Below are 454004 nucleotides of genomic sequence, written 5' to 3'. Positions count from 1 at the left end.
CAATTCTAAACACGGCGATACCAAATATGTCCACGTTTGAATGTTTTTATTTTATTTTGAATGGGGCGAAAGGGGGGTGATTTGAATTTTTATATATTTTTAATTTTTTTCATATTTTTAAAAACAAGTTACTTTAACATTTGGAATGCTTCAATAGCCTCCTGGAGGCTAGAAGCTGCAATAGCTAAATCGCCTCTGCTACATAGAGGTGATGCTTAGATTGCTTCTATGTAGCAGAATTACAGCATTGCTAAGGCTATGTGCACATGTTGATTTTGGTCCTGCGGATTTATAAAAATCCGCAGGTAAAATTTCAGGTCAAAAGACCTGCGGATTAGCCTGCGGTTTATCACCTCTACAATGGAGTAGGTGTGAAACCGCAGTGGAATTCGCACAAAGAATTGACATGCTGCGGATTTGAACCTACGGAAAAATCCGCAGCATGTGCACAGCGTTTCTCAGTTTACCATTGAAAACAATGGTACTGTACAACGCACCTAAATCTGCTGCGGACCTGCAGAGCCTGAGATGCTGCGGATCCGCAGCAGAATCCGCACCGTGTGCACATAGCCTAAGAGCACCGATCACGTGACGGGGGTCACCGTTGCACATATTTCTGGAATGAATGCCGGAAGCGCGCGTTAAATGCCACTGTCAGAGTTTGACAGCGTCATTTAACTAGTTAATAGCGGCAGGTGGATCACGATTCCACCTGCCGCTATTGCGGGCACATGTCAGCTGTACAAAACAGCTGACATGTCCTGGCTTTGATGTGGGCTCACCGCCGGAGCCAACAACAAAGGAAGAGATGCAACCTCCGCCGTACTAGTATGGTGGAGGTCATGAAGGGGTTAATAAAATCACGGTTCACAATCCCTATCCTTTATCCCTGACCTGTTTATCCTCTTTACCCCCTAGGGTGCTTTGCATGTTAAGGTACTGTCACACTTAGCGATGTACCAGCGATATGACGCTGTCAGGATCGCTGGTACATCGCTAAGTGGTCGCTAGTGAGCTGCCACAAAGGCAGATCTCACCAGCAACATCGCTGGGGACGGGGGTCGCTACTTACCTGTCAGACGAGGCGATCCTGCATCCTCCCGCCCGGCTCCACGCTGGTCGCTCGTCTCTCCACAGGAAGCGCCGCAGGAAGCAGAAGACGAGAAACAGTCCTGGACGTTCTCGCGCGATCAGCGATAACCAGCGGGGGAGCCGGTCGTAGGTAAGTATCAGACACAGCGATATCGCTAGCAATATCGCTATAATGTCACAAGTTATAGCGATATTGCTAGCGATATCACTTAGTGTGACAGTACCTTTAATGACCGAGCCAATTTTTACAATTCTGACCACTGTCCCTTTATGAGGTAATAACTCTGGAACGCTTCCATGGATCCCGGTGATTCTGACATTGTTTTCTCATGACATATTGTACTTCATGTTAGTGGTAACATTTATTTGATATGGCTTGCGTTTATTTGCAAAACAAAAAGGAAATTTGGCAAACATTTTGAAAATATTGAAATTTTTCAACTTTGAATTTTAATGTCCTTAAATCAGAGAGATACGGCACACAAAAAACTTAATAAGTAACATTTCCCACATGTTTACATCAGCACAATTTTGGAACCAAATTTTTTTTTTTTTTTAGGAAGTTATAAGGGTTAAAAGTTGACCAGCGATCTCTCATTTTTACAACAAAATTTACTAAACTATTTTTTTTAGGGACCACATCACATTTGAAGTCACTTTGAGGGGTCTATATGATAGAAGATACCCAAAACACCCTCAAGGTGTTCATTACCACATTCAAGAAGTCAATTAACCCTTCAGGTGCTTCACAGGAATTTTTGTAATGTGGAAAAAAATTAACATTTAACTTTTTTTCCCACAAAAAAAAGTACTCACATGCAAATTTTTTTATTTTGACAAGGGTTACAGGAAAAAATGGACCCCAAAATTTGTTGTGCAATTTCTCATGAGTACACCAATACCCCGTATGAGGGAGAAAACCACTGTTTGGGCACACGGAAGGGAAGAAGCGCCATTTGACTTTTTGAATGCAACATTTGCTGCAACAATTAGAAGACGACATGTCAAGTTTGGAGAGCTTCAAATGTGACTAAAGAGTGAAAAACCCCCACAAGTGACACCATTTTAGAAACTAGACACCTCAGGGAACTGACCTAGATGTGTAGTAAGCACATTGAACCCTCAAGTGCTTCACAGAAGTTTATAACGTTGTCGTAAAAATAAAAAAAATCAAATTTTCCCCACAAATATGTTTTCAGCAAAAATATTGCATTTTCATAAGGGTAACAGGAGAAATAACACTAGACAATTTGTTGTGCAATTTCTATTGAGTACACAGATACCTCATATGAGGGAGAAAAGTACTGTTTGGGCGCACGGCAGGGCTCGGAAGGCAAGGAGCCGTCATTTCACTTTTTGAATGTAAAATTTCCTGGAATCATTGGCAGATGTCATGTCCCATTTGGAGAGCTCCTGATGTGCCTAAACAGTGGAAACCCCCCACAAATGACCCCATTTTGGAAACTCGACCCATCAAGGAATGTAGTTAGATGCATGGTAAGCACCTTGAACCCCCAGGTGCTTCACAGAAGTTTAAAATGTTGAGCCATGAAAATAATAAAATCACATTTTACTCACAAAAATGTTATTTTAACTCCAAGTTTTTAATTTTTTTAAGGGCTAATAAGATTTTTTTTTACAACAAACCGAGGTCCATTTTTTCCTGAGTGCACCAGTACCCTACATGTAATCGGGAAATATTTTTCAGGCAAAGTGCAAAGCTCAGAAGGAAAGGAGCGCCAGATTTTACTGTTAGACCAGAGTCACACACAACCTATAAAAAAATTGTCCCTTTTTTAATGGACCAGAATCGCACCAATGTTTCATGAGCAGTGATCAATATGTCATCCAACTGGAATGCGAGGATGCGATTTTCTCACACCTAAACATCTGTGTGACATACGTATGGCATCCGTATGATGAGATTTTCGCGCCGGCTTGAAAAATGGACATATAATGGAGCCCAATGACGAGTTAAAACACAAATGAAAAAATAGATATAGACACACAGTATATATACACATACATGTCACTGAGACACACACACACATATATATATATATATATATATATATATATACACACCGAGTGCAGAATTATTAGGCAAGTTGTATTTGAGAGGATTCTTTTTATAACAACTATGCTCTCAATCAACCCAAAAGACTCATAGATATCAAAGCTTAATATTTTTGGAAGTTGGAGTGGGTTTTTTTTAGATTTGGCTATCTTAGGAGGATATCTGTTTGCGCAGGTAACTATTACCGTGCATAATTATTAGGCAATTTCATAAAAACTAAATATATACCCATCTCACTTGTTTATTTTCACCAGGTAAACTAATATAACAACACAAAATGTAGAAATAAACATTTCTGACATTCAAAGACAAAACAAAAAAAATCAGTGACCAATATAGCCACCTTTCTTTACGATGACACTGAAAAGCCTTCTATCCATAGATTCTGTCAGTTGCTTGATCTGTTTACGATCATCATTGCGTGCAGCAGCCACCACAACCTCTCAGACACTGTTCGGAGAGGTGTACTGTTTTCCCTCTCACATTTTATGAGGGACCACAGGTTCTCTATGGGGTTCAGATCAGGTGAACAAGGGGGCCATGTCATTATTTTTTCTTCTTTTAGACCTTTACTGGGCAGCCACGCTGTGGAGTATTTGGATGCATGTGATTGAGCACTGTCCTGCATGAAAATCATGTTTTTCTTGAACTATACCGACTTCTTCCTGTACCACTGCTTGAAGGTGTCTTCCAGAAACTGGCATTAGGTCTGGGAGTTGAGCTTCACTCCATCCTCAACCCGAAAAGGTCCCTCAAGTTAATCTTTGATGATACCAGCCCATACCAGTACCCCACCTCCACCTTGCTGAGTCTGAGTCTGCCCTTTACTGATCCAGCCTCGGGCCTATCCATCTGGCCAATCAAGAGTCGCTCTCATTTCATCAGTCCATAAAACCTTAGAAAAATCAGTCTTAAGATATTTCTTGGCCCAGTCTTGACGTTTTATTTTATGTTTCTTGTTGAAAGGTGGTCATTTTTCAGACTTCCTTACCTTGGCCATGTCCCTGAGTATGGCACACCGTGAGCTTTTTGATACTCCAGTAACGTTGCAGCTCTGAAATATGGCAAAACTGGTGGCAAATGGCATCTTGGCAGATTCACACTTGATTTTCCTCATTTCATGGGCGGTTATTTTGCGCCTTTTTTATCAACACGCTTCTTGTGACCCTGTTGGATATTTGCCATGAAACACTTGATTGTTCGGTGATCACGCTTCAAAAGTTTGGCAATTTCAAGACTGCTGCATCCCTCTGCAAGACATCTCACAATTTTTGACTTTTCAGAGTCTGTCAAATCTCTCTTCTGACCTATTTTGCCAAAGGAAAGGAAGTTGCCTAATAATTAGGCACACCTTATATAGGGTTTTGATGTCATTAGACCACACCCCTCCTCATTACAGAGATGCAAGTCACCTGATTTACATAATTGTCAGTTGGCTTTCAAGCCTATACAGCTTGGAGTAGGACAACATGTATAAAAAGGATGATGTGATCAAAATACTCATTTGCCTAATAATTCTGCACACAGTGTGTACCTATTATATAAAGCTCAAGTGTGTGTATGTATGTATGTATGTATGTCTGGGATTGGCATCCGCACCGTCGCAGCTACAGCCACAAAATTTGGCACAGTCACATGTCTGGACCCCGAGAGCATCCTAGGCTATGTTGTGAGACGAAAATTTAACCCCTCGTGATCCAATTCACCAAACAATTTTGCCCCATCTACATAATGGGTGTGACAAACAGTGCAGCCGGTGCCACCAATATGTCACAATCCCACCACTGACACGGGTATGTCAGCGGACGGAGGGATGCGACGCACTGCCGGCACATGGCTTTCACAGGCACAGTGGGGGCTTATCTTAGTTATCCCGCCACTGGTACCATGTCTCAGGTCAGTTAAGGAACTGCACCTAGGATAATTAGTCGCCGGATGGGCTGCTTGCTGTGCACGAGCAATTAGGCTACTGCAGTAAGGGAATTATCAATGCTGTGGCCGCAGCCCCTCATTCAGCAATACAAGACCCTTCCGGACTGTCAACTAGCCTAACCAACCGCACACACTACGCTGCCACCAGCCACGCTTTACTTAATCAAAGAGTTAATTAAGAGGGTCCGTGGCAAACTCCCAAATTAGTAGCGATTATCTAAAAAAGTGTGGGCAGTGATTATACAGATAAAAGTTGCTATAAAGTTGAGACATTAAGTATGTACAATGCAGTATAAAACAAAAGGATTAAAAACACAGAGATTAACACTTACATTTGCTTAGTGGGTATTAGGCATCCCATGTGGCTCGGGGGATGGGCCGCTTAGCCAAACGTCCCCACTCATCTGGGGTTCTTGTCAGCACGGACTCTGCAGCTCCAAGTGACTGGAATTTGGTAGGGAATACCTTATAGCCTAGGGTCTGTGACCTCACGAAATGAGCGGTCTGGTGAGGTCCAACCCACTTTCTCTAAGTTATGATTTGGCTACAAAACTTAGAATAACTATATCTAAACGAGAAATGCCCGTACCAACACACATAGGGCATCATTGTTTGTGATTTATCGAATCCAATAAGCCAACACCAAATATTCCATAATTAAGGCATTCCATTTGGGAGCAATCCATATCTCAATATCTGAAGGTCCGAGAACTTTTGCAAGAGCCACGGTAGCGAAGCCGGGTCCACTCAGATCACAGAAATGTGATTATTATATCTCTGCGATGTATGATTTTTGCAATATGACTTGATCTAATACTTCCCATATACTTGCATCCCGCCTCATGGCCAGAACAAAGGGATCTTTTCCCTTTAGCAGTGCAGGGGGGAGGAGAAGAAGGCTTCGAGAGTAAATGCCCGGTATCAGGTTTCAGATGCAGGCAGAGAGCTGTACACACACACAGCTGCTAGGGGGGCAAAAGGAGGGGGCTGCAAAAGATGACATGCTACTTTCTCATAGAATGGAGGATTCTAGAAGATTACAGAAAACATCATACTTTATAGACATTTTACATTACAATGGGAAAAAATGTGTGTGTATCAAGCCCCGCCCCTCATTATTATGTCATAGTGGTTGCCATGGCGACGCTGATGTCATCATAGGTTGCAAGCCCCGCCACTCATTATGATGTCATAATGGTTGACTATGGGATGGAGGATGTGTGATGGGTATATGGGCACTGGACTATGGGATGGAGGATATGTATGACGGGTATATGGGCACGGGACTATGGGATGGAGGATGTGTGATGGGTATATGGGCACTGGACTATGGGATGGAGGATATGTATGATGGGTATATGGGCACGGGACTATGGGATGGCGGATATGTATGATGGGTATATGGGCATGGGACTATGAGATGAAGGATGTGTGATGGGTATATGGGCACTCGACTATGGGATGGCGAATATGTATGATGGGTATATGGGCATGGGACTATGGGATGGAGGATGTGTGATTGTTATATGGGCATGGGACTATGGGATGGAGGATGTCTGATTGGTATATGGGCACTCGACTATGGGATGGAGGATATGTATGATGGGTATATGGCACGGGCCTATGGGATGGTGGATATGTATGATAGGTATATGGGCATGGGACTATGGGATGGAGGATATGTATGATGGGTATATGGGCATGAGACTATGAGATGAAGGATGTGTGATGGGTATATGGGCACTCGACTATGGGATGGAGAATATGTATGATGGGTATATGGGCATGGGACTATGGGATGGAGGATGTGTGATGGGTATATGGGCACTCGACTATGGGATGGAGGATAGGTATGTTGGGTATATGGGCACGAGACTATGGGATGGAGGATAATTATAATTTGTTATAACTATCCACAGTTAGTTACTATGCCCGGGCAGCGCCGGGCTCTTCAGCTAGTTGGAAATAAACACACAACCAGAATAAAGTCTTTTATTTGAAAGAATGACACAGACTCCTTTAACAAATCTAAATTAAACCATACGCACATCATCACTCATTCTACTGAAGCCATGGTCTCCTATAATAAAACAAAGATCAAAAACAACCATATCCCTCACCTGTCTGTCGTATATACAGTGGGGCAAAAAAGTATTTAGTCAGTCAGCAATAGTGCAAGTTCCACCACTTAAAAAGATGAGAGGCGTCTGTAATTTACATCATAGGTAGACCTCAGCTATGGGAGACAAACTGAGAAAAAAAAATCCAGAAAATCACATTGTCTGTTTTTTTTCATTTTATTTGCATATTATGGTGGAAAATAAGTATTTGGTCAGAAACAAAATTTAATCTCAATACTTTGTGATATATCCTTTGTTGGCAATGACAGAGGTCAAACGTTTTCTGTAAGTCTTCACAAGGTTGCCACACATTGTTGTTGGTATGTTGGCCCATTCCTCCATGCAGATCTCCTCTAGAGCAGTGATGTTTTTGGCTTTTCGCTTGGCAACACGGACTTTCAACTCCCTCTATAGGGTTGAGATCTGGAGACTGGCTAGGCCACTCCAGGACCTTGAAATGCTTCTTACGAAGCCACTCCTTCGTTGCCCTGGCGGTGTGCTTTGGATCATTGTCATGTTGAAAGACCCAGCCACGTTTCATATTCAATGCCCTTGCTGATGGAAGGAGGTTTGCACTCAAAATCTCACGATACATGGCCCCATTCATTCTTTCATGTACCCGGATCAGTCGTCCTGGCCCCTTTGCAGAGAAACAGCCCCAAAGCATGATGTTTCCACCACCATGCTTTACAGTAGGTATGGTGTTTGATGGATGCAACTCAGTATTCTTTTTCCTCCAAACACGACAAGTTGTGTTTCTACCAAACAGTTCCAGTTTGGTTTCATCAGACCATAGGACATTCTCCCAAAACTCCTCTGGATCATCCAAATGCTCTCTAGCAAACTTCAGACGGGCCCGGACATGTACAGGCTTAAGCAGTGGGACACGTTTGGCACTGCAGGATCTGAGTCCATGGTGGAGTAGTGTGTTACTTATGGTAGGCCTTGTTACATTGGTCCCAGCTCTCTGCAGTTCTTTCACTTGGTCCCCCCACGTGGTTCTGGGATTTTTGCTCACCGTTCTTGTGATCATTCTGACCCCACGGGGTGGGATTTTGCGTGGAGCACCAGATCGAGGGAGATTATCAGTGGTCTTGTATGTCTTCCATTTTCTAATTATTGCTCCCACAGTTGATTTCTTCACTCCAAGCTGGTTGGCTATTGCAGATTCAGTCTTCCCAGCCTGGTGCAGGGCTACAATTTTGTTTCTGGTGTCCTTTGACAGCTCTTTGGTCTTCACCATAGTGGAGTTTGGAGTCAGACTGTTTGAGGGTGTGCACAGGTGTCTTTTTATACTGATAACAAGTTTAAACAGGTGCCATTACTACAGGTAATGAGTGGAGGAAAGAGGAGACTCTTAAAGAAGAAGTTACAGGTCTGTGAGAGCCAGAAATCTTGATTGCTTGTTTCTGACCAAATACTTATTTTCCACCATAATATGCAAATAAAATGAAAAAAAAACAGACAATGTGATTTTCTGGATTTTTTTTTCTCAGTTTGTCACCCATAGTTGAGGTCTACCTATGATGTAAATTACAGACGCCGCTCATCTTTTTAAGTGGTGGAACTTGCACTATTGCTGACTGACTAAATACTTTTTTGCCCCACTGTATATATTTCATAGAGTTCTACATAGCATAATAGCCAATAAATCAATTGCCGACTTCTGTAAAATCATTTCAAAACCCAACATGAAATGACACATGGTTTACATACAGTAAACCATTTCATATCATTAAGTTTTTTATGTCTTTAACTAATAAGTAGATTAGGGTATGTGTGTAAAATTTGGGACATGTAGGTGTTAAATTAAGGGGTAAATTCATTGAAAAGAATTGCGTGGGCTCCCGCGGTAATTTCTCTGCCAGAGAGGGAAAGTCAGTGAGTGAGGGCAGATATTAGTAGCCTAGATAGGGATCATTGTTTTTGCCCCCCTCCCCTGGCTAAAAAAATCTGCCCCAACCACCCCAAAAAGGCACATCTATAAGATGCGCCTTTTCTGGCACTCAGCCTCACTATTCCCATTGCCTTTAGCGGTGGCTATTGGGTTAATAATAATGGGTTAATGTCACCTTGCTATTGAAAGGTGACATTAAGCCGGGTTAATAATGGAAAGCAGGGGTGGATTAAGGGTAACCAGGGCCCCAGCCTGTTCAGACTCTGTGGGCCCCCCGTTCATGTGACGGGTCATGTGACGGGGTCGGGAAGTCACTAGTTTTCATGACGAATACTGTGCGTCAAGGAGCGGGAAGGGGTTAAATACTGAGGTAAAAAACACAGAAAATACACATGTGCACGAGGCCTCACAAATACTGAGGTAAAAAACACCAAATACTCAGCGTGTCTAGAAGAATCCAGGATATCTATAAACAGAAAGATAGTGAGGAAACACTTAGCTAACCTAAATTAATTCAAGTCTCCCAGTCCAGATGAATTACACCCCAGAGTACTGAAGGAGATAGCAGAAGAAATTTTTGATCCCTCTCCATAATCTGAAAATTCTTGGAGAACAGGAGAAGTCCCAGAAGACTGGAGAAGAGCAAATGTTGTTCCTATCTTCAAAAAGGGGAAGAAGGTGGACCCAGGCAACTATAGGCCAGTGAGTCTGACTTCTATACCAGGAAAGATCTTTGAACAAATTATTAAACAACACGTATGTCATTACCTGGATAAGAATGAAGTGATCAAACAGAGTCAGCATGGGTTTGTAACTAATAAGTCATGTCAGACTAACTTAATTTCCTTCTATGACGGAATCACTGATTGGGTGGATCAAGGAAATGCTGTAGATATAGTATATCTTCAGCAAAGCATTTGACAAAGTATCTCATACAATTCTTATTGAAAAAATGGCTAAGTATGGAATGGACAAGGCAACTGTTTGGTGGATTCATAACTGGCTTAGTGACCCAAAGAGTGGTCGTAAATGGCTGCACATCCAGTTGGAAGAATGTCTCAAGTGGGGTACCACAGGGCTGTGTCCTGGGCCCTGTATTGTTCAACATCTTTATCAACGATTTAGATGAAGGAATTGAGGGTAAACTGATTAAATTTGCTGATGACACAAAGCTAGGAGGGATAGCTAATACTAGAGATGAGAGAGAGAGGATTCAAAAAGATATAAATAAACTGGAGCAGTGGGCAGCAACTAACAGAATGGTTTTAACAGGGAAAAATGCAAAGTACTACATCTGGGCAATAAAAATGAAAAAAGCATATACAGAATGGGAGGTATAGGGCTAAGCAACAGCACATGTGAAAAAGACTTGGGTATACTAATAGATCACAGACTGAATATGAGTCAACAGCGTGATGCAGCAGCAAAAAAGGCAAATGCAATTCTAGGATGTATTAACAGAAGCATACAGTCTATATCACGTGAAGTCATTATTTCCCTCTACACCTCTTTGGTCAGACCTCATCTTGAATATTGTGTCCAGTTTTGGGCACCACATTTTAAAAAAGACATCAACAAACTGGAGCAAGTTCAGAAAAGAGCGACGAGAATGGTGACCGGTCTGCAAACCCTGTCTTATGAGGAAAGGTTGCAGGATTTGGGAATGTTTAGTTTGCAAAAGAGAAGACTGAGAGGAGACTTAATAGCTGTCTACAAATATCTAAAGGGCTGTCACATTGTAGAAGGATCATCTTTATTCTCATTTGCACAAGGAAAGACTAGAAGCAATGGGATGAAACTGAATGGGAGGAGACACAGATTAGATATTAGAAAAAACTTTTGACAGAGTGATTAATGAGTGGAACAGGCTGCCACGAGAAGTGGTGAGTTCTCCTTCAATGGAAGTCTTCAAACAGAGGCTGGACAGACATCTGACTGGGATGATTTAGCGAATCCTGCTTTGAGCAGGGGGTTGGACCAGATGGCCCAGGAGGTCCCTTCCAACTCTATGAGTCTATGTCCATGAGGCCTCACAAATACTGAGGTAAAAAACACCAAATACTCAGCGTGTCCATGAGGTCTTACAAATACTGAGTGAAAAACTCACCAAATACTCAGCGTGTGCACGAGGCCTTATAAATACTGAGGTAAAAACTCACCAAATACTCAGCATGTGCACGAGGCCTTACAAATACTGGAAGGCTTCCACCCAACATCTAGTCCTGACTGTTAGGAACAGCAGAACACACTAAATAAAAATAAATAATAAAGTGCGTTCGCCGCTCGGGGTCCACCGTGCAGTAGGTGTAAACACTGCTGCTAAGTAGTGACTGACGAGCAAAAAGGCGGAAAAGCACACGCGGGTTGAAAGTCACTCAAGTGCGCTAAGCAATCTCTGTTTTCTCACAGAGATGTCAGTAGAGGTAAACACAAAAGGCTGAGCCTGTTAGTGTCACAGGTCTCAGGTAAATGCACATGGTATCTGGTCACAGGAGCAGGACCCAAGACAGAGGAGCTGCATCCGTCTAGACCTACCGTGCGTGTGGCGTCGCTACTGCGTGCGCCAAAGAGGGCTGCAACTGCAGCGCGGCGTAGGACACTGCCGCTAGTCGACAAAGCAAGGAAGCAGGCGCAATGTCGGACGCTAGCACTGTGGATGATGCTGTAGTGGCTTGAGGCTTGCCACGCGCTGGTGCTGACTCTAAACTAAGTCCCAGTACACATTCATAATATCAGAGGGAGGGGATCTTAATGAGTCATTCACAGGTTCAATCATCCATCATCATTCACACCGTAGCAACTAGAGACTATACTAGCGCATGGCCGAACGGTCATGCACGCTTTTTATAGCTGGGACCTTCCGGAAGCTTCCAGATCTCTGAGATGGACCAATGAGATCTGGAGCAGGACCTGGGCACATGACTCCCGATCTCCAATGGGAGATAGTCTCGTGAGCATGCCCAGTAGGAGAACAGAGGGACTTAGTCTCTGGAGCGATCTGCTGCAAAGTAATCTCCTCTGCGGTAGATAGACAGCAGGAGACCGCAGAATGTGAGGCTCTGGATTCCTGCAGAGCAAATGCAGAATCCTGAAGCCTAACATTACCCCCTCTCCTAGGGCCCCCTCCCCTCTGAGCCTTCCAATCCACCACCTTGTGCCCATCAGAGGCATAGGCCTCAGACTCGTCCGAAAGCAAGTCTGATGTCCCGGCAGGTGACATGGAAAATCGGGACACGTGGAAGGTATCAGAGGCTGCAAGATCGCCAGGTTTAAGAAGGGACACGTGGGAGACAACGGGAGCAGAAAAATCACCAGGAGCAGAAGTTGAAGTGGAACGCCGCAATGTGTCGGCGGGCGTCATCACTCTCTGTTTAAGGAAGCTATTCTGAGGACTAGAGGCACATGCCTGAATATACTTTTTAGTGTCTCGAGCCCTGTGCGGCCACCAATAAGACCCTGCCAGGAGTTTTGTGGTCTGCATGTAGCCACAGTGGCCACCCGCCCTGGACGCGTGTGCTACGCGAGAACCTTCGGCCGAAGGCGAGTGGGGTCAAAGATCTTTCCCGGTGGCACCGAGTTTGGCCATTGCGAGGCTCCGTTATCCTGGGGAACAGAGTGCTGACAGTGGTTACCGCGAGTGGAGCTTAGTGCCAGACGCGCATCGAGACTGGCGTGCGACACCTCCATGGGCTCTGGGAGTGAAGACTCTGGCTCGGGTAATTACGGAGGTTCAAAAAGGTTGGGAGCCGAAGTAACCTTCCGTCTGTTTTGAGCACGCTCCAACCCGCGCTCCGAAAAACGGAGATCAATGCGGGTGGCAGTGGCAATCAGCTCCTCCAGACTTACAGGCACCTCTCTGGTAGACAGAGCATCCTTAACATGCTCTGCTAAACCTCTCCAAAACACAGGGATGAGGGCTTTATCAGACCACTCCAGCTCGGAAGCCAGTGTCCGAAAACGAGCGACAAACCGGCTAACCGAGAGAGATCCCTGAGTTAATGCAAGTAGCTGAAGAGAGGTATCGTGCGTGACCCGTGGTCCCAGGAAGACCTGCTTGATAGATGTTAAGAACTGAGCAGCGGTCCGAACCTCTGGGTCAGCACGCTCCCATAGTGGCGTGGCCCACTCCAACGCCCTGCCCGACAGTAGGGAAACAATAAACCACACCTTAGCCCGTTCCGTAGGGAATTGCGCAGCCAGTAACTCCAGCTGGATAAAGCACTGGCTCACGAAACCCCTACAGGAGGCACAATCACCAGAAAATTTATCGGGCAACGGGAGGTGGGAAACTGTCGGCGCAGGGGAGAACGTGGACATACGTGAAACCGCCTCTGCGATTGCCTGTACAGCAGCCTCAGTACACTTCGCAGCTGAGATAGCACTCTCAAGAGTAGCCAACCGGCCCTCTAGCTGCCGAATGTACTGTAGGAGTTGCTGCTGATCTGCCATTACTAGCCAGACCCTGGCGCTAGTATAAAGTTAGGAACGGCGGAACACACTAAATAAAAATAAATAATAAAGTGCGTTCGCCGCTCGGGGTCCACCGTGCAGTAGGTGTAAACACTGCTGCTAAGTAGTGACAGACAAGCAATAAGGCGGAAATGCGCACGCGGGTTGAACGTCACCCAAGTGCGCTAAGCAATCTCTGTTTGCTCACAGAGATGTCAGCAGAGGTAAACACAAAAGGCTGAGCCTGTTAGTGTCACAGGTCTCAGGTAAATGCACACACGGTATCTGGTCACAGGAGCAGGACCCAAGACAGAGGAGCTGCATCCGTCTAGACCTACCGTGCGTGCGGCGTCGCTACTGCGGACGCCAAAGAGGGCTGCAACTGCAGTGCGGCGTAGGACACTGCCGCTAGACGACAAAGCAAGGAAGCAGGCGCAATGTCGGACGCTAGCACTGTGGATGATGCTGTAGTGGCTTGAGGCTTGCCACGCGCTGGCGCTGACTCTAAACTAAGTCCCTATACACATTCGTAATATCAGAGGGGATCTTAATGAGTCATTCGCAGGTTCATACTTCCATCATCATTCACACAGTAGCAACTAGAGACTATACTAGCACATGGCCGAACGGTCATGCGCGCTTTTTATAGCCGTGACCTTCCGGAAGCTTCCAGATCTCCGAGATGGAACAATGAGATCTGGAGCAGGACCAGGGCACATGACTCCCTATCTCCAATGGGAGATCGTCTCGTGAGCATGCCCAGTAGAACAGAGGGACTTAGTCTCTGGAGCGATCTGCTGCAATCTCCTCTGCGGTAGACAGCAGGAGACCACAGAATGTGAGGCTCTGGATTCCTGCAGAGCAGATGCAGAAACCTGATGCCTAACACTGACTCACCTGTACCTAACATCGAAACCAGCTAATAGTCTGCAATCACCTGCTGACCTGGACCCATGACCTGTCAGACAAGTTACTTCACATGAGTCACACAGAGGCTTCTGCTTCATGAACTTCCCCAGATAGAAGAAGCAGTCTCCGGTGTGCAGCCTGTGGCCGGATACACAGGAAGAGACGCTCCTCGTCACAGGCTGTGCCCAACATGGCAGCAGAGGGGTTAACGCCACAGAAAAGTCGCCGTCTCCTCACACACTGGACACGACGCTGCATCTGCCGACGAACAAGCGCACATTGCGCAATATTAGTCATGTCCCAGATGTTCAGCATGTGGAGGACCAAGGGGACAAAAAAGACCCCAGGATTGGAACAGGAGCATGGGAAAGTGGACGGCGGTCAGAGTGGCAGGGTTTATATAGGGGTCGGAGTAAGTAAATATATGCTGTATATATATATTTATATATATACACACACATATTACTACATGCAGGCAGCGCATACATGCACTATCCTCAAGTTGTATAACTTTCAACTGGTCAAAACATTTCTCTCAGTAGGCCAAGAAAGAAACGTGTCAGGAATAATGTACACCTCATAGTAACTTATGTGTGAGGCAGAGGTGACAAGACCCGCCATCTCGTGCCCATCTTACTAGAGGTGCCCACTGCCCACATATAACAAACTTGATGGAAACAAACGACTTCCACTATGATGATTGGTTACCTGCCGCCTGACCACACCCATTTCACAACTAGTCACACCCTTGTCCATGCCACAACCACACCCATTTAGCACTGCTGATCACACTGACTGGTATTGAGGGCACTGTGGCTGGCATTGTGGGCACAGTGGCTGGTACTGTGGGCACAGTGGCTGGTACTGAGGAAAAGAAAGAACAGAGAGAGAGAAAAAAGAAAACAGAGAGAGAGAAAGCAAGGAGAGAGAAAGAAAGGAGAGAGAAAGAAAGAAAAAAGAGAGAAACAGAAAAAGAAAGAACAGAGAGAAAGAAAGGAGGGGGAAAAAAAGAAAGAACAGAGGGGGAAAGAAAGAGGGGACAGAAAAAAAGAACAAAGAGACGGAGAAAAAGAAAGGGGAAAGAACAGAGAGGGAGAGAGAAAGAAAGAGGGGGAAAGAAAGAATAGAGAGAAAGAAAGAAAGAGGAAAGAAAGAACAGAGAGAAAGAAAGAGAGGAAAGAAAGGAAGAACAGAGAGAAAGAAAGATTAGAGAGAGAAAGAAAAAGAAAGAAAGAAAGAGGGGAAAGAAAGAGAAAAAGAACAGAGCGAAAGAAAGAAAGAACAGAGAGAAAGAGAAATAAAGAACAGAGAGAGAGAAAGAAACAGAGAGAGAAAGAAAAATTCTATAAAGATACCATACCAGTCTGGCTCACATTATAGTGCCCACCTGAGCCTCCTGGTGCAGAACATATCATGATCCACTCACATGGCCGACATCCCCGAGTCCAAGGCGATCCCACTGTCCGCGCTGTCGGAGGAGGACACGGTGATGGATCTGAAGTGCCTCCATGGTTCCGTCACAATCTCCTCCCGAAATTACCTAATTTGCGGTCAGCTTCCAGCACGTCACTTCTGATGGAATTTCGCGCGGGAGTTTTCAAGTGCTCCTCGGGGCTCCGCCGTGTACTCCTGTGTCCGCGGGAAAAGTCAGCTCCCGGTCGGGGCAGTGGCGCAGACTCTCAAAATCTGGAACGGTTGGGAGGTATGAATGCTCCCCATCATACTCCTTGTACATGCATGGCTCCGCACACCTCATACACACATGGTTCTGCTTTGTATGCCTCGTACACACACGGCTCCACTCAGTACACACATGGCTCTGCTCCGTAAACCTCGTACACATGCGGCTCTGCTCCATACACCTTGTACACACGTGGCCACGCTCTGTAAATCTTGTACACATGCGGCTTTGCTCCATACACCTCGTACACACGCGGCTTCGCTCCGCTCCGTAAACACACGGCTCAGCTCCATACACTTTGTACACACACGGCTCCGCTCCGTACACCTCGTACACACACCCGTCTCCACTCCGTACACCTCGTAAACGCGCGGCTCCGCTCCGTACACCTCGTACACATACGGCTCCGCTCCGTACACATACGGCTCTGCTCTGTACACTACGTACATATACGGCTCCACTCCATACACCTCATACACACACGTTTGTGCTCCGTACACCTCGTACACATACGGCTCTGCTCCGTACACTTTGTACATATACAGCTCCGCTCCGTACACCTCGTACACGCGTGGCTCCGCTCCATACACACATGCAGCTACATCAACCCTGAAAACCCCTCCTGACCCCACACATACTTGACTGATTCAGCACAATGACAACCAGCACAGCAGTGTCCTGCATAGTTACATACATCGAGGGCTGTGCGTGCGCACAGGACCTGTGATGAGGTCACATGAGGGGAGGAGTCAGGAGTTACATGATCAGGGGCCTCCGACTGAGATGCCTGATCATGTGACCCCTGACTCCTCCCCTCCTGTGACCTTATCACAGATCCTGTGCGAACAGAGCAGGGATTTAACAGTAAGGGGCTGCGGTGGCCAATGGCGGATTATAATGGGGCAATTTACCCTGGGCTGGTGGGCCCCCCCACACCACTGGGCCCTGGGCTACCGCCCATATTGACCTCATTATAATCCGCCACTGATGGAGAGGTGTCAATAAGACACCTCTCCATTATTAACCCTAGAATAGTAAAGGTTTAAAAAAAAAGACACACACATTAATAAAAAATTATTTTAATGAAATAATTACACGTTTTTGACCATATTTATTAATCCAAAAAAAGCCCTTTTCTGTAAAAATAAAAAATAAAAAAACAACAATATACATACCTCTCCGCTGTTCAGTCAGGTCCCCCGCTGCAATCCATCACAAGGGGATAACTAGTTTACAACAGGGACCGGTGCTAATGCGACCAGCCCCGCTGTAAACCACTGTAGAATGAATGAATTCATCTCTGCGCAGCCTCCCTAGCTGACCGGAGATGAAGTAATAAGCGTGGGAAAGTTTCTGAACTTTTTCTCATGCTCATCAGTTCACCTCAGGTCAGCCAGGGACTCTGCGCAGCCTCACTGATGTCCTGTGGCCTGAGAGACCTGTGGCCGGGTCCGCCCCTTGGCAGTCACGAGCTTCAGGTCCTGTTTGAAGCACGCATCTTCACGGCTGTTGCCCTGCTTCACAGGTATCTTTGAGCACAGTTTGTTTTACTCACGACATGCGCACTGGCTCTGTGAGCAAGTGCAGTGTGGTATTTCTGACAGCAGGGCTCTGCTCGGCCAGGTGTGTGGGCACACAGGCTGGGGCAATGTCCAGCACACAGGCTTGGTATGGAGCCACACACAGGAAGCCTTCTCCCTCCCAAGACCCAGACCATGTGCCTCCATTTCATAAGCTGTAACCACACCCAGATGTGAGGTATGTGGGTAGCCAGACTTGCCCATTTCTCATAGCTACCTGCAACCTGGATCCAGGTGCACCAAATGACATCTTAGCACTTACATGCACTAAAGAAAATACTCTGGGTTACCTCACATAGAGCAGTTATATCTGTGACACATACCCCCAATTGATTATGCGGCCATTAGACTCCTTACATACCTCGCCCTTTGCCTAAAGCCGTACAGCTTGGCACCTTCAATTACCCGACCAGAGACCCTTCTCAGTCGCCTTTGAAAGTAAACCCGTCTGTCGCTGAAGCCTTTTAAAACCGTTTATCATTCGACTCCATCACATCCTCTGATAGAGTTGCACCCCCATCCCTGGACATCAGTACGGTAATGCGATTCCCTTGCACACATACATACTGTCTGGTCTGACTCTTTGCCACCACGTCTGTTACAGAGTCTCTTGCCAGGGCTACTCAGCACTGAGTTAACAGAGGAGTTACTACTTCTAACCCTTCCGAGTCTTCTTCCATCAGGCCACCTTCAGTTGTCTCTCTGTTGGCAATTTCTCCTATTCTCTTTATGGACCAGTCATTCCATGTATCTCTACTTCCTCTTTTAGCTTCAGATTGAGTACTTCCAGTCTTTCGAGAACTCCATCATCTCTCTATACCTTAGGTCGAAGGTGGTCGCCATTTTCTTTCCATTTCCTGTAGCTGTTTATTAATCTGCAGTCTGTCAAGTCTTAGCTGCTCTACCTCTCTTAGGTATGCCATCCAATATTCAAGGAGTATTCGGATATTTCTAAGGCTTTACATTGATCCGACAATGACTAATGGAACCATCCCATCTTCACCAGCTACCTAGGCTTCGTCATCAGCCGGAATCCTCACTCTCGCCACACCGGACTTATTCACGATCTCCTGTATTACTTTTCCAAGTCTCCCAATAACTTTCCTCACCATATTCCTGGGCATTTGAAAGTCTTCCACAAACCCCAAACGACTTTGAGTTTTCCTTGTACGCTCCAGATGTTGAGCAGCTTCCGCATTCCTCAACAGGATTATCCGTTTCGTGCGAAGACAGCGTAGGTGCATGTCACTCAGGATAGCCACCTGCTTCACTGTGACTTCCTTAGTTTACAGTATAAATAACTGCTTAGTCTCTGGTGCCCAGTTCACACTACATGCTTCCACTGCCTTCCACTGCGCTCCACTGCGCAGACTCACTGGCACAAGTTTCTCTCAAGTCCTCGGGTACTTCTACTACGCACTTGAAGAGCGAAGTCTCAACCTCTTCAGGGACCGATGGCTCCTGCTTTGCCTTGGAAGTTTCCATCATGTCATCTGCCACCACCGGGTGATTGTCTTTCTCAGTCTTTAGCGCAAGCTCTCCCTGAACTTCACAATCTTCCAGACACCTCGCCAAGATGGGTATTTGCATCTCAGCCCATTTACCACTATGGAACTACCACTGCAAGTCTGCGACCACCATCTTCTTCTTGTGTAGAAGTCCCCTTAATACTTCTTTGAGCACCTCCATATCTTCCAATATGGCCTTGTTCACTGTTTGACACGTTGACAGGTAATCCCTGAGCTCAGAGAATTCTTTATCCAGCTCATCCACTCTGTATTTAGTCGCTTGTCTCAAGACCATTTCTTGCTCAACATGGTTTTTTACTGCTTCCAGGAACTCTGCTGGGTTCTTGGAACATTTCATTGTTCTTATTCCCACACATCATCTTCCCAGCCTTGGGTTCTCTGGAGTCCTCACTCTCCACTCTCATGGGGTCACACACATCATCACAGTTCCCTTCCCCTTCAAGAGTTTTGATGCAGTTGTCATTTTCCACCACCTCAGAGTTAAATGGTCCACCAGTCTACTCTCCATGACATTTGTGGGTTTTCACTCCATATGTGCTCTCTGTTACTTCTTCTCCTACTGTGATTTTCACTGATGGATCTCTACCGCCACCCTGTGTCAGTTTTATCTTCCTCACATCATCGACTACCTTTGTGCTGGGGTTTGTCAGCGGTAAAGTGACCTCCTTATCAAGGACATTAACCTTGTTTACACCTGACCCTGTCTATTCTACAGTCCTCTTTCCAGAGGGTGTAGCCAGTCCTGCCTTTCTGCGACTGCCGTATTACCGGCAACGAGGGGAAGACTTGCCATTTGTAACCAGCTCTACCTTACTGCAAGCTTTTTCTCATGCGTTATAGTCACAGTCTGAATGGGAGTCACCACTACTCACCCTGTCACCCTGGAACAACAAGTCCCTACTTAAACAGGTGTCAGACCCCTTTCCTGGATCTACCTAGTTTCCAGTGGTCACACTGTTGATCACCCCTGCTAAGTGCCTGAGTTGGTCAGACCCACACTTTCTTCCGGTCACCACTAACTCTGGGCCATCGACCTTAGAGGGCGCTACCTCCTCCTCTGTATGCATCACATTACCAGGAACCCCTACAGCCATCTGCTGCAGTGGAGCTCCCTTAGGATCATTCCGGCTCCCCTCTGAGCAATCAGACACTTCCCTATCCTCCCACAAGCTCCAAAACAATTCAGAGTCCCGGCCTATTATAATAGGGTAAGGCAAGTCTAGGACTACAGGGACATCATGGCTATTATTAATTGTGGGTGTCTCAATGATTATCCTGGATGCCGGATAATCCCTAGCGACCCCATGGATGCAGTGGACTTCCACTTTCCTTCCGAGAATCACCAGGGTCACCGTGCTCCCTGAGTCTAGAAGTCCCACCTGATGAAGACAGTGTCCTGCTGTCAAAACGTGTCCTTGGCTCCCTCCTGACCACGGTTTATTGCTCTACATTTACTGTCCCTCCACGAGGGTCTGCGGCTGGTGCTGCCTTGGGCTCATCATTTACTTTCCCCCTAACTTGTGTGGCTTATGCCAGCGCTCCATCGAGCCCGTTCTCTTTTTTCTTATTAGAAGTCCAGTCACGCTCTATCCATTGACTCCCACAGAACACCTCTGTGACGTCTTGCCAGTTTTATAATCTGCACAGGATACCGGACATGCGCTGTTTGAACATTGTTCCCGACAACAGTCCATTGGCGCATTCATCGCCGCCCCTTTTGGGCCACCACTCCTGTTTGGGTCACCACCCCCTTTTGGGTCTCCTCCCCCTTTTGAGCAACCATCCATGTTTGGGTCACCGCACCTTTTGGAACTTCACCCCCTTTCGGGCAACCATCCCTCCTTGGGTCATCACCCCTTTGGGACTCCACCCCATGGACTCCCCACGACCCTCTCAGGCCCCTCACCACCTGTACATGGCAGTCTATCTGCCCCAACAGCTCCTCACAGCTCGGCTCTGCACCGCCCTGCTAGGCTCTGCAAGGCTGTGCACGGCTCCACACCTCTCTGCATGGCTTGCAAAGGCTCCGCTCTGCAGATTTCGTGGACCTGCAGATTTCGTGGACCTGCCGATCCACAGCAAGCCGCTCGGAGTTCGTTGACCCGCCGATCCACAGCAAGCTGCCTGGAGTTTGTGGACCTGCCGCTCCACAGCAATCCCCTTCTATAATCCTCCTAGGTACCTCCTGGACCGATGCCCGCAGTCTAGCACCAACTGTAGGGGTTGTACTCACTCAGGTGCATCAAGAGGAAAACAGGAGGCACATTCCTTTAAGGCTATGGGCCCATGTAGTGTTTTAAAACGCACAATGAAAACCGGACTCCTTCCCAGAAATCGCACGTTTTTTTCCGCGCGATTTCACCGCGATTCTGTTCGCGATTTTGTCGCGATTTTCTCAAGCACTTTCCAAGCGATTTGAAGCATCGCTTGGAAAGTGATTGACAGGTTGGTCACACTCGTCAAACATAGTGTTTGACAAGTGTGACCAGCTTTTTACTATAGAGGCCGCCTATGCGGCGTCAATAGTAAAAGATAAAATGTTAAAAATGATAAAAAAATAAAAAATCAGGGTATATTTACCTTCCGACGTCCCGCGCTGCATTCCCGGGCCTCAGCGTTCCCAGCGATGCCTTGCGAGACCTGTGATGACGTTGGTCTCGCGTTACTATAGCGATCTCGCGAGACCGCTAGAGTCACGTGAGACTACGTCATCATAGGACCTTGCCGCAAGGCATTACTGGGAACGCTGAAGCCCGGGAATGCAGCGCGGGACGTCGAAAGGTAAATATACCCCGATTTTTTATTTTTTATTCTTTTTTTTTTTTACAGGGGTATGGTACCCAGAGCCTGGAGGACAGTCTCCTCTCCTCCACACTGTGGGTACCAACCGCACATGAGACGCTTAACTTCCCGCATGGTGGGCATAGCCACATGCGGGAAGTAAGCGATTCTCATGCATTCCTATGGGTGCGGAATCGTGACAATTCTTTGCGATTCCGCACAAAAGAATGATCATGCTGCGATTTTTTCCGTGATGCGATTCCGCCGCGGAAAAAAGCGCAGCATTAGCACAGCATGTGCAGAATGCCATAGGAATGCATGGGGTGCGTCATGTACAAGATTTTAAACGTTTTCGCAGCGTTTTTGCGCCGAAAATCGCAGCAAAAACGCTTAAAAATCGCATCGTGCGCACACAGCCTAAAAGTCCATGTGGGTTTATTTATTTTATAAACCCAGAAGCCTTTATAAAGGTAAACAGCCTTTAGAGCAGGCAAAACAACGCATCAATTTTCCTAGCAGGGTTCTGCTCCGCCAGGCCTTTGGGCACACAGGATGGGGTAATGTCCAGCACGCAGGCTCGGTCTGGAGCCACACACACAGGAAGCCTTCTCCCTCCCAAGACAGACCATGTGCCAAACAACAGCCTCCATTACATAAGCTGTAACCACACCCAGATGTGAGGTATGTGGGTAGCCAGACCCGCCCATCTCTCATAGCTACCCGCCACCCGGACCCAGGTGCACCAAATGACATCTTAGTGTTTACGTGCACTAAAGAAAATATTCCGGGTTACCTCAGAGAGCAGATATCTCTGTGATACATACCTCCCATTGATTACGCGGCCATTAACCTCCTTACACATCATTGCATATGACACTTTCCTAGGGTCATTCCTAGGTTCTCAGTATCCTGTGTTGCTGTATCCATAATCGGAATTGTGGCTATTTTTTCACTGCACGACTTACATGATTTTATCACTGGTATAATTGATCTAAATCATCACAATCTTTAATGTGCACAGTGAGAAAGGAAGAGATAGCTAAATCATCTTCAGATTCTGAGCAGTAGATGTGTAAAAAGAAAAGTAAACCTAGAGGTACACGGAAGGGAAAGTGCAGGAATAGACCAATCAGTAGTCGATCCAGTACGAGTGGCTGAGTGCAGACCTGGAGCGTGTTGGCTCTTTAGCGAGGGTCACTGCAGATTTTATGGCTTAATGTAAATATAAACATGAATGCTCTGTCTGTGGCAGACAACACCCAGCAGATCGCTGTAACAAGCCAGGAAAAGCAACCACCATTCCAGTGGGGACACCTGAATGAAAAAAACCCAGAGAGCGTGGTCACTATGTCCCCATGGCTAGACAAGTACCCCAGTAAAGAAGCAGCCACCCATCTATGTTTTATGTTATTTTCATACTGCTTTATTATTCTAGCGATCCTTGGCTCCTAAAAATTTTTCAATCAGCCACTGAGAACTAAATCATCAGTAGAGAAGAAATAGAAGAATAGAAAATGAGTTCTTGTTGGGCAGGATAGTAGGCCTTTTCTTTCTTCTCCTTTCCCAAACATGACAGTTTGCCCATTGTGTATTGTTCCTAAAAAAAAGGACAATATACATTTCTCACCACCTTTTTCACCACAAGGGTGCATCATTGAAAAATGGTATCTCCAAGGAAGATGCATCATTTTCTCTTGTCTTTTTTGACAGGGCCATCACTTTAATCTGCGAGTAGCACAAGGAGCACTTATAGTCAAGGGTGAAATTGAGTCAGCCTTTTGCGTTCTTCTGGTACATCCCGACTTCTACCATCTGTTGGGTGCTATTCACGGTTCTGAGTGTTATATGGCCAGGTGGCCTACAACACGTTATGACAAAGGTCTTTGCTCTTTGTAAGAACCTCACTTTTTGGAATTATTTCCCTTAGTAGTAGAGGTAGGTCTTTGGGGTTCTGAGTTTAAGAACAAAAAGTGTGCTAGAACAATTTTTTTTTTACTTCTGTGGAGGAAAGTTATTACAGCTGCAAAATCATAATCAGCAGGTTTAGCCGCTAGTTTATTAGGGTATGTAGAAGAACTGACAATGGACACACACAGTAAAACTGCAGTAGGACGTTTATTGTTTATTGCACATACTGTATATTGAAGATGGAGTCAGACGAACCATCCTACAAAACCTGATAACAAAGTCATTACTACAGGACTTTATGAGAAAGGGATTTATTCTACAAGAAACGCTGGGGCCAGAAATGAGAGAATCCAGGCCACGAGGCTGGATACTCCAGCCCCAGCATGTTAGGACCAGACGGGGCCTTTGTCCCTGGAGCTTCTCTACTTGGTATAATGAGACTCTGACCTTGGTCATCTAAAGAGGGTTGGAATAAAATAGAAACTGCCTGAATATGAGACCTTGTCTGATCTCTATACTATGGAGACAGTGCTATTCTTCTATATAATGGGTCATGTCACTGGGGCCCTAATATACAGGGGTTTCTGGAGAGATAATCTGGCCCAAGCATTTTGGATTGGGAGAAGGGATTGGGGACATTTATTGTAATTTCCCTAAAAAGAAATGTTTTAAAAAAGTGGGGTTCATTCCCCCCCCCCACTTTGTTCTCTCAAATGTTTGCAAAGTATTTAAAATCATTGGAAATGTGTTCAAGGACCTTGTGTGGAGAGGAAAAGAGCTTCATCTCCAAAAGAGGGAGGATTGGCAACTCCGAATGTCCTTATCTATTTTCGGGTTACGAGTTAGGAAGAGGGAGGAGAACATTTTGGGTTTTGTTTCGGGTTGGGGTGGGGTAAAGGGTTGCAATATTTGTCCATATGGTGTATATATGAATATATCACAATGTGAAATATTGACTGCACGTTGAATATTGCTTTTTATTGCTTTTTGGATAAAATATATTAGTAACTGCACATATTTCTAATTCTTATAAACTCTATTTTTCAGAACATAAGACGCATCCAAGGTTTAGGCAGCAGAAAAAAAGGCAAAAACATTTTTCCTACTAATTAAATCATCCCTGATGGTGTAAAGTGAAGGGGTGAATATCACTAATTGTAATGCACTAGGGTAGAATATGGAAGTCACACATCTATTGTTCGTGCTTCTCTGCACCATGTATTGTATTCACATATAGCTTCACAGCTCGAACATTAACCCCTTCACACCATAGTATTCTGCTCTTTCATTTCTGCTTTTTCTTCCCGTCTACCAAGAGCCTTATCTTTTTTACTTTTCCATCAATATAACCATTTTAGGGCTTGTGTTTCGAGGGATGAGTTTTACTTTTGAATGAACATCATTCATTTCACCATATAGTGTACTGGAAAACGGGAAGAAAAATCTAGCAAGGTTGCATGTTTCCTATATGTACTCTGTATTTCATTGCTAGTGGTCATGTCCATCACACGACTGTAGGTGGAGGTAACTAAGAAGGGTCACTGTTGACTCCATTATCAGATATGGCTTGCTATACCTCAGTTACATAAATATTTTGGTTACCTACACTAGTTTATATATATCATACCAGACCTGTGTATTAATCGGTGTACTTTTATTGGATATTTTTTCTTGGGGCATTGGCTCAAATTGTGTGGGGGACTCATGCTCCATGAGGCTGCTGTCACTTAGTTATATGCACTTTATTGTATATTGTAAGGTATATATGTGCATTTTTTTCTTTATGGGCACTGGCTCTATTTATTTAGGGAATATATACCTTATAGGGCTGTATGTATTTCACTTATATGCACTTGGCATTGTATTACCAGCGGCCACTCCTGCTTATTGCTTACTGGCTATGATAATCAGCTAGGGTCATTGTTGACTAGATTATATGCTTTCCTACCTGGGTCGTATGAGTCACACTTTAGTTATACTATATTGGTTTATATACACCATACCAGCCTGGTGTAGGAATTTTTGCGCAGGATATATCTGTTTGGATAACTTTAGTGACACAGTTCATGCAGTGACATGCAAATATTTTTTTCTGGCCATATGTGCAGAGTATTCATAAGGCACTAGTATATTACAGAGCAGGTCACTTATTTCTGCACGGGTATTGTACTGTTATACTGCTCCGTACTTGTATACAGGTCTTATGCTCCTTCATAGTGCCTGTGTGTCACATGGCAGTATATTTACATACTTACCTTGTAAGTGTTTATTGGACATGTATCTCCTTTTAATTCTTTTTATAATTTTGTCATTTCATAAGAATAACGGCTATTTATTTTATGGCTTTACTTCTCTTGCCTTGTTGGATGTTGTTGTTCACGCACATACATACACAGCTCTACTACACACAAACATTTACAGACACACGCAGCTTTGCTACACATGCACATTTCCATACCCACGGCTCTACTACAGATGCACATTTGCATACACATAAACTTTCTATACATTACCCAATTTTGCAGCTCCTTCCAGGTCATGTGATTGATTACCTAATTTGAATGGTCCTTGAGCTAGTATGGTGGAAGGTTCTTCAGCTGCTCACTCAGGGCGTGCAGCTTCTGTGCAGGTCTCGGTACTTTTTCACTAATTAGTTAGGTAAGTGTGGGGCTGGAGGAGAGAGAGCAGATCTCTCAGTGATCAGTAAAGATACTGTGTCTGTGCGTTCTCCTCTGTAATAAGAAGCTACGTACATTCACTTAATAGCAAGATTTTTTTTTTGCTAAAAGTGTGTCATATAGTCTGAAACATACAGTATGTTATAAATAATTACCCTTTCTCATTTAATTATACGACTGTCTGTTATATGATTTTTTTTCTGTAAAAATATAATTTCTCTGTGTGATGGTAAACAAAATTTGATACTTCAGTATATCATTTTTCAAATTCTAGGTATGATAATGGCTTCTCCCTATGTGGATTTTTTTATGTTTAAGAAGGTAAAATTTCTTAACATGCTGAAGATGAATATTGTTTCTCCACCATGTGAGCTCTTTGATGAGCAAACATAAATTATTTTTGTGCACAATATTTCCCACATTGTGAGCATGAAAAAGGCTTCTCCCCTGTGTGATTTCTCTGCTGTATATCAATTCAGAATTTCCGGTTAAAATATTTCCCACATTGTGGACAGGAAAAAGACTTATTCAAGGCGTGACTTCTCAGGTGTTCGTCAAGGCATAATGTATATTTAAAGCATTTTCCTCATTCTGAATATGGAAAAGGCTTCTCCCCTGTGTGAGTTCTCTGGTGTATAACAAGAGATGATTTATGTGCAAAACATTTCCCACATTCTGAACATGAAAAAGGCTTCTCCCCTGTGTGACTTCGCTGGTGTTTAACCAGATTTGATTTATCTGAAAAACATTTCAGACATTCTGAACATGAAAAGGGCTTCTCCCTTCTGTGAAATCTCTTGTGTTTAACAAGAGATGATTTATGTGCAAAACATTTCCTACATTCTGAACATGAAAAAGGCTTCTCTCTTGTGTGAGTTCTCTGGTGTGAAGTAAGAGCTGATTTATCTGCAAAACATTTCCCACATTCTGAACATGAAAAAGGCTTTTCTCCTGTGTGAGTTCTCTGGTGTTTAACCAAATCTGATCTCTGGGTAAAACATTTCCCACATTCAGAACATAAATATGGCTTTTCTCCTGTGTGAGTTCTCTGGTGTTTAACAAAAAATGATTTATCTGCAAAACATTTCCCACATTCTGAACATGAAAAAGGCTTCTCCCCTGTGTGAGTTCTCTGGTGTGAAACAAGAGATGATTTATCTGTAAAACATTTCCCGCATTCTGTACATAAATAAGGCTTCTCCCCTGTGTGGGTTCTCTGATGACTAACAAGAATTGATTTCCGGTTAAAACATTTGCCACATTCTGAACATAAAAAAGGCTTCTCCCCTGTGTGAGTCCTCTGGTGTGTAACCAAATCTGATTTCTGGTTAAAAAATTTCCCACATTCTGAACATGAAAATGGTTTTTCCCCTGTGTGAATTCTCTCATGCCTAACAAGATCTGATTTCTGGTTAAAACATTTCCCACAACGGAAACAAGTAAATCTATTTTCTGCTGTGTGAATTTTTTTTTGTTTAAGAAAAGACGTTTCAAGTGGAAAACCATTTCCATATTCTGAACGTGATAATGGCTTCTTTGCCTTAAGAACAGTTTGTTTTTTAATGCTTATTTTGTAACTTTCATTTTCTTTAGTAGTTGGTAATGAATCAGAAGACAGGACCTGTTTCCAAGGGTCAGCTGAGAGATGTTTGCTGTGAGGGGATGATGGTATATCTGGAGTAATGGAATTCACTTCAATTGCATCTTGTGGGTTCTCTAGATTATCTGATTTAAAAACTGAAGATGTCAGCTGTTCCTCTGATCTCCTGGTACAGTCATCTGCCAAGAATAAAATCAACTATTATTTTGAATAAAATGTTTTTGAATTTCATATTTTTGAACATTCCTACTTACAATTTAATTAGAAATGGCAAGTTATGTAGAAAAATTCAATTATTCACCAAGACAATGACAGATCACAGTCTAAGAAAAACTCTTATAGGATGAAGCAGCAGAGCCATCCAAATATTGGAATACAAAGCCACCAAAAATTGTTATGTAGGTGAAAATGATACCAATAAAAACTTCTACTTATCATGCTAAAAACAATTCTCCACTCAGGTCCATCATCTGTCAATGGAAAAACAGAGGTTTTTACGTTATTAGTGGCTTAAAGGCTCTTGAAAAGCAAAATAGTTTCCATAAACCAATCCAGCAATATCTACTCTCCCAAAGTCAAATCACTCCCTCGCTTTGGAGCCTTGCAGTGTGCCCAAACCACATTTACCATGTATTTGGCATTGCTGTAGTGATAAGAATCCACATAATTTGCTCTGTGTGTGTCTCCTGGAACACAATCTGGGTACTATATGTTGGGTAATGAAATGGCACATTTGCAATTTTCACTCTCCAATATCCAGTGAATGCCAATTTTGAGGAAAACACGGTGGAGTCAAAATAGCCACTACTCCTATAGGTCAATTCACTGAGGGTTATAATTTCCAAAATGGAGTCACTTTATGGGTGTGTGGGCAGTCCTGCCAAAGCAATGACATCCCTGACTCAGCCAATTGGTAAATACCACACTCTAATAAAGCTTGAAGCCTATTGCCGGAAGCAGCCAGATACAGCCTTATTCTCCTCAGGTTCAGTCTGCTGTGTTCAGCTCCCAACTTGTGTCCTTTTTCTCTTTTGTCACCCTGGCTGGTTTACGGATTACTAATATGTCTACTGATTTTGTATTTTCTCTGCCGTCCTGCTTCTGACCCGGCTAAGTGACTATTCTTCTTGCCATCTCTAACCTTTCAGCAGCAACTTACTCTGTGGCACAAGCCTAGGAGTCCCAGTGTAATTCCAGATCCATATATAAGAGTTAAAGGATGAATGGAAATGAACAACTACACTCTGGAAAGCGGTGCAGATAGTGCCATACTTCTTCATACTAGCCATCTTTTGAGCTACCACATGACCTAGAAGTGTCCCGTTACATCGTGCCTGCAAACCATTCCAGCAAAATCTGTGTTCCAATACCTAAATGGCGCTCATTCCCCTCTGAACCCTGCCATGTTCCCAGACAATATTGTACAACCGTACATGGGGTATTGTTGGATTCAGAAGTTGGAAAATTATTTATAAGGTCCATTTTTTCTATTGTGAAAATTAAAAATTTGGGCTATATAAAAAAAAAAATAATTTTTACATTCCAGTTTTAGATAATTTCTGAATGTGCTTTTTGTTATGAAGAATACAAATTTCTAGCACTGAGGCCCTCAAAAGTAATTTCAATAGTGACTTGTTACTGAATGAATAGGTTTTGTAAATTTAATTGAACATAAAATTGCTCAATTTGTAAGCCTTCTATCAACCTAAAAAATTAAAAAGGAAGTTGAAAAAATGAAACAAACTGTTGGAAAAATGCTGCTGACGTAAAGCAAGATAGAGTAAATGCCATTCATAGGAATGAGTGAACCTGAACCCGAAAGTATGGGGTTCGTACTGGACATCTAGTGTTCGGTACCGAATACAGACATTTTACTGTATGTCCAGTTTCCTGTTCAGGTTTGTTAGTCTAATAAAGATTGTTGAAAAGCTGCAGCGCAGCCAAATCCACAAGCTTTTAGACTGCGAGCACTTCCGGAGCAATCACAGCTATGCCAATTGTTGGCATGCCTATGATTGGTCGGCTCAGCATGTTACCCAACCTGTATAAAAGCCGGAACACGAGAGCCGCCGCCATTATGTTCCCATTAATGTAGAGATAGGTCGCAAATGGAGTGAGGGACACATTCTGACTGCACACTCTGCAAACACAAAGTTTTGTGCATAATTCTGCAACCTCTATATGTGCTATATGTGAGAGCACTGTCATTTAAGCTGCTGTGTGTACTCTGCACAGTCCGCCTGTGGGAGTACTGTCCTTTAAGCTGCTGTGTGTACTCTGCTCCCTCCGCCTGTGGGAGTACTGTCATTTAAGCCACTGTGGATACTCTGCATTCTCTGCCTGTGAGAGCGCCGTCCTTTAAGCCGCTGTGCGAACTCTGCAAACCTGCCTGTGAGATTACTGTGCTAAAAGCCACTGTGTGTACTCTGCACTCTCCACCTGTGGTAGTGATGTCCTTTACGCCACTTTGTGTACTTTGCCCCCTCCGCCTGTGGGAGTACTGTTCTTTAAGCCGCTGTGTATACTCTGCACCCTCTGCCTGTGGGAATTCTGACCTTAAAGCCACTGTGTGTACTCTGCATCATCTGCCTGTGTGAGTACTGTCCTTTAAGCCTCTGTGTGTCCCCTATACCCTCCAACTGTGGGAGTACTGTTTTTTAGGCTTCTGTGTATACTGCCCCCTCCGCCTGTGGAGTATTGTCATTTAGGCTACTATGCATACTCTGCATTGAGAGTGCTGTCCTTTAAGCTGCTGTGTGTACTCTGCAAACCTGTCTGTGAGATTAACGTTCTAAAAGCTGCTGTGTGTATTCTGCACCCTCCACCGTGGTAGTAATGTATTTTAAGCCACTGTGTGAACTATAATATGAAAAAACACGGTACTCATATATTGGTTCATGACAGGTCATCAAGTAGGGTATCCAGCCTGTCATACAAATGTTAGTAATAAACATGGCACTCAATTTGTGAAAAAAGAATGTTCCATTTATTTTTGCATACAGACAAAAATTACTATTGAACGTTTTCGGTCCAACACTGGACCTTCATCAGAATAGTCTGTAGAAAGGTACTGGTTCAAAGAAGTACACTTGAGTGCTTCTAGGGTGGCTATGGAATAGATGCCTGGATGCTGTGAGAAAGGTATAGTGGCCTATGGTTGTGCGCTGTATTAGAGGATCCGCGTGTCTGCGGTGTGTACCGCCGCTATGGAAGAACACAAAAATAAATGGAACATTCTTTTTTCACAAATTGAGTGCCAAGTTTATTACTAACAACTGTGCATACTATGCCCCCTCTGCCTTTGGAAGAACTGTCCTTTAAGCTGCTGTGTTTACTTTGCACCCTCCTCCTGTGGGAATACTGTACCCTTAAGCTGCTGTGTGTACTCTACCCTCTCCGTCTGTATGAGTACTGTCATTTAATCTGCTTTGTGTATCTTGCACCGTCTCCCTGTGGAAGTACTGCCCTTTAATCCGCTGTGTAGCCCTTGCACTCTCCGCCTGTGGGAGTGCTGATCTTTAAGTGCTGTGTTTACTCTGCTCTCTCTGCCTGTGGGAGTACTGCCCTTTAAGCGCTGTGTATTAGCCACAAACCCGCTTGTGAAAGAATGTGCTAAATACCGCTCTGTGTCCTCTGCAACCTACACGTCAGAGTACTGTCATTTAAGCACAGTGTATATTTTGAACCCTCCATTTGTGGGAGTACTGTACTTTAAGCTGCTGTGTGTACTCTGCAAACCCGTCTGTGAAACTTTCTGGTACATACTCCAACAGAACAAGTGGTTGGGCATCAGTGCACTCAATTTCTTCCAATTGTTGGCCAGGTCCAAGTGAATGGCCCACAGAACCACAGCCAGCAGAGTCATCAAAAAGCAGAAATGTCTGCTGCTAGACTTGGGCTCAGAACACTTGCCTGATTTGCAATTGGGTGAGGTGGAAGACAGATGCCCATGGACCGCAAGTGCAATATCTGTGCTTTAAACAAGGAACCGGGTGGAAGACCAAGCGAAGGAACTGAAGGCACTCTGAGCCAATCAATCTAAAACCACCTCTACTTTTTCTGGCCTCACTTTTCGTCGAAGGGTGCTCGTGCCCATGAAATTACGCAGAATGTCCTGTTGCCTGTGTGCAGGGCTGGTTTTAGGCAAAGTGGAGCCCTAGGAAAAGTTTAAAATGGGGCCCCAAATGCTAACATATTGCACATCACACAGAAGCATTTCTGTTGCAGTTATATGTGCTGAGTTCAGGCCGCTAAACGAGTGTGATCGACAATATTGAAGTCGTTCAACGCTTGTTTCCCGGCCTCTTTCCACCAGCTGAGGAATAATGATGGGGACAGAACAATCACTTATAGATCCCCATACAGTATCAAGTTATCAACAGCACATCTACAGTTTATACCGACGATGTGCTGCCGAGAACAATGATTTCTGTTCCGACATAAACAATCCAATCACTCAATGAATATGCAGCATTTTGCCTGTTTAGTATAATACATACCATAGTCCTCCATATGTTATAATGTGCACCACTGTTCTCCATATTGTAAAATCCACACCCCATAGTTCTCCATATAATGTGCCCCATAGTCCTCAATATAGTATAATACAACTCCCTATAGTCATTCATATAGTATAATACACTCCCTGTAGTCCTCCATATAGTATAATAAACTATCTATAATCATGAATATAGTATAATACACTCCCTATAGTCCTCCATATATTAAAATACACTCCTCAGTCCTCCATATAGTATTATACACTTCCCATAGTCCTCCATATAGTATTATACACTTCCCATAGTCCTCCATATAGTATAATACACTCCTCATAGTGCGCCATAAAGTGTTATATACTCCCCATAGTCCTCCATATAGTATAATACTGTTAAGGGCTGGCGGAACACACCAAATAATAAGATGGTATTTAGGTGCGTTCGCAGCCCGAGGTCCACCGTGCAGAGGTGTTAACTGCTGCTCGGTAATGGCGGACGCGATATGGCGGTGCAATAACGGCACACACGGGGTTAACCTCACCCAAGGTGTACCGAGGCGAACTCTTATGACTTAGAGCCGCACTACCGCAAATAATAGATGCCGTAGCCTGTTTTCGCTCACAGAGCTCGGCAGAGTAAGCGCTAGCGTAACGTCACAGGACTCAGCCCTTAGACAGCAGGACTGAAGTCCCTCTAGACCGCTAGCGCCCGGCACCGCGACTGCGATACCAACAGGGATCAAATAAATGGCGTGTGCAGACGGCCGGTATGCACTGTGGCCTACAGGCTAGCCACTAGCAGGCGCTGACTCAGACTCTAAACCCTAACAACAGATGTATCAAAGGGTAGGGGTTTCATAATGAGTCAGACACCAGATACATGCATCCATCATCATACACACCAAACTATTTGAGTCTATCTTAGCGCATGGCCGAGCGGCCATGCGAACCTTTTATAGCCGCAGGCGTCCGTGATCCTCCTTGCTTCTCGGATGGGCCAATCCGAACACGAGCAGGACCTGAGCACATGACCTTTGATCTCCAATGGGAGATCACTCCACAGGCATGCTCAGTGGCCCGACATGAGGACTTAGTCCCTGGAGGATCTTGCTGCTGAGCAGCATGCATTGCCAAAGCTGAACCAGGGGTGGCAGCAGCAAGCAAACCCACAGAGCTGGTCTGGACAGAGCGCCGGGACCGACGAGTTTGCTGAGCAAGCTCCTCTGCGGCTGGGAAGGAATGGGAGACCATCGGAGGCAAGGCTCGGGATTCCCGCTGTGCAGCGCCGGAAATCCGACGCCTAACATTACCCCCCCTCCTAGGGCCCCCTCCTCTCTGAGCCTCGCTCCGCTCAAACTCTGCAATGAGAAGAGGAGCGTGGATATTCTCCACCGGCTCCCAGGTCCGGGCCTCTGGACCATGACCCTTCCAATCCACCAAGTAAAACGTTTTGCCCCGCATCATCTTGCATCCCACGATGACATTGACCTCAAACTCGTCAGACGACAGATCTGATGTTCTGGCAGCTGGCTCAGAAAACCGGGATATGTGAACTGGCTTGAGGAGAGACACATGAAACGTGTCCGAGATAGCCAAGTGTGGTGGAAGGGCTAGACGGTAGACCACAGGATTAATCTGCTCGAGGACCTTGAAAGGGCCGATGTAGCGTGGTGCGAACTTAGCGGATTCCACCCGCAGCCTGATGTTACGGGCAGAGAGCCACACTAAGTCGCCAGGGGCAAAGGTCAGAGCAGGGCGCCGGCGGGTATCAGCGGAGGACCTCATTCTCTCCTTGGAGGCCCGGATAGCATCCTGCGTGCGGTCCCAAATGTCACGTGCCTCCACCGCCCAGTCTGCCACCCTAGAGTCGGTGGATGACACGGGCATGGGCACGGGGACGCGCGGATGCTGACCGTAATATAAGAGAAATGGGGTCTGACCGGTGGAATCGGCTACCGCGTTGTTCAAGGCGAACTCCGCCCACGGCAGTAAGGACGCCCAATCATCCTGCCTAGCCGAGACAAAATGTCGCAGATATGTCACCAGGGTCTGGTTGGCTCTCTCCACCAACCCATTCGTCTCGGGATGATAGGCCGAAGAGAGATTTAGCTCAATGCTGAGCAGAGAACAGAGCTCTCTCCAGAACCGAGAAGCAAACTGGGGACCCCGGTCACTGACAATCTTATCCGGCATGCCGTGTAGGCGGAAAACATGTTTAATGAACAATGCCGCTAGGCCTCGTGCCGACGGTAGCCGAGAGAGTGGTACTAGGTGCACCATCTTGGAGAAATGATCGGTGATCACCCAGATGACGGTGCTGCCACTGGACTTGGGCAGACCCACCACAAAGTCCATACCAACCATCTCCCAGGCAGAGGATAGAGTAACCCAGCGGGCCGCTGCCGAGAGGGCCGATTCTGGGCGCAAGAGACGCACGCCTGAATATAGTCCTTGACGTCACGGGCCATATGCGGCCACCAGTATGTCCTCGCCAGTAGTTCAGTGGTCCGTTTGATCCCGAAATGACCTCCCACTCTGGACGAATGAGCCCACGAGAGGACCTCCGGTCGCAGATGGACAGCGACAAAAGTCTTGCCCGGATGTACAGACTCAAGAGCAACCGGAGCCACGGTCCTCAGGCTCTCCGATGGGACTATCAGTCGAGGCTCCTCCTCCTCCTCTGATGACACCACAGAGCGAGAAAGAGCATCGGCTCGGACGTTCTTCTCCCCGGAGAGAAAATGTAGTGTGAAATGGAACCGGGAGAAGAACAAGGACCATCTGGCCTGACGAGAATTCAGCCGCTGAGCCGTCTGCAAATAGACCAAATTTTTGTGATCGGTGAACACCTGGAAAGGATGGCGAGCCCCCTCCAGGAGATGTCTCCATTCTGAGAAGGCCAGCTTCATTGCTAGCAACTCCCTGTCCCCGATGGAATAATTCCTCTCCGCCGGTGTGAAGGTCTTGGAGAAGAAGAAGCATGGGTGCTTCCGACCTTGCGAGTCCTTCTGGAAAAGGACCGCCCCAGCACCGACGGAGGAGGCATCCACTTCTAGAATGAATGGCTTATCTACATCAGAGCGCTAGCAAAATGGGACTTAATGGAGGCGAAAGCCTTGGAGACAGTCTCCGACCACAGTTTGGGGTTCGCACCCTTCTTGGTGAGGGCTACCATGGGTGCAACCAAAGTTGAGAAATGGGGAATGAATTGGCGATAGTAATTTATGAACCCCATAAAGCGCTGCACCGCTTTGAGAGAATGGGGTTCCTGCCAATCCATCACCGCCTGTAGCTTGGCAGGATCCATGGCCAAACGCTGGGCTGAGATGATGTAACCCAGGAAAGGCAAGGACTCCTGCTCAAACACACATTTCTCCAATTTGGCATAGAGGGAGTTGGCCCGCAGGAGATCGAAAACTTTGTGAACATCTCTCCGGTGGGAGTCAATATCTGGAGAAAAAATAAGAATATCATCCAGATAGACTACTACCGAGGTGGCAAGCATATCCCGGAAGATATCGTTCACAAAATCTTGGAAGACGGCTGGGGCGTTACATAGCCCGAAGGGCATCACCAGATATTCATAGTGCCCATCTCTGGTGTTAAATGCCGTCTTCCATTCGTCCCCATCACGGATGCGAATCAGGTTATAGGCTCCCCGCAAATCAAGCTTAGTAAACACTCTCGCTCCCCGTAGCCTATCAAATAGTTCCGATATCAGGGGCAGAGGATACTTGTTCTTAACGGTTATGGCGTTAAGTCCCCTGTAATCGATGCACGGACGTAATTCCCCATTCTTCTTTTGGACAAAGAAGAATCCCGCTCCCGCCGGGGACACCGACTTCCTAATGAATCCCCTTGCCAGATTCTCCCTGATATACTGCGACATGGCCTCTGTCTCTGGGAGAGATAGGGGGTATACTCGACCCCGGGGAGGCTCAGCGCCGGGCAAGAGGTCAATAGGACAGTCGTAAGGGCGGTGCGGCGGAAGGATCTCCGCCGCCTTCTTGGAGAAAACATCTGCATACTGCCGATATGGCTTGGGAAGTGAGGAGAGATCTGCAGGAACCTCAGAAGTAGCGACCTGAATGCAGTCAATCAGACACCTACCCTCGCAGGACTTACTCCAAGCGAGGATTTTCCCCGAGGACCAGTCTATGTGGGGAGAGTGGGCCCGTAACCAGGGAACCCCTAGGAGGACCTGGTCGATACCTTCTGGCATCACAAGGAGAGACATCATCTCCTGATGAGACAGAGACAGTGAGAGTCTCAGTGGAGCCGTTTGGTGGGTGATTAGGGACGGGAGTGTCGCCCCATTCACCACCCTAATGGTGACTGGCTGAGGTAGCAAGACCAGAGGGACTGCGTGTTGTTGAGCGAAGGCAGATGACATAAAGTTGCCCTCCGCTCCAGAGTCCACGCAAACCTCCACCATCAGAGTGGAAGACTCAAACTCTAACGCCCTTTTAAACAGGAGCTTGGAGGAGAAATTAGCTGTGTCTAGTAGACCCCCTCCGATAACCACTAGACGGGGGTGTTTCCCGGCCGCTGTGGGCACAGGTTAGCGTGGTGCCCCGTCTGCCGACAACGGAAGCAGACTGGAGGTACCCGCACGGACCGGACCCTGGACCCAGAGCGGGACACCTCCATGGCCTCTGGAGGCTCAGGCGGTGGGCCGAGGGGTTCCAGCGGTCTGGCAAAATTTGGAGCCAACTTATAGCGTTGGCGGGACCTGGAGCGCTCCAACCCTTGCTCAGTGAAGCGAACATCAATCCGGGTGGAGACTGTAATGAGCTCCTCTAGCGTGGTAGGCACCTCCCTGGTGGCCAGGGTGTCCTTGACATGATCAGCCAGGCCTCTCCAGAATATGGGTATGAGCACCTTATCTGGCCACTCCAGCTCAGAGACCAGAGTTCTGAAGAGGATGGCATACTGGCTGACCAAAGACGAACCCTGGGTTAGCGCCAGCAACTGGAGTGCCGTGTCATGTGTGACCTGAGGTCCCAGGAACACCTGTTTCAGAGCGACTAAGAAGTGGGTGGCACTCTGTACCAGGGGATCCCCACGCTCCCACAGTGGAGTGGCCCATTCCAAGGCCCTGCCCGACAGGAGGGAGATGATAAATCCCACCTTGGCCCGCTCAGAGGGAAATCGTGTAGCCAGCAGCTCTAGGTGAATGGAGCACTGACTCACGAAACCCCTACACGAATCACTATCCCCTGAGAACTTATCGGGCAGCGGGAGGCGGGACAAGGTCGGGGCAGGACTGGCCTCGGAGACACGAGCGACAGCCTCTGTAGCTGCCTGAACGGCGACCGAGGTAACATCCGCAGCTGAGGTGGAACGCTCTAGCGCTGCCAACCTACCCTCCAGCTGCTGGATGTACCTATGCAGTCGTTCATCCGCCATTATCGGCCAGACCCTGGCGCTAAGATAATGTTAAGGGCTGGCGGAACACACCAAATAATAAGATGGTATTTAGGTGCGTTCGCAGCCCGAGGTCCACCGTGCAGAGGTGTTAACTGCTGCTCGGTAATGGCGGACGCGATATGGCGGTGCAATAACGGCACACACGGGGTTAACCTCACCCAAGGTGTACCGAGGTGAACTCTTATGACTTAGAGCCGCACTACCGCAAATAATAGATGCCGTAGCCTGTTTTCGCTCACAGAGTTCGGCAGAGTAAGCGCTAGCGTAACGTCACAAGACTCAGCCCTTAGACAGCAGGACTGAAGTCCCTCTAGACCGCTAGCGCCCGGCACCGCGACTGCCATACCAACAGGGATCAAATAAATGGCGTGTGCAAGTGTGCAGACGGCCGGTATGCACTGTGGCCTACAGGCTAGCCACTAGCAGGCGCTGACTCAGACTCTAAACCCTAACAACAGACGTATCAAAGGGTAGGGGTTTCATAATGAGTCAGACACCAGATACATGCATCCATCATCATACACACCAAACTATTTGAGTCTATCTTAGCGCATGGCCGAGCGGCCATGCGAACCTTTTATAGCCGCAGGCGTCCGTGATCCTCCTTGCTTCTCGGATGGGCCAATCCGAACACGAGCAGGACCTGAGCACATGACCTTTGATCTCCAATGGGAGATCACTCCACAGGCATGCTCAGTGGCCCGACATGAGGACTTAGTCCCTGGAGGATCTTGCTGCTGAGCAGCATGCATTGCCAAAGCTGAACCAGGGGTGGCAGCAGCAAGCAAACCCACGGAGCTGGTCTGGACAGAGCGCCGGGACCGACGAGTTTGCTGAGCAAGCTCCTCTGCGGCTGGGAAGGAATGGGAGACCATCGGAGGCAAGGCTCGGGATTCCCGCTGTGCAGCGCCGGAAATCCGACGCCTAACAAATACACTCCTCAGACCTCCATATAGTATAATACACTCCTCAGTCCTCCACATAGTACAATACACTCCTCATAGCCCTCCATATATTAAAACACACTCAGTCCTCCATATAGTATAATACACTACTCATAGTCCTCCATATATTAAAACACTCAGTCCTCCATATAGTATCATACACTCCTCATAGTCCTCCATATATTAAAATACACTGCTCAGTCCTCCATATAGTATAATACACTCCTCAAAGTGCTCCATATAGTATAATGCACCGCTATAGACATCCATGTAGTACAATTCACTTCCCATAGTATAATGCACCCCATAGTTCTTCATTATAATGTATTCCCCATAGTCCTCAATATAGTATAATGCAGCCCACATACAGTATAATGCACCCACCCCAGGATATAATGCAGCCACCCCACAGAGTATAACATAGCCCCGCCATACAATATAATTTAACCCCCAAAGAATATAAATGCAGCCCCCCTCATAAAGTATAATGTAACCCCCCATAGGATACAATGTAGCCCCTTCATAGAGTATGATGCAATCACCCCACAAATAATATAATAAATATAATACAGCCCCCTATAGAATAAAATACAGCCCATCTAATATATAAAGCTCAAGTGTGTGTATGTATGTATGTCCGGGATTGGCATCCGCACCTACAGCCACGAAATTTGGCACAGTCACATGTCTGGACCCCGAGAGTGTCCTAGGCTATGTTGTGAGGCGAAATTTTAACCCTGCGCGCTCCAATTCACCAAACAATTTTGCCCCTATCTACATAATGGGGAAACAGTGTGTATCAAGCCCCGCCCCTCATTATGATGTCATAATGGTTGCCATGGCGACGCTGATGTCATCATAGGTTGCAAGCCCTGCCGCTCATTATGATGTCATAATGGTTGACTATGGGAAGGAGAATGTGTGATGGGTATATGGGCACTGGATTATGGGATGGAGGATATATACGACGGGTATATGGGCACGGGACTATGGGATGAAGGATGTGTGATGGGTATATGGGCACTGGACTATGGGATGGAGGATATGTATGACGGGTATATGGGCACGGGACTATGGGATGGCGGATATGTATGATGGGTATATGGGCATGGGACTATGGGATGGAGGATGTGTGATGGGTATATGGGCACGGGACTATGGGATGGAGGATATGTATGATGGGTATATGGGCACGGGCCTATGGGATGGAGGATAATTATAATTTGTTATAACTAACTAGACTTAGTTACTATGCCCGGGCAGCGCCGGGCTCTTGAGCTAGTCTAATATATAAAGCTCAAGTGTGTGTATGTATGTATGTATGTACGTATGTATGTATGAATGTCCGGGATTGGCATCCGCACCGTCGCAGTTGCAGCCACAAAATTTGGCACAGTCACACATCTGGACCCCGAGAGTGTCCTAGGCTATGTTGTGAGATGAAATTTTAACCTCGCGCATTCCAATTCACCAAACAATTTTGCCCCTATCTACATAATGGGGAAAAAGTGTGTGTGTATCAAGCCCCGCCCCTCATTATGATGTCATAATGGTTGCCATTGCAACGCCGATGTCATCATAGGTTGCAAGTCCCGCCGCTCATTATGATGTCATAATGGTTGACTATGGGATGGAGGATATGTATGACAGGTATATGGGCACGGGACTATGGGATGGCGGATATGTATGATGGGTATATGGGCACGGGACTATGGGATGGAGGATATGTATGATGGGTGTATGGGCACGGGACTATGAGATGAAGGATGTGTGATGGGTATATGGGCACTCGACTATGGGATGGAGGATATGTATGATGGGTATATGGGCACGGGACTATGGGATGGAGGATGTGTGATGGGTATATGGGCATGGGACTATGGGATGGAGGATGTGTGATGGGTATATGGGCACTCGACTATGGGATGGAGGATATGTATGTTGGGTATATGGGCACGGGCCTATTGGATGGTGGATATGTATGATGGGTATATGGGCATGGGACTATGGGATGGAGGATGTGTGATGGCTGGGTATATGGGCATGGGACTATGGGATGGAGGATGTGTGATGGGTATATGGGCATGGGACTATGGGATGGAGGATGTGTGATGGGTATATGGGCACTCGACTATGGGATGGAGGATATGTATGTTGGGTGTATGGGCACAGGCCTATGGGATCGTGCATATGTATGATGGGTATATGGGCACGGGACTATGGGATGGAGGATAAATATAATTTGCTATAACTAACCACAGTTAGTTACTATGCCCGGGCAGCGCCGGGCTCTTCAGCTAGTAGAATATAATGTAGCCCCCCATAGAACATAATACAGCCCATCTCCCCATAGAATATCATTTAGCTTGCTGCCATTCTGAATGTCACCAAGGAGATGTAGCTCTATAGACCTCAGCGGACCCATATGAGGTGACGGTGGGATTTTACATAGGGGGGTTTGTACTTGGCATGAAGATCGCACATATACAGTGCCAGCAGCCTGTACCGCAGTCACAGGAGCGGGCAGGCTCCATAGACTTGTCTACAGCCGCAGCTGACGCTAACTCCTGAGGTAAAACTCCCTCCACACTCAGAGCACAGGCACATAACCGCCGTGCCCACTACATAGAGGCCACAGATAACGTGTATGGCCCGGCACTACCTGCGTCATGTGCGTCACCCAGTGCAGCACCGCGTCAACCGTCACCCGCTCCTGCAGCAGCAGTTCCAGCACCGCCGCCATTCCGTGCCTCGTGCTCCATCCACTGATGTCACACACAGGGCAGAGTTAGGCACATGTGTATGGAGACGGGAAGGGATGGAGTCAAAGTGGTGCGCTGTTCACATGTGGGCATGGCTTTCTGTAGAGCCTTCTCTATCTACACTGATCAGAGCAGTTGTATGAGGCGCGAGGGGGAGTCGGCTCTGGAGGCAGGCGGGCCACTCACAGGCCCCATAGCAGCTGCGTGATGTGCCGCTATCAGCGGCACGCCGCTGGCTGGGGGCCCCTAGGGGGAGCAGGGGTCCTAGGCAGCTGTCTGGTCTGCCTCCGCTAATGTTGGCCCTGCCTGTGTGCAGTAGAGGAAGGTGTTGTATTTGGGCACGTAGCAGGCATTGCTGTGGAGTCGGTAAGCCAAATCTATGACACTTCAATTTTCCTGACTCTGGACTAAACTCCACAGCACTGCTCCCTAATGAGCATGTATGTAAAGTGCAGCACAGATTCATCTGAACTAAAAGATTACATCCTTACATCAGGAATAGAATAGACATTTATAGGACATTTCATAACTTTCCCAAATTCTTATTTAAAAATTTACAGCACACACTGCATTGAACATCTGTATCCAATTTATTAGGTATTTTAGCAGTTGGACTCGGTCCATTTTATATCGACCGACTCCACAAATATCGACCTTGACTCCATGACTCTGACTCCACAACCCCGGTAGCAAGCACAGATCTACCATGTCCTCTTTCTCCCTGCAGTAGCTACATCACCACCAGCAGCAATAAGCTCATATCCTCTGTTTATTGCTCTCCACATTGTTTTAAACCACAAAAAGTGCACAGTATTAAAAGGCCTGTGTACACAGATATTGGCCAGCAGATTATTACACTACCTGTTTAGGCTACTTTCAGACTTGCGTTAGGAGGCTCATCGCAGTTCCACCGCTAAGCTCCTCCTCGGCGCATGATGCTGCATGCGACCGGCGTACCCTATATTTAGCACTGGGTACGCTGGCCGTGCGCTGGCATGTTTTTGCGCTGCGCCGAGCGCACAAAAATGCAACAAGGTGCGTTTGGCGCACGTCGGCGCAGCGCAAAAATGGTGCATGTGCTGGCAAAAACATACCAGCGCACGGCCAGCGTACCCAACGCTAAATATAGGGTACGCCCGTCGCATGCAGCGTCATGCGCCCAGAGGAGGAGCTGACTAAAGGAGGCGCGGCCGGGGGGCGGCGCGTAGCGGCGGCCCTGCGCCTCCTAACGCAAGTCTCAAAGTAGCCTTACAGGGTATCCCCCTCAAAAAAAATCCCAGTATTGGCTACCTCCTCCTCCCATGCCACGTCCACCTACACCTCAACCTCCTCATTTACTTGAACATCCACTTTATGGTTGTAAATTGTTATTTTTTGTATTATTCTGTTATTTTAAGTCTGTTCCCCAACTGCCTCTTCCATTTACTCCGCCATGTCTACCTCCTCCACTTGGACCTCCACCTCCTGGTTCAAGATTATTTTTTTTTTTTTTTTTATTCTGTCTTATTTTAAATCATTTCCCTATACACATTTGTTTGCAGGGCAATTGTCCTGCTCTTACCCCCATGTAGCTTCATTTTGTAGCCCCCTAGCCCTGACTATAACTATTTTACAGCACCAAGGTTTGGGTCCCCATTGACACCTATTGGGTTTGGGTCAGGAGTCAAGTTCCATGTCAATTTCTGACCCGAACTGTACTTTTCACTGTATGTTTGTCAAATCTGGCAATTTTCCGGTGTTTTAAAAAAATACAAAATACATTAAACTATAATTACCAGAAATATAAAGTAAATATTTCAGAATCACTGGAATCAGAAGAAGCATCCAAAGTTATCACCACATCAAGTGACACACATCAGATACAAAAAATGAGCCCTGATTAGGAACAGAGAACTGACTGCGGGAAGTGGTTAAGCCAGAGTATTTTGGGTACTACTACAAATGAGTAACTAGTGGTGAAACCTCTCTGGAGTATTTAGAGTATGAGGCGCGGTGGCTCTTGGCAATCTAAACTATTGTAAGGACAATATTTTTTGTCAGATGGGTTTCTTGAAGAAAACTTTTGTTAATAGAGCTGGGTTATCTTAAATTTAGAGCTTGGGAATTTTCCAGAGGTAAAGGAGACTTTTTTTAATACTACCAAGGAGTTACAGACTTAAATACGGTGGATGAAATAAGTATTAAACACATGACCAATTTTCTAATTAAATACATTTCTAAAGATGCTATTGACTTGAAATTCTTACCTGATGTCGGTAAAATCCCATCCAAAGCACTAGATATCTATAAAATATTTTATTTTTACTCACACATATATAGTCCAACATTAGCGTTGGTGTCCCCATTTGGTTCACAATCTATTTTCCCTTTCAGTATGTCTTTGGAGTGTGGGAGGAGGAAACCCACACAAACATGGAGAGAGCATACAAAGACCTTGTAGATGTTGTCATTGGTGGGATTTGAACCCATGACCCCAGTGCTGCAAAGCAACAGTGCTAACCACTGATCTACCAGATTTTTATCAAGAATCTCTCGGTACATTTGTCCAACCACTGTTGAAAAACAGTCCCACACCATGAAGTTCCCACCTCCCAACTTCACTGTCACTATGGTGTTTTTGGGGTGCCTTTTGGCCTCCAAATAGGAGGTGTATATTATGGAATCTAAAGAGTTAAATTTTGGTCTCATCTGACTATGTTCTCCCTGTATTTCACATTCTTGTCTAAATGTTGTTAAGCAAACTTTAAATGAGCTTCAACATGCCTTTTTTTTAGCAATGGAATCTTGCGTGGTGAGCGTGCATACACTCCATGGAGGAAGAATGCATTAATTATTGTTAATTATTATTAATTGTACCTGCTGATTCCAGGTCTTTCTGTATCTCTCTACAGGTAGTCCTTGTTTTGTCTGAAATTTTATTAGAAGCACCAACCCATGGCCGTTTTACGATGAAATTATGTTCCTTCTACTTCTGGATTATAGCACCAACAATACTAACTGGAACTATCAGTAGTTTAGAAATTCTTCTGTAACCGATTTCATCAGTATGTTTTGCAATAATAAGGTTGCGGAGGTCTTGAGGCAGCTCAATGGTTTTATCCATCATGAGATCTTCCTTGTGTGCACCTTGGTAATTAGACACCTTTTTATAGGCCATCAGTTGAACCAGTGGCAGGATTGCTTACTGTTAGATTTCTGCTGGCATCATGATTTACCATGGCTTTTTGCACCTCTCTTTCTTCATGTGTTAAATACTTTTTCCCTGTGTATTATCTCATTTTAAAGGGAACCTGTCAGCAGGAATGTGCACAGTAACCTACAGACAGTGTCAGGTTGGGGCCTTTATAATGATTAAAATGATACCTTGATTGATGAAATCCGTCTTGTGGTTGTTGTTTAATCTTTATTTTTAGTTTTCAGTTAAAGATATACCCGTGCCCCGGGGCGGGCCTGGACCGGGGTTCTTTATATGATGCTCTGATTAGGTATTCATAATGCAGACTGCTGTCAGGTCACTGATACCTGAGTGACCTGCTCCCTAGTTTGCATAATGAATACCTATAACTGCTACTGCGCAGGCGCGGCGGGCGCCATTTTCAAATTGATTTTTTTTAATTTGTACTTGCTTAATAACATCAAGAACAGTTATTACTAGGACACTAAACACAGCTGGCACCTGCCTGCAGAAGGTTTTTTTTTACCTTCAGTATGTTAGGTATTCCTTATGCAAACAAGAGGGCAGGTCACTGAGGGATCAGTGACCTGTCAGAAGCCATCAGTATGAATATCCAAGCAGAGCACCACATGAAGACCTCCCGCCCCGGAGCACAAGCATATCATTAATTAAAAACTGAAAATAAAGATTAAACAAGCACAAAATGGATTTCATCAACCAAGGTATAATTTTTATCAGTATAATGGCGCCGTCCTGACACTGTCTGTAGGTTACTGTGCACAATCCTGCTGACAGGTTTCCATTAGTACAGTTTATTTTATGGACATCTATGGTTTGATTCCTTTGCCTGTGTGGGTGGGATGGGTTGTTACAGACATCTGGTGAAAATTACACTTCAATACTACTTTTAGAAATATATTTAGTTAGAAAATTGGAAATGTGTTCAATATGTATTCCACTCACTGCAAGTGACACAGGCGAATCCAACCACAATCAGATATATCATACATAACAAACTTGTAAAAAAAGGAGACACAGGACAAAAAAACATATTACATGCCCAATAAGTAGATATATTCGGGGGGGGGGAAACTACAATACTAAACCAGAGTTGCACTCATTTAGGGTGGACAATTGGAACACCTATGTGTTCTGAAAAGGTAAGTTGAGAAACTATTAGTGCCCCCCATTTCAGGAGCGATTGTACAGTGATCCAAATTCCTTAGGATCAAAAACAATGTAATTTATGAAGCGGAATGATGCCATGAAACCAGGGCTCGAGCCATGCCAACACATCTCCTGCAGGTGTGAATAAATGTATATTACAGCCATCAGCCACGCACAGCTTACAGATATATCATGGCACAGGTGTAATGATTTTTAATAGTTTATCACAATCCTGTTTGAAGTTAGTTGGTTTTAAAAGAAAATGAAAACTCAGGATAAAGGGAAATTTTTTATACAAAAATTCACACTTGGCCTCACTGCACATCTAATGTTGTCGATCATAAAAGTGAAGTTTGACCCAGAAAGACTGGACCTGGTCTCGTAGGGACCATATGAGCACATTCAGCAGCACAGAAGGGAGAGAAGGGAGATTCATCCAATAAGATATAATGGATCTAGGAAGCCAACAGCATCATTACCCTCCTCTTTCTCTTACAGGCCCATCATAATATTTCTCTTCTAGCGATTTCGTACATTCTACGTACGCGGTCCTTTGGCTTTGTAGTTTACAGATCTGGACAAATAACGATCAGCATCCTCTAATCCCAGGGGGTAGGTGTATCTCCCAGGTTTATTTTTTTTTGGGGGGTGGGGTTGGGGGATGTTGTGATGTAGAGACAAGGAGGTGATCACGATTGTGATATGGCAGGACTACACAACCGATAAAGCAGCCACAGCCGGTGACTGAGAAGAATCTGTGACTTTTCTGCTTTTAATGCTTACTACTCACCTGGGTAGTCATATGTAGGAATCTCCTCTTTACACAACTTGTCACCTGTCATGTATGTCTCTGTAGTATTAATATGGGTCAAATCTTCACCCTGAAACAAATATTGTAAAAGTCACAGACAGATGGAGAAGTCACATCTATGATCAGCTCTAATCCTGCCATCTCCACCGTTCTCATTACACAAGTATAAAACATATAATACTGGTGGATAGAACATGACTGAGCACAAGACCTTCACAGCCGTCTACACATCATGGGGAGATCTCATGACACCTTCTCTCCATCTACCTGATGATTCTGAGGAACATTGGGATCTTCTTGTTTACAGTCCTGAGGACGGGGACATCTCTCTGGTGTTGTCCTCTTACTGGATAGATCTGGAGGAAACACATATAGAGACTGAATTCATTCTTTACATACAGATAATTATTGGCCGTGTGTATTTAGTCCTGTCTATTACCTGTTGATGTGAGGGGCCGGGGAACCTCCATCATGATGTCCTTGTACAGATCTTTGTGTCCTTCTAAATATTTCCACTCCTCCATGGAGAAATAGACGGTGACATCCTGACATCTTACAGGAACCTGACACATACAATGATACCGTCATCACCCCCGATTCCTTCATAGCGTTACTTTATAATGTCCCAGCATTCCCAGTAGTGTCACCTCTCCAGTCAGCAGCTCAATCATCTTGTAGGTGAGTTCTAGGATCTTCTGGTCATTGATGTCCTCATGTATCAGGAGGTGAGGTGGAGGCCCTGTTATTGGGCTCAGGGGTCTTCTCCATCCCTCAGACACAGGGTCCTGACAGCGCTCACTAGAGGTCTTCTTCACTACTGTGTAATCCTGGTTATGGAGAGACACATTAATAAATCTCACTACAGACATTTCCAGAGTCCTCACCTCTCCAGTTCGGTCCATCCGTTATTCCCATAGATAAGAATGATGTAATGTGAGGTCATCAGAATCTCTCACCTCTCCAGTAAGCCAGAAGAGGATCTCTAGGGTGAGGTGTAATAGCCTCTCCTCAATTTTGTTACTGTTCATGTCCATTCTTGATGGGTGAAAGAGAAAAGTTCTCTACATATAGATCTCCACTGAAAAATATCCAAAATTGTAGGAACCTGAATGTGAAGATAAGCCGATATAACATCATAGAGAATCCCATGTATTAATACAATTACTGAAGATAATGAGGGGAAACATATAAGGAGATATAATCTTTAGCTGTTCTATTCTCATGTGACGTACCAGACTGGAACACAAGTTGAATTGCTAACTAAGTCATCTCCTCCATGCTCATCAACTGGTTTCGATGGCCATTGATTTGGAAACTAATTGATATCTCAAGATTGTTGAGACTGAACAAAAAATACAGAGTGGTGGATGACTTAAGTAGTGGTTGCACAGGAGTCACAGAGAATCATTAATGTGTTACTGCCGTATATACTCGTGTATAAGCCAAGTTTTTTAGTACTTTTTTGTGCTGAAAACGCCCCCCTCGGCTAATACACGAGTCATAGTCCAAGAACATGGTGGGAGAGGGAGAGTGGCTGAGCAGCGGGTCACTGGAGGCAGGAGCCTGTGCCTGCTGCTAAAGAGAAATTAATATTCACTGCACTGGCAGTGAATATTAATTTCTCTTATAGTGCACACAGTGTCAGACACAGCCGCCAGTTTCCAGCAGCTGCCAGGCTATCACGGGTGCGTGCTACTTAAGAGTTATGAATATTCACCTCTCTCCACTCCCATAGCCGTGGAGTGAATATTCATTCCTTTAATGAACGGGGACATGTGATTGTTTGGCCGCAGGAGCAGCTGGCACCAGAACAAGATGCTGCGAGGGCACGCAAAGAAGGTAAGTAGGATTTTTCTTTATGCTTTCCTCATTGGGGCCATGCATACAAGGATCGGGATGAGGAACCATGAACCCAAGGATAGGGATGAGGAGCCATGCAGACAAGGATGGGGATAAGGAGCCATGCATACAAGGATGGGGATAAGGAGCCATGCATACAAGGATGGGGATGAGGAGCCATGCATAACAGGATGGGGATGAGGAGCCATGCAGACAAGGATGGGGATGAGGAGCCATGCAGACAAGGATGGGGATGAGGAGTCATGCAGACAAGGATGGGGATGAGGAGCCATGCAGACAAGTATGGGGATAAGGAGCCATGCATACAAGTATGGGGATAAGGAGCCATGCTGACAAGGATGGGGATGAGGAGCCATGCATAAAAGGATGGGGAAGAGGAACCATGCATACCAGGATAGGGATGATGGGACAATGCAGACTTGCCTTATATTTGAGTCAATAAGTTTTCCCAGTTTTTCGTGGCAAAATTAGGTGCCTCGGCTTATACTCGGGTCAGCTTATACATGAGTATATACAATATTTTACACAGGAAAGTTATAAATATTTGTACTGTGTTAGCCAGTAGACAGAATTCCTCAGTGGTTGATACCTTTTAATGGCTAACTGAAAAGATGGTAACAAATTGCAAGCTTTCAAAACTACTCAGGTCTCTTCATCAGGCATTGACTAATACAAAATTTGAAGAGTCATTTATGCATGACAAGGCACAGAAATAATGCAATAGATAAGACAAGTGACGTGAAGCAGAACTATCATTATGGGAGAGGGAGAAACAGTTGTGGCTGTAAATATTGGAACAGTTCATAGATTAGGAGTGTGAAAGTTTTATTATCCGGTGAATGAGATTTGATCCATGGTCCTGATGCCTCCAAATGGTCTGAAATGTTGATGTAGAAAGACATAAATCATGGCAATGACATTTGTTTTTTTCACTTAAAAAAGACACCGAGACGGCGTTGAAATGCATTGTGAATAGAAAGGATTTTCCTCATCATCTTCATTGAATAATTCATTCACTCCAGCAGTGCCTCCCAATAGATGATGTCAGGGCAGAGAAGGATCTGGCATCCTGAATTTCAGAGGCTAATCCGTTAGTTCTTCCTGTAGATAATCCTCTACTAGAGGAGTCTGGAGGCGACGCTCTCATACAGACCACAGGAAAGCTGGAATATATGTGTGTATGGGGGGGAAGTCGGGAGAGATGGCTGTCAGTAGTACAGTGCATCACCGGAGCCATCAGAGGCTTATATGTTGTATGATCACACTGATGAGAGGTGCTTAAAAAAGTTTTAAGAGAAAAATAAACATCACAGTTTCAGCAAAAGAGAAAGAGAACATTCTCCATTCTTGATGAAGACATTTTATTTATCTAAGGTAATTGAAAAGAGCCTCCGTTATTTTATGAGACAGAGAGAGAAGATAGCCTCCTCCATTATATCTGGGGCACACCGAGAGGAGGAGCCCTGTGTTCCCCATCGACACATCAATATATATCGCCATGACAGCTGGGGCCTAACACTTAAGTCCTAGAATTATGTCATTATAATTATAAGGCAAAAACAAACAAGATAAAACACAGCTACATTCAGTGCAACGATAGAATGTCTCCATTACATGTACACATCAGACCGCAGATTACAGCCCCTCATACATCTATAGCACCGGCCCGGGGCCACATCTCCAGACCTGGGAACCTGACCCAGGAGGTCGGTGCTGTGTCCCGGGGTCATCTATTCCTGCACCAGGAATGGTGAATTTACTGAGGTGGGTGGTGATATTGTGTGGGGGGCAACCTGTAGTATGGGGGGTGACGGTACTGGGGGAACATTATACTGTGTGGGGGGCTTCATACATTCAGGATAAGGGTGGATAAGGGGCATTACACTGTGTGGGGCCAATAAAGGGGCCCTGTACTATGAGAATAATCCGTTCCCTCCCTGTCTCCCATAGTTGGGTCGTGTATCTATTACAGGAAACAGCATAGAAACGTTATGATTCTTATAAAGGGGCAACAAAGACCCCAAAAGAGTCTCCTCAGTGCTGAAGGGGTTAATGTCCCCCCAGCCCAGTAATGAGGAATCTCCAGCACCTACCTCCACCCGCAGAGCCGCACTCCACATATATGGCTGCTCTGTGCGCACAGGACCTGGGATGAGGTCACAGGAGGGGAGGAGTCAGGGGTCACATGATCAGAGGCGGAAACTCCTCTTCAGTCAGTGACATTTCCGCCATTATTTGCCCTTCACATTTGGCTTCTGCATTGTGGTTTCGCATGGACCCCGTTAAGGTCCACGCAGTCCTTGATTGGGTTTAACTGAGTAAACTGAAAGTGTTACTGAGATTTCTTGGCTTTGCAAATTTGTTTCTTTAATATTTTTAACATTACAAACACTTCAGTCACAGCCAAGTATCTAACTGACATGACTAACAAGAGAAAAGGTTATTCGACTTGGTCAGCCGAGGCAGTAAATGCTTTTTCTGATCTCAAGACAGCTTTCTCTAAAGGTGCTGTCACACTTAGCGATGCACCAGCGATCCCGACCAGCGATACGACCCGGTCAGGATCGCTGGTGCATCCGCTAGTGAGCTGCCACACAGGCAGATCTCACCAGCGACATCGCTGGGGACGGGGGTCGCTACTTACCTGTCAGATGAGGCGATCCTGCGTCCTCCCGCCCGGCTCCACGCTCGTCGCTCATCGTCACAGCAGGAAGCTGACGACGAGAAACGGTCCAGGCCGTTCTCGCGCGATCAGCGATAACCAGCGGGGGAGCCGGTCGGAGGTAAGTATCAGACAAAACCATCACAAAAACCAGTGACGTTATAGCGATATCACTTAGTGTGACAGGCCCTTAAGTCTCCTGTTCTTCGCTACCCTGAGGTTGATCTGCCTTTCTTTGTCTAGGCGGACGCTTCCGCTAATAGGATGCCGGCTGTTTTTCACAGAAAAAAAATTGTGTATCTCCTAGGGATGAGTGAACGTGCTCGGTGATACTCGGTTATCACTCGAGAATCACGGTGCTCAGATGTACTCGTTACTCAGCGAGCGTGGGGCGGTGCGCTATGTAAAACTCAAATCCCCACCACGCATTTTAGGAGCCTGTTAAACAGCCATTAAGCATGCCGGGGTTGTGTGCACATCACTGTAATGCCGTAGCCATCTCAGTATTATGGTGATTGGCTGGCCTTGTGACATCAGGGGTTAAAAAAGAAGAGGCGCCGACCAGCTCAGCACACTGATATCATTGCACAGCTCTGTGACACTTTGTATTGGAAGGAGGGAGTGCTTGTCTAGGCCGGTGTGTGCACAGTAGAACGAGTCAGAGGCCTGTAGTGTTGATACTGGTGCTGAATCATACTAACAGCCCTTCTAAGGCTAATTGTTTGCTTTGCTGTTTGTATCACGAGTAATCTGAATTTTAGCCTATAGTGGGAGAGAGTGACATGATCCAATCTTTAGACAGGGATTAGGACTGTATAATCAGAAGAGAAACCAACTGTATAAACAACAAAATTGGCACGTACACAATTAGCATAAAATCCTCCAAAATAAAATTGTGCTATAAAGACAAGAATATAACCAAATATAATTCATATAAATTTACTAGCAATATTTTTAATAATACAAATATATTTAAAATATTATAGCTAAAAGAATTCTATAAACAGCTGATTAAATGGAGCAAGTGTAATAATAATATTGCTTAGAAACCCAAATAAATGTGATAAATCTATCAATATACCTTATTACAATGTGATGACATGGAAACCCATACAAATAATAAGTATAATATACCTTATTCCAATGTAATGGAAATGACATATTACATGAGTAACAAAGAATAATATATATATATAAAAAAAATAATAATATATATAATAAATACTAAAGTGCTAAATTTGCACAACAACCATATACTCTATATCTCAAAGTGCAAAATTAAGAATTACGTGATAAGTGTAATAATATTACAATATATAATTTGTTTAACATAGTCCAACATAGCAATGAACACAGTACTTTTTCCTATCTTGAAAAAAGGGCGTTCATAATGGAATGAACAAAAAGGCAACTCCCTTGGAAATATATGGACCTACATAGAAGACGGAGTATAACGCAAAAAAGTCTCACACTTAAACATCTAATGTTGCTATCAGAATGAAGTGCATAGCACAAAGCATAGCGAATTCATGCAAATGCTTTGCAATAAAGTGCTGTGTGCAGAAAAAGCATGGGGGATTTTGCAGAAAGGTGATCATGCTTACCCATGAAAACAGTGCATGTGCGAAGCGTCCAGCCCCAAAGCCCCTACGCACGTTTCGCGCTAGACTTCATCGGGGGGCATTAGATGTTTAAGTGTGAGACTTTTTTGCGTGGGTACTATTTTTCATGCATTTTCTTGGGGCTTTGTAAACTTATTTTTTGTATTATTGCATTTACCATACATGTGCGGTGCATCCATCCCCTTCTCTTTGTAGTGTCATATCCGACATCTGATCATATAATTGTATTTTATAATGTACACTTTTTATGCACCTGTATTAATAAAGAGCAAATAATTTTTGACATTATAACCAATTATTGTTATTGACTCCATGGCGTTATACTCCGTCTTCTATGTAGGTCCAAATATATAATTTGTGCAAAAAAAGGCAAAATGCACTACAGAAAGTCATTAGAAGAAAAAGTGCTGATATTCTAATTTTGTGAGAAACACCTGGATTTGCCAACATGCAGCACAGCCCTAAGGCTATGTGCACATGTAGCGGAACTCCTGCGGAAGTTACCGCGGGAATTCCATTCCGCGGAAAAATTGCATTTTAAATTCCCGCGATTTTCCCGCAGAAAAACTATCGATTTCCAAGCGTAATTAGCTTGCAGAATGCTAGGGTTTTCCAAGCGAACTGTAGTATCGCTTGGAGAACTGATTGACAGATTGGTCACACTCGTCAAACATAGTGTTTGACTAGTGTGACCAACTTTTTACTATTGAGGCTGCCTATGCAGCATAAGTAGTAAAAAGATCTAATGTTAGAAATAATAAAAAATATATAAAAAAATCGGGTTATATTCACCTTCCGGCGTCCCGCGCAGCCTTCCCGGGCCTCAGCGATGCTCCCGTTCCCACTAATTCCTTGCGAGACCTTTGATGACGTCGAGGTCTCGCGAAACTGTAGCGATCTCGTGAGGAATAGGGATCACTACAGTATCGCGAGACCGCACCATCATCAAAGGTCTCGCAAGGCATTACAGGGAACGGGAGCATCGCTGAGGCCCGGGGAAGGCTGCGCGGGACGTCGGAAGGTGAATATAACCTGATTTTTTATTCTATTTTTTACAGGGATATGGTACCCACAGCCCGGAGGACAGTCTCCTCTCCTCCACCCCCTGGGTACCATCCGCAAATGTTCTGCTTACTGTTCGCATGTTGGGCACAGCCACATGCGGAAAGTAAGCAGAACAATGCATTCCTATGTGGGCGGAATCCCCGCGATTCCGCAAAATTAATGAGCATGCTGCGGCTTTTTCCTCGATGCGATTTCGCCGCGAGAAAATCCGCAGCATTAGCACAGCATTGCGGAATCCCATAGGAATGCATGGGATGCTGTTTTTTTGCGTTTTCGCAGCAAAAAACCGCTGCGAAAAAAACGCGACGTGTGACCACAGCTTAATCCCGCAAAAATAAAATTGTGCAAGGCAAAATGCACTATAGAAAGTGCTTTAGAAGAAAAAGTGCTGCAGTGCTCAAACAAAAAGTGCAACTGTGCTAGGTACTGCAGGATTAAATTATGTATGCCAAGAGTACTGCAGTGCAGTTTAGTAATATAAGGTGCTGAAGTGCAAAACCGCTATAAACATTGAAAGGCAAGTAGATAAAACTATCAAAATAAAAAGGGGCTACTCATATCTAAATGCAAACGTGCTCCAGGTCCCTACGTGCGTTTCAGCGCTAGCCTTTTAGTATGAGTAGCCCCGTTTTATTTTGATAGTTTTATCTACTTGCCTTTCAATGTTTATAGCGGTTTTTGCACTGCAGCACCTTATATTACTAAACTGCACTGCAGTACTCTGCATCTTGGCATACATAATTTATTATATTTGGATTAACCCTTTATACCCTGCAGTACCTAGCACAGCTGCACTTTTTGTTTGAGCACTGCAGCACTTTTTCTTCTAAAGCACTTTCTATAGTGCATTTTGCCTTGCACAATTTTATTTTTGTGCACCCTGTTGGCAAATGCAGGTGTTTCTCACAAAATTAGAATATCTTCAAAAAGTTAACTTGTTTAAGTTCAATACAAAAAGTGAAACTCATATTATAGAGTCATTGCAAACAGAGTGATCTATTTCCAGTGTTCATTTCTGTTAATGTTGATGATTATGGCTTTGAAAACCCAAAAGTCATTATATCAGTAAATTAGAATATTTTATAGCACCCGCTTTTAAAATCCAAAATGTTGATCTACTGAAATGTATATTCAGTAAATGCACTCAATACTTGATTGAGGCTTGTTTTGCATCAATTACTGTATCAATGTGGCGTGGCATGGAGGTGATCAGCCTGTGGCACTGCTGAGGGGTTATAGAACTTCAGGTTGCTTTGATAGTAGCCTTCAGCTCGTCTGCATTGTTGGGTCTGGTGTCTCTCATCTTCCTCATGACAATACCCCATAGATTCTCTATGGGGTTAAGGTCAGGCGAGTTTGCTGGCCAATCAAGCACAGTGATACTGTATTTTTTAAACCAGGTATTGGTACTTTTGGCAGTGTGGACAGGTGCCAAGTGCTGCTGGAGAATTAAATTTCCATTTCCAAAAAGTTTATCGGCAGAGGGAAGCATGAAGTGCTCTAAAATTTCCTGGTAGACGGCAGTGCTGACTTTGGTCTTGATAAAACAAAGTAGACCTACACCAGCAGATCCACTCTCTCTTTCCCATGTGCTGACTACTCCCGTCTGTGATCTCTTCTTTGACCTGTCTACCCCATGTGCTATCCCCCTTGTCTGCTGTCTCTCTCCTTCCTGTGCTGTGTTCTCCCCCAATGTGCTGTCCCTATCACCCCTGTGCGCTTTCTCTCTCCCCCATCTGCTGTCTTCTCCTCTCATGTCATCTCTTCTTTTCCCACGAACGAAAGTTCATTTTAAAAATTGTCTGAGTCTGACCGGGTACAGAGCATACCACATCTCCTGGGCAGGGGAGGAAGCAAAAGACAATACTGACATTACAGCAGGGGATCACAGAGGATTCATTTTGGGAGGTAAAATATTTCAATGACTGTTTTTATAAAATATTTTACCTCACAAAATGTATCCTCGGCAATCACTTGCTGTAATGTCAGTAACACAGATGTATGGCGTATAGCGTGTGCGTGTGTACGATACGATACACTTTATTGATCCCGAGGGAGATTATGGTATCACAGCAGCATTACAACAGCATTACAAACAAAACATTACGAACAGCATTAATACATTACATTACAAACAGCATTACATAGAGTAATTACTAGACACAGATCCTGCCCATGACTAACCACAATACGTAACAAACAAAGGTACACAAGTCTCTGATCCTTTACATTAGTGCGCCGTCCCTAGGTCATAGCCATCTTTCATCCTTAGTGAATTGTTATACATCCCCATGGTAGTAGGCACAAACGATTTCCGGATTTTCTCCTTCTTGCACCTTAGTAGGATTAGACGGCTGCTGAATGTGCTCCTCTGATTCAAGAACTGCCCATATAGTGGGTGTGTATTATTGTGCACTATAGCCCTGCACTTCTTTTGAATCCTATCTTCCACTACCTCTTCAAAAGAGTCAACATGGAGGCCAGCAGCCACACTTGCCTTCTTGATAAGTTTGTTGAGCTTATTAGTGTCAGCTACTTGCACACTACTGCCCCAGCAAATGATAGCAAAAAAGATGGCGCTTGCTACAATGGACTGGTAGAACATTTCCAGCATTTTACTGCACATATTGAATGACCTGAGCTTCCGCAGAAAGTACAGTTTGCTCATTCCCTTCGTGTGAATCTTCTCTGTATGAAACCTCCAATCAAGTTTGCTGTCAAGGTGAACCCCCAAATATTTGTAGGTCTCAACCATCTCCACCTCCTGGCCAGCAATAGTGATCGGTAAGTAGTCATCTTTTTTCCTTCTATAACTCACCACCATCTCCTTGGTTTTCTTCACATTTAGTTCTAGACAGTTGGTCTGGCACCAATCCACAAAGTCAGAAACCACGCTTCTATATTCCTCCTCATCCCGGTCCCCCACAATGTCCCCTACAATCACTGAATCATCTGAGAATTTTTGGAGGTGACAGAAATCGGATTTAATTTGAAAGTCAGCTGTATACAATGTGAAGAGGAAGGGCGACAGCACTGTACCCTGAGGGGCTCCCACACTGCTCTGTACACTGCCAGATACCACCTCCTCCATCCTTACAAACTGCGACCTGGCCGTCAGGTAGTCGCTTATCCAGTTCACCATCCCCTCATCCACTGCCATATCAGTCAACTTATTTCGTAATAAGAGCAGCTGTAAGGTATTGAAAGCACTAGAGAAGTCAAAGAACATGGCGCGTACTGCAGTTCCATCATTGTCCAATAATGAATGTATTGTATGTAGCAGAGACACTACAGCATCATCCACCCCCAATTTCTGCTGGTACACAAACTACAGGGGGGTCAGTGTAGGCTCTCACCCTTGGCCGCAAGTAGGTAAGTACTATTCTCTCCAACGACTTCATAGCATGCGATGTTAAGGCCACTGGACGATAGTTATGTAGGGAAGTTGGAAAGGTGATCTTGGGAACCGGCACCAGGCAGGTGGTCTTCCATAGCACTGGTATTCTCTGAGATTGTAGGCTCCTGTTAAACAGGAGCTGAAAGACATTACACAGTTGGTTTGCACACACTTTTAGGCTTTTAGGACACGTGGACTGAGGCCATCAGGCCCTGCTGCTTTGCCAATGACTAGTTTATGAAACTGTTTCCTCACAATGTCAATGCTGCCGATCGTTCCTCAGCATTTTTAATTTTCCCCTTTAAGTCCCTTTGTATCAATTTCAGTTTCTTAGTATCCTTCATTTTAAAGGCCAGGTTTTTCTCATTTAGTAAGTATTTCAATTCTTTTGTAATCCAAGGCTTGTTATTTGCATAACATTGAATCTTTTTAACTGGTACTACAGTAACAGTACAAAAATTTATGTAATCAGTTACTCTCCCGACAATATCATTTACATCATCATGCTCTCCTCTGTCGCATATCACCTTCCAGTCTGTGAGGTCAAAGCAGTCTTGCAGAGTTTCCTCAGCTGCAGGAGACCACTTCCTGATTAGTTTTATTGTCGCTGGTTGTTTGCTGACAACAGGTTGATATAATCGAGACAATAATATGAGGTTGTGGTCAGATTTCCCCGGGGGGGGGGTAATGCAGACGATGAATAGGCATCTTTATCATTTGCATAGAGGAGATCCAATATACTGCTGTCCCTTGCTGCACATTTAACATATTGATAGAACTTTGGAAGAGCCTTTGAGATCATGACTCTGTTAAAATCCCGAGATTAATGTTAACGAGTTTGGGTGCTTTGTCTGAAGCGAGCCAACACCCCCAACAGTACTTCCCTAGCTGCCTCTTGGCTAGCAGATGGAGGTATATACATGACTATTGCACATGACTATCGCAATGCAAATGGAGAATTCTCTAGGTAGATAGTAAGGCCTAAGGCCAACTGCTAGGAGTTCAATGTTTTGACAGCAGTGACTTTCCTTAAAAGTTATGTGCCGCTGATTACACCATCTGTTATTAATATATAGTATAACCCCCCCACCCTTCTTCTTACCACATTTGGCTTTGTGTCTATCAGCCCGAACCATTTGAAACCCTGGGATTGAGACACTTGAATCAGGAATGTCCCCATGTAACCAGGTTTCTGTAAAGCACATAAGACTGTATTCCTTGAACTCTGTCTGGGCTTTACACAGAGCTAGCAGTTCATCCGTCTTATTTCCAAGCGAGCGCACATTGCCCATGATGATTGACGGTACTGATGGTTTAAACCTTCTTCTCCTGGACTTCAAATTTTTTCCTGCTCTGCAGCTTCTAAAAGGTCTACACACTTCACAGGGAACCTGTGGTATGGCCACAGCCGGAGAAGGCTTCAACTTGCTCAGCTCAAGAAGTCGATGTCTTGAATACACAACACGTTTAGTGACGGGCTTAGGGACTGCCAGCCGATCAGTGACCCTGTCCTTCGCTCCAGTCCTCACCTTGACTGATTGATTCCCGTGTCCACCTCTGTACACAGATGGCTGCTTCAGTAACCACCAAGGTAGAAGCTGTGTGTATTGAGGAACCATAGCTGACAGAGGCTGTATAAGGCCGGGGTCACACTGGCGAGGAATACGGCCGAGTGAGAGGCGCTAAAAGCACACATTACACACGGACCAATGATTCTCTATGGGTTTGCTCCCAACAGCCGTATATTTCTCGGGTGTATTCTACGGACCGTGCCAATCGCAGCATGCTGCAATTGTCAGCGTACTACACCCGTAATACGCCAATGCAAGTCTATGGGTGCGCAAAAAATGCGGATGACACACGGACCACACGTGTGACCTGCGAGAAATACGCAGGTCTTTTGGCTGCTGCCAGGAAATGGCACAATCCATCATCAGGAAGCTGATACATGCAAATGAGCTCAAAAAGCGCTCCAGACATCCAGGAAGTACGCCTCCATGGAGTACAGCAGCGTCATGGCGTCCACTTATATTAATGTGGAAATGCTAATTGTCCTGGTGCAGGAGCGTCCCGAAATATAGGACCAACGTGATGCCCATTATGCCAACCGGGCAAGAAAGGAGGCGTCATGGAGGCGCATATGTAGGCAGATGTTCCATGACTTTGGTGATCGGCCACGTGAGGAGCAGCAGAAAATGAGTAAGTACAACTCAAAAAATGAGTAAAATTACCGCACACCTAAAAATTTATATAGAATCAGCACCCCCTTTTCTGTGCTTCTACTTTTTTCCTCATGAGGCCGTTAGATTTTGATGTGACACGTGGTTTGACAGTGCCATAATTTGGGTCAGGCCACAAGCTCCTCATCCTCCAAGACAAACAAGTTATTAAGTGTAGTTACTTGATACATCAACTAATGTGACCCTGTGTATCTGGCTTGTATGCCCCAATTAGATATGCCACCATGGGTAGAAAGCACACCACAGAAGGCCCCATGCCTAGACTACTGGTAGCAAAAGTGACCTATCAAATATGTGTATTTGACAATATTTCCTGTCACATTGCAGTGGAAGATGTGATGAGACGCTGGCGAAGCATCCGGGACCAATACCGCCGGGAACGTCAGCAGCGGTCCAGGAGTGGGGATGCGGGCTACGTGAAGAGAAAGTACATATACTATGACCACCTCTCCTTCCTCGCCCCAATTCTGGATCTCAGACCGTAAGTAGATACCTCACACCACATTACACAGATACTTTACAGGGCCAAAAATATTTAGTTATTTTTGGCTCTGTTCTATTTCATAACAGAACTCAGTCCAACCTGACGGACAGAGGAACTGGCTCCGAAACCGACCCCATCATCGACCCTGTGTCTGCAGGGGAAGAGGTGGCTGGCCCATCTTCGCCCCCTACTAGGAGCATGGCAGAAGATTCGAGTCAGGAAGTGCCACTGCCTGCGCCCCATAGCCCACCACCAGGAACATCTGGTGCTGCTGCAGCATCAGAAAGAGCAGAGGAGCAGGGCAACATCAGCAGCAGCCCAACTGGCCACATCCAGGGCTCCCCACAGCCTGCTGCCACATCCCGGCGAGGAAGAAGCCGAAGGCGGCAAATACCTGCCACTGATACCCGCACTAATGTGGACACTGGGGTCCTAAATTATTTAGCCAGAGTAAATAGTGATGATGGGGAGGAGGCATACTCATGCAGCCTGGCCAATTATCTCCATGCCCTTTCCTGTGAGGTCAGGCTCCGTATTAGAGGATGTTTTCAGATCCTGCTTGATGCGTGCACATACCCCAATACCCCCTACGAATTATTTGAATATATTGAGGTGGCAGCTTTTCCCAAGAAATCTCATGCGCCTTAGGCACCCCCCACAAATGCATGCTCAAGCAGGATCTGAGGAGCCTCAAATACGTGGGCCTACACCTCACCCCCTTCCTCCCACTACCCAACCTTCAATCCAGCAGCCACAAATGTCTGCCTCTAGCCAACCCCACCAATATGGCCACTTGTTCCCACCCAGTGTTGGAGGCTGGTCCCAACCAGGTTGGGGACGATATGGCTATCTTGGTGGGTATGAGCCACGTGCCTACCACAGCCAACAAGATGCCCCTCCCCATTATTACTCTGGCCAGTACCCCCAACATTCACAGGAGGCAGGACACTTCCCACATCATGGGCATCAGTATGGCCCCACACAGGGCGATGTTGGGCACAGTAGCCAGCAGCAACCCCAGGCTGCTCTTCCGCGTTCTCCTTCCCCAACGTATGAGAATTTATAATTCTCTGTCCACAATCAGTCTGATGCCAGGAAATGTCCAGTGCGGTTTCACTGGTGCTACAAATAACAATCAAAAGGAAAAAACAGGTGGTCTCCTTCACCAAAGTTTGTTAAAAACGTGAAAACTCACATATTTTCACAATGTTTTCTAATCAAATTAATAATCCACCATGACAGGCAAGGCTACCTTACGCCTTTCAGACAGATATTACATGTCTGGACAAAAGACAATATTTAACCATGCTATACTGGTCAAGTGAAAGGATGAAAATACACTACTCACTTGTTAAGACATAGAGAGAGCGTGATATTCTGAAGGCTGGTCGCCTTGAGTTGTTACTATAGATTGCTAGCTAAAAAGGTGACTACTTCACTAAGGCCAGCACGCCTTTCCTAGGCATTAACAAGTGAGTAGTGTATTGTCATCCTTTCACTTTACAGTATAGCGCGGTGAAATATTCTCTTTTGTACAGACAGGTAATATCTGTCTGAAAGGCGTGAGGTAGCCTTGCCTGTCATGGTAGAATATTACGATGATTGGAAAACATTCAGAAGAAATGTGAGTGTTATCTTTTAGCAATAATTTTGGGTCTGGAGACTACCTCTTTTTTCCTTTGTATGGAAAATCTCTCATGTAGCAATGTTGTTATTGCATATTGGGTTTTTTCTTGTGTGTTTGAAAATGTTACTTTTCAAAAAAGTTTTCTTATGCAAAAAGGGCAATTTGGCCCATTGCCATAGTTTGCATATGGCAATATTATGTTTGCCTTTAAAAACAAAAAAAAAAAAAAGGCAAAAGTAAAAATTTGTCTACTACAGTTTACGTATCTGTGATTTCTCTAAAACAGTGTCAGCATACTAACATACGCTTACCAATGCAATAAAACAGTCATAGAATCAGAAGGGGTATAAATATATATATTTAGACACACATAAAACCAAAATTTATAACACAGACACACCATGCTCTTGCCAAGAAGTTTCCCCCTCAGGTGAGATAAAGTAATTAGTGAAAATATTACGCACTTTGAGCCCAGAGAGCGGTCTACGTTGAGGGTAGATAGGTGGTCTCACCCTACGCACATTGTCCGGCCTACGCACAACACCAGCAGAGGAGGAACAATCATGTATCCTGGTGAAGTTATGAAGAAACACACAGGCTTTAACAACTTCATTAACATTTTGTTCGCTCAGCTGAAAGGTAGACTGGAGTACCCGCCATTTGGCACAAAGAATGCCAAAGGAACACTCCACCAGTCGCCTAGCACGTGATAGGTGCAAGTTAAAAATTCTGCGCCTGTGGTCAAGGTTGCGGCAGGGATATGGCCTCATGACATTGCGCGTTAACTGAAATCCCTCATCTGCCACAAGGACATAAGGGACTGATTCTTCAGTGGAACCTGGTAGCTGGCGTGGTGGTGGTAGATCCAACTGGTTGGTGCGTAGCCGCCGAACCATTATGGAAGTATTTTTTTTTTTTTTATCCAATCAATTTTTATTGTAGGAAGTTATATTAGAAAACTTGTATTGAGGGTCTGCCAGAGCCAACAATACAACAGAAAAATATTGTTTATAATTGAAGAATTGGGAGCCAGAGTTCGGCAGCTTACGCACCCGGATATGTTTTCCATCAAGGGCCCCAATACAATTAGGAAACTGGCATTCCTCCTCAAAGTCCCTTGATATCCTCAACCAGTCTTCCATCCTGGGCTTGGGCATGACGACTTGATGGAGTCTTGTCCAGATTTCGATACATGTTGACCTGACTATGCCAGAAATGGTAGATCTTCCAATGAGAAACTCATGGTGGAGGGCGGCATAAGACAGGCCAGTGGACAGGAAGCTGAAGAACAACAGAAATGGATAATTTTAGAATGCATAAAGAGAAAAAAAATCATTTACATGCCGACCAAACTTGGTAGGAATTGAGATAGAATACCACACACATATTTGGTTCCACAATGAGTAAGTGATATTCAGTACATATTAGACCTAACATTCTGGTATGTAAGTTTAAACATATGTGGAATAAGATGAGGGCATTAAACTTAGTCCAATAAGCCAAAAATACATACTTTGGCCCACACATTATGAACGTAGAGAATGTGGTTTGGTAGTATATACCGTATTGTGAGTAGAAGTCGCTCCTCTGCAGATATAGCTTTGCGCATCCTTGTGTCCTGAAAGGTTATCCCAGGGCGCACTGTCTCCAAGAGTCGATCAAATGTGGCAATGTTCATGCGACAGTATTGGTAGAATTTAGCCGGATGCTCCCGCAGAGAAGAATAGAGGCGGTGAAAATGACCTCTTGTGAGTCGTTGCCTCAAAAGTGGATTGACCCACATGTGTCTCCTCCTCCGGGGATCCACTATCACTGGGTGTGGTTGCCCAAAGCGCCGTGACAAAAGCCAGTTGAAGAGAACCTGCTCAGTTGTATTGAAACTCAGACCCTCTGCCATGTTGCACATACAACACCAACACACCTAGTGAAGGCAAGGTCACAAATGGACAGAATGGAGGCAGCCACCTGTTCCTGAGCCAATAAATAGGGTGCAGGCTAATGATTTAAATAGTTTGCAGGCCTCAAAACCGTTAAATGTCCATTTTGCAAGGCTGCGAGAAAATCTCGCCATACGGATTACATACGGATGCTCACATGCGCAAAATGCGCGACCGCACCTTGCTTACGGATGGCCTATGGAGCACTATTTAGAGGTCATTCATCCGTATTACGCCTGTAAACTACACACCGCATTTTGCGCCGGTTAGTGTGACCCCGGCCTTAGATTCATGTCCAAGCGTACTAATAACTGCGCATCACATGTATCCATTTAGGAGTTGCATGTACCTGTGGGTGATGTATGTAGTAGTGGCAGATCCGGGTGCCAATCCAGAGCTGCATGTCCAAGGGAACCTTCCCACAATGGTCCGTCATGCAGGAACAGTGCGATCCGCAGAATGTAAAATGTCCCCAGTGTGATCAACTGGGTGTAAAACATCCATAAATCCAAGGTTAAAGTTAGGGGTCCAGCAAAGTTCCTAGGGTCCAAAATATCCACAGTGCAATCAACTGGGTGTAAAACATCCATAAATCCAAGGTTAAAGTTAGGGGTCCATCAAAGTTCCTAGGATCCAAAATATCCACAGTGCAATCAACTGGGTGTAAAACATCCATAAATCCAAGGTTAAAGTTAGGGGTCCATCAAAGTTCCTAGGGTCCAAAATATCCACAGTGCGATCAACAGGGTGTAAAACATCCCTCGATCCAAGGTTAAAGTTAGGGGTCCATCAAAGTTCCTAAGGTCCAAAGAAAGTCCAGAAGAAAGTCCAACAGAAACAAACAAACCGAGTAGCTGCTGCTGCAATGGGCTGCCAGTAGCACAGCGTTAGTATTATCTCCTCTTCCCCTCCGTCTTGAAGAGAGCAGACAGGCACGTCCACTCTCTCCGGAGTCTAGAGGTGAATACGTGTGTGGTGCATACGGCGTATACAGTGTGTGTGTGTGTGTGGTGCGTATGGCATATACAGTGTGTTGCGTACGGCGTATACAGTGTGTGTGTGTGGTATGTACGGCGTATACAGTGTGTGTGTGTGGTGCGATGGTGTTCCGCTGGTGGTACCGTGCAAGAGGCTGATGCCACCAGCAGTTTCCATATTGAGACACCCATCACTTGGGTGTCCCAATATGGCGGTCGGTGAACTTCCGGCGCTTCGAATTCTGGGATCCGGACACATCTGGACGGAACAGGATGTGAAGACATTATAAGGTAAGTATATATTAGATTCCCATTGTATTGAACTCACATGACCTGTGGGTCTTCTCTCACACAAATCCAGCTATAATCCATTGCTCCAGCCCCTCCCGTTCTCTTGCAATTTGTGCCATCGTAAATAGGTGTTCCAACACCCCTTTTTCAACATATCCTTCTAGTTTGTGGGTGAATTACATTGCATTGGACTACTTAACTATGTGATATCTTTATTGCATTGTAATATATTGATTTATAATATTAGATTAGGTCACCTGTCTATTAGCGATGACCAAATGTGCTCGGATAAGGTCTTATCCGAGCATACTCGGGTACTAACCAAGTGTCTTCGGTATGCTCGAAAAATATGTTTGCGTCCTCGCAGCTGCATGTCTCGGGCCTGTTCAACAGCCTGTTTGTTAGGGAATCCCTATATGCGTTACGACTGTTTAACAGCCGTGAGGCATGCAGCCGCCGGGACTCAAACATATTATTCGAGATGGCCAAAGACAGTCGGTTAGCACACGAGCATGCTCGGATAATGCCTTATCTGAGCACGTTCGTTCATCACTGCTGCTATTTAATACATATTTTTGAAAGACCGACGGGAAGACCATACCATTGTATTGATATCATACACAATCTTTGATATAATTTTGTTCTAATTTGATAGAATGGATCGCAAATTATATCATTTCATTGATGTACATTCTTTATTTAAACAAATGATTCTAGTCATACGACTTTCTATCTATACTGACACTCACTTCAGCATCTGTTTCAGCAGTGTTATTAGAATACCAAAACCCAGATTAGAAGTGTGGCTGATATGGACAAGCACGCTTTCCTTTACCAGTAAGAACATGAAAAGCTGGGTTCAAGTTCATGCATTCAATTTTTATTTTTATTCATTTTATTGCTAATTTTCACTTGACAATATCAAATAAATTCTCTATGGAGTTAAGGTCAGGCGAGTTTGCTGGCCAATCAAACACAGTGATACTGTTGTTTTTAAACCAGGTATTGGTACTTTTGGCAGTGTGGACAGGTGCCAAATCCTGCTGGAGAATTAAATTTACATCTCTAAAAAGCTTGTCTACAGAGGGAAGTGTTGTGAACTCCCTTGCTCGGATTTCTGAGCCGAAGCACACTCTGCTCCCTCTGGTGGTTACTGAGAGTAGTGAAGCTGGCCAGGTGGATGGAGGTTCTCCACCTGACGATGATAATTGGGAATCTGGGATTGCTGGCTGGGAGCATATAATGGAGCTCGCTGCTCTTGAAGGTTGCTGGTGATTTTCTCCTCTGTGTGCATTTGGAGCTCTTTTGTCCCCTGCCTGATCTGCATGTTCAGCTGAGTGATTAATCCTTTGCATCTAATCTGGTTGTGTCTTTTTTTTGCTTTCTATTTTGATGTTAGGGTTCAGCGTGCTCCTTGCTGGGGCCAGCACTGGGCCCTGCTTCATATGTTGCAGATTGTTCAGTCCCGTTATGTTAGTATCTTTTTGCTTGCTGCCAGTTTATACCAGGGTGCTGATCTAGCGGGGGGTGAGATCGTGTGATCTCAGATTTTTTTGTATATCAGAAGTGTTGAACTTTTTCAGGGTTTTGTGCGTGATTACAGACAGCATCTTTTTCTGTCCTGTCCTGTCTAGACAGCTTGGGCCCCACCGTTTGCTCAGTCTGTTCTCTGCCTGTGTTTGTGTCTCATCTTGTCTCACCGACAATATATGTTTGGGGGCCATCTATTCCTTTGGGGATCTGCTCCAGGGCAGTTTAGATTTCATCTCTCTGTCTTTAGGCTTAGTTAGTCCTCCGGTTGTGGCGAAGCGTCTAGGGCATCGTAGGAACGCTCCACGGCTACTGCTAGTTGTGCGGATAGGATCAGGGGTCTGCAATCCGCTTAGTTACTAACCTCTCTGATCTCCTGGTGGCTTAGCCTGTTGCTGCCATCCTCCTCGGTGACCCATTCATAACAGAATCACCAGCCTAACCTGAGATTCTAGGGTACTCAAAAGAAGGAAAGAATTGTAAAAAAAAAAAAAAAGGGTCAGAATTTTTTTTTTATATTTTTTCCTCTTTTTCTGTGGGGCTGTAGGAGGATTTTTTTTCTTTAATGGAGACTAAGCAATTATCCGATCATGTTGAGAAGCTCGCTGCTGAAGTGCGGGGAATTTCTGCCTATCTTGCTCAATCATCTGCTGTAGAACCAAAGATCCCTACTCCTGATGTGTTTTCTGGGGATCGGTCTAAATTTTTGAATTTCAAGAATAACTGTAAACTATTTCTTGCCTTGTAGCCTAATTCATCAAGGAGCTGGTGCAGCAGGTTAAAATTGTCATCTCACTGCTGCACGGCGATCCCCAGGATTGGGCTTTTTCTCTGACACCTGGAGATCCTACTCTGGCTAATGTGGATGCATATTTTCAGGCCCTGGGGTTGTTGTATTTTGAACCTAATACTATTGATCAAGCTGAGAAGACCTTATTGGCATTGAACCAGGGTCAGGATGCTGCGGAGTTATACTGCCAGAAGTTCCGAAAGTGGGCGGTCATTACTAAATGGAATGATGATGCCCTAGCAGCTCTCTTTCGGAAAGGTCTGGCAGAAACCGTAAAAGATGTTATGGTGGGATTTCCTGTCCCCTCTGGTCTTAACGACTCCATGTCATTAGCCATTCAAATTGAACAACGTTTACGTGAACGTAAAAGTACGCAAGAGGCGGTGCTGCCTTTTGAAAAAACTTCTGAACCCATGCAATGTGATAGAGTTCTGTCTAGGACGCAACGTCAAGAGTTTAGAAGGCGTAATAAGTTATGCTTCTTTTGTGGGGAGGCCTCTCATGTTATTTCTGTCTGCCCTAAATGAGAAAAACATTTTGCTCACGCATTTGCGATGGGCAGTGTACAGCCTAAGTTCCTTTTGGCGGTTACCTTGATCTGCTCCTTGTCTACTTTTTCTGCTAAGGCCTTTGTGGATTCAGGAGCAGCTTTGAATCTGATGGATCTTGACTTTGCCAAGCATTGTGGTTTCCCCATGGTGCCCCTGAGAACCCCTCTTCCCTTGAGGGGGATTGATGCTACCCCTTTGGCGGAGAATAAACACCAGTTTTGAACCCAGGTAGTAATGTGGGTCGCCCCGGACCATCAAGAGAATTGTGAATTTTTGGTGTTGCACAATTTACATGATACTATTGTACTGGGTTTTCACTGGTTGCAAACTCATAATCCTGTTTTAGATTGGAAATCTCTGTCTGTGGTGAGTTGGGGTTGTCAATGTGATCTTAGTGACACTCCTGTTTTCTCCACCTCTCCCCAGTCTCAAGACGTTCCTGACTATTTGGCTGATTTTTCTGATGTATTTAGTGAGAGTAAGTCCGCGTCTTTGCCTCCTCATAGGAGTTATGACTGAGCAATTGAGTTAATGCCCGGTTGTAAATTTCCCAAGGGTCGACTTTTCAACTTATCGGTATCTGAACATGATGCTATGCGATCTTATATCACGGAATCATTGGAGAAGGGTTATATCAGACCATCCTCTTCGCCTTTGGATGCTGACTTTTTCTTTGTGGCCAAGAAAGATGGCTCATTAAGGCCATGTATTGACTATTGTTCCGTTAACAAGATCACTGTTAAATATCAGTACCCGTTACCCCTGATTTCTGATTTATTTTCCAAAGTGCTTGTTGGTTTACCAAACTTGACCTCAGGGGGCGTATAATCTTATTAGCATCAAGCACGGGGATGAATGGAAGACTGCGTTTATTACTCCAGAGGGACATTTTGAGTGGTGATGCCTTTTGAGCTCACTAATGCCCCTTCTGTCTTCCAATCTTTTATGAATGATATTTTCTGGGACCTTGTGGATAAGTTTTTGATCATTTTTCTGGATGATATTTTGATTTTTTTCCAGTGATTTTGATTCTCATGTGGAACATGTCCGGACTGTGTTCCGGACTTTGAGGGAAAATACTCTGTAGGTTAACCCCTTCATGACAGCCAATACGTATATTTACTGACCTGAGATATAAGGGAATATCATCCCCATACAGGTGACAATCCAGCAGCTGTCGGCTGTCCACTATATCTGACAACTTGCTGTATCACAAATGATCAGTGTTGGCACCATCCATATCTGTTTAACCCCTTAGTTGCTGCTGTCAAAAGTGACTACATCAAATAAACTGTTAATAGATTGTGGGGGCTTGCACTTTAATCTAATTGTCCCACCGATATCATGATTGTGTGGTCCTGATGTTTGCCATAGCAGTTCATGGCCAAATAGCGGCCTTAGAGTCTGCCGGCTACAGCTGCCAGTTCAGAAGTTAGTGGCATTTAGGTGGTAAACAAACACTTTTTCATTCCGGCTATACCACTTTGCATTAATTCCTGAAAATCACCTGAAGGGTTAATAAACTACCTGACAGCAGTTTTCAATATGTCAGGGGGTGCAGTTTTTGACATGGTATCATGTTTGGGGTTTTCTAATATATAGCACCCCTAAAGTCACTTCAAACTTGGATAGGTCCCTCAAAAAAATAAATTTTGTAAATTTCCTTGAAAAAATGAAAAATTACTGCTACATTTTTAAACCTCCTAAAAGGCTGACAAAATACATTAGCATTAGAGTTGAGCGATACCGTCCGATACTTCAAAGTATCGGATCGGAATGGATCGGCCGATCTTTAAAAAAAGTATCGGTATCGCCGATTCCGATACCGGAAGTCCCATTCAAGTCTATGGGACTTCCGGTATCGGAATAAGAAAAACCCTGTTTTTGCCTTGTACAGCCTCTCTGGGGTCTGTACGGGCCTTTCGGGGGGCTGTGCCGGCCTGCCAGGGGGTCTGTGCCGGCCTGCCGGGGGGCTGTGCCGGCCTGCCAGGGGGGCTGTGCAGGCCTGCCGGTGGTCTGTGCAGGCTCCGGTGGTCTGTGCCGGCCTGCCGGGGGGCTGTGCCGGCCTGCCGGTGGTCTGTGCAGGCTCCGGGGGGCTGTGCCGGCCTGCCGGGGGGCTTTGCAGGCTCCGGGGGGCTGTGCCGGCCTGCCGGGGGGCTGTGCCGGCCTGCCGGGGGGCTGTGCAGGCTTCGGGGGGCTGTGCCGGCCTGCTGGGGGGCTGTGCCGGCCTGCCGGTGGTCTGTGCAGGCTTCGGGGGTCTGTGCAGGCATCGTCCGATGGGACTACAAGTCCCATCGGGCGATGCCTGCTACCATGACAGTGATTGACACATTAGCCAATGATGGGACAGTAGTAGTCCCATCATCCGGCTAATGTGCTGAATGTAAAAAAAAAAAAAAAAAAAAAAAATTACATGCTACATACATACAACATGCATACTACATACATGCTACATTCATACTACATACTACATACATGCTACATTCATACTACATAAATACTACATACATACTACATATATACTACATGCATGCTACATACATACAACATGCATACTACATACATGCTACATTCATACTACATAAATACTACATGCAACATACATACTACATATATACTACATACATACTACATATATACTACATGCATGCTACATACATACTACATGCTACATACATACCACATATACTACATACATACTACATGCATGCTACATACATACCACATACATACCACATACATACTACATACATGCTACATACATACTGCATGCTACATGCATGCTACATACATACTACATACATACTACATACATACTACATATATACTACATGCATGCTACATGCATACTGCATGCTACATGCATGCTACATACATACTACATACATACTACATGCTACATACATACCACATATATACTACATACATACTACATACAATACATTCATACAATACATACATAGACATACAGTACATATAACTGGAATTTCCCACGCAGCAATGGCATAAAGTGAGACTAGGGACTTTTTTTTTTTTAAGTGGCGGAGGAATACAGTGCGGAAGGATACCTACCTTCCGTCATTGGATTCCTGCAGCCCGTAGAGAACGGCAGCATCATCTGATGCTGCAGTTCTCTACCCAAGATCGTCGTGGGACACACTCGTGGACTGCTTCGGATCGTGGGTGAGTATTTTTGTGGTTTGTTATGTTAATATTTATTCCGGAAAAGACAATGGCTTCGGGGAACAATGTGACAAGTATTGGTAAGTATGTTACTCTATGTTATATGTACTGTATGTCTATGTATGTATTGTATGTAGTATGTATGTAGTATATATGTGGTATGTATGTAGCATGTAGTATGTATGTAGTATGTATGTAGCATGCATGTAGCATGCAGTATGTATGTAGCATGCATGTAGTATATATGTAGTATGTATGTAGCATGTAGTATGTATGTAGTATGTATGTAGCATGCATGTAGCATGCAGTATGTATGTAGCATGCATGTAGTATATATGTAGTATGTATGTAGCATGCATGTAGTATATATGTAGTATGTATGTAGCATGTATGTAGTATGTATGTGGTATGTATGTAGCATGTAGTATGTATGTAGCATGCATGTAGCATGCATGTAGCATGCATGTAGTATGTATGTAGTATGTATGTAGCATGTATGTGGTATGTATGTAGCATGTAGTATGTATGTAGCATGCATGTAGTATATATGTAGTATGTAGCATGTAGTATGTATGTAGTATGTATGTAGTATGTATGTGGTATGTATGTAGCATGCAGTATGTATGTAGCATGTATGTAGTATGTATGTAGTATGTATGTAGCATGTAGTATGTATGTAGCATGCATGTAGCATGCATGTAGTATGTATGTAGCATGTATGTAGTATGTATGTAGCATGCAGTATGTATGTAGTATATATGTAGTATGTATGTAGTATATATGTAGTATGTATGTAGCATGTAGTATGTATGTAGCATGCAGTATGTATGTAGCATATATGTAGTATGTATGTAGTATATATGTAGTATGTATGTAGCATGTAGTATGTATGTAGCATGCATGTAGTATGCATGTAGTATGTATGTAGTATTTTTTTTTTTTTTTTTAACATTTAACACATTAGCCGGATGATGGGACTACTACTGTCCCATCATTGGCTAATGTGTCAATCACTGTCATGGTAGCAGGCATCGCCAGATGGGACTTGTAGTCCCATCGGACGATGCTTGCACAGACCCCCGGACATCAGCACAGCCCCCCGGCAGGCCGGTACAGACCCCCACAGGGTGCACAGACCACCGGCAGGCCGGCACAGCCCCCCGGCAGGCCGGTACAGACCCCCACAGGGTGCACAGACCACCGGCAGGCCGGCACAGCCCCCCGGCAGGCCGGTACAGACCCCCACAGGGTGCACAGACCACCGGCAGGCCGGCACAGCCCCCCGGCAGGCCGGTACAGACCCCGGGCAGTCCACACAGCCCCCCGGCAGAGACCCCCGGAAGGCCCGAAATGACGGCGCATCATGATGCGCACACACCGCGCATCATGATGACGTCAGGCTGTCAATCAACTTTGAACTTCCGATTCCGATGCCGAATTCCGATATTGAAAAAATATCGGAAGTCGGTATCGGAATTCCGATACAGCAAGTATCGGCCGATACCCGATACTTGCGGTATCGGAATGCTCAACACTAATTAGCATTTTAAAAATGACGCTGATGTAAGGCAGGCATGAGGGAAATGTTATTTATGAATGTTTTTCTGTGGTATGACTATCTGGATTAAAGGGATAATCAGTCAAAGTTTGAAAATTGCAATTTTTTTACATTTTTGTCAAGTTTCTGATTTTTTTTTAATTTTTTTTTATAAAAAACACAAAATATATCAATCTAAATTTTCCACTATCATAAATTATAATGTGCCACGAAAAAAAAGTCTCAAAATCACTGGGATTTGTTGAAGCATTCCAGAGTTATGACCACATAAAGTGATATTGGTCAGAATTTTAAAAATTGGTTCCGTCACAAAGGGATTCATTTTGTAAGAATTTTAAAAATTGGCCCGGTCACAAAGGGATTCATTTTGTCCCCGTCTGCTATTGAAATGGACCCGGCCAAGGTACAGGCCATTTATGATTGGGTTCAGCCCACTTCTCTGAAGGCTCTTCAGAAGTTTTTGGGTTTTGTTAATTTCTACCGTAAATTTAAGTAATTTTTCTGGTATTGTTAAACTTTTGACGGATTCGACCAAAAAGGGCGCTGATGTGGTAAATTGGTCTCTAGAGGCAGTCTCGGCATTTCAGGAGCTTAAGCAGAGATTCACTTCTGCTCCGGTTCTACGGCAACCTGATGTTTCACTCCCTTTTCAGGTGGAGATAGATGCTTCTGAGATTGGTGCAGGAGCAGTTTTGTCTCAAAGAGATCCGGTAACCTCTAAGATGAATCCCTGTGCCTTCTTTTCTCGAAAATTTTCTCCATCTGAACGTAGCCATGATGTGGGGAATCAGGAATTATTGGTGATGAAATGGGCATTTGAAGAGTGGAGACATTGGTTGGAGGGAGCCAGACATCAAGTTGTGATCCTCACCGATCACAAGAATTTATCTTGAATCAGCCAAGCGCTTGAATCCTAGACAGGCTAGGTGGGCCTTGTTTTTCATGTGTTTTAATTTTGTGGTCTCCTTTCTTCCGGGCACTAAGAATGTTAAGGCGGACGCCCTTTCTAGGAGTTTCTTTGCGGATTCTCTTGACGTGACCGAGCCTGCGACCATTCTAAATGAGGGTGTAGTTCTTTCCGCCATCTCTCCTGATTTGAGACATGTTCTGGAGGAATTTCAGGAGGCTAAACCTGAACGATGCCCTATGGGAAAATTGTATGTCCCTGACCAGGGGAGGATAAGAGAAATGTCTGAAATTCATTGCCCCGTGTTGGCTGGTCATCCAGGTATCTTTGGTACCAGAGATTTGGTGAGTCGGTCTTTTTGGTGGCCTGCCTTATCTCGTGATGTCAGAAATTTTGTGCAGTCCTGTGGGACTTGTTCTCGGTCTAAGCCCTGTTCTCGTGCTAGTGGTTTGTTGATGCCCCTGCCGGTGCCCAGGAGGCCATGGACCCATATCTCAATGGATTTTATCTCTGATCTCCCTGTCTCTCAGAGAATGACTGTTATTTGGGTGATCTGTGATAGATTTTCTAAGATGGTCCATCTTGTACCACTCCCAAAGTTGCCATCTTCTTATGAGTTGGTGCCCTTGTTTTTACAACAAGTGGTTCATTTGCACTATGATGTCAATACAGGCCTCATCTTTTTTTTTTTTTTTTTAACTTTTTATTGAAGTATTCCATAACATAGTATATCAAACACATAAGATTACAGTATTAAGTCAGAATCATTCATAATGACATAACTATGATATCACACTTTCAATAATAATAAACAAATAAAACAAATACAACACAGTATTCTACACGATACATTATACCATCCATTGCATCTTCTAGCTAACAGGGTCCGTTTTAGGATCCGTGAACTCGTACCAGGTCAGATTATAAAAGACACATTTTAAAATTTACACAAATCAAAACTCGCATGGTCTAGATGTGATATACATCAGGGATTACATCTTGAAATCGAAAAGACCATAGCATTAGGAGCCAAGTGTGTCCTAGGGGAATCACACCACCTTTCCCAAATCTTATGGAACTTCTGGGGACATTTTCTGTTTTTATACAATATGTTCTTGTAAGGGATTATGTCATTCACTAATTTCTTCCATTGATTGATCGAAGGGGATTTCCCTCCCATCCACCTCAACACCACTGCTTTCCTAGCCATAAATAGAAGCTCTCAAAGAAATATTCTATCATAATGAACCCACAACTCTTCATCCAGAACACCCAGGAGACATAGTTCAGGAGTGCATTCAATCGGTATTCCCAATATTCGTTCCAATGTATACATGACATGACTCCAATACCCTCGTACACTGCCACATCTCCAGATAAGGTGCCAAAAGTCCGCTCCGGATTCCCCACATCTATGACATTCATCCGTTTCCCTTCTACCTAATTTATGAAGTCTGCTTGGGGTCAAATAAGACTTGTGAAGAATATATAATTGGATTACCTTGTTTGCAGCTGGTGACACCATCGTATTAACCAGTGTTTTAAATCACGCAACTGACCAGCTAAATAATATAAATACAAGTCAGGGAGAGCATAACCACGCTGGTTTTTGGGCCTCTGCAGGGATCTAATACTCAATCTAGACGTTCCCCATACAAACGTTGCTATCATGCTATGTATTTTTTTAAAGAAACCCTTAGGGACTCTTATTGATATGTGCTCCAGTATATATAAACATTTAGGAAAGATTATCATTTTTATCAATCCAATTCTGTCCGCGATAGGGGAAGCCGGGACCATATCTCAGATTTTTTCTTCACCATATCTCACAGGGGGTATATATTATCTTTTCTCTCATCTTTTTAAGTGGGAGAACTAGCACAATTGGTGGCTGACTAAATACTTTTTTCCCCACTGTATATACACACAGCACTGCTACAGTTGCATACACAGTATACACATTACATAATCATATGATCTGAAAGGTCCTTGAGCTAGTCATGTGGAAGGTCCTCGGAATGTGCAGCCTCTGTGCAGGTCCTGGTACCTTCCTTTTCTGGTCTGCACCAATCAGATGTGGGGGTGGAGAAGAGCAGTTCTCTCAGTGAGCAGGAAGGACACTGTCTCAGCATTCCCCTCTGTCACAGTCTATCACTTATTAGTAAGATTTTTTCTTGCTAAAAGTGTCTTATAGTACAAAAAATACTGTAAGTTTAATGATTTTTAAAAACAGCTTTCATGCGTCTTGGCATGCTTGCCACCAGTCTTTCACACTGATTCTGGCGCAAAAAAAAGCAGTTCTTTTTTGTTTGATGGCTTGTGACTATCCATCAGCCTCCTGATTACATTCCAGAGGTTTTCAATGGGGTTCAGGTCTGGAGAATGGGCTGCCCTTGACAGGGTTTTGATGTGGTGGTCTCTTATTTTTTGTCAGAGGTGTATATAGTTTCTCCCCATCTGAGTTATATTTTATGGTCAACAAAATATACGATTTTCCAGTAATTCGTTCTTCACACTCTAGGTATGATAATCTCTTCTCCCTGTATGAGATTTTTGATGTTTAAAGGGGTTGTCCACTACTTAAATAACCCCTTCTCATTCCTCATGTTTATACAAACTTCTCTTGCCAGCGGTGTTTCGGCACTAGCGTTCCCGGGGCCCCAGTTTTCCTGTTGATTTTCATTAAGTCTCAAGGAGGGAACAGTGAAGTTGGCGCTGATTAGGTGCAAGGCTCGTGTAAAGTAGCTACACATGAGCCGCAGGAAGGCAAGTGCCGACACTGCTGGAATGGAGCCAGAACGAAAAAAAAGTATGAGTTTTTATTTTAAAGAGGCCAATCATGAGGAATGACAAGGGGTTGTCCTAGTAGTGGACAACCTCTTTAAGAAAATACAATTTTCCGTTAAAATATTTACAACATTCTGAACATGAAAAAGGCTTTTCCCCTGTGGGACTTATCTGATGTTTATCAAGAGTTGATTTCTGTGCAAAACAGTTCCAACATTAAGAACAAGAAAAAGGTTTCTTCATTGTGTGAATTAATTGGTGACTAAAAAGAGTGGATTTCTTCAGAAAATATAATCCACATTCTGAACATGAAAAAGGCTTCTCCCCTGTGTGGATTCTCTGGTGCCTAACAATATATGATTTATGGCTAAAACATTTCCCACATTCTGAACAAGAAAAAGGCTTCTCCCCTGTGTGAGTTTTCTTATGTTTATTAAGATGTGATTTCTGTAAAAAACATTTCTCACATTGTGAACATGGAAAGGGCTTCTCCCCTGTGTGAGTTCTCTGGTGTATAACAAAATTTGATTTACGGTTAAAACATTTCTCACATTCTGAACATGAAAAGGGCTTCTCCTCTGCGTGAACTATCTGGTGCTTAACAAGAGTTGATTTCTGTGTAAAATATTTCACACATTCCGAACATGAAAATGGCTTCTTTGTGTGAGTATTTTGATTTTCCTTAGTAGTTGGTAATGAATCAGAAGACAGGATCTGTTTCAAAGGATGAGATGACAGATCTTTGTTGTAAAGGGATGATGGTATATCTGGAGTGATGGCATTCACTTCAATTGCATCCTGTGGGATCTCAAGATCATCTGATTTAAAAATTGAAGATGTCAGCTGTCCCTCTGATCTCCTGGTACAGTCATCTGCTAAGAATAAAATCAAATATGTTTTAAGAAAAAATCATCGAGTTTTCTATTTTTTTACATCTCTACTGAAACTTTCTGTAAAAAATGGCAAGTTATGTAAAAAATTAAATTATTCACTATGAGACAGTGACCGGTATTATTGTGAATGGCTGGTATGTGTCGCAGAGGCGGAGGACCTCTGCGCTGTAAGACTGGAACGTTTCTCTGGAATATGTAGTTCCACGAGCCTTGCTTAGTTTATGTGGGCTGGGCTTGCAGGGTTAGTCGGAGCTGGGCGGGTCTGGCTAACCTTACACCTCCCATCAATGGGTGTGTCTCATGGGATATAATGAGACTGTTTGGTCACATGGTCTCTGTGTAGGAAAATCCTGCAAGAGGACAGATTTTCCTCCTGAAGAGCACATGGAGGGGGTCGTGTGCTTGTAGAACCCATGACGGCTATCAGAGTTGGGGAAAGCTATCGTCCTTCTGAGTGTCTGGAACTGACAGGCTGAAGCAAGTTATAGTACGGGTCAGTGATCCCAGTAAGGCAGCTTCCCTGGGAGCCAGGACTGACAAGAAGTCACCGTGTGGAGCGGAGCTCCTCGAAGGTAACATCGGACAAGGGGGTTGTAGTAGTAAAGGCAGACAGGTGTATCTGCTATTGGAACAGACTGGTGGTCATAACAGGTTCCGTTGATGTAATGAAATGAACTAAACTTTATGCAGTTTATGCTGTGAAAATAAACCGAATAGACTAAGTGGAAAATCGTTCCTGTGTGCCTTAATCCTGCTGCGAAGTGAATGTCCCCCAACACATTCAGTAAGAGCTATCTCACATCACTAAGACAACGACAGCTCACAGTCTAATAGAAAACCTCATAGGATGAACCAATAGAGTGTGGTGTTCAATGTTTTTTTCATTCTGCCTTCCAAATATGGAATAAAAAGCCAACAATGTTATGTAGGTGAAAATTCCAATAAAAACTTCTACTCATCTCGCAAAAACAAGTCCCCACTCAGGTCCATCAAGTGTCAATGGAAAAACAGAGGTTTGCACATTATTAGTTTATCAGATGTTTTTGAAATGCAACATGGCTTCCATAAAGCAATCCAACAATATTCACTCTCACAAAGTGAAATCTCCCCCTCGCTTCTGGGCCTTGCAGTGTGCCCAAACCATATTTAGCATCCGTGTATTTGGCATTACTTTAGTGAGAAGAACCCACTTAATTTACTGTGTGTGTTTCTCCTGGAGCACCATCTGGGCACTATGTTTCGGCTAGTAAAATGGCAAATCAGCAATTTTCACTCTAAAACATCTACTGTGTGTTCATTTCTGGAAAGTGCTTATGGAGTCAAAAAAAGTCACTACTTCTAAACATTAATTCACTGAAAGATATAATTTCCAAAATGGAGTCACTTTATGTGGATTTCTACTGCTCTGGTTTTCTGACATTTTTACCTATTAGAGCTTCTGCAAATGGTGTGTCCCATCTCCTCCGGGACCTGTTCCCACAACGTCTGCTTCTGTCACAGTGTGTTGCCTTATTCATACTGCAGGTAGCGCAGGAGATGGAGGAGATGTCTGAAAACAGAAGCTTTGGGCGCAGCAGGCTCTGACCAGCCTGGCAGTATACTTAAGTGTGTAGTGTAGCTGCAGTAATCTTGCTCCCTGCTTCAGTTGGAAAACTAAACGAGCGTTATCGACAATATTGAAGTCATTCGACGCTTGTTCCCGGACCTCTTTACACTGGCTGAGGAATAAAAATGGGGGCAGAACAAGCACTAGAAGATCAATCCCCATACAGTATCATGTTATCAGCAGCATATCTGCTTTTTTCACAGGGCGATGTGCTGCTGAGAACAATGACTTGCATAAACAACCCAATCACTCGCTGAATAAGGCAGCATTTTGCTTGTTTAGTCTAAAGGTACTGTCACACTTAGCGATGTACCAGCGATCCCGACCAGTGATATGACGCGGTCAGGATCGCTGGTGCATCGCTAAGTGGTCGCTCGTGAGCTGCCACACAGGCAGATCTCACCAGCGACATCGCTGGGGACGGGGGTCGCTACTTACCTGTCACACTAGGTGATCCTGCGTCCTCCCGCCCAGCTCCACGCTCGTCACTCGTTTCTCCACAGGAAGCGCCGCAGGAAGCTGACGACGAGAAGCAGTCCTGGACGTTCTCGTGCGATCAGCGATAACCAGCGGGGGAGCCGGTCGTAGGTAAGTATCAGACACAGCGATGTCGCTAGCAATATCGCTATAACGTCACAAGTTATAGCGATATTGCTAGCGATATCACTTAGTGTGACAGTACCTTTATACCCCCCATAGTCCCCCACATAGTATAATGTGCACCACAGTCCTCCATATTGTATAATGCACACCCCATATTCCTCCATATAAAATAATGCACTCACCATAGTCCTAAATATAGTATAATATACAGGTGCTGTAGCATGATCGGATCTATAATATCCATATTTTAATTTTAGTCACATAAATTTCTTTAGAAAAAAAATCTCTTCCTCATAATGGTGCCGAATGTGCAGTAGCATAATTTGGAACGCCATATATGACGAAAGAAAACTTAAAGACTTCATTCCCTGTCTATGCAATCCGGCAATTTTAACCTTGGCTTCAGAAGTAGACTCTGGAAGGGCCGAACCCCTAGCAACAGTCGAGAGTGTCAGTTGCTGTTGCTGCTTGATAGCCGCCACCTCAAAGTAAAGGGACTATAGCTGCGTGGTCAAGGCATCCATAACATCCACAAAAACGGGATGGGCTGGTGATAACATTATGCACACATGGTAGTAACATGGAAATAAAGGACCTAACTATAAAAAAAACTGCACAAACCCCATTCGGTTCTTGACAGACCAAATATCCAGTAATGCAGGACCTAGCAGCTCCAGTACAACCTGGATAAACCCGGAAGGAAAAACTAGAGAAGACAACTCAGACCTGGAAGCCTGAAAGGAATCAAGGGAGAGTGCAGAGTAGAAAAAAAACCCAGTAGTACACTTATCTTGTTGGCCTAGATACTCATAAGTAGGATTACAACTCCAAGCAGAATCCACTAAAGACTATCACCAGCAGAGGGAAGGTTTAAATAGTAGCACCGGCAATGTGATGGGACAGCCTAGATAACAAATGAAAACAATCTGCTGTCCGAAAGGAATGGACAAAGGCAAAAGGTAATCAGCAACCGGACAGCGACAGAACCTGCTGTGGCTCAGCAGACAGACACCTACAGAAGAGCACAGGAACGATGGCTCGAATGCCAGAGATATGACACATGCACAGCTTAGAGATACTGGTGCTTCTCACAAAATTAGAATATAATCAAAGTTAATTTATTTCAATTCTTCAATACAAAAAGTGAACTCATATATTCTATAGAGTCATTACAGACAGAGTGATCTATTTCAAGTGTTTATTTCTGCTAATGTTGAGGATTATGGCTTACAGCCAATGAAAACCCAAAAGTCATTATCTCAGTAAATTAGAATACTTTATAACACCAGCGTGAAAAATTATTTTAAAATACGAAATATCGACCTACTGAAATGTATGTTCAGTAAATGCACTCAGTACTGGTTCGGGGCTCCTTTTGCATAAATTACTGGATCAATGCGGTGTGGCATGGAGGCGATCAGTCTGTGGCACCAGGTATTGGTACTTTTGGCAGTGTGGACAGGTGCCAAGTCCTGCTGGAGAATGAAATTTCCATCTCCAAAAAGCTTATCGGCAGAGGGAAGCATGAAGTGCTGTAAAATTTCTTGGTACACGGCTGCTCTGACTTTGGTCTTGATGAAACACAGTGGACCTACACCAGCAGATGACATGGCTCCCCAAACCATCACTGATTGTGGAAACTTCACACTAGACCTCATACAGCTTGGATTGTGGCCTATCCACTCTTCCTCCAGACTCTGGGACCTTGATTTCCAAATTAAATGAAAAATTTACTTTACTCTGCAAACAACACCTTGGACCACTGAGCAACAGTCCAGTTCTTTTTCTCCTTGGCCCAGGTAAGACACTTCTGGCATTGTCTATTAGTCATGAGTGGCTTGACACAAGGAATGTGACACTTGTAGCCCATGTCCTGGATACGTCTGTGTGTGGTGGCTCTTGAAGCAATGACTCCAGCTGCAGTCCACTCCTTGTGAATCTCCCCTAAATTTTGGAATGACCTTTTCTTAACCATCCTTTCAAGGCTGCAGTTATCCTGGTTGTTTGTGCACTGTTTTCTACAACACTTTTTCCTTACACTCAACTTTCCATTAACATGCTTGGATACAGCACTCGGTGAACAGCCAGCTTTTTTAGCAATGACCTTTTGTGGCTTACTCTCCTTGTGGGGTGTGTCAGTGACTGCCTTCTGTACATCTGTCTAGTCAGCAGTCTTCCCCATGATTGTGGAGCTACTGAAAAAGGCTAAGGGTACCGTTACACATAGCGATGCACCTGCGATCCCGACAACGATATGGATCGCTGGTGCATCGCTAAATGGTCGTTAGTGAGCTGCCACACAGGCAGATCTCACCAGCGACAAAGCAGGGGTCGGGGGTCGCTACTTACCTGTCAGACAAGGTGATCCTGACGTTCTCCTGCCCGCGTCCACGCGTCGCTGCCACAGGAAGCGCCCGACGAGAAATGGCCCAGGCCGTTTTCGCGCGATCAGCGATCATCGCGGGGGAGCCGGTCAGAGGCAAGTGTCACATGTAGCGATCTCGCTAGCAATATCACTGCTACGTCACAAAATCAGTGACGTTACAGCGATATCGCTACGTGTAATGGGCCCTTTAGAGACCTTTTTAAACTCTTAGGAAGCCTTTGCAGGTGTTTTTGTTAATTATTCTAATTTACTGAGATAATGACTTTTGGGTTTTCATTGGCTGTAAGCCATAATCCTCAACATTAACAGAAATAAACACTTGAAATAGATCACTCTGTAATGACTCATATAACATATGAGTTTCACTTTTTGCATTGAACAACTGAAATAAATTAACGTTTTGATGATATTATAAATTTGTGAGAAACACCTGTATATCATTGCACAGGTGTAATGTTTTTCTGTAGTTCATCGCGATCCTGTTTTTTTTAAAAGTTAGTGAAAAGTCAGGATAAAGGAAACTCTGTTGTTATTGTACAGAAATTCACACTTGGCCTCACTGCACATTTAACGTTGTCGATCATAAAAGTGAAGTTTGGCAGACTGGACCTGGTCTTGTAGGGACCATATGAGCACATTCAGCAGCACAGAAGGGGGAGAAAGGACAGGGTGGGCCATTTATATGGATACACCTAAATAAAATGAGAATGGTTGGTGATATCATCTTCCTGTTTGTGGCACATTAGTAAATGGTAGGGGGGAACTTTTCAAGATGGGTGGTGACCATGGCGGCCATTTTCAAGTCAGCCATTTTGGATCCGAGTTTTTTTCCAATGGCAAGAGGGTCATGTGACACATCAAACTTATTGAGAATTTCACAAGAAAAACAATGGTGTACTTGGTTTTAACATAACTTTATTCTTTCATGAAGTTCATTCATTCTTTTTATAAAATGTGTTCACAGTGCTGCCCATAGTGTTGGATTGTCAATACAACCCTCTTCTCTTACTCTTGACACTGATAGCAACACTGCAGAAGAAATGCTAGTCTAAGGGGTCAGATTCCTTGTAGGATTGCTCGGACTGACACCCATAATGTGGTGGTGCACCATCTTGCTGAAAAAACTCAGGAAACGTGCCATCTTCAGTGCATAAAGAGGGCAACACATCATCATGTAGCAATTTCAGATATCCAGTGGCATTGAGGTTTCCATTGATGAAGAATGGCCCCACTATCTTTGTACCCCATATACCACACCATACCATCAATTATGGGTGTCAGGTCCGAGCATTCCTACATGAACAGTTTCCTGGAAGGTGGATTGGTCATCGTGGGCCAGAGGAATGGCCACCAAGGTCTCCTGATTTGACCCCCTTAGACTTTTATCTTTGGGGTTGCTATCAGTGTGTTAAGAGTGGGAGAAGAGGGTTGCATTGACAATCCAACACAATGGGCAGCACTTTGAAGTGGTCATACATTTCTAAATAACTCCTGAAAGGACAAAGTTACATTAAAACCAAGCACGCCATTGTTTTTCTTGTGAAATTCTCAATAAGTTTGATGTGTCACATGACCCTCTTCCCATTGAAAAAAAATAAAGTTGGATCCAAAATTCAAGATGGCCGCCAAATTCAACAGCCATCTTGAAAAGTTTCCCCCCTCCCATATACTAATGTGTCACAAACAGGAAATTGATATCACCAACCATTTCCCATTTTATTTAGGTGTATCCATAAAAATGGCCCACCCTGTAGATTCATCCAATAACATATAAGGATTATAGGAAGGCAACAGCATCATTTCCCTCTTCTTTCTCTTACAGGCCCATCATAACATTTTTCTTCAAGTGATTTTCTAACTTGTCAGCACATTCTACATACACTGTAATTTGTCTTTGTAGTTTACAGATCTGAGCAACTAAGTCAGGCATCTTCTAATCCCAGGGACTAGGTGGATCATTCAGCTTGTATGTTCTATAGAACATTTTCGGATGGAGGAGAATGTTATGCTCTAGCGACAAAATGGTGATCACATGCTTGTGAAATGGACTACCCCAACAATAAAGCAGCCACAGCCGGTGAATAAGACTGTGACTTCTCTGCACTCAGTGGTTACTACTCACCTGGGTGGTTATCTGGAGGAATCTCCTCTTTACACCATTCATCACCCCTCACATATATCTCTGTAGTATTAATATGGGTCAGATCTTCACCCTGAAACAAATATTGTAAAAGTCACAGACAGATGGAGAAGTCACATCTATGATCAGCTCTAATCCTGCCATCTCCACCGTTCTCATTACACAAGTATAAAACATATAATACTGGAGGATAAAACAAGACTGAACACAAGACCTTCACAGCCGTCTACACATCATAGGGGAGATCTCACGACACCTTCTCTCCATCTACCTGATGATCCCAAGGACCATTGGGATCTTCTTCTTTGCGGTCCTGTGGAAGAAGAGGACGGGGACATCTCTCTGGTGTTGTCCCCTTACTGGATAGATCTGGAGGAAACACATACAGGGACTGAATTCATTCTTTACATACAGATAATTATAGGCCGTGTGTATTTAGTCCTGTCTATTACCTGGTGATGTGAGGGGCTGGGGAACCTCCATCATGACGTCCTTGTAAAGATCTTTAGAAATAAACAAATACTCCCACTCCTCCATGGAGAAATAGACGGCGACATTCTGACACCTTATAGGAACCTGACACATACAATGATACCATCATCCCCCCGATCCCATCATAGCATTACTGTATAATGCCCCAGCATTCCCAGCAGTGTCACCTCTCCAGTCAGCAGCTCAATCATCTTGTAGGTGAATTCTAGGATCTTCTGGTCATTGATGTCCTCATGTATCAGGGGGTGAGGTGGAGGCCCTGTGATTGGGCTCAGAGGTCTTTCCCATCCCTCAGACCCAGGGTCCTGACAGCGCTCACTAGAGGTCTTCTTCACTACTGTGTAATCCTGGTTATGGAGAGACACATTAATAAATCTCACTACAGACATTTCCAGAGTCCTCACCTCTCCAGTTCTGTGCATCTGTTATTCCCACAGATAAGAATGATGTAATACATGCAAAACAGAAGCCGCGGAGACACCATCACATGTTTCTCAACGCAAGCAATGACTAGCCAGGTCTTTCCCCGGGAAGGAACAACCACGGGAAGGGCAGTCTCCAATGAAGGAAACCACCTATGCCAAAACATGGTATCCATCCATCATTGGAGACTGCCCTTCCCGTGGTTGTTCCTTCTCGGGGAAAGACCTGGCTGGTCATTGCTTGTGTTGAGAAACATGTGATGGTGTCTCCGCGGCTTCTGTTTTGCATATTTCCCATAAGGGATGGGGGCAGTGCTCTAGAATCACTGCGTTGAGAAACACGTGATGGTGTCTCCGCAGTGTTGGATGTTGATCTCCATGAGTTCATTCATCCTCATTTTCACAAGAATGATGCAATGTGACGTCATCAGAATCTCTCACCTCTCCAGTAAGCCGGAAGAGGATCTCTAGGGTGAGGTGTAATATCCTCTCCACCATCTTGTCTCTGTCCATATCCATCTTTGATGAGTAAATCAGGAAAATTCTCTTATATGGAAGATCTTCACTGAGAGGATCCGATATTGTAGAGACCTGAATGAGAAGAAGATGAGCCGATGTAACATCATAAACATCCTGTGTAATAATACAATTACTGGAGATAATAAGGGAAACATATGAGGAGATTTATTATTTTACAGTATTTAGTTTCCTTCTTTACATCTACTAATAAAACCTATATATTTAGGCCACAGACAACAAGCAGTTTCTTCCTCGGAGTCGGCAGCTGAATACGTTTCTCATAGACTCATCTTCCATAACGCTAATTCTCGTCTCATTTCCCAACACTGGAATCGGCATTAGCAATACTGCAGGAGATATTCATTACACGGGACAGGAGAAATAACTACTTCATGATGAGGACGACATCTTCATCTTCTACTACGGCTCTAGAAACATATTTGGCCAGAGTCTGTCACTGACTCCATCCCCACCGGCCGTCTATATGAAGGTTCCCGTCTTCCCCGCACTGTAATCTTCTATCACGTTAGATCTCCGGTCTGAGTCACACACAGAAGTTTGAGGCTTTTAGAAAGCGCTCCCTATAATCAGGTGTCAGGCGCCGCAGCTGCATGTGTCTCGGCTGTGTGACAGTCACAATGCATGCATGGAGAGCCTGTTTGTTGTGACTGTCACACAGCCGAGACACATGCAGCTGCGGCGCTGGACAGTAGATTATCGGGAGCGCTCCGGGTGTCCGGGTTCCTGATGCAGCTTCTTCGGTAAGCGCTATAGCTTGCCGAATAAGGAGGGAGCCGATCAAATTTGCATATCTCTAATTCCAATATCTCCATGGAGGTTTCCGTTTTATTACATGAAAAACCCCAAAAATGGGGATGGGTGCACTGTGGGAACATTATACAGCGTGTGGGAACCAAGAAAGGGTTACAGCATGGAATCAGGACTGGGGTAAAGCGAGGATTTATTATCCAGTGGTTTTGGGTGGTAGCATCCTGTACTATCATATTGTGTGAGGCACCAAGAAAGGGCACCGGGAGCAATCCATGACTCCATCACCAAAAAACCCGACATATAACATTCTATACCAACCCCCCAATCTGTGACTCTTCGGGGTAAATCGCTCTCTCACCATTGGATTAGAGCTGATACTATGGAGCTAAAGAGACTAAACAGACTTTCTGTCCCCTCCATAAAGGGGCACTTTCCCGTGTTTGTCAGAACTGTCCGAGGATTATTAGAGGGGATAGTTTCCCCCCAATTAGAAGGGACACCTGTGGATATTGGGGTCTTTACCTGCTACAGTCCTGGTGTGGAGCCTCCACCCGCAGAGCCGCACTCCACATATATGGCCGCTCTGTGCGCACAGGACCTGGGATGAGGTCACAGGAGGGGAGGAGTCAGGGGTCACATGATCAGGGGCCTCAGTGTATGCAGGACTCTGCTGTGCTGGTTGTCATGGTGCTGGATGAGGGGAAGTTTCTGTGTGGGGTCAGGAGGGGTTTACAGGGGGGATGTAGCAGAGCCGCGTGTGTACGAGGTGTACGGAGCGGAGCCGTGTGTGTACGAGGTGTACGGAGCGGAGCCGTGTGTGTACGAGGTGTACGGAGCGGAGCCGTGTGTGTACGAGGTGTACGGATTAGAGCCGTGTGTGTACGAGGTGTACGGAGCGGAGCCGTGTGTGTACGAGGTGTACGGAGCGGAGCCGCGTGTGTACGAGGTGTACGGAGCGGAGCCGCGTGTGTACGAGGTGTACGGAGCGGAGCCGCGTGTACGAGGTGTACGGAGCAGAGCCATGTGTGTACGAGGTGTACGGAGCAGAGCCGTGTGTGTACGAGGTGTACGGAGCGGAGCCGCGTGTGTACGAGGTGTACGGAGCAGAGCCGCGTGTGTACGAGGTGTATGAGGTGTACGGAGCAGAGCCGTGTGTGTACGAGGTGTACGGAGCAGAGCCATGTGTGTACGAGGTGTACGGAGCGGAGCCGTGTGTACGAGGTGTACGGAGCGGAGCCGTGTGTGTACGAGGTGTACGGAGCGGAGCCGCGTGTGTACGAGGTGTACGGAGCAGAGCCGCGTGTGTACGAGGTGTACGGAGCGGAGCCGTGTGTGTACGAGGTGTACGGAGCAGAGCCGTGTGTGTACGAGGTGTACGGAGCGGAGCCGCGTGTGTACGAGGTGTACGGAGCAGAGCCGCGTGTGTACGAGGTGTATGAGGTGTTCGGAGCAGAGCCATGTGTGTACGAGGTGTGCGGAGCGGAGCCGTGTGTACGAGGGGTATGGAGCAGAGCCGTGTCTACGAGGTGTACGGAGCGGAGCAGTGTGTGTACGAGGTGTACGGAGCAGAGCCGTGTGTGTACGATGTGTACGGAGCGGAGCCGCGTGTGTATGAGGCGTACTGAGCGGAGCCATGTGTGTACGAGGTGTACGGAGCGGAGCCGTGTGTATACGAGGCGTACAGAGCGGAGCCGTGTGTCTACGAGGTGTACGGAGCGGAGCAGTGTGTGTACGAGGTGTACGGAGCATAGCCGCGTGTACGAGGTGTACGGAGCGGAGACGTGTGTGTACGAGGTGTACGGAACGGAGCCGTGTGTATACGAGGTGTACGGAGCAGAGTTGTGTGTGTACGAGGTGTGCGGAGCAGAGCCATGTGTGTACGAGGTGTGCGCAGTGGAGCCGAGTGTGTGCGAGGTGTACGGAGCGGAGCTGTGTGTATACGAGGCGTACGGAGCGGAGCCGTGTGTGTACGAAGTGTACGGAGCGGAGCCGTGTGTGTACGAGGTGTACGGAGCGGAGCCGTGTGTGTACGAGGTGTACGGAGCGGAGCCGTGTGTGTACGAGGTGTACGGAGCGGAGCCGTGTGTGTACGAGGTGTACGGAGCGGAGCCGTGTGTGTCCGAGGTGTACGGAGCGGAGCCGCGGGTGTCCGAGGTGTACGGAGCAGAGCCGCATGTGTACGAAGTGTACGGAGTGTAGCAGTGTGTACGAGTTGTACGGAGCGGAGCCGTGTGTGTACGAGGTGTACGGAGCGGAGCCGCATGTGTACGAGGTGTACGGAGCGGAGCAGTGTGTGTACGAGGTGTACGGAGCAGAGCAGTGTGTGTACGAGGTGTACGGAGCGGAGCCGTGTACGAGGTGTACGGAGCAGAACCGTGTGTGTACGAGGTGTACGGAGCGGAGCCGCGTGTGTACGTAGTGTACGGAGCAGAGCCGCGTGTGTACGAGGTGTACGGAGCGGAGCCACGTGTGTACGAGGTGTACGGAGCGGAGCCGCGTGTGTACGTAGTGTACGGAGCAAAGCCGCGTGTGTACGAGGTGTACGGAGCGGAGTCGTGTGTGTACGAGGTGTACGGAGCAGAGCCGTGTGTGTACGAGGTGTGCGGAGCGGAGCCGTGTGTACGAGGGGTACGGAGCAGAGCCGTGTCTACGAGGTGTACGGAGCGGAGCAGTGTGTGTACGAGGTGTACGGAGCAGAGCCGCGTGTGTACGATGTGTACGGAGCGGAGCCACGTGTGTATGAGGCGTACTGAGCGGAGCCGTGTGTGTACGAGGTGTACGGAGCGGAGCCGTGTGTATACGAGGCGTACAGAGCGGAGCCGTGTGTCTACGAGGTGTACGGAGCGGAGCAGTGTGTGTACGAGGTGTACGGAGCATAGCCGCGTGTACGAGGTGTACGGAGCGGAGACGTGTGTGTACGAGGTGTACGGAGCGGAGCCGTGTGTATACGAGGTGTACGGAGCAGAGTTGTGTGTGTACGAGGTGTGCGGAGCAGAGCCATGTGTGTACGAGGTGTGCGCAGCGGAGCCGCGTGTGTGCGAGGTGTACGGAGCGGAGCTGTGTGTATACGAGGCGTACGGAGCGGAGCCGTGTGTGTACGAAGCGTACGGAGCGGAGCCGTGTGTGTACGAGGTGTACGGAGCGGAGCCGTGTGTGTACGAGGTGTACGGAGCGGAGCCGCGTGTGTACGAGGTGTACGGAGCGGAGCCGCGTGTGTACGAGGTGTACGGAGCGGAGCCGCGTGTGTACGAGGTGTACGGAGCGGAGCCGCGTGTGTATGAGGTGTACGGAGCGGAGCCGTGTGTGTCCGAGGTGTACGGAGCGGAGCCGCGGGTGTCCGAGGTGTACGGAGCAGAGCCGCATGTGTACGAAGTGTACGGAGTGTAGCAGTGTGTACGAGTTGTACGGAGCGGAGCCGTGTGTGTACGAGGTGTACGGAGCGGAGCCGTGTGTGTACGAGGTGTATGGAGCGGAGCCGCATGTGTACGAGGTGTACGGAGCGGAGCAGTGTGTGTACGAGGTGTACGGAGCAGAGCAGTGTGTGTACGAGGTGTACGGAGCGGAGCCGTGTACGAGGTGTACGGAGCAGAACCGTGTGTGTACGAGGTGTACGGAGCAGAGCTACGTGTGTACGAGGTGTACGGAGCGGAGCCGCGTGTGTACGTAGTGTACGGAGCAGAGCCGCGTGTGTACGAGGTGTACGGAGCGGAGCCACGTGTGTACGAGGTGTACGGAGCGGAGCCGCGTGTGTACGTAGTGTATGGAGCAGAGCCGCGTGTGTACGAGGTGTACGGAGCGGAGTCGTGTGTGTACGAGGTGTACGGAGCAGAGCCGTGTGTGTACGAGGTGTACGGAGCAGAGCCGCGTGTGTACGAGGTGTATGAGGTGTTCGGAGCAGAGCCATGTGTGTGCGAGGTGTACGGAGCAGAGCCATGTGTGTACGAGGTGTGCGGAGCCGCGTGTGTACGAGGGGTACAGAGCAGAACCATGTGTATACGAGGCGTATGGAGCGGAATCGTGTGTGTACAAGGTGTACGGAGCGGAGCCGTGTGTATCCGAGGCTTATGGAGCGGAGCCGTGTCTACGAGGTGTACGGAGCGGAGCAGTGTGTGTACGAGGTGTACGGAGCAGAGCCGTGTGTGTACGATGTGTACGGAGCGGAGCCGCGTGTGTATGAGGCGTACTGAGCGGAGCCATGTGTGTACGAGGCGTACGGAGCGGAGCCGTGTGTGTACGAGGCGTACGGAGCGGAGCCGTGTGTGTACGAGGCGTACGGAGCGGAACCGTGTGTATACGAGGCGTACAGAGCGGAGCCGTGTGTCTACGAGGTGTACGGAGCGGAGCAGTGTGTGTACGAGGTGTACGGAGCATAGCCGTGTGTACGAGGTGTACGGAGCGGAGCCGCGGGTGTCCGAGGTGTACGGAGCAGAGCCGCATGTGTACGAAGTGTACGGAGTGTAGCAGTGTGTACGAGTTGTACGGAGCGGAGCCGTGTGTGTACGAGGTGTACGGAGCGGAGCCGTGTGTGTACGAGGTGTACGGAGCGGAGCAGTGTGTGTACGAGGTGTACGGAGCAGAGCAGTGTGTGTACGAGGTGTACGGAGCGGAGCCGTGTACGAGGTGTACGGAGCAGAACCGTGTGTGTACGAGGTGTACGGAGCAGAGCTACGTGTGTACGAGGTGTACGGAGCGGAGCCGCGTGTGTACGTAGTGTACGGAGCAGAGCCGCGTGTGTACGAGGTGTACGGAGCGGAGCCACGTGTGTACGAGGTGTACGGAGCGGAGCCGCGTGTGTACGTAGTGTACGGAGCAGAGCCGCGTGTGTACGAGGTGTACGGAGCGGAGTCGTGTGTGTACGAGGTGTACGGAGCAGAGCCGTGTGTGTACGAGGTGTACGGAGCAGAGCCGCGTGTGTACGAGGTGTATGAGGTGTTCGGAGCAGAGCCATGTGTGTGCGAGGTGTACGGAGCAGAGCCATGTGTGTACGAGGTGTGCGGAGCCGCGTGTGTACGAGGGGTACAGAGCAGAACCATGTGTATACGAGGCGTATGGAGCGGAATCGTGTGTGTACAAGGTGTACGGAGCGGAGCCGTGTGTATCCGAGGCTTACGGAGCGGAGCCGTGTCTACGAGGTGTACGGAGCGGAGCAGTGTGTGTACGAGGTGTACGGAGCAGAGCCGTGTGTGTACGATGTGTACGGAGCGGAGCCGCGTGTGTATGAGGCGTACTGAGCGGAGCCATGTGTGTACGAGGCGTACGGAGCGGAGCCGTGTGTGTACGAGGCGTACGGAGCGGAGCCGTGTGTGTACGAGGCGTACGGAGCGGAGCCGTGTGTATACGAGGCGTACAGAGCGGAGCCGTGTGTCTACGAGGTGTACGGAGCGGAGCAGTGTGTGTACGAGGTGTACGGAGCATAGCCGTGTGTACGAGGTGTACGGAGCGGAGACGTGTGTGTACGAGGTGTACGGTGCGGAGCCGTGTGTATACGAGGTGTACGGAGCAGAGTTGTGTGTACGAGGTGTGCGGAGCAGAGCCATGTGTGTACGAGGTGTGCGCAGCGGAGCCGCGTGTGTGCGAGGTGTACGGAGCGGAGCTGTGTGTATACGAGGCGTACGGAGCGGAGCCGTGTGTACGAAGTGTACGGAGCGGAGCCATGTGTGTACGAGGTGTACGGAGCGGAGCCGCGGGTGTCCGAGGTGTACGGAGCGGAGCCGCAGGTGTCCGAGGTGTACGGAGCAGAGCCGCATGTGTACGAAGTGTACGGAGTGGAGCAGTGTGTACGAGTTGTACGGAGCGGAGCCGTGTGTGTACGAGGTGTACGGAGCGGAGCCGCATGTGTACGAAGTGTACGGAGCGGAGCAGTGTGTGTACGAGGTGTACGGAGCAGAGCAGTGTGTGTACGAGGTGTACGGAGCGGAGCCGTGTACGAGGTGTACGGAGCAGAGCCTTGTGTGTACGAGGTGTACGGAGCAGAGCCGTGTGTGTACGAGGTGTACAGAGCAGAGCAATGTGTGTACGAGGTGTGCGGAGCAGTGTGTGTACAAGGTGTACGGAGCAGAGCCGTGTGTGTACGAGGTGTACGGAGCAGAGCAGTGTGTGTACGAGGTGTACGGAGCATAGCCGTGTGTACGAGGTGTACGGAGCGGAGACGTGTGTGTACGAGGTGTACGGAGCGGAGCCGTGTGTATACGAGGTGTACGGAGCAGAGTTGTGTGTGTACGAGGTGTGCGGAGCAGAGCCATGTGTGTACGAGGTGTGCGCAGCGGAGCCGCGTGTGTGCGAGGTGTACGGAGCGGAGCTCTGTGTATACGAGGCGTACTGAGCGGAGCCGTGTGTGTACGAAGTGTACGGAGCGGAGCCATGTGTGTACGAGGTGTACGGAGCGGAGCCGCGGGTGTCCGAGGTGTACGGAGCGGAGCCGCGGGTGTCCGAGGTGTACGGAGCAGAGCCGCATGTGTACGAAGTGTACGGAGTGGAGCAGTGTGTATGAGTTGTACGGAGCGGAGCCGTGTGTGTACGAGGTGTACGGAGCGGAGCCGCATGTGTACGAAGTGTACGGAGCGGAGCAGTGTGTGTACGAGGTGTACGGAGCAGAGCAGTGTGTGTACGAGGTGTACGGAGCGGAGCCGTGTACGAGGTGTACGGAGCAGAGCCGTGTGTGTACGAGGTGTACGGAGCAGAGCCGTGTGTGTACGAGGTGTACGGAGCAGAGCAATGTGTGTACGAGGTGTACGGAGCGGAGCAGTGTGTGTACAAGGTGTACGGAGCAGAGCCGTGTGTGTACGAGGTGTAAGGAGCAGAGCAGTGTGTGTACGAGGTGTACGGAGCAGAGCAGTGTGTGTACGAGGTGTACGGAGCGGAGCCATGTGTGTACAAGGTGTATGGAGCAGAGCAGTGTGTGTACGAGGTGTACGGAGCGGAGCCAATCAGCCAGTCCTCCTGCTGAGCTGCCACAAAGCACATTAAAATTTGATTCAAAGATTGATTTGTCCTCTCAGTTTAACCATTGGTTTCAGGGTGATAAGCAGAGGAAAATGACAAATCAATCCCCAGGTTTTTGTTTTTTTTTACAACACGCTCTCCAGGATTTAGAGACCTTTATCAGACACAATCTGCAGAGGGATGCTATGTAACCTTACAATATGAGAGATAAGCAATATGGAGAGTGTCTCTGCATTAGGTAATGCTGACAATGGAACACAAGGAGCCCGTGTACTGAATCGGAAAACCACCCCCCAAATAACAGTATTCCCACCAGTAGTGATGTGATGAAATCCATGAACAGATGATTCCACGGTCTTTCTGGAATTGGTAATGGAGTCAATTCCCTGGCTGGATGGTTACGACTGATTGATTTTAGCGTGTGCACAGACTTCACAAGCTGATACAAAATTTTTAATATCGTTGTACGGAACACTAAAAAAGTCTAGCAATGGTTTTCAGCATAGCGTGGTTGTAAATTAACAGCTACTACAACAATAAACCATTTTTAATGTAATATGTTATGTCTGCACTTTTTCACACATGCTTTTTCACACTTTTGGCAATTTCACGTGGCACTAGCACATGATTTTTTTATATACTGTAAAAAAAATTTTAGCACTGCCATCACACTTCAATATTTTTTGCTGATCAATTCAATTATTACCTGTTTCTTCATTTTAAAATTACATGGCTCAGCATTTCTGTCAGTTTAACATTCACACTTTTAATAATTTCTTTATTCATCAAATTATCACACATCATGTCCTCAATGCTGTTTCCCGTATAATTATTTTATTTATTCCATCACTTATTTGATAGCTTTTCCAATTATATAATCATCTCTTTATCACTTATGTCCCAAAAGTAAAAAAAATAAAAATTAAACTCACACAATTAACCATTTTTATGCACTTATTTACACACGATTCCCTCCTTCTATATTCATCATATATATATATATATTCATATATATGTCTTTAGATCAATTCATATAATCATAATATGTTGCATTATTTACTCCTCACATCAAAACTTATCGTATCTATGGATATGCCTAAGCGTTATGCTTTTATATCTTAGCGGTACATCCTCCACCGCAATCTGTAGCTTTGCGGCCATACCATATGCCCTCCTCATATGTATTTTCATACTGCCTGTTCACCTGCTAAAGATGGCTGCAGGAGCGTCGTGCGCCGCTCTGTTCCGGCGTTGGCTGCCGGGTTGATGTATTGTAGACTTTGACCACCATCGCACTCTGTGACGTACATCCGGGTTTCCTGGGTAAGTAGCGGCGCCACCTAAGATGGCGCTTCCTGATTGTTATGAAAAAAACAGCTGCACCTGCCCTATATCTCTTCAAACCTTGTCCACCTCACTCCCTGACGAAGCGATAGCGAAACGCGCGTTGGAGTGCTGTGTCATCTTGATTGGTATTGATACATTATCATGTATTTTTCTTTATTGGACTTTTTTCTAATGGAATTTTCATTTGGCTTGATCTGATGTTTATTCAGCTTAGTGTTTATGATTGCACTGTGTACTTTCTCCAGCCATTAATGCAAACTTCTATTTCTACTATGGATTCTTTTTATTGATTTATACCTTCTCTCTGCTATATATTTGAGTTAAACATTTGCCTTATATTCATATATTTATTCATTATGAATTTTTTAGATCAATATTAAGGCAATATTGGCATTTACATCACTCAGTTATTGCACTATTCTGAATTTTCCCATGGTGGGACGATTAAAGGATTATCTTATCTTATGCACTTTTTATTATGATTTGATGTATCTTGTCGTTGACAAATATTAATGTTCAGAAGCCTTCACAAATGGGCTTCCTGCCATTGATGTCCTATATTCATTATAATTTACTTATAAATTACCAATTCATTTGACATACCCTGCCCCCCTCATACATTATTGTTTTATATTTCGTTTTTTATCCACTTTTCTTGTGTAATTATGTTTTATCATTTATTTGTTGTGTAATCATGTTTTAATATTCATTAATAAAGTATTATATTGTATTCACTCTTTCTTTGAATACGTTCTTTGGTTGGTGTATTATAGTTATGGTATTCATTGTATGGTCAATTATTTCTAATTTATGATATTTCTTTTCCATATAGGTTTTTGTCTTATTTAAAGGTTGCCTGCAAACAGACCCCAACTAATTTTGTGACATTATAATATAACTTTTATTTTAACTTTAATAATAGAGCAATTTAAAAACACAGCTCCAGTATTGGTTACCAATTAGACTGCTTATCCTGGAGATTATTTAATGCCTAATTACCTTGAGGACCCGTGATGTGTTGAAACTAATCTTTCCTAATTTTATAGGAGTTTTCACAATCAATTGCCTTCCATTAGCTGTTGTAGAACTAATAACTGGGATTTTTTTTATTTGGCACTAGTCTAATGATCAAATCACTAGGCACTAAATCCCGGATATTTAATAATTAGTGAATAGAGTCAACTATTCTGAATGTCTTCATTACTAGAGAGAGATCTAATAACCTAGATCACTGACTTCATATTATTTTCATTCAGATAAATTCATTGCATTATGTGGCCACGGACCACTATTAATTGCATGTGAGTGCCAATACACATCAACTGCCTCCCCAACATGTTTCACCATGGCTGGCTTCGTCAGGGGGAATGAGGCTGCTATGGCTACTAATTGGAATTTTTGGCTTAAATAAGATTGGTATGTGATGTCATAGGGGTCATTGGAAGGAATTGACACTATAACCAATATTAACCGGTTAGTGACAATCACAAGAATGCATCCAATAGGTAGAGAGAAATGTCAATCATGGAGTTTTAACCTATAAATTATTCTTAAGCAAAGGGCAATCTCACCCAATCAATCTGGGAACTACACATGGCTATCCCTCCGGTATCCATTCAATTTCCACAGTTGGCGCCACTGAGGGACCAATAAGACTCTCCTTCCAGGTCATATTCTTAAGACTGATTAAAATACAGGACCTTCAGAGCACATGCTCCACGTCTGCATTGCACATTCAGTTGTGCTAAAATAAATTTTAAGGACCTTCTGGCAACTTGTAAGTACAGTTGTGGCCAAAAGTATTGACACCACTGCAATTCTGTCAGATAATACTCCGTTTCTTCCTGAAAATGATTGCAAACACAAATTCTTTGGTATTATTCCATTGGCCTCAAGGACACCGTTCTCTCCTGGTTCTCCTCCTATCTCTCCGACCGCTCCTTTACTGTTTCTTTTGCCGGTTCCTCCTCCTCTCACCTTCCCCTTACTGTTGGGGTTCCTCAAGGATCGGTTCTAGGCCCCCTCCTTTTCTCCTTGTACACTGCCCCTATTGGTCAAACAGTAGATTTGGTTTCCAGTACCATCTCTATGCTGATGACACCCAATTATACGCTTCTTCTCCTGACATCACGCCAGCCTTTCTAGAAAACACTGGCGATTGTCTAAACGCTGTGTCTAATATCATGTCCTCACTATATCTGAAACTGAACCTGTCAAAGACTGAACTCCTGGTGTTTCCTCCCGCTACTAATGTACCTATACCCGACATTGCTATTTCTGTGTGTGGTTCCACTATTACTCCCCAGCAACATGCCCGCTGTCTTGGGGTCATACTTGATTCCGAGCTTTCCTTTGCCCCCCACATTCGATCACTGGCTCACTCTTGTCATCTGCACCTCAAAAACATTTCTAGAATTCGACCTTTTCTTACTTTTGACTCTGCAAAAACTCTTACTGTTTCTCTTATTCATTCTCGTCTCGACTATTGTAACTCTCTTCTAATCGGTCTCCCTCTTACCAAACTCTCCCCTCTCCAATCTGTCTTGAATGCTGCAGCCAGGATCATATTCCTCACCAATCGTTACACCGATGCCTCTACCTTGTGCCAGTCATTACACTGGCTACCCATCCACTCCAGAATTCAGTATAAACTTATTACCCTCACCCACAAAGCCCTCCATGGCTCAGCACCACCCTACATCTCCTCCCTTGTTTCAGTATACCACCCTACCCGTGCCCTCCGTTCTGCTGATGACCTGAGGTTAGTATCCTCAATAGTCAGAACCTCCCACTCCCGTCTCCAAGACTTTACACGTGCCGCGCCAATTCTTTGGAATGCACTTCCCAGGTCAATACGATTAGTCCCCAATCCCCACAATTTTAAGCGTGTCCTGAAAACGCATTTATTCAGACTGGCCTATCGCCTCAACACATTAACCTAACCTATCCCTGTGTGGCAGAGCCAAAAGTTTTACCATAACCAGGTTCCCAGCATCATGTTCCCACATGCTTTATGCATCCATTAGCCCTGTGTCTGTACTGTTACACACTTAACATTATGGCTGGTCCATACAATCAGAGCAACTGTTACCACCCACCTTTCGTGTCTACCTCTTTCCTCATAGACTGTAAGCTTGCGAGCAGGGCCCTCATTCCTCTTGTTATTTGTTATAATCTACTGTATGTGATTATTGTTATGCTGTAATGTCTATTGTCTGTACAAATCCCCTCTGAAATGTAAAGTGCTGCGGAATATGTCGGCGCTATAAAAATAAAATTTATTATTATTATTATTATCTTCATTTAATTTGTCTTAGGCCGGAGTCACACTGGCGAGGAATACGGGTGAGTGAGAGGCGTTAAAAGCACGCATTAGACACGGACAAATGATTCTCTATGGGGTCACTCGCACCAGGCGTATATTTCTCATCCATATCCTACGCTCCGTGCCAATCGCAGCATGCTGCGATTGTCAGCGTACTACGCCCGTAGTATGCCAATGCAAGTCTATGGGTGCGCAAAAAATACGGATTACACACGGAACACACGTGTGACCTGCGAGCAATACGCAGGTCTTTTGGCTGGTGACAGGAAATGGGCCAATCCATCATCAGGAAGCCTAGACATGCAAATGATCTCAAAAAGCACTCCAGACATCCAGGAAGTACGCCTCCATGGAGTACAGCAGCAGCATGGCGTCCACGTACATAAATGTGGAGATGCTCATTGTCCTGGTGCAGGAGCGTCCCGAAATATGGGACCCACGCGATGCAAATTATGCTAACCGGACAAGAAAGGAGGCGTCATGGAGGCGCATCTATCGCCAGATGTACCATGACTTTGGTGACAGACCACGTGATGAGCAGCATAAAATTCGTAAGTGCAACCATAAAAACATCATTAACCTTAGCGCGCAAAAAAAAGAATCTAGAATCAGCACCCCCCTTCCTGTGCATGTACTTTTAGCCTCATGAGGCCGTTACATTTGGATGTGACACGTGCCTTCACACAGCCATAATTTGGGGTTAGGCCACAAGCTCCTCATCCTCCTAGCCAAAAAAATTAGTTTAAGTGTAGCTAATGAGACCCTGTGTATCGGCCCAATTACATATGCCACCATGGGTAGAACGCACACCCCAGAAGGCCCCATGCCTAGACTACTGTTAGAAAATGTGACCTCTCAAATATGTGAATTTGACAATATTTCCTGTCACATTGCAGTGGAAGATGTGATGAAACGCTGGCGAAGCATCCGGGACCAGTTCCGCCGGGAACGCCAGCAGCGGTCCAGGAGTGGGGATGCTGGATATGTCAAAAGAAAGTACATATACTATGACCGGCTGTCCTTCCTCGCCCCAATTCTGGATCTGAGACCGTAAGTACATACCTCACACCACATTACACAAATACATTACACAAATACTTTACAGGGACAAAAATATTGATGTATTTTTGCCTCTGTTCTATTTCATAACAGAACTCAATCCAACCTTACGGATCGAGGAACGGCCTCAGAGGCAGAGCCCATTATAGATCCTGTAGGGGATGAGGTGGCTGTCCCATCTTCTCCCCCTACAAGAAGGATGGCTGAAGATGAGGCATCACAGGACAACACAATGGCTGGCCTACACACACCACCACCAGGACGGTCTGCTGCTGCCACATCACCCATCCTGGAAGAGCCGGGCAACTTGAGCAGCAGCCCAACTGCCCAGATCAGGTCCTCCCCACAGGCTGCTCTTACATCACGGCGAACAAGAAGGCGCCAGGTCACTATTCAAGAGAGCAGGACCAATGTGGACACAGGGGTGCTCAATTATTTGTCTAGAGTAACTACAGATGATGGGGAGGCCTTTGCACGGAGCCTCACCCTTTATCTCCGTGCCCTTACCCGTGAGGTCCGGCTCCGTATTAGGGGATGTATTCAGATCCTGCTTGATGCAAGCACCCCCCCCCAATACCCCATATGAGGTTTTTGAATTTCTGGAGAGGTGGCAGCTCTCACCACGAAATCTAATGCGCATGAGACCATCCACACAGATGCTTGCTCAAGCAGGGTCCGAACAGCCCCTAATACGTGGGCCAACACCTCAACCCCTTCCTCCCCCTACCCAACCTTCTATTCCGCAGCCCCAAATGTCATCCTCAAGCCAACCCCACCAATATGGCCACTTGTACCCACCCAGTGTTGGAGGCTGGTCCCAACCTGGTTGGGGACGATCTGGCTATCTTGGTGGGTATGAGCCACGTGCCTACCACAGCCAACAAGAAGCCCCTCACCATCATCATTACTCTGGCCAGTATCCCCAACAGTCCCAGGAGGCTGGACAATTCCAGCATCATGGGCAACAGTATGGCCCCACACACGGCGATGTTGGCCACAGTGTCCAGCAGCACCCACAGGCTGTTCTTCCACGTTCCCCTTCCCCAACCTATGAGGATTTATGATTCTGATGGGGGGAGATGTCCAGTGAGTTTTAACTGGTGCTCCTAATAGAAAGGAAAAAACAGGTGTCCTCCATCACCAACATTTAGAACATAATTTAACAGTCACATTTTTAAACAATGTTTTCCAAACATATGAAACAATCCATCATGACAGGCAACGCTACTTCACGCCTTTCAGACAGATATTACGTGTGTACAAAATAGAATATTTAAACGCGCTATACTGTAAAATGAAAGGATGAAAATACACTACTCACTTGCTAAGGCCTAGGAAAGGCGTGCTGGCCTTAGTGAAGTAGTCACCTTTTTTGCTAGCAATCTCTATTAAAAAAATTCAAGGCAAACAGCATTCAGAATATCACGCTCTCTCCATGTCTTAACAAGTGAGTTTTGTATTTTCATCCTTTCCAGTATAGCATGGTTAAATATTCTCTGTTCTACAGACAGGTAATATCTGTGTGAAAGCTGTGAGGTAGCCTTGCCTGTCATGGTGGAATCTTTCTATGATTGGAAAACATTATGAGGAAATGTGAGTGTTATCTTGTAGCCTTTATTTTGGTGATGGAGCTCACCGTTTGTTTACAAATCTAGTTTAATCTAGTCATGCAGCAATGTTGTTATTGCCTAATCTTTGTTGGTGTTTTGTTATGTAATGTTAATTTTAAAAAAAGTTAAAGAAGGCACAAAGGGTCATTTTGCCCATTGCCAAAATTTTCTTATGGCAATATTATGTTTGCCTTTAAGCAAACCAAAAAAAAAAAGGCAAAACTAAAAATTTGTCTACTCTAGTTAACGTCTCTGTGTGATTTTTCACTATCCCTCACAACATACTAACAGACACCAACCAATGCACTGAAACACTCATAGAATCATAAAGGCTTGAGTAATATATATTTAGACACAATTAAAGAAACAAATTATAACATAGACACAGCATGCTCTTGCCAAGAAGTTTCCCCCTCAGGTGAGATAAAGTAATTAGTGAAAATATCACGCACTTTGAGGCCAGAGAGCGGTCTACGTTGAGGGTTCATAGGTGGTCTCACCCTGCGCACATTGTCCGGCCTACGCACAACACCATCAGAGGAGGAGCAATCATGTATCCTGGTGAAGTTATGCAGAACAACACAGGCTTTCACAACTTCATTCACATTTTGTTCACTCAACTGAATGGCAGACTGGAGTACCCGCCATTTGGCACAAAAAATCCCAAAGGAACACTCCACCAGTCGCCTAGCACGTGATAGGCGCAAGTTAAAAATTCTGCGCCTGTGGTCAAGGTTGCGCCGGGGATATGGCCTCATGACATTGCGCGATAACTGAAAGGCCTCATCTGCCACAAGGACATAAGGGACTGATTCTTCGGGGGAGCCTGGTAGCTGGCGTGGTGGTGGTAGATCCAACTGGTTGGTGCGTAGCCGCTGAGCCATTATGGAAGTATTGAAGACTCTAGAGTCTCCCGTCCTTCCATAGGCCCCAATGTCAACAATTATAAACTTGTATTGAGGGTCTACCAGAGCCAACAATACAACAGAAAAGTATTGTTTATAATTGAAGAATTGGGAGCCAGAGTTCGGCGGCTTACGCACCCTGATATGTTTGCCATCCAGGGCCCCAATACAATTTGGAAACTGGCAGTCCTCCTCAAAGTCCCTTGATATCCTTAACCAGTCTTCCATCCTGGGCTCTGGCATGACCACTTGATGGAGTCTTGTCCAGATTTCTGTACGTGTAGACCTCACTATGCCTGAAATGGTTGACTTTCCAATGAGAAACTCATGGTGGAGGGCGGCATAAGACAGGCCAGTGGACAGGAAGCTGTAGAACAACAGAAATAGTAAAGTTTAGAATGGCTAAAGTAAAAAAAAATCAGTTACATGCCGACCAAACTTGGTAGGAATTGAGAGAGAATAACACACACATATTTGGTGGCACATGACTAAGTGATATGCAGGACATATTAGATGTAACATTCTGGTGTGTCAGTGGAAACATATTTGGAGTAAGATGAGGGAATTAAACTTTGTCCAAGAAGGCCAAAAAACATAATTTAGCACACACATTATGAACATAGAGAATGTGGTTGTGTAGTACATACCGTATTGTGAGTAGAAGTCGCTCCTCTGCAGATATCGCTTTGCGCATCCTTGTGTCCAGAAAGTGCGCCCTGGGATAACCTGTCTCCAAGAGTCGATCAAATGTGAAAATGCTCATGCGACAGTACTGGTAAAATTTCTCCGGATGCTCCCGCAGAGAAGAATAGAGGCGGTGAAAATGACCTCTTGTGAGTCGTTGCCTCAAAAGTGGATGGACCCACATGCGTCTCCTCCTCCGCGGATCCACTATCACTGGGTATGGTTGCCCAAAGCGCCGTGACAAAAGCCAGGTAAAGAGAACCTGCTCAGTTGTATTGAATCTCAGACCCTCTGCCATGCTGCACAAAGAACACCAACACACCTCGTGAAAGCAAGGTGACAAATGGACAGAATGGAGGCAGCCACCTGTTTCTGAGTGTCTAAATAGGGTGCAGGCTAATGATTTAAATTGTTTGCAGGCCTCAAAACTGTTAAATGTCCATTTTGCAAGGCTGCGAGAAAATCTCGCCATACGGATTGCATACGGATGCCACACGGATTACATACGGATGCAGACATGCGCAAAATACGTGACCTCACCTTGCTTACGGATGGCCTACGGAGCACTATTTAGGGGTCATTCATCCGTATTACGCATGTAAACTACGGACCGTATTTTGCGCAGGTTAGTGTGACTCCAGCCTTAAATGAAAAAACACAAAAAGAATTGTCCTAAAGCCAAATTGGATATAATTCCACACCAAACATAAAGAGGGTGGACAAAAGTATTGGCACTGTTTGAAAAATCATGTGATGCTTCTCTAATTTGTGTAATTAACAGCACCTGTAACTTACCTGTGGCACCTAACAGGTGTTGGCAATAACTAAATCACACTTGCAGCCAGTTGACATGGATTAAAGTTGACTCAACCTCTGTCCTGTGTCCTTGTGTGTACCACATTGAGCATGGAGAAAAGAAAGAAGACCAAAGAACTGTCTGAGGACTTGAGAAACCAAATTGTGAGGAAGCATGAGCAATCTCAAGGCTACAAGACCATCTCCAAAGACCTGAATGTTCCTGTGTCCACCGTGCGCAGTGTCATCATGAAGTTTAAAGCCCATGGCACTGTGGCTAACCTCCCTAGATGTGGACGGAAAAGAAAAATTGACAAGAGATTTCAACGCAAGATTGTGCGGATGTTGGATAAAGAACCTCGACTAACATCCAAACAAGTTCAAGCTGCCCTGCAGTCCGAGGGTACAATAGTGTCAACCCGTACTATCCGTCGGCGTCTGAATGAAAAGGGACTGTATGGTAGGAGACCCAGGAAGACCCCACTTCTTACCCCGAGACATAAAAAAGCCAGGCTGGAGTTTGCCAAAATTTACCTGAAAAAGCCTAAAACGTTTTGGAAGAATGTTCTCTGGTCAGATGAGACAAAAGTAGAGCTTTTTGGGCAAAGGCATCAACATAGAGTTTACAGGAGAAAAAAAGAGGCATTCAAAGAAAAGAACACGGTCCCTACAGTCAAACATGGTGGAGGTTCCCTGATGTTTTGGGGTTGCTTTGCTGCCTCTGGCACTGGACTGCTTGACCTTGTGCATGGCATTATGAAGTCTGAAGACTACCAACAAATTTTGCAGCATAATGTAGGGCCCAGTGTGAGAAAGCTGGGTCTCCCTCAGAGGTCATGGGTCTTCCAGCAGGACAATGACCCAAAACACACTTCAAAAAGCACTAGAAAATGGTTTGGGAGAAAGCACTGGAGACTTCTAAGGTGGCCAGCAATGAGTCTAGACCTGAATCCCATAGAACACCTGTGGAGAGATCTAAAAATGGCAGTTTGGAGAAGGCACCCTTCAAATATCAGGGACCTGGAGCAGTTTGCCAAAGAAGAATGGTCTAAAATTCCAGCAGAGCATTGTAAGAAACTCATTGATGGTTACCGGAAGCGGTTGGTCGCAGTTATTTTGGCTAAAGGTTGTGCAACCAAGTATTAGGCTGAGGGTGCCAATACTTTTCTCTGGCCCATTTTTGGAGTTTTGTGTGAAATGACCAATGTTTTGCTTTTTGCTTCATTCTCTTTTGTGTTTTTTCATTTAAGACAAATTAAATGAAGATAATAATACCAAAGAATTTGTGTTTGCAATAATTTTCAGGAAGAAACTGAGTATTATCTGACAGAATTCCAGGGGTGTCAATACTTTTGGCCACAACTGTAAGTCTTTAAATTGAAACCAGCGCTTATTGGGCGCAGGGCTCGTGTGATGTAACAACCTTATGTGGACCCCGGGAATGTGAGTCCGACACCACTGAAATGGCCCCGACACCGGAGGTATCTGTGTTTTTATTTTAAAGGGGCCAAACATAAGGCATGACATGGGGAAAATCCTTTAAGATACAATTTTCGGTTAAAACTTTTCCAACATTCTAAACATGAAAAAACCTTCTCCCCTGTGAGACTTCTCTGATGTTTATTAAGAGTTGATTTCCATGTAAAATATTTCCCACATTAAGAACATGAAAAAGGCTTCTCCCCTGTATGACTGCTCTGGTGACTAAGAAAAGATGATTTCTTCACAAAACATTTTCCACATTCTGAACAGGAAAAAGGCTTCTCCCCTGTGTGGGTTCTCTGATGGCTATCAAGATGCGCTTTCTGGTTAAAATCTTTCCCACATTCTGAACAGCAAAAAGGCTTCTTCCCTGTGTGACTGCTCTGGTGTCTAAGAAGACGTGATTTTGTGTTAAAAAATCTCCCACATTCTAAACAAGAATATAGTTTATCCCTGGTGTGAGTTTTCTGGTGTGCAATAAGATTTGATTTCTGTATAAAACATTTCCCACATTCTGAACATGAATATGGCTTCTCCCCTGTGTGAAGTCTCTGGTGTCTAACAAGATGTGATCTCACTACAAAACATTTTCCACAGTCTGAACATAAAAAAGGCTTCTCCCCTGTGTGACTTCTCTGATGCGTAACAAGAGATGATTTCACTACAAAACATTTCCCACATTCTGAACAGAAAAAAGGCTTCTCCCCTGTGTGACTTTTCTGGTGTCTAACAAACGATGATTTCAGCACAAAACATTTTCTACATTCTGAACATGAAAAAGGCTTCTCCCCTGTGTGACTTCTATGATGGGCGAGAAGATTAGATTTCTCTGTAAAACATTTCCCACATTCTGAACATGAAAAAGGCTTCTCCCCTGTGTGACTTCTCTGGTGACTAACAAGAAATGTTTTCTGTGAAAAACATTTTCCACATTCTGAACATAAATGTGGCTTCTCCCCAGTATGAATTTTTTCATGTCTAACAAGATTTGATTTATGGTTAAAATATCTCCCACACTTTGAACAAGAAAATCTCTCTTTCTCTGTGTAACTTTTTTGATGTTTAAAAGATGTTTCAAGGGGAAAAATATTTCCAAAATGTGAATGTGAAATCGACACCTTTGCTTTAATAGCAGTTTCTTTTTCTAACGATTTTTTATGACTTTTTGTTTTCTTAGTAGTCTGCAATGAATCAGAAGAAGTGATCTGTTTCAAAGGATCAGATGACAGATCTTTGCTGTGAACGGATGATGGTATATTTGGAGTAATGGCATTCACTTCAATTGCATCCTGTGTGATATCAAGCTGTATGATCTCATCTGATTTGAAAATTGAAGATGTCAGCAGTCCGTCTGATCTCCAGGTACAGTCATCTGACAAGAAACAAATAATTATCACTTTTGAGGAAAATATCATTGAAATTTATATTTTTGCTACTTTCCATTTCTACGGACAATTTAAGTAAAAATGGAAAGTAGCAAATTTGAATTACTCACTAAGACAATGACAGTTCTCAGCCTAATAGAAAACCTCATAGCATGAACCAGTGGAGCGTGGTGTTCAACGGATTGTTCATTCTTCCTCCCAAACATTGGAATAAAAAGCTATCAAAAATGTTATATAGACAAAAATAATCTGTCAATGGAAAAACTGAGGGTTTCCACATTATTACTTTCCCAAAGGTTCTTGAAAAGCAACATGGCTTCCATAAACCAATCCAGCAATATCCGCTCTCCCAAGTGAAATCTCCCCCTCGCTTCTGAGCCTTGCAGAGTGCCCAAACCACATTTATCATCCATATTTTTGGCATTACTATAGGGAGAATGACCAATTTAATTTATGGTGTGTGTCTCTCCTGGAGCACAATTTGGGCACTATGTGGTGGGCAATGAAATGACGATGTGCAGTTTTTACTTTACAACATCCACCGAGTGCTAATTTCCGGAAAGTGCCTGTGGAGTCAAAACAGTCACTACTGCTATAGATTAAGTCACAGAGAGTTAAAATTTCCAAAATGGAGTCACTTTATGGGGATTTCTGCTACTCTGCTTTATTGTCATATTAGGGTTTCAGCAAAAGGTGTGTCCCATTTTCTTCATTAATACCATCCAGTCTGGCAGTATGGGTGTGTGTGCAGTCCAGATACAGTCATCAGCTCCCTGCTTCAGCCAAATGGAGAGCACCACACCTTACTAAAAGCTTCAGGCTTATTGCCGGAAGCTGCTAGGTACAGACTTGTTCTCCTCTGGCTCAGTCCTTTGTGCTCAGCTCATGGCTTGTGTATTGGTTTACTAAGCATCTTGCCCGGTGTTAATCCAGATTCATGTATATAGGTGAAAGGATAAAGGTTAAGGCAACCCCAAGGATCTGGAAAGCAGAGTAGATAGCGCCATGGCGGTTGATGGTAGCCATATTTTAAGCTAAATGGCGACCCTTCCCTTCTGAACCCTGCCATGTGCTCAGCTGCGTTGTAAGGTCCATCTGTTTGCTATTATCCTTTGTGAAAATTAATTAATTAATTAGGGCGACATTAACATTTTACTGAAAAAAGAATTTTTGCATTCCACTTTATGTTAGTTCCTGTGTGTTTTTTGATACTATGAAAAATGCAAAATCAATTCAAAAAGTATATTTGTTACTAATGAGCGAATTTCTTCCAAAACAAACGATCGCCAAACATAAAAAATTCGACACGAATATGGCACATTTGGATTAGTGATAGGAAACGCGAGCAAAATTTTATAAAAATCGGAAACATCCGGTAAAAAAAAGTGGGGGAAAATATTTGCGTTGCCACTAAAGTATTTTCAGCACTTTTGCTACGTAATGGTGGTGTATGATGAGCATGGGGCACGTGGTTGATGAGGGTAGGGGATTTGCAGAGCTCAGAGGAGCGGCATGTTTGTAAACTGTAATTTTTTTATCTAACTATATGTGTGCACATTGCGGCTAGCCAGTCAGGGCACAGGAAACATCCACAGTGTTCTGACACGGCCTGTGTCATTGGCTGCTGAAATCACATGTCCCTTTCCATATAAAGAGCCGACATCTTGTTTTAGGGCCATTTTGACACTGTAAGGCTAGTTTCACACTAGCGTTTATTTCCTGCAGCGCACGGCGCCGCTAAGCCCGCCCGGCTCCCTGCCCGCCCCATCCGGTCATCGGCGCCTACTAGCGCACATGGACGCTTGCGATCTGCGCACCCTATCTTTAGCATAGAGTGCGCAGATCGTGCGCTGGCTGTGCGCTAGTAGGATTTTAGCGTGCGCTGCGCACTTTTGAAGGTGCGCCGTGCACGCCAAAATGCAACATGCTGCGTTCGGCGCACACCGGCGCACCTTCAAAAGTGCGCAGCGCACGCTAAAATCCTACTAGCGCACGGCCAGCGCACAATCTGCGCACCGTATGCTAAAGATAGGGTGCGCAGATTGCAAGCGTCCATGTGCGCTTCTAGGCGCCGATGACCGGATGGGGCGGGAAGGGAGCCGGGAGGGGGCGGGGCTTAGCGGCGCCGTGCGCTGCAGGAAATAAACGCTAGTGTGAAACTAGCCTAACAGGGCAGAGAGGCTGCTCCTGATGCTGGGACTGTTAGCTGCTAGATTTTAAGTAGTTAGCTAGGCTGTTGTTTATTAGTCAGATAGTTTAGCGAGCTAGTGTCCTGTGTGGCTGTTTTTTGTGCGCCATGCACAATTAGCCCGTTCTAAATCTTATTTTTTCACTTCTTAATGTAAAACAGTATGCCATATCCCATTGTCATTTAGTGGTGTGGTGACATTGTTCTGTGATTTTAGCTGTTGTGCATGAAAAAATATTTTTTGGCAGTTGCTACTGTGATTCACCTTGCCATATCTCAGCTTGTTATTTAGTGGCGGTGAAATTCCACTGTCTGCATAGCTCATACACATTAAAACAGGAAAAAAAAAAATTTTTTTGTTGCTAAACATGATACAGCCTACCATTTCCCCCGTTATAATTTTGTGGCGGTGAAATTCTTGTGTGCGCAGAGCTGTTGCACATGAAAAAAAAAAATTTGTGAAGGTTTTACAAACGTGATACAGCAGGCTAAATCCAATTTGGAAATTGTTTGGAGCATATCTTCTAGGTTATCCAGGTGTCACCCACACTAAAAAAAAATTGTTAATTTACTAACATATACAGTAGGGGATATCTCACTTTGAAATGGTTTGTAGAATCTAGTCAATGTTTTACAGGCCTCATCCACAGGCCCCAAAAAATGTAGTCGGACACTAATGTCATACAGTCGGAGAGATTTAATTTTAAAATTGTTTGGAGCATATCCTCTTTTTCATACAGGCCTCATCCACACTCAAACAATTCTTTCTTCTGTGACTAGCGCGATTCAGCATGCCATATTTCACCTTCTCATTTACTTCCGCTGAAATTCATCTGGTTGCAGAGCTGATGCAGAATTTTTTTAAAATCTAATTTTTGTTGCTAGTACGGTGTTCCTACCACACTATCTGAGCAAAATGACTGGGAAAAAGCGAGGTCATGGTGGAAGGGGGATTAGGCTTGGTGTTCAAGGTGTACGTGGGGTAGGTGGTAATGTTCGTGAAAGCACTAGTGAATCAACAACGTCACGTCCTAATGTCACGGGGTTACCGCGACAGAACAGAGCCAGAAGACCGCAGCGTCTGATGGCTTCTGCTTTGCCGCTGAGAAGAAGCACTTCTCCAACGTATTAAGGGTGTTTGTTTTCTTTCAGCAGGACAGGGGTTAATCGGCCATGTGGAAATCCCTACATTCAGCTGTGCTTGGTTAACCACTCCTCTCTCCTATAAAAACTAGGTCTGCAGGCAAGATCATTGTCTGAGATAGCATTTGCTACAAGGTTCTGGAGAGAGAGAGAAGAGCTGGTGTTTGGAGTGCTGGAGGAATTTATTGTGCGACGGTTGCTTGATTTGTATGCTTGGAGATTCCTCATCCATTCCTGTTTTGTTTTCTTCCCCCATCCTTCATACCCTGGTGTATACCTCTGTTGCTTGTGAGAGTATTATTTTTGAGTGGAATTTTCTTTTACCCTTGTCTCGTTCCCCTGTCTGTCGGGTTGGTGTACTTTGGTACATGGTAGCGCCTCTCTTCCCCGGAAGGGGGGAAGGGGACAGACGCAGGGCTAAAGCTAGGAGAAAGGGCTAGGGCAGAGGCCCCGGCATCCTCGCCATCTGAGGTATCCCGGGGGAACAGGGAGAGTTAGGGTGCCCCCAAGTGTCAGGGTCAGGAAAGGTCAGGAAAGGTGCCCCTGGTCCCAGTTTACTCGTCAGCACAATCGTGACACCTATTGAAAGACAATTGACTTCTGTTACTGGACGGGCTACTCTGCTAGCTTTATTTCGTAGAAGCATAGCGGTATGCCTTGTTAATGAGGCCCAGAAAGAGCATGTGCTTGAGTGGATGGCAAGCGCAGCCTCTCCTCCTCCTCTACCTCAATATCACACCCAGTAGTCCACAGAGATGGCACCCAAATTACCCTTGTCCCCCCATGTCACAATTCTCCAACTGACTGAAGGGAAACACAGATGGGGGTGCCTGAAGAGCTGTTCATACATTATGCCATGGGCAACAGAAGTGTACTCAAATGCTTCAGAGTAAAGAGGAGGAAATCTGCACCGATGCCCAAAATTTGTTAGCTTGGATACGGGACAGGACGAAGTAGGGTCCGCGCAGCATCCTGACCCTCGTCACCAGACGTTAACCCCCAGGGGGAGGTGGTCCTTTTGAAACTCATATCTGAAGCGCACTTGGACTGTGCTTTCTGGGCAGAAAGAAGAGGAGAGTGACTCTAGGGGTGAGCAATGTGATAGCACAAAGGATGATGATGATGAGGTGGTAGATCCCAGTTGCCATGAACACAGAGGCACACAGCTGAGAAGGTCATCTGAGGAGGTGGAGGAGGAAGACGAGGAGGTTACATTGTGCCATTTGTCGCAGACACGTAGTGATGCAGCCACGACAAGCAATGTATCCTCAACCCAACTGTTGCTGTAATCAGCAGCGTTAGTGAGTCTGCAGCTCGCAGGGGTGGCAAGGGTTGCCTAGACATGGACTTTTTTGACACTGCAAAGGATGAGCTAACTCAGGTAGTCTGCCAAATTTGCATTAAAAAACTGAGTACAGGGAAAAAGTGCAATAATTTGACTACTACATGTATGAACCTTCACATGCGTTACTCTTGGAATTTCATTACGCAAAAATAAAGATCAGCGGACCTCAACAACCATCAGCCGCCCTATAAATTGCATCTGCTGCTTCTTCCTCCTCCATTTCCATGACAAATATTGTGACACAGGTCTCCAATCGCAGAAACCTGGGTTCTTTACCATCAGCTGTAACAGAAGTGGATATGCCTGCTGTTTTTGACCGATCTCAGAAAACGAGCACACCACAACTTTCTCAATCCACCGTAACATCTCCATCTGCACCCTCCTCATGATCTAGCAGTTTGTCCGGTTCACCTTACTCCACCCTCTCACAGCACTGCAGCCAGTCCAGGTTCTCGCAGTTGTGATCACATAAAAGATTGTTTCCTCCTACACGATAAAGCTAAGAGGTTGAACTCCACCATCTCCAGTCTACTGGCCACAGAGATGCTGCCTTACTTCCTGGTAGATACAGTCTGTTCCAAAAACTGGTGGCTGTCAGTCCTACAGTACCAGCTGACCAGTCGCCATTATATTTCTAAGAAAGCTGTGCCTGTGCTACACCAGCATGTCGCCGGCATCACCAGTTCCTTGACTAAATCTATGTCTGCAAGGGTGCATTTCACCAAAGACACTTGGATAAGTAAGCATGGCCTAAGGAGTTACATCTCGCTGACTTGGCACTGGGTGACTCTGGTGGCTGTAGAGGCAGGTGCTGTGCCACAAGTCTTGGAATCCCCAAGGCTTACGGGACAAACCTCTATATTTCACACTTCCTCCACTGCTTCTGCCTCCTCCTCATCCTCTAGGGTCTCCACCTGCACCCTCAACCTCTGCCTTAATGAGACACGCGTTCCAATAGTGCACAGCAAACCCCACCCCTTCTGTACTGTGCAGCCAGGGCTCACCACAATCAGGCAGTGCTAAAATTGATATGCCTTGGAGATTGCAGTCATACAGCTGAAGACTTGTGGACAGCTCGCCAGGCTGAGTTTGAGCAATGGTTGTCTCAGCTTGAACTTGCATCCAGGGAAGGCCGTGTCCGATAACAGTGTGAACCTGGTGGCGGCCCTACAGCGAGGCAAGCTCACATACGTGCCTTGCATGGCTCACATCCTCAACCTGGTGGTGCAGCATTTCTCCACCACTATCCTGGCCTGGGTGAGCTGCTGCAGAAAGCACAGAAGCTGTGTGCTCGCTTCCACCGTTCACACCCCTCAGGTCATTGACTTGCATCGATATTGAGGTCTTTGTCTATGTCAGTTAACAGGTTGATATGTGATGTGCCGACATGGTGTAATGCCACTCTGCACATGTTGAAGTGACTGTGGCAGCAGCAACGAGCCCTGATGCAGTATGTCATGGCATTTAGCCTTGGCCAACGCAGTACGGACGCGGTGCACATCACGTTTACAGAGCGGGCACAGATTAAGGACCTCTGCACCCTTCTGCACAGTTTTGAAATGGCTACTAAGATGGTTGGCGCTGACAATGCCATCATCAGTATCACTATTCCAGTCATCTATATGCTGGAGCAGGCTTTGAATAGCCTGCAAGAAGAGGTGGTGGTCTCAGAGGAAGAGGAGGATGCATAGGAGTCTGCGGAAGGGATAATATTGTCTCAAAGTTCCAGACTGTTGTCAGAGGCGGGAGCCAAGGGAGAGTGGATTACTGCGATCAAGGGGGGCTGGTGATAACAGACAAACTGTTATTGAAGGTGCAAGATCCAAGGAACAAATAGAGGAGGAAGAGGTGAGGGGCGAGCAACTGTCAGGAGGATAATCCTCCCCTCTCTGTTGTTTGTAGCTGGCGGGAGGGGACAGAGGAAACAATCATCAGTGGTACCCAGTCACCAATACCACATGAGCTTAGACCTCATGGAAGAGTCCGACATACGAGTGCCTTCTTGATGCACTAATCTGCATCATGATCCCCCATATAGTTATGATTCTAAATAGTGCTGACTACTAGGTTGCCACTCTGTTAGATACAAGTTATAAGACAACATTTTGCCAGATACTTCCCGCCCTGGAAAGGGACCCACAGATGCTGGAGTATCGAAACACATTTTTACACAACCTTAACAGACGTCCCTATTATACTATTTCTATTCTTTTGAAATTTATGCCACTTCAGTGGTGTCAGGCCCTAATTTTTGGAAATGTGAACACTCTTGTTTGTTTGTCCATGTAATAGGTTGACTGTCGACACCTATTATACTATTTCTACTCTTGTAAAATTTATGCCACTAATGTTTTTAAGTGTGTAGACTCCTGGTTGGGTCTCCTTCATATGCATGTTGCCTGCAGCAGTAGGCCTCCGATAAAGTCAGGCCTCCACTACCTTTGAGTAAACTACCCGTGTTACTACTATCAGTCTTTTCTGACAATAGTAGTATTCGAAACTGACATTTGTGCCACCTGAGTGTGGCTGAGCATGAAAGCAGGTTGAGCCATTGCATGTGGTATCAGGGCTCCCAGCACAGCAGGCCTACACCAATCCCTCACCCACCTCGTCTTACTTCGAGGTTCAATTCAAAGCTGTAAATGCTGGCCCAGACCCCGATACCTCACGCATGGCTGATTGCTGCTGTGCCATGCTACAATGTGTACTGTGAGTGAATCTAAGCAACTTTCCAGATGTCTGTCCCTTATTTTATGTGTTTTGGCAGCTTTTGGGCCCATTTGAAGGTGTTGTGCATGCATTTGTTTTTGCCTCCCATTGACGATAATGGCGTTCGGCGAATATTCAATGAATAAATTGACGAATATTGAAAATTTGGTGATATTCTGAACCGAACATTGAAATATTCGCTCATCTCTATTTGTTAACCCCCCCAAAAAAGTTTTGTAAATTTAATTGAACACAAACACATCCTAAAAACTTAAAAGAATGTTGACAAAATAAAAGAGGATTTAAAGGGAATATGTCACCCCATTTTTGGCCTATGAGCTGCGGCTACCGCCATCAGGGGCTTATCGACAGCATTCTGTAATGCTGTAGATAAGCCCCCGATATAACCTGAAAGGTAAGAAAAACAAGTTAGATTATACTCACCCCGGGGTCCGGTCCAATGGGTGTCGCGGTCCGGTGCCTCCCATCTTCTAGAGATGGCGTCCTCCTTCTTACTTCTGCCGCGGCTCCTGCGCAGGCGTACTTTCTCTGCCCTGTTGAGGGCAGAGTAAAGTACTGCAGTGCGCAGGCCCTCTCTGATGCCTGCGCACTGCAGTACTTTACTCTGCCCTGGGTCCCTGTACTCACTCACTGCCATTCTAACTAGAGGTTGCGACATAACACACTATAGTGTTCTATGTTTCAGGGATTCTCCAGCCGTGTGCTCAAGGCTCCTACATGGAGGAAGGAGGAAATGGGAGTTGCCTTTTTACTTTGAGCTTTTGGCTCCTGTCCAGTTCTAGGGGTGGATCTCACGCTCTATCACATGTTGTCATGGGTGTGGGGAAAAGTATTACTGATCCCCTCAGGAGAGTTTGTTCAGTAATATGAATTCCTTAGGATTGAAAACATAATGGAATTTATGACGTCCAGGGAGTTTATGAAACAAGGGCTCCGGCCATACAAAAGGCATCTCCTGCTGGCGTGAAAAAATGTATATTTCAGCCATCAACAATGCTGTTATGCACACATGGTAGTAAACACAGGGATAAAGGATCTAACTATGAAAAACTAGAAAAGACAACTAGGACCTGGTTCCCTAAAAGAGTATTACAATGGACAATACTCTATACTCCTGCTTCTAGACCTGTCCTCTGCATTTGACACAGTTGACCACTGCCTCCTACTACAGATCCTCTCCTCCTTCGGCATCAAATGACTTGCCCTATCCTGGATCTCCTCATACCTTTCCAACCGCACATTCAGCGTCTCCCACACCACCTCGTCATCCCACCCTCTCTCTGTTGGAGTCCCCCAAGGCTCTGTTTTAGGACCCCTACTCTTCTCAATCTATACACTTGGTCTGGGGCAACTCATAAAGTCCCACGGATTCCACTACCACCTTTATGCTGATGACACTCAGATCTACCTCTCTGGCCCAGACGGCACCTCTCTGCTGTCCAGAATCCCAGAGTGTCTATCAGCCATATCCTCCTCCTTCTCCTCTCGCTTCCTCAAACTCAATGTAGACAAATCTGAACTCATCATCTTTCCTCCATCTCACAGATCTTCCTTACCCGACCTAGCTATAACAATTAATGACATCACACTTTCCGCAGTACCAGAAGTCCGCTGCCTCGGAGTCACCTTTGACTCTGCCCTGTCCTTCAAACCGCACATCCAAGCTCTTTCTACCTCCTGTCGCCTCCATATTTCCAGAAACCGTCCTTTCCGCAACCCTCAATCTACTAAAATGCTTGTGCATGCCCTCATCATCTCCCGCCTCGACTACTGCAACATCCTTTTCTGTGGTCTCCCTGCTAACACCCTCGCACCTCTCCAGTCCATCCTTAACTCTGCCGCCCGACTAATTCATCTCTCTCCTCGCTACTCCTCCGCTTCTCCCCTCTGCAAATCTCTTCACTGGCTCCCATTCCCTCAGCGTATCCAGTTCAAATTACTAATACTGACCTACAAGGCCATCTATAACCTGTCTCCCCATATGTCTCTGAACTAATCTCCCGATACCTTCCCTCACGTAATCTCCGGTCCTCCCAAGACCTCCTTCTCTCCTCCACACTTATTTGCTCCTCACCCAACCGCCTCCAAGACTTCTCCCGAATAGCCCCTATTCTCTGGAATTCTTTGCCCCAACAAGTCCGACTATCAACCACATTTGGATCCTTCAGATGGAACCTGAAAACCCACCTCTTCAAGAAAGCCTACAGCCTGCAATGACCCAGCTACCTCTTTCTCTCTCACCACTACCGGTGATATCACCTCAAACAACACCGGAACTGCTGCAACCCACCAACCTACTGTCTCCTTCCCCACCATCCTGTAGCATGTAAGCCCGAAAGGGCAGGGTCCTCTCTCCCCTCTGTATCAGTCTGTCATTGTTAGTTTGTTTACTTTAAGTGATATCTTTAATTTATATGTAACCCCTTCTCATGTACAGCACCATGGAATCAATGGTGCTATATAAATAATAATAATAATAATAATAATAATACCTCCTAAGGAACCAAGGGAGAGTACAGCGTAGAAAGAAACCCCAGCAGTACACTTATCTGGTTGGCCTAGGTACTCATATTTAGAACTAGAACTCCAAGCAGAATGAACTAAAGACTTTCACTGACGGAGAAAACCCATAGGGGGAATGTTTAAATAGTACCACCTGCAATGTGATAAAACAAGCTAGATAATAAATAAAAAACACCTGCTGTTCCAAAGAATGTACAAAGGCAAAAGGTAATCAGCACACGGACAATGACAGAACCTGCTGTGGCTCAGGGGATAGAGACACTGGATCAAATTCTGAGGCATAACAGTACCCCCCCTCCTCCACGAGGGGACACAGGACTTCCTTATCCTCCAACTTCACTGCTAGATCACTATTATCAGACGATCCGCCTGGCCGTAACCCTTCCATTTAATCAAATACTGAAATCGGCATCTGTCACATCTGGGAACCAAAACTTGCTCTACTTCAAACTCCTGATCCTCCTCTACATCCATCTCAATAGTGTCCTGAAGACTAGCCATCCCCTTAAACCTTTTTAGCATAGAGGAATTAAAGGAATTATTGATTCGCCATGCCACCAGGAGCTGGAGTTTGATCGTCACAGGATTAAGGATTTTATTGACCTTATATGGCCAACAAACTTGCGAGCAAATTTTCTAGATGGTACTTTGGAACGTACAATTTTTGAGGATAACCACACAAATTCTCCTTCCCTAAAAACAGGAGCCCTCCTACGTCTATGGTTTGAAAGTCTATTGGCCCGATCACAAGTCACCAGAAGACCCTTTTCAATATTCTTCCATAACTCCTCCTCTGGTTCAGAGGACTGCATCCCTGAAAAATTCTCAAACACAAGATGAAAACCTCCACATCAAAAGAAAGACGAGGTCTGGCAGACGTAGAAGTGTGATTATTTAAAGCAAACTCAGCAAGAGGTAGAAATTCAAACCAATCCTCTTGATTAGATGAAACAAAACATCTTAAGTGCTGTTCAACGTCTTGACTCATTTTCTCTATCTGACCATAGTCTGGGTGGTAACCTGAAAAGAAGGAAAGCTTAATACCTAATCTGGAGAAAAAAAACTATGCCAGAAGCCAGCAAAAAACTGAACCCATCTGTCAGAAATAATGTTCTTAGGAACACTGTCAGGAACACCGGACTGTACTTGCTCACTGAGCCAGTGCGCGTGTCCTGAGTGTCAGGATCCTGTCAGCGCCGGCGTGCAGCCTCCGCTGAGCAGGGACTCACCTGCACTGTAGGGGTACCGGGGTCAGGTACAGCCAGAAAGTACCGATGCACAGGACCTGTGGATGCTGAAGTTTAGCAAGCAGACACGGGACCTACGGTCATGTGACTGCAAGGGGCGGGACTTAGCGTCCTGCTTAGTGAGATGGAAAGACACTATACAGAATTACTCAGAGTCAGGCAAAACGGGGTTCATACACAGAGATAGCCGTAACGTACCAAGGATGAGACAGAGCGGATAGTCAGGGCCAAGCAGCAGTCAAAACCAAACAGACATAGAAGGTAACAAGCAGAATCCAAAGCAATATCCAGAGAACAGACCGAGTCATACACAGATTATCAAGCAACCAGAACAAAGCAAAAACACACTCAGGGGTCACCACACTATGCCAAGGGCAAGAGTATAACTGACAGGGATGGGAGCGTCCTGAGGCTATAAGAAGCCTCTCCCAGAACCAGGGAGAGGCCACAATCATAGCCCCAGGTGTGCAGGTAAGCCTGCACCGGGATCACAACCTTTAACCCCAGAAATGCCAGTCATCAGCACTGGTTCCAGACATTAACCCCACGTGTGCGAGTCAAACCCGCACTGAGATCATGACAGTACCCCCCTCTCAACGGGGGGCCTCTGGACCCCCAGGCTTGCCCGGGTACTTAGCATGGAAAGCCCGCACCAGGCGATCAGCATGCATCAACCGGGTCGGTACCCAGGACCTGTCTTCCGGTCCATACCCCTTCCAATGAACCAGGTACTGTACCAACCACCGTACCAACCTGGAATCTACGATATGACCAACCTCGCACTCCACCTGCCCCTCGACCAAAACAGGAGAAGCAGCGGACTCGGAGTCTCCCCGGACTGCTTCAAAAGGTTTCAGTAGAGATTTGTGGAAGATGTTAGGGATCTTGAAAGAGGGTGGAAGGCACAGCCTATACGCCACTGGATTGATTTTTTCCACAATCTTGTATGGGCCAATGAATTTGGGCCCCAACTTGGCTGAAGGAACCTTCAACTTAATGTTTCGAGTGGAGAGCCAAACCTTGTCTCCAACCTGAAACGTGGGCCATAGTGTTCGTTTCCTGTCCGCGAAAAAATTAAACCTGCCCTGAGACCTAGATATATTCCGCTGAACTTCTGCCCACGTATTCTGTAATCGCTGAACAGAGCCCTCAGCCCCGGGACACCCCGAGTCCAGACGAGAAAACTCACCAAAATGAGGACTAAACCCATTATTGATCAAAAAAGGAGTCATACCCATGGATTGACTCACCCGACTATAGAAGGCAAATTCAGCCAACGGCAGTGCATCGCACCAGTCATTCTGTCTAGCAGAGGTTAGACACCTGAGGATCTGTTCCAGGGACTGGTTAGTGCGCTCCGTCTGACCATTGCCCTCAGGATGGTATGCAGACGAAAAGAACAGAGACATCCCCAATTTTTTTGCAGAAAGCACGCCAAAACTTAGCCACAAACTGCACAACACGATCAGACACCACATTCAGGGGTACCCCATGCAACCGGATCACATGCTGCACAAACAACCTGGACAACGTCTCAGCTGACGGTAGTGCGGACAGGGGTACAAAATGAGCCTGCTTAGAAAACCTGCCCACCACTACCCATACCACTGTATTACCCTTAGATGGAGGGAGATTGGTAACAAAATCCATGGATAAGTGAGTCCATGGTCTTTCGGGCACTGCCAAGGGCATCAGCTCCCCTGCCCGGCCGGCTATGAGAGCTTTTAGAACGAGCGCAGACCCCACAACCAGCAATGAATTTTTTTATGTCCGAACCAAGGGTAGGCCACCAAAAGATGCTAGCCACCACCAGACGTGTGGCTGAAATACCAGGGTGAGCACTCAGCTTGGATTCATGGAACTCCTGTAAGAGTTTCAGGCGAAGTTGCTCTGGGACAAACAACTTCCCCTCCGGCTTGGCCGCCGGGGCCCGCGACTGGGCCCCCTTAATCTCCCATTCCAATTCAGATGAGACCTCTGCTATCACAACCCCAGGGTGAAGAATGGAGAACGGTGGCTCAGGGGGCGACACAGGCTGAAAACTGCGCGATAAGGCGTCAGCCTTGACATTCTTAGACCCTGGACGAAATGTAATCGTAAACTGAAAACGGGAAAAAATAAAGTGACCAACGGGCCTGTCTGGGCGTTAGTCATTTAGCAGACTCAATGTATGACAAATTTTTGTGATCCGTGATCACCGTAACCAGGTGACTGGCCCCCTCCAAAAAGTGCCTCCATTCTTCAAACGCCAATTTGACCGCAAGAAGCTCTCTATTGCCTACGTCGTAATTTCTTTCCACAGCAGAGAACTTCTTGGAAAAGAAAGCACATGGCCTGAGGTTGATTAGAGTGTCAGGCCCTTGGGACAACACCGCCCCCACCCCCACCTCAGAGGCGTCCACTTCCACGACGAATTGTTTGGACGGATCTGGCTGTACTAACACAGGAGCAGACATAAAGCTTCTTTTCAGGGTCGCAAAGGCCTCTTTTGCGAGCGAGGACCAGTTTCTCACATCCGCACCTTTACAAGTAAGATCTGTGAGTGGTTTGACCACCTGTGAAAACACCCGAATAAATTTGCGGTAATAATTGGCGAACCCCAAGAAGCGCTGAAGACCCTTAAGGTCTCGGGGTTGCACCCAATCCGCAATGGCCTGCACCTTCTTGGGGTCCATGCGAAAACCCTCACAGGACACAATTAATCCCAAAAAAGACAATTCTTGAACAAAAAACACATATTTCTCCAATTTGGCATACAGATGATTTTCCCTCAGTCTTTGGAGAACGGTTCGTACATGATTCAGATGAGATTGACTGTCGTGTGAGTATATCAGAAAATCGTCTAAGTAAATGACAACAAAACGACCAATGAGATCCGAGAATACCACATTGATGAAATTCTGAAATATGGCTGGGGCATTGGTAAGACCAAACGGCATGACTAAATTTTCAAACAGTCCCTCGGTCGTGAGGAACGCGGTTTTCCATTCATCACCCACCCGGACCCTTATCAAATTATATGCCCCCGAAGATCCAGTTTGGAGAACCATTTTGCCCCTGAAAGTTGGTTACACAAATCGGGAATCAACGGAAGGGGGTACGTATTTCGTACAGTAATCATGTTCAGCTCACGAAAATCGAGGCAGGGATGTAAACCACCATCTTTTTTCTTAACAAAAAAAACCCCTGCCGCCACAGGTGAGACTGAGGGACGTATGTGTCCTTTTTGAAGACTCTCAGCAATGTAATCTTTCATGGCCAAGCGCTCAGGGACAGATAAATTAAACAGACGGGCTTTAGGCAATTTAGCCCCCGGGACTAACTCGATAGCGCAGTCAAAGGGTCTATGTGGCGGCAACGTCTCGGCCTCGCTTTCAGAGAACACATCTTCGAATACTTTCAGGTACTCCGGAATACCTTCCAGCTCGACAGATGACACAGATACAGATTTAACAGGTTCAACCAATAGTGCAGACTTATCACATAACATCGAATCATTAAACCCCCACTGAACAATCTCCCCCGTTTTCCAGTTAATGACTGGGTTATGGCGTTGTAACCAGGGCATGCCCAACACCAATCCTGCTGGTAGATTGTCCAGAGCCAAACAACTTAATTGTTCCACATGGGTAGCGCCCACTTTGAGTGAAAACAAGTCAGACATAAAGAGAATTCCCTCTTTAGTGAGGGGGGAGGAGTCAATGGCCACCACTTTGATCGGAACCTTAAGTCTAACTGTCCCTATCTTACAGCGTGTGACCAATTGGGAGTCAATGAGATTGATGGATGATCCGCAGTCCACGAAAGCTGTAGAGGGAAAACAACAATCGTCCACTAACAGTTCCACATGGAGCAACACCTTAGAAAACGAGGAAAAGGGTACCTGAGGGTCTGAGTAGTCTCCCCGCTGACTACCCAGACCTAGTTGTTTCCCGTCGACTGGGTTGAGGATGGACAAACAGGACACTCCCTTTTCCAATGTCCCGTTTTACCACAGTAGAAGCATAACTGCTTTTCTCTCCGGCGTTGTCTCTCCTTTTCCTTCAGGGAGAGAGCTCCTACGTCCATGGGTACAGAAACAGTCTCTTTTCCACTAGGGAACAATGGAGTCTCCGCCTGCATCACCCCCCTGGCCAGCAGCCTGCGGTCCATCCGGACGGCCTGGGTCATGGCATCCTCGAGAGAGTTAGGTGGGGGATGTAATGCCAAGGCATCCTGTAACCGCTCGGACAAGCCTCTGCGAAAGAGTCCTCGGAGTGCGGCGTCGTCCCAAGAGACCTCTGCAGCCCAGCGGCGGAATTCTGTGCAAAACCACTCAGCCGAGTGTTTCCCCTGACAGACACTCATCACCATGTCCTCTGCCAATCGCACTCGGTTCGGCTCATCATATATGTGCCCAAGGGCCTCAAAAAACACATTCACAGACACTCTCTCAGGGGCAGTGGGAGGAAGGGAGAAAGCCCAAGCTTGTGGGGACCCTCTTAACAGAGACATAATGACCCCTACCTTCTGACTTTCATCCCCAGAGGAACGTGGCCTCAAACTAAAGAAGAGTTTGCACCCCTCCATGAAGACCCTGAACTCCTTTTTGTTCCCAGAAAAAAAATCAGGCAGTTTAACAGGTGGTTCTGGTTACACCAAAACAACATCACTCGCCCCAGCCCCCAGAGACCCAGCAGCTAAAGCCCCCCGCACTGTCTCAGAAACCTGATGCTGAGAACGAGACAGAGCTTGCTGATCCAGAGATAAACCCTGAAACATCTGACTCAGATTTTTCATTTGCTCAGCAAGAGATTGTATGGGATCCATATTTCTCAGCAAAGAAAAAAAAAAAAAAAAAACCCAAAAACTTAATGGTCAGTTATAATGTCAGGAACACCGCACTGTACTTGCTCACTGCGCCAGTGCGCGTGTCCTGAGTGTCAGGATCCTGTCAGCGCCGGCTGGGAGCGTCCTGAGGCTATAAGAAGCCTCTCCCAGAACCAGGGAGAGGCCACAATCATAGCCCCAGGTGTGCAGGTAAGCCTGCACCGGGATCACAACCTTTAACCCCAGAAATGCCAGTCATCAGAACTGGTTCCAGACATTAACCCCACGTGTGCGAGTCAAGCCCGCACTGAGATCATCACAAACACTATGTAATTTAATGATGTGTGAGATGAACAACGTAGACAGACTTTTAGCCATGGGCTATTTTTGCAGCAGAACCAAAAGCACAATTTTACTAAAACGATCGATCACCACCCATGCTACCATATTACCCCTGCATTACATAGATCGGTGATGAAGTCCATGGACAAGTGCATCCAAGGCAGAGACGGAATCTTGTTATGCAAGAGAAAACTTGACTGGCCAAGGCGAAAGGCCTTTTCCCTGGCACAAACTCTACACTTCCGGATGTGACCATCAACGTATTCACAAGTGTATTGCCACAAAAGGACTTAGCTATAGCTCTGCAGTCAGCTGTAGAACCAGTGAGCCCAGCCAACACAGAATTATTTTCTTCGTTAAGAAGATCTGAGCGGAACAAAGACGGTACAAAACGCTTGTGCCCTCAACTTGAGCACCTTAACTGCGCTGTCTGCGATCAATCACCAAAACACCCACCCACCTCTGGAACAAAGCTATGTGACATAAAATCAGATTTGAAATTTAGATCGAATGAGATAAGTCCTCAAAAAGCCATCCCTTGACCCGAGCGCTATGTTCAGCCATCGCCCCATATCTTTGCTCCCATTTCCAACCAAACTCCTTGAGCAGCACATCCACACTGAACCTTCCTTTCACTTTGCATCTAAATCGATACTCTGACACGTCCGCTCTTCGCCAGTCCTTACATTGGTTGCCCATTTATTATAGGATTCAATTCAAAGTACTTGTTCTCACCCACAAAGCTCTCCACAGTGCAGTCCCCCCTATATCTCCTCCCTCATTTCTGTCTATAGGCCTAACTGACCGATGCGCTCTGCAAACGACTTTCGACTAACCTCTGCACTAATCCGTACCGCCCACTCCAGACTCCCAGACTTCTCCCGCGCTGCGCCAATCCTCTGGAATGCTCTTCCCCAAGAAATTAGGACTATCCACAATTTGCATAGTTTCAGGCGCTCCCTCAAAACACATTTTTCAGAACGGCCTATCATGTTCACTAATCAAAGTCATTCTATGTGTAAGTGTGCATGTTTAGTGAATGGGCTATCTCCATCCATCCCTCAAGATGGCTGGACCATCATTGTAAAGACACCATTGTAAATACACACCTGTACCTTGTATCTCCCCCACCTCATTGTAGATTGTAAGCTCTCACGAGCAGGGTCGTCTTATTTTGCTTTAATTAGTGTATTGTTAATGTTGTTACTTATGACTTGTATTTTGAAACTGTTAAACTGTAAAGCGCTGCGGAATATGTTGGCGCGATATAAATAAAGATTATTATTATTATTATTATTAATAACTCGCTTTTCGACAACCTACAATCTGGCTTCCATCCCCACCATTCCACTGAGACTGCCCTGACCAAATTTACTAACGACTTACTTACAGCCAAAGCTAACAGACAATTCTCCATACTCCTCCTTCTAGACATGTCCTCTGCCTTGACAAAGGTGTCAAAGACCTTGCCCTATCCTGGATCTCCTCATACCTTACCAACCGCACATTTAGCGTTTCCTACTCCCATACTAACTCTTCATCTCGCGCCCTCTCTGTTGGTGTCCCTCAAGGCTATTTCCTAGGACCCCTTCTCTTCTCAATCTATACCCTTGGCCTGGGACAACTCAAAGTCCTATGGCTTCCAGTACCATCTATATGCTGATGACACTCAGATCTACCTCTCTGGCCCAGATGTCACCTCTCTGCTCTCCACTATCCAAGAGCATCTATCAGCCATATCCTCATTCTTCTCCTCTCGCTTCCTCAAACTCAATGTGGACAAATCTGAACTACGGTATATACTTGTGTATAAGCCGACCTGTGTATAAGCCGACCCCCCCAATTTTGCCACAAAAAACTGGGAAAACTTATTGACTCGCGTATAAGCCTAGGATGGAAAATACAGCAGCTACTGGTAAATTTCAAAAATAAAAACAGATACCAATAAAAGTAAAATTAATTGAGACATCAGTAGGTTAAATGTTTTTGAATATCCATATTGAATCAGGAGCCCCATATAATGCTCCATACAGTTCATGATGGGCCCATAAGATGCTCCATACAAAATACACCCCATATAATACTGCACAAAGGTTAATAATGCCCCATAAGATGCTCCATAGAATAATATGCCCCATATAATGCTCCATACAGGTTATGGCCCATAGATTATTCCCCCATAAAATGCTCCATAGATTAAGTCCCCATAAGATGCCCCATAAGATGCTCCATAGATTATGCCCCCATAAAATGCTCCATAGATTATGCCCCCATAAAATGCTCCAGATTATGCCCTCATATGCTGCCCCATTGACTATGCCGCCATATACTGCTCCACAGACTATGCCCCCATATGCTGCTCCATAGACTATGCCCCCATATGCTGCTCCATAGACTATGCCCCATATGCTGCTCCATAGACTATGCCCCCATATGCTGCCCCATAGAATATGCCCCCATATGCTGCTCCATAGAATATGCCCCCATATGCTGCTCCATAGAATATGCCCCCATATGCGGACCCCATAAGATGCTCCATATATTATGCCCCCATATGCTGCTGCAAAAAAAAAAATGCCATACTTCTCCTGCTCAGGACCCGGCACCTGAGATATTCACCAGTCCGGGGTCCATCGCTGCTCACCGCTGTCTGCCCTTCCTGTGTCAGTGACTGTTCAGCCAGCAGAGGGCGCAGCGCGCACTAACCACGTCACCACGCCCTCTGCTGCCTGAACGTCACTAACAAAGGACACAGCAGACAGCGGTGAGCAGCGATGGACCCCGGACAGGTGAATATCGCTATACTTACCCCCGCCTGGAGCGGTCTCTGCAGCCCCGCTTCTCCACGGTCTCCCTTCCTGCCTTCAGTGGTCACGTGATTCCGCTCATTACAATCATGAATATGCACATATTCATGAGTTTAATGAGCTGTACCACATGACCGCTGAAGGCAGGAAGGGAAGCGGGGGGACTGCAGAGACCGCGCCAGGGATCTCTGACACCCCCGCCAACCCCCAGGTTTATGTCTCGTGTATAAGCCGAGAGGAGGGGAGGGGGGAAATCTCGGCTTATACATGATACAATAATTATCTTTCCTCCATCTCGCATACATTCCATACCTGATCTATCTATCCCAATAAATGAATTCACACTTTCCCGTCCCGGTAATCCACTGCCTCGGAGTAACCCTTGACTCTGCTCTGTCCTTCAGACCTCACATCCAAGCTCTCGCCACCTCCTATCGCCTCCAGCTCAAAAATATTGCCAGAATCAGTCCTTTCCTCAACTCTCACTCTACCAAAATAATTGTGCATGCCCTTATAATCTCCCACCTCAACTACGGCAACATCTTCCTCTGTGGCCTACCTTCTAAGGGTATGTGCACATGTTGCGGATTCGTCTGCGGATCCGCAGCGGATATGGCCCTGCGGATCTGCAGCAGTTTTCCAAGGGATGTACAGTACCATGTTATCCTATGCAAAACAAATACCGCCGTGCACATGCTGCGGAAAATTCCGTGCGGAAACGCAGCTGTAACCCCGTCTCATGTACAGCACCATGGAATTAATGGTGCTATATACATAGTAATAATAATAATAATAATAATAATAATAATAAATCATTGAAAAGTCACACTGAGCAAAGAAAAGAGCACACCGGGCTTGTCTAGCATTAAGGCATTTCATGGCGTCAATATACAGCAGATTTTTAGAATCCGTAAAGATCGTTAACTTATGTCTAGCCTACTCTAACCAATGTAACTATTCCTCTGCCGGACCAATCGACAACATCACTGGCATCACCAAATTCTCAAAGTAATCTCATGGTGTATTGAAGGCGGTTTTCAATTCTTCACGCCGCTGAACGTGTACGAGGTTATATGCTCCCCTCAGATCAAGCTTAGAAGAACATTTAGCTCTCGATAATTGACTAAAAAGGTCAGATATAACAGGCAAAGGATAAGGATTACAGATCAGGATCTTATTAATCTAAAAAAACTCCAGGCAAGAATGCAAACCTCCATCCTTTTTCTTGAAAAAGAAAAACCTCACAATGACCGGAGAGTTGGATGGATGGATGTGCCCGTTGGCTAGACCCTTTTGAATATACTCTTTCAATGCATCTCTTTTTGAATGAGAGAGGTTACACTGGCAAGACTTCGCATTTTGGCACTAGGTATGGACTTGATTGTGCAATCATACACTCTATGGGGAGGAAGAAATTCACACTCGGTCTTAGAAACATATTCTCAAAATCTTGAACGAACCCTGGAAGATGAAATCTCACAGAAGCCAAGGACTTCCATAGAAAAGTAGATGAGAAAAACGTCCCCAAGTCCTAATTTCACGAGTTTCCCAATCAATGATAGGATTGAGTTTAACCAACCAGGGCATACCTAAAAGTAGTATAACATGTATCAGTAAGCAGCAAAAAGAGGACTTAAAGATCCTCCAAAAAACTGAAAAACCAGCAGAAAAGAGGCATAGATATTTACCTGCCCAGGCTTCCTAACAAATGCACTAACAGGGTACAGTAGACCCACTTATCACAGGTGCAAAAATGCCAATGAGACAACAACTAAGTCTCATTGCGTTGATCCAGGGAGCTAGTCTGATTGCCGTATGTGGAGTCGTGAAGGAATTTTTTTCCCCAATGTGAAGCTTGCCGTTTGCCACATGAGTTTTTTTGCCTTCCTCTGGATCAACATGTTAGGGAAGGTTAGGATAGGATATGGTTGAACTAGATGGACTTAAAATCTTCCTTCAACCTTAATTACTGTTACTCGCAGCCTGCCAATCTATGGAGGGGGTGGTTGTTTGGCATATTAATGCCCAAAAAAGGTCTGTATGCGGCACTGTTCACACAGAGGAGATGCAGAGCATCTGGCTTACAGCCTATTGGTGACACCCATACTATTAGATTAGGCGGGCTGCCCAGTGCCATCCAAAACGCATCCCATGTGAACATATACCAGTTTACATAGCCAACTGGGCCCAACTGCAGTGAGGTATTAGCTGAGGTTTGCCTGTGTCTGCCAAAGAGGAGGAAGAAGTTATTGGCACAGCTTTAAATGTGTCTTTATCCCTCAGACGTCTCTCTAAATGGACTGCCAGAGACACTGTCTCCTCCATTGACACCGGGGAAGGGTCTTAAACAATCTTTGTTCTCATTAGAAAGACCCTGGCAAAACTGGCTGCAGGGAGCCGGGGCATTGCAGGATGTCTCCACTGCTTAACACCTGAATGGAGAGCAGAAATCTTACACTTTACAATTACTCTGAACCAACCTGCAAATCATGAACTCAGCAACTGCGGCTATCAGGATCGTCATAAATGAGCAGAAAAAGCGCAGGAAGAAAGCATCAACAGAAAAAAAACACTGGCAAAAAATAATACATAGTAATACATAGTAATATAGTTAGCAAGGCCAAAAAAGACATTAGTCCATCCAGTTCAGCCTATATTCCGTCAGAATAAATCCCCAGATCTACGTCCTTCTAAAGAACCTAATAACTGTAAGATACAATATTGTTACACTGCAGTAAGACATCCAGGCCTCTCTTGAACCCTTCGACTGAGTTCACCATCACCACCTCCTCAGGCAGGGAATTCCAGATTCTCACTGCCGTAACAGTAAAAAATCCTCATCTATGCTGGTGGAAAATCCTTCTCTCCTCCAGACGCAGAAAATGCCCCCTTGTGACCCTCATCTTCCTTGGTATAAGAGATTTGTATTGTCCCCTTATATACTTATACATGGTTATTAGATCGCCCCTCAGTTGTCTTTTTTCTAAAAAAAACTATTTGGTGTTCCTAGAGTTCTTTTGTGAAAGGATAATTTCAGATCCAGTCCAAAGACTCAAAGGAAGAAGTTTTTCAAAACCCCATTACTAAGTTTCATTTGACCCCAACTAATCAATAACTAAAGAGAAGCTGTACAGTTTCTTGAAATGAAAAGTTGATGTCAGAAGTAGGATTTGAACCCACACCTTCAGGGGAGACTGCGACCTGAACGCAGCACCTAAGGGTACCGTTACACCTAGCGATGCACCAGCGATCCCGACTAGCGATATGACGCGGTCAGGATCGCTGGTGCATCGCTAAGTGGTCGCTAGTGAGCTGCCACACAGGCAGATCTCACCAGCGACATCGCGGGGGACGGGGATCGCTACTTACCTGTCAGACGCGGCGATCCTGCGTCCTCCCGCCCGGCTCCACGCGTCGCTCGTCGGCGCCACAGGAAGCGCCGCAGGAAGTGACCGACGAGGAATGGTCCAGGAGCTTCTCGCGCGATCAGCGATAACCAGCGGGGGAGCCGGTCGGAGGTAAGTATCACATGTAGCGATATCGCTGCAACATCACAAAATCGGTGACTTTACAGCGATATTGCTAGCGATATCGCAGTGTGTAACGGGGGCTTTAGACAAGTTGGCAATCCTGACTTCTGGTTACCAAAGCCTGAGGATTCCCACTGAGAAGGGCATAACAACACCCACTCGTTGACCTTTATCTACTGAGTAAACAGGCCGCAGGCAAACAAACAGCTTAAATGATGAAAGAAAAAGACTAAAGCCCCATTTACATTTAGCGATGCACCAGCAATCCCCACCACGGTATGACGCGGTCAGGATCGCTCGTGCATTGCTAAATGGTCGCTAGTGAGCTGCCAAACAGGCAGATCTCACAGCGATGTAGCGATGCAGCAGCAGTCGTTACTTACCTTTCAGACGCGGCGATGATGACGTCGTCCCGCCCGCGTCCACGCGTCGCTCGTCGGCGCCAGCAGGAAGCCCAGCAAGAAGCCACCGAAGAGAAATGGATGTGGACTATCTCGCGCGATCAGTGATAACCAGCGGGGGAGCCGGTCGGAGGCAAGTATCACATGTAGCGATATCGCTAGCAATATCGCTGCTACGTCACAAAATCGGTGACGCTTTAGCGATATCGCTATGTGTAAAAGGCCCTTTACTTTGTTCTCTGTCAAAGCAATCTGGCAATTTTAACCTTGGCTTCAGAAGAAACTTTCTAAGGGCCGAACCACCAGCAATAGTGGAGAGAGTCATTTGCTGCTGTTGTTTGACAGCCGCTACCTCAAAGTATAGGGACTGTAGCTGCGTTGCCAAGGGATTTAGTTTATTTATTTTACTCATTTATATAGCGCCATTAATTCCACAGTGCTTTACAGACATTATTGGCACTGTCCCCGATGGGGCTGACAATCTACATTCCCTATCAGTATGTGTTTGGAATGTAGGAGGAAACCGGAGTACCTGGAGGAAACCCACGCAAACACGGTGAGAACATACAAACTCCTTGCAGATGTTGTCCTTGGGATCCACAAAAAAAGTCTTAGCACACAAAAAAATGGGATGGGCTTGTGATTACTATCATGTGTGCATAAAGATAACATTAAAATAAAGGATGTAACTATGAAAAAACTACACAAACCCCATTCGGTTCCTGTACAGACCAAATATCCAGTATTGCACACCCTAGCAGTACGACCTGGATAAACCCTCATGGAAAAGCTAGAGAAGACAACTCAGAACTGGATCCCTGAAAGGAATCGGGGTAGAGTGTAGAATAGAAAAAAAAAAAACAGTAGTATACTTATCTTGTTGGCCTAGATACTCATAAGTAGGACTAGAACTCCAAACAGAATCCACTAAAGACTATCACCAGCAGAGAAGACCAGCAGAGGGAAGGTTTAAATAGTAGCAACAGCAATGTGATAGGACAGGCTAGATAACAAATGAAAAAACAATCTGCTGTCCGAAATTATTGGAAAAAGGCAAAAGGTGATCAGCAACCGGAAAGTGACAGAACTTGCTGTGGCTCAGCAGACAGACGCCGATAGAAGAGCACAGGAAAGCCGGATCAAATGCCAAGGAATGACACATGCACAGCTTAGAGATGTATCACATCATCAAGGAAGATTGTGGACTATATCCGCGCTGCCAGACAATTTAGGATGCAAACAAGGTTAAAAGATAATGGTGGTTTATTCAACGCGTTTCTAAGTCATATATGAATAAACCACCATTATCTTTTAACCTTGTTTGCATCCTAAATTGTCTGGCAGCGTGGATATAGTCCACAATCTACCTTGATGATAGCTCCTATTAGGTCGCTGGCCGACCTGTGGATCTGCGGCAGCTGACATATAAGCCTTGACTCTACACCACCAGGTAAGCAGTTTTTGATCAAAATTGCACATTGTATAACGTGGGATAAAATTTGCGCTTCTTTGTTTTCCTACAGTTTGCACTACTAGAGATATATCAAGGCACAGGTGTAATGTTTTTATGTAGTTTATCACAATCCCGTTTGAAGTTACAGTAGTTGATTTTAAAAAGAGATTGAAAAGTCAGGATAAAGGGAAACTCTGTTGTTATTGTATAGAAATTCACACTCGGCCTCACTGCACATTCAATGTTGTCGATCATAAAAGCAAAGTTTGGCCAGAAAGACTGGACCTGGTCTTGTAGGGACCATATGAGCACATTCAGCAGCACAGAAGGGAGAGAAGGAAGATTCATCCAATAAGATATCAGGGAACTAGGAAGCCAACAGCGTCATTACCCTCCGCTTTCTCTTACAGGACCATCATAATGTTTTTCTTCAAGTGATTTCCTAATTTGTCAGCACATTCTACGTACACTGTCATTTGGCTTTGTAGTTTACAGATCTGGACAGGTAAGAGTCAGCGTCTCCTAGTCCGAGGGGGTAGGTGGATGTTCTAAGTTATAAGTTCTACAGAAAAAGGCTTTTACAATTTCACATAATAATTTGAACATTTTCGGATGGAGGAGAATGTTATGCTTCAGCGACAAAATGGTGATCACACGATTGTGATACGGCCGGACTACACCACTGATAAAGCAGCCACAGATGGTGATTGAGAAGAACCTGTGACTTCTCTGCATTTAGTGGTCACTACTCACCCGGGTAGTCATATGTAGGAATCTCCTCTTTACACCACACATCACCCCTCACATATGTCTCTGTAGTATTAATATGGGTCAGATCTTCACCCTGAAACAAATTTTGTAAAAGTCACAGAAAGATGGAGAAGTCACATCTATGATCAGCTCTAATCCTGCCATCTCCACCGTTCTCATTACACAAGTATAAAACATATAATACTGGTGGATAAAACAAGACTGAGCACAAGACCTTCACAGCCGTCTACACATCATAGGGGAGATCTCATGACACCTTCTCTCCATCTACCTGATCATCCTGAGGAACATTCGGATCTTCTTGTTTACAGTCCTGTGGAAGAAGAGGACGGGGACATCTCTCTGGTGTTGTCCTCTTACTGGATAGATCTGGAGGAAACACATACAGGGACTGAATTCATTCTTTACATACAGATAATTCTAGGCTGTGTGTATTTAGTCCTGTCAATTACCTGGTGATGTGAGGGGATGGGGAACCTCCATCATGACGTCCTTGGACACATCTTTGTGTTCTTTTAAATACTCCCACTCCTCCATGGAGAAATAGATGGCGACATCCTGACACCTTATGGGAACCTGACAGATACAATGATACCGTCACCCCCCATCCCTTCATTACTGTGTAATGTCCCAGCATTCCCAGCGGTGTCACCTCTCCAGTCAGCAGCTCAATCATCTTGTAGGTGATTTCTAGGATCTTCTGGTCATTGATGTTCTCATGTACCAGGGGGTGAGGTGTAGGCCCCTTTATTGGGCTCAGGGGTCTTCCCCATCCCTCAGACACAGGGTCCTGACAGCGCTCACTACAGGTCTTCTTCACTACTGTGTAATCCTGGTTATGGAGAGACACATTAATAAATCTCACTACAGACATTTCCAGAGTCCTCACCTCTCCAGTTCTGTATGTTATTCCCATACATAAGAATGATGTAATGTGACATCATCAGAATCTCTCACCTCTCCAGTAAGCCGGAAGAGGATCTCTAGGGTGAGGTGTAATATCCTCTCCGCCATCTTGTCTCTGTCCATATCCATCTTTAAAGGGTAATTGAGAAAAATTATCTTAATATAGAAGATCTTCACTAACAGGATCTGATATTGTAGGCACCTGAATAGGAACACGATGATCTTATGGAACATCATAAAGAATTCAATAACACAGGTACTGGAGATAATAAGGGGAAACATATGAGGAGATAGAATGTGTAGATGTTGTATTCTCTAGTCTTGTAAAGACTGGAACATAAGTTGAATTGCTGACTAAAACATCTCCTCCATGCTCACAATCGCTGGCTATGTTACTCACTGATTCGACAACTGATTGGCTGTAGGAATCTCACTTTCGTTAGGACTAACCAGGAAATACAGAGACTGGCGGGGACCCAAGCAGTAATGGTATTTTTATTAATTTACAACATTCAGTTTTTTCCCTGACATCTGCTAATAAAACATATTAAATTAAAAATGACTAAGTATGGAATGGACAAGGCAACTGTTAGGTGGATTCATAACTGGCTTAGTGATCGGACCCAAAGAGTGGTCGTAAATGGCTGCACATCCAGTTGGAAGAATGTCTCAAGTGGGGTACCACAGGGCTCTGTCCTGGGCCCTGTATTGTTCAACATCTTTATCAACGATTTAGATGAAGGAATTGAGGGTAAACTGATTATATTTGCTGATGACACAAAGCTAGGAGGGATAGCTAATACTAGAGAAGAGAGAGGGAGGATTCAAAAAGATTTAAATAAACTGGAGAAGTGGGCAGTAACTAACAGAATGGTTTTTAACAGGGAGAAATGCAAAGTACTACATCTGGGCAATAAAAATGAAAAAAGCATATACAGAATGGGAGGAATAGGGCTAAGTGACAGCACATGTGAAAAAGACTTGGGTATACTAATAGATCACAGACTGAATATGAGTCAACAGTGTGATGCAGCAGCAAAAAAGGCAAATGCAATTCTAGGATGTATTAACAGAAGCATACAGTCTAGATCACGTGAAGTCATTATTTCCCTCTACTCCTCTTTGGTCAGACCTCATCTGGAATATTGTGTCCAGTTTTGGGTACCACATTTTAAAAAAGACATCAACAAACTGGAGCAAGTTCAGAAAAGAGCGACCAGAATGGTGACCAGTCTGCAAACCCTGTCTTATGAGGAAAGGTTGCAGGATTTGGGATTGTTTAGTTTGCAAAAGAGAAGACTGAGAGGAGACTTAATAGCTGTCTACAAATATCTAAAGGGCTGTCACATTGTAGAAGGATCAACTTTATTCTCATTTGCACAAGGAAAGACTAGAAGCAATGGGATGAAACTGAATGGGAGGAGACACAGATTAGATATTAGAAAAAACTTTTTGACAGTTAGAGTGATCAATGAGTGGAACAGGCTGCCACGAGAAGTGGTGAGTTCACCTTCAATGGAAGTCTTCAAACAGAGGCTGGACAGACATCTGACTGGGATGATTTAGCGAATCCTGCTTTGAGCAGGGGGTTGGACCAGATGGCCCAGGAGGTCCCTTCCAACTTTACGATTCTATGATTCTATGATATATTTTAGGACATTCACACAATAAGTTCCTTCCTTGGAGTTTGCAGCTGAATACTCTGAGGCAGAGTCACTATCCACGGACAAGCCGTGAGACAGGGTAGTCATGAGATCTGAGGTCAGACGCAAGGAAGGCTCGCAGTACAGAGGGACAACACAAAGACGTGTCCAAATATCAGTTTGAGGTCAAATGCCCTGAGGGAATGTCAAGATATAGGGATAAGAGAAACAGATAGCCAGATGTCTAGTCCGAGGTAAGGTACTTGATGTCAAAGAGCGTGAAGAGCAAAAGGGATAACCCCTACGAATAGTCACGAGAAACCCAAGTAACGTCAACAAGATTAGTACACTGCTCAAAAAAATAAAGGGAACACTTAAACCACTGAATATAACTCCAAGTAAATCAAACTTCTGTTATCAAACTGTCCACTTAGGAAGCAACACTGATTGACAATTAATTTCACATGCTGCTGTGCACATGGAAGAGACAACAGATGGAAATTATTGTCAATTATCAAGACAAGGAGGAGTGGTTCTGCAGGTGGGGGGACCACAGACCACATCTCAGTACCAATGCTTTCTGGCTGTTTTGGTCACTTTTGAATGTTGGTTGTGCTTTCACACTCGTGGTAGCATGAGACGGACTCTACAACCCACACAAGTGGCTCAGGTACTGCAGCTCGTCCAGGATGGCACATCAATGCGAGCTGTGGCAAGAAGGTTTGCTGTGTCTGTCAGCGTAGTGTCCAGAGGCTGGAGGCGGTACCAGGAGACAGGCCAGTCCACCAGGAGAAGTGGAGGGGGCCGTAGGAGGGCAACAACCCAGCCTAAGAACCGCTACCTCAGCCTTTGTGCAAGAAGGAACAGGAGGAGCACTGACAGAGCCCTGCAAAATGATCTACTTGGAGTTATATTCTGTTGTTAAAGTGTTCCCTTTATTTTTTTGATCATTGTACTGTATATCAGAAAGAGCAAAGAGCACACATCATTGAGCAAAACTACAGACTACAATGGTCTGCTCATAGCTAGCAAATTAACAAGAATGGGAAACACCAGGAGGAAAGCACGCAGTCTAGACCAGATGGAGCAGGAGAGCTGTCAATCAAAATGCTGGCAGCCCAACACTCCCCAGCCTCAGGTTGGTCAACTGGGCAGTCACTCACAGCATCCATAGGTCACAGTGAGTGGTGAAAACATGACACATACGCTTCTCATAGACTCATCTTCCATAATGCTCTTATACATAGAACACCACAACAAAAACGGCGACAACCCTGGCACACCCTGCAAACACATTTCCTGCAGCGGTGCTCCAGGTGCGCAGAACGTCTGTGGAGAAAATCCAATTTACACGAAGATTTCATCCATTATAAGTTTATGCTTAGAACATACAATACTGCCCTTCACCTCTCAAAACAAACCTATTTCAACACCCTCATCACCTCACTGTCCAATAACCCTAAACGTCTCTTTGACACTTGTCATTCTCTACTCAACCCAAGAGTGCAGGCCCCAACCACGGAGCTTCGAGCTGACGATCTGGCCAATTACTTCAAAGAAAAAATTGACCAGATCCGACAGGAAATTATCTCCCAATCCCCTCATACCATGCACTGTCCTCCCTCCCCCACTGCATCTAGCTCACTCTCTTATTTTGAACCAGTCACAGAAGAAGTAAGCAGGCTCCTTGCATCTTCTCGCCCAACCACTTGCATCAGTGACCCATTTCCGTCACATCTCCTCCAGCCCCTTTCCCCTGCTGTCACCACTAACCTAACTAAAATATTTAACCTCTCTCTCTTCTGGTATCTTTTCCTCCTCATTTAAGCTTGCCATCATACATCCACTACTTAAAAAACCATCCCTCGACCAAAACTGTGCCGCTAACTATAGACCTGTCTCGAATCTTCCCTTCATCTCTAAACTCCTGGCACGCCTGGTCCACTCCCGTCTTATCCGCTATCTCTCTAATAACTCTCTTCTTGACCCTCTCCAATCCGGTTTCCGCTCTTTACACTCTACTGAAACTGCCCTCACTAAAGTCTCTAATGATCTACTAACAGCTAAATCAAATGGTCATTACTCCATGCTAATTCTCTTGGATCTCTCTGCAGCATTCGACACTGTGGATCATCAGCTCCTCCTCACTATGCTCCATTCCATTGGCCTCAAGGACACCGTTCTCTCCTGGTTCTCCTCCTATCTCTCTGACTGCTCCTTTGCTGTATCTTTTGCTGGTTCCTCCTCCTCTCATCTTCCCCTTACTGTTGGGGTTCCTCAAGGATCAGTCCTAGGCCCCCTCCTCTTCTCTTTGTACACTGCCCCTATTGGTCAAACAATCAGTAGATTTGGTTTCCAGTACCATCTCCATGCTGATGACACCCAATTATACGCTTCTTCTCCTGACATGACACCTGCCTTTTTAGAAAACACCAGCGATTGTCTAAACGCTGTGTCTAACATCATGTCCTCACTATATCTGAAACTGAACCTGTCAAAGACTGAACACCTTGTGTTTCCTCCCGCTACTAATGTACCTATACCCGACATTGCCATTTCCGTGTGTGGCTCCACTATTACTCCCCAGCAACATGCCCGCTGTCTTGGGGTCATACTTGACTCCGAGCTTTCCTTTGCCACCCACATCCGATCACTGGCTCGCTCTTGTCATCTGCATCTCAAAAACATTTCTAGAATTCGACCTTTTCTTACTTTTGACTCTGCAAAAACTCTTACTGTTTCTCTTATCCATTCTCGTCTGGACTATTGTAACTCTCTTCTAATAGGTCTCCCTCTTACCAAACTTTCCTCCCTCCAATCTGTCTTGAATGCTGCAGCCAGGATCATATTCCTCGCCAATCACTGTACCGATGCCTCTATCTTGTACCATATACAAAAATACTTGGCACTCAAAATCGGAGAAGCAATTTTTTCTTTATTGTGCATCCAGACAAAAACAGACTCATATCATATGAACGTTTTCGGTCCAACAATGGACCTTCATCAGAAAGGTCTTTTTGTTTCTTTAGAGTAGACTGTAAGAGATACAGTAGGGTAAAAGATACCCATCTATTCCAGAATTCAGTATAAACTTATTACCCTCACCCACAAAGCCCTCCATGGCTCAGCACCACCCTACATCTCCTCCCTTGTTTCAGTATACCACCCTACCCGCGCCCTCCGTTCTGCTGATGACCTGAGGTTAGCATCCTCAATAATCAGAACCTCCCACTCCCGTCTCCAAGACTTTACACGTGCTGCGCCAATTCTTTGGAATGCACTTCCCAGGTCAATACGATTAGTCCCCAATCCCCACAATTTTAAGCGTGCCCTGAAAACGCATTTATTCAGACTGGCCTATCGCCTCAACACATTAACCTAATCTATCCCTGTGTGGCACAGCCAAAAGTTTTACCATAACCAGGTTCCCCACATCATGTTCCCACATGCTTTATGCATCCATCAGCCCTCTGTGTCTGTACTGTTATACACTTAACATTATGGCTGGTCCATACAATCAGGGCAACTGTTACCACCCACCTTTTGTGTCTCCCCTTTTTCCCTCATAGACTGTAAGCTTGCGAGCAGGGCCCTCACTCCTCTTGGTATTTGTTATAATCTATGTGATTATTATGCTGTAATGTCTATTGTCTGTACAAATCCCCTCTGAAATGTAAAGTGCTGCGGAATATGTCGGCGCTATAGAAATAAAATGTATTATTATTATTATAATGCTAATTCTCGTCTCATTTACCGACACTGGAATCGGCATTAGCAATACTGCAGGAGATATTCATTACCCGTAGAATGTAAGTCCGCAAGGACAGGGTCCTCTCCCCTCTGTACCAGTCTGTCATCGTAAATTTGTTTACTGTTAACGATGTCTATAACTTTGTATGTAACCCCCCTTCTCATTTACAGCACCATGGAATTAATGGCGCTATATAAATAATAATAATTACATGGGACAGGAGAAATAACTACTTCATGATGAGGACGACATCTTCATCTTCTACTACGGCTCTAGAAACATATTTGGCCAGAGTCCGTCACTGACTCCATCCCCACCGGCCGTCTGTGGGAACATTATAGTGTGTGTTGGAACCAAGAAGGGGGCACCGTAAATCCAGCAAGTATCTGCCACATATTACTGCAAATTCCTGGAAGTCTCATCAATTATATCTACATTATTGTGATGGAGCGAAACTAGGAGAGAAATAATTGCATTTTGTGAGAACTTCTTTGGGCTTTTGTCCTCTCATCCTGCAATTGTCTGAATGGCTGTAATGAGGCGCCGGGAACCAGCTAAGCTGTTATGTCACTGTTCACACCACACAGAGACGCCAAAAGAGTCTCTTCAGTGCTGAAGGGGTTAATAACATGGATGACAAGTCCCAATAATGAGGAATCCCCAGCACCTACCTCCACCCGCAGAGCCGCACTCCACATATATGGCTGCTCTGTGCGCACAGGACCTGGGATGAGGTCACAGGAGGGGAGGAGTCAGGGGTCACATGATCAGGGGCCTCAGTGTATGCAGGACGCTGCTGTGCTGGTTGTCATGGTGCTGGATGAGGGGAAGTTTCTGTGTGGGGTCAGGAGGGGTTTACAGGGGGATGTAGCAGAGCCGTGTGTGTACGAGGTGTACGGAGCAGAGCCGTGTGTGTACGAGGTGTACGGAGCAGAGCCGTGTGTGTACGAGGTGTACGGAGCAGAGCCGCGTGTGTGCGGGGTGTACGGAGCGGAGCCGCGTGTGTATGAGGTGTACGGAGCGGAGCCGCGTGTGTACGAGGTGTACGAAGCGGAGCCGCGTGTGTACGAGGTGTACGGAGCGGGGCCGTGTGTGTACGAGGTGTACGGAGCAGAGCCGTGTGTGTACGAGGTGTACGGAGCAGAGCCGCGTGTGTACGAGGTGTACGGAGCAGAGCCGCATGTGTACGAGGTGTACGCAGCAGAGCCGTGTGTGTACGAGGTGTACGGAGCGGAGCAGAGTGTGTGTACGAGGTGTACGGAGCAGAGCCGTGTGTGTACGAGGTGTACGGAGCGGAGCCATGTGTGTACGAGGTGTACGGAGCAGAGCCATGTGTGTACGGGGTGTACGGAGCAGAGCCGTGTGTGTACGAGGTGTAAGGAGCGGAGCCGTGTGTGTACAGGGTGTACAGAGCAGAGCCGTGTGTGTACGAGGTGTACGGAGTGGAGCCGTGTGTGTACGAGGTGTACGGAGCAGAGCCGCATGTGTACAAGGTGTAAGGTGCGGAGCCCCGTGTGTACGAGGTGTACAGAGAGGAGCCGCGTGTGTAAGAGGTGTACGGAGCAGAGCCGTGTGTGTACGAGGTGTACGGAGCAGAGCTCCATGTGTACAAGGTGTACGGAGCGGAGTCTTCTGTGTACAAGGTGTACAGAGTGGAGCCGCGTGTGTACGAGGTGTACGGAGCGGAGCTGTGTGTGCGAGGTGCACGGAGTGGAGCCGCATGTGTATGAGGTGTACGGAGTTGAGCCGTGTGTGTACAAAGCAGAGCCGCATGTGTACAAGGTGTAAGGTGCGGATCCCCGTGTGTACGAGGTGTACAGAGCGGAGCCGCGTGTGTAAGAGGTGTACGGAGCAGAGCCGTGTGTTTACGAGGTGTACGGAGCAGAGCTCCATGTGTACAAGGTGTACGGAGCGGAGTCTTCTGTGTACAAGGTGTACAGAGTGGAGCCGTGTGTGTACGAGGTGTACAGAGCGGAGCCGCGTGTGTACGATGTGTACGGAGCGGAGCCGTGTGTATGAGGTGTACGGAGCGGCGCTGCCTTTGTGCAAGGTGTACGGAGTGGAGCCACGTGTGTACAAGGTGTACAGAGCATAGCCGCGTGTGTACGATGTGTACGGAGCAGAGCCGTGAGTACGAGGTGTATGGAGCGGAGCCGTGTGTACGAGGTGTACGGAGCGGAACTGCATGTGTACAAGGTGTACAAGTCCCATCGGGCTATGCCTGCTACAATGACAGTGATTGACACATTAGCCAATGATGGGACAGTAGTACTCCCATCATCCGGCTAATGTGTTGAATGCAAAAAAAAAAAGAAACATACATACTACATACTGTACATACTACACATATACAACATTCATACAACATACATACATACTACGTACTACATACATACTTCATATATTCTACATTCATACAACATACATACTTCATATATACTACATTCATACAACATACATACATACTACATGCATACTACATATATACTACATTCATACATACATACAGTACATACTACATACATACTACATACATAGAACATACATAAAACATGCTACAGACATACAACATACTACATACATACTACGTACAATACATTCATACATTCATACATATAGACATACAGTACATTTAACATAGTGTACATACTCACCATCATTTGTCACTTTGATCCCCGAAGCTAATGTCATCTGTAAAAAATATTAAAATAACAAACAACCGATAAACTCCCTGATCCGCAGAAATCCACGAGTGTCCCACGACGATCTCCCGTGGAGAACAGCAGCATCAGCTGATGCGACCGCTCTCTAGGGGCCCCAGGAATACAATGACGGGAGGTAGGTATCCTTCCGCACTGTATTCCTCCGCCACTGTAAAAGAAATAGTCCCTAGTCTCACTTTTGGCATTGCTGTGTGAGAAAGTTCCCACGCAGCTTTTGCCATAAAGTGAGACCAGTGAACTATAGTAACCTCTCAGTGATGCACTGCAGGAGATCGTCATGGGACACTCGTGGATTTCTGCGGATCAGGGAGTTTATCGGTTGTTTGTTATTTTAATATTTTTTACCGTGAGATGACACTGGCTTCAGGGATCAAAGTGACAAGTGATGGTGAGTATGTACTTTATGTTATATGTACTGTATGTCTATATGTATGTATTGTATGAATGTATTGTATGCAGTATGTATGGTGTATGTAGTATGTATGTATGTATGCTGTATGAATGTAGTATATATGTAGTATGTAGTATGTATGTATGCTGTATGAATGTAGTATATATGTAGTATGTATGCATGTTGTATGAATGTAGTATATATGAAGTATGTATGTAGTATGTATGTATGAATGTTGTATATATGTAGTATGTATGTAGTATGTTTTTTGTTTTTTTTTACATTCAGCACATTAGCCGGATGATGGGACTACTACTGTCCCATCATTGGCTAATGTATCAATCACTGTCATTGTAGCAGTCATCGCCCGATGGGACTTGTAGTCCCATCGGACGATGCCTGCACACACAACCCCCGGCAGGCCCGCACAGACACCCGGCGGCCGCACAGACCCCCGGCAGGCCCGCATAGACCCCCGGCAGGCACGCACAGACCCCCGGCAGGCCCGCACAGACCCCCGGCAGCCCGCACAGACCCCCAGCAGGCCCGCACAGACCCCCGGCAGGCCCGCACAGACCCCCGTCATCCCGCACAGACCCCCGGCAGGCCCGTACAGACCCCCGGCAGGCCCGCACAGACCCTCAGCAGGCCCGTACAGACCCCCAGCAGGCCCGCACAGACCCTCGGCAGGCCCGCACAGACCACGCATCATGATGACATCATTTCAGCAGCCAATCACAGCCATGCCATTAGTTAACATGGCTAACACAACTGGCTCATTGCATTATGGGAACTTCCGATTCCGGTATTCGATATTGTAAAAATATCGGTACTCAGTATCGGAATTCCGATACAGCGAATATCGGCCGATACCCGATATTTGCAGTATCGGAATGCTCAACACTACTGTTCACACATTCTATTCCATGGGCATCAGAAATGTACTCCAAAGATTCACAGAGTCAAGAGGAGGAAATCGTCTGCACCGATGCCCAAATTATTTCTTTTAGCTTGGAACCGGGGCAGGACGAAGTAGGGTCCAAGCAGCATCCTGACCCTCATCACCAGACATTAACCCATGGGGGGAGAGGTGATCCTGATGAGACTCAGATATCTGAGGCTCACGCAAACTGTACTGTGCGGTCTGGGCATGAAGAGGAGGAGGGTGACTCAGGGAGAGGAATGGGATAACACAGAGGATGATGATGAGGTTGTAGATCCCACTTGGCGTGAACCCAGAAGCACCCAGCTGAGTAGGTCATCTGAGGTGGTGAAGGAGGAGGAAAACAAGGAGGTTCTGTTGTGCCTTATGGAGCAAACATGGAGTGATTCAACCACAACGAGCACTGCAACACGTCACAGCTGCAGCTGTGACCAGCAGCGTTTGCAGGTCTGCAGTTCACAGTGTTGGCAAGGGTTGCCTAGCCTGGGCCTTGACATCGCAAAGGAAAAGCCTACTCGTTATCTGCCAACTTTGCATAAAAAAACTGAGTAGAGGGAAAAAGTGCAATAATTTGACTACTACATGCATGAACCTTCACATGCACATTCAACATGCGTTACTCTTAGTGATGAGCGAGTATGCTTGTTACTCAAGTTTTCTGAGCATGCTCGGGTGTTCTTCGAGTATTTTTGGTGTGCTCGGAGATTTAGTTTGTGTTGCTGCAGCTGCATGATTTGCGGCTGCTAGACAGCCTGAATACATGTGGGGATTGCCTGTTTGTTAGGAAATTCCCACATATATTCAGGCTGTCTAGCAGTTGCAAATCATGCAGCTGCGGCGACGGAAACTAAATCTCAGGGCAGCCCAAAATACTCGGAGAAGACCCAAGCATGCCCCTAAAACTCGAGTAATGAGCATACTCGCTCCTCACTAGTTACTCTGGCAATCCCACTGAGATAAAATGCAGACCAGCGGACCTCAACAACCATCAGCCACCCCATCAACCGCATCTGCTGCTTCTTCTAATCTAATCACAGTCTGAGTCCTACATTGGGGTAAGATGTTTTATTCCCATTAGCATGTTTATTGGACCATTTTGGTATAAGACACTTTACTATACATGCTGCTGGGGTTTTCAAGAAGTATTCCAATTTGTCGATGGCTCATTGGTCAGTTAAATAATTATTTAGACTGGCTAAATGCTTCTCTCTAAGCATGAAAGATGTATATCTTTGTAACATGTTAGCCAGTAGATAGAAAAATATTCAGAATTGAGAGTCCTCAATGGTTGATATCTTTTAATGAGTAACTGAAAAGATGGTAACAAATTGCAAGCTTTCGAGACTACTCAGGTCTCTTCATCAGGCATTGACTAATACAAAATCTGAAGAATCACATATTTATGCACAACACAGCACAGAAAAAATGCAATAGATAAGACAAGTGACGTGAAGCAGAATTATCATTATGGGAGAGGGAGAAACATAAATATTGGACCAGTTCATAGATAAGGAATATGGATGTTTTATTGTCCTCTGATTGGGGTCTCCTAATGTGTTGTGATGCCCCCACAAGGTCTTAGGAGCAAATTCCTTAATTGATGCAAAAAATACATAAATCCATGCGACACATTCATTCCAGCATTGAGAGTGTCAAAGGTCATCATGAGCTTGTACTCCCAGACTCTTCTCTCTCTCTAAGATGTGAAGTTACTTTTCAATGCCAGTAATTTCATATCAATGGTGTTGTGACCAGGCATACAAAAATGTTTTTCCACAGGTAGATCCATTCTTTTTTCTCTTATTGTGTGACGATGAGCATTCATCCTTGTTCTAAGCTTTTGCCCGGTCTCCCCCACATACAGACCCCAGTTGGACATTTAGTACAAATAATTAAGTACACCACATTAGATGTGATGTAGCTGAAAGTACCTGGGATCTTGTAGTCCTGATGTGAGTTGGGGATCTTTATCTTTTCCGTGGTCATTATAAATGGACAGGTTTTACATTTTTTTATGGTTGCAAGGAAAGGTTCCTGCAGCTGTTGGAGAGGACAGGGAGCTTCTGACAATGATGCTTCTTAGATTTGGGGGCTGCCTAAAGCACAGCAGTGGGGGGTCTGGAAAAATGGATTGTAATCGGGCATCTTTTTGTAGTAAAGGTTGTAATTTCCGTGCAGCTACCAGATTTGGGTTGTAGGTGACCACTAGAGGCATCCAGTTATTTTCTTCTTTAGCTTTGTAATGTAGCAGGTGATTCCTTGACATTCTTGTGGCTCTTGTAATTTGGTTTTCAATTGTTCTTGGATGGTAGCCCTGATTCAAAAAGGTCTTTTTGAGGCGACCAAGGTGTTTGTCTCTATCCATGGGGTTGGAACATATACATTACAAATGAATATGGTCCAATATTTATGTTTATCCCTCTCCCATAATGATAGTTCTGCTTCATGTCACTTGTCTCATCTATTGCATTATTTCTGTGCCTTGTCGTGCATAAATGACTCTTCAAATTTTGTATTAGTCAATGCCTGATGAAGAGACCTGAGTAGTCTCGAAAGCTTGCAATTTGTTACCATCTTTTCAGTTAGCCATTAAAAGGTATCAACCACTGAGGACTCTCAATTCTGAATATTTTTCCCTCTAAGCAGTACACTTTCATATTTTTTTGTTATGTGCATGTATTGTGCTTCAGGGCAAGATTAAGAGCACATGTACTCATCTGTTGTATATGTTTGTCTTTTTAACATTTTTAAATGGCCAGTTGGTTCATTAATAAAAATGTACTGTTTTAACCATCATATTCTGTATTCTACTGTTTATATCTGGCTCCTTATTCCTACCTGAGTCTTCATTATTCGTTGCGGGAGATAAGAAGAAAACCTTAGCTTGAGGCCTCTGAAAAGAGTATTCACCACCGACTGAGTAGTTTGCAGTGTGGCCCACTGATGATGGAAAAGTTTCAACCTTTGTCCCAGCTGAAACAAGGCTTCATGGCTGTTTGAGTCCCTCTTTATACACTCCGTGACAGAAGTAATGTCGCTTATCCATGTTATGTAAATAAAAGCTTATAACCTGACGTTAAATTCATCCATTGGTTGTATAAATTATTCTTTTGAAAGCTGAAACTCTCCGAAATGTGGTTTAGGTTAAGAAAATAAATTGCCATCAATGCAGAAATATTGATCATTTAATGGACACAGAATGGTCAGATTTTGGCAAGACAAAAGTTTTGTTGGCCACAGAAAGTAATGTGATATTCAAACAAATAATTAACTTAAAATACAAATATACATTGCATAACATTGGTAAATGAAGTTGTGGTGCTATTAGAGTCATATTTAATATTTTGTGTGACTTCCATGAGCTTGAAGGACTGCATCCATGCGGTTCAACAATGACTCATGCAATTTATTAATGAAGTCATCAGGAATAGCAAAGAATGCAGTCTTACATGCCTCCCAGAGTTCATCTAGATTCTTTGGTTTTGTCTTCCAAGTTTCCTCTTTCATCCTACCCCAAACATGCTCAATAATGTTCATGTCTGGTGACTGGGCTGGCCAGTCCTTGAGCACCTTGATCTTTTTTGCCTGGAGGAACTTTGTTGTAGAGACGGATGTGCTGCAGAATTTGACCCCTTTTATGATTTGGAATATAAGAGGTAGCTAATACTTCTTGATATTTTAGGCTATTGATATTGCCTTCCACCTTGCAAATGTTTCACCCCCATACTGAATATGACCCCAGACCACGATCTTTCCACCACCAAATGTAACTGTTTTCTGGGTGTATTTTGGATCCAGTAGGTCTCCTGCATTATTTGCGGCGGCTCTGGTGCAATTCTACTGAAGATTCATCAGAGAAATCCACATTCTGCCACTTTTCCAGCGTCCATCTGTTTAGCAGGCTGTCGGACTTTGCAAATGCCACACAGTTTTTTATTTGCCTTTTGTTTAGTGCTGGCTTCTGGGCACTGACTCGACCATGGAGGCCATTTTGAGACAGAATCCTAAAAACTGTTCTAGTTGACACAGGGACTTAAGGTGGCCAGGCCTGTTGGAGCTCTGCTGCAGTGGAAGAGGGGCTTGTTTTGGATTCTCTAACCAACAAACGTTCCTCCTGAGCAGTTGTCTTGCGGGGTCTGCCGGACTTGGGCTTATCAAACACATCTCCAGTCTCTTTGAATCTTTTTTTAATTCTTTGTACTTGATGTTGAGACACATTAAAGGTTCCAGCCACCTCTGCAGTGGATCTGGTCTTCAGCCTCTTGATAATCCAGGCTTTGGTCGCAGGGTGGATTTTTGGCATGTTGTCAGAGCTCAAGTTGCAGCTCAAGTGAAGGTCTGGGGTGCTGGGTTTCTTTTTATAAACACCCACTAATTAACCGATCATTTACTGAGCACAGTTGAGGATGTAAACTAGGATTGGGTGCATTATATGACCAGGCGACAAAACTTTTGTCTTGCCAAAATCTGACCATTCTGTGTCCATTAAATGATAAATACTTCTGCATTGATGGCAATTTATTTTCTTAACCTAACCCACATTTCGGAGGGTTTCAGCTTTCAAAAGAATAATTTATGCAACCAATGGATGAATTTAATGTCAGGTTATAAGCTTTTATTTACATAACATGGATAAGCTGAACTGAACATGGACAAAACATAATTCATAATCTTTCCCCCATCTCACTCTACCCCTCCACCAGACCTATCCATCAATGTGAATGGCTGCTCACTTTCCTCAGTCCCGCATGCTTGGTGCCTCGGGGTGATCCTTGACTCTGTCCTCTCTTTTAAGACACATATCCAAACCCTTACCTCCTCCTGCCGTCTCAAACTCAAGAATATTTCCCGGATCCGTGCATTCCTTAACCATGAAACCACAAAAACACTAGTGCATGCCCTTATCATCTCCCGCCTCAACAACTGCAACCTCCTACTCTCTGGTCTCCCCTCTAGCACTCTGGCACCACTCCAATCCATACTGCACTTTGTGGCCCGACTAATCCACCCGTCTCCCCGTTATTCCCCAGCCTCTCCTCTCTGCCAAGCCCTTCATTGGCTTCCTATCGTCCAGAGGCTCCAGTTCAAAACTCTAACTATGACATACAAAGCCATCCACAACCTGTCTCCTCCATACATCTGTGACATGGTCTCCCGGTACTTACCTACACTGTTATGAACTGGTCACTGAGGAGGATGGCAGGAATAGGCTAGGCCACCAGGAAACAGAAAGGTTGGTAACTTAGCGGACTGCAGACCCCTAATCCTAACAACACAACTAGCAGTAGCCGTGGGGCGTACCTACGATGCCCTAGACGCCTCGGCACAGCCGGAGAGCTACCTAAGCCTAAAGCAAGAAAGGTGAAATCTAAACTGCCCCGGAGTAGACCCCCAAAGGAATAGCTAGCCCCCAAACGTATATTGTCGGTGAGACAAGAAGAGACACAAACGCAGGCAGAAAATAGACTGAGCAAATGATGGAGCCCGAACTGACTAGTTAGGATAGGAAAGGAAAGACACTGTCTGCAATCACGCAAAAACCCTAAAAATCCAACATGTCTGATGTACAAAAAACACTGAGGTTTATCGACCTCTCCCCCACTATATCAGCATTCTGGTATGAACTGGCAGCAAAGCAAAAGAGACTAATATAACAGGGGACTGAACAAACTGACACAAGCTGTAACATATGGAGCGGGGTCCAGCCCTGCCCCCAGCAGTGAGCACGCTGAACCCTCACAACAAGCAGAAAGAGGAAAAACCAGATCAGATGCAAAGGATTAGCAAGTGAACAACTTAACTGAAAAATGCAGGATCAGGCAGCAGACATCAGACCTCAGAATGCACAGGAAGAAAACTAATCACCAGCAGGGAACAGGAGGAAGCCTGCTCACTTAAATACTCCAATCAGTGATCCCTGATTTCCAACTCTTGTCGTGGCAGACTTTGGCCAGCTTCACTACCTGCAGTAACCACCAGTGGGCGCCCTGACTCGAAAGTCAAATCGAGATAGTTCACAACACCACACGCAACCTTCGATCCTCTCAAGATCTCCTTCTCTATTCCCCTCTTATCTCTTCTTCACACAACCGCATACAAGACTTCTCCCGTGCTTCCCCCATACTCTGGAACTTTCTACCCCAACACATCAGACTCTCGCCTACAATAGAAACCTTCAAAAAGAACCTGAAGACCCACATCTTCTGACAAGCCTACAGCCTGCAGTGATGCTCAGTCTACTTAACCGCCGCACGACCAGCTCTACCCTCTCCTAGTGTATCCTCGCCTATCTCCTGTAGACTGTGAGCCTTTGCGGGCAGGGTCCTCTCTCCTTCTGTACTTGTGTGTGTCTTGTATTGCTCATGTTTATTGTACTTGTCTATATTTGCCCCTTTTCACATGTAAAGCGCCATGGAATAAATGGCGCTATAAAAATGTATAATAATAATAATAAGCGACATAACTTCTGTCAGGGAGTGTAGGTGATGGACTTATTAAATAGGTATCCCCTATTTGTCCTCTGTCTCTTCCCCAGGAGCATCCACCTCTTCCATTGTTCTCTCTCTGACCTCTTCCTTTAATCGATGAACCCAAAAAAACTTCTATGTCCATGAAAGGGAAGGGGAAATTCCTTTTCTTATCTGCTGCTTTCTCCAAGATCATGTCTAAGACAGTACAAATAAATAGTCACCCTGACAAGGAATGAAGCATAATATAATTTTTGATTGGAAATCTGACCAGTCTGACCAATTTTTAAGCCAGAGGGCTCTGCATCTTGAGTTTGAAAGAATCAATCGGCAAATTTAACAATATCAACCGATATATCCTCCAGGAAGTCAGCTGCTTTTTGAATAGTAGGTAAAGCTCCTAATCCTGGTCTCTGGGACATTTATTTCTTATCTTTGAATCCAGCTCTGGAAGCCATTTAATGAGGGACCTAGTCAAACAGATCGCTGCTCTACTTGGCATAATGGAACAGGCTTAAGCTTTGCATACTTACTCCCCTAAGGAATATGTCAGCCTTCCTAGCTAAAGGATCTTTTCAGAGATCCTAAATCCTCAATAGGGAAGGGCCACATATTTGGAAACTCTACCAATGGCAACATCAATTTTCTTAGACTTTTCCCATACTTCACAAAGATTTTCCTCAAACGGGTAATTCCTCATTAGAGCATTATGGACTGAAACCTTCTTAACTGGTTTCTTCCATTTCTTTTTGATAAGATAAAAAAAGTTCTGTTTTTCTATTGTATCAAATACTTATTTCATGCAATAATATGAAATTTAATAATTTAAAAATCATACAATGTCGGGGCATGGCCAAGACGCTGAGGAGAGAGGACGCATGCCGCTGGTCTCCTGCTGGTAACTGCACAAATACCGGACCCCTGCCCAATAAATGGAGCTTTGGAGGCTTGGAGTGGTAGAAGGACACACCGAAGATCCGGCGGGAGAAGTTCGTTCGCATTTGCCCCGAGGTGCGGAGCGCCTGCAGAGGTGTGGCAGCGGCGCGCTGGAAGCCGGCAGACTCAGCTGCTGATCGGCTTCTCGGTGAGTTGAAGAAAGTGGAGAGGCTAAGGGGAGCATCTGGAGGCTGAGCACTGGGGTCCAGATCCCTTGGAGTTGTGGAGCGCCGGTGGAGGGAACGGAGCTGAGGGACGGCGGTCATCTTGGGAGCCCCTCAATATGTGGGGGAGGTGGTGAAGTTGGAGGAGTCCGGTGGAGGCGCAGGCCTTGGGTTCTGGAATGGCTGGAGAGATTGGCATGCCTGTCTGCAGTGGGGATTCTGAGTCTGCAGGCTACGGAAGATCAACATCCTCTCCCCTTCCTCTTCTGTTGTTTGCAGTGATTTTCTAATGCAAGATGAAACTGCTGGCCAGTGTGTGAAGATCTAGTGATTTGCAGGTTACAGCTCTCTGCTGCCATTTTGTGTTCTTTTTATGTATTGTGCTGGTTGCACATAAGTATATAGCAGTGAAATTGAATAGAGAAATGAATGTAGCCCGTTTGAAATTAATTTCCGGACTACCAAATTATTGTGTGATGGCATACTATATAACAAGTAACAATACTTGCTCTCATATCTTGGAGATGCATTATGAGTCCTCATACATCACAATCTGCAGTTGACAAATTGAAAACCTACGCCGGGGGAGTAACTCAACAACTAAAAAATCCTTAAATAAATCAAATCAAAAAGAGATATCACTGTTACAGGAGCCAGAGGATATGGATCCAGAACCTACTCTGAAACAGGTCTCCGCACAACTGCTGGTCGCCATTCAGAGCAGCACAGCCTCCCTGACTGGGAAAATCGAAGAGGTAAAGACTGACTTGGGTCTCCTCCAGAATGACATGTCTAATTTGAGAAAGTCCGATAGGCGCAGGATAGAATCTCGAATCTGAAGGATCAAACAGCACCTTTGCCAGAGCGTATCAGAGTAATAGAACAAAAGTTGGAAATGTGTATCCAGAAACATGATGATTTGGAGAATAGACTGTAGAGAAACAACATCCATATAACAGGATTGCCAGAAAGAGCAGAAGGAAACAATCCTAGTGGCTTCGTGGAAAAATGGATGCACAATCTATTCCCGAAGGCCACTGTCTCTGCTGCGTTTGCAGTGGAATGAGCAAATCGGGTACCTGGGCAACCGAATCCTCCCGGAGCTCCTCCTAGACCTCTACTCGCCAGATTCCTCAACTGGAAGGACAGAGATTATATTCTGCAATTGGCAAGAAAAGCCCAAATAATTAAATATGAAAATGCCACTGTGATGTTGTTACCAGACTTTTCCGCGGATTTACAGAAACGAAGAGCCTCCTTTGCTTCGGTTAAGAGACGTCTGAAGAATTCTAATGTGATTTACTCGATGGCGTATCCAGCTAGACTGAGAGTAGTGGATGGTGAGAGGGTAACTGTCTTTCAGAACTCGGCGGAGGCAGAGGAGAGAAAGATGCCAGAAGTAGTGATGATAATACATGTCAATGTTGTAAAGCCTATTGTACGGTGTGCGCCGAACTTTACACTTCTGATGGTGATTATTGACTGGACCTTTATACTCTTTGTTCTAAACCTTTCGCAATACTTGTATTTAATACTTGTGTACGTGCCAGAGTTAGGTTATTGAAATGGTCAATTAGTATATTTCTAATACTGCTTGCTCCCATATAGCTTTGCTAAAATGTCAATATATTGGTTGATATTGTCACATCTCCCCCCCTTCTGAATGTTTTATCCTATGGGACTGTCGTGACATGTTTTGGAATGATAGGATGTGTGACCTGCGTATGGATACACCTGAGCTCCTGCTCCTTGGGGAAGTTAATGGAAACTATTGAGAACTCCAAATGGGTGAGTGGTGGGGCGCCCATCTCTGCGGGCGTTAGCGCCATATTTCCTGGTCAGGAAACTTGGTTACCCTATGGGTTTAGCAAAAATTGAGTGATCGGACCAACAATTGTGGTAATGCTTTTCCTTGGGGGGAGAGAGGGGGAGGGTTGAGGGAGCTACTTTACGGGTATGCATTAAATCCAGTACACTTGTTATTGGTGGTTCAGATAAATGGAGGAAAATATGACGAGTTTACTTATGCGTATGCTTCAGCTTGGAGAAGTTTATGGGCATCTCTTGTTTTGTTTTTGTGGCCACTATTGGGCAATAATTCTTAGTGTAATTGGAATCTCAGATAATACCCAGCATTGCACCTATAATTTATTACGCATAGATGGTTTGTATGTGATGGAGCTGAACGCTCCAAAAGTGAATAATAATCTGTGTAAAAGTTTTCTACATGGCATCACTTAAACTCCTTTCGTGGAACATTAGGGGGTTCTCTCAGATACATAAAATGCGAGCGCAGATAATATGCCTTCAGGAGACTCATTTGACACCAGAAACTGTATCCAGGACGAATTAACCTTGGATACAATGGCAGAAGCATGCTACCCATACGTCCTATTCCAGGGGAGTGGTCATTATAGTACACAGGTCCTTGAGATGGTCAATCCAAGTGGTTAAGAGAGACTCGGAAGATAGATTCTTATGTACTGCATAATATCTACAACCCCCCCACTGGCCAAAATGGATGTATTCCGTCAGGCTGTGATTTTCGTATCACAATATCCTGATGCTAAGATATTATGCCTGGGAGATTTTTAATCTTTATTTGGATAGAATGAGTACTGCAAACCCTAGGCCTAGCAGCCAGGATACTACTGTGTTGGGTGCTTTTATAGCGGAGATGGGCTGGGTTGATTTGTGGAGACAACAGCATCCTTTTAAGAAAGAATTCTCCTGCTACATGTCGGCCGTTCGCTGTTTATCCAGAATTGACCATGCATTTGGAAATAGTGCTATATTATCGTATCTACGTGAAATTGAGTACCTTACTGGGGCAGTATCAGATCATTCTCCATTGGTGATGTGCCTTCATCTAGATGGCCCTGGTAGACCTAAGAGATTCCGTATACATCCATTTTGGCTATCTCTTATAGGGGAGCAAGATAGAATAATAGATCAGCTAGATGTCTTTATAACAGACCATGTTGATTTCCCTGATAGGTTCGTGTTGTGGGATACACTTAAGGCATATTTGAGGGGATGTTTTAAATCCACAATTTCGTATATTAAAAGGGAGTCATGTACTGGGGAGCAAAGGCTTGCTGAGGAATGTAAATCATTGGAAGCCGATTATGTTAATAACCCCTCTGAAAATTCTTTGCATAAATGGCTTGGGAAGTGGAGCGAATATCTGTTATGTTTACAGGAAAAAGCCCACAGAAAACTCTTCTTCACTAAACAAACTTATTTTGAACTTGGGAACCAATCAAGTAAATTTTTGGCATACATAGTCCAACAAAATCAAATGTCCCCATCCATTCTGTCCATTAACACAAGGGAGGGAACCCCATTTCTCAAGTTTGACCAAATTGCAAACAGATTTGAAGAGCACTTTAGAGAGTTGTATAATTCTTAATTGAACCATACTATAAAAGAAATTGATGAGTATCTAGGCCAGACTGAATTTCCTAAACTTTCTTATGAGGACCAGGTATTCTTGGATGGGGATATCACTTTGGAGGAAACCCGGGAAGTAACCATGCCCCTCTCTAATGGGAAAACTCCCGGACCTGATGGTATGCCCATATAGCTATATAAAAGATATTTGGACTAGTTAGGTCCAGTTCTGTTGCAAACCCTTTCCGAGGCACTTGCAAGACACTCGCTCCCCCAATCCTTTTATGATGCCACTATTGTGGTGATTCCAAAGCCTGTCAAGCCTGCTGAGGAGTGCGGTTCTTATCGTCCCATATCCTTGCTCAATACTGATTATAAAATTCTTATGAAACTTATTGCTAATAGACCTGAAAGCAGTAATATTGAGCATTACACATGAGGACCAAATTGGCTTTATGCCAGGAAGATCAACCTCCTCTAATATTAGAAGAGTGCAGGTTCTGACACAGATAGGCCATAAATATAAAACACCTTGGGTAATACCCTCTTTGGATACTGCAAAGGCCTTTGATTCATTAGAGTGGAAATTTTTGCAACGTGTGCTTCTGAAATTTCGTTTCTCCGATAAATTTTGCAGATAGATTGAATTGCTTTATCGCATGCCGAGAGCTAATATACTGGTAAATGGCATGCTATCGGAGTATTTTGATCTGAGCAGAGGAACCAGACAGGGCTGCCCACTATCCCCAATGCTCTTTGCACTGGCGATTGAACCAATTTCACTTAAAATTAGACAAGATCATTTGGTGGAGGGAATTGACATAAACTTTAGGGGGGATAAGGTAGGACTATATGCTGATGACCTGGTGCTCTTCTTGGATAGGATTGGACAGTCCCTTCCTAGAGCAATTGACCTTATTAATTGCTTTGGAGAATTGTCGGATGTTAAAATTAATTGGAGTAAATCGGTAATTATGTTGATAGTGAATAATATAACAGTACCCGTGTTGTTTGATTTACAAGTGGTACAAACATTTAAGTATTTGGGCATCATAATTAATCAGATTTTGGTTAAAGACCTTGGGGACAATACATACCCCCTGGAGGATATGATGAGAAAAAAGTTTGAGATATGGTCTCGACTCCCCCTATCTATAGCGGGCAGAATTGAATTAAAATGATAATCCTCCCAAAGTGTTTATATATGTTGGAACATAAAGAAATCCTTAGGGACTTTAATTGATGTAAGAAAATGCATAGCTTGATGGCAGTGTTTATATGGGGCTCATCTAGACCTAAAGTAAGCATTGGTTCCCTACAGAGGCCCAAAAGCCAGGGTGGAGATGCGGTGTATTATCTAGCTAGCCAACTACAATACTTAAAACACTGGTTAATCCATGATAGACTTAATAACGCAGAGGCTCATCTCATTTATTTTCTGGGGGGTATACGCCATGGGCAATATTGGAGGGTTCATACAGACCACCTCAGGGGCCTGCTACTTGCGCACAATTTAAAGAAAACCAAAAACAAAACACAAAACAAATATCCTGGAATAAAAAAGTAAAAAAAAAAAAATATATTGCAAAAATTGCATGAAGGTAGTAATAATAGTAATAATAAGGGTATTTAGTTAACATAATTTTGATCAAAATATTGTAGAAGCCATCCCGCCACGTCACGGCAACCCTTGTGGGACAGTCCTAACTCTTGTATTTAAAACCTTTCCACTTGTCAAGTGACGTAAATGTGAACAAGGACAGAGGGACTGAACCACCAGTAATAGTGTAGGCCAGACAGGATGGATTTTCCAACTCAGAAACAGGGCGGTCACACCCTTATATGCACCCTTATTGCGCACAATTTAGCAATGCAAGTTTGGCAGGAAAGTAAACATACTTTAAAGTTTACTGATCAGGTTGGGGAGATTCGGATATGGGATAATCCTGAATTTTTGCATCTCCAGAATTTACAGGACCCAAGTTTCTGGAAACAAAATGGTATAACTGAACATCACTCAATCAGATCTTTGAAAATCAAATTCTATTATCATTTGAACAATTTCATATAAAGTTTGGAATTCCCCATAGAGTTTTATAGCTATCTGCAGCTGAGACATGCCATAATGTACCAGTTCCCACTTCCTAGAATGCAAATATCTAGATATCCACTGTTAGGAATATTGTCAACCCAAGGACCCATAGGTGTGATTTCCTCCCTGTATATCTTTCTGTTAAATTCCAAAATTGCTTCCACCCAACTGGCTGTGGAGGATAAATGGAGGCACCTAATCCCCTCTATCACTGATGACCAGTGGAGTGACGCACTGCAGGCGCATGCGATGGTGTATCCAGCGGCAAATAACAAATTAATTCAATTATATATGCTCTACCAATCCTATTTAACCCCAAGTAGATTACAGAAATTAGGTAGAAGAGCAAATGATGAATGTCATAGATGTGGGGAGGCGGGAGCGGATTTTGGCATCTCATTTGGGATTGTAGAATTATAAGAAGATATTGGAAGGATGTAATTTTTACACTAGAAAGGATAATTGGGATACCAATTGAACGTAGTCCAGAGATGTGTGTGTTGAGTGTTGTGGATGAGGAGATGTGGACTCATTATGATAGAATATTTCTCCGGGAGGTTCTGTTTATGGCTAGGAAAGTGATAGCGCTGAGGTGGATGGGGGATGGTCTCCTTCGATCAATCAGTGGAAAAAATTAGTGAACGATATAATTCCATATGATAACATATGATACAGAAACAGATGATGTCCCCAGAAATTCCACAGAATTTGGGACAGGTGGTGTGACTCACCAAGCCTCTGATGCCATAATCTCCTCTCCGCGCGATAGAACCCTGATAAAGATCCTCCAGGTTTGAAGTGCAATGCTATGGAGAATACATTATGTTTAATGTTATATTTCACTTGTTTTGTTTGCTTACTTTGTTATTGAAATTATGATTTTATAACTGATATTGTGGATGGTGAATAGATGGATTACCCTGATTTTACACTGCAATGTCACATGCTTGTTATATTATTTTGTGGAATCTTTAAATAAAGAGTTTAAAAAAAGCTATGCTTTTATCTGCATCCTCACACTTAAAATGCAGCACTGCGCTCCACTCAGCAGCCTCGCTTAGAGTCCCTGGAACTTATAGTTCTCCAACCAGCAAACGTTGAGTGCATTACATCTTCTTTTCGCTCATCTGTCTGAAACATGCCGTGGCTGGTTTATGGTGAAATGATTGCCGTAACAGTTCTCACTGGAACCTTCAGTATTTAAGAAATTCTTCTGTAACCAATGCCATCAGTGTGTTTTGCAACAATAAGGTTGCAAAGGTCTTGAGACAGCTCACTGGTTTTACCCATCATGAGATGTTTCTTGTGTGGCATGCTGTGAGAATTTCATGTGAATAGCTCCTTTAGAAATATACTTACTTAGAAAATTGGTGACATATTCAATACTTTTTTCACCTGCCATATAACAATGTGAAATATTGAATGCACATTGAATATTGCTTTTTATTTGGTGTTTGGGTTAGTAACTCCATGTATTTTTAATTCTAACATACTGTATTGTTCGGACTATAAAACACACCAAACCATAAGACGCATCCAAGATTTAGAAAGCAGAAAAATGAAAAACATTGTTTTCTATTATTTAAATCTTCCCTGATGATGTTAAGTGAAGTTGTGTATATTACAAATTTTAATGCACTAGTGTAGAAAGTGAAGTAATAAATCTATTAATAACGTTAGGGATATTTTACTTTTGGGCAAAATTTCAGGATGAGCAAAAAATGCCCTCTAACCTTTTCTGGTGAACTTAACGTGACCTTCTCTAAACGTTTGAATGTCCAACTGCTCAATGTTTCAGTACTTTTTCCACTACTTGCTGTTCTCTAACAAGGAGTTAATGGCAAGATTCATTACTCCCAAGGGTGGTTTGCACGTTATTGACTGGGCCAATTTTTACAATTCTGACCACTATGCCTTTATGAGGTAATAACTCTGGAACACTTCCATGAATCCTGGTGATTCTGACATCGTTTTTCTCGAGACATATTGTACTTCATGTTACTGGTAAAATTTCATTCATATAACTTGCGTTTATTTGTGAAAAAAATGTAAATTTGGCGAAAATTATGAAAATTTCGCAATTTTCCAACTTTCAATTTTCATGCCCTTAAATCACAGAGATATGGCACACAAAAAACTGAATAAGTAACATTTCCCACATGTCTACTTTACATCAGCAAAATTTTGGAACCAAAATATTTTTTGTTAGGAAGTTATAAGGGTTAAAATTTGACCAGCGATTTCTCATTTTTTTTTAGGGACCACATCACATTTGAAGTGACTTTGAGGGGTCTATATGATAGAAAATACCCAAAAGTGACACCATTCTAAAAACTGGACCCCTCAAGGTGCTCAAAACCACATTCAAGAAGCTTATTAACCCATCAGGTGCTTCACAGGAATTTTTTGAATGTTTAAAAAATGAACATTTAACTTTTTTACACAAAAAAATTACTTCAGGTCCAATTTTTTATTTTATTTTACCAAGGGTAACAAGAGAAATTGGACTGCAAAAGTCATTGTGCAATTTGTCCTGAGTAGGCTGATACCTGATATGTGGGGGGGACTACTTTTTCAGTGCATGGCAGAGCTCAGAAGGGAAGGGGCGCCGTTTGACTTTTTCAGCGCAAAATTGGCTGGAATTGAGATTGGACGCAATGTCGCATTTGGAGAGCCCCTGATGTGCCTAAACAGTGGAAACCACCAAGGAACTTATCTAGATGTGTTGTGAGCACTTTGATCCCCCAAGTGCTTCACAGAAGTTTATAACGTAGAGCCATAAAATAGAAAAATCATATTTTCCACAAAAAAGACATTTTTGCCCGCAAATTTTTTTCTAAGGGTAACAGGAGAAATTGGACCCCAAAAGTTGTTGTGCAATTTGTGATGCGTAGGCTGATACCCCATATGTGGGGGTAAACCACTGTTTGGGCGCATGGCAGAGCTTGGAAGGGAAGGAGCACCGTTTGACTTTTTCAACGCAGAATTGGCTGGAATTGAGATCAGACGCCATGTCGTGTTTGGAGAGCCCCTGATGTGCCTGAATAGTGTAAACCTCCCAATTCTAACTCCAACCCTAACCCCAACACAACCCTAACACTAATCCCAACCCTAACCCTAGCCCTAACCCTAACTGGAAAATGGAAATAAATATATATTTTTTTATTTTATTATTTTTCCCTAACTAAGGGGGTTTGATTTACTATTTATAGCGGGTGTTTATGTTTGGCAGCTGTCACACGCTAAAAGACGCTTTTTATTGCAAAAAATCGTTTTGCATCACCTCATTTTGAGAGCTATAATTTTTCTGTATTTTGACCCACAGAATCATGTGAGGTCTTACTTTTTCCGGGATGAGTTGATGTTTTTATTGGTACCATTTTTGGGCACATGACATTTTTTGATCGCTTTTTATTCCGATTTTTGGGGCGCAGAATGATCAAAAACCATCAATTCATGAATTTCTTTTGGGGGAGCGTTTACACCGTTCCGCATGTGGTAAAATTGATAAAGCGATTTTATTCTTCGGGTTAGTACAATTACAGTGATACCTCATTTATATCATTTTTTATGTTTTGGCGCTTTTATACAATAAAAACAATTTATATAAAAAATTATTATTTTTTCGCTTTATTCTGCGAGCTATAACTTTTTTAATTTTTTGCTGATGACGCTGTATGGTGGCTCGTTTTTTGCGGGACAAGATGACGTTTTCAGCGGTACCATGTTTATTTATATCCGTCTTTTTGAGCGTGTGTTATTGCACTTTTTGCTCAGAGGTATGATGACAAAGCATTGTTTTTTGCCTTTTTTTTTTAAGGGGGTTAACTAGTGGGACAGTTTTATAGGGCGGGTCCTTATGGACGCGGCGATACTAAATATGTGTACTTTTATTGTTTTTTTTATTTACAAAAAAAAAGAATTTATTAGGGAATATTTTTTTTTTATTTATTCAGGAATTTTTTAAAAATTATTTTACATGATTTTTTTTTTAACTTTATTATATTGTCCCGGGGGAAGGACATTACTACATAGTGTCAGATCACTGATCTGACACTTTGCAGTGTACTGTGTCAGATCAGCGATCTGACAGGCACTGCAGGAGGCTTTCTCAGCGCCTGCTCTTAGCAGGCACTAAGAAAGCCGCCTCCTTGCAGGACCCCAAAGGCCCCCGCAGCCATATTGGATCTGGGGGCCTGCAGGAAGGAGGCACTTGGAACAATGCAAGCACATCGCGTTGTTCCAAGGGGCTCAGGGAAGCACACACGGAGCCGCCTCCCTGTGCGATTCTTCCCTATGACCCTGGTACACTGTGATCATATTTGATCGCAGTGTGCCGGGGGTTAATGTGCTGGGAGGGGTCCGTGACCGCTCCTGGCACATAGTGCCGGGTGTCAGCTGTGATAATCAGCTGACACCTGGCCGCGATCATTTGCGCTCCCCCCGTGAGTGCAGCTGATCGCGTATGACGTACTAATCCGTACTTAAGTCCCAGGTCACATGGACGGAGTAGTACATCCAATGTAACAAAGGGGTTAATCCATGAATCAACCAATACATTTTGGGGTTCAATTAAAATTGGTATTAAACAGTCATCCCCATCATACTGTTCACATATTGACATCATGAGACCAAGATGACACCAAACAATTGATCAACTGTACCTCACCATTCTGAGGCTGGAAGAGTGACAGAAAGGCAGAGAAGTGGATGTCCTTTGCCCACATTCCATACTGATGACCACTTCATTGTGAACAATGTTCTTTGGAACCAGATGATGAACGCCACACAATTCCAGGCACATTTAAGAGAGATGAGAGGACACCCAAGAGTCAAATCATACTATTCTAAACCATTTACATCAGCATGGCTGCTATGCTAGACACCATACAAGGGTACCTGACCACACCCCCAGGCAAAGGTGAGCATCTAAGCTGGACGATGGACCAGTGGACCTCAGTGCTTTTCACTGATCAAAGTCGATTCACGATGAGCAGAAATGATGACCACCAATGATGTTGGAGACGTCAAAGAGAGTGTTATGCATTAGCCACTGCTGTAACCAGATGAGCCTTTGGTGGTGATGGTGTTTAAAGGGTGGGCTGGTGTGTCTAGTCAATACCAAACTGTCTTACACTTTGTGAAGGCTACATTGACAAGCCCCTACTACTTGAATAACCTAATTAATCCAGTCATTGTGGCTCTGAACAAACAACACAGGCCTAATTTCATCTTCAAGATGATAATGCTCCAGCTCATTGAGGTCACATCATTAGGCAATCGCTGCTGTAGACTGGGGTACCTCAAATGGAGTGGCCTCCACTTTCTCCCAACCAGAATCCCATGGAAAATCTATGGATTTAGCTGAGTCACCGTGTAGAGGCTTGTAACTCCCCAGAACCTCGTATACCCCAGAATCTCACTGACCTGAGGGCCACCCATCAAAAAGAATAGAATGCCATGCCTGAGCAGACAATAACTCGAATTGTGAATAGCATGAAACGTTGCTGTCAAGTGTAATCAATGCTCAAGGCTGCGTGACAAGTTATTGAGACATTGACATTTTTTGTTGGGGTAATACCTACCACTGTTGTTGGACAACCCCTTTAAGAAGATACAATTTTTGGTTAAGACATTTCCTACATTCTAAACATGAAAAAGGCTTCTCCCTGTGTGACGTCTCTGATGTTTAATACAGCAAGTATTGATTTCCGTGTGAAACATTTTCAACATTAAAAACATGAAAAAAGCTTCTCTCCTGTGTAGGTTCTCTGGTGGCTATCAAGGTGTGCTTTCTGGTTAAAACATTTCCCACATTCTCAGATTCTGAATATTACAAAGACTTCTCGCTTGTGTGAGTTCTTTGGTGTATAAGAAGATTCCATTTCTGGTTAAAATATTTCCCACATTCTGTACAGGAAAAAGGCTTCTCCCCTGTGTGAAGTCTCTGGTGTCTAACAAGGTGTGATTTCCCTACAAAACATTTCCCACATTCTGCACATGAAAAAGGCTTCTCCCCTGTGTGAGTTCTATGATGTGTAATAAGATGTGATTTCCCTCCAAAACATTTCCCACATTCTGAACATGAAAAAGGCTTCTCCCCTGTGTGAATTCTCTGATGTGTAACAAGAGTTGATTTTTCTGTAAAACATTTCCCACATTGTGAACATGCAAATGGCTTCTCTCCTGTGTGACTGAACTGGTGTCTAACAAGAAATGATTTCTCTCCAAAACATTTTCCACATTCTGGACATGAATAGGGCTTTTCACCTGTATGAGTTCTCTGATGTGTAACAAGAGTTGATTTCTTTGTAAAACATTTCCCACATTCTGAACATGAATAGGGCTTATCTCCTGTGTGAGTTCTCTGGTGACAAACAAGATCTGATTTTTGGTTAAAACATTTCCCACATTCTGAACACAAAAAGGGCTTCTCCCCAGTGTGAGTTCTCTGGTGGCTATCAAGATGGGCTTTTCGGTTAAAACATTTCCCACAATTTGAACATGAAAATGGCTTCTCTCCTGTGTGAATTCTCACATGCCTAACAAGATCTGATTTTTGGTTAAAGCATTTCCCACAATTGGAACAAGAAAATCTATTATTTGCTGTGTGAATTTTTTGATGTGTAAGAGGAGCCTTTTCAAGGAGAAAACTATTTCCATATTCTGAATGTGAAAATGGCTTCTTTACTTTAGGAGCAGTTTGTTTTTTAATGCCTATTTTGCGACTATGATTTTCCTTCGTAGTCGGTAATGAATCAGAAGACAGGACCTGTTTCAAAGGATCAGATGGCAGATCTTTGTTGTGAAGGTATGTGAATATGTCTGGAGAAATGGCAGTCACTTCAATAGTATCCTGTGGGATCTCAACATCATCTGATTTAAAAATTGAAGATGTCAGCTGCCCCTCTGATCTCCTGGTATAGTCATCTGCAAGAATTAAAAAATATATATTTTTAATAACATATCCTTGAAATGTTTATTTTTGAACATTTCTACTTAAACTGTTTATAAAAATGGCAAGTAATGTAAAAAAAAATAATTATTTAGTAAGACAATACTAGTTCACAGTCTAATGCAAAATCTCATAGCATGAACCAGTGAAGCATGTTGTTCAACTGCTTATTCATTCTGTCTCCCAAATAAGGAATAAAAAGCCACCAAACAATGTTGTGGAGATGAAAATACAGTAATTGTAATACAAAATTCTACTCATACCGCAAAACAGAAGTTCCCACTCAGGTCCATCATCTGTCAATGGAAAAACAGAGGTTTCCATATTATTAGTGGCTCAATTTTCTAGGCTTCTCATAGTCATTTCAAAAACACTTTGTTACCCAAAAAGGTTTTGTAAATTTAATTGAACATATTAACACTTGTTGCTAAACTTGTAGTCCTTTTGTCTTCTTAAAAAATTAAAAGGATGTTGAGAAAATACTAAAGGATTCTACTAAAGTAAAGATATAGTAAATGTCCTTTATTAACTATTTTGTGTGGTATCGACATCTGTTTTAACAGCTCAAAAATTTAGAGTTTTATAATTACAAATCTGTTTAAATTATTTAGCAATTTTCAGATATTTTCAAAATTAACACATTATTTCATCCTCAGTTTACCAGAAGCATGAAGTACAACGTGTCACAGCAAAAAATATTTCAGAATCCCACAAATCAAAAGAAGCATCCAAAGTTATCACCGCATGAAACATGTCAGATTTGAAAAATGGAGCCTGATTAGGAACACAAAACTAACTTCGGGAAGTGGTTAAATCAGAGTATCTTAAGGCCTGTTTCACACATCCGTTTGTCAGCATCAGTCAAGATCCACCGATTTGGAAAAAAAACGGATCCGCCATTTTTCTTTGCGGATCTGTTTTTTGCCCCATAGACTTGCATCCGCTGGATCCGATATTTTGCGGATCCGCCAAAATTTTGGCGTCCGCTGACATCACTGGACGGACAATGCAACGTTTTTTGCTACGTTGGATCCGCATTTATGCTGCTCCTGGAGATTTAACCCTAAATACCGTACCGGCCGCAGCAAAATCTCTCTCTCCGATATCCCGGTACGGCTCGTCATCCCGCGATATCCCGGCACGGCTCGTCATCCCGCGATATCCCGGCACGGCTTGTCATCCCGCGATATTCTGGCATGGCTCGTCATCCCGCGATATCCCGGCACGGCTCGCCATCCCGCGATATCCCGGCACGGCTCGTCATCCCGCGATATCCCGGCACGGCTCTTGACACCGCGAGTTGCCCACTCTCGGATCCAGCTACATCGGGAGTATTTTTTTTATTTTTTCAGCACGGTTCCTTTAGCTGTCCCAGGTCGGCGGATCCCGTCGCAACAATTGTCCGTTGGCTCCCGTTGGTGTTTCCACGGCTACGGATCCGTTCTCCGCCTTCTTGGCGGATGACTACTGACAAGAAAAACTTAAGTGTGAAACAGGCCTAAGCAGTAACTAATGTAGGCTAAAACTGTGACTATAGACAATGACATCTACTGAAATGATCAAGCTAAATAGTCTTCATCAGTAAAAATTGAGTAACTAGTGGTGAAACCTCTCTGGGTTAATTATGTGTCTCAGTGGCTCTTGGCAATCTAAATGTTTTCTGTCAGAGGAGTTTCTTGAAGAAATTTTAGACATTTAAAAGAGAACTTTTTATAATATTGCAGAGCTGAGATGTATTAATTTTAGATTTCGAGAATTTGGTAGAGGCAATGGAGACCTTTTTTTTAAAGACTACCAGGGAGCTACAGACTCACATAAGTGAGGCAGGCCGACCCTACCACAATCAAACTATCATACAGAATGAACCTGTAAAAAAAAAAAGATTAAAAAAACAAGGTACATCCCCAACAACAATGTATGTATGAGGGGAGAACGCAAACACTAAACCAGAGTTGTACTAATTTATGGTGGATTATTGGAGCTACTATGAGTCCTGACCAGAAGAGAAGAGAAAGTATTAGTGCTCCCCATTTCAAGAGAGACTGTTCAGTAATCTAAATTAAAATAAATTAAAAATATCATGGCACAGGTGTAAACTTTTATGTAGATTATCACAATCCTATTTGAAGTTAGTCGGTTTTAACCCCTTTCCAACATCAGGCGCACATTTACGCCGATGTCGGACTCCCTCCTTTTGATGTGGGCTCTGGCGGTGAGCCCACATCTGTCCCTGGGCTATTAACCCGCTAAATGCCGCTGTCAAACGCTGACAGCGGCATTTAACAATCGCTTCCGGCAATCGCGCTGGAAATCCTGCCACGGATTACCCGCTTCACGTGATTGCGGGTCACCGGTTCGTTGGCATGACATCCAGAGGTCTCCTGGAGACCGTGATGGTTGTCAGTGCTGGCTTGCTGTGAGCGCCACATGGTGGTCGGCGCTCATAGCTAGTGAGTAATTCTGCTATGCAGAGGCGATTGGATCATCGCCTCTATGTAGCAGAGCCAATCGGGTTGTGGCAGCTTCTAGTCTCCCATGGAGACTATTGAAGCATGCCAAAAGTAAAAAAAAAAAACGTTTTTAAATGAAATTAAAAAATATAAAAGTTCAAATCACCCCCCCTTTCGCCCCCATTCAAAGTAAAACACTAAAAAAAAAATCAAACATACACATATTTGGTGAAACCACAAAAACACTAGTGCATGCTATTATCATCTCCCACCTCGACTACTGTAACCTCCTACTCTCTGGCCTCTCCTCTAGCACTCTGGCTCCGCTCCTGTCCATCCTACACTCTGCTACCCGACTAATCCACCTGTCTCCCCACTATTCCCCAGCCTCCCCCCTATGCCAGGCCCTTCACTGGCTTCCTATCGCCCAGAGGCTCCAATTCAAAACCCTAACCATGACATACAAAGCCATCCACAACCTGTCTCCTCCATACATCTGTGACATGGTCTCTAGGTACCTACCCACACGCAACCTTCAGTCATCTCAAGATCTCCTTCTCTACTCCGCCCTTATCTCTTCTTCCCACAACCGCATACAAGACTTCTCCCGTGCTTCCCCCATACTCTGGAACTCCCTGCCGCAACACATCAGACTCTCACCATCAACGGAAACCTTCAAGAAAAACCTGAAGACCCACCTGTCCCGACAAGCCTACAGCCTGCAATGATCCTCGGTCTACTGAACCACAGCATGACCTGCTCTACCCTCTCCTACTGTATCCTCACCCATCCCTGTAGACTGTGAGCCCTCGCTGGCAGGGTCCTCTCTCCTTATGTACTTGTGTGTCCCTTGTCTTACACATGTTTACTATACTTGTCTATATTTCCCTTTTTCACATGTAAAGCGCCATGGAATAAATGGCGCTATATAAATGCATAATAATAATAATAATAATTTGGTATCGCCACGTTCATTAAAATGCAATAACAGGCGATCAAAAGATCGTATCTGCACCAAAATGGTATCATTAAAATCATCAGCTCAGCACACAAAAAATAAGCCCTCACCCAACTCGAGATCACGAAAAATTTAGACGCTACGGGCATCGGAACATAGCGCAATTTTTTTTTAGCAAAGTTTGGATTTTTTTCACCACTTAGATAAAAAAGAACCTAGACATGTTTGGTGTCTATGAACTTGTAATGACCAAGAGAATCATAATGGCAGGTCAGTTGTAGCATTTAGTAAACCTAGTAAAAAGCCAAACAAACAAGTGTGGGATTGCACTTTTTTTGCAATATCAAAATTGGAATTTTTTTCCCGTTTTCTAGTTCACAACATGGTAAAGCCAATGATGTACCTTTGAATGCCAACTTGTCCTAAAAAAACAAGCGCTCACATGGCCATATTGATGGAAAAATAAAAAAGTTATGGTTCTGGGAAGAAGGGGACCGAAAAACGAAAATGTAAAACCGAAAAAAACTTCGGCGTTAAGGGGTTAAAAGAAATTGAAAAGTCAGGATAAAGGGAAACTCTGTTATTGTACAGAAATTCACTTGGCCCTCACTGCATATTTAATTTTGTAAAACTGAAGTTTGGTCAAAAAGACTGGACTTGGTCTTGTAGAGAACATTATTAGTAGATTCAACAGCACAGAAGAGAGAGACGGTAGTTTCATCCAATAAGATATCAGGGATCTAGGAAGCCAACAGCGTCATTACCCTCTGCTTTCTCTTATAGGCCCATCATAATATTTTTTTTAAAGTGCTTTTCTTACTTGTCAGACTTGTTCACACTATAGGCAAAGACAGGAGCGCAATAGGGTCTTATCCGGGCAAACTTATAAGATATATTAAAATTTATACTCACCCTTTCCAGGAGAGAATCAGGCACATGGGATCAGTATGTCAGCTTGCTGCACATCCAACGGTCCACAACACAGAGACCGCCACATGAAAACTTTTAGGATATAATTCATGGATTTACGTGCGCTGCCAGACAAATTTCATATCCACAAACAGGTTGATGAATTAACCCTTTTATTCCCAACGCGTTTCGAAGTTCATAGTACTTCTTCCTCAGGGGATGTCTTCCCCTGAGGAAGAAGTTCTATGAACTTCGAAACGCGTTGGAAATAAAAGGGTTAATTCATCAACCTGTTTGTGGATATGAAATTTGTCTGGCAGCGCACGTAAATCCAAGAATTATATCCTAAAAGTTTTCTTACTTGTCAGCACATTCTATGTACAGTGTAATTTGGCTTTGTAGATCTGGGCAGGTATCGGTCAGCGTCTTCTAATCCCAGTGGGTAGGTGGATCCTCCAGGTTGTAACTTTTTAAAAAAGGGCTTTTACAATTTCACAAAATAATTTGAAGATTTTCAGATGGATGATCACACGATTGCAATACGGCCTTACTACACCACCGATAAAGCAGCCACAGCCAGTGACTTAAAAATCTGTGACTTTTCTGCATTTAGTGGTCACTACTAACCTGGGCGGTTATTTGTAGGAATCTCCTCTTTACACCACTCATCACCCCTCACATATATCTCTGTAGTATTAATATGAGTCAGATCTTCACCCTGAAACAAATATTGTAAAAGTCACAGACAGATGGAGAAGTCCCATCTATGATCAGCTCTAATCCTGCCATCTCCACCGCTCTCATTACACAAGTATAAAGCATATAATACTGGTGGATAAAACAAGACTGAGCACAAGACCTTCACAGCCATCTACACATCATAGGGGAGATCTCATGACACCTTCTCTCCATCTACCTGATGATCCTGAGGAACATTGGGGTCTTCTTGTTTACAGTCCTGTGGAAGAAGAGGACGGGGACATCTCTCCGGTGTTGTCCTCCTACTGGAAGGAACTAGAGAAAATACATACAGGTACTGAATTGATTCTTTCCATACAGATAATTATAGGCCATATGTATTTAGTACTGACTATTACCTGGTGATGTGAGGGGCTGTGGAACCTCCATCATGACATTTTTGTACAGATTTTTGTGTCCTTCAAAATACTCCCACTCCTCCATAGACAAATAGACGGCGACATCTTGACACCTTATAGGAACCTGAAACATACAATGATACTGTCATCCCCCAATCCCTTCATAGCGTTACTGTACTGTATAAAGTCCCAGCATTCCCAGCTGTGTCACCTCTCCAGCAAGCAGCTCAACCATCTTGTAGGTGAGTTCTAGAATCTTCTGGTCATTGATGTCCTCATGTATCAGCAAGTGAGGTGGAGGCCCCGTGATTGGGCTCAGGGGTCTTCCCCATCCCTCAGACACAGGGTCCTGACAGCGCTCACAAGAGGTCTTCTTCACTACCTTGTAATTCTGGTTATGGAGAGACACATTAATAAATCTCACTACAGACATTTCAAGAGTCCTCATCTCTCCAGTTCTGTCCATCTGTTATTCCCATAGATAAGAATGATGTAATGTGACGTCATCAGAACCTCTCACCTCTCCAGTAAGCCAGAAGAGAATCTCTAGGGTGAGATGTAATATTCTCTCCACAATCTTGTCTCTGTCCATATCCATCCTTGATGGGTAATGCAGATACAGTTTCCTATTATAGAAGATGTCAACTGAGAGGATCTGATATAGTAGGGACCTAAATAAGAAGAGGAGCCGATGTAACATCGTAAAAAATTATGTGTAATAATACAATTACTGAAGACAATAAAGGGAAACATATAAGGAGATAGAAAGTGTAGATGTTGTATTATCTAGTCTTTCATGGACTGGAACATAAGTTGAATTGCTGACTAGGACATCTCCTCCATGCTCCCAATCACTGGCTATGTTGGCCACTGCTTTGGCAACTGATTGACTGTAGGAATCAAAATTATGTTGGGACTGACCAGGAAATATAGAGACTGGAGGGGATCCAAGCAGCAATGGTATTTTTATTATTTTGCAACATTTTTTTACCCCTGACATCTCCTAATAAAACCTATAAGTATTAGGTTACTCACATAACAAGCAGTTCATCTTCCATAACGCTAAGTCTCGTCTCATTAGCAATACTGCAGGATATCATTACACGTGACATGAGAAATAACTACTTCATAATAAGAACAACATCTTCATCATCTACTATGGCTCTATAAAAATTTGGCCAGGGTCCGTCACTGACTACATCACTACCGGTTGTTTCCCGCCTTTCCCAGACTGTAATCCTCTATCACGTTAGGGCTCATGTCCGATTCACAGGCAGAAGTTTGACGCAGTAATAAAAGCTTGTTTGCAAGAACACTAAGACAAGAGTTATTTGATGCCAGTTGGTGATGAGCAAGCACTAAAATGCTCGGATGCTCGACACAAGTAAAGGGTATAATGGAAGTCAATAGGAAATTCAAGCATTTTCCTGCTATCAGGTGGCCCACACTCAAATTGTAGAGGGCCAGGAGATGAAAGACCATAAGAGATGAGCAAACCTTTCAAGGTTGGGATCGGCAAACATCGGGACAGTGAGAAGAGTATACAGACAACACCTTCATGGGGGCCAAAAAGATGCTAAAAGAGCTAAAATTAGGGGCAGACACCAGGAAAAGTGGCATCAATTGACATATCAATTTTGCTATACATAAATAATTTTAAAAACAATTGACGTGGGTTCCACTATTTTTTTGATAACCGCCCGGGCAAAACTAACAGCTATGGGTTGCAACCCTTAGCTGTCAGCGTTAACTAGCCTTGCTAACAAGAGGTCCCAAGGCTGTTTTTTTAATTACTGAAGTAAATCATTTAAAAAACGCTGTGGGATCCCCTCCCCCTATTTTTGACAACCAGCAAAGCCAAAGCTGACAGAATGGTATTCTCATGTTGGTAAGGGGCCATGGAAATTTGCCCCCCACAGCCTAAAAAAAGCAGCCCATAGCCGCCCCAGAAAAGCCGCTTTGCCTGGCTCTTCCCACTTGTCCTGCAGAGGTGGGAAGTGGGGTTCATATTTATGGTGTGGATCACCTTTGTATTATCCGTTGACATCAACCCAACGGCTTAGTAATGGAGAGGCGTCTATAGTCGCGTCATCACCCATTCCACTGGAGCCAAGGTCTCCTGTAATAAAACAAAAATAAAAAACATCTCCCTCATGTGTCCATAATTCTGTCCCAGGTCATTATCTATGTTTGGGGATGAATAGTTTTCAGCCTTGATGGCACAAAGATGCGACCGTCCAGGCTGAGAACCACTGAAGAATGAACTGCTGCGAGTGCAGCATCAGTGACATCATCATGGTTTCCGACGGTCAGTGTTCCCAGCTGGTCCCCTGAAATGCATTGAACTTGGTGAGATCAACGCTAAAACAGAGGTCACCTAAGTTCAGGGGCCCAATTGGGAATGCAGCCTCAGTGACCTGCAGTAACCTCGATGTCATCACCACCAGTCACTTAGTCTGCGATTGCAGCAGCTCATTCTTCAATGGTTATCAACCTGCACGGTCGCATCTTGACACTGTCCAGGTTGAAAATGGTTTATCCCCAAACATGGATTACTGCGTGGGAGAAAACGACAGACAGGTGAGGGATATGGTTGTTTTTGATCTTTGTTTTATTATAGGAGACCATGGCTTCAGTAGAATGAGTGATGATGTGCGTATGGTTTAATTTAGATTTGTTAAAGGAGTCTGTGTCATTCTTTCAAATAAAAGACTTTATTCTGGTTGTGTGTTTATTTCCAACTAGCTGAAGAGCCCGGCGCTGCCCGGGCATAGTAACTAACTGTGGTTAGTTATAGCAAATTATAATTATCCTCCATCCCATAGTCCTGTGCCCATATACCCATCATACATATCCACCATCCCATAGGCCCGTGCCCATATACCCATCATACATATCCTCCATCCCATAGTCGACTGCCTATATACCCATCACACATCCTCCATCCCATAGTCCCATTCCCATATACCCATCACACATCCTTCATCTCATAGTCCCATGCCCATATACCCATCATACACATCCTCCATCACATAGTCCCGTGCCCATATACCCATCATACATATCCGCCATCTCATAGTCCCGTGCCCATATACCCGTCATATACACTCACTGGCCACTTTATTAGGTACACCATACTAGTAACGGGTTGGACCCCCTTTTGCCTTCAGAACTGCCTCAATTCTTCGTGGCAGAGATTCAACAAGGTGCTGGAAGCATTCCTCAGAGATTTTGGACCATATTGACATGATGGCATCACACAGTTGGCGCAGATTTGTCGGCTGCACATCCCTGATGCGAATCTCCCGTTCCACCACATCCCAAAGATGCTCTATTGGATTGAGATCTGGTGACTGAGGAGGCCATTTGAGTACAGTGAACTCATTGTCATGTTCAAGAAACCAATCTGAGATGATTCGAGCTTTATGACATGGCGCATTATCCTGCTGAAAGTAGCCATCAGATGTTGGGTACATTGTGGTCATAAAGGGATGGACATGGTCAGCAACAATACTCAGGTAGGCTGTGGCGTTGCAACGATGCTCAATTGGTACCAAGGGGCCCAAAGAGTGCCAAGAAAAAATTCTCAACACCATGACACCACCACCACCAGCCTGAACCGTTGATACAAGGCAGGATGGATCCATGCTTTCATGTTGTTTACGCCAAATTCTGACCCTACCATCCGAATGTCGCAGCAGAAATCGAGACTCATCAGACCAGGCAACGTTTTTCCAATCTTCTACTGTCCAATTTCGATGAGCTTGTGCAAATTGTAGCCTCAGTTTCCTGTTCTTAGCTGAGAGGAGTGGTACCCGGTGTGGTCTTCTGCTGCTGTAGCCCATCTGCCTCAAAGTTCGACGCACTATGCGTTCAGAGATGCTCTTCTGCCTACCTTGGTTGTAACGGGTGGCAATTTGAGTCACTGTTGCCTTTCTATCAGCTCGAACCAGTCTGCCCATTCTCCTCTGACCTCTGGCATCAACAAGGCATTTCCGGCCACAGAACTGCCGCTCACTGGATTTTTTTTCTTTTTCGGACCATTCTCTGTAAACCCTAGAGATGGCTGTGCGTGAAAATCCCAGTAGATCAGCAGTTTCTGAAATACTCAGACCAGCCCTTCTGGCACCAACAATCATGCCACGTTCAAAGGCACTCAAATCACCTTTCTTCCCCATACTGATGCTCGGTTTGAACTGCAGGAGATTGTCTTGACCATGTCTACATGCCTAAATGCACTGAGTTGCCGCCATGTGATTGGCTGATTAGAAATTAAGTCTTAACACACAGTTGGACAGGTGTACCTAATAAAGTGGCCAGTGAGTGTATATCCTCCATCCCATAGTCCAGTGCCCATATACCCATCACACATCCTCCATCCCATAGTCCCGTGCCCATATACCCGTCATACTTATCCTCCATCCCATAGTCCAGTACCCATATACCCATCACACATCCTCCATCCCATAGTCAACCATTATGACATTATAGTGAGCGGCGGGGCTTGCAACCTATGATGACATCAGCGTCACCATGGCAACCATTATGACATCATAATGAGGGGCGGGATACACACACACTTTTTCCCCATTATGTAAATAGGGGCAAAATTGTTTGGTGAATTGGAATGCGCGGGGTTAAAATTTCACCTCACAACATAGCCTAGGACGCTCTCGGGGTCCAGACGTGTGACTGTGCCAAATTTTGTGGCTGTAGCTGCGACGGTGCGGATGCCAATCCCGGACATACAGACATATAAACACTTGAGCTTTATATATTAGATATAACTATGGGATTAGTAATGGATAGGCGTCTTATAGATGCCTCTCCATTACTAAGCCGTGGGCTTGACGTCACCGGAAAATACAAAGGTGTCATCAACCACACAAATATGAACCCCACGTGCCACAGGGCAAGTGAGAAAAGATGGGCAAGGCGACAGAATTGGTGCATCTAATACATGAGCCCTTTCTGGGGCAGCTGCAAGCTGCTGATTTTTAGGTTGGGGTGGGCAATATCCATGAACTATTACCAGCCTGAGAATACCAGCTCCCAGCTGTCATCTTTCGCTTGGCTGGTTGTCAAAAAAGGGGAAACCCTATACATACATAACAGGTATACCATAAGCTGTCTATGCTTGATTTAACTTTCTTAGTTTCTACATATTTACTAACATTTGTACTATCACATATAGTACCTGGGATTATCATAAGGGGACCCATATCTCTTTCAAGTGCCTCATTCCTGACATTACAGCTATTAAGGTAAAATAATGAGGTCTCTTATTCTCTCCGCACTCTTGTGCTCATTTTGTCAAATTGGTTCATTATAATCTAGATATTGTCTTTGTATATTATATGATGATATTGCATATTTACATGTCTGGTCTTTTTCATGAAAAGATCTTCTTTACCTTCTCCTACATTTGCATTGTCAGTCCATAATTTGTACATAGATTGTATATATGGTTTGCTTTATATTTGTCTTATATTATGCTTCTTTTATTTTATAGTACCCCATGATTAAGATCCGGGAAGATCTAAACTGTGTATATATATTGTCCTTTTGATCATGGCATGTTTTGCTGGACTGGATGTTTTTGAATAAACGCACAATTTTTTGCAAAGTATCAAATTATAGTGTGCGGTAAATCATATTCTCTATATGCCATGTAGATGTAGCAGAGCTAGACCCATCGTGGGACAAAATAATTATTATCTTCTTGGCGAACATATTAGGAATATTGTGGTTTATTATTTTAATTCTGTTACAGGAGACCATGGCTTTTGTGGACTAGCAATAATGTGAGCATGGTTTAATTTAGATGCATTAAAAAAGTATGTGTCATTCCTTCAATGAAACGACTTTATTCCTTTGGCCCTTTACCGGTCTGAGAATACCAGCCCCCAGCTGTCGGCTTTAACTTGGCTAGTTGTCAAAAATGGGGGGAACCCCACACCGTTTTTTTTTAATTATTTATTTAAATAATTAAAAAATACTGCATGGGGACTCCTATTTTTGATAACCAGCCTTGCAGCCGGCAGCTCTCAGTTTTGCCTGGCTGGTTATCAAAAATAAAGCGGAACTCCACGTCATTTTTCTTATATATATTTTTTTTAGCGCAGGTGACTGATGATGACTACTCCTATCAGCCATTGTCTGCTCTCGCTGTTAACAGTTGAGTGTAGGTCGTCCGCCAGGGTCGTGGGGTACTTGGTACCGGGCCGGTATCTCAGAGGGAAGTGTCACAGTAGCGGTGACCTGGTCCATGGCCCTGGGCGTCCATGTGAAAGGGTTTAAGAGTGGCTGGTTAAAGTTTATAAGTGGATGATACGTGACGCCACCTGTGGTGCACGGCAATGAAGGGGTTAAGCCGACGCTGCAGGCAGATCCTCTGGGACAGATGGTATAAGGCAGCAAGATGTAATAGTTCCCCACAGGTAGAGCTGTAGTCCCAGGGCAGTGGTAATAGGTGTTGTGGAAGAGGGTGTAGTGTCTGGCACAGAGATGTAGCAGTGCTGGAGGGTTTGCAGGAAGAACACAATGACACAACAGGGTACAGTTTCCTTTTCCTTTACTGTGCTTTGTAAGTGCAGTCCAGGGTCCAGATTACAGATGGAACAGAGGCTGGCCAGCTTGGATGCAACTTAGGAATCTCTCTATGCAGATGGGTTGTGTAGTCTCCTTTCTAGCGCTTATCTGAGGTACTAGTGTGGGAGGAACGGCCCCCGTCGAGTGCCCGCGCCGGAACTATGGGAGCCGTCATCTAGATTCCGGGGGCAACTGTCCCTGGGGGACAGGATTCAGGGACGGACCACTGTGACAGACAGATGGGCTGGGGGAGGGACCAATATAAAGAAGGCGGGGAATTCCCGGGGCGATGAGTCAGCAGACCAACACAGAGAGAGCAGGAGACAGTGGGAGCGGCTGCAAAGGAGAGCGACTCACCAGTGCCAGGGAGGACGGTACCGAGGTGACTATCCGGGACTTGTTGCCCCGCTCCAGCCGGCGGCCACTGCGGCCCCAGTTCAACCTGTGGCCGCTGCCGCTTCCCCTCAGCCTGCGGCTGCGGCCTGCTCGCGGTTACCCACGGCCGCTGCTATCCCGCCCGAGCCCGTGGCTGCGGCCTGTTCCCCACCGCCAGCAGCCGCCCTGTTCTCACGAGTGGTCGCGGCAAGTACAACACCGCCGGCGGCCATCACTGTCCCGCTCTGGTCCGCAGCAGAGGCCTGGCCTCCGCTGACCGCGGACCCCCCGTCGCAGCCGTTAGCTGCGCAGTAGGCCTGTCCTTCGCCACCACACATCGCTGCCGCTTGCCCCAGGCCAGGGGCTGTGGCCCAACCGTCCAAGGACCCCGCCGGAGCCTGTGGGGCTCCAGTGTCATCAGTGCGCCGGAGTGCGTGAAGACTCCGTCACCGTCTCAGCAACTGAGCCCAGCAACTACTACGCTGAAAGACCACCAACCCGAACGGCGAGGGACATCTGGACGGCTAAGTTGACTTTATAACTAAGGACCCGTAGTCGGCCATACCGCGGCCCTATAGTGACCGGCTGTTGCCGGAAGAAGTCGTGTTCTACCGTTTTGTGTGTGCCTGTATAGAGCCCCTGCGAGGGCAACCCTTGTTACCCCTGTTTTTGGTGATCAGGCCGGGACTGAGGAAAGTTCCCTCTGGCCCTATAAACGTTAATACAGAAAGCACCTACTTGTCTCGCGACTCGTCACTGCATCCTGCGCACCTGCGAGTACCACATTTGGCGTAGTCGGCAGGATGCAGTCTCCGAGCGCGCACAATGAGGGCCCCCGGCCCAGCATTTCTTTGGGGGCCACGCTAAGCAATCTACCCAGGTTCTCCGGCAGCAATACTATGCTGTGGAACTGGACGGAGCGAATGCGTGGGTTATTCAGGATGAATCCGCTTACCCCTGACCTAGAGGCAGAAGTGGCCCTGATGGCGTTGGACGGGGAAGCCCGGGATACTGTAATGTTGAAGCCCTGGGGGCAGCGACACACCTTCGTGAAGGTGTTACAGATCTTAGAAGAGGCCTAAGGGGACCCGACCGATGTGGGGGAACTGAGAACCCAGATGTTTAGATGCATGCAGAAAGAGGGGGAAACAGTGACCCAGTATATGAATATTTTGCAGGAATTTTTTTAGCCATTGAAAGGAAGGATGGAGTCGGCGTGGGGACCGTGGACGTAACATTACGTGACCTGTTAATAACCGGGTTACGAGACACCCTGACAAGACAGGCTTTGCGAGAGCGGGTGCGAGTGGATCCACATCTGACCTTTTCAGAGATAGGGAAGGAGGCATGGGTTCGGGATCAGGAGCAAGAGATGACGGTCCCCGTGGGGATGGCTCGGAGTATCGAAGCATCCGTAAGCGCCCTGAGCGAACCCCACTGGGTACAAGAGGTGAAGTGAGAGATACAGAGTATTAAAGGTAAACTGGCCAAAGCCAAAAAAGCTGCCACAAGGAGTCGGCCAGGGCCAGGTAAAGGGGGCATGAACCATCACGGCCCCCATCCAAGTCGGTCCCCACGACCATTCGCCGGTTGCGATTGTGGAGAATTGGGATGCTCCGCCCGAGTGTGCCCACGTTCCAGGGGAATCTCGCCCCGCTGGTCAAGAAGAGCAGAGGACCCTGAGCCGTGGAGATGCCGCCCAGAGCTGGAGCCCATCACACGGGGTGGAGGAAGTCACGAAGACCTGGTCGCGCGGTGCCCAGTGGTATGGGCAGAGATCGAAGGCCGTGCTGTGCGATGCCTAGTAGATACAGGATCGCAAGTTACGACCATGCCAGAGACTTATTTTGGACAGCATTTTCCCGAAGCAGTGAGACCTCAGTGGGGGACAGTGATAAAGTTGGTAGCCGCCAACCAGCTACTAGTTCCTGTTGTTGGAGTAGCCTGGATGCAGATTTCAGTAAGCGGCAAATCACTCGGCCGCCGGGGAGTGGTCCTGACCCAGGGAGAGACAAACAGCCAACATCCGGTTATTCTGGGTATGAACATACTACGAGAGTTCGGCAACCTCCTCCTCAATGAACCCACACAAGAGACTCTGAGGCACTGGGGTTCTCGCACAGCCCAGGGGCAGGTCTTCCAGCAGTTGGTGCGGGAGGCGCGAGTGCTCCAGGAGTGTCAGAAGGGTGAGGCGCTGGGCAAGGTCATCGCGCCAGCGGGCCCCCCCGCTCGTGCTTCCTCTGGGGCAGACAGTGGTAGCTCTGCTGATCCGAGCTCCGATACCACTGGAGGGCGTGAAGGTGCAGGTGGAACCATGTTACGCGGAGCGCCTGCACCCTGGCATCCTGGTGGCCCGCTCCCTGGCCACAGTGCGGGAGGGGACTGTCGTGGTACGTTGTGTCAACCTGGAAGATCAGGATATCGCCCAGAAGCCCCGGGCCGAAATGGCCAAACTAGTAAGACCATTGGAGGAGATGCTGCCGGACCCCGCGGTCCAGTTGAAGGTGCAGCCCGAAAATCCTTGGGCAGTAACGGTACGAACCCAACATATCCTCGACCCAGGAGAAAGGTTGAGCCATCCTGGAGAGAATGCGGGCCGAACTTTCCGGCTTAGCGCCAGCCCAACTTCTCCAGGTAGATACAATTCTCGGACAATTTTACAGTGTCTTCGCCAGCCACGAGGACAACTTCGGATATACCACGGCCATCACGCATGGGATCCCCATGGCAGGAGCGGCCCCCATCCGGGAGCGATATCGGCAAATTCCACCACAGCTATACCAGGAAGTGAAAACTCTATTAGCCCAAATGATCCGGAAGGTGGTCATACGAGAAAGCCAGAGTCCTTGGGTGGCCCCTATTGTCCTGGTTTGGAAAAAAGATGGCACTCTGCGTTTTTGCGTGGATTATCGGAAGTTGATTGCATGCACCATCAAGGATTTGTATCCATTGCCCCGCATAGAAGTGTCTCTATCCGCCCTGGGGAACGCGACGTACTTCTCAACCCTAGACCTGGCCAGTGGGTACTGGCAGGTGCCGATGTCGGAGGAGGACAGAGCCAAGACGGCATTCATCCTTCCCATGGGACTGTTCGAGTTCAATCGGATGCCGTTTGGGCTGGCCAACGCCCCAGGAACTTTTCAGCGGTTGATGGAGCGGTGTCTAGGAGACCTCAACTTTGAAGCCACGTTGATATTCCGGCACGTTCGAGGACCACCTGAAGGGGTTGGGGCAGGTGCTCGGCTGGCTGCAGAAATACGGGTTAAAGGTAAAGCCCCAGAAATGCCACCTGTTCCACACCCAGATCGAATACCTGGGGCACACCGTCTCGGCAGAGGGCGTCCGACCATCCCTGGAAAAGGTCGCTGCCATCCAGGGGTGGCCTACCCCTGAAACGGTAAAGGACGTGCGGGCCTTCTTGGGGTTGGCCAGCTACTACCGGCAATTCGTGAAGAATTTTGCTCGCCGAGCTCGAGCCCTATAGGACCTGCTGAAGGGGGCTCCCGCCAGGGCGAATGGCAGATCCAGTGGCAGCAACAGCAACAAAAGGATACGTTTCAAGATCTCAAAGCTGCTCTCTCGGATGCCCCGGTATTGGCGTATGCAGATTTCTCGCAACTGCTCATCCTGCATACCAACGGGAGCCTCCAGGGACTAGGAGCTGTGTTGTCACAGGTGCAGGACGGCCGGGAGAAAGTGATCGCCTACGGTAGCCGGTCGCTGCACGACTCAGAACGTAACTTGGACAATTACAGCTCCTTTAAGCTCGAGCTCCTCGTGGTAGTGTGGGCAATGACGGAGCGATTCGCAGAGTACCTGGCGGACTCCGAAGTAGTAGTGCGGACCGATAACAACCGTTAGCCCATTTGGAGAATGCCAAACTGGGGGTCCTGGAGCAGCGGTGGGTGGCTCGGATGGCCAAATTCAATTATTAGATCATCTACAAACGGGGTGCTGAAAACGTGCACGCCGACGCGCTCTCCAGAATCCGACACACCACCCCAGGAAGAAGTCGAGACGACGAATTAGAAGCAGACGAGACACCGTTCGCCCTCACCTCATCACTGCATCCTGCGCACCTGCGAGTACCACACTTGCAGTACTGTGTTACACTGAAGTTCCACTTGCTTGTTCTCTTTTAGAACTCCCTCGTATGGCAGACAGCTGTAGCCTCCTTCTTCTGGCTCACACGTTGCTGTTGTGTCTCCAAGTCTTATGTGGGAACAGAGCATTTACAGCTTCCTATTCCTCCGGTTTCTGCTGCAGGAACATCAGTATCCATACAACCTTGGAGACTGAACTCCAGACCATGCGCTACAGCTAGAAGTGAGCCTGAACTCTGCTCAATCTTCCAGCTCTTCTCCTCACGTCCACACACGTTTCCCTCCTCACACGAACTAATTTCCCCTCCATGGCCCCCAGAGAGCAGCCCTTACCCCAGTTTTGGTTCAGAGCTCCCCCTGCTGGCCTGGAGTGAGAACTGTGCTGTGTGTTGTATTTAACTGATAGAGAGACCCTTTATTGCTTCCAAGCATGACATCACACTCCCTAGGAGGAAGGTAATGCCACTGTGGCGACCATACTCCTGGGGGCGCCACAAGTACAACTCTCAACATTATCCCCTGCTAGCAATGACTGCAGCGCGAAGAGGGGACAGTGATGTCAGCTGTCTTCCTCAGCACCCGGCAACAGGGAACAGCATGAACAGTACCACTGATTCCTAGGTGCCAGTACGTGTCACAATGATGACACAGGGATGTCATCCGTGTGCGGAACACTATGCGGCCCATGCTGTTACTGGAAACACAAACGTCTGAAAAAGCCATTAGTGAACTCGGTCATTTACCAAACTTTGGCCAACTTTGGCCAATTTTTAGGAGAAAAGCTCAGAAATCTGAGGTTGGTGAATGTTTTCTGAATAAGCTTGTTCATCTTTACCATTCACTACCTATTACATACAACTGCTACAGTGAAACTGAAAATGGACACATTTTCTCAGTTAATTTTGCCTGAATTTCTGAGTACAGATCACTGTCAAAGACACAAATCTGTCAATGAGTGCATGGAAAAAAGCAATCAAGTTAAGGACTGTGGAAGAGATGTATGTGAACAGAATGAACACTCATTTCCTGCAGATGATACCTAGTACATATCCCTACACAAATTGTACCTAACAGCGGTATTGAATAGATGTTACCTTGATATATTTTTTTTTGTAGGTTGCAGCAGCAAGAATTATAATTTATAAGGCAATAATTTAATCACTTACTAGATGCCTGGAATATGCTTTCTCTCCTGCAACAGCTCACCCTAGATGAATTACAGATAAGAGCAGTATTATTGCACAATATAAAAGGGATTTGAATCGGCTGTGAAAATATATTTCCTTGTACATGGCAGCAACCAACTCTGGAGGAACGCAAACGACACTGCCTTTGATTAATTTCTGAGTACAGATCACAGTAAAAAAAACACATCTGTCAATGAGTGTATTGTAAGGCAGTGACCTGTGTTACAGTATATGTTAAGGTCGCTATGTGTCCCCCAGGATGCACTCAGAAGCGTATTAGATCCGCTGGAGTGCCTTGTGCTCACAGCAAGTGGTCTGTGTCACAAGGCAGAATAAAAGTGAGTGTGAACTTGGTCAAGTTATGTGATCAAGGAATTGTTAAGGAAAACCCGGTATGGGCTTTTATGTTTGAAACGGACTGCAGGAAGGTAGTGGGGCTGGTTCGTTTCCTCCAGCCCAGATCTTATAAGTGGCCCATGGCCACAGAGTCTGGAGGAAATTAAAGAAAAAAACATGCAAGAGGGTTTTGGGTGTGTCAGTTTTGGTCCTGCAAGCAGACAGAGCAGTTGGTCTGCAGAGCACTCCCTGTGTGAGGCAACACAGGGCCAAGCGGAGCCAAAGGGTCTGACACCCCTGCAAACACGGCAGTGCGGTCGCTCATGGCAACCGGTCCCGGACTGTTTTGTGTTTTCCCCGGGTGCTGCGATCTGTAGGATACAGCGTGCTGAGCACTATGTGAGTTTTAAATTAAATACGTTTTGTTTTCAACATGCTTGGGTCACTGCCTCATCACTGCACAGCGTGGACACCGCTGCATTACATGTGGTTGGAGAATACTGGCAGTGTGAATTGAGGCATACCCCAACACCAGCTGCATGTCTGTCATTAGGCCTGCCACATTGCAACCCAGGCCTGCGGACAAAATGGAGGAGATCCTGAGGCAGCTGGTAATCACATAGCAACAAACTAATAACCTGTTGCTGCAGCAAACTGCAGCCCTGCATAAGGCACCTCCAGCACTGACCCCGGAACATCACGACACCCGAGACAAGGTCCGCTCCGCTTTGAGGAAACTGAGTACAGAAGATGATGTGGAAGCTTTCCTCTCCGTCTATGAGCGCACGGCAGAACGGAAGAACCTACCAACGTCACAGTTGGCTGAAGTGGTAGCTCTATTCCTGAGGGGTGACGCGCTAAAGGCCTACTTGAACCTCAGTCGAGAGGACGCCCAGGACTATGCCAAGCTAAAAGGTGAGATCCTTGCCTGATAATACTTACGTTAATACTTACGTGAGAGCCCAACGGGTGTTTTCATGGACTTTTGTGGAAGCCCAACCTGCCCGGTCTCAGGTTTATGACTTGCTGCAGCCTGTAAAACGGTGGCTCCAACCTGAGACTTTAACATCACTTCAGATAGTGGAGAGGGTGGTGATCGACCAGCTGGTGAGGGCTCTGCCAGCAGCCATACAGTGTTGGGTAGGACACGAAGACCCAGGCACCCTGGACCAGGTAGTAGGACTGATAGAGCGGTATATGGCCACTCAAGACTTTATACGGGACACTGCTCCGCTTCGGCTGTCACGTAAGGCTCCGCCAGCTCAGGAGCCTGAGAAAAGTCTACGACCCACCACTGAGGCAAAACCGTACTGAGCCCGTACTGAGGGGGTGTCTCGGAAGGAGAGTGACAATAGACCCGTGTCCCCTAAATTGTCCCCAAAGTTTCCTCGTGCTGCAGTTGTTAAATGTTGGCAATGCCAACTTCCCCCTAACAACACAACCCATGGACTGCGGGTATGCCTGCCGGGTATCTATGTATGTCCAGCCAGTCTGCACTGCCACTACAGACCCTGCCGATACCGAACGTCATCTGTAGAAGGTACTCATTAATGGGTACCAGACGGATGCTCTCTTGGACTCGGGGAGCTTGGTGACTCTGGTACACGAGTCCCTAGTTACTGCGGACAGTCCTAATGGATGGAAGGTGGGGGTGGTGTGCTTACATGGGGACCTCCGAGAGTACCCGATCGCGGAGGTCATGTTCTCCACCCCATGTGGGGAAATAAAACATGTGGTGGGGGTTGTAAAGACTCTTCTGTAACGGGGTCTACCAAGCTGGGGTACCTCTTTCAGTACCACCCCGTGTTTTCGGAGGTCCGCTCTGCGTTGGCTGGAGTCTGAATGACTGAGGCTGGCTGGAATCCCTGGGTTACATGGGCGCATATAAAAGATCACTGCTTCTCCATGTATTTCCAGTCTGACAACACTTTACTCACAGGACACAGAATATATCACACAGATACAGAGGGCAGGCCAGACATGCATTACAAAAGCCGCAGGTGGCCGGAGCCTGCCGATGTTTACTGTGGAAATTACAAAGGTGGGGGGAGGGTGGACAAAAGGGGAATGCTGATGCATTAGGGACATGCATCTCTCATAGAATCTATTATCCATACATATAACTGCACAACATATTCTGGGTGCTAAGTGGTTCTGTAACACGTAACACGGCTCCCCCTTTTCAGCGACGCGATCGACATACACAGTCTGATCCTCAACGGATCGGTTTGGGTATGACCGAAGTTTATGGTGTTGGTACAAGTTCCGTTTGTCGACTTAGTCCATTGGCGTTACCGTTTTGTTTGCCGGGTCTGTGGTGGATGGTGAAGTCCAGAGGTTGTAGGGCTAAACTCCACCGCAGCAATCTGGCGTTGTCTCCGGAGACCCGATTAAGCCAGACTAGGGGATTATGGTCCGTTAGGAGGGAAAACTGTCGTCCATACAAATATGGTTGCAACTTTTTGAGTGCCCATACTACCGCCAGGCACTCCTTCTCGATGGCCACATAGCTTACTTCACGGGGCAGTAGTTTCCGACTCAGGTAAGCTACCGGGTGTTCTTGGCCGTCCGGCCCGACTTGGCTCAGTACTGCCCCCAATCCAAACATAGAAGCGTCCGTATGAACAAGGAAACGTTTAGTTGGATCGGGTGCAGCCAATACAGGGGTATTGGTGAGGGCGTCCTTTAGTTGGCGGAAGGCTTCCTCACACTCTGAGGTCCAGGTTACCAGGTGGGTTGGTTCTTACGGGTCAAATCAGTGAGGGGCTTGGCTACGCTGCTGTAATTGGGAACAAATTTCCTGCAATACCCCGCTGTCCCTAGAAACGCTATGACCTGGGTTTTAGTGGGTGGGATGGGCCATTTGGCTATGGCCTCAATCTTGGCTGGTTCTGGTCGCTGTTTCCCACTTCCCACCCAATGCCCTAAATACTGAACCTCTGCTTTTCCCACGTGACACTTGTTTGGGTTCAGGGTGATTCCGGCCTGGTGGATCCTGTCCAATACTGTCTCTAGGTGATTTAGATGCTCTTCCCATGCCGCACTGTAGATTGCGATGTCGTCCAGGTAGGCACAAGCATAGTCCTGGAGACCATCCAGAAGCCGGTCAGCCAGCCTTTGGAAGGTCGCCGAGGCATTCTTCATCCCGAATGCCATAACTCGAAACTGGAATAAGCCGAACGGGGTGACAAATGCCGACTTGGGAATAGCATCAGGACTAAGGGGAATCTGCCAGTAGCCTTTGCATAGATCGATGGTGGTCAAATACTTTGCCCTCGCCAGCCGGTCTAACAACTCATCCACACGCGGCATGGGATATGCATCCGTCACTGTTTTCTCATTGAGATTACGATAGTCTACACAAAACCGTGTAGTCCCATCCTTCTTGGGCACTAACACTACGGGGGATGCCCAGGGACTGACTCTTCAATGACCCCTAAACGCAACATCGCTTGTATCTCTTGTCGCATCCCCTCTCGTACAGACTCAGGGACGCGGAAGGGGTTTTGTCGCAGGGGGGTCTGATCCTGGGTCTCAACCTTGTGTTGTGCCAGGCGAGTGTACCCCGGTCTCTCTGAAAACATCCTCTGTCGCAGCCTCAACAACGCCTCCGCCTGCTGTCTCTCCCGGGGGCCTAGGTCTTCACCCAAGTGTACCTGGTCCCATGTTTTAGACTGAGTCCTTTCCCCTAAGACATCCGGCAAGGGAAGTCCGGCTAAATCCTCTGCTTCAGGTGCACAGATGGCCACTACCTCTTCAGGGCGCTCCCGGTAGGGCTTCAGCATATTCACGTGGAACTTGCGGATAACCCTGGGGTCGTCACAATCGGCGACATTATAGGTTGTGTCGGCTATTTTCCCCACTACCTGGTAGGGCCCCTGCCATGCAGCTTGAAACTTATTCTGCTTAGTGGGCTCTAACACCTGGACCTTCTGTCCTATTTCCAAAGTGCGCTCTCTGGCCCTCCGATCGTACCATATGCGCTGGCGCCGCTGGGTTGCTTGCATGTTCTCACGTACAGCCTGAGTCAGCTCCTGTAGGCGGTCCCGGAATTCCAGCACAGAGGGTACAATAGGTACCCCTTCTATGAGGCCCTCTCCTTCCCAGTGTTCTAGCACTAAGTCTAGGGGTCCCCTTACCCGTCTCCTGTATACCAGCTCGAACGGGGAGAACCCCGTGGATTCTTGGGGCACCTCCCGATAGGCAAACTTGAGGTGTGGCAAGAATTTCTCCCAATCCCTGTAGGTCATGGTAAAAGTCCCAATGAGCTGTTTTAATGTCCCGTTAAAGCGTTCACACAACCAATTGGTTTGCGGGTGGTACGGGGCGCTTCTAGTGGACTTTACGCCGCACAGCTTCCACAGTTGGTTGGTCACCTCTGCTGTAAACTGGGTACCCTGGTCCGAGATAATCTCCCGGGGAAATCCAACCCGTGAGAAAACCTGGAGCAGGGCGGCCGCCACCGTCTCTGCCAGTATGTTAGGTAACGCAACCGCCTCTGGATACCGTGTGGCATAATCTACCACGGTCAATATATACTTTTTCCCGGACGGACTGGGTTTGGCTAACGGCCCTATCAGATCGACCGCTACTCGGCTAAATGGTTCCTCCACAATGGGGAGGGGGCGTAATTTGGCCTTGCATCGATCCCCCCTCTTGCCAATGCGCTGACAACTGTCACAGGTCTGGCAGTACTGACGAACATCATAGGTTACCCCCGGCCAAAAGAAGTTTTGTGTCAGACGATGCCTGGTGCGACTGACACCGAAGTGCCCGGCCAAGGGTATATCATGAGAGATTCGCAGTAGCTCCTGCCTATACGTCTTGGGAACTACCAGCTGTTGTTTTATAGTGGGGCTCGTCCCTGTGTGGTGCTGCTCTGTGATCCGGTAGAAGAGTCCCTGCTTCCATACAAACTGTTCCCCCTTCCAGTACTCCTCTCCCCTCCTGTGCCTTCCCAAGATATCCCTCTAATGAAGGATCCTCAAGTAACTCCCTCTTAAATTCATCTGGTGTGGCCCAAGAAATGTGTCTGGCTATGGGAATACGTGCAGGGCTGGGATGTCTTACCTGGGCCTCCTCTGAGTGTGATTCCGCCTCCGCAGCTCGAGCTTGTCTCCGGGTGGTCACAGGATAGGTCTCAGCCTGAGGGGCCACCGAGAATGCAGACAACATGGGCCCCAAGTCATATCCCAGCAAGACGTCTGCAGGCAAATCCTCCATCAAGCCGACCTCAACAAGGCCATCCCCGACTCCCCAGTTCAGGTGAATCCTGGCAGTGTATAGCTCCCCCTGCTACACGGACTGCCACTGTCCGGTCAGTCTTCTCTTGGTCCCGGACGAGATGAGGCTTCACAAGGGTCAAAGTTGCTCCGGAACCTCTTAGTCCCTGCATACGTTTCCCATTAACCCACACGATCTGTCGATGCTGTTGTCGATTATCTGCCCGGGCTGCCTGCACGGGGTCTACTTCATGCAGCACTTCCTCCATCTCTTCCACCCGTTGGTTAGTCGTATCCCGGGTCAGCTTCGCCTTGGTAGCAGTGTACAGCAGCCCGGCTGAAGGTAGCTGTTCCCGCCTTTGGCCACTGGGTATGCTGAGTCCGGTTGGGGCATTGTCTTTGCAGGTGGCCCAGCTGACGGCAGGTGTGGCATCGCGCCCCAGGGGGACTGTGGTAGGCCAGGTTTCTAGCTGATCCCCCTACAATCTTCGGTGGTTTTGGGTCCCTCCAGGTCCATGGGCGGGCCCCTAGTGACCACCTTTGATCCGGAGAACTGCGGCCTCCTGGCATCATGATGTTCGTCGGCCAGACGAGCGGCTTCCTCAAGAGTCGTTGGCCGCCTGTCCCGAAGCCATTCCTGTGTCTCGGGGTTTAGTCCATTAAAGAATCGTTCTAATAGGAAGAGCTGGAGGACATCCTCCTTAGTGGTTGCTTGGCTCCCTTGTACCCACTGTAGCAGTGACCGCCGTAATTTACAGGCCCATTCAGCGTGGGTATCGGTTACGCGTTTTATAAGTCAGCGGAACTTTTGGCGATAGGCCTCTGGTGTCAGCGCATATCGGGCCAAGATCACTTCTTTGATCCGCTCATAGTCCATACAGTCCTCATCAGGTACCGTGCGATAGGCGTCCGTTGCTCGGCCTGTCAGCTTGCTGGCCAGAATCTGAACCTGTTCCTCCGGCTTCACTTGATGAAGGGCACACTGCCGCTCAAAGTCCTGCAGAAGGCCATCAATGTCTTCCTCTGCCTCCAACTGTCGGAAGGCATTGTTCTGGATCTTTTTGTGGCTTACTGTTGAAGGTATCTGGTCGAAGGCCAGAGCTCCCCCTGCTCGCTGGCTCTCCTCTCTCCGCTCTGCCATCTCCATCTTGGCCAGCTCCACTTTGGTCCGCTCTGCCATCTCCATCTTGGCTAGCTCTATCCTGATCCGCTCGGCCATCTTTTCCTTCAGATCAGTACACACATCAGCCATCACCTCTCGTATGATCTCTACCGCAGGGTTTGGGCATAGAACGCCAGTCTGTTCTTTACCTCCCTCTGGAATTCGGTCTCCTCCACGTTCACATTGGGGGGCGCTGCACTGTCGTGTTCCATGATGGCTGCTATCAAATACGCTTTTGTTTTGTTGCTGGCGATCAACCCTCAGGCTTCCACCAAATCTTTTAATGTAGTCCTCTTTAACTTCTGGTAGTTATTTTCCATTCATTCCTTTCCTCCTGTAGAAGGGGTATCAAATCCCGCTGTCTGCCACCAGTGTAACGGGGTCTACCAAGCTGGGGTACCTCTTTCAGTACACCCCGTGTTTTCGGAGGTCCGCTCTGCGTTGGCTGGAGTCTGAATGAATGAGGCTGGCTGGAATCCCTGGGTTACATGGGCGCATATAAAAGATCACTGCTTCTCCATGTATTTCCAGTCTGACAACACTTTACTCACAGAATATATCACACAGATACAGAGGGCAGGCCAGACATGCATTACAAAAGCCGCAGGTGGCCGGAGCCTGCCGATGTTTACTGTGGAAATTACAAAGGTGGGGGGAGGGTGGACAAAAGGGGAATGCTGATGCATTAGGGACATGCATCTCTCATAGAACCTATTATCCATACATATAACTGCACAACATATTCTGGGTGCTAAGTGGTTCTGTAACACGTAACATCTTTCATATAGGACTGTATTGGGAAGAGACTCACCCTTGTTCTGGTCCCTGTGGGATACCAGAGTTAACCCTCTCAGAGACAACGGTGTTCCGGGCACCGAACCCGAAGATCCCGAGTCAGGGATACCTGCCTTAGGGGTCGCCAACCTAGGGACCGAGAGTAACCATAATAGATTTCCCTTAGAGGTATTGGCAGGAGAGGTCGGGGAGTCCCCACTGATCCCTGAGCTGGAGTTGTCCTCTGGTAAGTTTGGGACAGCTCAGCTCCAGGCTTCCACTTTGACACTGGCACGGGAAAGAGTAATCGAGGTAAATGGGGTGGCTCAGCAACCAGGTGCGGAGATGAAGCTCCCACGAATGGTGAACAACCAGGAATTACTGTACAGAGTTGAAAAAATCCGGTGTTAGGAGGTAGAACAACTGATAGTGCCCCAGACCTAGCGTCGGGCAGTGCTCGACATGGCTCACACTCACATGCTGGGAGGGCATTTGGAAGCCAAAAAGACACAGGAATGCATACTGCAGCCGTTTTTCTGGTGTCTACGCTGAGGGTCAATGATACTGTGAGACATGTCCGGAGTGCCAACTGACCTCACCCACCACGAACTACAGGAGTCCATTGGTGCCTCTGTCCATTATAGAGGTACCTTTTGAGTGGATTGCGATGGATCTGGTAGGGCCAATAATAAATCTGCCCAGGGTCACCAACACAAATTGGTAGTCGTAGACTACGCCACCCGGTACCCAGAGGCGATACCACTCCGCTACACCTCGGCAAAACTAATAGCCCGTGAACTATTTGCCATGTTTTGTCGCCTTGGGCCACCCAAGGAGATCCTTACAGAACAGGGAGCTTCTTTTATGTCTAAGGTGACCAAGGACCTATGTAAGCTGTTCCAGATTAAACAGCTACGGACGTTGGTGTACCATCCACAAACCGACGGGTTGGTGGAGAGGTTTAATAAGACCCTGAAAGCCATGCTCAAAAAGGTGGTCGCCAAGAATGGGAGGGATTGGGACATGGTATTGCCCTATCTAATGTTCGCCATCTGGGAGATACCGCAGGCATCCACAGGTTTTTCCCCATTTGAGCTGTTATATGGCAGGCATCAGAGGGGATTGCTCGATGTAGCTATGGAGACATGGGAGCAAGAGCCCATTCTGCAACACAGCGTAATTGAGCACATGACAAGCATGCAGGATCGGATTGCGGCCATATGACCTATAGTAAGAGACCGTCTGATGGATGCTCAGGCTGCGCAGGGCCGCACATACAATAAAAGAGCCACGGTCAGGACCATTAAAGAAGGAGACCGGGTGATGGTACTAGTGCCCACCCCAAAGAGTAATCTCATGGCCAAGTGGCAAGGGCCTTATGAGATACGGGGGAAGGTGGGGAAGTGAGTAACAGAGTATACCAACCTGTAAAAAGGAAACCCGAGCAGCTCTACCATGTAAACCTGCTAAAGGCCTGGTAGGACCGGGAATGTTTGGTCATGGAGGCAACTCCAGTCACACCAACAGGCATCCTTCTGTCACTGGCCAAGGACACAGCAGGGGGTAATGTTAAAATAAATGATGCTGTCACCAAACAGCAGTGGCGGGAGGCTCGGGCCCTCATGCAGAGGAATATGAACGTATTTTCAGATCTGCTTGGGAGAACCTCGGTGGTACAACATGACATTGTCACCGAGCTCCGGGTAAGGGTACGGATTAAACCATACCGAGTGCCAGAAGCCCGAAGGCAAGCCATCGCCGCCGAGGTGAAGCAAATGCTCCAGTTGGGAGTTATTGAGGAGTCCCGAAGTGAGTGGGCCAGCCCCATTGTCCTTATCCCAAAACCAGATGGGTCATTACGCTTCTGTAATGACTTCAAGAGGTTAAAAGAAGTGTCAAAATTTGACCTCTATCCCATGCCACAGGTGGACGAGCTAACTGAGAGACTGGGAGAGGTCCAGTACTTCACCACGATGGATCTCACAAAAGGTTACTGGCAGGTCCCCTTAACAGAGTCAGCGAAAGAAAAGACCGCTTTTATAACACCAGAGGGTCTTTATCAATGTCGACTTGCCTTTTGGGTTACATGGGTCTCCGGCCACATTCCTGAGGCTGATGGACATTGTGTTAGCACCTCATCGGGATTACGCTTCAGCCTATTTGGATGACAGTCATCTTTAGTACCGACTGGGATACCCATCTGTCTCAGGTACAAGCAGTGCTGGAGTCTTAAAGTTGCGGGGTTAACAGCAAACCCAAATAAATGCGCGATAGGTCTCACGCAGGCTCGGTATTTAGGATACATGATCGGCTGCGGGGTGTTATGAATGGGTCACCGAGGAGGAAAACATGACCAAGCCAAGTCACAGAAAACCAGAGAAGTTGGTAACTACATGGATTGTAGACCCCTGTTCCTAACCATACAACTAACAGCAGCCGTGGAGCGTACCTACGATGATTCTAGACGCCTCGTCACAGCCGGAGGATTAAATAAGCCTAAAGCAAGAAAAGGGGAAATCTAAAACTGCCCCAGAGCAGAACCCAAAGGAATAGACAGCCCCCACACATGTATTGACAGTGAGACAAGATGAAAACACGAACACAGGCAGGAAAATAGACTGAGCAAACGATGGGGCCCACACTACTTAGAAAGGACAGGAAAGGAAAGATACAGTCTGCAATCATGCCAAAAAACCCTGCAAAAATGTCCAACACTTCTGATAGCAAAAATACCCTGAAGTCACTAGACTTCTCCCACTATATCAGCACTCTGGCATATTCTCAGAACAGAGCAAAAAGAGGCCAATCTAATAAGGGACTAAAAGCAAACTGGCACATACAGTGATATAAGAGTGGAAATTCAGCACAGCCCCAGCCGGGGCTGGCTGACCACACAAAAAACTGAATAGACCAAACCAAATCAAATGTGAACATTAGCAAAGACAACTTAGCTTGAGAAGGCAGGAACTGAGCTGGAAACTAAGACCTCAGGAGGCAGGAAAAAATCACCAGCATGGGAATAGAGAGTCGGCTGTCTTAAATCCAGTCTGAGACTCCAGATGTCCACTCCTCTTCCTCATTATCAGGTGGCAGGTCTCTGTTAATTAGATCAGCTTCACTACCTCCTGCCACCACCAGAAGGAGCCCGGGAAGAGAACTCACAACTCCTCTGTAAGCACAACCAGCTCCCTCACCAGAAACCAGAGGCAGACCAGAAAATGAGTTCACAACAGCGCGGTTATCAAGCCCCAAGTGAACAAGATGGAGGCCATTCAAAACTGGCCCAAGCCCTTAAGTACCAAACAAGTGAGGGCATTCCTTGGCATTATTGGGTACTACCGTCGATTTATACCCAATTTTGCTGGGAAATCAGCACCCCTAATGGACCTGTTAAAAGGTAAGAAGACGGTGATGGTCCGGTGGAATCCTCAAGCGGAGGAAGCTTTCCAGTCTCTGAAGTCGGCGTTGTGTGGACATCTGGTCTTCATCAGCCCCAACTTCAAGAAAACTCTTATTGTGCAAACCAATGCCTCAGAGGTAGACCTAGGAGCGGTGCTGTCGTAAGAGGTGAACGGGGATGAGCATCCAGTCACCTATTTCAGCCAGAAACTGACCCCGGCAGAGAAAAATTATAGCGTAGTGAAGAAGGAGTGCTTGGCAATTAAATGGGCCTTGGAGTCCCTACGGTACTATTTGCTCGGGTGTCAGTTTCGTTTGGTAACGTACCATTCACCCCTCGTTTGGATGAGAAATGCAAAAGAGAGGAATGCCCGAGTTACCAGATGGTTCTTGTCCCTACAAAACTTCAGTTTCTCAGTGGAACATCGGACGGGGAAGTCACAGGGAAATGCGGATGCCCTGTCACGGGCCCCCTGTATGGTGACAAATGTTCAACGCCACAAGTTTGAACAGAGGGGGGAGTATGTGAGGCAGTGACGAGTTTCATATTTGAGGGTCCCCCAGGATGCGCTCAGAAGTGTATTTGATCCGCTGGAGTGCCTGTGAGTCATAAGGTAGAATAAAAGTGAGTGTGAACTTGGTCAAGTTATGTGATCAAGGAATTGTTCAGGAAAAACAGGTATGGGCTTTTATTTTTTAAATGGACTGCTGGAAGGTAGTGGGGCTGGTCTGGAGGAAAGGAAAAAAACCCTGCAAAAGGGTTTTGGGTGTCTCAGTTTTGGTCCTGCAAGCAGACAGAGCAGTTGGTCTGCAGAGCACAGGGCCAAGCGGAGCCAAAAGGTCTGGCACCCCTGCATAGATGGCCATGTGGTCACTCACGGCAACCGGTCCCAGATTGTTTTGTGTTTTTCCCGGCTGCGATCCAGAGGATACAGCATGCTGAGCACTGTGAGTTTTGGACATTAAACATGTTTTGTTTTAAACTCGCTTGGGTCACTGCCTCATCACTGCACAGCGTGGACACCGCTTGATTACAGTATGGAAAAAGCAACAGTAAGAATTAGAATTTATAATGCAATAATCCCTGATTAGATGTCTGCCATACGTTATCCCTCCTGAGACAGCTAACCCTAGACGAAATGCAGATAAGAGCGGTATTATTGAAGCATAAAAAAGGGATTTGGAATGGCCCCAAAAAGATTTTTTTAGGTTGCAGCAGCAAAGATTATGATTTATAAGGCAATAATCCCTGAATAAATGCCTGTAATATGCTAATATCTCAATTGCGACAACTCTCCCTACACGAATTGCAGATGAGAGCGGTATTATTAAAGAATAGAATCTATTTACATTAGCAATGAGAAAAGCTATTAGTTTAATGTAGCAGCATCAAGGACTGTTATTTCATCAACACTACTGGGGAATATAGTGGAGCTTACGCATCTACTTAGCCTGACATGGAGGAGACCAGGATCTTCTGCACTTACTGTACAAACTCTCCTGTCCTGGCTTTGAAATCCTGTATGCAGTGTAAGAAGTGTCCCTATATGACGACCAACTGACAGCCTACAACAAAGCACTGGATCATATACTAATAAATGTTCCCTCAACTAGAATGCAGAGCTTCAGAAAAGCATTTTTCCCCCATTACTAAGGAGTGAGTCTCCTAGACTGGTAAAGCGTATGCACTAACTGCAAGGGATGACAAAAATTAGGAGGAACTCCAATACCCCATTGAAGAGATGTAGTGGAGGGCCTCAGAAAACATTTTGTTCCCGTTATTAAGGAGTGAGTATCCTACATTGGTAATGTGCATGCACTAAGTGAATGGGATGAGAAACATTTACCCCGAGGGGTATACATATATATCACAGAATGTTAGCGGTAGGCCACTAAAAATTCTTAATGTGGGCATTAACACCCTTAAAAAATCTATATCTATAGTGAGGGTAGCATGATCACCCTGTTGATATTGTGGTGTTGTTGGAGAAGGATGACGACGACACAAAAAAGACGAAATCCTGAAGCGTATACCCACGTTTCGGTGGGAAAGGGTGCATGGGAACAGACAAGAAAAAAACCCCACTGATGATAGATAGCTCATGCCAAGTGTCTAGTTTGGATACACAATAGTTGTAAGGCAAAGGGGAATCACAGAGAATACTGGTACGGTTGGCCAGGTACTCCTTCAGTATCTTCCAAAACTTTTCCCTCTTTGTCATAGTACCCCACGAATTAGGGCATGGGTGATGGGACTGTCTGAGAAAACTGTCCCAGACCTTTGATAGTGTTCCCTGCCTCTGCTTCATCTGGTGTGTGTCTCCCTCATCTCTAATTCTTCCTTGTCCAAGGAACTGTGACCTATGCCACCAGGGTTTTTAATAATTCTTCAACTAGGGCCTTCTGGTACTGCAACATTTTATTAGACCTTTCAGCCATAGGAAGGAGAGATGGAATGTTTTCCTTGTAGCATGGGTCTAGAAGGGTGGCCAACTAATTAGTGTTGGCCAAAATGCATACAACGCAAGGATCACGGGAAAGGCAGCGGAACATAAACTCAGCCATTTGTGCCAGACTGCCAAAACTTCCTTGTCCTCACCAAGAGGACAACTGTCCATCTTTGCCTCCTCTTCATCTTCAGGCCATCCATGCTGAACAGACGGTGTGAGACAGTGACCAGCATAGTGGTTAATGGCCGGTATTTGTCGCAGAGGAGGAGGTCCTCTGCACTGTAAGCCTGAAATGTTGCTCTGGGACCTGTAGTTCCATGAGCCTTATTTAGCTCATAAGGGGCTGGGCTTACAGGGTTAGCTGGAGAGCTGGGCTAGTCGGGCTAGCCACACACTTCCCATTAAGGCGTGGGTCTCATACGTTATAATGAGACTGTGGTGTGATCACATGGTCTCTGTGTTGGAAGGTCCTACAAGAGGACAGACTTCCAGAATTGCACATGATGAGACCATGTATCTGCAGAGCCTGTGACGGCTAACTGTGTTGGGGAAACTACTGACCTTCTGAGGGTCAGGAACTGTCGGGATTGATCTGTTGAGCAAGTCATCGTCCGGACAGTAATCCCAGTAAGGCAGCTTCCCTGGAAGCCAGGACTGACAAGGCGTCAGCGTGTGGAGAGGAGCTCCTGGAAGGTAACCTCAGACAAGGGGGTTGTAAGAAAGGCAGAGAGGTGTATCTGCTACATGAACAGACTGTTGCCTTACTATGTTTTGTGAATGTAATGAAACGGACTGTACTCTATCTGTCTTATGCTGTGTCTAATAAACCGGATTGTTTGTTAAGTGAGAAACCGTTCCTGTGTGTCTTAATTTAGTTGCCAAGTGAGTGTCCCCCAACACATAAAATGAGCGCTATCTTACAACAGGATGAAGGTGGTGTGAGTAGTGCAGGCAACCAGCTCCTGCTCCTCCTCAATATCATCCAATCCGCGTTAAGGAGCTGAGGTGAGGCTGGGCTGTGTAACATTACCCTGTATAGTTTCTTGCTCCATCTTAATTTGCTCCGCCTCCAAAGCCTCCTCTTTAATTGTGAGGGTTTCAGTAGACAGAGAAGTGGGATGGTTCCACTGATTGTGGCGTCATTGCAGCTCACCATCTTGGTTGAATTCTCAAAGTTTTGGAGAACTGCACAGATGTCAGACATCCATGCTACTCATACAGTAGGTCCTATGTGCGGACATTGACGGGAATACCAACAGGCATGTTGTATCTGGCATTTAACTACTGCTCTCGGCTGCTTACAAAGCCTTGCCAACAGTTGTGTAGCTACTGGGGGGCAGAGGGGGCCATTTTCCCGGGCCCCATCATATGAAGGGGCCCTCCGGGAGGCACAGTCGCTTATGTCATGAGGCACAGGGAGAGAGCAGCACAATGCCAGCTCACCTGTCTAAGTGACTGCACAGCGACAGATTGCAGAGCCAGAGACTCAGTCCCTGCAGTGTGCTGCTATCTCACTCAAGAAGCGCCTTCCTGGCAGCAGTTACTTTCTCTCTGTGCAGACTCTGGCTCAGGCACGCTGGGTCCTAGTGCCCTCCTCGCCTAAAACTGGACACTTTCTGGTCCTGCCTCACTGTGCCTGCAAACTTCATCAGTAAGTGAGGATGGAATTGATTAGATTCATTTAGTTTGGGCATGTCTCCCGAGAACTCAGGACGAGATCTGAATCTGAGCATGCGCTGCCCCCAGCGGCCATTTTCCCGGAGGCCACTGCATCGCAGCAATGGACCTGCCTGGGCCTCCGGGCTTTGAGGAAATGCCGGCGGAGCCCCGACGCTGCACAAAGAGCCGCCGCCGCCCCCATGCTTCACAAAGAGGAGCCACCGCCCCCCAGCACAGAGACCCTCAGATAGCACCGCTGCCACAATGAGGTAAAAGAGGGATAACTCCTCTTACACCTTCCCTGTGAGACGCCCCCTCCCTTCGTCATCGGGACCACTCCCCCCCCCACCATATGCAGATTGGTCCACACCCGCCCTATAAGATGACACACAGCATATAAGAAGACCCCCGACTTTTAAGAAGATTTTATATTTTAACTGGAAAAGTTGGGGTCGTCTTATATGCCCAGTCGTCTTATACGCTGGAAAATATAGTAATAATTTCATAATTATTATAAAGTTATTAAAGACTGGGGATAATTGTCTGCAGTCACTCTGAGACTACAGACGGCGGCCAAATCATGATATGGTGCACCTGCTGTCATGAGACCCCAAGACCCCAATACCACTGGTCCGATCAGGTGGTCATGCGACCACGTTTGCTATTTGCATGTGTCGACTAGATAAGTTTGACTTCTCCCAACAGAAGAGAATTGGGAGAAGCCGAACCAGTCATCACACCACCCCCCTGCTCACATCAGCGATGCTGGGGCCATTATTACTGTACATAGGAGGACTCAGTTAAATATTCATTGGCACTTAAGAAGCATTATTATTTATAGGGGCACCAGTAGGGTAGTTACTGGATGGCAGACGGGGCTGAGGCGGCTGGCAGTCAGTGCCGTGGTGCTGTTACAGCCGCCACTTTCTATACACAGAGCTGTGACTGAAACTGTGCCAGCGCAACCCCTATGACTGGAAGAGCAAGGTTGTTGGGAGGAATAAAGGTAATTTCCTCCCTGCAGAGGAGCTCTCAGTGCTGGCGCTGCACGGTGTCAGAATGCTATTAACAATTATACTGTGTATTGGAGGAGCAGTGGGGACATTATTCTATATATAGGGGAGCTGTGTGCCTACCATACTGTGGCTAGGGGAGCTGTGGGATCATCACACAGTGTATAGGGGAGCTGTGGAAGCATCATACTTTGTATAGGGGAATTGTGGGAGCATCATACAGTGTATAGGGGAGCTGTGGAAGCATCATACTTTGTATAGGGGAGTTGTGGGAACATCATACAGTGTATAGGGGAGCTGTGGAAGCATCATACTTTGTATAGGGGAGCTGTGGGATCATCATATGTTGTATAGGGGAGCTGTGGAAGCATCATACTTTGTATAGGGGAATTGTGGGAGCATCATACAGTGTATAGGGGAGCTGTGGAAGCATCATACTTTGTATAGGGGAGTTGTGGGAACATCATACAGTGTATAGGGGAGCTGTGGAAGCATCATACTTTGTATAGGGGAGCTGTGGGATCATCATATGTTGTATAGGGGAGCTGTGGAAGCATCATACTTTGTATAGGGGAATTGTGGGAGCATCATACAGTGTATAGGGGAGCTGTGGAAGCATCATACTTTGTATAGGGGAGTTGTGGGAACATCATACAGTGTATAGGGGAGCTGTGGAAGCATCATACTTTGTATAGGGGAGCTGTGGGATCATCATATGTTGTATAGGGAAGCTGTGGGATTATCATATGGTATGGTGTATGAGGGAGCTGTGGGATCATCATATGGTGTAGAGGGGAGCTGTGGGCTCACCATACTGTATATAGGGGAGTTGTAAATGGGGAACATAAGGGACATAATTAAATGTTAAGCGGGCACTTAAACATTATTGTTATATCAAAGTATTATTACTTTCTAGGGACAAAATGTGGAGGGTACATGCACAGGACATTAACATTTTCTTGGAGGCAATTTTACCATCTAGAGATCACAAAGGAGGCATTATTACGATGTAAGGGGCACAGTGGTGGCATTACTATGTTGGGCACTAGGAGGAGCTCTGTTTTTGCACCACACAGCAGGTGCAGTAATAGGGAATCATACGGCAGCAGCGGCTCAGTATTGGGGTTTCAGCAGGATGAGGAGTTTGTGCAGGTTGGGAATACATTTACACATGGAAACACAAGAAGCAATGGGATGAAACTGAAAGGGAGAAGATATAGATTAGATAACAGAAAAAACTTTTTGACAGTGAGGGTGATCAATGAGTGGAACAGGCTGCCACGAGAGGTGGTGAGTTCTCCTTCAATGGATGTCTTCAGAGGCTGGACAGACATTTGTCTGGGATGATTTAGTGAATCCTGCATTGAGCAGGGGGTTGGAAACGAGGACTATGATTCTACATGTGAACGGTGCTGGAAATGTGAGAAGTTAGATGTGTCTGTTGTAATCTCTGCAGATGAGTCCGGGCTGGAGAAGTCGACATGATGTTCTGGGCCAGATGGAAAAGACGGGAAAAGTGAATGGCTCCACCTGAAAGAACGTTATCTGTAAGTCACCATCTATAACTGTACTGTAATCTCTTAGGCTAGTTTCACACTAGCGTTTTTGAGCGCAGCGACGGCCGCCGCTAAGCCCCGCCCCCTGCCGCGCCTCCGCCGGTAGCTCCGCCTACCGGCGCATGACGCTGCATGCGCCCTGCGTCCCCTATCTTTATCACTGGGGGCGCAGGCCGTGCGCAGTATGCGTTTGGCGGCGCATGCGTCCTTTTGACGGTGCGCCGACCTGCGCCAAACGCAACCTGCTGCAGTTTGGTTGCGCCGGCGCACCATCAAAAAGGCGCATGCGCTGCCAAACGCATACTGCGCACGGCCTGCGCCCCCAGTGATAAAGATAGGGGACGCAGGGCGCATGCAGCGTCATGCGCCGGTAGGCGGAGCTACCGGCGGAGGCGCAGCAGGGGCGGGGCTTGGCGGCCGTGCGCAGGCCGTCGCTGCACTCAAAAACGCTAGTGTGAAACTAGCCTTATATGTTCTGCAGGACTGGCATCTACCACTATATGTCACCATAAGGCGGTAATATCAGTGTTGGGGTTTGTATGGAGATTTATTTTCAATAACAGTGTGGTCATCTCCTGAGGTTCCCCTATACCACCATAGTTATAATCATGATTACCTGGTCAGGGGCCACAAGGAGACAGACAGAAAGGGCCCCGTGCAAGAACAATATATGGGCCCTTTGCAGCCCAAGAGCTCCTAAAAATGCAAAATTGAACCTTCTTTGGAGGTAGATATGGGCCCCCTTACCTCTTGCGCCCATGTGCGGTTGTGCAGGTTGCTCCAATGATATGCCCTACTGTTAGGTGCCCACTCAGATGTTTTGCCCCCCCCCCCCCCCCGAGTTGAACCACTAGCTACGCATCTGCTTGCCAACATACAGTATGTAACATTGAGTTCCAACAAGTGGTGACATCGCACACCAATCCGTGAGCTGGAAGTTGCAAATATGCTGCTGCAGCACTTCCAGGATGGCGGGAGCTATATAGCTGGCTTTCATAAATGGACACACAACCGGCGTACTTTCACAAGTAGGTCATGCATATCTGGGTAGGTTTTAAGAAACCGTTGAACCACTAAGTTGAGTACGTGGGCCAGGCATGGTACATGTGCGATTGGTACATGTGCGAGGTTGCCAAGATTCAGAGCTTCCACCACGTTACGGCCATTGTCATACATGACCATGCCTGTTTGTAAGTTCAGCGGAGACGGCCACAGATCAGTCTGGTCTGTTTCTGCGGTGGTGTGCAGTTTGTCACCTAAGCACACAGTATTAGCTTCAGCAGAGCCTGTTTCCACTAAGCCGAGGCAGTGCTGCAATGGTTCCAGATTGCGACTGATGTTGACGTTTCAGATATGGAGGAGTCTGGCTGTATGCTTTCGATGCAAAACTGGCGCAGTATAAATGGCATATAACATTTCCCTCATCAGAGCAATTTGCAGGATTAACAGCAAAAAGAATATTATTAGCCCTGAGAAGGACTTTTGGCATGAGTTGCAGCAGAAAGGGCATGCAATTAACCCTATCCTATCCTACTCTATACCTTCGACACAATCTCTATAATTGATTATAATTGTAAGGGTTGTTATTGCACTTGAAATATTAATGATGTCTAATCCCTGCCTATACGCAGCTAAAACGCTGTCCTTAACTCAGCAGCGCAGCACCTCTCTCCCTGCTCTGTCTGTGTCCCACTTGTACACTGTTCCGAGAATGGCTTATATAGACCCGATAACGCTAAGTAGCCAACCAATCACAGTAAAGCCACAACTAAAATGGCTACAGCATTACAGTGACTGGCTGGCAAGCCCCACATCTATTGGTTGTCTAACAAGCGCCAAACATGTGGGGTGGGCACTCCAGCTTGCATGCGAGCATTCAAAAATGCTCCTCGAGTAACTAGCACCTCGAGCACCCTGATGATCGAGCAAGTAACGAACAGTGTTGAGCACGCTTGTTCATCACTAATGCCAATATCTTCATGTACATTGCTGTTTATTTCTCTGGATATAATGGTTTTTTTTAGCATTTTGTTCATATGCTTCACTACATTACATGAAAAACACCAAAGAAAACAGGTGTTAAAATGTTAAAAAATAAAATTAAGTATGGAGGTACTTTGAGTACATTATACTGTGTGTGGGGGAAGCCAGTACTGTGGGAAGATTATGTGCGTGAGAAGATAGTGGTACTATAGGGACATTATACTATATATGGGGGGATGGCAGTACTGTGAGAAGATTATACTGTGTGGGGGATGGCGGTACTGTGGGAACTGTATACTGTGTGAGGGGGATGGTGGTACTGTGGGAACATTATACTGTGTGTGGGGGATGGCGGTACTGTGGGAACAGTATACTGTGTGTGGGGGATGGTGGTACTGTGGGAACATTATACTGTGTGTGGGGGGATGGCGGTACTGTGGGAACAGTATACTGTGTGTGGGGGATGACTGTACTGTGGGAACATTATACTGTGTGTGGGTTATGACAGTACTGTGAGAATAGAAAACGGTGTGCGGAGGGATGGCAGTACTGTGGGAACATATAGTGTGTGGGGGAAGCTAGTTCTGTGTGAACATTATACAGTGTGTGAGGGGACGGCAGTACTATAGGATCATTATACTGTGTGTAGATGGATGGCGGTACTGTGAAAACATTATACTGTGTGTGGGGGGATAATGGTACTGGCACTGTGGGAACATTATCCTGTGTGTTGGGGGATGGCGGTACTGTGGGAACATTATCCTGTGTGTTGGGGGATGGAGATACTGTGGAAACATTATACTGTGTGGGGGGGATGGTGGTACTATGGGAACATTATTCTGTGTGGGAGGGGGGATGGCAGTACTGTGGGAAGGTTATACTGTGTGTGGATGGATGGCAGTACTATAGGAACATTATCCTGTGTGTTGGGGGATGAAGGTACTGTGGAAATATACTGTGTCAGGTATGGCAGTACTGTGGGAACATTATATAGAGTGTGGGGGGATGGCGGTACTGTAGGAACATTATACTGAGTCTGAGAAAAGAAAGGGGCACTATACTTCATCAAGAATGAGGATGTATTATCAAGTGCTTTTGGGTGGTATTATATTGGCTGGGGTATGTTGTACTATCATACTGTATGTGGAGGGATGGCGGTACTGGGGGAACATTATACTGTGTTTGGGGCCAGGAAAGGGGCCCCATACTATGAAAGGAATACATGTTTCCTTGGTTCCCGTCTTTAATAGTTGGAACGTTTGCAATCATCACTGGAAAATGAGCATAACCATTGTAATTCTTACAGTGGGTACGTTAAGTGTTATTATTATTTATATAGCACCATTAATTCCATGGTGCTGTAAATGAGATGGTGTTACAGCAAAATACAAATATTACTTATAGTAAACAAAACTAACAATGACAGACTGGTACAGAGGGAAGAGGTCCCTGCCCTTGCGGGCTTACATTCTGCAGGATTTTTGGGAAAGAGACAGTAGGTCGGGGATTGCAGTTGCTCCGATGATGTTGAGGTGGCCGTGTGGTCATTACAGGTTGCAAGCTTTTTTGAAGAGATGGGTTTTCAGGTTCCGTTTGAAGGATTCAAATGTGGTGGATAACCGGACGTGTTGGGCCATGAATTCTAGAGGATGGGGGATATTCGAGTCAAGTCTTGGAGGCGATTGGCTGAGGAGCGAATAAGCATGGAGGAGAGAAGGAGGTCTTGAGAGGGAAGATAATGAGAGATTAATTCGGAAATATACGGAGGAGAAAGGTTATGGATGGCTTTGTAGGTCAGTGTTAGTAGTTTAAATTGGATACGCTGGGAAATTAGGAGCCAGTGAAGGGATTTGCAAAGAGGGGAAGCAGGAGTGTAGCGAGAAGAGAGATTAATTAGTCGGGTAGCAGAGTTAAGGACGGACTGAAGGAGGCAAGAGTGTTAGAAGGTAGGCCACAGTTGCAGTAGTCGAGGCAAGAGATGATTAGGGCATGCACAAGCATTTTGGTAGAGTGAGGGTTCAGGAAAGGACGGATTCTGGAAACATTTTTGAGCTGGAGGCGACAGGAGGTGGTGAGAGCTTGGATATGTGGTTTGAAGGACAGGGCAGAGTCAAGGGTTACTCCAAGGGAGTGGATTACCGGTCCAGGGGAAAGTGTGAATTCATTTATTGTGATAGATAGATCAGGTAAGGAAGGTATGCGAGATGGAGGAAAGATAATTAGTTCAGATTTGTCCACATTGAGTTTGAGGAAGGGAGAGGAGAAGAAGGAGGGATATGGCTGATATACACTCTGGGATTCTAGAGAGCAGAAGTATTCAGACCCATTTTAATTTTTCACTCTTTGGTTCATTGCAGACATTTCGTAAATTCAAAAAAGTTCATTTTTTTCTCATTAATGTACACTGTGCACCCCATCTTGACTGAAAAAAACAGAAATGTAGAAATTTTTGCAAATTTATTAAAAAGAGAAACTGAAATATCACATGGTCATAAGTATTCAGACCCTTTTATTAGTATTTAGTAGAAGCACCCTTTTGAGCTAGTACAGCCATAAGTCTTCTGGGGAATGATGCAACAAGTTTTTCACACCTGGATTTGGGGATCCTCTGCCATTCTTCCTTGCAGATCCTCTCCAGTTCCGTCAGGTTGGATGGTGAACGTTGGTGGACAGCCATTTTCAGGTCTCTCCAGAGATGCGCAATTGGGTTTAGGTCAGGGCTCTGGCTGGGCCATTCAAGAATGGTCATAGACCATGATTCGTATAATAACTATAAATGATAAAGGGCTTAACTCCAATGTTAAGCGGCGATTAGCCCTACAGGAGTTAAAGACCTCAAAGGCAGATGTGGCGTTTATACAGGAAACCCACCACGACGACACAGGCTAATTTCACTTGCACGGGGTAAATTTCCCACAGCATACACGGCTACGTGTGATATAAAAAAGAGCAGGAGTGGCTATCCTCATAGCCAATGGTTGCCCAATTCAAATCACTAAGACTATTAAAGATCCCAAGGGTCGATACATCATTCTGACCGGACAACTGAGAGGAGCCCCAATTGTTCTATGCAACATATACGCCCCAAACGTAGGTCAAATACCTTTTCTTGAGCGGGTCCTAAATAAGGTTACTCGGGAGCTCCCTTCCACATTGTTTATTGGTTGCGATTTTAATGTCCCGTTCTCAGAGGTCAGGGATAGATACTCGCTGAGTGGCCGGCAGACGGGAGCGCACATAGCCAGGCAAGCAAAAGCCTTTCGTGCTCTGATTCACAAGCATGCCCTTTTTGACTTATGGCAAGTGACAAACCCCACCTCCCGACAATATACATACTATTCGCACCCACATTCCACACATACGCGCATCGACACCTTCCTGGGGAATCTTCCGGCAATGCGCATCACTGGGAATTCCGAGATTGGCCAGATTACCTGGTCCGACCACGCCCGTGTTGTTGGATGTTTGTGACTCTACCCCAACCAGGAGGGTATGCCATTGGAGACTTAATGATCATCTCCTAAAGGTCCCCATGTACCAAACTAAACTACAAGGCCAATTAGAGGACTACTTTCAACTAAATAAGGGATCTGTCTCCTCCCAGTCTGTCCTATGGGAGGCACACAAATCTGTCATGAGGAGTAACTGCATTTCATTGGCATCCCATCTGAAAAGAGACACGGAGGGACAACACCGGGAGCTCACCAGTCAGCTTGCAACACTAGAGCGAGACATACTCACTAAACCCTCCATTGCTAAATTAAAATCCATCGTAACTGTAAGGGGTAAGCTGAAGGATCTGGCGATCGGGAAGGTGGAGAAAATGATGGCGTTTACTAAACAGCGATACTACAAGAGGGGTAATAGGGCCCACTCCCTTCTCGCAGCACAACTTAGGGACCGAAAGGCGCAATCCACACCCTTGGTTATCAGGGATGCACGAGGACATCTGACATACGACCCCCAGGGACATGCAGATGCCTTCAGGGACTACTACGCCGGGTTGTACTCGCTTCCCTCAACTCTTCCGGCAGACCCAGAAACAAGAACCCATTTAATTAATGAATATCTCACCATCCGATCACTCCCAACACTAGACGTGGAAGCTCTTAACACACTTAACACCCCAATTACCACGGAGGAATTGAGTTCCGCAATCAAAGAACTCCCAAATGGAAGAGCCCCGGGACCGGACGGTTTCTCATATTTTTATTATAAAGTATTCCAAGATACACTTATCCCCCACATGCAAACTCTATTTAATTCATTCCTCAGTGGTAACCCGATCCCTACCTTGATGCTGAAATCCCACATAACAGTGATTCCAAAACCTGGAAAGGACCCCTCGAACTGTGCAAGCTACCGCCCAATATCATTGCTAAACACAGACTTAAAAATATTTGCAAAAATCTTGGCCACCAGACTATCAGTGTTCCTCCCGCGGCTGATCCATGGGAACCAAGTGGGATTTGTCTTGAATAGGCAAGCGGGGGATAACACCAGACGAACGATAGACCTCATAGATGCATTAAACCGCCAGGGGGGGGGGAGGGCTTGCTTCTCAGTCTCGATGCAGAAAAGGCCTTTGATAGGCTAGGTTGGCCCTTCCTGTTTGCCACGCTTAAAAGATTTGGCATCGAGGGACCTTTTCTGCAGGCTATCCAGGGCTTATATACGAATCCTGGGGCCTCGGTGAAGCTTCCTCACGCGTCATCATCTGCTTTCCCCATATATAATGGCTTCAGACAGGGGTGTCCCCTATCCCTCCTATTATTCGTACTTTGTATAGAACCCCTAGCCGCACAGATCAGAGAGAGCCCAGACATTCAAGGAATTCAGGTGGGGGGACACGAGTATAAGTTATCACTCTTTGCAGACGATGTCCTTTTAACAATACGGAATCCCCTGATCTCCCTGCCCAACCTACACTCAATTCTAAACGAATATGGCAACCTATCAGGCTACAAAATTAATGATACAAAAACGGAGGCTCTGCCACTTAACCTAAAACCATCGACCATCGCAACACTGCAATCGGCATTTACATACACCTGGAAAAAAGACCATTTAAAATATTTAGGGATTCACTTAACAGACATATACAAAACGCTTTACTCCCATAATTTCCCCTCTTTTTTGGAAGACTTTAAAAAAACACTGGCCAAGTGGGATAAGCTCCATCTATCGTTTTTTGGGAGAATGGCCTCCGTTAAAATGACGATACTTCCAAGATTACTATATTTGCTGGAGACACTACCTATACCGATCCCGAGACTGGTGATCCGGCGAATCCAAAAATTGTTAAATAACTATGTCTGGGCTCACAAACGCCACCGAATTGCCCAAAAGGTGTTGATGTCTCCCAGAAAATTGGGTGGCTTAGCTTTCCCTGATATATGGAAATACTACATAGCTACACACCTGAGACGTGTCCCTGCCTGGACCAATTTGACCTCAGTGGACAGATGGAGAGAGGTGGAGCAGGGATGGCTAGCCCCTATCCACCCGGCTGCCTTATTGTTCGGGGATTTCTCAAATGCCACAGATGCGAGTCTCTTGGGGCCCATGGCACTCACGAGACGAGTGTGGCGAATGGCCAGGAAGGCCTTCTCATTAGCACCAACCGAATCTTCACTGACGCCATTTCTATACACAACAGCCTTACAAAACAGTTCAGATAGCCGTGTGACGACCCCATGGATCCGGGCAAGACTCTTTCGTTTTGTGGATATTATAGATCCCTGCACCAACGCAATACTCCCCTTTGCGGCCCTACTAGAAAAATTTAGACTTCCTAAAGAAGCTTTCTACACATATGCCCAGATACGTCACTTAGCCATATCAATGATCAAATCTACTACGTTCCTCAAACTTAATCCATTTGAGGGCCTCTGCAGGCAGGGCCCATCAACTAAGGGATTAATCTCACGACTATATGACATGCTCTCTTCACATGTGGAAGTACAGCACTTGTACATGACGAAATGGGAAACGTATCTGGGAAAAGTGATACCGAGACAATTGTGGCAGACCATCTGGGAAAGGACAGCAAAGACTTCCATATGCACCACACATAAAGAGAACCAATACAAAATACTGATGCATTGGTACCATACCCCAGAGGTCTTGAATAGACTCTTCCCCAACACACCGGACCAATGCTGGAGGTGTGCGCTGGACAACGGGTCTCTTACCCACATTTTTTGGGACTGCGAAGTCCTGGCTCCATTTTGGAGAGAAGTGGGGAGGTTGATTCATAGAGTTTTGGGGGTTGAGGTCGCTTTAGATCCATTCAACTATCTTCTTAATGTCCCACCTATGGGTATCTCAAGGGACTCGGCCAGACTGCTCCTACATATCTGGACTTCGGCGAAGTGTCTTATATCCTCGTTCTGGAAGAAGACTTTTCCCCCTACTATTCAGGATCTGGAGCAGAGAATCCAGGAAACAAAGCGACTGGAGTACCTCACCGCATGTATCAATAACCAGCTGGAAAAATACCAACGGACATGGTCACCTTGGGACCTTTTTGTGAACAACTGAACTTAACCGACAGTGAGCACAGTTTACATACCTTGATATGCTGATTAGATGTGTTGTATGCAAAATGTGTCAAACACCCCTTCATGCCCTTCCCTTCCCCTACCTTTCCCTACGTCTCCCCTGTCTAAAAGTCTTGTCAAATCTGATGGAAAATGAATTTTTTTTTTTCTTTTTCTTTTTCCTGAAATGTAGCGTTCACGTTTATGTTTTTAAAAAAAAAAAAAAATTTTAGCAAATAAAAAAACAGTTTATAAAAAAAAAAAGAATGGTCATAGAATTGTTCTGAAGCCACTCCTTTGCTATTTTAGCTGTGTGCTTAGGGTCATTGTCTTGTTGGAAGGTGAACCTTCGGCCAAGTCTGAGGTTCAGAGCACTCTGGAAGAGGTTTTCATCCAGGGTATCTCTGTACTTGGCTGCATTCATGTTTCCTTCAATTGCAACCAGTCATCCTGTCCCTGCAGCTGAACACCCCGCACATAGCATGATGCTGCCACCACCATGTTTCACTGTTGAGATTGTATTGGGCAGGTGATGAGCAGTGTCTGGTTTTCTCCACATATACCGCTTAGAATTATCACCAAAAAGGTCTATCTTCGTCTCATCAGACCAGAGAGTCTTATTTCTCATAGTCTAGGAGTTCTTCATGTTTTTTAGCAAACTCTTTGCGGGCTTTCATATGTCTTGCACTGAGAGGCTTCCGTCAGGCCACGCTGCCATAAATGCCCAACTTGTGGAGGGCTGCAGTGATAGTTGACTTTTTAGAACTTTCTCTCATCTTCCTACTGCATCTGTGGAGCTCAGCCACAGTGATCTTGGGGTTCTTCTTTACCTCTCTCACCATTGGTCTTCTCCAACGATTGCTCATTATTGCTGGACGGCCAGGTTTCGGAGGACTTCTGGTGGTCCCAAACGTCTTCCATTTAAGGATTATGGAGGCCACTGTGCTCTTAGGAACCATGAGAACTGCAAAAATTATTTTGCAAGCTTGGCCAGATGTGTGCCTTGCCACAATTCTGTCTCTGAGCTCCTTGGCCAGTTCCTTTGACCTCATGATTCTCATTTGGTCTGACATGCACTGTGACCTGTGAAGTCTTATATAGACAGGTGTGTGCCTTTCCAAATCAAGTTCTATCAGTTTAGTTAAACACAGCTGGACTCAAATGAAGGAGTATAATGATCTCAAGGAGGATTACAAGGAAATGGACCCCATTGTGACTTAAATATGAGTGTCTGAGCAAAGGGTCTGAATATTTATGACCATGTGATATTTCAGTTTTTCATTTTTAATAAATTTGCAAAAATTTCTCCATTTCTGTTTTTCTCAGTCAAGATGGGGTGCAGATTGTACATTAATGAGAAGATTTTTTTTTTTAAATTTATCTAATGGCTGCAATGAAACAAAGAGTGAAAATATAAAGGGGTCAGAATACTTTCCATACCCATTGTATAAGGAGACAACACAAAAAAACCTACATATAATATTTCTATAACAACCCCACAATTTGTGACTCTTCAGGGTAAATCGCTCTCTCACCATTGGATTAGAGCTGATACTATGAAGCTAAAGTGACTAAACAGACTTTCTGTCCCCTCCATAAAGGGGCACTTTTCTGTGTTTGTCAGAACTGCCTGAGGATTTTTAGAGGTGTTAGTTTCCCCTCCAATTAGAAGGGACACCTGTGGATATTGGGGTCTTTACCTGCTACAGTCCTGGTGGGATTTACTCAGTAAAGTGGTGGAATCACTTTCTTGCAAAGGGTTAAAGCGTCTGTAACTTCAATGTCTTCCTATGAAGCTTCTTCTCTGAACTTTCTTCCTCTGTTTTCTGCCGTATTTCTATTAGGCTATGTGCCCATGTTGCAGAAATGCATCGCTTGGAAAAGTGATTGACAGGTTGGTCACACTTGTCAAGCATAGTGCTTGACAAGTGTGACCAACTTTTTACTATTATTGCTGCCTATGCAGCATGAATAGTAAAAGATAGAATGTTAAAAATAATTAAAAAAAAAAATAAAAAATAGGGATATACTTACCCTCTGTTAGCCCCTGGAATCCCCCCGACCCTCATGGCGCTGCCGGCAACTTCCGTTCTCAGGGATGCCTTGCGACAATGACCTCTGATGACGTAGCATCACGCGAGACCACTACGTCATCAGAGGTTATTCGCGCAATGCATCGCTGGGAACGGAAGTTGCCTGCAGTGCTCTGAGGGCCGGGGGGATTCCAGGGGCCGACGGAGGGTAAGTATATTCCTATTTTTTACAGGAATATGGTACCCAGGGCATGGAGGAGAGTCTCTTCTCCTCCAGACCCTGGGTACCATCCGTACATAAAGCGCTTACTTTACGCATGGTGGGCATAGCCACATGCGTAAAGTGAGTGTTTCAATGCAATTCTATTGCTGCGGAATCGCCGTAAATCCGCAGAAATAATGGACATGCTGCGGGTTTTACCGCTATGCGATTCGGCTGCGGAAAAATCCTCAGCAATGGCACAGCAACTGCGGAATCCCATAGGATTGCATGGGGGTGCGTTTTATTTTCGTTTTTAAGAGTTTCCGCAAAGGCAAAAACGTGGTGGAAATGCATAAAAAACGCAACGTGGGCACACAGCTTACTCTCCGGAATCAAGAATGTATTAAGCCCTATAGAAACTGCGGAGAAAGAATAATTTCTAATTCTGTGTTTCCAGGATCCTTCTTGTGGGAATTGGCTGCGATATCCCCTGTGCAATAGATTTCTAGTATTAATGCGCCAGGAATGGGGAATCTCCAGCACCTACCTCCACCCGCAGAGCCGCACTCCACATATATGGCCGCTCTGTGTTCACAGGACCTGTGATGAGGTCATGCCCATGTGACCAACTGAGAGGATGATGTCACAGGAAAAGGCGGGACATCTTTCTTCACTGCAAAGCTGATAGCAGGAGGCTGCTTTGTGCTGATGTTGTGTCTAGATTGGAGTAGCTCCTGTGAGGCTCCCTCTGCTGCAGTGAGGATCTCACCCTAGTCTACAACCTAGACAGCTCAGCCCTGAGGTGACCGGAGAGGAGTTGATTACAGGAGCTCCTCATTTCAGAATGGACTAGAATGGAGTTAATGCAGTGAGGGGATCATAAGCCCCAGGCAGAGCCGACTCCAGGTTTTCGTGGGCCCCGGGTAAAAGAGTCTCAGTGGGCCTCTTTAACCTATACCACAGTACATGATGCACAGATACGGCAGAGAAATTTAAGTATAGTACAATGCCAAAGATTTCGCTTGTTATATTACGTGAGTGATATCAATAGCTCAAAAACGGGACAGTATAGTCCTCCATACAGTATTATGTGTACCACATAGTGCTCCATACAGAATAATGTACCCCATATAATGCTTCATACAGTATAATGGACACCATATCATGTTCCACACAGTATAATGAACCACATATATTGCTCCAAACCGAATGAGCCCCATATATTGCTCCGTACAGAATGAGCCCTATATATTGCTCCGTACAGAATGAGCCCTATATCTTGCTCCATACAGTCTAATGAGCCCCATATGGCACATGCTAAAAAGAATGAAGAAAAGGAATAAATAAAAAATGAATATAACTTATAGGTCCAAAGACATGGAGAGGCATTATAGATTTCTTATACATCTTGGATATGATATGATCTGGAATCTTTCCCTCCTCATTTAAGCATGCCATCATACATCCACTACTTAAAAAACCATCCCTCGACCAAAACTGTGCCGCTAACTATAGACCTGTCTCTAATCTTCCCTTCATCTCTAACCTCCTGGAACGCCTGGTCCACTCCCATCTGATCCGCTATCTCTCTGATAACTCTCTTCTCGACCCTCTCCAATCCGGTTTCCGCTCTTTACACTCTACTGAAACTGCCCTCACTAAAGTCTCTAATGATCTACTAACAGTTAAATCTAATGGTCATTATTCCATGCTAATTCTCTAGGATCTCTCTGCAGCATTCAACACTTTGGATCATCAGCTCCTCCTCACTATGCTCCGCTCCATCGGCATCAAGGACACCGTTCTCTCCTGGTTTTCCTCCTATATCTCTGACCGCTCCTTTACTGTATCTTTTGCTGGTTCCTCCTCCTCTCATCTTCCCCTTACTGTTGGGGTTCCTCAAGGATCGGTTCTAGGCCCCCTCCTCTTCTCCTTGTACACTGCCCCTATTGGACAAACAATCACTAGATTTGGTTTCCAGTACCATCTCTACGCTGACGACACCCAATTATACGCTTCTTCTCCTGACATCACACCTGCCTTTTCAGAAAACACAATCGATTGTCTAAACGCTATGTCTAACATCGTGTCTTCAGTATATCTGAAACTGAACCTGTCAAAGACTGAACTCCTTGTGTTTCCTCCTGCTACTAATGTACCTATACCCGACATTGCCATTTCTGTATGTGGTTCCACTATTACTCCCCAGCAACATGCCCGCTGTCTTGGGGTCATACCTGACTCCGAGCTTTCCTTTGCCCCCCACATTTGATCACTGGCTCGCTCTTGTTATCTGCACCTCAAAAACATTTCTAGAATTCGACCTTTTCTTACTTTTGACTCTGCAAAAACTCTTACTGTTTCTCTTATTCATTCTCGTCTCGACTATTGTAACTCTCTTCTAATCGGTCCTCCTCTTACCAAACTCTCCACTCTCCAATCTGTCTTGAATGCTGCAGCCAGGATCATATTCCTCACCAATCGTTACACCGATGCCTCTACCTTGTGCCAGTCATTACACTGGCTACCCATCCACTCCAGAATCAAGTACAAACTTATTACCCTCACCCACAAAGCACTCATGGCTGAGCACCACCCTACATCTCCTCCCTCGTTTCGGTCTACAACCCTACCCGTGCCCTCCGTTCTGCTGATGACCTGAGGTTAGCATCCTCAATAATCAGAACCTCCCACTCCCGACTCCAAGACTATACACGTGCTGCGCAAATTCTTTGGAATGCTCTTCCCAGGTCAATGCGATTAGTCCCCAATCCCTACAATCTTAAGCGTGCCCTGAAAACGCATTTATTCAGACCGGCCTACCGCCTCAACACATTAACCTAACTATCCCTGTGTGGCACAGTCAAAAGTTTTACCATAACCAGGTTCCCCGCATCATGTTCCCACATGCTTTATGCATCCATTAGCCCTCTGTGTCTGTACTGTTACACACTTAACATTATGGCTGGTCCATACAATCAGGGCAATTGTTACCACCCACCTTTCGTGTCTATCTTTTTTTTTTTCCTCATAGATTGTAAGCTTGCGAGCAGGGCCCTCATTCCTCTTGGTATCTGCTATGATCTATGTGATTATTGTTATGCTGTAATGTATATTGTCTGTACAAGTCCCCTCTGAAATGTAAAGTGCTGCGGAATATGTCGGCGCTATAGAAAATGTATTATTATTGAAATGAATATGATTTATATGTAGACAATTAGGAAATCATCACAGATCTCATATAAATAGGTGTATATAAGGCTAGTTTCACACTAGCGTTTTGGAGCGCAGCGACGGCCTGCGCACGGCCGCATCTAAGCCCCGCCCCTGCCGCGCCCCCGCCGGTAGCTCCGCCCACCGGCGCATGACGCTGCATGCGCCCTGCGTCCCCTATCTTTATCACAGGGGGCGCAGGCCGTGCGCAGTATGCGTTTGGCGGCGCATGCGCCTTTTTGACGGTGCGCCGACGCAACCAAAATGCAGCAGGTTGTGTTTGGCGCAGGTCGGCGCACCGTGAAAAGGACGCATGCGCCGCCAAACGCATACTGGGCACGGCCTGCGCCCCCTGTGATAAAGATAGGGGACGCAGGGCGCATGCAGCGTCATGCGCCGGTGGGCGGAGCTACCGGCGGGGCGCGGCAGGGGGCGGGGCTTAGCGGCGGCCGTGCGCAGGCCGTCACTGCGCTCCAAAACGCTAGTGTGAAACTAGCCTTATATTCTCTGTGCTTTATAGGTGGGAAATGAATATGATATACAGTATATGTAGATAATAGGAGAATGAACACATATCCCATATAAACAGGTGAATATTATATTCCCTGGGCTTTATAGGTGGGGAATGAACATGAAATATATGTAGATAATAGAGGAATGAACACATATCCCATATAAACAGGTGTACATTATATTCCCTGAGCTTTATAGATGGGGAATAAACATGAAATATATGTAGATAATAGAGGAATGAACACATATCCCATATAAACAGGTGTACATTATATTCCCTGAGCTTTATAGATGGGGAATGAACATGAAATATATGTAGATAATAGAGCAGGGGTGGGGAATGAACATGAAATATATGTAGATAACAGGGGAGTGAACACATATCCCATATAAACAGGTGTAAATTATATTCCCTGAGCTTTATAGGTGGGGAATGAGCATGAAATATATGTAGATAATAGGGGAGTGAACACATATCCCATATAAACAGGTGTATATTATATTCCCTGGGCTTTATAGGTGGGGAATGAACATGAAATATATGTAGACTAGCATGGCCCATGCACAATTTTCACACATTGGTCGTCGGGGGCGCAGGCAATTTCAGAAAAAGCAAGCTGGTCAAATGGAAATGTATTTCATGAGCTGATGAACACAGACAGGTATTTATATATGTAGATTGGTAGTACAATAAATTGTTTTGATAAGTAGAGGCCAAAAAATGTTTTCTGGTTATGGTGCCACCTGCAGGTCATTGTGTCTTTCTGCAGGTTTATGAAAATGAATGTTTAAACTGTATTTAGTGATAAAATCATGAATGTGTGGTTTGTTTGGCTGTTCTCTTGCTGAAGGTAGCAAGTTTACCTTACCTTTCAAATGGTGTATCATTTGAGTGTGGTGGGTGAAGAAATCAGCGAAAAAGCAGTGCATGTTTACAAATGTGTTAGTAGTGTGCTTTGGGGTACTGTGGTGCCACCTGCAGATCATTTTTCCTTACCGCAGGTTTATGAAAATTAATGTTTAAACTGTATTTTGTGATCAAATCGTGGATGTGTGGTTTGTTTGGCTATTTCTTGATGAAGGGGGCAAGTTTACCTTTCAAATGGTGTATCATTTGTGTGTGTGGGTGCAGTATGAAGGGGGATACAAAGGAATCACCGAAAAACAGTGTTTAGAAATAATAGAATAGATAATAGGAGAATGAGCACATATCCCATATAAACACGTGTATATTATATTCCCTGTGCTTTATAGGTGGGGAATGAACATGAAATATATGTAGATAATAGAGGAATGACCACATACCCCATATAAACAGGTGTATATTATATTCCCTGTGATTTATAGGTGGGGAATGAAGATGAAATACATGTAGATAATAGAGGAATGAACACATATCCCATATAAACAGGTGTATATTATATTCCCTGTGATTTATAGGTGGGGAATGAAGATGAAATACATGTAGATAATAGAGGAATGAACACATATCCCATATAAACAGGTGTATATTATATTCCCTGTGATTTATAGGTGGGGAATGAAGATGAAATATATGTAGATAATAGGGGAATGAACACATATCCCATACAAACAGGTGTATATTATATTCCCTGTGCTTTGAACATTGAATATATGTAGATAATGTCATCATCCAGTCCGGGTGTAATACGTTTATACTAAAGTTCTATGGAGGCCGATGATGCGGGTCAAAATGAAGACAAACACGGTATATCACAGTTCAAGATGTAAATATCTATTGCAGAGATAAGAACTTCAGATAACACATGCAAACTGCGACTCTACAGGTAAGCAGGCAATTAAACAGTCTCAAGTGTATGCAGATGTAGAGGTACAGACTGAGGGTGCGAGTACAAGTCCAGCAATGCAGGGTCCAGAGGCCCAGGGCCTGCTCCTAAAGGAGAGCAGACTGTAGCAGAGGTGGGTGCAGAGCAGGGGTAAATCAACAGAGTCCTTCCTTGGTACGTAGATCCAGAAACAAGCGGGGTATCCCGAAAAATAGGACGATCTTACATCTGGTTTATTGGGGTATCTGTTGTGGAACTGTCTGATCAGGCGAGGAACGTGAATATTCTCCAGAGGTTCCCAGGAATTCTCTTCAGACGAGTACCCTTGCCATTTTACCAGATACTGGAGTCGTCCCCTATGAATCCGGGAATCGATAATCTTTTCCACGATGAATTCCTCCTGCACGTCTTTGAGCACAACAGTCTGTTGAGATGCCCCCTGTAGCAGATGCCTCCATTCTTTAAATGCAGTTATAATCACCAACAACTCTATTCCCAACGTCGTAATTCTTCTCTGTAGGTGACAACTTTTGGGAGAGAAAAGCACAAGGGTGAAGAAAATCTTTCTCACCTGTTCGTTGCGAGAGTACGGGCCCTATACCACAGTCCAAGACGTTCACTTCCACTATGAAGGCCCGATCTGGGTCCGGATGCAAGAGAATAGGGGCCGAAGTAAATTTATCCTTCAATTTAGAGAATACCAGTTGCACCTGTGGTGACCAAACAATCGGCGTCTTCTTCCAAATCAATTGAGTAATGGGTGCGACGATCTCTGAAAAGTTTTTAATGAACCGCCTGTAAAAATTGGCGAATCCAATGAATCGTTGGACCTCCTTCACAGACCTGGGAATTGGCCACTCTTGAATGGCTTGCGTATTGCTTGCATCCATGCTGAGACCCTGGGGAGAAATAACATACCCCAAAAATTGTATTTCCATTTTGTGAAACTCACATTTCTCCAGTTCGATGTATAAATGATTTTGCCGTAAACGATCCAGAACCAGTCTCACATGCTGCTGGTGATCTTTGAGATTGCTGGAAAAATTAAAATGTCATCCAAATAAATCACAACAAGAATATCGAGTATATCCCTAAAAATATCGTTTGCCAGATGTTGGAATGTAGCTGATGCATTGCGCAGACCAAAAGACATACCAAGATACTCAAAATGTCCATAACATGACTGGAAGGCTGTTTTCCACTCGTCCCTGGGACGAATCCGTACTAAATTGTAAGCACCACGGAGATCTAATTTTGTGAAGATCTTGGCGTGTCGCACCCTCTTGAGTAATTCGGGAATTAGTGGAAGTTGGTAAGCGTTCCTGATGGTAACTTTGTTAAGTTCACGGTAATCAATACACGGTCGAAGAGAACCATCCTTCTTTTTGACAAAGAAGATTGGAGCACCTGCTGGGGAGGAAGATGGTCATATATATCCCTTCGCCAAGTTACATAGTAACATAGTTAGTAAGGCCGAAAAAAGACATTAGTCCATCCAGTTCAGCCTACAAAATTCTGTCAGAATAAATCCCCAGATCTATGTCCTTCTAAAGAACCTAACAATAACTGTAAGATACAATATTGTTACGCTCCAGGAAGACATCCAAGCCATCCTTGAACCCTTCGACTGAGTTCGCCATCACCACCTCCTCAGGCAGGGAATTCCAGATTCTCACTGCCCTAACTGTAAAGAATCCTCTTCTATGTTGGTGGAAAAACCTTTTCTCCTCCAGACGCAGAGAATGCCCCCTTGTGACCGTCACCTTCCTTGGTATAAACAGATCCTCGGAGAGATATTTGTATTGTCCCCTTATATACTTATACATGGTTATTAGATCGCCCCTCAGTCGTCTTTTTTCTAGACTAAATAATCCTAATTTTGCTAACCTCTCTGGGTATTGTAGATCCCCCATCCCCTTTATTAATTTTGTTGCCCTCCTTTGTACCCACTCTAGTTCCATTATATCCTTCCTGAGCACCGATGCCCAAAACAAGTTCTCATCAATATACTCTTTGAGGGCTTTCAATTCTGGCCCAGATAAGGGATAAATATTCACAAACGGAATTGCGGCACCGGGAAGTAGTTCCACAGGGCAATCATATGGCCAATGTGGTGGCAATTTGTCTGCATTTTTTTTATCGCATACATCCGTGAAATCTTGATATTCAATTGGTAATTTTAACTCAACTTTGACGGCTGACCTGAGTGAAGTTAATTCTCCAGATGGTGTCTGTTTACATGGAAACTGCAATTCTTTTGTTCTCCAATCGATAGTGGGATTTTGCCGATGTAACCATGGTAAGCCTAGAATTATAGGAAAGTGAGGGGAGGAAATTAGCAAAAATGACAGTTTTTCAGAATGACCCACCCCCATACGAATCTTCAGAGGTGTTTGGTAGTCTACCGGTCCGGCACCAACGGGGACCCATCTACGGTCTCCATTAACACCGGTGAACGTCTCTTCTGCTAGTGTATACCATGGTTTTTAGCGAATGCAATGTCCATGAAATTGCCTCTAGCCCCAGAATCAATCATGGCCTTGCTAGTAATCCAACAGGATTGCACCCAGATCTCAATGGGAATAGTACAAAGTGTGTCCTTTCTGACCTCGCCTGAGATCGATGTAGCAGCATTTATTGGAAATACGGTATATTCCACACTATAAAAGTACTACAATTACTGTACTTACTGGTCTCTTTGGGTGACTTATAGTCCCTTTTATGTTGACCTTATTTACTTAACAGCAGAAGCCCTGACGAAGAGGGGAGACACCCTCGAAACGCGTCGGTTTGTGCCTCTCGCGCACCCGTCCTTGCCTCTGTTGTGACATCACAGGAGCTCCTCCCCCCGATTCCACCGCGTCCTCAGTGCCGCTTCCGGCCAGAGTGAGGGAGGTGCTGGCGTTCACCCGCTCTCCTCTCCACACGCTGTACCTTCACTTGCAGACAACGCTCCCTTCCTACTGATACCAGCAAGAATCTACACAAGTAAGCGCACAAGAGTCCTACTAATTTAGGAGTGTCTGCCCAGTTCATTTCTATTGCTTCTAACTCAGTGGACATACTTTATACTTAGTGCTCCAGCATACTGCCTACATCGGTCTATTGGACAGTGACTGCCTCATTTCATATCTTTCATATCCTTACTACAGACACAGAAGTGTCAGTCAAACAGCAGTATAGCACTCCAATCTCAATCAGGCATATCTATAACAATTATTCTACAATCCCCCACTAGCCACCTTGGCTCCAAACTCATTGGGATATATACAGTATGTCTCACTGCTGTTAAGTAAGGTCAACATAAAAGGGACTATAAGCCGCCCAAAGAGACCAGTAAGTACAGCAATTGTAGTACTTTCATAGTGTGGAATATACACACATTGTACTGTTATTAATATCATTATTACTCCACCAGCACTATTCGCTAGCTGAGGAATATAAACCTCACAGAATATTCTACAACTACTATTCGCCAGCTGAGGAATATAACCCTCACAGAATATTCCACATCCACTCCACCAACAAGTGAGTATGAATACTACTATTATCAATACAACTATTGTCAATTTGTAATTAGTACTACCATATCTTCTCAGTATACCACGGTGAATTGTACAATTACAATTCTGGTTCAGTTTTTCCAACAGGAGCCGACACAGTTATTTCACCAGCTGCATCTGAGTTTGACCTCTTAGGTGGATAGCGCCCGTGTAAAATTATCTATAGCCATGTAATAATATATATTTTTTTGCACTATTGGCTGTATCAGTATTCCCCTATAAATTGGATAGTATGTCCCCTTTTCTATATCAGCATATACAAAAGGATTTTATTTTTATACATTGATGTTTTACTTCATTATTTTTACTCCTGTCATATTATATTAATAAAAATCACGTTTTAATCTTGGGATTTTTTGGTCAATGTGTCTTTAGTTTTTGTGAACCTATGGAGGTAGGGGCCACCAACCTGAAGGAGAGGAGGTGACGACAAGAGGGTAGCTTCTGTTTTTACTGTGGAGATCCTGGACATTGGAAAAAGGACTGCCCCTCTTGCCCACCGACTGACAAGCTGCCGAGTTTGGTTGATCATCGAGGAGGTCACCCAGACTCTCAGGTACCTTTTCCTCATGTCAAAAAATGTTGCTGGAGGTTGAACTTTGTTATGGGGATTGTTTCACACCCACTTCAGCTTTCATAGACTGTGGGTCATCCATGAACTTCATTGACTCTTGCTTGATGTCTAAGGGTACCGTTACACCTAGCGATGCACCAGCGATCCCGACCAGCGATATGACGCGGTCAGGATCGCTGGTGCATCGCTAGGTGGTCGCTAGTGAGCTGCCACACATGAGATCTCACCAGCGACATCGCTGGGGATGGGGATCGCTACTTACCTGTCAGACACGGCGATCCTGCCTCCTCCCGCCCGGCTCCACGCGTCGCTCGTCGGCGCCACAGGAAGCGCCGCAGGAAGTGACCGATGAGGAATGGTCCAGGAGCTTCTCGCGCGATCAGCGATAACCAGCGGGGGAGTTGGTCGGAGGTATCACATGCAGCGATATCGCTAGCAATATCGCTGCAACGTCACAAAATCGGTGACTTTACAGCGATATTGCTAGCGATATCGAAGTGTGTAACGGGGGCTTAAGTGTCTGATAGGGACAGTTAGGCTTGAAACATCAATTCATATCATTGCTATTGATAAGTCTCCGCTGGTTAATAACATTGTTAAATTTGTCTCGGAGGAGTTCCTCCTCAGTGTGGGTTCTTTGCATCAGGAACGCATCTGGACAATCTTCCAGCGGGGCTGGCGTTGGGAGTCCCCTGGTTACGGTTACATAATCCTGTTATTGACTGGGAATCTCAGGATATTGTAAAACGGGGGCCTAATTGTTCTAAAGGTTGTCTTTCTACTGTAATACTGTTGTCCGTTAATCTGGAGGGTATTCCAGAGTACGTGAAGGATTTTAAGAAAGTGTTTTCTGAAAAAGAGGCTGAGGTTTTACCACCATATCGCTCCTATGATTGCGCTATCAATCTCGTTCTGGGTGCTAAATTGCCCAAGGCCCATCTATACAATCTTTTCTGGTCCAGAACGTTCCGCTATGAAAGAGTATGTCTCTGAAATTTTACATAAAGGACACATCCATCCCTGGGTCTCTCCTGTGGCTGCTGAATATTTTTTGTTAAGAAAAAAGATGGTGGTTTACGCACTTGCCTCGATTTTCATGAACTTAATACGATTACAGTGAGAAATACTTACCCTCTCCCGCTCATCCCTGATCTTTTCAACCAATTGTCTGGGGTGAAGTGGTTTTCCAAGTTAGACCTCTGGGGCGCTTATAATCTTATTTGCATTCGGGAGGGGGATGAATGGAAAATGGCATTTCTCACCTCTGAGGGTTTGATTGAAAACCTGGTTATGCCCTTTGGTCTCACCAGCTGCGTTTCAGGATTTCATTAATAATTAATGATGAGCGAACTTGCTCGCCACTACTCGTTACTCGCCCGAGTATCACTGTGCTTGGTGTACTAGGCGAGCACCGAGTATTTCCGGGATTACGCAGCGGGAACTCGGGTCCCCCCCAGCATTTTTGGCAGACTTTAGAGACCCAATCACAGTGCAGGGATTGTCTGCAAGGCCATGAAACACCGCAGCCATCTTTGTTGTGGTCGTGCAGTGATTGGCTGGCCGCACAGCATCATCAGGGGTATAAGGGACCGAATGCCGCCCTGCACAGCACATTCATCTCCGGACTGAGAGATTGTAGGGAGAGCGGCTGCCTTGATAGGGTCAGAATTTGGTATTTCTTAGTTAGTGTGGGGTCTACCATCCAAAATACTCACATACAGCTAAACCAACAGTCCTTCTAAGGACTAATTCCAAAGTATATAGGTTCCAGTGTTAGGCAGGCAGGTGAGTGTATGTCACTGTATACACATCAGTGCAAGGCCTGCAGGCTCTGTATGTGTGTATATAGAGCATTGCAAACATCAAGAGGGTCCATTCCCTTCCCATGTTCTGGTGCTACTGCTGCTACCTGTGGGATATATTAGCCGTATATAGCTAGCCCCAGGTGCAATTGGAATACGGGCCACACATTTTTTGGTGTGGTATATCTGTGCCAGCTCATATATGTGTGTGCTCAAAGTTTGGCCAGTTTACAGCGGTTTTATTTTTTTGGGCTGGCTGTCACTTTTGGTTAAATGCAGCAGTATTTAGCCCCCCCAAAAAGTCCATACATTTATTGTAATGGTATCTCCGTGCCAGTTCATATCTGCTTGTGCTCAAAGTTTGGCCAGTTTACAGCACTTTTCTTTCTTTTCCCTGGGTGAAACTGTACTCATATACAGCACTAGTTAGACCAAAAATAAAAAACAGGGTACACATTTGTCATAGTGGTATCTCCGTGGCAGTTCATATCTCTGTGTGCTCAAAGTTTTGCCAGTTTACGGCACTTTTCTTTATTTTTCCTGGGTGAAACTATTTATATACAGCACTAGGTTGAATTCTTTTAAAAAACAGGCCACATTTTTAGAGTGGAGTCTATCTCTGACACGCCTCATACATCCGTGTGCCAAAAATTCTTCAAACAGAGGCTGGACAGACATCTGACTGGGATGATTTAGCGAATCCTGCTTTGAGCAGGGGGTTGGACCAGATGGCCCAGGAGGTCCCTTCCAACTCTACGATTCTATGATTCTATTGGGAGGAGGCACAGATTAGATATTAGAAAAATGAAATTGAGGCATTTTAGGCCTAACTTCCCTTTTTTGCCAGTCTGTCACTCTCATCATATCCAGCACTCTTTTGCATCCACCAAAAAACAAAGAAACATATTTGACAGTGTGGTATTTCTGTGACATGCCTCATACATCCGTGTAATAAAAATTTGCAGATTTTAGGCAGGTTCTCCATTGTTTGCCAGTCTGGTTCTCAATTTATATACAGCACTTTGTTGCATTCTTTTAAAAAACAGGCCACATTTTACAGTGGGGTCTATCTCTGACACGCCTCATACATCTGTGTGCCAAAAATTGAGGCATTTTAGGACTAAATTCCCTTTTTTGGCCAGTCTGTCACTCTCGTTATATACATGCAGCGCCTGGGCTGACAAACATTTCCCATGGGGGGTACATTTTTAAAAAATATACTATGGACATCATAGACACACTTGACAAAAATTGGACTGCCTGTAGCAGCACAGAACATGTTAACCCTGGTGATTTAGTGGCGGAGAATGAGGAGACATAATGATAAAGCATAGTGAAATCAAACAAATACATGAAAAATGTGAATCCACCTATGGAAGAAAGAAACAAAAGGGAGGGGCGAACACGGGTTCATAGGTTTGCCCCTAGCAACAGCTCAGAGACAGGGATATAAATTAAAATATAATATAATAGTATTTCAATATTTTTCTATTGGAGAGCTATACACTAGGTCATAAGAGGATGGTCCAGAGATAGTAAAACTGGAAAATATAAGAATAAATGGGAAGAATATAAGTACATCTCATTTTCATGACAGTTCCCCCCGGGGGAGAAACATTTGTTTTGGTTTCAAATTTGTAAAGGGCATCATAAAAACACCCTTGCACAAAAATTGAGTGACTTTTGCATCACGGAATACGCTCACCCGGGTGTTCTACTGGTTGTGGATGATGAGGATAAGGAGGAGGATAACACCAAACAGACCAAATCCTGAAGCGGATACCCATGTGTGGTTGTGAAGAGGTGTATTCCTCCACAAAAAAGACAATGTATTTGAGGTTATGTTTCGCAGCTTTCATTTGGTGGTGTACAGAAGTCTATCCCAATCCAGGCCTTGTTCATTTTTATAAAAGTCAGCCTGTCGGCATTGTCAGTTGACAGGTGGATGCGCTTATCTGTTGTAATTCCACCAGCGGCACTAAAAACCCACTCTGACAGAATGCTAGCAGGAGGGCAGGTCAGGACCTCCAAGGGGTAGAGAGCCCTTTCATGCCACGTGTCCGGCTTGGATACCCAATAATTAAAAGGCACAGAGGAATCCCGGCGGACTTTTGTACGATCTGCAAAGTACTCACTCAGCATCTTCCCAAACATTGCACTTCTTGTGCCAGCACCCCTTGCCTCTGTGCCAGCACGATGGGAGGGTTTGAGAAAAGTGTCCCAGAACTTTGCCATTGTTCCCCTGCCTGAGCTGGATTGTACTTCTGTCTCTGTCGCTTGGACTCCTTGGTTGTACAACAAACTCAGATGTCTGCTGCCAGCGTTCTCACATGAGAATTTTTTGCAGTAATTCCACTGCAAGGGCCCTCTGGTACAGCAACATTTTTGTACACCTCTTTGCCTCTGGAAGAAGAGATTGAAAGTTCTCCTTGTAATGTGGGTCTAGTAGTGTCACCAACCAGTAATGAGTGTCATCGAAAATGTTTATAATACGAGCAGCGCAGAGCAACATAAAGTTAGCCAAATGCATCCCAGACTGCTAACAGGCAACACTTCCGTGTCCTCACCAACAGGACGACTGACCATGCTGTCCTCCTCCTCCTTGTCCTCAGTCCTACAACACGTACAACGAACCTCAGTAAGATCATAGTACAAACATCATTGTAAAGACCTTCTTGTAAAGACACCCCTGTAGTTTTACGCTCCCCCACCGCATTTTAGATTGTAAGCTGTCACGAGCAGGATTGTTTTGTTTGGTGTAAATTATTGTTATCGTTGTTACTTAGCGTTGATTGTAAGCTGTCACGAGCAGGATTGTTTTGTTTGGTTTAAATTATTATCATTGTTACTTAGTGTAGATTGTAAGCTGTCATGAGCAGGGTAGTTTTATTTGTGTTTAATAATTGGATTATTGTTACCGTTGTTATTTAGGACTGTTGTGTTTGAAACTGTTACACTGTAAATATGTTTTCGCTTTATAATAACTTTCAATATTCAAATTAAAACACAGATAAGCAGGGTGGAGACGTTAGTTTTGTTGTCATTGACGCTCACCCTCTTGGTGGATTTTTAAAGTTTTTGAGGATGGTATACATGTCAGACATCCATGTCCACACCTCAGATGTTATGTGTGAAGACAGAAATGAATACCGACAACCTTGTTGATGCTGGATGGTAGATTAGTCACCAACTGCCCTCTTCTGCTCAGAAATCCTTTACTACATCTGCAGTGTAGAGTTCCAAGGCCTGGGAGCATCACACACCAGTCAGTGAGCCAGAAACAGCAAGCGCTGCAGAATCACAGCAAGGGCGGATGAAGCTTTTGCTGACTTTCTAAAATGGGTATTTAGAGATTTGTATTTTTACAAGCAGATCTGCCAGCTACATGTCGCTTTTCAAAAAACATTGACCAATTCGGTTAAGCGCATGAGCCAGCCATGGCATGTGTGTGAGCTCGCCTCGCCAAAGAGCAGCTACGAGGTTACACCCATTGTCACACACAAACATGCCTGACTGTGGGTTCACCGGTCTCATCCACCGATATGCCTACTGTTTCATAGCTGTCCACAAATCTTCAGCATTGTGCATTTTCCACAGAACCATATTAGCTTCATCACAGTCTGTACCCGCTTTGATTAGGCAGTGCTGCAGTGCTTCTAGCTTGTGACTGATGTGCTACCTTTTGAGCTGGAGGTTGAAGAGGAGGCGAAGTGGGGCAGTGCACTATGCACCCGAAGCGCCGACGCTGCGGCAAAATGCAGTTGACAGACCCGGTGACCTAGAGGCATGGGGAAAGCATAAGAGAAATGGGGCAAGACATCATAGATTTTCCGCATTGACAAGCTGTGCATAGGAAGTTGAGTAGCGTGCTCCGTCCTTACAGCAGTGGCGCCGCAAAGGACAGTTCCAATTGTCTACCGCCACTAAAAGCGGTACTGCCATTTACAAAGGCGCCGTTTGGCCAGTAACCGCCAGAGAGTGAGGCGCCGTTTGATCCTGGACCGTGAGTGCAGTGCACGTGTGCAGTAGAGCCAGTTTTGAGCGTGGATAACCAATAATTAAAAGGCACAGAGGAATGACCGAGGACGTTGGTACGGTCAGCAAGGAACTCCCTCAGCATTTTCAAAAACTTGCACTCCATGTGAGAGTCCCCTGCGCCTCAAGCACAGGGCGATTGGAGGGTCTGAGAAAACTCTCCCCGGACTTTGCCAGTATTCCACTGCCTCTGCTGGATTGGAGTTGTGTGTCGCTCACCTGTAGTCTTTGCTTGGCCAATGAACTCTGACCTCTGTTGCCGGCATTTTCAGATGGGAATATTTTTAATAATTCCGCAAGAAGGGCCCTCTGGTCTTCCAACACTTTAGTACACCTGTCTGCCTCTGGAATAAGAGATATAGAGTTCTACTTGTAGCGTGGGTCTAGAAGTGTCACAAATCAGTATTGCCAGTCACCCGAAATTTTGAGAATGTGAGGGTGACGTGAAAGGCAACGTAACATAAACTCAGCCATGCGTGCAAGACTGCTAACAGTCAATACTTCTATGTCCTCACCAAGAAGATGACTGACCTTGCTCCCCTCCTCCTCCTTAGGCCTCCGCGACTTTCGACTAACCTCAGTAATAGCATTGTAAAAACATCATTGTAAATACATTTTTGCAAATACACCCCTGTTGTTTTTCTCTCCCCCACCTCATTGTAGGAAGTTGTCACAAGCAGGTTTTTTTTGGGTGGGTTTAATTATTGTTATCGTTGTTACTTAGTGTAGATTGTAAACTGTCACGAGCAGGGTCATTTTATTTCTGTATAATTCTTGTATTATTGTTATCGTCATTACTTAGGACTGTTGTGTTTGAAAATGTTCAACTGAAAATATGTTTGCGCTATATAAATAACTATAAATATTACTATTAGAACACAGAGAAGCAGGATGGAGACATTAATCATGGCGTCCTTGCTGCTCACCATCTTGGTGGATTCCTTAAAGTTTGGGAGGATGGTCCATATGTCTGACATCCATGTCCACTCCTGAGATTTTATGTGTGAAGTCAGAACTTTATACCAACAACCTTGTTGATGCTAGTAGACTAGTCAGCAACTGCCCTCTTCTGCTCACAAATCCTTTTCAACATCTACAGTGTAGAGTTCCAATGCCTGGGGACATCACACACCAGTCAGTGAGCCAGAAGCTACAAGCGCTGCTGAAACACGGCAAGGGCGGATGAAGCTGTAAAGTTTGTCCAAACATTTGTTCATTGTGCTCAATGCTTCCAAATTTATTTTGCAGACCTTCCACATCTTTCTGCAAAGATCTAATTATGGCGAACACCTGGTCTAGTTTGCTTTCTGTGGTCATTGTTCCAGCAGACTCCTCTTTAGGCTAGAGTATCCTGTAATAATTATAATGGATAACTCAGGAGTCACTTTGCGTGGAAAAAGACAACTACAGAACACAGTAGATGGTAAAGTCTAGATTATATCGAACGGTGTTCCAAACAAGTGCAGAGAAAAACACTCTGTGTTAATACTGAATGCAACCTAACAGTCTGTAGGAAACTTCATAGGGAAACATAATCAAAAGAAACTGTCTGTGAAGCACACTTATACTTGGAGAAACTTGTCACAAGTAAGTCCTTGTTTAGTCCATTCACGAATAACTACAGTATATATACAGCTCTGGCAAAAATCAAGAGACCACTGCAAAATTTTCAGTTTGTCTGATTTTTCTCTTTATAGGTATATTTTTGAGTAAAATGTAAATTGCTCTTTTATTCTATAAACTACTGACATGTCTTCGAATTTCCAAGCACTAAATTTTGTATTTATTTTCAGAAAATGAGAAATGGTCAAAAGAACAAAATAATGCAGTGATTGCAGACCTCAAATAATGCTAAGAAAACAAGTTCATGATAATTTAGAAACAACAATACTAATGTTTTAACTCAGGAAGAGTTCAGAAATCAATATTTTGTGGAATAACCATGATTGTTAATCACAGCTTTCTTGCGTCTTGGCATGCTTTCCACCAGTCTTTCAAACTGCTTTTTGGTGACTTTATGCCACTCCTGGTACAAACATTTAAGCAGTTCTTTGATGGCTTGTGCCTATCCATCTTCCTCTTGATTACATTCCAGAGGTTTTCAATGTGGTTCAGGTTTGGAGATTGGGCTGGCCATGATGGAGATTTGATGTGGTGGTCCTTCATCCACACATTGATTGACCTAGCGGTGTGGCATGGCGCATCCTCAGACTTTGAGAACATTGCGTGAGCAGAAGGAATCAACTGTTTTTCCAGGATAAGCTTGTATGCAGCTTGATTCATACATCCTTCACAAAGATTAACCTGCCCAATAACAGCCTTGCAGAAACATCCCCAGATCATCACCGATCCTCCATCAAATTTCACAGTGGGTGCAAGACACTGTGGATTGTACACCTCTCCAGGTCTCTGTCTAACCGTTAGATGACCAGGTGTTGGGCAAAGCTGAAAATTAGACTCATCAGAGAAGATTACCTTACTCCAGTCCTCTATGGTTCTATCCTTATAGTCTTTGGCAAAGTTCAGCCTGGCTCTCCTTTGCGTCTCATTGATGAATGGCTTTTTTCTAGTTTTACATGACTTCAGCCCTGCCTCTAGGAGCCTGTTACGAACTATTATTGCCCTGCCCTTCACCCCAGCTGCAATTTGCCCTTCCTTTTATAGGTCACTTGATGTCATCCTGTGGTTGCTGAGTGACATTCGAATAAGAGGACGATCATCCCAGTCAGTGGAAAGTCGTTTTCGCCCTCTGCCCGTCTGTAGCTTTGTTGTCTCCAATGTCTGCTACTTGACCTTGTTATAATGGACTGCTGTCTTAGAAATTTAAAAAATGAAGGCAACATGATGCTCGCTGTATCCCTCTGGAAACAGGCAGACTACTCTAGCACAGACTAAAGGCTAGGGTGGAGTTATAAAGCAGGAAGACAATGGGCACATGAGACAAAAGACGCCATCTTGAAAAAGGGCAGGAATGCCCAAAAGGTAATAAAAAATATTCAGAGTCCTGATACCGAGAAACTGGGTCTGAGCAGAAAAAGTAAATTTTTGATCAAAATTATGTTAACTAAATACCCTTATTATTACTATTATTACTACTTTCATGCAATTTTTGCAATATATTTTTTTACTTTTTTATTCCAGGATATTTGTTTTGTGTTTAGTTTTTGGTTTTCTCTGTGTAAAGGTCATGTGTTCATATGCAATTACATTTTGCATGCACATTAATTTACTTTTTCTGCTCAGACCCAGTTTCTCGTTTGTTTCATTGTGCATTCTGTGCATATAAGGGTGTGACCGCCCTGTCTGAGTTGGAAAATCCATCCTGTCTGGCCTATAGTATTACTGAAAAACGTGAGCAAAGCTCAAAAAAACGCGATAAAAGGTCCACACATAATATCATAAAATGTAAATTTATTATTATGATTAATTACACATTACAACAAAAAGAAAAATGAAAGAAAAATATGGACAAATGGGGATAAAGGGCCGTAGTGTCACAACCATACCAAATGGGCACAGCAGAAAAGGGGCTGGAAACTGGAGAGCCAGTCAAAAGGTGATAAACTAGTAATGTCTTCATAAATACACAGATCACCAATGTCCTCAATTAGAAATAGTTGGCAAATATGGCACACATTCCCATAGTTATGCGGATATACCATAGATGGCGCCACAACGATGAAAAAACCAATTCAAATGTACCTGAGGACAAGCACCCAGCGGCTCCCAGAGTCCAAGCACCCACCCTGACGCGCGTTTCGGATGGTTAATCCTTCATCAGGGGGTATGGATAATAGAATAACCATGCTAGTTAAATACCGGAGAAACCGGAAGTAGCAGCGCCATCTGACCGGAAGTGACGCGTCCGCGTTCGCAGCAGCCGCGGTCACAAGCGGCGTCGGCGTCAAGTCACAGGGGAGCACCATGGCAACCACTGAGGCTGGGAGACGCCGAAAGCCGCACGGGAGCGGGGGAGCCGAACGCGCACGCGCCACGTCAGCGGCGCAGCCTATAAGATTATTAGGGAGATGCTGATAATAATAATAACGCGGTGAAAGGACATTGGTGATCTGTGTATTTATGAAGACATTACTAGTTTATCACCTTTTGACTGGCTCTCCAGTTTCCAGCCCCTTTTCTGCTGTGCCCATTTGGTATGGTTGTGACACTACGGCCCTTTATCCCCATTTGTCCATATTTTTCTTTCATTTTTCTTTTTGTTGTAATGTGTAATTAATCATAATAATAAATTTACATTTTATGATATTATGTGTGGACCTTTTATCGCGTTTTTTTGAGCTTTGCTCACGTTTTTCTGTGTCTCAATATGCGATAGGTCATATTATCCCTATGTGTTTTCCCTATTATTGCTTTATTATGTTTGATGGGATGACAATTTGTCACTAGCATGCAATTAATCTATGTTCTTTCTGTGTTATGCACAGGTTTCGCTTTTGACATCATGGATTTTAGAGCCAGGGATCAGCCTTGGCTTGGACAGGTTGATCAAGTGTTTGGGGATGATGGGGCTGGTGTGCAGCGGCCGGGTAGTCATAGATGGGAGGCACTGTGTGAGTCCATTCAGACCTTATTGGTCAAACGCACCAAAATTTGGTGGAACCGGGCCTTTTTAGAAAAATATATAACCCGCAAAATTATACCTAGGGGGCTTAGGATTCGTGTGATCCCTGCTTTTCCAATTGATGATGAAGATTTCAGGATCAACTGGGAAGAAGCTTGTAATAATTGTTCACTGACTTTCATGCAGTTACTGATTGGCCTGAATTCGAAGTCGATAGGCGAGCTGGATAAAACCATTGATACAGCACAGGCTGAGCTAAAGGCCGGTTGTCCTCCTGACACTCTAAACAATTTTGAATTACGATTGGAGAAAGTCCTTGATGAGACTGTCAGAAGGATACAGGAATCACAATCTTCTAAAATTAGTAGAGATAATAAGGATTTCCTTCTAAAAAATGTATACCAATGGCGCAAGAAGTTTGATAGAGGTGTTCACTCCTTACATCGAGCTACATCAGTGACCTCGGTCTCGTCATTAAGCACACAATCTGAGGCTTCTATGTCGTCCATGAACACTAGGGCAGGCAATAAGAAAAAGAGGAACTATGGATATCACCCGTACAAACGACATAATAAAAGTTCCGTTGATGCTGCTACCACTAATGATAATAAGGTAATTAATCTAAGCAGCCATGAATTATCTACCACTGATATGTCTTTATTGTCACGAGGTCTCTCTTTTTCTCCTGCCACCGGTCTGGATTCCTTTACAGTGATAAAAGACTTGCATCTCTTCGCGCGGTCACTGTTATTTAAGTGTTTTTATTTTGATGACAATTCTCACCAAATGTTCCCTACAGATGAGGAGCAGGCAGCTCTAAGGATTCTGGAGGATCTATCCTGTGAACAGAATATGGTGGAGGGAGGTAAGATACCTTTATCCATTCGGCCACGATCCAGAAAATTTCCTCCACTTTCTACGTGTAGCAACATCGATCTATTTGTTAAGGTAGTTTCCCAGGAGGTGTTACGGCTTAATAAGAACATCGTGCATGATAACTTGACTGGTGATGAACGTCAACGCCTTAAATACTTACAAAATCTCCCTGACGTGGTGATCAAACCGGCGGACAAGGGGGGAAATATTGTAGTATGGCCAATGATTATGTATGAAAAAGAGGCCTATAGGCAGTTAAACAATTCTATTTGCTATAAAAAACTTACTTTCAACCCCTTGTCCGCCTTTGAGATCCAACTCAGGGAGATTATTACCAGGGCTATGGATAATAACATCATCACTAAAGAGTTGGCAGCTGCACTAATTGTTGTTGAGCCAATGATACCAACATTTTATTTACTTCCTAAAATTCACAAGAATTCCACCAACCCTCCTGGTCGCCCCATTGTTTCTGGTGGGGGTAATTACCTTGAATGTGTGAATCGCTGGATTGATTCTATGTTACAGCCATTAGTTGAGGATCTCCCTTCATACCTGAAGGATACTAATCAGCTACTTCGCAGGATGGACGGTCTATCACTTGATGCGGGGACTCTGTTTGTTACAGCAGACGTAGAGTCACTGTATACTAATATAAGACATAGGGACGGTTTACATGCTATTAGCTATTTTCTGGAAATGTCTAAATTCAGCAGGGGTATGAGGGCTCTCATACTCGAGTTGCTTGAATTTACACTGACTCACAATTTTTTCACGTTTAAGGGGTCCTTCTTCCTGCAGCTCCAGGGGACAGCCATGGGCGCGGCCTATGCGCCGGCCTATGCTAATCTGTTCCTGGGACTGTGGGAGAGGGACCTCTTCCTGTCGGATCATGAGATGTCGATGGAGCGTGTCCTTCTGTGGACGCGCTACATCGATGATGTGCTCTTGATCTGGCAGGATACACCCGCGTCTCTTGCACAATTTATTTTGAAGCTTAATAACAATGACCTGAATATACATCTCACTGTTAAATCGGATCCAGATCATATAGAATTCTTGGATGTTAATTTGAGACGAGATTCTTTGGGAAGGGTCCAGACGGACATTTTTAGAAAACCCACCTCTATTAATATGTTACTTCATGCGGATTCCTTGCATCCTGCCCATATGATACGGGCAGTAGCAACCGGCCAGTTCCTTCGTCTGAGGCGCATATGCTCTACAGACGATGACTTTGAGCTGCGCTTGAGTGAACGTGGCTATAGTCATCGGATAATTAAAAAAGCTTACCATAAGGCCAAATACAATTCTATAAATCTACTTCTATATAGACATTCTGAACAGGATACTGCTTCACAGCCCATAAGGTTTGTAACTAATTTTCATAGTCAGTTTGAAGCATTACGTAAGGTCCTTTCGAGATCTTGGCCGATTTTAATGGCTGACCCTGTTTTATCTAAAATTCTACCTGATCGACCACTTATTACCTACCGTCGTGCCAGAAATCTTCGTGATCGGTTGGTACACAGCCACTATGCCCCCACTCCCCTGTCTCATTTTTTTAGCCACCTAACCCCTAGACGGGGATGCGTTCCTTGTGGCCACTGTGTTGCCTGTGTTAATGTTGAACGTAGTTCTGTATTCACTGATTCCTCGGGATCACGTGAATTTGACATACGCAAGTTTATAACTTGCACTACTAAGAACGTGATTTATTTTGCTACCTGTCCATGCTCTCTGATATATATAGGTTTGACCACCAGACAGTTTAAGGTTCGTATCAGAGAGCATGTACTAGGCATTCAGGCCGCTGTGGAACACGAGGACGCTTCTACCCTGAAGACCTTACCCTGCCATTTTAAATCACATCATCATTGCGATGCTAGTGGTTTGAGAATTAAGGGTATTGATACATTGGAAGTGGGCATACGTGGTGGCAGGGTCTCACGACGTCTAGCCCAAATGGAGACACATTGGATTTGGAGGCTTAACACGGTCCATCCCAATGGGCTGAATGAGAGTCTCAGTTTTGCTCCCTTTCTGTGACTGCCTGGCATGCTGTATATTTGTGCCATCCCCATTACCAGTGGTGTGGTTTTATTATGTTTTTAACTTTTTACTAATTTCTTTTATTTTTTCTTCTTTTTCTAGTTTTGCACATTTTGATGTTATTGACTCCATGTTGGTTGCCTGATGATTTCTACCATCTGGATGAGATGCTGATTGCCTGTTTTCCCTTCCTTCCCGTCCCCTTCTCCTTCCCACCCATTTTCCCTCTTGCCCCCTATTATTAGCATTGGATATACAGTTTTTTGATACAGTTTTTTGATCTATTTCTGTAAATTTGAAGCATGTTATATGCATTATGTTAACTATTGTATATTATATACATACTATGTAATCCACTGATATTATGTGAAACGGTATTATTATTTTTTTGATGTTATCACTTATATGATATTATATTGTATTTTGGACACTGCATATCCTTATTTATATACCTATGCTATTTTGGTCTTTGTTATAGCCTTAGATTCACAGTCTTTTCCTTTCACCGCGTTATTATTATTATCAGCATCTCCCTAATAATCTTATAGGCTGCGCCGCTGACGTGGCACGTGCGCGTTCGGCTCCCCCGCTCCCGTGCGGCTTTCGGCGTCTCCCAGCCTCAGTGGTTGCCATGGTGCTCCCCTGTGACTTGACGCCGACGCCGCTCGTGACCGCGGCTGCTGCGAATGCGGACGCGTCACTTCCGATCAGATGGCGCTGCTACTTCCGGTTTCTCCGGTATTTAACTAGCATGGTTATTCTATTATTCATACCCCCTGATGAAGGATTAACCATCCGAAACGCGCGTCGGGGTGGGTGCTTGGACTCTGGGAGCCGCTGGGTGCTTGTCCTCAGGTACATTTGAATTGGTTTTTTCATCGTTGTGGCGCCATCTATGGTATATCCGCATAACTATGGGAATGTGTGCCATATTTGCCAACTATTTCTAATTGAGGACATTGGTGATCTGTGTATTTATGAAGACATTACTAGTTTATCACCTTTTGACTGGCTCTCCAGTTTCCAGCCCCTTTTCTGCTGTGCCCATTTGGTATGGTTGTGACACTACGGCCCTTTATCCCCATTTGTCCATATTTTTCTTTCATTTTTCTTTTTGTTGTAATGTGTAATTAATCATAATAATAAATTTACATTTTATGATATTATGTGTGGACCTTTTATCGCGTTTTTTTGAGCTTTGCTCACGTTTTTCTGTGTCTCAATATGCGATAGGTCATATTATCCCTATGTGTTTTCCCTATTATTGCTTTATTATGTTTGATGGGATGACAATTTGTCACTAGCATGCAAGTAATCTATAGTATTACTGGTGGTTCAGTCCCTCTGTCCTTGTTCACATTTACGTCACTTGACAAGTGGAAAGGTTTTAAATACAAGAGTTAGGACTGTCCCACAAGGGTTGCCGTGACGTGGCGGGATGGCTTCTACATTATTTTGATCAAAATTATGTTAACTAAATACCCTTATTATTACTATTATTACTACTTTCATGCAATTTTTGCAATATATTTTTTTACTTTTTTATTCCAGGATATTTGTTTTGTGTTTAGTTTTTGGTTTTCTCTGTGTAAAGGTCATGTGTTCATATGCAATTACATTTTGCATGCACATTAATTTACTTTTTCTGCTCAGACCCAGTTTCTCGTTTGTTTCATTGTGCATTCTGTGCATATAAGGGTGTGACCGCCCTGTCTGAGTTGGAAAATCCATCCTGTCTGGCCTATAGTATTACTGGTGGTTCAGTCCCTCTGTCCTTGTTCACATTTACGTCACTTGACAAGTGGAAAGGTTTTAAATACAAGAGTTAGGACTGTCCCACAAGGGTTGCCGTGACGTGGCGGGATGGCTTCTACATTATTTTGATCAAAATTATGTTAACTAAATACCCTTATTATTACTATTATTACTACTTTCATGCAATTTTTGCAATATATTTTTTTACTTTTTTATTCCAGGATATTTGTTTTGTGTTTATTTTTTGGTTTTCTCAGAGTCCTGATACCACCTACTGTATGAAACTAGGACAGAAGAAATTTTTGTGACCTCTGGATCACTACCATTACAACCCCTTCTCATTCCTCATTTTAGGTCCTGTTAAAATAAAACCACTTATACTCATCTTCTGTGCAGGTGCCATTCCAGCAGTGACAGCAGTAGCATTTCCAAGGCTCATGCGAGGTTATTAGTCACGTGAGCTCTGCGCCCAATCAGTGCTGGTGTCACTGTCCCCACCCTCGGACAAATTAAAAATTAAGAGGAAGTCAGAGAGTAGATACAGCCGTGGCTCCTGTTAATGTTCAATTCATGAGTTTTTCTCACAGAGCTAGCGGGGATCTCACCAAGGTCACAGCAGTTCAGCCCAGCAGGGATCGAAGCCTCAGTGACTGGAGGTAACCTCAATGACATCACCGCTAGTTAGCGGCAGCAGGTGTCAGATGATGGGATCTCTAGTCCCATCAGCTGACACCAGTGATCAGGGGTAAATTTTATACCTCTGATCACCACTGAGTGCTCATGCTGTCTTCTGACAGCGTGGGAACCGATGATCTCTGACCGGCGGGGAAGATTTCACCGCTGATCATAAACGGTGTTTGCAGCGCTGTAACTCACATGATAGTGCAACAAACACCCGGTGTTCGGGCAGCTGAACCTGAACAGTAGCATTGACCTCCTGGTGAAGTCTGCGTTCGGTGTCCGTTCCCGAACAGTAGGTGTTCGGTACAGGCGCCGAACTTTACTGTTCTGGTTCGCCCATCTCTATTCCCAATAGTGTACCAACCTTGTTAAGAAGATATAATTTTCGGTTAAAACATTTCCAACATTCTGAATATGAAAAAGACTTTGACTCTGTATGACTTCTGAGATGTTTATTTAGAGTTGATTTCTGTGTAAAAGATTTCCCACGTTAAAAACATCAAAATGCTTCTCCCCTGAGTGAATTATTTCGTGACTAAGAAGATTTGGTGACTAAGATGATTGCTTCATAAAACATTTTCCACATTCTGAACGGGAAAAAGTATTCTCCGCTGTGTGGGTTCTCTGGTGGCCATCAAGAAGCACTTTCTAGTTAAAACATTTCCAACATTCTGAACATTAAAAAGACTTCTCTCTTGTGTGAGCTCTTTGGTGCTTAAGAAAATTTGATTCATGGTTAAAATATTTCCCACATTCTGAACATAAAAAAGGCTTCTCTCCTGTGTGAGTTCTTTGGTGTATAACAAGATTCCATTTATGGTTAAAATATTTCCCACATTCAGAACATGAATATGGCTTCTCCCCTGTGTGAGTTCTATGGTGTTTGATAAGACTTGATTTCTGGTTAAAACTTTTCCCACATTCTGAACATGAATAAGGTTTTTCCCCTGTGTGAATTCTCTGGTGCTTCACCAAATCTGATTTGCAGTTAAAACATTTCCCACATTCTGAACATGAAAAAGGCTTCTCCCCTGTGTGATTTCTTTGGTGCTTACCAAGATTTACTTTCTTGTTAAAACATTTCCCACATTCTGAACATGAATAAGGTTTTTCCCCTGTGTGAATTCTCTGGTGCTGCACCAAATCTGATTTGTTGTTAAAACATTTCCCACATTCTGAACATACAAAAGGCTTCTCTCCTGTGTGAGTTCTTTGGTGCTGAACAAAATCTAATTTCTTGTTAAAACATTTCCCACATTCTGAACATGAATAAGGTTTGTCACCTGTGTGAATTCTCCGGTGCTTCACCAAATCTGATTTGTTGCTAAAACATTTCCCACATACTGAACATGAATAAGGCTTCTCTCCTGTGTGAGTTCTTTGGTGTATAACAAGAGTACCTTTCTGGATAAAACATTTCCCACATTCAGAACATGAATATGGTTTCTCCCCTGTGTGGGTTCTCTGGTGCTTAACAATATCTGATTTTCGGTTAAAACATTTTCCACATTCTGAACATGAATATGGCTTCTCCCCTGTGTGGGTTCTCTGATGTGCAACAAGAGTTGATTTATGTGTAAAGTATTTCCTACATACTGAACAGGAAAATGGCTTCTCCCCTGTGTGAGTTCTCTGGTGATTAACAAGATCCCATTTCTGCTTAAAACATTTCCCACATGGTAAACATGAAAAAGGTTTCTCCCCTGTGTGTGTTCTCTGATGTGTAACAAGAGCTGATTTCTGTGTAAAGTATTTCCTACATACTGAACATGAAAAAGGCTTCTCACCTGTGTGAATTCTCTCATGCCTAACAAGATCTGAATTCCGGTTAAAACATTTCCCACACTTGGAACAAGAAAATATTTTCTCTACTGTGTGAATTTTTTGATGTTCAAGAAAAGACAGTTCAAGGGGAAAATTGTTTCTATATTCTGAAAGTGAAAAGGACTTTGCTTTAGGAGCAGTTTGTTTTTCAATGCTTATTTTGTGACTTTGATTTTCCTTAGTAGTCGGTAATGAATCAGAAGACAGGACCTGTTTTATAGGATCAGATGACAGATCTTTGCTGTGAACAGATGCAGTAATAGCATTCACTTCAATTGTTTTCTGTAGGATCTCAAGATACTCTGATTTAAAAATTAAAGATGTCAGCTGTCCCTCTGATCTCCTGGTACATTCATCTGCCAAGAATAAAGCCAATTATTATTTTTGAATAAAATATCCTTGAATTCTATATATTCAACATTTCTACTTAATCTACAGAAATGGCAAGCTATGTAAAAATACTGAATTATTCACCAAGACAATGACAGTTTACAGTTATAATAGAAAACCTAATAGAATGAATCAGTAGGTTATACAGAATAACAAGCCCCATATAATGCTCCACACAGTGTTATGGGTACCACATAGTGCTCCATACAGTATAATGAGCCCCATGTATTGCTCCATACAGTATAATGAGCCTCATATATTGCGCCATACAGAATAATAAGCCCCATATAATGCTCAACACAGTATTATGGGTACTACAGTGCTCAATACAGTATAATGAGCCCCATATAATGCTCCAAACAGTATAATGAGCCCCATGTATTGCTCCATACAGTATAATGAGCCCCATATTATGCTAAAAACAGTATAATGCACCCCATATAATACTCCATACGTATAATGAGCCCCATACCTTGCTCCATACAGAATGGGCCCCATATAATGCTACAAACAGAATATGCTGGCCCCCATATAATGCTCCAAACTGTACATGATGGGCCCTATATATTGATCCAAACTCCAAACAGAATGGGCCCTGTATATAATGGGCCCCATATGACGCTCCATATATTATGGGCCCCATATGACGCTCCATATATTATGGGCCCCATATGACGCTCCATATATTATGGGCCCCATATGACGCTCCATATATTATGGGCCCCATATGACGCTCCATATATTATGGGCCCCATATGACGCTCCATATATTATGGGCCCCATATGACGCCCCATATATTATGGGAACCATATGACGCTCCATATATTATGGGCCCCATATGACGCTCCATATATTATGGGCCCCATATGATGCTTCATATATTATGGGCCCCATATGATGCTTCATATATTATGTGCCCCATATGATGCTACATATATAATGGGCCCCATATGATGCTCCAGTATATAATGGGCCCCATGTTATGCTTCAGTATAATGGGCCCCATATGATGCAACATATATAATGGGCCCCATATTATGCTTCAGTATAATGGGCCCCATATTATGCTGGGGCCAGAGAGATCACAGGGGGTGCACATAGCTGGGGCCAGACAGAGAGATCACAGGGGGGCCCTTAGTTGAAGGGCACAGATCACAAGCACTGCAGACAGGCACACAGGGCTGCCGGCATAGAGATCTGTTATGAACGGGTCACCGAGGAGGATGGCAGGAACAGGCTAAGCTACCAGGAAACCAGAGAGGTTGGTAACTCAGCAGCTTGCAGACCCCTGATCCTAACAACACAACTAGCAGTAGCCGTGGAGCATTCCTACGATGCTCTAGACGCCTCGGCACAGCCGAAGAACTAACTAAGCCTAAAGCCAAAATCTAAACTGCCGCGGAGCAGATCCCCAAAGGAATAGATAGTCCCCAAACATATATTGTCGGTGAGACAAGATGAGACACAAACATAGGCAGAAAATAGACTGAGCAAATGATGGGGCCCAAACTGTCCAGATAGGACAGGCCAGAAAAGATACTGTCTGCAATCATGCAAAAACCCAACACATCTGATATACAAAAAACCTGGGCCACACAACCTCACCCCCTGCTAGATCATCACTCTGGTATGAACTGGAGGCAAAGCAAAAGATACTAATATAACAGGGGACTGAACAGACTGACACAAGCTGTAACATATGGAGCGGGGCCCAGCGCTGCCCCCAGCAGGGAGTACGCTGAACCCTCGCAACAAAGCAGAAAGCAAAATAAAGGCACAACCAGATTAGATGCAAAGGATTAGCAAAAGAATCACTTAACTGAACCATGCACATCAGGCAGGAGACAGAAGAACTCAAAATGCACAAGGAGGAAATCATCAGCAACCACTAAGGCAGAGTTCCCCAACTCCAGTCCTCAAGGCCCACCAACAGGTCATGTTTTCAGGATTTCCCTTGTATTGTACAGGTGATGAAATTATCACCTGGGCAATACTAAGGAAATCCTGAAAACATGACCTGTTGGTGGGCCTTGAGGACTGGAGTTGGGGAACCCTGCACTAAGGGAAGCCTGCTCACTTATATGCTCCCAGCCAATAATCCCAGATTCCCGATCATCATCGTCAGGTGGCAAACTTCCATCAAACTGGCCAGCTCCACTACTCCCAGTAACCTCCAGAGGGAGCTCCAGCTCAGAAGTCAGAGCAAGGGAATTCACAACAGAGATCTCTCTGGCAGCAGCAGCTCCTCTTCCGACATGGTAGCGACTAGAATGGAGTTGATTATATGAGCTAATGATGTCACCAGAAGGGGCAGGACTAGAGCTGTCTAGATCGGTGTGGCTAAAATGAGGATCATAAAAAATCAACTCCGATCTAAGACGGGTCTGGTCCCGCTCCTTCCGCTGACATCATTAGCTCATACAATCAACTCCATTCTAGTCGCAACCCTTGTGCCCGCAGATTTAAAGGGACGTTGACCACAAAATCGGGCCAGTGGCAGAATCAGCAGCCGGATCAGTGGGCATCTCAGTCCGTGGCCCACTATGAAGGAAAACATCGTGGCCCAGCGGGAAAATGACCGGTTGGGCAGATTATCAATCCGGGCCTGGTGATCACACTCAAAGAGTGGTGATAAATGGTTGTACATCCAATTGTAAGAGTGTTTTAAGTGGAGTACCACAAGGTTCTGTCCTGGCCCCAGTGTTGTTTTTATACATGAACTAGAAAAGGGAACTGAAGGTAAACTTATCAAATTTGCAGACGATACAAAGATAGGAGGGATAGCTAACACTAGAGAAGACAGAAAAAATTTAGAAGCATCTAGATAAGCTTGAACAATGGGCAGCATCTAATAGAATGGTATTTCACGGAGAAATGCAAGATTCTATATCTGGGTTAAAAAAAACGAAAATTACATCTATAGAATGGAAGTAATAGAACTAAGACATAGCATGTGTGAAAAAGACCTGGGTATACTAATAAATCACAGACTGCAAATGTGTCTTTTTTTAAAGACTACCAGCAAATTAAAGATTCACATAGGTGAAGGTAGATTCATCCAATGAAATACCAGGATTCCAGGAAGCCAAAAGCATAATTACCCTCTGCTTTTTCTTAGAGGCCCATCATAATATTTTTCAAGTGATTTTCTAGCTTGTCAGCATATTCTACATACGCTGTAATTTGGTTTTTAAATTACAGATCTGGGCAGATCTATCCCTGTGTGGCACAATCAAAAGTTTTACCATAACCAGGTTCCCCGTATCATGTTCCCACATGCTTTATGCATCCATTAGCCCTCTGTGTCCGTACTATTACACACTTAACATTATGGCTGGTCCAAACAATCAGGGCAATTATTACCACCCACCTTTTGTGTCTCCCCTTTTTCCCTCATAGATTGCAAGCTTGTGAGCAGGGCCCTCATTCCTCTTGGTATCTGTTATGATTTATGTGATTATTGTTATGCTGTAATGTCTATCGTCTGTACAAGTCCCCTCTGAAATGTAAAGTGCTGCGGAATATGTCGGCGCTATAGAAATAAAATTTATTATTATTATTATTATTATTGTCAGGTAAAAGTCAAGTCTTCTAATTCCAGGGCGTAGGTGGATCTTACAGGTTGTAAGTTCTGTTGAAAGACTTTCAATGCCCAAAGTATTTTGAACAGTTTCAGGAGGAGGAAAATGCTGTGGTCTGGAGGCAAATTGGTGATCACACGATTATGATTTGGCCGGACTACACCCCAGATAAAGCAGCCATAGCTCTGCTCCGAGAACAGTCCCTTGCTTATCTATATTTAGTGGTTACTACTCACCTGGGTAGTCATCTGTAGGAATCTCCTCTTTAAACTGCTCATCACCCCTCACATATGTCTCTGTAGTATTAATATGAGTCAGATCTTCACCCTGAAACAAACATTGTCAAAGTCACAGACAGATGGAGAAGTCACATCTATGATCAGCTCTAATCCTGCCATCTCCACCGTTCTCATTACACAAGTATAAAACATATAATACTGGTGGATAAAACAAGACTGAGCACAAGACCTTCACAGCCGTCTACACATCATAGGGGAGATCTCATGACACCTTCTCTCCAGCTACCTGATGATCCTGAGGAACATTGGCATCTTCTTGTTTACAGTCCTGTGGAAGAAGAGGACGGGGACATCTGTCTGGTGTTGTCCTCTTGCTGGCTAGAACTGAAGGAAAGACATACAGGGACTGAATTCATTCTTTACATAAAAATAATGTTATGTTGTCTGTATTTAGTCCTGTCTATTACCTGTTGATGTAAGGGGTTGAGGAACCTCCATCATGACGTCCTTGTACAAATCTTTATGTCCTTCTAAATACTCCCACTCCTCCATGGAGAAATAGACAGCGACATCCTGACACCTTATAGGAACCTGACACATACAATGATACCACCATCACCCCAATCCCTTTGTAGCGTTACTGTATAATGTCCCAGCATTCCCAGCAGTGTCACCTCTCCAGTCAGCAGCTCAATCATCTTGTAGATGAGTTCTAGAATCTTCTGATTATTAATGTCCTCATGTATCAACAGTTGAGGTGGAGGCCCCATGATTGTGCTCAGGGGTCTTCCCCATCCCTCAGACACAGGGTCCTGACAGCGCTCACTAAAGGTCTTCTTCACTACTGTGTAAACCTGGTTATGGAGAGACAAATTAATAAATCTCACTACAGACATTTCCAGAGTCCTCACCTCTCCAGTTCTGTCCATCTGTTATTCCCATAGATAAGAATGATGTAATATGACGTCATCAGAATCTCTCACCTCTCCAGTAAGCCTGGAGAGGATCTCTAGGGTGAGGTGTAATATCCTCTCCGCCATCTTGTCTCTGTCCACATCCATCTTTGATGGGTAGATCAGTAAAATTCTCTTATATTGAAGATCTTGACTGAGAGGATCCGATACTGTAGAGACCTGAATGAGAAGATGAGCCGATGTAACATCATAAAGATCCTGTGTAATAATACAATTACTGGAGATAATAAGGGAAACATATGAGATTTATTATTTTACAGTATTTCGTTTCCTTCTTTACATCTACTAATAAACCCTATATATTGTAGGCCACACATAACAAGCAGTTTCTTCCTCGGAGTCGGCAGCTGAATACATTTCTCATAGACTCATCTTCCATAACGCTAATTCTCGTCTCATTTACCGACACTGGAATCGGCATTAGCAATACTGCAGGAGATATTCATTACACAGGACAGGAGAAATAACTACTTCATGATGAGGACGACATCTTCATCTTCTACTACGGCTCTAGAAACATATTTGGCCAGAGTCCGTCACTGACTCCATCCCCACCGGCCGTCTATATGAAGGTTTCCCGTCTTCCCCGCACTGTAATCTTCTATCACGTTAGATCTCAGGTCAGATTCACACACAGAAGTTTGAGGCTTTTATAAAAACTTTTTTGTTTCCACAAACACCGGTGACAGAAATTATCTGATACCAAAGTCTCCATGTACAGGGTTTTATGGGGTTTATTTCTGGCCTTAAGCTTTCCTACATTACAAGAAAAACACCAGAAAAAAAGAAAATATAAACCCCTTTACCCCCAAAGCCTTTTTACACCTTCATAACCAGGTCAAATTTTACAATTCTGACCAGTGTAACTTTATGTGGTAAATTGTCTCTTCAGAGAGTACTCTGGTGCCACCTATATGAAGTAGCAATCCAAAAAGTCAATATCGACTCTCTAATGAATAGTGTTGAGCTTTCCGATACCGCAAGTATCGGGTATCGGCCGATATTAGCTGTATCGGAATTCCGATACTGACTTCCGATACTTTTTTCATATTTGATACCGGAATCGGAAGTTCCCATAATGCTATCAGCCCGCTCGCTTTGATTCAGCCAATGGGAATCCTCAGAAGTGTGGGCACATCCTGTTAGGCATGTAGGCATGTTAACTATTGGCATGGCTGTGATTGGCTGCTGAAATGATGTCATGATGCACTATAAAAGCCACTGCCGCCGCCATTTCTGGTCACTCTGCTGTGAATTCAGTTAGGGACAGGCTTCAGACAGGGTTCAAGACTGTGAGGGACAGTTAGAAATAGCGATTCTCAAAACAATATTGTGCTTTACCCAGGCTACATAAACCACCACTGTAGCTTTCTTTTCCCTAGCAGCAGTGTTCACAGCTGTCTGCAAGGGCTGTGTGAGTGCAGCTCACACTGTGGAGTGGGTCCTGCAGCCACGTCTGGTTGGAGGCCACCCAGCGTGCCTCACTGCTGCCTCATACATATTTTTCTTTTTGAGCTGCTTATCTTTAAAAAAAAATTCTATCTAGTGTGCTTCCATCCGTATCCATATACGTTGGTTGCAAACACTAGTAGTAGACAGCGGAGCCTTTCTGCAGCCTTTCAGTGCTAGTGCCCACTTAGCTGCACTGTTCACCGCTGTCTGAGAGGTCTCTGACTGTGTGTGAGTGCAGCTCACGCTGAGTAGTGTGTCCTGCAGCTACGTCTGGTTGTAGGCTGCTCAGCGTGCGTCACTGCCTCACAGATATTTTTCTTTAATTGCAGCTCATTTTTTCTTCTCCTATTAGTGTGCATCCATCCATATCCATCTACATTGGTTGGTTGCAAACACTATATAGGAGTAGATAGAGGAGCCTTTTTTCTGGCTTGTGCCCTTCAGCTGCAGCCAGATTAGCATTACCCAATTTTTTTGGAGCCTCATCTTTTGCATTGTAGGTTACCTGCCTGCATTGTAATAGCTCCAGAAAGTTGGTGATACTCTCACTTTCAAATCTTTGGTCACATCATTTTAGTTTTTTTTCCCCCCAAAAAAAAAACAACAAAGTTCACCAAACACTACATTTGAAAGTTGTGTAGGCCACATTAGCTCCCATTAAAGTGTAGTCGACACACACACTTCATAAAATTAGTGTTTCTTATACCTGTAACCAGCTGTTCAGGAATAAGCACACTAAGGCCCCCCTTTGTACTTTTCTGCCTATCTTTCTCAGTCTAGCAAGATGAAGAAGGCAGGGAGTAAGGCACGTGGGCATGGAGTTTCAGCAGGGAGAGGACGTGGGGATTCTGCAGGGAGAGGAAGTGGGGATTCTGTGCCTGCTGTTGGCACCAGTGAGTCAGCATCCCCCAGTTTTAGCAGGCAACAGTCCTTTATGCGCTGCTTTGCAGGACCTCACCGTACCCCACTGCTGCGGGAGGAACAAATTGAAGCCGTTGTGGAATGGATGGCAGCTAACGCATCGACTTCAATTACTTCCACATCCTCTCAGGGCCAGAGCACCGAAGAGCAACCATCTGTCTCTTCACCACCTGCCAAAGTGCCCAGGCAGTCAGAGAGCACTGGACAGGAGCCACCACAGTCTCTACTTCTGTTCTCGGAATCTGTTGGTTTGGAAAGAGGGGGCCAGCCAAGCAGCATTCCAGAATGTGAAGAAGAGGGAGTATGCAGTGATGCGCAACTTCTTTGTCCCTCTGAATCTGAAGAGGCGGGTGGGCCAGTGCCTATGGTCAGCACACCTCAGTACGCATCAGATGATGACGAGACACAGTTGCCACTTTCTGTTGCGTACGGTGCTGGCGAGACAACCCAGGAGAAGCAGGTGTTTGAAGAGGGGAGTGTAGATGATGAGGTCCTTGACCCATCATGGCGTGAGGAACAGGAAGGTGGTGGGAGCAGCTCTGAGGAAGAGATTCCCCGAACGGCCAAAACCGGAGGGAGAGGGAGGGGGCAGACTTGGTTGCCTGTAGCCTCCACTTCGGCACCCGTTAGGAGCATTCCACTTTCAAAAGGCAAAACGGGCGCTCCCAAGACTTGCAGTGCGTGGTCCTTTTTTGAGACAGTTGCAGATGACATTTGCTTTGTCAAATGCAAGCTGTGTCATCAGAGAGTCAAAAGAGGGAAAAATGTCAGCAACCTCAATACCACTAATATGTGGAAACATGTGCGGACCAAGCACGAGGTGGAGTTACACAGACACACTGAAGACGTAGGGCAACGTACAGCACCACCTACCACCTCTTCAGCTCGTGTTGGGGCCTCTTCCTCCAGTTCACACACAGCTGGTTCGGCTTCCTCAGAGGATCGCCAAGGAAGAACCTCTGGCACTGTTGTCCGGAGACCCTGTGACATTCCATCCACAGCACCACGTTCCAAGTCATCCTCACACTCCCAGGCCACTCGACAGCCATCGGTAGCACAGGTATGGGAGAAAAGGCGGCCATACTCGGCAAACCATCCCCGAGCACAGGCTCTGAATGCTGGCATTGCCAAACTACTGGCACTTGAAATGCTGTCATTCAGGCTGGTGGAAAATGAGGATGAATGAACTCATGGAGATCAACATCCAACACTGCGGAGACACCGTCACGTTTCTCAACGCAGTGATGCTAGAGCATTGCCCCCATCCCTTATGGGAAATATGCAAAAACATGTAAATCAAGAGCCGCGGAGACACCATCACATGTTTCTCAACGCAAGCAATGACTAGCCAGGTCTTTCACCGGGAAGGATCAACCACGGGAAGGGCAGTCTCCAATGAAGGAAACCACCTATGCCAAAATATGGTATCCATCCAGACAGCTGTTTCGGGGTATTGCCCCTCATCAGTGTGGAGTAGGAAACTGGCTAGTAGGAGCAATGCCTAGTAAATGAGGATGAATGAACTCATGGAGATCAACATCCAACACTGCAGAGACACCATCACATGTTTCTCAACGCAGTGATGCTAGAGCATTGCCCCCATCCCTTATGGGAAATATGCAAAAACATGTAAATCAAGAGCCGCGGAGACACCATCACATGTTTCTCAACGCAAGCAATGACTAGCTAGGTCTTTCACCGGGAAGGAACAACCACGGGAAGGGCAGTCTCCAATGAAGGAAACCACCTATGCTAAAACATGGTATCCATCCATGTTGATCTCCATGAGTTCATTCATCCTCATTTTTCAGTCTTCTACTAGGCATTGCTCCTACTAGTCAGTTTCCTACTCCACACTGATGAGGGGCAATACCCCGAAACAGCTGTCTGTGGATGGATACCATGTTTTGGCATAGGTGGTTTCCTTCATTGGAGACTGCCCTTCCCGTGGTTGTTCCTTCCCGGTGAAAGACCTGGCTAGTCATTGCTTGCGTTGAGAAACATGTGATGGTGTCTCCGCGGCTCTTGATTTACTTATTCAGGCTGGTGGAGACTGACACCTTCCGGGACTTCATGGCATTGGCAGTCCCACAATACACCGTGCCCAGCCGCTTTAATTTCAGCAGGCGAGCTGTCCCTGCCCTGCAGAAACATGTGGAGGCAAACATAAAACATGCGCTACTAAACGCCGTCAGTAGCAAGGTCCACCTGACCACCGATGCGTGGACCAGTAACCATGGACAGGGACGATACCTTTCCCTCACTGCCCATTGGGTCAATGTTGTGGAGCCGGGTACAGATCTGGAGAGTGGCGCTCTACGTGTTCTGCCAACTCCACGGATTGCAGGAATCCAGTCTGTACACATTGACTCCTCCTCCTACTCAAGTTCCTCTGAAACAGCGCAGCAGGAGCCTGTTACGACCGATATGAGCACAGCCGTGGCCAAACGTCTACAGGCCGTACTGAAATTAATTTCTTTGGGGAATCGAAGCCACACAGCGCAGGAGCTCTGGAATGCCATCAAGCAGGAGAGCGACGTGTGGTTTCTGCCAGCGAATCTCCAGCCGGGCTTGGTAGTGTGTGACAATGGCTTAAATCTGGTGGCAGCTCTTGGCCTTGGCAACTTCACTCACATCCCATGTCTGGCACATGTGCTCAACTTGGTCGTGCAGAGCTTTCTGAGGGACTATCCGGATCTTGATGCACTGCTGCACAAGGTCCGCATAGAGTGCGCTCACTTGCGGAGTTCCAGCACGGCAAGGTCGCGCCTTGCTGCTCTGCAGCGCCGATTACGCCTTCCGGAACATTGCATCATATGTGACCTACCCACCAGGTGGAATTCTACGTTACACATGTTGGAGCGGTTGTGTGAGCAGCAGGCAGCAGTCATGGAGTACCAGCTGCATCAGGCGCAAACAAGTCGCACTGTGCGCCGGTCACACTTCAGCACCACTGAGTGGGCCTCTATGAAGGACATCTGCCTCGTTTTGCGTGCCTTCGATGATTCCACGCGGATGGCGAGTGCAAATGATGCACTAGTCAGCATGACTGTCCCCCTTATCTGCCTGCTTCAAAAAACACTGCAAGCACTAAGTGATGAGGTTTTGGAAGAGGTGGAGGATGAGGAGTCCCAAATGCCATCTGCTTCTGGACAGTCTGTTTTACGTGCTTCCTCACAAAGGCCTAGGCAGGGGACACTTTGTGAGGAGGATGAGGAGGAGGAAGACATCTCTCCAGAGGAGGGAGATACACAAAGCTCTAGTCAGTATGTACAGCGAGGGTGGGGTGATGCAGAGCAGGCAGAGATCACGCCTCAAGCAGGGGACAGCGGTTCTTTGGCAGTTGGGAGTCTGCAGCACATGGTTGACTTCATGCTGCAGTGCCTGAGAAACGACCGCCGCATCGCCCATTTTCTCTATAGGCTGATTATTGGCTGTACACCCTCCTAGATCCTCGCTACCGGGACAACTTGCAAACCCTCATACCAATTTTGAACCGGGAGCGTAAACTGCGGGAGTACCAAGACACACTGGTGCAGTCCATCATGTTTTCCATTCCACCCAACAGCAGTGGTGCTAGTGCTTTACAAAGCACCTCTGTGCATCGAGCCAGTGGAGGAAACTCAGCACAAAGAGGGAGCAGAGGCAGCGCCTCAGCACAAGGCAAGACCAGTATGGCCCAAATGTGGCAAAGTTTTGTGTGTCCGCCACAATTGTCTACACCATCACTGACGGCTCCAGTCAGCAGGAGGCAATGTTTCCGTCAGATGGTGACAGACTACATGTCTTGCCCTGTGACTGTACTCCCAGATGGCGCTTCCCCATTCAAGTTTTGGGTCTCTAAGCTGGATACATGGCCAGAGCTTAGCCAGTATGCATTGGAGGTGCTGGCTTGCCCTGCTGCCAGTGTATTATCGGAACGCATTTTTAGTGCCGCAGGTGGTGTACTAACAGACCGTCGCACGCGACTTTCTTCCGATAACGTTGACGGCTTACTTTTCTGAAAATGAACAAGGCCTGGATCTCCCCAGAATTTGCCAGTCCTCTTCCCGACTAAATAATTGGTGGGCAACTGTATCCAGGTCTCCTGTTGTTTTCATGTTTCTACCACCTGAACTATAATCCCTGGGCTTCAACACAGCCAGTTGTCACTTAGATGTGTCGTCTGCACAGAGAAAACTGGGGTTCAGTAATGCCAGCTGCTCCCCTGCTGTGTGGACTGCAAAGTCTCCTGCTCCATCCACATTCAAACTACTACTGATTTTTAACCGTGCTCCACTTAGGCCTCTGGCTCCACTGTCTCTAGTATTTCCCCTGGCCTCCAACCCCACCAGTTGCTGCTCTGAAGTGGCGTCTGCACAATCCACACTTGTTCCTGAGTTACTGGGGCTCAGTCACGTCAGTTGATCCCCTGATGTGTGTCCGGCAAGGTCTCCTGGTCTGTCCACATTCCCATTACTAGTAGTGTGAATGAGGACAGAGCAGGAGACCTTGCCGGACACACATCAGGGGATCAACTGACGTTCCTGTGTTACTTGGGCTCAGTCCAAAGTGTGGATTGTGCTGACTCCACTTCAGAGCTGTCACTGGCGGGGTTGGAGGCCAGGGGAAATACTAGAGACAGTGGAGCCTGAGGCCTAAGTGGAGCACGGTTACAATCAGTAGTAGTCTACACCCTCTATAAAACGTGCTGCAAGTTGGCCTCAGCCTGCTCCATGCTTCATCCTGGGCTCCAACAATGCCATTTGCTGTTCAGAAGTGCCGTCTTCACAGGCCAAAACACACTAGCTCCTGTGTTAGTGGGGTTCAGTAATGCCAGCTGTTCCCCAGCTGTGTAGACGGCAAAGTCTCCAGCTCCATCCACATGCCAACAACATCAGACCTCAGCCTGCTCCATGCCTCAACCTGGGCTCCAACAACGCTAGTTGATGTTCAGAAGTGCCGTCTTCACAGAGCAAAACACACTAGCTCCTGTGTTAGTGGGGTTCAGTAATGCCAGCTGTTCCCCTGCTGTGTTGACGGCACAGTCTAGTGCTGCCTCCACATGCCAACAACATCAGGCCTGAGCCTGCTCCATGCCTCATCCTGGGCTCCAACAACGCCAGTTGGTGTTCAGAAGTGCCGTCTTCACAGAGCAAAACACACTAGCTCCTGTGTTAGTGGGGTTCAGTAATGCCAGCTGTTCCCCTGCTGTGTAGAAGGCAAAGTCTAGTGCTGTCTCCACATGCCAACAACATCAGGCCTCAGCCTGCTCCATGCTTGATCCTGGGCTCCAACAACGCCAGTTGGTGTTCAGAAGTGCCGTCTTCACAGAGCAAAACACACTAGCTCCTGTGGTAGTGGGGTTCAGTAATGCCAGCTGTTCCCCTGCTGTGTAGATGGCAAAGTCTCCTGCTCCATCCACATGCCTTAATAATTTGCTCATGACAAATTGTCATCATAAATAATGTGTAGCCTAATAGCTCAAAGAGTATTTAAGACATATGGAAAAAAGTGGACCTATCGCAACCTAAGACACAACATGAGCAAAAGCTCAAAAAACGGTTTGGACCGTGAAGAAGGTGAATAGGTCGCCGAAACGCGTAGTCCCATTTGCGTTTATTTCTGCCACGCACTCTGGTTCCTGATCCTTGTGGGTCTTCTTTTTAACCTTTTTGAAGAAATAAAGAAAAGTATTATTTTACTCCTAACCTGGTTTGCTGAGTCCTTGCTGGATTTCCTCTTTGTTCTCCAATCATAATATAATCATATAAAATGAGTAGACATCATGAGGATCCACAGGGAAATGTAATAGTCAATACACTGTGCTCACTTCATACAAGGTACCTAAAAGGCCACCAATAAGCGTCATGATGAAAAACAAGTAGATACAATGTACCTGAGGACAACTGCCAGCGGCTACCAACGTCCAGACACCCACCCCGACGTGCGTTTCGGAGGGTCAGTCCTGATGAAGGCCTAGAACCGTGTTCTAGCACCGTCAGCTGGTCCACGGTTGTCCCATTGGCTCTTGTTCCTTCTGCTGCCCCTCCGGGTTCCAGCACCGTCAGCTGGTCCTCGCTAGTGTCATTTGCTCTTGCAGCTTCTGCTACCCATCCGGGTTCCTCCAGCACCGTCAGCTGGCTCTCGGCAGAGCCTTTGGCCTAGGTGCCTCCTTCTCGGTATCCGAGTTCTAGCAACGTCTGCTGGTCCTTGGTAGTGCTTTTTAGCACAGGTACCTCCTGCTTAGAAACCGTGTTCCAGCACCGTCAGCTGGTCCACGGTTGTGCCATTGGCTGTTGTTCCTTCTGCTGCCACTCTGGGTTCCAGCACCGTCAGCTGGTTCTCGGTAGTTCCATTGACTCTTGCAGCTAATGCTACCCATCCGGGTTCCAGCACCGTCAGCTGGTTCTCGGAAGTGTCTTTGGCACGGGCACTCCCTCCTGCCCAGCCTGGTTCCAGCACGCCTGCTGTTTCCAGGTAGTGTCAACGTCACTTTGCCACCAATACATTGTCCTGTCGTGTTGCGGTCGGGTTAGTCGAGTCTATGGTGCCTGCAGTTTTGGTGCTTCCTATGTGGGCTGCGGGTTCTGGTAATAAAGGCTGGCTCCGTAGTGCCAATAGGACAAGCACCCCCTGTAGGACTGTGGGTTTCGGTAACTGCGGCCGGCTCACGGCCTTGCAACTTTGCTTTTTTCCTGGGTACCTTGTGCTACCCATCCGGGTTCCAGCACCATCAGCTGGCTCTCGGCAGAGCCTTTGGCCTAGGTGCCTCCTTCTCGGTATCTGAGTTCCAGCAACATCTGCTGGTCCTTGGTAGTGCTTTTTAGCACAGGTACCTCCTGCTTAGAAACCGTGTTCCAGCACCGTCAGCTGGCCCACGGTTGTGCCATTGGCTGTTGTTCCTTCTGCTGCCACTCTGGGTTCCAGCACCGTCAGCTGGTTCTCGGTAGTTCCATTGACTCTTGTAGCTAATGCTACCCATCCGGGTTCCAGCACCGTCAGCTGGTTCTCGGAAGTGTCTTTGGCACGGGCACTCCCTCCTGCCCAGCCTGGTTCCAGCACGCCTGCTGTTTCCGGGTAGTGTCAACGTCTCTTTGCCACCAATACGTTGTCCTGTCGTGTTGCGGTCAGGTTAGCCGAGTCTATGGTGCCTGCAGTTTTGGTGCTTCCTATGTGGGCTGCGGGTTCTGGTAATAAAGGCTGGTTCCGTAGTGCCAATAGGACAAGCACCCCCTGTAGGACTGTGGGTTTCGGTAACTGCGGCCGGCTCACGGCCTTGCAAATTTGTTTTTTTCCTGGGTACCTTCTGCTACCCATCCGGGTTCCAGCACCGTCAGCTGGTTCTCGGCAGTGCCTTTGGCCTAGGTGCCTCCTTCTTGGTATCCGAGTTCCAGCAACGTCTGCTGGTCCTTGGTAGTGCTTTTTAGCACAGGTACCTCCTGCTTAGAAACCGTGTTACAGCACCGTCAGCTGGTCCACAGTTCTCCCATTGGCTCTTGTTCCTTCTGCTGCCCCACCGGCTTCCAGCACCGTCAGCTGGTCCTCGTTAGTGTCATTTGCTCTTGCAACTTCTGCTACCCATCCGGGTTCCAGCACCGTCAGCTGGTTCTTGGCAGTGCCTTTGGCCTAGGTGCCTCCTTCTTGGTATCGGAGTTCCAGCAACGTCTGCTGGTCCTTGGTAGTGCTTTGGAGCACAGGTACCTCCTGCTTAGTAACCGTGTTCCAGCAATGTCAGCTGGTCCACGGTTGTGCCATTGCCTCTGGTTCATTCTGCTGCCCCTCCGGGTTCCAGTACCGTCAGCTGGTTCTCGGCAGTTCCTCAGCCTTCTTGTACCTTCTGCTACTTTTCCAAGTTCCAGCTTGTGGAAATGGTTTTTGATTCTCACTCTGGATCTCCCTGACAATGACCCTGAAGACCACACAGAAGAATACCTAAAAGATGACCCTGAAGAAGATGACCAAGAGGACAAAGAACAGGAAGACAACCACCAAGATGCAGAACAACAATAGACAGAAGACCAAAAAGCATAAAAACCAAAAGCAGAAGAACATTAAGCATAAGACTAAAAATCAGAGCAAATGATATTATCTAATTTATAAGCAGAAGAAGACTAAGCAGTGTATGGGGGTGAGTCCGTTCCTCCTCGTGGTGCCCCTGGAAAAGGCCTGCTGCTGCAGGCCAAACTGAACGCGGACAAATCCTGTTGTAAATCTGTTGTCACAGGCTGAATGGAAGGTGTAATCTTCAAACTTTTATAGATTACAACTACAGGAATGCCTGACACAAATAAGAATATGATGAAGAAGAAGAATACGAAGACGAAGAAGTAGAATATGAAGAAGAATAATAGTTGAATAAGAAGAATATGATGTAAAAAAAAAAAAGAAAAAAAAAAAAAGAAGGTGAAGAAGAAGACGACGATGAATAAGGTGAAGAAGTTGATGAAAAAGATGCTGCTGAGGATGATGAAGGAGAAAGTGTGGGAGAAGTAAAAAAGAAGGTGAAGAGCATGGAAGTAGTGAAACATACATATCTGGCAAAATATAAAAGAGGTTAACATAGTAAATATCTTTGTAACTCCAAACGTCTTTAAAAAAAAAAATTTTAATTCCTGCTATTCCATTTGATTGGGCTAAACCTCTATGGCTTTAATGTGTCCTACACCTCCCACAATACGTACATTCTACATTATTATTAGTTGTGTTTCTTCATGTAGAATCAACCTACAGGGAAAGGGGTTTTTTAAATTCCGATATTTCAGTTCCATTGACTTGAATGGGACTTCCGGGATCGGAATTGGCGATACCCGATACTTTTTTTAGATCGGCCGATCCATTCCGATACGATATTTTTCAGTATTGGGTGGTATCGCTCAACACTACTAATGAACCTTGGCACATGACTTAAGATAAAAGCCAAAACCAAATTCTCAATTTGCAGACACAGTGTGACGGGCTACTGCCCCTCGTCAGGGCAAAGTGTGAGATCTGGTTTGGCTGAGAGAGAAAGGCGTCTGACTATTATCCAAAAAGTAACATTCCTCCTTGAGGAGAGCAACACTTCAAGCCTTACACGTCAAGGTGAGGACACTTTTAAGCCGCAATGCTCCTCTGGGAGGAACGTTACCCCTCTATGTGCAGTGACGATACTGACACCATAGGTGTGTCATAAAATTTTATACCAATTGGGCAGTAAAAAAAAAATAATTACATTTTTATACCACAAAATTTAGTTATAGCCCCAGATTTTACATTTTCACATGGGGAAATGGGTAAAAATGGCACCAAAATTTGTCACATAATTTCTGCTGATCGTGGAAATACCCCATATGTGGCTGTACAGTATTGCTTAGCCACACGGCGAGACTCGGAGGGAAGGAGCGCTATTTGCCTCCTGAAGAGCAGATTTTCCTAGAATAGTTTGCAGACTCCATATACAGAGCAGCTAAGTGCTAGAAGAGCAGAATCCCGCCTCAAGTGACCCCATTTTGTAAATTATACCCCTTCGGGGTGATGATTTTGACTCCATGGGTGTTTTCCAGAAACAAATAGCAGTGGATATTGCGGAGTGAAAATTTAAAATCTATCATACTTCTGGAGACATGCACCTGTAAATTAAGCGGGCTTTCATCGTTACAGAAGTGCCAAACATGTGGACGCTAATTGCGAGTTAAGCACAATGTGGAGCTCGGAAGGGAGACGGCACATGGATTTGGAAGTGCAGAATTTGCTGGATTTTTTGAGGCGGCCATGAGCCATATCGCTTGTCAAAAGCGTTTGTGGTACTAGTAACGTGGAAGCCCCCTATATTTCCTTTAGCAGAAGACAGACCTGAGTGAGGGCTTGCTTTTTTTTCGAATGATTTGAAACGTTTATTGAGAACATTTAACATACCGTTTGGGATCACATTTATCCTGCCCTCTACGCTGAGCAGGGGGGTGTAATGAGTACAAAGGAGGAGGGCTTCTAAAAGAAAAACTAACAGGTCTGTGAGAACCATAAATCTTGTTGTCTGTTTCGTGATTAAATACTTATTTCATGCAATAAAATGCAAGTTAATTATGTAAAATTCATACAATGTGATTTTTTTTAATTTTAAAATTCTGTCTATCACAGTTGAAGTGTACTCATGATAAAAATTACAGACCTCTCCTTTCTTTGTAGGTGTATCAAATACTTATTTTCCCCATTATGTATAGTAAATACAGCTCTGGCAAAAATTAAGAGACCACTTTATAGGTATATTTTTGAGTAAAATGCAACTTGCTCTTTTATTTTATAAACTACTGGCAACATGTCTTTGAATTTCCAAGCACTAAATTTTGTATTTAATTTCAAAAAATGAGAAATGGTCAAAAGCACAAAAAAATGCAGTGATTGCTGACCTCAAATAATGCTAAGAAAACAAGTGCATAATCATTTAGAAACAACAATACTAATGTTTTAACTCAGGAAGAGTTCAGAAATCAATATTTTGTGGAATAACCATGATTTTTAATTACAGCTTTCATGCGTCTTGGCATGCTTTCCACCAGTCTTTCACACTACTTTTGGGTGACCTTATGCCACTCCTGGTACAAAAATTTAAGCAGTTCTTCTTTGTTTGATGGCTTGTGACTATCCCTCTTCCTCTTGATTACATTCCAGAGGCTTTCAATGAGGTTCAGGTCTGGAGATTGGGCTGCCCATGACAGGGATTTGATGTGGTGGTCCTTCATCCACACATTGATTGACCTAGCTGCGTGGCATGGTGCATTGTCCTGCTGGAAAAACCAGTCCTCAGAGTTGGGGAACATTGTCTGAGCAGAAGGAATCAACTGTTTTTCCAGGATAACCTTGTATGTGGCTTGATTCATACGTCCTTCGCAAAGATTAACCTCCCCAATTCCAGCCTTGCTGAAGCATCCCCAGATCATTACTGATCCTCCACCAAATTTCACAGTGGGTGCAAGACACTGTGGCTTGTACGGCTCTCCAGGTCTCCGTCTAACCATTAGACGACCAGGTGTTGGGCAAAACTGAAAATTAGACTCATTGGAGAACATTACCTTACTCTAGTCCTCTATGGTCCAATCTTTATGGTCTTTGGTAAACTTCAGCCTGGCTCTCCTTTGCTTCTCATTGATGAAAGGCTTTTTTCTAGCTTTATATGACTTGAGCCCTGCCTCTAGAAGCCTGTTACAAACTGTTCTTGCTGTGCACTTCACCCCAGCTGCCATTCCTTTTGTAGGTCACTTGATATGGTACTGCGGTTGCTGTGTGACATTCGAATAAGATGACAGTCATCCCGGTCAGTGGAGAGTCGTTTTTCCCCTCTGCCAGTCTGTAGCTTCGTTGTCCCCAATGTCTGCTGCTTGACCTTGTTGTAATGGACTGTTGTAAAGATAGAGGCAACATGATGCTCACTTTTTCCCTCTGCTAGTAAAGCCAGAATTGAGCCCTTCTTTTCCTCACTCTAGACTTTTCTTTTCAACTCCTTTGGCATGGTTAAAAAGTTATTTTTTCATTCCTATTACTTTTGGGATATTACTAGCACTTGTTTTGCCATCCAGCTTGTCCTATTGCAAGAGGATTGTGAACACCACAGCAGGGTTTTTTATACTTTCCTTCGTTAAATAAGATTTGGTTCAGGTAATCACCTAATCAGAAGCACAGTAAGTAGAATGAGGTGTACTCTGGTTGGAATTCAACTGACACTGGAATGGAATGGCTGTCAGACATGTAGAGAAGCTGATTTTTATAAAAGTGTGCAGTGTGATTTCTATATACACCACTGTGTATGGGATAATCTATATATGTAATTGCCTTAAATTGTCCGCCATCCACTTCCGTCCGGATGTCCCCGAATCCCACAATCCACCATGCCAACCGAAGTACGCCGACCGCCATATTTAAATACCCATGTGATGGGTATTACAATATGGCACCCGCTGGTGGTACCAGGCCCTTTCACAGTACCACCAGCGGGACACCGCTGCGGCACAGGCCGCAGTCTTTCCTGCTGGATGGCTGCTGCCAGAACCCCCTGCTGCTGAACCCCCCACCGCTGCCGCTGGACCCGCCGCTGCTGGCAACACACACGTACGTACACACACGTACTCACACACACACAAGTACTCAAACACACACATATGTACTCACATATACACACACATACTCACATCTCCAGCACAGGCCGCAAACCAACCTCTTTCCTGCCGGCTGTGACTGCACGAAGGTGGGTGGGCAGGCAGCTGCGGGACACACAGACACATACACACACACGTATACACACACACACAAATGTAGTCACACACACGTATACACAAACACACGTACTCACACACTTCCCTCCTGATGTGATAGCATAAGGCACACCTCTAGTAGGGTATAATAAAGTTGTTTTGAATGTGACTTAACCAACATTGTGCAGTGACTGTGTTTTCCCTATAGTGATGGATATTTCTTGTTTCTAAAACTGTGATTTTTTTTTCACTTTATACCTTTTTTAAACTCCTCTCATCAGTGCGATCATACAACATACAAGCCTGTGATGGCTCCGGTGATGAACTGTACTACTGTAGTGCCGTGTATCATCACTGCCTGTCAGTGTAATACTAACGGCCCCATACACATGAGATAAGTGATAGCTGAACGGTCATTTGGCAGACGGCTATCTCTCCCGACTCCCCCATACACACAAATATTCCAGCTTTCCTGTGGTCTGTATGAGAGAGTCGCCTCCAGACTCCTCTAGCGGAGGATTATCTATAGGAGGATCAAACGGATTGTCCTCTGAAATTCAGGATGTCGGATCCTTCTCTGCGCTGACATCATCTGTCGGGAGGCCCCCAAATACATTATATAGTTGGGCTCGAGTAATGAGTACACCTGGTACCTGCTCATCACTGATCGTGACAATTATACTGTCCGGTTTCTGAGCTATTGTAGAATTTACAATAAATATCACTCATGTAACGTAAGAAGTGACATCTTTGGCATTGCACTATCCCTATATTTCTCTGCTGTATATGGGCAGCACGATTTGTGGTATGTCTTAAAGACGCCCACTGAGAGTCTTTCGCCCCGGGCCCATGAAAACCTGGAGCCGGCCCTATAATTGGGAACGTTATACTGTGTGGAGGGAATGGCGGTACCGTGGGAACATTATACTGCTTAAGGGGCATAATGGGGCATTACACTGTGTGGAGTCAATAAAGAGGCCCTGTACTATGAGAACACTCCGTGTCCTCCCTTCCTGTCTCCCATAGTTGGGTCGTATGTATCTATTACAGGAAACAGCACAGAAACGTTATGATTCTTATACAGTGGCAACAAAATCCCCAAAAGAGTCTCAGTGCTGAAGGGGTTAATGTCCCCCGCACCCAGTAATGGGGAATCCCCAGCACCTACCTCCACCCGCAGAGCCGCACTCCACATATATGGCTGCTCTGTGCGCACAGGACCTGGGATGAGGTCACAGGAGGGGAGGAGTCAGGGGGTCACATGATCAGGGGCCTCAGTGTATGCAGGACTCTGCTGTGCTGGTTGTCATGGTGCTGGATGAGGGGAAGTTTCTGTGTGGGGTCAGGAGGGGTTTACAGGGTGGATGTAGCAGAGCTGTGTGTGTACAAGGTGTACGGAGCGGAGCCGTGTGTACGGGGTGTACGGAGCGGAGCCGCGTGTGTACGAGGTGTACGGAGCGGAGCCGCGTGTGTACGAGGTGTACGGAGCGGAGCCGCGTGTGTACGAGGTGTACGGAGCGGAGCCGCGTGTGTACGAGGTGTACGGAGCGGAGCCGCGTGTGTACGAGGTGTACGGAGCGGAGCCGCGTGTGTACGAGGTGTACGGAGCGGAGCCGCGTGTGTACGAGGTGTACGGAGCAGAGCCGTGTGTGTACGAGGTGTACGGAGCGGAGCCGCGTGTGTACGAGGTGTACGGAGCGGAGCCGCGTGTGTACGAGGTGTACGGAGCGGAGCCGCGTGTGTACGAGGTGTACGGAGCGGAGCCGTGTGTGTACGAGGTGTACGGAGCGGAGCCGTGTGTGTACGAGGTGTACGGAGCGGAGCCGTGTGTGTACGAGGTGTACGGAGCGCAGCCGCGTGTGTACGGGGTGTACGGAGCGGAGCCGCGTGTGTACGAGGTGTACGGAGCGGAGCCGCGTGTGTACGGGGTGGACGGAGCGGAGCAGCGTGTGTACGAGGTGCACGGAGCGGAGCCGTGTGTGTACGAGGTGTACGGAGCGGTGCCGCGTGTGTACGAGGTGTACGGAGCGGAGCCGCGTGTGTACGAAGTGTACGGAGCGGAGCCGCGTGTGTACGAAGTGTACGGAGCGGAGCCGTGTGTATACGAGGTGCACGGAGCGCAGCCGTGTGTGTACGAGGTGTACGGAGCGGAGCCGTGTGTGTACGAGGTGTACGGAGCGGAGCTGCGTGTGTATAGAGCAGAGCCGTGTGTGTACGGGGTGGACGGAGCGGAGCAGTGTGTGTACAAGGTGCACGGAGCGGAGCCATGTGTGTACGAGGTGTACGGAGCGGAGACGTGTGTGTACGGGGTGTACGGAGCGGAGCCACGTGTGTACGGGGTGGACTGAGCGGAACAGTGTGTGTACGAGGTGCACGGAGCGGAGCCGTGTGTGTACGAGGTGTACGGAGCAGAGCCGTGTGTGTACGAGGTGTACGGAGCGGAGCCGTGTGTGTACGAGGTGTACGGAGCGGAGCCGCTTGTGTACGAGGTGTACGGAGCGGAGCCGCGTGTGTACGAGGTGTACGGAGCGGAGCCGCGTGTGTACGAGGTGTACGGAGCGGAGCCGCGTGTGTACGAGGTGTACGGAGCGGAGCCACATGTGTGCGAGGTGTACGGAGCGGAGCCGCGTGTGTACGGGGTGGACGGACCGGAGCCGTGTGTGTACGAGGTGTACGGAGCGGAGCCGCGTGTGTACGGGGTGGACGGAGCGGAGCCATGTGTGTGTACGAGGTGTACGGAGCGGAGCCACATGTGTACGAGGTGTACGGAGCGGAGCCGCGTGTCTACGGGGTGGACGGACCGGAGCCGTGTGTGTACGAGGTGTACGGAGCGGAGCCGCGTGTGTACGGGGTGGACGGAGCGGAGCCGTGTGTGTGTACGAGGTGTACGGAGCGGAGCCACGTGTGTACGTGGTGTACGGAGCGGAGCCGCGTGTGTACGAGGTATACGGAGCGGAGCCGTGTGTGTACGAGGTGTACGGAGCGGAGCCGTGTGTGTACGAGGTGTACGGAGCGGAGCCGTGTGTGTACGAGGTGTACGGAGGGGAGCCGTGTGTGTACGAGGTGTACGGAGCGGAGCCGTGTGTGTACGAGGTGTACGGAGCGGAGCCGCATGTGTACTGGGTGTACGGACCGGAGCCACGTGTGTACGGGGTGGACGGAGCAGAGCTGTGTGTGTGTGTGTACGAGGTGTGCGGAGCCGTGTGTACGAGGTGTACGGAGCGGAGCCACGTGTGTACGAGGTGTACGGAGCGGAGCCGCGTGTGTACGAGGTGTATGGAGCGGAGCCGCGTGTGTACGAGGTGTACGGAGCGGAGCCGCGTGTGTATAGAGCAGAGCCGTGTGTGTACGGGGTGGACGGAGCGGAGCAGTGTGTGTACAAGGTGCACGGAGCGGAGCCGTGTGTGTACGAGGTGTACGGAGCGGAGCCGCGTGTGTACGGGGTGTACGGAGCGGAGCCACGTGTGTACGGGGTGTACGGAGCGGAGCCACATGTGTACGAGGTGTACGGAGCGGAGCCGCGTGTGTACGGGGTGGACGGAGCGGAACAGTGTGTGTACGAGGTGCACGGAGCGGAGCGTGTGTACGGAGCGGAGCCGTGTGTGTGTACGAGGTGTAAGGAGCGGAGCCGCGTGTGTACGAGGTGTACGGAGCGGAGCCGCGTGTGTACGGGGTGTACGGAGCGGAGCCGTGTGTGTACGAGGTGTACGGAGCGGAGCCGTGTGTATACGAGGTGCACGTAGCGCAGCCGTGTGTGTACGAGGTGTACGTAGCGCAGCCGTGTGTGTACGAGGTGTACGGAGCGGAGCCGTGTGTGTACGAGGTGTACGGAGCGGAGCCGCGTGTGTATGAAGTGTATGAAGCAGAGCCGCATGTGTACGAGGTGTGCAGAGCAGAGCCGCGCATGTACGAGGTGTGCAGAGCAGAGCCGCGTGTGTACGAGGTGTACGGAGCAGAGCCGCGTGTGTACGAGGTGTACGGAGAGGAGCCGCATGTGTACGAGGTGTGCAGAGCGGAGCCGCATGTGTACGAGGTGTGCAGAGCGGAGCCGCACGTGTAAGGAGCGGAGCCGTGTGTGTACGTGGTGTACAGAGCGGAGCCGTGTGTGTACGAGGTGTACAGAGGTGAGCCGTGTGTGTACGAGGTGTACAGAGGGGAGCCGTGTGTGTACGAGGTGTACAGAGGGGAGCCGTGTGTGTACGAGGTGTACAGAGGAGAGCCGTGTGTGTACGAGGTGTACGGAGTGGAGCCGTGTGTGTACGAGGTGTACGGAGCGGAGCCGTGTGTACAGAGCGAAGCCGCGTGGGTACTAGGTGTATGGAGCGGAGCCGTCTGTGTACGAGGTGTACATAGCAGAGCCATGTGTGTATGAGGTGTACGGAGCAGATCCGCGTGTGTACGAGGTGTACGGAGCGGAGCCGCGTGTGTAGGAGGTGTACGGAGCGGAGCCGCGTGTGTATGAAGTGTATGAAGCAGAGCCGCATGTGTACGAGGTGTGCAGAGCAGAGCCGCGCATGTACGAGGTGTGCAGAGCAGAGCCGCGTGTGTACGAGGTGTACGGAGCAGAGCCGCGTGTGTACGAGGTGTACGGAGAGGAGCCGCATGTGTACGAGGTGTGCAGAGCGGAGCCGCATGTGTACGAGGTGTGCAGAGCGGAGCCGCACGCGTAAGGAGCGGAGCCGTGTGTGTACGTGGTGTACAGAGCGGAGCCGTGTGTGTACGAGGTGTACAGAGGTGAGCCGTGTGTGTACGAGGTGTACAGAGGGGAGCCGTGTGTGTACGAGGTGTACAGAGGGGAGCCGTGTGTGTACGAGGTGTACAGAGGGGAGCCGTGTGTGTACGAGGTGTACGGAGCGGAGCCGCGTGTGTACGAGGTGTACGGAGCGGAGCCGTGTGTGTACGAGGTGTACGGAGCGTAGCCGCGTGTGTACGGGGTGTACAGAGCGGAGCCGTGTGTGTACGAGGTGTACGGAGCGGAGCCGTGTGTGTACGAGGTGTACGGAGCGGAGCCGTGTGTATACGAGGTGCACGTAGCGCAGCCGTGTGTGTACGAGGTGTACGGAGCGGAGCCGTGTGTGTACGAGGTGTACGGAGCGGAGCCGTGTGTGTACGAGGTGTACGGAGCGGAGCCGCGTGTGTATGAAGTGTATGAAGCAGAGCCGCATGTGTACGAGGTGTGCAGAGCAGAGCCGCGCATGTACGAGGTGTGCAGAGCAGAGCCGCGTGTGTACGAGGTGTACGGAGCAGAGCCGCGTGTGTACGAGGTGTACGGAGAGGAGCCGCATGTGTACGAGGTGTGCAGAGCGGAGCCGCATGTGTACGAGGTGTGCAGAGCGGAGCCGCACGTGTAAGGAGCGGAGCCGTGTGTGTACGTGGTGTACAGAGCGGAGCCGTGTGTGTACGAGGTGTACAGAGGTGAGCCGTGTGTGTACGAGGTGTACAGAGGGGAGCCGTGTGTGTACGAGGTGTACAGAGGGGAGCCGTGTGTGTACGAGGTGTACAGAGGAGAGCCGTGTGTGTACGAGGTGTACGGAGTGGAGCCGTGTGTGTACGAGGTGTACGGAGCGGAGCCGTGTGTACAGAGCGAAGCCGCGTGGGTACTAGGTGTATGGAGCGGAGCCGTCTGTGTACGAGGTGTACATAGCAGAGCCATGTGTGTATGAGGTGTACGGAGCAGATCCGCGTGTGTACGAGGTGTACGGAGCGGAGCCGCGTGTGTAGGAGGTGTACGAAGCGGAGCCGCGTGTGTATGAAGTGTATGAAGCAGAGCCGCATGTGTACGAGGTGTGCAGAGCAGAGCCGCGCATGTACGAGGTGTGCAGAGCAGAGCCGCGTGTGTACGAGGTGTACGGAGCAGAGCCGCGTGTGTACGAGGTGTACGGAGAGGAGCCGCATGTGTACGAGGTGTGCAGAGCGGAGCCGCATGTGTACGAGGTGTGCAGAGCGGAGCCGCACGCGTAAGGAGCGGAGCCGTGTGTGTACGTGGTGTACAGAGCGGAGCCGTGTGTGTACGAGGTGTACAGAGGTGAGCCGTGTGTGTACGAGGTGTACAGAGGGGAGCCGTGTGTGTACGAGGTGTACAGAGGGGAGCCGTGTGTGTACAAGGTGTACAGAGGGGAGCCGTGTGTGTACGAGGTGTACAGAGGAGAGCCGTGTGTGTACGAGGTGTACGGAGTGGAGCCGTGTGTGTACGAGGTGTACGGAGCGGAGCCGTGTGTACGGAGCGAAGCCGCGTGGGTACGAGGTGTACGGAGCGGAGCCGTCTGTGTACGAGGTGTACATAGCGGAGCCATGTGTGTACGAGGTGTACGGAGCAGAGCCGCGTGTGTACGAGGTGTACGGAGCGGAGCCGCGTGTGTAGGAGGTGTATGGAGCGGAGCCGCGTGTGTAGTGAGCGGAGCCACGTATGTATACGAGGTGTACGGAGCGGAGCCGTGTGTGTACGAGGTGTACGGAGCGGAGTCGCGTGTGTACGAAGTGTACGAACTAGAGCCGCATGTGTACGAGGTGTGCAGAGCGGAGCCGCGCGTGTACGGAGCAGAGCCGCCTGTGTACGAGGTGTGCGGAGCCACGTGTGTACGAGGTGTACGAAGCGGAGCTGCGTGTGTATGAGGTGTACAGAGCGGAGCCGTGTGTGTACGGAGTGGATCCACGTATGTATACGAGGTGTACGGAGCGTAGCCGTATGTGTACGGATCGGAGCCGCGTGTGTACAAAGTGTACGGAGCAGAGCCGCATGTGTACGAGGTGTGCAGAGCGGAGCCGCGTGTGTACGAGGTGTACGGAGCAGAGTCGCGTGTGTACGAGGTGTGCGGAGCCGCGTGTGTACGAGGTGTGCGGAGCCGCGTGTGTACGAGGTGTGCGGAGCCGCGTGTGTACGAGGTGTACGGAGCAGAGCCGCGTGTGTACGAGGTGTACGGAGCAGAGCCGCATGTATACGAAGTGTGCAGAGCGGAGCCACGCGTGTACGAGGTGTACAGAGTGGAGCCGTGTGTGTACGAGGTGTACAGAGCGGAGCCGCGCGTGTACGAGGTGTGCAGAGCGGAGCCGTGTGTGTACGAGGTGTACAGAGTGGAGCCGTGTGTGTATGAGGTGTACAGAGCGGAGGTGTGTGTACGACGTGTACAGAGGGGAGCCATGTGTGTACGAGGTGTACAGAGCGGAGCCGTGTGTGTACGACGCGTACAGAGCGGAGCCGTGTGTGTACGAGGTGTACGGAGCGGAGCCGCGTGTGTACGGAGCGAAGCCGCGTGGGTGCGAGGTGTACATAGTGGAGCCGTGTGTGTACGAGGTGTACGGAGTGGAGCCGCGTGTGTACGGAGCGAAGCCGCGTGAGTACGAGGTGTACGGAGCGGAGCCGTGTGTGTACGAGGTGTACATAGCGGAGCCGTGTGTGTACGAGGTGTACGGAGCGGAGCCACGTGTGTACGAGGTGTACGGAGTGGAGCCGCGTGTGTACGAGGTGTACAGAGCAGAGCCGCGTGTGTATGAGGTGTCCGGAATAAGAGAAAAAAGTAAACAAGAGAGTACATCTACAAAATTGGAACTCCAGCAAACAATTATAACAACAATATAGCAATCTTTATGAATTACATGTACACAAAGCAGCAAAGAAAGATAAAAACATTTAAAAACACAGAAAAGTGTTAATCAAGTCACAGCCATGTAATGCTGACATAGTGACTCTCCCACAACAAATACCCCTATTATCTGATGTTGAATGGATATATATATATGCATATATGTATAACAGGCTACTGAGAAACAATAGATGTGGTGCTCAATATGTGAGCACTTGACCATAACTGGTTAAAAGGCCATAGGAGATGACTCATTAAACACAGCACCATGCAAAGAGGGGAAATGTATATAAATGTAGCCAATTATTTGAGACAGTCAGCAAATAGTGAACTGCTCAGAAGAGGTCTAATAGCCCCTAAGTTAGAAAATGGTGGAAAAGGCAAAGAAAGAACCCTTACGTATCCAAAAATGAAGTGCTGAGACGGAGGCCCAGAGATGATAACAGTAGCCTGCGGGGAAGAAATGTGGGGAAGCACACCCCACGCGTATCGCCACACCTGTGTGGCTTTCTCAAGGGAGAATGAAGCGCTGGGAAGGTACATGCATAGCGTCATTAAATAAGAAGAAAACACATGATGAATAATTAATTAACATGATACTAACCCATGAGGCGAATGAACGCAGCGTGGCAGCGGCTATCTTGTCGGCGTTACTAGTGTATAAATAAAGTTGTGAGCACTGCCAAAAACTTTAGCACATGCGCAGTTCAGCGGCAGCCATCTTGTCCACATTGTCAGGTGAACAAATAAAGTTTATTGAAGCGATATATAATAGAACAGAAACGCCTACATATACAAAGTATCGCGCTGGTTACCTAGATAAAGGACTTCAGATAAGAAATGATGGTATAATCAAAGAGCTGTGTGCAGTCAGAGCACCTCTGAGTACACGGGCGCATGCGCAGTTTGGCGGCGGCCATATTACAAATAAAGTTTTTTAAAGTTTATTAAAGCGATATGATGAAAACGCCCACATACACAAAATGTCTGATGTACTGATTGCCTTATCAAAGTCCTAAGTAGATGAAGGAATTAAAAAAAAATATATAATAATGATTGTATAATCAAAAAGCTGTATATAATCAGAGCGCCCCTAAATACACTGGCGCATGCGCAATTGAGCGGCGGCCATATTATCAACAACTAAGACTAGAATAGTGGCACCACTGAATAACAGATAGCAAGCCAAATGTATTTACGCATGCGCATATTGTTCGCATATCCAAATGAAAACAAAGAGCAAACCAAATATATTTACACATGCACATCTTGTTCGCATATACAGGTGGACATGAAGAATATAATTAGCGGCGAGATGAAATTACCAGCACCCATGCAATGTAGCAATGGAAAAATTTTTATCAGCAACCTGAATAAATACAGAAATCTTTACAAATAACGCCGCAAAAAAATAATAATGGATGAATCCATTAAACGTATAAACATTCGAAAGAGCATTATATGGTAAACACACAGTTGCATTAATGATGGAAAAGATAACCAAAATCACAGGCTCAATGGTTGAGCTGAAGAAGTTGACAGAGAAAGATAGGGTCCTTAAACCAAAATTGATTTAAGTAAGGGGTACACAAAGTGACCTGGGCAACGCAAAACACTTAAATATCAAGGTACCATTGAGTTAGAAAAAGCAGTCTCCAAAAAAAGTGGCATAGTGCTGTGAGTAATGAGATCGGAGTTCAGAATGTCATAAGACATCTGAATCCCGTTAAATACGGGGGATCAAACCTCTAAAAGAACGAATGAAGGCACCCAGTTGGACCACGAGACATAAATACAATAGTGGAGTCAAAAACAAAAGTAGTCCACACATAAGATACATGGTGCCAAGATGGATAATACCATTATGGGTTCAAAGGAATCATGCCTAGTCACAATAGTTATACAAAACATAACATGTGACAAGGACTACAAGGACTATTATGACTATACAAAAGCTTCCATGAACGATTTTAAAGTCCAATATGACTTTTGATGAAAAACAGTCCTTTTTTAAAACATTGAAAAGGTCGTGAAAGGTAATTGGCGAGACACTTGAGAACCTCCAACTGGGGTTAGATGTCCACTAGCTCAATGGAAGCTTGACTGGTGGATTTCACCGCACACGACGTCCGCCGTTGTCCATAAATAAAGATACAGTCAATGATGACCAAAAAGACCCTACAAAGAAATAACAAGGTTTAGCCATAGAACCCAGAAAACAGAAGTTCCTCATTAAGACCGGCTGGAGCTGAGCTCCTCAAGTTATAAATCCATTGTGCCTCCCGCCGGAGCAGCTCTTTGGTAGAATTGCCTGCACGAATATTTCCCAAAACTTGATCCACAACCAAAACCCGTAGATCATTATATCTACAAGCATGATATTCAAGAAAATGGTTTGCCACCGATGTAATGGGTTTACCTTTTTCTCGGTCAATTTTGGCTTTGTTAATATTGGAGACATGCTGCTGCACTCTACGTCTTAATTCTTGGCCCGTCTGGCCCACATAGATCTTCGGGCAGGAGCAAACAAGGGCGTAGACAACATTCTTGGACTTACAATTCGAATATTGTTTGAGCTTGATTATTCCTGGAAAGATAGGGAGAGTAACTGTATCTGAGGCAACCATAAATGGACAAATGGTACAGTTCCCACAGGGATAGGAACCATTTAGACGCTGGCCTGAACCAATTTTAACTGTTGGTCTCTTAAAGTGACTGGTGGTGAGAAAATCCTTAAGATTTTTTGCTCTTTTGGCCACTATTTTAGGTTTGTCCGATAAAAATGGTTTCAATTTGGGTTCATTGAGTAAAATCCCCCAATGTTTCGCCAACACATTATGAATCTCGCACCATTGGTTATTATATGGTGTAATTAAATTGATGGTACCTGCCATACCCCGAAATTTGGGTTGTAAAAGGGATGACCTATCACCACATAACGAGTTCTGAAAAGCTTTGGAAATCACCTTACGTGGATAGCCCCTGTCCATAAAGCGACGAGACAACTCTCTAGCCTCGCTGCGGAAATCTTGGTCACTGCTACAATTACTCCTAACCCGCAAGAACTGACCTTTCGGTATGTTGTTCCTTAGATGCCGGGGGTGATGACTCGAGAAATGGAGAAGGCTGTTCATCGCAGTGGATTTGCGAAAAAGTTTGGTCTGTATTTCGGATCCGACCTTCATGATTCTTAAGTCCAAGAAATCAACTGCTACATCTGACACAGAGGTTGTTAGGGAAATGTTCAAATGATTGTTATTCAGTTGTTCCACAAAGGATAAACACTCTGCCCTAGATCCAGTCCAAAGAACCAGAACGTCGTCGATATATCTGAACCAACGAAAAATGTTATTTTGAAAAGCTGTCAGGGGGCGCACCTGTGTCTCCTCCCACCAAACAAGAAAAAGGTTGGAGTAAGAAGGTGCACAGCGCGCCCCCATGGCAGTACCGGCAATTTGTTTGTAGAAGGCCCGGTCAAAGGTGAAGTAACTATTGAAAAGCACGAAATGCAATAGATCCAATAAAAACGAATGGTGTCGACGATCACCTGTAAATCGCTGGTTCAGAAAATAGGAAACTGCTTTGATTCCCAAGGTGTACCCAATGCAGGTATACAAAGATTCCACTTTCATTGTCACAAGAATGGTATCCTATGGTACCGATATGTCCTGAAGTTGCCGGATTAGGTGAGAGGTATCTTGTACAAAGGAATCTAAAGACATAACAAAAGGCTGTAAAAAATGGTCTAAATATATGCAGGGACCCTCGAAAAGGCTACCAATGCCAGCTACAATAGGCCTACCTGGTGGCTCGGAAATAGACTTGTGCACCTTAGGAAGGAGATATAGCGTGGGAACAATAGGGTGGTGTGTTGTTAGGAATGTGTACTCCTTTTTGCTCAAGATGTCATTTTGTCTGGCCGACAAAAGAAGCCGATCAAGTTTATTCTTGAAAACAATTGTAGGGTCAGATGGTAGGACCTGGTAACAAGATACATTATTCAACTGGTGCTTTGCTTCTTTAATATACATGTCTATTGGCCATAAGATTATATTCCCACCCTTGTCTACCTCCTTTATGATAAAGGAGGGATTATCTTTTAATTTTTGAACCGCTATTCTCTCCTTTTTTCCCAGATTCTCACCTCGTAGGCTGGTAGTATGTAGCTTGGCAATGTCCTTGCTTACCAAATTATAAAAAATCTGAATGGTAGGAAAAAGTGCGAAAGACGGTGTAGCTTGTGAAGGTAAATGCCACAATTTATCAGAAGCTTTTTTAGGGTTTTCATTTTCCTGTAACAGATCAAGAAGGTCATTAAACACTTGCCTTTCATCCAGCGGCAGCGAATCAAGTACAGATGGTTGATGATACAGCATTTTGAATGCAAGCTGTCTATAGAAAAGATACAGGTCTTTGGTTAAAGTAAATTTGTCCAAAGCACCCATAGGAGCAAAGGAGAGACCCTTTGATTAAACCGAAACTTCAGTATCTGATAAGACATAACTGGACAAATTGATGATTTGTAAATTGCCATCTCCTACCATTTTAGCCACAGTACCTACCTCATTACAATGAAGGTCAGTAGTCGTCATATCCATAGTGTTTCCTATTTCTGTCTGGGCTGCCTCAGCTGCCTCTTGTATGTCGGTGACCAAGCCTGGTACCGACGCCCTTTCTTTCTGGGGTTTTGAACGTTTCCGATGGCCCCTTCTGGTAGGCTTTCTGGATCGCTTGTACCCGATGATAAAAAATCACTCGTAGATGATTCGCCAGTACCCGCCCTAAGGTTGGACACTTGGGACTTTTGATTCCTGTCACTGAGATTTTTAAATCTACCAAACCTCCTATTGCCGTGATGAATCCACTGAAAAACTTGTTTATTATCAAAATCACTTCTATTACGAAGAAACTTTTTCTTCTTCTTCTGAATGATCTCTTTCTCGAAATTGTCGACAATGTCTTTCAGACGCAATTGAAAGGGCTTAACAAGAGTGACATCATCAAAGGACTGCAATTGGGACTCTTTATCTTTAATATCCTCTTTCAACTTAGTCAGAAGCTTGCGATCATGATCAATTAACAAGCCAATTAAAATGGAGGAACATTTCAAAAGACCAGACTCCCATGTGGCCTTGAAATCAGAATCCGCTTCCCATGCAGGAAAAAGCCTGATCCAAAGTCCCCGAGGGACAATACCTAGTTTATTGTATTCATCCAAACTCTTGATATTCCACCAAGTTTTAGTTAGATTTTTATGGAGATTAATGAGATCAGATGATAAGCATTGAAAAGAGCTGTCCTGTGTAGTAACAGCCTCTCTACTATCAAAAATTGCTGCCGATTTGGCCCTTCCATGCCACCTCACTGGCCTCAAGGTTCATACCTGATTGCAATAGACACAGGTAAAAAGGTTGCATGGCTGGGCCAAATCGGCAGCATTTTTGATAGTAGAGAGGCTGTTACTACACAGGACAGCTCTTTTCAATGCTTATCATCTGATCTCATGGGGCTGTGGGAAAGCGAAACGGTCTATAATATGGAGGACTTCACTGCCGTAATCTCATGGTCTCGCTATATCGACGATATATTGTTTATATGGCAGGGTTCCGAAACATCATTGAATTCGTTCATAGAAAAATTAAATGATAATCAACTGAATATCAAACTGACTTTTAAGTACAGTAAAAAACAAATGGAATTTCTGGACATTCTGTTGGAAGTCGATGAACATAACTTTATTACTACGGATGTGTTTCGTAAGGGCACAGCTACAAACTCTCTCTTACATGCCAGCTCGACCCACCATCTGCAGACGGTCAGGGCGATACCGGTGGGTCAATTTTTACGTATGAAACATATTTGTTCCGATGACAAAGTTTCAAAAACAAGCAGAGATTCTCACTTCCAATTTGAGACAGAGGGGATATAATCACAAAACTATTAGAGCCGGAATAGACGGGCCCAATCCACACCTAGAAACAAACTTTTGATACAAAAACAAAAACATAAAGTAACAGTGGAACAACCGGTACGTCTTATTACGACCTTTAACTCTAGATGGACTGATATTATGGACATATTAAGAAAGCATTGGTTGGTCCTCAGAGCTGATGATGACCTCTGTAAAGTTTTGCCTACTCACCCCAGTTTCACGTGGAGACGTTCAAAAAATCTCAAAGATCTTCTGACACGCAGTCACTATGTGGCTCCACAGAAGTCATTTTTTTCAGAGAGGATAGGACCCAAATGGGCATGCTTCCAATGTGGAAGCTGTACAGCGTGTAATTTTGTGGAAAGAACGTTCACATTTGACAACAGGGAAGCTACAAAAGTGTATACAATTACGCACCATATTACATGTACCACGGATATAGTAGTGTATTATGCCTATTGTCCTTGTAAATGTATTTACATTGGAACGACAACAAGGCAGTTAAAAACTAGGATTTTAGAACATGTGAGGGACATCAGAAATGCGGCAACGGTGGAGGATCTATCAACTCTCAAAACGATACCAAGACACTTTCGGATGTGTCATAATAGCAATCCTAAACACCTTAGAGTCAAGAGTATAGATAGAGTCCAGCTAGGTATCCGGGGAGGTGATTACAAGAAGGAGTTGTTAAAAAGAGAAACCAAATGGATGGTTGTTCTAGATACGTGTGCCCCGAAGGGCCTTAATGAAACATTGAGCTTCAAGTCCTTTCTTTAAGTGAGCACGAATTTTATTGTATATAAGTAATGTTTTTAATTTTATGTATTTGGCACATTTGGGCTCTGACTCTTATGCTCCTTCATGTGCACTTACCTGCATCTGTTTGTCCATTTAGTGATCAATATATATATTCTGTCGATGGGGGATGCCACTTGACGGGAACGAAAATGCTGATCATCTTGGAAGTTTCCTAGTGGGAAGATCGAGTTATAAATTGCCAATGTGACATATGAGATGATTTATGATGACAAAATAAATATCTATATATTGAAGTCAATTATTAATTTTTATGGCACTTTAATGGAATATTTATCTACTGTTGCTATATATTGTTGAGAATTATAGGGATTTGGTAATTTAATATGTGGGGTACATTTTTGAACAATTATGGCAACATAAATATCTATATATTGAAGTCAATTATGAATTTTTATGGTACTTTAATGGAATATTTATTTACCTTTGCTACATATTGTTGATAACTATAGGGATTTGATAATTTAATATGTGGGGTACATTTTTGAACAATTATGGTCATGATCTGTCATGTGCCCATTGGTATTTAGTTATTTAGTTATATGTATTATAAGGGTAAAGGATCTAAAATGGATCATATATTTGATGCATTTTGTATAATACTATGTTATGTGTGTATCCATACTTACATAGTATTACGATTCCCTTATGATGCGTTTGTTAAATAATGATCTATTTGAATGCATTTTTGTAATTTTTTATTTTTATATGTATTTTTCTTTCTTGAGTTGTTGTACCCCTGATATACATTTAAATAGCGGATTTGTATGGTCTTTTTTACTAGGTAGATGTACAAACACACTGTATATGTTGAATACTAATTTAAAATTGTGGAGATCAGTCTCTTCATTATCAGCGCTACTCATATTTGACATGCAGTGATTCAGTGTTTGACTTGTTTGTAGTGCTATTAGGAGTCTCTCTGTTATCGCAGGCTTGAGCACACACCGCACATGCTCTGTGTTGTGGTGAGGTGGCCTGCGCTCTTCTGGATAGGTGTTGCTTTGCTACATGCCCGGTCATGTGACCGGACCATGTGACCTGGTGATGGGCATCCTGAGCGCCGCACTCCTCGCCGCGTCACAACATGGAGCGGATGCGCCACACACAGCTGTGGGTGATCAGAGACACATGAAGGGGCTATTTAAAGGGTTAGACCCAAAGCTTACATACCTCCTGATGAAACTGCAGAGGCGGTGAAAAGCACGTCGGGGTGCGTCACGGGTTCACAACCAGGCAGCAGCATGGTATATGGATTATTTAATCTTTGCCCAAATATTTGCTTATTTATGTTTAATGGGAGCAATGGTTCCTTTCCTTATGGCACACTGGGAAGTCTTTAGTATTATGTGAACAACAGTATCTTGCTGACTAAATAAATATGTTATTTTTATTCTTCCTTGTGGTGCAATATAAGGATTTGTGCTATATGATTACATTCTGTTTAGACCTTTGGTTGTGACCTTATACAATTCATCTTGTCTACTACATAGTTTTTCTATATATTCAGGTGAGGCATTTACCTCCTTATATGTGCTTTGTGTATATACATATTTTATTATGTTGTTTTTCTGTGTTATTTTTGAAATAAACTTTGTACTTTTTGGATTTTTGTTGCTTTTTTTCTCCTTTGGTGTAAGGGTGGGAATATAGTCTTATGGCCAATAGACATGTATATTAAAGAAGCAAAGCGCCAGTTGATTAATGTATCTTGTTACCAGGTCCTACCATCAGACCTTACAATTGTTTTCAAGAATAAACTTGATCAGCTTCTTTTGTTGGCCAGACAAAATGACATCTTGAGCAAAAAGGAGTACACATTCCTAACTACACACCACCCTATTGTTCCCACGCTATATCTCCTTCCTAGGGTGCACAAGTCTATTTCCGAGCCACCAGGTAGGCCTATTGTAGCTGGCATTGGTAGCCTTTTCGAGCATCCCTGAATATATTTAGACCATTTTTTACAGCCTTTTGTTATGTCTTTAGATTCCTTTGTACAAGATACCTCTCACCTAATCCGGCAACTTCAGGACATATTGGTACCACAGGATACCATTCTTGTGACAATGGATGTGGAATCTTTGTATACCTGCATTGGGCACACCTTGGGAATCGAAGCAGTTTCCTATTTTCTGAACCAGCGATTTACAGGTGATCGTTGACACCATTCGTTTTTATTGGATCTATTGCATTTTGTGCTTTCCAATAGTTACTTCACCTTTGACCGGGCCTTCTACAAACAAATTGCCGGTACTGCCATGGGGGCGCGCTGTGCACCTTCTTACGCCAACCTTTTTCTTGGTTGGTGGGAGGAGACACAGGTGCGCCCCCTGACAGGTTTTCAAAATAACATTTTTCGTTGATTCAGATATATCGACGACATTCTGGTTCTTTGGACTGGATCTAGGTCAGAGTGTTTATCCTTTGTGGAACAACTGAATAACAATCATTTGAACATTTCTCTAACAGCCTCTGTGTCAGATGTAGCCGTTGATTTTTTGGACTTAAGAATCTGAAGGTTGGATCCAAAATACAGACCAAACTTTTTCGCAAATCCACTGCGACGAACAGCCTTCTCCATTTCTTGAGTCATCACCCCCGGCATCTAAGGAACTTTATCTACTGTAGGACTTTGATAAGGTAACCAGCGCGATACTTTGTATATGTAGGCGTTTCTATGCTATTATATCGCTTCAATAAACTTTATTTGTTCACCTGACAATGTGGACAAGATGGCTGCCGCTGAACTGCGCATGTGCTAAAGTTTTTGGCAGTGCTCACAACTTTATTCATACACTAGTAACGCCGACAAGGTGGCCGCTGCCACACTGCATTCATTCGCCTCATGGGTTAGTATCATGTTAATTAATTATTCATCATGTATTTAATGACGCTATGCATGTACCTTCCCAGCGCTTCATTCTCCCTTGAGAAAGCCACAGAGGTGTGGTGATACGCATGGGGTGTGTTTCCCCACATTTCTTCCCCGCAGGCTACTGTTATCATCTCTGGGCCTCCATCTCAGCACTTCATTTTTGGATACATAAGGGTTCTATGTTTGCCTTTTCCACCATTTTCTAACTTAGGGGCTATTAGGCTATGGGCCCACGTAGCGTTTTAAAACGCACAATGAAAACCGGACTCCTTCCCACAAATCGCGCGTTTATTTCACGCGATTTTACCGCCATTCTGTTCGCGATTTTGCCGCGATTTTCTCAAGCACTTTCCAAGCGATTTGAAGCATCGCTTGGAAAGTGATTGACAGGTTGGTCACATTCGTCAAACATAGTGTTTGACAAGTGTGACCAGCTTTTTACTATTGAGGCTGCCTATGCAGCCTCAATAGTAAAAGATAGAATGTTAAAAATGAAATTGGGGTATATTTACCTTCCGACGTCCCGCGCTGCCATCCCGGGCCTCAGCGTTCCCAGTGATGCATTGCGAGACCTGTGATGACGTTGGTCTCGCGTTACTATAGCGATCTCGCGAGACCGCTAGAGTCACGCGAGACTACGTCATCACAGGACCTTGCCGCAAGGCATTACTGGGAACGCTGAGGCCCGGGAATGCAGCGCGGGACGTCGGAAGGTAAATATACCCCGATTTTTTATTTTTTATTCTTTTTTTTTACAGGGGTATGGTACCCAGGGCCGGGAGGACAGTCTCCTCTCCTTCACACCGTGGGTACCAACCGCACATGAGACGCTTAACTTCCCGCATGGTGGGCATAGCCACATGCGGGAAGTAAGCGATTCTCATGCATTCCTATGGGTGCGGAATCGCGGCCATTCTTTGTGATTCCGCACAAAAGAATGATCTTGCTGCGATTTTTACCGCGATGCGATTCCGCTGCGGAAAAAGCGCAGCATTAGCACAGCATGTGCGGAATGCCATAGGAATGCATGGGGTGCGTCATGTACAAGATTTTTAAACGTTTTCGCGCCAAAAATCACGGCAAAAACGCTTAAAAATCACATCATGGGCACACAGGCTTAGACCTCTTCTGAGCAGTTCACTATTTGCTGACTGTCTCAAATAATTGGCTATATTTATATATATTTTCCCCTCTTTGCATGGTGCTGTGTTTAATGAGTCATCTCCTATGGCCTTTTAACCAGTTATGGTCAAGTGCTCACATATTGAGCACCACATCTCTTGTTTCTGAGTAGCCTGTTATACATATACTAGATTAAGGCCCGATGCTATCGCATCGAGAGGATAGTGACACACCTCTTGCCATGTTAACCCTCAATACACACACACCTCCTCAACACACACTCCTCTCACCTTTCACCATCTCCACTCACATCCACTCACTCTTTCACTCCACATACGACCCTTTCTCTCACTCCGTCTCTCATACTCACACTGTCATCGTTGCTGCTCCATGATCCCCGACATCTTCTTCCGCCGGCGCCATCCTGGATCCCGACATTGTCCACGCCGGCGACATGTTCTTGCGGCCATGCCATCTTGAGTATTCTGAAATCCTGCGAGTGGACATTAGTGGCTCACCATTGTCATGTTGAAACACGACTGCTACTTCACTGACAGTGGGATTATTGTAGCGTCGAGGGTCTTGAGTACTATCTTGTTTAATAGCCATAGTGATGTTTGGCATGACAGTTCTGTTTTGTACATTTTTGATTTTCTTTACATCGTAAGCGTTGTTTGTTTGCGGTAGTGGTATCGAGAATGTAAAGTTGGGCAAATGCGCGTTGCTGGTCATCTGAGGGATGTAGTGTTCCAGTTCTATGATAGATCTGGCCATGTATGCGGAAACAGTATGGGCCATATCCAGGAGGTGGTGAAATATTTGCACCCATGGAGGCAAAAGCAAAGGAACTGTTAATACTTCGAATATTATCCATGAAATATTTGCTAAATTCACTTTGCCCTTTCAGCAAACGTGTAAAGACATCAGGATATTGTAGTATGGGTACATGAACTTTACCCTTCTAACAGCAGAGCGTAAAGTTGTTATCAGAAGGTATCTCTGCTACAAAATGCAAAGCTTCGCAATGCTCACATACATGGGTCATGTCACCACAGCTGTGTTCGGTAATACTATTTTCATCATTAGTGAAAATGTGAGGTTGTAGTAGAAGTGCATGTCCAACCGATGGGGTGTGCCTAGTTTTGAGACCAACGTATATTTGTCTTGGTTGCACTTTCTGAGGGCTAACTGCAGCTTGTATGTGAAGAAACTGTGCGTGGGTATTGACTAATGGTGGTATTGATAGGGCAGAAACAGATTGCTGATTAGTTATGTCAGTGAACGGCATATAGGATGAAGTGTGGTAGTAACTTGTTCCACATGCTGATGTGGAAGCATCCTGTTGTGAGTCTACTAATAATGATGAGGCAGAAGCCGTCTGTTGTTGGCGATGATGGCGTGTAGAGGCTTCTTCAGCCAATGTAATAGATTTAGAGTTAGGGGATTCGTGTGTGAGACGACGGCGTTTATAAGCCTTAATCTTGTCAAGTCGATGCTGTTTTTCCTCAGGAGTCTCATTAGCACGGCGTTGTTTTTGTCGTAGTGCTAAAGCTGCTTTCCTTTCACTGGCATTGGCATACTGTGCATCGGTATTGAATGGTGGTATTGATAGGGCAGAAACAGGTTGCTGATTAGTTATGTCAGTGAACGGCATATGGGATGAAGTGTAGCAGTAAATTGTTCCACATACTGATGTGGAAGCATCCTGTTGTGAGTCTAATAATAATGATGAGGAAGAGGCCGTCTGTTGTCGGCGGTGACGGCGTGCAGAGGCTTCTTCAGCCAATCTTATGGATTTAGAGTTAGGGGATTCGTGTGTGAGGCGACGGCGTTTATAAGCCTTAATCTTCTCAAGGCGATGGTGTTTTTCCTCAGGAGTCTCATTAGCACGGCGTTGTTTTTGTCGTAGTGCTAAAGCTGCTTTCCTTTCACTGGCATTGGCATACTTTTTGTTATGACTCATGTTGGCACAGGTAAAGGAGTCTATTTGGCAGTTATCTGGCAGTGAAGAAGGCGTCCTGGAGTATTGTAGAGTAAACAGATACTAATTGACCCTGTAATTGCCCAGCAGTAGTTATGAAGTGGTAGTGGCAAATTGGCCCTGTAGTTAGACACCGGCAGAGGAGCAAGGCAGCAGTAGTTATGGCGGTAGAGGCAAATTGGCCCTGTAATTAGACACCGGCAGAGGAGCAATGCAGCAGTAGTTATGGCGGTAGAGGCAAATTGGCCCTGTAATTAGACACAGGCAGTGAACAGTCAGAGGAGCAAGGCAGCAGTACTTATGGCGGTAGAGGCAAATTGGCCCTGTAATTAGACACCGGCAGAGGAGCAAGGCAGCAGTAGTTATGGCGGTATTGGCAAATTGGCCCTGTAATTAGACACCAGCAGAGGAGCAATGCAGCAGTAGTTATGGCGTAGAGGCAAATTGATCCTGTAATTAGACACCGGCAGAGGAGCAAGGCAGCAGTAGTTATGGCGGTAGAGGCAAATTGGCCCTGTAATTAGACACCGGCAGAGGAGCAAGGCAGCAGTAGTTATGGCGGTAGAGGCAAATTGATCCTGTAATTAGACACCGGCAGAGGAGCAAGGCAGCAGTAGTTATGGCGGTAGAGGCAAATTGATCCTGTAATTAGACACCGGCAGAGGAGCAAGGCAGCAGTAGTTATGGCGGTAGAGGCAAATTGGCACTGTAAATTAGACACCGGCAGAGGAGCAATGCAGCAGTAGTTATGGCAGTAGAGGCAAATTGATCCTGTAATTAGACACCGGCAGAGGAGCAAGGCAGCAGTAGTTATGGCGGTAGAGGCAAATTGGCCCTGTAATTAGACACCGGCAGAGGAGCAAGGCAGCAGTAGTTATGGCGGTATAGGCAAATTGGCCCTGTAATTAGACACCGGCAGAGGAGCAATGCAGTAGTTATGGCGGTAGAGGCAAATTAGCCCTGTAATTAGACACCGGCAGAGGAGCAAGGCAGCAGTAGTTATGGCGGTAGAGGCAAATTAGCCCTGTAATTAGACACCGGCAGAGGAGCAAGGCAGCAGTAGTTATGGCGGTAGAGGCAAATTGGCCCTGTAATTAGACACCGGCAGAGGAGCAAGGCAGCAGTAGTTATGGCGGTAGAGGCAAATTAGCCCTGTAATTAGACACCGGCAGAGGAGCAAGGCAGCAGTAGTTATGGCGGTAGAGGCAAATTAGCCCTGTAATTAGACACCGGCAGAGGAGCAAGGCAGCAGTAGTTATGGCGGTAGAGGCAAATTAGCCCTGTAATTAGACACCGGCAGAGGAGCAAGGCAGCAGTAGTTATGGCGGTATTGGCAAATTGGCCCTGTAATTAGACACCAGCAGAGGAGCAATGCAGCAGTAGTTATGGCGGTAGAGGCAAATTGATCCTGTAATTAGACACCGGCAGAGGAGCAAGGCAGCAGTAGTTATGGCGGTAGAGGCAAATTGGCCCTGTAATTAGACACCGGCAGAGGAGCAAGGCAGCAGTAGTTATGCGGTAGAGGCAAATTGATCCTGTAATTAGACACCGGCAGAGGAGCAAGGCAGCAGTAGTTATGGCGGTAGAGGCAAATTGATCCTGTAATTAGACACCGGCAGAGGAGCAAGGCAGCAGTAGTTATGGCGGTAGAGGCAAATTGGCACTGTAAATTAGACACCGGCAGAGGAGCAATGCAGCAGTAGTTATGGCGGTAGAGGCAAATTGATCCTGTAATTAGACACCGGTAGAGGAGCAAGGCAGCAGTAGTTATGGCGGTAGAGGCAAATTGGCCCTGTAATTAGACACCGGCAGAGGAGCAAGGCAGCAGTAGTTATGGCGGTAGAGGCAAATTAGCCCTGTAATTAGACACCGGCAGAGGAGCAAGGCAGCAATAGTTATGGCGGTATAGGCAAATTGGCCCTGTAGTTAGACACCGGCAGAGGAGCAAGGCAGCAGTAGTTATGGCGGTATAGGCAAACTGGCCCTGTAATTAGACACCGGCAGAGGAGCAAGGCAGCAGTAGTTATGGCGGTAGAGGCAAATTAGCCCTGTAATTAGACACCGGCAGAGGAGCAAGGCAGCAGTAGTTATGGCGGTAGAGGCAAATTGGCCCTGTAATTAGACACCGGCAGAGGAGCAAGGCAGCAGTAGTTATGGCGGTATAGGCAAATTGGCCCTGTAATTAGACACCGGCAGAGGAGCAAGGCAGCAGTAGTTATGGCGGTAGAGGCAAATTAGCCCTGTAATTAGACACCGGCAGAGGAGCAAGGCAGCAGTAGTTATGGCGGTATAGGCAAATTGGCCCTGTAATTAGACACCGGCAGAGGAGCAATGCAGTAGTTATGGCGGTAGAGGCAAATTAGCCCTGTAATTAGACACCGGCAGAGGAGCAAGGCAGCAGTAGTTATGGCGGTAGAGGCAAATTAGCCCTGTAATTAGACACCGGCAGAGGAGCAAGGCAGCAGTAGTTATGGCGGTAGAGGCAAATTGGCCCTGTAATTAGACACCGGCAGAGGAGCAAGGCAGCAGTAGTTATGGCGGTAGAGGCAAATTAGCCCTGTAATTAGACACCGGCAGAGGAGCAAGGCAGCAGTAGTTATGGCGGTAGAGGCAAATTAGCCCTGTAATTAGACACCGGCAGAGGAGCAAGGCAGCAGTAGTTATGGCGGTAGAGGCAAATTAGCCCTGTAATTAGACACCGGCAGAGGAGCAAGGCAGCAGTAGTTATAGCGGTAGAGGCAAATTAGCCCTGTAATTAGACACCGGCAGAGGAGCAAGGCAGCAGTAGTTATGGCGGTAGAGGCAAATTAGCCCTGTAATTAGACACCGGCAGAGGAGCAAGGCAGCAGTAGTTATGGCGGTAGAGGCAAATTAGCCCTGTAATTAGACACCGGCAGAGGAGCAAGGCAGCAGTAGTTATGGCGGTAGAGGAAAATTAGCCCTGTTATTAGACACCGGCAGAGGAGCAAGGCAGCAGTAGTTATGGCGGTATTGGCAAATTGGCCCTGTAATTAGACACCGGCAGAGGAGCAAGGCAGCAGTAGTTATGGCGGTATTGGCAAATTAGCCCTGTAATTAGACACCGGCAGAGGAGCAAGGCAGCAGTAGTTATGGCGGTATTGGCAAATTGGCCCTGTAATTAGACACCGGCAGAGGAGCAAGGCAGCAGTAGTTATGGCGGTAGAGGCAAATTAGCCCTGTAATTAGACACCGGCAGAGGAGCAAGGCAGCAGTAGTTATGGCGGTAGAGGCAAATTAGCCCTGTAATTAGACACCGGCAGAGGACAAAGGCAGCAGTAGTTATGGCGGTAGAGGCAAATTAGCCCTGTAATTAGACACCGGCAGAGGACAAAGGCAGCAGTAGTTATGGCGGTAGAGGCAAATTAGCCCTGTAATTAGACACCGGCAGAGGAGCAAGGCAGCAGTAGTTATGGCGGTAGAGGCAAATTGGCCCTGAAATTAGACACCGGCAGAGGAGCAAGGCAGCAGTAGTTATGGCGGTAGAGGCAAATTGGCCCTGTAATTAGACACCGGCAGAGGAGCAAGGCAGCAGTAGTTATGGCAGTATAGGCAAATTGGCCCTGTAATTAGACACCGGCAGAGGAGCAAGGCAGCAGTAGTTATGGTGGTAGAGGCAAATTAGCCCTGTAATTAGACACCGGCAGAGGAGCAAGGCAGCAATAGTTATGGCGGTAGAGGCAAATTGGCCCTGTAATTAGACACCAGCAGAGGAGCAAGGCAGCAGTAGTTATGGCGGTAGAGGCAAATTAGCCCTGTAATTAGACACCGGCAGAGTAGCAAGGTAGCAATAGTTATGGCTGTAGAGGCAAATTAGCCCTGTAATTAGACACCGGCAGAGGAGCAAGGCAGCAGTAGTTATGGCGGTAGAGGCAAATTAGCCCTGTAATTAGACACCGGCAGAGGAGCAAGGCAGCAGTAGTTATGGCGGTAGAGGCAAATTAGCCCTGTAATTAGACACCGGCAGAGGAGCAAGGCAGCATTAGTTATGGCGGTAGAGGCAAATTAGCCCTGTAATTAGACACCGGCAGAGGAGCAAGGCAGCAGTAGTTATGGCGGTATTGGCAAATTGGCCCTGTAATTAGACACCGGCAGAGGAGCAAGGCAGCAGTAGTTATGGCGGTAGAGGCAAATTAGCCCTGTAAATAGACACCGGCAGAGGAGCAAGGCAGCAGTAGTTATGGCGGTAGAGGCAAATTGGCCTTGTAATTAGACACCGGCAGAGGACAAAGGCAGCAGTAGTTATGGCGGTAGAGGCAAATTGGCCCTGTAATTAGACACCGGCAGAGGACAAAGGCAGCAGTATTTATGGCGGTAGAGGCAAATTGGCCCTGTAATTAGACACCGACAGAGGAGCAAGGCAGCAGTAGTTATGGCGGTAGAGGCAAATTAGCCCTGTAATTAGACACCGGCAGAGTAGCAAGGTAGCAGTAGTTATGGCGGTAGAGGCAAATTGGCCCTGTAATTAGACACCGGCAGAGGAGCAAGGCAGCAGTAGTTATGGCGGTAGAGGCAAATTAGCCCTGTAATTAGACACCGGCAGAGGAGCAAGGCAGCAGTAGTTATGGCGGTAGAGGCAAATTAGCCCTGTAATTAGACACCGGCAGAGTAGCAAGGCAGCAGTAGTTATGGCGGTAGAGGCAAATTAGCCCTGTAATTAGACACCGGCAGAGGAGCAAGGCAGCAGTAGTTATGGCGGTAGAGGCAAATTGGCCCTGTAATTAGACACCGGCAGTAAACAGGCATAGGACCAAGGCAGCAGTAGTTATGGTGGTACAGGCAATGCCAAGCGTCCGCACAGCAAGTCGGCGTGAGGTAAATGACGCAATTTCACGAATGCAAGATGGCGATTCGCCGACGTCGTTAACACCTCTTGCCATGTTAACCCTCAACACACCACACCGCCTCAACACACACTCCTCTCACCTTTCACCTCCACTCATGTCCACTCACTCTTTCACTCCACATACGTTCCTTTCTCTCACTCCGTTTCTCATACTCACACCGTCATCGTCGCTGCCCCGACATCTTCCTCCGCCGCCGCGATCCAGGATTCAGACGTTCTCCAGGCCGCCGACATGTTCTTGCGGGACGCCATCTTGGATTCAAGAAGGCGTCGCCGCAACAACATGTCGCTGGCGTGGACGACATCGGGATCCAAAAAGATGGCGTCGGCGAAATCTCGCGAGATTACGCCGACGCCATTTTGGATCCCGATGTCGCCCACGCCAGCGACATGTTCTTGCGGGACGCCATCTTGGATTTTGTGAAGTCCCGCGATATTCAAGATGGCGTCGCCGCAACAACATGTCGCTGGCATGGGTGACATCGGGATCCAAAATGGCGTCGGCGTAATCTCACGAGATTTCGCCAACGCCATCTTTTTGGATCCCGATGTCGTCCACGCCAGCGACATGTTGTTGCGGCGACGCCTTCTTGAATATCGCGGGATTTCACGAAATCCAAGATGGCGTCCCGCAAGAACATGTCGGCGGCCTGGAGAACGTCTGGATCCTGGATCGCGGTGGCAGAAGAAGATGTCGGGGCAGCGACGATGACGGTGTGAGTATGAGAAACGGAGTGAGAGAAAGGAACGTATGTGGAGTGAAAGAGTGGGTGGACATGAGTGGAGGTGAAAGGTGAGAGGAGTGTGTGTTGAGGCGGTGTGGTGTGTTGAGGGTTAACATGTGCGTGTGTGTGGTGACGTCACCGGTTACAACTGGACGGAAGTTGTTACAACCGGAAGCTGGTTAGGGCATTTATTATTATAGATGCATATATATACAGTGGGGCAAAAAAGTATTTAGTCAGTCAGCAATAGTGCAAGTTCCACCACTTAAAAAGATGAGAGGCGTCTGTAATTTACATCATAGGTAGACCTCAACTATGGGAGACAAACTGAGAAAAAAAAATCCAGAAAATCACATTGTCTGTTTTTTTTTCATTTTATTTGCATATTATGGTGGAAAATAAGTATTTGGTCAGAAACAAAATTTCATCTCAATACTTTGTGATATATCCTTTGTTGGCAATGACAGAGGTCAAACGTTTTCTGTAAGTCTTCACAAGGTTGCCACACACTGTTGTTGGTATGTTGGCCCATTCCTCCATGCAGATCTCCTCTAGAGCAGTGATGTTTTTGGCTTTTCGCTTGGCAACACGGACTTTCAACTCCCTCCAAAGGTTTTCTATAGGGTTGAGATCTGGAGACTGGCTAGGCCACTCCAGGACCTTGAAATGCTTCTTACGAAGCCACTCCTTCGTTGCCCTGGAGGTGTGCTTTGGATCATTGTCATGTTGAAAGACCCAGCCACATTTCATCATCAATGCCCTTGCTGATGGAAGGAGGTTTGCACTCAAAATCTCACTATACATGGCCCCATTCATTCTTTCATGTACCCGGATCAGTCGTCCTGGCCCCTTTGCAGAGAAACAGCCCCAAAGCATGATGTTTCCACCACCATGCTTTACAGTAGGTATGGTGTTTGATGGATGCAACTCAGTATTCTTTTACCTCCAAACAAGACAAGTTGTGTTTCTACCAAACAGTTCCAGTTTGGTTTCATCAGACCATAGGACATTCTCCCAAAACTCCTCTGGATCATCCAAATGCTCTCTAGCAAACTTCAGACGGGCCCGGACATGTACAGGCTTAAGCAGTGGGACACGTCTGGCACTGCAGGATCTGAGTCCATGGTGGCGTAGTGTGTTACTTATGGTAGGCCTTGTTACATTGATCCCAGCTCTCTGCAGTTCATTCACTAGGTCCCCCCGCGTGGTTCTGGGTTTTTTGCTCACCGTTCTTGTGATCATTCTGACCCCACGGGGTGGGATTTTGCGTGGAGCACCAGATCGAGGGAGATTATCAGTGGTCTTGTATGTCTTCCATTTTCTAATTATTGCTCCCACAGTTGATTTCTTCACTCCAAGCTGGTTGGCTATTGCAGATTCAGTCTTCCCAGCCTGGTGCAGGGCTACAATTTTGTTTCTGGTGTCCTTTGACAGCTCTTTGGTCTTCACCATAGTGGAGTTTGGAGTCAGACTGTTTGAGGGTGTGCACAGGTGTCTTTTTATACTGATAACAAGTTTAAACAGGTGCCATTACTACAGGTAATGAGTGGAGGAAAGAGGAGACTCTTAAAGAAGAAGTTACAGGTCTGTGAGAGCCAGAAATCTTGATTGCTTGTTTCTGACCAAATACTTATTTTCCACCATAATATGCAAATAAAATGAAAAAAAAACAGACAATGTGATTTTCTGGAGTTTTTTTTCTCAGTTTGTCTCCCATAGTTGAGGTCTACCTATGATGTAAATTAGAGACGCCTCTCATCTTTTTAAGTGGTGGAACTTGCACTATTGCTGACTGACTAAATACTTTTTTGCCCCACTGTATATCCATTCAACATCAGATAATAGGGGTATTTGTTGTGGGAGAGTCACTATGTCAGCATTACATGGCTGTGACTTGATTAACACTTTTCTGTGTTTTTAAATGTTTTTATCTTTCTTTGCTGCTTTGTGTACATGTAATAAAGATTGCTATATTGTTGTTATAATTGTTTGCTGGAGTTCCCATTTTGCGGATGTACTCTCTTGTTTACTTTTTTCATATATTTTGTTTTGTACATCTGTGGTGAACCCGCATTATTTAAGCTGTGCCCTCCATTTTGTGTATTCATTCCTATGTCCGGAATAAGAGACGCGCGTGTACAATGTGTCCGTTTTAACAGCCATGTGTGTACGGGATGTACGGAGCACACACAGGATAAAACAGGTCAGCTATTCTTTTGCCCTTCGAAGACTGTGGTATGTGTAGAGTGACATGGAGCAAATGTATTACATTTTACAATTAATATTCAAAAGGTACAGTGCTGACAAAGATTACAAAAAGATGAAATAACAGACATACAAGCAAACCAAAAAAAAAAAAAAGAGAAATAAAGAAAGCTCTTTTCTAGTGAGAGAAATTTGGACAGCAAATATATATAGACTGCTCTGATATATTATTATAGAAAATGCATTGAAATATTGCATTTTCATAGTGTCTTCCTGATGTCCATGGTCTGGGTTAGAGACTACCAGTCTACTGAGAGGCAGTAGATGAACCCAAAGCCCCAAGCAAAGGAATGGGTCAGAGAGTAAAAGGTAAGAGCACCACTAATGGACCCCCCACACTTTGATGGGTCAGGTAACAAGCTCTAATGACCATTTACACTAAAACTGTTACCTTTTTCACACAAAAAATAGCAGCAGAAGCAAAAAAAAACAAACCTGTTTCTGGCGACGTATTCCTGTACTGATGGTGGATCTGGTTACATTCATGTAGTGATGGTTGTTCTGGTGCTGTATTCATCCCCTGAAACATCATGAGTACATGAATACGAAACCAATATCATCAATACATAAATAGAACAGCACAGCCATCAATAGTACATAAATAATGCACCAATCAGTAAATTAATAGGTCACTAGAACCACCATCACCAGAACCACCATCAGTACATGAATACAGCACCAGAACCACCATCAGTATGATTACATTACCAAAACCACCATCTGCACATTAATGCGTTACCAGAACCATCATCAGTACATGAATGCATCACAAGAACAACCGTCAGCAAATAAATACACCAGTATATTAATACATTGTAGGGAAGGTGACCTGACGGGCGGACGGACGGACTAGTCAGAGTGAAGGAAAGGTTTGCACAGTGTAGGTAGGTGTCAGTTATTACAGTGGGGAAACAGCTAGGAAAGTGTAGTGGACGTGCAGTACCTTGGGTTGACCATTAGATGGCAGGGAGGAGTGTGAGCAAAGGACTTGACATCAGCTTAGGGCTTTAGAAACCGTTGGTCATGGGGGGCGGGGTTACAGTGACAGGGGACCGGGAGAGCTATTAATACTGAGGGAGGGTTCCAGAAGGTTCCAGTCCCCAGGGGGAGCTCCAGTGACAGGAGGACTGTGACAGTCTGTGCACTGTGAGGAGAATCTAAACCAGGGGGACTGAGGAGAGAGAACGTCAGGGGGGTGGTCCTGACAGGAAGTACCGCAGAAGGGACGAGGCACTGGGTGTGAGACACCGTATTTGACACGACGACTGATCAGTGGAAGCGCTGTTGGTTTACGGGCCTAAGGCGGCCACAGTGACGGACCTGTCAGGAGCGTCGACGAGTGAAGAGGGGACGGTGTACTCACACGCGTCCCCAGTACAGAGTACGGTGTGTAAGAAGCGGCCCTGGAAACGGAGGGCCGTGAGGTAAAGAAAGTGCGGTGTGCTCTGAGGCCGTCAGACGGATGGCTAGTGAAATAAACTTGGACCTGTTGCACCCAGAATCGGCCTCCATCTTGTCTCTGTTTTATCTCTGCGCGGTAAGAAGAGAGGGACCACCCCCCCAGCTCGGCCACTAACCCTACAATATCACCAGAACCACCATAAGTACATGACTACATCACCAAGCTTAGTACAGTAATCAACTGTATTGTCAAGTTAGCCCCATATACATTTGTGTCACATGAACCTACAACTTCCAGCATGTCCTTAACAATAGTAAGGAGAGGCTGAAGGTTGTTATCAGCCAAAATCAGACTGTGGACCATTCAGCAATCATAATACTGATGAGACGCAGCCAGGATCACAGAAAACATTTACACCCAGGTACCTTATAGGTGGCATCTTCTCTGATTGGAGTTTTTCTTTCTTTTCGTCTCCATCTTGTTCAGAATCCATGATGATTTTTTACAACCACATCAAGTCTCTGCAGATGTCCCTCTTTTCCGGTCTTCTGCAGCACACGATGCCCATAAAAATAAGAGTTTTATTAAAATACCCCCTGCATAAAAATATATTTCCATACTGTTAACCAAAATAAGCCTACTATGGACATGTCCTCCACACACTCTGCCATTATGAGCTACACCCACCACACTGTCCACTGTAATGATCTATAACCATCCCACTGTCTGCCATCATCAGTTATAATCACCCCACTGTCTGCCCTTATGAACCACAGCCTATACTATGACTGTCCCCTGTACACTGTTTGCCCTTACGCTCTCTATATGTCCACATTGTCCCCTGCCATGTTAACCTGTGAATACCGCATGCCTGTTTCATGCTGCCCCTCTCCATATCCATTCTGTGACCCCTTTTCAAAACATGCCCTCATACTGCCCACAATGTTGTCCTCTCCAAACTGTACCCCCCTCACACTGCTCCCCTACAAGGTATAATGGTCACAGTATGATATCCACAACAGACCTACAATATTCACTGTTATCTACCACAGCCCCTCATGCAGTACAATGTCCGCTAGAGCATCCTGTACAATGTGCCCACTAAACAGTATGATGTCCACCACAATCCCCCATTATATAGTATGGTCATCATCACAGCCCTCCAATATATTGTGTGATGACCCCTACAGCATCCCATACAGTATTATATCCCCAGTCACCAATACAGAGTAATGGCCCCCACAGAACCTTATATACAGTATAATAGCCCAAAACATATATCAACCACAGCCCCCTAGTAAAAAGTATGATGCCCCCACAACCCAGGTAAAATATCCCTCAGAAGCAGCCCCCATATGTCCCCACCTCCAAGTATAATGTACCCCACAGCCAGCATCAAGTATAAGGTCTCAGCCACCAGCTCCTGGTTTCTCCACTTAAGTTATAGACTTAATGGAGGGGTTCGAAGCCAACCCGAACAGTAGCGTAATTATCTAAAAAAGGCGCATAGTTCATTTCTTAGAGCATGAAGGCAGACTAATAATTTTATAATTTATTTCCCAAATGGGCAGTGATTACAGATAAAAGTTGCTATAAAGTTGAGACATCAAATATGTACAATACAAATATAACATAAAGGGATTAAAAAGACAGAAAGTAACACTCACATGTGCTTAGTCGGTATCAGGCAGACCATGTGGGGGGAGAAGGCGGAGCCACATGTCTCCACTCATCTGCACGTCTTGTCAGCACGGACTCTGTACCTCCAACTGACTGGAAGTTGGTAGGGAATACCTTATAGTCAAGGGTCTGTGACCTCACGAAATGGGCGGTATGGTGAGGTCCAACCCCCCTTTCTCTAAGTTATGATTCTTTACTAAAACTTTATAATAGCCATATCTTCACGAGGGAAGTTCGCACAGACACATATATGGTATCATTGTTTGTGATTTACCGAATAGAATCCACCAACACCAATCATGCCATAATTAAGACACTCCATTTGGGAGAAATCCATATCTAAGTTCCTGGAGAGGTTATAACTGTGAAAATTAGGAATTAGAAAGCTGGCCTCGTGCCCTTCGCAGAAATGTGGGTTTTATATCTCTGTCATGAGCGAGGTACCCGCTAGGCTTCTTTAATATTTCCTATACCTGTATTCAAACCTCGTGGTTTCAGAACAAAGGGACATCCTTTCCACTTAGCTGTGCTCGGGGTGGGAGAAGAAGGCTTCGAGAGGAAATGCCCGGTATCAGGTTTCAGATGCAGGCAGACACACACAGCTGCTAGGGGGGCAAAAGGAGGGGGACTGCAAGAGCTGACAGGCTACTTTCTCATAGAATGAAGGATTCTAGAAGGTTACAGAAAACATCATACTTTATAGACATTTTACATTACACCTCCCCCTTTTAGAGGGTGCTACGGAGGCATTACCTCTCGGTAATCGGCCATGCGCACCTCAGCGGGTTCGCCCCGGCTGGATAACCCATCGGCATTACCATGTTCACTGCCCTTTTTGTGTTGTACAGTAAAATCGTACTGTTGAAGGGCAAGGCTCCAGCGGAGCAACCTTCCATTGGTTCTGGACACTGTGTGCAACCAGCTCAGAGGGTTGTGGTTGGTTACCACCGTGAAGGTGCGCCCATACAGGTAGGGCTGCAAACGTTGCAGTGCCCACACCATGGCCAGACACTCCTTCTCGATGGTGGAGTATGCCACTTCCCTTGGCAAAAGTTTCCGGCTCAGGTACAACACGGGGTGCTCCTGGTTCCCCGAGTCGACCTGGCTGAGCACAGCACCGAGGCCAAACTCGCTGGCATCGGTCTGTACCAGAAACGGGTGACTGCTGTCGACTCCACTCAACACTGGAGAGCTGCACAGGGCTGCTTTCAAAGCTTGGAAGGCCGCCTCACAGTCATCTGTCCAGTTGACTGTTTGGGGTAGCCTCTGCATGGTGAGGTCGGTCAAGAGTTTTGCAAGGGCGCTATAGTCCTGCACGAACCGCCTATAGTACCCTGCAGTGCCCAAGAAGGACTTCACTTGTTTCTCGGTCCTGGGGGTGGGCCAGGATGCGATTGCGTCCACCTTTTCTGGCTCCGGACTCATGGAACCCCCTGCCCCAGGTAGTGGACCTCGCTCATGCCCATCTGGCACTTTCCCGGCTTGATAGTCAGGCCTGCCTGGTGAAGACGCTTGAGCACCTCCTGGAGATGCTGAAGGTGTTCCTCCCAGGTGGAACTGAAGATGGCGATGTCGTCCAAGTATGCCACTGCGTACTCCTTCAGTCCCTGGAGCAGGTGGTTGACCATCCGCTGGAAAGTGGCAGGGGCATTTTTAATGCCGAAGAGCATGACTGTGGACTCATACAGTCCAAAGGGGGTGATAAAGGCGGATTTCTCCTCCACCTCAGGTGAATCTGCCAGTATCCCTGACTCAGATCCATGATGGATATGTACCTTGCTTTTGCCAACCGCTCAAGCAGATCCTCGATGCGCGGCATCGGGTGGGCATCAGAGGTTGTGATGGCGTTGAGCCCCCTGTAGTCCACGCAGAACCGGGTGGTTCAATCTTTTTTAGGCACGAGGGCTACAGGTGAGGCCCACGTGCTTTTTGACCGTCGAATCACTCCCAGCCTTAACATCTCATTGATCTCTTGGCGCATGACCTGTTGCACCTCCTCAGAGATCCGATAAGGTGTTCGTCGTAGTGGGGCGTGATTCCCGGTGTCCACCTCATGAACCGCTAACTCCGTCCTCCCAGGTCGGTTGGTGAACACGACCCGGAAGGGTTCCAGGGTTTCCACCAACAGCGACCGCTGAGATACGGTTAGCAAACCACTTATCTCCATGTCCTCAAGGGACCCATTGGCCTTGGCTTGGGCCAGCATGTCCAGGAGGGGATCTTCCTCCCCATCCTCGGGCAGGCTGCAGACCGGTAGGATGCAAGCTTCACGTTCGCGGTTTGCCTTCAGCATATTGACATATTGCACCTACCCCGAGCATGGTCAAGCGTGACCACGTAGGTGACCGGGTTGAGCTGTTGGTGGATGACGTATGGGCCTTCTCAGGCTGCCTGAAGCTTATCCGTTAGTACGGGGACCAGCACCCACACCTTTTGACCCACCTTGTAGGTCCACTCCTGGGCGTTCTGGTCGTACCAGTGCTTCTGGTCAGCCTGAGCCTGTGTCATGTTGTCATGCACCAACTGTGTCAAGGTCTGCAACTTGTCACGGAAGCGCATGACATAATCCACGATGGACACTTCTGTGGGGTTTGGCTCATCTTCCCAGGATTCTCTTAGCAACCCAAGGGGTCCCCGGACTCGCCTGCCATACAGGAGCTCGAAGGGGGAGAACCTGGTCGAGGCCTGCGGAACTTCTCTGTAAGAAAACAGCAGGTGTGGGAGGTAACGCTCCCAGTCGCGCCCTTGGGTCTCAACCAGCATGCGGAGCATCTGTTTGAGGGTACCGTTGAAGCGTTCACACAAACCATTAGTCTGTGGGTGATACACACTCGATACCAGGTGCTTCACCTGCATTTTCTCACAGAGAGCCGCCATTAGGCGAGACATGAATTGGGTCCCTTGATCGGTAAGCATCTCCCTGGGAAATCCTACCCTTGAAAAGATGGTCACCAGTGCGTCAGCCACCTTATCTGCCCTGGTTGAAGACAGAGCTACTGCCTCTGGGTACCGGGTAGCGTAGTCTACCACGGTGAGAATGTATTGCTTTCCAGAGCTGCTGGGGACGGCCAGCGGGCCTACAATGTCCACCGCGATTCTCTGGAAAGGCTCCTCTATCACCGGCAAAGGAATAAGGGGAGCCTTAAGAGCAGGCCCCGCCTTACCCACTTTTTGACAGGTGTTACAGGTGCAGCAGTATTGTGTTACATCTGTCCCCATCTTGGGCCAATAGAAGTGTTGAGACAGCCGTGCCTTTGTTTTGCTGATCCCCAAGTGTCCAGCGAGTGGAATCTCATGGGCAATCCGCAACAACTCAGTTCTGAACTGTAGGGGGACGACCAGCTGTCTTTCCCTCAACCACTCCTTTTGGGAATCTCCGGGTACTGTCTCCCGGTACAACCTTCTTCGTTCCTAGAACACCCTCTCCTTGACAGACTCGGAGGTGGGCGTCTCGGCGAGACCTCTCAATTTCTCCAGGCTCGCATCTGAGTGCAGAGCAGCCTGGAACTCCTTGCTGGAGGCTGCCAGAAGTGACGTCAGGGTCCCTACCTTACTGGGACCCTTGGGAACCTGCTCTGGGTTCACCTCTGGTTCAGACTCTCCGGTAGCAGAAGAGGGTCCAGAAGACAGGGCGCTACCTGCGATCTGGGCACTCTGACTGCGTGTGACAGCTGCTATGTATGCTGTCTCCCTGGGGATTTCTACAGACCCACCAGTCGGCGCGGCTATGGGCTCTACCTTCCCATCCACCCACAACACTTCAGGAGCAGTGCTACTTATGGGCCAGTTACCTTCCTCGGTGGCACTGGTCAGTTGCATGGCATTACCTTCCTCATGGTCCCCATGCACTTCCCCATTTCCTTGAGCACCGTTGCTTGCTCCTGCCAGGGGTTCCTCAGCCGTCTCACTCCGCAGAGTGACGGGGCTGAGCACTTCGGTACCTGTGGACACATCTACCATTTCAAAGAAATGGTTAACAGGTTCAGTCGGCACAGATACATCATCATTCCGAGGAAAAGAATGGTTATCAGATTTCTTTAGTACAGTTACATCACCATCAGCATAATTCCTGGGGAGAGAATGGTTATTAGTTGCATCATTACTCATCAAGTCATAAGTAGGTAACTCATTCAGTTTCCCGTCATCATCATCATCATCATCAGGGTTAACGTTACCCTTATTATCAGGTTGGGGAGGGGTGTCAGGGACGTAGTATGCAACCATCCTCCCCAAGTCAGTCCCCAATAAAACATCAGTGGGCAGGTTTTCAGACACTCCCACTTCCCTCAACCCGCTCCCAGCACCCCAATCAAGAAAAACCCGGGCCACTGGCAAGGGACAATGGGTGCCTCCAATCCCGGTGACAGTCAGGGTTTTCCCCTCAACAAACTCTTCAGGGCCCGCCAGTCCAGGACGGATGAGGGTTTGTTCAGCCCTGGTGTCCTTGAGGCCTGTAGCAAGACGGGCCCCCACCTGGACACATTGAACGTTGTCGTCAATCCTCCCAACCACACCTCCCACCAAAAGAACAGAGGCGGTGGGCCCAGGGGCCTTGGCTGGGCGGTTCTTCGGCTTCCCCAGACAGGTGAAACTGAGGTGACCAGGCCAGTGACAGTGGTAACACAGGCGACTGTCAGTAGTAGGCCTGGGGTTGGCAACAGGGACAGGGCCTCCGGAGGGACAGCTAGCTGGGGCACTGGGGTTGGATGCAGGCTTACCCCCTCTACAGCTGGTGGTGACCGGCCTCCGCGTCTCTGGCTTCCGGTTGGCCTCATAGTTGTCGGCGATCTGTGCTGCTTTGTCCGTGTTCAGTGGTTCGCGGTCCAGGATGAACTGTCGGACCTCAGCTGGGCAAAGATGCAGGAACTGGTCTTTGATCATCAGGTCCCGTAGCAGCTCAAAGGTGTTAACTGACAGTCCATGGATCCACTGGTCAAAGTGGGTCCTGAGTCCTTGCACCACATCGCTATAACTATCTTGTGGGCCACGTTGGAGGTTCCAGAACGTCTTTCTGTATACTTCAGGCGTTAGCCGGTATTTGGCGATCAGGGCCTGCTTGATGGCATCATAGTCGTCATCATCTTCTGGCCAGAGAGAAGCAAACGCCTCCAGAGCTTTGCCCTTTAGCCCTGGGGTCAAGTACCTGGCCCATTGTCCGCTAGGCAGCTGGTACTGTCTGCAGGTTTTTTCAAAGGCTCGCAGAAACATGTCCAAGTCCCCGTCCTTTTCCATCACAAGAAAATGCTCTGGCCGGGGTTTAGGACTCTGGGTGCCGCTGGGCTCACTGCGGCAGGCTATGGAGGATGTTCCCCCTTGTCGGAGCATCTCCAGTTCGTGGGCTCTCTGGGCCTCCCGCTCGGCTCTCTGGGCTTGGGCGCTCAGCTCTCTCCGCCTCCCGCTCGGCTCGCTGCTCCGCTCTCTCCCGAGCTTGCTGGATCAGCGTCATACGTCCCTCGCGGTCTTCGGCAGGGAGTGAGTCCAAGGCCGCTTGCAGGTAGGGGTCCAGCGCGCTCTGGGTGAATGTGGGGCCAGCGCCTCAGGAGTGGAGCCTCTGCTGCAGCCCCATTGTCACTTGGGCCAAGTTCTGCGCCCGCTGGACCTTGGGTGTTGTCCAGCTGCACCAGAGCCGCGATCAATTGATCTTTGGTTTTGCTTGTGGCGTCAATGCCTCGGTACGTGCATACTGCAGCAAGGTTTTCCTTTTTCTGCTGTCTGTACCAGTGTTCTCCTGTTGCCACCATGGTTGCCAAATAAAAGATAGAAAAGAAAATCGAAGAAGGGAGGGAATACTTGCAAGTACACAAAAATGTCTCAGGACTAGTTACCACTGAGTCTGTTCTCCAAAATCTATGACGCAGGATTCCCGCAGGAACCGTGCAGGTCTTTAGTGAGAGGAATGATTGCTCAAACCAAATCACTAATGCTCAAGGATTATCCCACCGCTCTGCCACCAATATGTGGCAGAGTAGACCGCTGCCACCAAATTGTGACGGACAGCGCAGCCTGTGCCAATACGTCACGATCCCACCACTGACACTGGTATGTCAGCGGACGGAGGGACGTGACCCACTGCCGGCACACGGCTATCACAGGCACAGTGGGGGCTTATCTTAGCTATCCCACCACTATCACCATGTGATCAAAACACAGCAAGCTAATCTCGCTCTAACAATTTACCGCAGGGGGGTATTTTGGATGCCCCACCACTGCTAACAACCTTCCAAGAACTGCGGGGATTTATGTATATCGCACTTTCTCAGTTCCACTTTGGAACTCGCAGCTCTCCGGCGCCCCCTTACCCTCAGGTCAGTCAGGGAACTGCACCTAGGATTAGTCACCGGACGGGCTGCTTGTTGTGCACGGACAATTAGACAACTGCAGTGAAGGAACTATCAATGCTGTGGCCTCAACCACTCATCCAGCAATAGAAGACCCTTCCAGACTGCCAACCAGCCTAACCAACCGCACACACCACGCTGCCACCAGCTCCTGGTTTCTCCACTTAAGTTATAGACTTAATGGAGGGGTTCGAGGCCAACCCGAACAGTAGCATAATTATCTAAAAAAGGCGCATAGTTCGTTTCTTAGAGCATGAAGGCAGACTGAATAATTTTATCATTTATTTCCCAAATGGGCAGTGATTACAGATAAAAGTTGCTATAAAGTTGAGACATCAAATATGTAAAATACAAATATAACATAAAGGGATTAAAAAGACAGAAAGTAACACTCACATGTGCTTAGTCGGTATCAGGCAGACCAAGTGGGGGGAGAAGGCGGCGCCACATGTCTCCACTCATCTGCATGTCTTGTCAGCACGGACTCTGTAGTTCCAACTGACTGGAAGTTGGTAGGGAATACCTTATAGTCCAGGGTCTGTGACCTCACGAAATGGGCGGTCTAGTGAGGTCCAACCCCCTTTCTCTAAGTTATGATTCTTTACTAAAACTTTATAATAGCCATATCTTCACAAGGGAAGTTTGCACAGACACATATATGGTATCATTGTTTGTGATTTACCGAATAGAATCCACCAACACCAATCATGCCATAATTAAGACACTCCATTTGGGAGCAATCCATATCTCAGTTTCTGGAGAGGTTATAACTGTGAAAATTAGGAATTAGAAAGCTGGCCTTGTGCCCTTCGCAGAAATGTGGGTTTTATATCTGTCATGAGCGAGGCGCCCGCTAGGCTTCTTTAATATTTCCTATACCTGTATTCAAACCTCGTGGTTTCAGAACAAAGGGACATCCTTTCCACTTAGCTGTGCTGGGGGTGGGAGAAGGCTTCGAGAGGAAATGCCCGGTATCAGGTTTCAGATGCAGGCAACATCCTCCAGCATGACTGGTTTGGCAGTGGGTCAGTAATGGTGTGTGGAGGTATTTCTTTGAGGGCTGCACAGACCTCCATCTGCTAGCCAGAGGTAATCTGACTGTCATTAGGTACCATGATGAGATCCTCAGACCCATTGTGAGACCATATGCAGGTGCAGTGGGCCCTGGTTTCCTTCTGATGCATAACAATGCTAGGCCTCATGTGGCAGAAGTGTGTCAGCAGTTCCTGCATGATGATGGCACTGATGCAATGAACTGGCCTGCCCGTTCCCCAGACCTGAATGCAATCAAGCACATCTGGGACATCATGTCTCGCTCCATCCACCAACGGTCCATTGCACCATATACTGTCCAGGAGTTGATCTGCCACCTCATCAGGAGCATGCCATGGGGTTGTAGGGAGGTCATACAGGCACATGGAAGCCACACACACTACTGAGCATCATTTCCTTTTCTTGAGGCATTTCTACTGAAGTTGGATCAGAATATAATTTGATTTTCAACTATTTTTGAGTTTCATTCCAATTACAGACCTCTAAGGGATTGAAGTTATGATTTACATTGATAATTTTTAAGCTTTATTATTCTCAAAGCATTCCACTATGTAATGAATAAAAATATGCAACTGGAATATTTCATTCAGACATATCTAGGATGTGGTATTTTAGTGTTCCCTTTATTGTTTTTTGAGCAGTATAAAATATATATATTATACTGCTCAAAAAAATAAAGGGAACACTAAAATACCACATCCTAGATATCACTAAATGAAATATTCCAGTTATAAATCTTTATTCATTATATAATGGCATGCATTGAGAACAATAAAATATAAAAATCAATGTAAATAAAAATTAATATCTTAATTGGCATTTGCCCTTCTCCAACCTTCTGGTACTTCTCCAGGACTTTTTAAAGATTCTGGTTAGTGGTTCTGCAATTTCCTCTGCCTGCTCTTTCAGTACCCTAGGCTGTAATTCATCTGGACCAGAAGACTGAGCCAAGAAATATCTGAAGACAAGATTATTCAAAGGTTTTATGGACTGAGGAGATGAAAGCGCCTCTTGACAGTCCAGATGGATGAGCCCGTGGGGGGATCAATAACAGACCTCTACATATGGAAAGCTTATGACTAATTAAGAAGAAGGATGCTATATTATTATATTACACAGTATATAGTATATATATATATATATACACACTATATACTATATATATATTCAGTGTATTTGTACAATTTTTAGTTGTCTGGTTATTATTCTCACATTAACAAACAAATAAGATAGTCGAATTATGTTTTTTGTTTCATTTATTTTCATAATTCTGCACACATAGATATTCTAAGAAAGACAGAACCACACTTTTACTTTCTTAAATATTCGGGTTTAATAATCTTTTCAATAAACCAACAGCACTGTAGTTGTTCAATAAGAAAATTAAGCCTTGACACAACTCTGCCTTTACATAGGAATTCTGACTTTGACATACCATTTATGCAGAATGCAAGTCTGTGCAAAAATAGAGCAACTTTTGGTGTTTTCATGACAATTTTACCCAGCTCCAACAAAGTGGTTGGAGTTGGGAGTTGGACGGGGTGTGGTGATCGAAGCTCAAAGTCATGAGGAGCATTGGAGTTCCGCATGCCACAAATCTTTACGTCTCACCTGATTTATCATCAGGCACGATGCTTAATGAATAAGGCACCTCACACTCTACCAATCAAGCCTCCACCCATCTACCCACTAACTCTTCAAGCCCTGTGCATTAAACGCTGGTCTTGATGAATCTGGGCCTTAGTGTCCTAAATTGCCTTCCTTATTTCTTAAATCAGAAGACTATATTTTGACTATTATTATTTTAGAGCACCACTAACTCCATGGTGCTGTACAAAGAAAAAGGGTTTTACATACAAAATACAAATATAAAATTACAATGAACACACTAACAACGACAGACTGGAACAGAGAAGAGAGGAACCTACCCTCGCGTGCTTACAGTATATAGTTGCATTTTTCATTGTATTGTTTGTAAGGAAAACAAGGATAAAAAAACTCAATTTCTGCGTCCTTTGATGTTTAAGCAGATGTGATTTGTGCATAAAACATTTTAAAAATTCAGTCTATAATTTCCTTTTCCTGCGCGAGATTTCTAATTTTTTAGACACACTACTCCCAAAAACATGGATGCAGAGTATACAAATATTTAGAAACACTACTCGTATAGACACAGTGGCAAAATGGCTTGATGGTTTTAATTTAAAGGGAATCTGTCACCGGAAATTTGCGGGCTATGTACAGTAAATGCCCTGTGTTCGGTCTGATGGGCGTTGTTTCTTCTTTTCTCCACCCCATCCGTGGCCGCTGTCCGCGTTTTTTTCCGGAATTAGAGTAGTTCTCCTCCATATTTTGCGCGTGTGCAAAGCAATCTTGCCTCGCGCACGTGCAGTATAATTTGCCCAACTGCGGGCAAAGCCAAAAATCATTACTGCGCATGAGCCGGTACAATATGTCCCGGAAGTATTTCACTGTGTTCGAGGACAAAGTGCACCGGCGCATGCACAGTAATGATTTTCGGCTTTGCCCGCAGTTGGGCAAAGCATACTGCGCGTGCTCGAGGCAAGATTGCTTTGCGCACGCACGAAATATGGAGGAAAACTACTCTAATTCCGGAAAATATCGCAGACGGCGGTCACGGATGGGGTGGAGAAAAGAAGAAGAAACACCGGCCATCGGACCGGACACAGGGCATTTACATAGCCCTCTAATTTCCGGTGACAGATTCCCGCATACAGTCCATGAAAGTGGCTTCTGCTATTTGTTAGGTTTTTGATGGTAATGGTTATTAAGACATGATTTTCTCGAGAGATATTGCTCACATTTTCAGCATGAAAATTGTTTCACTTCTGGTGAATTCTCTGATGTCTAGCTAGATCTGAATTCTGGCTAAAACATTTCCCACATTCTGAACATGAAAATGGCTTCTCCCCTGTGTGGGTTGTTTGATGTTTAATAAGATTTGATTTCCGGTTGAACAATTTTCCACAATGGGAACATGTAAATTGCTTCGCTCCGGTGTGAATATTCTGATGTGTGATAAGAGATGATTTAGCAGTAAAGCGTGTCCCACATTCTGAACATGAAAATGGCTTCACCCCTGTGTGAACCCTCTGATGTCTATTAAGACTTGATTTATCACTAAAAGAAGTCCCACATTCGGAACATGAATATGGCTTCTCTCCGGTGTGAATATGTTGATGTATAACAAGAGATGATTTATCGGTAAAAAGTGTTCCACATTCTGAACATGAAAATGGTTTCACCCCTGTGTGAATCCACTGATGTCTAACAAGATTTGATTTATCATTATAGTGTTTTCCACATTCTGAACATGAGTACGGTTTTGCTCCTGTGTGAATATTTTGATGTTTAATAAGAGACGATTTAGCAGTAAAAAGGGTCCCACATTCTGAACATGAAAATGGCTTTACCCCTGTGTGAATATTCTTATGTTTACCAAGAGTTGATCTCTGCCTAAAACATTTTCCACATTCTGAACATGAAAATGGTTTTGTATCTGTGTGGATTCTCTGATGTCTAAAAAGATCTGATTTCTCTGTAAAACATTTCTCACATTCTTTACAAGAAAATGGCTTCTCCCCTGTGTGAGTTTTCTTATGTTTAATAAGCTTTGATTTCCAGTCAAAACATTTCCCACATTCTGAACATGAATATGGCTTCTCCCATGTGCGATCGATTTGATTTAGTAAACCTTTTTTCTTATGCTTATTTTTCTTAACTTTCTGTGATGAAGAATCAGATGATAGATCTTTGCTGTAGAGGGCTATATTTGGATTTGTGGCATGCTCTTCACGTGTAACTTGTGGGATATCACAATCATCTGCTTTACAATCTAAAGATATCTTTTGTCCGTCTGCGCTCCTGTGACAATCATCTGCCAAGCATAAAAAGATTTTATTAGTTAGAATGATATAGTTTAATATTTATACTCATATATAACATCCACACAAATTACAAGACATACAGAATTTAAAAAAAAATAAACAAATGTCACATGAAACTGATCACTGATCTAACAGACCTCAAAAAAAGCATCTCTATGGTACCCCACATGTAGTTAATTAAGTCCATATCATCACAGGTTCTTGTTTCAGTGTTTCCTATGATCAATATTTTCTACTAAAATGCTCACTGGAGTATCATAAAGGAAGAATAAACAAAACTGAGCATGGATTCAAAAGAAGAACAAGTCTTTGATATATTTTCTTCCTTAGTCTACTCCTAGGTAAAGAGTTTTTGATGAGAGTTTTGGATTTTCTTTCCATATGGAACTTCTGAATAAACTGGGAACTGCTGCATTTAGCACCACCTGTGTGCAGAGAGATCACTCCTGTCTTGGATTTGATTGATGGATAACATAGTAAGTTGCGCAGACTTTAAATGTATGCTGTTTGAAAAAGCATGGTGGAAGCCATTATAAAAATTGTGGTCTATGCTCAATACTCGGATACTTTGAATAATGTCTCCTCAAACTTCAAAAGTGATAAGCAATATGATGAAGGCTGTGCCATAAGGTTCTTTTCTTGTGACTAACAGCAGATCCACTGTAAAAATTACATTCATGTCAACACTGTCCCGACTCTTGTGGGGTGTCGCGGAACCAGGGGCTCCTTCCCTGTGATTACTGCTAGGCGCGCCCTAGCTCACCCTGTTCCCCGGATAACTTCTGATGGTGAAGATGCCGGCGCCACAAACTTTGCCTTATCTCCTGAATCTGCCCTCAGCCAGGGAAGAGGGGAGTAGTAGTGTAGCGTAATACACCAACCACACTAACAAAGTAATACGAACAGGGATAAAGAAAAATACCAAACGTACAAATATACTCACACAGATGAGAGGAATTACCCGGTGAGTGGAGAATGAGGTTACCAAAGTAGGAGAAGTAAAGGAATTATCACACACTCAAAACCTAGCAACAGTCACAGATAAATCCACCAAACTCCTTCTCCATTAACCACCACCAACAACCACCAGCCATGCAGCAAAAGCTAACTCTGACCACGAGTGCTAACTAGTTTACCCAGTTTATATAGGAGATGAAAGTGGCTAACAGTGCACAGCTGAAAGCCGTGACACAAGAAAGCTTCCAGGAGCTCTCAACAGAGCAGACTAACCCCTGCACTGCTAAAAGAAACTTGCACCATTTAATAAGAAGGTGAAGTGAATCTAATCAGTGAAGAAGAAGAAATCAGATGCCGCGGTCTTCTAGCTCCTCTCTGTCCCAGTAAACCCTTGTTAAAGCTTAACTACTTTTTGCACAATGGGAGGGAGGCTCAGAAGAAGAAAGCTTTCAAAGCGCAGATTTTGTTGGATTATTTTTTTTTAAAACTTGTCACTTTTCCAAAGTCTTTCATCTTTCAGTAACATGGATATTCCCTATATACTGTATTTTTCTTATTATAAGATGCACCTTTTCCCCAAAATGTGGTTGTAAAATAGGGGTGAATTTTATAATCTGAATGTAGCTTACCAAGTGGGAGGCGGCTGAGGTGGAGCGGGGTCACAAGAGGCAGGGTCGCTGCTGCAGGAAGGTGACGGCGGCAAGAAAGGGGTGATGCTGCGGGACCCAGGCTAGGAGGATGGAGTGATCGCCGGTGCAAGGCTGTGGCGGGCCCCGGGCTTTCACGGAATGACGGTGGAGTCACCGCACATTGTTATCACTGCTGTGGACTTCAGGAAAATGGCCGCCAGAGGTGGTGCATGCACAGATCGAGATCAGGGCAGCAGAGTTCTCAAGCTGCGCATGCGCAGCCTCCGGCAGCCATTTTACTGAGGTACCGCCACACTGAAAACAATGTCAAGTGAGGGGACTCCACCACCATTTTGTGAAAGCCCGGGGCCTGCGCAGCTTTGCACCCCCTCCACCCAGCCTGGGGCCTGCAGAATCGCCTCACTTCTGCCGCTGCTACCAGCTTCCGGGAGCAGTGACTCTGCCTCCTTGGAAACCGCTCCATCGCAGCCGCCCCACCCCCTGTAAACTACCGTAAAATCAGACTATAAGACACAACAATTTTAGTTAAAAAAAGGGATTTCCTTTTTTTTCCCCAAAATTTGTGATGCGTCTTATGGTCTGGTGCATCTCTTTTATCGGCAAAATACGGTACTATATCTGTTGGCAGGTGATAGATCTGAGTGGATGATTGTTTTGCATAAAGATTGGGAGATTTCATTGATACAATTTTGGTTTATGTAACTTTTTTATATCAGCTTTTAATTTGGATTTTTGGGAGGCAGAACAAAAAAAAAATGCCAGAGTTATTTTTATTAGTTTTCATTAATTTTTATGCTGTTACTGCACAGTGGAATAGGCAACTGACTTCTTGAGGTCAGTTCGATTACAGCGCTATCAGATTCATGTAACTTTTTTATGTTGTACTACTTTTGTACAAAGAAAACAATTTTTTGCCCCCTCCAAAAAAATTTAATAGCTAGAACTTGCTTATTTTTCTGCCAACAGAGCCATATGAAGGCTTGTTTTTGATAAGTTGATGTTTTCAGTTTTACCATTTTCCTTTATGTACAATACTTGTGAAAATTTTGTTCACACTTGTTCATGCAGTAGCTTTGTTGTTTTTGGAATGTGCACATTGTAGGTTCAGAGTGAAGGAAGTAAAACCATGAAAAGATCACACATGGAAAAAAGTAGTAAAGAAACAAGTGTGTAACAAATCAAAATGTGTGTTAAACAATCAATTCCTCTAAGAATCCATATTTTACTTTGATAACAGTTTTACGCCTCCCTGGCATTCTATGAAGCAGCTTTTTTCCAGTCACCTGGAATGGCTTCCAATGAACAGGTCTGCCTCGTCATGGGTCAATTTCTGGAATGACTGGCCTTCCGAAAATATTTTCTAACATCAGTTGTATTTTGCAGAAGTAGTATTAGCACACAAATCCAAAAAGAGCCAATCCCTCTTCCACAACTATACCAAGCCAGAGAATGGCAAGAACCACTCAAATAAATATAAACCACAGTACATCAATATTTTAAAACAAGAAGGTCAGTCAATCTCGAAAATTACTAGAAGCTTGAAGGTATCGTCAAGAACATTGATGAAAATCAGGCTGCTGTGATGAAACTGGGACGGAATAGGGCCGCCCCAGGAAAGGAAGAGCAAGAATTGCCTCTAAAGCAGAGGGATAAGTTCTGTGGGGATTTCGACTCGCTCGGGTGCAGCGGGAGACAATTATGAGGCAGGTTTTCCCAAAGTCCATGAGGTTTATTTGCTTCATAAACCATAACTCAGCATATCACCAACATAGCCTCTAGCTTAGGCAAAAAGATCATAAAGGTTCGTGGCTTCAGACTCGGACCGAGAGCCTCAGCACATGCTGGGAGGTGTAGTCCTCCCCATATACAACTAATACATAGGCCAGGGCAATGTCCCGAGCAGCGCTCTATCTGCAGCCGCAGACCGAGGAAGGCTTCTCTGTTATGAATGAGTCACCGTAGGAGGCAAAAACAGAAATACTAGCTAAGTCCAGAAAACCAGAGAAGTTGGCAGCTATCGGATTGCAGACTCCTGAACCTATCAACAACAACTAGCAGTAGCCGTGGGGGGTTCCTACGGTGCTCTAGACCCCTCGATCACAGCCGGAGAACTATATAGCCGAAAGACAGAAAGGGAAATCTAAACTGCCCCAGAGCAGACCCCAAAGCAATAGGCAGCCCCCAACATATAATGACGGTGAAGCAAGATGAAAAAACACTCACACAGATAGAAAGATAGGCTAAGCAAATGATGGGGCCCAAGATAACTAGATAGGACAGGATAGAAAAGCTGCTGTCTGTAATCTGCCAAAACCCTATCAAAACAAGAGCCAACAGCTGATAGGGAAAAAAGCCCTGAAGACGCTAGGCTTCAAAAAGACTAAATCAGTACTCAGGTATTTTCTGAAGACAGAGCAAAAAGGAATTCAGCTCACCCCAGCAGGGAATGGCAGAAATCAAGAAAAACAATGCAAAACAAAACCAAAACACAAATGCAAAAAGTAGAGCAGAAAACTTAGCTTTTGAGGAGCAGGAATCAGACTGGTCTCCTAGAATCCCTCAGAGAGATCACCAGCAAGGCAGAAGGGCGTCGGCTGCCTTATATCCAGTCAGTAATTCCCATCACCCAGTCATCATCATCCTGCCCAGGTGCTTGGTAATCAGCCTCACTACCTTCCTTCACCAGAAGAGGGAGTTCATCAGACCTCAATGGTGAAGGTGAAAATGAACTCACAACATTTCTCCTTCCTTAGCACACAGGCCACTCTCTGTAGTGTCCCACCTGGACACAGGGAAGTCTGTCCACACTCTGACAGACTCCCTCACCCTCTCGCTCATCTGCTAGATACCTCAATTACATAGCCCTGTAACCACACCCACAGGTGATCACATGGCTATGACCTCACTAAAGGTTCTATTGCACACAGACACACACAGGCTTCCCTGACACAGTGTAACAGAAATATCAGCAGTACCTCTGCTGATCAATACACCCTGGAGCCTGCATCCCAAGGCCACCCACCTTGAGACACATAATGGTCATTTAGGACCCTGCTCCTGTTACCACACTGAATGTGCCTGCACACCCGTCCTGGGACACCCACACAGCGGTCACTACACCACATACCTCCCCCCTCTGTTCAAACTTGTGGGGTTAAACAAATGACATCACCCAGGGATCTTGAGACCGGGCACCCATGTCACCCTGTCCTACAAGTCGAGAGGACGATCTCCGTCTGTTTCGGTAATCATACTGCATTATATTTACATTAGGCCTCCCCCGCCCCCAGCGGTCAGTATCTCGGCCTTGGGCTTTGGCCTTCCCGTCAACGTCCGTCAGTGTGACCAGACACTCTTTAGTCTCCACCTGTCTGCAGTGCGCTCCGTCCCCCGACTTTTCTCTCACTGGCCAGCTGTCCCAGTTCGTACGGTCATGAGTCCCATGTCCAGTTGGGCTTAGTGGCTGGTCTGAGTCTGACCCTCTGTCTCTATGTCCACCACCGGGTCTCGTGCCTATGTCACTAAGATTAGAACGGCCACTTGCGGACTCTCGACGCTCTTGCCTTCGACTACCTGTCCTTTCATTCCTTGGAGAATCCCTTCGGGTCCTTACACCTTGGGTTGGAGGTGGATGCCACCTGACGTTCTGTATCTGCTTATTCACCTGCAGTCGATCCTGTCTTAGCTGCTCAATCTCCTTCAGGTACGCTACCCGATATTCCAGGAGCATGCGAAGCTTCCCAATGCTTTCCACCGAACCTACCACAATGACAGGAACCATGTCATCTTCAACAGCGACTTGGATTTCACCAGCAGGTGGGATCCTCACTCTCTTCACACTGGATCGATTCACATCTCCTGCATCACCTCTCCAAGTCTGCCAATGACTTCCCCCACCAGATTTCTGGGTACCGGAATTATGTCTTCCACAAAGCCCGGCCGACTTTGAGCTTCCCTTGCAAGCTCCAGACATCGAGCGGCTTTCCTATTACGCTCCACGAGCATCTGTTTCGTGTGGAGACATTGTAGGTGCATCTCCTTCAGGACAGCCACCCTTCTCTCTGTGTCTTCCGTTTCTGCCAGTATCACCAACTGGTTTGTTTCTGGTGCCCAGCTCACACTATAGGCTTTTACTGCCTTTTTAATGGTCTCATGCACACCTTCGCTGGCACACGCTTCTCGCACATCTTCGGGTAACTCCATCACGCACTTGAAGGTCATGGACTTGCTCTCATCCTGGACAGATGGCTCTGGGTTCCCCACAGACACTTCCTTCAAGGTATCTGCCAAGACCAGGTGACTGTCTTGTGCAGCTCTTGGCTCATCATCTTCCTGAGATTTACAGTCTCCAGGACCCTTTTCTAAGATGGCTACGGGCAGTTCTGTCTTATTCTCACTCGCGCTCACCCGCGGTAAGTCTTCATCCAATTTCTCCCGCAGAAGACTGTAAACTACTCCTCTGAGTTCCTCCATCTCTTCCTTGAGGTTCTTGTTCCCACTTTGCCAGGTGGACAGGTGACCTCTGAGCTCCAAGACTTCTTTCTCAAGCTCCTCGACCCTGTGCTCGGCCGTTTGTCTCAGTACGCTCTCTCGTTTGACATGTTCATCCACCTCTTCTCTGAGGGCCTGATTCAGTCCTTGCCACGTTACCATGTGACCTTTGAGCTCAGAGACTTCTTTCTCCAGCTCCTCTAGTCTGTACTCCCTGTCTCTCTCAGAGCCACAGTCACCCCCAGAGATTGAGTCACCCCGACCTGCCGAGTCACCCCTCCAGTTACTCACTAACCGTGTGACTACTTCAGCCGTCTTATCTATCATGTCAGCGTCAGTTTTGTCACAAGATGTCCGGTTCGTCCATTGGGCTGACGTACCCCTTTTCCCGGTCACTTCCACCTCTGACCTCTCCACGTCACGAGCCGTCACCATCTTAATATCTGTTAGCCCAACCATAGGAATGTCTCCCTCCTCGTACCATAGGTCATCCAACACGACAAAGTCCCGGCCGCCCTCCAAGGTATACACTAAGTCTGGTGGTATCCCGCCACCTTGGCACTCACTGCCTCCGGGCCCCTCAAACACCACTCTGTCTAGCATATAGTTCACCGTGACCCCATGTTTACAGTGAACCTGGGCCATTTTCTCGGTCAGACAGAAAGTGAGAGGAGTTCCTACCAGAGTCACCTGACTCTTGGAGTCCAACCGTCCCGAGATTCCTTCCCGGTGCAGCATCACGGTACACACTTGCGGCCCGTCATGCTCCGGAAAGTATATCCCACATTCTGGAAACGACATACACGTACACTGCAGTTTCCCAGACATACCCACTGAGCCAACCAGTGCTGCCATTTCTTCACACTTGGCCCCTTTCTGAACCACCACCCCAATTTGGGTCACCGCCCCCTTTTGGGACTCCACCCCCTTTTGGGTTACCACCCCAATTTGGGACCCCACCCCTTTTTGGGCTACCACCCCGATTTGGGTAACCGCCCCCTTTTGGGACTCCACCCCCTTTCGGGATTTCCCCATGACCGTTCTGCAGAACTTCTTATGCCACAGTTCACACAGTACAGTTTTTTCCTTCAGGCTGGTACTGGCCCTTTAAGCACAACACCACACCAGTTCCTTCTGGCACTGCCACAGCTCCTGCTTCCACAAACCACCGACACCTCCGGCTGCTGATCACACACACACAGCGGCTGGTGTCACTGCAGCTCCTGCTGCGCCATCTTCGTGGACCCGCCGGTCCACCGGAAGCCGCTTGTCGCCTTCGTAACCCCGCCGGGTTACCGGAAGCCGCTTGTCACCCTCAAAGATAAAAAAACCACAAAAGCACGCCCATAGGGCCTTACCAGTGTAGGTATAACGGGTACAAAGAAATAATACAGGGTACTCACCCTTAATAGTTGTGTAAAGCCACAACTACTGTATCCGCATAGTTACACGCAATAAAGCCGCAGCAGGATGGTGTAGACAGACAGCGTCTGCTACCAATGCTCCCAGGGCAGATCGCAAAAAGAAAACACCAGGTCCTTGTGCTGCGAGACCTTCGTGACCCCACTGAGCCACAGCAAGCACCTTCAGGTTTTGCAGAGGAAAACGGAAAAAAAAACCACATGCACGAAAAACTCCAAAAAAAACTCACGTGTCCTGTCTGCGTGCTATTCAGGACGCTCCTGTCTCCACCTGAGACCGTCCAACACACAGGGCGCACCGGGTGCAATTCAGGGAGCCGACCCTCCTCCCAGGGTCTCCCCACACACCGGCCTCACCAGGTCCAGGGGCTCGGCGGGTGCTCATCAGGACATCGGTCTCCGCCTGAGACTGCCCAACACTCGCGCCTCACCAGGTCCAAGGTCACACCACGTGCTCCTGGGATCCGACTCTGCTCCCAGGGCTGACCCTCCAGGACCTTTCCTCACTGAACCCTCCAGGTACACTGTCTTCCTCACTGACCCAGGTCAGTACCACACGAACACCTGTCCGATACCTGTGTCGGCCACACGGGTCACCGTTTTACTCCTTGACCCAGGTCAGTACCACACGAACACCAGTCCGTCTCTCCTGTGTTGCCCACACAGGTCGTTGGATGCCTCTTCTCCTCAGAGGTATCCCACAAATTTTAATACAGTCACTTTCTCTGACCTCAGTCAGTATTACTCACGGTTGTCAGACCGTCTGCACTCCTGGCTCAGAATCGCCAGCACTGCCACACGTGCTTCTGGGAATCGCTGCCCGCGTTCTCTGCCAATTGTAGGGATGTGACTCGCTCAGGTGCAGCGGGAGACAATTATGAGGCAGGTTCTTCCCAAAGTTCATGAGGTTTATTTGCTTCATAAACCATAACTCATCACATCACCAACATAGCCTCTAGCTTAGGCCAAAAGATCATAAACGTCCGTGGCTTCAGACTCGGACCGACAGCCTCAGCACATGCTGGGAGGTGTAGTCCTCCCCATATACAACTAATACATAGGCCAGGGCAATGTCCCGAGAAGCGCTCTATCTGCAGCCGCAGACCCAGGAAGGCTTCTCCTTCCTTAGCACACAGGCCACTCTCTGTAGTGTCCCACCTGGACACAGGGAAGTCTGTCCACACTCTGACAGACTCCCTCACCCTCTCTCTCATCTGCTAGACACCTCAATTACATAGTCCTGTAACCACACCCACAGGTGATCACATGGCTATGACCTCACTAAAGGTTCTATTGCACACAGACACACACAGGCTTCCCTGACACAGTGTAACAGAAATATCAGCAGTACCTCTGCTGATCAATACACCCTGGAGCCTGCATCCCAAGGCCACCCACCTTGAGACACATAATGGTCATTTAGGACCCTGCTCCTGTTACCACACTGAATGTGCCTGTACACCCGTCCTGGGACACCCACACAGCGCCCCCTAGCAGACACAGTGGTCACTACACTACAGTTCAACAAAGTTACCAGCCTAAGAAACCGGCTTGCAGCACCTCACATGACAGTCCTCATAAATGATGCACAGAAATCAGGCAGCAGGCACATCTCAACATCAACTTTTCAAAGAAGACTGCAAGTAATAGGCATTTGTTATTCAGTTGCTGCAAAGAGGTTACTACTGAATATTGTGAATAAGAAGAACCAAACAGCACAAGGTGTGGACATTAGATCAGTGGAAATCTGCACTTTGGTGTGAGGAGTCAAAATTTTGTATTTTTTTGTCAATCGCTATGCTTAGAAATATGTAGAAAAAGTGATCGGATAGGTTTCTAGATGTGTGGTGTGAAGCATGGAAGGTGAGGTGTGATGGCGTGGGTGTGCTTTCCTGGTGACCCTGTTGGTGATTTATTTCACATTCAAGGCACACTTACCCAGTATGGCTACCACAGCATTCTGCAAAGGAGAGGGATGGGGTATGGCATCAGACATCATCTGATCTCAACTCAATTGGGATCAGTTGAAATGCAGAGTGAAAGCAGAGCAGCCAACAAATGCTCAGCTCCCCTGTGAGCTACTTCAGGACTACTGGAAAGCCATTTTAAATGAATACCTGATGAAACGGCTTGAGTGCCAAAGGGCTGTAAAGTTGCCATCAAAAGTAAGAGAGAAATTTTGAGGACTCTATGAATTAACACATATTCTAGTTTGCATCACATTTCTTTACTCCTTGTTTCCACATGTGTTCCCTCAGCATTTGCTACCTTAAGTCTAAATCTACAATATGCATAGTCCAAGAAGGACAAGGAAAACCATGTCCGAGACTGATCCGGGTGTTGGTACACAATCGGCAATATTAGTCTAGGGGTTCTTAAAAAATTGAACAGCGCCAGATGCCATAGAGTGCTGTCTATTTTTCTGCTAGGTAGAAAAATATAGAGAACCTTTTATAGAGAATCTTATGCAACAAAAACTTACGAACCTCGTAGCAAACTAGGATGACATTCTGATGAAACGCTGAACAAAATCACTGTTGAAACTAGGACCAGTTTTCTCATATGTGAAAAAAGAGATGCCTAAGGACCTTCTGATAGCTGCTCTTAAAGGGAATCTGTCACCTACCCTTTGGCGGGCGATGAAAACGAGGTCGGTCTGGTCCGATTGGCGGTGTTCCCGATGTGTGCCGCCTCCCCATCCTTGCCCGCCGTCCGCAGGTTATTGCTGAATTGGAGTAGGTGTACGCCATTTTTTGCACGTGCGCTAAGCATTCATAGCTAGCGCACGCGCAGTATGCTTTGCCCAACTGCGGGCAAAGCCGAACTGCACATGCGTCGGTAACTAAGCCCCGGAACACAGCAAAATACTTCCGGGGCTTAGTTAACCGGCGCATGCGCAGTCTGGCTTTTCGGCTTTGCCCGCAGTTGGGCAAAGCATACTAGCTATGAATGCTTAGCGCACGCGCAAAAAATGGCGTACACATACTCCAATTCAGCAATAACCTGCGGACGGCGGGCAAGGATGGGGAGGCGGCACACATCATACTCATACCGCCCATCGGACCGGACCGACCTCGTTTTCATCGCCCGCCAAAGGGTAGGTGACAGATTCCCTTTAACAGGCCACAGTACCTGACAGCGATTGTTTTGTATGGAAACGGATATAAAACATGGTGCCCTACAGTCTCACAGTCACCTAGATACCGCTATTGACAGCGACATCTAGTCTGTGAAAAGTCTACAATCTGTCCTACTACCAACTATGGTGGGCGCAGCAATGTGTCAGCTAAAACACACAGCCATACCCGAGACATCACACACAGTACATGTACGGTGCTTTGCGGGATCTCCTTGCCAGCTACACTGTGCTTATACTGTATAGTAAATGTCAGCTATTCTTATTATTAACGGCTTTCAGGTCAATCTTGAGCCATGGTGACTTGATGGACAAACGATCTATAGGAAGATTATCGATGAACATGAGGCATCACAAAATCATCCCCCAAAATGTAATCCTATTCTTGAAGCTTAATACGTCTAAAAAAAAATTTGCTTTCATTCTGGCTTTTATGCTCCTGCCATATACCACATTGCAATTTTAATGTTGAGGAATGTATATTTCCATGAATCTATGCATTCTCTGCATTTAGTGGTTACTACTCACCTGGGTCATTATCTGTAGGAATCTCCTCTTTACACCGCTCATCACCCCTCACATATGTCTCTGTAGTATTAATATGGGTCAGATCTTCACCCTGAAAAAAACAGACAGATTGAAATGTCACATCTATGATCAGCTCTAATCCTGCCATCTCCACCGTTCTCATTACACAAGCGTAAAACATATAATACTGGTGGATAAAACAAGACTGAGCACAAGACCTTCACAGCCATCTACACATCACAGAGGAGATCTCATGACACCTTCTCTCCATCTACCTGATGATCCTGAGGAACATTGGCATCTTCTTGTTTATAGTCCTGTGGAAGAAGAGGACTGGGACATCTCTCTGGTTTTGTCTTCTTACTGGATAGAACTGGAGGAAACACATACAGGGACTGAATTCATTCTTTACATACAGATAATTATAGACCGTGTGTATTTAGTCCTGTCTATTACCTGGTGATGTGAGGGGCTGGGGAGCCTCCATCATGATGTCCTTGTACAGATCTTTGTGTCCTTCTAAATACTCCCACTCCTCCATGGAGAAATAGATGGCGACATCCTGACACCTTATAGGAACCTGAAACATACAATGATACTGTCACCCCCCCGATTCCTTCATAGCGTTACAGTATAATGTCCCAGCATTCCCAGCAATGTCACCTCTCCAGTCAGCAGCTCAATCATCTTGTAGGCGAGTTCTAGGATCTTCTGGTCATTGATGTCCTCATGTATCAGGAGGTGAGGTGGAGGCCCCATGATTGAGCTCAGGGGTCTTCCCCATCCCTCAGACACAGGGTCCTGACAGCGCTCACTAGAGGTCTTCTTCACCACTGTGTAATCCTGGTTATGGAGAGACACATTAATGAATCTCACTACAGACATTTCCAGAGTCCTCACCTCTCCAGTTCTGTCCATCTGTTATTCCCATAGATAAGAATGATGTAATGTGACGTCATCAGAATCTCTCACCTCTCCAGTAAGCCGGAAGAGGATCTCCAGGGTGAGGTGTAATGTCCTCTCTGCCATCTTATCCCTGTCCATATCCATCCTTGATGGATCATCAAAATCATATAAATAAATGTTGTTCTCAAATGTTGGAGGAACCTGAATGGAAAGAAGTTTTTATAAAATCATACAAAATACTAAGTAAAATATACAGTTACTAGAGTTGTGCTGCTGGTATAACGCAATAATGTGATAAAACACTTTTATACATCTAGAGGTCAGACACAGAATACCTAGGTGTTGTCCCTTAGGATCATGGGAATTATAAATAAATTCAGATAATCTTGTAGATATATAAAGAATAAAGAAATCATCGAGCAGCACAACAATCTTTATACAGCCAATACAATATACGGAAGTAATGGTTCATTTGTATACATTTATTCATTCCACGATGAGTTCTAGAAAAGACAAAGTTTTATAACTCCAGATGCTGTTCTACATTTCAACATGTTCACGAGTCATGCATTTCTTCTCAGTTGTTGTGCACTAAGTGCTTTTGGTGAATCTAGAAGCTGAAACCAGTTGGGCATCATCCCGAAGCTTTTCTCCATGATGAGTCTAAGATTTTAATCAAGCATATACCCTTGGTTGGAGTTATAGAAAAACAAGGAAGTTTTGGGGAATGCTAATGAGCTTTGTTCGGCTGTCCATCTTTGTATGAAGCTACAAAAAATGGCATGGTTGATCACACACTCCACCATGCAGTGTACAAGTGTCTAATGTCTGGAAAGACAGAAAATTAGGTGTTAGACCTACCGGTAATTATGTTTCCAGGAGTCCTTTCTGACAGCACCATGGAGAATACCAAAGTACCTCCGCAGGGTGGGACCACCGCCTGGAGAAACTTTCTCCCAAAGGCGGTTTGTTGACTAGACAATACATCTAATTTATAATGTTTGCAAAATCCATGTAGTCTGGCCAAGTTGCAGCCCTACAAATTTGCTCGACTGATGCCCCCCTCTCAGCCCAGGAGGTGGAGACTGCTCTCATCGAGTGGGCTCTTAGTCCTTCAGGGGGGAAAAAAATTCCTTCTGAATGGTAAGCTAGGGAAATTGCCAAAGTGATCCATCTTGCAATAGTGGTTTTTGAGGCTTTTTTTCCCCCTTATTTTTTCCCTCAAATAAAATAAACAAATTAGGATCCTGCCTCCAACTACAACTGGCCTCTAGATATTTGATGACTGCCTGTCTAACGTCCAACGCGTGAAAGACCTGCTCTTTCTGATTTGATGGATTCTAACAAAAGGAAGGTAAAATAATTTCCTGGTTTAGATTTTGAGTGGACACTACCTTTGGAAGAAGTGCAGGATCTAATTTAAGGACTATGCAATGATCTCACATCTGAAGATACGGATCCCAACTGGACAGGGCCTGAATCTCTCCTACGATCTTTACGGTAGTAATGGCCGCTAAAAATGCCGTTTTGATGGTCCGATATGAGATGGACGTACAGTTGTGGCCAAAAGTATTGACACCCCTGCAATTCTGTCAGATAATACTCCGTTTCTTCCTGAAAATGATTGCAAACACAAATTCTTTGGTATTATTATCTTCATTTAATTTGTCTTAAATGAAAAAAACACAAAAGAGAATGAAGCAAAAAGCAAAACATTGATCATTTCACACAAAACTCCCAAAAATGGGCCAGACAAAAGTATTGGCACCCTCAGCCTAATACTTGGTTGCACAGCCTTTAGCCAAAATAACTGCGACCAACCGCTTCCGGTAACCATCAATGAGTTTCTTACAATGCTCTGCTGGAATTTTAGACTATTCTTCTTTGGCAAACTGCTCCAGGTCCCTGATATTTGAAGGGTGCCTTCTCCACACTGCTATTTTTAGATCTCTCCACAGGTGTCCTATGGGATTCAGGTCTGGACTCATTGCTGGCCATCTTAGAAGTCTCCAGTGCTTTCTCTCAAACAATTTTCTAGTGCTTTTTGAAGTGTGTTTTGGGTCATTGTTCTCCTGGAAGACCCATGACCTCTGAGGGAGACCCAGCTTTCTCACATTGGGCCCTACATTATGCTGCAAAATTTGTTGGCAGTCTTCAGACTTCATATGCCACGCACACGGTCAAGCAGTCCAGTGCCAGAGGCAGCAAAGCAACCCCAAAACATCAGGGAACCTCCGCCATGTTTGACTGTAGGGACCGTGTTCTTTTCTTTGAATGCCTCTTTTTTTCTCCTGTAAACTCTATGTTGATGCCTTTGCCCAAAAAGCTATACTTTTGTCTCATCTGACCAGAGAACATTCTTCCAAAACGTCTTAGGCTTTTTCAGGTAAGTTTTGGCAAACTTCAACCTGGCTTTTTTATGTCTCGGGGTAAGAAGTGGGGTCTTCCTGGGTCTCCTACCATACAGTCCCTTTTCATTCAGACGCCGACGGATAGTACGGGTTGACACTGTTGTACCCTCGGACTGCAGGGCAGCTTGAACTTGTTTGGATGTTAGTCGTCGAGGTTCTTTATCCAACATCTGCACAATCTTGCGTTGAAATCTCTTGTTAATTTTTCTTTTCCGTCCACATCTAGGGAGGTTAGCCACAGTGCCATGGGCTTTAAACTTCTTGATGACACTGCGCACGGTAGACACAGGAACATTCTGGTCTTTGGAGATGGACTTGTAGCCTTGAGATTGCTCATGCTTCCTCATAATTTGGTTTCTCAAGTCCTCAGACAGTTCTTTGGTCTTCTTTCTTTTCTCCATGCTCAATGTGGTACACACAAGGACACAGGACAGAGGTTGAGTCAACTTTACTTGATTTAGTTATTGCCAACACCTGTTAGGTGCCACAGGTAAGTTACAGGTGCTTTTAATTACACAAATTAGAGAAGCATCACATGATTTTTTGAACAGTGCCAATACTTTTGTCCACCCTCTTTTTTATGTTTGGTGTGGAATTATATCCAATTTGGCTTTAGGACAATTCTTTTTGTGTTTTTTCATTTAAGACAAAGTAAATGAAGGGGTGTCAATACTTTTGGCCACAACTGTATTCTCCCCCGATACATAAGGATCTTTACAAAAGGCTTTAAGGACTAGATTCAAATCCCAAGGGGGTACTGACCGCCTTATAGTAGGTCGCAACCTTTGTATTGCCCTGATGAACCTAGCTACTCACGGGTGAGAGGCCAACGGATGATCAAAAAATATACTTAATGCTGATATCTGGACTTTGAGGGTGCTTCGATTGAGAACCTTATTAAATCCCGCCTGAAGAAAATCCTAGATCCTTGGAATATCGGTCTTGCCGGGAATAACATCGGACCTGTCACTTTCCAAACAGAACCTTTTCCAGATTTTATTGTATATTGCCAAAGTGACCGGCTTCCTGCCAGCCTGAATCATGGTAATAACCTGGACCAATAACCCCTGAGCCCTTAGGATGTTCCGCTCAGGATCCAGGCCGATAGATGAAGTCTTTCCAGGTTCTGGTGGAAGACCAGGCCCTGGTGAATTAAATCTTCACCTGATCCTCCGGGATCTTCATGAGCATTCTTGGGATAAGTGCCATCGGGGAAAGGCATAAGACAGTGACCTGTTCCACCTCTGACTCAACACGTCGACCGCCTCTTGATTGTCCGCAGGATTCAGGGAGTAGAATCTGATGACCTTTGAGTTCTTTCTGGTCACAAATAGGTCTATTTGAGGCATACCCCAAAGCTGGCACACGTGCTTGAATGCCTCCTCGTTTAGTTCCCTTTCCGTTGGCCAGATCTTTTGTCTGCTTAGGTAATCAGCCACTACGTTTTGGGAACCCTTGAGATGAACCACTGCTACCAAAAGGACGGTCTTCTCTGCCTAGGAAAAGATTCTGTACACCAGATCCTGGAGAGCCCAGTGTCTCGGGCCTCCTGGTATCGCAAGAAAGACACCGTCGTTACATTGTCCGATAAGATTTTGACATGTTGCCCCTTTAGCCACAATTGATTTAGCCTTAGGGCATCCCACACAGCGTAAAGCTCCCTGTAGTTTGACGACTTGGACCAGATCTCTGATGGCCATCTGCCCTGAAGAATCCTTCCCTCCAAGTGTGCTCCCCATCCTTCCTTGCTGGCGCCCACAGTGATCACTAGGAAAGGTGAGGAGATGCAAGGAATGTCTAACTGCATATTTTCCGGCCAAGACCACCACAGTAGCAATCTTCTCATCCCAGGGGATAAGGACATTCCTTTGTCGAGTGATATCTGGTGCCGGTCCCAGACGGACAGAATTTCCCTCTGCAAGGCTCTCGAATGAAACTGGGCCCACCGAACACAGGGAATGCAAGCAGTCGGGAAGCCTAGAATCTTCATTTCTGACCTCCTGAATGAAGCCCAACTTTTCAGGAACACCAGGATTCTGTTTCTCACGGTCTCTTATTTTTCTTCCAGCAGGAAGGATGCTCTGTATCTGGAATCCAACAGCACTTGCAGGAAAATCTTCCTGTTTCCCGGTACCAAGTATGACTTCTGCCAATTGAGGATCCAACCTAGGTACCCCAATGTGGATATGGTCTTTTCCCTGTGGAACCGGAGCTCATCCACCAAACTTGCTACAAGGAGGAAATCGTCCATATATGAAACTATGATTATCCCCCTGTTCCTTAAATAGGCTACGATCTCTGACACCAATTTGGTAAAGACCCGAGGAGCTGAGGCTAGGCCGAATGGAAGGCACTGAAATTGAAAATGGCAAATTTAATTCTGGATTTTTACTGCGAATGTCAAGAATTTTTGGGACACCGGGCGAATTGGGACCTCATAATAAGTACTTTTTAGATTCAGGGTGCACAGAAATGTGTCCCTGTCTATAAGGGGAACCGTAGATTTTATTGACTCTATTCTGAATCTTTTGTATTTTACCCAGAAATTTCAAGGTTTTAGATTTATTATAGTGTGGGATTCGCCTGATGGCTTTATGATGGTGAATAATGTCCTTTGCCCTCTTCCAACTAAGGGTCCAGAATTATAACTGCGACCATAAGAGAATCTGACGACAAGGTATGGGGAGCATTTTAAATTCTATTGAAACAAAAACCAGCAAATAATTCCAGCGGATGCTTCCTACTTGGCCATAAAATCCATTTTATTTTTATCTTTTAAAATAGTTCCATGTGGCAGAAACCCAAATATATACAGGGGGTCAGATGAAAAAAAGGGGCACACTGCTGCTTTATGCGTGCAGACTACGCGTTTCGACCTTACTAGGTCTTCTTCTAGGTCTAGCTATAGATGTCTTCCTAGCTAGCCACTGGTATGTCTATCTTGGGAACCTCTTCCCAGATCTTAATGTACTCAGGATCAAAAGGCAAACGATTTTTAAAGTCTCCTGGTATCACCAAGCGTTTCTCCGCATCCTCCAGGACCATAGCCTGGATATGGTCATTCACCCGGAACACCCATTGCGTCTGGGCTCTGAGATCCCCAAACATCTCATCCTGTATGTACTGCGGCTTTGGGACCTCCTCCACTTGCATCGCATTTCTGACCGCCTGGACTAGCTCATCGGTATCCTCAGAGGCAAATAAATATCTTCTGCCCACTACTCGATTTTCCATCACTATTTCCCCCTGGCCTGATCCAGGAAAGTGGAATTCCTCGTCAGAGCTTAGCTCCATCACCAATCGAAGTCTCTTAACTCTTGGACCTGGATTGGAAGGTTGTGGCAGGGTGAGGCTAGATATAGAGGCCTCCTCAAGAATTAAGGATCTCATCTCAGACAGCAGGGATGGCTGTTCTTCCCTCACAACTTTGCTGGTGCAGTCTTCGCAGAGTATTCTTTCATATGCATCTGGCAATTTTATACTGCATATAGGGTACCGCCTGGACTTTACAGAGGCCTTGCCAGATCTCTTAGGCATAGGGAGGGACATAGCAGAGGTTCCCTTATCCTATTTTAGTATAGAGAGAAGGGATAGTCAGGCTGCTGTAAAAGAAGGTAGGATTGCACCAATCACACTTACCACGCAGTCCTAATCTACTCTGACAGCTTCTTCCATAGTGGCCCCATGCATGCTGAGTGCCTCCCGAGACCCAGGAAATGGTCTTATTACCTGTCTCCGCATCACTTCCTTGTTCCACCCTGGAACACACGCCGAACACCGGAACCTCTCTGATGTCACCGGAAGTGTGACGGACCTGCACACCGTGAGTCTTCCGAAAGATTCAGCGCCATGTTGGCTGGTGCAGAGAGCCCACCACTGGGGGGGAAGCAGCTCAACCCAGGAGGCTTCCGCTCGACTGGTCTCTGTGGCCTAGAGACTCCTCATAGGAGAGTGTCGGCCTCAGGCCTCTTGACAAGGGGGAAGGATTAGCTGTGCAGCATGATCCACCTGAACCCATCCGGTAAGCTCCTGCTTGCTCTCTCATGTGTCCCTCCATGCAGGAACGGGAAAAACACTAAGCGAGGTGGGTGGGGAGGGGCCTTTTAACCTCTTGTGTGTTTCCTGTCCCAGTAAGGAGTAGGATGACGACCTCCATGGTGCTGTCAGGAGGGACGTCCTGGAAAAAACAGATTTTTCTTACACTATTGTTTTGCCAAGTACTTAAAGGGCTCAGATACGGCTTTAAAGAAGGCGATTAATTTTTTTACAATTAAATGATTACATAAAACAGTAAATAGTGTGATATTGCATACACTTTTGCATAATATAAATCACAAAGGTAAAAGTACTTACACTGCATCTACACAGAAAAAAAAACTTCACCAGGAATTGTACACATCATCTGTTCAAAAAAAACATCAACCGTGAGAAGCGAACTGCGAAGACAGAAAAATTCCTGGGATATCCACACCATAGACCCACATGGTTGTCACCTCCAATCTATAGGTTACAGGCTTCAGTCTTAGCTGCAGGCTTCCCCAGCTTATGTATTGTTTGAAAAAAAAAAAAAATGCTTGCGTAACCAAGTGTTACACAAACTATAACAAATTCTATTTGTCCAATATATTATCTCTTTTCTGAGTGGCCAGTTCTTCAGATGTCAAATTACACCGGAAAAATACCGTACGTCATCGGATGTGACATGCCAAAAGACCTTCCTGGTTCCGGATATTTTACCATATTATAAACATGACATTTCTCACCAACATTAATAACGAAACTATGCAGTAACTGAATGAATAATATAAACACACACTTTCCCACTGAAGACTAAAAACATACACAGTTCTCACCAAACAGCGATAAAAGAACTGTGGTAATTGGGTGAATACTATAAACAAGCATGTTCTCATTAAATATTGTTGAAGTTTTGCAGTGTCCAGGTGTTGGGAAAATTACAGAAGACTACAAGGCTAATATGAGCCGAACTGTTACTGTCTAATATCTTAAAGAGGTCTTAAAGGGATCTTTAAAGACAGACTACCAATATGGGTTCCCGATTATCATTAATATCTTAGCACTACAACTATGAACACAAGTGGAATCAATTACTGAACAAATCTGCATTCTGAGGAGTTAAGGAAGTTTGGTCTGAAACGTTCCAAGAACTTGTCTTTCTTTCAACTATCATGTCGTGTTGAGAAGTATACGTATGACCTAAAAACACTTTTAATGGCTGTGTAAAGACTGTGGATGTTTGCACTTTTGGTTCTCTATATTTTTCCATAGCTCAGATGTGATACCTGTATGTTCGGCATGACTACTGCACTTTTTCTTAGCTGTAAAGAGAATGTGTCACCATGAAAATGCAGTCCAATCTACAGGCACCATGTTATAGAGCAAGGAGAGCAGAGCGATTAATAGTTTTGTGAGAAAAGATTCTGTATAACATGGGAATTAAAGATTTAAACCTCTGCCCCTTCTAGGATTTTGTGTCCATTGGGTGGACTTATTAGTGATTTGACAACTTTCTTTGTATTATTTAATGACTCTCGGCTCAATGTCGAGTCATGGCGACTCAATGGATGAACGCTCTGTAGGAAAATCTATCTTGTGCAGGCCTAGATAGGTCCACCAGGATCTTCTTCACGACTATCTTGATAGTATCAAGCAATCGGATTGTTGGTCTTCCACTTTGCCTTGTTCCCTCTAGTCTTCTGACCATAATGTCCTCCAGTGACTGCTTTCTTCTTATGATGTGCTCAAAGCTAGGCAAGTCTTAGCTTGTGTCATGATCCCAGTGCAGGTTTTTGAGCTGCACACCTGGGGTTAATGTCTGGAGCTCGGTGCAGGTTTTGACCTGCACACCTGTGGTTATTAATTGTGGCCTCTTTCTGGTTCTGGGAGAGCTTCTTAAACCCCTGGGAAGCTTCAATCCCTGCCAGTTATACTTTTGCCTTTGGCCTAGTCTGCTGACCCCCGTGTGCCTGTTTGTTGTTATAGCTTGTTTATATGGTTCTGATCAGGTTCTGCTTCCCGTTGTGAGTTTGCCTGTTGATTTTGTACTGCGTTAGTATCTCTGTGTATGACTCATTGCCTGTGACCTGACTACTCTCTGCTCGCCCCTCTTGTACCTTTGCAGCTATCTCTGTGTGTGACTCATTGGCTACGTCTTGACTATTCTCCCCGTCTATTCCCCCTGGTAACTTTGTCTCGCAGTTACCCTGCTAGGAGTAATCTTGCAGCTTCTAGCTCTGTGGAATTTAGGCCACGCCCCTAGCAGTCACGTGCTTCAGGTCCTGCGGCTCTGAAGTACGCATCTACTCGGCTGCTGCCCGCTCCACAGGTATCTTTGAGCACTGTTCGCTTTACTCAGGACACGCGCACTGGCTCAGTGAGCAAGTTCAGTGTGGTGTTCCTGACATTATAACTGGCCTACAATTTTTTTTTTTTCTTCTCTCCTCACTTCTGCAGCATGGACCCAATGTGTGCTTTATCTGAGCAGGTGAAATGCTTGACTCAGTCACTGCAGAAGCTTAGTTTGGAACACCAAGCTCTGGCCCAGTTCCAACGGCGGGTTGAGGACTCAGTTCAGGGGGTACTTTCCGCAGGCTTCCAGCAGGTGGGGAATAGAGATGTCATTTTAGTCCCACCCGAATCCCCGGTTAAATTGCCAGATACATTTTCTGGTGACAAGGATGATTTCAGGGCATTTAAGGAGGGCTGTAAGCTCTTTTTCTCTTTGAGGCCCCGCTCCTCAGGGGATGAGAAACAGAGGGTGGGGGTGGTGATGTCCCTGCTTAAGGGGTCCCCACAAGCCTGGGCATTTTCGCTTTCCTCTTCTGCCCCTGAGAGAATGTCTGTGGATGCGTTTTTTGAAGCCTTAGGGCTTATTTATGATGAGCCTTATAGAGTGCGGTTGGCTGAGGACAAGGTGATGAGTGTCTGTCAGGGAGAGCACTCGGCCGAATGGTTCTGTACTGAATTCAGACGTTGGGCAGCCGAGATTTCCTGGAGTGATGCCGCCCTTCGGGGGCTGTTCCACAGAGGCCTGTGTGAACGTCTCAAGGATGCTTTGGTACTTCATCCTCCGCCTGACTCCCTGGAGGATGCCATGATCCAAGCGGTTCGCATGGATCACAGGCTGTGGGCTAGAGGCATTATGCAACGGGAAACACCATTATTCTTCAGTGGAGATGAGACCCGGACTCTTCCTATGGCTATGGAGGTGAGCGCTGTCACCTGTGAGGGAAAGGAAAGAAGACGCCGCCGGGAAAAGCAGTTGTGCTTCTATTGTGGGAAATCTGGACATTGGAAGAAGAACTGTCCCTCCTGTCCGTCATCCTCCAAGATGGCGGGAAACAACTAGATCTGGGTAGTAGTCGAGGAGGCTACCCAGATCTTCAGGTACAATTTTCCTCATGTGCAAAAATGGTGCTGCAGGTGGAACTGGAACTTGGTTTTGGTCCTGTTCAGACTACTGCTTTTATTGACTGCAGTTCTGCTGTGAACCTGATTGATACCAAGGTTATGACTCTTAATAAGATAGGGACAGTCAGGCTTCACGATCCTGTTAAACTTGTGGCAACTGACTCGTCTCCTCTTACCCAAGACGGTATCTGTTGCAGGTCTGAACTTTTTTCTCTAAAAGTGGGTTCCACTCATGTGGAAAAACTAAGTTGTCTTGTGCTAGATAACTTGCCTGCAGGACTGGTACTGGGGATGCCTTGGCTTCAACGCCATAATCCTACCATTGATTGGGTTACAGGGGAAATCACTCAATGGGGATGCAATAATAAATGTGGTAACCTAGGACATCTTGTTAACGCTGTTAAATCCGTGTCTGTGTCGTCTGTCGGTCTGGAAGGTATTCCGGAGTACCTGAAGGATTTCGAAGACATTTTTTCCGAAAGTGAGGCTGAAGCGCTGCCACCACATACACCCTACGATTGTGCTATTGATTTAGTGCCCGGCGCCAAGTTACCTAAGGCTCGATTGTTCAATTTGTCTGGGCCTGAGCGCCAAGCCATGAAGGAGTACATAGCTGAGAGCCTCCGCAAAGGGCATATCAGGCCTTCTGTGTCACCTGTGGCAGCAGAGTTCTTCTTTGTGAAGAAAAAAGATGGTGGTTTGCGGCCGTGCCTCGACTTTCGGGAACTGAACAAGATAACGGTTAGGAACTCTTACCCGCTTCCCCTCATCCCAGATTTCTGTAACCAGTTAGCTGGGGCCCAATGGTTCTCCAAGTTAGATCTGCGGGGGGCCTACAATCTGATAAGGGTTCGGGAAGGGGACGAGTGGAAAACGGCATTCCTCACATCAGAAGGACTCTTTGAGAACCTGGTAATGCCGTTTGGGTTAACTAATGCACCCGCTATTTTCCAAAATTTCATCAATGTTGTGTTTTCTGATCTGATAGGCCGTTTTGTTATTGTTTATTTGGATGACATTTTGGTGTATTCCCCGGACAGTCAATCTCACTTGCAACATCTTAAGACAGTTCTCCAGAGACTCAGGGAGAACAAATTGTTCGCTAAATTGGAAAAATGTTCGTTTTTTGTACAGGAGCTGTCTTTTTTGGGGTTGATTGTGTCCTGTGAGGGGTTTTGTATGGATCCTAAGAAGGTGCTGGCGATCGCTGACTGGGTTCAGCCTCGAGATCTCAAGGGGCTCCAGCGCTTCTTAGGATTTGCGAACTATTACCGGAGATTCATTAAAGGTTTCTCACAAGTGGTTAAACCACTCACGGATCTTACCCAGAAGGGCGCTGATGTAAAAAATTGGTCTGTACTCACTAAGGAATCCTTCTCAGCGATTAAGAAATGTTTCATGTCTGCCCCGGTGTTGGTACAACCTGACCCGTCCAAACCATTCATTGTGGAGGTGGATGCTTCTGAAGTGGGGGTGGGGGCTGTGCTGTCCCAGGGTCTGGCCACCCTTACCATTCTCAAACCCTGTGCCTTCTTCTCCAAGAAGTTCTCTTCAGCTGAGAAAAACTTATGATGTAGGCAATTGGGAACTTCTTGCGGTCAAGCTGGCGTTTGAGGAATGGAGGCACTTTTTGGAAGGGGCGGCTCACCCTATCACGGTTGTCACGGATCACAAAAATTTTGCATACCTTGAATCTGCTAAGAGGCTTACTCCTAGACAAGCCCGTTGGTCACTTTTTTTTTTGCGATTTCAGTTCTCCATTACTTTTCGACCGGGGTCCAAAAATGTTAAAGCGGATGCCCTGTCCAGAAGTTTTGATCCAGTGTCTCCCCCTGAGCCGCCGTCCTCCATTCTTCCCCCAGGGGTGGTAGTGGCGGGGGTCTCAACTGAGTTGGAACAAGAAATTCTAAGGGCTCAGGCCCTAGCTCCGGCAACCAGGCCAGGGGATAAACTGTTTGTTCCAGATTCATTGCAGCCTAGACTTCTGCAGGAGTTTCATGAGTCTAGGCTGAGTGCTCATCCAGGTATCACGGCCACTAGAGAGGCAGTAGCCAGGGGTTTTTGGTGGCCTTCATTAAGGTCCGATGTCAAGGAATTTGTTTCTGCTTGTGGCATGTGTGCCCGTTCCAAAAGCTCGCATAACCGTCCGGCTGGGGAACTCATACCTTTACCGGTTCCTGATAGGCCATGGACTCATCTTTCCATGGATTTTATTACCGGCCTTCCACCTTCCAGGGGCAATACCGTGATCTGGGTGGTGGTGGATAGCTTTTCTAAACAGGCCCATTTCATTCCCTTGGCAGCATTACCCTCAGCGGAAACATTGTCAAGGTTGTTTGTGCAGCATGTGGTCCGATTGCATGGGGTACCCCTGAATGTTGTGTCTGACAGAGGTGTGCAGTTTGTGGCCAAATTTTGGAGGGCGTTCTGTATGAAATTGGGCATCTCACTCTCCTTCTCGTCGGCATATCACCCGGAGAGTAATGGTCAGACAGAACGCACCGATCAATCCCTGGAACAAATGCTCAGGTGTCTGACCTCCGCCAGACAGGAGGATTGGTGTGATGCGTTACCGTTGGCTGAATTCGCTTTTAACAACCGGGCGAGTCAGTCCACCAACATGTCCCCATTCCTGATTAACTATGGGCTTAATCCGCATTTTGGGGAGTTTTCTCGGGTGAATTCCGGTTGTCCAGGGGCAGAGGGGTCCGATCAACGGTTAAAAAACCTCTGGGCTGAAGTCCGCCGTAATATCTCTCGGGCCCAGGGGAGATACAAATATTTTGCTGACAAAAAGAGAGCCTCGGGAGACATGTTTCAGGTGGGAGAGAAGGTTTGGCTCTCCACACGTAACATCAACTTAAAGGTACCATCAGCTAAGTTGGGACCAAAGTTCATTGGTCCGTACGAGATTATGGAGATAGTCAACCCAGTGGCATATAGGTTGCGTCTCCCCGCCTCCTTAAAAATATCCAATGTGTTCCATAAATCTGTTGAAACCCGCAGGATCTGTCAAAGAGAACTCTGAGTCTGTTGTTCCTCCAGTGCTGGTGGAGGGTCAATTGGAGTATGAGGTCGGACATATTGTGGACTCTCGGCGGGTGCGCCGCTCTTTACAGTACCTGGTCCACTGGAAGGGATATAGACTAGAGAAGCGCTCATGGGTCCCTGCTCACTCGGTACATGCAGATCGCCTGGTTCAGGCTTTCCATGCCAAGTACCTGGGGAAGCTTGGGGGTCCAGAGGCCCCCGTTGAGAGGGGGGTACTGTCATTATCCCAGTGCAGGTTTTTGAGCTGCACACCTGGGGTTAATGTCTGGAGCTCGGTGCAGGTTTTGACCTGCACACCTGGGGTTATTGATTGTGGCCTCTTTCTGGTTCTGGGAGAGCTTCTTAAACTCCAGGAAGCTTCAATCCCTGCCAGTTATACTTTTGCCTTTGCCCTAGTCTGCTGACCCCCGTGTGCCTGTTTGTTGTTATAGCTTGTTTATATGGTTCTGACCAGGTTCTGTTTCCCGTTGTGAGTTTGCCTGTTGATTTTGTACTGCGTTAGTATCTCTGTGTATGACTCATTGCCTGTGAACTGACTACTCTCTGCTCGCCCCTCTTATACCTTTGCAGCTATCTCTGTGTGTGACTCATTGGCTACGTCTTGACTATTCTCCCTGTCTATGCCCCCTGGTAACTTTGTCTCGCAGTTACCCTGCTAGGAGTTATCTTGCAGCTCCTAGCTCTGTGGAGTTTAGGCCACGCCCCTAGCAGTCACGTGCTTCAGTTCCTGCGGATCTGAAGTACGCATCTACTCGGCTGCTGCCCGCTCCACAGGTATCTTTGAGCACTGTTCGCTTTACTCAGGACACGCGCACTGGCTCAGTGAGCAAGTTCAGTGCGGTGTTCCTGACAGCTTGCTTCCAGTAACATGTCTGGCTTGATCTGTTCCAAAATTGATTTTTTTGTTCTTCTTACCATCCATGGTATTGATGGTAAAACTCTCCTGCACCACATTTCTTTGTTTAACTATGCATATATAGATAGGTGTCACAAAATTTGGCGTCATTATGCAAGGCCGGGATCAGACTTGCAAGAAACTCGGACGAGTCTCGCACGTCAAAACCCAGCACTCGGATCAGAGCGTTCAGCTGCATAGAAATAGATGCAGCTAAACGCTCCGATCCGAGTGCCCGCGACAGTGCCGGGTATTGACGTGCGAGACTCGTCCGAGTTTCTTGCAAGTCTGATCCCGGCCTAAGGAAGAGTAAAAAATGATCCTGGTAGAGAATAACAAGGAATGTTCACATACCTCCACCGGCAGAATCGCACATCAGATATATAGCTGTTCTATGCGCACAGGACATGTGATGAGGTCATAGTCATGTGATCAGGGGAGGAGTATATATAACAGCACGGTGCCTGTTAAATCAGCAGACCAGACGTGATAGGACTCCTGTCATAAACATACAGTGGAAGTGAATTCTCTACTTTATATAAACCTGCAGGAGTCAGAACGGCATCTCCCATCGACCCTCAGGAGTGAGACTGGAATTGGGAGGAGCTAGAAAAGTGAGGGGAAACAAAAGATTAATCTATGTCAGTCCTGTCAGGAAGATTATGGGAAAATTGACTACTAGAAACAAGCAGGCAGTCTGTGCATGAGTTGCGTCTGTCGAAAAGCCGCGAGACATGCAGCTACGGGGAATCAAACATATTTTTCGAGGGAACTGAAGACACTCGGGTTAGCAAACGAGTATGCTCGGATAACACCTTATCCCAGCACGTTCACTCATCACTATCTGACTGAAGGTTCGGAATTTTAGCTGAGAAAAATAGCAAGAGAACGACCGCCATTTATCTGAGGCAGCCAGAGATGGAGACTTGCTAACTTGAGGCTGACAGAAAAGACAGAATCTTACATTTTACCTGAGGAAGGCTGATAGCATTTATAGATAGAAAATTCTGCATTTCATCGTTCATAGAGTGAAAACTTATCAGCGCATGATGGTTTCAGTGATCCAATCATAGACCATCGTCGTATACAGTAAAATTTGGTTTTTTTCGGTCTTTATTAATCAAAAAGCTGGATGAAAAAATCTTTAAAAAATAATCAATTCGTCTCATCTACAACTGATCTTTTTGTGAGAAAAAAAAAAATTTCTCGGAAAGATTTATTTATTTATTTCCTGGTATCATCAATCATCTATGGCCAGGTTTTACCACTGTATCTGGCAATATTGACTAAAATGTCTAAGGGCTCGGTCAGATGTCCGACTTTCACATACGATTGCCATCCGTGGTTTTCATGGAGAGCACTTGTACATGTGACAGTCTATAAGGTAATTCGCGTGTCCGTGAAATTTGGCGGACTGAGAGATCCAAGGAAAATTAAGGAGACATATCCGATTCTGATTTGAGGGTCGGCTCAAAATTGGCGTTGCAAGTCTATTGGCCAGTGAAACAATCATGGACTATCAAAAAGGAAAAGGTGGAGAACTTTTTTTTTGTTTTTCCATGCATAAGAAAAACTGTCCGTGTCTCTCGTACATGAGAAAAACTGACTTTTGAATGAGGCCTTAGGCCTCTTTCACACATCAGGTTTTCGCCATCAGGCGCGATCCGGCTCTTTTGACAAAAACCAGATCCGGCGACATGCAATGCCGGATCCGGTTCCCCCCCCATTGACTTGCATTTGCGTTGGATCGCGCCGAATGGCCATGCGTTTAATCCGGTTTAAGCCGGATCCGGCAATGTGTCGCAATCCGGCGTCTGGAAAAAACGGCTACTGTAACGTTTTTTGACTCCGGCGAAAAAGCCGGACCCTCCGGATCTGGCGCGTCCGGCTTTTTCACACAATGAAAGTCTATGAGCGCCGCAATGCGCCGGATCCGGTTTTTTGGGTCTGAGCATGCTCAGTAGCTCTGCCCACAGCACACATATATAAAAGCATGACAGTGGGACCCTCAGCCACACCCAACATGCCACCCAAGACAGGAACCAGGCGCAGGAGAATGCAGGAGACCACTGCAGCACCATCAGCACCACCACCACCCCAAATGGAGCAGCAAAGGGAACATGCTGAACAACGGGAGGGGAGTCCAGCAGCAGATGAGAGACAGTAATTATCAAATCCCCCATTCCTCAAAACTAGGGCCAAGGAATATCAAGATATTCATTGGCCCTTTGTTTCTCTCTATTCAACAGCCGCCCAAGAGATGCAGCAGCAGCAGCAGCACTGGCAGCAGCAGCACCACCCACAGCCATGGAGTCTGGCCAGCAAGAGGACAGCACATCTTCTGGGAGCCCTCCCTCGCATCGTCAGCGTTTGACGGTATTTATTTCCACAATCCATCATCTCTGTAATATATGTCTATTCATTGGCTTTTATTTCAAAACAGGAATCACAAGCTGAAGAGGAGCTCCCAGAAGAAGAAGGAAGGGGTGGACAGACACCTGGAGTGGGCTCACAATTGGTAAGTTTTTTTGCATCAAACGCAGAAACACAACATCACACTACACACAACACATAGAAAACAATGTACCGCAGACATCACACAGCAAACAAATATGCCAACATCCAAACACATAATTTTTTTTCTTTTCTTCTCTAGTCTTCCCAATCTGGTGCTCGGCCAAGAGGTCGTCGGCGACAGCAACACGGCGGTCACCAGCGTGTAAGTATAATATTTAAGTTAAATTTTGGTACACTTTTTATTTCATGTCTTAAAGTGTGGTGACTAATTTTGCTATTTTTCTATTTTACTTTAACAGCCTTCACAGCGTGCTCCCGACTGACGGTGAGGATGGAGGAATTGATGTGGACCACCTCATCGATCTCGTCAGAGAAAGGGAGCCGCTATGGAATATGGCTGACCGCCGCCATGCTGACCTGATTGTTACCCGACGGCTCTGGGAGGAAATCTGTTCGCTCCTTGTGGGCTGCTGTGAGGACCTCGATGCTCGGGCCCAGATTAAAGAGCGTAAGTATATACAGTACCGGTTGCTTGATGTAAACCAGTGTTTCCCGAACTCCAGTCCTCGTGGTCCCCACGTATCATGGGTTCAGGATTTCTATTTACTATGGAAATCCTGAAAACATGACCCCTTGGGACCATGAGGACTGGAGTTTGGGAAACACTGATGTTGTATACTAACCATTTTGTCCTTTCTCGTTTCAGGGGACAGAATTGTGAAGCGGTGGCGGTCTGTGAGGGATTGTTTCAAGAAGGAGTTCAATAAAGAGATGCGGGCCCCGAGTGGATCTGGAGGACGCAGGAGCAAGTACAATTACGCACGAGCCCTGTCGTTCCTCCGGGATACAATGGTCACCAGAAGGTAAATATTACACACCACATGTGAAAAAAAAATGTTTAGATGTAACAATTTTTTTTCAGCCAGGGCCATGCCATGTCACTATATTAATTGTTTTTTTTTCTCTTTATTCCACAGCACGGTGAGCAGCACTCGGGAGCCTGCACGATTGGACCCTTCTGAGGCGATCCCTGAGGAGACCGGCACCGAGGGACACTTCGACCGCCCCGGTACATCTGCACCTTCCCAGCCTTCCCACACATTCGACCCATCTGTCCCATCCACCAGCACAGGAGCATCGTGGCCGCCTACCTTACATGAAGCTGCTGTGAGGAGATCGCTTTCCCTTTACCCCACCCTTCTGCCCCTGCCACCTCTAGTACACCTGCGGGTACTGGGCGGCAGCGGCAGAGGGGTCAGGAAAAGACTTATGCGCCAGAGTTCTTGCATCTGAATGCATCTTTCCAGAACTGTCTAAAAGTCTTGTCAGAGCAAATCTCCGCAGGCTTTCAGCAGATCAACTCCAGCATTCTGGAGGTGAAGACACTTCTGCAAACCATGCATTCAGAAGCAAGATCTTCGCCAAACCACACCTTTTTCAGGTCTGTTGTGGAGCGCATGGAAACGCTCTCTCCTAGCCAGCAGATGCATGTAATGCATTCGTGCCACGGTGCTCTCCAGCACGTTACCTCCCAACCTCCTCCTCCCACCCCAGTAGTTCCTCCACCTGCACCCCCTCCAGCCACTTTCCATCCTCCCCCTCCTATTACATACCAGCCACCTCCCCAGTACCAGCAACCTCCCCAGTACCAGCAACCTCCCCAGTACCAGACATCTCCCCACTTCCAGCAACCTGCCCCGTACCAAACTCCTTCCCCATACAACTTTCCATCAACATCATCTGCTCCTACAGTCCCTGCCCAACCCTCCACTCCACCGCCCACCACCTCTTCTGCCTCCCACATGTCCACCCATTCTGTAGCTTTTTCCACACCTTCACCTCTAACTGTTCCTTCCCCACCATGATCCCAGTCCTCTCTCCACACTCCCAGTGTCGAAGTGTCCCGCAGCCCCTCCAGCAGTATTTCCACCCCACACTACACCAATTTATAATGTGTGTTTTGTAATAAAAATGCCCAGTTGGTTTCAAACCTTTATTAAAAAAGTTTTTTTAACTTTAAAAACAGTTTACAAAAAAAAAAATTTTTAAATAAAAGTTAAATTATCGTTTACACTGGTTGTCTGTCATTTCTTTCTGCGGCGAAATATGTTTAAAAAAAAGGTTAAATACAGGGTATTTAAAAGGTAAAAAGGTATTCAAAACCAGGTATATAACTGTGGGTAAATTTTAGCTTTTTGCCACAGTTGTGTTCCTGGTTGTGTTTGAAGCAAAGTATTTCACCTAAAAAGTTGGGTTTATTGTTGGTGATTTCCTAACAATGTACACAACTTTTGTTAAAAGGTGAAATACTTTGCCTAAAACACAACCAGGTACACACCTGTGGCCTAAAGGTAAAAATAGTAAGACCATGACAAGATAGCCAACTTTGGTTGGCAAAGGTATATACTGTTGGTACAGAAGGTACACAAGTAGGGCACAAATCTTTCACACTGTCATCCTGCCAGTGTACTCTGCCTTGAGGTGACAAAGTATAGTGCAAAATTGTCCCTCATTACTAAAACCGTCACAGAACTTCTAGTGGTAATGTCATGGTAATCTTGCAAGGTGGTTTCTTCAGAGGTGTCCTCAATGGAAATGGGTTCCTTGCAGATAACAAAATTGTGGAGTACCACGCAAGCTTTGATCACCTCATCCACAGTTTCTGTCTTGAGGTTGATCGCAGTCAATAGGACCCGCCATTTGGCTGTCAGAATACCACAGGTACATTCAACCATTCTTCTTGCTCTTGTGAGGCGGTAATTAAAAATGCGTTTTGTTCTTGAAAATCCTCTGCTACCGTACGGTTTCAAAAGGTGTTCTGACAGCTGGAAGGCTTCATCCCCTACACAGACAAATGGCATAGCTGGACCAGATGTTTGCGGCAGCGGTCTAGGGGATGGGAACTGGAAGGTGTTTCCATACAGTTTACGCCCCATGGCAGACAGTTTGAAAACTTGAGAGTCATTTGAGCGACCATAGGCCCCAATATCAACAGCAATAAATTTGTATTCCGCGTCAGCGATGGCCATGAGGACAATTGAAAAATATTTCTTGTAATTGAAATATTCCGATCCCGATCCGGCTGGCTTTACAATGTGGATATGTTTCCCGTCCACAGCGCCCAAGCAGTTCGGAAACTGACATATCTGTTGAAACTTTTCTGAAATTTCAATCCACCTCTCTGTTGTGGGCTCTGGTAAAAACTCTTCAGCTAAGGAGTCCCACAGTGCACGGCATGTGTGCTTCACTATTCCAGATATGGTGGAAATCCCGAGTCTGTACTGGAAATGCAGTGACGAAAGGGATTCTCCAGTTGCAAGAAATCTGTGGGGAATTAAAAAACAATCAATTAGTTTAAAATCACAGCATTACATACCAAAACTCAGCTATAACACTTGGAGATACAAACTACCACCAACAAGATTGCAGTGAAAGTGTGCTCTGATGCGAGCATATCCAATAAATGTGGCTTACCTTAAAGTCACCATCAGACGCTCTGCGGGTGAAACAGAGAAGCGGCAATAGGTGTCCGATTTTCTTATGAGGTGTGCAATGCGCTCCACCAAGTAATCAAAATTCTCCATTTTCATCCGAACATACCCAAAAAATGTATCCGGGTTTCGTCTAAGGTCCATGCAGAGTGTAGAATAGACCCCACGCGTCATTCTCTTGGCTGTGATGGGGTGGATCCACAAACGTCGTCTACGATGCCTGATGCGCTGCTGTCTCGCTCTCTCCTTCTCCAGAACAATCACCCTCAAACGATTCGCCTCCGCTGTAAAATCCGCCAAATTCTTCAAAATATTTCCAATCACAACATCCATCTTCGCCAGTAACTTGCTCTTCTCTCCAACCTGCACTTTCTCCTCTACAACCTGTCAAAGAAGGGCTGTAGGAACACGGTATATATAGTTTTTCAGTAGCCAATCCCATTCGGACGGCCACAAGGGGCCTTTTTAAAAACCGGATCCGGCGTAATCCGTTGAAAAACGGATCGAAAACCGGATCGAAAACCGGATGAGACGGATCCGGTTTTGGCTGTCATGCACAAGACGGATCCGGCAGAAAACCGGATCCCTCACATCAGGTTTTACAAAACATTTGCCGGATCCAGCGCTCCGGCACGACGCCGGAACGCGCCTGACGCCGAAAACCTGATGTGTGAAAGTAGCCTTAGGCTGTGTCAGCATTACAATTGTTCTTTAACCCCTACCCGACATGCTGATTTTCCATTTTTGCGCTTTTAGTTTTTTCCGTTCTTCAAATAGCCATGACTTTTTTTTCAGGCAACATATTCATGTGAGGTCTTGTTTTTAGTGGGACGAATTGTACTTTTGAATGAAACCACTCATTTTACCATGAGACTTACTGGTAAATTGAAAAAAAAAACAAAATACATTGAAAACTGGCAATGTGATTCTCCAGGTCAATTTAATTATGGAGATACCAAATGTGCATTTCTATTTATAGTTAAGTGGTAAAAAAAAAGTGTTTAAAAAAAAATTGCTTCTGTTGGCAGTTTCTGAGACCCATTATGTTTCCAATCGTGGGGTGTGTTAGTGCTTGTTCTTTGCATGGCAAGCAGGGCTGTGGAGTCGGAGTCGGAGTCGTGGAGTCGGAGCTCATTTTGGTGGAGTCGGAGTTGGAGTCGGTATAAAATGGACCGACTCCGACTCCTAAAATATATAATAAATCGGGTACAGTAATTCAATGCAGGATGTGCTGAATATTTTTTCATAGGAATTTGGGAAAGTTATGAAATGTCCTATAAATGGCTGTTCTATTCCTGATCTAAGGCTTTATTCACACACAGCGTTTTTCCTGTGTTTTTTGAGGATACGTTTTTCAGCTGCAAAAGCTGATCATCTATTTAAAAAAACGCATCACCTGAAAGGTTTTTGAGCTCATAGATAATGTTTTCAATAGCAAAAGCAGATTAGAAATCTGCTCTATCTATCCATTTATCCATATCTGTCTATCCATATCGTATCTGTACCAAAAAGAATGAAAACCGGGTAGTACACCAATATATATTCTGTTCTATCTAAATATCTTGATTATGGGATCATAAAAATGATTAAATGTCTGAGGTTCACATTGTACTACAATAAATTTTTCACTTAAATATAAGCAATATGTGTGGGAGTCGGAGTCGGAGTCGTGGAGTCGGAGTCGGAGTCGGTGTAAGGGAAATTGAGGAGTCGGAGTCGCAGGTTTGGCTTACCGACTCCACAGCCCTGATGGCAAGCTGTCTTCTTTACCATTATGGGATTAAAAGTTTTGATAGCTACTTACAGCAATGTTGCGGCAGCTTAAATAACGCAATTCTGGAGTTTCAAATTTCTTTCACCTTACATTATTTATGAATTGGGTTAATTTTATATTTTGGTAGATCGGACATTTATGAACGTGGAGGTATTATTTCTTTTTTAAAAAGGGGCAAAAGGGGGAAATTCAATCTTTTGTATTTTTTTTATTTTCAATTCCCTTAGGACTTGAATCCGAAATCAGTCGAGCATGTGTACTATTCACAGAAATAATCACTGTCTTCTTTGAAACCCTGCCACAGGCTAGAATTCTATGAAGTACGACAGGTATATGGAATTCAGCAGACCTCTGACTGTCACGGCAACCCATCAGGACCCCACGATTGTGTCGTGGGGAGCTGATGGGCACTTAGAACACTGTCTCTTCTCTACCCGTCTGTTAGAGGAAAATGATGGATGAATAACACAGCCCCCAACTGATGCCAGATTTCCATTCATTTTTATTACATGTCCCAAGGCTTAAAGGGAATCTGTCAGAAGTTTTTGCTGCTATAAGATGTGGCCAACCGCCTTTCAGGGCTTATCTACAGCATTCTATAATATGTAGATAAGCCCCCGGTCCGACCTGCAAGATAAGAAAAATAAGTTTTATTATACTCACCTCGGGGCGGTGAAAAAAAGTGCAATTCCACAACTGTGTTTTGCATTTATTTATCTTGCTAACAATATAGTAAAACTGACCTGCCATTATGATTCTCCAGGTCAGTATGAATACGCAGACACCAAATAGGTGTAGTTTATTTTTTATTTAAGCGGTGAAAAAGAATCTGAAATTTATATGAAAAACAGTTTTTGCGTTTGTCGTTATATTCCGAGACTTGTAACGTTCTCATTTTTTGGGATGTGGGGCTGGGTGAGGACTTCTCTTTTGAGCCCCATGCTCCATGCTGATTCTTGTAGTTCTACAATAGATGAACTTGTTCTTCTGTATAAATGAGGGAGAAGGGAGGGGAAATAGTCAGCTCACCGTAAGTAGATGAACCTTGCTGGGAGAAGAAATCGCACAGGGCCGTACCAGTCTTGGATGTCAGCAATGAATCAGAAAAAAAGGGAAGAATACGCCAGCGATGAAACCAGTGGGAACCAGCATGTAAAAATGTAGAAACTTTATTGGAACAGTTGCAAAGACATAAATGCTGGACTCCATGCGACACCTGGGTATACCAACCAACGCGTTTCAGCAGAATCTTAATCATGGTATGTGTCGGTGTAACGATAATGTAAAATATGACGTAAGATTCCCCTGATTATCACATTTTCTGGAACATTCCAGACTTTTCTATTCACATACTGAACTCTGCTATGCCAGTGATGAGGGTTTGACCCCCCCTGTTCTTTTCCCTTTGCCTGTGAATTTATGCTCACTCACAGCCTGACACTGTCCACCCCTCCTTGCTTCCTCCTTCCTCAGCCTGCAGTGCACACACACTCAGTGTAACCTGAGATACAAGTGAATGATTTCCCGCCTCACAGCAGGGGGCTTCATTGTCCTCTCATGTGCTCGGACTCCCCATAGACAATAATGAGAATCTAATCATTTGGTCATAAAACGGTGTGAGGTTGTGCTAGAAAGATGAAAACTACATATTTGGAACGTTCTTCGACAGGACTATTTGACATGTGTTTTCCCCAGTTCTAACTTCAACGGAATCCGAGAAGTGGATTCCTGCGCAGCCGCGGAAGCCCGATGCTTCGTGTTTGGTTTTGAATGAATGCCAGCCACAAGCTGGATAAGATGATACTATGTGCGTTTCTATACTAGGTACCCTCTGCAAGATATGATTATTATAAGTTTTTAGAACCAGATCTGTAACTCTGAGCTAGGGGACGGAGCCGGAAACCCAGCCCCTTTAGCGATGTCACAAGCCCAGAGGTATAAAGTACTTTCCCTCCATGTGCAGTCACTTCTTGCCTGGGGAGCTGCTGTAACCAGACCTTCTGATGCATTGGGATTTGTCACCCATCCCCCCCAGCCTGGTGTGCCTGAGATGAACTAAGTACCATGTGAGTGTTTCTGTCTTAATTCTCTTTTTTATTTGTAATTGCTGTGTACATAATTTAATTGTCTCAGAGTGTAAAATCTTTTTTATATCTTCTGTAAACACTGCCTGCCTTTTGGGAGTAAAATATGAAATTATTAGTTCCGTCTCCTTGCTCTATGACGAATTCACATGCCTAAGAGTTAATTACGCTACTAATTTGGGTTGGCTTCGGAATCCCTGTTATAATTTAAAATATTAATATAGAAATCGAAAGCTGGTGGCAGCGAAGTGTGTTTTGGCTAGGTGGGTAGCGCTGGCAGTGACGACGCGGGTTTTATAAGCCGATTGTGTGGCTGCGGCCAAAGAATTTATAATTCCGTCGCTGCAGCGTGCCTAATAGCCAGCGCACAACAGGTAGCTCGTCCGGCAACCAATTACCCTAGGTGCAGTTCCCTGACTGACCTGAGGGTAAGGGGGGCGCCAGAGAGCTGCAAGTTCCAAAGCGGAACCGAAAAGTGGGATATACATAAATCCCTGCAGTTCGTAACACATTGTTGGCAGTGGTGGGATAACTAAAATAAGCCCCCCTGCGGTAAATTGTTAGGGCAAGACTAGCTTGCTGATTTCATCACATTGCGGCAGTGGTGGGATGACTAATATAAGCCCCCTGGCCATGTGATAGCCATGTGCTGGCCAAAGGTCATACATCTAGCGAGTAAAGTTTACTACTCGCCTCGCAATATTCGGCACAGCCCAGCACAGTCCCCGCACACACACACACACACAGCCCATTACTCGCATTTCCCATTGACTTACATTGGACTCGCTACTCGTTACGAATACCCGATTATTAGGAGCTACTCGTAACGAGTACAGCGAGTCCGAGTATTTCACTACTCGCTCATCCCTACATACATCCTACAACCCCTGATCCTGACAGTTAGCATCGCAGGAGAGGACTCATACAGACTGTATGATACTCCACCTGTGCAGAGTAATCCCAATCAACAGAATTTTACAAAATTAACTCTATATGGCGCAGAGCAAATGTCCAGAAAAAGAAAAGGAAAAAAAAAAAAACAAGACAAATAAGACATGTGAATAAAAAAATATTACTGAGCAAGGAAGAAATATATGTTAAACAATAGAAAAACCACGGCAAAAAAGTGTATTAAAAGGACAAGCATTGCCAGTCATATTGCAAAATTAGATCTTGTCATAGGTTCACACCGTGAGGCACCCTAGCCTGAAACTTACAAAATCCAAAGATTTGCGGTTCAGCAACTTGCGTCTCAAATAACCCCCCCTCCCCCTATTTGGCTTATGGACTTTTCTGTACTGTAAATCATCAAAGAGTTAATGCTACCACCATGCATCTGTGAAAAATATTTTGAAACAGCAGAAACCACAACACTTTTAGAACAAACCGCGCATCGGACATGTATCTCCTTATCCATTTTTCCAGTGCTCCGATAGTACAACCAGTGTATTGTTCATCGCATTGTTCACATTCAATAATGTATTATGAAAAAATGCTTTGCATGGTGCGTGTCCACATTTTTAAAAAAAAACCTTCACAGAGAGCCAAGAAGAACGGGGAACTGAGCTAATGGTAGGAAACTCACTGGGGGCGAGAGTATTTGGAAGTGTAGGTGCTTTTGGCTACAAAATGGATTTCAGATTTTTTAAGAACATTGGTAAGTTTTGGATTTTTGTTTAACCCCTTAATGACCACCGATATGCCTTTTATGGCAGTTATGGGTACTTATTCCTCAGTGCCGCTTTTTAAATTCACTGAAAAACAAGGGTATAGCACCCCACATCATCTGAAAATCACCCAGGTCTTGGATACCGTGGGTAGATGAGGCCCCGGAGAACATGATTCGGGTCGGTTTTTTACTGTCCCCAGTCTTGTGATCGCCGTTATTCACCGCAAAAAAAAAAAAATTGGCTATTCATTTCTCTCTCCTCTGATATGATTTAGCATACCAGAGGAGAGAGAAATGGGGTCCCTCGAGCACCCTCGGCACCTCTGCCATCCCCGGACCTTCCGGCTCCGTACCCTGGCCTTCCTTCATCTTCCCCGGAAGAAAATGGCAGGCGGTCAGGAAACATTGCGGATTGGACGCTGCGTAGAGCCGCAGCATCCAATCCGCAGTGTCCAAATGTTACAGCATAGTGGAGGGAATTTTATGAAATCCCATCTCACTATGCGTTCAAAGATGCAGGTGGCAGACCTGCGTAACCGCATCTAATGATAGTGAATGGGTGATTTACGCAGCTACATAAATTGACATGCTGCGGTCTGAAAAGACGCGCCACATGTTTGTCTCTGCGGGTGAGCCGCGGGCAACGGATTTCTTGAAATCCCATCCACTATGCTGTAACAGCTGGACGCTGCAAGTTGGACATTGCGGATGTATGCAGAAAGCAACCTGTGCGAATGTATGCAGAAAGCAACCTGCAGCGTTTACGGACCATGGAAACATACCCCAATATATGTGCAAACAGGAAATCACTTTTTTTTCCTTCCCAGAAACCAACTTTCAATTCGCTTTATTTCAAGTGACAAAAGAATGCATGCAATGAAAAAACGTGTCAAAAACGCATTAGGAAAAAACGCATGAAAAAACGCAGGTGACCTGCCAGTGACCTCAGATGTAGATTTGGTGCAGATTTCACCTGCGTCAAATCCTGAGCCATCACACGTTGCATTTTTTTCGCGTTTTTGCGGCGGTTTTTAAAGCGCGATATTGCCGCGAAAGGGCAAAAAAACAGCATCCCATGCAATCCTATGGTATTCCGCAATGCTGTGCTAATGCTGCGGATTTTCCCGTGACGGAGTCGCATTGCGGAAAAATACACAGGATGCGCAAAGCTAGCATTCTGAAAGCCAATTACGCTTGCAAATCGCGGGAATTTAAAATGCGGTTTTCCCGCGGAATGGAATTCCCGTGGTAACTTCCGTGGGAGTTCCGCAACGTGTGCACTTAGCCTTAAAGATAGTGTGCACATACCCAAAGGGTATGTTTCCACGGTCAGGAAACACTGCGGATTGGACTTCAATGGAAATCTTCAAACAGAGGCTGGACAGACATCTGACTGGGATGATTTAGCGAATCCTGCTTTGAGCAGGGGGTTGGACCAGATGGCCCAGGAGGTCCCTTCCAACTCTACGATTCTATGATTCTATGACGTTGCGTACAGCTGCAGCGTCCAATCCACAGCGGCTAGATGTTACAGTATAGGAGGGAATTTTATGAAATCCCATCTCACTATGCGTTCAAAGACGCAGGTGGCAGACCTGCTTATAAGCACATGCGGCGTGTATTTCCAGACTGCAGCATGTCTATTTATCTTGCAGAGACGCTCAGTCTCCACAAGATAAATTACACAGTGTATGTATAGGACACGGTGATTCCGCGCACGGTTCAAAGAACACATGCGGAATCACCAGCGTTCAAAAGCCAGCAGCATTTTGGACGGAGAGGACATGTGCTGGGTCCAAAGTGCTGCTGGTTTCTGCCCGTGGAAACATACCCTAAAAGGTTTTCCCTCCTTCAGAAAAATAACCGGTCATCAGGCCCTGGGCGCTTGGCTGGTGTCATGAAATTGGCTGATGTATTCGACACTGTACCCCTGCCTTCGCTGTGTGTCTCCCTGGCCTCTCCTCCTTGGTTGGGCAAGGAGACTTGCCCCCTGCCGCTAGTGTTGTCTGATGGGAATTTTTTCAACATACAGTCCTGATCATCGTTATTGGCACCCATGAAGTGCAAGCACAAGTGAGACAGGTTTTTTTTTTTTTTTTATAGAGCACTCGTCTAAAATACAAAAGAACAAACGATAAGCAATTTGAAAGAAAAAAGAATGGGAGGGAAAAATAGAAAAACCTAAAGCTTGCTGTGACACCGGTATTGGCACCATTTACATTAAATTAGTATGGAAAAACACTTTTACTCACCTGTGGTAAATATCAAATGAGAATCACCTTTGATTGTCGGTGCCCATGTGACATGAATTGGCCAATGAATGATGACTTCAGTGATTTAAAAAGCCACATGGTAGGCTCTGTTCCTTTGTCACAATGGTGAAGACAAAGGAGCTGTCTGAGGACATCAGAACTGCTATTACTAGCAAACATAAGACTTCCCAAGGGTATAAGGCCATCTCCATAAACCTTGGTATCCCAGTTTCAACAGCACGCAATGTTATTAAGAAGTTTGGCAATCATTTAACCTGTCAAGAATCTCCCTGGATGTGGTGGAAAGCAGAAAATTGACAAGAGATGTCTTTAAAGGTTGGTGCGAATGATGGAAAAATCATCACACAAAACATCCAAAGACCCGAAGGTCAATCTGTAACAGTCTGGTGTCATGGTTTCAACAAGTACCATACTCCGCACCTTAACCAAGCCGAGCCTTATGACCGAAGGCCAAGGAAGAAACCATTGTTGAAGAAAAGACAAACAGGAACGACTGAGCTTTACCAAGGAGTACCTTGACAAACCACAATCCTTCTGGGAAAATGTTCTGTGGACAGATGATACAAAAATAGAGCTTTTGGGCAATGCAAAGCAACAGTTTGTTTATAGACGGCGCAATAAAGTTTATAAGGAAAAGAACACCGTACCAACAGTTAATTTAAGCATGGTGGAGGATCCATAATGCTGTGGAGTTGCTAGGCTGCATCTGGTGCTCCAGGCCTTGACTGTATCACAGGAATCATGAAAACCAGAGAATTACCAATTTAGAGCTAAATGTCCTACCCAGTGAAGGAAAACTTGGTTTGAGTCAAAAATCCTCCAGCAAGACAATGATCCAAAGCACAAACCCAAAAGTACACAGGAGTGGTTGAAAAAGAAACAATGGACTGTTTTAAAATGGACAGCAATGAGTCCTGACCTCAATCCCATTGAAAATCTTTGGGCTGAGCTGAAATCTACCAATTGGAAAAAGAACCCTGCAAACATCCAAGAGCTTGAACAAACTGCAAAGATAGAGTGGGAGAAAATACCAGCTGAGAAGTGCAAAAAGACTATAGATGGCTACAAGAAAAGTTTGGAGGCTGTCATCAATGCCAAAAATTGTGTAACCACGTATTAATTAGGGGTGCCATTATTGCTGCATATGCTGTTTTTTCTTTAAAATTGCAACATGTAAGTTGAAAAACAATGTTTCTGTAGATGTTCTGCCTGGACATCTACCACGTATACTCGAGTATAAGCCGATCCAAGTATAAGCCGAGGCACCTAATTCTGCCATGAAAAACTGGGTAAGCTTATTGACTCGAGTATAAGCTGAGTATGCATTATCTCCTCAATCCTTGTTCTGGTATGCCGGGCTCCCCCGGTCCCTGTCCTGGTATGAACAGCTCCTCCGTTCCCTGTTATTGTATGCACGGCTCCCCCGGTCCCAGTCATTGCATGCACGACCCCCCTGTTCCCTTTCATTGTATGCACGGCTCCCCCCATTACCTGTCCTAATATGTATGGCTCCCCCGAATCAAGTCCTGCCTGCTCGCCGTCGCTGGATCTTGTTCCGGCGCCAGCAGCTCTTGAGATCACGTGGCCCCGCTCATAAAGTTCATGAATATGCGCTCCATGCCTATGGGAGTTATGACGCGTGCATATTCATTACCTTAATGAGCGGTGCCACGTGATCCTCAGCACAGGAATAGCTGCCGGACCAACGGAGATGCAGCGACAGCGTGGAGGAGGGTGAGCGTGATGTCTTCTGAAAGCCGGCGGTTGCAGCTGGCATTGCTATAAGAGAAATTAATATTCATTTTTCTTTAGCAGCGGCACCCCCTCCCCTGCTGGCTTTCTGGACAATGACTTGTCTATAAGCCGAGTGGGGCGTTTTCAGCACAAAAAAAGTGCCAAAAATCTCTGCTTTTACACGAGTATATACGGAAATTAACAAACCCTGAGGATATACAGTGGCATGCAAAAGTTTAGGCACCCCTGGTCAAAATTACTGTTATTGTGAACAGTTAAGCAAGTTGAAGATAAAATGATCTCTAAAAGGCCTAAAGTTAAAGATGACACATTTGTTTTGTATTTTAGGCTAAAAAGTAATACACATTGTAATTTTTTCACATTTTAAAAATTACACAAAGAAAAATGGTCCGATGCTAAAGTTTGGGCACCTTTGGAGATTTGTGTGCTCAGATAACTTTGACCAAGGTTTCAGACCTTAATTAGCCTGTAACGGATATGGCTTGTTCACCCTCAATGTTAGGAAAGGCCAGCTGATGCAGATTCCACAGGTTTAGAAACACATAGCCTCCTCTAACCTTGTGCGAAAAAACAGCCACCATGGGTTCTTTTAAGCAGCTGCCTAGCACTCTGAAAATGAAAATGGTGGAGGCCCACAAAGCAGGAGAAGGCTATAAGATAGCAAAGCGTTTTCAAGTTGTCCTTTCCTCAGTTCAATATGTATTTCAGAAATAGCAGTTTACAGGAACAGTGGAGGTCAAGCTAAGGTCTGGAAGGCCAAGCAAAATTTCAGAGAGAGCTGCTTGTAGGACTGCTAGAAAGGCATATCAGAACCCCCACTTGACTGCAAAAGACCTTCAGAAAGATTTAGCAGATTCTGGAGTTGTGGTAATTGTTCTACTGTTCAGAGACACCTTATCAAATATGGACTTCATGGAAGAGTCATCAGAAGAAAACCTCTCCTGCACCCTGACCATAAAATTTAGCATCAGAGGTGTTATGAATGAGTCACCGTAGGAGGCAAAAACAGAAATGCTAGCTAAGTCCAGAAAACCAGAGAAGTTGGCAGCTATCGGTTTGCAGACCCCTGAACCTATCAACAACAACTAGCAGTAGCCGTGGGGGTTTCCTACGATGCCCTAGACCCCTCGATCACAGCCGGAGAACTGCCTAGCCTAAAGACAGAAAGGGAAATCTAAACTGCCCCAGAGCAGACCCCAAAGCAATAGGCAGCCCCCAACATATAATGACGGTGAAGCAAGAAGAAAAAATACTAACACAGACAGAAAGATAGACAGAGCAAATGATGGGGCCCAAGCTAACTAGATAGGACAGGATAGGAAGGCTGCTGTCTGCAATCCGTGAAAAACCCTATCAAAATAAGAGCCAACAGACTGACAGGGAAAAAGGCCCTGAAGACGCTAGGCTTCAAAAAGACTATGTCAGTACTCAGGTATTTTCTGAAGACAGAGCAAACCGACAAATAGGAATTCAGCTCACCCCAGCAGGGAATGGTAGAATCCAGAAAAGCAAGGCAAACTAAAACCAAAACACAAATGCAAAAAGGCAAAGCAGAAAACTTAGCTTTGGAGGAGCAGGAATCAGACTGGTCTCCTAGAATTCCACAGAGAAATCACCAGCGAGGCAGAAGGGCGTCGGCTGCCTTATATCCAGTCAGAGATCCCCGTCGCCCAGTCATCCTCTCCCAGCTCAGGTGCTTGGTAATCAGCCTCACTACCTTCCTTCACCAGAAGAGGGAGTTCATCAGACCTCAATGGTGAAGGGAAAATGAACTCATAACAGTACCTCCCCCTTGAGGAGGGGTCACCGAACCCTCATCCACGCCATCAGGGTGAGCCCGATGAAAGGCACGCACCAATCTTTTGGCATGAATATCAGAGGCAGAGACCCAGGAATTATCCTCCTGACCATAACCCTTCCACTTAACCAAATACTGGAGTCTCCGTCTAGCCAGACGGGAATCCAGTATCTTCTCTACCTCATATTCCATGTTACCTTCAACCAATACAGGGTCCGGAGGTGCCACCCCAGGAACTACTGGTTCAACAAACCTCTTCAACAAGGACTTATGAAACACATTATGGATTTTAAATGTGACAGGAAGAGCCAACCGAAAAGAGACCGGATTAATGATCTCCAAAATCTTGTAAGGCCCAATAAATCTAGGCTTAAACTTAGGAGAAGCTACCTTCATAGCGATATTTTTTGATGATAACCAAACCATATCACCCACCTTAAACTGGGGACCAACGGTCCTATGTCGGTTGGAAAACCGCTGGGCCTTTTCCTGGGAGAGAGATAACTTATCCACCACTTGGTCCCAGATCTGGTGCATTCTCTCCACCACAGTGTCAACACCTGGGCAGGCAGAAGGCTCCACCTGCCTTGAAGAAAATCGAGGATGAAACCCAAAGATACAAAAAAAAAGTGACATCAAAGTGGTAGAACTAGCTCTATTATTTAAAGCAAATTCGGCCAAGGGCAAAAATGAAACCCAATCATCCTGATGAGCGGAAATAAAACATCTCAAATACGACTCTGAGGTCTGGTTTGTTCTCTCCGTCTGCCCATTGGTCTGAGGGTGAAACGCAGAGGAGAAGGACAACTGAATTCCCAGCTTGGAACAGAACGTCCTCCAAAATCTAGACACAAACTGAACTCCTCTGTCAGATACAATGTTCTCAGGAATCCCGTGCAAGCGAACCACCTGTTGCAAAAACAGAGGCACCAACTCAGAAGAAGATGGCAACTTAGGGAGTGGTACAAGATGAACCATCTTAGAGAACCTATCACAAATCACCCAAATAACAGTCAGTCATTCTCTGAGAGACAGGCATATCAGAGATGAAATCCATTGAAATATGGGTCCATGGCCTCCTGGGGACCGGCAAAGGCATCAACAACCCACTAGAGCGAGAACAAGGTTTAGACCGGGAGCAAGTCCCACAGGACTGCACAAAATTCCTGACATCACGAGACAAGGCGGGCCACCAAAAAGACCGACTCACCAGATCTCTAGTACAAAAAATACCTGGATGACCAGCTAATGCAGAGCAATGAACTTCAGACATCACTCTCTTCTTCCACTGGTCAGGAACATACAACTTTCCACTGAGACAACGCTCAGGTTTGTCCTCCTGGAACTCTTCCAGAGCATGTCTCAAATCGGGTGAGATGGCAGAAAGAACTACCCCTTCGCCTAAGATGGTAGCAGGCTTGGTCACCACAGGAGAATCAGCAAAGAAGCTCCTAGAAAGAGCGTCAGCCTTGACATTCTTAGTGCCAGGAATAAAAGAGACCACAAAATCAAAACGTGTAAAAAACAAGGCCCATCTAGCCTGTCTAGGGTTCAAGCGTTTGGCCGACTCCAGGTAAATCAAATTCTTGTGGTCAGTGAGGACCATGACTTGATGTTTAGCTCCCTCCAACCAATGTCTCCACTCCTCAAATGCCCATTTCATGGCCAACAGTTCCCGATTCCCCACATCATAGTTACGTTCAGATGGGGAGAACTTTCGGGAAAAGAAAGCACAGGGATTCATTTTAGATGTTACAGGATCCTTTTGGGACAAAACAGCTCCTGCACCAATCTCAAAAGCGTCTACCTGGAACGGGAGTGAGAAATCAGGTTGCCGCAAAACCGGGGCAGAAGTGAATCTTCGCTTCAGCTCCTGAAAGGAAGAAACAGCCTCCGGAGACCAATTCAACACATCAGCACCCTTCTTAGTCAGATCAGTCAATGGCTTGGCAATACTAGAAAATTTTGCTATAAATTTCCGATAAAAATTAGCAAAACCCAAAAACTTCTGAAGGGCCTTCAAAGAAGTGGGCTGAACCCAATCATAAATGGCCTGTACCTTGGCCGGATCCATTTCAATAGTTGACTGAGACAAAATAAATCCCAAAAATGAAATCCTCTGTACCCCAAAAAAGGCATTTCGATCCTTTGACATACAGGGAATTCTCCCTCAAGATCCGGAACACCGTCTGAACATGTTCCACATGAGAATCCCAATCCTTGGAGAAGATCAAAATATCATCCAGACAGATTATCAAAAATGTATCCACAAAGTCTCGGAAAATGTCGTTCATAAAGCACTGGAAGACAGAAGGGGCATTAGTGAGCCCAAAAAGCATCACCAGGTACTCAAAATGTCCCTCTGGAGTATTAAACGCCGTCTTCCATTCATCCCCATGCTTAATGCGGAAAAGATTATACGCCCCCCTGAGGTCAAGCTTGGTAAACCAGCAAGCACCTTTAACTCTGGAGAATAGATCCGAAACCAGGGGTAACGGATACTGATATTTAATAGTAATTTTGTTGAGGGCACGATAATCAATACAAGGCCTTAATGAACCATCCTTTTTGGCCACGAAAAAAAACCCAGCACCTAATGGTGAAGAGGATGGTCTAATATGACCCTTCTCCAACACCTCCTTAATATAGGATCGCATAGCCTCGTGCTCGGGTACAGATAAATTGAAGAGCCGACCCTTGGGAAATTTACACCCCGGGCTCAGTTCAATTGCACAGTCATAACTGCTATGAGGAGGCAAAGGCGCAGACTCATTCTCACTAAATAGATCATAAAAGTCCGCCAAATAGTCAGAAACATCATGCGACTGAAGAGAGGTGGAAAAAACCGGAGCCTCACTAAGGGCACACCGACAACCCCAACTCACCACAGACACAGATTTCCAGTCCAAAACTGGATTATGAATTTGCAACCAGGGAAACCCCAGAACAATGGTATCATGCAAATTATGCAACACCAAAAATCTGCAATTTTCTTGATGGTTTGGGGCGACCCGCATTACCACCTGGATCCAAAACTGAGGTTTATTTTTCGCCAAAGGAGTAGCATCAATCCCCCTCAAAGGGATAGGCGTCCGCAGAGGTGTCATAGGAAATCCACAACGTTTAGCAAAATCCAAGTCCATTAGGTTCAGGGCTGCTCCCGAATCCACAAAAGCCTTGGCGGAAAATGTGGACAGGGAGCAGATCAGAGTAATTAAGAGAGTAAATAAGAAACTTAGGTTGAACACCACCCACAGAAAACGTGTGTGCAAAACGTTTCTCTCGTTTAGGACAGACAGAAATAATATGCGAGGCATCTCCACAAAAAAAAACACAGCTTATTACGCTTTCTGAACTCCTGACGTTGCTCCCTGGACAAAACTCTATCACATTGCATAGGTTCAGACACTTGTTCAACAGGTGGCCACACCTCTCGTGCAGTCCTGCGTTCACGTAAACGCTGATCAACCTGAACGGCTAATGACATAGAATCGTCCAGACCAGAGGGAACAGGAAATCCCACCATAGTATCTTTTATGGCTTCTGACAAACCCTTCCGAAAGAGAGCTGTCAAGGCATTATCATTCCAGGCAGTAAGGACCGCCCACTTTCGGAATTTTTGACAGTACAATTCTGCAGAATCTCGACCCTGGCTCAATGCCAAAAGGGTCTTTTCAGCCTGATCAATAGCATTAGGTTCGTCATACAACAACCCCAAGGCTTGAAAAAATGCGTTCACATTAGTCAGACTAGGATCATCAGGTTTCAAAGAAAACACCCAATCCTGGGGATCGCCACGCAGCAAAGAGATGACAATTTTAACCTGCTGCGCTGAGCTCCCTGACGAGTTAGGCTTCAAGGCAAAAAATAATTTACAATTATTTTTGAAATTCAAAAATTTAGACCGATCCCCAAAAAACACATCAGGAGTAGGGATCTTTGGTTCAACAGCATGTGAATGAGCAAGGTAGGCGGAAATTCCCTGCACTTCCGCAGCGAGCTGCTCCACACGATCAGACAATTGCTTTATCTCCATTGAGAGAAAAAAAAATTTCCCCTACGGCCTCAGAGGTATAGAGGAAAAAATATACACACTTTTTTTTTTTTTTTTTTAATTCTTTCCTGCTATTGAGTACCCTAGGATCTGCATAAGGCTGGTGATTCTGTTATGAATGAGTCACCGTAGGAGGCAAAAACAGAAATGCTAGCTAAGTCCAGAAAACCAGAGAAGTTGGCAGCTATCGGATTGCAGACCCCTGAACCTATCAACAACTAGCAGTAGCCGTGGGGGGTTCCTACGATGCCCTAGACCCCTCGATCACAGCCGGAGAACTGCCTAGCCTAAAGACAGAAAGGGAAATCTAAACTGCCCCAGAGCAGACCCCAAAGCAATAGGCAGCCCCCAACATATAATGACGGTGAAGCAAGAAGAAAAAACACTAACACAGATAGAAAGATAAACTGAGCAAATGATGGGGCCCAAGCTAACTAGATAGGACAGGATAGGAAGGCTGCTGTCTGCAATCCGCGAAAAACCCTATCAAAATAAGAGCGAACAGACTGACAGGGAAAAAGGCCCTGAAGACGCTAGGCTTCAAAAAGACTATGTCAGTACTCAGGTATTTTCTGAAGACAGAGCAAACCGACAAAAGGAATTCAGCTCACCCCAGCAGGGAATGGCGGAATCCAGAAAAGCAAGGAAAACTAAAACCAAAACACAAATGCAAAAAGGCAAAGCAGAAAACAGACTGGTCTCCTAGAATTCCACAGAGAAATCACCAGCGAGGCAGAAGGGCGTCGGCTGCCTTATATCCAGTCAGAGATCCCCGTCGCCCAGTCATCCTCTCCCAGCTCAGGTGCTTGGTAATCAGCCTCACTACCTTCCTTCACCAGAAGAGGGAGTTCATCAGACCTCAATGGTGAAGGGGAAAATGAACTCATAACACAGAGGTATGCAAAAGAACATCTAAACAAGCCCAATGCATTTTAGAAACAAGTCCTGTGAATCGTTGAAGTTAAAATAAAACTCTTTGGTCGCAATGATCAAAGGTATGTGCAGAGAAAAAATTGCATAGAATTTCAGGAAAAGAACATCTCTCCAACCATTAAGCATGAGGATGGATCAATCATGCTTTGGAGTTGTGTTGCAGACAATGGCACAGGAAACATTTCACAGGTAGAGGGAAGAATGGAGTCAATGAAATTTCAACAAATTCTTGATGCAAACATAACACCATGTGTAAAAAAGCTGAATTTGAAAACAGGATGGCTTCTACAAATGGATAATGATCACACACATCAAAATCCACAATAGACTACCTCAAAAGGCGATAGCTAGAGGTTTTTCAATAGCCATCACAGTCCCCCAGTTCGATCATCATTGAAAATCTGTGGCTAGTCCTCAAAATAGCAGTGCATGCAAGACAACCCAGGAATGTCACAGAAATGGAAGAATTTTCCAAGGAAGAATGGATGAAAATCCATCAAACAAGAATTGAAAGACTCATGGCTGGCTACTAAAAGCGTTTACAAGCTGTGATATTTTAAAAGGGAGTGCTACTAGGTACTAACTATGCAGGGTGCCCAAACTTTTGCACTGGCCTATTTTCCTTATTGCAATTTTTAAAATGTAAAAAATGACAATATATAATTTTTTTGCCTAAAATACAGAGAAAATGTGTCATCTTTAACTTTAGCCCTTTTAGAGATCATTCCATCTTCAACTTGCTTAACTGGTCACAATAACAGTAATTTTGACCAGGGGTGCCCAAACTTTTAAATGCCACTGTAACTATGGTACATTTCCATTTATATCTGAAGCTATTGTACAGTCTATGAAAAAATGAAGGGGGTGCCAATAATGGTGAGCAGCACTGTATTTTCAGCAATGGCCTTCTAGTATAGCACCATTTTAGAAGACCTCTTCAGCTCAGCAAAAAAAGATGCAAAGTTCTCCTTGTAGCATGGGTCCAGCAGGGTGAACAAACAATACTTTTTTTTTCCCCAAGATGAATGTAAACCAACGTTCATGGGAAAAGCAGAGGTACATAAAGTTGGCCATATGTACCACGATCCATACAGCCAACACGTCCCTGTCTCTAAGATGATGAGGACTCTCCATATCTTCCTCCTCCCACTCTTCCTCCTCATTCCCATCTACGCAAAAGAGACAGGACAAAGGTTGTGTGGCTACTAGCGCTAGCCACCAGCTCCTGTTCCTCCTCATCTTTAGCCAATCCGTGCTGTGCAGATGAGATGAGGCTGGGCTGGCTACAATCCCTCAGTATTTTGTCTTCCTCAATCCCCACCTGGTCCACAAGCAAAGCTTCATGTTTAACTGTGAGCAGCAACTGTTTACACTCTGATCACACCGAGTGAGGCTTAACTCGCCGTGTTTACGGTGCCGCTCCGCCATTGTTCACATTAGCTGCAGTTTTACATCTATGCACAGTGGACCCCGGGTGGCGAACGCACCTTATTATTATATTTTATTTGGTGGGTTCCGCCAACCCTAACCGCGACAATCATAGTAATTAAGAATCTGTTTTTTTTTTGTTTCGGACAAGTACAACAGCCGGGATTGTGGCCACCGTTCACCACGGTTTCGTTTTCCTTGCCCACTTCACTGCATTTTTACAGTACTTATTTATACTCTTCAGATGATGTACAAATGTGTCAGTATACTTCAGACAGGTTTAAATATATTGTAAAAACGCTATCCCAAAAATCCTCATACTTTTTCCACAAAAAATAAAAATAAATTGCAAAATTAGCATGAAAATTGGGCGTCTAAACTAGAAAACCCCCTTAAGCTATATATATATATTCAGATACAACCTTTAATTTTCTAGTGCACCACACAACCATCACCAAGATAGGGCGGGAACAATGCGGTGCTGTCATGGCTCTGGAAAATCAAATTACCGGTAAGTAAATATCATTTTTTCCCTTCCCCATGACAGCACCGCAGACATGAGAGGAAAGATAACATAGACTCCTAGGGTGGGACAACAGCAGACAACACTTTTCTCCCAAAGGCCAGATTTGAGGGTCCTAGGTCTAGTCTATAGTGCCGGAAGAAAGTGGATGGTGAAGACCATACTGCTGCTTTACAAATCTGCTCAACCGAAGCATTTGCCCTTTCAGCCCAGGATGTGGCTATCGCTCTTGTAGAGTGAGCTGTTACACCCAGTGGGAGAGTCTGATCTAAAGAAGAATAAGCCAGTGCAATACCCATACGTAACCATCGTGCAATCGTTGACTTTGAAGCTTTCTTACCCCTGTTTGTCCCCTGAAAGGAGACAAAAAGGGCTGAATACTGTCGCCATGATTTTAAGGCTTCTATATATTGAAGCAGGCAACGTCTGACATCTAGACAATGGAAGGCTTTTTCTCCCTGGGATTTGGGGTTTTGACAAAACGAGGGCAAAATTATCTCCTGCTCCCTCTGGAATTTGGAATTTACTTTCGGTAGGAAGGCCGGATCCGTTTTTATGATCACTCTATCATCCAAAAAGGTGGTATATGGTGGATTTACAGATATTGCCTGCAGCTCGCAGATACGACGATCTGAGGTTAGGGCCACCAGGAGTACTGTTTTTAGCGTTAGCGCCTTTGTTGAGATGGAAGCAATAGGTTCAAATGGAGACACTGTCAGAGCCCTTAATACTAAATTTAGATCCCAGGGAGCTACCTTAGATGGTAATTTTGTGGGCCTGGATGTAAAGGAGGCCCGAATGAATCTATAGATCCATGGGTGATCAGCCAGTTTTTGATCAAACAACGCCCCTAGGGACAATACATGCACCTTTAAGGTGCTTGTGGACAGTCCTTTTTCCAGTCCTTTCTGGAGGAACTCTAGGACCTCTTTTATTGGTATTTTTTGGGCTGTCCCAGTCCATTGTCAGCACGTGAACTGTAAGAATTTTTCCCAAATTTTTTCGTATTTACGTGAAGTTACCTCCTTTCTGCTAGCAAGTAGGGTGGTTACTAACGGGACTGAGAACCCTTTTGCTAGAAGGAGTCCCCTCTCAAGTTCCATGCAGTGAGGTGCAGCCCGTGAACCCGGGGATGTTCTACTGGGCCCTGGCATAGCAGACTCGGGGTATCTGGGAAGATCCATGGGTCCTAGATAGACATGCGTCTGAGCCATGTGAACCATGCCCTCTTCGGCCAGAAGGGCGCAACCAGGATTATTCGAGCTTTGTCCTGTCGGATCTTTTTCAAGACTACTGGAATCAATGGAAAAGGGGGGGAACGCATAGGCCAGATGAAATTTCCACTGGTGTAGTAGCGAATCCACCCCCCTCTGGCCGTTCTCTTGGGTTTAGGGAGTAGAACCTGTCCACTTTTCAATTTTCCCTGGTAGCAAATAGGTCTACCTCTGGTGTGCCCCAGGCAGCGCAGATTTCCCCAAATATTTTTTGATTTAGAGACCATTCTCCCTGGTGTAGTACATGCCGGCTTAAATAATCGGCCAGATAATTGTCTGCCCACTTTAAATGTGTACCCGATAAGGATAGAAGACTGTTTTCCGCCCATGCGAATAATTCCCTGGCTTCTGCCATAAGGGTTGCCGACCTTGTGCCCCCTTGACTGTTTATGTATGCTATGACCGTGTTGTTGTCGGATAATATGGTGACATGTCTCCCTTGCACTTCTCGCTTTACTAGGGGAAGGGCTCGCCTTACAGCCGCCAGTTCTTTTAGATTTGAGGATGCATCCCTCATTCTGGGTTCCCACTGGACCTGTAGGGTTCATTTCTCTGAGTGTCCCCCAGCCACTCGGACTTGCGTCCGTGGTCAGTACCACCAAGTTTTGAGTAGTCCAAGGCACTGATCTGTTTAAGTTTTCGGTGCTCAGCCACCATTTTAATGACTCCTGCACTTGAGGTGAGAGAATGATCTCTCGGTTTCAATTGGAGGGACCCCTCTCCTGCTCGGATAGGATCTGCCACTGTAGTTCTCTCGTATAAGCTTGTGCCAACCTGACCGCTGGGATTGTTGCTGTTAATGCGCCCAGGAGTGACATTGCCTCTCTTACTGATATGGCTCGACCGGATTGTTTCCATTGTATTTTTTGTTGGATAGCCCCTATTTTCCTTTCTGGAAGAATGCATTGCTGTTTTGAGTCCAATTGAATTCCAAGGAATTCTTGTGACTGAATTGGAGTTAGTCTGGATTTTTTTAGATTGATCATCCAGCCTAACCTGTCAATATTTCCAGGACCTTTGTAACTGCATTTTCGCAATTTTGCTTGTCGTTTGCTATGACGAGGAAATCGTCTAGATAGGGTACCAATAGGATATTTTCCCTTCTTATAAAGGACGCTACTTCCCCGATGATTTTTGTAAATATACGAGGGGCTACTGATACCCCGAAGGGTAGGCACTGGTACTGGAGATGAGTGGGGACTTGAGCAATCTCTACTACCAATCTTAGATATTGTTGGTGTTCTCCCCATATTGGCACATGGTAACAGGCGTCGGTAAGATCTATTACTGCCATGTAGCAACCCGGGTCGAGCAACTTTACTGCTGATCCCAAGGTCTCCATTTTGAATTTCTCTGTCCTGATGTATTGGTTCAGGGCATTGAGATTGAATATGGTTCTTAGTGACCCATCTGGTTTTGGCGTGAGGAACAGAGTGCTGTAAAACCCTTTCCCTTCTTGATGATACGGTACTTATATTAGTACTTCTTTTTGTATGAGGAGTTGAATCTCCTTTTATAGCGTGGCCTGATTCTTTTTGGCTACCCGGGTCACTTTTACTCTTTGAGGTGGAAGGCTTAGAAACCTTAGTCATAGGCCCCCGGCTAATAGGTTGGTTACCCACTTTGAGGCGGGCAATGCTACCCATTGATGGACAAAGAACCGAAGCCTTCCCCCAACCGCCCTGGCGTCATTGCTTAGTATCGGGTCTCGGGGTGGTTTTACTAAAGAGGCCTGAATTTGAAAGGGCGCATGCACAGGCGGCACCTCGGACGGAATGTACTGCGGCGTCAGCCAGGAATCCCGCTGCCTTCTGCAAGGAAGGTATTGTCTCCAGCAGTGTCTCCCTTGGGCATTTATTCTTAATTTGGTCACTTAATTCGTCTAACAACTTGACCATGGCCCGTGTTGTGCAAGTGGCGGCCACCCCCGGCTTGAACGACCAAGCCGATGCCTCCCAAGCAGATTTTAGAAAAGCGTCTGCTTTCTTGTCAAGGGGATCTTTTAAGGTGCCCATGTCCTCAAATGGCAATGCTATTCCTCTGGATGTACTAGCAATGGCGGCATCTAGCCTGGGAGCTTTTTCCCATTTATCGCATACCTCCTCATTAAACGGGTATTTACGTTTGAGCACCTGCGGTATGGACATTTTTTTTGTTGGCTTTTTTCCATTCCCTCTTGATTAAATTTAACAGGTTATCATGAAAGGGAAAAACCCTTCGTTTATTCCCCTCAAGATTACTAAACATAGCATCTTGAAATGATTTTGGCTCTTTTGGCGTTTCCAGTCCCATTGTGGACCTTACAAGTTTTAGTAATTTCCCAATGTCCTCAGATAGGAAATACGGACGACCCTTTTCCTCGTCCAAGGAATCCAGGTCCGAGTCTGAGGGCCCTATCTCTCCTTGCTCTTCCTCAGACTCTATGTCAGTAGTTATTTCTGTGGGAGGAAGAGGAGGAGGTGGGGGCGGGGGTGAAGAGGGTGTTACATCGGAGCTAAGTTTAGTCTGCTCCTTCAATTCATCTTTGACTGTCGACTTTACTTGATCCCGGATCATAGTTTTAATGCTCTGGAATAGGGATGGTGACTCTTCGGCCACTGTTTTTTTAATGCATGAGCGACAGAGTCGCTTCTCATAAGTTTTAGCTAGGGCCTTTTTGCATAACGCACACTCCTTGTTCTTTTGATGTGGCCTTTCCCTAAGGAAGACATACATGGGGCAGTTGTTAATATAATGTGTTGCCTTCAAGGCACTCACCCGGCCCTCTGGGTACCCCGGTGGCCTGTGGCTCTTCCTCCTGCGTGCGCATCTCGCCTTCAGGATCCATCTGCGCTCTGCTGCTGATCTGGCTCTGCTATTCTGGAGCCTGTATGCAGCCTCTCAGGGACCGGTGGCACCTGCCTTGCTTCCCTTTTTATGGAGGAGCGGTGCGCGCTTCTGGGACCGCTCCCTCCCGGAAGTGCCCAGTACATGTGACGTCACTTCCGGCGCGACCCCGGAAGCTGTCTACGCCTGCGTCGTGGTGGCCACGCCTCACCCGGCCCAGCCTCCCACTGGAGCAGCCGCCGGGGAGTCTCACGAGGAGGACATCGTTCACAGCGCCCACCGAGCTGGGCTGACAGGCACACGCCACCGCGTCCCGCTGCCATCCTCTCCCCTCGTACCTCGGCCTCCTGACCGGCTGACATCAAAGGGGGATCCCTCCGGAGGTACGGACTCTGCCCCCCCCGGCATCTGCCCGCCTGCGGGAAACAGGAAACCAAACAGAGAGGTGCCGCCCCCTTCTTATGTCTCTGCTACAGGTTTCCTGTTTCCTGGGGGCGGATACCATCTCTCATGTCTGCGGTGCTGTCATGGGGAAGGGAAAAATTAGCTCCAATCATTAGCAGACACCATGTCGTGTTTGGAGAGCCCCTGTGTGCCTAAACTTTGGAGCGCCCCCACAAATGACCCCATTTTGGAAACTAGACCCCCTAAGGAACTTATCTAGATGCATAGTGAGCACTTTGAACCCCCAGGTGCTTCACAGAAGTTTATAACGCACAGCCGTGAAAATAAAAAAAAATTTTTTTCCTCAAAAAATGATTTTTAGCCCACTATTTTTTATTTTCACAAGGGTAACAGGATAAGTTTGGACCCCACAAGTTGTTGTCCAGTTTGTACTGAGTATGCTGGTACCCCATATGTGGGGGGGACCACTGTATGGGCACACGTTGGGGCTCGGAAGGGAAGTAGTGACGTTTTGAAATGCCGACTTGATGGAATGGTCTTCGGATGTCATGTTACGTTTGCAGAGGAAAAATTAGCTCCAATCGTTAGCAGACACCATGTCTTGTTTGGAGAGCCCCTGATGTACCTAAACAGTGGAATACACCCTCAAGTGACCCCATTTTGGAAACTAGATCACCCAAGGAACTAATCTAGATGTGTGGTGAGCACTTTGAACCCCCAAGTGCTTCACAGAAGTTCATAAAGCAAAGCCGTGAAAATAAAAAATAAAAAATTTTTCCTCAAAAAATGATTTTTAGCCCCCAATTTTTTATTTTCCCAAGGGTAACAGGATAAATTTGGACCCCCAAATTTGTTGTGCAATTTTTCCTGAGTGAGCTGATACCCCATATGTGGGGGTAAACCACTGTTTGGGCGCACGTCAGGGCTTGAAGTGGAGGGAGCACTGTTTAACTTTTTGAATGCAAAATTTGCTGGAATAAATGGTGGCGCCATGTCCCTAAACAGTGGAAACCCCTCAATTCTATCTCCAACCCTAACCCCAACACACCCCTAACCCTAATCCCAACTTTAACCCTAACCACAAGCCTAACCGTAATCCCAACCCACCCCTAACCCTAATCCCAACCCTAATCCCAACCCTAACCCTAATTCCAACCCTAACCCTAATCATCCGGGATGGCGGCAAACCAGGACGGCCAGAGGGACTTCGGAGTCACCGTGCAGGGTGAGAGGGGGTGATCGAAGGGCGGGGGGACGGGATTTTGACAGCGGCAGCCGATTGGCGCCGTCAGATGGTGGCGGCGGCTGATCGGCGCTGTCAGTCAGTCAGTCATTGATGAAATATTACAATCGCTGTTGTGAGTTCATTCTCTGGTTCACCAGTTGTGAGTTCCCCTTCTGGACTCCCTCTTTTGGTGGCGGGAGGTGGTGCGGCTGGTTTGATCGGTGGAGATCTGCCACCTGAGAATGAGGATGACGATTGGACCTCAGGATTCTCAGATTGGATTTAATACAGCCGACGCCCTATTCAGTTGCTGGTGATTCCTTCTGGCTTGTCAGCTCTTGGTTTTCAGCTCTGTTCTAGTGATGGGTAGCTCCCGAAGGAGCCGGCTCAGTGAATCATATGAGCCGGCTCCTGGCAGGGAGCCAATTGAAATTTAAACAGCTCTTTGCCAGTTCATGTTCCACAGTCAGTCCCCTCTTGCCCCGCCCCTCCCGGCAGTAGTCACTCTGATCTTATCCAGGAGACTGAGAAAGAATGCATGCTCCTCCTGCTGCCACACATAGCACTGACTCACAGCCCCGCCCCCCCCCAATCTGTGACAAGCATTCCTTGCCCTCTTGTGATTGTTTTTAAGTTAACACACATGCTGTGTTCCTGGCAGCCTGCCCTACCCTGGATGGATGTGTCGTGGACGGATACAGAGTGTAACAAACAGTAGTGCATGCAGATTGAGGTGCGTGTAATCAAATCAAATCCTCCCAATTTTGCAACCATATTGGTGACGGTGAGGAACTTGGGTATTAATTTCCTCACAGACTATTTTTAAAATACCCACAAATAAATAAAGAGGGAGGTTGATAGCCTGCAGAGAGAAGAGGAGTGCACGTACAGTGGATAACAAGATGAGTGACAGCCGCAAACGAAGTAGGATTTGGTCGCATTTTGATTACATCGACAACACAAAAACAGAATGTAAAATTTGTAAGATAAAATTGTCATACCGAGCAGGGTCTACCACCAACCTTCACAGACATATTAGAAATGTACATCCAACAGTGCAGATTGAGGAACTGCCACTGCAACTACTGGAACTGCTGCTGCAGTGTCTGCAACCACCTCTGAGGCATCAGCTAGACCACGACCTGCAACAACCCAGAGATCTATACTCCAATTTATGCCAGATAAAGTCATGACCCCAGCAAGAAAGAGTGCAGTTGATAGAGAGTTGGCTAAGATGGTTGCAAAAGACTTCCAACCAATGACAATTGTGGAGGACAACGGATTTAAAAATTTTGCCCATGCTCTCAATCCGACGTATGTTCTTCCAAGCAGGAAAACACTCAGCCAAACACTTATTCCAAAGCTATATGAAAGTGAACGTGCCTCATTACAAGAAAATAATATAAAATCTGGTTATTCTGGAAACTATTCTGTTTTATGTCATAAATTGGCACATGTGTAGATTTTTACTAAAAGGTATACAATCATGGGTTAACACATACCAGAATTTGGCTTCAAATTTAAAGCCAAAGGTAATAGGAAATGAAGAGCCGTTTTCGGAGCCAAAAGAGCCGGCTCTTTTTGGTGTGCCGATCCAAAAGAGCCGGCTCACCAAAAAATCGCATTTTACCCATCATTACTCTGTTCCAGTCATCTAAAGCTAAGTTTTTCTGCTAATGTTCACACTTGATTTTGTTGGTCTATTCAGTTTTTGTGTGGTCTGCCAGCCCCGGCTGGGGGCTGAGCAGAATTTCCACTCTTATTTATCAGTATTTTGCTAATTGGCTTTTTGTCCCTTACTAGTTCGGTCTCTTTTTGCTCTGTCTCAGAATATTTCAGAGTGCTGATATAGTGGGAGAAGTCTAGTGACTTCAGGGTTAATTTTGCTATCAGAAGTGTTGGACATTATTTTTGTAGGTTTTTTTGCAGGTTGCAGACAGTGTCTTTCCTTTCCAGTTAGTTTGGGCCCCATCATTTGCTCAGCCTATTTTCCTGCCTGTGTTTGTGCCTTCATCTTGTTTCACCGTCAATACATGTGTGGGGGCTATCTATTCCTTTGGGGTCTGCTCTGGGGCAGTTAGTTTTCCCTTTTCTTGCTTTAGGCTTATGTTGTCATCCGGCCGTGACGAGGCGTCTAGGTTCATCGTAGGCACGCTCCACGACTACTGCTAGTTGTGTGGTAAGATCAGGGATCTGCGATCTGCATAGTTACCAACCTCTCTGGTTTCTGTGGCTTAGCTTGTTTTGCTTTTTTCTCCTCGGTGACCCATTCATAACAAATCGCTCTGATTGGCAGTTTCACTTTTAACAGCCAATCAGAGCGATCGTAGGTACGTGGAGGCTAAGCTACGCCTCCTGTGGTTAACTCTAAGGTGTCCTCTGTATGCGGGTCGGGTGACCTTTCAGTGACCCCGGTCACCCGACCCACAGGGGGGCAATCAATTCATGACGCCACATAGGCGTCATGGGTCGTTTTGGCACGACTTTTCATGACGCCTACATGACGTCCAAGGTTGTGAAGGGGTTAATAGTTGTTTGCAGTACTGAATGAAAGCTAAATCATCAATATCTGCTGCTGGCAGCTCCCTTTGCCGACCAATGATGTCCCAGCTGTGCTCCATGGGAGACAAGTCTAGAGACACATCAGGCAACGGTTGGCATGTTTAGGCCACACAGGCTAAAATGTTGACAAATGGCTTTAGGGACACAGGAGAAGTGGACACACTACTGGTTCTACTACCAAATCAGTAAAACACTGTGCTGTTATCCAGGGCTGTGGAGTCGGAACTCATTTTGGTGGAGTCTGAGTTGGTGTTATGGAAATTGAGGAGTTGGATTCGGAGGTTTTGCTTACTGACTCCACAGCCCTGGTACGAGGGAGTCGGAGTCGTGGGGGGTTGGGGTCATGGAAATTGAGGAAATGGGAGTTTTGGCTTACCGACTCCACAGCCCTGCTGTTAGCAGGGGCGTACCGTCTGTAGCGACAGACAAAGCAGCCACTATGGTGCCCATGTGGCATCCCTTTCTGCCATCACAATTTCAATGATATCTGCATCCATGTGGTACAGATCCCATTGAGTGTAATGGTGGAGTAGGGAGCCTTTAGCCCATCACACTGTGTAAAGGGGTTGTCAGAGTCCTCAGTACTTTGGGGTGTGAACCGTGGGATGCAGTTGGGGAACCCTAGTACTGCATGTGACCCTCATACTGGTGGACATGATATTGTGTGGAAGCCCCCGCAGTGTAGAGGACCTCATATTGCCTGTGCCCACTATCATGCTGTGTATAGGGGGCAGTGGAGTCATTAGGATATTAAGGGGAGCAGTGGAAGCACTATATTGTGGGGGGGGCACTATATTGTGGGGGGGGCACTATATTGTGGGGGGGGCACTATATTGTGGGGGGGCACTATATTGTGGGGGGAGCACTACATTGTGGGGGGCGCACTATATTGTGGGGGGCACTATATTGTGGGGGGCGCACTATATTGTGGGGGGCACACTATATTGTGGGGGGGAGCACTACATTGTGGGGGGAGCACTACATTGTGGGGGGAGCACTACATTGTGGGGGGAGCACTATATTGTGGGGGGAGCACTATATTGTGGGGGGGCACTACATTGTGGGGGGAGCACTACATTGTGGGGGGAGCACTACATTGTGGGGGGAGCACTTTGTACTGTGTTTGGGTTACTGCAGCAGCATCCATTTATGAATTTATGGGGAGCACTTGGATCATACTGTGCATGTGAAGGGACTGGGGAGAAATTGTGAGGGGAGTTCACGGTGGGGTATCATGCAGTATGTGACACATAAAGTTATAGCAATGGCTGAGAACATTAAGGAGGCTTCAATATTGGCATAATTGCTGTGTACCTGCCTCAGTACATGCCCCTCTCCCTGACTTTGGCAGTTGGGAGGTAAGACCCCCATCTACACCACAGATATTTAATTTTGGGGGTCGGGGATCAGTTAGGACTTTGGGATTGGGCCATGTCATTTATATAAATACCCTGATAATGTCCCAAGAATGACTAGAGGGGTCCGGCTACCGTAAATTATACCACTCTCTACCATCATCACAGGAGAAAGGAAAGCGAGACGACTCCTCATAGGAATAAGCACAAAGCGTCCAGATCAATCCGGGCTATCAAACCAAAACAGAGACACTAATCCTGAGAGAGAATAACGGGGCCCCAGCACCTACCTCCACCCGCAGAGCCGCACTCCACATATATGGCTGCTCTGTGCGCACAGGACCTGGGATGAGGTCACAGGAGGGGAGGAGTCAGGGGTCACATGATCAGGGGCCTCAGTGTATGCAGGACTCTGCTGTGCTGGTTGTCATGGTGCTGGATGAGGGGAAGTTTCTGTGTGGGGTCAGGAGGGGTTTACAGGGTGGATGTAGCAGAACCGTGTGTGTACGAGGTGTACGGAGCGGAGCCGCGTGTGTACGAGGTGTACGGAGCGGAGCCGTGTGTGTACGAGGTGTACGGAGCGGAGCCGCGTGTGTACGAGGTGTACGGAGCGGAGCCATGTGTGTACGAGGTGTACGGAGCAAAGCCGTGGGTGTACGGAGCGGAGCCGCGTGTGTACGAGGTGTGTACGGAGCGGAGCCGTGTGTACGAGGTGTACGGAGCAGAGCCGTATGTGTACGAGGTGTACGGAGCGGAGCCGCGTGTGTACGAGGTGTACGGAGCGGAGCCGCGTGTGTGCGAGGTGTACGGAGCGGAGCCATGTGTGTACGAGGTGTACGGAGCGGAGCCGCGTGTGTACTAGGTGTACAGAGCGGAGCCGCGTGTGTACGAGGTGTACGGAGCGGAGCCGCGTGTGTACGAGGTATACCGAGTGATGCGCGTGTGTGCAAAGTGTACGGAGCGGAGCCGCGTGTGTACGAGGTGTACGGAGCGGAACCGCATGTTTACGAGGTGTATGGAGTGGAGCCGCGTGTGTACGAGGTGTACGGAGCGGAGCCGTGTGTGTACGAGGTGTACGGAGCGGAGCTGTGTGTGTACGAGGTGTACGGAGCGGAGCCGTGGGTGTACAGAGCGGAGCCGTGTGTGTACGAGGTGTATGGAGTGGAGCCACGTGTGTATGAGGTGTACGGAGCGGAGCCACGTGTGTACGAGGTGAACGAGGTGGAGCCGTGTGTGTATGTAATGATACTGTCCCATATGACTGTAAGGTATGACTTAAAGTTCCATTGTTACACTACAGATGATACTGCAGCCTGTCACAGCTGCAGCCCCCTCCTTCTTTCTCCCACAGCCCTTTCACACACACCAGTGTCTCTCTGCTTGCAGCTCTGTGAAATCTGAGACTCCAGTGAGGATTCTTTCTCTCTCTTCCCCCTCCCCCCCCACACAGGGAGGGGAAAGAATGTCTTTGTTTGAGCCAAGCGGGGAAAGCATATGAATGGGAGATATTAAAAGAAGCCTAGCACAGACTCCGGTCGCGACAGAAAAGTTAAATGGACGTTTCTGTGATATGCGCTGACCCGGCTTCACTACGGTGGATCTTGCAAAGTTCTTACCTCAGCAGAAACGGAGGACTGGATTTCTCCGTTACGGTGTAACATAACTACTGCATGTTTGGTTTTCAACTATTGTATTCGGCCGGCTAAAAAGAATGATACCATGTGCGAGTTTATACTAAGTACCCTCTACGAGATAGAGTTATTATAAGTTTTGTAGTTAGATTATAACTCCAAGAGTAGGGGGCTGATCCTCTCCAGACTGCCCCTTTCGTGAGGTCACAAAGTCAAAGCTTTAAGGCATCCCCTGCCAAAAATCATTCAGACGAGCTGGAGGTTTTCATGCCTAAAGGACCCCCCAGATGCAGGGCGACGTGTGGCTGCTGCCCCTCCCCCTCCCCACATGGTAGCCTACAGACCATCTAAGCAACTGTAAGTTTAATTTCTGCTGTTAATCCCTTTTATTTTATATTTGCATGTACATATCTAATGTCTCAACTTTGTAACAATCTTTTATCTGTGACCCTCTTAATTAACCCATTGATTAAGTGAATCGTAGCTGGTGGCAGCGAAGTGTGATCTGGGCCCCGGGTACTGCAGGCTGTGATGGAAAGGGATTTTATAAGCTAACTGGGTGGCTCCGGCCAGAGCATTTATATTTTATTTACAGGGTAAGGGGGGCACCGGAGAGCTGCGAGTTCCAAAGTGGAACTGAGAAAGTGGGATATACATAAATCCCCGCAGTTCGTGGAAGACTGTTAGCAGTGGTGGGGCATCCAAAATAACCCCCCTGCGATAAATTGTTAGGGCAAGATTAGCTTGCTGGTTTTTTTGTCACACGGTGCCAGCGGTGGGATAACTAAGATAAGCCCCCCTGCGCCTGTGATAGCTGTGTGTCGGCAGTGCGTTGCATCCTTCCGCCCATGACATACCGGTGTCAACGGCGGGTCTGTGACATATTGTTGGCAGCAGTGGGATAATCATAGAGCATTAGTGAGCTGGTTTGAGCAATCATTCCTCTCACTAAAACCTGCACGGTTCCTGCGGGAATCCTGCATCACAGGTTTTAGAAAACAGACTCAGTGTTTACTAGTCCTGAGACAAGTGTGTGTACTTGCAAGTATCCCCTCCCTTCTCTTTGTTTTTCTATTCTATCTTTTATTTGGCAATCATGGCTACGCTGGGAGAATCCTATTATAAGCAGCTTAATAAGGACACCCTGAGGGCCCTGTACACGGCAAACCAGATTGACGCCGCCGACAAAACCAGAGCCCAGTTGATCGCGGATCTGGTGCAATGGGAGGCGAGCCTGGACCCGGTGGATGAAGGAGTCAGCCCCAGTGCTGACGGTGCATCCGCGGAGGTCCTGCTGGTGCAGGTCGTCCTGACCGGCAGCCAGGAAGTCATGGACTGCTATCTGCTGTATTGCCAACTGTTTAGCAATAAGGTTCGGATATGGCTTTAACCCCTTTCTGCCATTAGACATACTATCCCGTCCATGTGCCCTGGGACTTAATTCCCAGGGACGGGATAGTACGTCTAATGTGATCAGCCGCGCCCACGGACCGCCCCCGACACGTTAACCCCTAGTACACCGCGATCAAACACGATCGCGGTGTACCGGGGGGTTAAAGGGAAGCATCGGCAGGGAGGGGGCTCCCTCCGTGCTTCCCTGAGCCCCCCACGGCAGCACAATGTGCAGCGCTGCTGCGGGGGACTCCTTCTCCACAGGCCCCACGATCCAATATGGCGACGGGCACCTGTAGGGAGCTGACTTCCTCACTGCCTGCAAAGAGCAGGCATGAGGAAGTCTGCAGAACTGCCTTTGACAGATTGCTGATCTGTCACAGTGATCTGTCACAGGACAGTGATGTCCCACCTGGGACTATGTAATAAAGAAAAAAAAAAAAAAGTGTAAAAATAATTTTTAAAAAATCGCTAAATAAATTAGTTAAAAAAAAAATATTCCCCAATAAATTCATTTTTTTTAAATAAAAAAAAACAATAAAAGTACACATAATTGGTATCGCCGCGTCCGTAGCGACCCGCCCTATAAAACTGTCCCATTAGTTAACCCCTTTAGCGAACCCCTTAAAAAATAAAAATAAAAAACGAAGCAAAAAATAATGATTTATTATCATACCACCGAACAAAAAGTGCAATAACGCGCGATCAAAAAGACGCATATAAATATCCATGGTACCGCTGAAAACTTCATCTTGTCCCGCAAAAAACGAGCTGCCATACAGCATCATCCGCAAAAAAATAAAAACGTTATAGCTCGCAGAATAAAGCGATGCATAAATAATTATTTTTTTATATAAAATTGTTTTCATTGCAAAAAACCGACAAAACATAAATGAACGACCTAAATGAGGTATCGCTGTAACCGTACCAACCCGAAGAATAAAACGGCTTTATCAATTTTACCGCACGCGGAACGGTGTAAACGCACCCCCTCCAAAAGAAATTCATGAAACGCTGGTTTTTGTTCATTCTGCATCCCAAAAATCGGAATAAAAAGCGATCAAAAAATGTCACGTGCCCGAAAATGGTATCAATAAAAACGTCAACTCGTCCCGCAAAGAATAAGACCTCACATGACTCGGTGGGTCAAAATACGGAAAAATTATAGCTCTCAATATGTGGTGATGCAAAAACTATTTTTACAATAAAAAGCGTCTTTTAGCGTGCGACAGCCGCCAAACATAAAAACCGCCATAAATAGTAAATCAAACCCCCCGTTATCACCCCCTTAGTTAGGGAAAAATAATAAAATTTAAAAAAAAGTATTTATTTCCATTTTCCCGTTAGGGTTAGTGTTAGGGTTAGGGCTAGGGCTCAGATTAGGGTTAGGGGTGTGTTGGGGTTAGGGTTGGAGTTATAATTGGGGGGTTTCCACTGTTTGGGCACATCAGGTGCTCTCCAAATGCAACATGGCGTCTGATCTCAATTCCAGCCAATTCTGCGTTGAAAAAGTCAAATGGTGCTCCTTCCCTTCCAAGCTCTGCCATGCGCCCAAACAGTGTTTTACCCCCACATATGGGGTATCAGCGTACTCAGGACAAATTGCAAAACAACTTTTGGGGTCCAATTTCTCCTGTTACCCTTAGGAAAATAAAAAATTGGGGGCAAAAATATCATTTTTGTGGAAAAAAATGATTTTTATATTTTCACGCCCGGGCGTTATAAACTTCTGTGAAGCACTTGGGGGTTCAAAGTGCTCACAACACATCTAGATAAGTTCCGTGCGGGGTCTAGTTTCCAAAATGGGGTCACTTGTGGGGAGTTTCAATAGTTTAGGTACATCACGCATTCCAAAACGTCACTACTTCCCTTCCGAGCCCTGACGTGTGCCCATACAGTAGTTTTCTCCCACATATGAGGTATCAGCGTACTCAGGACAAATTGGACAACAACTATTGGGGTCCAATTTCTCCTTGTACCCTTGGGAAAATGAAAAAATTGGTGACTAAAAGATCATGTTTGTGGAAAAAATACGATATTTTTTATTTTCACGCTCGGGCGTTATAAACTTCTGTGAAGCACTTGGGGGTTCAAAGTGCTCACCACATATCTAGATAAGTTCCGTGGGGGGTCTAGTTTACAAAATGGTGTCATTTATGGGGGATTTCTACTGTTTTGGTACATCAGGGGCTTTCCAAACGCGACATGGTGTCCGATCTCAATTCCAGCCAAAAACGTCAAATGGCGCTGCTTCCCTTCCGAGCTCTGCCATGCGCCCAAATAGTAATTTACACCCACATATGGGGTATCAGCGTACTCAGGACAAAATGCACAATAACTTTTAGGGTTCTGTTACCCTTTTCACGCCCGGGCATTATAAACTTCTGTGAAGCCCTTGTGGGTTCAAAGTTCTCACAACATATCTAGATAAGTTCCTTGGGGGGTCTAGTTTCCAAAATAGGGTCACTTGTGGGGGGTTTCCACTGTTTAGGTACATCAGGGGCTCTCCAAACGCGACACGACGTCCGATCTGAATTCCAGCCAATTTTGCATTGAAAAAGTCAAACGGCGCTCCTTCCCTTCTGAGGTCTGCCATGCGCCGAAACAGTGGTTCCCCCCCACATATCAGGTATCAGTGTACTCAGGACAAATTACACAATAACGTTTGCAGTCCAATTTCTCCTGTTACCCTTGGTAAAATAAAAAAAATTGAACCTGAAGTATTTTTTCAGTGAAAAAAAGTTAAATGTTCATTTTTTTTTAAATATTAAAAAAATTCCTGTGACGCACCTAAAGGGTTAATAAACTTCTTGAATGTGGTTTTGAGCACCTTAAGGGGTGCAGTTTTTAGAATGGTGTCACTTTTGGGTATTTTCTATCATATAGACCCCTCAAAGTGGCTTCAAATGTGATGTGGTCCGTAAAAATAAAATGCTGTTGCAAAAATGAGAATTCGCTGGTCAATTTTTAACCCTTATAACTTCCTAACAAAAAAATTTTGGTTCCAAAATTGTGCTGATGTAAAGTAAACATGTGGGAAATGTTATTTATCAAGTTGGAAAACTGCGAAATTTTCAAAATTTTCGCCAAATTTCCGTTTTTTTCACAAATAAACGCAAGTTATTTGAATGAAATTTTACCACTAGCATGAAGTAAAATATGTCACGAGAAAATAATGTCAGAATCACTGGGATCCATGGAAGCGTTTCAGAGTTATTACCTCATAAAGGGACAGTGGTCAGAATTGTAAAAATTGGCCCGGTCATGAACGTGCAAACCACCCTTGGGGCTTAAGGGGTTAAGGATCTATTTTATATTCAGAAGAGAGGTGTAGCGATGGGTGCGGCTTTCGCACCCTCCTACGCAAATGTATTCATGGGGGCATGGGAGCATGAACATGTTGAAAATGGGGATTATATATCATCAGGTTCAATTGTATCAGGGGCGGACCTACCGCCCGTGCAGACCATGGGCACCGCATGGCTAATTATGTCAAAATTCAAATTAGCCATGTGTAGTGCAATGAGGAGAGCAGCCCTGTGGGAGGCAAAGGGGCCCCTGTGAGGCAGGGGGGCCCGCCTGCCCCCAGCGCCGACTCCACCCTCCCTCCCCGCATTGAAGGAGGCAATGATGGAGCCTTGAGGAGAGAGAGTCAGCTGACGCTCCCTCTCCCATCATTCCCCGCTCTGCCTCTGACACAGCGGGTTTGCAATGACGTCATCGTGCTCTCACTGTGTACCAGGCAGTGCAGGGGAGAGACAGGAGCCGGGAGCAACGCAGGCACGAGGAGAAGGTGAGGAGTGTGTTTTTTGATTTTTTTTAAATCAGTGTGAGTACTGAACTGTGGGGCCATGCTGGGGGGCTATATACCATGCAGGGGGGGCTATATACCATGCAGGGGGGGCTATATACCATGCTGGGGGGCTATATACCATGCTGGAGGCTATATACCATGCTGGGCTGTATCATACCATGCTGGGGGGGCTATATACCATGCTGGACTGTATTATACCATGCTGGGGGGACTAAATACCATGCTGGGGGGGCTATATACCATGGTGGGCTGTATCATACCATGCTGGGGGGACAATATACCATGCTGGGGGGATATATACCATGCTGGGGGGACTATATACCATGCTGGACTGTATTATACCATGCTGGGGGGGCTATATACCATGCTGGGGGGCTATATACCATGCTGGGGGGACTATATACCATGCTGGGCTCTATTATACCATGCTGGGGGGACTATATACCATTCTGGGTTGTATTATACCATGCTGGGGGGGCTATATACCATGCTGGGCTGTATTATACCATGCTGGGGGGGATATATACCATGCTGGGGGGGCTACATACCATGCTGGGCTGTATTATACCATGCTGGGGGGACTATATACCATGCTGGGGGGGCTATATACCATGCTGGACTGTATTATATCATGCTGGGGGGACTATATACCATGCTGGGGGGGCTATATACGATGCTGGGGGGACTATATACCATGCTGGGGGGATATACACCATGCTGGGCTGTATCATACCATGCTGGGGGGCTATATACCATGCTGGACTGTATTATACCATGCTGGTGGGCTATATACCATGCTGGTGGGTTATATACCATGCTGGGGAGCTTTATTCCATGCTGGGGGGGCTATATACCATGCTGGGGGGGCTATATACCATGCTGGGCTGTATTATACCATGCTGGGGGAGCCATATACCATGCTGGGCTGTGGGGCCATGCTGTGGGGGCTATATACCATGCTGGGCTGTATTATACCATGCTCGGGGAGGCTATATGCCATGCTGAGCTGTATTATACCATGCTGGGGGGGCTATATACCATACTGGGCTGTATTATACCATGCTGTGGGGGCTACATACCTTGCTGGGCTGTATTATACCATGCTGGGAGGGATATAAACCATTCTGGGCTGTATCATACAATGCTGGGGGGGCTATATACCATGCTGGGGGGGCTATATACCATGCTGGGGGGCTATATACCATGCTGGGCTGTATTATACCATGCTGGGGGGGCTATATACCATGCTGGGCTGTATTATACCATGCTGGGGGGCTATATACCATGCTGAGCTGTATCATACCATGCTAGGCAGTATTATAACATTCTGGGGGGGCCTATATACTATGCTGGGCTGTATTATACCATTCTGGGGGGCTATATACCATGTGGTGCTGGGCTATATACTATGTGGCTGTTATATACTATGGGGGGTACATTTTACATTATATTCTATAAGGGGAGGCTGTGTTATATAATATGGGGGGCTACATTACATTCTATGGGGAGGTGGGCTGTGTTATATTCTATTTGGGGCTACATTATATTCTATAGGGGGTCTGTATTATATTTATTATATTCTATGGGGGCTGCATTATACTATATGAGGAGGGCTACATTGTATTCTATGGAGGGGCTACATTACACTATATAAGGGGCTGCATTATATCCTATGAAGGGGTTGCCATATATTCTATGGAGGGGCTGCATTATACTATATGGGGGGGACTGCATTATATTCTATGGGGGGTTACATTATGTTCTATACAGATATTATATCCAGCCCTGCATAGCCTCAATATTAGATAACAACAAATAACAAATAACTTTGTTGACCTATAAAGGGTTTGGGGGCCCCGAAAAATTTCTTGCACAGGTGCCCACTGCAGTCTGTGTCCGCCCCTGAGTTGTATTATGGATGAGGTTCATCGATGATATTTTATTTGTCTGGCACGGTTCCAAAGTGCAATTGGAAGAATTCCTTCAATATTTGAATGAAAACAGTATTAATATTAAACTTACCTGCACGATTAAACAGGATTCCATAAATTTTCTGGATCTGGAGATATCGGTTGATGACACAGGATTACTTCTCCCTTCCATCTACCGGAAAGAAACGAGTGTTAAGACAAGATGTTTTCGAAGAACAAGCCAATGAACTGACGAATAGATTTTTCAGAAAGGGGTTATCGGAGAGATATTGTGCATAATGCTTTTGTTAGAGCCAAAGAAACTGATCGGCAATCGTTGTAAATTTCTGAGGCAGAAAATAAAGAAACAGATGGTCATGTGCGGTTCATCACAAATTTTCACTCTAGATGGCATGAGATGACTGGTATCATCTCTAAGTTTTGGCCTATTCTGTTACAGGATCCAGGTATATCTAGTTTAATACCTGAGAAACCTTTGGTTGTTGCTAAACGCAACAAAACTTATGAGGAAATATGAAGATTTGATGCTGTATTATTAGTGATATATATCATCTACAACAATTCAAGTCTGAAAGTAAATGCAGATTGTAATACTGTGAATTCGTTATATATGATGTTAATAATATATATATTAATGATTATGATACTTTTTTGCTCCTCATATGATGCATTGTGAATAACTCCTTATGGCCTAATATTAATGGTTGTTCCATATATGGTGCTAACTTTATACATGTCAACATTGTAATCATGATATTATTTTTTGTTCATTTGACTATATTTATTCTCTCTCCATTTTTACTGTCTTATAGTAATGGTGGGATCATTGATGTTTGTTTATCTAGGTAAGCTGTTTGGTTCTTGTTTTATTGATTATGTCGGTAATTATGCCTTAAATACAAATATATGTAATTAGTTAGAATCACTACTTTGCACCTTGCACATTGCTTAATGATCATGTGGTATTTCTGACCCGTGAGTTATTACTTATTGAGCAATTATCTTATTTTTGCAATTGCACATAGTCACTTTACATTCTTATTTATATTATTATGCCTATGTGGAGTCCCTGATCCTTCGTCACATTCTTCAGGCTGACGTCCGGTCGGTGTCTACGTCATGTAGGGCTTGGCGCTGGCCCGCTCGCATGACTAGGATCGTGATGTTCATCTCGAGGCGAGGGACGCAAGGGTGGCGGGATTCTCGGCATGCGCACAATGACTTCATAACACGGTCATGTGACCGGAATCACTGTGTAAACCGTATGTATCTCTGCACTTTAACACCTTGTCATTCTAAAACGTACATCAACATGTGCTTATATCACCCTACATGGGGCAATATCATAGCATTGCTACAGGCACAACCATTTCCCAATGGCCATTTTTTATACTGGTAAACTGGCCATCATTGAGCGCTGCCTCGATTATGTTTCCATTTAGTTCATTCCCAGTATACGCTCACATGTGCACATGTATTGGTGTCAGCATATTTGCACTGTGCCAAGTGTATCAGTGGAGTTTTGTATTCAGCTGCTTCTTTGGACACACAATCTCTATAGTCTTTAGATTATCCACATTATTATTTGGATATGCACCCCCGGTCATCTTGTTGTATTACTCGTGCACATCTATTGTTTGGTTAATAAAGTTTAGATATTCAGTAACACGATCTATATTTGTCCTTTACTTTGATTTTTTTTTCTTGTAGTCTCTGCAGAATGAAAAGCACAATAAACAGACTGGTTAAAAAATAAAAAACATACACTTCTATCGCCAATCTCCTGTCTCTGTCCGGTCCTCCGCTGGCTCGCTTACTCCCACCTGAATTCCCTATTCGCAGCCTCCTTACTAACAGCCCAGCACCTTGTAATCCAAGTGGCACAAACCTGAGAACACCAGAATTGGCCGGTCCTACGTTCTCGGCACAGATGAGAGCATGTTCACACTGAGCAAGTGACAGATGTGATAGTCTGGAGACGCCGTGGTGAATGTTATGCAGTCTGCACCATCACCTGGGAGGACGGGTACTATGTGACAGCCAACAGCTCCTGACTGCTATTAGGTACCAGGATGAAATTCTCAGAGCCATTGTCAGACCTTACCGCAGTGCAGTGGACCCTGGGCTCCTCCTAGTGCAGGACATTACTCGACCTCATGTGACCAGACTGGGTACGCAGTTACTGAATGATGAAGGTATTGATGAGCCCATGATCCCCAGACCTGGTGCAATTTATACAGCCACACAGGGGTCCAAGAGGTTAGGGGGCCACTACCACCTCCAAAACAGGCCCAGACCTCAATCCAATTGGGAACCTCTGAAACATTATGTATCAATGCATCTAATGCCGGGGTCTGGGAGGCTGTGGTTGGTGTTGCTCAAAAAGCTGATTGCAACAGACTCCATGGATGAGCGGCTTATGTCTATTAATGTACAGAAGGGAGGCTATATTGGGCACTCATATATATTTTTTAAATGCCAGAAATGTATTTTTTAACTTTTTGAGTTCCTTGATTATTATTCTTATTGTAAGAGGAAAATAAACAAATGAGATGAGAAAATGTATGTTTTTCATTTAGTTGCAAAATAATTCTGCACCATAATAGTTACTCAATACTTCTGCGCACAGAGATATTCTCCTAAGAAAGAAAAAACTTTATTTTTAATTTCCTAAATATTCAGGTTTCAGATTTATTAACATTTTGAATCAATCAGCAGCACAATAGTTGATCAATAATAAAATGAATCAAAAATACAAATTGTGCACACAGGGTGTATATGTACATGGATACATCCGCAAAAATTTGGTTCATCATCCTTTAAATGTCATTTCTATTATCTATCTAGCTATCTCTCTATCTCTATCATCTCTCTCATGGTGACATCACAATAAAACCGATGTCACAAGTGACGTGATGACATCTTCACATTCTATATTCTATTGTAGCGGCCTAAGGGAAATCACTGCCTTACAGACTCCCAAGGGTGATGCAACCCCTTTTGTTTTTCGTGATGAACGAAGCAAAAATTAATTCTAAAATGGATAAAGAGAGAAGAGCCCAAAGAGATCGGGTTCTGAGAGAGAAGAGAGGAATAAATGAAGAGCAGGTACCATTGTTCGCTTTAGGGCGAAAAGACTCTATATTACCAGACATGGACACTGAAGCCTCAGAAATGGCATCCAAACTACAAACTCAGGAGAAAATGAGAAAGTCAAAAAGACATGAGATCCTTACAGAGAAAAGGAAAATGAAGACCCTCATGGAGTCTCACTCTGCAGCCTCCGCTGAGCTTCAGAGGGCCATTCTTGTCTCCTTGAAAAAAATCGGAGATCTGGTCCCTGAAATACGGAGGAGGAACAAAGAAGACATCCTCAATAAGCGGAGAAACATCAGCGCAGAGTTAGAGCTGGAAGAGGTTCTCCATGAAACACCGAGACATGTCACATTCTCCAGATCTGAAAGTCTAGTGACACCAAACCTACAAAGAGTGGCAGCCCAGAAGAGGATCAGGAACAGCAGAGACTGGGTTGTCCAATGTGCAAGAGGTCTCATCTATGCTAAACCCATTATAAATAGGAATGGTGCATTACAGAGGTCCAGGACATCAGCTGAAAACATCTCCATCCCAGAGAACAAACAGCTGAGTGATTCTCCACCAAACACCTCACTGGATAAAGAGGGACCAGGTAAGATGAACACTGCTCAGTATAATAAGACAGGGGTGAGTGGGATTATAATTCTAATATTATGTACTGGCCACAGTTATCGAAAGTGCAGAAGAACTGTCCTTGTTGTCCATAGCAACCAATCACAATGCGCTTTCATTGTTCTATAGAATGTTAAGAAATGGAATCAGTGCTGTGATTCGTTGCTATGGGCAACAGGAACTTTTTGCTAATGGACAGTTTTGATAAATGGGAGCCCAAATATTAGACATTTCCTGCTCATTTACATAATGCTGTATAACATTGTAATATTTCTTCTGGAGCTATATTTGTTAACCCCTTCTTGAGCTGGTAACTGTACGTTTTTTTCTTACTCCTTATAAAACCAATAACTATTTTTAATTTCTCTGACAAAGTAGCCCTATGTGGACTTGTTTTTTTAGTGGACAGAGCTGTAGTTTTGAACATTATTAATTTTACCATTCAATGTTCTGGAAAATAGGGAAAAAGATTCAAAGTGTGGGTAAAAAAAAGTGATTCTTGTATTTTTTTTCTCTGTGTTCATTGAGTGGTAAAAAGGACCTCACAAAATATTTCTCCACGTCAGTGACAACTATGACAATGCTGATTATACATAGGGGTTTTCATTTCACTTGATGTTGAAAGAAAATTGTGAATTTAAAAAAATAACTGGTTTGTGTCCCCATATTTTGAGACATTCCATCTTTTTGATTTTGATAGCTTGATGGAACTGTGTGAGGACTTACTTTCTGCGTGTCGAGTTGTAGCTTTTATTGATACCTTTCCTGGGTAGAGCGGACATTGTGATATCTCTTCATTACAATTGTTTAGGTGGATACGGCACTCTCAAAAAATCAATTTTCTTGTTTTTTCTCATTTCAGTGTTTACGGTTTGCGTTAATAATAATAAATATTGCAATATAGATGTGGTGATAATAGAGATGCAAATTATTATTATTATTATTGCTATTATTAATGGGAAAGTTTCAGTTTTTACATTTATTTTCTGTTTTCTTCTGTAACAATTTTTTCAGTTACTTCTTTTCTTTAGTCTCCTTAGGGGACTTGAACCTGGGATTTTCTGATCGCTTGTACTATATACTGTGCTAGAACTGTATATAGATAAATTAATGTTCTCATATGAAATTAAGCCAGGCTTGTCTTCACAGGAGTAGGAAAGTGAGAGACAGGGGCTTTCAGCGGGTCCAGGTAGTCATTTCAAACAATCAACCCCAGCAATTATGTCCTGCCATTGTGTGGACACAAATTGGAAGTCACTTAGTTTAAATACAATTGTCAGCATTGAAATGGATAAACTACAGTAATCAGAGAACGCTCTGGTCGCTGAAGTTATAGGCAGGTGGCAACTATGTAATACAGCAGGCATTGGTATGATGCATGCTCAGCTCCTGAGCGCACTCCATACATTTACTACACAACCTGACAAACATTTCCATCATGTGTTCGCTAAGGGGCTAATAAATCTTGTATCATCTCTTGCAGATGGAATGGATAAGATGTCCATCGACGGAGTGGAAATGATGTCCATCGACACACCATACATGCCGGCACGGCGCCTTGGTGATGCCCGTGTACAGATTTCTCCACACAGAGGACTGGTCCACACAGACCAACCTATGGACCTTTACAGTCTTGAGTTCCTGAAAGATCTTGGAAAAGGAGGCTATGGAAAAGTGTCAATTTATATTTGTCCGTGACCCTCAATGTATCCTGCACAGATACACAGGAGGGATGGACTTATTCATTACAGGATGTTCATATGTAATGATACTTGGAATAAACCAGTGACATATCACAGAGTAATAGATGGGAGTTTGGTCTGATCTGTTGTGATTTTTCTCCAGGTCAGCTTGGCATCAGATCCGGTCAATGAAGGACTGCTGGCCATTAAGATCATGGACAAGAGATCTTGTGAGCACATAATCTCTACAGAGGTAGAAGTCCTGAGACTGGCTGCCGGGTGCCCCTACCTAATGTCTATGAGGGCGTTTATGGAGACACCTACGGAGTATGCAATAGCCATGGACTATATGGCCGGAGGAGACCTGTTTCACCACATGAAAGATTCAATGATGTTTAACACAAAGACAACAAGGTAAATGTCTTATACTGAATCTTAATAATCCGCTGCCTGCACATTGTAGCCCTGGAGCAATAGAGAATGACAACAAGAGCAAATAATGAGGTGAAAAGGACACGTGTGTGATCTCCTCATGTTCTCCGTATGATTGTGTATGTAACCACTGATCCATCTTTTACTTTCTATTCCACAGACTCTTTGCGGCAGAGATGGTGTGCGGACTCCAATTCCTGCATGAACACGGCGTCATACATAGGTAATCATTTCACCTCCATAAATCTGTCACCTGGGACTCTCTGTTGTCTCCTTACATATCTATTGTAGAAAGTTATTTTCATGAATAATCCTCACAATCAGTGTCTGCTCCTTCTCCCTGCAGTGACCTGAAGCCAGAGAACATCCTCATCCAAGACAACGGACACATCAAAATCTCCGACTTTGGCTTATCAGTCGTGAATGTATCTGAGGGTGACCTAGTGAGGAACATTGCTGGCACTAAGGGTTACGTAGCACCTGAGGTAAGGAACATCTCTGTGTGATTGGTGCCGATAGCAGGATTGAGGGATAATCTGATCTCTATGTATCCTGCTTACATCTAATCACAGACCGGTACTCATATTCTCTGTGTGTCATTCTTCCCGTAATATTCAGCTTCTCTCCAATCTCATGTTCCCACAGATAATGAATGAGGAAGGATACAACCATCTGGCAGACTCCTTTTCCTTCGGAGTCATCCTATATATGATGAGTGTAGGTGACTGGCCATTTTACAGCAAAGGCTCACTGGACGAATACCACCAGTCTCTGCGTGAGCACACCCCTTATTTTCCACCAGGGATATGCACTAATACCACTGACATCATAAAAGGGGTGAGTAGTATCAGATGGATAAAGATGACGGTGGACTACAAGAATAGATAGAAGATAAGATGTGGACAGTCCATAGACATTGTGTAATAACTTATCAGTAATAATACATAATCCAATGACTAATGGTCTCTTTCATTTTCTAGCTTCTCTGCAAAACTCCATCTGCCCGATTTGCCATAACATCCATCAGGTCCCACCCGTTCTTCCACTCTATAGACTGGAGCGATGTGGAGTGCGGCAGATCCGACCCACCATTCCCATATTACTTTGTAAGTATAACACATACGGACATCCATAATGTTATCACTACCCAGTAACGCACTTACCCACTATACCTCTCATTGTTATATCCCCCAAAACACTGTATATACTGAATGTGAGGAGCTGATTCTCAGACGTGTATATTTCTCTTCTTACAGCAAGACTATTAAGCTGATAACAATCAGCCCCATTCCAGTAACATCCAGGAATAAAGATTTACATTAATCGGATGAGACGACAAAACTGGACTTTCTCATTAACCGGACTGTGACAAACCTACCGAGCTTCCACCACATAACACCCATGTGGATTTGAGCACCAAACATCCAGGGATTTATTCCGATCGCTATATTTGGGATCAGGAAGGAATTTTTTTCCCTTGATATGAGGACAATCCATCAACGAGTCCTCAGGGTTATTTTTCGCCTTCCTCTGGAGCAACATAGCAAGTAATTAAAGGCTGAAACTGAAGGAATTCTTTCAGCAATACTTGCTATGTCACCATCTGGATGACTCATCTACAATGTGGTGGTAAGGAGAAGACTACCGAATATGGACAGACAGAAGGCAGCGGCTGCTCCTACACCTACCGGATATTTACAGAAAGAAGGCAGCGGCTGCTCCTTCACCTACCGGATATTACAGAAAGAAGGCAGCGGCTGCTCCTTCACCTACTTGGTCATGTACAGACAGAAGGAAGCGGCTGCTCCTTCTCCTACTTGGCCATGTACATACAGAAGGAAGTGGCTGCTCCTTCTCCTACTTGGCCATGTACATACAGAAGGAAGTGGCTGCTCCTTCACCTACAAGGCCATGGACAGATGGAAGGAAGCAGCTGCTCCTTCACCTTCCTGCCCATGGTCAGACAGAACGCCATATGGTTGATCGCAACGCTGTAGGAATCCAGGGAAACTCCAACTACACAGATCACATGTCACACATTCCTGCTCTTCTCCTCTCTGTCATGTGTGATCCAGACCTGGATATCCAAAATCAGCACAAGTGCAAACCAAGGCCCGAGAAGCAGAATCGTCATCTGCTCCTTTGTACAGAAAGTCACTGTATTTACACACTTTCTTTTTCATATTTGCATAATATTAACAACTTTTATGCACAAATATATATATATATGAAACATCTATGTTGCTTTTGGTTAGATTCTTCTCATATACAGACCTGCTTTTTGGTATCTTTAGTAATGTGATAAGGGTCAGGACAAGGTATTTTGAAGCCTTAGGCAGATGGCGTCCCTCCAAGCAAAGTAATGGGTCAGAAACTATGCTAACAGTACCCCTAACGCAGCACCTCCACCCTCCGAACGGTGAGGAAATACGCTTTGATGACCACTTCCACTAAAATTGTTTCCTTTTTCACCAAAAATACCAGCAAAAGTGAAAAAATGGGGTGAGGCTTAACAGGGAGCACATTTTCAAAGTTTTATGTAGAACCAATCATTGTTTGTAGATCATTTACACAATACAAAGGTCAAATAGTAATATTCATCCCTGACATGTCATATTTTAGATGTCAAACCCAATAATGGTCATGGGAACTATCATAGCCTAACTATAATGGGGGCTGTTTGGTTTCAATTAATGTCATGCTGTAAGAGTGTGGACTGTATTGCATGTATTGTGTCATGCATTATATTTATAATGTAAACGGAGATGTGTCCTTCTGACTGAAGACTTGACGGCTGCGCAATGTGGAGTCGGGAGCAGCGCATGCGCATACTGCACTGCAGCACCATTTTATTGAAGAGTGCCTTTGATTAAATGACGCCGTAGTGTGGACGCCGCCGACGCCAGCCAATACTTCAGCTGAATGTGGGTAATCGGACACACATCCAGCTGAAGTGTATTGCAGCTCAGGAACGTGCCGGTCCGTGCTCCGCAATATAAGTTGCCGGCAAATCAGATGTCAGCAGCTGATGTCGGCGTGCACGTGACTGGGAACATGGCAGCGATATCATGCGCCTCCGTGACTTGGACGCTGTAGCCAGGAACTGGCTTCAGATGACAACCCTTTGAAGGGGAAAAATGAGTAGGAGTGTTTATTATTTTTTTTCTTCTATGTTTCGAACAGCAGTGCAGGCAGTGTGAGGGAACATATGTAGAGATCACAGGTACGCGGGATGCACTGATGAGCAGGAGGCAGAGCAAGAGTTAAAGGGTTTATTACAGGGGTTACTCCACACACGGAGAGAAAGAGTTATGAGGGGGAGTAAACTGAGTAATGTATCAGGGTAAGAACTAATGTTTATTAAATGGGTAACTTATTAGTCTGATGGTTTCCGGGCAGAAGAAGCTTGAAATCCCACAGTAGCGCCGCAAGTAATGCGTGAAGTCTCTCGCCTTATCCTGAAGAAAGTTGAGGCACTGTCTCCTGACAGAAGCGCATATCCTGGCTATTCTAGGTGAGTGTTACGCCCACAGGGCGTGAAGGTGTATAGTGGACTCACTGGACCACTGATGGTGCAGTGGTAGCTGTATACCCGATACACGAGACAGGAGAATGAGCTTTCAAACCAAGGATGTTTATTAAAGGAAGCAAACAAATGGAAAAGGTGCCTGAGGGAAGAACCCTCAAGACCACGACACAGAACCACGTAGTGGAGCACCGGGCAAGGTGTACCCCTATACAGGGGCTTCTCCGTCGCAACACCAGGTGACTTTAATGCCGCGTTACCCGGACCAGAGGGACGACCCATACAGACCGAATAGAGGAGGTGGCAGGAATCCTGGAAGGTCTGTGAGATCTTTTAGCCGGCAATGGTAACTGGCTGATTCCAAGATGAGAGCCTTGGTCAGTCTGGGGTAGAAACCGAAGTGTCCAGAAGGATCAAGGAGAGGGTACTGCCAGCAGAGGATTCTGAGGAGACAGAGAGATTAGGATATTGCAACAGCCTTCAGTATGCAGAGCAAAGCAGAATGTGGCCTGAGTGGAAGGCAGAGATCCCACAGAATGAACACTTTGTTCAGGCACCTCCCTCAAAGGGACAAAAACAGAGCATCATAGCCCTAATAGAGAACAGGTGCCCTGCTGTTTTAAGTATGTGCAGGAAGCGGGGTGCGCCTCCTAAGAGCATTACCAGGAGACCTGCCAAGAGCATGCAGGTTCTCATCAGAGAAAGGGGCCGCTGATTGTCTGGAGCCACGGACAGGGTGAGTAGTACCAGAGGAGCTGTGAGATAGGCGCCGGTCTCCCTGAGCAGCAGAGACTGGGCCTGCAGCTGAGGGCATGACAGTGAGGTCCTACATTCCCAGAGCAACGAACGTGGTGTGACGTAGTCTGTGGCACCGTTGGAGTGTCACTCAGTTCAGTGGCGGAGGCTGGGGGTGAAGCAAACCGGCTCTGTATGATTTACCTTGTCAGAATTAGGCCACAGCCCGCGGCAGTCAGCGGAGCGGTGCGGGACTGATTCTCAGTCACCGGAGTCAACGGACACACACAAATAAGTTGCTCACAGTCAGTGTGTGTATGGGCTGGGGAGCTGCAGCTCGGGCCTGAATTATCGCGTAGCTCCACGGAGAGGGAATTAATCTTCTCCTGCTGTACGCTCTGTCTTCCCGCCAAGTGTCCTGCTTTCCCGAGCACCATCTCTTTTATCTCTGTCACGACCCTTACAGTCGGGTGCAAAGGTCTGTCCTGGTCAGAAAGCTCCCCCCCCCAGCAACAATGGTGACAGCCCAAATGGTTTCGTAACCGACGTGAGAGAGGTACCACCGGCCCTGTCCATCTTCCTACACTCCCCCTTCTCTCCTTCTGCTCGCCATTTTGCGAGTGAGTGCTCTTGTAAAACGCGTTGGCAGCCTTCTTTTCCCTGGACAGTTTGCTGTCAAATAAATTGATCCTGATTGTATCGATTGGTGGTATTCCGGCTGTTATTCGTTCGGAGCGCCGTAAGTCAGAACTAACGCCAGCTGCCCTAGCTTGAAGGAACTGTAAATGACAGGATTTCGTTCGGAATCATGATGGGACCAACTCGCATAAGTGATCACCTTCTGTATCTGCGACTACACTGCCCCATGTCCATGCAAGCTTCCATCGGTGTGGAGAATGAACAGTTGAGAGAAGTCCGCATAAGTCAACACAAGTGCTTCCGTCAACGCCTTCTTCAGATCTTGAAATGCCTTTTACCTTTCTTCCCACCGTATAGTCCGCTTCTTGGCGCCTGAGGGTACTCCCTTTAAAAGTTCTAGCATAGGGTTCACTATGCAAGTAAAATTCGTCACAAAATGCCAGTAATACCCGGTCAACCCCAAGAACACTCGAACATCCTTCACCATCGTAGGGGTAGGCCAATCCTGCACTGCAGCAATTTTCTCCTGGGACGGCTTCGCCCCTTCAGCAGAAACGGCGTGACCCAGATACTCAATTTGAGTACGAAACAGATGACATTTCTGAGTCTTCACTTTTAGACCGTGTCTCTGAAGGCGACTCAACACCTGTTCCAGTCTTTGTAAATGGTCCTCAAATATAGCGTCATAAACTATGATGTCGTCCAAATGAATGAGCGTGGCTTCAAAGTTTAAATCACCTAACACTTCTCCATCAACCGTTGAAATGTACCAGTGGCGTTGGCCAAACCGAACGGCATCCAGTTGAATTCATACAGTCCCATAGGAAGTATAAAAGCCATCTTTTCCCGGTCTTGCTCCAACATTGGTACTTGCCAGTAGCCACGATGAAAAGACTTTGGTATTTCCTAGTGCAGACAAGGATTCTTCAATCCTGGGTAACGGGTAGGAATCTCGCACGGTGCAAGCATTGAGGTTACAATAGTCTACACAAAAACGCATTGTGCCATCCTTCTTCCGCACTAGCACAATGGGGCAGTCCACGGACTTTGACTCTCCCTTATGATGCCTTTCACCTCTTGATATAGTTGTTGCGGAACTTGCCGATACTGCTCTCTTATGGGTGCGGCATTCCCAGTCGGTATCTCGTGTGTGATTGCCATAGTGCAGCCCAAGTCATCCTCATGGCGGGAGAACACATCCTGATATCGCCCCTGTAGAGCTTCCACCGGCTGGATCTGTAGCGGAGTAAGGTCTGTCAGCTCAGCCCGCATCTGCTTCAATATGCAACGCCCTTCCCAGATATGCTGTGGTTCCGGTGTCAGAGACGCATCCACAGCTACGGTCCAAGGGTCTCCCTGCTTCACCCTCAACTGCACGGCCTGAGGTGGTGTCACTTCTTCTATCACGCCCAAAGTTAGAGCCACTTCACTTCTAGGAGATAGCGTGATGTTACCTTCTCCTAAATTGACACAGTGTACTGGGACCATCTCGTCACGTACAATGGCTAACGTTCGCGCCACAAGGAGCCCTGGGGGTAGATGTTCCATAGTAGCTGGTTCGATCTGGATCTCAACTCCTTCTAGAGGGGTACAAGCCCGTACAGGCAGGGTAAGCATGGTCTGCCATGGTGGCAAAACGAGTTTAGCAGAGGCGCGGACAATCACTTTTCCCAACATTTCTCCATCACTGGAGGTGCCCTGAGCTTGAGCCATGCGGATTAACAGTTGGAACTCTCTCCTTTGGGGAGTGTGCGGGCTCCACTACTTCAGGGTGACGTCTGAGGGTTCACTGATGAGAAGACTGCTGAACTCCTTCAGCACGTTCATCCCCGGGTGACGGCATGTCCGATACCTGTTTCTCCAATGGTCAACACCACTCCCTTCCGACCCAGATCTTTGTCATAGATGGCTATTTGCATCCAGACCACTCCTGCGACCGAAAAGGGTAAGTGATTGGCAGCTGTCAACTTTATCACTGGGCTCCACTCAGGCCGCATTGCTTCAGGAAAGTGTCGCCGAAAGTTAGTTTCAGGCATCGTAGTAACCAGCGAGCCAGTATCTACCAGACAACATACTGCTCGATTGTCCAATTCAGCCCCAACGAGAACGCATGTAGAGACTAGATGTGTGGGACTTCTGTTACTCCTTCATGACTGTTCAGGCAACTGGGCGGTGTCCCCCGGGTTTGGAGCCCTCTAGTTTAACGGGTGACGTTGAAGGGGCCTACCCCATCGTGGGCACTCCCGAGCCATATGTCCAATTTCTCCACAATTATAACAGGTGAGGGGTCTCTCTCGATGGAACATCCGTTTTTTTCAAACCAGGGTTCGGGGTCATCTCTGCCCCCTGGCGGATTCAAGGTACCTCCTGACTTCTTTACATCAGCCAACTCTCCTCCAATATCCTGAATTTCTTTCTGCAATTCATCCACCCATTGTGGTTCAGTGATCATGTTTACAGATACCTCTCCATTTTGGACCTTCCCTACCAGGACTGTCACCCCCTGCTCGCGTGTGCATGCTTCGCTTCCTATCTCAGAAAAGGTCATGCGAGGATTCACCCGCAAGCGCTCCTGCAAAGCCTGTTTCGTCAGCACGTCCCGCAAGCCTGTCACCGATTGATCTCACAGCAATACGTCAGTAGGCCCTACGACTATGCCGTCCTTTCTAATGATAGCAGTATGGATCTCATGAAGAGCGTTCATGCACTGAGTCACCGTTTCCCCCTCCCTATGCATATGGCTAAATAGACGCATCCTTAACTCCCCTACATCCGTGGGGTCCCCATGGGTCTCCTCCAAAATTTGTAACACTCGCTCTCTGGGGGGTCGTAACAAAACTGAATCTCTGGCTTCTCCATCTAGATCCATCATGGCCACCTCGGCTTCTAATGCAGGGGTCATGGGGTGCATCTTCATCATCTCCTGACCGAAGTGGCATATCCTGGCTTTCCTAGGCGAGGTTTTGCGTTCCCAGAGCGACGAACGTGGTGTGAAGTATGTGGCACCGCTGGAGTGTCACTCAGTTCAGTGGCGGAGGCTGGGGTGAAGTAACCCGGCTCTGTATGATTTACGCAGTCAGAATTAGGCCACGCGCCTGCGGCAGTCAGCGGAGAGGTGCGGGATGGATTCTCAGTCACTGGAGTCAACAGACACACACAAATAAGTTGCTCACAGTCAGTGTGTGTATGGGCTGGGGAGCTGCAGCGCGGGCCTGAATTATAGCATGGCTCCACGGAGAGGAAATCAACCTTCTCCTGCTGCTTGCTCTGTCTTCACGCCAAGTGTTCTGTTTTACCGCGACCGACTCTTTTATCTCTGTCACACCCCCTACAGTTGGGTGCAAAGGTCTGTCCCCCCCGGCAACAATGTTGATATCCCCAATAGTTCCGGAGCCGACGCAAGAGAGGTAGCACTGGCCTGGTCCATCTTCCTACACATATACCAAGATAGGGAGCATACACCAGGATAGGGAGCATATGCCAGGATGGGGGAGCATATACTAGGATGGAGGACATCTACCAGGATGGGGGTAATATACCAGGATGATGGAGCATATACCAGGATGGGGGGGCATATACTAGGATGGGAGAGCATATACTAGGATGGGGAAGCATATACTAGGATGGGAGGTCATATACCAGGATGAGAGGGCATGTATTCGGATGGTGGAGCATGTACTAGGATCGTGGAGCATGTACTAGGATGGGAGACATATACCAGGATAGGGGAGCATATACCAAGATGGAAGGACATATACCATAAAGGAGAGACATATACCAGGATGAGCGCCGCTGATCGCGGCCGGGTGTCAGCTGATTATCACAGCTGACACCCGGCACAATGTGTCAGGGGCGGTCACGGACCGACTCCGACATGTTAACCCCTTGTACACAGCGATCAAACACGATTGCGGTTTACCAGGGGTTAAAGGGAAGCATCGGCAGGGAGGGGGCTCCCTCTGTGCTTCCCTGAGCCCCCCACGGCAGCGCAATGTGCAGTGCTGCTGCGGGGGGCTCTTTCCCTACAGGCCCCCGGATCCAAGATGGCGACGGGGACCTTCGGGGGCCTGTATGGAGCTGACTTCCTTACTGCCTGCAAAGCGCAGGCATGAGGAAGCCTGCTGCACTGCCTGTGACAGATCGCTGATCTGTCACAGTGATCTGTGAAGTGACAGATCAGCGATCTGTCACAGGACAGTGATGTCCCACCTGGGACAATGTAATAAAGTTAAAAAAAAGTGTAAAAATAATTTTTTTAAAAAATCGCTAAATAAATTAATTAAAAAAAAATTCCCCAATAAATTCATTTTTTGAAAATAAAAAAAAAAAAAACAATAAAAGTACACATATTTGGTATCGACGCGTCCGTAACGACCCGCCCTATAAAACTGTCCCATTAGTTAACCCCTTTAGCGAACCCCTTAAAAAATAAAAATAAAAAAACAAAGCAAAAAATAATGATTTATTATCATACCACCGAACAAAAAGTGCAATAACGCGCGATCAAAAAGACGCATATAAATATCCATGGTACCGCTGAAAACGTCATCTTGTCTCGCAAAAAACGAGCTGCCATACCGCGTCATTCGCAAAGAAGTCAAAAAGTTATAGCTCGCAGAATAAAGCGATGCAAAAATAATTATTATTTATATAAAATAGTTTTCATTGCATAAAACCGACGAAACAAAAAAACGACTAAATGAGGTATCGCTGTAACCGTACCGACCCGAAGAATAAAACCGCTTTATCAATTTTACAGCACGCGGAACGGTGTAAACGCACCCCCCAAAAGAAATTCATGAAACGCTGGTTTTTGTTCATTCTGCGTCACAAAAACCGGAATAAAAAGCGATCAAAAAATGTCACGTGCCGGAAAATGGTACCAATAAAAACGTCAACTCGTCCCGCAAAAAATAAGACCTCACATGACTCGGTGGGTCAAAATACGGAAAAATTATAGCTCTCAATTGTGGTGATGCAAAAACTATTTTTACAATAAAAAGCGTCTTTTAGCATGTGACAGCTCCCAAAAATAAAAACCGCCATAAATAGTAAATCAAACCCCCGTTATCACCCCCTTCGTTAGGGAAAAATAATAAAACTAAAAGAAAATGTATTTATTTCCATTTTCCCATTAGGGTTAGGGCTAGGGTTAGGGTTAGGGCAAGCAAGGGTTAGGGCAAGCTCTGCCATACGCCCAAACAGTGGTTTACCCCCACATATGGGGTATCAGCCTACTCAGGACAAATTGGACAACTTTTGGGGTCCAATTTCTCCTGTTACCCTTGGGAAAATAAAAAAAAAATGGGGATTAAAAGATGTTTGTTGAAAAAATACGATATTTTTATTTTCACGCCCGGTCGTTATAAACTGTGAAGCACTGGGGGGTTCAAAGTACTCACCACACATCTAGATAAGTTCCTTGGGGGGTCTAGTTTCCAAAATGGTGTCATTTGTGGGGGGTTTCTACTGTTTTGGTACATCAGGGGCTTTCCAAACGTGACATGGTGTCCGATCTCAATTTCAGCCAAAAACGTCAAATGGCGCTGCTTCCCTTCCGAGCTCTGCCATGCGCACAAATAGTCATTTACACCCACATATGTGGTATCAGCGTACTCAGGACAAATTGCACATTAACTTTTAGTGTCCTGTTACCCTTGTAAAAATAAAAATTGGGGGTGAAAAGATCATTTTTGTGGAAAAAATATGATTTTTTAATTATACCGCTGTACGTTATAAACTTCTGTGAAGCCCTTATGGGTTCAAGGTTCTCACCACATATCTAGATAAGTTCCTTAGGGGGTCTAGTTTCCAAAATGGGGTCACTTGTGGGGGGTTTCCACTGTTTAGGTACATCAGGGGCTCTCCAAACGCGACATGGCGTCCGATCTGAATTCCAGCCAATTTTGCATTGAAAAAGTCAAACGGCGCTCCTTCCCTTCTGAGGTCTGCCATGCGCAGAAACAGTGGTTTCCCCCCCACATATCAGGTATCAGCGTACTCAGGACAAATTGCACAATAACATTTGCAGTCCAATTTCTCCTGTTACCCTTGGTAAAATAAAAAAAAATTGAACCTGAAGTATTTTTTTGTGAAAAAAAAGCTAAATGTTCATTTTTTTTTAAATATTCAAAAAATTCCTGTGATGCAACTAAAGGGTTAATAAACTTCTTGAATGTGGTTTTGAGCACCTTAAGGGGTGCAGTTTTTAGAATGGTGTCACTTTTGGGTATTTTCTATCATATAGACCCCTCAAAGTGGCTTCAAATGTGATGTGGTCCGTATAAATAAAATGGTGTTGCAAAAAAGAGAAATTGCTGGTCAATTTTTAACCCTTATAACTTCCTAAGAAAAAAAAATGTTGGTTCCAAAATTGTGCTGATGTAAAGTAAACATGTGGGAAATGTTATTTATTAAGTTTTTTTGTGTGCCGTCTCTCTGTGATTTAAGGGCATAAAAATACAAATTTAGAAAATTGCGAAATTTTCGCCAAATTTCCGTTTTTTTCACAAATAAACACAAGTTATATGAATGAAATTTTACCACTAACATGAAGTACAATATGTCACGAGAAAACAGTGTCAGAATCACCGGGATCCATGGAAGCGTTTCAGAGTTATAACCTCATAAAGGGAAAGTAGTCAGAATTGTAAAAATTGGCCCGGTCATGAACGTGCAAACCACCCTTGGGGCTTAAGGGGTTAAGAAATGAAGGTCAGTCAGTCCGAAAAATTGGGAAAACTTTGAAAGTGTCCCCAAGTGCAGTGGCAAAAAACATCAAGCAATACAAAGAAAATGGCCCACATGAGGACCGCCCCAGGAAAGCAAGACCAAGAGTCACCTCTGCTGCGGAGGATAAGTTCATCCTAGTCACCAGCCTCAGAAATCGCAGGTTAACAGCAGCTCAGAATAGAGACCAGGTTAATGCCACACAGAGTTCTAGCAGCAGACACATCCCTACAACAACTGTTAAGAGGAGACTTTGTGCAGCAGGCCTTCATGGTAAAATAGCTGCTAGGAAACCACTGCTAAGGACAGGTAACAAGCAGAAGAGACTTGTTTGGGCTATAGAACACAAGGAATGGACATTAGACCAGTGGAAATCTGTGCTTTGGTCTGATGAGTCCAAATTTGAGATCTTTGGTTCCAACCACCATGTCTTTGTGCGACGCAGAAAAGGTAAACAGATGGACTCTACATGCCTGGTTCCCACCGTGAAGCATGGAGGAGGAGGTGTGATGGTGTGGGGGTGCTTTGTTGGTGACACTGTTGGGGATTTATTCAAAATTGAAGGCATACTGAACCAGCATGGCTACCACAGGCCACAGCATCTTGCAGCGGCATGCTATTCCATCCGGTTTGTGTTTAGTTGGACCATCATTTATTTTTCAACAGGACAATGACCTCATACACACCTCCAAGCTGTGTAAGGGCTATTTGACCAAGAAGGAGACTGATGGGGTGCTACACCAGATGACCTGGCCTCCACAGTCACCAGACCTAAACCCAATCGAGATGGTTTGGGGTGAGCTGGACCGCAGAGTGAAGGCAAAAGGGCCAACAAGTGCTAAGCATCTCTGGGAACTCCTTCAAGACTGTTGGAAGACCATTTCTGGTGACTACCTCTTGAAGCTCATCAAGAGAATGCCAAGAGTGTGCAAAGCAGTAATCAAAGCAAAAGGTGGCTACTTTGAAGAACCTAGAATATAAGACATATTTTCAGTTGTTTCACACTTTTTTGTTAATTATATAATTACACATGTGTTAATTCATTGTTTGATGCCTTCAGAGTGAATCTACAATTTTCATAGTCATAAAAATAAAGAAAACTCTTTGAATGAGAAGGTGTGTCCAAACTTTGGTCTGTACCGTATGAATGTAATCGATATTATACAGTGTATTATATATTTACAATTTTACAGTTTTTTGTGTTCTAAAGTTGTATTCCAATAAATAGATATTATGCTCTAAATATTTTGATTCTTGGATCATAGAAATGATTAAATGTCTGATGTTCACATTGTACTACAATAAATTTTTCACTTAAATATAAGCAACATATGTGGGAGTCGGAGTCGTGGAGTCTGAGTCGATGTAAGGGAAATTGAGGAGTCGGAGTCGCAGGTTTGGCTTACCGACTCCACAGCCCTGGTTTTCAGCACAAAAAAAAATGTGCCGAAAATCTCTGCTTTTACACGAGTATATACGGTAATTAACAAATCCTGAGGATATAACTATGGTACATTTCCATTTATATCTGAAGATGCCCACTTCACTGCATTTTTAAAGTACTTATTTATACTCTTCAGATGATGTACAAATGTGTCAGTATACTTCAAACAGGTTTAAATATATTGTAAAAATGCTATCCCAAAAATCCTCATACTTTTTCCACAAAAAAATAAAAATAAATTAACTAAAATTAGCATGAAAATTGGGCGTCTAAACTAGAAAACCCCCTTAAACTATCTGAGGACCAGTCAGGCCAAACTTTAAGTCCTCAGAGCGTGGGTTCCACATCTGACCCCTGACAAAGCCAGAATGTGAAACCAATAACCTGCAGCTTGTCTTCCCAGTGATACCGATCAAAAGCCGAGTTATGTTGGGGGAAGCCAATAAGCTTTGTTCTGCAGTCTTCCTTTTTACAGTGCTGTAATAAAATTGTTCTACAGTTGTAACCTGTAGGGTGGAGTGAACTGTAATGTTTGGGAAGACAAAAATTTTTTTTTTTTCTAGGAGGAGAAACATTACTGGAATCAAGCACAGAGTGAATCTGCGTTCCGAGGACCGAAAAAAAGTTTGATCTCTATCACGTCCCATAAAATACAGCAAAAGAGGCAGAACACAGAATCTCTTGAACATTCCAGGGAATAGCAGCCGGCGTTACATTTTATTTCGTGGTTGGGCTCAATAGAAAAATGAAGAAAGCAGAGAGCAAGTTGAGTGGATTTTTACTTTCATATCTTTTTTTTTTTTTTAATTGCAGGAACAAGAGCAGAATTAAATTATACAAAAGCCACAAAAAGGGAAGGTTACAACAACACTCCTCAACATTGAAATTACGACACTAAGAAGGAAAAGTCAATAAGCAAGTGATGAAAAAAAATCTAAACTTCCAGCCTTGCATGCTATAATTGAGGTTATTAACCCCTTCATGACCTGGCCATTTTTTGCAATTCTAACCAGTGTCCCTTTATGAGGTAATAACTCAGGAACGCTTCAACGTATCCTAGAGATTCTGAGATTATTTTTCGTGACATATTGGGCTTCGTGTTAGTGGTAAATTTAGGTCGATAATTTTTGCATTTATTTGTGAAAAAAAACAGAAATTTTCATTTTCACATGGGTAATAGGATAAAATGGATCCTAAATTTTGTTGGGCAATTTCTCATGAGTACACTGATACCTCATATGTGGTCATAAACCACTGTTTGGGCGCACGGCAGGGCTCAGAAGGGAAGGAGCGCCATTTGACTTTTTGAATGGAAAATATGCTTGAATATTTAGCGGTTGCCATGTCACGTTTGGAGAGCCCCTGTGTGCCTAAACATTGGCGCTCCACCACAAGGGTCCACATTTTGGAAACTAGACCCCCGAAGGAACTTATCTAGATGTGTGGTGAGCACTTTGAACCCCCAAGTGCTTCACAGAAGCTTATAACGCAGAGCAGTGAAAATAAAAAATAATTTTTTTTTGCTCAAAAATGATTTTTTAGCCCGCTATTTTTTATTTTCACAATTGTAACAGGATAAATTGGACCCCAAAAGTTGTTGTCCAGTTTGTCCTGAGTATGATGGTACCCCATATGTGGGGGGAACCACTGTTTGGGCGCACGGCAGGGAGCGTCATTTGACTTTTTGAATGATAATTACTTACCGGTAATTTGATTTTCCAGAGCCATGACAGCACCGCAGACATGAGAGATGGTATCCGCCCCCAGAAAACAGGAAACCTGTAGCAGAGACATAAGAAGGGGGCGGCACCTCTCTCAGTTTGTTTCAGAGTATGCAAAGGTAACCGCCTTATTAGTTTAAATACATGTTATATAACAGTGTCAATAATATTCACCTTCTTTTCCCTTTTTCTCTCTCTTATATATATTTATATTCAGATACAACCTTAAATTTTCTAGTGCACCACACAACCATTACCAAGATAGGGCGGGAACGATGCGGTGCTGTCATGGCTCTCGAAAATCAAATTACCGGTAAGTAATTATTTTTTCCCTTCCCCATGACAGCACCGCAGACATGAGAGGAAAGATAGAATAGACTCCTAGGGTGGGACAACAACAGACAACAGTTTTCTCCCAAAGGCCAGATTTGAGGGTCCTAGGTCTAGTCTATAGTGCCGGAAGGAAGTGGATGGTGAGGACAATACTGCTGCCTTCCAAATCTGCTGAACCGAAGCATTTGCCCTTTCAGCCCAGGATGTGGCTATCGCTCTTGTAGAGTGAGCTGTTACACCCAGTGGGGGAGTCTGATCTAAAGAAGAATAAGCCAGTGCAATACCCATACGTAACCATCGTGCAATCGTTGACTTTGAAGCTTTCTTACCCCTGTTTGTCCCCTGAAAGGAGACAAAAAGGGATGAAGACTGTCGCCATGATTTTAAGGCTTCTATATATTGAAGCAGGCAACGTCTGACATCTAGACAATGGAAGGCTTTTTCTCCCTGGGATTTGGGGTTTTGACAAAACGAGGGCAAAATTATCTCCTGCTCCCTGTGGAATTTGGAATTTACCTTCGGTAGGAAGGCCGGATCCGTTTTTATGATTACTCTATCATCCAAAAAGTTGGTATATGGTGGATTTACAGATATTGCCTGCAGCTCGCAGATACGACGAGCTGAGGTTAGGGTCACCAGGAGTACTGTTTTAGTGTTAGCGCCTTTATTGAGATGGAAGCAATATGTTCAAATGGAGAAGCTGTCAGTGCCCTTAATGCTAAATTTAGATCCCAGGGAGCTACCTTAGATGGTAATTTAAGGATGGTTGTAGATAAAGAGGGGCTTAATGAACTTAATCTATTCTTTAACAGATTTAATCACACACTGGCTGCTCCTGCCCCTGCATATCATTCACACCTCTCTGCTACAATAACCTCACCCCCTGCTGCAACTTGTCAACTGAGCCAGGGTCTGTTCTTCACAAGTACCCAGGTTGCAAAAGAACTGGATAAGTTCAAAGTTTTGAAGGCTGCAGGTCCTGACGGCATCAGTGCAAGGCTAATCAAAACCTGCGGGCACCAGCTGAGTGAGATCATTACATATCTGTTCAATATGAGCCTGAGAATAGGTATAGTACCACAACTGTGGAAATTATCGTATGTGGTACCAGTTCCGAAGAAACCTTATCCGAAAGACCTTAATGACAATAGACCTGTAGCATTGACATCACACCTGATGAAGGTACTAGAGAGATTGGTTCTCACACGTCTCCGTCCTCTAGTGAGCTCGGATATGGACCCTCTCCAGTTTGTCTACAGGCCGGGCATTAGTTTGGCTGATGCCATTATTCACCTTCTAGATAGGACTCACTCTCACCTGGAGAAACCTGGGAACACTGAGAATAATGTTCTTCGATTTCTCTAGTGCTTTTAATACCATACAGCCAGGTCTACTGAGAGACAAGCTGGGCCTTGTTGGCGTGGACCTCCAACTCTCCACCTGGATCCTTAACTACCTCACAAACCGACCTCAGTTTGTAAAGGTTCAGGACAGTGTGTCAGACACGGTGTTCTGCAATACAGGGGCACCTCAAGGTACAGTTCTTGCCCCTTTTCTCTTCACACTGTACACTGTGGATTTTAAGTGCAACTCATCTAGCTGCTACTTGCAGAAGTATTCTGATGACTCTGCAATAGTAGGCCTCATCACAGGAGGAGATGAAAGAGAGTACAGAGATACTAACCAAGCTTTTGTGGAGTGGTGTCAGAGGAACCACCTTAGGATTAATTCCGGGAAGACCAAGGAATTGGTGGTGGACTTTCGCAAGGGAAAAAATCCACCAGTAGTGGTGAACATTCAGGGAAATGACATTGAGATGGTCGACACCTATAAGTACCTTGGTGTGATCCTCAATAATAAGCTTGACTGGGCCCATCACTTGGATGCAGTGTACAGGAAGGGCCACAGTAGGCTTTATCTGCTCAGAAGGCTGAGAGCCTTCGGAGTTAGGGGGGCACTCCTTGCATCCTTCTTCAACTCTGTTGTGGCATCAGTCATTTTCTTTGGTGTGGCGTGCTGGGGTAGTGGCATATCAACCAGGGACAGGAATAGGCTGGAGAAACTGATTAGAAGGGCCAGCTCTTTCCTGGGATGGCCCCTTGATCCAGTTCAGGAAGTAGGCGACAGGAGGATACTGGCCAAGGTGAGCTACATGGTGCAGAATGATTCCCATCCCATGCATGAGACCGTGACAAAGATGTGCAGTACTGTCAGTGACCGGCTACTTCATCCTAAATGTGAGAGGGAGCGCTATCGAAAGTACTTCCTTCCTGCTGCAGTTAGGCTGCATAACCAGCACTGTCCAAAATGGAGAACGACCCAAACAGTGAACTGATAGATCCAAAGTTGTGATAGTCCGCTTATATCTTTTTTATTTCGTATATGTACCTACCTACTGTCAATGTAATGCCTTTATGCATCTGTATCTGTACTTGTTTCTGCCTTGCTGCTATAATGCTCTGAATTTCCCCATGGTGGGACGATTAAAGGGTTATCTTATCTTAATTTTGTGGGCCTGGATGTAAAGGAGGCCCGAATGAATCTATAGATCCATGGGTGATCAGCCAGTTTTTGATCAAACAACGCCCCTAGGGACAATACATGCACCTTTAAGGTGCTTGTGGACAGTCCTTTTTCCAGTCCTTTCTGGAGGAACTCTAGGACCTCTTTTATTGGTATTTTTTGGGCTGTCCCAGTCCATTGTCAGCCCGTGAACTGTAAGAATTTTTCCCAAATTTTTTGGTATTTACATGAAGTTACCTCCTTTCTGCTAGCGAGTAGGGTGGTTACTAACGGGACTGAGAACCATTTTGCTAGAAGGAGTCCCCTCTCAAGTTCCACGCAGTGAGGTGCAGCCCGTGAACCCGGGGATGTTCTACTGGGCCCTGGCATAGCAGACTCGGGGTATCTGGGAAGATCCATGGGTCCGAGATAGACATGCGTCTGAGCCATGTGAACCATGCCCTCTTAGGCCAGAAGGGCGCAACCAGGATTATTCGAGCTTTGTCCTGTCTGATCTTTTTCAAGACTACTGGAATCAATGGAAACGGGGGGGAACGCATAGGCCAGACGAAATTTCCACTGGTGGAGTAGCGAATCCACCCCCTCTGGCCGTTCTCTTGGGTTTAGGGAGTAGAACCTGTCCACTTTTCAATTTTCCCTGGTAGCAAATAGGTCTACCTCTGGTGTGCCCCAGGCAGCGCAGATTTCCCCAAATATTTTTTGATTTAGAGACCATTCTCCCTGGTATAGTACATGCCGGCTTAAATAATCGGCCAGATAATTGTCTGCCCCCTTTAAATGTGTACCCGATAAGAATAAAAGATTGTTTTCCGCCAATGCGAATAATTCCCTGGCTTCTGCCATAAGGGTTGCCGACCTTGTGCCCCTTTGAATGCTTATGTATGCTATGACCGTGTTGTTGTCCGATAATATGGTGACATGTCTCCCTTGCACTTCTCGCTTTAGTAGGGGAAGGGCTCACCTTACAGCCGCCAGTACTTTTAGATTTGAGGATGCATCCCTCATTCTGGGTTCCCACTGGCCCTGTAGGGTTCATTTCTCTATGTGTGCCCCCCAGCCACTCGGACTTCCGTCCGTGGTCAGTACCACCGAGTTTTGAGTAGTCCAAGGCACTGATCTGTTTAAGTTTTCGGTGCTCAGCCACCATTTTAATGACTCCCGCACTTGAGGTGAGAGAATGATCTCCCGGTTTAAATTGGAAGGACCCCTCTCCTGCTCGGATAGGATCTGCCACTGTAGTTCTCTCGTATGGGCTTGTGCCCACCGGACCACTGGGATTGTTGCTGTTAACGCGCCCAGGAGTGACGTTGCCTCTCTTACTGATATGGCTCAACCGGATTGTATCCGTTGTATTTTTTGTTGGATAGCCCCTATTTTCCTTTCTGGAAGAATGCATTGCTGTTTTAATGAGTCCAATTGAATTCCAAGGAATTCTTGTGACTGAATTGGAGTTAGTCTGGATTTTTTTAGATTGATCATCCAGCCTAAGGCCTGTTTCACACTTCCGTTTTTTCAAATCCGTCAAAATCCGTTGTTTTCCGTAAAAAAACGGATCCGCCATTTTTGGCAGGATCCGTTTTTTTTGTCCCATAGACTTCCATTACGGTTACCGCGGATCCGTCAAAAAAACGGATCCGTTTTTAAAAAAAACGGATCCGTTTGCATCAGTTTCCGTCAAAAAACGGAAACGGATCCGTTTGGCGGACACAAAAACGGAAGTGTGAAACAGGCCTAACCTGTCAATATTTCCAGGACCTTTGTAACTGCATTTTCGCAATTTTTCTTGTCGTTTGCTATGACGAGGAAATTGTCTAGATAGGGTACCAATAGGATATTTTCCCTTCTTATAAAGGACGCTACTTCCCCGATGATTTTTGTAAATATACGAGGGGCTACTGATACCCCGAAGGGTAGGCACTGGTACTGGGAGATGAGTGGGGACTTGAGCAATCTCTACTACCAATCTTAGATATTGTTGGTGTTCTCCCCATATTGGAACATGGTAATAGGCGTCGGTAAGATCTATTACTGCCATGTAGCAACCCGGGTCGAGCAACTTTACTGCTGATCCCAAGGTCTCCATTTTGAATTTCTCTGTCCTGATGTATTGGTTCAGGGCTTTGAGATTGAATATGGTTCTTAGTGACCCATCTCGTTTTGGCATGAGGAACAGAGTGCTGTAAAACCCTTTCACTTCTTGATGATACGGTACTTTTATTAGTACCTCTTTTTGCATGAGGAGTTGAATCTCCTTTTATAGCGTGGCCTGATTCTTTTTGGCTACTCGGGTCACTTTTACTCTTTGAGGTGGAAGGCTTAGAAACCTTAGTCGTAGGCCCCCGGCTAATAGGCTGGTTACCCACTTTGAGGCGGGCAATGCTACCCATTGATGGACAAAGAACCGAAGCCTTCCCCCAACCGCCCTGGCATCATTGCTTAGTATTGGGTCTCGGGGTGGTTTTACTAAAGAGGCCTGAATTTGAAAGGGCGCATGCACGGGCGGCACCTCGGACGGAATCTACTGCGGCGTCAGCCAGGAATCCCGCTGCCTTCTGCAAGGAAGGTATTGTCTCCAGCAGTGTCTCCCTTGGGCATTTATTCTTAATTTGGTCACTTAATTCGTCTAACCACTTGACAATGGCACGTGCTGTACAAGTGGTGGCCACCCCCGGCTTAAACGACCAAGCTGATGCCTCCCAAGATTACTAAACATAGCATCTTGAATTGATTTTGGCTCTTTTGGCGTTTCCAGTCCCTTTGTGGACCTTACAAGTTTTAGTAATTTCCCAATGTCCTCAGATAGGAAATACGGACGACCCTTTTCCTCGTCCGAGGAATCCAGGTCTGAGTCTGAGGGCCCTATCTCTCCTTGCTCTTCCTCAGACTCTATGTCGGTAGTTATTTCTGTGGGAGGAAGAGGAGGACGTGGGGGCAGGGGTGAAGCGGGTGTTACATCGGAGCTAAGTGTAGTCTGCTCCTTCAATTCATCTTTGACTGTCGACTTTACTTGATCCCGGATCATAGCTTTAATGCTCTGGAATAGGGATGGTGACTCTTCGGCCACTGTTTTTTAATGCATGAGCGACAGAGTCGCTTCTCATAAGTTTTAGCTAGGGCCTTTTTGCATAATGCACACTCCTTGTTCTTTTGCTTTGATGTGGCCTTTCCCTAAGGAAGACATACATAGGGCAGTTGTTAATATAATGTGTTGCCTTACCAAGGCACTCACCCGGCCCTCTGGGTACCCTGGTGGCCTGTGGCTCTTCCTCCTGCGCGCGCATCTCGCCTTCAGGATCCATCTGCGCTCTGCTGCTGATCTGGCTCTGCTATTCTGGAGCCTGTATGCAGCCTCTCAGGGACCGGTGGCACCTGCCTTGCTTCCCTTTTTATGGAGGAGCGGTGCGCACTTTTGGGACCGCTCCCTCCCCGAAGTGCCCAGTACACCGCTCCCCCAGCGTGTGACGTCACTTCCGGTGCGACCCCGGAAGCCGTCGCCACTCAGTCGGCACCTGCGTTGTGGTGGTCACGCCTCCCCCGGCACAAACTCCCACTAGAGCGGCCGCCAGGGAGTCTCACGAGGAGGACATCGTTCACAGCGCCCACCGAGCTGGGCCGACAGGCACACGCCACCGCTCCCCGCTGCCATCCTCTCCCCGCGGACCTCGGCCTCCTGACCGGCTGACATCAGAGGGGGATCCCTCCGGAGGTACGGACTCTGCCCCCCGGCATCAGCCCGCCTGCAGGAAACAGGAAAACAAACTGAGGAGAGAGGTGACGCCCCCTTCTTATGTCTCTGCTACAGGTTTCCTGTTTCCTGGGGGCGGATACCATCTCTCATGTCTGCGGTGCTGTCATGGGGAAGGGAAAAATTAGCTCCCATCGTTAGCAGACACCATGTCGTGTTTGGAGATCCCCCTGTGTACCTAAACTTTGGAGCTTCCCCACAAATGACCCCATTTTGGAAACTAGACCCCCTAAGGAACTTATCTAGATGCACAGTGAGCACTTTGAACCCCCAGGTGCTTCACAGAAGTTTATAACGCAGAGCCGTGAAAATAACAATTTTTTTTTTCCTCAAAAAATGATTTTTAGCCCATTATTTTTTATTTTCACAAGGGTAACATAAATTTGGACCCCAAAAGTTGTTGTCCAGTTTGTCCTGAGTACGCTGATATCCCATATGTGGGGGGGACCACTGTTTGGGCACACGTTGGGGCTCGGAAGGGAAGTAGTGACGTTTTGAAATGCCGACTTGATGGAATGGTTTGCGTGTGTCATGTTACGTTTGCAGAGCCCCTGATGTACCTAAACAGTGGACACTCCCCACAAGTGACCCCATTTAGGAAACTAGACCACCCAAGTAACTAATCTAGATGTGTGGTGAGCACTCTGAACCCCCAAGTGCTTCACAGAAGTTTATAAAGCAGAGCCTTGAAAATTAAAAAAAAAAATTTTTTTCCTCAAAAAATGATTTTTAGCCCACTATTTTTTATTTTCCCAAGGGTAACAGGATAAATTTGGACCCTCAAATTTGTTGTGCACTTTTCCCTGAGTGAGCTGATACCCCATATGTGGGAGTAAACCACTGTTTGGGCGCACGTCAGGGCTTGAACTGCAAGGGAGCACTGTTTAACTTTTTGAATGCAAAATTTGCTGGAATAAATGGTGGCGCCATGTCGCGTTTGGAGACCCCGTGATTTGCCTAAACAGTGGATACCCCTCAATTCTATCTCCAACCCTAACCCCAACACACCCCAAACCCTAATCCCAACTCTAATCATAACCCTAACCACAACCCTAACCCCAACACACCTAACCCTAATCCCAACTTTAACCCTAACCACAAGCCTAACCGTAATCCCAACCCCAACCCACCCCTAACCCCAACCGTAATTCCAACCCTAACCCTAATCATCCGAAATGGTGGCAAACCAGGACGGCCAGAGGGACTTCGGAGCCACCATGCAGGGTGAGAGGGGGTGATCGGAGGGCGGGGGGATCGGAGGGAAGGCAGGGGGGAACAGATTTTGACAGCAACTGCCGATCGGCGCTGTCAGATGGTGGCGGCGGCCGATCGGCGCTGTCAGTCAGTTGGGGGGGGGGGGGGGGTCGGTTCAGTGTCTCCAGCCATGCCCGATGCTATTTCAGCATCGGCCATGGCTGGATTTGTAATAGAGCAGAATTTCCACTCTTATTTATCAGTATTTGGCCAATTGGCTTTTTGTCCCTTACTAGTTCGGTCTCTTTTTGCTCTGTCTCAGAATATTTCAGAGTGCTGATATAGTGGGATAAGTCTAGTGACTTCAGGGTTAATTTTGCTATCAGAAGTGTTGGACATTATTTTTTGTAGGGTTTTTTGCAGGTTGCAGATAGTGTCTTCCATTTCCTTTCCTGTCTAGTTAGTTTGGGCCCCATCATTTGCTCAGCCTATTTTCCTGCCTGTTTTTGTGCCTTCATCTTGTTTCACCGTCAATACATGTGTGGGGGCTTTCTATTCCGTTGGGGTCTGCTCTGGGGCAGTTAGTTTTCCCTTTTCTTGCTTTAGGCTTATGTAGTTCTCTGGCCGTGACGAGGCGTCTAGGAACATCGTAGGCACGCTCCACGGCTACTGCTAGTTGTGTGGTAAGATCAGGGATCTGCAATCTGCATGGTTACCAACCACTCTGGTTTTCTGTGACTTAGCTTGTTTTTGCTTTTTTCTCCTCGGTGACCCATTCATAACAAATCGCTCTGATTGGCTGTTAAAAGTGAAACTGCCAATCAGAGCGATTGTAGGCATGTGGGGGCCAAGTCACGCCCCCTGTGGTTAACTCTAAGGTGTCCTCTGTGTGCGCGGGTCGGGTGACCTTTCAGTGACCCCGGTCACCCGACCCGCAGGGGGGCAATCAATTCATGACGCCACATAGGTGTCATGGGTCGTTTTGGCATGACTTCTCATGATGCCTACATGGCGTCCAAGGTTGTGAAGGGGTTAATAGTTGTTTGCAGCACTGAATGAAAGCCAAATCATCAATATCTGCTGCTGGCAGCTCCCTTTGCCGACCAATGATGTCCCAGCTGTGCTCCATGGGAGACAAGTCTAGAGACACATCAGGCAACGGTTGGCATGTTTAGGCCACACAGGCTGAAATGTTGACAAATGGCTTTAGGGACACAGGAGAAGTGGACACACTACTGGTTCTACTACCAAATCAGTAAAACACTGTGCTGTTATCCAGGGCTGTGGAGTCGGAACTCATTTTGGTGGAGTCTGAGTTGGTGTTATGGAAATTGAGGAGTTGGATTCGGAGGTTTTGCTTACTGACTCCACAGCCCTGGTACGAGGGAGTCGGAGTCGTGGGGGGTTGGGGTCATGGAAATTGAGGAAATGGGAGTTTTGGCTTACCGACTCCACAGCCCTGCTGTTAGCAGGGGCGTACCGTCTGTAGCGACAGACAAAGCAGCCACTATGGTGCCCATGTGGCATCCCTTTCTGCCATCACAATTTCAATGATATCTGCATCCATGTGGTACAGATCCCATTGAGTGTAATGGTGGAGTAGGGAGCCTTTAGCCCATCACACTGTGTAAAGGGGTTGTCAGAGTCCTCAGTACTTTGGGGTGTGAACCGTGGGATGCAGTTTGGGAACCCTAGTACTGCATGTGACCCTCATACTGGTGGACATGATATTGTGTGGAAGCCCCCGCAGTGTAGAGGACCTCATATTGCCTGTGCCCACTATCATGCTGAGTATAGGGGGCAGTGGAGTCATTCGGATATTAAGGGGAGCAGTGGAAGCACTATATTGTGGGGGGGAGCACTACATTGTGGGGGGAGCACTACATTGTGGGGGGGAGCACTACATTGTGGGGGGGAGCACTACATTGTGGGGGGGAGCACTACATTGTGGGGGGGAGCACTACATTGTGGGGGGGAGCACTACATTGTGGGGGGGAGCACTACATTGTGGGGGGAGCACTACATTGTGGGGGGGAGCACTATATTGTGGGGGGAGCACTACATTGTGGGGGGAGCACTATATTGTGGGGGGAGCACTATATTGTGGGGGGGAGCACTATATTGTGGGGGGGAGCACTATATTGTGGGGGGGAGCACTACATTGTGGGGGGAGCACTACATTGTGGGGGGAGCACTTTGTACTGTGTTGGGGTTACTGCAGCAGCATCCATTTATGAATTTATGGGGAGCACTTGGATCATACTGTGCATGTGAAGGGACTGGGGAGAAATTGTGAGGGGAGTTCACGGTGGGGTATCATGCAGTATGTGACACATAAAGTTATAGCAATGGCTGAGAACATTAAGGAGGCTTCAATATTGGCATAATTGCTGTGTACCTGCCTCAGTACATGCCCCTCTCCCTGACTTTGGCAGTTGGGAGGTAAGACCCCCATCTACACCACAGATATTTAATTTTGGGGGTCGGGGATCAGTTAGGACTTTGGGATTGGGCCATGTCATTTATATAAATACCCTGATAATGTCCCAAGAATGACTAGAGGGGTCCGGCTACCGTAAATTATACCACTCTCTACCATCATCACAGGAGAAAGGAAAGCGAGACGACTCCTCATAGGAATAAGCACAAAGCGTCCAGATCAATCCGGGCTATCAAACCAAAACAGAGACACTAATCCTGAGAGAGAATAACGGGGCCCCAGCACCTACCTCCACCTGCAGAGCCGCACTCCACATATATGGCTGCTCTGTGCGCACAGGACCTGGGATGAGGTCACAGGAGGGGAGGAGTCAGGGGTCACATGATCAGGGCCTCAGTGTATGCAGGACTCTGCTGTGCTGGTTGTCATGGTGCTGGATGAGGGGAAGTTTCTGTGTGGGGTCAGGAGGGGTTTACAGGGTGGATGTAGCAGAGCTGTGTGTGTACGAGGTGTACGGAGCGGAGCCGTGTGTGTATGAGGTGTACGGAGCGAAGCCGCGTGTACGATGTGTACGGAGCGGAGTCGTGTGTGTACGAGGTGTACGGAGCGGAGCCGTGTGTACGAGGTGTACGGAGCAGAGTTGTGTGTGTACGAGGTGTACGGAGCGGAGCCGTGTGTGTACGAGGTGTACGGAGCGAAGCCGCGTGTACGAGGTGTACGGAGCGGAGTCGTGTGTGTACGAGGTGTACGGAGCGGAGCCGTGTGTGTACGAGGTGTACGGAGCGGAGCCGCGTGTACGAGGTGTACGGAGCGGAGCCGTGTGTGTACGAGGTGTACGGAGCGGAGTCGTGTGTGTACGAGGTGTACGGAGCGGAGCCGTGTGTACGAGGTGTACGGAGCGGAGCCGCGTGTGTACGAGGTGTACGGAGCGGAGCCGTGTGTACGAGGTGTACGGAGCGGAGCCGCGTGTGTACGAGGTGTACGGAGCAGAGCCGCGTGTGTACGAGGTGTACGGAGCGGAGCCGCGTGTGTACGAGGTGTACGGAGCGGAGCCGCGTGTGTACGAGGTGTACGGAGCGGAGCCGCGTGTGTACGAGGTGTACGGAGCGGAGCCGTGTGTACGAGGTGTACGGAGCGGAGCCGTGTGTACGAGGTGTACGGAGCGGAGCCACGTGTGTACGAGGTGTACGGAGCGGAGCCGTGTGTACGAGGTGTACGGAGCAGAGCCGTGTGTGTACGAGGTGTACGGAGCGAAGCCGCGTGTACGAGGTGTACGGAGAGGAGCCGTGTGTGTACGAGGTGTACGGAGCGGAGCCGCGTGTGTACGAGGTGTACGGAGCAGAGCCGCGTGTGTACGAGGTGTACGGAGCAGAGCCGTGTGTGTACGAGGTGTACGGAGCGGAGCCGTGTGTGTACGAGGTGTACGGAGCGAAGCCGCGTGTACGAGGTGTACGGAGCGGAGTCGTGTGTGTACGAGGTGTACGGAGAGGAGCCGTGTGTGTACGAGGTGTACGGAGCGGAGCCGCGTGTGTACGAGGTGTACGGAGCAGAGCCGTGTGTGTACGAGGTGTACGGAGCGGAGCCGCGTGTGTACGAGGTGTACGGAGCAGAGCCGTGTGTGTACGAGGTGTACGGAGCGAAGCCGCGTGTACGAGGTGTACGGAGCGGAGTCGTGTGTGTACGAGGTGTACGGAGCGGAGCCGCGTGTGTACGAGGTGTACGGAGCAGAGCCGTGTGTGTACGAGGTGTACGGAGCGAAGCCGCGTGTACGAGGTGTACGGAGCGGAGTCGTGTGTGTACGAGGTGTACGGAGCGGAGCCGTGTGTACGAGGTGTACGGAGCGGAGCCGCGTGTGTACGAGGTGTACGGAGCGGAGCCGTGTGTACGAGGTGTACGGAGCGGAGCCGCGTGTGTACGAGGTGTACGGAGCAGAGCCGTGTGTGTACGAGGTGTACGGAGCGGAGCCGCGTGTGTACGAGGTGTACGGAGCGGAGCCGCGTGTGTACGAGGTGTACGGAGCGGAGCCACGTGTGTACGAGGTGTACGGAGCGGAGCCGTGTGTACGAGGTGTACGGAGCGGAGCCACGTGTGTACGAGGTGTACGGAGCGGAGCCGTGTGTACGAGGTGTACGGAGCGGAGCCGCGTGTGTACGAGGTGTACGGAGCAGAGCCGTGTGTGTACGAGGTGTACGGAGCGAAGCCGCGTGTACGAGGTGTACGGAGCGGAGTCGTGTGTGTACGAGGTGTACGGAGAGGAGCCGTGTGTGTACGAGGTGTACGGAGCGGAGCCGCGTGTGTACGAGGTGTACGGAGCAGAGCCGTGTGTGTACGAGGTGTACGGAGCGAAGCCGCGTGTACGAGGTGTACGGAGCGGAGTCGTGTGTGTACGAGGTGTACGGAGCGGAGCCGTGTGTACGAGGTGTACGGAGCGGAGCCGCGTGTGTACGAGGTGTACGGAGCGGAGCCGCGTGTGTACGAGGTGTACGGAGCGGAGCCGTGTGTGTACGGGGTGTACGGAGCGGAGCCGTGTGTGTACGAGGTGTACGGAGCGAAGCCGCGTGTACGAGGTGTACGGAGCGGAGCCGTGTGTGTACGAGGTGTACGGAGCGAAGCCGCGTGTACGAGGTGTACGGAGCGGAGCCGCGTGTGTACGAGGTGTACGGAGCGGAGCCGTGTGTGTACGGGGTGTACGGAGCGGAGCCGTGTGTGTACGAGGTGTACGGAGCGGAGCCGTGTGTGTACGGGGTGTACAGAGCGGAGCCGTGTGTGTACGAGGTGTACGGAGCAGAGCCGTGTGTGTACGAGGTGTACAGAGTGGAGCCGTGTGTGTACGAGGTGTACAGAGCAGAGCTGTGTGTGTACGTTATGGATGTAGCAGAGCCGTGAGTGTGTATGATGTGAATGTAACAGAGCCGCGTGGATGTAGCAGAGCTGAGCGTGTAGTATAATGTGGATGTAGCAGAGCCGTGTCTGTGTATGATGTGGACGTAACAGAGCCGCGTGGATATAGCAGTTTCCTTTTATCTTGTTGCTGTGATGTGGATGTAGCAGAGCTGCGTGAGTGTGTTGTGGATGTAGAAGATGATGTCCCCACAACTCCTCACAGTATTCTGTCCCCCCCACATAAGTATGATGTCTCTAGAGCCCCCTCACATGGTATTATACCCCCACAGCCCCTCACACAGTATAACATCACCACATATTAGTATAATGTCCCCACAGCCCCCCCACAGTTTTATGTCACCCCTGCCTCACTCTAATATATACTTACCGTGTAATGTCTTCACATCCTGCTCTGTCCAGATGTGTCCAGATCCCAGAATTCCAAGCGGAGGAAGTTCACCGACCGCCATATTGGGACACCCAAGTGATGGGTGTCTCAATATGGAAACTGCTGCTGGACTAGCCTCTTGTGCAGTACCACCAGCAGAACAACGTCGCACCACACACACACACACACACTCTGTATATGCCGTACGCACCACACACACACACTATATGCCGTATGCACCACACACACTCAGTATATGCCGTACGCACCACACACACACTGTATATGCCGTATGCACCACACACCCACACTGTATACGCCGTACACACCACACACACACTCTGTATATGCCGTATGCACCACACATACACACACTGTATACGCCGTACGCACCACACACACACACTTTACACGCCGTACGTACCACACACCCACACTTTATACGCCGTACGCACCACACACACTCTGTATATGCCGTACGCACCACACACACACACTCTATATGCCATATGCACAACACACCCACACTGCATACGCCGTACACACCATACACACACTCTCAGTATATGCCGTACGCACCACACACACACTGTGTACTCCATACGCACCACACACACACACTGTATATGTCATACGCACCAAACACACACACTGTATACGCCGTACTCACCACACACACATTCTGTATATGCCGTACGCACCACACACACACACACACTGTATACGCCGTACGCACTCCACACCCATACTGTATACGCCGTACGCACCACACACCCACACTTTATACGCCGTACGCACCACACACACACTCTGTATATGCCGTACGCACCACACACACACTGTATATGCCGTATGCACCACACACCCACTCTGTATATGCCGTATGCACCACACATACACACACTGTATACGCCGTACGCACCACACACACACTTTACACACCGTACGTACCACACACCCACACTTTATACGCCGTACGCACCACACACACACTCTGCATATGCCGTACGCACCACACACACACACTCTATATGCCATATGCACCACACACCCACACTGTATACGCCGTACACACCACACACACACTCTCAGTATATGCCGTACGCACCACACACACACTGTGTACTCCATACGCACCACACACACACTGTATATGTCATACGCACCACACACACACACTGTATACGCCGTACGCACCACACACACTCTGTATATGCCGTACGCACCACACACACACACTGTATACGCCGTATGCACCACACACTCACACTTTATACGCCGTACGCACCACACACACACTCTGTATATGCCGTACGCACCACACACACACTGTATATGCCGTATGCACCACACACCCACTCTGTATATGCCGTATGCACCACACATACACACACTGTATACGCCGTACGCACCACACACACACACTTTACACGCCGTACGTACCACACACCCACACTTTATACGCCGTATGCACCACACACACTCTGTATATGCCGTACGCACCACACACACACACTCTATATGCCATATGCACCACACACCCACACTGTATACGCCGTACACACCACACACACAAATGCAACAGGTTGCGTTTGGCGCTGCTCGGCGTACCGTCAAAAGGACGCATGCGCCGCCAAACGCAGACTGTGCGCAGACTGCGCACGGCCTGCGCCCTCTGTGATGAAGATAGGGGACGCATGACGCATGCAACGTCATGCGCCCGGAGGCGGAGATACTGGTGGAGGCGGGGCAGGGGCGGGGCTTAGCGGCGGCCGTGCGCAGGCCGTCGCTGCGCTCAAAAGCGCGAATGTGAAACCGGCCTAAGGAAGGGGATTCATCAGCAATCACTTTATACACATACTAGCATGGCCAGAGCAAAATTTTCGCACATTGGTCGTCGGGGGCGCAGGCAATTTCAGAAAAAGCAAGCTGGTCAATTGTAAATGTATTTCATGAGCGGATGATCACAGACAGGTATTTATATATGTAGATTGGCAATACAATAAATAATAGATTTGATAAGTAGAGACAAAAAAATGTTTTCCGGTTGAGGTGCCACCTGCAGGTCATTGTGTCTTTCTGCAGGTTTATGAAAATGAATGTTTAAACTGTATTTAGTGATAAAATCATGGATGTGTGGTTTGTTTGGCTGTTTTCTTGCTGAAGGTAGCAAGTTTACCTTTCAAATGGTGTATCATTTGTGTGTGTGGGGCGAAATAATCAGCAAAAAAGCAGAGCATGTTTACAAATGTGTTGGTAGCATGCTTTGGGGTACTGTGGTGCCACCTGCAGGTCATTTTTCCTTACTGCAGGTTTATGAAAATTAATGTTTAAACTGTATTTTGTGATCAAATCGTGGATGAGTGGTTTGTTTGGCTATTTTCTTGCTGAAGGGGATAGTTTACCTTTCAAATGGTGTATCATTTGTGTGTGTGGGTACAGTATGAAGGGGGATACAAAGGAATCACCGAAAAACTGTTTAGAAATAATAGAATAGATATATTGATAACATAATGGCTGTGAGGACCTGGCCACTTTATAAAGACTATTGGACCAATGCACGTAGAACAGAGTCCACAGCTCTAAGGCTGTGTGCACACGCTGCGTTTCCGCAGCGGTTTTGGCCGCTGCGGACCCGCAGCAGTTTTAGCTGCGGTGTACAGTACCATTCAAATGAATGGGAAAAAAAAAACGCTGTGCCGACGCTGCGGAAAAATCTGCGCGGATTTGCTGCGGTTTTGAATCCGCAGAAAGAATTGCATGTCAATTCTTTCTGCGGAAACCGCTGCGGGTTCCTATCTCCACCATTGTGGAGATAGTGAATCCGCAGGACCAAACCGCAGGCAAAACCGCAGATAATCCGCAGGTCTTTGGACCTGCGGATTATCTGCGGTTTTTGCAAAATCCATGCGGATTAATCCGCAGCGGATTCCGCAGCGTGTGCACGTACCCTAAGGGATGCAGACTTTTTCCAGCACGGAGCAACAGTTATGTCGATATTTTTGTGTGCTTTATTAGAGATTTGCTTGCTGTGTTTTAATAGAGACTAGCTGAAGAGTCCGGCGTTACCTGGGCATAGTAACCAACTGTGGTTAGTTATAACAAATTATAATGATTATATTGCGCAGAAAAACCGTGTATCTAATCCTATCCTGTGTGATACTGACTGCTGAGCCGTGTATCTAATCCTATCCTGTGTGATACTGTCTGCTGAGCCATGTATCTAATCCTATCCTGTGTGATACTGACTGCTGAGCCATGTAGCTAACCCTATCCTGTGTGATACTGGGCTCCCCCTGCAGTCTGTGTCAGAGGGTGGTCTGTGTTGGCACGGTAATAAATTGTGTTATTTCCAGCTTTACAGAAGGACGATAACACCATAGAAATGATAAGAATAATAGGCCTCAGTTACCACACCTGTCTACAAAGAAAACTGTTGCTGATAGCAACCAATCACAGCTCATTTTTCATCTTTTAAACAGCTCTGGGACAGCGTGGCGAGTTTTGAGTGGCGACTTTTGTGTTTCGACTTTTATGTGGCGAGGTTGGTGTATGTGTGGTGAAATGTGTGCTGAGGGTGGTATATGTGTTGCAGCACGTGGTAGTGTGTGGCGCATTTTGTGTGTGTGTTCATATCCCCGTGTGTGGTGAGTATCCCATGTCAGGGCCCCACCTTAGCAACTGTACGGTATATACTCTTTGGCGCCATCGCTCTCATTCTTTAAGTCCCCCTTGTTCACATCTGGCAGCTGTCAATTTGCCTCCAACACTTTTCCTTTCACTTTTTCCCCATTGTGTAGATAGGGGAAAAATTGTTTGGTGAATTGGAACGCACAGGGTTAAAATTTCGCCTCACAACATAGCCTATGACGCTCTCGGGGTCCGGACGTGTGACTGTGCAAAATTTTGTGGCTGTAGCTACAACGGTGCAGATGCCAATACAAACACTTTTTCCCCATTATGTAGATAGGGGCTAAATTGTTTGGTGAATTGGAACGGGCGGGGTTAAAATTTTGTCTCACAACATAGCCTATGACACTCTCGGGGTCCAGATGTGTGACTGTGCCAAATTTTATGGCTGTAGCTGCGACGGTGCAGATGCCAATCCCGGACATACACACATACATACATACATACAAACATACACACACACATTGAGCTTTATATATTAGATTTGCTTGCTCGTCAGTTCATCCTCAGGAATCAATGTTTCCATTCAGTGACAGCAAGCAGAGAAAGACGTATTGGTTGGATATGTATACGTAAGGCCAGACAGGTGGTTGCTAAATGTAAATGTAATTTAACCGCACACAGAATCTCTAGAAGGACACTAGCTTACAATCTACAACTTTCCTTGAAGTAAAATTACACAGTTAGCATATTCGGTAGTGAGAAATCCTAATTAAAATGTAGGAAGCTCCAGCTTCAAACTTCTTTTGACGCACAGGACCCACTCCTGCAGTGTCAAACAGGATGTCTATTGTGAGAAACAACCATAGAGTCTAAGATTTGTAGATTTGAGAGGAAGAAAAACAAAAATCTAACATGTTTAGAGGTAACCATTATTATCTTCAGAGGAAACTGGAAGACTCCAACTAGTCGGTTCGATGCCGATGGTGAGATATGAATATTGGGGTTTAGGACAATCCGATATTGACGGGATGTGCATATTTAACTTCATGACTAATAGGGGAAGAATATGCATATTTTTTCATAAATGTGAGACTTGTCAATCATCCCCAAATCAATAATCACTACCGGTGATATCACCTCAACCAACACCGGAACTGCTGCAACCCCCCAACCTACTGTCTCCTTCCCCACCATCCTGTAGCATGTAAGCCCGAAAGGGCAGGGTCCTCTCCCCTCTGTATCAGTCTGTGATTGTTAGTTTACTGTAAGTGATATCTGTAATTTGTATGTAACCCCTTCTCATGTACAGCACCATGGAATCAATGGTGCTATACAAATAAATAATAATAATAATGGCCATATAGCTGACAACAGCCATACCATGTTTCCTATGATAAAATCCAGATAAAAAACATGACGCCTGTGATCGTCAGAAGTGAAAATATCGTGAATGTTGGAATATCAATTTTATGAAACTGGCCAGCCTCACGTAAGGTCATCAAGGGAAAGTATGAGGTTGTAATTCAGGTTCTGATAAAAAAGACCAGGCAAATTATGAACTGTGATCAATGCTAAGGAAGATACAGATCAATGAAGGCTTGACCCATGTTTGCGGGCATTTTCAATCAGATTGCTTTCATCCGCTAAGCTTAGCCATCTTTGTGACCAGCATTTAGTAAGTCTTTAGTTAATCTTGTTAATTTTATGTAAATGTATATGCTGTATTGTTTTGTCCCCTTTGTAAAATCTTTGGTATATTTTTTATAATCACTGCCTATCTTTCTGGATAAAATATAAAATGTAATAGTTCTGTTTCTTTTGTTCTGTAAACCGCACCCTTGAAAGCCATACACTACCAAAGTCCAATTGACTTGTAAATGATTGGTTTTGGCAGCAAACAATCTTCTTTGGGTTATTGTGGAGCTGGCAGTGACAGTACCAGGGGTATATACATATATCCCATGCGTTGTAATCAGAGGTGTATGTACCATATGCTCACTGTTAGTTCTCCAATAAATGCCCTAGTAGTGGATACAGCCTGCGGCATTATCCGTTAATCTAGGGGCAGCAGAGGGCTGTTCATGACCAAACAATAACAGAGTGATGGGTTCAGCATGACTCCCCTGCCTATGATCTTTGACAATTGGTGGCATTTGCGTGATCTCTCGGGTGTTATCCTTAACACTAAGCTCATAGGACATTGGTGAGATAGAGGCCTGGCAGATCCAGTAGAGATCCTGGATAAGGCCAGGGTCACACTGGCGAGTGTGGTGCGAGAAACTCGCATGAGTCTCTTGCATCACACTCACAAGTGTGACCCCGGCCTAAAAAAAGTTCCACCAAAGTAGATGGAAAAAAAAGTGACGGCGGTGGATTGGGGACAATCCCTCTTGTACTGTACTTTTTGTATGAAGAAAGTTCCAGTACAGATGAGGAGGGGTAGCTCACTGGTGCTTTAACTATATAAAGGAACATTCAACTTCACTCCTATACTAGGCCACAAAGGCCTCAGTTTTATATTCGTACAAAGTACTCGAGAGGGTCCAATAAGGAGACTGGGGGTGGCTTTAGGTGGGTAAACTTGTTATGTTAAGCACATTGCCTGGTTAATGGAATAACTGACTTTATTTCGGAGGTGGCAACCATTACTTTCACCACTATAAACCCATATTGCTACACAAAACTAACAAGTATGCCAAACTAAGAGATGGATAGAAGATGTCCTACTCAGGCTTAGTAATATAATGTGGTTAATACAATTATACCTTGTAGAATTCATTGTTTATAAACAAAAATTACCTCTGAGTAATTAAAAGGGTTGTGAGGATTCTCTGGTGCCGGCACTGGGACCATGTGGTCATGTGACTGCAAGTATGTGATTTGCATACTTCTGGCCACATTTTAATTAGGTTGTATCTGGCCTCGCTCAATACACTTGCATTAAGCAAGGCAGGTTACAGTCTAGTCGGCATGTGACCGCATGTATGCAAATCACACACTTGCAGTCATACGTCTGCCACTCCCAATGCTTGTACTGGAGAATCCTCACAGTGTGCAGTGACTAAAGACTTATAGCTTAAGACTGGCCAACACTTTTAACCCTTTTACCCCAAGGGTGGTTTGCACGTTAATGACCGGGCCAATTTTTACAATTCTGACCACTGTCCCTTTATGAGGTACCGTATTTTTCGGACCATAAGACGCACTTTTTTCCCCAAAAAATTTTGGGGGAAAGTGGGGGGTGCGTCTTATAGTTGCAATGCACGGTACCTGGTGTGCTGGTGGCAGCGGGCGAGGCTCTGCGGTGCGGTGGTGGCAGCGGGCTGTGCTCCGGTGCAGGGGCGGCGGCTCCGCCGGCGTTTCTTCGCAACCCGGAGGCCCCCGCGCACCCCTTGCTGGGCGCCGCCATGTTGCGGTGGCCTCCGGGAGCATGGACGCCGGCAAGATGGCCGCCGGTCCGGGGACGGCGCATGCGCAGCTTCAGATCTCGTGCCAAGATCTCGGGGGGCAAGATTCAAATCTCGGCAACGAGATCTGAAGCTGCGCATGCGCAGTCCCCGGACCGGCGGCCATCTTGCCGGCGTCCATGCTCCCGGAGGCCACCGCAACGTGGCGGCGCCCAGCAAGGGGTGCGCAGGGGCCTCCGGGCTGCGAAGAAACGCCGGCGGAGCCGCCGCCCCTGCACCGGAGCACAGCCCGCTGCCACCACCGCAGAGCCCACCTGCCCCTGCCACAGCTGCCCCTGCCACAGTTGCCCCTGCCACAGCTGCCCCTGCCCACCTGCCCCAGCACAGCTGCCCCTGCCACAGCTGCCCCTGCCCCAGCACAGCTGCCCCTGCCACACCTGCCCCTGCCACAGCTGCCCCTGCCCCAGCACAGCAGCCCCTGCCACAGCTGCCCCTGCACAGCCCACCCGCCCCAGCCCCAGTGCAACTGCCCCAGCACAGAGCCGCCGCCACCGCACGAGCCTGGACCACTGAATGACCCCTGTGACTACTTCTCCACCTGTGCCGGATCCCTTCCCAGGTAAGCTGAATTCGGACTGTAAGACGGCCCCCCATTTGACACATTATTATTTTTTTCCCTATTTTCCTTCTGAAAATAGGGGTGCGTCTTATGGTCCGGTGCGTCTTATAGTCCGAAAAATACGGTAATAATTCTGGAACGCTTCCATGGATCCCGGTGATTCTGACATTGTTTTTCTCGTAACATATTGTACTTCATGTTAGTGGTAAAATTTCATTCATATAACTTGCGTTTGTTTGTGAAAAAAACAGAAATTTGGCGAAAATTTTGAAAATTTCGCAATATATCAACTTTGAATTTTTATGCCCTTAAATAACAGAGATATGGCACACAAAAAACTTAATAAGTAACATTTCCCACATGTTTACTTTGCATCAGCACAATTCTGGAAATAAACATTTTTTTTTTTGTTAGGAAGTTATAAGGGTTAAAAGTTGACCAGTGATTTCTCATTTTTACAACACCATTTTTTTTAGGGACCACATCACATTTGAAGCCACTTTGAGGGGTCTATATGATAGAAAATACCCAAAAGTGACACCATTCTAAAAACTGCACCCCTCAAGGTACCCAAAACCACATTCAAGAAGTTCATTAACACTTCAGGTGCTTCACAGGAATTTTTTAAATGTTTAAAAAAATGAACATTTAACTTTTTTTCACAAAAAAATTACTTCAGGTCCAATTTTTTAATTTTACCAAGGGTAAAAGGAGAAATTGGACTGCAAAAGTTATTGTGCAATTTGTCCAGAGTACGCTGATACCTGATATGTGGGAGGAACCACCGTTTCGTCGCATGGCAGAGCTCAAAAGGGAAGGAGCGCCGTTTGACTTTTTCAACGCAAAATTTGCTGCAATTGAGATCGGACGCCATGTCACGTCTGGAGAGCCCCTGATGTGCCTAAACAGTGGAATGGAAACCCCGCAAGTGACCCCATTTTGGAAACTAGACCCCCCAAGGAACTTATCTAGATTTGTTGTTGAGAACTTTGAACCCCCAAGGGCTTCACAGAAGTTTATAACGTACAGTCGTACAATTAAAAAAAATCATATTTTTTCCACGAAAATGATCTTTTCACCCCCAATTGTTATTTTCCCAGGGTAACAGGACCCTAAAAGTTATTGTGCAATTTGTCCTGAGTATGCTGATAACCCATATTTGGGGGTGAACCACTGTTTGGGCGCATGGCGGAGCTCGGAAGGGAATGAGCGCCGTTTGACTTTTTCAACGCAGAATTGGCTTGACGCCATATCGCATTTGGAAAGCTCCTGATGTGCCTAAACAGTGGAAACCCCCCACAAATGACACCATCTCGGAAACTAGACCCCCCCAAGGAACATATCTAGATGGGTGGTCAGAACTTTGAACCCCCATGGGCTTCATATAAGTTTATAACGTACAGCCATAAAATGAAAAAATCATTTTTTCCACAAAAATGATCTTTTCACTCCCAATTGTTATCTTCCCAAGAGAACCAGGACCCCAAAAGCTATTGTACAATTTGTCCTGAGTATGCTGATACCCCATATATGGGGGTAAACCACTGTTTGGGCACATGGCAGAGCTCGGAAGGGAAGGAGCATCGTTTGATGCAACATTGGCTGGAATTGAGATCGAGCGCTATGTCGCATTTGGAGAGCCACTGATGTGCCTGAACAGTGGAAACCCCCCATAAGTGACCCCATTTTGGAAACTAGACTCCCCCAAGGAACTTATCTAGATGTGTGGTGAGCACTTTGAACCCCCAAGTGCTTCACAGAAGTTTATAACGCCCGGGTGTGAAAATACAAAAAAAATCATATTTTTTCCATAAACATGATCTTCTAGTCCCCAATTTATTTTATTTCCCCAAGGGTAACAGGAGAAATTGGACCCCAAAAGTTGTTGTCCAATTTGTCCTGAGTACGCGGATACCCCATATGTGGGAGAAAACTACTGTATGGGCACACGTTGGGGTTCGGAAGGGAAGTAGTGACGTTTTGGAATGCAGACTTTGATGGAATGGTCTGTGGGTGTCATGTGATTATTCAAAAAGAAAACCAGCTCACCAGCGAAGGCATCTTGATTACCGGAGCACGGAGACGCCGTGTCAGGGCACTTAGAAGATAAATGGAAGAAATTCTCCAGCTCCACGATGTTGTGAAAAGCAGGTTTCTTTATTCACATCAGACGATTACAAAGTGGGAGTAAAATGCCAGCATGGAATATACAGATACAGGAGCACGGCTGCAACTACACCAGTGAACTACGCAGCCCAGAGGGTGGCCGCAATTCACAACTGAGGCAGCAGTCTCAAATAGCCTGTAGCTCAAATACAGATGACAAGTCAATGAAATCTACCAGTTTTGAAAGGATTACAAAGCCATTGTTAAAGGGAATCTTTCACCTCATTTTTGCGATATGAGATGCGACCACCGCCATCAGGGGCTTATCTACAGCATTCTGTAATGATGCAGATAAGCCCCCGATGTAACCTGAAAGATAAGAAAAACGAGTTAGATTATACTCACCCGGGGGTCCGGTCAGGTCCAATGGGTGTCGCGGTCCGGCGTCTCCCATCTTCTAGCAAGGACGTTCTCCTCCTTACTTCTGCTGCGGCTCCTACGCATCCGGCATCTCCCATCTTCTAGCAAGGACGTTCTCCTCCTTACTTCTGCTGCGGCTCCTACGCAGGTGTACTTTATCTGCCCTCTTGAGGACAGAGCAGAGTACTGCAGTGCACAGGCGCCGAGAAAGGTCAGAGAGGTCCGGTGCCTGTGCACCGCAGTACTTTACTCTGCCCTCAATAGGACAGATATAGTACGCCTGAGCAGGAGCCGCGGCAGAAGTAAGGAGGACATCATCGCTCGATGGGAGGCACCAAACCGGACCCCCAGGTGAGTATAATCTAACTCGTTTTTCTTCTCTTTCAGGTTACATCGGGGGCTTATCTACAGCATTACAGAATGCTGTAGATAAGCCCCTGATGGCGGTGGCTGCTTCTCATAGGGAAAAAAAGAGGTGACAGATTTCCTTTAAGGTTCTGGGACTCCAGATAATCACAGAGATTCATTCGCAAAAATAAAGTCTCTAACAGCGATGATTTTTACGGGGAGTGGCCGCCCTACCAATATTTTTCTAATATATATTAGATATATACAGGAGCTTACAAACAACCCAGATAAGAACTACAGGCCTTATTTGCTTCCGGCAACATCACTGTACTCCACTCCACAACTAGAAAGACAATGGGCAATTATTGCATCCATTGGAGAGTTGCAACTTGAAAACCACTGCTGACCAAATTGGACAAAAAGGCTGGTCTCGTATTGGTGAAAAAAATATCTAGATGATCCCCCAACAAGATTGACAGAAAATTCTGTTTTTCTGTCTGAATTTTGATATTTTTCACAAAATTACACTAGCAAGTCCACCATTGAATAGAGTGTCCAAATCTAGTTCCGAACTTCAATCTCATTGAGTTGCTGTGACAAGACTTTCAACGGGCAGTTTTATTATTGGAATTGGAATGTCAAAAACTAATTGCATTTTACGTTCTTTCTGGCACACCTAGTTCTTTGGTTTAGGAAGTAATTACTTTCTCACAAAGATGATAAAGGTTTTTAATAAATCTTTACCTTCATTAAATGGAATTAAAATATTTACTTTGTTTTTATTTTACCCATATTATCTTATACTAAAATTAGTTTGATGATCTGAATCATTTAAACATGAAAAACTAGTAAAAATAAAAAACTGGTCAAGGGCATATACATTTTTCATTGGTCTACAATTTTTTTCACTTATCTCTAGAAAAATATTTCCCGAAATTCAAAACATGAGATTTGTTTATCATCTGTGTGAGTTTTTTGATGGTTATGAAGACTTGATTTTCTAGTAAAATATTTCCCACATTCTGGGCATGAAAAAGGCTTCTCCCCTGTGTGAGTTCTTTGATGTCTAACAAGATTTGATTTTTGATTAAAACATTTTCCACATTCTGAACATGAAAATGGTTTCTCCCCTGTATGAATTCTCTGATGTGCAAGAAGATCTGACTTGCCTGCAAAACATTTCCCACATTCTGAGCATGAATATGGCTTCTCCCCTGTGTGAATTCTCTGGTGTGTAACAAGATCTGAGATACCAGCAAAACATTTTCCACATTCTGAACAGGAATACGGCTTCTCGCTTAAGTGTCTTCTTTGATGTCTATCAAGATTTGATTTTCGGTTAAAACACTTTCCACATTCTGAACATGAAAATGGTCTTGCTCCTATGTGAATATATTGATGTTTAATAAGCGTTGATTTATCTGTATAAAGTTTCCCACATTCTGAACATGAAAATGGCTTCATCCCTGTGTGAACCCACTCATGTCTAACAAGATTTGATTTAACATTATAACATTTCCCACATTTTGAACATGAATATGGCTTTGCTCCTGTGTGAATTCTCTGATGTCTAACAAGACCCGGTTTCTGATTAAAATATTTTCCACATTGTGGACATGAATACGGCTTCTCCCCAGTGTGAATTCTCTGATGTCTGAATAGATCTGATTTCTCGTTAAAACATTTCCCACATTCTTTGCAAGAAAATGGTTTCTCTCCTGTGTGACTTTTCTTATGTTTACTAAGATTTGATTTCCGGTTAAAACATTTTCCACATTGTGAACATGAAAATTTCTTCACCACTATGTGACCTCTTTGATTTATGACTCCACTTCTGTGACATTTAGTTTTCTTAATAGTCTGTGATGAATCAGAAGGTAGAACCTGCTTTGGATTGGAATCTGAGGATAGAGGTCTTATGTAAAGTGCTGTGGGTATATCTGGCAAAGTGGCATTCTCTTCATATGTATCTAGTGTGGTACCATAATCATCTGCTTTACGATCTAAAGATATCCAATGTCCCTCTGAGCTCCTGGTACAGTTATCTATCAAGAATAAAACCAAATTTGTTATTTTTTTTTATATAAATATCAACTAAAATGTAAATCTTAAAATGTCTATATAATTAGGCATGCAACGTAATTCGATTTTTAATCAAGCTGCTGATGTAAAACATCATAGTCTAACAGAAAACTACAAACATACTGTATGTGGGTGGCTTTTGGACTTTAAGACATTCAATAACTCAGAATAAGAAGAAGATTTAAAAATGGAATTGCACTTTCAAGCGATTTATGTTTATTTAATAGAAAATGCCTTGAAAAGTAATTATTCAATGCACTTTAATAAAAAAATAAATTTCCAAAGTTCTGGCCACCAGGGGTTCCATGTGTTAGTTTGCTGTTCACTACCCATTGTAAATCCATCTCTTGTAACTGAAACAGACTTCAGGAAGTAAGGGTCTGTGTGACAAAGCTCTGTTTATGGTCGACAGCATTAAAAATTACTATGGACAGGTTTTGTGCTAGCTACTCAAACTATCAGGTCCCAGGGGAGCTCTAGCCTTCATCCTGTAAACTCTGTAGAAGAATGTGGTTTTGCACAAGAACTCTGAACCTAGTCCTTGGAGTAGCCGCTGGCCGGTGATGTAGACTGGCCAGAATGGTTAGGTCGGAACTCGAAGGGGGGCAAGGAACTAAGTCGTTGTGCTGTAGAAAAGTTAGAAAATGTGCAGAGGTCATAAACGGGAGCAACAAGGAAAACTTCCGCAGCTGGGCAGTGAAGGCTGAACCAGATTAACCCTTTAACTCCCGGAGCTTTGTTCGATTTTTCGTTTTTTGCTCCCCTTCTTTCCAGAGTCATAACTTTTTTATTTTTCCGTCAATATGGCCATGTGAGGGCTTATTTTTTGCGGGACAAGTCGTACTTTTGAACGGCACCATTGGTTTTACCATGTCGCGTACTCGAAAATGGGAAAAAATTCCAAGTGCGGGGAAATTGCAAAAAAAGTGCAATCCCACACTTGTTTTTTGCTTGACTGTTTTGCTAGGTTCACTAAATGCTAAAACTAACCTGCCACTATGATTTTCCAGGTCATTACGAGTTCATAGACACCAAACATATCTAGGTTCTCTTTTATCTAAGTGGTGAAAAAAAATTCCAAAGTTTGCTAAAAATAAAAAAAAAAATTGCGCAATTTTCTGAGACTCGTCCATTTTTTGTGATCTGGGGTCGGGTGAGGGCTTATTTTTTGTGTGTCAAGGTGATGTTTTTAATTATACCACTTTTGTGCAAATACATTCTTTTGATCGCAAGTTATTGCATTTTAATGCAATATCGCGGCGACCAAAAAACCCTAATTCTGGAGTTTTGAATTTTTTTCTTGCTACGCCGTTTAGTGATCGGGTTAATGCTTTTTTTTTTTTTATTGATAGATCGGGCGATTCTGAACCAAATATGATACCAAATATGTGTATGTGTGATTTTTTTCTTATTGTTTTATTTTGAGTGGGGCGAAAGGTGGGTGATTTGAACTTTTATTTTTTTTTTATTTTTTTTTTAAACATTTTTTTTTTACTTTTGGCATGCTTCAATAGCCTCCATGGGAGGCTAGAAGCATGCACAACTCAATCGGCTCTGCTACATATGAGCGATGAGCAGATCGCCCATATGTAGCAGATTTAATGCATTGCTATGAGTGCCAACCACCGCGCGGTGCTCACAGCAATGTGACTGCAACAACCAGAGAGGTCTCTATGAGGTTGTCCAGGCAATGGACGTAATAGACGCGGGCGGATGGTGATTTCGCTCGCGCCTATTGCGGTCACATGTCAGCTCTTTATAACAGCTGACATGTTGCGGCTTTGAGGTGGACTCACCGCCGGAGCCCACCTCAAAGCAGGGGATCCTTACCGATGACGTACCGATGAGGTTAAAAACACTAATAACTGGAATTTGCTGCAGAATCACAATCAACAAAAAACCTCAACATAAACAGATTTTTCTATATAAAATAAACAAACAAGAAGCAATAATTTTGTAGAATCACAGGGAAATATCTTTTCACCTAGGTGGGTATCTCTGGTGGTGGTTGTATTGAGCTAGCATGCAAATGATGACCAAGCTCTCTACAGTTGTTACCAAGAACCAATTCTTGTTGCTCGACCCCTTGTTGTTGATGAGAGTGAGTCACCTCCATCTAAATAGATGCCTTAGTAAGTGTAGTAGGTACACAAGTCTTAAGTGGAACTGTGGAATCAGCAGTTCGTTCATAACTATGTTCGACGGACCGCATGTCAAGATGGATTGTCAGGGAGATGGCTGAGTCAAGGGAGTAAGGAGAAGGGAACTGAACAAACATGTCCTTGATTTGGTGACAAATACCAATACAAAACTGATGGCAAAGGGCCTGGTCATTCCACTGTTTGTGGCCCAGAGCCAGAGTACAGTACTCCTCAGCAGTATGTCAATCCTAGGGGACTGTTTGTTTTTTTTAAATCAGATAGTTTTTATTAAAAGTTTTAGAAATGACAGGCATGTACAACTTACAACATGTTGTCAAACATTCCCTTCCCCCATAACACCCCCCCCCTTGTCCGATGGCATATAGACTGGTACATAGCGAGTAAACCAAGTTCTATCATACAACCATATCATATGAGAAATGATGATTAACTACCGACAGGAGACCACCCCCAGGGCCCACTCATTAATCTAGGAGATTCGAGGCAGCCAGGCCGGGAACCTCCAACCATCCCTCCCATATTTTCCCAAAAATATGCGGCACACCCCTCCTGAGGTACACAAACTTTTCTCTGTATAATATTTGATTTAATCTATTAATATATTCTTTTCTTGAGGGAGTTTTGTCAGAGATCCAGTGATAAGCTATCAGCTTTCGGGCCACAAATAGCATTCTGGCCACAGCAATTTTAAGGTATTGATCCCCTCCCACCTCATCAACATAGCCCAAAACACATATCGTGGGGTCATCCTAGGGGACTGTTAATTTACTTTTTGTCCAGGTCATCATATAAAATCCCTAGGCCTTAAAAATCGATTCAACTGTGGAAAGTTCTGGTGCATCAAGGGGTAGAGAAATGCTAAAGACTGGGGGTCACCCTGCAGCAGGGAAATCCTACACACTAGCTCTCATACCAGATTAATAGTGGCATAGCCTGAAATACAAGCAACAGCTTTCTCTATAGAAAAAATTATGTTTATGGTCACATACAAATAAGTCAGGCAAATGTTCAATGGAGGTGTTGCGGTGGCTTGGGCCTGAACAGTTTCACGATGCTAAAGTTACTCTGCAAGGTCATAAACCAGCTGGGCAAGGGCTTGCATTCAATCACCAACGCTTGGAGATCATCCGTAATTTGGATCAGTTATTCTATAATGAGGCTCTCTGTCTGTGGTCACCTGACAGCTCTAAAAATGTCTACCAACGGCAGACTTTGCTGCTGGCTGCTCCAATTATAAGGTCACATGGCCTTCACACTTTAACCCTTGTACAGGTATATAGACTTACACAGTGACACTGGGCTCAGTCCTCTAAGTAGCTGCTAGTCATTGGTGCAGGCTTGTAGGAATAGTCAAGTCTTAAGTTGGTACCAAGAGGGCAGAACGGGACAAAATCAATGTGCAATAGAAAATTCAGCAAATGGTGTAAGGTCAGAAACAGGTAAAATGACATGTGGACCATAACATGAGCACTAAGAACTGGCAGTGGAACTGGTTAGGAAGGGGGAGTGGGCATGTTGGCATTTGTTTGTATTTTCTCTCAATTGTCTCTTGATGTATGGGGTTATTGCGGCTAGGTATATGCGAGAAATGATTCCTCATGCTGCTCTATTGCTTTTATATCTCATAAGTAGTTACTATGGCTCGAAACCTTAAAATATTGACGTGGAATGTCCGGGGCCTGAATGAGCCGACTAAGCGTAAAGCAGTGCTTGACTAGGTAAAATCTTCGTAGGCGGAAGTGATATGTTTGCAGGAAACACATATGACAAAGGATAGACTTCAATCTTTGTGTCATCGATGGGTTGGGAAGTGTTTTCATTCCACCTTTTCCACTTATTCTAGTGGAGTGAGTGTGCTGTTTAGAAAAAATACTACATTCTGTGAATCTGATTCCAAAATAGACGTGGATGGTCGGTTTGCATGTTTGAGGGGCAGATTGAATGAAATTGAATGTTTGATTGTAGCTCTTTATGTCCCTCCTCCATATTCTGGAACAGTGTTGAAGGAGAGTCTTTGGTTCGCAGAGAGACATCCGGGAGTCCCGACGATAATACTGGGTGATTTTAACAACATACTGGATAACACATTAGATCGATCGCAGGGATCAGGGGGACCATTGAGAGATCAGACACCCTTTGGGAGATTGTTGGATGAGGTGGAACTGGTGGATTTATGGCGACGAGCTAATCCATGAACAAGACTGTACTCATGCATGTCCCTCTCTCATGGCTCGCTGTCCAGAATTGATATGATACTGGGTAACCCACAGGCAGTTCGACTGTCCAGAGGAGTCGGGTATCAACCTAGAGCCTTGTCGGATCACTCCCGTTATGACGACATTTAACTGGGAAACTGGCAGGAGGGGGGAACGGGCACCATGGTCGTTTAACGCATTCTGGTTACCAATTATTCAGGCAGTTGCTAGGATTCCTGACTTGCTAAAATAATTTTTTGTTATTAATGAGGGTACAGCCCCCAGGGAAATAATATGGGATGCGTCTAAAACCTACCTCAGAAGATTGTTGATCTCGGAAGTGAATAGAGTTAAAACTAAGTCTATAGAATATGGGGAACTTTTACAGAAGGAAGTTATCTCTGCAGAACTGCAATACTTGAAAACTCCGTCTGATACACATTTTAACGGATTAAAGGATGCGGAAAAACGATCAGCCCAACATAAGCTTTCAAAAGCTGCAGATAAACGATATTTTCGGCGACAGGTTTATTTCGGGGAGGGAGAGGGAACTGGACGTCTGCTAGCTACCCTGATCAAGACTCAATCTGGCCCTGCAATGGTGGCAGAGATAAAAAATAAAAACGGGGAACTAGAAAGATCTTCTGGGGCAATTCTAGCAACTTTTAGCAAGTTTTTGAGACATTATATAATTCGCAAGGGGGGTTCTCTGATGAGTTACTCAGTAGCTTTTTAGGGACTACTAGTCTGCCTACTCTGCCGGAATCGGAAGCTGTTGGGCTGGAGGCACCAATTAGTCTGGAGGAATTAGAGGAGGCTCTAGATTCTATGGCAGGGAATAAGACACCAGGGTCTGATGGGCTGCCTGTGGAGATATATAAACAGTACTCAGATATATTGCTTCCACAGCTGCTGAAGGTGTTTGAAGCGGCTAGGGAAGATGGGCACTTGCCCCGGTCCTTGAATGAAGCAATCATAGTGGTGATCCCCAAGGCTGATAAGGATCCTTGTCTTCCAGAGTCATACCGACCTATCTCCCTTTTAAATGTTGATGTCAAGATTTTGGCAAAGATTCTGGCGATGCGGCTGTCTAGAGTAATATCTAGTATTATTCATCCAGATGAAACTGGTTTTATGACAGAGAAATCAACTGCAATTAATATCCGGTGGTTGTATCTAAATTTACAGATCCCATCAAATGAAAAGGAACCTAGAGCAGTTGCATCTTTGGACGCTGCCAAAGCATTTGACAGCATCAAATGGCCATATCTGTGGGCTATATTAGCCAAGATGGGTTTCCGTAAAAATTTTATTGCCTGGATACAGCTGCTGTATTCGAGTCCAGAGGCCAAAATTAGAGTAAATGGGGAGATCTCAAATACAATTAACTTACACAGAGGGACCAGACATGGGTGCCCCTGTCTCCCCTACTGTTTGCTCTGGCAATTGAGCCCTTGGCAGTAGTAATTCGGGCGACACCTGAAATTAAAGGGTTTGAATATGAGTCTTTGCAAGAAAAAATAGCATTGTATGCTCATGATATGCTTTTGTTTTTGGGAGATTGGCCGTCTTCTTTAAGGGTGGCAATGGAAGTCTTTGGATCATTCGCAGTGATCGCTGGTCTACGTATTAACTGGGAGAAATCTTCAATTATGCCGCTGAGAGAGGCCCCCGAGAATTCCTTGGGATCGGCCGGACGATTAAATGTAGTCAAAGAGTTTAAATACATGGGAATCCATGTTGGGCATAATATACAAGATTTTGTGCGTTTAAACATTACCCCGCTGCTTGCTAAATTTCAGCAAAAAGTAAAGGACTGGGGCAGGCTATCGCTGAGTATGGTGGGAAGGGCAAACCTAGTAAAAATGGTTCTCATGCCACAAGCTTTGTATGACCTCCACAATGCGTCCATTTGGATTCCTGGTCGAGTCTTTTATCAGATAAATAGAATATTTAGAGAGCTTATCTGGAAGAGGAGTGTTCTTAGAATTCGGTTGGAGGTTTTGCGTAGATCTAAAGAACTGGGGGGCTTAGCGGCTCCTGACCCGTTTCTGCATTATCTTGCAGCGCAGTTGCAGCATTTTAGAGGATGGGGGGAGGAGGATTCCATCATGCGAAGTTCCTCGGGGTGTATGCTTACGTGTGTAGTGGGAAAGGACTTACTGGTGCAGGCGCTAGACTCGGGGCGGTTCCGTCAGGGTCGAGTGATCAATAGTCGACAATGAAGTGCATGGACAAGGTATGGAACACGGCCAAAGAAATATTGGATATACAGGGAGTCACAGGGCATTCCCTGATTTGGAGAAACTTGACATGTACAGAACTAAATAAATTGGAGGGTTTTGAGCTATGGGAGGGGAGAGGGATTGAACTAATATCACAGCTTTATTCGGAAGGGGAGTTTTGATCTTTTGAGGATCTTAAACAGACGTATTCCATTCCTAATGCAAGATTTTTTCAATATCTCCAGCTGAGACATGCTTGTGAAACACAACAGTGACTCATTCCACTAGGTAACCCAGCCAAAACTCCGCTGTTGGAAAGAGCAGTGAGAGGAGGAGGATCAAGAGGTATTATATCCATGATATATGCAACAATGTTGGAAAAGAAAGTGGCAAGCTTGGAAGCATTGAAGAATAAGTGGCAAGTTGATGTAGGTGATTTAACAGATGATGAATGGGAAGATGCATTGCAAGAAGTCACAAAAGTCTCGTAGTGAGGCGCAGAGAGTGTCACATCATTTTTTTTTGCTTCACCGAGTATATTGAACTCCTGTACGGCTGTTGAAAATGGGCTATGCTAGAGAGGCTGATTGTTGGAAGTGTGGAATGCCCAATGCGGATCTGATACACATGACCTGGAACTGTCCCCGGCTACGTAGGTTTTGGGGGGATGTGACTGATTTATTTAATACGGTCTATCAATGTCAAATGGTACTAGACCCCAAAATTGCTCTCCTGGGTCGGGTGGAGAATTTGCTGCTCTCGGAGGGACACCAGCTGGCAGTCTCAAGAATATTATACCAAGCTCGTAAGAGAGTGGCGGCTCACTGGAAGGGATCTTCTGTACCCATAATCATTGCAGTTACTGATGCAGTTAATAATAATATAGATATGGAAAAATATGTGTACCAAAAGAGAAGAACAATTAAGAAATGGGAGGATATGTGGGCACCTTGGTTGGACACAGCCGGGTTGGCTCCTTCTAGATTAACATGGATGAGGAGAATATAACTGGAAAACTCTGGCTGTGAGAGACCAAATGCATGGAGAGAGAAGAGAGTTTTTTTTGTCGGGTGAGGGTGGGGGGTAAGATGGGAGGGATTTTTGTGGGGTTCTATTGTATTTATGTAATACGCTATTTGGGAACTACCCTGTATGTGATTACCTGTTTTTTTCAGTTTTTGAAAATGTTTAATAAAAAATTACCTGATAAAAAAAAAAGAACTGGCAGTGGGAGTCAGAAGTTCAAGAGTTTAGAGGACAGCCCTGCCCATGGCTCAAGAGAATAAGCTCCCATTTTGAGTGGCACCAAAAGTCTTAGGACTCCTGCATTGTTACTCTGCGTTCCATGCAACAAAGGAGCGGTGCCACCCAGTGACAGAAGCGAAAACAAAGGGGATAGGTACTTTCATGGATGTTACAGCGTGTGTCAATATATGCACCTGACTGTAAGCACAAACATTCTTTCACCTACATACTCACTGTTAAGCAACCATAACAACTCTAAATACATCTAATACCCTTGGTAGTATCATGTATAAGAGGCCAGCCATGGAGAAGACTCTGCAGGCAAATGGAAGAGGATCGTTGTGTGTGCTCCCATTTCCGATGCAAGGAATGATGGGAAATCTGGGAAATGAAGTACTGCAAAGGATAGTACTGGTAGTCTTCAAGGCAGTATCCATGCACCCACAATGCCGAGCAGAGGCACTAGGAGGCAAAGTCAGGGAGATATGGAGCTGTCTTCAGAGAAATGGATGAAACTTGAAAGCAATGTGAGGACAAGCTAGTCAGTTACCCTTCAAACAAATGGAAAAAGTGCCAGAACTGAAAATATGTATTGCAACCTTATTACTCCGCTTATACAGTCATATGTAAAAGTTTGGGCACCCCTATTAATGTTAACCTTTTTTCTTTATAACAATTTTGGTTTTTGCAACAGCTATTTCAGTTTCATATATCTAATAACTGATGGACTCAGTTATATTTCTGGATTCAAATGAGGTTTATTGTACTAACAGAAAATGTGCAATCTGCATTTAAACAAAATTTGACCGGTGCAAAAGTATGGGCACCCTTATCATTTTCTTGATTTGAACACTCCTAACTACTTTTTACTGACATCCTGAAGAACTAAATTGGTTTTGTAACCTCATTGAGCTTTGAACTTCATAGCCAGGTGTATCAAATCATGAGAAAAGGTATTTAAGGTGGCCACTTGCAAGTAGTTCTCCTATTTGATTCTCCTATGAAGAGTGGCATCATGGGCTCCTCAAAACAACTCTCAAATGATCTGAAAACAAAGATTATTCAACATAGCTTTTCAGGGGAAGGATACAAAAAGTTGTCTCAGAGATTTAACCTGTCAGTTTCCACTGTGAGGAACATAGTAAGGAAATGGAAGAACACAGGTACAGTTCTTGTTAAGCCCAGAAGTGACAGACCAAGAAAAATATCAGAAAGGCAGAGAAGAAGAATGGTGAGAACCGTCAAGGACAATCCACAGACCACCTCCAAAGACCTGCAGCATCATCTTGCTGCAGATGGTGTCACTGTGCATCGGTCAACAATACAGCCACTTTGCACAAGGAGAAGCTGTATGGGAGAGTGATGCGAGAGAAGCCGTTTCTGCAAGCACGCCACAAACAGAGTCGCCTGAGGTATGCAAAAGCACATTTGGACAAGCCAGTTACATTTTGGAAGAAGGTCCTGTGGACTGATGAAACAAAGATTGAGTTGTTTGGTCATACAAAAAGGCATTATGCATGCGCTGTATTGTTGACCGATGCACAGTGACACCATCTGCAGCAAGATGATGCTGCAGGTCTTTGGAGGTGGTCTGTGGATTGTCCTTGACTGTTCTCACCATTCTTCTTCTCTGCCTTTCGGATATTTTTCTTGGCCTGCCACTTCTGGGCTTAACAAGAACTGTACCTGTGTTCTTCCATTTCCTTACTATGATTCTCACAGTGGAAACTGACAGGTTAAATCTCTGAGACAACTTTTTGTATCCTTCCCCTGAAAAGCTATGTTGAATAATCTTTGTTTTCAGATCATTTGAGAGTTGTTTTGAGGAGCCCATGATGCCACTCTTCATAGGAGAATCAAGTAGGAGAACTACTTGCAAGAGGCCACTTTAAAAACCTTTTCTCATGATTTGATACACCTGGCTATGAAGTTCAAAGCTCAATGAGGTTACAAAACCAATTTAGTTCTTCAGGAAGTCAGTAAAAAGTAGTTAGGAGTGTTCAAATCAAGAAAATGATAAGGGTGCCCATACTTTTGCACCGGTCAAATTTTGTTTAAATGCAGATTGCACATTTTCTGTTAGCACAATAAACCTCATTTGAATCCAGAAATATAACTGAGTCCATCAGTTATTAGATATATGAAACTGAAATACCTGTTGCAAAAACCAAAATTGTTATAAAGAAAAAAGGTTAACATTAATAGGGGTGCCCAAACTTTTACATATGACTGTATTTACCGGTACACACAAGTCCCTGACTGCCTTTTCAGTTGCACTGTCCTGATAAGCATTGTCTTAACCAGACAGCTCCTAAGGTGAGATCACACAGAAAAATCAGTTAATTTAGTCTCATAGCCCGTTGCAGAAGAACAGTGTCCATGACTTACACACATAACTAAAAGTTCCGCTTTATGGCTAACTTATTTTCCTTGTTATTCCAATCTAAATAATACATTGGGATGCCACGAATAGCAGTTGGCAAATGAGAAGAATCTGTGACTTCTCTACACTTAGTGGTTACTACTCACCTGGGCAGTCATATGTAGGAATCTCCTCTTTACACCGCTCATCACCCCTCACATATGTCTCTGTAGTATTAATATGGGTCAGATCTTCACCCTGAAACCAATATTGTAAAAGTCACAGACAGATGGAGAAGTCACATCTATGATCAGCTCTAATCCTGCCATCTCCACCTCTCTCATTACACAAGTGCAGTGCCTTGCGAAAATATTCAGCCCCCTGGAACCTTTCAACCTTTTCCCACATATCATGCTTCAAACATAAAGATACCAAATGTAAATTTTTGGTGAAGAATCAACAACAAGTGGGACACAATTGTGAAGTTGAACAAAATTTATTGGTTATGTGAGAATCATGTGGGAATAGTGGATGAGGGCAGGTATATCTCGCCCAGATTCCTTTCCTATGTGGCCTAGTCTGGTCAGTATCTCACCTGCTTACTAATGAATAATGGGAGGTGGATATAAAAGGATGCCAGGTGGTTGTGTGAGTGTCTCAGCCTGGGAACACAGAGAGTCTGTCTGTGTGAGAGACACACGTGAGTGAAAGCAGTGCCCACTGCAACTGTTGTTTGGCTGGACGGGAGAAGCCCGCCAGTTGGTAGTTAGGTTGTCCATTGTTTAGTTAGTGCCGGACAGGCAAGGATTTGTTTTATGTTTTATTTCTTTATGCATTGCTTTCACCATTAATAAACCTGACCCAGGGTCAGTTACACCCGTATCCCAGCTCTGCGCCTGAGTTTCATGCTGAACGCAAGTGACCTTTGACCCCAGCAAAGGCGATCCCGGAGTGTTTTATCACATTGTGGTGGAGAACACGGGCATCACGTTGCAAGCATGAGCATGGAGGACGTGGTGAAAGCGCTGGTACAGTCCACCGCCGTCCAGCAAGAAGCTAATCGGGTGATGATGGCCCAGCTGAAGGAGTTGGTGGACATGACAGCTACCGATCGTTCGCTTCTCCAGCAGGTGGCGCAGCGCCTGGCAAGCCTACATGAGGTTAACCTGGAAGCCGAGTCGAGAGTAATTCACGTGAGTCGGTTATGGCAGAAGATGACGACCGAAGATGACGTCGAGGCATACCTGACCACGTTTGAACGGACGGCGGTGCGAGAAAAATGGCCGAAGGCACGATGGGCCGGCCTGATTGCCCCGTTTCTTTCCGGTGAGGCCCAAAAGGCGTATTATGACTTGGAACCTGAAGGTGCGCAGGACTTTGACAAATTGAAAGCCGAGATCTTAGCCCGGCTGGGAGTGACGACCGCTGTCCGTGCACAGAGAGTGCATCAATGGACTTATCAGCCGGATAAACCACCGCGGTCACAGATGTTCGACCTGATCCACGTGACGAAGAAGTGGCTACAACCCGAGGTGCTGACAGTGCCAGAGATAATCCAGAGAGTCGTCATGGACAAGTACCTGAGAGCTCTACCTCCAGCCCTGAGGAAGTGGGTAAGTCATGGAAATCCTACGACGGCAGATCAACTGGTGGATCTGGTTGAACGTTACTCCGTGGCGGAAGGACTCCGAGACGAGGCTACCCCACCTCGTTCTTCATCGTCTCCACGTGGAACCGGTAAGACTGTTGGAGGGAGTAGGGGAGATGGAAAAATCCCTAAGACAGTGGGGGAGGAAAACGGGACTGCCCGTACTGCGAGGCCGAGAGTAACGAACTATGGTCTAAGCAAGGGGCCCGTTAGGTGTTTCCGCTGCCAAGAGATGGGACACATTGTTGCGAACTGTCCGCTCACTACTGAAGCCATGCAGTGCGACGTCACAGACTCTAAAAACCGCATGTCTATGGTTGCACGGGTAGTGAGTGTGAATGCTGGTCAAAAGGAGGTGGAAAAACACTTGTGTGATTTAACTGTTGATGGAAAAAATGTGGTGGCATTGTTAGACTCGGGAAGTGTGGCGACTCTGGTGAAGGCCAGTCTGGTGTCAGCCCCGACTGGACCATCAGACAAATTTTCTGTAACGTGTGTGCATGGAGACACCTGTTCGTACCTCACCACGGTCATATGCATTACTACTTCCTATGGGTCTGTGCAACATAAAGTGGGACTTGTCCCGGCGTTATTGCATGATGTTATCCTGGGCCGGGATTTTCCCCACTTCTGGCAATTGTGGGAGAATCAGTTGATACCCCAGGGTAATAATGTACATGATTCGTCTCCCCGGGCGCGTGTGGGTCCCGAACCCCTGGAAGAGGTCTCCCCGGAAGACTCGGGGGAAGAGTCGGCTGGAAATGACCTACAGTTCCCGTTTTCAGTCATGGCGGGTGATACGGAGGAGACCGGCGAAGAGGAGGAGGCCGACAGCCGTCCACCTCCCCGTTTGCCGGATTTAGAAGTTCAGAAAGATGACTTCCAAAGCGAGCAAATAAAGGATCCTACCCTTTCTCAGGCTAGGACAAATGTAAAAGTGATAAATGGGGTACCCGTAGAACCTGGCTCTAGGCTGGCATATCCTTACATGGTTCTGGAGAATGATTTACTCTATCAGATAGAGAAAAAGGGGGAAGACACGGTGCAACTATTAGTCGTGCCAAAACCCTACCGGCGGCAGGTGCTAGACCTGGCCCACGGACATGTGATGGGAGGTCACCTGGGTGTCCAGAAAACCACCGAAAGGATATTACACTGTTTTGTTTGGCCCGGCATGCATCACGATGTTCGTGTATATTGTGAGTCTTGTCCTGACTGCCAAGCCTCTGCACCTAAGCCCCGGTTCTGTAGCCCTTTGGTACCCCTACCTATTATTGAAGTCCCGTTTGAGAGGATTGGGATGGATTTAGTTGGGCCCCTTCCACGGTCTGCACGTGGACACCAACATATCCTGGTCATCTTGGATTATGCCACTCGTTACCCGGAGGCCATACCTTTGCGTAACACGGCCACCAAGACGATTGCCAAGGAACTGGTGCATGTGTTTAGTCGGGTCGGTATACCAAAACAGATACTAACCGACCAGGGGACCCCCTTTATGTCCAGGGTAATGAAGGAGCTCTGCCGATTGTTACAAATCGAACCGTTACGCACATCCGTGTATCACCCTCAAACAGACGGGTTGGTCGAACGGTTCAATAAAACTCTGAAGCAGATGCTGAGAAAGGCGATAGACAAGGATGGAAAGAACTGGGACTATTTACTTCCGTATTTGCTTTTTGCCATCAGGGAAGTGCCCCAGTCTTCCACGGGGTTCTCGCCTTTCGAGTTATTGTACGCCCGACGTCCTCGCGGACTGTTAGACGTTGCAAAAGAAACCTGGGAGGGTCAGGTCACTCCGTTTAAAACGGTGATAGATCACGTCACAAAAATGCAGGACCGTATTGCGGCTGTTATGCCTATCGTCAAAGAACACATGATGCAGGCTCAAGGAGCCCAAAAAAGAATCTATGATAGGGGCGCCAAGATCCGTACGTTTGCACCCGGAGATAGGGTCTTGATCCTGGTCCCCACGGTGGACAGTAAGTTCCTGGCAAAGTGGCAGGGCCCCTTTGAGATTAAGGAAAGAGTTGGTGAAGTAAACTACAAAGTATACCAGGCAGGTAAACGGAAACCTGAACAGATTTATCATGTAAATATGATAAAACCCTGGAAAGATCGGTCTGCCTTGTCAGCGGAGCTGGCCCGTCCCGTCTGCTCGCATACCGTACCGGAGGTACGGGTTGCAGAGACTCTCTCGGAGCGGCAAAAGACTGAGGTCAGGCAGTTTCTACTTCACAACCAAAAGTTTTTCTCAGAAAAACCCGGGCAGACTACGCTAATGAAACATGACATCGTAACAGAACCTGGTGTCACTGTTCACGTGAAACCCTACAGAATTCCGGAAGCGCGCCGTGAAGCCGTTTCCCGAGAAGTGAAGGCAATGTTAGAGTTAGGTGTCATTGAGGAATCGCACAGTGCTTGGTCCAGCCCGATTGTGTTAATTCCTAAACCGGACGGCACAATCCAGTTCTGCAATGACTTCAGGAAACTGAATGCGGTCTCAAAAGTTGATGCCTATCCTATGCCCCGGGTCGACGAGTTAATAAGATCGGTTAGGAAAAGCCCGGTATATTACGACCCTAGACCTAACAAAGGGGGATGCTTTGGCGGATGCTGCCAGAGAAAAGACGGCATTTGCTACGCTGGAAGGTCTATTTCAGTATGTGTATATGCCGTTTGGACTGCACGGAGCACTGGCGACCTTCCAGCGACTGATAGATCGAGACCTGAGGCCGCATAGGCAGTACGCTTCGGCCTATTTGGATGACATTGTCATTTACATCTTGGACTGGGAGACTTATCTCCAGAAAGTACAAGCTGTGATTGACGACCTGTGGGAGGCAGGTCTAACCGCGAACCCCAAGAAATGTCATATCGGGCTAGAAGAAGCCCGGTATTTGGGGTATGTAATTGGGAGGGGTGTTGTTAAACCCCAGGTTGATAAGATTCAGGCGGTTCAGGACTGGCCACAACCTGTCAACAAGAAGCAGGTGCAAGCCTTCCTGGGGATCGCCGGCTATTATCGCCGGTTCATACCCAATTTTGCAGCCATCGCTACCCCCCTGACGGATCTTACAAAAGGGAAAGACTCCGTCATGATTAAATGGAGTTTAGCGGCTGAAGAAGCCTTCCATAGCCTAAAACGGGCACTTTGCTCTCAGCCCGTACTGGTGACTCCGGACTTCCGCAGCGAGTTTGTGGTACAAACGGATGCCTCTGATACCGGTATCGGGGCCGTACTGTCACAAGTGAGGGACGGAGTGGAACACCCAGTCCTCTATCTCAGCAGGAAGCTGAATAAACACGAGCAAAGGTATGCAGTCATAGAAAAAGAGTGCCTCGCCATTAAGTGGGCTCTAGAGGCCCTCAAATATTACCTGGTGGGCCGAAAGTTCAGGCTGATCACTGACCATGCCCCTCTCAAGTGGATGCACTTGAACAAGGAAAAGAATAGCCGGGTGACCCGGTGGTTCCTTGCCCTGCAGGCCTACACTTTTACGGTGGAGCACCGCCCAGGGGTACAGATGGGGAATGCAGATGCCCTGTCCCGAGTGCACTGTTTGGCGGGTGTCATTGCTCGACCGGAGTGGTCTGAGCAGAGGGGGGGGATATGTGAGAATCATGTGGGAATAGTGGATGAGGGCAGGTATATCTCACCCAGATTCCTTTCCTATGTGGCCTAGTCTGGTCAGTATCGCACCTGCTTACTAATGAATAATGGGAGGTGGATATAAAAGGATGCCAGGTGGTTGTGTGAGTGTCTCAGCCTGGGGACACAGAGAGCCTGTCTGTGTGAGAGACACACGTGAGTGGAAACAGTGCCCACTGCAACTGTGGTTTGGCTGGACGGGAGAAGCCCGCCAGTTGATAGTTAGGTTGTCCATTGTTTAGTTAGTGCCGGACAGGCAAGGATTTGTTTTATGTTTTATTTCTTTATGCATTGCTTTCACCATTAATAAACCTGACCCAGTGTCAGTTATACACGAATCCCAGCTCTGCGCCTGAGTTTCATGCTGAACGCACGTGACCTTTGACCCCAGCAAAGGCGATCCCGGAGTGTTTTATCACAGTTATTTTAAATTTCTGTGGAAAATCAAAAACTGAAAAGTGGGCGTGCAATATTATTCAGCCCCATTAACTTAATACTTTGTTGCGCCACCTTTTGCTGCGATTACAGCTGCTAGTCACTTGGGGTATGTCTCTATCAGTTTTGTACATCGAGAGCCTGAAATTCTTGCCCATTCTTCCTTGGCAAACAGCTCGAGCTCAGTGAGGTTTGATGGAGATCATTTGTGAACAGCAGTTTTCAGCTCTTTCCACAGATTCTCCATTGGATTCAGGTCTAGATTTTGACTTGGCCATTCTAACACTTGGATACGTTTATTTGTGAACCATTCCATTGTAGATTTTGCATTATGTTTGGGATCATTGTCTTGTTGGAAGACAAATCTCCGTCCCAGTCTCAGGTCTTTTGCAGGCTCCAACAGGTTTTCTTCAAGAATGGTCCTGTATTTGGCTCCATCCATCTTCCCATCAATTTTAACCATCTTCCATGTCCCTGCTGAAGAAAAGCAGGCCCAAACCATGATGCTGCCACCACGTTTGACAGTGGGGATGGTGTGTTCAGGTTGATGAGCTGTGCTGACTTTACACCAAACATATCATTTGGCATTGTTGCCAAAAAGTTCGATTTTGGTTTCATCTCACCATATCACCTTCTTCCACATGTTTGGTGTGTCTCCCAGGTGACTTGTTGCAAACTTTAAATTACACTTTTTATGGATATCTTTGAGAAATGCCACTCTTCCATAAAGGCCAGATTTGTTCAGTGTTGTCCTATAGACAGACTGTCCCACCTCAGCTGTAGATCTCTGTAGTTCATCCAGAGTGATCATGGGCCTCTTGGCTGCATCTCTGATCAGTCTTCTCCTTGTTTTGTTTAGAGGGACGGCCGGGTCTTGGTAGATTTGCAGTGGTATGATACTCCTTCCATTTCAATATGATCGCTTGCACTGTGATCCTTGGGATGTTTAATGTTTTAGAAATCATTTTGTATCCAAATCTGGCTTTAAACTTCTCCACAACAGACCTGCCTGTTGTGTTCCTTGGTCTTCATGATGCTCTCTGTGCTTCAAACAGAACCTTGAGACTATCACAGAGCAGGTGCATTTATACGGAGACTTGATTACACACAGATGGATTATATTTATCATCATTAGTCATTTAGGACACCCTTGGATCATTCAGAGATCCACAATGAACTTCTGGAGTGAGTTTGCTGCACTGAAAGTAAAGGGGCTGAATAATATTGCACACCCCACTTTTCAGTTTTCCAATTTCCACAAAAATTTAAAATAACCAATAAATTTTGTTCCACTTCACAATTGCGTCCCACTTGTTGTTGATTCTTCACCAAAAATTTACATTTGGTATCTTTATGTTTGAAGCATGATATGTGGGAAAAGGTTGAAAAGTTCCTGGGGGCCGAATACTTTCGCAAGGCACTGTATAAAACATAATACCGGTGGATAAAACAAGACTGAGCACAAGACCTTCACAGCCGTCTACACATCATAGGGGGATCTCATGACACCTTCTCTCCATCTACCTGATGATCCTGAGGAACATTGGGATCTTCTTGTTTACAGTCCTGTGGAAGAAGAGGACGGGGACATCTCTCTGGTGTTGTCCTCTTACTGGATAGATCTGGAAACACATACAGGGACTGAATTCATTCTTTACATACAGATAATTATAGGCCTTGTGAATTTAGTCCTGTCTATTACCTGGTGATGTGTGGGGCCGGGGAACCTCCATCATGATGTCTTTGTACAGATCTTTGTGTCCTTCTAAATACTCCCACTCCTCCATGGAGAAATAGACGGTGACATCCTGACATCTTATAGGAACCTGACACATATAATGATACCGTCATCCCCCGATCCCTTCATAGCGTTACTGTATAATGTCCCAACATTCCCAGCAGTGTCACCTCTCCAGTCAGCAGCTCAATCATCTTGTAGATGAGTTCTAGGATCTTCTGGTCATTGATGTCCTCATATATCAGGGGGTGAGGTGGAGGCCCTGTGATTGGGCTCAGGGGTCTTCCCCATCCCTCAGACACAGGGTCCTGACAGCGCTCACTAGAGGTCTTCTTCACCACTGTGTAATCCTGGTTATGGAGAGACACATTAATAATTCTCACTACAGACATTTCCAGAGTCCTCACCTCTCCAGTTCTGTCCATCTGTTATTCCCACAGATAAGAATGATGTAATGTGACACCATCACAATCTCTCACCTCTCCCGTCAGCCGGAAGAGGATCTCTAGGGTGAGGTGTAATATCTTCTCCATCTTGTCCCTTTCCCTGTCCATCCTTGATGGGTCTATCATGAAATTATCTTAGATAGAAGATCTGATATTGTAGGTACCTGAATGTAAAGAATATGAACCAATATAAAAACATACAAAGTCCCATGTAAAAGTACAATCACCAGAGTTGTGATATCGGTATAAAATAATAATGTGGTAGAGGGCTTCATAAATCTGGAGGACACAGACACACAAAGTATATGTCGTCAGTTAAATTACAAGACATTTAATAACATAGGGAACTCAAGGAATATTAAATCTAAAAAAAAGTAGTGATCAATTTTTATATAACGATTAACGAATCACCATATGATAATTTTGGAAAGAAGAGGAAAAGAAGACACTCTATATTTTTTGTTGCTGTAAACGTATAGTTGAAAGTTCCTTCAGTCCTCAGAACAAGGATTCCATTTTAGATTCTGAACAAGTTAAAAAGGTGAAACCAGTTGGACATTATCCTTAAGCTTGCCTCCACTGTGATTCTGAAAGCAACCCTCCATATTGGAATGAAATGTGACTATGCAGACAGGTATCTTGTAACACCAGAGATGAGTATGGAGACAGGCACCTTGGAACAGCAGACATGAGTAAACAAACAGCCTTTGTTGAGATAGCTCCTGTTCCTCCTTCTCTTCCTTAGCCTCCACATCCTCATTTTTACCAAAACTGCAGTGAACAGATGAGATGAAGCTGGGCTGGGTAGTATCTCCCTATCTTATGATTTCCTCCGTCTCCATCTGGTCAGCATACAAAGCTTCATGTTTAATTGTCAGCAGCGATTGTTTAAGTAGGCACAGAAGAGGGATCGTTGCGCAGATCATGGCGTCATCACAGCTCACTATTTTCATGGAGTCCTCAAAGTCGCGGAGAAAAGCACAAATGTCAGACATCCATGCCCATTCTTCAGTAGTTATGTGTGGAGGCTGACCAGAATACCGATGGGCACGTTGGAGCTGATATTCCACAATTGGCCTCTACTGATCACAAAGCTTTCCCAGCATTTGCAGTGTGGAGTTCCAGCGCGTAGTCAAGTTGCACACCAGGCGCTGAGCTGGCACTTGCATGTGCTACTGCAGCACTGTCAGAGAGCAGCAGCTGTGGCTGACTTGCGGAAATAGGCGCTGATATGGTGTACCTTGACTAGAAGCTCTGGAAAATCTGGGAAGGTTTTTGGAAACCGCTGAACTACCAAGTTGAGCACGTGAGCCAAGCTTGGTATTTGTGTGAGCTTGCCAAGCTTTACAGCCGTCAGCAGGTTACGGTCATTATCATACAAGACTATGCCTCGTTGTAGGTTAAACGATGAGAGGCACAGATCTGTCTGGTCTGTTATTCCTTTCAATAACTCTGCCACGGTGTGCGGTTTGTCTCCTAGACAAATTAGCTTCAGCAGAGCCTGTTGATGCTTCGCTGAGGCAGTGCTGCAGATCTTCCAGGTTCCAGCTGATGTGGACAACGTGCTCTGAGATAGCACATCGGAGATGGAGCATGAGCAGGAACTGGTGTAGGAGGTGGAGGAAATCCTGGTAGAAGTAAGGCCAGAAATTTTTGGCATCAGTAGCACATGTGCTGTTCTAGGGTGTAACTCGGCCCTGGCATCCGCAATGTTCACCCAGTGTGCCGTCAGGGAAATGTAGTGCTCCTGGTCACAAGCGCTTATCTACATGTCGGTCATTAAGTGGACAATCCCAGTAACTGCAATGGTAAGGGCACAGGTGATGTTCCTGGACATGTTTCGGTGCAAAGTTGGGACGCCACACTGGGAAAAATCATGGCAGCTGGGGACCGAGTACCAAGGGATCAAATTTGTACACTTGATGCAGGCCAATATTTCTTTTTATTTCAAACCAACAAAATTTCACTCAAATCTAGTTCTACAGTATATATGACAATAGTCAGTTTTTGAACAACCAAATGTGTACACCTGTAGCAGCCCAATTTTTATTTTAATTTCAAACCAAATAAATTTCACACAACGGTGGTTCTACAGTGTATATGACAATAACAAACAAGATCCTTGGAACAAGACACGTTACATAATGGTCCTAGGTCATAGTGCCCAAACCACCGCATGCATTAGCCATGGAATAACTCCCCATAATATTGAATACAAAAAGGAGAATCAGAGTACAAAATCCACCAAAAAAGAATAAAATCAAAAACAAATGTTATTTATCTCATATATAATAGATACCAAGACAACATTAAGACAATATCATATCGTTATAGAGTAATTTGTACAAGGTTTAAGGTGCAGCAAAAAGCGTGCAGCATTGCATAGCAATCCCAATGGGATAAATCTAATCAGAATACAGCTTATAGTAAAGTGACTGTGCTTTAAGTTAATTTATATGACCACACATAGCAAAGAAACTGGACACCAGCGCAGTCAAACTATGAGGCCCCAAGAAAAATTAATCATCTTAGCATAGTAGCGGTAGTGACCCCATAATGACAGCATATACAGACCCAGTATTAAAAGTATCTTACCCATGGATGCTCTGCATGCCACACAGCCAGCCCCTGGGGCCTCATAGTTTGACTGCACTGGTGTCCAGTTTCTTTGCTATGTATGGTCATATAAATTAACTTAAAGCACTGTCACTTTACCATAAGCTGTATTCTGATTAAATTTATCCCACTGGGATTGCTTTGCGCTGCACCTTAAACCTTGTACAAATTACTCTATAACGATATGATATTGACTTTTTAATCACTATTAATGGGTGATGAAGCAATTCCTTCAATTCAGCCACCTGTGTCCATTGACCTTCATGTAGTGTTACCTGAGGGTTGGTCATATCTACAAGGAAGGGTTTCAGCTCAAGCAATCGCTCAATCATTAAATAGTTGAAAATTCTTGGAGAACAGAAGTCCCAGAAGACTGGAGAAGAGCAAATGTTGTTCCTATCTTCAAAAAGGGGAAGAAGGTGGACCCAGGCAACTATAGGCCGGTGAGTCTGACTTCTATACCAGGAAAGATCTTTGAACAAATTATTAAACAACATGTATGTCAGTACCTGGATAAGAATGAAGTGATTAAACAGAGTCAGCATGGGTTTGTAACTAATAAGTCATGTCAGACTAACTTAATTTCCTTCCATGACGGAATCACTGATTGGGTGGATCAAGGAAATGCTGTAGATATATTATATCTTGACTTCAGCAAGCATTTGACAAAGTCTCTCATACAATCCTTATTGAAAAAATGACTAAGTATGGAATGGACAAGGCAACTGTTAGGTGGATTCATAACTGGCTTAGTGATCGGACCCAAAGAGTGGTCGTAAATGGCTGCACATCCAGTTGGAAGAATGTCTCAAGTGGGGTACCACAGGGCTCTGTCCTGGGCCCTGTATTGTTCAACATCTTTATCAACGATTTAGTTGAAGGAATTGAGGGTAAACTGATTCAATGTGCTGATGACACAAAGCTAGGAGGGATAGCTAATACTAGAGAAGAGAAAGAGAGGATTCAAAAAGATATAAATAAACTGGAGAAGTGGGCAGCAACTAACAGAATGGTTTTTAACAGGGAGAAATGCAAAGTACTACATCTGGGCAATAAAAATGAAAAAAGCATATACAGAATGGGAGGAATAGGGCTAAGCAACAGCACATGTGAAAAAGACTTGGGTATACTAATAGATCACAGACTGAATATGAGTCAACAGTGTGATGCAGCAGCAAAAAAGGCAAATGCAATTCCAGGATGTATTAACAGAAGCATACAGTCTAGATTCTGTGAAGTCATTATTTCCCTCTACTCCTCTTTGGTCAGACCTCATCTGGAATATTGTGTCCAGTTTTGGGCACCACATTTTAAAAAAGACATCAACAAACTGGAGCAAGTTCAGAAAAGAGCGACCAGAATGGTGACCGGTCTGCAAACCCTGTCTTATGAGGAAAGGTTGCAGGATTTGGGAATGTTTAGTTTGCAAAAGAGAAGACTGAGAGGAGACTTAATAGCTGTCTACAAATATCTAAAGGGCTGTCACATTGTAGAAGGATCAACTTTATTCTCATTTGCACAAGGAAAGACTAGAAGCAATGGGATGAAACTGAATGGGAGGAGACACAGATTAGATATTAGAAAAAACTTTTTGACAGTTAGAGTGATCAATGAGTGGAACAAGCTGCCACGAGAAGTGGTGAGTTCTCCTTCAATGGAAGTCTTCAAACAGAGGCTGGACAGACATCTGACTGGGATGATTTAGCGAATCCTGCTTTGAGCAGGGGGTTGGACCAGATCGCCCAGGAGGTCCCTTCTAACTCTACGATTCTATGATTCTATGAGTTGCTGCCCCACCGAGTGGCTTGATCCACAATTGCCCCTTTTCCAGCACGTCTCTTCAAGATGGAATCAATTTTAGGGGTTCTGGCAGCAATAGCCAATTTCCTCACTTTGCTAATCAGAGTTCCAGCATGTCCCTCTTGCAGAATATCTCTTATTGCCAGCTGCAGCATGTTCACAATACAGAGCATGTGGTGAAAGAGGTGTGAAGCAGCTTCAACAAGATCATCAAATTGTAAAGAATCGTTTTGCTGTTCTTCTGTAGTAATATCTGTTTGTTCCTCCGTTATGGGAACAGGACTGTGGCCTTCCATCTCCAACATAATGACATAATGAATGTGAAATGTTCTTCTAGCTGCTGTACACCTTCATTATTCTCATTCATCAGTTTAATTGTACTTATCATGTTTGAAGCCTTGTCCGTTACAATAGCAAGAAACTGTTCTTTTTGAGTTCATAACCTTGCAGAACTTTTTCCACTATGGTCTGGAGAAACTGGCTGCTGTGATGAGCTTTAGTATCTTTTACTGCCAGTGTCTTAGTAACAATTTTTTTGCTGTCACAAACATATTGAACGTTGATAGAAAAATACAGTAGTTCACTCTGTGATGTGTGCAGGTATCCATTTTAAGAAACACAAAGCATCTCTTGAGAGTCTTTTTAAGATCTTCCTTTTGGTTAAGGGCTTCTTCAATGACTAATTTTCTAATACTTTCTCTTTCCAGAGAAACACCAAGTTTGCGGGCTATTTCTCCATTAAGAGCTGTAAAAGCTGGTCGTGCAAATAATGATAATGGTACACTGTCCTTCACAACAAGCTTGATGAGTTGTCTTTTAAACACATCTGCTGTCATTGTTACAGTAACTTTTTCACTTAGAAAATATCTTGTAACTGCTGTTTTTTTGGTGCTGCTGTGATCTTTTTCAATCACAGCTTCGAAAAACTTCTGGGTGGCAGCGTTGTAAATGTCTTTTTAGATTGGAAGCTCTTGAAGGAGCATTTTTATTACTGCCTGAGTATGCACTGATTTTGGCATGACAGCATTTGTTTTAATCTGGGTCACCTATACACTGACACACAACATGTTTTTTTATCTTGAGTCACTGTGAAATGCTCAAATACAGCTGACTTCATAAGATGCTTCTTAGACATTTTGTAATTATGTAAATTCGCTCTCAAAATAATATTGTCCTGTAAAAAAAAAAAAAAAAAGGTATATTGAAATTCTTGCAAGAATAGGGAATCATGCACTGGAAATGAAACAATCTTTGCATAAATCAATAGGACAGATGATAAGTATAAAGTTTGTAAAATATGTTGTTAGATTGCTTTACTCTGAACTTTCAATGTCAGGCTTGTCTCAGGGTAGAGCTCACTAATTGCATCACATCATATGTCTTCACAGTCTGTGAAGACGGGAGGAGGGAGGGAGCATGTTTGTGTTGAATCATATTCCAGATCACACACAAAAATATATATGTCTCCATCGATCCTGTTACTGTATTTCCGAATTTGAGATGTTATAAGTCATCAGAGCAGCTAATTTCTCCAAACAGGAGCTAAGTGAAAAAAACAAACAAAAACATCAAGCATACAGAGATAACATATACTCGACTATTGATTTATGCACAGCTTATTGAAAGTTTAGATATGCTCTAAGAAGTACTTACCTTAATCTTACTTTCCTGTTCACTCCAGAAGTTCTGAGATTAATGCAGGTATTCCTTCCCTGTGTGCTAATTTTTCCCCTTATCTGTAAAGGAGGAGCTTTACTACTTATCATAAACATAAACTGTAGCACAGATTCATCTCAGCTAAAAGTCTAGACCTTATATCAGGAATAGGACAGACATATATAGGACATTTCATAACTGTCAGAAATTCTTATGAAAAAAAAATATGCCCCACAAACTGCATTGAACTACTGTACCCAATTTATTATATATTTTAGGAGTCGGTCAATTTTATACCGACTCAGACTCCGACTCCACCAAAATGGGCTCTGACTCAGACTTCACAGCCCTGATTCCGAGCATCACCAAGCACGTTTGCTCATTTCTAATGATAACACATTGGCGACCTGCAATCACTTCATGGGCATAGAGGATGCACATATGTTGGCGAGTGCTAAATGACACTGTCAGTGATTGACAGCGGCATTTTACAGGTTAGCAATCACGGGCAGAGCACCAATTCACTTGTGATTTTTAGCGGCAGGTCCTGGCTGCGATTCACAGTCATAACCTGACAGGTTTGGGGCGGGCTTGCTGCATGAAAAAGATGCTGTGCCCACATACCCTATAAAAGGAAACTAAACAGTAATACTCAATGGGTTCCCTCTGCTTAGGTTTGCATAATTGATGGGACGGATTACTCATTCCGTATGTGATTTTCTAAAATGGAACAAATTAATAGAATGTCTGACTAGACGTATAAACACAACTTAAATTATGCATTAATTTGTATTAATTTAGTGCAGCATTGGGGAAAAAAAGCAGCCATTTTGCCATTGTGAAACCCTGTAATATTCATTGTGGCCCCTCTGCTTCCATTTTCATAAGTGATACAATTGATCACATATTCCATTTGCCCTTTCCTAAAATTGAATAGACAATCACCTAACTGGAGTTATGATCAGAGGCCAGTATGGACCTGAGAATGGGGACATTGGAAAAGATAAATTGTCTAGAAAAAACAAGCCCTTATACACACAAAAAAAATGTTTTTGGAAAACATTAAAAAAAGAAAAAAAAATCTACCAAAAAGTTGTGTCATATAAGCCTAGGGAGAATTGATAAATGAGCTTAAACACATGAAATACAGTCATGGTCTAAAGTTTTGGACTGTGGAAAAAGGAACATCAAGATTTCTGGAGATGGACTTGTAACCTTGAAATTGTTGATATTGTTCAACAATTTTGGTTCTCAAGTGCTCGGACAGTTCTCTTCTCCTCTTTCTGTTCTCTTTGCTTAGTGTGGCACACAGACACACAATGCAAAGATTGAGTCAACTTTTCCCCTTTTTTTCTGGTTTCAGGTGTGATTTCATATGGATCACACCTGCTACTTGCCACATGTGAGTTTAAACGAGCATCACATGCTTGAAACAAAGTTGTTTACTCACAATTTTGGAAAGGTGCCAACAATTTTGCCTGGCCAATTTGCCTTTTTTTTATCAGTTTTTTTTAATGTTATTCCAATACACACAAAGGAAATATACATATATATAACAAAACATGTATTTGCTATAATTTTGTGGGAGACATACTTCATTTTCTGGAACAATTTCAAGGGTGCCAACACTTTCGCTTTCAGACATGACTGTAGGATGTCCATATCTTACATGGACATCACTCAAACACGTTATATTGTATGGACCTATTCTTGTGTTTTCTTTGATTTCTATGTGAATGGACCAGTGAAGAACACAGGCAGAACATGGATGACGTGTGTTCTGCATTTTTCAAAGACTGGTTATTAAAAAGATGTAACAAACAAAAACACAGAATAATCCAAAGAAACCGAAAGTCAGGCTCCAAATTATGATTAACCCCTTCGCACCACGGCCATTTTTCATCTCCTTCTTCCAAGAGCCATAACTTTTTTATTTTTCCGTCAATATAGCCATATCAGGGCTTGTCTTTTGGCAGGATGAGTTGTGCTTTTGAATGGCAGCATTGATTTTACCACATACTGTACTGAAAAATGGGAAACAAATTCCGAGTGCGGTGAAATTGCAAAAAAGGGCGATTCCACAATGTTTTTTTTTATTATTATTTACCATGTTCACTATATGGGAAAACTAACCTTGCAATATGATTCCCCAGGTCAGTACGAGTATGCAGATACCACACATGTATAGTTTATCTTTTTATTTAGGTGGTGAAAAAAAAATTCGGAAATTCATAAAAAAAAAAATCTATCTTATGATATGAGGCTGTGTGATGGCTTATTTTTTGCGCCCTGACTTGCCATTTTTATTGATACCATTTCGGGGTAGATATGATGTTCTGATCTCTTGTCGTTACATTTTATTGCAATGTAGTGACGTTACACTGTTTACATGTTGGATTACGGTAATTTTTTTTGTAATTATATAGATCCGAGTTTTACAAAAGCAGTGATATCAAATAAGTGTATTTTTAATTTTTTTTTTAATGGGGCAAGGGGGTGATTTGAACTTTTTTTATTTTGTTTTTACATTTTTCTTTAACTTTTTACTATAATAAATAGTCTTGAATCTGTGATTGTCTGAAATCACATTCTCCTATGAACACTGTTCCAATCCTGGCTTTCACAGGGGGTTTTCAGCAGTCTTCTCTGGCTGTCATGACAAACTATTGGCGCCCCGCGATCATGTCACGGGCACGCCAATGGGCAGGTGGAATGACGCGCCCCTCTGCAAGGAGATTGAAAGCGGCATTTAATAGGCTAACAGCCTCGGGCCGCGCGGAACTCCATGTGATGCAGTTAGAGACACATAATGGCTGATGAAATCAGTCGGCATGTGTGTTGAAAGATGCCCCCGCATCAAAGGAAGGGAGTCGGTGTGTGATGTACCAATACATCATATGTCGGTAAGGGGTTAAAATTGCTTGAATTTTTATATCTTCAGATTGAAAGCATAATACAGATGATTCCACATACAGTAAACAGGTAGTACATTATCCTATGCATTTCAAGCCACTGTGGCCCTTCTTCATAGGCTAAAAACGTGGGCAAAAACAGCTGACTTAAAAATCAAAAGGAAACCAATCCTTAAACCGGAGAGAATTACATGACCTAATTAATTACACCTGATCCAATTTACAGATGACAGAAAGGAGCACTAATTAGCATAAAGAGAACTATTATTATACTCATGCATTATATATTGCAGGATGATGTCATCTCTAGTGTTAAAATCGGTGGGGATGTCATTTGCGTTGGTAATCTCCACCTCTAACTCACTTAATAGCAGGGGTTTTTTGTTCTGGTAGGAGGTATAATTAGCAATGATTTGTGTAAAATGAGACGGAACAGCAGGTATGATGGTGTCTTTTTTTCATCCCCGTCAAAAATGTGTTTTTATTGTACCTGAAGAACATTCCACGTATTGGATGTAGTAACATATACAGGTTTCCAAATAATGTTAGAGAAAGAAGGGGTAGTGTCTCCAGGTTGTCCAAATCTCACAGGGTATATAAACCCTAACTAGAATAACTCGGACCAAGAAACTGATGATGAGTGTGACTATGCTTGATGGACACATGGTAGTGTCGTTTACTTAATATGCAGCTAAGAATACCACTATTATGTCTGACTAGTCTAAATTTGCCTATATTCACAAAGGGTATAAAATAAAGAAACACTCCGACAAGTGTTGGAGACTGTTGGAAATGGCAAGCTTTGTATTTCTTATTCTCGCCAACTCTGAATGTTTATATTGATGGCGTATCCTTAGGATAGGTCATCAATATTTAATCGTTGGGGATGCGGCACCCAGTACCCCCACCAATCAGTTGTTTCCGCTAAGGACGGAGCTATGTAAATCCACTCCGCAGACGAGCACATCCATCCGGCACTTGGAACACCTGATCAGCAGAGGTGCCATGTGTCAGATATTGATGACCTAATCTAAAGATAGGCCATTAACGTAAATGTCCCAGACAACCCCTTTAAATTGAAGCTAGAACTGCTCTAACATATCAAGTATTCATTATTCCAATTAATATACTGTTTTATTTAATATCTTTTTCCTGTGCTAAACAGTTCAAAATAGAGATGCTGAAAATACCTGGTAGTAAAGCTGGAAGAATCGATTCACGGGACTCGGGTCCATCGGGCAGGTCAGTAACCTGTGACCGCTGAATAAGAGAAGTGAAAATCTCTTTACTTCCTGGCATTTCCAGCTGGTCTATTGATTAGCTGGGCTGACGAGAAGCCATATGTGCATCACGCCGCAATCATGACATTGTGCCAACCTGGTTAATCAAAAGAAGAGTTGGGAATGGTGAAAGGTAAGCAGATTTGCAAGCCTCCAGACAAAAATTACTGACCTTCTTAATGGACCGGGGTCATGATAATCTATTCTCCCATGTGTATGGCTGTGACAAAACGGCATTTAATCTTAATTATCCAGATATCTATTTTCAGCTGGTTTAGAACCATATAGTGTTGTCATATGAGTCTTAAACATTGATTTTTGATATGTCTGAATGGCTGTTGTTTGCCTCTTTTATCAGCTCCTACAGCTTATTGTCTTTTATGTTTGCAAGACAGGGATGCAGGGTCATTGATCAATGGATGTTTGATAATATGCTGATTGACCATTGTGTGGGACCCTGTGGCTTGTTGACTTGCAAAACTGACGAGTAAAAACTAATCAAATTGATTAAATACTCAAACAATGCGAGCTGATCTCATCACAGCTTCTCCTTGACCTCTTCACATATTTATCTTGACCTCTGAAAGATATCTTGAAGGACAATAGTTGGGAACAATATAATGGGGATATGCCTCTGTAACAAGAGGTCCAGAGACTCTTTACAAAACCACAGCCAGGAACACTCTTCAAGACAGCTGCCAGAACATCATGGCTCCATAACTAGGGACACAGATTTGACATTCTAAAGGATGACAGCGTAGGGGACCACGGTCCTGGCTGAAAGAATACAGATATGCTCCATTAACCATCACTGAACTCATGGATACATTTGGGGACGTCAGGACTTGGACCCACCGGTTACCTGAGTTCCATGGATACGTTTGGGGAATCCAAGATGGGACGCACCGTCACCTGGCTCTATGGAGATGTTCGGAGAAGTCAGGTTGTGACCTTCCGGTCACCTGGCCTTACACATCAATGGACTCAGCTTCCTAAGCTGGTTGATACCTCCTCTTTACTCGTGTCACATATGGGGGGAGTCGCAGCTGGTTTTAATTCTGGCGAGTCAACAGAAGGGTGAGATTCTGTAATTTTGCACCATCTTGGTTATTTTGCTGGAGCTGTTCTATGTGTTATTTGTCTGTCCTGTAGTTCAATAAAGTATTGCCACACTGTTCTATCCTCACCCTGTGTTGTATGAGTAGTATTAAGCCCAAACGGGAAGAGGGTGTTCAGTGTGTTGATCTCTTGTCCATGCAGTCTAGAGCCAGTGGACTAGAGCACCCGCTGACCCCTGTTTCTCTACAATGGCCAATATTTACTAACTAGAGATAAGTGAGAGATTAGTGTGAGGATGTGGTCGCTCACTAAAGACTATAGGACAAATGGACGCAGAGCCGAGTCCTATTAATCCCCTCTGTATCTCAATGTCTCAAACCACTATACTCCCACTCCTAGGTCCATTGTGTGGCTGGGATAGTAGACCTGTGACGGATTGCACAGTGAAAGAGCGTGTCGACTTCGCTCACCTCGGGGGAGGAGAGAGAAGGACCCAGCAGGGATCGGCTCTCTGGCGCCACCACTTGCCCCAGATCAGTCAGGGAACTGCACCAAGGTCAAATAGTCACTGGAAAGTCTTCCCTTATAGGTACAAGCTATTGAGGCGCTCCCATTGAGGGGGAATATACATCACCAGACCAGGCTGGGACTATATATACAAACCTCCCGGCTGTCACTGCCAGAGTTCCTCACTAACAGTATGCAGCTACCAGTTCCTCGCTCAACATAAGCCCCGTCCGACAACAGGCTTATATCAGGTCAGAAACCAACCCGAGTAGTGTATAATATAACCAACCGAGCGTGCGGACGTGGGGATTCGTGTATCGAGATAAACGAGCAGCCCAAGATTAATTATATATTTAATCTCCGAAACGCGCACTAGAAATATACAGGTGTATATATTTACAAGAACAATATACAGGTATACAGTCAAGAATGAAGTACAAGGATAAGGTATAGATAGGTTGCAATTACCGTGTTCTGTAGCATGTGACCACAGGGAGACGCTGATAGATGACAGGTCCAAATCTTAGGCACGTGGTTTTCCTGGCTGCGTCAGCTAACGGATCCTCCTGCCAGTAGAAAAAAATAAGCTCAAAATGAGGAGCTGTCTTGTATCTCCTAGGCTGTCCCTTCCCACACTTTGTACCCACCCCTGGGCTTGTGCAGCTCCTCTCCTCCCTTATCTGAAAGTATGATTTTCTATCCAGAACTGTGGAGGCTAATAGCTTTCCGCCCGAAGCTCTGAATGGAATGGCAGCGGTGCCACTGGATTCCATTGGAATTTATCTGCGCAGAGACACAATATGCCTATAGTATGTAATTCCTGGTAGCTATGCCTGGCAACTCAATAACGCAGAGTGCTACAGGTGGCTGCCAGGCATGGGTGTGTGTGGGAAGGAATGCCGATTCCGATAATATGCTCGGCTAGGCTCAGAGATATTGCATTCTGCTAATATAGGTCATTTTCCAGATTCAATACCTCAGAGCCTTGCTGTGACTTGTTGTGCCACGATGTTTCCATGTGCTTGAGTCAGACAAAAGAATCCAGTTTGGTTGCAACTGCACACGAGTTCACACCCTGGTGCTAATTGGTGGTCTCCGAGCTTCAAAGTGCTTGTTCCTTGAGTTTTAATCAAAGAAAAACATTGCATTGCTTTTTATGGCCTTAGGGAATGCATGCCAAGGGAGGGGGGTTGAGTGGTCTGAAGGAAGTATTTTTGGGCCAAGCTTTATCTTGATGGGGAATTTCATCAAATCAAAATATCATTTTCCCATATCGCACAGAACCCAAGGGAGCCGTCACCACAGGGGGTCTCACATACAGCCCCATTTGATGGAATATGCTTTGTTCTGTGAGCTAAAGAAAATTGTTTAAGGGGAAGGGAGAACAAGATGGATGGATAATCTATGGAGTATTGGAGATTGATTGTTAGCTGGAGGGGTATCCATGAGCTATGGTCATGATATCCATCAGATGAAGGAACATAGGCTGTGACTGCACACTATACCGGCTGGAGATACCAAAAGCTGTGGGCCAAACAAAAGTTGGGAGACAGTGGGTATCGCCTGGTACAGGGCTAGTGGAACTACCAATCTCAGATTGGGAACTTGTGGACTGAGGACTATCTACCTGGATTTGTTGTACAACCATGGATGTATGGAATAAAAAATAGTTGCATCGTTAAACCGCCTAGGTGATTTTTATAACCCACAAAATCAGATCGTCACAGTTAGTGGCCGGTGTTAAACGCTGAACACAGACTTCTCCAGGAAGTCCGTTGCAACATTCGGAATTACGGGGAAAGTCCAGGAGGAGAGAGAGAATCTTCCAGCTCAAAAGTTCAGGTCCCCATTCTTTTCAATGGGGCTCAGGTTCTGGTTCAAGTTCGGGTACAGTTCTGGTACCTGAACCAAACTTTCGAATAAAGGTAGGGTCAGGTACCAGAACCCGAACTTCCACAGGTCCGCTCATGGCTATTGTTAGGCAGTTAGGTTGATTATTTTGTGACTCCGTAAAGAATCTGGGTGATAAAAACTGTCGTAAGGTCGATGCCTTCCGTGCCACGCATATTACTTCCATCGATAAGACAGAACGCAACGGTACCTCATGATGGAAAACAGGAAAACACTGTAGCGTCAGCTAATGCGTCACCTGTATCATACTCTTAATCTGAAGAAACAATAAGCGGAGAGATTTCATCACAAATTGGACTCTGGCTGCTTGGATTATCCTTTACCTCACAATAAGCTGTGCAGGCATCTAATGCCAGGTGAGATAATGTGTATGTAATGTCTCTAAACAGACGGATGACACAAGAACGTAAACAGCAAAAATGGCCGAGTGTGAACAGCGGCTAATCCTGAGAGAATAACGGGGCTCCAGCACCTACCTCCACCTGCAGAGCCACACTCCACATATATGGCTGCTCTGTGCGCACAGGACCTGGGATGAGGTCACAGGAGGGGAGGAGTCAGGGGTCACATGATCAGGGGCCTCAGTGTATGCAGGACTCTGCTGTGCTGGTTGTCATGGTGCTGGATGAGGGGAAGTTTTTGTGTGGGGTCAGGAGGGGTTTACAGGGGGGATGTAGCAGAGCCGCGTGTGTACGAGGTGTACGGAGCAGAGCCGCGTGTGTACGAGGTGTACAGAGCAGAGCCATGTGTGTACGAGGTGTACGGAGCGGAGCCGTGTGTGTACAAGGTGTACGGAGCGGAGCCGTGTGTGTACGAGGTGTACGGAGCGGAGCCGTGTGTGTACGAGGTGTACGGAGCAGAGCCATGTGTGTACGAGGTGTACGGAGCGGAGCCGTGTGTGTACGAGGTGTACGGAGCGGAGCCGCGTGTGTACGAGGTGTACGGAGCAGAGCCGTGTGTGTACGAGGTGTACGGAGCGGAGCCGCGTGTGTACGAGGTGTACGGAACAGAGCCGTGTGTGTACGAGGTGTACGGAGCGGAGCCGTGTGTGTACGAGGTGTACGGAGCGGAGCCGCGTGTGTACGAGGTGTAAGGAGCGGAGCCGCGTGTGTACGAGGTGTAAGGAGCGGAGCCGCGTGTGTACGAGGTGTACGGAACAGAGCCGTGTGTGTACGAGGTGTACGGAGCAGAGCCATGTGTACGAGGTGTAAGGAGCGGAGCCGCGTGTGTACGAGGTGTAAGGAGCGGAACCGCGTGTGTACGAGGTGTACGGAGCGGAGTCGTGTGTGTACGAGGTGTAAGGAGCGGAGCCGCGTGTGTACGAGGTGTACGGAGCGGAGTCGTGTGTGTACGAGGCGTATGGAGCGGAGCCGCGTGTGTACGAGGTGTACGGAGCAGAGCCGCGTGTGTACGAGGTGTACGGAGCGGAGCCGTGTGTGTACGAGGTGTACGGAGCGGAGCCGTGTGTGTACGAGGTGTACGGAGCGGAGCCGTGTGTGTACGAGGTGTACGGAGCGGAGCCGTGTGTGTACGAGGTGTACGGAGCGGAGCCGTGTGTGTACGAGGCGTATGGAGCAGAGCCGTGTGTGTACAAGGTGTACGGAGCAGAGCCGTGTGTGTACGAGGTGTACGGAGCGGAGCCGTGTGTACGAGGTGTACGGAGCGGAGCCGTGTGTGTACGAGGTGTGCGGAGCAGAGCTGTGTGTACGAGGTGTATGGAGCAGAGCCGTGTGTGTACGAGGTGTAAGGAGCGGAGCCGAGTGTGTACGAGGTGTACGGAGCGGAGCCGCGTGTGTACGAGGTGTACGGAGCGGAGTCGTGTGTGTGTACGAGGTGTACGGAGCAGAGCTGTGTGTGTGAGGTGTACGGAGCAGAGTCGTGTGTGTACGAGGTGTACGGAGCGGAGCCGTGTGTGTACGAGGTGTACGGAGCGGAGCCGTGTGTGTACGAGGTGTACGGAGCGGAGCCGTGTGTTTACGAGGTGTACGGAGCGGAGCCGGGTGTGTACGAGGTGTACGGAGCGGAGCAGCGTGTGTACGAGGTGTACGGAGCGGAGCCGTGTGTGTACGAGGTGTACGGAGCGGAGCCGCGTGTGTACGAGGTGTACGGAGCGGAGCCGTGTGTGTGTGAGGTGTACGGAGCGGAGCCGTGTGTGTACAAGGTGTACAGAGCAGAGCCGTGTGTACGAGGTGTACGGAGCGGAGCCGTGTGTGTACGAGGTGTACGGAGCGGAGCCGTGTGTGTACGAGGTGTACGGAGCAGAGCCATGTGTACGGAGCAGAGCCATGTGTACGAGGTGTGTACGAGGTGTACGGAGCAGAGCCATGTGTGTACGAGGTGTACGGAGCGGAGCCGTGTGTGTACGAGGTGTACGGAGCGGAGCCGTGTGTGTACGGAGCGGAGCCGTGTGTGTACAAGGTGTACAGAGCAGAGCCGTGTGTGTGCGAGGTGTACGGAGCAGAGCCGCGTGTGTACGAGGTGTACGGAGCAGAGCCGTGTGTGTACGAGGTGTACGGAGCGGAGCCGTGTGTACGAGGTGTACGGAGCGGAGCCGTGTGTGTACGAGGTGTACGGAGCAGAGCCGTGTGTACGAGGTGTACGGAGCAGAGCCGTGTGTGTACGAGGTGTACGGAGCGGAGCCGTGTGTACGAGGTGTGCGGAGCGGAGCCGTGTGTGTACGAGGTGTACGGAGCGGAGCCGTGTGTGTACGAGGTGTACGGAGCGGAGCCGTGTGTGTACGGAGCAGAACCGTGTGTGTACAAGGTGTACAGAGCAGAGCCGTGTGTGTGCGAGGTGTACGGAGCGGAGCCGTGTGTGTGCGAGGTGTACGGAGTGGAGCAGTGTGTGTGCGAGGTGTACGGAGCGGAGCCGTGTGTGTGCGAGGTGTACGGAGCGGAGCCGTGTGTGTACGAGGTGTACGGAGCGGAGCCGTGTGTGTACGAGGTTATGGGGCGGAGCCGCATGTGTACGAGGTGTACGGAGCGGAGCCATGTGTGTACGAGGTGTACGGAGCGGAGCCGCGTGTGTACGAGGTGTACGGAGCGGAGCCGCGTGTGTACGAGGTGTACGGAGCGGAGCCGTGTGTGTACGAGGTGTACGGAGCAGAGCCGTGTGTGTACGAGGTGTACGGAGCAGAGCCGTGTGTGTACGAGGTGTACGGAGCAGAGCCGTGTGTGTACGAGGTGTACGGAGCGGAGCCGTGTGTACGAGGTGTACGGAGCAGAGCAGTGTGTGTACGAGGTGTACGGAGCGGAGCCATGTGTGTACGAGGTGTACGGAGCGGAGCCGTGTGTTTACGAGGTGTACGGAGCGGAGCCGTGTGTGTACGAGGTGTACGGAGCAGAGCCGCGTGTGTACGAGGTGTAAGGAGCGGAGCCGTGTGTTTACGAGGTGTACGGAGCGGAGCCGTGTGTACGAGGTGTACGGAGCAGAGCAGCGTGTGTACGAGGTGTACGGAGCGGAGCCATGTGTGTACGAGGTGTACGGAGCGGAGCCGTGTGTTTACGAGGTGTACGGAGCGGAGCCGTGTGTACGAGGTGTACGGAGCAGAGCCGCGTGTGTACGAGGTGTAAGGAGCGGAGCCGTGTGTTTACGAGGTGTACGGAGCGGAGCCGTGTGTACGAGGTGTACGGAGCAGAGCAGCGTGTGTACGAGGTGTACGGAGCGGAGCCATGTGTGTACGAGGTGTACGGAGCGGAGCCGTGTGTTTACGAGGTGTACGGAGCGGAACCGTGTGTACGAGGTGTACGGAGCAGAGCCGCGTGTGTACGAGGTGTAAGGAGCGGAGCCGCGTGTGTACGAGGTGTACGGAACAGAGCCGTGTGTGTACGAGGTGTACGGAGCAGAGCCATGTGTACGAGGTGTAAGGAGCGGAGACGCGTGTGTACGAGGTGTACGGAGCGGAGTCGTGTGTGTACGAGGTGTAAGGAGCGGAGCCGCGTGTGTACGAGGTGTACAGAGCGGAGTCGTGTGTGTACGAGGCGTATGGAGCGGAGCCGTGTGTGTACGAGGTGTACGGAGCAGAGCCGCGTGTGTACGAGGTGTACGGAGCGGAGCCGTGTGTGTACGAGGTGTACGGAGCGGAGCCGTGTGTGTACGAGGTGGAAGGAGCGGAGCCGTGTGTGTACGAGGTGTACGGAGCGGAGCCGTGTGTGTACGAGGTGTACGGAGCGGAGCCGTGTGTGTACGAGGCGTATGGAGCAGAGCCGTGTGTGTACAAGGTGTACGGAGCAGAGCCGTGTGTGTACGAGGTGTACGGAGCGGAGCCGTGTGTACGAGGTGTACGGAGCGGAGCCGTGTGTGTACGAGGTGTGCGGAGCAGAGCTGTGTGTACGAGGTGTATGGAGCAGAGCCGTGTGTGTACGAGGTGTAAGGAGCGGAGCCGAGTGTGTACGAGGTGTACGGAGCGGAGCCGCGTGTGTACGAGGTGTACGGAGCGGAGTCGTGTGTGTGTACGAGGTGTACGGAGCAGAGCCGTGTGTGTGAGGTGTACGGAGCAGAGTCGTGTGTGTACGAGGTGTACGGAGCGGAGCCGTGTGTGTACGAGGTGTACGGAGCGGAGCCGTGTGTGTACGAGGTGTACGGAGCGGAGCCGTGTGTTTACGAGGTGTACGGAGCGGAGCCGGGTGTGTACGAGGTGTACGGAGCAGAGCAGCGTGTGTACGAGGTGTACGGAGCGGAGCCGTGTGTGTACGAGGTGTACGGAGCGGAGCCGCGTGTGTACGAGGTGTACGGAGCGGAGCCGTGTGTGTGTGAGGTGTACGGAGCGGAGCCGTGTGTGTACAAGGTGTACAGAGCAGAGCCGTGTGTACGAGGTGTACGGAGCGGAGCCGTGTGTGTACGAGGTGTACGGAGCGGAGCCGTGTGTGTACGAGGTGTACGGAGCAGAGCCATGTGTACGGAGCAGAGCCATGTGTACGAGGTGTGTACGAGGTGTACGGAGCAGAGCCATGTGTGTACGAGGTGTACGGAGCGGAGCCGTGTGTGTACGAGGTGTACGGAGCGGAGCCGTGTGTGTACGGAGCGGAGCAGTGTGTGTACAAGGTGTACAGAGCAGAGCCGTGTGTGTGCGAGGTGTACGGAGCAGAGCCGCGTGTGTACGAGGTGTACGGAGCAGAGCCGTGTGTGTACGAGGTGTACGGAGCGGAGCCGTGTGTACGAGGTGTACGGAGCGGAGCCGTGTGTGTACGAGGTGTACGGAGCAGAGCCGTGTGTACGAGGTGTACGGAGCAGAGCCGTGTGTGTACGAGGTGTACGGAGCGGAGCCGTGTGTACGAGGTGTGCGGAGCGGAGCCGTGTGTGTACGAGGTGTACGGAGCGGAGCCGTGTGTGTACGAGGTGTACGGAGCGGAGCCGTGTGTGTACGGAGCAGAACCGTGTGTACACAAGGTGTACAGAGCAGAGCCGTGTGTGTGCGAGGTGTACGGAGCGGAGCCGTGTGTGTGCGAGGTGTACGGAGTGGAGCAGTGTGTGTGCGAGGTGTACGGAGCGGAGCCGTGTGTGTGCGAGGTGTACGGAGCGGAGCCGTGTGTGTACGAGGTGTACGGAGCGGAGCCGTGTGTGTACGAGGTTATGGGGCGGAGCCGCATGTGTACGAGGTGTACGGAGCAGAACCGCGTGTGTACAAGGTGTACGGAGCGGAGCCGTGTGTGTACGAGGTGTACGGGGCAGAGTCGTGTGTGTACGAGGTGTACGGGGCAGAGCCGTGTGTGTACGAGGTGTGCGGAGCGGAGCCGTATGTGTACGAGGTGTACGGAGCGGAGCCGCGTGTGTACGAGGTGTGCGGAGCCGTGTGCGTACGAGGTGTACGGAGCGAAGCCGAGTGTGTACAATGTGTACGGAGCAGAGCCGCGTGTGTACGAGGTGTACGGAGCGGAGCCGTGTGTGTACGGGGTGTACGGAGCGGAGCCGTGTGTGTACAATGTGTACGGAGCGGAGCCGCGTGTGTACGAGGTGTGCGGAGCCGTGTGCGTACGAGGTGTACGGAGCGGAGCCGAGTGTGTACAATGTGTACGGAGCAGAGCCGCGTGTGTACGAGGTGTACGGAGCGGAGCCGTGTGTACGGGGTGTACGGAGCGGAGCCATGTGTGTACGGGGTGTACGGAGCGGAGCCGTGTGTGTACGAGGTGTACGGAGCAGAGCAGTGTGTGTACGAGGTGTACGGAGCGGAGCCGTGTGTGTACGAGGTGTACGGAGCAGAGCCGTGTGTGTACGAGGTGTACGGGGCAGAGCCGTGTGTGTATGAGGTGTACGGAGCGGAGCCGTGTGTGTACAGGCTGTAAGGAGCGGAGCCGTGTGTGTATGAGGTGTACGGAGCGGAGCCGTGTGTACGAGGTGTACGGAGCGGAGCCGTGTGTGTACGAGGTGTACGGAGCGGAGCCGTGTGTGTACGGAGCGGAGCCGTGTGTGTACGGAGCAGAACCGTGTGTGTACAAGGTGTACAGAGCAGAGCCGTGTGTGTGCGAGGTGTACGGAGCAGAGCCGTGTGTGTACGAGGTGTACGGAGCAGAGCTGTGTGATTACAAGGTGTAAAGAGCAGAGCTGCGTGTGTACAAGGTGTACAGAGCAGAGCCGCGTGTGTACGAGGTGTACGGAGCAGAGCCGTGTCTGTACAAGGTGTACGGAGCAGAGCCGTGTGTGTGCGAGGTGTACGGAGCTGAGCCGTGTGTGTGCGAGGTGTACGGAGCTGAGCCGTGTGTGTGCGAGGTGTACGGAGCGGAGCAGTGTGTGTGCGAGGTGTACGGAGCGGAGCCGTGTGTGTACGAGGTGTACGGAGCGGAGCCGTGGTGTACGAGGTGTACGGAGCGGAGCCGTGTGTGTACGAGGTGTACGGAGCGGAGCCGTGTGTGTACGAGGTGTACGGAGCTGAGCCGTGTGTTTACTAGGTGTACGGAGCAGAACCGCGTGTGTACAAGGTGTACACAGCGGAGCCGTGTGTGTACGAGGTGTACGGGGCAGAGCCGTGTGTGTACGAGGTGTACAGAGCGGAGCCGTGTGTGTACGAGGTGTACGTAGCGGAGCCGTGTGTGTACGAGGTGTACGGAGCGGAGCCGCGTGTGTACGAGGTGTACGGAGCGGAGCCGCGTGTGTACGAGGTGTGCGGAGCCGTGTGCGTACGAGGTGTACAGAGCGAAGCCGAGTGTGTACAATGTGTATGGAGCAGAGCCGCGTGTGTACGAGGTGTACGGAGCGGAGCCGTGTATGTACGGGGTGTACGGAGCAGAGCCGTGTGTGTACAATGTGTACGGAGCGGAGCCGCGTGTGTATGAGGTGTGCGGAGCAGAGCCGTGTGTGTACGAGGTGTACGGAGCAGAGCCGTGTGTGTACGAGGTGTACGGAGCAGAGCCGTGTGTGTACGAGGTGTACGGAGCAGAGCCATGTGTACGAGGTGTACGGAGCGGAGCCATGTGTGTATGAGGTGTGCGGAGCGGAGCCGTGTGTGTACGAGGTGTACGGAGCGGAGCCGTGTGTGTACGAGGTGTACGGAGCGGAACCGTGTGTGTACGGAGCGGAGCCGTGTGTGTACGGAGCAGAACCGTGTGTGTACAAGGTGTACAGAGCAGAGCCGTGTGTGTGCGAGGTGTACGGAGCAGAGCCGTGTGTGTACGAGGTGTACGGAGCAGAGCTGTGTGTGTACAAGGTGTAAAGAGCAGAGCTGCGTGTACAAGGTGTACAGAGCAGAGCCGCGTGTGTACGGACCAGAGCCGTGTATGTACGAGGTGTACGGAGCAGAGCCGTGTGTACGAGGTGTACGGAGCAGAGCCATGAGTACGAGGTGTACGGAGCGGAGCCGTGTGTGTACGAGGTGTGCGGAGCGGAGCCGTGTGTGTTCGAGGTGTACGGAGCGGAGCCGTGTGTGCACGAGGTGTACGGAGCGGAGCCGTGTGTGTACGGAGCGGAGCCGTGTGTGTACGGAGCGGAGCCGTGTGTGTACGGAGCAGAGCCGTGTGTGTACAAGGTGTACAGAGCAGAGCCGTGTGTGTGCAAGGTGTACGGAGCAGAGCCGTGTGTGTACGAGGTGTACGGAGCAGAGCCGTGTGTACGAGGTGTACGGAGCGGAGCCGTGTGTGTACGAGGTGTACGGAGGAGAGCCGTGTGTACGAGGTGTACGGAGCGGAGCCGTGTGTGTACGAGGTGTACGGAGCAGAGCCGTGTGTACGAGGTGTACGGAGCGGAGCCGTGTGTGTACGAGGTGTGCGGAGTGGAGCCGTGTGTGTTCGAGGTGTACGGAGCGGAGCCGTGTGTGTATGAGGTGTACGGAGCGGAGCCGTGTGTGTACGGAGCAGAGCCGTGTGTGTACAAGGTGTACAGAGCAGAGCCGTGTGTGTGCGAGGTGTACGGAGCAGAGCCGTGTGTGTACGAGGTGTACGGAGCAGAGCCGTGTGTACGAGGTGTACGGAGCGGAGCCGTGTGTGTACGAGGTGTACGGAGCGGAGCCGTGTGTGTACGAGGTGTACGGAGCAGAGCCGTGTGTACGAGGTGTACGGAGAGGAGCCGCGTGTGTACGAGGTGTACGGAGCGGAGCCGCGTGTGTACGAGGTGTACGGAGCGGAGCCGCGTGTGTAAGAGGTGTACGGAGCGGAGACGCGTGTGTACGAGGTGTACGGAGCGGAGCCGCGTGTGTACGAGGTGTACGGAGCGGAGCCGTGTGTGTACGAGGTGTACGGAGCGGAGCTGTGTGTGTACGAGGTGTACGGAGCAGAGCCGTGTGTGTACGAGGTGTACGGAGCGGAGCCGTGTGTACGAGGGGTACGGAGCAGAGCCGTGTGTGTACGAGATGTACGGAGCAGAGCCGTATGTACGAGGTGTACGGAGCGGAGCCGTGTGTGTACGAAGTGTACGGAGCAGAGCCATGAGTACGAGGTGTACGGAGCGGAGCCGTGTGTGTACGAGGTGTGCGGAGCGGAGCCGTGTGTGTTCGAGGTGTACGGAGCGGAGCCGTGTGTGTACGGAGCAGAGCCGTGTGTGTACAAGGTGTACAGAGCAGAGCCGTGTGTGTGCGAGGTGTATGGAGCAGAGCCGTGTGTGTACGAGGTGTACAGAGCAGAGCCGTTTGTACGAGGTGTACGGAGCGGAGCCGTGTGTGTACGAGGTGTACGGAGCAGAGCCGTGTGTACGAGGTGTACGGAGCGGAGCCGTGTGTGTACGAGGTGTACGGAGCAGAGCCGTGTGTTTACGAGGTGTACGGAGCGGAGCCGTGTGTACGAGGTGTACGGAGCAGAGCAGCGTGTGTACGAGGTGTACGCAGCGGAGCCATGTGTGTACGAGGTGTACGGAGCGGAGCCGTGTGTTTACGAGGTGTACGGAGCGGAGCCGTGTGTACGAGGTGTACGGAGCAGAGCCGCGTGTGTACGAGGTGTAAGGAGCGGAGCCGCGTGTGTACGAGGTGTACGGAACAGAGCCGTGTGTGTACGAGGTGTACGGAGCAGAGCCGTGTGTGTACGAGATGTACGGAGCGGAGCCGTGTGTGTACGAGGTGTACGGAGCGGAGCCGTGTGTGTACAAGGTGTACGGAGCAGAGCCGTGTGTGTACGAGATGTACGGAGCAGAGCCGTGTGTACGAGGTGTACGGAGCGGAGCCGTGTGTGTACGAGGTGTACGGAGCGGAGTCGTGTGTGTACGAGGTGTACGGAGCAGAGCCATGTGTACGAGGTGTACGGAGAGGAGCCGTGTGTGTACGAGGTGTGCGAAGCGGAGCCGTGTGTGTTCGAGGTGTACGGAGCGGAGCCGTGTG

The 454004-nt window shown here is 46.0% G+C and overlaps 2 protein-coding genes and 1 pseudogene across 9 annotated transcripts; all 3 read right to left on the bottom strand.

Annotated features, from left to right (window-relative positions):
• Positions 1-24144: 24144 nt before the first annotated feature.
• Positions 24145-255811, bottom strand: LOC141055963 (uncharacterized; annotated as a pseudogene).
• A 39962-nt stretch (positions 255812-295773) lies between these two features.
• On the bottom strand, positions 295774-399879 carry LOC141055844 (uncharacterized). 6 transcript variants are annotated; one of them, XM_073552556.1, is made up of 8 exons: positions 399808-399879; positions 365777-365857; positions 309250-309384; positions 308941-309120; positions 308734-308857; positions 308553-308650; positions 308278-308368; positions 295774-297084 (listed from the first exon to the last, which is right to left on the bottom strand). In XM_073552556.1, the coding sequence occupies exons 2-8, from the start codon at positions 365855-365857 to the stop codon at positions 296030-296032; spliced, it is 1764 nt and encodes a 587-aa protein (XP_073408657.1). In that variant the 5' UTR covers positions 399808-399879; the 3' UTR covers positions 295774-296029. The 6 variants fall into 6 exon arrangements, with proteins under 6 accessions (XP_073408657.1, XP_073408656.1, XP_073408655.1 ...); XM_073552555.1 differs by lacking the exon at positions 399808-399879 and adding an exon at positions 396826-396939; XM_073552554.1 differs by lacking the exon at positions 399808-399879 and adding an exon at positions 396693-396746.
• A 10534-nt stretch (positions 399880-410413) lies between these two features.
• LOC141055847 (uncharacterized) lies at positions 410414-444837 on the bottom strand. Of its 3 annotated transcripts, XM_073552565.1 has the most exons (9): positions 444748-444837; positions 442829-442926; positions 436600-436682; positions 430564-430694; positions 430255-430434; positions 430049-430172; positions 429871-429968; positions 422779-422869; positions 410414-412385 (listed from the first exon to the last, which is right to left on the bottom strand). In XM_073552565.1, the coding sequence occupies exons 4-9, from the start codon at positions 430654-430656 to the stop codon at positions 411256-411258; spliced, it is 1716 nt and encodes a 571-aa protein (XP_073408666.1). In that variant the 5' UTR covers positions 430657-430694; positions 436600-436682; positions 442829-442926; positions 444748-444837; the 3' UTR covers positions 410414-411255. The 3 variants fall into 3 exon arrangements, with proteins under 3 accessions (XP_073408666.1, XP_073408664.1, XP_073408665.1); XM_073552563.1 differs by lacking the exon at positions 436600-436682; XM_073552564.1 differs by lacking the exons at positions 436600-436682; positions 444748-444837 and adding an exon at positions 444595-444727.
• Positions 444838-454004: the final 9167 nt, after the last annotated feature.

Source organism: Dendrobates tinctorius, unplaced genomic scaffold (genome assembly GCF_039654945.1).
Source record: "Dendrobates tinctorius isolate UK_male_01 unplaced genomic scaffold, ASM3965494v1 ptg000192l, whole genome shotgun sequence".
Classification (NCBI taxonomy): Eukaryota; Metazoa; Chordata; class Amphibia; order Anura; family Dendrobatidae; genus Dendrobates; species Dendrobates tinctorius.
This window is presented reverse-complemented; position numbering and strand designations above follow the sequence as displayed.

Bases quoted from the DNA above. Each gene is read 5' to 3' on its own strand.
- LOC141055844 (XM_073552553.1), bottom strand. From the start codon at position 386,325: ATGTCTGCGGTGCTGTCATGGCTCTGGAAAATCAAATTACCG. The intron at 309,385-365,776 runs GTAAGTTTAATA...CTTTCCATTCAG, and splicing joins AATCCTGTTTAATCGTGCAG to GTTCCTCCAACATTTGAGAA. The intron at 297,085-308,277 runs GTGAGTAGTAAC...TATGCTTGGCAG, and splicing joins TCCTACAGATAATGACCCAG to ATGATTGTCACAGGAGCGCA.
- LOC141055847 (XM_073552565.1), bottom strand. From the start codon at position 430,656: ATGATAGACCCATCAAGGATGGACAGGGAAAGGGACAAGATGGAGAAG. The intron at 429,969-430,048 runs GTAATAGACAGG...ATGTGTTTCCAG, and splicing joins CCGGCCCCACACATCACCAG to ATCTATCCAGTAAGAGGACA. The intron at 422,870-429,870 runs GTAGATGGAGAG...TATTGGTTTCAG, and splicing joins ATGTTCCTCAGGATCATCAG to GGTGAAGATCTGACCCATAT.